Genomic DNA, 576,716 nt, shown 5'->3' on the forward strand with positions numbered 1-576,716 from the left:
GAATATCCAGCTGTATTACAGTATATATATTATTGTTATTCTTGGCTTTCTAAGTAAATGAATCTGAATTTGATGCTGAAAGGAAGAGATGTCGCTAGTTGCATGCTGCTCTTATGCCTTGTTTAATTTTGTTCTGTCTTGCAAAAAGATTTACATTTTAATTTGGGTGAACAAAAACACTTTGTTGTGGAAAATATATTTTGGATATATTCCCCCCCCCAATATTTTGCTTTGTGTCCAAGGAGACATGTATAATATATTGCAAGTTTTATTATTATAATTTTGACATTTATTCCAGAAATTGTAGTCGTTATATGAAGAACTATTTCTTGTTGACCTGCATGATCGGTGCAAGCTGCCACGCGCCGGAACTGAACTGAAGATGCTTCTGTTTCAGATTCAGAAAATAGTAGAGAAGTTCTGTTTTCTTTCAATTAGTCCTTTGGCAATGTTTGTGTATTGTGTTTGTTCCTTGTGTCAAAATATCAATGCTTGGCATACTATTTGATACCATCAGTGCGCGAAGTTTGTTTAACGTAAGTAGTAAGTTTTGTATTTAACCGAATTAAAAGTGATGAGACGTGTATTTGAAATGCTACTATAAAGCACCGGTCCTGGAGATAGAATATATTCTTGTTCTTCTAAAAAAATTTTCTATTATTTTTATATTCACTTCGATCTGTTTAGTTTTCAGTTTTTGTATAGAAGGTAATCAAGTTTTTGCAATTTTTAAGATCCGTTAATAAACTATTTTTACTGTTAGGGAGATGCAGTGCATATTAGTCGTTAATGTTAACTTTTTCAGATTCTTTTTATATGATAATGTCTCTGCGTTATATTCATAAAAAATAGTTGCTTGAAAGAATTACTGAAGTTAAATGACAAAATCTATAGCTGGAACTGTCATTTTTCAATTTTGAAATTGATAAGATTTAGTATTTTGACAAATTTCTCTGTAAAGAAATAGCATGTTTCAGAAACAGTGTAGTGCAGTAACTGTATGGCATATAACTTTGAATGTAAAAAAAAAAATTCTTCCTTAAAATGAATCTTTTTGGTAAAATGTTTTTTTTGGGGTGTCCATTTTATTTTATGGTATCAAAAGAAAGAGTGTGTGATGCAAAATCAACAATTACAAAATGTTTGGAAAGGGCTTCCTTACTGATATTTTTTGGAATGGTTTTTTTGGAAGTGTCAAAATCAAAATGGCCAATGTGTGGCATAAAATTATCATAATGTTTGACAACTTCAGACTTAGCTTTAATGCAGAGCCATCATAATGCACGAGCCGGCTGGGCATTTGCCCGGGGACCCCTATGCTAATCCATTTACATTTCTGTGAATAGTTATCGTAAGAGCTCCAGTACACTGGTTTGCCCAGGGGCTCATAATGCTCTTTAGACGGCACTGCTTGAACATGGTTTACATGTGAGCATATTTAATATTTTCTGTGCAAAATTCTGAGCTGATCCTAATAGAAGTTGCTGTTGGTGGGAGCTTTCAGTTGTTTAAGTTAATCTAGAAAACATGGGAATATTCAATACATATTTGTCAATGAAACTGTTAATTTTTTAAATTGTGGCATGACATATTTTTATATAAATATAAGTATTTGACAGTTAGAAATGATTTTGTAATTATTAATATGTAACTTTAAACACTTCTTTCTATTATGGTGACAGAGTTTAGTGTGTGAATGTCCAAAGTTGGCATTTTTTTTTTTTTTTTTTGCTTTGAAATTATTTAATGGCCATACATTTCAATATTATAAAGTTTTGAATTGTAATGTTACAGAAACAGTAAATCAAGTTATAGTGGGAAAAGAGAAATTCTGGTTTGATTAAAAATCTTTTTTTTCTTCTGGAATATCGTAATTAATATATGAAATTTTTACAGGTGCATATCTGTTCGATGAAATATTTGAAGCATTTTAAACTTTCAAAAAATGTTCCTTTAATAATTCTGTAGAATTCATCTTAACATTGCTTCAGATGTCCAAAACTTATTGTGCAGACATAAAAAATTTGTTATTTGGATTATTTCCGGCTTTTCTAGGCCAAATAATGCTTTTATTTAATTTATTTACATGTGTTTTCTTCTTGATATAATAATACCTACTGTATATTTTTTAAAAGCTGATAAATTAATTTATATGAATATGTGTGACATGTGGGTTGGTTTATAATGTTGGGAGAATTTATAGTAAAAAAAAAAAAAAAAAAATATTATCCAAAGGTAAAAAATATGTATAGTTAAAAAAAAAACATTAACCTTACTGTGATGTAGCTGCAATCTGTCTGGCCAATTAAAAATATCTTAGTTAGTTAAAAAAATAATTTTAGTTTTAGTTGAGCAGAAATTGATTATGCATTGTATTTTATACAAATAAAAATAATTTCTTGGCTTAATTCTAGTGTAACAAAAATAAAAACAAGATTGTTCATTAATTTTAGGGTAAATAATAGTTGGAATAAAAATCATTTATGTGTTTAGAAAAATAATGAATAATATGTTGTTTCATTTTTAAAAAAACATTGTCTTTATGAAAATAAAAATATAAACTCTTTTTAACTATACAGGAACAGAATGTATAAATAAAAAAATAAACGTGTCTTCTCTTGTGTTATGATAGTTACATTGGCTTACAGAATAAGGAGAAATTCCAGTTTGTACTTTTTAAAATATCTGAAAGGGCTATTGTCCTAGTTAATGTGGATTTTTGTTATACTACTATGTATAATATTTTATTATGAAATGGGAGCTGCATATCATATTTATGATGTTTAATAAAAGAAATAGATGATTTTTATGGTTTAATCTCTTGTGATATTAGCTGAATGACATATTAATTGAAAATATTAGTTGACTGTCTTTTAGTTAGAAGTATGCGTGTGGGTGTTTAACTAAGAAGAATGAGGGAAAATATTTTGAAAAAAGATATTTCCTTTATACTATTGTTTAGAACAATTTGTAAAAGGGAAGATTAAGGTATAGTCATTTGCCTCATTAATGTTTATCTTATTCAGGTGTTTGCCATAATTGGCTAATCAATTGAGCATTGATAAACATTTTCATGGTACTGTTCTGTTATCAGCACCATATTCAGAAGTGTATGTTTGTATGTGCATATATGTATGTTACACATACAGATACATATGTACGTACATATATACATGTATACATGAACAGATCCATACAGGCATACATGAATTTCTGGACCTTGTCCTGATAACAGAACAATACTGTTTTCATTAACTAATATTTCAAAAAATTCTGTCTCTTTGAAATATGATGTAGTTGATAATTTTGTAGATTTTTTAATTTTTTTATTTTATTACGGTGGGCACGTACCTTTCAGCATTGACCACTCCTAAAGCCAGAAGTGGTGACCATTATATTCTGAAGGCACCTAATATGTGGCCACCGTTACCTCACATGAGGGGACAGACATTCATGCCTTCTCCAGGATTCGAAGCCGGACCCTTTGGTATAGCAGTCGGCTTCCCCTAACTACTATACCGTCTGGGTGGCTTTTATAGAAATTTTGAATAGCTGTAAAATGCCATTTCTAATGAGATTAATATGCAATACACATTCATTGACTGTGTGCCATGCAATAAACACTGCAGTATATACTAGTGCGAAATGTTATCTGAATTAGTAATGATACATTTAAGATTGCTGTTGAAAAATGTAATTGTACATGATTATTTGAGAAAATTATTGCAGAGTTTTTTAACTATTGTTTTATTGTATCTATAATAAGCCATTGAATCAGTTTTGGACCTAGACTTCTTACTTTTTTGGTATCTTTGGAAGCAGTGCCATGGCAGTGCTACTGTTTTGATTCAAAATCATACTTTGTTTTATATCTAATTTATTTCACTTTACAAACACAAACAGATAAATGCAACTATTTGCATGTTTAGTATAATGATCAAAATGACTTGTAGCTTAACTAACGTAACTGCTGGTTGCTTAGAACGGGAATTTCCCGATCATTACTTTCAAAAATAAAACTGGTTGTACAAACTGGTCATACATCAAACAAAATAACAAAACAAAAAAAAAAAAAAAAAAAAAAAAAGTACGAAATAATAAGAAACGAGGAATGCTAAACTTCAGATTGACATAACTTCATGTTATGGTAATCTTATGAAATCTTGGACTGTGAATAATTCCTTTTTTCCTGAAAGAAAAAATGGAAGATCTTTTGTTATTTGGCAGTTGTCAAATCATAAGGGGCTGGAGAAGTGAAGATCTCTTACAAAATTGTATCTGAATTAAGAAATGAGAAGTCGTAATGTTTTCTGTGGTTTGTGGTTTAAGACTATGATGTGCATTTGTGCGCATCTTGGCTGTTGATCCATTGCCGGAAGAGTACTTACTGTACTTACTCCTGTAAAAATGCTGTAATCATAGAAATGTGCTACCTATAACTCATTAATGTTTAAATAGTCAACTGTAAAAATTTGGAACTATGTTACTGAAATTCTTTATAAACATTACTCTTGTTAAGGATTTAAACCAGTTGTTGAATACTGCTGGCCCATGGGCTATATATAATTGACACACTCCTTTTTTTTTGTTAACTCAAGTGTAGATTAACAAAGTTTATTATTATTACCCGCTGACTTTGATATCTCCCTTTTTATTTTGGATTACTCTGGCAGAAATTGTTTTGCACTATGCTGAATGCTGCAATTTTGATAGAAAATCTGTTTAACCAATAGATACAGTATTATCTTGAAATAAATAGTATTTATTTCAGGATACCTTCCTAAATATGCCAGTATCAAAACTATCTTAAAAAGTAATGTTTCACCAAGTAACTAGGCAATGGATTTTGTATTTTCGTGGAACGAACAAAAATCAAACCTAATTATTATCCAAATCAATTTGATCAATATGTTTTTAGGTGTAAATACAAAGTAACCAAAAAAGTTCTTGCCCTTTCTGATATGACATTGGAAGAGTAAACCCCAACATAAAAATAGTCACCAGACCTGGTGATGAAGTGGTTAAGATGGGAGTTCGGGCATTGACCAAGGGTATAAAAGTGCATTGTATCAATACTTCAAACGTAACTGACATAGCGCCTGATTGAAATAGATGCATCAAAGGCACTCACTCAGAGTTTTTTTGCTGTATGATTGCAAAGTGGGCCTGTCAGCAGCAGAATCAAGTCGCCGAATTTGCCAGGCCTTTGGGGAGGATGCCGTTAACTAACAAACCGCTAGGCAATGGTTCCAGAAGTTCAGGTCGGGATATGTCTCTGATGCACCATGCAGTGGTCGACCAGAAGCACTGGTCGATGAGGCTCTGAGAGCAGCAATAGAGAGTGACAGTAGCCAAACATATGGTGAACTTGCTGCACATTTCCAGGTATCTGATGAAACGATCAGACTCCATTTGCACCGCATAGGAAAGGCATACGAGCTGAGTAAGTGGGTACCTCACTCACTGTCCAATGCAAACATGCAACACAGCAAATGCAAACACAGCGTGTCTCTGCCTGTTTATCATTTCAGTACTTATATATTAATGCCACCGCAGTTGCAGATTTAGCGGTTTTTAAGTTCCGCTAATCTACATCTAAAATTTTTGTGACAAATCATAAATTAAAACACTATTTAAAATCAAAACGCTTTCAAAAATCAAAACACTTTATTTAAAATCAAAGTAGTCAATTGTATTTCAGTGGAACATGGGCCGATATAGAGTTTGACATAGATTCAAAACAGTCTCTACCTGTCTATCTTTGACCTGATGCTGTCGCCATATGAACTCTGCTAAATAAGATTCTAAATGATGTCTCACTGTCCCCCTATGTCTCTTGTTCCTCCATTTATTACTGCCTCATATTCTCTCAACTGTTTGTGTATGAACTCCTGTATCAGGATCAATAAAATTGTATTTATGATTAACTTTAGCATGTGGAATCCTTCTTTTTCTATTCTGTTTTTTTGTAACCTTTCCAACTGTCAGAATAAATTGTACTACCATCTGCAATGTTTTCAATAATTTTATTAAGAAGGGTAGAGCCAGTTCTATTAGGAACAGTGACAACAAACGAATCTTTTGTTTCTCTACATATACCACCAAACACCCACTGTTCGGGTAATACTCGACCACAATTATTTTTACGCTTAGTAAACAAACTTTCATCATTTTCCACAATGCAGTCTGGTCCACCTACCTTTTTGTTTGGTTTATTCTCCATATCCAAGACACATAATTCACACATGTTAATGCAATCTATAACAGTTTTATCTGATAAATCAAGTTGCTTTTCACAAAATTTAATCGACATCAACTCCTCGCACCAGAAGTATAAGAATCTCAAAGCTGAACAAAATGGAATTCTGCTTCCTTCAAACCAGTTGTCTTTTCTAAGTCCCACTTGCTGATCACACTGTCTTAAATTACATTTCCAAAAAGTACGTTTACTAAAATAAAGTTTCATATCATGCGAATTGGTACATTTTAATTTTTTTTTTTTTGTAAAATATTTCGCTCCTGAAAAAATAAAATTGCATTTTCATCTGTGTTTGGCAAATCCCAAAGACGCATTTTCGTAGCACTAAAAAATGGCATCAAAAATCAGCAAACAACAAGGCAAAAGATAACTGCAGGCGAACAACAGGATTGCTCTTTATTGGTGCATCAGCACAACTTCTGCTGCAGTGGCATTAATACATAAGTACCGCCTTACCTGGTACCGCAGTACATCCATATTTGATCGAGTACTCACCAGATGAAAAGTGGGTCCAGTATGATACATCCAAGCGTTCAAGACATTGTTGTCACCACGGGACCCTGTGCCTTACACTGTGAGACCCTTCTCTCTACCCTCACAAGATCATGCTTTGTATCTGGTGGACTAGTCGCCAAGTGGTGCACTATGAGCTCCTGCCAGTGAGCCAGACTAACATGGCTGGCCCGTACTTGCAGCAGTTGGAACGTGTGCATCGTTATTTGTTTTATGACCTTTTTTGTTCTGATTGTGAAAAATGGCAAGAACGTTTTTGGTGTCCTTGTAACAACAAAGCTTTAAGCAATGGCAAGCACTTTGTGGAAAGTGCTTTTCTGATTTCTGCAATTAAGGTTGAATTTAAGTTTTTAATGAGTCAGAATAATATTTTAATGGTGATAAAGTGTTATTTGAAAGAATTCTTTAGGTGAAGAGATGTGTGAAATTATATCGAGCAGTTTCAGAAGTGACAAAGTGGTTGAAGTTTTAAGACCGTCTTTGTCTTTTGAAAACAGTTTAAAGACTAAGCATTTAGAAGCAATTTAAGCTGTTCTTAAGAAGCCAGGCAAGGTTATGGAACAAAAACAAGTGCTTCTGAATACTTTTTTCGTTAACTGCTTGTTATGACATAAACTTGGCTACTATAAACCTATATAAGCTATATAAACCTACTTGGAGCTTACAGTCAGAATTTTTGTATCACAAAAATTATATTCAGAAGTTTTACTAAAAAGACTGGTTTTTATTTCATTGACTGCATAATAAAGAATTCAAATTGGACAGAGCTGTTTGAGTGGAGTCAACAATAGTGGGCATGCATTCTCATCAGCAGTGATTTCCGATTCAGATTAGTGTCTGAATCTAAAACGTGTTTACATCTAGAAAGAAACGGGAGCATAAAATATTTTCGCTGTATGACCATTATGATACTGCACATGTAATGGCATGAGGAAGAGCAATGATCAAAAGATATAGTCCTTTGATGAATACATGCCGAGGATCTGCATCTACGAACAGATAAGGACATGAAGTCTTACAGCCTTAAGTAATGCCTTTTAGTGGTACACATGGATCTGATTTTCTTCTAATGCTTGAAAGTGATAATCTACATTGACTAAATGAATGATGTTAATGGAAATTAAATCTGATTGTCTTTAAACTAAAGCCTTTAAGCAAATAAACTGGCTGAACAAATTTTGCGATTTAAATTCTGTGAAAAATTTATGGACAAAACCTTTTAAAAATTATTGAAGAGTGAATTTTTCCTTCTAGAGTTCTCAGTGCCTTGAAGGCCATACTAATAGAAAAGTGGAACTTAACTTTTCTAAAACTGTTAATCATTGTAATGCGATATGAAATTATATTGCATTATGTGTGTGTTAAAGTATGAAATCTGCATTTATTTCTATAGCATTTCCTCACCCCTAAAATTTCATTGTTATATAGTATTTTGCTTTCTTTGTTATATAGTTTTAAGTGCATGCATTCATATTTTGTTGTTCAGCTTGTATTATGTGTTAGGCCGCTATATGTCGTGCCAAATAAATTTATTTTTTCTTATTCTGCAGTTTTTGAAAAATCAGTGTTTTTGTGTGTATGAAATATTTTTGGACTCTAGTACATTTAAAAAATATTTTATGTGGCTTGCGTTGGTTATACATATATTAAATTAACGTTCAGACACACATATGTTGACTATCTCTGGTTAAAATATTATTTTTAGCCTTGAAGCTAGTATGACTTATTAGCTACATACCTAATTTTATTAATTTGTCATGCATAGTTTCTTGGCTTAAGAAATCTTTGATGCAGCCAAATACAATATTTCTTATGAAATATAATATTGCTGATAAAGGATTATTTTTGTGTAAAATTTAATTCTTGTTTCTGATACCATGTTTCTCACCTTTGTTAAAAAACTGAAAGCATGATATCAACTCGTGATTACAAAATACTTAACAAATGGCTTTATAACCATTATTGACATTTTTCAAATCAGTATTAAAATGACCGCCATACATTTTGTCATTTTTGTTAGTAAGTACATATCTTTGCATTAGATAAAGCAATGCTTATGTGCATTAAAAAAATTTCTGAATATTTTTTTAATTAGACACTGGAGTGTAATAATTTGTTTCTTTATTTGAGTATAACAAGAAATTTTGATCTGAAGCAACTGGATGTCTCAAAATATATGTTAGTGTAATGATTTTACGTTAAAAGGAGCATGTCCAGAATAAATCACTCGGGGGAGGGAGGTTTGCTGTCCTTCCCTGTGCTGCGTGACAAGGACAGAAAAATTCGAATTTGGCCAGAGTAATTCTATATATAATTTAGGTATCTGTCATGTGATACAGTATTCCTAATTTATAGATTTGCTTTAAATAGACTGGAAACCCTTAACTGTTTGATTTTTATGATTCAGTTTTGAATATGTATTGAGCAATGGAATATTCAAAATTTCTTCATATTTTTCTTTCTAACTTATATATATGATAGAAATTCATTCAGACTAAACAGAGAGCCATTTTGGATTATGTATTTGCATGTAATTTGTAGAAGTTTACTAAAGGCAGAAATAGATACTTACAATATTATTTTCTTCATCAACAGGCAACTAATTATTTTTTAATCATTTACTTTTTCCTTTCTCATCATGATGTAATTTATCCTATAGGTTTGATTTGGTAGTTAGGATGCAGCAATCTTTAAATAATTTATCATATTTCTGAACAGTTCATACTATTTTTTTAAAATTTATTTTCTTTCTGTTTAAGCGGAAAGAACATATTGGTGTTCGTGTCTGTTTTCAGATGTTACTGCTATAACTCACGCTTATTTTAAAGTTGGCAATTCAATACCTGTACACTGTTTTCTTTCTTCTCTCCCCCTTCCTTTTGTAATTTTGAAAATCTTCAAGAATCTGACTTCAGATTAATTTTTCAATAACTTAAGATTGGGTTATAGATTAGAATGTCTGCAAAATAAAAACATGAAATTCAGAAATGCCGTTAGTTGTTGAAGATGCTATTGTGATTTGTTGCAAAAGAAGTTATGATTGTAGTAGCAAGAGTATTTGAAATTAAAAAAAAAAAAAAATTATGATGTAAAATTTCTGTTAAGATTTTGCCAAAATTTTTGACTCTTCTCCATTATAAGGACAACTCATATCAGACATTTTTTTATAAAAAATATATGAGCCAACATTGTCTTTTGAATACCATTAAATTAAATTCTATCTCTTGTAATGGTTCTTATCTCTTGTTAGTTGCACGGCTAAGTTTGTAAAAGTGGTAAATTGCATGCCTAACAATACATTTGAAAGTGGTAAATTGCACGGCTGTGCAAAAAAAAAATATTTTTATTTCCAAAAATGTAAGTTATTTATATTTGACTGAAATATAACAAAATCAGAGTATAATCATATAGAGATAAATATATAAAAATAAATACAGTCAAAAGTCGTTAATCCGGACTCCTCGGGACTTCGGCGATTCCGGATTATCGATTTTTCCGGATTATAGATCATCAGTTTAAATCTGGTAAGATGGCATGCAGAAATTATAAAATTAAAAATATGAAACCGTAATTTGTGAAATAAAGAATAATTATGATCTAAACGGTATCAAAATTTACAAAAAAAAAAAAAAAAAAAAAAAAAAAAAGCTTAATATTTATATGTTTACTTTATTAAACATTTCTTTCAATGTAAGTTGATTAAGTTGCTTCGTTTTTATGTGATAATACATTCTCTTTAATTCTATAAACAGACATAATTTCTTGTTCAGTTACAAAGTTCCGCTATTCAAGTCCTATAATTGCTGTGTCGAGAATACCGACTAATTTGTCAATCGAAATTTGTTCGTTTTCAATAACCTCTGTCACTTTCTTCGCTATCGGAAGCGAATTATAATGACGAGGAATTTGATTGAAATCATATCAAAGACGGAGTACATCGAGATGAAATACTACATTTAGTAAGGAATTATAAGCCAAATAAAATAAAAACATCTGCCCTGAAGATAAGAATAGTGCTGACAGATCAACTTCCAATTCATTGCGCGCCGCGGCGTTAAAGATAAACAAACGTTAAAGTTTAGATAAACAAAAGATATGCCTTTATCCATTTTTTTGCAGCAATTCCAGTTTTTGTTTAATGGACTTCGAAACATACTTTCGCTTTGTAGATCCTTTACATATTAGTAAATATATATCAGAAATTCTATTTGACATAATCGAAAGTTCAAGCTTACTTTTATAAAATTGCTCTAACAGTCTGCAAAAAATAATAAGCCGAATCCAATTCGAAGATTAAGGAACAACGCAATCTGCAACATTAACTGAATTAGATAATTTTAGCTTAGCTTATACCGTCCGTTATACATTAAACGCGCATTCGTAAACGTATTTTGCGCACGCGCACACGCGTATTCGCAGCCATAAAAGTCTTACGCGCATCGGTCAACGTGACGCATGCGCAGAAAGTTTGTAGCTTTGTGGTCCGGATTATAGATCATTCCGGATTATGGGTGTCCGAATTAACGACTTTTGACTGTATGCATATTTTCATAAACCTATACAATACTTTTAAAAAATGTCTTCCTTTTTAAATTTATTTAAGTTAAACAAAATATTGACAAATAAAAATTTTTAAAAAAATGAAAGAATGCATTACATAATGCGGTATCGTGCATGCAATTTTTTATTTTCGATGAAATCTCAATCTTTTCTTTGCATTGAGGATTACAGTGAAAAATACGAAATACTTTTTAAAAAATATCATCTTGTAATTTCTGATATTTAATGCAGTCAAAAGTCGTTAATCCGGACTCGTCGGGACTTCGGCTATTCCGGATTATCGATTTTTCCGGATTATAGATCATCAGTTTAAGTCTGGTAAGATGGCATGCAGAAATTATGAAATTAAAAATATGAAACTGTAATTTATGAAATAAAGAACAATTATGATCTAAAGGGTATCAAAATTTACAAAAAAAAAAGCTTAATATTTATTTGTTTACTTTATTAAACATTTCTTTCAATGTAAGTTGTTTAAGTTGCTTCGTTTTATGTGATAATACTTTCTCTTGAATTCTATAAACATACATAATTTCTTGTTCAGTTACAAAGTTCTGCTGTTCAAGTAATATAATTGCTGTGTCGAGAATACCGACTAATTTGTCAAACGAAATTTTTTCGTTTTCAATAACCTCTCTGTCACTTTCTTCACTATCGGAAGCGAATTATAATGAGGAGGAATTTGATTTAAATCATATGAAAGACGGAGTACATCGAGATGAAATACTACATTTAGTAAGGAATTATAAGCCAAATAAAATAAAAACATCTGCCCTGAAGATAAGGATAGTGCTGACAGATAAACTTCCAATTCATTGCGCGCCCCGACGTTTCCCCCCCCCCAGAGCAGCGTGAAATTGATAAACAGATTTCGGAATGGTTAGAGAAACAAAGGATATGCCTTTATCCATTTTTTGCAGCAATTCTTTTTTTTTTTTTTTGTTTAATGGACTTCGAAACATACTTTCGCTTTGTACATCCTTTACATATTAGTAAATATATAACGGAAATTCTATTTGACATAATTGAAAGTTCAAGCTTACTTTTATAAAATTGCTCTAACAGTCTGCAAAAAATAATAAGCCGGATTCAATTCGAAGATTAAGGAACAACGCAATCTGCAACATTTACTGAAATAGATAATTAGATAATTTTAGCTTATACCGTCCGTTGTACATTAAACGCGCATGCGTAAACATATTATGCGCGTGCACACACGCATATGCGCAGCCGTAAAGGTGTTACGCGCATGCGTCAACGCAACGCATGCGCAGAAAGGTTGTATCTTTGAGGTCCGGATTATAGATCATTCCGGATTATGGGTGTCCGAATTAACGACTTTTGACTGTATTCTCTTATAAATTTATCTGTATTTTCTACATGCTTTTAGTATTTTTCATTCCCCCCCCTTGGTGTTGTTACCCTGTTTATTATTGCATGTATATCAATCTGAATTCCTTTGATTACTTTTATAAAAGTAAAGATCGTAGGATGGGAAGTTTGTATTAATCCTTGCATGGTAAGATTTGCAGCTGTTTGTTGTGTCAACGATAATGATATGTGAAGACCATATGTATGACAGAAATTTTGCTTCATCTGAAATATAATACTATTTTAGATTATCGTTGTATCTTTCTAAAAATTCATTTTTGGTTTTTGAGACATTAAATCTTCGATGAAAGAGTCTGATATATCATTTCTGGTAAATAGGGTAGTCAAAAACCCATGTACCCATTTATCTATTCAGACTTTGAATCCTTATCATCTTTCATCAAGCTTAATTCTTGTATTTTCCCCCTAATATGCTTGTGTTATTTGAAAATGACATAATTATTGGATTTCGGAAATGCATGTTTTACTGGGTGATCGGAAAAATGCCCACAGGAATAATGCTCACAGGTATAAATGCTCACAGGAAAAAAAAGCCCACACAGAAATATGCTCACACAGGAAAAAGCTCGCGTTAAAAAATGCTCACTTAGAAATATACTCGCACGGAAAAAAGCTCACATAGATATATGCTCACATGGATATAAGCCCACTGATAAATAAAATACGTAGAAATATCCTTACATTAATCAATCAATAATTAATCGATTTGAACATCGTATACCTACTTGAATTTTTCAAAGAAAAATGATTTAAATTACTAAAACATCTATGGTGTACATATGTATCAAAAACTGTATAACTTATGTGTAGATTCAGTTGCTATATAAGTTTAACAAATGGGCTGTTTTGAATTAGGAAAAGGAGAGGAGGAAGGAATTAACATGAAGCAGAATATACAGTGAAAATTATTACAATTTTAAATTGTTAAAAAAATAAAATAATAGTAAATATAAGTTACACATTTTATAATATAAACATTTAGAAGAGATACCTTATTATATATAAATCATAAATATATATTTCAAAGAGTTATAGATACATAAAATTACTAAATATTATTTAATTTTATGGCTACAATTAAATAATGAATTTAGTACCTTATGAAAGCTTTCGTAACGATTTATGGTTTTAGATTTTTTCGGAGGCTGCTTCATGATGATTCCACACTTCGATTGGAAACTGTGGTTTTCTAGAACTTTTTTCGTTTCCAAACTTAAATAACTACATTCAAACATCAATTCCCATAGATACACATCAAAAGTATGCAAAAATAGAGTAAAAACAAAACAAACAAACAAAAAATTAATATTGGCAGTTACAAGAATAAAAATTTCGTACGGGGGCAGTGGTATAAAATATTATAGTACATGCAAAATTTTACTATAGTTTTCATTCTTTTATATACGTAGAACTAACAAACTATTTTTTTTTTCTCCTTTCCAACCTTTTATTATTGTGAATATTACTTGCCACACATGGAAAGGTTGTACAAGAATGTACTGATTTTGGTTACCATTCGTTCATAAAACTGCTTTATCTGTCATCTGCTGATAATAAGGACATTTCAACCTCCCCGTACAACTTTTACCGGTTTTGAAGTAGGTGTGTATTTGAGGGCCGTGCCGTGCAACTTATTCGTGCCCCTTATAATAGTGTTGTTGTAAATAGTGGCAATAATAAGTTGTTAAAATGTGTCATTCTGTCTTTTTTTTTTTTTTCCTTTTATTGATATACTGAACCTAACAGAGTTTATTTCTTATATATGGAACAATTTTACCACAGTTAAAATGAGATAATGATAATGGCAATATGTTTTCTCACTGGAAGTATCAAATTGGCACTCCTCTCTTTTGTGAGAAAATTGTTTTGCATATGCTTTCCTGTAGAGATAAGTTGTCATCTAAACTGTCATAGAGACTATTAATTTTTTTTGGAACAGGAAGCTTGAAAGATCAATGCACCTTTATCAGCATTTGAACCATGGGTCTTCTAGTTACTGGCCGGGCATGTTAACCACTTACGCTACACGAGCATGCACGGGGGAATGAAATAATTCCTTATGGTATAGGAAGTAAGAAGATTGTTGATGATTATAATGTTCATTATTCATAAGGTCTGTTTTCCCTATTTTAGAATATTATAAGGTATTTCTCCTTCATTCTTAGCATGCTTTCGTGTAATGGTCAGCACGCTTGGCGCGCGCGTATTCGAGAGGTCCGGAGTTCGAGTCCCGGTGGGGCGTTGTTTATTTTTCATGACTTCTGCTTTGAAATAACCTAATGTCTCTACAGTGGCGCCTGAACTAAAAAAATAAGGTGGTGGATGATGATTATTCACCACCAGGACTTGGCGATTGGGTCTCCTACTTCCCAATCACCCTTTAAAAGGCAGAGTATATATAATGTATTTCTCCCTCCTTCAAGCATGCCATCGTGTTGTAATGGTCAGCACGCTCGCACGCGTATTCGAGTGGTCCATAGTTTCGATTCCCGGCGGGGGCATTGATCGTTTTTCATTGTAATTAATTCATAATTTCCTTAAAATTACAGTATTAGTAAATCGATACACTACCACATCTACTTTGGTAGTATCTTTAACAAACTTCATGAGGCGTAGGTAGTTTAAATCTCTTATGCAAATCGGTAATCGCGATCACTTTTCCAAGATGACCTTGTCTAAAATGACCAAAATTATTTAAAACCTTGATTGTTCATCTTAGAAAGAGTTCACTATATTTATACTATATTACACTGTATTCCCTCCTCCTAAGGAAAGGAGAAAAATTTCGCGCTTTTTTCGTTTAGTGGTGAATCCAATAGAAAGTTGTTCCAAACAGTTAGCTGTCCCAGTTGGATGGCTTAGTACTTTAGTAGTATCTTTAACAAACTTCTTGAGGCGTAGGTAGTTTAAATCCCTTATGCAAATCGGTAATCGCGATCCAAGTGGTCAACTTTTCCAAGATGACCTTGTCTAAAATGACCAAAATCGTTTAACGCCTTGAGTGTTCATCTTAGAAAGAGTTCACCATATTTATACTATATTACACTGTATTCCCATCCCCTAAGGAAAGGAGAAAAATTTCGCGCTTTTTTCTTTTAGTGGTGAATCCAATAGAAAGTTGTTCCAAACAGTTAGCTGTCCCATTTGGATGGCTGGGTGATAATGCTGCAAGAGAGTACACCCGCAAGGGAATACAGCTGTAATAATGCTATAATTGTCATCAGTAGCCTCCCGTATAGCATTAAGAAAGTTAACGAGAATATGCTTATTTGTTACACCAGGGCCAGAAATACAGCGGAAAGCTGTATCATTTCAATCGTCAAGGAACCAACAGACTGCTATGAGGAATGAACTTTGAAAAAATTAAGAATTTTGAAGAAATATTCATTTAAAAAAACATATGAGGTCTTCTGCAGTATTTAGGGCTTATTCTAAGTTTTAGGAAAGTTGCCTATAAAGGATTTTCAGAGATACGTCTTAAAATAGCATCTTACATTCTATATGTCTTTGTACAAATCACATTTTAGTGCCTTAAAAGCTCGAGAAATGGCTGTCGTGAGTTTCGTGGTATAAGAATTATAAAACGTAACTCGATCATTTTAACTTGCCGTGATATATGCGTACGCAATAATTTCCTGGCGAAATTTCTGTCTAAAACTTCGAAGCAACTGAAAAACCGCTATGTGTTGTTAAGAAACAATTAGAAACAAATTTTATAGCATGGTGCTGAATTAAGCTAAAAGTGTACCCAAAAATTTATGGGGTAGTATTGATGCTGAAGAAATCGGAATCAATTGCTATAGAGCAATGGTTCTCAATCTTTTTTGTTTCATTCAATCCCTTCAGCATTGCTAGATGATCATTACCCCGTGGTGTAGCTAAGGTGGGCAAATTGTCTTCGGGCGCTAAATTCATGCTATTTTAGAATGAAATATTTCCCATTCTTGACACATAGAAGGGGCCATAAAATCTTCAGTTGTCCCCAGAAACTGAAAACCCTAGCTAGCTACGGCTCTGTCATTACCCCCTTCCTTTTCCAAACTCGAAAAATATATAGACATTTATTTAAATTTAGATCATTTTTTTGTTGTGAACACAAGTATTTGTTTGTACTCATACACTAAAACTAACTGGTAAATAAAAGGCTGACCTCATTCCCTCCTGAAACTATGAAATTCCCATGTTGAATGTGAAGGATAGGGTACTTTATGCAGATTTATATCATATTCCTCAAACTATGATGGGACATTCCCACCTTTGCGAACTCACGGTGATCCTGATTATCTTGAAAGTATGCAATTATTCGCAGAAAGAAGTGTCAACGACCATCAAACGGAAGTTGATGTGTTTGACCATCAGTATTCGCATTGGAATTTTTATATAAATATTTTCATGGAAGGGGAGAATAAATGATTTCAGCCTTATCACTGAATTTTCATTTGCAGCATAATTATTTTCTTTTCTTAAAGGATTTGTTTTGAAAATATATGTTATTCTAACTACCTGTCGATCGAAAAGATTGCTAGCGATGCTAAAGCTAATCGTACTGGAAATACTTCAGACTAAGGTTTAGCTCCTTTTTGGTAAGTGTGCTCGAAGCTCTGTCGCGGTTTGGTGATCTTGTAGACTCTGTCTAGGTTAACTTTAAATTGTTAAATTAATATATTTTGTAAAAGAGGCTTTAAGGCTTTTCTACTTTAAAAAAGTAGGCAGAAGAAAGAAATTCAGAAAGAGAAAGTGCGAAAGAAGTGTTTTTGGTAGCTTCGCAAACAACGTCGAAGTGATAAGAAATATGATATTAGCACCTGATAAAAATTGCGGGTCTCATTAGCTAATGGTTGTTTTTTATGGATATTCCCGAAATCTTGGCATCAATAAGGAAGTCATTCGGTAGAATCTCTTTGGTTTCCTAAACAGTGATATCCGAGTTATTTGTCCAAGGACACGAATTAGTCGTAGATCTTATTTTTATTCTAAACTGCCGTAAAAGAAAATGCCAGGAATTAATTTTTAGCTGTTTTGTATGTTCTGAAGCCTTTTCGATATATTCTGGGCCCCGAAAAGCTATTCTTATGCTTGGCTCCCTTTATTCTTATGCTCCCTTTTACATAGTTACGTAGGTAGCTTTCTTTCACATAATTAAGAAATCACTGGCCTAGTGATAATGGGTAGAACAGTAATTTTATACGATGCAAATTTCCGCTGTTATTTTATTGAATTTTAAGACATTTAGAGATTTCTTAAAATTCAGAATTTTTCGAGATATGAAAGGACTTCTAAATCGTGCTGTCTATTCAGAAAGTAAGAAAAATGCGTAAAATAAAAGACTTCATTTTATTTTATTTTCCTCACCGAAATCCGAATTCGCATACCAAAGTGATGTTTAATCTTTTTCTGTATTTAATTTTGCAGGCTAGGAAATCTGTTGTTGGGTGTATGTTAATTGATTAGTTCATTTTAACGCTGATAATGCAATTGCTTTATTTATGCTAAATTTTTTCAATCATCTCTCCTATTCATAGTATTTTTGAGGAAACAAAAGTAAGGTTTCAAGGATTAGATTTATGAAAACACCATGAAACGCATTTCATTTAAAGGGTGATCAGAATCTGTATAAACATCCCTGGTTCCATCTCTGCGTCCAGTACAACAAGATGGATCCTGTACAACACGGTCCTTCAACTATTCGTACTCTAATCCAATCCAGACTCACCTAACATTTGTTTTATTTATGCTAAATTAACTGGAAATCCAGGAGGACAAATGTCAGAAAAGTAATCATTAATAGTTTAATTTGAAATTAATTCTCGTTAATGATATATAGTCTTGAACAATCACACAGAATGGGAAAAGAATCTGAATTTGTCATATATATATATATGTAATAACAAGAACCTTCCTTGAAGAATTATGATTATGTGAACTCTCAAACAAAAAGACTTTTGGACTGAAATGCTGAAAAATTCAATAGAACTCTAAAAATTAAAAATTTATTTTAAAAAAATTGATATTTATAAATTATACTTTACAGGACAAAAATTTTATGATTGATGGTTTTTTTTTTTCTTTTTTTTTTCTCATTTTCATTTGCTAGTGCTTTAACTCTTTCTCTTTAAAAAGGCTTCTCTGTCACTACGCCTCTTTCTTTTTGAAGGGGGAGATATGTAAGATAAATTGTATGAATCAGAATTATAATATAACTATAAACATTAATTCTTCCTCTCTATTCTAAAATCGTAATAACTTCTCTGCATTGCGTCATTCAAATTAATCATGCGATCTTACGTAACCGTTAATACCAGATGCCAATCACCGAATTGCAAACCAAAACTTTTCTCTTCGCGTGCTTCCATCTTTCATAACGACGCACTTCAGCTTTTGCTCTCTTCTGTGCTAAGATGTAATTTCGCTGGCTTGCTTTCTATCCCAACAATATCAAAAATGTAAATCTTCTGTGGAAAGGCACGACTAGAGTGCCAAGTGATTGTGGCCACAAATATCAATTGGAAATAAAAATGGAATTAAAACTGCTTCGACTGCCAAGTTCTTTAGAAATTACCAAGTTAGCATTACTAGCCTACTACGCAATCAAGATCCTCTTCAATATGGGTCTAATCACGCATCTACAGTCTTCTGTCTTTTCCTTGTGCTTTTATTATGACATATATATATATATACACAGACACATTGCTATTGATCAAAATTATAGCTTGCACAATAACTGGTGAAAATTTCTCTTTAGCATAAAATTTATTAATATTATTTTTTCTGTCACAATGAAAAGAATTTCGTTTACTCTTGTAAATGAATGCGTACAGTTGTTTTTTCCCATGATTTGCAATAAAAATTCGAAATTTTCTCTCGAAAAAGAACTTGGAAAAGTATTTCCATAATTTCAATAATTCGTCAAGAATATTATTATGAAATGGTATGTAACAGAAGTCGATATCTACGTATAACATTATGCGTAATAATTCGCCTAATCGAATTTTTATAGGCAGTAGTTTTTGCAACATCTTCCAAATTGCATTTTAAAATGAATTTTAACTGTCCTTGTATGCGTGTAAACAGTTTTATTAATATTTTATATGCATCGAGTCATTTTTTAGAAATCCTTGGTGTTTTTCTGGTACATCGTCACTCATCGTTAAGCAAAACTCCTGGCATTAACCATTATAGAGAGGGGGGGAAGTATCTTAAAACCGAAAGGAACAAGTGATCCTTTACAGTCGGAGCCTCTCGGCCTGACCTACTACCAGCTAGATGGTACTTGTTCCAAAAATGTAGATTACGAAGTACGAAATAACGGAATAAAATGTATCAAAAATATAAAATTGAATACAAATACCGTTCTAAATCCAATCTATACCGCTCTTTAACACGAACTGCACTCCGCTTTGAAGATCTATTTCGTTTAGGCTTTAGTCTTAGACTTGCTTATTTATCTTTTCAAAATGTATGTTTTACATCAGCGTTCTTTATTACTCTCTGCAGAATGGAGTTTAGTCCTGACCTTGAACGAACTTCATACATTCTATTTCTACATAACGCCGGTTTATATTTTTTATATATATCGGTATATAAACCATATTTTTTATGCCATTTCAACAGAAAAATTTAAGGAAGCATGCATTTTTCAAAAAATTATGCTGGCTTAAGTTTATATTTTGTAATCACTAATAAGCTTTCAATGTGTCCTGACAGGAGGTACCCGAATGGTATGCTGGACTTAACGTTTCCCTTCAGAGGGAACATGTCTGAAAGGGTTAAATATGCTAATGGTTTTTTGCAAACATTTGTGTGAGTTTAATATAAACATTAAAGTAATAACATAAGTGCAGTAGTAAAATGGGTAGTCATCTGTCCAGTTATTTACTACTTACTTAACCGGAACGTTATTTACTACTTCCTTAAACGGAAGTTTAGAGAAGCAGCGAAGAAAAATAACATTCTGGATTCTTTGAACCCGAAAAACAATAATTTCCAATATTTAAATACGTATTTCACATTTTAATTCCATAGATAAAAGTAAATATTTTTGAATGAAGCCAAATGTTTTGTATGCCAAAATAATCACTTCTCAAATCTCTATTGGCAGTATGACTTTCATATATGATTGATGCTCATGAGCTTTTGGTCGGGGGAGGGAACCTGAAAGGAACTAATAGTTTTTTTTTTAAAGTTATGAGATGCAATAGAGATAGTTAAGTGTATTATAATATTTAACTATTCAAAATACTTCCTGTAGTTTATTCGATACAGCTTCTACCCCTTGCTTTATCTTATATACAGTACAAAGTCTTTAATCCGGACTCGTCAGGACTTCGGCGATTCCGGATTAGGGGTTTTCCGGATTATAGATCATCAATTTAAATCTGGTAAGATGGCATGCATAAATTATAAAATTAAAAATATGAAACCGTAATTTATGAAATAAAGAGCAATTATAATCTAAAGGGTATTAAAATTTACAAAAAAAAAGCCTAATATTTATTTGTTTACTTTATTAAATATTCCTTTCATCGCGCGCATGCGTAAAGCATACATTACGTATAGTCGAAATTAGAAATTTGCAAACAGAAAACTATTTGATGTGCATTCGTGATATTTATAATGACGAGGAATTTGATTTAAATCATATCAAAGACGGAGTACATCGAGAAGAAATACTACATTTAGTAAGGAATTATAAGCCGAATAAAATAAAAACATCTGCCCTGAAGATGAGGATAGTGCTGACAGATCAACTTTCAATTCATTGCGCGCCGCGACGTTCCCCCCCCCCCGCGCAGAGCAGCGTGAAATTGATAAACAGATTTCGGAATGTTTCGAGAAGCAAAAGATATGCCTTTATCCATTTTTTGTAGCAGTTCTACTTTTTGTTTGATGGACATCGAAACATGCTTTCGCTTCGTAGATCCTTTGGCAGCTCCAGAATCGGAAACTCTTTTTGACATAATCGAAAGTTCAAGCTTACTTTTTATAAAATTGCTCTAACGGTCTGCAAAATATAATAAGCCGGATCCAAATAGAAGATTAAGGAACAACGCAACTTGCAACATTAACTGAATTAGATAATTAGATAATTTTAGCTTAGCTTATACCGTCCCTTATACATTAAACGCGCATGCGCAGAAAGTTCGTAGCTTTGAGGTCCGGATTATAGATCATTCCGGATTATGGACGTCCGGATTAAAGACTTTGTACTGTATAAGTATAAAGCAGATATGAGCCCATTTTCCTCCGAGAAATTCACCACGAAGTCATCATTTCCTGTGAGCAGATAACGTTAGTGTGTTTTATGGCCATTGAATAATAATTTTATAATCTGGTTCTTTCAGTTTGGATAAACAGTTTGCTCTTTATATAAAAACTATACATCACCTAAAGGAATCAGAAAATTTAATTCTGATTTATAATTATAAAAGTTTTACCCCTTTGTTCAGTTCTTGCCAGATGCTTTCTAGCACTCACCGAATCAAGCCGGCGAGTTTTCGTAAACTGAAGTAACCCGAACTTAAAATAAAATCTGTTAACCATGCAGAACTAAATACACTGACGGAAAAAGAAGATCCCAATTCCAAGAAAAAATGAGACTATATAAATTTGGCTAGGTAACATATTTAATTGATTAAATTTTCAATATCATGGGTTAATGCGACGGCGAGAAGAGCCATTTGAAATGTGAAATGCTGGTACATTAACAACCAGAATTTTGAATGCAAACATGCAGACGTGCATACATTGTGTCGTACAGGTGCCGGATGTCAGTTTGTGGAATGGAGTTCCATGCCAGTATCACTTGATCGGTCAATACAGGGACGGTTAATGCTGGTTGTGGATGACACTGGAGTTGTCCCATACGTGCTCGACTGAAGAAAGATCTGATGATCTAGCAGTACAAGGCAACACGTCGACACTCTGTAGAGCATGTTGGGTTACAACAGCGATATGAGGGCGAGCGTTATCCTGTTGGAAAACACCCCCTTGAATGCTGTTCTTGAATGGTAGCCGAACAGATTTAATTACCAGACTGACGCAAAGATTTGTCATCAGGGTGTGTGGTATAACCATGAGGGTGCTTCTACTGTCATACAAAATTGCATACCAGACCATAACTCCTAGTGTATGTCCAGTATGTCTAGGCCGCAGACGGGTTGATTGCAGGCGCTTGCCTGCCTTCTTTCTAACCAACACACAACCATCACTGGAACCAAGGCAGAACCAGAAGACACAACAGAACTCCTTCTTTTTTCGCCAGTACCTTGCCTTGACCACTGCTGCAAACAATCATGTACAGTGGATGCATTCCTGCCAAGTCTTTCTACAATATCGCGGAAAGAAAAATTCACCTTCTCGTAGCCCTGTTACACGATCTCGGTTAAACTCACTGAGCTGTTGATAATGGCTTCTTAAAGTGTTCCTAGACTAACATCAATTCACTACGTCACATCGCAACAATAAATAACACACGAATTTTACACCGCGTATTTAAAGCAAATCTGATTTGCATGTCTATAGTCCACTACTAGCGTCTCACTTAAGTGACTAGCACGAAATTTGAATAGACGTCATCTTTCAAATTGATAAATACGCCCACAAAATTTTGTTTATCTAGCACTATTCCTTCTTGGTGTTGGGATTTTTTTTCCTTCAGTGTATAAAGCTACAATATGAAGGCTGACCTCTATCTAGAATAAACTTAAAAAGTAACTTTCGCATTCTTCTTTTATACTCTTAAACTGTTAGCGAATCAGAAATTGCCTTGCCTATTTGGAATGACTTCAAATGGATCCTTAGTTATAACAGAAGCAAGTATTAGAATTAGCAGTTTTTCGCATTAACATGGGGGTAATCGCAAAAGGCTCACCTGTCGCCAAATTGGTAAAAATGCTAGACATTGGTAATTCAGCCAAGGTTCATATCCCTGTGAACGAGTTAACAGCATGGACATTTTCGTGGATTCTCCATGTGTAATCTGAGTAAGAGACATCCCTCACCTTAGGCAATCCTTTTTACTTTATAGTAATTAAATAATCCATTTTAGTCGTGTAGGTAGCAAATAGATATGCAACCGTAGCTTGGAGAATGATTTTTGAATTATTTAAACTTAACAGTTGATTGGTATAAAGTTTCCTTAAAAAAAAAAAAAAAAAAAAAGATAACAAAATCTGAAATGTTTCAGATTTTAAATTACGTCCAAAGGGGCGTTTTTTAACATTTTGTGTGTTACCTTTCTTTATTAAATATCATGTTCCTCGCACTTAAACCATAAGATCCAGTGCAACAGCAATATCGCAAAATAGTTTTAAAACGAGCATATCTTTAGAATTTTCGATACAGAGACTCACGCGCTGGAGATAAAAATGTTTTTTCTGCACAACGTTGCCATTGCTCACTTTGAAATCCTTGAGTTTGTTAATCAAAAATTCGTCAAAGTTTTAAAAAATAGGAAATCGATCATAAAACAAATTTCAAATTTGGTCTTCCACATGCTCATATTCGTTGGATGATTACGTTATTCAAAATTCGATGACTCTATGTACCGTTGTTTTATCACAATACGAGAAATCTACATACATTTATGCAGATTTTTCATTATTTAATTTCTTCAAATACAATGCAGGACTCTAACATTTTGTGGCAACAGTTTGAAAAGTGAACCGACATTTATGAGTCCGACGCAAAATGCCAAAACGAAACTAATAGTCCTTCGGGATTCAAATCCCTTCGGACTAAAAAAAAAAAAAAAAAACACCATGGAAATGAGAGACGATACGCTATTTAACGCAGGCAATTATTAGGATAAGTAAAATAAGTGTTGCACAGTTGACCACAGAAACATAATTTCCGTCCGAAATATAGAACTGTTGAAACAAGTCGGAGCTTTAAATTTTTTTTTTTTTTTTCAACATGTTTCTCATACATTAAACATCCTTCGATTGCGTATTTGATCGATTACGGCAAAGCACGTAAGGATTGTTTACCTAAGAGAAGAGATGCCATCGCGAAGGTATTACTAAAAGAAAATTGCTTCGGTTATAGTTAGTTTCACTTGGAAAAAACTACGGAAATGCACGTGCAGACAATGCCTGGAAGCCAAGCTTCAAGAAGAAGAAGAAGAAGACAATGCCTTCACGGAGATTCGAACGCAGTCAAGAAATCTTTCGCATACCTTGAGGAATGAATATTCCACCGATTGTATATGCACTGTTAGTTCGTGTTTATATGATACCTCAGTTTATTGGAAGTCACTGTTGTTTTCTTTATTACGAAAGCTTGTTGTAAATAAAAACAACAGCAAAAAAGTATGCTGTTTTTCTTTTGCTTTTAATGTTGTTTTTCCGAATGTTTCTTGTATTTGCTTGAGTTATTCAGAAGGACAAACAAAAACAACATCCAGATAACATAACAGAAATCATTTCATGTTAAAAATATTTTTAATGTTGTTTTTCCGAATGTTTCTTGTATTTGCTTGAGTTATTCAGGAAGACAAACGAAAACAACATTCAGATAATTTAACAGAAATCATTTCATGTTAAAAATATTTCAGAGTGTTTTAGAGTAGAGAGTATCGTTTTTGCTTACAAAAGTATGTGTGTGCTGAGTGACATTTTTCTAAAACTTCTCACAGCTTTGCTAGTAGTCAAAAGTTGTACGTGCGACTTCCAAGATTACCAGATGGCGTTTGGTGGCTAATCGATTTTTCTTCTATTGCAAGAAATACGTTTATCTGCTAAATAAATGTCTTTTGTATCTATATTTTGGTATACTATATTTGTGCATATTAAGCCGCAATTTTCACCCGAAATTGTTATGTGGCTTAAACCTGAGGTAATGAATAAGTTTAAAAGCAGCTCATTATTATTGTTTTGTGACATACCTAAAAACTATAAAAACTGTAATCAGTGTTTTCATGTGAAACTGACTGCTATTTATTGTTTTTGTCCTTCACTTGAAACCTCGCTGGTCACTTTCAGTGTCACTTTAAGCGTAACTTAAATGATGAGAAGTGCACTGTGTCGTCTTCTGATCCGTGCGTTCTTCTTCATGGAACCTCTGGGCTTTGAAGCGCATTATGTGGTAAACATTACTGCAGTGTTTCAAATAAATTCCGATTCATCAAATTTTTGTTTTAAAGCTTCGTTTTCGGCTATTTTTTTTTTTTTTTAATTTTTTATTTTAATGATGTGTTAACTTAAAAGGTTTTTAATGGGATTAAAGAAAGTGATCCAACATCATGCGAATTCCGAAGTGAAGAAATAATTAGTCGCTTGTACTGTTACGTTTTATTGTGTCGGAATGGAATTTTTCTGCTGCACATTATCACCAGCAGCAAACGAAAACGCAGTTTTGTGTAACTGATAGGTCTAAATTATATCATCTTCGGCCGCCCAGATGGTATAATAGCTGGGGGAGAGTACTGCGGTACTGAAGGGCTCGGGTTTGAATCCCAGAGAGGGCATGGATGTTTGTAAATGTATAGTGTCTTTACGGCATGGGGGCACTCTATATATATGGCGAGCCGAAAGTCCTATCGTGTGGTTTGGTGGTATGGGAAAGGGATGGGGGGACCCTCGAACCTCTCCCCGCATTGCCGTCCCTCAAAACTAAAGGTTCTGCGAACCATTCTTCCATAAAGTATATGGACAGGACCACAAAATATCTGCAGCATCTTATTGAGCATATTCGGTGAATCTTTTAAGGTATTATTTCGTGAGCTATTTCCTTCTATAACCGCAGTTGTGTTATTCTGGACGGACAATTTGTGGGTATGTTGCAGTTTTTGGTCTACTGTTTCCCAACCACATTTTGTGGCTTGCATTTTGTGGTTCACGCAAGCATTGTTATGATTTCACAAAAGCTTTGTTTTGAAGCCGCGGATAGCATTCAGCTGTATTATATTTAAGTGTAATTTGATGGAATAGATTGTAGAGCACACGAACGACACGGTAAAACCTGGATAACCGAATTTTCCGCTGTTTTTTTTTACTATTATATTGTGAGTAATGTATCAATTTTTAAATTATAGTTAGGCTGGTGACGTGTGATAAGTATACCTAAGCTAATTATTTCCTTCTATCAAACTAAAATACTAGACAAATTTAGAAGTCTATTTATCTGGGAATAAGCTTCTCATTTATTCAGTGGAAAAGTGCCCACCAGCGGCCGAGTGGTAAAGTCGCTGAACACTGGTAGTTCGGTCCGAGGTTCGAATCCCGCGAACGGGCTGGCTACGTGGGCGTTTTCGTGGTTTTCCCCATGTGTAACGTGTATACGAGCCAGTTTCCCTTAGAAAGTCCTCCACGAAGGCATCCCTCTCCTTAGGCAGATAGCCCTACTGTGCTTTGCCATAGTTAAAAATACAAATACAAAATTATTCAGTGGAAATGAGCAGCAGCTTCCTAGCGAAAACTTTGTAAGAATTTTCCAGCGTTTTATTTTAGATGAATAACAGAGGTATTATCCATGCGACCAACTGTATAACAATAATAAGAGAGTACCACTCTTTGTGTGCGTTATATATATGTTTAATTATTTTGGTAGTAAACACTACAACTTTTTCTGCTTGTTGAACAGAAGCGAGCTGATGCTTCACTAGGACGTAATTCTATGGCTGTTACTTTTGAATTTCCTTTGGTTTTATATTCCACATAATTTGATGTTTTTACCTTTGTATTATTCTTTTTTCCTGCATCATATTTAATGTAACAGCGGAGATTTTTACTAATTATTTTCAGTAATATTAATCAGTTAAATTCTTAGTTTTAAATTTATAGTTTATCTAAATTCTTCCTTAGTACATTTTAGGCTTAGTTACTAAGTAGGTAGAATATGTATTTTTTTCGAAACTTATAACTTAAAATTTTACAGATTTTAAGAAATAACTCCTCTTTTTATTTTATGTTTTTTGGATCAGAATTTTCATTTATTATTTTTCAAATGTTGGATTCCTTCTGTTTTACATGGTTTTTGGAACTCGGTCCGCCCACAATAGAAATTATTATTATTATTAGATTTTCAGGCTTTTTTTGCTTTTTTATGATTTTGATGCTATAAATTTTTTAATGTGTTTAACTCGGCCTGGGGTTTTAAAATTTATATATGGTTTAGTTTTTGCATGTATTGGATTGCTAGTACTTGCAGGTTTTTTTTTTTTTTTTTTTTTTTTTAACTCTGTCTACTCAAAGTAATAATTTTAAGCTTTTCAAAATTTATTTTTGTTTTTGATTCTATAATTTGTAGAGACATTAGGATATTTTTTGGAGGCCGGAGAGATGAAAAATTAACAACGTCTTCGCCGGGAATCGAACCACGGACCTCTGGAATACCGGGCCAGCGTGCAGAACCACTACACCACGAAGGACGCTTGGAAAGCGGGAGAAATACCTTATAAATTTTGCAATTGTTTGCACTGCTTATTTCGGTCTGTAAAGGTTGAACTGATGAAGACATGGAAAACTTTGATTGTTTTTCTGAGAGTATTTTAGGCCTTTAGACAATGCTGCGAAAGATGTAAATTTCTTATTTCATTTTTGGTTTGAGTATATTTTGCCCTTTTTCTTGTAGTTTGACACTGTACTTCTGATATTAGGATTCTGCGTATGTTTATTCTGAATTAAATATGGGATGAATTTTAAACGTATTATATTTTTATTTTTCATTATTGCCACCACTTGTTGCTGCTTTCACCTGCAATTGCATTAGGTTTTGAACAGCTTTGTTACTATGTGTGTATGCGTGAAGAATCTCGGCGTTACGATCCGCGTCAGGATTGTTGTCGGAGAAGATGAGTTTAATGTCCGCTTTGCGACGACAGTAGCTTGATATTTCCTTTATTATCTGCTGCGTTACATCAGGCTGTATAAAAGGTGTTTTTTAGTATTAAAGGTTTTTATCACAATATCCGTATGGAGAGTTTAGCTGTACAGTTGAATTTCCAGACGACCCAGCAATTACGTGAAGATGCAGGTGGGTTGGCAGTTAATGGAGCTTTGCCGGACGATTTACGTGAGCAATTACGTGAAGGTGCAGTTAATGAAGCTTTTCCTGACGAATTTGCCGTATAGCTGTCGGAAGAATTCGTGATAGTTTATTTCGTTAATGCAGTTTTCAGTGCTTAGTCACCATCGTGTGCAACGGCAGCAGATAGCGCATGTAATTCCGTATAATGATTAACCTTAAGTACATGTGTGAGGCTGAGTAATACTTACTGCATTTAAACTCAAAACATATTTATTACAATTGCGAGAAGGTCTTTACAAATATATCTAATTCATGGATAGCATAGAACAGTTATTGAAGTGAATTATAGTCCTCGTGACGTGAGGAACCTGCCAACGAGGGTCCCTCTAGTCGAGAGTTCAAGAGCATTCTAGATCTCTCTAGTCGAGAGTTCAGGAGCATTCTGACATGTTGTTCCGATGGAAAAAATCTTCAGACTCAATTAGCCACGCCTTCTTAATTTTTCAATTGCATTTTATATCCCCTGATTCGTTATATCTGGAACGATATCGAGGAAAAACAAGATCATTGGTTCGTCAGCCCTCCTGAAATTGAGAGGCTTTTACGACAGACGCATTGCAAAATGCTAAAATCTCTTAACACTGGTCTCTTGTACTGTCTAGCGGAACGAATTATTGCGTCTGAAATGTGAGAACCATGTCTTATGACACGTAAAAGCTTGGAAACAGTGATTTGCGGGGACCGCAGACGCAATTTTCTTATCTCTGTGTGGTCCGCCGCACACTTATTTTTTCAAAAATGTAGTAAATAATTCAGTATCTATGCGTCAGTTGTATACAAAACTTAGTTTATGTTCAGTGATTAATAGAGGTGTAAGGAAAAAATATCAAACTAAAGTTCTCTCTCTCTTTTCTTTTATTTAGCAACATATTTAATTGATGATTGAATGTAATAAAAATTATGAATGAAAAATCTTTGTTATTCAGTGCCTATACTTTTGAATATAACGGAACCAATTTTTATTTCTTAGTCTAATACCTAATAAAAGGAGAAGAGCTTGACTAATGGTCTGCTAATTTTAAAACAGTTTCAAGACATGGAAAAAATCATCACCATGCTATTAATTGGTATTTCAGTACATTTTGAATTTAATTGCACTGTGTAAATTTCATGTATTTGTGAATTTAGATCAATTAATTGTTTTAACTTTTTCAAAAGAGGAGTAGCTTTAATTCAGTGGTTCTCAACCTTTTTTGCCCTATGTAGAACTTTCACCATTGCTAGAAGACCATCCCGCCTTTCCAAAACTCCAAAAATACACATATATATTTATTCAGATTATTAACACATTAAAGGCGGGGTATCTTGACGAAAGTATGCTAGGTGACGCGGCGACCGCTTCGCCTCGGTTTCCGTCCTAGAGCGGGCGATATTTTGTGTAATCATAAAAAAATTTAGACTTAAAAAAGTTTATTTAAAAATCTTAAAACTACAAGAAATATTAAAAAAGAACTACACACTAATTACAAAAAATGTTTTAAAGTACATGTTTATGAGAAGAATCTGGTATATTTTATGGGTGTGATAATGTTGATAACACTCACCACGGTGAAGGTGCATTGCAAAACTCGCATTTGAAGCAAGTGAACTTTCTTTTTTTATGTGCCGCACAAACTACGCAGTTTCGTTGGGCATATAGCTTTTTGCCTTTATTTTCTATACGAATTAATTTGTGCTTTTTGATGTCTAGCGAAAGACGTCCAGGCGGATCAATTTTATATCGTGAAGTCCGTGGTGCCGAGTTCGATGTACCAGGTTTTGGCTCTTTAGTGTCCATCAAATCGTCTGCATATATATCTTTATTTTCACGTGAAACCATATTGAAGGATTTCAAAATTTACTGTAAGTAGAATTTGAACAATCGAACAGCTTCAAACCACAAAACATACTAAATACAAATGTAAAGTGGCGCATGAATTGCGTAATCCATGCGATAGCTACAGTCGAGATAAATGCGCAAGCTACGGTCGAGATGCGCAAGCTACAGTCGAGATAATTTCGCAAGCTACAGTCGAGATAAATCGTGTTACTACGACTCCCGTCTTTAAGTTACAGTCGAGATAAATCGTAGTACTACGACTCCCGCCTTTAATGTGTTAATTACATTTACTTAGATTAATTTATTTGATTTTTAACGGTTTCATAAATCAAACAGCAAAAAGTATCGAAATGTTGATAAATACCAAACCTTGAATAAAAGCATATTTTATATTTTCATATAAAAAACTAATTACATAAGCGCTAAATAAAAGGCTAAACTCTAAAATTAATAAACCCACTCCTAAACTAATTAAATTCCCATCCACAAGGGTGAATTCCACCCCCTCCATTATTTTCTAGTGTGAACAAAAATGAAGCAATGTTGATATGCAGAGTTAAGTTGGTCAAAATTGCGAACTGATGAACTGATGATGAGGTTAATGTTTAAATATGAAATGAATAGTTGAAATTCAGAGAACCATTAAATTGACGTAAAATTGCGAAGAGAGGTATTGACTGCTCTGCCAAAATATATTTACTAGAAAATTTTAATGTGATAATAAATGCATCCGAAAACGTGTTTTATGGCATATGAGGGCGGGATACGATTACAGCTACTTATAGCATTAATTACTGTTAATCAATTACAAAACCCATTACAGTTATACAGGGACCGGGCCAAAATGTTGCCAGGTTTGGTGACAAAAAAATTAGTTGCCAAAATCGTCGCTAGCTTGACGATATCTCGCCAATTTAGCGAGATAGCCATTTACTCAATGTTAAATAGGCTTGCCCCTGTATTCTTACTTTTCTGGCAAAGCATCGCTTCTTTAGATTTTCATATTACGCTATTGAATAAATAAAAGGTGAAAATAAAAAATTACAATTTTGCATATAATTTTACGAAAATTATTTACTTAAATACAAAATTCGCAACAATATCTACTGTACGCGCAAGCCGGAGAGTTTCACAATTCGCAACAGTATCTAGTGTACGCGCGAGCCGAAGAGTTTATCATCCGTGACAGGATACTCACCTTTTCGTCTATAGATTCTTGATTAAGATTCTAGATGTCTCTTCATTTTCTTTTTTGATTGCGGTGTCTTCATTGTTTAAAATCATTGTCAAGTTACGACTTAGGCCTGTGTTTGAATTTCTTCTGAGGAAGGCAAGCTCAGTTCACCTCAGACTGGACTTAGTGACCCTTGTGTCATTCCGAACTGGAATATGTTACTTTTCTAAGACTCTGACCAGTTATTCTTTTCATCAGCAATGAAATTAGCTTAAGTTGAACGAAGGATTGGGGTGGTTGATGAAAGTTGGAAATGATGGATTTTTTTTCATTCATTATCTCCTGCGAATTTTACTGTGAAGAAATCTAATTATTAAATATGTCTAAGTTTATAATGATTATAAATATTATTTAAATGTATAATGTCCTTATTGTACACATGAATTGAATTCATTACATTGAATTGTAAAAATAAATTGAAACTTTGTTGCCAAGTATGTTTTTATATTTAAGCAATAGTTGTTCGCATTGGAAAATAATGGAGGGAGTGGAATTCACCCCTGAGGATCGGAATTTAATAGATTAGGGGTGGGTTTAATAATTTTAGGGTTTAGCCTTTTATTTAGCGCTTACGTAATTATGTTTTTTTTTTATATGAAAATATATAAAATGCTTTTATTCAAGTTTTGGTATTTATCAACATTTCGATACTTTTTGCTGTTTGATTTATGAAACACGTTAAAAATCAAATCAATTAATCTAAGTAAATGTAATTAATAATCTGAATAAATATATATGTGTATTTTTGGAGTTTTGGAAAGGCGGGGATGGTCTTCTAGCAGTGGTGAAAGTTGTACATAGGGTAAAAAAGGTTGAGAACCACTGAATTAAAGCGAACCCTCTTTTCTTGTGAAAGTGATGAAACACATACTTTCTGGCGTAAAGGCCGTTTTCATTAAAAATTATGTATACGATTTTCCGTGATACGTGGCAACTGCACGATATGAACTTAACTGCCGAGCGACTTCCTACTGTGAGGGGCAAATTGTTGGTAGATATCTTGAGAAACGGTTGCTGTTCGTTTGCGACCTTTTCCAGGCCTCCTTAACAACAGTTCCAGAGTTCTGAAATTGTTTCCATAATCATTTCCGTCTTGATATTCACACATCCCATTGCTTCTATCTATGATCGACTGCTCTGTTTTTTAACGACCGATGATTCGTCATTTCACTGATTCTTCCAAATGATGCTTCCCAGCTATTAACAAATCGTTTTGAGTGTTTACGTATGAGTTCTTACACATTGAAATCTAAGTGTATTGCAGAAGTTCACTCAGATATTTACTTTGCGCGAAGGGCTTGATTCACTGTCAACATGACGTAGCTCCTTCTGCAGTAACGAGTTACTTGGCTATTTCTTGAAATATTCTTTTTGGGTATGTAAAGATTAATGTGGACATAAATGTAATTTGGTATCATTCTGATGCTGTAAACTGTACATTTTTTAAGTTGGTGGTGGCTTGTGAAATGAAATTCTGTTTAATAAAAAAAGTAGTTAACTTGGGATGGATATTTAGAACATTTTGATACACAAGACCCTTAGATTCGGCTGAAGACATCTAAAGAATATACGAGGATTGTTGATATATATAGGGAAAAGCAAAATCCATATAAAATGTTAAATTGTTCTTCAGTCATTGTTACAAAAACGCTTCTGGAAGAAAGTACAAATAAAGTGAAAGGAAAAGATAAATTAAAGCTCTTGCGATAAAATAACAAGTGACTGGTACGTGTTTCTGAAAACTATAATGAAAATATTCTCGGAAATGTTCCGTAGATTTAAAAAAAAAAAAAAAAAAAAAAAAAAAAAGGAGGAAAGTTTCCACCACCTTAATGCTTAAACCTAAGATTCAAGAAACTATCACTCCCCCCCCCCCAAAAAAAAGAAAGAAAGAAAAAGAAAATTTCGTTACCTTTTTAAAGTATGTTTCGGATTAGCATAAAAAGTTTACCCCTGTTCTCTCCTCGGCAACGACAGAATGACGAGGAAGCCGTAATAGTGTTCCAGCAGTGCCGATGATTCTGATGAGTGTTAAAAGACTGAGCTGTTTGCGGCTCATATATCATATGATTGACATTCTAAACAAAAATTTATGTATAAAATTAATTCATAATTTGCTTAAAAGGAGACAAAAGCATACTTTTATAAAATGTTGAAAACTGTATAACTTACACGTTTTAAAAACTTCATTTTCTTAAAAATATATATTTAAGAATTGCACGCGCATGGTCTTACATGCAAATCTTTGCTGCCATTTTTCTCAAAATATATATTTTAAAATTTGTTTTACATGACTTCTCAGTTAGTATTTCCTAACATGTTTTGGTCAAGCTTTGCTTTTTAAGTGAATTTTTTTTCTTCGATTTTGATCATAGTCAGAAGGAGTCATTCATGGTAGAGGAATTCATGTATTAATCATAATATAGAAGTAAAACAGCGCTTTTAATTTCATTATTGCTCTCTGCTTGTTTTTTTCTTCTATTCATATTTGCTGCGGCAATGAACCGCTGTATGCGTAAGTATGCGCCTCAGTTTATAAGTAGCTGAGCAGTTTGGGCGTATATCATATTTTTTAATACATGAAGGTATTGGTATATGGATTCGTTCGAGCAGCGTGGAAGTCTGGCTACTTAGATTCGCTCAAGTTATTTTAGTGCGCAAACAGTACGATATAAACTGAAAGTTGATATTTTTGTAAGTAACTGGAGCACACCCTTCAGAAATTTCAATTCTAAATGACTGCAGAAATAATTCTAAGGTTTTCCGAAATCTCCTAGTATGTGGATAGCACTGTGACTTAACTCATACATAGCAATTCAAAGTAAGGACAGTTCACAGAGCAGTTTGTGATAGTAGTCATTATCACTGCTCTCACAAATTGGGAATAATACTAGTGAGATATTTCATTTCGGATCTTTTTGATTCTCTCATATAATAGGGAGTTACAATCATAATCCGGTTGCAAAATTTTTTGCAATCATTACAAATACAGACGGATTTCCTGAGAAAGGACTTTGCTGACTTCGTGACCAGTTTCACAATAGCTCATAACGTGGAAAAATCAATTGAATATCGTATACAGCACTAAAGTCGGATCAAACTAAACAAGCTTCATATTACAGCTTTCATTACTGTTCCAATATAATTTTTTTCCGTCGCCGGAAAGCCCAACAGCGATTAATGCCGTTAGGAATTTTAAGTTAGAACGCCTTACGGCCTGCTACGAAGACATTTTATAAAATCAAAACCTTATAATAAAACTGTACGTCTTAAACCCCTTTCAGACTTACCTGTTACCCGTGCCTCCCTGTCCAAAGAGGCGTTTTGTGGAATCTTCACTTTCGGAATATCTGACTGATTGACTTATGCCGAAAACCTACGTGAGATTGAGCCTACAACTGAAATATTTTCCTCAGCCTTGTAAAATGTTCGGCCTATGTACCCGCAACACTTCATCGAGTAAAACTATTTCGGCTAGAAACTTCCTTGTTCAAAATAGTGCTGAGAGAATCGTTTATCGAAAAAGTTTCTTATAATGTAGCTTGTCGCTTGATGTGATAACTCAGTTCTGCACAATACGAATAAATTGCAGTTAAGATACATTACAATCTTACCAGTTAGTGCGGTTTAAATTTAACACGTTGAGCCCTGCGCTGGTCCCTGGGGACCAGTAGTGAACTTTCCATTGTGGCCGACAAGGACCGACACTAGAAGTTTTGTTTGGCCGGCGTCGGTGCCTGGGACCGGCACTGGAATTTTCGTTTGCCTGCCGTCGGTCCGCAGGACCTACAGTATTAACATTCGCTACCACCAGCTTTGTCACGCACAGACAGGGCTTGCAGGGCTTGTATGTCGGTAGCCGACAAAGCTCATCTACAGATAAGCTCTACTCAGTGCATGAAGTCGCGGATCACCCTGCAACATTACACCGCTTGATCGCTTGCGCCGGCTGAATGGAAAGGACAGCAAATTCGGCGCCGGGCTCAACGTGTTAAACAGAAAAACAAATGTTATTAAAAATTAATTAATTCAACAACGAAGTAATATTTCAGTGATCAAAAGAAACTGAAATATAAATAAATAAAAGAAAATCTGAAAGAATTTGGACTTTAACGTAGCACCAGAGGATTTATTAAGGTTTATACTCTCGCTGATCTCGCAATTTACCAACCTGCTGTTGGATTCACTATCGTCAATACAATTTTTCTCTGTTCTTCAACTGTCTTTTTGACTTTATTCTTAAAACCGATTTCTTCGCTCTTACACCACATAAAATTCAACAGTAAAATCACAAAACTTTTAAAAGAAGCATATTTTTAGAATTCTCAATATAATGTTAATTGTTGCTATGCATTTTTCTATTTTTTTTTAAAAATCTTTTCTCAGTTTATAATACCAGCGTTCAGTTTCCTTAACAAGATGGCTTTCACAATTTTTTTTAAAACTTTATTATTAATTATCACTTTCTTTTACTTAACGCCACATAAAATTTACAGCAAAATCACAAAATTTTTTGAAAGCGTATGTTTAGAATTCCCGATGCTGTGAATGTTAAGTGTTGCCATCAATTTTTTTCATTCTTTATCAGATCATATCATTGTTCAATTTGCTTAGTGAGATGACTTACATATTTTTTTATTTTGACATTTTAGCTTTCTTCACACTTACGCACATAAACACCAAAATCACAAAATATTTTAAAACAACACATTTTTAGAATTCCCGATAGAGTGTTAAGTGAAAGTTATTATAATTTACGTTGTGGTGTAGTGTTAATGCTTCAACGGTGTGGTGTTGAACTCCAATGAAAACGATAATGATGGAACACCACATGAAAATTTTATTGAACGCCCAAAAAATGGCTACATACAATCCGCAAGAGAAAAACCTAAATCTTTTTTCTTAAAATCAAATTCTATACATTTTACGTGCGAGAGCAATACGTGGCTCTCGAGCTTGCGTTTTTAACATTGCCAACAATTTAGTTATTTTAATAACAACTATTGAAAACGTATCCGGAAGCTAAATAATAATAATTTTCATCTTATGCTCACGAGACATCCTTTTCCATATTAGCCTTCAGTTTCTTCTTCCTTTATGCGACCTTATCACAACGTATTCCGCTCTAAGGCATTATACGGAAGGGAGGGATTCCTTCATGGAGGACTTCCTAAGGAAAGCTACCCGTATTAACACGTTACACATGGGGAAAACCACGGAAACTCTCATACAGCCAGCCCGTCCGCGAGATTCGAACTCGGACCGAACTATCATTGTTCAGGGACTTTACCGCCCGGGCGCTGGCATATTCACAAAGCCTACAGACCATTTCTTCTACTGTTTGCTCCGATTGGTTAAAACAGGAAACGTAGGGTTACAGAATCTTGTACTTGGCGGCTTTTGATTCATCGCCTATACTATTTGTATATCAGCCTCGTGTACCGAAAATTGTGCGAAAGCCAACGGCGAAACCGCAACTCAACGGTAACGAGATGGAAAAACTTCTTGGACTTCTAGATCGCCGGTTCTATCCCCGCTCGTGAACTTTTACGAACTCTGCCCTGGACGGATTTGTTTTTATCCTCACTTTATTGAATGACTTTGTCATTATTGGTCTTTTTGCCCTTCGGGTGCGGTGTTAAAAATTTAACACCTTCATTTTCTGTATTTTCGTTAATGCTAATTTTTCTTATTTTTATCTACTGGTTTTAACACTTTGTAGTAAGTACCAGTAGCAAGATTATGATCCAAGATTCCGAAAAGCGTTTCGATAGAAACAGCGCATAATGGAATAAATATAATTTTAGTTATACTTACATATAATTTAGGTTAAATGAATAGGTATCCGACGCCCTTAAATGTTTATTGAATTGACTGATTGTATTGATTGTAAATATTGATTGTAAACACTTTTTCTTGCAAAACAAGAAAACTTATTAATAGTATTTGATATCGCACTTTTAACAGTTTGAATTCAAATACTATTAATAAGATCACTATCAATACTATTAATAAGATCACTATCAAATACTATTAATAAGATCAGTAGGTTATTTAAAATATATTCCACACAATTCCCCTTAACTTTTATTCATAAAATAAAAAAATATCAAATGAAATGAAAGCTGTTTCTTCTCGCTGTAGTGAAAGCCTACAAGGTTTGTTTGGCGTTAATTACCACGCCTATAAGGCGATAACCCACCATTCCAAATATGACCGACAAGCAGATGTTTCATCCAATGAGAGCAGACCGTAGAAGAAATGGTCTGTAGGATTTGTGAATATGCCGGCCGCTGGTGGGCCTGAGTGTTAAGTGTTGCCATACTTTTTTCTTAATATTCGCTATGATGTTTCTTTAAAACTAATACATTTGGTGCAACATCCTTTTGATTTGGAAAGTGATAGGGACAAAAAATGAAGATCGAGATTTCTGATACTGAAAACTACCTGAAGTTTGGAAAACAGTTTTCAGCTGCTGTCGAAAGTTCTATATGATGTAACAGCTGAATAGGTTATTTAATTACCCCTGAAGACGTTTTCAGTGTTACATTTCTTACCATTTCATCACGACCTTTATAAAATTTTATTTCCTAGCTACCGCAACTGTCCAGATTTGTCATCACCTGTCAAAACTAAACCATTTCCATTAGAATTGTATCATTAGTTATATTAAGAGGTTTAACACAATTTGCACTTTCTAACTGGAGAAGGTACTCTCTTTCCGTCAACAAAAATCGCTTAAAATTTTTTCACGATGCAGAGACCTACTAATTAAAATTATTTTATTTCATGATGTATGACCAGCCTAGTTAAGTGAGAATGTTATCCATTTTTCCAATTAGAAAATTGGGCAGGGTTGAGAGGGAATGGTTCTGATGGTTCATAATGTACTTAAGTAAATAGTCTAAAGAATAGAATCGATTGTGTTTCCTTCAAAATGGTTTGCAACTGTTTAAAAAAATTTTTTTTTCCCAAAGTACTTTTCTCAGAACAATTTTTGTCAGCATCTTCTTCCATCTTCCAGTATCCACCCTACCAAATTGCTCTTTCGATTACGAAATACCATATTATTCCTTTTAATAGTAAGTTAAACAAAGTGTATTTTTAGGATTTGGGTTTTAGAGATAATTTATGTCAGGGCGAATTCGAGCCCATTCGCTTAGCGACTTTAGAATGTTGAAAGCGGATTTTATTGGCATGCGATCGCTGAGTGAGCTGAGAGACCTGGCCACGAAAACTTGTGTTGCTATTTAATAATATTGGTAAAAATGAGTCATATCAATTATATGTTGCTATTTGTTGCATCAGGTTCTTCTATTTACAATAAAATTAATGTAAAATTCCTTACCTGCTGCATCTTCAGTGTTCTCGACGCCAGGCTTCTAATAATCACGTTTTCAGTAAGAGTTTCTATTACTGCTAACAAGCCATCTTGTCTTTTAATTATTTATTGAAATAAAAAGCTAATATACACTATTTACAAGGTAGGTGATAACTATTTTAAGACAGTACATTTTTAGTTCTGAGTCTTTACGCTCCTCTGAGCGGTTCCAATCTCTACTGCTTCTCGGAACTTAATTACAGCAAAAGTAAAGGAAGAGATGCCCGCCACCTAGTGGCAAGAATGTGACATCCTCCCACCTTTTGATTTTACCTCGATAAGATGGGAAAATCAAAACAAAATTTATCAATAATCAAACAAAAATTCAAGTACAACTTTCACAAATATGAAAAGTAACTAATGCTCTAAAATTAATACTTACAAAGAAGGATTACACATCTAAACATTTTCTGCATTACATTCATACCATATCCAGATAACATGTTCCAATTGACAACTGTTAGGACAATTAAATTTCTAAAATACTGAAAAGAAACAAAAATTAGTATAGCAATTTAAAAATATGTAAGAGGTTTTACAGTTTTACGTCCATATCTAGTTTGATAGTTCATATCACTGTAACACTTATCCGCAGAGTTTTTTATGTTCATGGTGAAGTCACTAAACAAGTTAGGTCTATCAAGTTCGAGAGGATAAATACGTTTCACAGGTCTTAGGAGTTCACCCGTTGCAGTTTTCACTTTGACAACACGTACTTCGTTGTCTTTCCCAGGATATAGTTCTACAACACGACCTATTGGCCAATCTATTCTCTTCTTGTTGTCGCTGCCGACAAACACCAAGTCATTTTTGTTGATAGTCCGAGTAGATCGTTTAGATGGTTTTTGCACTAGGATAGCTAAATATTCATCACGAAATCTTTTGCGGAAATGTTCTCTTAAGTTCTGCAAGAACTTGTATCTTTTTGTCAGATTAATGGTATCCAGGTAGTCTAAGTCAGGCACTCCGACGTCGTGCACATCTTGTAGAAACATTGAAGGAGTTAGTGCCGTAAGATCATTTGGATCTTCTGAAAGGTACGTAAGGGGTCTTGAGTTGATTACTGATTCGATATCACAAAGTATAGTCAACATTTCCTCATAAGAGACACAGGACTTTCCGAGAACATTTCTCAACATCTTCTTCACTGTTTGTACCAACCTCTCCCACCAACCGCCCCACCATGAAGCAGTTGGGGGATTAAACTTCCACTGTATTCTCATACTAGTTGAATTACATTCTATTTCTTTCCAATCTATCGATCTTAAAAGATTTTCAGTTCCAACGAAATTAGTGCCATTGTCGCTGTAAATAATACTTGGACGACCTCTTCTGGCAATAAATCTCCTTAATCCCAAGATGAACGCATTTGTTGATAAACTTTCTATCAGTTCAAGATGTATCGCGCGATAGACCGCGCAAGTAAAGAGCAAGATCCATGCCTTTTTTCCTTTTCGTAAATAAAGAGGACCGGCTACATCGACTCCGGTCACTTCAAACACCAGAGCATCTCGAACTCGATCTTCAGGAAGAGGTGCTGGAACAGTCTCTATATTCTTTGCGCTATATCTTCTACAGCGAACACACTTCATAAGAACTTTACGTACTGTTTTTCTTCCTCTCAGGACCCAGAATTTCTGTCGAATATTGGCTAGTACGAACTGCACACCAGCGTGGGATAGTCGCAAATGGTAATCTAAAATTAACCTATGATTTGAGGGCAATACAATTGGACAGAGAAAATTTTCTTCTTCCTCTCTTCTTCTAGTAATCTTGGTCTTTAACCGAATAAGGCCATCTGAGTCAAAAAAGGTACAAAGGTTGCTAACTTTAAGTTCTTTGCCAAATGCTTCTATTTGTATTATCTTGCATATTCTCTTTTCTACAGTTTCTATTTCAGGGACCGTGAGTTCTTCTGATTGTTTAGAATCTGGTCTTCTGCAGTTGTTGATAAATCTGCATATCCAAGCAGTTATTCTTAACATTTTATGGTAAGATGAATATTTCTCAAAAAAATGTTCTACCCTTTGCGTATTTAGTGCAGAAATGACTGATTTCCATTTTTCTGAATTTACTATTTCCATATCCGGTATTTCCCTTTGTCTAGGCCATTCTTCCTGATTTTTCTTCAGCCAGTCGGGGCCCTCCCACCATCTAACTACTAAAAGTTGTTTAGCGGTGCAACCTCTTGATGGGAGGTCAGCTGGATGTTTTGTTCCAGCAATATGTTTCCACGTTTTTGGATCCGTCAGTTTCCTAATCTCCCTGACTCTGTTTTCCACAAAGACAGCCCAGACAATCTCTTCCCTTTGAATCCATGTCAAAACTGTTGTAGAATCCGTCCAAAAATGCGTTTCCATATTTTGCCATTGCAAACCATTTAAAACAGAAGAGCATAGTCTGGCACCTATCGTGGCTGCTATCAATTCCAGACGAGGGATCGTAATAGATTTTACGGGAGCTACTCTAGACTTCGATGCCAACAGATGAACTTCAACTCCAGAATTCGTCACAGTTCTCAAGAAAACTGCAGCAGCATACGCATTACTACTGGCATCACAGAATGTGTGAATGCTGCAGAACTTCCTATTGTCCTTGCTGGAATGTATCCAACGTAGGAGGGATATTTCTTTTAAGAGAAAAAGGCTTTTATACCAATTCACAAAATTTTGTTTTGTACTCTCGTCAACTTCAGTATCCCAAGAAATTCCTGTTTTCCATAGGTTCTGCAACAATATTTTAGGATACAAGAGAACAGGATTCAGAATACCAATAGGATCAAATATTTTGTGTGTTACAGCGAGAATTGTTCTCTTCGTTATTATACCCATTTCAAAATCTTCTAGCCAATTCAGATTCAAAGTTAAATTATCTTTCTGACAGTTCCATAACAGACCCAATACGGGTGAAATAGTTTCCTGTTTCAGGTTATCTCCGTTATGTAACCAACCTCGAAGATTAAACTTTCCTTCATACATTATTTCTCGAGATTTTTCGATGAACTGGATCATCTCGGATTCTTTGTCAAAACTGGCAACAACGTTATCTACGTAGAAGCTACGCAAGAGTTTAGCTATCATCTCCGTATCATATGAAGAATTTTTCATGTACTTTTGTAGATGGAATTCTATAACAGCTGCCAAAAGGAAAGGACTACTCTTAACCCCAAATACTACCCTAGTATGACAAAATATTTTCGTTTTCCTTTCTTCCACATCATTCCACCAGAAAAACCGAAGCCAGTCTCTATCTTGAGGCCTTACACTGATCTGTAAGAAAGCCTTTTCAATGTCTGCTATAGCAGCAAACTTGCCTTCCCGAAATCTCAACAAAAGAGATGGAATTAGTTCTATCAAATTTGGTCCACACTCCAAACACTGATTTAGAGAAGGAGACGATTGTTTCCTCGCAGACGCATCAAACACCGGTCGAATTGGTGTTGAGCTATTTTCTTTGATCACCGGTCTATGCGGTAAATAATGTCCATAGTCAACCGCAATATTTTCTTTAACTTCTTCGATCACTCCTAAGTTACACCAGTCATTAAAAACTGCATTGTATGAAGAAAATAAATTTTGAGATAAAAGTTTCTGGGTGGTAGATTGTAGACGTTTCAACGCTAAATCCTTGTGGGTGGAGAGTGGTACATGATTCTCCGCCCACGGAAGTGCGACTTCATAACGCCCTTCTTCGTTTAGAGATACAGAATTTTCGAATTGCAATTTTGCTTGCAAATCCCTTTCCTCTCTAGCCTTTTTTGTAACTGGATCTGTTATTCCGATAACATCAAGCCTCCACAGTTCTGACAGCGTGGCATCAGAAATATGTAAAGATAACGAAAGCGTGGAAAAGGAATTTTCTATTTCATAATTGTCAGTGTTCGCTTTCCCCATGACTGTCCACCCAAGTCTTGTACTTACAGCAACTAATCTTCCCCAAGGAAGAACTTCGATTTTACCTGTAAATAAATTTGCAGCAACATCTGCCCCTAACAACAAATGAATCTCTTGGGGGTTCTCCTGGAATAATCTGCAATTTCCATTTTCAAAAACATCACTGACGTAAATTCCTCTTCTTCTAAGTTCCCCAATCCAGTGTATATTTTTGATTTTAGGGACCGAAGAACATATTTTTCTTTCATCCAATACATTGATTTCGCAATTATACCGTTTATCTACGCTACCCAATTTTATTCTATAACGTTTATGTTTTTCCGAAACTTCTATGCCACCGAAAAGTCCGTGGGTTACACTTTGTTCACCTAAGCTTCTTAATTGTAACCTTTCTGCTGCATACCTGCTTATGTATGAGTTTTGACTTCCGGTGTCAATTATCGCTCGAACAAATTGGTTATTCCCTCTTCCATATATGCGAACAATTAAAGTTTGCAAATATACTTCTGAACATCCTGCTTGATTTGAAAGTACTTTATTTTCTATCTGTTCGTCTTTTTTAATTTCCGAAACCTCGACAGAAGGATTTTGTTTATTACACATAATAGTTGCATGTTGTTTTTTACAAATAGAACAAGTTATTTTTGTTCTGCAGTTTTGAGCCAAATGGTGTAATTTTAGGCATTTATAGCAAGCACATTTTCTTTTTAAAATGTCCCTTTTTTCTTGTAATGATAAGCCGGAAACGAAACTACAGTCATGAATCTTGTGGAATTGATTACAGAAGACGCAGTTCATATTTTCCTCTCTGCATTCGGATTTTGTAAACAAATCAGTAGCGGTCGGAATCTTTGGTTTATTATGTCTATTTGAGAAACCATATGCGCTTTTCGTTCCAGGGGGGGAAGAAGACTGTCGCCGATCGGATATTTTTTGCTGTTGCGAAACCGTTGACCTCGTGCGTTCACGGGATGAAAGTTCTGCGTGTAAAAATGACATTAAATCTTTTATGTTATAATCGGTGCCAACATTTTGTGTTCTATGAAATTCAAGCGTTAATTCTGAAGGCAATAACTTCAAAATCATCGGACACAGCAAAGCGCTGTAAGATTCCGATACAACATCTAACGCTTCGAGACATCTAATCTGTGTTTGTACTTTATCATACAAATTACGAAATGTTTTTATGTCATTCGCATTTTTTAATGATTCAATATTCAGCAAATTATTCATGTGCGCATTAATAAGAATGTCTCTCCTTCCAAAACGGTCGTGTAAGATTTGAATTGCTGAATCATAATGTTTCGGCGATAACGGAAGTCCTTGAACGCAACTAGCAGCTGTTCCTCTTAAATATGCTTTCAGGTAATTAAATTTGTCTACTTTGTTCAATGATTCGTTATTATGTATTGAGGACTCAAAACTATTCCAAAAAGTAAGCCATTGACTACTGTTCCCATAAAATACGGGAATCGAAAGTTTTGGTAATTTAACATAAGGTGTATCTTTTATATTTTGCTGTGTGTTCGGTGCATTTAAGTCATGAATAAGTTCCTTAATCCGTTTCTTAAGCCTGAATTTCCATAACGTTATCTTCTCGCGATATTGTTCTGTAATTTCGAATTCATCTACACTCAGAATTGATTCAACTTCCACATCGGCATTAGATAGCGTTTCGGTTTTAGCATTAAGCTGTTCTAACAATTCTTCAAGCTCATTAATACTACATTCAGATTTATTTAATTCACTTTCGATTTTCTTAAATAGTTTTGTAACGGCAGTTCTTAAGATACTTCTTTTCTTTTTTAATTTATCTACTTCAGCCATTATCTTTCTTAGATTCAAACATTTACACAAAAAATATACGTCTCATGAAAAACAAATATTTAACTCTTACTTAGAAAACAAAATTATTCTTTTGCTGAATACTTCAAGAACAAGTATTAAAATCTTCAATTTTAATATTCAGCTTTTGAATTCACTTTATTAGAACTTTTCAAAAAAACCTGGCGTCCCTGTTCGGGCGCCATAAAAAATGTTGCATCAGGTTCTTCTATTTACAATAAAATTAATGTAAAATTCCTTACCTGCTGCATCTTCAGTGTTCTCGACGCCAGGCTTCTAATAATCACGTTTTCAGTAAGAGTTTCTATTACTGCTAACAAGCCATCTTGTCTTTTAATTATTTATTGAAATAAAAAGCTAATATACACTATTTACAAGGTAGGTGATAACTATTTTAAGACAGTACATTTTTAGTTCTGAGTCTTTACGCTCCTCTGAGCGGTTCCAATCTCTACTGCTTCTCGGAACTTAATTACAGCAAAAGTAAAGGAAGAGATGCCCGCCACCTAGTGGCAAGAATGTGACACTATTCATAATAACTGTTGGCCTTTGCTTCACTGTCTGATTATATTATCTGCATTATACTGTATTATCGTCCATATTTTGTAATTATTGTTTTCAATCTTTTTATTTATTAATTTCTTTACACTAATAATATTTTACGGCTCAAGTACTTTTTCATAGATTAATAAAATTTAAAGAACTGAGCGTTTCATAGCCTATGTGTATTTTTCATTACGAAACCTCAGAGAGATTATAAAGTTGGCTGCAGGCCTACCCCTAAGTTTGATCCTAGATATGTACTTCTACTTACCAGGGTTTTTAAAGTAAAGTAGAGAATTTTATGAGAACAATTCCAACATAGTGTAGATGACAGGGCTGTGTAAAAATAAAAACCTTAACTTTTTTGTATGATACGCGTAGAGCACGCTTCACCAGTGGCCGAGTTGTTAAGACCACTTTAGTTGACCTGTGTTCGATCCCAGGCGAAGGTGTTTGCTGTATGGAGGACATCCCTCCATTTAACCTGAAGCATTTATGAGTACTTTTTCGTAAAAATAAAAGTACAAAAATAAAAGAGAAATGCTTTCACATTTCGGATTATTTTTCTTAGTGTGCATAAATATCTACACACAAGGAAGGATTATTTTATCTTTTATGATCACCTTATAAGCGTATAACATCTTTATACGTATGTGCGTGTGTGTGTTTTTGGGTGGCTGCATATGTAAAATATGTATTATGATAACGAGTAAATTTCTTAAATATGCACATTAAGTCTTTTTGTTTCTTAGCCTGATACTGAATTTATCTTTTTTCTTTGTCGGGGAACTATTTCCGTGCATATTTCACGTTTAACAAAAATAAGTTTCACTTTTTCATATGTGCTGGATTCTTTTAAATCTTTTGTTACTGAAGTAGGATCGTAGTTGACAACAGTCTTAGTAAGTCGAAAATGGAACTGAGATATCCTGAAACTTACGATATGTTAAGAGAAAGAATTTTCTCCGAAATTAAGGTAATCTTTTCACCATCGTGATAAAAACGGGAAAATATTGAAACGTATCTTCAGATAATCTTAAATGTTTGAGGACTGGAGAATGGGTGGCTTTTCTGTGAGCGTTTTCTGAGGTTAGTGGCTTTTATTAATATTGCGTATAGGAAGAATATTTTTTGTCTTCCTCAATAGATGTATTTATCTATAATATATATTCATATATATATATAGTATAAATTTTCTTTTTTTTTCTTCTCTATATAAATATTTCAGACTTTTGGAGCAATTAAATGGTAATTCGTAATTATTTTAATAACTTTTAAATTTTATATCTCATAGCTAGTTTCTTCTGATAGATATAATTCAATTTTTTTCGTGTGTAAGAGAAAATTTTTATTATCTATTGTAAATTTCTTGGACTGATAAAATATTAAGTAACATTTTAAAATGGCGTCGACTAGTAGCGTAAATGCTGGTACCGTGGAAACAAAGCATGGAATCTCAGAAGAATGCGGTAATTTAGAACCATTGACGGCTGGATTTAGTATACAATCCCTATCTGATACGCAAACAGAAACTGCCATATGGAACCTAGGTCTTACATCTTTTTTAAATTGTCGTCTAATGCATAACCGCGATGGTTTTTGTTTGCGAGGGAATGAATACCGGCTAGAAGGCATAAGGAGCAAAGACACTTAAAAAATAAACAATTTATAAACCATGTTTTATATTAACATGGTTTTTTTTTTTTTTTTTTTTTTTTTTTTTTTTTTTAAGGATCAACTTGTTTTAAGAATTACTAGCTACCCCACAGCTTACTGTGATTGAATAAAAAGGCATATAAAAACGTATTCTGTATACATGATTTGTACTTATATTAATGATTTATTATTAAAATACCCGGTCTTCACCTTGTTATTTGCTTAGCATGCAGATGAAAAAGACGAAATGTTAACACATTTATGTGGTTCTTATTATAGCGATTTTTCCCCCCTCCGACGAGAACAGTCTTAAAAAAACGCCCGACAGTGCATTTGATGTGATAATTCGCGCTACAGGAAAGGAGATCAACTTTTTTATCTGAAATAGCTGAGTGGCTAAAGTGCTTTTGTGTCATGACAAGCCCTGTGAAGCCTTTTTTGGTGTTTAACTTGTTACTTTCCTTTTTATTTGTTTCTTTTCTTTTTAATATATGTATAAGAAGTGGGCTTAAAGATTTGTGTAGTTACTAACATACTGACTTTCGAAAAGTTTTTCATTTATTTTATTTTATTTATTTATTTTTTGGAAAGCAAAGACGAGATATGCGAATGTGCTTTGGTTTAATATTTAAGTCCAGTGGAGTAACAAAATTCTGTGAACCTTAAACCAATTTTGTATTTAATGGTTTCTCTTAACGTAACAAACTTATGCCATAAAAACAAATTAACTAATTTAATTGACACATGCACCGTGAACAGCATTGAGATTTTCGCGTGCGCTTTATCTTTCGGCGATGAATGTCACAGTATGAATGTATTATAATTGATATAAAATGCAGTTACTTGTAATTTGCTGTATTTTATGTATGTTTAACTGAAGGTTCAAGGTTTAATGGGAAAAATTCCTTGAAAAGCAAATTAATATCGTGATTTATTCAATTTTTTTAAAATAACGCATTGACATTTGGGGATTAATTTTATTTAAAAAAATGAAATCTGTCACTAAAGTGCAATATTCATTACTTCAAGGGTCAAACGTGACGCATTTGATATCAAGCGATGATCGTCGCGTTGTTTTCTTTTCAGACGGTGTTTCCTCTCATACCTGGGTGGCAAATCTATCGCATCGCATTTTGGGCTTAATAACGCATCAGTAATACATTTTAATTTCAATAAACGTTTTAACATGAAGCATTCTAATTTGAATAATTATGAAATCAGTAAAGTATGCATGTTGGTGAATCTGTTAAACGAGTATTACTGAACACATGAGTTACTGAGTATTACACAAACAGTTACACAAACAGTTACTGAGTATATTTCAAGGTATTTAACTTGAATTTAATTAATTAATAGAATTTTAAACATTAAAACTAGTAATTGATAATATAAGCTAAAATTTTATATTGTAATGAATATGTGCCAGATTATATTTTTTCCCATCGTAAAGCTTTCTATGCGATATATTTGGCTTCAAGAAAACTTTCAAGTAATATTTTGAAATTAAAACATTTCTAAGTATTTGTCTTGCCATTATTTTCTTGATCTGAAATACGTAGACTGAATAAAATTACTTTTTTACCGATTAAATGATGCAATTTTCGTAAACTTGTTCATATTTTTTAGATCATCGTCTTTGCGTATTTCTTACCGAATGTGTTTAATCATAGAAAAGAATGTGTAGAATTTAAGGTATAATTTAATACCGAATGTGTAGAATTTATTTTAAAAATATTTGATTAGATTCATTTTCTTTGAGAGGAGGGATGCATATATTTTCGTATATCGCTGTGATTTTACACCTTCGTGTCATTTTCAGAGGCTTCAGACTCATGTACAGTTTTCCATTTTATTTATTCAAAAAGCCTTTATATTCCTTGTTAAAGACAAACACCCTTTTGTTTTTCTGTTGCAATATCTTCAGTAGTTGTAATATGCTAGTTCTCCTATTCCTTGTGGGCGAATTTCTGGCTTACAGCCAGGGTCATCTGATACGTCACATTTTTACTTTGGTATTTAGGCTTTTTAAAATTTGTATTGATAACTTTAAGACCAACCGATAAATTGTGTTAAAATACACGAAGTTTTTTTTTTTTTTTTTTTTTTTTTTTTAAATCTAAAGTGCAAGCATTTTTATTTATTTTTTCCCTTGTCGGTATGAGTGAGCGTTTTGTGTCACAGTTTCCATTTCTGTGCTGTTGAAATACCTAATTTTATGATTTTTATATATAAATTGTGTTGTTTCTAGAAAAACAAGAATCGATAGTTCAACGAATAATGTTATGAGAAGTATTTAAATTAAATTCTTTCACCTTTTTAACTTTCTCTGTACCTCTTTAGGAAATACATTAGGCTTACGATAACCGGGATAATATGGGGGTTAATGACGTGCGCAGTTAATGCAAAATGACGGTTAATCTGAAAGTAGTTAAAAAAAAAAAAAACGGGAAAGAGGAATAACCGACGTTAGAAAAAATATTATTAGACACTTACGTTTATTTTTAAGCAGTTCAGTCTTTGGAATAAGTTCACTTAGTTACGTAAATCAAATTAGTATTTAAAGCAAAAATTCTTTAAATTGGCCGCAGTATAAATAAATCCACGTTAAAACTAAATTGAACGCACTATAAATTAAATCAGCATTAAATCAAAATTTCTTTTAACAGAAAAGGTTATAAATTACTGTGTAGTAAATATCATTAGAAATGAAAAAAAAAAAAAAGTTATGAATGGCATGAAAAAAAAAAAAAAAAAATATTTACAAAACTTAAGAGTACCACTGAGCTCAAAGTCGCATAAAAGATTAAGTTAGAATTTTCTTTTTTAAGATCAGTGTAACTTTTTCATCTTTTCTCAGTAAACGGGCGTAACATTTTTAGAAGTGCCCTGTTAATCGTCCTGGTAACTGTAATCGCATTTCAAAGGTAACTTCTTGAAAAGAGTATGATTATTATTATTATTATTATTATTTTGGCTTCAGCTGCTGTTTTTGAATTGCTTATATAAAAATTCCTGTAACAGTCTTTATTGGGCGAACTTGTATTACTTTTGTATCAGTGGCTAAGTGGTTAAAACTAATACTAAGGCATTCGAATATAATTTGGATGAATGGAATAACTGAAAATATAGAATGAGTACATGCTTCCAAAATATGTCATTTTTTGAAGAAACCCACCTTTTCTGAGTGCATCTTTCCCATCCTTCTGAAAGATGTTTTATATGCTTTTCAGATAAGGTGTTTTGAGGGGGTATGCAATTCTTGATACAATTAGATTGTATCAAGAATTACAGGGGACTATGAGAAATACAGGGGACTGAATCTATAATGGTTATACATCACTCATATGTTTATGGCAATGTTCTCCATGTTGTCCATAAACTGTGGTCAAACTTGAGGATGCTTTCCTCAATAAAAGCTTAACGATAATACTTTGTTCTATAGACTTAGGCCAAATCTGTTTGTCCATCATTCTTAGAGGCACCACATCCAACTGACAAGATCAAGGCCTCTACATTGAATCAGAATATCCACGATCAATTATTGTGTTGCAGAAGATATCATAAAAAAATTTCGGGTTATAATTAAATCTCTTTCTATAATTCTCGAGCAAAAAGTTAACATGACACATGAACAACAATTAACTACACATATATTTTAATGGCTTACAACATGCAGATAAATTTTTTTGCGCTATGCCACTGATGTAAAAAAAAAACAGGATGAGCATGGTCTTCATTGCACTGTGGCTCATTCTTGCTTTCTTTAGTCTTGGAGATGATGGTTTCTCCCATCTTTCATTCATGTTAAATTCACTACTGATATATCTCAGAGATGTATCCATACACCCAAGACTAGTGATAATACTGAACGTGAAGGACGGATTATCCGTAGTTCACTCATGGACATCTTCAATAATGTGTTGTAATGTTCTTTCTGTCCAAGAATCAGCAGTCAAGGGATAAACCTGGCAGAAATTCATTGCATGTTTAGTTACGATGTTAAACTTATCAGCATTGACCTCACCTATGTGACTCACCTGTAATATTGTTGATCTACCTCCTGCACTCTTTTAATAATGTGCATAACTTCCTGAATTTGTTTCGCATTTTTGGGGGTGATGATTGCTGAAGTGCTTTCAAATCTCACATTGTTTCAAGGGATGTTCTTCTGCCTTTGAATTGCATATGGCATTTGAGACATGGCATACAATTTATTGCCTGATCACCATTAACTTGTCAAAGCATGTACAATGTCTTTATGGCCTGTCTTCCCAGCTTAACGCAAAAATTTTACATTGGCTCGTTGTTCAACATCCTGTCCATGATATAATCACATACTAACTCATACACAACACAAAAACATTACTATATCAACTCCTGATATTAACACAGTTTGTCTGTTGGCACACTTTTTTTTTTTTTTACAGGGATTGAAGGTCTCTATAGCTGCAAGTACAGGCCTATGTTGCCATTTATTTGAACACTATTGAGCTAGTTAATATGGAAATTTTTTATACCGCTGTGTACAGCTTGTGTTTGATACCTTAATTTTGAATATCATGATGTAATAATTATATAAGATTGCATAAGTATGTTATAACTTATATTTCTTTTCAAAACCTTATTATATATAATCATGTATTCTAGAGTAGTCCCTCTTTTCCTTCTTTTGAAAGTTTTCCTCTTCAGTAATAAAATATCTTCAACATAAAAAATTCCATATATTTCTTAAACTGAAGTTCGATTAAACTGAGAAGGCTAGTCTTTCATTTTCATTTGAAATCTCTAATACTAAAAAAGTTGGTTTGTTTTAACAAATATTTGTGATCATATTGTTTCTAAGTTGAATGGTAATTCTTGAAACATACATTGAATTAATGGTGAATTCTGTTTGTATATTTAACTTCTATGAATTTTTAGTTTTAGCTCGAATTTTGAATGTCAAAATTTTTATTTATACATTCACAGCTATTTATTCTGCCTGTTTATAATTAATAAGATTTTAATATTGAATATAATTCTTATTTTCAGATCCTTCCTTTGCCAGATGGATGTAGGTTGATCTTCAGCTTTCTTGATGATGAGGCTATGAGAATGTGATAACCTGCTGTATAAAGCAGGATGAGTAAGTAGAAATGTTATCATATAAATTAACAGGTGTTTATTTTATGGGGCATAGTTAAAAGATACTAATGTGGATATTAGTAGAAAATAACTAACAGCTTCATTCACACAGGTAGTTTGCTCATTTGCATGTAAAAGAAATCGGGTTTGACTCTCATATGCATATGTTGATTGTGTAATGTTTTACTTCTAATTTACATAAACAGAATTTGTATGTGTGCAAAATATTAAAAAATTATTTATAGATCTTAAATTTCATTATAAAAAGTATGTTTTCTTTCGTAAGAGAAATTGAAAATGTAATTAAATTGCAAAATTGGTACATTCTGCGTCCTAAAGATTGAACTCCCATTTTTACCATTTTATTAAAAGAAGTGATAAAAGACACTATGAGCTATCTGTGTATGTGTACACAAAGCCGATTACCTTAGGGTAAGTCAGTAACAGTGGTTTCCTGTAACATAAGTTTCAAAACAAAGGGTTTAGTTAACTTTTACAAACTTTACCTCAGACTTGTCATGTCTTACCTTAGTCAAGATCAGAGTCACTATTTCACATAGATATGCTCTAATGCATGCATGAAGATGATATGCCTGGTTTTACATCTAGTACTTTAATTAGATTAGAAAAAATATTAGCTTAGTAGAAAAGCACAAATAACAAGATAAACATCACATGTAAGTCATTCAATACAATTAAAGAAGAATCATAGGTGGAATTCCACAGTGGTAGTAAGTATGCTAATACCACAGTATCACAGGACATGAGCAATGCCCCCTCTAAGCTTCAGTGATTGATGCCATCAAGGGACTGCCATGTTCATTCACAGAGTCACCCCAACCTTATGAATGTGGAAACCTAGTAGTACCACTTTTGGTTTTTTTTCTGCAGTCTAAAAGTTCTCCATAGTATCTCCCCCCCCCAGGTGCCAGAGGTATGAAGAAAGAAGTCAAATATCTGTTGAAGTGGACACATCTTCTCGAGTCAGTGACTACCAGTGGAGCACTGGGAAGAAATGGAAAATTGAGTGAAGTAGGAGGATCTGGAAAAGTAGAAGGATCCAAAGCGGGAGAATAACTGATCACAGGGATCCCACGATTGGAAGCTTCAAAGAATGCAGGTTTGAATTGATTGATTCCTAGGACAATTTTTTTGTCACGCATGAGTACGGTGAAATGTTTGTTGCTACGTTGACTTTAAAGAGACCATCATATGGAGGATTGAGCAGAGGTTTTACTGCGCAGTTACACACAAACACATGATAGCAAGTGATCAGTGTATGAATGAGGTTACTCTGTTGTGCCATGATGTAAGAGTTAATGTTTTCTTCGCTTCTCGGAAAGTCAGGAGAAAGTATGTTATAACTACGGTTCGATTGGAGTCGAGGATGGTTTAAAGAACTCGGATAGTAGTCAAAGCGTGATATCATAAACAAGTTTGGCATACGCACCATGGAGGTTTTGCTTGAAGGAAGAACATAGACTAAGAAATACATGAGGAAATGATGTAATCCAACAAGTGATATTATGACACTTCAGAGCAAAAACAAAATTTTTAATATATAGTACGTTTTAGGTTTTATATACGGATCTGTAATATATTTACTTTGCAGATAACGCTCTTTTCCTTGTTCCATGGAGCACATGTTTTTTTGTATCCTTTCTAGTCATGTTTTGATGAAGCACCACCTAGTACTTTAATTAGGTTAGAAAAATATGTTACCTTAATACATATGCACAAATAAAAAAAGATAAACATCACATGCAAGTCATTCAATGCAATCAAAGAAGAATCATAAGTGAAATTCCACAGTGATAGCAAGTATGCTAGTTTGAAAGTCAGGCAATATAATGGGACATGAGTGGGATCACTTTCATGCTTCAATGATGGCTACAAACGAAGGGCTGGCCTGCCCAGTCACAAATTCATTCATAATGGACGTGAGGGGGAAAGCTTCTAGTGCAATTTTTTGGATATTTTTGCTATCTAAGAGTTCTCCACGGGCTCTTTCTTCAGAGTTTTTAGCTGTGTAAAGTTATTATTCAGTACTGTAGAACTCTAGATGTCTAGATCAACTGGAATGACAGCACATCTGAATAACTGATTAATTTTTTCGTGTAAGTGAAATGCGCATATATTGCAATGCAACTGAGGAATTTTTGCTTTTTCTTTTATCAGATTTTGCTTCAGTTAAGATTAATTTTAAAGCTAAGAAATTAAAGTATTATCTCCATAAAACTATATACAAAACACATTTTACAGACAAAATTACACAATAGAATTTTTATGTATGCAACCCCTAAAACTAAAATGTAGTTTTGTTTATGAGTTGATAAGCTGCAGTTACTATGCTAAAACAAAATTGTTATTCTTTCTTTGCAGAGAGCATGATGCATAAATGTTATATTAAAATACTATTAACATTTTAACACATATTATTAAATTTGTAGCAGAAATGCACAGCATAATAGACCAATTTGTTTCTCATTTGTATTTGTCTAAATGAAGTTAATAATTTTGAAAAAAAGTACGTGCTGTGTTTATTATTTTACATTATTTAAATCCATGAAAAAGGCAAATACATAAAGTAGCAAAAGCTTAATTTTATTTGGTCTAGAAAGAATAATTGATCGGGATAGTAGAGAGTTCTGGACATCTGAACTCCAAATAATTGAAAATCTGCAATTTTTAACTCGTATCTTAACATCTTCAGTTCTTCATTTAATAATTAGTAATTAGTTAAGCTGTTAAAACAAAGTAACAGGAAAATGTAATTAGTAATATATTCTTTTTAAATGATATGTATGTGTCTGGGAATTCAATGAAGTAATCAAATAATAAAACTATTACCATATCTTAATCTTATCTTTTAATGTAAACATAAACAAAAAGTTCATGGAAGCTACACATATATGTAGTAATTGTAATAGTAAAAATCTATCTGCGTAAAAAGTCTCTCTGAACAAAATGCCATCTTTAAATTTTCAAATAAAAGTACAATTTATGAATAAATAAATTATTCAAGTTATATTTTATTTCATGTTCAGTTGCATTAATGGTGGGTGCAGCTGTTATAGTAATAATAAATGCTTCTGTCATTCTTTGATGAAATTTAATTTGTAATTCAGAATGAGCAATATATTTGTTAAAAAGTATATAGTGAAGGGGGAAAATCTTTTATAAATCATATTTTATTGAATTTTCAAGCTTACCATCTGCAAATCATACAAATTCATGTTAATATCAGAAATGTGTGCTGAAGATAATACAGTACAAAGTCTGTAATCTGGACGTCCATTATTCGGAATAATCTATAATCCGGACCTCAAAGCCACAAACTTTTTTTTGTATGCTTTACGCATGCGCGTTTAGCACAAAAAAAGAAGCAACTTAAACAACTTACATTGAAAGAAATGTTTAATAAAGTAAACAAATAAATATTAAGCTTTTTTTTTATTTTGTAAATTTTGATACCCTTTAGATCATAATTGCTTTTTATTTCATAAATTATAGTTTCATATTTTTAATTGTATAATTTCTGTATGCCATCTTACCAGATTTAAATTGATGATCTACAATCCGGAAAAACCCTTAATCCAGAATCGCCGAAGTTCCGACGAGTCCCGATTACGGACTTTGTACTGAACTGTAACAGGAATTTTTAGCTTTACTTATTAAATTTCATAGGGCCCAGCATTAAAGTCGTTGAACACTGGTACCTCGGTCTGGAGTTTGAATTCCAGTGTATTTTGCTAGTTTTAAACTAAAAGTTATCACTTTATCTCAGCAATATTATTAATGGAACTGAAAATATCTAGAGGAAGAGGACAATGATGTTGATGGTTAATAGAGCATGGCATTCATTTGAAATCTGGAGAAAATTCCCAGTCGCATACCGATATTAAAAAACTTGATTCATTTTCTGTTAACATTTGAAAAAACATAAATAATATTTTTTCAGTTATTAGCTAACATTTAACATCATTTCTCTGATAAAATTATTTATTAATGTGTGTCAACTCCTGTATAAGCTGACCAAAAATCTCCGATAGTAGAAAATTAGCTGAAAATTTGTGACTTATACACAGAAATTTACAGTACATAAATTTTTCACTTTGTAATACAAAGAAAAAATCGAAGGGAATTTTTGACATTTTTTTGTGTGTGTGTGTGGGGGGGGGTCGTGTAAAAGAATAAAATCATCTAACATCCAGAAATCTAGCATTTTGAGCAAAAAGGAATATTTGCAAAAATTTCATCTAGTACTGCTGCATTTATCATCAGGTTCTTTATTTCAAATATTTCTTGCTTATATTTTTTCATTATAAAAGAGATATTATATTTTATCATGAAAGGGTATAAAAGTATTGGCTAATAACTCAAAATCTAATATTTTAAGCAAAAAAGAACATTTACAAAAATGTCATCCATAGCTGCTGTATTTATAACTAAGCCCTTTATTTCAAATGCTTCTTACAGTTTCTGTTTTAAATTAAATCGTTTTTCCGGAAAGGGAATGCACTGTCTGCATTTCAATGTCATATGACTATCATGGGGATTTCATAATTCATCACTTGAATCATTTTCAATTAATCCAAGAAAATTCAGCAGCTCAAAAGCCAAAAATAGAGGCCATTTACATTGTAAAACTTTTCATAATCAAAGGGGATTTGATTTCTAGTGTTTCAATTTTTAATTTGTTCTAAAACTATTTATTAATCATAAAAAATGTACGATTTTAAAGTAACTTGGATGACTTTTGAAAAACTTTTAAGTAGTATATTAGTGTTACTTTAATTTTGTAATTCTTCCTCAGAATTTTTATAATATGCATCTTGAAAGATTTTTTTTTTTTTTTTTTTGTATAATTTTGTACACACACTGGCAAATGAATTAGAAACCGAAGATCAATATTTTATTGGACCACATTTTGCACGGATAACTGCTCTGATACATTTGAGCATTGAGCCTACATGCTTCTGAGGTGCATTTACGTCCAGAGAATACCATACATTGGCTATGCATCTTTTTAGATTTTGCAAATTAGATCGAAGAGGAGATTTCTGTCAAATGCGCCTTTCGACCATATCCCACACATTTTCTGTGGGGTTAAGATCCGGGCTATGCAGTGGCCAGGGAAGATGTTGGAAGTCAGACTGATGGTCAACCAATTTTGAACACTTCTGGCATGATATATAGTTGCATTATCATCCATGAAGTATCCACCACCATCAGGATAAAAATGCAACATTGCAGTGTGCTCTTGATCTGACATTATACAGTCAAAATTCGTTAATTCGGACACCCATAATCCGGAATGATCTATAATACGGACCTCAAAGCTAAAAACTTTCTGCGCATGCGCCGCGTTGACAAATGCGCATAGGCGTTTACGCGTGCGCGTAAGACCTTTTACCACTGCGCATATGCGTGTGCGCAAGCGCAGAATACGTTTTCGCGTGCGCGTTTTATGTATAACGGACGGTATAATCTAAAATTATCTAATTATCTATTTCAGTTAATGTTGATGATTGCGTTGTTCCTTAATCTTCGAATTGGATCCGGCTTATTATTTTTTGCAGATTGTAAGCGCAATTTTATAAAAGTAAATTTGAACTTTCGATTATGTCAAATAGAATTTCCGATTCTGGAGCTCCCAAAGGATCGTACAAAACGAAAGTATGTTTCGATGTCCATCAAACAAAAAGTGGAATTGCTGCAAAAAATGGATAAAGACATGACGAATGTACAGAGAGGTTAGTGAAAACGAAAAAATTTCGATTGACAAGTTAGTCGGTATTCTCGGCACAACAATTAACGGGACTTGAACAGCGGAACTTTGTAACTGAACAAGAAATTGTGTCTGTTTATAAAATTAAAGAGAAAGTGTTATCACATAAAACGAAGCAACTTAAAACAACTTACATTGAAAGAAATGTTTAATAAAGTAAACAAATAAATATTAAGCTTTTTTTTTTTTTTTTTTTTTTTTTTTTGTAAATTTTGATACCCTTTAGATTATAATTGTTCTTTATTTCATAAATTAAGGTTTCATATTTTTAATTTTAGAATTTCTGCATGCCATCTTACGAGATTTAAACTGATGATCGATAATCCGGAATCGCCGAAGTCCCGACGAGTCCGGATTAACGACTTTTGACTGTATCTAGGTATCACATGGCTGTTTGTTTGTTTACTTTTGAGGAACACCGGGGTGCAACTTCCACGCCAGCAGAACAGGCCCCCATACCATGATACTCGTACCAGATCCTTGCAGAGTGCAAGTAAGATGGCTTCATGGGGTTCTCGCCAAATTTGATGACTTCCATCAGTGCAAAATAAGGTGTAGCATGATTCATCCTACTGCATTACCCATTTCCAATCCTCAGATGTCCAGTGTCTTCTTTCCCGACACCACTGCAAATGAATTCTTGCATGTTGAGAGAAATGAGGTTCTTTTCTCACAGGCACCCGACTAAGCATTGCTGTGCTCTGCAATTCTCTGTGCATGGTTCGAACTGAAATCTGTTAGAAAGAGCCCTGATTGATGATCTGTTTAGGTTGAAGGACAATAGAGTCCCTGTTCTGCCATACAATTCATTGGAGATGACGCTGATCATTATCTTGGGAAACTGTGCTCGAACCACAGTAACATCTTCAAGAGAAGGACTGTGGGTTCTGATTCCAGCTTTTAAAAACATTTGATATGGCTGCTTTTGAGAATCGAGTGAGATTTGCCGTTTTCGTAATCGAGGCCTCTGCTAAATGGGTGCCAACAATAAGCACTTTTTCTAATGGTGAAAGATCTGTTGTTTTTCCTATTTTACTTCATTCATCATGAAAAGCACTCTTACACCTTTCTTAATACAAGCATTCTAACCATGTATAACCAACATCATTAAAAAAAAAAAAAAAAAATGTATACTTCATCCATAGCACACATTCAAATGAAAATATCAAAGCTTTCTAATTCATAGGTCAGTGTGTGTATTATAAAGATAATCTGTAAAATTTTGTGATATTTTCCTGGATATAAAAGCTTATGTTATTTTAATTAATTTTTTCACCTTTGAAATGTGATCTTATTTTCTTAGGTGATTGTAGGCAACCATATGAAGCACCCGAGGAGGAGAGGGCGGCGATAGTTGCAAAATATGAACTAGGTCGCAATGATAATTTTCATATATATCCTTGGGAAGATCCTGGATTTGAAGTTTATCATGTTACTGACAGATATGGATTTTTGCAGTAAGCAGATGTAAAAACTGTAAAATTTTAATATGAAGCTTATTTTTATTGTAAACTCTAGGATTTTTTAGGATAAGTAGGTATTTAATTCAGGAGTTCCAGTACTTGAGAAAGTAACATTAAATATTAAGTTATTGTTTAATAAATTTGGAGCACCTAAATATATGAATGACTTCTGTGGAGCCATGCTAACATATATTTGACATTTGCCATGAAGCCTTGACCATGAAGGAAGTGGTTGTTTTTGATGAAATTGAATATGTATACCTCATGCACAGATAATAAAATGATTAAAAAATCAAGGTCATAGTACCTGTTCATGGCTCACAATCACACATTGAGTGTTCCAATTAGAAGTTGGTCGAACCGCTCCTGGCGGCAATGCATGCTTGAATTCGTCAAGGCAAGGAGGGGTAGAGGGTCCCTAATGTCATCCTGCAACACATTCTGCCAGGCATTCATCACTTGTTGCTCCAGATCTGCAGTATTTTGTGGCGCCCGAATCTGGCAGCCTATCATGTCCCAGACATGCTTGATTGCTGAAAGGTCTGGTGACCTAGCTGGTCAAGGAAGAGCATCAACCGCACGGAGACGGTCCAGAGATATGTGAGTTTTATGTGGCCTGGCATTGTCTTGTTGGAAAATGGCCCCAGGATGACGTGCTATGAAGGGTAATGCAACCAGCCGCAGGATGATATCAATATATCGTTGAGCTGTTAAAGATGAATGGAGGATGACTAAAGCTGATCTGCTGTTATAAGAAATAGCACCCCACACCATCACACCAGGGTTATTTGGCTGTATGCCTTTGTAAAAGAAAGGCTGTTTGGGACCGCTGGCCGGGCCTCTCCAGACACCAACATGGTGGTGAATCCCGCTTCAAGAGTGAAGCGGGATTCATCGCGGAATACTATATGATGCCAGTCTGGTGGCAGCCATGATGATCAGCTGTGACACCACTCCAAACGACTCTGCCGATGTTGTGGGGTCAAAGGCAAATGTCTTAAAGGTCTCTGTGAGTGTAACCCTGCCTCAGACAAGCTCCGTGAGATGGTGGATGGTACCACAGAAGGTATAGACATAGCTGTAGTGCATTGAATAGTCGACAGTGATACCATTGGGGCTGTTCCTATCTTGCCTCGCATTTGTAATTCTTGGCTTTCCAGAGCCTTCATTTCGTCGGCAATTTCCTTGTAGCAACCATTGCTGCCAACATCTTTGCACAGCAGTGTCTGTATTCTGCAGGCGGTGGCCTATTGCTCGGTATGACCACCCAGTTTCACTCAACCCTACAATGCGACTACATTCAAAGTCATTTAGTTGTCTGTAAGGTCTTCGATATTGTAATGGCATCTGTAGTTACTTCGTTACAGAATTACAATGGCAGGGAAAAAAAAAGATAAATTTTCCGCGTCTGTTACTGGTTTTATACTTTGTGAATTGTGCACTAGAAATGTGCGCTATGATCCCAATTCCAGTTCGTTTGTCTTGAAACTTTGATCATTTTCATGTTCAATCAAGATGTTTTTGCATACCAAATTTCATCACAATCACAAAAGTCCTTCTTTGTGCTTCGATTTTTTTTTTTTTGCAAAAGAGTGTCTTTATTACTTTCATGTGAATATTTAATTTATTATATTTTTGTTAAGCATCCCTTTGAATTTTTTTACCTGAGGTATCTCCCTCCCCTCACTTATCCTTTACAGCATGACTGAATTCTGTTGACTCATTTGGAGTATTTGATTTGCATTATTTTCACGTATCTAGCATTATGTATATAATATCAGACTTAATATTGTTTGTTAAAACTTTTGAGCATTGAAATTGGCTGGGAAATGCATTTATATTTTTGTTCATGTGTATTGGAAATGCAGAATTATTTATTTTCTCAGATGCTTTTTTAGCAAATGTTTATTTTTGCTGGTTAACAATACTGTTTGATGTTTAGTGTAGTGGTCTTACATGGGTTATGTCTGCAGCAGGGGAAACACAAAGTGATACTTGGGCAGTATACCAAAGAAGTAAGCTCATGGATCACTTGCAAGTGCATTATCATGTATATGATATTATAAGTTGTACAACTTATAATTACACTCATGTGCATAATTTAAAAAAAATTGTACATTATGTCAAATTTCTAAAAAAACTAATTTTCAGATTATAATGAAATTTGGTAGGAATATACGTTTATACCAGAGAAAGAGAGATACCATTCAAAAGTTATTTTATGTTGTTATAATTATTTGGATAGGTTATAGTGCAGGGTTGTCCAAAATCCATGCTGTGATATTGAACTGAAAATGAGTCTAATATGGTGTATGGTCCCTTCTCACAGCCAAACAGGTTACTCAGCATGATGGCAAGCTAGACAGGAGGCAGTTGAGGAGTCCCTGTGACGGTTGCTTCCAATCCTGCAGCAAGGCTGTTGTTAACTGTGGGATGGCAAAATGAAATTGCCCCCTTAAGAGCATCCCGAATATGCTGTATAAGATTAAGGTGCTCTAGGGTAAGGGGACAGGTAATTGTCAACGAATTATCCCCTACGTGGGTGAGCGTTGTCATAATCAACAGAAACCCAGGATCAACTGTGCCCTGAAAAGTCGAACATAGGGCTCTAAGATCTCTCTATTTCTAATAGCAGTCAATGAAACCTTTGGGATCAGGTTTCCTTTGGGCCTGAGTAGAATCTGAAGGCACAAAAAGGTTTTCTCTATGGAGTTTGTGAAGTGATTTCAAGTTTGAACCTAAATTTTGAGGTTGAGCATTTCTAATTACCTCATAACCCTACTGGAAAAAAGGGTTTCTCCATCCGCCTTGTACTTGATCAAAAGACCTTGTTCAAAACCGAGACTAATGAAAATGTGCTCAAAAGCTTTGGCATATGAAACTACAAATTTTTACTCCGTGAAAACAGAATGGTTGCAAATGTATACTGATGGTTCTAGCATGGGTGATCTCACTAATGCTGGTGCAGGTGTTTATTGTGAGTTATTATCTTTATATGCATCCATTGACCCATATTCAACTACTCTTGAGGTGAAATTGTGGCCATCCACTGAGCTCTGCTACAACTGTAGACTTGGCTGTGGCATTTTTTAAAGATGGTCCTATTATCAGATTCCAGAGCCACCCTTCAAGCTATTGACTTACAGATTGAGTCTTCTCGTCAATTATCAATTACTGTTTCGATTTGCTTAACTGATTCTCAAGTAATGACAAAGAGGTTGTGCTGCAATGGATTCCTGTCCATTGTGGAATTCACTCATGTAATGAGGTGGCTGATTTCTTGCCTAAAAATGGAGCTTTTGTCCTTCAGACTTAATAGCCTGGGCTCCCCCTACGACTGTATTAAGTCATTTGTTAGGAAAGCCTTTAGAGATTCCTTTATCCAAGAACCCATAGAGAGAAATAGAAATAAATCATGGTTTAGATATTCTTGAAGTACCCAAATAGTTTTGAAAGAAATCTGTTGCATTGTTTTGTCTTATATCTGATCATGACTGCCTTCGAAGCACCTTCAATGCATCAGCGTCACTCCTGACTCTGCCCCTTATGCAGTCTTAAGGATGCTTATGGCAGAAAGATATGGATTTACCTCATCTCTGCAAAAGCCCTGTCCTTCTTCATATTTCGATTTAGGAACACCACTGGGTGCTGAGGAATGTCCTGAGTTTATATGATGTAAATTTTCTTGTCTTTGTTCTGTATTTTATTTGATGTTCAGTTCTCTTGTAATGTGTCATTGGAATTAAAAAGAAGAGAAAAAAATTATACTGGTAGCCAGAATTTAAACTGAGGACTATTTCTACAGAAGCTTTCACAGTTGCATTTCCTTTTAAGATCTTGTAATTATGAGCAGTTTGGGTGAAATGTGTCTCAAGTAGTGGGCCCTTTTTAGACTAATTTAGTTTCTAGAAAAAAGTTTTGTGCAAGACTTCACAGTACATGAATTTTAAGTAAGATAGGGATTTCTTTTGCTTTTTTATAATAAATAAATGAGCTACTGGGATTCTCAAGCAATGCAAGTAAAGGAACAATACACATTTTCTAAGATTATACTGAATGATATTTGTATGTAATAATTATAAACAACATTCAAGAGTGTGTGAAATATTGGCTTTAGAAAAATTTTTTCTTAAGCATACAGAATGTAATAAGTAAATGTACATATATCATATACACTGGTCATCAAAATTAAAGGATAATGACAAATAAAATGTAACTGATATTTAATAAAAATTATTAATAGAAATTTGTACAAAAGCATTTGTTAAGAAAAATTACAATGTTTGGCATTTGATTATTCGCAAAATATTGAAATTAAAACCAAATCTACAGAAATTGAAAAATGATGGAAATATTAAGTCACCTCTTGTGAAAATTATATTCCTTTAATGTGGTGTATGGTCACCTTGGAGAGATATGCTTACATCACATCTTGATTTCATAGGACTTTACTGAACTAGACTTTACTGACTTAGACTTTACTGACTTAGACTTTACTGAATAGACTTTACTGAAGTGTTGTTCATGTCTTGTGAAATTGCATGCCACTCTTCTGAAAGTGAACTTTTCAGCTGCTGGATCATCTGGGGAGGAATTTGGCGTGCTGAAATTCGGTGCTGTAAGGCATCCCACACATGCTTGTCTGCGTTCGAGTTGGGTGAGTAAGGTGACCAGTCCATTCGAGTGAGATTTTCTGCTTGCAAGTACTCTGACGCCACATGCTAGATGAGGCCGAGCATTGTCATCCATTAGCAAAAGCTCGGGGGCCAACAGCATCCCTAAACAGTTTAATCTGGGGTTCCAATACCTCATCTACATATCTCTGAGCGGTTAGAGAACCTCCTTGAAAGGTATGCATATCGGTGCAGCTATTTGTTACGACTCCATCCCAAACCATTAAACCGCTAGCGTGGAAACGGGATATTTCACAGACAAGGGACGACAAGTTGCAAGTTCCTTCCTTTCTCTAGATCAAAGCACATCTAGAATCACTGGTCAGATTATGTTTGGACACATCGGTAAACAATACTCAGGCCTATTAATTTTGGCTGCATTGAACATGACGATGGCACCAGTTCAAATGGATCCCTTTGGAAGCTGAAGTGAGTGGGATGCAAACCATTGATTTTTCTCACTTACAGTCCAACCTCGTTAAGCCTTCATACAGCAGAAAAGCTAATTTGAGTTTTTGTGGTAGTCTGAAGCTCTAAAATTAAGTCTCTTGTAGTTGCTTTGAGGTTTTTTTCGAGTCGACAACAATAGACAGTGTTCTGCTGATGCATGCCCTTGATGAGGCTGTCAACTGATCCATTGCTTAAAAAGTGGCTCTAAACTCTTGATATGACACTTTGAGGGATATACAAATCATAGGCGACATCAATTTGTGTTTGGACTCCTTTGATTCTACCAATCATTTGCCACTTTTGACTTTCACTTAAATAATGCCTTTGAGCCATAACTACTGTATACTGATTACTCTCAGAATCACATTTACTTTAAACAACACTACAGACCAGAATCCCAACATCCATCCATTGTGCACTACATTGTCAATCATTGAATTTGCATATTTCTGCTGCTAACGTATGTGTGGAAGTGCAGTTTTGTGTTCATTGTATTTAATTAACATAATTACAGCATTGGACACTAGTTGCGACATTATCGTAGAGAGCATCTTTTTCTCATTATCCTTTAATTTTGATGACCAGTGTATATAATGTAGCTCAGTGTACTAAGGTTACAAATAAAATGCTAAACATGAATTAAGGCAAAAGGGTTATCTATGAAGAAAATATATCTTCACAAAGTATCTTGTAGTGCAGTCTTGCTTTTATATACATTACTTGAGGAAAAGACCCAAAATATGAAGACCAAAAATTGCATTTATTTGTCTTTTGCACATTTCCGAAACTTGAACTCAGAGTCAGTTTTCAGTTAGGAGCTTCAGATACTCAGCCGTTGATGGGCAGATGAATGGGATAGTTACTTGATTTTGCAAGATTTTCTGTTTCGTTAATTGCTTTAAAATGACTTTTAAAGAAAATAATTTTGCTTGATAAACTGAACAGAATTTATGTTAAGTACACACACTTTTTAGAAGTTTCACCAATGTGGGCAAATTTTGAAATTAAAAAAAAAAAAAGAAAAGAAAAAGAAAAAACACTCAATACTTGTAAAACTTTCTAGATTTTAAAATAAGTATAACATCTGCATGTTCTGGAAATGTTTAGTTGACAAATTATTCCAACATAAGTGTAATTTTTTTTATTCTTGTGTATTCTGTTATATTCAGCACTAAGAAAGCGTTGCAACAAATAATCGGTTTTTTATGTTTAGTTTTTATTTTTGTAACATATATATTTATATTACTTTTTAAGCACAGGATTAAATTGCTGCCATGTCCTAAAACTTGGCCATTCCTGTAAAAAGTTTAATTTTCTGGTTTTTGTGTAATTTATAAATATATGACATGAATATTTTGAGGGCTTTTACTTTGTCTTACTCAACAATATATTGTTAAATTTATACATGTTGTGGGGAAAAGGTCTTGCACATAAACTTTGGCACTGAACTTCACAACTGCATATGTGTTGTGTGCATTGCTGGAACTTCTATGAATGAGGTTTTGGAACCTGTACAGTACTTAGATTAGATTCACTGGTGGCATGGATGCACTGATGATAGTATATGATCATCAGAGGTTCTAGGTGATATGTGAAGATAGTACACAACAAGCACTCCCTGTCTAAAAATAGTTGAATATTTGTCATCTGCCATTACTACTGAGAAATTTTTATTCATTGTCTATATCGCCACTCAAGTATGTGGGGTCCATGCTAAGTTAATGGTTAGCAAGTTATGCACCCTCATTTGAGAGATTTGCAATGAATTTTAGCATCACATCAAACAGTATGGACTGACATATCACTGATCCACTTATAAAATTTTATGCTGTCCATGCTGGGCATATTGCAGCAGTGTTTAATCATTTCTTCCTTTTAAGTTACATCTTTGATAAATTTACATTGCTGCACTTTTAATAGCAAGAGAAACAGTGAAAAGAAAAATTTTATTCTTATAAAGTTCTACAACTGCTTTAATGGTACATTGAAGTTACCAAAATTATTTACGAAGTTTTTATTCTAGAGCTTGTGTGCAATTATATAAAATATTCTCAGAAATTTGTATGCATGTTGCAGTTAAAATTTTAAAGAAATTCGTCTAGAAATACACTGTAATTTAATAAATTTCTTTGTTGAATGCAATTTCAGTAATAGATCTATGGTTACAGAACCCATAAATGTGCTAAGACAAGCTTGTTTGAAAATTTCTTCAACTTCTGAAAGTGGTCCATATGCAAAACAGTTAGTGTTTGTTCTCTTTCATGAATGTATAATGCATGATAAAGAAAAGTATTGATTTGGTGGTCAGTTTAGATATGTTAGTAACATGCTTTTAGAATTCATCTTGGAACATTTCAAATTGTATTTTGCATCAAAAGCTACATTCCAGCAATGCAGCTGCAGTGCTCAGTATCTTACTATGCAGGGTGTTTATAAATGAATGGGGCGATTTTAAAAATTAATACCATATTTGACGGCATATAAAATGCACTGGCATATAAGACGCACCCTTATTTAGAAGGCCACACACATGTAGATGTAGAAAAAGTTATGTGTGTCTAGACCTTTATCCGGGCTAAAAATAGCACTCAGTATTGAAAGTTAACCTGTGTCCTTCACGTATATGATGCAGGTAACTTTTTTGAGACCAAATTTAGGAAAAAAAGTGCGTCTTTGTGCCGTCAAATGCGGTAATAAATCATTTTATTACTTTACCCATGTGAAACCTACATTGTAAGCATTTGCAACTGTTCAAGTTTCTCATGTGTTACCTGCTGTTTGCCTGTTATGCTTACTGCTCAGCTGCAGCATCAATTTCGAAGATAGCACCACAGCAGGAAAAGGCTTTCAGTGTGCTCCATATTGAGGTGTCCAGATATGTGGTTTCAATGCAGCATGACTTTTATGCACATTTTCTGTCTCGCGAGAAAGTGCACCACCCATTTTTCTTTGAAGAAGAAATTATGGTTGGTGATTCATTTTTAGACATGATGGAAACCTGGCTGTTACCCTAGCTGAACACCAATTATGATGATTACATTTTGCAAATGGACTGTGCTCCACCCCATTTTTACAGGAAGGCATGAGAGCTTCTTAATCATGTTCTTTACCAATTGCACATTCTGGATTGAACGTGCTGCAACAGCAGACAAAAACCTTCTTCCCTGGACACTCTGTTCTCAATATTTAACACCATGCAGTTTCTTTCTTTAGGTGTTTTTTAAAGACCCAGTTTATGTATCGCCAATGCCTGTGCCTCTTAAGGTAGTTTGTGATCAAATAAAGCATGCAGTTCAGGCTGTAATGTCCGACATTCTATACTGAGTATGGGAAGAATTTAATTACCATGTACATGTGGGTCATGTGACCAAGAGTGCACACATTGAAGGATTGTGATTAATGCACAAAAAACTTTGACTGTTGTTCCTGCTTATGATATAAGGTTTGCCCATATAAAGTAATAAATCAATTTATTGTTAATTTTTAAAAGCTTGCTGTTGATTTATAAACACCCTGTATTATGCATAGCATTAAACAGATAACATCATAGCGTGAGTGGAATCATTTTTGAATTTGTTGCAGTTACTTTGTGAATTTCTTATAGAAAAGAAAGTTTTATATTATTAAATTTTAATTAAGCATAAATTATTATTATATGAAAGATGAAATTTATTAAAGTTTTGTTATTAAAAGCTTATTAACATTGTATTCTAGAGATTATTGCACTTTGGAAATTTTTAAATTGAATTAATTTGCTATTTTACAGTGATCATCGTCTCCCCGAGAAGCTTACAGCTCATGAAACGAAGGTTTGTTCTGATTATGCTATCTTTAAAATATATATATTAGATTATGTGATCATTTGATTAAATCATGCATTATTAGTAATGAAGCAATATTGTTTATCATTTTACAAGAAAAAAAGATAAGCAAAATATTTTATTTATAATATTGCTTTATGGATTTTCTGCAAACATTGTGAATGTAGTCAACATTAGTAAGAGATTTTCTATTAAGGTACGTGAGCTGGAAAGTGAAAGACTGAACAAGTGGCTTAAAATGTTGAAGAACTGGGACAAATACTGTGGTGGAGAAAAAGTAATTTTTTTCTTTTATAATGTTAAAAATTTTATTATCATTTGCATTTTACTAATTGTATCTTGTGTACGCTTAATACTTCCTAAGATTCTTTGTCTGAACTGTAGTTGCAAATTTTTAAATTATACTGTTGTCTAAATTTTCGTATTTTGTATTGTTTAAATTATGAAGCTTAGTTTTTCATTTAGAATTATGTGATATTGAAATTCTGTTCTGTTGAAAGAAAAGTAAATTTTTTGTCCTTATTTCTTGTATGAAGTATTTTATTTTCTTGAAGTATACTAAAACCCTTAGTTTTATATCATTATGTGAGTAGATTGTAAGAAATATGTGCATATATTATAACACTTTTAGGAAGCTGATATTTTTATAAAGCTACTTAAAGATGCAGAGAAAATAAAAAATTCTGTCCATCCCTAAATAACTGATGAACAGAGTCAGCTACAGCTATGAATGTAATGTATAGGTATTAGTAAAAGAACTGTACCACTCAAAAGGACCAGTTGAATTGCCCCCTTTGGTCAAAATCAGAACTTATCCTGTCATAGAAACCATCAGAGATGCGAAAAAATATCAATTATGAAATTATGAGCATTATTGATTTGATTTGAAAACATATATTATGCTTACAGGTACAATTATAAGTTGCTTGCACAGCCTAAAATGTCCAAAACCAATGCACAACATTTTGCTACATTTGAAGAATAAAGGCATAGGCATGAGTACAAAATGTAACTTAATAGGTAAACAATATGTTATTTCAAGACACCTTAATAACATCATCCAATCAAACAAGACCTATGGATTGCCTCCCATTGCTTACAGTTTAATGTCCATAATGTTCAAAGAAGTTATCATTGGTCACTGAGTGTTCGCATTTACAAAAGTATCTTTTCATGCACCTTTGGTACAGTGGCATAGATCCTGGAGACTAGGAGATGATATCTCATATACTTGATCTTATATATATACAAACAGGAGAAATCCAACAGAATGACGTTTGGTGGTCACAGAGGCCACTGAACAGTGCTATCATAGCTGATGATCTGTTCTTCACCTGTATCTGCTAGAAAGCATTGCACTGGTTTTGTCTTGTATACTGCAGCACTGTAATTTAATCATTATTATAATAGATACTTTATACATGCAGCCACCCAAAAACACACACATGCACATATGTCTAAAGACATTATATACTCATATGACGATTAACCCTTTCGAGCCGGGTAGCAAAAATGCGCGCTTATCGCGGAGGCCGGCAGTGTCTTCCGCGAGCGTCTCTCCAGGGCCGGGAGCTTTTTTGCTACTAAGCCTAAATCTAGGAAATTTCTGAAGTATCAACGCATTGTTTAATAATGCTCTATAGAGTATTTAAACGGCTTATGCTTTATAGATATTTTTATATATATATACTTCAATTACCTTATTTCTTGTTTAAATGCATATTTTACACATTTTATTTTAATTACTCACCACCATTTTATGACTTTTAACATTATACATCTGAAAAACCAAATATATTACTTAAAATTCTCTTTTCGTATGAAAAATTTGAAAACAGGGATCTACACACAGTCCTACGTTACATTCCTTGAACTCGTAATAACTCATTTGCCGTTTTGGAGGATTTTTCCGGGAATGTGAACGAATGAAGCATCATCGTCTCATTTTCTTATCAGTCTCTTCTGAACAAAGTTTTGGAAAATGTCTTTCAGTTAATCTTTCAGAATCAATATCTGAAATATTTTGCATCATTTCTGCTATTTCATGCTCTGTTAAACATTTTCGATGCTTCGACATTGAAACGGTAAAAACAGAAAGATTCACGTCTAACAAGATCTAATTATTTTCTAAAAACTGAACTGTAAACCAAAATACTCAACGCTTTAGCGCATATAAAACTTCTACTTACAATAAACAACTACCACGTGCGAATAAAGTGCGATTTAAAGAGACATCATAAATCACGCCATTCGGAAACATTTAGTTCCTCGTTTGTTTATATAATCAAAAACACCTGTATGAGTCATGCTTCTCTCATTTCTAGTAGAAGGTCTAATGTACATGTATCTGAAACCATATGGACATACAGTGCCATCTTGTGGCAGAAATTATAGTTTGAAAAACGTTCCAGGGTACTGGCACAAATACGTGACAGTCGGTAGTAAACGCAAAAATGCTCTGGCACGCCTGCGTGTCGGCCGGTAGGTAAGTGTGTTCGTTGCTGGCACGTATACATGACAGTCGGCGTGAAGGGGTTAAAAAAGATAAAATAATCCTTCCTAGTATGTAGATATTTATGCACACTAAGAAAAATAATTCAAAATGTGAAAGCATTTCTCTTGTATTTTTACGGAAAAGTACTTACTTATTTAAGTACATTTATTTTTACAGAAAAGTACTTATAAATGCTTCAGCTTAAATGAAGGGATGTCCTCCATACAGCAAACCCGTTCGCCTGGGATCGAACACAGGTCAAACTAAAGTGGTCTTAAACAAGTTGGCCACTGGTGAGGCTTGGTTGTGTTCATAATTATTTAGAGACTAATAGAATTTTCTAGTGATCCTGTGGATTTCAAAATGCTCATCAAGGAAAGGCAATAACAGTTGATACCATAGTGAAAGATAACAACATCTAAATGGGAAAACTTAATATTGTTAGTTTCTAAGTAGTGATTAATAAAGGGCAATAAGTCACACAGTATATAATTTTGAGGATACATAATCTTGATGTAGGTAAACAATTTTTGTTATGTTAAGAATGTTTAATTAAGAGGATTATTATCTCAGTTAAGTTACTGTGTCACAATAAGCACTTAATTATTATCTCACTGGAGTTGCTGTGTCACAAGAAGCAGTTAATTTAATGAGACAAAGTAAAAAGTACTTGGTTTTTTCCAAAACTTACAGAGGCTCTTAAGTTTGCTCATTTGTCATTTCCATCCCTTTTATGTGATTGCTATTCTAATTGTGAATTAATGTTTGAATGATTATAGAATTCAAATCATGTGGCTTTAAACAGAGCCATTGGAAACTGCCATTTTAAACAGTGAGGAACAATCAGCTGAACCAGAATGAAAGTTTTGGTGTTGTACGCCCAGCCTTTCATAACAGATATTATCAACAAGATTTGTGTCTGTCAATGTTGAAAAAATGTTTCTTTGAGATCAGTCTTGATCTTATGGCTGTACTCCAAACTATTCTGGTGAAAACTTGACCTTAAAGGAAGTCAAAGGTCAGACTCTGTGAAGGTTATACTCCCCTTGCACAGTAACTCTTGGTACAGAAAAGTCTTAATGGGTATGGGCGAAAGGTATGAATAGGGCACATGTAAAGGCAGAGGATGTTCTAAAAATGTCTGCCAGTATTAAGATTATTCTAAATCCAGTGGGGAAGGTCAGTGCCCAAGCTTGTGAGATCAGTGTTGCCACATCGTGTGGCAAGATTTTTTAGAATTTGGATAAACACCAGGCAGCAGAATTTACAAGCTTGAAAGATTGCATTGGACAGCAAAAAATCTAGTGATCATGGGGAAATATACTTTTGCATTAAAGCTATGCTATTTGGCTTTTTTTTTGGGGGGGGGTATTTCTTTGATATCAAATGGGGCCTGTTTTGTTTAGTTTCTTTCCCAGTAATAGTGGTCTTTATTAACATCGTTCATGCAATTTTTTTTTATATCTAATCATAGTTTTTTTTAAATGTAGTGGTTTTTTTTTTTTTTTTTTTTTTTTTTGAAAGTTAAGATTTGCCAAGAAGTAAACAAAGCTGGCCTTAGAAAGATTTCTTCACAAAGAAAGACTATATTCAAATAACCACCTCAATTAAAATGTGCCTCCAAGACAAAATGGCTATGTGGCCTTTGTACATACCAGGAAGGAAAAGGTTTCGGAACACAAACACAATTTGCTAGATCATGCATTTCTTTTGTTACTTCTTTTCAGGAAAATGTTTATTAACTACTATTATTTTTCATTTTTGTTTTGTGTTTTTAACTTAGTCTTTTAACTCTCTGAGCGCCATGGCCGGCTTTATCTGGTCATAAGAATTTTTTGTCACTTGGTATATATTAGCTTATAATTTACGATATTTTGCTGTCTTACTTTCTTTAATAATATAAATGTAATTTTATGAAAATAGACCCTAAAGTAAGTAAATATACAAATTTAATTAATAAAGGCTGTTTAAATACAGATGACAGATCCCCAAATCCAAGTTGTTCATGGTGTTAAGCTGTAAAAAATATAGCTATATTTTTTCAAGATTTTATTTTATTTATTTATTTATTTTATTTTATTTTATTTATTTTTTTTGTGTGTGTGTGTGTGTGAGTGTGCGCATGCGCATATGTGTGTGGGGATTTCTAGGATGAAAACAGAAAAAAAAAAAAAAAAAAAAAAAAAAAAAAAAAAAAAAAATGAAAAAAACCCAACTGAGATTTTGTGAAAAGGGAAAAAAGCTTGAAAAATCAAAATAGAAATGTTTTGTTTTAAAAAAAAATCTAGTATAGAGCCAAAGGCATGGAGAAAGAAATTAATTTAAAGTGTGCTAATATGGAGCCGAAAATGCGCAGTGTGATTTTAATAGAAAAGTACCATCTGGGTAAAGCCACATATTTCTGCAGGAGTTAACTGCCCCTGCTCCAGGACCATTACAAATAGTGAGGACCATCTAGAACATTCCCTGGGGAAGGAAGTGACCAGTTAAAAAAAACAATAGGAAGGTCAAAAAATAAAGGGTTGACTTTAGCAACTGGGACACATGACAGGTTCTAGCAAAATTTGTAAGTCCTTTATTAATGCATAATTGCCGGCTTTCATGAATTTTTCATAATTTTTATGTAAATTGCTTAGTTTTAAAATTTTATGTGTGAAAAATTTTGTTTTTTTACACATTTTTCAGTTTATAGCAAAGATGCTAAAAATTATGCTGATTTGGCAATTTATCACCAGATTTGTATGAAGTACGTAGTCTTGGCAGAATTCGTAATTCATTCTGTGTATTGCATCAAAAACAGACCCGTTTCCTTTCTGTAGTATAAATTGTTTTGTTTTGCGTTGTGTAATTTAGAGACTTGCCAGTATTTTGATGATTTTTAAATCAATTTGTATCTACTAAAAGTTTTGTTCTATAATTTGTGCACAGTTTTTTTAACAAGTACAATAATTTTATTGCCATGCCATTAAAATAATGACAGTATATCAAAATTATATAATGGAGAAAAATAGCATTAAAATGAAATATTTCTTCAATATGTCATGGCTTAAAGTGTGTTTGCCTTTCATTTTTTGAGAATATTGATTTTGAAATTTAAGCAATTGAATAAATATAAATAAAGCAGAATTTCTGAATTAATTTCTAGGAAAACAAACAAGCACTCTAATTATGTCAAAATTAATTTTGTATATCTGTTTTTTTTTATCATAGCTGTTTTCTTTCCATCAAATTCTTTCAAAATGTTCAGATATGTGTTAGTTTTCTCTGTAAAATTAATTTTATACTTTTTAAGAAATTTTTTTCCTTCACAAATTTGGTAGGCATTTTATTGGCTAAAAATTCAGAAAAGGCCTGTCTCAAAATGAAAAATGTATTAATGGTAGTAACTCAGAGTAGATGCATTTTCCTGTAAGACAGTGATGTAAGACTGAGACCATCTTATCATATTGTGTGTGGAATTTTCAGAAAAGCAGTGACAATGAAGTTATCTGAATTTGCTGTGATTCTTCTATGTGATTTCCCAATTATTTAAGTGATACCAAGAGCACCCAAGATAATGCACTGTGCCAAACCAGCAACCTTATTCAGAGTTTGTTAAAAATGACTGTGGAGCCATCTATTGCATGCTTAAAAATTGATCTTTCTTATTAATTTATTATAGTTCTGTAGGCTGTTAGTAAGTGATGCACTGTAGTTTGAATTTGATCTGGTTCTGAAAGATTTACTCTTTTAGCTGAGGAGGCGTATATATAAAGGTATTCCCAATGCTATACGTGGTGAGGTGTGGTGTAGAGTATTGGAAGTTACGCAGATTAAACAAGAACAAGAAGGAAAGTACAGGGTAAGAATGTTTCTCACATTTTTATAAAAGTGTTCATAACAATAACGTAACATGATTAAGTAAAAAAACGTATTTTATCTGATGATGTACTTGATTCTATGAAAATACTTTTCAGGAAATGCGGGAAAAAGCAAAATTATTTTCTCCTGATATTAGGCAGATAGATTTAGATGTAAACCGTACATATCGGAATCATATAATGTTCCGAGAAAGATACAGTGTTAAGTAAGTAAATAGATTGATAAGATTTTTCGATATTATTTAGTATTTTTGATGTAATATTTTAATACCTAATTTAACATTTTTTTTTATAGGCAGCAAGCCCTTTTCAATGTGCTAGCAGCATATTCAGTTTATAATATGGTAAATACTTTTTTTAATCATGACTGTGATGCATAGTGAAAAATGCAAGTATGAAATCAAAACTTTTTCAAAAGGCAACCCTTAGGGGCTTGATAAAAGTGACCCTATGAGCTAAATAACCTGTGGTGTATTGATAACCTAATCGTAATTGAACTATTAAAGCTGGCACAGCACCAAGCGCACAAAGCTATTGCAAACCAGGCCCAAGACGGAGCATGCCAGCAGTAAGAGTTGTACATATGTATATGAATGATGATGTGTTTTGTATATAGTAAAGTGTCTTGTAATTAAATACAGTATATTGTGTAATAATTACGCGCTAAAGGCACAGAAAATCTGGTGATGAGGATAGGATTCAAATGCATGCATGCAGATTTTCTGTCTTTAGTAGGTAATTATTACACAAAACATTTTATTATATACAAAGCATATCATTCGCATACACACGTACAACACTTACTGCAAGCATTCTGGTTTCCAATAGTTTCACACGCTTGGCACTGCGCCAGCTTCAAGTTCGATTGCGATTAAGTTCTTGGTACACCACATAACCAAATATGCAGCAAATATTTTAAAGCAAAATAATAATAATCAAGTTATTCAATATGATGAGAAGAAAAGCAAATATTTTAAAACAAGTTCTGCCATTCAATTTAAAATTTTAAACATTCAACATGTAATTTAGTTTGTGCAATTGAAATGTGAATAAATAGTGACATTTTATTTAAAAATTATTTACATATTTATTTATATAACTTGGGATAGAAGTGTAAATGAAATCAAAATAGATTTTGGAAAATCGTAATACCCGATTTCTTTTCTTTTGAGGTCGAAGGTAACCGTTTAAATTGTTAACAGATTTGAAATTTTACATGCAAGAAAAGCTATCAAAATTCAAGAGAACAATTGTCCTGAAACTTTCAGCTATGATCAAGTGTGTTGTCAAAACAACTGCAGACTGTGGCATATCACAATTGCCTTCCACTGTAAAACAGGATGTGCACACGGAAATTTTACAGTAATGTATTGGCAAACATTATTTATCTGTGAAGTTTGAGGCATTCTGTCAAATAATGAGATCATAGTCCCATCAAAATGTTGCACAACTCATGCATGCAATCTATTGCATGGTATTGTGATGGAAGAAGGCAAGGGTTATAATCAAAGTTGATATGTGCATCACCAAGTATGAAATTACATTACAAGCATTACATGTGTTGCAAGCGGTAAAACATTTCACCAGAATAGTAGAGGCATTTGAGATAGTAAAGAAAGTATGTGCTGCATTTAAAATTGGGATTTTTGATTCTTTCTTTCACTTCTTTAAATGCTAGAAGCAAGTTGTATGTTATACGCCTTCTGTAATTTGGTGTACATATGCTGCTGAATTTGTGATACTTTGTGTTCCATTGTACCTTCTGTCTTGAGCCATGACAATATGCACACTGTGTTTAATATTGTATTTTCAGGCAGTTGCAGCTAAGGATTGTTATTTCAAGAAGATACATGACTCTTTTGCAATGTGCTTGTAGATGTATATTGAAACCATCTTGTCTGTTGGTTACTTTTATATCACCTCTGTCACTAATATTTGAACAACAACATAATGATTACCCATTTGGGCAACTGTACAATATATTTATTACTTGACAGCAGTAATTGTTAGCAGTTATATGCCAATATTCTGTTTCACTAGTCAAGCAATTATTATTGTGTGAGCCCTCATACTACCTTCCAGGAAATGTACCTTATCATATGACTTGGTAACTCACAATATGTTTTCTTGAACAGAGTTTAATGAAAGAGTAAAACTTCAGAATCTGCATCTTCAGAGAGCATTATATCGTAGTTATTGTAGAATTCACATTTAAACAAGGAAGAGAAGAATGTTGCAGAATGTGTCATTCAAAAGTTTCAAAATGTTTTCTTTCGCTTTCCTTCTGCTGTGGGTCAAGCCAGTTTGATACAGCAGAGTTGACTCAGGAGAATTCCTGGAAAGTACTGGCTAGGATCTGTACTTAGGCAGTCTCAACCACAAGGGTATATAATCACTCCTCACAGGACTAGAACCCGAGTTTATTCTCAGGATGGTTCAGGCTTGGCAGGTATCATACTGGTACTGTCATGTCTGCACCTTGGCTGTGGCATTGTTACATTGTAGTTCGTTACTGGCGGGATGGTACTTAATTCCATTTGGCAATAGCCTTAGGTTGGAAGTTGTCCTGTTAGAAGTGTTGCCCATGGATGCAAATAATATGGATGCACTCAGGACTTTTTGTACCTTATTCTGGAGGTCTACTTTGGTTTATTTGATTATGACAAAGCATATGATCAATCTGTCTAAGGAGAGGAATGGCTTCATGAAGGGCAAGAGAAATTGGCTTGTATCCACATTCCACATGAGGAAAAACCATTAAATCTCCATGAAAAGAGCCTATCTGCTAGAACTGGAATGCGGATTAAATCTTGATCTTCCCTGAAAATTTCATGGTTATTGTAACTGGAAAGTCTGATAGCTTCATGTCAGTAGAGTTAGAAATTTTCATGAAAAGATTTCAGACAGCATTCTAACGCATGTAATGAGTCAGCTTTAGATACCATTACTTTTTTTGTCTTCATTCTCAGTGTGGGAAACTATTTGCGTTCATTGTATAAGAAACTGTATCCAAAGTGTCGCCATTGGAATTACGTAATTGGTTATAAGCACATTATAGGACAAAGCTGAATTATGTATGCATCATTCATTGTTTGTAAGATCCTGTTTTGTTTACTTTTATAATACAGTACACTCTCGATTATCCGCGCAATTGGGTGGCGCGGTCGCCGTGAATAACAAAAATTGCGGATAATCCGAAAAAAACTAAAAACGGGTATAGCAAAAGAGAAAACAGTCATTCCAACTTTGCAAAATCGTTTTATGTACAATAAAACGTAAAATAAACAGCAGGAAATGTTTAACTAATGCTTAATATTGTAGTATATCAATCAAAACTAACCTAAAATGCATTTTGTTAATGAAAACAGAAAAGTGCTTTGTACTTACGAGGGGCGTCAAGGATACACAGAAAAATTAATACATATGTACTGTTTTAATGTTGTAATGTATTATGTAATTACAATAGCATAACTGTAAAACTACACGTTTTTGAAGAAATCAGTCATTTGTGTTTGCTTCTTGCTTTGGAAGCATTTTCTCTTGATCCGAGATTGCATTTTTTGTAGCATAAGTTTCACGGCCAACTCCGTGTCATCTTGTTCTTCCAAATAGCTCAGCAGTCCGTCGACTTGTTGCAAAGCCGCTTCGTGAGTCTTCCGCATCTGCGCAGTGGGCTCTTCTTTGCCTTCACTTCGCTGTCCTTTATTCTCGGTCTCTCCCCTTGCTTGCTTCACAATTTCGTCCTCTGTCAAACGTTCGAAGCCAGGTTCGTTGATGTCCCACTCCAACCACTCGTTAATGTTTTCAGCATCGACGTTCTCACCACCCGGAACAGTTTTCACCATATCGGCAAGAGTTGCCAGGGGCGTGTCTACATCTTCATTCTCTTCTTCACAACTCAAAGGGGTTAGGTTGTTGTTGGCTTCAACATTAGGCATGAGTTTTCTACATGATTTTATGAGGGTTGACGGTTTCACTGAGTCCCATGCAGATGCAATATCGTAGATGCTGTCCAAGATTGTGTAGTGTTTCCAAAACTCTTTCAGATGATAACCTTCTTCAATTTTGGTCATTAGCAGCTTGGTTCGGTATGTTTTCTTCATTGTTGCAATGACTGCTTGGTCCATGGGTTGGATTAGCGCAGTAACGTTTTGGGGGAGAAACTTTGCAAAAATTTGTCCTTCAGAAGAAGACTTTAGCAAGCTTGTTGCTGGATGAGAAGGTGCGTTGTCAATCAATAGCACAGCTTCTTTAGGCAGGTTTTTTTTATTTAAGATGTTTACGCGCTTGAAGAACAAAGATTTTTTCGAACCATTCTTGAAAAATGTTTCGGTTCATCCATCCTTTTTTTGGTTAAAGTACTATCTGTGCTTTTGAAAGATCTAGGTTTTTTTTTACTTTACAATGACAACAAGTGTAAGTTTATGTCCTCCGATAGCGTTACTGCAAGACATGGTAGTGATCCTTTCCTTGCTGCTTCTATGACCCACCGCTTTACTTTCACTTTCAAATGCTAAAGTGCAAGTAGGAAGACATTTCCACAAAAGTCCCGATTTGTTGGCATTGTAAATTTGTTCAAAAGATAGCTCTTCTTTTAAAACAAATTCTTCAAATTCATGGTGGAAATCGTCGTCTGCTTGTTGGTCACCACTAAGTTTCTCCCCATGAAGTCCAATTTCTCGAATTCCATGTCGCTGCTTAAAACGAGTCAACCAGCCAGAAGATGCATCAAAATTTCCTTTCAGGCCTAACAACTCAAAAAAGGTTTTTGCTTTCGCCGCAATGATAGGACCATTTACAGGAGTACCTTCTTTTTGAACTTGAGCTAACCACTCTGTCAATGCCGTGTCTAGCTCATCAAAGGTAGAACCCTTCATAGTTTTTCGCGTTTTCATTGCGGAAGCACTTAAGAGGAGAGCGGGCACTGCAAGGGTGAGTAAGAAATCACTTACTCATCAGAGGGGAAGGTTCCGAGAAGGCCTGGGATATTTTTGCCATAAATAAGCACGATGTTAGCAAATTTAACGTTTCACTCAGTTTTGTGAACATTTTTAATTTCTTTGCTTTATGCTTGTTTTTTTTTAAAAAAAAAAAAAAAAAACCTTTGTGCGGCAGGCGCGGATAATCGGGAGTCTACTGTATAGTTTTAACCTCAAATCTTGACTAAACAGTTCTGCTGCATCTACAGAACTTCGAAATATTGCACATGTTATTTCTATTAAGTGAAATATGTTATATTGCAGGAAATTGGATATTGTCAGGGGATGAGTCAAATTGCTGCACTTTTGTTAATGTATATGAATGAAGAGGTAACTAATTTAATTTGCTTTGTTTATAAACTCTTTCTATATTATGATGATTTCTGAAACAATGATCTGTACTGTTGCTTTGTGTATTTCATGTTACATGTGAAAAACATCTTCATCTTGTTTTAAATAATTTATGTTTGAAGCTATCAACAGTATGTCTGAATGTTCTTTAATCCAAATCAATTAATCCTCATAAGCTAATTTAGTAAACTCACCTCGCTAGTTGTCTAAGAGATATGTAGCTACTCATTCAAGTTAGGCATACATCTCTTGTGCCATTATTTCTAGGATCTCAAGTGTGACCAAACCATATACTTATGAGAGGAACTCAAGTCTTCATCTAGGATTATGTCAAAAATCAAGTGTAAAGAACTAGATTATATGCCATGTTGTGCACTTTAAAAAAATTATTTTAGAACATTTCTCTCTAAAACACCATTTGTGACAATAGTGTAGGGATATGTTGCATTCTTTTAAGTGATAGATTTCTTTGAAAATTAAAGGTAATAGAATCTATTAGATAGCTCTTTTCACTCCTATTTTATCAGTTGGTCATTATTTTATTCTTTAAGATATGAAATAAAATAACTGTGTGCAAAATCAAGTATTCATTTTCAAATTTATACCCTTTTAAAGCTGTTTTAGAATGACTTAAAATTTAGGCTCTTTTCAAGTTACTTCAAGCTTACATGCTGAAAAAAAATCTTATATATACATATACACTGAGGAACCAAAACATTATGACCACCTACTAAATAATACATTGTGCGACCTTTGGCCTGAAAAACGGCTGCAACTTGCCTTGGTATGGATACCACAAGTTCTTGGTACATGACTGGAAACAAGTTGTATCAAATATCTAAGCCACGTCAGATATTCTGACGTGGTATTTGAGCTCTGAGCTGTCACTCCATGACATCCCAAATGGGCCCTATTCAGTTTAGATCCTACGAGTTAGGTGGCCAGGACAGTACATCCTTATGCTCTTCGAACCACACCAACCCATTTCGAGCCTTGTGATACTTGGAATTCATCATTATGCTCTTTGAACCACGCCAACCCAGTTCGAGTCTTGTGACATAGGGCAGCCTTGTGATACTTGGCATTCATCATTATGCTCTTTGAACCACGCCAACCCAGTTCGAGCCTTGTGACATAGGGCATTGTCCTGCTAGAAGATTCCATCTCCAATTGGGAAAACAGATGCCATGTAAGGGTACAATTGATCTGCAGTTATATTCAGATAGTCCAGAGCTTTCATTCTCTGTTTTACCACAACTAAGGGTACCAGAGATGCCCATGAGAACGTCTCTGGTTTTCGTCTTAGAGCGAAATATTCTGAAATGGCACCCAAAGTGTAATACTGCCACTACTAACCTGTGTATGTCCTGCTGTACGGGGGGAGGGGAGCAACTGTTCACCTGGGAGATGGCATATACTGACATGTCCATCTATGTGATGAATGAGAAAATGTGATTCATCTGCCCAAGCAACTGTCTTCTGCTTATCCATGGTCCAGTCTTGATGTTCCCGAGTCCGTTGTAGGTGCAGTTGACAATAATGCTTGGTCAACTGCACAGTCCAACAGTGTCTGCTGAACTGTGTGTTCTGAAACATTTCCACTTGGATCTGCATTATATTAGGCTGTAAGCTGAGCCACTCTCTGGCAACGATTTTGCTGTACCAAGTGGGACAATCTCAAACATACTTTATCTTTGATGATGCATGGACGTCCAACACCTTGATATCTATTGCTGGTTTCACCATCATTTATCCACTTTTCCAAAAATACTAACAATGGTGAATTGTGAACAACCTACCAGTCGTGCAGTTGCGAAGATACTCGTTCCAAGTCTTTGAGCCATTACAGTCTGCCCTCTATGAAATTTGCTTAGATCAGCAGCCTTTCCCATGATTCACAAAAGTTAGTTCTAGAATGATTCCTTACCTTCTCCAGCAGCAGTTAAATACCATTCCCACTTAATCATGTGCTGTCCACATCATCGAGATAAGTTCATTGAAAAATGTATAGATGGTCATAATGTTTTGGCTTGTCAGTCTATATATAATATTGAGTTCAAACATGTCTGTGGAGTTGCATGCATTTAAATCCGATAAAAAATTGTTCTTAATACTGATTAGAAACTGATACATGCAAGGGGGGGGAATTTCAATCTGAAAATTTAAAATTCATCTTAATACCTTGAATATATTGCTATTTAAGTTTCATAAATGAATAAATAAAACACAGAAAATCTTGAAATTAAAAAGAAATTGCCATCTGTTCTTCATTTCATTGTAATGTTTGAAAATTTAAGAATAAGTCCTCTAGAAATTAAAGATATAGAACATAAAATCTTATTTTTGAAATGGCAAAACAAAACAGAACAGAATTACTGAGATATTATTCATTTCAAATTAATGCTACATCTAGATTTATGTGCTTTATTTATTAAATACAGAAAAGATTTATTTATTCAAGATGCAGCTTTGTATTTATTTCAGTGGATTTTTGGCCTTGCAATAAATATTTCCCTGAAATAGTAGTCCTTTTTATGTTTTAGATGAATTCACTTGATGAAAATAATAAACACCATTTTGAACTCTTTTTTTAAAAAACTTGAGACTTCATAAAATTTGAATCAAAGTTACAAAGAAAGGAAATCAGAATTTTTTTTTTTTTTTTTTTTTTTTTTTTTAAATACAGAGATCTGTGTATATCTACTTGTTCTTACTAAGAGTATTTTGATTATGCAAATAAGCCTCATTAAGAGAATTTACAAATGGTTGTCAGTACAGGAGCTTAAAATTACAATGTGACATTTTTTAAAATAAATTTCCAAGCACTTCTGATAAAAGTCACTAGTCACAAGCAATGTAAGTATATGCATTTCATCCTTTTTTGCTATAGGTTGAAGTTTTGATCTTTATACTGCTTCTTTCCTTACCCCTGATTGTTATTTTTTCCATGCATATTCTGCAAACACTTTCTCCTTAACTCTATATGAACATAATTTCTTGTTTAAAGTTCCATTGTTCAAGTCCTGTAATTTCTGTGTTGAGAATTTTCACTAAACTTATCGTTGAAAATCTTTTAGTTCTTAACAACCTACTTTCTTGACTATCAGTAGTTATATTTTCTGATTTTGCCGTTCGTTAGTTGATTGATGATTGGGGTATTGTCATTGCAGTGGAAAATTTCTTCCATGTCATCCTCATTTATTGCTTTTCCATTGTTTTTAGAAATTTTATTAATTAAAAAATTTTGCCTTTACTTTCATATTTTCAGCCATCATCATCGTAATTACCAGCATGAATATGATAGCTGGCTATAAATATATTATATATAATATATGATAGCTGGCTATAATTATCCCAATTAATTTTTAAAATATTTACAAACTCCGCCTCCCATGACCTTGAAGTGTGCTCCATAGCAGATTTTAGGTTAAAATATTTCAAAAATTCTTCAGTTGTCTTGCTGCTGGTCAAAAAATTTAGCATAGATTTTTAGAAAAGTTAATTCTTAGCTGCATTTCAGCTCAGGCAGCACTGTGATATCTATCGTCTGAATGATAGATGTGCAATTTGAAGAGAAAAAAAGAATAAGATGGAGATTTTGCCTTTTACTGTAACTTTTAAGCAAAGTAGTAGCCAAATAGTTGTCTGAAATCAGGATGACTTTTCCATTACCCACTGATATAAAGTGTTGATGATTTTCAGACCAATTATTTATTAATGTTTGTGTCATCTATGCTCTTTTATTTGAATCATAAATAATGGGGAAAATCTTTACTCATAAAATCCCCTAGGTCATGACTTTTTCTGATTGTAAAAAGCTTATATTTTTGCATTTCTTCAGCATTAACTCATGCTAAAATCTTTATCACTTTCAAATCTTAAATATCAGGTATGAACTCTTCTGCAGGTGTTGCCAAGGTATTTCAAGGCACATTTAACAGGAAAGACCAGCTTCTTCAGCATTATAAATTTGTTCTGGAGATTACTTTTCACTGTTAATGTATTCAATGAATTCATCTGCAAATTGTTCAGGTGTTTCAGCATCTTCTTAAATTGCACTACAGCCTATCACAGTCCAAGATCTTCTCAATATAAGCTTGTCCAACAGATCCAGTTAGTCGCTACGATCCTCCAATAATAAATTTTTAATGTCTTGAAATTTGTCTCTAAACAGTCTATCCATCTTGTGCAAGGTCTTCCTCTTTTCCTGGTACCCTCTACAGTTACAAAGGTCCCATTTTAATAGGGTTCAAATTGTCACATCTAAAAATATGTCCAAACCACCTAATACAATAGGATTTGATGACTCAGACAATATTAGGTTGTTTGTATCTTCTATATATTTCATGGTTAAACAGAATTCTCCATCTATTATTTTCTCTAAATGGGCATATATTTTTCACAGTATTTTTCTTTTAAAGGTTAGAAGTTTTTCTTCTGTTTTTATCAATGCATTTACTACCATACAATATGATAAGTCTTATAAGAGTTCTATAAAGATTTATTTTTGTTTGATCTGATTTTTGTTTTGATCCCTCAATTTTCTTAATATCCATTTTTGTTAGCCTTGTACATCTTAACTCTGATATATTTAATGCAAAGCAATCTCTGAAATTCTTTAACAAATTAACTAGATTTTTGTTGTTGTTGTTTTGTTAAATTTAATTAAATTTAATTTGTTCTAAAGTTATAGGTTTTCATTTTACATTTGTAGCATTAACATTTAAAATTTTTAATGAATGATTATCATCAAGTGAATTAACATCACTCAAATTTCATTCTGAATTTACTTCATCTATTATCTCCACTTTTGTGGAGATTTTCCTTAAATGTTATTTCTTTATTTCCAGTAATTGGTATAATAGTTTTCCTTTCCAATAAGTAATTAAAATTTCCATCATTTCCCTGAATCATAACTAATCCATTACTTATTTGTTCAGTTTTTAATTTTACAAAATTTACGCTATTATTTATTATTTTCATTGTTTCATGTGATTTAAATTTAACATATGAATTTTCTTCAATGCGATCTAAATCAGTAAATGGATAGCTTTTGCATAGCTGATATGCAAGGTATCACCGACTCTAGCATATGCAGTATGTGGTAAATCTTAAGAATGTTCGTCCAACCAATAATTCAACTGGCTGAGCTGAAACTGTCACAATTGATACTGGAATATCTTTTGCCATTATGTCATCAATTTTTCAGACAGTTTTGATTTCGGAAGCCAAATGGCTCCTTTTTGCAAGATGAAGTAATTATTCCAGGCCTTTTGCAGTTGATTCTTTAAGTATACATGACAACGCTCCCATGTCGACCAATGAAGACTTAATATGAGAATTGTTAATTAAAGCATTCCTCAAATGTATATCAGCTGCAGAAGAATCATCAAGGTTGTGCACGTTTATGACAACGCTCCCATGTCGACCAATGAAGACTTAATATGAGAATTGTTAATTAAAGCATTCCTCAAATATATATCAGCTTCTGCGGAAGAATCATCAAGGTTGTGCACGTTTAATGTTTATTCTTAGCACAGTATTTCTTTGTATGGCCTTTCAATCCACATATTTTGCAGGGGTACAGAAAATCTTTTTAAATATGTCCAAAGAGATTACATGAAAAACATTTTGGATCACCCTGTCATTACAAATAAAATTAAATAGTTTTGTTTTTCAGTATATTTATGTGCAGGTGAACGGTTTTATTCATAATATTCATGGCTTCTCGTCATGTCTATGTTTTCGAATCTGTTAGGGTTACTAGAATTCATTTCTCTCAGAGTCTTTTTAGAATCACCCCATGGCCATAACTTAGAACTGCTGTTACTTTCTTTGTTTATCTTAACTCTGAAATGTGGTGCCTCTAGTTCTGATCGAATATTTTTGCATTCATCTAATTTTCCAGCTAATTCATTCGTGTTTACATATTTAGGCCATGAATCAATAAAATGTTCCCTCATAGAATTTGGAACCAGTATTTTCACTTTATCTGTAATAATTCTTTTAAAGAATCGAAATCATTTATTTTTAATCCTGCTAACCATTTGTTAAAATAGTTATGAATTTAAAAAATGAAATCTGTCCGTGTATTTTTTGAATCCCTAATATGATTAACAAAGTTCTTGTGAAATTTTCTGGGCATAACTTAAAACGCTTTATTAAACTCATAACAAATATGTACTTATTAGCTTGTTCTTCAGATACAGTGGTGATCAGTTGTGTGATCCCGAGAGTTAAAAGTACTAATAAATGAAAAACATAATTTTCTTCATTTAACCCCACTTGTTTGCTGGATGTTCAAATATTATTAAGAATGAAGATATGGTTCCATCATTTAAATCAAATTTTTGCATATGACTTTTCATGTCAATACATTTCTTGTTTTTTGGTATGGTTATATTACGTCCCTTTTGACACATGCAACATTAATTTATTTTCGTTTAAAAGTTTTAGTTGTAATTCAAAATTCCCTCCCCCCCCCCGATTTTCATCTTCCAACTATATTTGGTTTTCACGTTCTTGAAACTTACGTCTTTGTTTTTCCCATGCTTCAATTTCGAATTGTGTTTGTTTTTCTATTTTTTAATCTTGTTTATTAAGTCTTTCCTCGATAATCCTTTCAAAAACTTGTTTTACAAATAGTTTGTCATAATTTTTACTATTAGTGATGATGTTTCTAATCACAATCACAATATGTCATCTGATGGGACCATTTCCCCAATTCCTGTTGCAAGTTCAATTAGATTACTTTTGTGTTACTTACCAAGAAAAGACTTTCAGATACTTTAAAACATTAACTGCCAAATTTTTATTTCATTAATTTTTATTTTATTTCTGTTAGTTTGCATCTAAATAATAAGAAAAACGTGTTTTTCTCATAAATGCATCAATTTTTTTTCAGAAATTTTCGATATAAATCCGATGATACTATCTACTTTTAATGCCAGCGTTCAAAGCAGTCTACGTGTAATCCAACATTACATTTTCCACATTGTTTTCTTGCATTTGTTTTGCACACTGCACATTTTCTTTGTTTACCATTTTTGGTCCGTTCAGTATAATGATTACCAGATGTTCTGATAACAGTAGGAACACGATTAATTGGTGCTTTAGTGAAAGAATTCCTTCCACCCTTTTTTGCATCTGAGAGTTCTGAAGATAAAGCAAGATATCCTCTAGCAACCATCCTCCTAAAATCTAGCAATGGAATTTTATTTAATTTATTATAACACTGGTTAACGCCCACTACAGTGCATGGGCGTTAACCAGTGTTACGTCGATGGCATTAGTAAGCAAAGGAAAAAACCATTTCCCCCCCCCTTATTCTGATTCTGTATTTTTGAACATTCCAATCCATCTTGTCTACTCCACCCGTGTATTTGCTATATTCTGATATCAGTTTGGGTTGTGGTACTTGAATATCTTTCTTCTGTGTTCTACTCCATCGCTTCACCTCTGATATTGGTTCGATAGTTTCATGATTAGATAGAAGCCTTACACAACTGCAGTCATTCCACGTGACAGCTAAAATTTCATTAATGGAATCAAATCTGTAGTCATATGCCCCATGTTCTTTTTTCTTTATCTCTTTGCTGTTGCAATAGGGCATTTGTTCATTCTGTTGAAATGAACAGTTCATGTTGCTGTAACGTCAATGTCCTGCAAATGTTTCATCAGAGAAAATCCTGTAAAAAAGTTGTCAAAGTAAACTTTACGAGCATTTGGTGTCTGAAGAATAGATACCATCTGAAGGACAACAGATGTCCCAAGTCCACTGATGCTTTCATCATCTCCTAATTTCTTTGATTTGCCTTCATACACTGTAGTCTGATAACAATATCCAGTCTGTGAACAACAGATAGCCCATTGTTTGAACCCAAAGCACACTGGCTTACTACATATAAATTGTTTGAAGTAGTGATGTCCATAGTAATGAACCATTTGTTCTTCAATGCTCAAACTTTCAGAAAACACCCCAAATTGTTGAAATTTGTCATTAAATCAAAGGGCGAATCTTGAAGAGGTTATCACGTTCACCTAGTGGAATCCTTTGTAAATCGGAGTCGTCACTGATATGTAGGTACCGTTTAATTTCCAGATACCTATTCCAACTTATGCATGCTCTAACACACAGAATGTTTATGTCTTCATCTTCACACCAATATAATTGTTCTTGCGGAAGTGAATGATAACCAGTGAAAAGAAGTATTCCAATAAATATTTTTAGGCAGTTATTAGAAAGCTGAAATTGATGATTGTTTTTCTGTCTGGCATATATTACAGACTGCTGGACAATAAAGGTGACAGTTTCATTATCAAAACGTATTTTAAAACACTCTACCGGGGATTTTCCCCTGAGTTTTCTAATGGCATCATTTCGCCTTGTCTCTATAACGTCAGAATTTTCATATAGTTTCGAGTACTTAGGTTGCTTCTTTTTCCAATTTGAAGTCAATACTTCTTTTCTCTTTTTAGCAGGTGGTAAGCCGGTACCTTTTGTTACTTCATTTGCTGAAGATTCAATTGCATTCACTAAAACATTTTCCTCAAATCCTGCCACACGGTGAATTTCAACACACCCGGGAACATCAAGTGGTTCTTCATCATCAATTACGTTGTCATCCATGTCCTCATTATCTGAAATCTCATCAACCCGCTGTGGTGGAATTTCAACAATATCTATGGGGCTATTATCGTCGTCATCGTCAGATGCAAAAAAATCATCAGAATTTACAATTTCTTCTATTTCTTTTAAAGAAGGATATCTTTTACGCGACCTTTCCTGGAAAAAAAAGAAAAAGTTTTTTTTTACAATTTTAGTCGATATCAGCCATGATCCCCAAATGGGGATCGATATATCTAGGTTCATTGTACCCATCCAAATTACAGTATGAGGATAAATAATATATAAATACATCAATTACTTACCAATGATCAAGGAAAATTCAGTACAACAAAAATAATTGTTCCTAAGTAACTTTTTTATGCTTTGAAAATAAACGCATTATTTTTCTCGTGAAAAGTAATGAGAGAGCAAGAAAAATAAACTCATGAGCTCAACTAACTGAGTCCACGTGTTTGTTTAAGATTTATACCTTTAGTTGCAATCTTCAGGAAAGCATGACCACCCGTAAGGGACCACCCAGGTGCAGCATGACGTCACAATGTATACAAATGTAGCTGATCCCCATATGGGGATCATGACAGGGAATGGGTTAAGTTACCTTTTTATATAGGTTTAATCATTTAATATTTATTATTGATATATATAATAGTTTTCAAAGATATGTTTAAAAGCTTTCATACATATGTTTTGTGGTTTCATTGATATGTTTAATAACTTCAGAATGGAGTAAAAAATGACACTTACCTTTTTCATTTTTGTATCAGACCCTCAATGGAGTTCATTTACGGAAGACTGTTATCGACATCCTATTTCTGAATCTGTTGGCCATAGAACTTTTCTCCTACATCTATATCCATTATGTGTATCGTTTTTGAGTTATTTTTCAGGTCAAAAATTCACAGCCAACACCATCAAAATACTTTATATTATTCTATTTTTTAAAAATGAATGAGTATTTAATGTCATCTCTTGCTATGGTTACATTCTGTCTCTCTTTTACATTATTACAATTGCTTTTGAATGGTTATGACGTCATCTGGCATTAAACTGTGGAAATTGCTAACTCTAGTAACTGTATATGTACTCTGTAACTCTGTACTCTAGTAACTCTGAAATATGGTACCTCTAGTTATAATTCTGGCATCTCTAATAGCCTTTTCAAGAGCAATGTTAAAAAACATGTATGCAAGGATATAACTTGTCTCAAAACCCTATCAATGTAGAATGCCTCTGGTATATCAGACATGATTTTAACTCAATTTACTCTCTTTAAAATCATTCTAGATAGATCAATCAATTTTCTAAGAAATCCAAATTAAAGCATAGCTTCAAACAGCTTTTCACAGCATATTATCATAAGCAGCTTTAAAATCTACAAAAAGATGAAAGGTATCAGTATTATGTTCGGTTATTTTTTCCACAATTAGTCTAACAGAATGAATTTCATAAACAGTTGATTTTCCAACTTTAAACCCACATTGGTAGCTACCAATAACTGCAGAGGCACATTTTAATAATGTATTATATCAAATATGAGAGAAGATTTTAAATGCCAGAAAGAAGAGGGTGATATCTCCATAGTTGTTACATTCCAGTCTGTCTCATTTTTAAAAAAATGGGACATATGAAGCCCTCTTCTCATTCAGTGGGCATTTGCTCCATAGTCCAGACATTACGTCTTACAGTCTTCCTTCTGTAAGCAGATTTTATTAATCAATATATTGAGGTAAACTCTGAGTGCTTTGTTTGTTCGTTGAAGAAAAATGATCCTAAAACCTTTTTATGCAGCATCCTGCACCAAACATTCAGTTTTATGCCATCCCGCTTCAGCGTCCTTATGAGATGATGATTTTGGATCCGTGAATCCTCATATTATGTATATATTAAATCAGAACAAATTGCTGGGAAAAAACTTTGATATATGTGTAATAACATCACAATAACTTACAGAACTACTTCATACAGAGTGTTCACAATAATAGGCTGAATTTAGTCAGGGACAAACTGAACAACTTTAGCCTATTATTGTGAGTTAAGTGAGCCAAGGTTGCCATGCTACCTGAAAAACCAGAAAAAGTCAGGGAATTTGAAAATTGACCAAAAAATGCCAGGGAAAAGTCAGGCAATTTAAATATTTTAGTCAAAATCTTGAAACGTCAGGGAATTAGCAAGTTTTGCACCAACATTCAATTTTGTATCACGTTAGTGTGATTTGAGCAGCTGGCGCAGAACCAATTTTTGCAGCTCCAATCAAATTGTCTTTTAGAAGGCAAAGCAAGTTTCCAGCAACTTTGGTTTCCAGTAACCTCAAGAATTGAGAGACTCGCATACGCATGTGCAGTGCATGTTGAACTAAAGGAAATACTTTCCCATTCTTGTATAAAACCAAGAACGGTAATGTAAAGAAGGAAAGGTTCCATAGATGTAATGTCATTCACTTTGCTATTATGCTGCTAGAAAGCGGAGGGAAAAATTCTCCAAGAAATTTGCCAACGGAACCTGGCAGCAAGAATTTCCCCCTCCACAACATGTACTGGAAATTGGGGAACGCATTAAGAAGAAACGTTCTTTGACAAAACGTTTTCTTCTTTGACTTTTCGCGATAATTTAAACTCAGAGTTTCGTACTTTTTTGCTCAAAATAACTAATCTGTTAATTTATTTACTTACGCGGAAAAAAAATTTTTTCCCTTGAACGTTTAAAGAAATTTAAAACGATATTCGTATTATGAATTCTTCATAAACGTGACCTTCAAACTTCAACGCCGGCTTTGAACTTTGGCAACAGATATTTCAAGCATGTGCAGCTGTTTCCCTCTACGTTGAGACAGAGACACTCCTGTTGTGGAGAAGTTTTCCTTCATAATAATACATATTTTTGTATAAAACAAAGTTGGTTTAATGCTAGTATACAATACAGACAGGATTTGGTGCCATTGCGATAAGCAGTAAACGGGTCATTTTGGAGTTGGCGACAATTTTCAAAATCGTGCCAAGGCCATAGCGTATACTAGGATTTTAGCACAAGATCTTTTAAGCTTTTTTTTTTCCTTTTTAATAAATGCCTTATTTGCCATTTTGAAGTAAAATTTTAAAAAATAGTAATCAGTCATCTAGGCTAACCAATTTAACTATATTCGCCAAAATATCGTTGATTATTGTAATTCAATTTTTAAGTAAATAACTTTATTTTAATGTTATTCATACCATTTAATGTGGTTTCTTTCCTCCAAATTTATTTATTATAAGTAAATAATACTTCCAAATCTCAGGCAATTTTCTGTGGCATAATCCTGAAACTAATTTTAGCAATATGTTGACATACTATCATGAAATTTGATGCACATAATTTTTGCTTATGCATGCTGCTAAATAAATATAAAATACCTGAATTTATTTTAAAATATCATTAAATGTACTTCTATCTTTCGTTTAGCTGCAAAATGTCTGCAAAAAAGACATTTTTTAACCCAGATTGGGCACATTCTAATTTTAGTCTTCAGTGGAGAAAACAACAACCCTTATAGCTATAAAAGTAATGCTTTGGGGTTTATATATATATATATTGCATAGTTGGCAAATTTTTGTGTTTTCAAGTGGTACCATGATTAATTTACTTCTCTGCAGAGCCAGTGTGCATTATGCGATTAGACTGGAATTTTCTTAAAACACACATGGAAAAGTCAGGGAATTTCATTCTCCTGTTTGAGTTGCAAACCTAGTGAGTTAAAGTTGTTCCATCATATTTGTCCACGAGTTCTTGCTGCTATGGCAAGTCAGAAGTAAATTCTTGGCTCCTTTCAAATAGGTTTCTGCTTTTGTAAGTAACCAGTGTTATCTTCTTGATTCTTGGGTCCATATAACACATTGATAGCACAATAATTTATTCCTTCAGTTTCTTAAACAAACAGCTGTTTCACTTTGAAATATTAATGTGTGTTCTAGTAATGTTCTGTAACCTAGTACAGAGTCAGCTGTATTAGCAATTTCGTGTGGCTTATATTCATTTAGCAGCTCAAGTAAAATGTGTTCTATCCATTTATCAGCTACATGATGATCTGCTTACTTTTATCATCATGCAATTTCTGATAAGAACATGTTTGATTTCTCTCCATTTTGTGAGCCATATGCTGTTTGATATGAAGTTCTTTTCTGTTTAGCGAATTAGTGAAAAAAGCTCTAGAAATAAAAATATAGCTTGAAACTATTATAGAAAAAGCAATTTCAATGCCTGTCAGCTTTCTTTCTTCAAGGAAGGGCTAAAGCCTCAAGGAACCTATCAAAGGCATTTGCATTTTTATTAGTTCTTCAACAGTTATACTTCTTCTCTAAAGTAAATTGAACTGTGTTGATTGAGAAATTCTTAGTTTAAATGCAGTTGTTTGGGGCCTCACCAAGAACATTGAGGCCTTAGGTTTATTCTTTTCTTCCAAGTTTAAATCTAACCCTTAATCATTTTTGATACATTATAAATTAAGCACTCAACAAAATAAAACAAGGCTTCTTCCTGTATTTTATGTAATTTCAAAACACAAGTGCTTTCCTTGATTTTTCTTCAGTATACAGGTACCACTCGAAGAGTCATTCAAAGAGTCTTAATGTATAATAATTCTTAGAAGCATTTCATGAATTTTATATAATTGTTTGGGGACGATTTTGAATGTGGAAACATTAAATATGGGGTATGAGAGTTGGACTTCCATCTCATATCAGCTGGTATTTGATAAGGAACCCTCACTCATTAACAGTGCTTATACTCTATAAAATTGCTTTTGTTAACCTTAAGGAAATTCTACTACTATAAAATCCAGTGCAGATAAAAAATGCCCGCTGCCCACTATACGTTAAACGGATGAGCTATGAAAAGTTTATAGGTACCTATCAGTATATTTTTGTATATATCAAATAGGATATTCTGGCACTGAAGAAACAGTCTTTTGTCAATGAGTTTAATAAGTGGTTGAGATGAGTCTAAGAAATGGCAGTTTTTCTACTGACATTTGTACATTTGGTTTGGTTACTGGAAGTTTGAACTTAAACACATTTTTGACAAGCAATTTTACTCATAATGTGGGCAATATAAATAAATTTTATTTAATATTTCTTTCTGGTATGATAAATGAGTTAGTTGTGAAAGGAATTAATTTGTGACCAGTCAAATTTAATAATTTGTGACCAGTGATAATAAGCAGCTGAGTGTATTAACCAGTGAGTTTAATAAGTTGCAGATGCTATATTGTTATTGATCATGGTGCAGTTTCAAAAAATCACATTTACAGTATACCTCTTTTTTACTTTGAGTATTATATTCTCATTTAAAGACTTAATTATAAGGGGAAAAAACTCCCCCCCCCTTTTTTTTTCTGGGTAGTCTGTGCTGGTCTGGATATTAGATCATTCCAGATTTCAGGCTTTGTACTTTGAAATTTGATATTAAATGGTATTAAAAAAGTGTATCATTCAAATATAATAGTTAGAGCGTGGTCTCATTTTATTCTTTTAAGAATTTCCTCCTTTTTTCTAATTGAAGCATAAATAAAAATTAATTATTTTCTGTTAGCTAAATGATAGTGAGAAATATAATCTTCAACAAAAGAGGGGGGAAGTAGAAATAGGAATTACTTTTAGTATAGTTTTGTATGTGCCATTCATTTTACTGTTTTTTTTTTTAATGAACAATTTATACTTTGTGGAAAAAAGGTGCTCTAAAAATTGCATTTTCTTTTTAAATGCAACAGAAAATATATTTCAGCAGCTTAACTTCCATAAATTAATGTATATATTAAATAAATATTAGTAAATATATTAAATAAAAACATAACCTGTAATTTTTATACATTATTAATTCTAATGTAATGTTTTTGAGGATCTGTAGTGTGTAATTTTTTAGTAATTTATTTTCTCCTCATTTAGGAATCCTTTTGGGCATTATCTCGTCTAATGAGTGATGAGAAACATGCTATGCATGGTAAGTTATTTCTTTATAACTGAATCTTGCTATTATGCAAGTTAAAATTTAGTAGCATTTTATAACTGTAGTTAATAATGTTTTATATTATCATTGTAATTTCAGTTATATTTTAAAAAGATTTCTATGTTCATTTTCATCAATTTCTCTTTAATTGTTTTTGTTATGTTATGCTGAATTTGAATGTGTTTGGCATTCAATTTTCTTAAAGTTAACGTTTTTACATTTGGGGGAAAAGAAAAAAAAAGTGGGAGGGGAGAGGTGGAGATCAAACTTTTTGATGGCTACATTGCTTAAACACAAGTAATTAATCCTGTTTTAACTTATCATGTGTCCATTTCTTCTTAGGGACTGATAAACCTTGCTGCATGACGCTTTTGCTGTTTTCCTTGTGTGTGAATATGGATGTCAGATAATTTCACTTATGTAGATTCAGCACAATGATATTTTTCCTAAGGCTAACCACCCTTGAATGTTTTCTCTGCTATACTTAAAATGATTGAAGGTACATTTGCTTAAGTGTTAGTTCATCAATGCAGCATTATTTGAAAAACTCTGATTTAGCAGATAAAAGTAAATAAGTATTCCATGAGATCTAATCAGAATAAACCTGTGATGACCAATTCAAATTGTTAGAGGTTACCATTCTTATGAGTTATAAATTGAATACCAGATTTAAAAATTGTTCCATAATTGTTTTTGAATTTGTATTAAAAATACGGAGCATTGGCTTCAGTGATTCAACCTTTGTTACAATTTGTTGTAATACAATTGACTTTTTTGAAGCGGTTTGCTGTGTCATTTAATGCGTGCATTAAAGTTTGTCAAAATTTATTGTTAACAAATGGAGGTCTATTGTCATATCTTGTAATCTTGATTAGATTATTAGGTTCTATTAGGAATTTTCCTCAGTTAGTTCATTTCTGGATTTTGATTCAAAACTGTCCGTAGTAGGAAAAGTTGTATCATATATGTAACAAGTACGTATGAATACAGACAGTAAAAATAATAATAATAATAATAATAATAATAATAATAATAAAAAACTATAACTGATGGTGACATAGCTTTAAGCGAGAGTAGCAGATTTAACTGATTCCAAAGAAAGCTGAATGATTTAGATTGACTCCACGCCTTTGAAAATTATTAATACATTGAAATGTAGATACTTTCTCCAAGCTCATTCTAATAAAAACTGTAAACGGGGTCTCTTTTATAGACATGTTGAGTTTCACTGGATTTCAGTCGATTGCAAATTTTCCTATAGTTCTGTATTGGAAAACTGAAGATGTATGAAATTTTGCAAAATATAATAGATATTTTATTCAAATGTATGAAATATGGGTGATTTTTTGTTGTAATTTCTTGTTAAATGTCGTGCTGGTATTAATTTTGCATCAGAGTATAATAATCTGTTTCCTTACAAGTAGCTATGCAACATTTCAGTTGCATTTTTATCGACATGCAGTTGTTTTTTAAGAAATACAGTACAAAGTCCGTAATCCTGACGTCCATTATCGAGAATAATCTATAATCCGGACCTCAAAGCCACAAACTTTTTTTGTATGCTGTATGCGTTTGCGTAATGCATTTATGCATGCGCGTTTAATGTGTAACGAACGGTATAAGCTAGGCTAAAATTATCTTTACTGATTCTAAGGTGTTTCAGTTAATGTTGATAAGATTAATAATGTTAATAAGATCTGTTTCTTAATCTTCTAATTGAATCCGGCTTATGTATAACGGACGGTATAAGCTAGATTTAAATTATCTTTACTGATTCTTAGGCATTTCAGTTAATGTTGCAGAATTCACTGTTCCTTAATTTTCTAATTGAATCCGGCTTATTATTTTTTGCAGACTGTTAGAGCAATTTTATAAAAATTAAGCTTGAACTTTCGATTATGTCAAAAAGAGTTTCCAATTCTGGAGCTGCTAAAGGATCTACAAAGCGAAAGCATGTCCATCAAACAAAAGGTGGAATTGCTGCAAAAAATGGATAAAGGCATATCTGTCTCAAAATTGTAACTGAACAAGAAATTATGTCTGTTTATAGAATTAAAGAGAAAGTATTAGCACAAAAAACAAAGCAACTTAAACAACTTACCTTAAAAGAAATGTTTATAAATAAATATTAAGCTTTGTTTTGTAAATTTTGATACCCTTTAGATCATAATTGCTCTTTATTTTATAAATTACTTAATTTTTAATATTTTATTTCATATTTTTAATTGTATATTTTTTGCATGCCATCTTACCAGATTTAAATTGATAATCTATAATCCGGAAAAATCCCTAATCCAGAATCGCCGAAGTCCTGACGAGTTCAGATTACAGACTTTGTACTGTAGTTAATATGGATTGCACTGTTTAGCAACTGCCAAGTGACAGAGAGTCACATTGTCTTGAAAGATTAAATTCTCTTGAGGAAGACTTATCAGTAATACTGAAAAACTTTGTTCAGAGAACTATACAATGAAACTGCATAATATTACTACTGGAGCTAAGAAATGGTGCTGCAATAAAATATCATGTCACAAAAAGAAAGATTTACTGAGTGGATGCTGGTTCGAATGTTCATGCATGCCTTTTCTGATAGCTACTCAGTTTATTTACTTATAGTGTCAAGCTCTCACATTTGTAAAATTCTGTTGACTGCAATTAGAAATAAATTACTGTACAAGTGTTGATAGAAATAATTGCATGCATTCTTTTTCGGAAATTTCTGTATTTGTCATTTTTATTTATAAACTTTGGATTCTAAAAAATAACTATTCTTCCATGAAACTGTATACATCATTAAATTTTCTATTACTGTAGCAAGTAAGATTTTTCACCAACATTTATATTTGATACCAAGTGATGCCCTGTTAGCTGAAAAATACATCTTTTTTTTATACCTCTGCAATTCAAACAGCAGCATTTATTGAAAATAATAAGGCAATTGAGCTTCAGAGTTGATAACTCTCCCGATTTTCAACAGTGCTCCCACCAACCCGATTTTCAACATATTTCTCCCGACTAGATTCTTAATCTTAAAATTTCTCACGATTTTTATGTAGCTTCACTTAATACTTCTTTATTTACACCCCAAAAAAGTAATTTTTGGCTTCTGAAAGCACTTGTTTTTCTCTAGATGCATATAAAAAAAAGGGAAGTCGTTTCATCACTGAGATGGCATGTTTCTGTTTTGTGTATGAGAGTCCGAAACATGTGTGTGAAAATGTCATGTTCCAATTCTTCAGTGAGAATTAAGTGCTGCTGCTCCTTATCTGGCATATATTAGCCAATGAGCACAAAGCAAGATTGAAGTTGTTTTTCATTCGTGTTCCCAGTAAACATTTAAGTTTCACATGCTTTGCAGAAACTGTGATCTTTAATCTTAGTTATGTCTGCAAAAAATGTGAAATACTGATGTACTTTTCAAAATTCATACACAGATGACTGACTTTCTATTATTTCCTAAAGGAAATGTAATATTGCAGTGTATATTGTTTGTTATTGAAATTTTTTGATTTCGCATGGTGGAACAACTGATGTGCGTACACAAGGGTAACGTGATCTGTATTAAAAAAAAATTAAATTTTTGTTTTGAAACAAAGGACCAAAGATTTATTAATGCAGAATGCCTTTTCTCTGTCTTTTTACTGATGCACAACCTGCCACTGAATGCAGCAGATCATGCTGCAGCATTTTTAGAAAAATGTTTCCATGCAGTAAAATTGCTAAGAAATACTGAAGAGTGAGGACAAAAACTGCTGCAATTGTAGAAGAAATGGGTTCAAGAAATTAGTATGAAAATGAAATCTTCAGTTACTGATTACATTAAAAAACAGTACCATTCTGCTTGTATGGATAGAAGCAATAATACTGATGCAAAACTGTATTCAAAGGTTCTTTTTTATCCAGAGTCTTCAGAAATTGAATGTAGTTTACTTTCTGTCCCACCACCTTAGAAGAAGATTCGACAGGCTTTAATACATAGCACAGCTGATTATTAAAACTTTAAAAACAATGTGCAGTCTTCAGGGTAATTGCTTAGCACTTACCGTATTTGACGGCATATAAGATGCACTTTTTTTCCTAAATTTGGTCTCAAAAAAGTTACCTGCATCTTATACGTGAAGGTAATTGCATTCATTAATTGTTTGTTTGGCTTTTACGAAATGTGAGAACTAAAAGAAACCATGCTATTGAAACTTTTTTCCCTTGTGTGTGGCCGTCTAAATGAGGGTGCGTCTTATATGCCATCAAATACGGTAATGCCAACAATGCATCAGGAATTTTAGGCTTGTCAACTGATGTTGCAGGCATCTTAAAAAAAAAAATCATGTTACCAGATTCTGAAATGCACCTGTCACCTCTTAAATTTAGGAGTGAAAAAGGGTTAGCTTCTTTGTCAGTAAGTGTGATGAGCACATCATTGATATTTATTATCTTGGAAAGATTGTGAAAAGGAAGGAAAAATTGAAACAGTTCCAACAGCTGCATAATACTGAAACAAGAAAAAAGTATGTAATTGCTGGTTATCTTTTGAGAAATGTTTATCTAGAATCTTCGACCCGTGGAACCTACCTCTTATATTTTTACAGGAAGAAGAAGTAAATGCTTCTAGAAATAAGATAAAAAGCCCTGTTCAAAGTTATAAAATACGTCAAGTAAATGGTTATTATTTCCTCTGTTAAAGATAATGGTGAGAAAAATTAATTAATTTCTAAAGATTGAAATGAAGAACGACCTTTTTTTTTTTTTTTTTTTTTTTTTTGTCTTTGGACTTCAGCAAAGCTTTTTGCTTTTTTGTACACCATTTTGCCATCATTTAGTGTTCTACAGTGCAGAATTACATTAATTCATGTTTTGCAATCAATGATTAGTGATCTGGTTAAGATATTATTTGATGATTAGGGGAACCAATTAGTGTATTTTCCTGTTATGAGAAGGTACAAGTTATAAAACTTTTTTTCATGTAAGTATTTTTGCATTTAAGAAATGATAAATGTACTTTTAGATATTAATTAGTTACTATTTAAAGTTATTTCTTTGTGAAAAAATATATTTTCTTTCTACATATTTCCGTTACTTAAAAATCTTTTTGTCATTGAGAAAATTCTCCCGATTTCTTAAAAAAGTCTTCCGATTTTTGAGTGTCATAGATTGGCAAGTATGGGGATGAACTAAACAGATAGGCAAGCTGTTTAGTGCTGGTGAGCTGACATTTGGGAATTATTACTTTACACATCAATTGCTTTATTGGCATTTTTTTATATATTTTTAGTGCGGTGGGATTTTTGTATATATGTTACATTTCGCTGAGATATTTTGAAAACATTTCAGATGATTCGTTTTTTTACTTTTTTTTTTTTTTTTTTCATTTATTAAGTTTTGCATTGAACAGTGTTAGATAATTTTTCACAAAATTAAAATAATTTATTGTTTTATAATAATAATGCATACATCTTGGGTTTTATACATCAGTGTTGTTCTTGATATTAAAATATTTGCACATTTTCTGTGAATACTTGAAGATTCATATGCAGATATATGTTTTTTAATATTTCTTATGAAGTTAACAAAAGAACAGTAAACAAGTTCTATAATCTGAACTTCTTTTAATCATGGGCCTAATCCAAAACACAGTTTCAGCTCATATGTTGTGAAAGTGGGATGGTGACATAAAGGTGCCACACCGTTGTGGAAGTCGGCTGATGTTTGAAAAGATGGAAATTCTTCACAATAATGCTGTGGCATAAGGGAGCATGCATAGTTTGAAAGATCACTTTCTTACCTGAAATTGATCATCCTCACCTTATGATAATTCAACATTATGGAAGTTTGATTTTCATTTCAATTACAGATTAATTCATTGAAAAGGAAATGAAATAAAGCTTTGGCACCCTTTTGAAAAACACTGACTTGTTATAAAGTGTCCTGCACCTTTATGAATAATGTTGGATTGGCGTAATGGTGTTGAAAGTTTTTGTCAGTCTTGATAATTTTCAGGTTATACTTCTCAGAAGAAGACTGTGGTATTTAGTAAATTTTAGTTTTGACCAAAATGACAAATTGCTATGAAATGATATATATAGTCTCTTTCAAATGTACAGTTTTTCAGATATTGTAGCTAATAGTTAAAATATTGTATCTAAATTTCATTTGGCTATCAATGTAAATGTCAATTTTAAATCTAACTAAAGCATTTTTACTGTTAGTAATGGAATATCGAATCCTCCCGATTTAATATTTCCATTTTTCTGGCATTTCGCAAAATTCTTAGCATAGGGACTTACAAGCTCAATAGAGGAAAAAAGTTTTTTTTCTAGAAATTCTTTAGGGAAAGTTGCTCTGTGTGAAAGAGAAAGCAGGAATCCAGAAGGAAGTAGTGTTATAACAGATTCATAGTAAATAAATATGACTAACTCTCACCAGTCAATTATATCAATTAGTAATTATAAATTAACTCAAAATTTATCTGTAAAACAATACACACACACACACACACATATATATCAGAAATATAAGTTATCAGGAATATAAGTAGACAATAAGCATGTAATGTTTGGAATCTAAGATTAGGGTTGGTTAGTTTATGTGCCAGAACACACCAGGGCTGTCTGATTAGTTTTATTGAATTCGTGAATTCCATCTTAACATCCATCCCTTTTTCAAGATTCAAAGCCTGCCTCTATGGTGTGTGATTTGAGTTTATACAAACCAGCATATTGTGATATATATATGCCTTTGAAATATAACAGGAATGGGTTTCTTATAATGAGTTTGTTAATAAGTTATGGCAAAACAATGCAAGGGCTATCTAGATGAATGGAAAAGTATATACTAAATAATGCTCATTGATTTATCAGATAATAGGATGGTTAAAAAGGTCCTACAAAAGTGACTAATTTATTTAACAATTATTTTTTCTGCACAAGAGGGCTTTTTTTTAATTACATTTATATAATAATATAAATATAGGCCAGTTTCTTCAATTCTTTCATTAAAGGAACTTGTCTTCAAACTGAAATCTTCTACATGATTTGCTGTAATATTTTTTAAATACTGCACAATTTGCTTAAAGATTCTTTTTTCCTCTCTTTTCAGGCTTCTTCATACCTGGTTTTCCAAAACTTCAGCGGTTTCAAGAACATCATGACAAAATCCTCACCCGTTTATTGCCCAAGTTAAAAAAGCATTTAGATAAGTATGAAATACACACTAGCCTTTACACTCTGAAATGGTTTTTCCAGTGCTTTTTAGACAGGGTAAGAAAGTGGTTTTATAACTTAAAAATTATTTTCTTGTTTTAGAACCTCAACAGTTTTGTCTTTTTTAGACATCCGATGATTTTTAGAGTAATTTATAAATAATTCTTCATACCTAAGCATGTATTAACATAACTTTGCATTGTATTTTTTTTTACTGTTTATGATTTAGCTGAAAGGAAAAATGACTGTTAAAACATAAAGGAAAATAAGCAAAATATTTTACGAAGTGAAGTAACAAATTTCGAATGGAAAGTTATCTTTTTATTGACTGTAAACAGCCATGTTAGGTGGAAAGAAGATGGATTTTAACAAAAATCGCAGATACTTTATTATCCTATGTATAAGAGGGGGGAAAAGAAAGCAATTTGCCTTTATAGAAAACTGTGTGTGTGGTTTTTTACTCCTCTTACTTAGTTTCTTGAATAAAATTTTTTCTGGAGTAATTTACGTTTGATAAGAAGATTACATTTATTTTCTAATTTTAGCATGACAACCTTCCAATCCTAAGTAGAATTTATCACTAAATTATAGGCTCTGTTTGATCATACATTTGGAAGCCATCATTTATTTTTGAAGTGCTATATGCTCATAAATTTGTCACCAGAAGAAGGGAAAAAATGCAAGTAAAATATAGCATTGTATCATTTAATTGTTCAAGAGAAGAAGATTAATTTACAGTTATTTCATTTAAAAAGAATATAAAAACTATTTTTATGTCAAATGGAAGAACAAAATGCCAGTATAAAATTTTAAATTAGGTACAGTACAATAGTAGTACTGTAATCCGGGCGCCTATTATCCAAAATGATCTATAATCCGGACCTCAAATCCACAAACTGTTTTTTTTGTATGCTTTACGCATGTGCGTTTAATGCTACGCATGCTCGTTTAATGTTTACGCATGCACGCTTAGTACAAAAAACGAAGCAACTTAAACAACTTACATTGAAAGAAATGTTTAATAATCTAAACAAATAAATATTAAGCTTTTTTTCCATAAATTTTGATACCCCTTAGATCATAATTTCTATTTATTTCATAAATTACGATTTCACATTTTTAATTGTATAATTTCTGCATGCCATCTTACCAGATTTAAATTGATGATCTATAATCCGGAAAAACCCTTAATCCAGAATCGCTGAAGTCCCGACGAATCCGGATTATGGACTTTGTACTGTATAAAAACAGCTTTAGTTTGGCATAAATTTTGAATAAAATAGTACTAATAGTACTTCCAGTTTCAAGGGTAATCAGAAACAAGCCTCTTCTTCTGTAGATCAAAAAATTATTTGCTAGTACTTTGTTTTATATCGCTATAGAAGACTGATTTCCATCTTTGTCATCTCACTTTCTATAACTTAAGATAGGAAAATTATCAGTGCTGCATACTAAGCCCCGTTCACAAGAGCAGATTCAACCGGTAGCTAAAACCGGTTCTTCCAACTTGTCCCGTTCACATGGGACAAGCAGTAATTGCCTCACCGAAGTGGAGGTAGAACTTGGTTGAATGTTCCTTACCTCTCGAGAGCAGGGAAAACGGGGAGATTTTCCGTACTATGCTGCGCAGTTCACTTAATTTTAGTTACTGCTCCTGGACTGTCAGCGAAACAATTGCACTTATTAAGGCCGCTGATAGATGTCTGGGGATGTGATAGCATGCCCCCCAAAATTAGATAGAACTGTACAAGATACGAAACTTATAGACAAATACAGACAAGGTTATCTGATGCTAGGTATTCCAGAAATATCGTTCAAATTAAAACTAAAGTTAAGACAAGTGCATATCGGCTTCAACGCAACAAGGGACTCGGTACCTTTTGAATGATTTTTTTTTTAAATTTAAGCATTTTCATCTACTTTTTATGAATATTATTAAATGGTTTTGTAAGACAAAATAATTTAAGCTGAAAAAACGTTTTTGCTAATATTTTTTTAATTTAAATTTTTGAACAAAAATATTACAATTAAAATGTCTTTCTTCTCCTACAATTTTCAATGTCTCCCCCCAGTTTTTTATTGTATTTATTAGAGTGTTCTTAATAACTTCAGGGAATGATTTTGCAATTAATGAATTAGTTTCTGAGGGGAAAAAATACACTTTTATCTAAAATCTTTAAAACAAATATGATCTCAGTCACATTTTCGTTTCAAATAATTTTTCCTTTCAGTATTTTGCAAAACCCATCCTTGTTTCTATAAAGTATATAATTTTAAGTAAGCAGTAAAAATAATAGAAAATTTAGTCCATACCTGTATATGTTTTAGGACCTTAAGTAAAAGGATTTATTGAAGAAAATGCAAAAGGTTTCTCAGTTTGCATTTGCAGTTTAAAGAATACAAACTGTCTAAATAGACATTTAATCATTTCAAATCTTTAAAATTTTATTACTAAATTTCAATGCACACATATGTATATAAATCAAACCTAGTGCTATGTATTCAATTGATAAATATAATCATAAATTACAAACCATTTTTTAAAACCTTATGTGGCCAGAAAAATTGCAAAAACTCATAAAACGCAAGCAGAATTTTTTCTTAACCTGTTTTTGTTTTTTAAAACAAAAAATTTTAATACATTAATTAATTATAATATTGTTGCTTGCATACGGGTTTGTAATAGATTGATAATAATTCGTAAATGATTGTCATTGCACTCAAATCCATTGATAGCTTGATTAAATTTATTTTATCAACATAAACACTTCAAAGTTCTGGAATTTTCCACAGAAATACTCATACAAGTGTTTAGAATATCACTAAGTATAATCAGTAGTTATGCTTCAATCTAATAAGAATGTTAAACACAACGGAATACAAAACACATCTTAAGAGAAAAGTTAACTCAGAAATATCTCAAATTTTGCGCTGAACTAACAACTGGCAACAATAGCAACTTATATAGCATAAATAATGTCATAAAAATAGTGTGGTATAATGAGATTATTACTTTGAAACTGATGTTTTGAATTGATGCCCAAGAAGAACCAATATTTCCCATTCTGCTTCATTGCATATCTTTCAAAAAAGTAAAAAAAATCATCCAATTAATTTCCTTTATCAATTTTTTTTAAATGCAAAAAGGTTGTTTTATAAGCTGTGAAAATGTCAGAAGTTTGTAACCAATATAATTTTAGATATGAAATTTTAAAATTAATGGGCGTCAAAAAGTCTAAAAATAAGAATGATTTTCAAAAATTCTCCCAAAACATTTTAAAAAAAATATGCTGAAAATTTCATTTAATTTTTTTTTCCTCCACAGTGTGTTATGGTGCAAACTATAATATTCTGAGATTCTCAGTTTATTTGTTAATATTTGCAGAAAATCGTTTCAACTTTAAATTTGAAAAAAATCTAATCCTCTAAAAATCAAAAGCGTGACACCACATCCACAAGCAGTGTATGTACAAAGTTTGAGTTCTATATCTTATCGGGAAGCAGTTTAAAAATCCATGACCATCTGTTAACCATAGCGACAAGCACCAAGAGTGAACTAAATAACAGCTTATAAAATAATAATAATAATAATTAAAAAGCATTTATTTTTCAGGAACCATTACGAAAATTTAGGTACCAGTTGCAAAAGTAGATTACAAAATTAACAACAGTAAACAGCGTTAAAAATGTGTAAACAGTATTAGAAATCTGCCAATTCGGAGACGTGATTGTTCACAGAGGCTTAGGTGTGAAGGAGAAGGAAGACGGTGGTCTTCTGAACGTGTTCTAAAGACGAAACTCTTTCATGTCTCCTTTTTCTCCCCTTGCTAACGGCAGCTGTGCAAAGGAGTGTTGCATGTGAATGGGGCTCTAGTGATTCTGATATAAATATCTAATGTTGACGGATATTACAAATCGAGTAGTTAATCGCTGCAGTTATTGAATTTAGTTATGATGTATTATTCTGTTTGGAATATGAGAGAAGGACTCCACCCTAACATTGATTCTCATTCAAACTATTTTTGCTTGTTTATTAATTTAAGACTATAAAAAAGTAAAAGAAATGGAGAGGGATTAATCCCTCTTCATCAGAAACAAAGAAATCAGCCAAAACTAATTGGCTGACACAAGGTTGGGCATGGAAAACACAAGGTTGTTGCTTTGCCTAATTTTATGTTATGTCTCTTATTTAAATTCTTCCACATATCTTGCATAATGTGGTAAACATATAGTGTTGCTATCACGAAGATCTTCAGTTTCAATCTAACTACCAATCATGTTTTTATATCAATATTGTTAATTTTGTTAAAGTTATTTTATTTGGAAAGAAAATTCATCAATGAAAATATATTTTAAGCGTCATTTTTACAGATTTTTAAGTAACGAAAATGCAGCAAAATTCAACAATTTTCCTAGTGTACTTATTTCTACCTAGCATCTGCAGCTCACAAGATAGTACACGGGTTGGGCAGAGTCTAGCAGTCCGGAACTGAGGGTGTAGGCTCAGCTGCAAGGCCTTGATGTATAAATATTGTCTTTCTCCTCACTTAATGGGTGTGACCCACATGTATTCATTTTTATCATATGGATATTATTTTCAAAATCAATGTAAATTTATATTTGGGAATTAAAAAGTTCCAATATTGGCTGTTTCCAAAAGTGTTGCATGTGGAATCTGTTTTCTACATTTGTGAAATATATTTATGATATAAAAATTTCATATGTGTAGTAAAACAAAAAGAAATTTGTATTGCTAGAAGTTTTGCTCATATTTTATATAAAATGCTAAAATATTTCATAGTGTTTTTTTTTAATGCTAGGTACCATTTACGTTGACTCTACGTCTTTGGGATATATACATGTATGAAGGAGAAGTTGTACTGACTGCAATGTCATATACTCTTTTAAAACTTCATCGAAGTAAGTTCTTATGACAAATTTCCTAATACTAGTTTTCATAGTATTGCATAAATGCATTTTGTAGGTTTAGCAGAAAAATTGTTTTACAAAATAAGTTTTTCTGTGTAGGTAATCCACTCTAATTTTAAAAACTTTGCTAGTTTAGTTCATAGAGCTTATTTGAGTGTCAGATAAATTTTGAAAAGCAATGAAAGAGATCCTAGAATTCTCTAGGTTTTTCATTTAGATTAATTGACTAATAGTCAATTTATTCATTTATTTGATTGCTGGGATATCTGCATTGCTATGTAAGTGAATATTGATAACTAAAGTGAATGAATATTATGCTACTCTGAATAACCAAATCTTCTGTGAAATCGGAGATTATAGTGTAACTTGCAACCCACCAATGGGTGAGTGTTTAAGACCACTGTATACAGGAAGTTTGACCTGGGTTTGATCACAGGTAAATGAGCTGCTTGCATGGTTCTTTTCATGGTTTTTCCCATGTATGTGGAGAATACAAGTCAGTTTTTCTGAGAAAAATATTCACAAAAACATCCTTTCCCTGAGGCAGATGGCCCTCATGTTCTTAGGCATATTCAAATAACCTTATCTAACTTGATTCAAAGATTTAAAAAAAAAAAAAAAAAAAAAAAAATAGGTATGCAAGATAAAAATTGGGTTATCTGAATTAGCAGAATTTTTTTCTTAAACTGTAGAATCTGGTAAGATATATCATTACATGTAATGTCAGTCAATCATGCTTAACTATAATAGTATATATGAGTAGTTGGCAACCTTTACTGGAGTTAAGAGCCATTTTTTCCCATATGTGGGAAATTATTTACTTTTAAAAAGCAAGATATAAGTGCAAACATTGGTAATATTAGAAAAAAAAATAATGTAACAGTTATCTTCTAGCCAAAACACTTTATTAATTTAGAAGTCAAACAACAAAATTCAGAAAATTTTGAGCTCAGAAGTTTTTAACTTTCATGCATATTTCGAGGCTTTCGTCATTAAGCATACTTAATTTGTTTTTAATAATGGTCATATCTGAAAGTAATTGTTTGCAGTAAGACGTAGATTCGAACATTTTTAAAATGCCACATGCATATGTTTTCACTTGATCATAAAAATCAGAAAGGCAGTTCTTTATTTCAAATATAATTTCTTCCTCTGTCCTACATTTTGAGAGATCCTTTCATTGGTGTCTGGCAGCCGATTTCGCTTTCTCTCTAGCTACATTTTCAAGTTTCTGTTGCAAATTTACAAACTTTTCTGTCTATAAATTCTTCCCTTCCCCCCAAATCTAACAACTGTAACTCAAATTGAGATCATTGTTTGGGAATGGTATAAAATTCAACTTGCACACTTTTGCCACTAGTGGCTCTTTTAAAAGTGATAGAGTAGGCTTTTCAGATCTAAAATCTTTAAAACAAGTTTTAAAAGACTTACATTTTTACAACAGCTGCGACAAATAATGCACTTTTAATAATACAAAAAATGCACTTTTAATAATACAACTGAATTGTTTCTGTGATCTCCATATCTTGAACAAATAATATTAATTGTTGTTTAAGCAAAAGTATCACTTCTAATACCGTGTGTGCAATATTACCTCTCTCTTGTAGATTTTTATTCAAGTTTAAATGTGATATCATATCAACAGAAAAATAAAAATTTTGCAACACTCATCAATACTTGACTCAGGGTATTCTGTTCCTTTTTGAATAAGGAATGTCTTGGTATGGTCAAGTCACAAAGTGAAAGGTTTCAGTACTGAGTCTCTAGACAGCCAACACACTTTCTTATGCAGAAGATGATCAGAATATTGGCTATTTTCTTCCTCGAATAATCCAGAAAACTGTCTGAGAAAAAGTCCTTTTGTTATTATTTGGTTTAATATCTTAATGACTAAATCCATCCCACATGCAATCTCTTTTGGAAGTGTAAGTGTGCAGAGTGCCTCCGTACCAGTCACACAGTGAAAAGAAACTTTCCCTGAGGAAAAAAGCATATCACGATCCACCTTTTCTTTGAAGAGTAAAACAAAACCTTTGATTTTACCCATTATACTTGGTGCTTCATCTATAGCAATAGAAACAAATTTATTTAGGTCGATTTCATTTGTAGTCAAGTATTCCAAAATAGCAGTACAAAAACTTTCACCATGAGTGTGACCTGTAAGAGGCAATAGTGCTAATAATTCATCACGAAGACCTGTTTCGGATACATGTTGTGTTACTAGTGTAACTAGTGCTACATCTTATGTGTTACATCACATTACTATTGCGCGTGACCTATCACACACAATAGAAAATGAAGTCATCATTTTTAAGTCTTTCAGGTTGTGGATTTGTTACACTGAAAAACTCATGTTCAAGGAAAGATATTTGATGCAATTTTTAAGCTCATGTAACACATTTTAAGACCACATAAAAGTAAGTTTCCCCACTACAATCCTTCCTTGTAACTGACAGCATAGCATATTGATAGTTTCTACCAGAAATTAAAAAGTGTATTGGAAATGCCTATTTTAGATTCAGTAAGCCTACTGTGCATAATGAAACATTGAGTGAAATGAAATTGATCTTTTGAAATAATCACATTTTCAAAGATAAGCATGTTACAGTACAAACTTGAGATCTAAAATCACGATTATAGATTTCGTAAATTTCCGGATTTTATATCATTTTAAATCTAGTGGGATGACTTTTAAAATTAAAAATATGAAATATTTGTTTATGAAATTGAAAGATGTATATCTTAAGGGAACTAAAGTTTACCAAAAAAAGCTCAATATTTGTGTGTTTTATTAAATGTTTTTTTTTCAGTGTAAATTATTTAAACTGTTTCATTTTTTTGTGTCGATACTTCCCATTTAATTTTATAGATAGGCAGTTTCTTGTTCAGTTTTATAATTCCCATGTTGAAATTTCCCAATAAGATGTCAGTCGAAATCTTTTAAAACTCAGCAATTGATCTGTCACTTTCATCGCTATTGGTAGCGATAATTTTTGTATTTGAAACCATACTACAGATTTCACTGTTCCTTAGTTGATTGATTAGGACATTCTTATTGTAATAAAACTTATGCTATTTCATCTTCATTTGTTATCACTTCTATGTATATTTTTTTCACAAATTTCATTAATTGAGAAATTTTCCCTTTTGTTTGTGACATTTGTGGCTGTCATCATCATGAAATTATAACAAACATTTAAAAAAAATATCTGCAAAAATGACCTGCTATGATCTTGCAGTGGTATACAAATCAGATTTTATGTTAAAATATTTCAAAATTCTTGAATGGCCCTGTTACTGTTCAGAAAATTTAACATAAATTTAAAAAAAGGCTACTTAATATCTGTTTTTCAGCACATCCATGCCTCCAATATCCATTGGCTGAAAGATGGCTGTACAATTTGCAAGAAAAAATAAGACTGAGATGTTATCTTTTACTAAAACCGTAAATGAAGTATGAGCTGAACAGTTGTCTAAATTGGGACAATTTTTGCATCACTTGATAAACTGATTTCGAATGCCATCGAGCCACAGATATGAAACATTTTCAAACCAATCATTCACTAAAGTTTGTGTCATTCATTCTCTTTTATTTGAAAAATAGATAATGGGAAAATCTCTGTTCTTCTAAATGCCTAAGGTCATATATTTTTTTTAGTTATGAAAAATTTATATTTGTGCATTTCTGTAGCATTTGCACATGGCAAAATTGTTAGTCTCACTTTGGAGTTTTCAATACCAGTTGGGACATTTTCTGCAAATGTTACCAAAGTATTTCATTTGTGAAAAAAACCAGTTTCATCTGCATTATAAGTTTGTTCCAGAGATAGCGCTTCATTGTGCCATTGTCTGTAACCTTTTTTTCGGTCCCTGTGTTTTATATGCTCATAAACTCTGAATAAATTGTCGATCCATCTTGTACATATGGTGAATAATTGATGGCTTATCACAAGTTGAATTTTCTACAAAACAATCTTTTTTTAAAAAAAATTTCAAGGAAAGAGCATATTTTATTAGCATTCATAAAATTCTTTTCAATATGTCATCCATAGCCCTGGGCCCTATTTTCTTTCATACAGAGTGTAGGACAAATTGATTAATCCATGTTCATGTGCCCTTTTTGTGAAAAATTTTTCTTTACTAATAATAAAATAAAAAAATGAAAAGCTTAGCTTTCTAAAATCTAGTGCACTGTATTACTTTTTATGTTATTATCATTACAATATTTAATATTAATGATATTGTTTGCATATTAGAAAAACAAAGTAACAAGATTTATTTCACTCTTCTCAAAAGGCAAGCACTCATATTTTTTTGTCTATCTCACTATGAACTGAAATATTATCATTGAACCTATCAATAGCACACCCTTGCTGCAGTGCTGTTTCGTCCATTTAATCATTACTAGTCATGGTTGTCACTTTTAGCATAACAAATGATTTTTCTGTTATTCATTGCAAGTGAAGGTGTAGGAATCCACAAAAAAAAATTTTCTTATTTTTTATGTCATATATTGTTGACTTCCACTGCCACGCTCCTCGCATAATTTTCAGACAGCTATGTCTTTATCCATTTTTTTTATAGAAATTTCACTTTTTGGTTGATTGACATTGAAACATGCTTTCAGTTTGCTTATCCAAATTTAGAAACTGTTTTCAACATAATTGGAAATTAAAACTTTAATTTTGATAAGATCGCTGTAATAATTCTAGCCTGCAAAAAATAATAAGGTGGATCAAATTAAAAAGTTATGGGAAAGGGCAATTTGCTATGTTAACTGAACTATTAAGTTGATCAGAATTTTTCTCCCTTCCTACCTGCTAAGCCAGCATAAGAAAAGCAAATATGTCTTGGAGCTTAATTTATTGTTTTGGTCAGTCAGAAAAATGCTAACCACAACCACTCAAGAGCAAAAAATTCTGTTTGTAGTCAATGTCAGTCAGTGTATTTTAATGGGCCATGCTGCAATTCCCTAGCCACCAGGCAAGGTCCGTACAGTGAAAAGGTTCGCGCATAAGGGGAAAAACGCGTTGAATGGTCAACCACATCGTGACGTCACAGGGAGACCTCTGTTGCTTTCTCTCATAGTACGAGGGTAGAAACTACGGTAGGCGCTTGAAACGAATTTGCGCTTATTTTACTGTTCTTATTTGCTAGGTGTTTGCATTAAAATGTTAAAGAAGGATATTAACTAAATCATAATTTAACATGTATAAATATCTAATAAACATTTTTATCGACATACATACGACTTTTGAAATATATATTTAAAACTAAAGGTATTGAATAAATACACAAATCAATGAATGAACATAATGCAAGAAACTTTTTAACGATGTGCTAGAAATTATAACACCTTTTTGAAATACCTGCAATGACTTTTTTCCAGTGCACCTCATGTTTTTCACAGTTTTGCAAAAATTATCTATTGCTGCATCCTGAGTTGTTATATACTTCCCGTAAGCACTTTTACACGGAAATCCAAAAATTTCCGGAATATAACTATTGAAAATATGAAACCAGTTATTTACTTCTTTGATAAAATGTGCTAAATCACAACATAATTTAGGATCCGACCCAGGCTTGTATCTCTCTAACGCAGCTGCAGTTGATTCTGAAAACAACTGATGCTAGACGTACATTTTGTCGCTGAGATTTTTCACATAATATGTGAGTTTTTGTCAGTTTACAGCAAACTTTATATTCACCAGCATTAATTTTAAGTAATTCCAAAAGTGGAATTTTACTTATAATTGAGTTATCGCTTAAGACAAAACCAATATCTAAAAGCCAATTGCGAATAAGCTTCAGAAGATGCGGCGCATCTGCAAAAAAATAAAATATTTTCTTTTGTAATCGGATGCATACACCATGATTTATTTTCGTTTATTTGCAATGTTTTCCACAGTGCGTGGTTAGATCCACTCATATCACTCACTACAGCCACAACTTTATATCCAATTTGATGTAATTTTGAAATCACGTCAAAAAGAATGGCATCTGTCATCCTTCTATCGAAGTCTACGAAGAGTGGTTGCTTTCAGTTATCAAAAAGCCCTCGTGCTAATATCATTTGCATTTTGAATACGGGCCAATAATTTGGTCGTGTTTTGTATCATATTCATATGTAGTTTTAATTTTCATTTCATCAAACGATAAAACTACAAGACATTGAAAATCTTCCTTACCTTCTCTAACTATTTTCATCATTTTTAAAGCATCGTCTAAAATACCTTGCCGCAGTTGAAATAATGATGCCCAACGTCTAAGAGTAGCTAAATGTGGAAGAGGATAATTTAGATGTTTCTTAAGATAAAGATATGCCTTTCTACTTAAATAGCGTAATGTGAAAGCAATTGACAATGTTTCGTCATCCCATCTCACTTTCTTTTTCTGATGAGTTAGTAACTTTTCCTGTGATTTAGTAAAAGTTCTTTTTACAGCACTGGAAAGTTTTTTATATTTAATGTCATTTTTAAATTTCTCTCTTCTCAACTGTGACACTTCCTTTTTCAAACGCACTAATTGTTTCCTCAGGAAGCAAATTGTATCATTGGCGGATTTTAACATTTTCTGTAAATTGTTAATTTCATTTTCTCGCTCTATGTTTTCTTTCTGTACATCCAGGTAGGAAACGTTTTCTAAAACCGTCTGTTCCAGAGCTTCACCGCTGTCATTTTGTACGAATGTTCCAACGTCATTTCGAGAGGGAGCTTTTTCTAGCAAATCAAGGGCAAGATGGTGACTTAAACGGCGTCTGTGTCGTGAATCACGTTCTTGGTTAAGAGGATCTTTTGACCATATAAATACCGACGGAACAGCTGTTTTCTCCAGTATCTGAAATCAAAATAAAATAGCTATTAGTGCATTTGTGACATAAATTAAGAATTAATTAATAAATAGATTCAGCTCCTTATTTTAACCTTTATTATATTTCAGGAAATTATATCTATTTATTTCAGTTAAAATACAGCTCAGGATTCTTAAACCGTACAGCTCTCTAAGAGGAAAAATTTATTAAAATATGGGCTTCAGTTATGTTATAAAAAATAACCTCTACAATTCACTTCTTTATTGGCTAAATAATTTTCAGTTATTTTAGTATTTTAAATTACAACTTCTGAGTGCATCTTTAAAAACAATAATTGAAAATTATTTTTGATTCAAATGAAATTAAAAATTTGAAAGAACGAAATTTTGGTCTCTAACCAAATAATAAAGATAAAAGCTGAATCTAAATTAATGCATAAATAAATACATTTCCATATGCAATTTACAGAAGAATAACGAAGTTATGCGTGAAAGGACTAAACAAAAACACAAATTAATTACCTTTTTATGTGGCAAGCCCAGTAACTCTGCTTGTAAATCTCTCTTATAGGAGTCTGCAGTAAAATGGGCAGAACATATCCTAGAAGAGTTTGCATTCCATTTATCTTCTCGACGGCAAAGATTTATCCACTTCCTTCTTAATGTAGGATCACTTGGAAATTTGTGATAAACTATGCGCTCAGATAAATTTTTAGTTTTTTCTAAACTGTTGTTGCAAAGAGCAACAGCACATCGCATTCCAGGCATCTAGTAAAATTGAACAAAAGAAAGAATTTCAGAATCGTTTTTCTGCACTGTAAGCATTCCATAATGTAATATAAAAATATTCAGTAAATATTTTAACCTTTTGATATAGAAAACTATGTTACATTACATTAATATGTATATATGTAACTTTTTAAACATTTTTTAAAAACATTTTTTAAATACTTTTTATAAACTTTTTAAAATTCTTTTTTGCATTTAAAGAATTATTTGAAATTTATTAATTACGAATTTCACCTTTTGGTCTTTGTGAAAAGTAAATTTCTTACTTTATGTCTCTACTGATAATTTTTTAACAGCTTAATGCGCGGAAATACTAGACATGTTTATATTTTTTTTTTTTTTTTTTTTTTTTTTTTTTTAATTTTGTAATTTCATATATATACACATTTTTGTAATCTTTATTCTGTAATTTAAGCTGTTTTGGCACAAATAGATATACAAAATTCGTCTATAAACAAGCTCTGAACTTAAGCTTGTTATTTTACAATCAGTACTGAAGATAAAATATTTGATAGTATAAAACAGAAGTGAATATTACATAACATTAAAATAAAACAAAAGTACTGAAATTTTACTAACCTTGAAGAAAATATTCTCACTGACAGGAAACAGAGGACTTCACAGGAGTTCAGCATTCGAAAGCAATGACTTGGCGTTTCCCTTGGACTCTTATATCACGTAGGCCTTGTCTGGTCGCCCTGTGACATCATACGTTGAGACTTGACGCATGCGCTCTATGCCTCAGTTTCCGAATGCGCGAACCTTTTCACTGTACGGACCTTGGCCACCAGGATTTTGAAAGTGGCATGCAGGAATCTGTTAGTTGGGAGAGAAATTATTTTTATGGCATACCTTCTTTTTGTTAAGCATTATATTCTCTATTTTTAGATTTTTAAGGAAGGGGGGGAGTTTAAAAAAGGAAAAGAAAATAAAGATTGCTGGTAGTTTGGAGATTAGATCATTTTACATATTAGATGTCTGGATTTCAGACTTTGTACTGAGTAACCTTGATAAGTGAAAGTGAACAAACATTCTGAAGACATCTAGTTACCTTTAAATGTCAATATTCCAATAAAATGATGATTTTGCAGTACTTAAATTTTAGTCTCATTTGTTGAATGCGGATTAAATTTTATATTGTGAATTGTATGTAGTTTGATGTTTTGAATAGAAGCTGAAATATATTTTGCACAATTTATATTATATACTATTATTGTGTATATGTGTTTGAATATATTCAAAAGTTTTATATTTTTTTAATAAAAGAGGATTTTTATTAGAACTTTTGCAGTATATTTTTATTTATGCTTAAATTTAGTGTGTATTGTTTTGCTGCTTGATATTAGTTCTGTAAGATATCACTTGAAAATCATTTAATCTGAATGATATTTTGCTCTTTTGATGGAAATACAGTTTTTCTATTTTTGCATGAAACTCAGTTTAAACTACAGTCTCCTCGTTATTTTACAGTGAAAACTCGAAATTTTGGCCATTTTACATTTAATCAGTATTTTCTCTTTCTTTTTACTAAAAATAAATTGTCAAAATTTTTTCTTTATGTATTTTATATAATAAACTTTGTTTCATAGCTCTAACTATAGAGCATTGCAGAAATATACATGTTCTGCTAATAGTATCAACTAGAGCCTTTTCTTTCTCAGGCTACCACATCTAACTTATTTAGCAGATAGGTATCTTGGGTTATATTTCATATTTAGCTTTCTTCAAACAGTAGTAGCTAACCAAAATGATATGAAACATGCTGGGTATGGTGTAATTATTTGCAATAAGTTTCAGTAGAGATAAACATTAAAAAAGAATAATGCTGATTTGTGTACTGAGTAATGTAGGTTTTAATAACATAAATACTTACCAGGTGTATGTTTAATAGCTGTAGTAAGTATTATTAGCAACAGCAGATTTGAATATATATTTGCATTAGTCTATGACAACAGTAGTGTAATATGCCGGTTTACATTTAAAAACCTTTTAATATTGCAGTTTTAAGGTTTGTATGTGTGTAATAAAATATAAATTTCATATTGATTATCTCGAAGATGTGTTAGTTCTGTTTATTGATTATCTCGAAGATGTGTTTTCAGTTATATTCTTTGTGTCAGCCTTACTGTATGCCATCTGTCCAAAATATTTTAAGACTGAATTAATGAAAACTTAGAGAAACCTTGAAAGAAAGGTTTTACTGCCTCAGGTGTTCTACAGTCTTCCTTCACTTGAGTATAGTGTACAGGATGTTGTTTATACAGTCATATGAAATTATCAGAAAAGTCCTTGTTTGGAATGTTATTTAAAATGCATTGTAAGCAGCCATGTGAGTATATCGAGCATCAGATAGTTGTTATGTATGAAAATAAGATTTCAGATTCATGCCATGTGATATTTGGTTGATTTGAAACATCTTCATATTCAAGCCTACAGCTGTTAGGACATAACATTCATGTAGTTTTCTACCAATGTAGGGAGTGGATGCAGATAAGTGTGAGATCTAATTGCATCATCTGTGATGCTTTTAATCAGAACTGAGATCGAATTTAGGCAAATAGTCAAGGTTTTGCCATAATTGTGTCATCAGATCCAATCATGAAGAAGTGTAAAAGATATCATGGTGGGTTTTGCTAGTTTTTAAAGGATAAGCTAGAATGCCATAGGATGAGATATTTCTATTGCAAATGCATAAATGTTATGCATTTTATGTCTCTGTTAAACTTATCTTCTGTTTGGGAAATTAAATCATTTATTCTCTTGGCAAATTATTTTTATAACAAAACCCCTTATTTCAAAATGAGCATCTTAGCTTGTATTTCATATCTCAGTTATACTCTTTGCGTCAGCCTTACTGTATGCCATCTGTCCAAAATATTTTAAGACTGAATTAATGAAAACTTAGAGAAACCTTGAAAGAAAGGTTTTAATGCCTCAGGTGTTCTACAGTCTTCCTTCACTTGAGTATAGTGTACAGGATGTTGTTTATACAGTCACATGAAATTATCAGAAAAGTCCTTGTTTGGAATGTTATTCAACTTGTGTGTCACTGTGGCTTGAATGTCTGTACATCATGATTACATTGACCATTCATATGAAGTTTGATTTCTGGGAATTAAAAAAAGTCGCTTGGTGCCAAATTGGGGGAATATGGAAAGTGGTTGAGAATTGTCTTAGGTTTCTTCACTAGAAACTGTACCACAACTTCAGCTGTGTGAGCAGGTACATTGTGCAGCAAGAAGGCATCTCTCTTCTTCTATCATTCTGAATTAACCTTCTGAATCCTTTTGCATAACCGATTCATGACACCCAAATAAAACTGGGAATTTGCAATACTGCTGGTGGGAACAAATTCCATGTGGATAATGTCATGTCAAAAAAGATAATGAAAATTGTCTTTTCTTTCAATTTTTTCATTCACGTCTTCTTCAGGTTTGGCAAACCATCACCAAACCATTCTGCATTTTGTCACCAAATCTCGTCACCAATGATGAGTTTTCCCAGAGCAGAATTGTCTGCCTTTTTAATTTCAATCAAGTTGTGGCAGGCTTTCACATTGTCTATTTTGTGGGGTGAGGGGGGGTAATCAAGGAGTGCAGGATGAAATCTGCACAAATTTTTTTTTCGTCAAAACATCACACAGAATGTAGTGAATGCATGATTTAGAGAAGTTTAGTTTTGCATGAGGGATGATGGTTAGGTTTCAGATCATGAATTTTCTCATGCTTCTATTGGATGAACTAGTGTTGAGACAGCTTGCTCTTCCTTCATCCTCTAGCAACACCTACCCTTCTCTAAAACATTTAAACTGCTCAAGCATTAACACACAGAAAATTATCAGCAAAGGTCTTTTTGTAGACTTAAATTCCTCCGTAGCTGTTTTACGGACTAAAACATGAAATTGAAGTACTGCTTATTGCCCTGTTTGCACAATGGTCTGACTACATGTGACTGCTGTTATTTACAGTTGTTAGTTCAAGCTGCCACTGTAGTTTCAGTTCTCACATTGCTTACATGTCGGGAAGAAAATTTGTCTCAGAACTTTTTGGACAGACGGTTGTGTATGATTTTCTTATAAAAAAATGCTCTCATATAAAAATGATGTATTTCATTTTTATACTGGACTGCAGGGCACCTCATGCTTGAAAGAGCTATAGGTGGATGTAATGTACATACATATATATATATAAGATTATAAACTTTACAAAATTTCCAATTTTAATTTGCATTAGTCTAAACCTTTAATATTTCCCTTTAAATCCTTTACATAACCTGGTAGTGCAGCTGATTCAGAACTGAAAGTCAAAACTGCAAGCTAAAATCTTTTTCAATTAAACTTCCATTTGAAATACATCGCATCTGCTTTTTGTTTCTCAGTTTACTTAGACTGCTGCTCCTCTTACTGCAACAATATAAAAAATTTTAAAAGTTCTAGGACAGGGCTCCTTTTTCCTACCAGTTTGTTTTCTTTGTTTGTAAAAATGTGCAGCAACCACAAATAAAAAGGAATATTACTATTCTGGCTATGTCTGCAAGATTCTTATTGCATCTATGTTACTTCAGTCTGATTCTAATTCATTACGCATCTAATATTTTCTGCATCAACCTATCCTAACTATGGCAGCTATTAAATAAAAACCCCATAAAATTATCTTTGGCTGTGACAGAAATTAATTATTCATATTAATATAAAATAAAAATGAACAGAATAATGCATGCAAAAAATATAAATGGGTAATTTTTTACATTAAATAAAAATCCCATAAAAAATTACCACTAACAAATTGATTATTAATATGTAATAAAAATGAATACATGCAAAGAATATATATGGGTAATTTTTATAGAATTTTTATTTAATGGTATATGTATGCTTATTCACATTATTCCCTTTGGATGCATATGAAAATTATGATTGTTGTAATTTTATCTCCACTTTTTTGATTATCCTTGGGAGTAATGAAGATAATATATAAATTTTAGAGCCGCTAATAGTTATGTATGGAAATATTTTATTTTTATACACATGCAGTACATTAATTCATACATCATTTGCAAGATGGACCACAGTTATCTATTTGTGTACATGTATGTAAGATGTATTTATATCTGCCTTATGCAAATGGAGTACAGATTGCATTTCCTATTTTCAAAATACTGAATATGTAGCATGTTGAGGGTTTTTGTTATGTCTCAAAATTCCAACATCGTTTAAATACAATTTATTTTTACTTTGCAAACACACAGATATTAAAACAGCTATTTTCATGTGTGGGTTAACATGATGATCAAATGATCCATTCATCTTAATGAAGAATAACATTCAACGTGTCTGTAGCTTAAATTAAATGCTGTATAGCTCAGAAACGTAATTTCCTGATCACAGCATCCCAAACAAAAATGGGTTGCTAGATTCATAGACAAAACAAATTGCAAAATAAATGATCAAATAATATCAAACAGGAAATGCTAAACTTAATGGGAGTGGCAACATCCTTCTACCTTTCATATTGCTGGCAAATTTGCCTTAAAGCAAAACAAAATGAAACGAGGAAAAAACATGCCTATATAATAGGCATAAATTGTAACACATAAAATGAAATTGAACTAAGAACTATAAATATGTGAATATAACATTAAAGAACAATAAACACACAAAATGACGTTACAATTATCAATTACGAGGAGAAAGTCAATAGCAGTTCTTAAGTTCATATGCTTCACATGCACTACTCGGCGACGACTTTGAGTTACCTGTACATCTTCTGGAACCTCGTTATCACCAGTGTCTGTTTCTGTAATAGCCTCAGTTTTCTGAGGTACTTCAGTGAAGTTGTTGGCAGAAGTAAGTTCCAAAAGATAAATTTGCTGAAGGGCTCGCAGTTAGCTACTCTTCGTTTTGCTACATATTCAATATTGTCTGTGCCAGGAAACAGTTCAGTTACCTATGCTAAAGGCCAATCTATCCTGTTTGGATTCTTTGACTCAGCTGGAACAATTCAGGATTCTTTGACTCAGCTGGAACAATTCCTCTTGGAAAAATCACCTTGATCCATGAGAATGGCTTCGGAGTTCTTACCAGTTCTCCAAGCTATTCTTTGTAAAATAAATTAACTCCTCATCAATGGTTGCTGTTTGCCTGAATCTTGAGTAAAATACGCAGACGTAAGAGTTTTCAATTTGTTAGGGTTGCCAGATAAATATGTCAGTGTTTGTCCATTTATAGTGGTCTCATGATGAGCGAGCAAAGTCACTGTAACACTGTAACAGTTAATTCTGATGGCACTGTAACACTAACTTCTGAGCAAAGTCACTGTAACACTGTAACAGCCACAGAAACAGACACTGTAACAGCTAATTCTGATATTAGCCAAGATTCTTCCCTCACCTTACGAGGTTCAAACCTCCCACCATTGAGTTTTACTACTGGACCTCTGACATCCAAGAATTCCCACCATTGACTGTTGTGTTTGAACTTGTGACTGGACATCCAACTAGTCGCAAGTTCGAGTAGGCAAGTTTGCTGGGTTGATGTTCCCTGGAACATGTCTGCAGTCATCCTAGTTCCCTGATTTCTTTCATTCAAATTCCAGTGAAGGTGTTCTATGTTCGTAATCCATGCCAAAACTATCATAGAGTACATCAAAAAGTATGTTTTCAAAGGTTATCAGGAGCTATTCTAACCTTTGCAAAAATCATTGAGACTTTCACTTCTCTCCTTTCTTCACAGCATAAAAAAGCACAGTAAGCATAGACTTGAGATGAAGCATCAGTAAATATGTGTAAGTTGGTCGTTTTGAGAATTCCATGCAGCATCCTTTGAGGAATTCTGTATTTCTCAACAAGATCTAAATGTTTAGTGCATCTTTGATAATGTAATTGCAATTGGTGGATGGGAGCTGTTCATCCTAGTCCAACTTATTGCACCGGGCTTCTTGGAATAGTAACTTTGGCTATAGTATCACAGGTGACATGAAGCATATGGAATCATATATTTTTTATATCATATATATCATTTCTATGCTGTCAACAATAGAAAGTAATATTCTCTTCATAACAACTTCACTAAATTCTATGTCAGCTTGAGGATCAATTCAATAAAGTTTAAGACCAAGTATGGTTTGATTTTCCTGATACTGAAGTTCAGTATCAGCCCAACATCTCAATTCAAATGATGTTTCATTCATTATTCGTATAGCTTGAGATTTCAATTCTTCCAGTTCTTTTACATCATTAACACTTGTGACTAAGTAGTCACCATAAAACTCTTCTTTCAATTTATTAATTGTATTTTGAAGATTTTTTGTCTGGAATTCTGGCAATTCTAAATGGTATTTTATTATGGCACTTGGAAGAAAATGACTGGAATAGATGCCAGAATTACCCGGCAGTGTCTTTAAATCTTAAATTTGGTGCATTCAGCATCTTTTCACCACAAGAACCTTAGTACATCTGTGTCTTTGGTCCTTAAACCTATTTTCAGAAAACATTGTTTATGTCATCAGCTACTCCCAAGATACTTTGATGGAATCTCAGAAGTAGTGGCAGTGTCTGATGTATCAGACTGGGTCCAACACTCGCTCATTTTAGGATGCATATCCAGGTCACTTGAAAGAACATTAGGCGACCCTTTGTAGTACTGCTGATGGGCTTGGTAACAGGCCTGTGAGGGAGATAGTGACTAAGCTTTGAAAGCTGCTCCATTGCAACAGTTTCTATAATACTTTGTAATTCCCACTGTTGGAATACAATAGCACAAGCTTCAAAGTTGTTTTTGTTTAACAAACGTTTTGTTACCATGCGAAGTTGCATTTCTGCTATGTTGTACTTATCATAAAAAGCAGGATGTCCAGCTAGTCACAGCAAAGGTACTTTATAATGCTGAATTTCATGTACCCATAATGTTTTCCTGCATTGGGTCAAAGTTTCTTCTTCATGAAAGATCTTATTTTTTTCTACAGGATTTGGAATGTCTAAAACTTCTAAATCCCATATCTTTGGCAACTCAGTGTTTAGGAGGTTTAATGTGATCATACTGACCACTTGCTTTTCCTTGCCTAGTTCTAAAATTGTCAATATTAGTAGTCTTTATGGCTGAAACTCCAGATGTAAGTACCTTCATTCTTCCAGTTAAAATGCTTCGAAGTATGTCAACTTCTAAAACTGTTTAGGTGGCATATCTCTTCCAACATCTGCATAGACTCCAACTACTACGGATTCTCCGTAGTTTCTACGGAAATTCATGAAAAACTACGAGCTACGAAAAGTATGGAAAAAACTACGGATTTTACAGAAACAAGAGCAGGAGAACCAGTACGCAAAACGGAACCAACTAATTCATCCGATGATTGGCTGAATACTTGTGTTTATCATATATCACGTGTTGAGTGCGTTCCTAGTTTTGAAGAATTAGCCAATCGTAGATCAGTAACTCCAACCGTTAACGACTTATCAATAGTTCCACCCAATTGTCTGTCTCCCAGGTTTCTCGCTGATGCGTGTTTAGGCTGCATTCGGCTGCATTGTGTAGTTTACGGCGAGAGCTTAGCGTGTGTCTTGTGAACTGTGAATCAGGTGAAAGATTTTTAATCATAATGCTGCCTCGAACGAAGAAGCCAAAATTATCAAAGCAGAAGTTTAAAGATTCATATTCTTCAGAATTTCCATGCATTAAAGCGTCCAAAATTTCTGTGAATCACGCACACTGCAGTGTATGCAACAAAGACTTCTCAGTTGCTCATGGCGGAAAAGATGACTGTAAATGGCATGTGTTTTCTCAAAAGCATATAGAACTTGGCACCGTAAAATCTAAAGAAATAACAAATTTCTTAATAAAAGATGATGAAACAGATTCTATAAAAGCCGAATGCTATTTTGTTCGTTTTTTAATTGAACATAATCTACCGCTTTCTGTTTCGGATCATTCCAAAGAGCTTTTCAAAGCAATGTTTCCGGATTCTGCCATAGCAAAAAAATTTAGCTGCGGTCATACCAAAACTGCTGCTATTGTGAAAACGCTTGCAGAAAATACTGTTGCTGATATTATAAAATCAGTGTGCAGTACATCATTTTCTCTAAGTACTGATGGAAGTAATGATAACGATAACAAACTGTACCCATTGGTTATAACATACTAAAGAAAAGGGAGTGATAATTACTTCATTGATTTCTATTTTAGAATGCACGAATAATACAGGAGAAGGTATTTTTAATTGTATAAATGAAAACTTTAAAAACAAAGGTTTAGAATGGAAAAATTGCTTATCATTTTCTTCAGATAATGCTAGTAATATGATTGGAAAGTTTAAAGGTGTAGCATCATTTATCAAAATGCGTCAACCAAGTATAATCACCCGAGGTTGTCCGTGCCACCTCTTGCATATAGCTGCAAAAAAAGCTACTGAAAAATTAATTGGCTCAGAAATTGAAATGTTGATAATAGATATATATTTTTACTTGGAGAAAAGTTCGAAACGGAAGCATAGCTTCAAAGTTGCTCAACAAATTTTGGGACAGAATGCAAAATCTCATAAAATTTTGAAATATTGCAGTACGAGATGGTTGTCTCTTTTAGAATCTATAACAAGGATTTTGGAACAGTGGGATGCTGTGATAAATTTTTTTGGAGATAAACCAGATAACAGTGAGAATGAAGGAAAGAGATTGCAAAACATTAAAAAAATTTTACAGTCACCGACCACCAAATTGTACTTGTTATTTTTGAAAAATACTTTGTTTATAACAGTAAATATTAATTTGCAACAACAAGCTCCTTATATACATAAATTGAGAAGAGAACATTTGAACTTTTAATGAATTTATTTGTTAGATTCGTAAAACCATCAGTAATTTCTAAAGAAAATGAAGATGTTACTCTAACGTCTATTCCATTTCAGAAGTATAGTAAACAAAAAGAAAATGAAAATTTAGTGATTGGTGCGGAAACAAGACTATATTTAAAAAATGCCAAGTTGAATGAAAGTGAAGTGAAATCATTTTTCAATTCTGTGCGAGCTTTTTTTGTAACTGCATGTTCATATATAATTGATAAATTTCCACTGAGTGATCCATTTCTAAAACATGCTGAAGTTGCTGACATCAACTTGAGAACTGAAGTCTCATTTTCATCTGTTCTTTACTTGATGAATACTTTTCCATCCATTATTGATGAAAAATGTCTTAATCAAGTAGAAATTGAATTTTCCATGTATCAAGTAGATGATTTGAAAAAAATTGTAGATTTGCGTATTGATATAGCATGGGGAGAAATTGCCAAATTAAAAAATATGAATGGGTGTATTAAATACAAAGTATTGCCTTCTGTAATGCTTGCTGTCTTAATAATACCTCATTCAAATGCAGCTTGCGAAAGAATTTTTTCTATTGTTAAAAAAAATCAGACAGAATTTCGACCAAATTTAGGTCTTAAAACTCTTGAAGTAGTTTTGATTGAAAAAATAAATATGCAGGCAAATGAAGAACTGTGTTATAAAAAAACATTCTCAAAATCAGAACTTAAGCTTGCTAAGCATGCTACATATAAATCTTTGCATTCATAAATTATGCGTATTTTGTTTAATACATATATGTATCATTCTTGGTTATTTAAATTTTATTTCCCTGTAGAAATCATATCCAGAATAAAGATATGATTTATAGCTTCTGATTTTTTCTATGATTAGTAGTGATTTGAAGTACTTTTTATTAGTGAATGCTTGAGGAGTTAAAAGAAAATTTCTAATTAAATGTGCATATAATTTACAAGGTATATTTTTAATTATTCAGTTTTATATGTATATGGATTTTAAATGTAATAAAATTGATTACAATTAATTATTAATTTAAAATTAATTAATGGTTAATTACAACATACGCTACGCGCACATTTTCAAAGTTGTAAAAATGTCGTTCGCGTTGACTACTGACAAGGTTTGCTGAAGGTTGGAGTCTATGCATCTGTCAAATTTATGCCTCAAGAAGCAAGCTGAGCAAGTAATATTCCATAACATATTCTGGGTAGTGTTGAGCAAATCTTTGATTGATCAGGCAGAGATATTGAAATACAGTACCTTCGATCAAAACTTTGAGTAGTTATTGCCTATCTACTGTGCTTAGCAGCTGCAGAAATAGCTCCGATGAACAGTCCTTGAGACAACACTTCCTTTCCGGAAGGAGAAAGATTTAACTCAGCAGCTAAGATCTTCTCAATCTAAGAATGATATGATCCATTAATATTCGCTCACACATTTCCTTGCCCCTGTGCTGTAGTCTGATCATGATTGTTTTCAGATACATTTTACAGTCTGAGAGAAGATTTGTCAACAGAGTCGCTGTAGATTTTTGCTCTTTATTTGCCTCTTTGTTTTTGATAAGGAATCAGTATCTTTGCATAACATATAATGCTTCTGTATGCAAATATTTTCCACTAATCTGACTTTTTTGGGGGGGCCCATATGACCAGGCTTAAGGGAAACAAGGCAGCATTTTTGTCATCGTAACTCATTGTTGATATTTTTTTAGAATCCTGACTTGGATTAGGACAGTCACAGAATATACGGCTTATTTTTCTTGCACATGTATTTGAAATTACAGTAGCAATAGTAGATTTATCTTGCTGAACTGATTTATGGAATTCTTTTCATTTCGTACCACTTCCCAATGTATTTTACTGCTAAAACACAATGCTCTTCACTATCTGCTTTACAACATAGGAAAGACATCAAGTTTTCCTAAACCTTTTCCTTTGCAAGGACTGATTCTTCTTCTTTTGACTTGTCTGTTTAGTTTACACCTGTCCCAAGCATTTACGATTTCTGCTGGAAGACATGGATACAGCATTGCTGCATAATTTGATGCTGTGACACCCTATATCTCTAAGGCCTGTAGATATTAATTAAGCTTATTATATAAATCAGTTAACTTGAGGATACATTTTTTATTTACTAATGCCAAAAGATCTCGAATGTGAACTTAAATCAGTAAGCCCTTTCTGCCAAATCATCGGGCCTTTTAAGTGGTCAATAACGTTCAGGTAGTTATCCTTAGAAGGTGGATAACTTTGAGCTCTTTAGTTTTTGGTTTTAAAAATAAAGCAAATATTCAGATTTTTTCCCCCGTCTTAAATTTTCATCTGTATGAACTCAACAAAACTGATTTCAAAATGCAACCTGTGGCTTGGGCATAAGATCATACTCTTTAAGACGTAATTTGGAAAGTTTGAAATTATCAAATGTAAGCTTACTAAAAATTAGTGATTATGTTGCTTATAATTTTTCTCATGTGTAACTCATATTTCAGTAAATGTGTCTTCTGTAAGATTCCATTGCATCATACTCTTCATCCATAAAACAAATTAATTCATTAATTTCTTCATCTACTTTAAATAAATGTTCTGCTTTCTGGACAAGTTTGAAAAATTGAGCATGAATGTTCCTTTCCACATTAATCTTAGATGAATATCACCAATTTGCCACCAAAATAAAAAGATGGTGTATATTCGTTATTTCAGCTCGTAATTTAATTTCAAGTTTTGCTTGATAAGCCTTTACTGTAGCCTCAGCCTCTGTTCTGAATATAGAATCATTGTAATTTTCATAAATACATATCATATTGAACATAAACATTCTATATGAAACATAACTTTTGTATAAAATAACTCAGAAGCAGTAGAAAATTAAATAAATTCATAAATTATATACTTACACCCAGTAAAGTAATACTCAATGCGTAAATTTGATGACTTCTGGTTCACTACTTAATACAAAGTACAATGTCATCACAGACACCAGTTTTTTTTTTTACTCGAAATTTCAGCATAATTTAAGTATGATTTATTTTCACTTGACAAATATACAGAGATAAATGAAAATATTTACATGTATGAGTTAATACAATGATCCAGACATCTTAATGTGATAAATAACATTCAATATTTCTGTAGCATAAATTAAATGCTGCATAGCTTAGAATGATAGCTTCCTCATCACAACATTCCAAACAAAACTTGGTTGCTAGATTCATAGATCAAACAAATTGCAAAATAAAAGATTAAATAATATGAAGCAGGAAATGCTAAACCGTATAGCAGTGGGAACAATATGTAAGTTTTCAAAATTTTTAAAATTGGGTATGATGTGCAATTCAATTTTCAGCCACCTGCCTATTTTATGACAGAACTGAAACCTTTTACTTATTATTGCACATGATGTATAAAAATAGCATTTTTTGAAGGCTTAGAATACACACTGGTTATCATTAATTAAGGAAAAATGATAACTACTCATTAAGTTATGTGTAGAATTTTATGAAACTGACCCACAGTACACAACACATTACAAAGAATAAAATAACATAAAAAGAAATTAGCAAACTATTATGGTGGTCTAGAAATTAGCATACGTATGAAAAGAACAAATCGGATGTATCAGTTTGGTGTAGGAAAATTGCTTTCAATATGGAATATGATCTCTTCTATAAGCAATACAGCACATACAGCAATGTGTGATGTCAATTATGTGGTCTGTGAGTTCCGTAGGAAGTGAGAGCTATTGCTCTTGCAAAGCAGTTACAAACGTGGAAAGGGTCTGAAGAGGAGGCTTGAGAGCCCCTATATGTCTTCCTGAAGCATACCAAACATAGTTCCACTTGGAAAGACATGGAGGTCTTCCCATCCACCCAAAAAAGACACACCCCAAACACAGACACTGCATGCATCTCTTTCGCAGATATTTAATGGATGATAGTGGGTTGCAGGTTCTCTCCAAATCAAATAACATCTACTTATCATAAACCTGGGTTCATCCGTAATGAGAACAGCCCTACATTGATCTGCATTACAGTGAGCATGTTGATGTGCTCACCTCAAGCATTGTGACATGGGCAGCACGCAAATGTCCGATCACCTTGCTTAAAGATGTCTAGGCATGGTTGACGTTTACACCAAACTTTCAGTAGATGCAGCAAGGAAGGATCTGAGTTGAGTCGGAGCTGTGGTTCTATTCCATCATCCGCATAACAACAAATATCAGTCATCGGCACTTGTAGCAGTTAGCTGTCCTTGTCTGAACCTCCTGGATGCCTAATCTATGGTTACAAATTGTTGCCAAAGTCTATGAACCACAGGAGTCGCATTTAGCCATCTGGCCTTTTCTGTCTTACTTTATCCTGCCTCTAAGTCTCCCAATAGCAAATAATGCCTGGAGGTCATTTTTACGAACTAGGTAACCCAGATTTCTTATCTCAGTATAACAGCAAAATTTGCAGGTTTGCTCTCAAACGTGCAAATTTATGCTCCTCGCCGATGATGTATTCCGGTTGCAGCACCACTAATTTGTATACTGAAGTTTTTTCAGCAACTCTTAATTGAAAATGTATTCAAATTTTATATGGATATGTTTATTTTTGAATGAGATTATCACTATTTTTGTGATTTTCCTTAATTTTTGGAAACCAGTGTAGAAATATTTTTATCATAATCTTTTAAATTCAGTGTAGTCTTAAAATCATAATCCTTTTAAAATAGGAATTGTTTAAAAGTAGTCATTTTATTTGTATTTCTTTTCACTCTTTGTGCTGAGCACATTGTTGATCTTATATTGCATATTATTCATTGCATTAAAAATATATTTTTATACATTGTATTTCTTTTTTGGATAGAAACACTGTTAAAAATGAACATGGAAGAATTAGTTGAATTTCTTCAGGTGAAGCTTGAACAAGATTTTGGGTATCATGATGATGCAGCTGTTGATGCCTTGCAGGCCTCTATGGAGGAATTACATAAACATAAACTAGATCATCCTGGCAGAGCACCCGCTCATGAACTTCCTCAGAAGCCATTTGGTTTAATTGAATCTTTCATGCTTAAAGAAGATAAGGTTGACATAGAAACCAAATGTCAGCCAATGGAGACAAAACAAAATGGAATCAACAACCATATTCTTCCGAAGCAAGATATTCCTGTATATGAAATAAACGACTCGGTTTGTTATTTTATTGATTTTATGGAGCTGAGTTTTTATCTATGTGTGTTTTTAACTAAATATTATATACAATACAAAGTCCATAATCCAGACCCGTCGGGACTTCGGCGATTTCGGATTAGAGGTTTTTCCAGATTATAGATCATCAATTTAAGTCTGGTAAGATTGCATGTAGGAATTATACAATTAAAAATATGAAACCGTAACTTATGACATAAAGAGCAATTATGATCTAAAGGGTATCAAAATTTACAAAAAAAAAAAAAAAAAAAAAAAAAAAAAAGCTTAACATTTATTTGTTTATTTTATTAAACATTTCTTTCAATCTAAGTTGTTTCGTTTTTTTTGTGCTAATACTTTCTCTTTAATTCTATAAACAGACATAATTTCTTGTTCAGTTACAAAGTTCCACTGTTCATGTCCTGTAATTGCTGTGTCTAGAATACCGACTAATTTGTCAATCAAAAGTTTTTCGTTTTCGGTCTCTTTCTTCCCTATCAGAAGCGGTATTTTCTGGATCTAGAACCATACTACAGATTTTGCCATCCGTTAATTAATTGATAATATGAGCATTGTTGTCACAATGAGAAACTTCTGTTATATCATCTTCATTTATTACCACTTCTCCATATTTCTTTACAAAATCCTGTAGCTGGAAAATTTCACCTTTAGTTTGCGATGTCCGAAAACCTTCAAATTCGCGGCTATCATCTTCATCGTCCTCACCATGAAATATGGTAGCTGGCCATAAATTATGCAAAGCATTTTTTAACATTGTAAGGATTATGTTGATTTTATTAACAGTTAAATTTTAAGTTAAAGTTCCTTTCCTGTCAAATTCTTAACTTCAACTTACTACTTCCAGCCAGAGCGTAGTTTTGGAATCATTCTGAATACTTAATGAGGAGGAGCAGTAGTTAAACCGTTAAGTCTACTTGCAGAGTTAGAGAGAATCAGAGTTTCTGATTTGCATGCATCTGCCTTTTGGCTACTCTTTCTCTCAAAGCTGTTATTACACTCGGCCGTACTCAAACCCTTGATAAGCTTCGTAGTCAAATAGAGTTAAGGGGCCAACTCATTTAGAATCTTGATAGCTTCGCCTATATTCCTTTAGTTAATTTTAGTTTATTTCTTAGTCTCTTAAGTTCAAGCCCAAGGGTCGGCTTTTATTGTACACTCCAAGACGGAGTTTTTGTTAAATCTTATTGGAATAATAAAGGGTTAGTTACCCTTCCTTCTTGTTTCTTGTTACACGAACTTAAGAACGTAAGATTCTCATGATGTATTTAAGATGTATCTGGAGACACATCATCCTAATTCACATGTGCATGCGTAAAGCATACAAAAAAAAGTTTGTGGCTCTGAGGTCCGGATTATGGACTTTGTATTGTATTTACTATTTTTTTTTTTTTTTTTTTTTTCAGTTGTTATTTCTTTGAATATGGAATTATTTTTACTTGCAGCTTTTTGAAGTTGTAAGGTCTTGCAAATTTGAAAAATGAGCTTGATTCAGTATTCTGTAATTTTCTTCTCCTTTTATTAAGTAAAATCATAATTTTAATATTTACTACTAAAACATTAAAGTTTTACATTCTCAGAGAAAGTAAAATATCAAAGTGTTTTTCTTTTGATCATGAGTTTTATTGTGGAGATTCAGGGATTGTGCGTTTGCTGGTTTTCCAACATATTCATATTTTTCTCAATAATAAAACAATACAGTTAAAAGTCATTAATTCGGACACCCATAATCCAGTATGATCTATAATCCAGACCTCAAGGCTACAAACTTTCTGCGCATGTGTTGCATTAACGCATGCGCGTAAGACCTTTACGGCTGCGAATATGCGTGTGCGCATGAGCAAAATACGTTTACGAATGCGCATTTAATGTATAACGGACGGTATAAGCTAAGCTAAAATTATCTAATTCAGTTAATGTTGCAGATTGCGTTGTTCCTTAATCTTCGAATTGGATCCAGCGTATTATTTTTTGCAGACGGTTAGAGCAATTTTATAAAAGTAAGCTTGAACTTTCGATTATGTCAAATAGAATTTCTGATATATATTTACTAATATGTAAGGGATTTACAAAGCGAAAGTATATTTCAAAGTCCATTAAACAAAAAGTGGAATTGCTGCAAAAAATGGATAAAGGCATATCCTTTGTTTATCTAACCATTCCAAAATCTATTTATCAATTTAACGCTGCTCTGCGTGTGTGGGGGGGGGGGGCGTCGCGGCGCGCAATTAACTGGAAGTTAATCTGTCAGCACTATCCTTATCTTCAGGGCAGATGTTTTTATTTTATTTGGCTTATAATTCCTTACTAAGTGTAGTATTTCATCTCGATGTACTCCATCTTTGATATGATTTAAATCAAATTGCTCGTCATTATAATTCACTTCTGATAGCGAAGAAAGTGACAATTAGTCGGTATTCTCGACACAGCAATTATAGGACTTGAACAGCGGAACTTTGTAACTGAACAAGAAATTATGTATGTTTATAGAATTAAAGAGAAAGTATTATCACATAAAAAATGAAGCAACTTAAACAACTTACATTGAAAGAAATGTTTAATAAAGTAAACAAATAAATATTAAGCTTTTTTTTTTTTTTTTTTTTTTTTTTTTTGTTAATTTTGATACCGTTTAGCTCATAATTGTTCTTTATTTCATAAATTTCGGTTTCATATTTTTAATTTTATAATTTCTGCATGCCATTGTACCAGATTTAAACTGATGATCAGATTTAAACCGTATTTAAACTGTATTCATAGTCCTTAGCTGATGATAATAATTTAAGTAAACATTGATCATATATGTTTGAATCTCCACAAAATGGATTAGCTAATTATTTTTTTAGGAAAAATATTTTTAATAATGTCAATCTTAATACATTGCTTTTCAAAGATGAAGCATAAGTGAAATTTCCAGTGAAATTGTATTTACTGCTTTTTCACATTCAACATTAAATGTATCATATTGATCAGTGTTATTCACCTTGATGCTATTTGTTATAAAGATAATTAAACTGTTTTCAATATAGCTTCCAGTTCAGGTCTTGTATTCTTATCACAGTTTCAAATCAGATTTTGTGATTTCAAAATAGTTTCATATGTTAATATGTATTTCCTTTTGTGTGCATGTATTCCAATATGATGAAATGTGGGTAAAGAAGCTTTGCATTTCATATCTGTGTCATTTATTTATCGTGAGCATTTGCAAAGTACTTCTGGTAAATATATATCATTAAAAATATTAAAAATATATTGAACGTACTGGTTTGCTATGGCATGATTATTGATGTTTTTCTGATTTACAAACATATAGAGTTTTCTTCCATTGTATCTTTCACTAGTGTTAGCACTCTAACACAAAATGCTTTGCATTACTCTGATAAAAACTGTGTAAGGTTGAAAATATTCTGCAGGAGATATGTGATGGGTTTACCTACAAATATGTGTACATAGTAGAATATGACATGCATTATGCATTTTTTAATTCTTTAAAATATGCATTTTTTTTATATATATAGTAATGCTGGCGATGTTTGATGGAACATACAGACACTATTAAAAAAGTGTTGCATCAATTTAAAAATTACTAAAATCAGAACACTGACAAAGAATTTAGTTTGATCAATTGCTTTAAAGTTCAGGTTCTGACAAGTTATGCTATAGCAAAAAATTTTGTTGAAAATTTAACTCAGACATTGATATCAATGCAGTTTTCAACAATTTTCTCACTGGTTTAAGCCCTAATAGTGGTCTATTAAACATTTGCTGGCCCAGCAGTAAAGTCGCTGAACACTGGTAGTTTGGTCCGAGGTTTGAATCCCGTGAACAGGCTGGCTGCATGGTTGTTTTCGTGGTTTTCCCCATGTGTAATGTCTATACGAGCCAGTTCCCTTTGAAAGTCCTCCTCGAAGGCATCCCTCCCCTTAGGCAGATAGCCCTCGAGGCTTTGCCATGATTAAATAACCTAACCTAAACATTTGCTTAATTTGCAAGTTCTTCAGTTGCTCCCTTGATTTCCTTCCTTTACCTCTCTGTGACGTATATCATACTTTTATAGCATGTTCTACTTTGAAGACTAAAACTACAAATTTATGTGTGTATTGCTTCATTTATAAATTGTTAGCTTCCTAATTGTCTTATTTTACTATCCATTACCATAGTTCTCATTAGTACCTCATGCAGAGTAACAATCAAGGATAGTAGAAAGAAATATTTAGTATTAATAAATGAAGGAAAACCTCCATGGAATATTAATAGTGCTTTAACTGTACCATTTTTTGTTAATCAAGTATATATTTACTGCTAATGTCTGTGTGAAGTCAAGTAGTTTGTTAAAGTGAATGAAATCCTAAATGCTTAAGTGCTGAATTGCTTTGATTGTGGAACATTTGGTTAAATGAAATGTGCAAAAAATTATTTGTCAGAATTAACATAAAAAATTCATTAAAATTAACTGATTAATGAGGTGATAATGTTTGATGCTAATGAAATAAGAAATTTTTAACCACCTTGTAATTAATTTATGAAAATGTTTAATTTAAAATATGGCTTTCATTTTTAAAATTTTTGTATGAAGTATTAACCTATTAGTGGTCAAGCAGGTAAGGTTGCTGAATACTAGTAATTTCGGCTGGGTTCAAATCATGGTGAATTGACTGACTGTATGGGGTATTTGTTAATTTCCCATGATTAACATGAAACTGAGCCAATTTCACTGAAAATGTTTTTTATAAAGGCACCTGCTTCTTAGGCAAATAGCCAAGTGTACTTTGCAATAATTAAATTATATGTAATAGTCTTATTTTCCTCCAGTAAGTTTGCATTTAATTTTTTTAGAATTTTTAAATTATGTATTTTTGTATACGTGTTAGTTTTAAGTTATGTAATAAAATTGTATAATGCTACAAATGTAAATTTTTCAGCATTTATTAATAATATTTTTATTTCTCATAGGAGATGACCAATGGGGCACATTCACCAGTTTGGAAGAGAAGAGAGGAAGTTGAGTCAGATGGTTTTGATCAGACAGAAAATATAAATAATTTACGTTTTGGAAAGGGTTCAGATAATACTGAAAATGACAATGAGAGCTCAATTGTTGATCCACTTAGTTCTAGAAATTCTTTAGCTGAGACATCTCAAACTTCTGTTGCAGATTTATCTGCACTTTCTGGATTTTCAAGCCCGAGTACAACATTAACTAGGCACAAAGAATGCCATGATGATAGTATCTCTCCTCAAAGCCCAGCAGCTCGCCCAGCTGAACTGAGACGCACTCTGTCCATGTATGATAATGTTGATTCAAAGATTTCAACAAATGTTGTCACTAGACAATCGCCACCTGCCTCAAGAACACATTCACCTGATGCTGTTAGAGTTTTTGTGCCATATGAATATTCACCTACTTCAAAAGCCCCTTCATCATCTACATTGTTACAAGATCGCTCACCCACTCACTGCCCCTCTATAACTCCACCAAATGATGACATTACTCCTACTAATCAGGATCCTAATAAAATTACTATTCAAGTAAACTTAGATTATAATTCAAAGGGAATGCCAAATGGAAGTGTTGAATATTAAAATTTTGTATAGTAAGTGCGAGAACTAGTTTTTTTACTGTCCAAAAGAGTTTATATAATAAATACCTTCCAACACACATGATAATCGCTTATAGGAAAATTGTGTGCTTTAGTACCTGCTCTTAATGGGAACTTGCAGCCCAAAATATCAAATTTTTAAAATCAGAAATAAAATTTGTAGAAACATTTTCATGGACTCAAACCTGAGGTCGCCTTAACAATTTTAAGACCGTGTAGTTTCTTGTTTAATACTGAGAGATGCCATTTGATAAAAATAAGAGCATATGTATAAATATGTATATTAAGCGATGATAAAATACTTGTCGCACAAGATAATGTTCTTGGTTTATTTATACATATTTTAATTTGTTGGCATTTCTTTTCTGTAATAATTTATATTTTATCATATTTACTCTGTTATTTATATGAGAAAAATCATTTCATTCCATGTAATTTCATTACATAAATTTTTATTAATATTTTTTAATTCAGTACACTGCCACATTTACCAATCCATTTACTTACTGATATGATTATTGATTATGTGTGTGCTGAAAGTTTTTTATAAAAACTTTTGGGCTGCCTGCTGATACACAAGGCAATATATGGGTACTTAAAATGTCTAAATGTTAGAATGCTTAAATATAGAATTATTAAATAACAGATGAGATTGTTATAGTTTATAGTTCTGTTTAGGCATTTTTTTTACAGTAGGAAAGGAAAAATGATGAATTGTCATTTTGGCTCAAGAAATCAAATTTATTCAACCTGTAACTTGTATTATTTTAGTATTTAATATGTAAATACTCTTGGTGTTTTGTATAAAAATGTGTTGTAATTAATTATATAATTATTTTATAAGTGTATATTATTACTTAATGCATTTTGCAATATGATCGTTATGAATCATCAGCTCAGCATAACAGATAATGTTTTCTTGATTTTTAATATTGACATGGCTTTGAATATGCATTGTGTTAAGGACTGAAATTTTTATTATTGCTGAATAAAATCAATCTCGATTGTATTTTAAAGTAATTTAAAGTAAAAAATGTATTTCTTACAAATTGGTCCAAAAAATTAGCCAACTTAATATCTATTAATATCTATTAAATTTTGTTACATGTTTTAAAGAAAATGTAATACTTATCTCTGGCTCTCTCTTCTTTAAAATGTTAAGAATGAATTTGAATGAAGAGTAAAAATTTAAACAATAAACATGAAATTTATGTGAAGAGATGCAAACAAGTTTAATTTAAATTACCAATGAAAAAATTATGAAAATACAAGAATTATTAATCATGGTACTTCAGATTTTTTAAATAATCCCTAATCTTGGTATTTTTGAATTTTAAGCAACATTTATCTGCTTTATATGTATCACTTGTCAATTAAAAAGAATCAGTATTTATTATTTTAAAATTACTGTATGTTCCTCGTACATACCGTACCGTATTACACACACTTTTAATTTAAAAAAAAAAAGATCGAAGTTTCCAGGTGCACATTATATACTGGATTTAAAAGTGATAGATATAAAAAAAAGGAAAAGATGAGTGCTCAAAAGTTAGATTTCTGCATTAACGCAAATTCTCTTCATGTAAAAAAAAAATGACATACCATATAAATTTTAAAATTTTCATTATCAGGTAATGCTTGTCATATTAGTTTTCTGCTAAATCCTCAGGCGCATTGTTGAATTCTGTTTCATCTTCATCATTGCTGCTACTCTGATCCACCTTCCATTCCATCTCGCTTGTTAGATACACATTTTTTGTCTTTTGAATTATGCCAGGTTTGATTTCATTCCAAGCTTTTTTTATTCACTCGCACACTATTTCTAGACTGGCATGACACATTTGGCCTTTTTTTATTAGTGTTTCTTTTTTCACCTTCTAACAATTCACTATTATTTTAAATTTTCTTTGAATGGTTTACTGATACATGCATCTAAAGGCAAGACCAATGATATTAATTGCCCTGGAATAACTGCCATGTCTGTACTACATTCGTTCAGCAATTTCCTCATATGATTCATAGATGGGATCTGAACATGTCTCAAACTAAAAGATTTTCCGAGTTCTTTAAAGCAACAGGACGTTTCAGCGAAACATTCCGTATCTTTAATTTCATGCCATTTTCATTCACCCCTCCTTTTCCATAAACATGATTGAAAACTCAGTTTAGAAAATTACATTTCAGCATCATCTTTAAAAATAATAAAAATTAAAAATAATAATGATAAAAATAATAATTTTTAAAAATAACCATAAGGTTTAATTTTGTTCCACCTGGCTAAGCAGGAAAGCACCTATGATAAGGTGAGATTTTTCTTGCTTCCTCATCCATTGCTTTATTTCCTGTCATATCAAACATTGCTTGAGTTTCATCCATACTTCCAATATATGAGAGTAATTTTTTTTTCCCCTTCATTGTTAAAAACATACTTCTGGAAATTTATCTGTTTGTTGTTCAAATTTTTAAGAAGCCTTTGCAAAACTTTTGTTTTTTCTCATAGAACTAAATTATTCCGTGCCATAAATAGATTAACTCAAAATGTTAGTTTTAAGTTCTGTAATAAAATTGTACAATGTAACAAATCTAAATTTGAGCAGAAAAGATGAAATGTCATTTTCTGTAAACCAGATGTATTTACGTTAAAATAACATGTCAAATTATAATTATTGGAGAATTCAAACAACACGTTATATTTCTAAATTTTGCTTCGATTGTTTTGTAGTTAAACCATCAAAACTAGTTATGCAAAATTTACAAATACCATGCTGATTCTTGTTCGTCTTTTCCAATAATAACATGTATTTTAATCATATTTTAAATTACAGATGTCTTGCTGCATGGGTCATTGATAGGCATTCAGTTACTTTTGAGAAGAATTAATTGTTAGAGACTAACATTTCTCAAAATTTTATGTTTGTTTTCCTATTTGTCATGCTAAGAGGTGTGAAAAAGAATTTAGTAGAAAAATTGGATGTATTAAAGCAATAAATTTATTGTAGTGTGTTATTTATTAACATAAAACTGAAAACTATATTTCCAACTTGTATGGTGGTATTTATGGAACCATTACAATAACGGTAAGATACCTTTAGTTATCCTTGTAAAATAGTTTTTCTTAAGTATATAAAGTAATCTTTATGAAGTGATGTTTAGTGAATCAATATATTGATTATTTTGAAAGGTTTTTAAAGTTAAAAATATTGAATTTGGTGGCGTTAATATAATATAGGGTTTTAAATTGTTTTTATTTGCTAATAACCCCGAAAATGATATTAATTTATTTTTCTTCCCCCCCCCTTCTCTCTCTCTTTTTAAAACAAAGAAGAAAAGTAGTAGTACTGTTTACTAATAATCCAAACTGCCACAGGAACTTAAATAATGTGTAAGCCTAAAATTTATTCAGTAACTGTTAGATTAATTATTGTATTCAAATAAATAACTTACACACATCTGCCTCCTGTAATAAATTTAGAAAAGTTTTAAAGAAATCTCAGTTACTAATGTCACTGATAGTTCATTAAACTGAGCTTGTATAATTAATTATATGAATATAAATCCATAGAAGTTAATACTAAATTTGATGGAAAATTGTAGTTAAGAAACAAGTTTGTTCAGTCTGTGATATTTAGATAAAGTGTAATTTTTGAAATAAAAGAAGATAGATATATAGTTGCATGTTCTTGTTATACAAGTTATGAATGAAAATATCCTAACCTTTGTTATTGGTCGTGTAAGATTAACTTGTGTATTTATTAGTTATTATAATGGAATACAAATGCATGATTTCTGCATAGCTAACATGTGAGGCTAACAGATGTAAGAAATATAAATCTGCGAAGGATAACCTTTTAAATAGGATGAGTATGTGTAATGGTTTAGGGCTGTCAGGCTTACATTTGATTACTGCACATATTGCAGAAACTGATATTTAACAGATCATTATGGGCTTGTGGCTATGAATAAAATCCTTTCCATAAAGCTGAATAAATTTGTATGCATTTTAATATTTTTAATTTTCTGCATCTGGCTTAGACTCTTAACTTCCTATGTGTGAAATTTACTGAAACCTAGGCTATTTTCAAATTAATTTTTCTATATTATTGTATATTTTTATTTAAATTGTATTACTCTTTTATGTTATACTATATAAATTGATGTCTAACTTAATTTCCATGTAGTTACAGTCTAAATAAAACTTCATGTGTTTGCAATGTATTATGACAAAATGCATAGTCTGTAGAGTTCTGTGCTTAACCCCTTGATATACAAATAAAATATGTATCCAAAGAATACCAGTTAATTTGGACACTCACGTGCAAACTTAGAATCAGAAAGTTTTATTTTCAAATTTACGTTGCTATATAACAATAATAATATACTGTGTGGCATTCACCAAAGACAGTTCTTGATGTCTAGACCTCAAGTCTACTGTGGCACATGAAATCAATGACATCTCCCGAATGTCATTGTATGTCAAGGGGTTAAAGAGTATTAAAGAATCCTATGTTTTTGTTAGTCTGGTGCACACTAAATTTGCAATTCAAGGACCACATTAAAGCATCTAAAATTATTATGATAATAATTCATATTAGCAATTTGCATTCTGTATTGATAGTTCATGTATGATTTTGATCAGCCCTGTGGAACAAGCCGAAAAATCTTACATATATCTGTATGTGCAATTGTGAGTGTGTGTATGTACATACCTATATGTGTGAGTGTGCTATTATTTTTATAAACTAATTCTCCATAAATTTAAGTATATGATGTATATGATGTAAATTTTGTGTTATTTAATATTACTAATGTTCCATTCTTTATGTTATTTAATGTAAAAGTATGTTAAGGAGTGCATACATTTTTTGACCAATTGTAGTTAGACACATGAATCAGCTCTGCCTTTTATGTGATGCTTACAGTTTGTATTATAAATCAAAGTAGATTGGAAACATTTTCAATTTCATTTTATGATCTAGTTTCTGTCTTCTGTTGTAAAACAGTTTCTTCAAATATTAATCAGTATTTTGACAATGATGTTATAACTTAAGACTTTGCTGCAATGCTTCCTTTTATGCAGCAAAGAAAAGTAGACAAAATGGGAGAAATGTCACCTTTACTTGTAAAATTTATTTTGAATGCCATGTTTAATTCATAATTATAGACATAAATAACTCAATAGTGTAACTTAAGAAATCTTGCTTTATGTTTCAGTGATAATTTCAGCCATGTTATGCATTTATTATAATGATTGGGTGGATTTATTATAATAAAGTGGGTTTATTATAATGATATATATGATTTATGACTATGCTGATCATTGTAATTTTTTTAAGCAAAGAGCTTAGGTACTGCTAGCCAAAATGCTAAATTTCATTAATTTTTTTTCAAAAGTTATTTATGTAATATTTATTATATGTGTGAGGAATGCTTCAAAAATTTAGCTTCTTGTGAAGTTTGATTAGCCAGAGGTTAGGGCACATTTTTTGAGGGGGGAGGGCATTAATTTATATTTCAACTAGACCGTTTTTTTAATCCAAACCAGTATTGAAAATGGGCTATCAAATTTGGCAAATTTGAAAATGAGTTATTGAACTTAATAGCCATGAAGACAATTTTTCCAGTGTTAATATGCAACACTTTATCTTGATGTTCTGCTTTTTATGCAGTGCATATTTTTCTTTAACATACAAAACTTTTTCATGATCAAATAAAAATTATGATTGTTTTGTAATTTTCATGCTATGTTAGGGCAACTGAGAATTCTTCCCACCCTCTCTATTATAATTCACAGATCTAATTATCCAGCACTTTGTTTCTCAAACTTTTTAATCTTATAATCCACATGCATAAAATTGTAATTTATTGTGACCCACATGCATATAGTTGTGATTTATTGGGATTCCTAACATAAAGTTGCCCTGAGAAAGAAGATTCCTTGGAGGGGGAAAAAAAAATAACAGTGAAGTAATAATGAATAAACATATAATTATTAATACTTAATTGGTACTTATGGATGTTCCTAATTACAATTAAATTTGTGGAAATAATTATCGAATGAGCAAAATGTTTGCAATCCACCAAAAATTGTCTCCTGACCCACAATTTTGAGAATTGATTTTTAAGGCATTTTATGGCATTTATTGTGTGACTAGAATTCCGTGACCGTACATGTCTTATGAAATAAGTCTGTCCTCCAGGCCACATCCAAATTATTACATTAATAAATGTAGATTATATATGTGTTTACATATGTGCATGTGTATGCATGTGCACACAAACATTCACAGGGTGTTTGAAAAATTTCATAGTTATATTAACAGTCATATTAAGGCCCATGATTTGTCTAAAAAATTGATCCAAATAATCTATGTTAAAACTATGACAAATTTGGTTGTGGGACACATTTTAGCAAAAATATGTAAAATAAGTCTTTAAGAAAACATTTAGATGTAATATTTAAAATTGGCTTTGGGAAAATAATTAAACAATTATATGGTTTAAAGAAAAACTCCCAAAATAAAACATCAGTTTATAGAAGTTGTATAAAAATTTTAATTTCAATAGTTAAAAAATTTTGAGAGTATATCTACAAATGGGATACTTTAAAGTACTGAAGCCAGTACTTATCAATTTAATTAATAAAAAAATTTTAAAGTACTGAAGCCAGTACTTTAAAATTTTTTTAATGTAAAAGAACTTTTAAAAATCTGCATCATATAACTTTAGCATGTATAAATATCTGTTATTAAAAAAAATTTTTTTTTTGCTTCCCAAGGTTTTGTTTAATGAAATATGGGTAATTTTGATTTTTTTGACTAATCTTGTAATGGGAAACACCCTTTTTCACTGACCTTTTCTTTTTGTGTATGTGTATTGTGTAATAGGCCTGTATAAGAAATGCCATTTTCAAGTGTTTCTACTAAAAGGTGTCTTGATCAAAATCATCAGTGTAAAAGTCTGCCTTACTTGATTCATTTGTTAAAATGGGACCAAGGGTTTCCATCCAGTGGTTCAAGAGACACAGTAAAATGTCTCATGACACTGTGACTACCTTTTAAAAAAGCTTGCTCATTAAAGTGACTAGTATTTCTGTGAATGTAATTAAAATATAGTATTAAAAGATCAATAAGGGTTTTATTCACTAAGGCAATTATTTCCATTTTCCACATGTGAAAATGTATTTTTAGTTCTCAACATAATATTTATAATTATCTATGCACATGTTCCATCATATTGTCAGTGCTCCAATATCCAGGTGTATAAATTTCTTTGGATTGCTATGTCAGTTACATCTTGAACATTGTTATAATCTAAAAAGCATTTGCCTTCAAGATGTTTTCTAGTGCACGAAACAGGTACTACTACTGTTATTGTTATAGTGTATATAATACATTTCCCGAATGAGTTTCTCCACCTTCTGCACTGTTGCCTCTGTCTCAATGTAAACAGGATGCTTACTCTGTTTTTCATTGCAAACTTTAGATCAGCATTGAGAAAATTTCTCAGCTTACTTGTGCATGGTTTTATGCAACATACATTTCTTGCCAGCAACAGGAAACAATGTCATTTATATGAAGGGCATTTATATGAAGTCCTTGCCTCTGCCCCCAAAAAGGATAACATCATACTGTTCCTGTGTTTTACAATTATTGAGTTCTATTGGTATTTTCAATCTGAACTATGTATGTGTATCTGGTACCTAGTTGTTAATGAAATGAATATTATGAACCAAGCTAGTTCTGCCATACATGTATACACTAACATACATATAAAGCACTCATTGCTATTTTCAAATGTATCATGGCAGTTTGCGACTTATTTAATGGCTTTCGCTCATAAAAAAATGCCTCAAGTGTTTAATATAATAAAATTAAAAGGAAATGTGATCAATTTATTGTTAAGCTTATTAAAAAAATTAGTAAGTAATGAGTTCTAAGTTTAAAAGAATCCTTGTTGGATTCTAAACTATGTAATTATGCTCTAATGAAGGGTTGAAAAGTTAAGAAGGATAAGAATTCTTAGTTTGATCCTTGGTCAAAACTGTGTTGTTTAACTTCACAAAATATGGAATTTCTGTCATTTTTAAGTCTTTAAATAATGTGTAAAATAGACAATCTTTAGATAAAATGACAGTAATGTATATTTTCAAATAAAATTCCAAAACAGTTTTAATATCAGAAAACTGCTTCCAATTCTAGAAAATTACTATTTTTTATAACTCTGAATATCTTTTTTTAAATATTTCTGTGTTTAGGGAGCTTACGAAATGCTGCAATTTTTAAGAAGACTAATCAGGGAATTCTATCACAAAAAGGAATCTCTGGAAATCATAGTAGAAAAACTAAAAGTGAAAATTTGCAAATTGTGAGGAGGAGGTAGAATAAAACCTCGAATTTCATACTTTTCCAGAAATTGTATCTTCCAATTATAGCAATAGTCAAGAAACATGATGGCATTCAACTCTTATTAATGATAAATGTGTGTGTATATATATATATAATGTGTGGTTACATGATTGTATTTTTGAAGATTTTTATTACTTTCAGTTGAATGGTTCATCATAAAAACTAGTTCCTAGAATAATTATTTCTGTGTTAAAAACAAAGTTAATCATGAACCATATTATAGACTATCATTACACCAGCAAAATGCTATTCCTTTCTCTTCCCTCTAACTGTGATTTGAATTTATTTCTTTCATTATCACCTGTATTACTGAAAATGCAATAGTTGTGTCCTTTTCTGGAAATAATTTTTTTTTGGGGGGGGGACCAAAATGATGCCATTCAAATTACTAGTTGTTAAACTTATATGATTTGCACCAGTTTTTTCTTTTACAATGTAAGGGTATCAGAGGGAGTGGTATTCTTCTTTGGAGCTTTCACATAAAATGTGAACTGTAACTTGCATTTTGGATACTTTGAAGTGCTGTATTTTTCATTTTGCTTCTCTGGTGCATGTTATTTTCACTCCAAAAATTTTAAGGACTTTAGAACTTTAAACAGCATTCACACTTGATACTCAATGATTCTAGCAGAGCTAACCAGTGCATGGAACATGGATCTATCTAACCTTGGTCATTCACACTTACTGGAAACGTCTGCTAGCAACAGCCAATAAGCGAGCAGGAAAGCACATGCGCTTTCATTTATTTACATTTAGTAGCTGATGATGTTTCACCATGGGAAGCAGCATGCTACTGCTGCTGATTTCAAATATTCTCTTTCGTGTTTGGTCGGTTCCATGTGCCGACTTGCTCCGTTTTGCATTAAATTCAGGTGTTTCAATTGAGTCTGTTGTGACAAAAAACTTTTTTTTTTTTCTAGCTCATCGGCTGTGTCGGTTGCGTCAGATGTGTCCCTTAGCTCTGATACGTCTCAGTGTGAACGTCTTTTCAGAGTTGATAACGTTGATTCCGTTGATTTAATTTTCAGAGTAATACTAAATGAATTTCTTCAACAAAAGTTCATTTTGATGATGTTAAATTCATAAAAGTATACTTCTAAATATATGTTTGGTGTATTAATATTTAAACATAATTTGACTGTTTTCATCTTCAAAGTGCTTTTCTGCTGCCCTTCATAGAGAATTGCAAAATCAATTCAACTATAGTATGCATCTTAATCTATGACGAATACAGGTGTATTTTAAGCACATATAACAAAATGTTGATACAGTGTGTTGACAGCCATTTGTATTTGTAAAAAATTAATTTCTTTAAAGGATTATGCATCTTGTTGGTGAGTTGGGGCTGCCTAAATTTTTACATTTTATGTTTACTTTTATATAAATGCTATATAAACTTGTAAACTGTATAGACATTTTAATGCTAATACTTTGTGTGTTTCCAAGGATTCTGTCTTCCTTGTAGCGTTATTTGGAGCAAGAGAAGTTTAGGTAGTATTTCATATAAGAATTGTTAATTTGCTGTACTTTCATGTAAAAATAGCAGTTTATAATGTTAAAATATTTTATTATTTCAAAGTACGTGATAGGAGTTGAGAATTTAAATTTTACTTATATTTATTACAGATTTAAAGAGATTAAAAAATAGTGATTAGTCAAAAATAGTCTCGTATCATAAGGTATTCCATAAAGTTATGATACGAAACAAGTTCTTGGGGAGGGGGGAACTAACTTTTTTTGTAGAATCAGGTTGATATGGATCTGTGTGTCTGGTATACTTAAATGGGTATATTTTACTCTTCATTGTTTTAAATTTGAATGAGACTTATGGGTATATGAATTGATTTTTATTTGACAGCACTAATCATTTCTGACCATGGTTACATCTCATATTCAAATTTGTGTTCATTATGATAAACCCTTACATGTTTAGAGAATGTTTTTATATGTTCATTAATTCTTTCTTCATACATATTCCAGAATTTCATATAAGAAATACTAGTGCCCTACCTTAAGGATATTTTAATATTTTTAATAATACGTTAAAATTTTATATATTTTTTCATGTTAAAGAAGAAAATATTGTCATTTATTATAACATCATGTTGTTGGTATTCCTTTGAATTTTATGAAAGTAAAAATAACACATAACTAAACAGTTCAGATAGCTGAATAATTAATATCACATAATTAAGCAACTGTTTTAAACACTTATTTTTTATTATTGTATTTTAAAGCAGTCTTCGTTATTATTGTTGACTGTATTATTGATTTATAGTTTATTTCCAAACTCTAGTTTTTCTTTAAAATTTAATTCTAAATAGGTTTGTTTATATTAATGAATTTCATGTATTATGTGCATTTTATATTTAGTATTAATTATAATCATGTTTCTTATATATTTTATTATTAATTGCTGATATCTGTCATGTTACTTAAAGAAATTTTCTTCAGAAATTTAGAATTATTTGTTATGAGTTTATGCCTTGGAAATATTCCTGCGAAACATGCTAAATTTTGCTGTGTAGTTTTCGTAAGAGTTTCATTTTAGTATTTTAATGGTAATTTATATAAAAAAAAATTGAATTGTATGTTTGGACTTGGAGTGAAATGAGGAAGTCTCTTCCGTAACTTATTACATGTTTGCAAATTTGGTATTTTATTCCATAAAATAACAAACATTGTTTAAAAGCTTAAGAATCTTTTTCATAAGCTGTAGATTTAAAAATAAATAGTTAAGCAAGGTATAATGTAATAAATGCTATTGTAAAATGAGACTTACCCAGAATGTTAAGAATAGGATTTATCTCTTTTTAAATGTAGTACTAAATTTGTTCATGAAATGCTTTTTAAAAAAGTTGCATTAAGAATATCATATTCATCATATTTTCCCTTCATATTTTCTCCAAAGTGTGTTGTCGCAGATGCGCCCAAATTTTTGCGAAGAAGTTTGCTCTCGCCGATGTGGAAGCTTATCCCTTGGACTTCCGTTCTACTGATTATGACCCAAGAGCACTCGATGCTGCAAACTTTGTTTGCAGTGAATGTGTCGATGACATAATGTTGCGCTTCCATCGTTCTATACCAAGTGCCGAGTTGCTGTTCGACAACCTGATGAAATTTAAATAGCCAACACATTATTAAGCAATATGATTAGAATTTAATTTAATCAATTGATTTAAAAATATCATTACATATGTATATAAATTTTACATATATATGTAATTTCTAATGGTAGATATCATAAAACTAACAATGTAAGTAAAATGGGATGCTTAACTTCAAAAACACAGAAATTGGGAAGTTTGATTCGATTGACAAAAAATAGAAAAACGAACAGCAGTCATTTTTATCTCTTAGCACTTACAGATTATTGATATTTTTCAAAAATAAATCACAAAATTAAAATAAAATCTTTGCAAAATACAGATATGAGATTTGAAAATGTAAATCTGCATTCAAAATGATGCAGTTTTTGACACTTATTTTGTACTCATAGTGATACTTAAGAGTGTTAGTGGAGAATGACATAAAATAATATCTAATTTTTTTAAATGTTTTTTACTTATCTATTAAAAGAGCTAATGAATATAATCATACTTTTATATCTTAATTTTTAAGAGCGCATGAGAAATGGATGGTAATCATTTTCTCTTTAAAATTCGTAAAATGTTTTCTAAATGATAAAAGCCAATTTGAATCAAATTAGAAGTTTGTTTGTATTATAAATGTGTAGTTTCCATGGACAGAATAATTGACTGCAGATCTGACTTGTGATTAATTGAATAATATGCATTTACATCATTTTGACAGATTTAAGAGTCTATGTTTCATTGAAAGCAGTTCTATGTATTTTATTACTAGGTAACATTGTGTTGGAAATTAATGTTAAAACTGAATTCATGATCTCACTGTGTTTTATGATTTTGTTCAAGTTTCTTAATTTTCCTAAGTAGCTGTATAGTTGTAGTGCAACAGACTTTGTATATTACATCCATAAAAGCTACTTTTTATTTTTTAATCATATTTTTATTATACATCAGTTTATTTCTGTATATTTTATCTAAAAAGAATATTAAATTCTTCACTGTTAATTTAATTTTTTTTACCAGTACAATAAATTGAATCAATATTTATAAGAATATTTTTTACTTTTATTGATTTTTATATTTTTTATACAGTTTTATATTTTTAAGTAAGCAGTGTTTACTTTTGAACAATTTTGTATAATCAGTTTCTTATAATTTATTGCAATTTTCTGAATTCCATTTTTATACTATTTTATTTGTAGCGTTTTACATTTTATGAGCAGGTTTAGTTTGAAGTTATATTTCATATATTAGCTTTCAAGTTTAGAAATTAATGTCTGTTCTTTGTTCACAGCTTAAATTTTAAATTTATGGATCAGTTGTTGTTAGTATGTTGAAATGTAATTGAGATCTTAAGTATGTGCTTCTTTTTTTCAAAACATTGATGTTAATACTGATTTAAACGGGGGCATTTTCCATCTAGTAATGAAGTAAGGGCATGTTAATTTTAATATAGCATGTTAAATTTTATATGGAGATAAAAAGTATGTAAAAATAGATGGGATTTTCAAAATGTTCATATTGCAAAGCAAGCATTTAAGCATAAAGTGTAGGGTGTTTTGTTTTCCTAATGTGTGAAGCATATATTTCAGAATGTGTTTGTATTTTATTTGAATTTAGGATCACGCTGTTCCCCCCCTGTGTATCTGTATCTGTATGTGTGTGTGTGTGATATCCACCCACACATACAGATTTATATATATATATATATATAAGGTTTATTAATGTGGTTTAGCATACATGTATTTTGAATTATGTATGAGTGAAGAGAAAGTGTATGGATATTGTATACATATGAATTTTATAGAGCATAAAAAATTCTTTTATCATACTACTGGAGCTGCTGACCACTTCTTATTTAATCAAAAACTTTCCTTTAATACACACATTGTTGATTTGCTTGTTTACTATCATCCTGCAACTGGCAGTCTGGATTCTTTTTAATATTTACTTGCAGCACCATATCCAGTGCATTTTTTAATATAGTAAAATATCAGAAATTCATGTATTAAATTATTATTAATTGTCTAATATGTGTTATGTTTCTTTATTTTAATCCAGAAGCTATGGAAAGAATATCACTCACACAAATCTACTTTGCTAATAAAGTAATTAACCTGCAACACATGTATTAATGTATATGAACTTTAATTAATTCAACTTATTGCATTCTTAAATGTGTGCAATATATTGGGAACTTTGTGTCAAATCTATGTAGTAAAGGCGTTATGCAATCTACTTAAATCAAAATAGTTCCATGTTTTTTAGTTGGTAAAATTGTTATTGTTATAAACTATGAAAGATGTGGGGTACTTTTATTTTTACATTTATAGTATGCTCTTCCATCTGATAAAGTATCTCATTTAATTCTCATTAAATGTTGTATATACTATCTCAAACTTTAGACAAGCAAGTTTTGGGCTTTGCCGAGATAAATGTTCTTCATATGGAAGAAATGCTTTTCAATGACATTAGTTTTGTGCATGATAAAATATGTACAAAGCTCATGTAAAATTGAATAAACTTTTTCAGAATAAATTTGTCACATACTGTTTTTATTTGAATATTTGCTTTTATCCACATATGGAAGCAATTTTTAGTTTACATGGTATTGCATGTTAGGTCAAAAGTAAATTTACTTATTAGAGGTAATACTTCATTATTAACAGTTTATTCTTTTTCTGTAATTCTATGTTTGTTCTTCCTGTTGTACTTATAAAAAACTGAGAACAGCATGTTATATTTAGTCTTATTGTTGGGTAGATTTTCCCTTGATTTTGAAGGAGCTTGTGAGTGGCTGAGGGGTAAAGGATAAAGAACAGGGGCAGTTGCCTTCATTTCATTCAGGCTGATTGCATGGATATTTTCTTAGATGTGAAAACTGCACAACAAACCAATTTATCATGAAAAGTCTGTATAAAATCATCTCTTTCCTTTGGAAGTACGCTGGTTTGTGCTTTCCTATGATTAATTAATCAGACAGACCTTGGTAAAATAATGAAGTATCCTTGACCCTAAAATTAATTTCAAAATTCTGGGTAGCTGAAATTTTAGTGTATGTTCATCTGCTTACATGTGTGTAAAAGAATCGTAATCCCCAATAATTTTAGAGTTTAATAACAATTTCAAAACAAGTAATAAGTTATTTCTTTTATTATTCAAGCAATAGGTTTATTTCTGTTTAGAACATTAATGGCAAGAGCACTTTACTAATCAGTTTTCTGAAGATGATTTACAAAAAAAAAAATAATTTGGGGATTTTTCTTTCATATGTTGGGCTAACGGGAAAATATTTCATCCAACTGAATCGTCTAATGAATTCCATGCCGTATGGCAAATCGTAGGATTTGCCACAAAATTCAGTTCCTATTGACTCGGACATTGTCTGTCTTCTCCACGTAAGTATCCCTCTGTCTTCCAAAGATGCTGAAAGGAATATAGCCATAAAAGATGTTAAGTTCATAAATGAAATATTTTATGTAGTGGGATTAAAACATTTTCTAAAATTTAACAAAAATTATTATTGGCAAGAGAATATTTATTACTTAAGAGTAAAACTTAGATTAAAATACGAATATACGATGGATAATTTCTAAAGTTTAATCCACGTGTATAATTTTACCAATTATGAGCAGTGGCATAAATAGGTGTATGCAGGCGATGCAGCTGCATACGGGCCCTTAGATGTTCTGCTGAACTAGATTTACATGTTTAAATTTTAAATTTAGAAGGGAAATAGACTGGGATTTTTACTTCCATAATAAAATAAACATAATGTTTTTGTAGAAACCAAAGCAGAGTTTTATGTAATTCCTGTTGGGAGGGCCCCTTAAATTTCGCTCCAGCTTTGTTTTTGTGTAGTTCCACATTGACTGCATCAAGAACTGCACAAAAACGAAGTTGAAAGAAATTCAAATACGAAACAAAATAAGCCGTGTACTGTTATTCTAATTCTCCGCAACACGAGCGCTTTCAGTTTGTTAATGATGAAATCTTTAGTGATTCTGCTGTAGGGAAAATATGACAATCAGGCTAATTGTCTGAATTTCTGGAGGCAAGCCTGTGACGAGGGCTGCAAAAACGAAGAGACGGAGGATAACCTTCTGCAATTCTTCAGATCTCCCGGAGGAGGGGAGTGTCTAGAAAATGTTTTCGCATTATTGCCTGATGTCAAATGTTTTCCATACCTGGGAAGGAGTTACTTAAGGGTAAAGATTAACAATGCTCCTGTACTCGTTGACTGTATATATCCATTACAGCTTCGGTTAGATATTTAAATTATTTACGTAGTTTCTATGTAGTGTAATACTGAATAAAATTATAAAATACATAAATGAAACATTTTGAAGCCCTTTTCTTTTTGTTCAAAATTTTAACTTCTCCTTTTGATAGTTTTGCATAAATATTATACTATGCTATTCTCTATTACTTATTTAATCACTACTATTGTATACTTAATACCCGTAGTTGCCAAAATAGCTGATTATTGAAATTTTGTTCATATTAATTTCAATACTTATTTTTAAATATTAAATGCTAAGCTTAAATGAAAATTCAGTGTTTTTAAATTGGTGATAGATCATAATGACAAATGCTCTTAAGAGCTGAATATAAATAAGCAAAATGTAACCTTTTTCATTTCATTTCTATAAATTATGGTCATGAAACTTTTCTAAAATATTGAAGTGTTTCTTCTGTTTTTTTCTTGAGTAAAATTCAGTCTCTAGTCAGAGATTTTTACACAAGTTTAAATTAAAAGCATTTCGAAACAGTCAAATAACTTCCCTGTTCTAAATACGCACGAGAACTTCTATGTTAAATCAAAATCAGGTAGCTTAAATATTTTCAAAGGTTAACTATTTCAATTTATTTGCTTAAGCAATTTTTAACTAATATTATGCATAAGAAAATCCAAATCCTTAGGTACATGCATTTTTTACGCCATTGGCTTTTAATTCCTAAACGGTGAATAGCATAAAATAAATTTTATGCTTTTTTTTAATAAATAGCATAAAATAAGTTTTATACTTTTTTTTTAGAAAAAAGGAACTGCAAGATTCAGAAAATAGGAACTGTGTAATTTACTGCAAAACATGAGCTAAAGGATTTGGGGCGTCATGAATGTATGCGGTTGATTACCACGAAACGAGCTGCTTAACGGATAAACCGATAGACTTTCAGCTTTTATGCTGATTAGGTGCAAACTACATTTATTTAAAAATTCATTGTGTTTTACAAATTTTGCAGAAGTTATGATATCAATGACTTAATATAACTATACACTAAACTACCGCGCTGAAATAATTTAAATATACAATTTCTGTGTTAAAAGATATAATTTCTGCGTTATAATTTTATCTGAGAGGAGATTACACTGATTTGAAAAAGTTACAGTTTAATATAAGATAGTCAATGAGAGTTTGTAGCTTCCATCAGAGTATTTTACTCTTCAATAACTGCTGAAACCATATTCGGGCATTTTCTGTTGTGAATGATCGCTGGCAATGCAAGTCTTATGTTATACCGCATTCAAACAAGTAATAATCCAAAGTGCCTATTAAATCAAATGGAGGTATATGTGTGATGTAGGCCGAAACGGAAAAGATAGGGTACCAAATGAGCCATTGAGCTGTAAGGAAGTGATAGCGCGATTAGCGGAAATTAAAGTTCTTTAGGGTAAAGACAGAAATGTAAACAAACGTGCGTCTTCCTGCATCTTTCTATGACCAGTGATATTTCCATAATGGCATGAGTTCTTGCTCTGAATGTGATTTGAGATGTAAAAATGTAGACTAGTGAGTTGATGAACCATTGTCTGAGAGATATGAAGTTGTTAACTTTTTGAGCTTGATAATAGTTGCTTTAATTTTTTACGTTTGGCAGTCTCTATCGTTGATACGATGTGCAGTATCAAAGCCTGTGCCTTGTTTTTGATTGTGGCTTTTGCAATTAATGCAGGTCCTTGTAGTGCTCTTGCAGTCCTCGTGAGAGTAGTCCCCAGCGCAAATTCAGCGGCAAGTTTGAGTTTTGACAAGTTTTGCCTTGATGTCCAAGACCTTGACACTTATAGCAGCGAGTACTTAGGTAAGGTTTAAGATAACAAGGATTAAAACCTATACAGATTTTTCCGGAATTTGTTGGCAGCTGTTGAGGAGGGGAAATGTCCACTATCCAGTTGTTGGTTGTATTTTTTTGCTTTTGAGAGGTTCTTGGATTGATGTCCAAGGAAAAAAGACTGAAATGAGGTGGAATCCTGAAGTCTACTGTGTCAGTTATTGTAGGGTTGTTTTCTATGGTAGTCTTTAACTGAAGTAAATTATTCCCATTCTCACAGCAGATTAAAAATTGTTTGGAACGTGTAAATCTAATATGCTTTATGGTAAAGCCTGGGTTTGCTGAGTGTCAGAACATAAATACTAGAATAATAAAGAAAACCATGTTCATATATTTTTTCTCAGGGCACAAGGCCCAGTCTTTTTTTTAACTGCTTCTATAGGTTTTCTTTCTTTTTTGTCCTTTTTTTTTTTTTTTTTTTTGTCAGCAGTAGATAAAAAGTGAAAGGGGTCTGTCTCTTCACTCTGTGTATTGTCTGAGTCAGTACCATAATCTACTAAGTCGTAAAGAGATATTCTAATTTTGCAGGAAAAGTGTGGAACTATTTATTTAATTAATTAAAGTGTATTTAGTATTTTTCTTGATGCTGTAAAATGTTGCGTTTTGCTGTTTATTTAGTCCTGTCAATCACTGTGCAGAAACGGTTGTCGAAACATTTTCTTCGTGTTTTTACAAACTCTATAACAAAATGTATGCGGCTAGATTTAATATTTTGAGGAAATAACTCTGGGAACCTTTTCTGAGCACTCTTTGTTATACCGTAAACAAATAAAAACATTTTTCGTCTTTCCATAGCTTGCTACAAAACTCAAGAATTGATATTCAGTTTGCTTTCAAGATCTTAACATGCACAAGAGAAAAACCTGGAAACGTTTTTTTTTTTTTTTTTATGAAAAACCAATTCATGCCAGAAAAAACAATCCATGCATTCAATTTTTTTATTTAAATTACTATTTTATTTCTATTTTCTATTTTTATTAAAATTTTTTAATTACTCCAAACTGCCTTGAGGAATATGAGTTGTTCCATGCAACTGAAAAAAAAGTCAAACACATCAATTTATGTCTGGCATGATTTAAAGACCAAATTTCTGTTTAGATAGTTTTGTGTACATTTTATACTAAACTAAGGGGGAAAACTTCCTTTTTTTTTTTTTTTTTTTTTTTTTTAAACTTTCGCCAAACTTTATGCCTGAATGAGGATTAAAAACCAAACATGTTCAAAATGTTAAATGGGCAAATAATACTGCTACAGTATCGACAAAATACCAAACAGTAATTGATCAGCTGTAGTAAAACACGCGAGGGTTATTTACATAAAGAAAGAAGGTTTTCGCAGAGCGCTATTTACTGGTTCGTGTTTACGTTACACATGAGGAAAAACACGAAAACTCTTGTTCTGCCATCCCCGTTTGCTTGGCAGCTTATTGGCACCATTTGCAAGTATTTAGAAATATGAAATGAAGAAAATTTAAGTTTAGAGGAGCAAACCCTAGTTTTTATTTCAAATAATTAATATGTTGTTTTCTCTCTTTTTTTTTTTTTTTTTTTTTTTGTTTGTTTGTTTCCCTTTTGCGTGTGTGTTATGTGTGTATTCTTCTTCTTCCTCTTTTCCCTTTTTTTTAAGGTGATATTCTAAATTTCCTGCGTACGTTGAAAAAGAAGTTTCGCAAATTCTAAGTTCATATTCTGCAGTTTGGTGTTAAAACTTTGGTAACTTCTTTAGGATAATCTTTCAAGATGCAAAGTTCACAAATTCAGGTAATCAGCATTTATGTTTCTGAGTAAATGTATCAAATATGTTTAAACTGTTTGGACATTTATTTCATGCTGTTCGGAACTACTCGAAATTACTAAGATTTTGAAATGAAATAAATTGGCACGTTTTCGCTAAGAGCGCCCATTTTTGAATAAATTTCATGTTTTTGAAGGCTTTGCGTTGAGAAAAGCAGCGACAGCAATCTAGTTGGCAGGCAAGCGAATGCGATGTATTCAAGATATAACCCGAATCAGAGTGATTTGGTTTTGATTCACATTTGCTCCCTATTGGCTAATATTAAGTTTCGGTTCCGAAATTGAAATGATTATTGTCTAGAAACCTTTTAAGTAAGTGCCTATGTCATTAGAGCTTTGCAAAAATCATATGATATGATTTAATTTTGAAATGATGCAGTTTAGAGAGATTTATTGTAACAGTTTCTATTTTTAATACAGAAAGGAGAAATAGTGAATTAAAATGGAGAGTTAAAGGACTATTCAAATTAAATTAGAAAGAATATTTATTTACATATTTTTTATCTTACGTATCTATAATAAAATACGCTGCTGTCGTAAAAGATCCGAAATCTATTGCAGTCATATCATTACGTAATAAAGAATACGCAGGAATAGAAATATCTGTATACATTAGGATTATATGTATATGCAAGGAGGTTAGAATAGAAGGAGGGAAGGTTCAACTCAAACGGTGAAGCTTGGCGGCCATCTTCCTGTTATCACCGTGACTTGTGCAAGGAAGTCTGTCTTTGCAACATTTTTTTTCTTTTCTTTTTGAAGCATGTCAGCTTGTATTGCATATGGATGCACAAATAGATTCTCGAAAAAAATTCCGGGCATTATTTTTCACACGTAAGTATTAATTTTCTTTTTTTATGTAATATGACAACTATGTCAAAAATGTCATGTGGTTTTCTTTCCAGATGTGAAAAAAAAGGACTTAAAATATGTTATTTAATATAACTATAATCAAAATATATTAAATACATTTTAATGTTTCTGTTTATAGCTGGTATCTTTGTTCCTTAAGATACAATGCTATATGGTAGGATTTAAATTGTATAATTTGAACGTTTTAGTTAATTCGTTTTATAACTTTCATGAAAAGTAAGAAATCAATTGTTACTATTTTTATTAATTGTAAAGGTGTTAAGTAAAGCAATGCTTTTCTTTATATATTAATTATTATTCATTTTTTTAAGTTAAAATAAACTGTTCTGTTGTTAAAAATTTTTTGCATAAACTTACAAATTTCTGGGCAGTATAGTGATAAAATTAAGTAAAATATTTACACAACTGAACATGTGGAAAGATGTATCCAAAAACTTATATAGGTGTATTTCTGTAATTCAACTTAATTAAAGGCAGTTTCTTTGAGATTAATAAATATGAAATGCGCATAAACTGAAATCAATGAATTCACATAAATCTGTTTTATTTTATTAAGATTTATTTTCTAACCTAAGCAAATCCGTGAAATATGCAGAAACATCATTTTTTAAAGGCTTTAATGTTATGCGCATGCATTTAGATTTCGAACTATTTCTTAATAATTTGCTGTACATAGTAAATTATGGATATCATCTTTATTACTTTAAAACAAAAATTCAACAATAGCGAGGGATTTCATTATAAATTTAACATATTTTTACTGGAAAATAAATGCACGGAACAGCTTAGAAACACGTACATATCACTGCCGTAATGCAATGTTTTGAAGTCACAAACATGGACGCCGCTTGTTCGGCGGAGTTTCATTCCCCGATAGTGGAGGAAACTGCGAACCCTCCCTCCTTCTATTCTAACCTCCTTGTGTATATGTGTGTGGAACAGTATTGTGGTTAATGAAGGCTATTTGGCAGCACGAAACTGAGGAGCAGGCTGCGTGTAAAGCTTGCTTATTTTTTGCCTTTCACTTCTTTGTGGATATAATATCGGTCATCTAGTAATATATCTTGGAGAATACTTTCAGTGATGAAACTATTAAACAGCTAATGAGTTCAGCTGCAATTCCCGCCGTATGTAAAACTAGCCAGGCCGTTAAAAATGGATTTCAGGATGATTTATCCGCAGTATCAAAAATGGTACAGGAAAAGCTGATTCAGGTAATATGTCTGAAACATGGTCAAATTGAATGATTCTTTGATTATTCTGTTTTATTTTAAAAGGATGCACATCCACCCTCCGAATATCTTGTTGTCAATAATCAAAGATTCTGGCTTATCGAACTGTTTTAATTTTGAAAAAGATGTTTCCAGCTACCATATTCAGCTCATCTTTTAGTATTATGTGCTTCATATGCAGAAAAATCTAGTGTGCTCTAATTTATTAAAGCTGAGCGAACGTTTTACTAATTGTAAATTTTACTCTAACGGAAGCACGCAAAAGCTTGCAGAAATTTAACATCCACAGAGTTAAAATTGCTTTCATAAAGTTTTTAACCCACATTTCTTTCTTATTTTATCTTTTATATGCAAGGAAAATGCTTATTTGTATTTGCTTAATAAACACATATGCATTTTGAATATTACGTGCTGTGCTTTCTTCTGATTCATATTTAGTGACATATCAGTGTCTCCTGGTCAACTATATATTTCTTAGTGTTTGTTTAATATAATAATAAGTACTTCGGGCAATAATATGAATGAATGCAACACTATGAATGGAAAGGTACTACCAACCTGGTATTGTATTGTCTAACAAACAACCTAGGAAACCTCCAACGAACATGCTTGTTTTTAATAAAATGTCAATTATTTGGTCAACGAGAACATTTCCTGAAAGAAAGTGAAAATCCTATTTAGAATTTGTTTCAAATGAACAGATAATATATAATACAAAAATTAGTTTTTTTCATGAGTTTAAACTAATTAATAAATAGTTTCATTAATTTGCTTATTAATTCAGTTACTAATAAAAAGAAAGTATTTACATTCATAAACTACTACGCTTGCGATTAAAAAAAGATTACATAACATCTGGAATAAGAGTTTACTCTTAAAAAGTTTTAAATCTTTAAAAACATATATTAAAAAACCCATAAAAATATTTCGCTTCTCTTTTTAAATACTCAAAATTACAGTCAACATTTGCTACTATCAACATAAATCAATATTTACTGCTGCCGACTCATGAAATTTATTCTTTACTACTGAATTCAACTCAAAATTTATTTCAGTTTTAAAAGCTCCATTTGTTAACGCATTTCTTTTTAAACGTAAAATGGTATAAACAGCAAAATATCAGCCTCTAAGTTTAAGAAACATATTATTTAATTATGTTTAAGAAGCATATTTTGATAAAATTAAAAACAAAAATATATAGAGTTTTGCAATCTGTATGTTCCTACAAAATTAAAAACTTTATTTTGGATGCAGATAATAATATACCCAAGAGTTACAGTAAGAATTGTGCAGCCCACCAGTTATAGGATGTAACATACCTACTTCATAGTATGAAATAGCACTTGCTGTAAACTATAGTCAAGGATTCCTGGTAAAAGAAAAGGAAAGGGTTATCTTCATGCAAGGACTTTTATGAAGTTTAATTTGGATATATCGGATTGTGAGTAAGCACGCAGTGTAGCTGTTTGCTGAGGGAAAAGATCTCTTCATGGAGAACTTTAAGAAACATGGCTTGTAATCATGTTATACACGGAGAAAACCACGAATATATCCATGCAGCCTATACTTTGGCCAGAATTTGAACCAGGGTCGATAGCAGTACTCAGTAGACCGACATCACGTCTGGAAAAAGCCACAAAAACACCCACACAGAGAATCCGTACACCGGGGGATTAGAATTTGTAAACTACTGCAGATTTGACACTGGGGCACAAATGCACAAGATGATTAGTGCACTTGGTGATGCACTTGCACTGGCACACAACATAATTTTTTTAAGCGATTGATGCTGTAGTGAACAACGCACATATATGATATTGAAGATAATTGAAGTAGCTTATGCATCGTTTGGCAACAGCTTCAAATTATTGAGGTGTGTCTTATTGCAAATTGAAAACAATAAACGCTTTGAAGAAGTTTCCTCGAGGAGTAAAAGAATTTTGCTGGGGCGAAGGAATAGTAAATGCATCGTACTAGAATCAATTATTTAACATGTTGAGTTTTTTTTTAATCATTAGCATTGAGTATGAAAAGTATGAATGGAGACTTCGATAGACTCTTGCGAAAAATGTCTGCTTTTGCATGATGGGGGAGCATACAAAGAGCATGATCATTTAGGTATGCTTTTGGGAAGTATTAGAAAGGAGGCAAGTTATGTTTCCTTTAGGAATCGGATAACACTGGGAAAAAATTGTATTTCAGCGTTGCCAACCGGAATAAATATTTTTGCCTCCTGTTTGCATAAAACTGAGTTTTACGAAAAAGTATGTGGAGACCCTACATAAAAGAAATATTCTAATTATCTCTGCGAGAAATTTTCTAATCGGTCTAATACAATACTGAAAATGTATTTTTAAGTAGGCCTAGGCACATGAAGATCGGTGTCTTTGGTGATTAAAGGAATAAAAAGGTCTAGAGTTCCTTCAAAAAGGTGGTTAGTTATTCCCTTCAGATTAATAATGACCCTGAATATGTACTCATTGATGAAAAAGTACTAGAAAGATTCAAAAGTTTAAGAAGATCAGCGTGTATTGAAATTCATATCTTGAAGTTAAATTGGACATACATACATTTTGTTTTCTAGAAAATTTGTAAGTTTGCAATACTATTTCAAGAAAAAAAGTTCTTTACTGAATTTCTGTTAAGGGGCGAAAATATGTTTTATAATGAAGAAAAATTACAATGGCGATTATCCACATTTGTTTATTGAAATAAAAAAAAAAAGCTTTCTTTTTAACATAGATATTTGTTCTCGCATTCAGCAAAAGTTACTTTTGTTTACTATGAGAATCTCGTATCTTTAAAACAGTCGTATTAATAATGCAATTTAAGTTTAATAAATAAATAAATATTTCGTAATACCTGTTTGTAAAGCATTTGGTTGATCGTGAAGGTAGGCTGGAATACATAACCCCATAAACACTGAAAATCCTATAATGAAGAGATTTCTTGAAGAATTCAAGTTAATGTACTGTAGACTAGACAAGCCTACTCCCGTTATGATGGAGAACATGACGCAAAGAATGCCACCCATGATAGTAGTAGGCATAGCGACTAACAGCATTCCAAATTTGCCCACCATTCCAATTGCAATTACCATCACACCAGCTAGCAGAATAACCCTGCGACTGCCGACCTATAATAATAATTTTTTTTATACCTGAAATGTTTTACTATACTATTTTTAGAAATATTTATTATTATATATTAACTGAGGTAATTAATACACAAATATACTCTGTAAAATATAATTTGTTCTCATATTATTTTAATTCATGAAATACCGTAGAAAATTCTAATTTCAGGAAATACAAATAAAAATAAATTGTACAATCATCAGCCAAAAAAACTAAAATTTTCTTCCCGTAAACGGAAGTAACGCGTTAAGATTTTGTGGAACGTTACATGAAAAATAGAAATGAGCTCGAGATGTGAAACTGTGTATAAAAGCAATTTTTTAACATAAAAATTATTTGCGTAGTTACTTTGGTAATAGGTTGATGCCTATTTGATAGTTACATTGAAGAATGTACATTAGTTAATAACATAAGTACACACTTTAGTGGCAGTTAACAAAAGCATGAGAAGAAAGTGATTGTAACACACGGTAGCATATTCCGAAAGTTTCAAAACTCCGCCTCTAATGGTGGATTAATTCAAAAGGCAGAAAAGGAAATTTTTGCGGTTGGCGAGCGGAAATACATTCTAATAACTAAAGTTACGGAATTTTTCCATCTTTTTTCACGTTTACATCTTTTTTCACACTTCTTTTGATGTACTAGCTATTTATACCCGAGTTTGGAAACTCTTGAAAAAATTATAAACTTTGAACTAAGACTTTGAAAGAAGGGGATAGATGCCAAAAAAATATATGTATAAAGTGATAGAAATTTTGAAACATTCCATAAATTCGATAGGTAAGTTTAAAGATAGTAAGAATTATTTTAGAAGCCTATTCTCACATTATCAGAAAATACTCAAGAACTGAAATAACACGGGGGCTCCCAAGGAAACCCAATAATCTCAAAGTTTCCTAGTCATTTATGGGTACATCCGCGAAAGTCTTTAACAGTGCGTTTGATAACTTAACGACGCTGCAGACGATATTAAGTCCATTTCTGTCATAGTGTTATTTTTTGGAACGAAGAGCAGTATTCGACGTTCAGCTGTCAACAAGAAAGTTTGAAATTTTCTGTTCCATTTTGTTACAGTAGTGCTCATTTTGAAATCATGTATCTGACAAACGAAGAAACGGAAAGAACTTCCATCCAGCCTTGAGATTTAAAAATTACATAAACTTTCAAAAGATTATAGACCATGAAAATCTTCGAAAACTCAAAGCAACTGACTGTTGTCAGGATATGAAAAAAAAAAAGGTTTTACTCGCAAATCTGAATTAAAAGCCTTTTTCAAGAATGTGACTATGACACTAGCATACATGTAGCAAGCATTGTGTCATCCAGGGAAGTATCTGGTTGTAACGAAAGTTTTCCGGCAAAAAACGTTCTTAATAAAGTTAAAAAAAAACTTGAAAAGCAGTACCTTTAGTGAGAGTAGTAATCACCACCCATATCTATGTTTTATTTTGCCAATGTTTTGGTAGTTTTCCAAAGCTTTCGGCCCAGAAACTTAGTGGCCACGATTCCAAAAACAGATCAACCTCATTTCTTAAGTCCTGTGCAGAATGGAAGGTAGCACCATCAAGGTGTAGCTGCAGGTGTCAAAAAAAGGTGGAAGTCCCAAGGAGTGATGTTGAGCTATATGGTGGGTGTGACAAAAGATCCCATTCGAGTCTGTACAGAGTGCAGCCGGTGAATGCAGACACACGCGATATTGTGTGATCTTGATGGAACATTACCTTTTGCGCTTGAACTCAGTTCGACGTTTTTCCTTGATAGCAGCGTCAAGCATCTCGCTGTATACTTTACTGTGGAAGGTTTTATCTTTTTTCAGATACTCTTTGTGGCAATCCCAGATTCAAAGCATGATCTTTTTGTTAGTCAAATTGTGCTTTGCGGTACTGCCGATGAGTTCACCGAGTGCAAACCAACCACCTTTTCAGTCTGTATTGTTGAAGTAAATCCACTTTTTATCGCAAGTGACGATCCGGTCCTGAATTTTGCCCTTGCATTAATATTCGAGCAGATTAGTGCTGTCCCGAACACGTCTGTCCTTATCTGCTTGAGTCAGCTCATGCGGCACCCAGCGATTGAACTTGCACGTCAAGTTTATGCAATGCATAGTGCAATTAATGTACGTGGTACTAACGTCTAACTCCTTAGCAAGCTTTTGAGTGGTTGTACACGGATCTTCCTCCTCAAGTTTTCGGGTCTCATCAACATCAGTGGACCACTACAACGCTCTGCTTCTTGAATGTCATAGTCCTTGTTTTGGAATTTCCATCACCAAACCTTCAGAGTGTCATATGATACAACATTAGTACCTAAATCTATACACATGATTTGGTGACATTCTGTAGCAGATATTTTGTAACAGAACTGTAATTTTGTAAATGATGGTTCTAAACTGGTATCGTGATAGTTCAATTTCAGACACCTTGTACTTAATGGATAACGATTTTGTTTAACAAATTTCACAATCTCGTTTCTAAAGCAAGTAGCTTTCTATCAAATGTCAAAATTCGTTTGACAAAATATGATTAAACAACGCCAATGCGAACTGTTTGAGCAAACGATATTTGCGGTGTCGGGAAACTTTCGTTACAACCTCATACTTTTAAACTCGCACTATTTTATTAAGCATTTTAATACTTTAAGTGTGAAGTATCCATTACAACGAATTTTTAACACTTTTGAATTTTCTTTTGAGGTTTTTGATTTCCAAGAACCCCATGTGATCGTGCCTACAATGCCGAAGTTTTATTACGTTTGCAAGAATTCGCCATCCGCTGGTGTCAATGCATGGAAATGTTGATATGTGCGGTGCTACAGGTTAATACCGAGAAGAAAATGAGTGCAGTCACATTCCATTTTTGGCACTTAAGGAGGCAGATTGCATACTTACGCTTTGTTCGTTTAGTGGAATAAAGCAAACCACGCGAGGGCTATTTGCCTAAGAGGAAGGATGGCTTCAAGGAGTATTTATAATGAGAAGCACATTTTCAAGTATTAAGAATTTTCGTTTCGCGCCTTAAATGTGTCCTCCAAAGCTAATACAAATTCCCATAATAATGCATCGAAGAAGTGGGAATTAGAAAAAAAAAAGTTGTGAGTTAACTTTTATATTTCAGTCTGAGAATTATAGCACTAAGCTGTTAAAAGTGAAAATGATTCTTAAAAGCATGTAACTGGCAGGAAAGTGAAAAGTAATAAATACGAAAAAGCTAAGCTCATCTGTTCACACATTTAATAAACTATGTTGAATTAACCTGATGATCATTCAGAGAGAGTAAAATCACGAGGAATATACTATTAATTAGCTATGTTAACTAAGAGTCCGGCTGAAAGATGAATCAAATATCTAAGATAATTTCATGTTTATTAGTATACAATTAGTGCCAATGCAAAATATTTGGTAGGATTAGGTGTAACATCAGTTAAAGGTTTGTGAAACACAATTTAATTGAGATGAACTACGACAGAGAAAGAGAAACCTTTGTAATTGCAATCGCACCAATGTTTTGACTGAATGAAGTAAGTCCACTTCCAGTGCCCAAAATTCCAGCAACAACACAACCTACTCCTTCCATCATAATACCTCTGTTTATAGCGTGCATCGGGGGAGGTGGAGCTCCAGACAGTTTTGCACAGGCGTAGTAATCTCCCACAGACTCAACAACAGAAGCCACAACCCCAGCTATGATTCCTAGAGCCGGTCCTATATTGAAAGTAGGCACTCCAAATTTTCCTAAAAATTAAACATTTCCTAGAAGAATAATCTGTGATTTTTAACAAATTAATTTCTAGAATTTCTAAACTCAAAATATTTCAAAAAATGAAGTTTTTGATCATCCTTGCCAGAACAGGGTTTTTAGTAGATATATAGTCGTTAAAGTGCATAAAAAATAATATTATAAATAACAAAAAGAAAATGCGAACTCAAGATTGGAAATTATAATTTCCAATCTTGAGTTATGAACTATAGTTCATAACTCAAGTTATAGAGCTTAAAATTATGAACTATAGTTCATAATTTTAAGCTCTATAACAGAAGAATCCGAAACTTCTTCACTGAACTTGTCTCACAGTACCCCGCATATCGAATTGAATATAAGGTAATAGAACTGTTGTTCTAAATAATAATTTATTTAATAAATAATAATTTATTTATAACACCAGATTTATATTTTTTTGAATTTTTCATTTGTAGTTCATGTATGTAATATTACGAGCTAACAATTATATAAAATAGTAAGCAGATGATAAGATAAAAGTATTAAAACAAGTTAACGAAAACTTTATAAACTTTACTGAAAAAATATAAACCAGTATATATTATAAAAATAAAAAAAAAGCGAAAACAATGAAGTACTCATAACATTTCACTGAATATACATTCACAAACGATTTCCACTTTTACTTAGATCTTATTACATTAATTGCTTACAAAGAATGTGGTTTACATGTTGAGGCGGTGAACTTGCTTCTATGTTCCTAAACCAGACGCCCATATGGTACAGTGGTTAGGGAAGCCGATTGCTATACCGTTGGGCCCGGGTTCGAATCTCGGAAAAGGTATGGTTGTAACTGTCCTTCCCCTTCATAGAAGGTAACGGTGGCCGCATATTAGGTGCCTCCACAATAAAATGGCTACCACTTCCGGCCTTAGGAGTGGCCAATGCCGGAAAAAAAGGCAAAAAATTGCTCGCCGTTCGGAAGAAAAAAAAAAATTCGTAGACCAAGGCAGCAAGCCTGAAAAATGTTATGAAGACAGAGAATAAGATCTGATATTAATGGATGTAAGTCATTCTTTCTATACTATGTTAAAAATGAAACGCTCTTCAGCTTTGATGTCGACTGAAAAGCTCAATGCATCTTAATCGAGAATCAATGTGTCATCAGAACTTTTTTTTGCTGATTTTTGGAATTGCTTTTTAATTAAGTTCTAAGAAGCTGACAAAAGTTACATTTGAACAGGGGCGTAGCTAGAGTTTCTATCGCCTGGGGACAACTGAAGAATTTGCGCCCCTTTCTGTGTGCTAAGAATGGAAAACATTTCATTAAAAAATTTCGTAGCATCAGTTTCGCTCCCCTTGGATGCTGCGCCCGGGTACAGATGTCCCTCCTTGCCCCACCCTAGCTACGCCACTGCATGTGAAGGAAGCTATAAAACATTAAGCATAGTTTAAAAGAAAGATAACTATACTTGCAATTAGTTGGATGACAGAAAGAATACATACGATTAAAAAAAAAGAAAAGAGAAGGAGACAGCGTTTATTTTGCTTCAGAGTTACTCTTTGCGCTTTAATGTTTCTAAGAGGAAGTGAACCAGTAATTCAGATATAGTAGTACTTTTAGTATAAGGTATGCAAAGTTTGAAATATGACCATTCTGTTTAAATAATACTCTTAAAATAAGTTTAAAAAATTTATTCATATGAATTTTCATTAATACAGTTTTAATTAATTTCTTTAAGGGTAATATTTTTAAATATTACTCGGCTGCAGTTTGATTGATATTTGTCATAATAAAAACTTATTCATTTCGTTTTTGTTTGCATTCCCTTATAGCATTTTGAACAAAGAAGGAATAATCTTTATTTTTTACCTTTGTCAGCAAATAACTTATCGTAAAAAGTTTACATGTCATTAAATCTTTGACGAGTTAAAATAAACGCTTCAATTATTTATCTGCACTAACTATTATATTTTTTGAATGGTACCCAATAAATTAGCCTATAATGCTAACAAATCAATAGAATTGAATGCTTGAAAAAAGAAGCATATCTAGAGGAAAACTCTGGAAGTTCCAGTGTCTGACAGGCGAACTTAGAATACTTGGAATACTTGACAGAATCAGCGTCTGACACATAGTCTTAAAGCTTAGAGATTTTATGAGATGTGTGCAAGTAATATTACGTTATTAAAGATTAATAACGGGCGTGAATGCGAGTAATGCAAAAAGGATTAATTTTTGTTTCAGACATACAATACGTTAAAACGATTTTCATAGAGTTATTAATCTCAAGCAATACCTTAATTAAATTTTATTTTTGCCTGAAATTTGAACTCTGAGAATTTAGTTTAATCTGCAGCGAAACTTCATTATAAAATTCAGCAGAAATGAAATCAGAGATCTTGAGTTAGAGAAAAATACCATAACATTTTAAAGTCTACTAAAACTAATACATCTATAAAGATATACATGTTCATCTTCTTTCTTCATTTATAACAGTATAACTATATATATATATAAGTCATCAAAAATACAGTTCTGTATAACTTACCGGGATATGGCACAAGAAACCAAGGCGACTTTCTAAGACCTGATAACATTTTATCGGTCCGAGCATCATTATTAATGGGAAGAACGTCTGCGGCTGTTAATATTGCACACAAGCCCCAAGTCATAATGACCGTCAGCACTATCTAAAATAGTTCACTTTAGACATGAAAAGCTTGTTAAAAATTAGAATAAAATAAAAACCATTTTGTGGTAAAACATGATTTTGCATACATGACATTCAAATATGATCCTAAGTGTTGGATTTTCCCCGCAGTGCTTCGTACTGTACAATAAGTGATATTCTAATTTTTATATACTATCTGCAGTGTAGTGGGAGTTCGATCTTGTTAATTACGTATGGCTCCTCAGTATACCGATAAGTATATAGAAAATTACCTAATCCCATATTATAAATGTCATGCTTCAATCGTTCAAACAGTTTTGTTACACCAGGAAGATTTACACAATTTAAAATTTTAGATCATGACAAATGTTACTTTCCATATTGTCTACGAAAGCCAGGTCAAAGTTTATGAGGCTGAGATCCCTTCCCTCCTCCTAAACATTTATCGGTAATGTTTTGCTTTAAGTCCTAGCCAGAGGCGTATCGTGGGGAAAGGGACTTCGAAGCCATATCCATGAAAGTACATATAACTTGAGTTTTAAAATTTATATACTTAGTAAATGTACTTATATGTAGTAATACAGAAAAGAACGAAGTTAAAATAGGTTTGCATTGAAAATGTTAAAGTTTATTGTGCAATGAATTTCCAGGAATCAGTCCCTAATTTTTATCTGGCATTAAAGACTTTTTTGACAGGGTGAGTTTCAGTTGCTTCTTGCGAGAGAAACTTTTCAAGGTTGAAGTTGATTAAAAGCTATGTTCCACCAATGATGAGCCAAATAAGACTTAACGATTTGGCAGTCATTTCCATTGAATATGCGGTAACTAAAAACATTAATTTTGATGAAGTTATGAAGAAATTTTCAGAAGCGTGCAAAACGTTTCAATTTTTTTATTCACGAAAAAGTTAAAAACAGTTTTTTAAACCATTAAAAACGGCATATTAATAAACCTTTTTAACTATATCTTTCTTTACTAGATGTAAAAGCTTTGTTTTCCAAATAATTTTAACAATTTAATTTTAATTAAATAAATGTAAATTATATGTTTGTGTGGTCTCGATAGCTGTACGTCTGCTCTTGGTCGTAGGGTTCTCTACCTACACACTAATCGCTCTCATAGGAGCGATGAGTCAGAATATTTAAGGTCCCTTACTATATCACGTGAAACATCGCGCAAACATCTAACAGCTCGGGATGCCCTAAAACAGTGATGGAAAAAAATATCATCACCAAGAAAGAGTTGTGCTAGATAAACGAAGTTTGTTAGGTGTGTTTATACATCTGAAAGATGATGTCTATTAAAATTTCGCGCTAGGCGCAGAAGTGTAGCACTAGTAGCGCCACTATGAACATGCAGATCAGGTCTGCTTTAAATACGCGCTGTAAAGCTTGTGAACGTTATTTGTTGAGATTTAACATAGTGAGTTGTTATTAAAAAATGCCGTTAAGAAGATGAAGAAGCCATTATCAACAGTTCGGTGAGTTTGAACGAGGTAGTGTAGTAGTGCTACGAAGGTGTATTTTCTTGCCTCGATATTGCAGAAAGACTTTGCAGGAATGCATCCACTGTGCATGATTGCTGGCGGTAGTAGTCAAGGAAAGGTACTGGCTCAAGAAGATTGGATTCCGAGTGGCCACGTGGCACTACTGAAAGGGAAGACTATCGTGTTCGGCGTATTGCTGTGGCGTATCGTACTGTGTCTGCGGCAGAAATTGGAGCTGCAGTTGGCACCACAGTGACACATTGAATTGTTACAAATCGGTTACTTGAAGGACAGCTCCGAGCCAGATGCCCTGTAGCATCTGGCCCAAGATTATATATTGAGATGCATTCCACTGACTCCAAACCACTGCCGTTTGCTACGTCAGTGGTGTCAAACTAGAGATCATTGGGGGACAGAGTGGAGATCTGTTGTATTTTCTGATGAAAGCCAGTTCTGCCAAGGTACCTGTGATGGTGGTGCATTGGTTAGAAGGAGGCCAGATGAACACCGACAACCAACCTGTCTGCGGCCTAGTTACAGTGGACCTACACCTGGAATTGGAGTTATGGTCTAGGTAGAAATTTCCTATGACAGCAGGAACACTCTCGTGGTTACTCCAAGCACCCTGATATATAACATCAGTTTTCATCTAATCAGATTTTATTTATCAAAGATCTGTAATCCTTCTGACTCTGTAACGAGAAACGGCCAGTTACAATGAATAAAATGTATTTTATCAGCACAGCGAATGATTTTCTTTTTTTCCTCGGAATACCAAATATTAAATTTTGCCAAGGTTTCCTTCTTTTGATACATTAAAGAATAATTACAAAAATTAACCTTGGTTTAAAAATTAGGTAAAACTTTAATGATGTGAGAATTATGATGTGATTTCTACATTTATTTAATCCAGCAGTTTCACAGAACAAAAAAGTATGATTTGATTTGAATCACAAATTCATTAAACAAGTGCTTATATAAATTCTGAGAAAAAAATTAACTAATTCTTCTTTAACATTTCATCAGCTTCTTTACTTTTTCTTTGTTACAGTAATCATATTATGCAAAATCAAACAAATATTGCATTTCAAATTAAAAAATACAATTCGTCTGAGTCCGAGAAACTTACATAAGCTGTATGCTTTTTATTAAACTTTTTATGACAGAATAAAGTAAACTCTTGACAGTAAAATTGGTAATATATAGAAAAAGCAAACGTTTAGAGGTATTTTGAGTAAAACAAATCTGTAAATTAAAAATTTATAAACTTACTGGAAATAATTTGAAGAACGGAAACCAGCTCACATGGCAGCTGTTATTCTTTGAATAGGAACATTTCGGCATCTTTATTTCAGCCATATATTGAGAGATTATGATCAGAAGGATAATTGTGCTAACATAAACGTTATATATTATTTGGGTGAAAAATGTGAATGCTGTTTATAAAACTTATAGGATATTTGACAGGAAAAGAAAATGACTTTTAAAATAATATCAAGCGTTACAAGGATAAGGCATTCATGAAACACCACTTAAGCTCTACAAGTTAGTATTTTCTCAAACAAAGAATATTCCATTTATAAAGTGAATGTCTAAAATTAAATGTAACAGCGAAAGCCTTAAATGAATTTTATCGAATCAGTTTTAGAAAATCCATTTTGTTTGCTAACTTAAGCGGAAAGATTACCAAATTTTGATTGCTCTTCGTTACTAGAAGTAAGTTTTAACCGCACGAAAAGTAACGAAACAATTTTTCGAGCAATTTTATAAAAATATATGTTCTTTTGGCTTAAAATTATTGTGAAATAGCTTAGGAACCGCCTCTGTTGTGTTATATAACACCTTGAGCCCCACTATACAAAAAAAGTTGTTTTTCATTGAAAACATTTTTGATTAATATATCATAAATTTTTCCTAATGCCATGTATTATATTTGTAAAACATAATATTATATTTACATCTGTTTTTAGACTATAATTCGTTGGCATTCATTATTTATACATAATGTCCATGTTGACTAAATAAATGTTGTGTGCATTTGGATAGCACTGAATGCGATAAAATTCAATCTTACTTTTGCTAAATACAGCCAAAAAGGGAAAAAAGGATAAAATTAGTCGGATTAGCATAAAAATTATTTTTATTTCCCGAAGGCTAGAGTATCTGACAACACAGGGTTTTGGATGAGCATCAAAAAGCGAAATACAAAATATTTTATAAAACTGCGGCAAAATCTTTTACTTTTCTCCAGTCCTGTGCTATTACATGCCTTTAAATGTTTCCTCCAATAATGAGAAACAATCAAAATCTGGTAACTTTATATATTAAACCATCAGAAAAAGAAGCTTCAACATTTCTTTCGATGAATCTGAATCGTCAAATTTTAACTTCGGCTCTCTTTATAAATGTCAGTGTTCGATTTTCATTTCATGTATAAAATAATATTCATTTAAACAAGCAATTCATAATATAGAGGGGAGGCGGTATTTCCATGAACACTCTTTATACATTATACTTGGATTTATAAGTTAAAATTCAACCTTCAAAATTGCTCAACATTGATTTTCTATGAAATTATATTGATACAAACAACTTATATAATTTATAAAGTAATAGCCTATCATTTCTTTAATATTTTGTTTTGACAAAGGCTTTAGTGCTTAGTACGATTTATCGATTTTATGAATAGTTTGTATTCATTGCCTATTTTCCTAAATTGTGTCCCTTAATTTGATTTATTGATGTGTGATTAATCTTATTTTTTGATGATTATAACGGATTTGAGTCAGTATGTTTCCAGTCCCTTCATTTTTTTTTCAAAAGCTCTTTTATTGCATATAAATTTACAAATCCGAGTTCACTATGACACACGATGTATTTGAAAAAAATCCTGCTCTAAAATCAATAGAAATTAATCGCACAAATGCAATTTAGTAAAAGTCAAAAATCAAACTTTCAGGCATTGTAAAAGTTGAGACAGAAAATCGCATGAAAATAAATTTCTCTTTCAAAGGAAAATCAACTTTATAACTGATAAAAAAGCCACTAACCGGAATATTTGAAGAATTACCAATAACAGAATTCATGTCATTTTAATCAAAAAAGGCGTAAAATACCGGCACTAATTGCCAAGGTTGCTAGTTTACAAAGACAGCAATTTTGTGCTTTCTACTTTAATATACTTGTTAATATTTTAAATCATAATTATTTATTATCCGTGCTTCTTCAAATTTTTTGATTAACATTCCAAAATGAAAAGTGTTAATGTGCATAATTAGCTAAAAAAATCACTTTCACTTACAGAGCTGAAATACCCCAGTTTCCAGAAGCTTGTTTTGCAGATTCTTTGAATAGTGACAATCCAATCAAAGTAATTGTTGGAACTATAGCTAAGGGAGTTATCCACTTCATTAGCAAACCAATCAAACCAGTTAATCCTACCAGGACTTCAACGTAAGATCCAGCAATAATTGCTCCTTGAATCTGTAAAATATATATTTATTCAAGATTTACTTAAACGTATAAAATAGTCAAAATTTCTTACTATATTTAAGTGGTTACAAAATTCGTTTTGAGTTACTAAATATCATTGCAAACTGTATTGTTACTTAATGATTTCACACATAATTTTCCTAGGAAACGTGACTATAGAATTATAGATTAATTTTAAGCTGCCAGAGTTAATTGCTACCTTAGGGTTTATATTGTGCAATATCTGCTCTTAGCCAGCAGCACTCAAAGCTATACAAACTCTCTGTTTCTGTGATATTTTACTTCAATATTGACTTAAAGTCCGTATTCTTTATGAATTTAAATTTAATTCCATAATGACCGAAATGTAAAGTTTAAAAAACGTGCGAGGCTCTTTTAAGTTTGTTCTTCTAAAAAGCAGGGAACTAAAACTTTGCTTGTTAATATTTTCATCTGAAATGTAGTTTTAGTTATTTCTGTTTTTCGGAAAGTCTTTGTGGTTTCGTTTGCAATGCAATTAAAGTTCTATAAACAATTTGAAACTTGTTTTGTGAAATTTAAGTTGGGATGCTGCTGTTTAATTGGAAGGGAAACTCACTGCTTGACCTGAGAAAATATAAGTTTAGTTTAAGTTAAACCAAAAGAGAGAGTAATACTTTAAGAATTAATAAATTTAAGCAACTAATTTTTATTTTGCGAAAATCTTCTCTATCCTAGCATTTTAATTTAGCTTATGCATACTGAACGCTCCAATAAATTTTTTAAGCAGCGTTTTTTTTTTCCCTCTGAGTCGTGAAAGAGAAGGAACTGATGTTTTACGACCTGATTCTCAAATCACAATACCAATTATTTAACAAAGAAAAAAGTTCGCAATTAATTATTGATTAAACTTTCGCTTTAGAAAAATAAAAATAATTCAAACTTTTTTTGTATTCGTTAGAAAAGTAATAAAAAAAACTGTTTTTTCATTACGTAAGTATGCACCTTGAATTTTGTGCGTTTATAAACATTTGAAAATAAAAAGTTTCACTTTCTTTCTGATAAACGTTTTCCACAATCTAGATAATTCAAATTTACTTCTCGCATTCTAGACATCCAGACTTCGTCTTTTTCACTGTCCGTCATATTTAGGTATGTTTCTCTGCTCGGACATTTCCATTTTGGAAGAGCAAGAATCGTAAGCACTGGAATCAAGAAAGACAAAGATGGCCCTTGAATTATGGGCAACCTAAAAAAAAAGGCAAAGTAGCGCTGAAGAATATATGCAATCCAATTTAATCAGGATTGTTTGGAAAGTATTTATTAAGTTAAAAATATATTAAATTATTTATAAAAGATTCGAATTTCTTGCTATTCGCTATTTTAGATGGAAGTCAAGCCTACGAATGGGAAAAATTGGCGTTAATATATATATATATATATATATATAACCCTGTTTTATTACCCTTGTAATTTGTTATCGTATAAAAAAAACTTTGAACCGCTTTTCATGATACAAACAACTTATATAATTTATAAAGTAATAGCCTATCATTTCTTTAATATTTTGTTTTGACAAAGGCTTTAGTGCTTAGTACGATTTATCGATTTTATGAATAGTTTGTATTCATTGCCTATTTTCCTAAATTGTGTCCCTTAATTTGATTTATTGATGTGTGATTAATCTTATTTTTTGATGATTATAACGGATTTGAGTCAGTATGTTTCCAGTCCCTTCATTTTTTTTTCAAAAGCTCTTTTATTGCATATAAATTTACAAATCCGAGTTCACTATGACACAATGCTTAAAATTATGCTTAAAATTAATCTATAATCTATATTCTTTTTTATGCGAAACCTGACTCCGTCATAAGAAAATATAGTAAATTCGAGTTAGATAAAAGGAAGTAAGCTGAGCCAAGTTTCATGCGAAATTTCTCGCGTTATTTGAAAACTACACTGGCGTTCAAGATAAAGGCAGTCTACATATTTTTGAACATTTTCTTGAAAAATACTGAACTAAAAAGTAGAAATTATGCTACCAAACAAAGCAAGTCTTTAGCGTCGAATACGCAAGCTTACGCGTGTGGGGTTGGGAGTATTTAAGGGAAAGACCATTAAAAGCGCTCGTGAGCATTTTCTAAGCTTTTTTTCGCTCACACTGCTCAGTGAATTTCATAGTCAAAAGCAACCGCTTAAAATATGTAACTACCAATGTTTGGATCAGTCTTTGTAACTGCTACAAGGTGTGCATGTGAGATCTTAGACACCTATGTTTGCCTTTTCAGGCGTAGAGTTGACCTTAAGTTCATTTATATGGGTGAAAATATATGTGAATATATATATGGATATATATATATAGGAAAATTTATATAGATTGGCAAGCCAGATCTTCAGATCTATACCCATAGAAAATATCTGATATGCTCTTGGAAAAGCGGTTCAAAGTTTCCTTTTCCCTCTCAGGACCTGATAACAGCGTTTCTGCAGGAGTGCTACCGATTAGCAAAGGGACTCAGAAACTGCTTCGTTTTTAAATAGGCATTTTTTTTTTTTTTTTTTTTTTTTTTTTTTTTTTTTTTTTTTTTGCTCGATCTTGCAAGCAATGTTTTAGACCATCCTGTGCCAATGAGCTTAAAGCACGATCATGCTTGTGTGTCATGACCTGTTGTAAGATATGTGTTTTTGTATAATACAAGCCTATAACCATATGAAGTTTCAATAAAATGTATCCATCATCTCCGAAGATAATCGATCAAATTTGAAAACTCACTTAATTTTGAACACCAGTGTATCTAAGATATCAGAAAACAGTTAGTGAAAAGGAAAATATTCTACAATGGTTTAACTGTTTCACACGAATTAAAAATTTGAGCTTACAGAAAAGAATACAAAATTTAAAGAAAATAACATATTTGAGATTTCTCCTATAATTAGTACGACCTACAATACGTATCTTTTAAAAATAATTAGCTTTGGAAAATTTTTTTTAATCGGAATTCAGTCCTAGCTTTACTCACCCTCAGTTACAAACACTAATCATTTGATGATAGTAGAATCATAATTTCATTTAAATTGTACGAATTAGCAACGAGATGAATACTTCTTACAAAATGTGAAAAAGAAAAAAATTAATTCTAGTTTACAAGAATTCTGGTAATTAGTTATTGATAAAATATTCAGGTTTAAATCATTTTTAAAGGAAATGCTTCTTAAATTCATTCTTCTATTGAGGCTTTACTTTGCATATGTATTCAGAAATAACAAATGCTTTTGTCCTCCCCATTTTTAAGCCTTTTATAATTTTTTCAAAGTGCAATTATGTATACATAGGAACATTTAAGTAAACCTTTATTTCATTTTTGAATTTGCAACTTTTCTTTACAGTTCTGAAGTCGGTATCGATTTTCTTTCTACACTTTAAAATCAGCCCGATTACATTTTCCACAGAAGTAACTGATTTACAATCTTCAAAAGTTCTTCTTTACATATTTTCCTTTTCAATGAATTAAAGTTTACATAAACTAGGTTTTGTAATAATTCACGGTTTATACATAGACACCTTACAAATATTTTTTGACAATCGCATCTGGTACCTTAAAATCAAGAATTAAACTCACAAATTCATCTTTGTGTATCAACTTCGATTTCGTTTGCATTGATTGACAAACAATCCGTCCAGTTAAGAAGGAAGTTAAAATCAGTTTTTTAGTTCAAAATTTCTTTGCTGCTCTACACTAGCTAGTGATTACATTCGAATTCAAGATATTTTATGTTAAATAAAGAAATTTTTGTTAGCGAAATTTGATCAGTATGAAACATTTTATACACGTCTGCAACTTCGCCATGTAAAACAGTTTTAAAACTTCTGACTTAGAACTAAATATTAAATTAAAACTTTATTCGAAGTCTTCTTGAATTCAAGTTACTATTTTTAATCATATGAAATATCAAAAAAACTGTTTTGGGTAACTCAATTTTTGAATTTACCGTGTTTAGCGACTGACCGTCTTTTTTGCGGTACTTAAATACATTATTTCTTATATTATGTTTGTAGAACTGAAAATATAAAGAAAATATTACCTTGTTTAATTGACCATTTCTTATTACAAGAAATATTTTATGCATCATATTTGTTTTTGGGAACACATATTCAGAATCTCCGCACTTTTTTACATTGTTTTACGGATGATAACATTTTAAGACAAATCCTGACAATTTAATTTTGCAAAATTAATTAGAATTATTCCTCAGATAGCATATTAAATCTTACCTTGACTGAGGAAGCTTGCGTTCTAGCTAATTTATCTACCTTTAAGTTCACTGATCAATATGAACTTTTTTTAATTCCCGAACTTCTATTTTAAGCTTAATTTTTTATAATTTAAACTATGATTTTCTATGATGTTGTTGTAATTTTTACGTTATAAGAGAGAAGAAAGCAGCTCAGTCATTTTCGTTTATATGGATAAAATATTTTGTAATTATTATTGTGAAAGGCTTCAGCATATGTGTAAAGAATTATTGCTTTTCTTTATTTTTAAAACACAGCACTTCAAAACACAAAAATTCGTGCATACCTGCAACCAAAACTTGCCTGCATAATTGTTGCTATTCCTGACGCGAATAATGTTGCAGAAATGATTTCCCCTCTATGTGGATTATCATTTTCCATGCACAGTTCTGATGATATTAAGAAAGGCACAGCAATGGCTCCACAAAACATCGTCAAGTAGTGCTAAAATAAAAATATCTTTAGCGGTCAAAATTAAATATGTTAAGATGGAATAGCTTCATTTGAAATACAAATTTCATAACGCTATGTATAAGGTTGTTCGAGGACAGTTGTTATAAATTTTATTTCCTCAAATATTGATCCTATACATGTAGCTTCAGCTGTAAAATTTCTTAAAATATAGTAAAACATTTTATGAAAACAATTTCAACCCTACTGACGGGAGAATGAAATTTTTTATACAACCTTCCAAAGTAAAATTACAGTAAAAATATTCATTATATTTTATTTAAAACAAAAATTTCATGTCTTTGTGAACAAGATTCTTGGAGCTATTTGAAAATTAATTTACTGACTTTTATCACTTTTCAGCGCCTGCTGTTGAACAAATTTTAAACATTTTAGCCTCATTTCGGGAGAAAGTGGAAAGCAAAAGTTACTAGTTCCGTATGAAGCAAAACAGCATTATTCATTAATTTTCTAGCTGGTCCTGTGAAAATACTATTAACTCTGAATCTGTCTGGGAATTTTGCTCGCTAAAGACTACCTAATTAAAGCATAATAAGTATTTTACCCACTGGAATTTTTTCTCTACGAGAAACTTATGAAAGGTTAGATTTATGCTTAGAGAACTCTCTACACTACTAAAACCGTTTGCATAAAATACTCTATCTTATAACAAAGTATTTTATTGCTAGGAGTACAAATTTAGGATCAATATCTAAGCAAGAGGTTTATGGCTTCCTTTTTAGAACTAACTGTATAAAGTGTTTACAAAAGTTTTTCTGGAATGCGAGGCACTTAACTATTTACAGAAAAACCTTGCAAAAAATGTCAATAATTAGAAATTTAATAGAAATGGAAGTATTTACTAAAGAAAAATACAATTTCACGATATATTTTTAAAATAATTATCCATCCCGTATGGTGCGGTAATTAGAGCAGGCTGATTATCAATCCGAAATCTGGGACGTGGATTCATTTCCAATGTAAGGCTTGCTTGTTAGGCACTTTGCACATCTAGAAGTTATCCTAAATTAACCAAGAGTTAAATTATTTTATGACTTCTGATGTCTAAATTAATCATACATGACTGCCTGTGTTGCAAAGTGAAGAGAATTGAGGCTGGGGTAGAATGATGTCAGTTTCTAGAATGTATGAGAATCATAGTTTGTCTTTAGTTTGAAACGTGAAACAACGTTTTTATTTTTGATGTTCGTCCGTATTGATTTGATGTGTTTCATGTGCTTCAATAAATTGTTTCATGTTTTCGGAATGACACTTGTCTTTCTGTATTTTCAAAGCACCCTGCATAGATTAGATTCTAACCCGTGGATGAAATTACAGCTTTTCGTTTTCAACAGCCTGAATCCATGCTTTTCATAGTATATAAGTCTCTAGTATCATAAAAGAATTTTGTGAACGAGTAAAATCAGGGCATTTGCATATCATATGTCCAAGCTGTATCATCTGCAAGCATAACGTTTTTTGGTGTGAGTATAGATTATGTATACACATACCTGAAAAGCAAGTATGATAGCAAGATACATGGGAGGAGTGTCTTCCAGTTTGTATAAAACATCAGGTTCTGTCTCTCGTGATAAATCTGGACTGGCTTGAAGACTCATCTAAATGAACACCATACATAAGATTAATTTTTTATTTACTGTATCTAGCAGTTCATTGGTAATTGATAGTGGAATTAGATTTTAATTACTCACTGTAAGTTAATTTTATTTTTGAACATTAATATTAATTCATAATTGATTTTTGCCATCCAATAATTATGAATACAAAAAGTATTCCAAAACAGTATTTTAGTATTTGTAATTTAAGTCTTTTAAAATCAAAGGGAACCAACACGCTTATTTCAAAGAAATTCTTCCAGGTTTATAAAGATTAGAATTCTGTAAATTTATGTGCCAGATATGTGGGTTTCTGGCTGAATTTCCAATTTTAACTCATTTATTTTCTCGCTTATAAAATGAGAAACCATTTGCAAATACACATACGTACATGTAAAAATTACATAAAAGTTGGAGTAATTTGCTGCACTAAAAAAAAGTAAAAGGTAAAAGTTTCTCAAAATAAGGTAAAAAATTTTATTCAAATGCAGTAAAACCTCTGCTTAAGGACACCTCTCAGAAAAGGACAGTCATTATTAAGATCATGCTGGTCTCTTCAAAACTTAATAATTTTACATAGCAAAGTCAACTTTCATTTAAGGACATTCACAAGTAAGAACAAGAGCAACAAAAATTTACATTCCAGAAATTGTTACTCTTTGTTGAGAACGCTTATCAAATTATTGAATATACTCTAGCCTTGTTCACTTAAACTTGTCATATTTTCTCAGTTAAACCCACTCAGCCTAATTTTTATGCTGTTGAGCTGGGATATTATTCTCAAATAAAAGAGCTCAGTCTTTCTTCTCTCTTAAATTCTGTCAGTAGGAAATTAAATGGGTGAAACTTAAATTTAAGACTTCACTTCTTTAAACAGGTCTATTCATTCACTGTTCACAAAACAAATAATGTTTATACAGTTAAAAGTGTGGGATGTTTTCTTCCTAGTCCAGCTTACATTTTTTTTAAATCTTAATTTAATTAAAAATTTTAGAATTGTTTCCATAAAGAGTAAATATGAAATTAAAGAGAAAGATCATTATCTATCAGAAAAATATAAATGTATTTAATATGGCTAAATAAAGTACATAATAGAATAAGGACACTTGTAATAAAATTTTCTGTTAGCAAAATTCAGATTAAAATATTTCACTGAAAAAAAAAATTGAAAGAATAGTGTGAAAATGGGAATAAAAGAAAATTTTGCAGACAAAAAATGTAGCTGTTGAACAAGTAGTATGTGAATGGTTTTCTAGTTAACGAAATATTCCTATTTCTGGAAGCATAATTTAGGAAAAATCTCGTGGAGCTGCTTTAGAATTTTGGATACTGGAATATTAAAGCATCTAATGTATAGATAAGTTAAATAGCAAACATCAGTGTAATGTTTATAAATTTTGCAGGAGTAATTTCGATGGTTTAAATATAGAACCATCTTTTTCAGCAGCCTAAGTGCAAATGAACCCTGAAAATGAGCCCTCGAAACTCGTCTTGCAAAATCTGCAAACATTACGCTCATTGGTTGTGCCCAGTCATATGGGCACAACCAATGAGCAGCCGAAAGACCAAGCTACTGACCACAATTCAACGGCCGTTTGCATTAAACATCTGCGGAGGTTATCGCACAACAGCGTCCAGCGCCGCCACGATACTTGCAGGCCTGCTGCCATTACACATAAAGGCAGAGGCAGAGGCAGAGGCTACCTATGTACGAATCACCCATCACAGACAAGAAGCCAAATATGCAGGAATTACGTTCAGAACAACAGACTATGAACTCCCTGGCAGTGTGCAACACATCCACCCTGCCATCAAAGGTAGAGGGATCCATGTCAAAATCCAACATCAGCAATCGCACTCCAGACAACACACTTCCTCTGCGATTACACAACTGTTCACTGATGGATCAAAACATGATCAGGGAGTGGGCTGCGCGTTTGCTCACTACGAACATGGCACACTAGTAAAGGAATGGAAAGGACATCTCACTAACAGCAATAGTATCTTCCAAGCAGAGGCACTAGCAATATTGAATGCGCTACGACATGCCCTCAACCTTTCCCTTACCAATGCGACTTTTTACACGGGCAGAATGTCAGTGCTACACGCACTCAGGGATCATCACCACACTTCACCCATCATCATAGATATACAGCAACTTTTACGCAATAATCATCAAGCCCGCTTTAACATGGTATGGGTGAAAGGACACTCCGACAACGAAGGGAATGACGTCGCAGACCGACTGGCTAATGAGGCTGCCAACAACATCCACGCTCAAACTATAAGAGCCCCTACCCCCGTCTCACACCTCAAGAAAACTCTGCGTAATATCTGTAAAGAAAAGTGGCAAGAAGAATGGAATAGTTGCGACACAGGGAGAAGGACGTATAACTTCCTACCAAAGGTAGACACGGAACGTCTTATAACAATAGCCCCACTGACACAGTACATAACGGGTCATGGCCCATTTCCATCTTATTTTATGCGTCATGGCATTTCAGCATCTGACAATTGTGTCTGTGGCATGCTAGGTTCTCCCGAGCACTACCTATTTGACTGCGGTCTAACAACAAACCACCACTTACCACATCCAACGAATGATAAAACACTTTACTATCGTTTCATAATCAAACACCCGCCAGCTATAAGGAGCATCTGCGCAGTTGTACAGCAAATCAACGCCCTAGGGCAAGACAATTGCGAGCCACAGTAGCATGGTACTGCAGACAATGTACTCAACGATTAGATATTCGCAGTATGTACACATTCTGTAATACACATTCCACATTCAATTTCGAGCCTCGTGTTAACATCTGCTTTCAATAGCCACCAACTTGCAGAAATAATGTTACTGACATGTTTATCAGTGCAAAGCACTGGGCACCCAATGGAATGATGTGTTATCGTAAATCGAAATATATAATATCCGTACAATGCACGAATGTAGTGTATGCAACGAAATATGTAATTCATGCAACAGAAGCTCCTAATGAAAGTATGTACATTATGTATTATGTGAACCGAGCATATTTCCGCACAGCGCTACTGCTTTACGCACACCTTACTATGTCTCATATGTTTCTTCTGTGTGTAATATTTGCATTTATGTGCTCTACGTGTTTCCATATGTATTCTATGTGTCATGATATGTATTCTAGTGTGTGTTTTTATGTCTTTATGTTACGTAATTACGAGTGTGTTTTTATGCTTTTACGTTTAATTTTGTATATCTATGTGTTTCAGCTTATATTGAGTGTTCTAGTGTTTTAATGCTATCCTTTATATTCTTTTTAAGTTACTTTGTGTTATTAACAACGTCCTATGTAAAAACTACCCGACATCTAGCACCTGTATGGCCATGTAAACTCCCGGTGCAGCCTCACGGGGCTCCAGCGAGTTGCTTCTTCGAGATAGTGGAGGACGTGGGACATATGCCTGTTTACCTATGTTATACGCCAGGCGTCCCCGTCCTCCGTCACCTGTCACCACCTGTATGACATAACATAAATTTTAAAGTGCTTTCCGATGAATTTGAAGATGCTAGTGTTGAAGTATGTGAAGACAAAGGATTAGTTTATTGATAGAATATTCTGAAAAAAAATTATTCATAATCCTGATGAAAGTTTTATTCTTTCGATCACTCCCAGAAAAACCACTTTATAAGAAGGAAAATCTAAAGGAGAAGAATTTTCTAAAAAACGATTAATTGTGCTACATTGTGTTAAAAGAGTTGACGAGAATAGGAAAGTACTTATTAATCGCAAAGCATCTCGACTCTGCTGTTAATTTAAAAATTCATATTTATCAAATTACCAGTTTATTATAGATTTAATTGCATATTACAATGCTTAAACAGATTATGTTTGATCGGTTAATTCAATTTAAAAAAAGGAATATTATGTTATGTACTCAGAATGTAATATCGCCTCCCTATTTGCAACCAGAAAATATGATTATCTTTTCACTATCCATCACTATATCAGCAATACAGATTTTATACGAAGCAACCCTTTATTCGTTTAGAGCAGTGTTTCTTAACCTGTTTTTCATGGACCCCCAAGGTGGTCATTGGGTCATATTTTGAGGGTCCGCCGACTGCTCCTAATTTTTTAAATGTTTGCATCAATATTTAAAAAAAAAAACTTTTTTTTGTCACGGGCAACCTCTGTAAGCCGTCTGTCTGCCATTTCTCAATAATAGAGACCTCCACAATACGAGGAAAAGAACATTCGCAAACCATATAAAATTTGAAATTTGTAGAAACGCAAAGTAGCCTTTGAATTTTACTTCACTTGGAAATAAAGTGACGTTAAAATTAGTTCCGCAAAGTTCTTGCAAATTTTTAAAACAAAATATTTGTTTTACTTTTTTCATAAGTTGTAATTAAAGTTTTTTTTTTCAAGTTTTTTTTTTTTTTGTGTGTGTGTGTGTCTTAATGTTTGTTCTTAATGTTTCATTTGATTGTTTGATTTTTTTTTGTAGCCCAAAATGTTCAAAAAAAGGAAGTATGATGAAAATTATGTAAAATATGGCTTCTGCTGCATGAAGGAATCGGACGGTGTTGAAAAGCCACAATGCTTTCTGTGTGGAAAAGTTTTGGCAAATGCCAGTATGAAACCGGCAAAATTGATAGAGCATCTCAAATATCTTCATCCTAAAAATGCCTCTAAAGATCTAGAATTTTTTACAAAGAAGAAAGTCCAGTTTTCGAAATCTGGAACATTAACCAAACTTGGATTTGGTATTTCACAAAAACCTTTGGTTGAGACATCTTTCAGAGTTGCATATCGTATTGCCAAAAGTAGGAAACAGCATACTATTGGAGAGACATTAATTAAGCCATGTACGCTGGAAATGGTTGAATTAGTTTGTGGACTGGAACAGAGAAAAAAACTTGAGGCTATTCCATTGTCCAAGGATGTGATACATTCAAGAATAGTTAAAATTTCTTGCAATATCTTGAAACAGATCATCGATGAATTGAAAGCATCGCCATTTCCCTTTAGTATGCAACTGGATGAAACTACAGACATCTCGAATTGTAGTCAACTTCTTGTTTTTGTTCTTTACGTTTCTGCTGATACTATCAAAGAAGAATTCTTATTTTGTCAGCCTCTTTTGCAAACTACAAAGGCAGTTGATGTTTTAACGATTTTAAATGTTTCCTTTTCCAAACGCGACTTCAACTGGAAACAAAAACTTCATTCACTTTGTACGGATGGAGCACCTGCGATGCTTGGCAATAAATCTGGTTTTGCCCATTTGGTAAAAAAAAGAGGCTCCTAATGTTATTGTTACACATTGTTTTTTACATAGACATGCACTGGCTACAAAAACTCTTCCAACCAGCTTAAAAGAAATATTGTCAATAGCTATTAAAACAGTGAATTTTATTAGATGTAGAGCTCTTAATCATCGTCTTTTTAAAACACTGTGTCAAGAAATGAATGCAGAACATGAGGTACTTCTGTACCACACGGAAGTACGCTGGCTGTCACGAGGGCATAGTTTGAAACGAATTTTCATGTTGAAGACAGAAGTATCACTTTTTTTTAGAAGAAAACGATAACTCTCTCTTCGAATATTTCAAGAAAAAAGATTTTATATGTAAATTGGCTTACTTGGCACACATGTTTAACCACATGAGCGATATATGTCTTTCAATTCAAGGGCCTGATACAACAATTATGGATGCCACTGAGAAACTACAAGCATTTTTATTGAAAATATCCCTTTGGAAAATTAGAATTCAAAATGGGATATATGCAAACTTTCAAATATTGGACGAAGTCCTTTTTGAAAATGGATCTCGGAAAGATAGTTTGTTATTGAATAACTTGAAAAATGAAATCTGTGAACACCTGGAAGTACTTCAAGTTTCATTTGAAAAATATTTCAATTCGGATGGAATAAATATAAAAGATGAGTTGTGGATTCGTAATCCTTTTCTTTGTGATATTGACTGTATCGATGACATGAACCTTGCCAAAGATGAGCTAATTGATTTGAAAACAAAGTCCTTGTTAAAAATGGATTTTGATTCAAAAACTCTTGGAGAGTTTTGGTGTTCTTTAAGAGAAGCCTACCCATTGCTTGTAAAACGAGCTATGGCAGCCATTATTCCGTTTGCTACAGTATATCTTTGCGAAGCAGGATTTTCCACACTTGTCACAATAAAAACAAAACATCAAAATAGACTGAATGTCGAACATGATATGCGCGTTGCTTTGTCGAAAAACATCCCTCAATTCAATCTGTTAATCAAGGAAAAGCAGCAACAGCCTTCACATTAAAAATTTTAATTTCTTCAAATTTTTTATACTATTGAAATAAAAATATTAAAATAATTAAATAATGAAACAGAATATATTTTGTAATAAATGACGTTTAAGCAATTTTTTTTTCACAGAGGGGACCGTGACATATTTAAAATTTTTAAAGTGGTTCATTGTGCCAAAAATGTTAAGAAACACTGGTTTAGAGCATCTTTTAACATCTTTAATTGTCAAATCAATAATTTCAAATATAGAACATTTGACATCTGCAACAGATTTAGCAAATGATATTAATATTTATTTCATAGGAAGAACTTAAGGGAAACAAGTACTATAAGTTATTTTACAAAAGCTGGTTTTTGTAAAAGATCTGTAGGATTTTAGCGTTGAAATTAATTTACTTTAATGCACATTTTACATTAATAAATGTGTTTTATCCAAATGTTATACAAGAATCGATAATGAATACATTTTAATTGATGAAATGGCAGCAGCAGAATGGGATGAATCAAACAAAATAGAAAAAAAAAATATTGACACCGAAAAAGAATTAAAAGATTAAGAAATTTAAAAGTTCTTTCGTTACTGAATTTTAGTGATGCATGAAGTATGTTAAAAACTCCAAAAGCAATTTTTACTCATTATAATGACAGTAAAAATTTCAAATTCATTTCTGTGTTTTATGTTCGCTTTGAAAATCACATTGTAAATACAGAATGCCTCCTCCCCCCAAAAAATCACTGATTACCTTAAACAAAATAAAATGTAGCATGTGCATTAATTTACATTTTATTAGTCATTATGAATTTAGTGTGTTAAATAAATTTTAAAACTGATAACACATTTAATATTAAGAAAAATTTGAATTCTATACTCCGGAGGTAAATTATAAGTTTTTTTGCTAACTTCTTATTTAAACACATCTGTTAATTAAAAGCACACTTATAAGACTCAAAAGTTGCTTTAAATGAAAGGTTTTACTAGCTTCAACTCTGAGGTAAAATGGTTTTGTAAATATAAAATTTAACTTTTTATATGATCTTCGAAGAGAAACAAAAGCATCAGCATAAGGAACATATTATATAAACGTGTTCATTATATAGTGAATGTATAACTAAATTATACAATGAATATTTCACTAACTGGATTACAAAACCTTCCTGTCCCCTACATTGAAACTCAAATCACAAAAGTTTCTACTTTACTTCGAGAAGTTTCATAAATGAAAATACATATCTGAGGCCAATATTTAAGCAAATAGATTCGTAGACACTTTCTTCGAACACCCTGTATACAGGTGAATATGTATCGAAATCATTAAACTGCTGGGAAAATTTAAAAAAAGAGAGGAATGGACGACCGTTTAAGCTGGAGCCAAAATGCTAATTAATATTTTTTCCAACCAGGACTTCATGAGCATCAGAGTACATTAAATTACTCATTTTTAAGAGTTACAGAAAGCAATATTTAATGATATACAGGGAAGTGGGGAGCTTTCATTTTACGTAAACGTAAGCAATTAAATTACATCTCTTAATGAAATGGATACATGTTTAGAAGCAAACACATAACAAATAACAAACTATTGCAGAGCAAAGAAATAACAATTGCAAAACAAACAAATTTGAATTATTTTTGTATATACTGTACTAATAATGGTTTGCATTTTATTACTGTTAGTGTGCTAATAAAACCAATTGGGAAATTATCTTATTAATGTTATTCTAGATCTGCTGACCGATGCGGTTATAAGCGCAGCACATCAGTAAATGGAAATATTCACAGCAAGAATTACAGCTTCCGTTAAGGGATTTTATTAAATTTGCCGAATATTATTTCTGCGTAAAAATGAGATAAATTGCACTTACAGAAATGCCCTCCTCAAGCCTTTTCGCCATTTTTGAAACGGTTTCTAATCGTAGCTGCTAGCAGTAGACCCGATATTGAGATTTATTAATCACCACGAGTGCTCTTTGAAATTTCACGCTTTATCATGTTTATTCTTACAGATGAAGAAGGAAGATAATATTGAATGCTGTAGCTCTAAATACATGTTACATCAAAAGTTCTCGGGGTGTTCAACTTAAGAAAAGAAAATTTGCCCTGAAAATAGTAAAATTCTAATTTATCTGATATATTTTCTGCCAAAGGAAAAAATAATAGTTTAAAGCAATTATCGTGTCTTTTCAAAATAATGTACCTATTTAAAAAGTCGTCCCAAAAATGCTTAAAATATTGCGATTAAATTTTCGACATTTTTTTCTGATAAAAATAAAAAAAGCCATTAGTTAAGCTTAAAAAAAGCTTTCTGTGATATATCTGGTGCAATTCCTACCATAATAATAATAATAATAATTTAGCGCAATTAGCCCATTATTTTTAAAATAATAGGTTTATCCGAAAAACCGTACCAAAAATGCTTAAAATATTCTCTAATTAAAATTTCTGAGGTAGTTTTTCTGATAAGAATAAAAGCAGCAAAAGGATGACGAAAACTCTCTCCTGTATAGCTTCAGAATCTATTTAAAACATCAAAGAAATTTTCCTAAAATATAATCTCTTTCTAACATTTTCATATTTAAGTTTTACTTTAAATTACTTTCGTATTAATACGAAAGTAATTTAACGAATAGCAAAGAAATTCAATCTAAATCTCAAGAATATTCTCCTTAGAATACTGTTTTCCAAACAAACGAAGTGTGGCTCTCATAAAAATTCAGCTTTATAAGTAAATAAAAAATGCTTCATTACCTTTTCCAAATGTCAGCAAATCCTTACATCTTCCCGCATATTACCTTGCTATAAATTTGTTAGATTTTTTATGGATTATTTTGGTCTACAGCATGCGTTCCGCTCAAGAGTATGCTAAATTTTGTCATATATATTTTCATTAATCACTAAGTTTATATTCTTTGAAAACGTTTTCTATAATCTTGACTATAATGAATTTTTTCCACATTAATAACAACTCTTTTTCAAAATCTGAATATAGATTGTATTAAAATTGATATCAATGTGCTTTTATTAGCAAAAAATATTGCGGGGTTTATGATACAGTTGGTGAATTGATTACTGCAAGGCAAATGCTGTCTGCATAAGTGCGACGGATGTTTTCGCGGAAAATTTTGGAAGATGAATTTATCTTGTACTCGCATTATACATGCGGAAAATTACAGAACATTGCTTCAGCCAGTTCAACCAGTCACTTGCGTGTAGAACTTTTGACAAATTATTAATATACTCCACTCGACCATTCATGGTCAGAGCTTAAACAAACGTACGTATTTAAAAAACCAATTCAGATTATAAAATGGAAACTTTTAAATTTTACTTAAAAACACGAAATGAAGTGGAAGATATTACATCATCAAATAAAATATATGGGTTCATTTACACAAAACTTTTAGGAGAATTACCAAGCATGTAGCTATCAAATTACTTTTGTTATTATTTGTACTTAAATTCTTTTTCGAGTAGTTCAAAATTCTGAGTTTATTCCTGGAGCATTTGTAGTTCACGTGCAGACATAAACACACATACACACTCGCATGCGTACACATATTAAAAAATGAAGGGGAATATTGAATTCGTATAATACCTTCGTCCAACATGTCAACTGGCCATTTGACTTAACTCGGCTACATTAATGTGCGTGTTTATGCTAAAAACCACTGCGAACAGATGGCACTCATAGCTGTAATCCAAATGCAAAACGCCTTGCAAGGAAAAAAAACGAAAGCTAAAGAATAAAGGCACTGGTATTAAAGTTTGGTTTGCTCAATAAATGCTATCGATTACTTTGGCTTGCTCAATAAAAAGGTATTAAAGGTTTGCTTAATAAATATTATTGATTACTTTGGCTTGCTCAATAAAAACGCAATAAAGGTTTGCTCAATAAATGTTCCGCATCTTAATGATATAATATAAGGTAGAATAACTGGACTGTTTGAAGTAAATTCTTGCCAATCGCAAGTAATTAAAAGCTTCAATGTGGCACAAAACATTGTCTCAAGAATGTGGAAAAGGTTTTTGAAGGAAGGACAGTTTACCAAACTCTACAGCGTATAGCATTCATATACCATGTATATAAATAAAGACTGCGGTAAACCTAGCAGTAACCTATTTCATCAAATTGAAAACAAAAGGCTCAACTTTTTATAAAAAATTAAAATCTTCATTTTCTTCACGCTCCAGAAATTGGCGTACTAAATTTCTGACTCACCTGTAGTGCATCTACTTAACGTGAGACATTTAAATATCGAATATATAAATAGATAAGTTACATCATGCTACATGTCTTGCATTAATATGACGTTATATGTTATTTAATTCTTAGCTTTATGTTTTCGAATTCTCTCATACTAATATATTTTCTTTTTAAATTGAAGTATCAAGTTCTGGCTGTTCCAAAAAGATCATAAAAAGTTTTCTTCATTGTATTATACAAATATAAATAGGTGTTTTTTAAATAAGTTTCTTCAAACTTATCAGTATAGCATTCTACGTCGTTGTGTACAGTAAAAAACATTTCATCGTTTAAAGTCAATAAATATTTAACCTCCTGTTATTACAAATGCTAGAATTTGCATTAGAGTAATAAGTAACTTCACATCAGAATTACGTTTTCATACGTATTTCCGTTTGATTATGAGATAAACGAATATAAAATTTGAACGATTTACAACAGTTTGGAACAGAATTTATTTTGCTTACGTTTCGCAAATAAGGAAAAGAGCAATTTATCTATCAGACATAGGCAATATTAGAAAAAGGCGAGTTGCTTCCTTGGAAAATTATTTATGCAAAATTGCAAAATATAGAATGTACTAAAAATTACGTCAAGTACTTTCACTTTCTAAGATCGAAAATATTTTGTATTCAAAATATATTACAAAATTATTTGCAAAATTTGTCGTTTTAGAAAACTGTAAAATATTTGCGCACTATTAAAACTAGCATGTTGGAAAACTGAGACACTAATTTACTACTTTTTTAGGCTTATAGTTTCACTTGTGAGCTGAGTAGAATTGAGGGAGAAATAACAACAGCTATCAGGTTCAGTGTTCCTCCTTACTTGCTTGGGGAACATTCAATGACCTGACTCGGAACAGGGAGCTTACTAAAGCTATGTTCAATAAATGTGGGAAGTAGACAAGATACACAGGAAGGGTATACGAAACCCTTTATTTTTCTCTCTTTACAATGATTTCCGGACTTCGGAATACAGAGACCAACCACTTGTGGTCTGAACGTAAGAATATAAAAATATTAACTAAATTCTAACTAAACTAACTTTGGATTAATAAACAAGGGTCTACGTGAAGATTGGCCGTATATTAACAGAAAGGCCGTATGTAGTACAGAGAACTGTTAACGCTACGATACGTTTAAAATTATCAAGAGGATTAAACCTCTGGCCTGGAAGGCAACCAGCAACCGAGTAAAACTGCTAAGGCAAGCGGTCTGCTTCTACTAACTCCTTCTTCTTCTCTCTTGCTTGGCAAAAAGCCACAACTTAAGTACTTGGCGTTCGCAAGACAAATTTGCATAAATAAGTTAAAGCTTTTAATTCAGGCCGGAAGTAGAAAATAAGAAGTGATAGTAAAGATTTAAAATAAAATAAACGTTAGTAAAACTTAAGATCCTTCACAGCAACAGAAAAGAATATAATAATGATTTTTTTTTAGGTTTACCTACATAATCTTAGTCTCACATACATTACATTTCTTGATTCAAAACTGCTACATACTTGATTCACATACTTTATTCAATTTTAAAGGAATTTGAATCGCATTTTTCAGCCCTTACAATATACATATGCTTCAACTTAAAATTTTATTTACAGTATACATACTTTCTCTAGTACTGATTTCATACTGCTTCTTTATAGTGAATTTAGACGTATTTTACAATCTTGATGATAAAATTACATAATCTTTCGAAAGATAATTAGTTAGATTGGGTTAAACCGCTGCATAATTGTTTCTCTTTGCTTGATTCTTTTTCTGGCCCACCAGCGGCCTAGCGGTAAAGTCGCTGAACACCGGTAGTTCGGTCCGAGGTTCGAATCCCGCGAACGGGCTGGCTGCATGGGTGTTTTCGTGGTTTTCCCCATGTGTGACGTGTATAAGAGCCAGTTTCCCTTAGAAAGTCCTCCACAAAAGGCATCCCTCCTCTTAGGCAGATAGCCCTAGTGTGCTTTGCCATAATTAAATACACCACAAATGATTCTTTTTCTTACAATTATTTTATAATGATCAAAGCTGACCTTTCCAGGCTCATCTGGAATTTGTTCTTCTGTAGAAGATTCTGCTGTATACTTGTTTTTATTTAACTACACCTAGACCTCGATGAATATTCTTTCATCTTTTCATCGCTTGGTGTTAAAATCGTATAGTTAAAGAACACCCGTCTCAAATTAAGAGAATTTTTACATTATGTCTAATTTCTGAAAAACTAAGGGACATATTTTATTAAAATTTGGAATGAATTTACATTTATAACAGAAAAATGTAAATGCATACCAAATTTTATGTCATTTTATGTACGCATGTTAATTAGTAAAGCTGATAGTTGTGGGATGTCCAAAATCCAAATTGCAATATCGAACTCAAAATGAGCCTAATATGGGCTACGGTTCCCTCTCACAGACCGACAGGTCGCTCAGCATAACGGCATACTGGACAGGAGGGAGCTGAGGAGTTTCTGTGGCATTCGATCTCACTTCTGCAGCAACGCAGCTTGCAACTGCGGGATTGTTCTCGGAGGGGAATGAGTGGAGATGAAATTGCTTTCTCAAGAGCGTCCCAGACATGCTGTATAGGGTTGAAGTCAAGAGTTCTGGCTGGCCAATACGTGCAGCAAATATCCTCACATTCTAGATAATCGTCGTCAAGCCGAGCCCTATTGAGGACAAGCGTTGTCATCCATTAAGAAACTGTGCCTCTAAAAAGTCTAACATAGGGCGTTAAGATCTTCTCTATACTTCATAGCAACCAGAAAGCCTTTGTCAAACACATGCAAGGGTGTGCGGAAGTCCAACATAATAACTGCCCAAACCATTACATCTTCATCACCGATTCTTTTCCCTGATGGAGCGAAGAATACGGATCCTTTTCGCTGATGAGCGAAGAATACGGATCCTTTTCCCTGATGAAGGAGGTATGGTATCGTGTTCCAAACTCTCTCTAAATACAGGTACGGCGAGAATCGGTGTCCAGGCTGAATTTCGACTCATCTTTAAAAAGCCCGGTGCTCCAATAATGTCTGGTCCAAGGGGCACGTTGTCTGCACCATGTTAAACACGATCTCTTGGGTGTTGCAGTGAGCGGGGCGCAGACAGCTGGTGTTCTGGCATACACCTATCCTCATGAAGCCTTCGGGTAACTATAGACTGTGAAACGCAGGCTCCAGTGCTAGTACACAGCTCATCTGAGAGCTGTGAAGCTGCAGGAATCCTTCACGAGCTGACAGTGCCAAATAACGATACACTGAGCTCTGTAGCCCCTTGCGTTTGTGATTGGTCTGCCTCCAGTCTAACGACAATTCTCCATATCATTCCGTCATCCATACGTTCGTGGCTACTCATTTTACCTAATACCTTACATAATTTACGAGAAATACAGCGAATGACGCAGAGGAGTATGAGTGTACAGATCGCTGAAAACCCTCGTGCGCTTAGATCCTCTCCACAATCACAGCTCAGCAGACACGCACGTATACGCTTATGTATTCGATTCTGAATATTTGCAAAATTTTTCGGTGGTATAATTAGTGCCCTAGGTTCAATACGTTTAGTAAAAATAGGCGTAATATGCAAATTCTCTTAATTTTGCACGCGAGAGTATTTAATGACTTTTTTGAAAGCTCAGGAAAAATGAGTGCAATTAGGAAGAACAAATAATTTTATCTGGTTTAATATAACCGGATACATTCTGGAAGTGTATTTCCAAATCCAAACATGTGTGAATATTTCATATTTGATTAATAGACGTAAAAAAATAATAACAGCGGTTTCACTGTTTTCAATGGAAATGAAAAGTTATAATTGAAATGAAACGTACTAAAGTAATACTCTGTACTCAATAATTTAGACTTTAAGAATAAAGGTTCAACAATATGCGGAATCAGAAAATGAATTTTAAAGAATGTAAAAATATATAATCAATTACTCTGATTTCTTAATATGCGTAATATTAAATGCGTCACGACGATATTTTAGCAACAGTTGCTGATTGTATATTTTAAGTGATACAAATAAATGAGAGTCTTTTTCTATAAACAGGTTTGTGGGTGAAAGTGTGCAGTCAATACTGTGTAGTGCAATAGCTTTGGCTTTAGAATAAATATAATAAGATGAAACAGCATTATTTTTTCATAAACATAAGCGTTTCGTTTGCTATTTTCGTTTCGACACGTGATCCTGATTCATGATATTTGGTAACTGAAAGGTCAGTGCCAGACTTTCAGATATGTGCATTTCACAATGGATACTGGAGTTATGTAGAAGCAAGTTGTATTTCGAGCTTATCTCTATAGACGGATTTGTTTTTAGAAAAGTTCTATTTTAATTTTACATTATATAAATTTTATGAACAATGAAGAAATTTTTAAGATGCTTCTGATTTTATTCCTGAAAATGTGGAAATAAAAATTATTCAAGAAATCTTCTACACACAGCGAACTCGAATGCATGTTTTGTTAATATGCCTATGTAAGATAAAACTGTAAATTAATAACTCACTCCTTTTTAATTTAGTTCTTTCTTTTGTCCTGAAAAGATTTGTAAGATTTTTATGTTAATTAACCCAATTACCTCATTATTTCAGTTTTACTTTCACTTCTGATTTAGTCAGCTCTGACCATAAAGCAAAATTAGTTAAGGTTTAAATAAGCTCAAAGTTATGTTTTTAGGAAGCGCTTGCAACTTAGGTTGATGTTACTTTACTTTGAACTTTTCTGATGACCCATTTAATTTATCAGCTTAAGCTTCTGATAGCCGCTGTTGCATCTTGAATATTTAGGGGCGAGCCTAAGTTCAGAAGCGAGAGTCTGTTTTGCATTTTACATATAATTTAATACCAGTATGAGTTATGATTACGCGCAGGTTAGCGAAATTCTGTTTTTAATTTTAATATTTTACTTTGAGTTGTTGTTCCAGTTAAAAAGCAGACGGGACGACAGTCTCTATGGTTACTTTGAGTGTCTGGTAATTTAAAGTATTAGAATAATCGCAAACAGTTATGTGCTTATAATAAATCTATCTGAAGTTGTGTCATTTCAAAATTAATTTTTGTCATATTGTTGCGAAATGCCCAATTGCGGTGAGATAGCTTCCCTGCAAAGTGCGATTAGGGTTGCAAGAAAGTGGCAGGAAAAGGCAGAGTTGCCAGATTTGGCGCGAAATCGCCCATTTGGCGACAAAATAGGCGATATGACACAGACGGAGCGAGATCATTCTAGATCATATTCTTAGCGCTTTTTCCGAGAATATTATCGGAGGTAGGTAAAGCTATATATACTCTGCCTGTACGGAGAGAGTAGTGGTATCGTGAGTTCAGAGATTAGCTTGAGAACGATCGACCGAGTTGAGAGCTGTACTTTAGTGCTTTACTGTGAGGCTGTTTTCACCGTTATACCCCAAAGGCTGTGTTGCTGATTGTTTCAGCGTGTTTATCGCAGTTTTTCGACTACTGTAAATGTGTCTAAAACTAACCTTGTAATACTGGCTAACAAAATGTGTTTTGATTCTTCATCAACAGGTAATTAATAACAATCAACCAAACAGTTTGAGTTAAATAAAACATTGTTTGCGTTTTCAAGAGTTGGTTTACGGTTAATGAACGTATAGACTTAATGGCTTGATTAAATGCATTTTACCTGATTTTGAAGATGCTGAAATTGCTGTAACTATAATTGTATTAAAACACAGATTAAGAATTAAGCAAAATATAGAGAATGCATTTATTGATAAGACTGAGTGGCAATGGCATATATGTAGCACATTTTTAAATAAATGATATATTTACAGTGATGTCAAAAACACATATATAATAAAATATTTAAGCTGTGCATGATGCCACAGCTAAGTTATAACATGGTGGCAAACTTTTTCATGATGCAATTAAAAATTTAATTTTTATATTGAATTAAATAGTTTGCATCATTAAAAGGTTACACAGCTGATGAACTAATAATTTTTATAAATATCGGTAAAAAATCCATCTTGGTCATTCTGTCATAATACCTACTGATATAACCAGATATCAGGATTACAAGCTGAATAGCTTTAGCTATCACATTATATGCGAGAGGATGCAGCATCCGAGTTCCGTTGTGACTTCATACATTTTCTGAGGTAAGAAATCCTGCTTTGAACACTTTCCTCATCATATGTAGGACTAATGGGTAAATAACTGAATAAAGGCACTTTTCGAAGCATTGGTGTTATAAATGGAATATCGTAAGATGTAGATGCTTTGGACACTGTGAGATCTGCATTGCCGTGCTCGTGTTTCTTCCATTTTAATACACCTCTTTCTTCATCTGTTCCTATAAATAAATAAAAAATACGTTTTGTTAGGAAATTTATTTATAGACACATTTTTTTTTTTTGTTTGTTTTTTTGTTTAATGAAATATTCTGATTGACATTATTTTAAGTTTTTGAAATTCACATTAATGGGATGATTTCTACATAGTATATGAGCAATGATTATTAAGAGGCAAATTGCAAAATGCTTCTAAATTTAATAAACTTTATTGCAGGCAAAAGGTTTACAAACTAGTGTAACAATATATTTAAAATACTTCTCAAGATCTCATTCTGCACTTACGCATTGCGTCAAATTATTTGGCTGAGAACTAGAAACGAATAACGGGTTCTTCTAGACAATGAGTTTCAATCACCTAAAGTCCTTGAAATCAAATATCATTAGCTGTATTAGTATAACGTATTCAGATATTTCCGCTGATATTAAATTTTCAGATTTCTTTTAAAAGAGGAGAATAACTCGTTTGGGGGTTAAAAGCCCCACAGGAATTAAAGGCAATAAACAGTGTGTTTTTCGTGCCAAAGATGTACTGGTTTCAAATGAAGTTTTTCAAGATATTAAAGTATCTAAAAAGCAAAAGTTCCTTTAAAAAATATGTTAATATGACGGCTGGACCGTTGATTGCAAACTGACAAAGGGCACTTCTCAGAAGTTTTCCAAAGGTAAAATAAAAAGATTGTAAAGTGATTATGCGTTGAACCAAGTGTTTATAGATTATGGAATATCCCTTGGTTATTTTAATCGTTGCAAGGTTAAAAGAATTAATTGCATGTAAATGTGACCATTTTTTGTGCATAACCTAGCAGTAGCTTTATAAATAATCAGACAGAATTCTACCAGTCTACCAATCTTTTTACCGTGAAACATTGCAGCTTTACAAAGGAAATCAAGGGATCACTTCTAAGAATACGAAAATAATTTTAAATAATATCTACAGTTCGGCATAATTTCTCTAAAAATTATGTTCGTAACAGCTAATCGTTTAATAATATTTTCAAATTATAGTCAGGAGATTTTACGATCGCTCAATATTAACTTCATAGACCAAGAATTCTCGACTGGAGGGGGGATTTCATAGTTTTAGGAGGGGAATGCGGTGAGTCTTTCACTTAGTTTCAGATTATCAATATAAAAAATTACTTTTATTCAAATTTTGGTATTTACAAACATTTTCTTTACTTTTTATTGTTTAATTTGTAAAATAAATTAGAAAATAATCTAATTCTAAATAAATGTATATATGCTTTTTTAAAGTTTTGGAAAAGAAGGGGGAATGGTCTTCTAGCAATGGTGAAAGGAGTAAATGATCCAAAATTTTATAAGAACCACTGCTATAGACTCTTACGAAATTTTTTGCGATCACTTTGTACTTTCAGTCTTGTATTCTTTGCTTTCAAAGGAAAACATTAAGTTACGTGAAGTGATATGATGATTTTTAATCCAACTGTATAATACAAAAACAGAAACTTACCAGGAATAGTGTTATCCAACACGAAGCCTATAAATCCGCCAACAAGCATGTTTGTGCTCATGAGAACTGTTGCAATTTGGTCGAAGATGGAGCTACCTAATTTGCCCCCCAAAAGGAAGATATTAGTTCTCATTATTTATTCCAAATTTTAAAAAAATATATATTGAAAAATAAATGGAAATTTTAGTTAAAAATTCAAGGGAAAAAAAACTCTTCAGGGTGTTATTGTTTCCAGTTTACATAAAATCATATTCGTGATAAATATATATGATTGTTAATCGACGATAGATAACTGTGTATTCCTCATTACAGCATAAGCTAATCAACTAAAAATCACCTTATCAGGGCATTTTAACAAGATTTTTTAGTGTTATTTTATATCACGAGAGTCATAAATATGGTTTTAAACAAGAATAAGAGGTCGATTGTAAAATTTCTAACTTTTTTTTTCCGGATGAAACTTCATAGTAACACGTAGACTGAAAGCCTCTTTATATATTTAATTTTTCCCCCGTTTTTAACATTTTCACGTACTTCTGGTTATATGCATTTATTTTCAAAAAAGAAATGCGGATATAAACGCTAGCGTTTTTTTTAATTGAAACTTTTCTTGAGTTGAGATATATAGTTTTATTCAACTGTAAAGATTTATTTTTATGAGTTAGCAACAGTATATATTATTTATGAGTTAGCAACAGTATAGCAACAGTATATATTTAAGAAAAACAAAGAAATATTTATATGATTTTTGACATTTTAAAAACCTTTCATATTTTAAATTAAAAAAAACATTTAATGGTAAACTCTTCTTCAGACCGCAACCTAAAGTCTTGAAATTTCAAGTTTTTTAAGTGATGTTTTGTAAATGATGTTTGTTCAAGTTTTTTAAGTAATTACTGTAAAACTACGATCTGAGCTACGTAACTGGTCTAATTTGACTAAAACTACGATTTGGGCTACGTAAATGTAACACAATGTGGGTTTTAAAAATATATATTCCAAAGGGCAATTTGGATGTATCCCAACATACTTAATCATCATGTATCATTCTTTTTGCTTTACTTTAAACGGTGTTTTCGCAGGGATTACGAGTAAACTATTCCTTTTATTTGTTGTACTTTCATATATAAATTTGACTCATCAAGTTTAGTTAGAAAAATTAGTTATCTCCTTCACAATATTCAAGTTTCTCTTTTATGATATTTATTCAGAGAGAGACATTAATATATAATGAGCCCCTGATACGATGCTGAAAGTCATTACCTTACTTTATGAACTAACTTCACAATTCATCGTATTATATTGGATATCGTATAGGGCAGATGGCTAAATATACAATTCATATTCTTGATCGTGTTTAATGAGGAAAAAAGGCTTGCATTTAAGATGCTCTCCCATAAATGAACTTAGACACATTGAAGGTTTTCAATAAGAAGGATAACTAAGGGTTATTAATAAAACTAAATATATTTTTATGTGTTACGCATAAAAGGAACATGGTTTTCATAAGAAAATTTCTTAGAGAAAAATCATTATATACTAAGGTTACTATTATATTTTTAAATTTTATTGTTATGATGACAGAATAAGAAATATGAAATGAGAGACAAAAAAAACCTATTACCAGTATTAATAACACCAGGATGAGCTTGTAACCATTTAGGAATGCATAAGCCCATAAAAATAGAGAATCCGAGAACAAAAAGGTTCCTAGATGAATTTAAATCTACGAAGTGTAAAGTGGATAAACCAACAGCAGTGATCATCGAGAACATGATGCAGAATACGCCTCCAATGATAGGTTCTGGAATAGTTATAAACAGTGCTCCAAATTTTCCTAGCAGACCAAATACTATCATAAGAACCGACCCGTACTGAATCACCCTGCGGCTTGCAACCTAGAAAAGGAAACCGTTTAGAGTAAAATATTTTAAGATAAAAGAAGCTTCAGTATTGAAAAAGAAAGATTATTATTTGTTTATATATGTAGCTATATGTTCGGACGTGTTAGGAAATCCAGCAAAAATGCTTATGAAATTATGCATATTTTAAATTAAATTATTTGGCTATTCTAAAATGTAACTTATGACATAATAGCCGATTTTGAAAACTTTTACTTTATTTCATTATGAACATATTTTAAAAACAATAATCATCACTATAAGTTTTTCGCAATTAAATATATGTAGCTATATGTTCGGAAGTCACTTAAATACGAAGCTTCCATGCGGTGTTGAGGCTGCTTGGATATACCGTAAATAAATGTTCAGAGCTGTGATTTTTTTATGTCTTACTTTAATGATTATATCTAGTAATGCTGCCTTATTAGCTTTACTTTGCTATCATTGAATTGTTTGTAATTTCGAAATTAAGATATTTGCTTGGAAATACTGGCTTAGATAGTTTAAGTTGTGCTTTGAAAGGGTATAGCCGGCATATATACTTTCCGCCTGAGATCCTGCTATTTAGTACAGGAAATTTAAGTTAAACAATAGATTTCAATTTAATAAATCCTGGTGGGTGAAAAGAATTAAATAGAATGAAAAACATTCCTGGAATTTTTCGGGTCTCGTAAGAGCTATTAATTAATCTCTGCTTAACACAATATTTCTTTATTACTGATGGCATTTCCAAATCAGAAACAGAATTTGCAGCTGTTCCTCCTAACTTTTTACAGCTAACTTTACATAACTGGAAGTCATAGTTTAAAATAAATTCGCATGTGATGAGCAAATTATGGATTCAAATGAAATTGAAGGTTTTGAAATTTCGTGTAACTCCGTTCAAACTCCATATTTTGTGTTCGGCAACGAAGAGATTCTGTAATGTCTATGTGATAAAAAGTGTTCCAAATATGGATTGTTCAAATATTGATATTGACATTTCAAATATTGACATTTTTTATGGCCAAGAGCAGTTAAGTGACCCATTAATCTTAAATCTTATAAGAATTGCAACCACTAAACACTGTCTTATTCTTACACAATACTTTCCCAACACACATCCACAGGCTAATCAATAATGCACAGATCGATGTAATTAGACAACTTCAAGTTACCTTACGATTCCAAAGTAATAAATGTATAACAAATTAAAGTTACCTTAGTGATACCGATAGCCCCAATGTTTTCACTGTAAGATGTAACACCACCTCCTGTTCCAAATAAACCTGACACTATGCAGCCAATTCCTTCCATAAAAATGCCTCTGTTGATAGCGTGCTTCGGTGGAGGAGGTGCTTCTGCCAGTCGAGCACAAGCATAATAGTCTCCAACGGATTCTATGGCTGATGCTAATGAGCCAGCAAGAATACCAAAGATTGCTCCAGTACTAAATGTAGGAAGACCCCATTGACCTTTAAAAGGCAAAGGAATAAATTTCTAAGCATAAAAAAAATCTTTAAGCGAATATTATGAACACAAAATAGATTATATTTTTTTATCAAATTAAGGTAAATTAAATGGCGTTCTAATATGTATACGATACCTAGCAGGAACAAACAAAACATAAAGCTCCCTGCATTGAATGACATTCTTGAAATGCTGAGATGGATCTTGAAAGACATCTTTATATCAAAAAATATCTTTTATTGCGAAACAGTAGATATTAATTACCCTTTGATTATTGATTAAGGGAAAAAGATTTTTTCTTTTGTTACGCATTTAATTGCATTTGGTAATGAAAAGCTCCAGTTTAATATGTAATTTTGATTGTTCATTTTGTTTTCTATATCGTATTTGGTAATAAGACATAAAAATTAAATGCCACACTAATTATTTAATACAATCAAAAAAAAATTAATCAGATATTTTGAAGAAGGGCACTGAAGAAAGACACCTGAGGCAGTAACTTTGTGTAACTTACCAGCAAATAAATGAAAATCGTAAAACGTAAAACAGATAAGCAAGAAATTATCGCTGACTGCAGTTTCGTTGGGCTCAATCCAACTTTAACAAACGGTATAGGGAACAAAGTAGAAGTTGTAGTGCTTCGCGAAGAAATTAGAGTGCTTGGTCGAAAAAAAGAGAGGTGGATTTCTGAACAGGTTGAGGAAGGGTTAGTTAAAGAGGCTGAACTAAATCAAAAATACTTAACCCATACATAGACATTTTGAAAACTACGTTACCTATATTTTTAAATACAGACCTGGATACGGCGGTTTAAACCACGGGCTTTCCCTCAAAACGGTTAAACGAATATCAGTCCTAGCAGGATTATCAGCTGGTAAAACATTCGTGCACGTCAGAATAGCACATAAGAACCATGCCAATAAAATGCTCAAAATGACCTATAAGAAAGGGAAATTAATTCTGGCGGAAACCATATATTATTTGATATTTATTTTGAATTTCTTTTTGTTCAAATATTGACAACAAAGAAAATCATTTAAAAGTAGAAAAAAAGGAGTTCACTTAAAGGAGGATAATTCTGAAACTTCAGAAACTATCATTTTGCATTGGATCTAAAGACGCGTAACAGTGGGAACCTACTTAGAAAAGTAAAGTAATGTTATTTAACATTACTACTTAGAAAGTAAAGTAATGTTATTTAACAGTCCAATCTTCAACCTATTTTATATATTGAAATTCTCTGCTCTGTTTCTCACTTTTTGTGGTGCTATCACCTACTTTATAAAATACTGTTAATTCCATAATCATTTAGTTTGTTTTTCTCTAATATTTTATTCTACTACAGTCTTAATCAGTCTCTAAGACAAACAATAGTAAATCGCATTGTTAGATGTTTTAGGATAATAGCAAATTTCAGAAAAAATAAGAAATGTGTGTAACATGATTCTCAGCAAGTGTTTACTGTATAGTGCGTTTATTAGCATTCCAAAATTCATAAGAACCTGCTGTTTTTGTGGTACGTTTTATAGGGTATTCAAAGCATGATGTAAAGTAAAGGAACGATGTTATTTCAAGGCAACTTAATAATAATAATAAATATCTGAAAGGCTTCAGATTTTAAACTACGTCCAAAGGGGCGTTATTTTAACGTTTTGTGTATTACCTTTATTTATTAAATATCATGCTCCTCGCACTTAAACCATAAAATTCAGTTCAACAGCAATGCCGCAAAATAATTTTAAAATGAGCATATCTTTAGAATTTCCGACACACTGTTCCGTGCGCTGGAGATAAAAAGATTCCCCTCCCCGTAGAGTGTTGCCATTGCTCGCTTTTAAATCGTTGAGTTTGTTAATCAAAAATTCGTTAAAGTTCTACAAAATATGAAATCGATAATAAAATAAATTCCCAATTTCAAATTTGGGCTTTCAGATGCCCATTTTGGACATCCCTGCACTATGAGCTTTACTGCTAATTATGTATACATAAAATGACTTTTGATTAATACATCTCTTTCTGTATTTTAAATGCATATTCATTCCAAGTTTAATTTAAATCTGTCCAGTAGACTTTCAGAAATTCGATATAATGGGCAAATTTTCTTAATTTTGCACATGAGTGTATATTAGGTAAGCTTATTAACTCTATTTTATGCATTAAAAAGCTAATAATTTATTAAGAAAAAGGAGGGAATTTCTTCTGTCTTTCTTTTGAATTTAAATTTCTTTTTTTTTTTTTTTTTTTTTTTCTTGGCCAAAGTTGGTTAACGTCTTATATAATTCCTTTTGTATATATATTATTATATAGTTTAAATGTAATGCAATGTTGGTCCATTAAAAAAAAAAGATCTGTCACGTAAATATAAGAACACATAATTTAAACTAAATCAAAAGTAAATGGTATAAAATAAATTTTAAAATATACCGGAAACAATTTGAATAGGGGGAACTGAGTGGTTTTCCATCCTGTTTTTGATATGTACTTGGGGTAAGGAACACCTATGTCCCTCAGACACTGAGAGAAAATCACCAAAAGCACGATAGTACTGAAAAATAAAAGAGAAATTTCAAATTAATAACAACTCTTTTAAAAGAAAAAGAAGCAGTTAAGCTCATAATGTTTTTTATTATTATTAGCTACTGATAAGCATATAACCTTCCTATGATTATCATCTAATGATTAAAAAGTTTCATAGTTTTTGTTATTATCAGTGTTTATATTGAATCGTTGGTAAATAATACGTAATTGTTAGTAACAGAAAAAGAAAAATCATTTCAATTGCATAGCTACCTTATTGGCTATAAAATTATTAAGTCCATTAGTGACAATTTACGAAACAGCATTTCTCAGGGCATTTACTTTATTCCTGGAACTGAGTTACTAATTAGAACTATAACAGTACAGTAATTTCTGCAATACTCTAACAGTATGATAGTGTATCTTATTCCCATACGTCAACAAAGAATTTACCTGTTTTATGTCTTATTACATTCTCTCCTCTCCTATTTTCTAATGCGAATTCTTAACTCTAAACGGGTTATGCATGCATAATATATAAATCACTAGAACTGTGATATACTCTGTGGTCCATGAATAAGCCCAAAATCAAGGTAATAATGAAAGCAGTGAACATATTAAACTAAACAATTTTAGTAGAGACTGAATGAAGGTCCATATCCCCTGAAAAGCGTCCAACCTAATCCTCATGAGAAACATTCATACTTTACTTCCGCTAAAAGAAGAATGATTAATTTTAGATATATACGGAAAATTGGGGGAAAATGTCTTTTTTTCCCTTTTATCTTCTAATATCTTAACATAAGAAAGTTTATAAATAACAGAAATTAAAATATATCTTATAATTCCTTGTTAGAGTTCTCTCAATGACTTCAGCTTCTGATTAGAGATGAATTTTCTTTTAACAGGTTATTTTCCCATTTTCTTACAAATAGTAATTCCTAGAAAAGATGGAATTTTTCGCAAAAAATCTGAATCTGAAGTTTAAATTGGGCTAAAACTTTTCCAACCATCTGCCAAATAAATGTGATTTATAATACATCATTTGATCATCCTCATCGTCTAAATCAGGAATAATATTTGGGCATTTTCATAATCTTTATGAAACTTTACAATAATTAATTTATTAATATTATAGTTTTTAGAAAGTATGTATTTGCAGAAATTGAATTGTACAACATATATCCAATAATTTCCATTTGATATGTTACTTAATCGTTTATTAGCATTTCCACAATTACTTTTTTAATAATGTGTTTAGATCTTTTCCAGTCCATTAGTATAAATTCATTTTTTTCTCTTCATTCTTTTTAAATTTTTTTTATAATTTTTGTCCTCTAATTTTTATTATATAATTTGTCCTCATCATTTTTTTAAATCATCGTGTCTTTAAAAAAAATCCATTTTATTCGTGTCCTGATATTTAAAACTTTTATTTTGAAAATTTGAATCTCCCTAGCTTAATTACTAATGTTTTTTTAATACAGAATTTGTTCTCATTATTCTTATTAGAAAAACTTTTCCTCTCCAGTTTGGAAGTTTGAGGCTATAAATAAATGTTGGGAAATTTGCATTCCCCTTTGCGTCTGCGAGTGAAGTACGCAATTCCGCAGTAGAAGCCAGGAAAAATGTGAAAACTTCTCTCCCTCGATGTGTCTAACTGGAGTGTGTGTTGTTCTGGTCGTCGAAGGGGCCAGTAGTTGTGATTCTCTCCAGTGTGATACAGCAATATGGTACAAGGAGTCCTGACGTGGAATATAACTGTCGAAGACTGGAATGAGAGAAGAAATTTAGCAGAGTATCCCAGGCAGCATTTACCACGAAGCCAAGTACCTGTCGACGTAAATGAACTGCCAAAATAGAGTCCCCTGACATAACGCAGTAATTTACAACGGTCAAATGAATCATCTGTTATTCATCAGATGTTTTTTCCTCACATGTCACAGGTTGACATGTCCTGTTCATATATTTTGTTAAACTCAACACCCATTAAAATTTATGTTTCACTTGCATCAAGTATGCTGTTTTGATAGTTTACCATGTTTTATACTACGCATTGCTCTAAGCATCACTAAAAACCAAGCAACAGGAAAATGATTTAAATTGTTAATTTAAATATTTCTTTTAATATTTCTAATTCATAGATTAAGGGGTTTTTTTCTATAGAATTTATATTTTTTAAGGAAATTACATGCAAAAAATAAATCGCGATTTGCCCAGATCTTCAAAGGGCAGTCACTATTTGATAATAAGTAATTTTTTGCACAGATTTGAAAGAAAGGCTTAAATTGCCGTAGAATGTTTTGTACATGCCTCCCCCCAAAAAAAAAAGAAGGGAGTGAAGGAAACATCAAATACAGTTTGATACTTACAACCCAGCTATTCCCCAGTGTCCAGAGGCTGAATTTGCAGCTTCAGCAAATAAGGATATCCCAACGAGAGAAATAGTCGGAACAATAGCCAGAGGAGTTATCCAGCTGAGCAGAAAGCCAATAATGCCTGTGAATCCAATAATTGTTTCAAATATGGACGCTCCTATTATAGCACCTTGAACCTTAAAAAAAGAAGGCCAAGTATTAATTAGTTGACAAAACATAAATACGCATTAGGCATTTTCTTAGCTGCCATGTGAAGCACGCACTCCGTCAAGTTCAATTAAATTCGTTACGATCAATTCAGTTTCAGAGAAAATTCGTTGTCTTCAGGTAGCGCAGCGTTAGCAACAGTTATCAACAGGAAAATTACAAAGGTTTTAAAAGTAGAATAGCAGCATATATTTAGAAGTCCCGATGCAGTGTTAAATGTTGTAATAAAATTTTCTATTTTTTTCTGTCTTTTCTCAGTTCATCATAACAACGTTCAGTTTTCTCAGGCTTGCATACTTGCAAAATTTTTTTGTCTTTTTATTATCAGTGATTTGTGTGTTAAATTTATTAATTAAATATTCTTCGCATTTACGCCACAAAAAATTCAATTCAACAGCAAAATCACAAAATATTCAAGAACAGCATATCTTCAGAATTTCCGGTATACAGTCTTGGAAGCTGGATATAAAAATATTTTATTCCGTGCAGTGTATCCACTGCTCGTTTTCAAATCGTTGAGTTCATTAATGAAAAATTCATTAAAGTTTTACAAAATATGAAATATAAATAGTTCAAAATTAAGTCTTCCAGGTACACATATTCGGGTGGAGGACTGCGTGATTCAAAATTTGATAGCTCTAGGTACCTTCGTTTTTACAAAATGCGAGGAACATACATATACACATGCAGATTTCTTCAAAAATACTACTAGGCAATAAAACTCGGTGGCAAGAATTTGGAAAGTGATTCAGCTGTTTATAGTGGACGACGTAAAATTCCGTTTCGAGACTAAAGCGCCGTTCACACATAATACTCAACGACTCTAGAGGAGCTAACCGGTGTATGGAAAACGGATCTATCTAACCTAGCTCGTTCACACTTACTGAAAGCGTCCACTAGCGGCAGCCAATAAGCGAGCGGAAAATCGGCGAGGCTTTCATTTGTTTACATTTGGTAGCTGCCGATATTTCGCCTTGGAAAGCAGCGTGCCACTGCTGCTGCTGATGATTTCAAATATTCTCTTTCGTGATTGGTCTGTTCCATGTGCCGACTAGCTCCGTTTCGCGCGAAGTTCAGATTTTTCAACTGTGTCCGTTGTGACAAAAAACTTTTTTTTTTTCCCCTAACTCATCCGCTGTGTCGGTTACGTCGGATGTGTCCGTTAGCTCCGATACGTCTTGGTATGAATGGTCCTTTAATAGTTCATTCAGGCTAACGCCCTTTCGGGATAAAACATTATCAAATGAAAGTTACGGTTACGGAACGCGAATTGTTACGGTTCTGGTAAAAAAAAAAGAACATATATTGAGCTAATGTGATATGAAATATTACGCTCTTTATCAAACAAGGTCTGGTCTTACTTCTTACACTAAAGACATCTTAGATTGGATTACTTTTTTATATAAATACTATTACTATTGCTTTGTGATTAATCTATAGCTGTTGATGAAATTCTTGTCGTTAACGGCGTAATTTCTGTTAGCAAAACGAAAACAAGTAAAAATGAGTTTTAGCACTTTTAAACATATGTTAAGCATTGGAAAACTTCTTTCGATTACCTCTCTCATTCTTGACATCCACACGTAATCCCATTCTTTGTTAGTCAAGATAGTTGTCTGATTTCCAACATCTGGACATTGCCATTCAGGTAGGTGTAATATTGCTAGAATGGGAACTAGGAAAGCCATGGAACTTCCTTGAACAATTGGCAATCTGAAAAATCATAGGCAAAGCATTAACTTTATGCTTATATAGATATATAGGAATTTCACGCGGAAAGCTGTTATTCATTCTTCCTTAATTTGATTCTGGATAATTAGGTTAGGTGTTTACTAAAGGTGATAAAATGTTTTGTTTACTTAAATTATGTTTTTTATAAAGTTTCTGAAACACTGTGAATAGGAAGATTCTGTAAATTCAAGTTCTAATATTTTACACAATAATACTTTACAATACTTTACAAAATATGAAATAGATAATAAAACAAATTCTAAATTTGGGCTTCTAGATGCCCATACTCGGTGGAGACGTACGTTATTCAAAATTGGATGGCTCTAGGTACCGTTGTTTTATCGCAGTGCGAGAAACATACCTACATTTATGCAGATTCTTCTATTATTTAATTTCTTAAAGGTTATAATATTTGGGGACAATAATTTAAAAAGTGATTCGCCGTTCAATTAACGGAATCAATAGTGAATCAACGGAAAATGCCAAAACGAAATTAATAGCCCTTCTGGGCAAAATGCCCCTTTGGGTTAAAAATACAGTTTATTTTGACGTGGAGTTTTCACTAATTCTATTATCAGGTTCTGTGTTCCTCCTTACTTGCTTAGGGAACATTTAACTGTACTGACTCGGAACAGGGAGCTTACTAAAACTATGTTCAATAAATTTGGGAAGTAGACAATACACACAGGAAGGGTATACGAAACCCTTTATTTTTCTCTCTTTACAATGATTTCCGGACTTCGGAATACAGAGACCAACCACTTGTGGTCTGAACGTAAGAATATAAAAATATTAACTAAACTCTAACTAAACTTAACTTTGGATTAATCAAACAAGTGCCTACTCCAAGATTGGCCGTATATTAGCAAAAAGCCGTATGTAGTACAGAGAACTGCTAACACTACGATACGTTTAAAATTATCAAGAGGATTAAACCTCTGGCCTTGAAGGCAACCAGCAACCGAGTAAAACTACTATGGCAAGCGGCCTGCTTCTAATAGCTCCTTCCTCTCTCTTGCTTGGCAAAAAGCCACAACTTAAGTACTTGGCGTTCGCAAGACATATTTGCATAAATAAGTTAAAGCTTTTAATTCTGGCCGGAAGTAGAAAATAAGAAGTGATAGTAAAGATTTAAAATAAAATAAACGTTAGTAAAACTTAAGATCCTTACACTATCTATTTTAAGAACGACCAGTAGATTGGGTCACTTTTACAACAAAAATTCCTTCCTGAGAAAAGCATTCTCTGAAAAGATCTGCGTCAAACTAAGGTTGTTTCTTTGGCCTAATTTTAAATTTTAAATTTTACATTCGTAGGTTCTCTTCCAATATGGAATACACTCCGTATTTTAAGATTAGGGATATCGGCAAAATAATTTCCAGAAACGGTGTTAGTAGTTCATAAATAAATTTTGCATGCAAGACATTTTGAACTGTTCATAAACAAACTTTTCCAAATTAAAATGCTCTCAAAGTACCTATTCACATGCTTCTAGTTATATTTAAAGCAAATTAGTTAAATTCCACTGCCGTTTATCAAAATAGCTGTGAACAAATGTGATCATATTACGCGGCGCCTGCTGTAAATATTTATGCGTATGAATCTCCTTGGGTTCCTCTGTTCTGTTGCTATTCTAAGTTTTCAATTTTGATCTCTTTAAATCTGTGACACTATTTCTTGGAATCTGTATATTAAATTTGATGACAGGTCTTGTTCGTTTCATTGAAAATTCCAATCTACCCCTTTCTTCAATAACAGAATGGAAGACGAAAGTGAGGTAACCCTGTCAATTACCATTCATATACGCTTTCTGTTGCTAGCTGTTAGCAAGATTGTGGCTAAACTGTCATTTCATTCTTGATACAGTTACCCTCGAAACCTTCCCCTCCTCCCCCGGGGTGCTGTCCATCAAAATTGGGAGCGGAACTGAGCAATGTCGTACTGTCCCTTGTATGGTGCCAACGACAGGGGCAATCTTGCCCTCCTTGCCACGATGAATTTCGTGGACTTGTTCTGATGTTACTGTCAGACAAGTGAGATAAGTCACAATAACACATACAGGCTTACAAGTGTTGCGTTATGCTGCGCATGCAATTGAAACTGTCGAACAAGAAGAAAGGAAAAAAAATAACATTAGAAAAATCTGAAAGGTTTTAGATAATATTTTATTATTATCCTCAAACGGGCTCTTTTTTTTTCTTTTTTTTTTCATTTAGAGATACATACACGTTTCGAGAGCATTTGGGCTAAAGCCATATTTAAAAACAGCATATCTTAGAATTTCCAATAGGCAATCTCGCGCTCTGGGGGTAGAGATGTTTTATTCCCTCCAGTGTCGCCACGTTTTCACAATGCGAGAAACATACATAAGTTCATGCAGATTCTTTATTATTTAATTTCTGTAAATATAACGGAGGGCGATAATATTTGGAGGCAATAATTTGAAAAGTGATTCAGACTTTTATAGTGATTCAACACAAAATCCCGTTTTGAGACTAATAGCCCTTCTTGGCTAACGTCATTTAGGCTAACAATGGAAGCGAAATTGGATGCCTTAAGAAACTGGAGAAGAAGAAAAGTGCTAAAACTGGCATGGATTTACATGTTGGACGAAATACTGAATTATGAATAACTGACTTCTTCTTCGGCAAAACTCAGCATTTTCGGTAACTAGACACCCTCTCAGTCTATATTAGGTCAATTTGTGACACTCTACTGTATATGGCTCAGTATTTTTAAATTTTCACTCTCAAGTCAGTACATGTTGACCTGTTTCGAAGCATTTATTCCCAACCTGGAAGAAAGGCAAATATTGTATTTTGTGACATTCATACAAGATGGAATATCATCCCATTGTCATCGTTTCTCAAATGAATGGAGTATTAAGCCCGCCGATTTAGTATGGGCTCCAGATCTACAATCCTATGAATTTTTATTATGGGCTGTAAAAAGAATCCTGGCTGTAAAAAGATCATCTTATGTCACTGCCAGTGTGAAAAGAGGTTATGCGATTGGCATATATCAATGATTTCTACAAAAATGCTGTTCCTGCTGTCCACAGAGCCGGCGCTAAAACAGATGCAATGACATCGAACGACAGAAGTTAGGGGAGACAAGATTTTTAGAATTTAGGGAAGCACCGTAAGGCGGATCTTAGGAACTGCAGAGTTGGCGGCAAAATCCCTAGCGCTGGCCCTGGCATTTTAGCTCATCTTCAGGAAGTGGTCAATGATGGTAGCCATATTTAGTTTCACTACAAGGTAGTCAAAAAGTCCCTTTACACGTGCAATTATGCAATTGTAACTTTAATAACACAGTTATTTGTCCAAAAGATCCATACATGCACCACCATTATCCCTGCACAGTTGATATGCCGGAATGTCCTCCTACTCATTCGCTTTAAAGGCTGCGGTGTCACATACTCGAAGGCTTCAAGTGCTCTTAACCGCAGAGCATCATTGTCCACGTACTACTTCTTCCTGACGTATGATTCTATGATTTCGCAAAGGACATTGTCTAGTGTCGTAAGGTCCGGACTTCGAGGCGGCTAAGGATAAGAGTATGGTGAATGCAAAATATTTCCCAGTTGAAAAAGTTTCTTCTTCCACGTGATCAAAGTCTGATGATTTGGTGGCTCCTTACTAAGCCGTTCTCGAAACCTATCCATCAATCAATGTCATATTTTTCTTGTTGTACTTCCGTTCATGAACCTAAATACTTGTCACTAAGTTCTCCTCTACAGTGAAGTCGATAGTAGCTGGCATTATTCTTCACCAAGCACAGAAAGGCGAGACAATGAACTGGTAAATGCAGACTATGCATTTACCAGTCTGCTTCCCGGGCAATCATGTGGCAGTTACGCGGCAATTAAGTTGAAATTCAAGTGAGGAGCACTGTTGCCATATCAGTGATCAAGATGAGACGTTCAAATCTTAAGTATCTTACAATCTTACGCTGTCACATGCATTTAGTTCAGGTGTAAAGGGATTTTCTGGCCCTTTTTTTTTTTTTTTTTTTTTGTTCTTTTATCGATGAAGCATCATTAGATGAAGGTGACTGCAAGTAAAAATTTTGCATAATAAATTTTCTTAAAAAATACTTCCTTTCATATTATGGGATTCTTTGTTAATAGCTTACTATACATTGAAAACGCACTGAAATGTAAATGCTTTAAAAGTTAAGTGACTTTTCGATCATCCTTTAGGTTACCAACGCTAATTCTTTATTTCCCAAGCCCTCGAGAAGCTTTTTACTGTGTGTAAATTCTGTAAACATAGAGGTAAAAATGAAAACTTCTATTATTTAACAGGTCTTGTATAACTTCTGAACCGTATAGGAAGAGAAGATCGAACTATGTTACCCAATTATATCAAATCACTGAAAAGCTATCTATCGGTCTAAATTTACACACCAGTTTCATTCAAGAGCTCCTTAGGGATTATCCTTTTATTTTGATCTTTTACCCTTTTAAGCAGCCTTTACTCATCGTCAGACTGATAAAGGCAGCAAAAGCGATTGGAGAAAAATATGCATAAATACGTTATAGCATTCTCGGATATCTTCAGTGTTTCTCCAAACTTATATGCTTATCCTATATCCAGATAAGATTCATCAAACAATCACTGAATATATAAATACGTTTAGAGATTTACTGCTACTTTTAAATCACAAGCTTAATTTGTGTCCATTAAATATTCCTTAAGTAGTGTGTTAAAATATCCGAAAAGTTTAGAAACTCACCTAGCCCCAAATGTTGTTTGCAAGAACGTGCAAATACCAGATACGAAAAATGTGGTTGAAACTAGGTATCCTCTAGCAGGGGAATTTTCCGGAATGCACATGTGAGGTGCTAATATGTAAGGATAAGCTACAGTGCCACCAAGCATTGTTAAATAATGCTGAAATTAGACAAGAATACACTTAAATAAAAACCATTATTATTTTGATTGATTGAATCATTTATCTTTGAACACAGTAAGATAGGAAACCCATATAATTATTATAATTTAATTTCGTATTATAAATCTTACCTGTAAACCTAAGATAAAGCACAAATACCATGGAGGTACGTCATCTAATGTGTATGCTATCCCGTTTTCTTTCTTTTCTGGTTCATTGTTTTCAATATTCACTTCTGCGAGTGTATTTACAGAAAACTGGGGGGAAAAAAACCGCATTTAAAAAATTTCTTTTTTAACTCATATTAAAACTTGTAATTAACTTTTAATTTAACTTTCAATATCAACAACAACTATTTAATTAGCTGTACGAAATTAGCGTGTTAATGGTGTACTTAGAAGTCAAACTGCTAACATTGATTATGCATTTCATTCATTATGTCTAGTTTTTATTAAGTATCTGACTGGTGTATAATCTACATGTCAAAGCAAATTACAGGCAGAAGTATGCAACAAAACTCCAGTTGTAGGGACATTTGATTTATATTCAAAGCAGGAAGAACCAAAATGTAGCTATGCCCAACCCGGAATTCGAACCATGGATTTTCCAAATCCTAACTGGATGTACTACAACTTACACCCCGAGATCGTGCATGGTGTATGCAATAATTTATTATATATTTATCTAAATTTCTTGTTATTTTTAACCAAATAAAACTCTTCTTTTTATTAATTGTTAATAATAATATTTATAAATAGTACTCTTTTCATTAATTAAGTGAGGGATTTTATTAATTTATTAAAATTAAATGCGATAGTTATTATTTTACAAAACGATAGTTATTATTTTACATGAGTTTGCAATTTATTTTATGTCGACAGTGAAATAATGCCTTAACTTAGATGAATAAAGAGACGTTAAGCATTTCATTTTGCTCAATTCAAAATAATTTATTTTCAGCTCAGTACAGAAAAAATTAAGACAAAAGAATGTATCTAGTTTTAGAGCCTGCTAAATTAAAAATTAATTTTATCATTTTATTTTAGTTGAAATAGTGGGTTGAGTGTTTAGATAAGTAAAAAATAATTTTTTGCTTTCTTTTTTTACATAAAAGAACGTGTTTTATATTTTGTTTTAAGGAAATCAAAGAATTTTTAATTACATCATTCTTGTCGAAATAAATTAAGATAAACGAAAAAATAAAATTCGATAACTTGTAAATACGTATTTTTTTAAAGCTGATTTATCGAGAACTTTCAGTAGTATTAACGGCAGGTTAGTTAAATTTATTGGACCAATATTGTACAAGCATTCTTTTATTTAATCCAAAAGTTTATCACTAAGACACTGCAATGAATGCGTTTTATTACTGAAATGAACGTTTATTGCATCAGAACGTTTATTTATTTAATAACATGTACGCAACCACTACTTTAGTGAAACAAATAAACAATCTCTGCAATCAAATAAGCACTGGATTTTCAAAAATCGCTCTGTTGTGAAGAATTTCATTGCATATCTTCAAATGTTCAAAAACAGAACTTTTGCGCAGTTCGAAGTCAATTTCTTTTTATAGTATATCGCGATAGATTGTAGAGACATTAGGCATCTTTTTGGAAGCAGGAGTCGTGAAAAATCGACCGGGAATCAAACCACGGATCTCTGGAATACGCGCCCAGCGTGCTAACCACTACATTACGAAATCATGCTAAGAAGGTGAAAGAAATACCTCATAAGGTAAATACAATTATGCTCAAAATTAAGAGAATTTTCACATTTTGACGATTCCTTCAAAACTGATGCATAGATTACGCGGGATCATGCGTAAGGCTAATAAGCGTAAGAAAATCTCAAACAGAGTTTGCAAGATTGAATAGAAATGAGGCTAGCAGAGGATATGATTCCCCCTAACAGCCATACAGCGGTCATAACATGATATCCTACTAGAAATGAGGTCGTTTATGAGTTACTGCGGCAGTTGGTCCGCTCCTGCTGCAACGCTGCTTTCAGGTCTTTGAGTGTTCTGAGAAAGGGAATTGCAATTGCCGTTCTAAGACCATCCTAGACATGTTCTATATGACTTAAATCTTGATATTTGGCAAACCATTCACTTTCGGGTAAATCATGCATCACATTAGTCCTAAGCTGACGAGCGTTGTTTTCTATAAAAATGAACTGAGGGTCAACTGTACCCCTAAAAATATGAACATAGGATTCTACGATCTCTTGGCCATACTTCCCAGGAGTCACAAAGCTTCTGTCAAAAATATGCGCTTACCCAACATGATGTCCACTCAGACTATCAAATCCCCGCTGCCATATTGGCCTCTTTCTCGAATGTTAGAGGACAGTTAGCGGATCTCTGGATTGCTCCAGATTAAGGTATGTCAAGAATCAGTAGTTAAGTCGAATCAGGACCCATCTGTGAAGAGAATGATTCCTCACTTCTTGCTTGGTCCGATGTTTTCTGAACCATGCCAAGTCGATGTATTCTGTACCATGCTGAACGGGCTGTCCTGGGATCAGAAGTGAGCGGGACAAAATGCCTCTTTTCAAAAATGCCTTGCAAAGAGAAAAGATCTTAGAATCTAATTGTTTGCCTTTTAAGGGACGCATTTGACCATCGGTTCGTTTTCGTGATCGACAGTGCTCATCCATATAAGCCTCATCTGGTGGATGTTGTTCTTGAAAGTGAGGGTATGAACTGGATGGATTGGCCAGCGAGATCTTCAAGTCTAAACATTATAAAATATTTTTGGGACTATCTTAAGACAGCAACTTCAATTCACTACACCAAACAGCGCTGGTGAAGAATGGGGCTGACTGTCACCACGACTCATAAACTACCTCATTTTAAGCATGAAGCAATTATGAAGTACGTGACAGCTGTAAAATTGTTAGAGGGAATCATACCCCGCCATTAGTCTGGTTTTTAATCGATCTTGCAACTTCTGCTTTAGACCTTCCTATTCAGATTAAGGCTATGCACGATCATGTTTGCGTACTTTAATTGTTGTATGATACATTTTTTGTGTTAGAACCAAACTAGGATATTGCATTAAAATAGGGCCGTCGTTTCTGAAGATAATCAACCAAATATGAATATTCTCTTAAATTTTAACACCAGTGTGTCCAACTAAAAACATTTATAATTTTTTGTTTGTTTACAAAATGCTAATAAATACTGTTTGACGTATATGGTACGTAATAAGATTTGTTGGCACCACTTTAAAAAAATTATAATAATTTTATTTCAATATTATTTGTTTAATTATAATTTTTATAATTATTACTTTTTCTTAAAAGAAAAGAGAGCATTTGCTTCATCTTTAGACTCCAATTAGAAGGGGAAACGTAAGTGACGTACACGGTGAACATTAGCCTCCAAAATTATCTTTACACACATAAAAGTAACGATATTTTGGGAAGTAACCAATCAAATTATTTATTTGTTCTTGGAATGAGAAAAATACAAACTTAACAATCTCTCTAAAATCTAATTTAATCAGGTTATAAGGTATTTTCTCCCTCCTTCCCGCATGCCTTCGTGATATAATTGGAAGCATACTCGACGCATATTCAAGAGGTCCATAGCTCAAGTATCGGTGAGGGCACTGCACATTTTTCACGTCTCCAGCATCAAATTATTGGGTATTACTGAAATGTAAATAATAGCATGATGTCAGCCGAAGGCGAGGTAAGCACTTTGCCTAAAGCACGTTTTCTCGCAAATTTCAGGAACTGACTTGAATGGTTATCGAGTACTTTTATGGCCCTGAAATGTCATTTAAAACAACTTCTAAAGCAGAAAGTGACCGGCCTTTCAGAAGCAAGGCAGATAATCACGGAAATGACAAGAGGAGACCAAGATTTCAATACAGATAATCTCTGTTATCTGGAAACAAATTAAGATCCACAGCTGTCCGTTACCAACTGTTGCAACAAGAACTTGGCTGCTAAGCAGCTAAGTGTATAGCTTGAAGTCTCAACTGGAACATTTTATGTGACGGTCATTGCATACAGAGCACTTAATTCCCGAGACCTCATGTAAGAAAACTAACTGGTATAGCATGGCTTTTATAACTGAAGAAATCCTCCCTTCAATTGGTTCGGAGAACATCAGAGCTCGAATCTATTACAATTTTACACTTTGCATATGTTTCTTTCAATGGCAATCGATGTTCAGCATCTTATTATAAATGTGTTTATACCTGGAGGTGTTCGAAAACACGAAAAATAACGCGAAGTATTAAGAAATATAATTAATTCTAGGTGATACAAATAAGAATGTATAGAGAGGAATAAGGTTCAGCGGATGTAATCCTCCTGCATGTGCTATACAGAAGATCTGTTTGGCTAGAGATATCACAGATCGCACGAATGTCATTTTAGAGACATGTGTGGACTGATTGTTTTTAAGGATGAATTCCAAATCTAGAAAAACCAGGTTGAAACGTTTTTGAAGATATCAATGGAAAACCAAAATTCCATAGAGAAGTTAAGCGACATCTTTGAAAGAGCGTTTGCATCTTGAAATCTCCTCCTAGATATCTCAGAGATCTCTAATGAACCATCTAACTGAGAGTATGAAATCGCGTTGTAACATGTGATAAAACATATACCCTGCTAACGTCAAAAGAGTGTCTAATATATATATATATATATTTTTTTGTTTTGTTTTGTTTTGTTAATTTTTAGATCATATTTCAATTTTATTTGCTTTCTGACCTAGCTTTTTAACACATGCATTCACATAACGATTTCTCACTTTCTATTTTAGGCCCACCAGCAGCCGAGCGGTAAAGTCGCTGAACACTGGTAGTTCAGTCTGAAGTTCGAATTCTGTGAACGGGCTGGCTGCATGGGTGTTTTCGTGGTTTTCCCCATGTGTAATGTGTCTACGAGCCAGTTTCCTTTAGAAAGTCCTCCGCAAAAGCATCCCTCCCCTTATGCAGATAGCCCTAGTGTGCCTTGCCATAATTAAATACACCACCACACCACACCACTTTCTATTTGAGCGTTATGACGCCATCTATCCTCCTGAATCAAGTTCTTTTTATTCTTAAAATTTTCGGAACATCAGTATATTTTGGAAAATTCGGAAGAAAAAACAAATTCAGGGTCATAAATGTTTTAATTTTAATGAAGACATATCTTGCACTGACTAAAGTTTTTTCGGTACACTCCTTTAAAAATATAAAAGTATTTACAGTGTTAAGTATAACGCACTATCTTGCGTATATAAATAATTTAACTGAATTTCATTCACGGTAGAGGTTTAAATGTTACTGATAATTTTTCACTCTGAGGTTATCTTATAAGGTATTTCTCCCGCCTTCTTAGCATGTCTTCGTGGTGCAATGGCCGGCACACTCGGAGTGTATTCGAGAGGTCCGAGGTTCGAGTACCGGCGAGTGGATTGCTCATTTTTCATGTCTACTGTTTCGAAATAACCTAATGTCTCTATAGTGATGCCCAAACAAAAAAAGTTGGTGGATGATGATTCTCCAAAGCCCCAGTCGCCCTTTAAAATGTTGAGTATATAAGGTATTTCTCCCGCCTTCTTAGCATGCCTTTGTGGTGTAATGCACGCTCGGCGCGTATTCGAGAGGTCCGAGGTTCGAGTTCCGGCGAGGGCATTGCTCATTTTATATGACTCCTGCTTCAAAAAATCCTAATGACTAACCAATCTTACACATTGTGGGAAAAGTCAACATGGGAGCTCTTTTATCAGCAGCATTGTAAATATTACTCATAAGCTTAATGAAAACTGAGCGTACCATACATAAATAGTTTTTCATTTATTTACTCTTTAAATTTAAAAATATATGTATGCAGTAGATTTATTCATGATAGCAGTTCCTCCGTCTATCGTCATTAAGCAGGTAGTTCAAAGCGTGAATCACCTAATTTGCTCACATTATTAATATATTTATATGTCAGTAATAATTTAAGCAAGTAAGCGAATGTTTACATTCCAACCACCTTAACTGAATGGATAAGATCGCTAAACACTAGTTATTCTTCTCGCACTAAACAGGTTTTCGCACTGTGTAACCTCAATAGGTATCAGTATTCATTAGAAAAAGGGATCCTTCCTAAAGCAGATAATTCTTGCATGTTTTCCCACAACTAGTTTACAAATCAGCCAACTGCACATGCACATGTTTTGCATTGTACTTTTTATAATGCGTATAAGTTCCATAATTTATTGCATATTATTTATGTTAAAAAATAATAAATCTAATTCATTTTAATATACTTAATATTTACATATATTCATATAAAATAACATGTAATAATAAGTTATATGCATGTTCATTTAATGAGCAAAGCATTTCTTCGAATTTTTAATGATTTGTAATGCACATTACTGATAATTTTATGCATTTTATTATTATGCTAAACGTATGCTGCTCATATTTATACTCAGAAGTAAATACATAAGCATTATATCAAAAAACATTAGTTACATTAATTCTTTAATGTATTATGAGGAAGAAACTTCTGACTTACATCAAGCATCTTTAGAGTGAATATTTCTGGTTTCTGAACCAAATCAGTTTTATGCTGCAAATGAATACAGCAACTAACATAGAGACCTCTTTTGCTTTTTCCAAATTTACTCTGACAGCTGAACAATGTTTTTAAAATACCAACAAGGACGTACACGGAAAACAAATAAATGAAGAAACGGTTTCAAACAAAAATTCATCAGATTAAAAAGAAGAGAATAGTGAATAATTTCCGAAGAGGAAATCATCTCAACATAAATTCGCATAAAAATAAATACAAATTTCAGTTCACATTCAGAGAAAAAATTAATTGAGATTTTAAATGATTTACAAGTAAATAAATAAATAAATAATTCAGAAAAAACAACTTACAAGTATTAAAGCACTGACCTCTCAGATATTAATTGGGTTTAAATTTTGTATTAAAAAGTGTAGAAGCTGTACCAGAACCTATATAAATAACATAAAATACACTCTTTTACAAAAAAATCGAAGCCTCACGAAGGAAGTGGTTGTTTTTGATGAAAGTCAATATGTGTATAGCTCATACACAGATAATAAAATTATTAAGAAATCAAGGTCATAGTACCTCTTCACAGCTCACAATCACACACTGAGTGTTCAAATGAGTATTTGGTCGAACCTTCCCTGGCGGCAATGCATGCTTCAATTCGTCGAGGCAAGGAGTGGTTAGAGGTTCCTAATGTCATCCTGAGACACATTCTGCCAAGCATTCATCAGTTGTCGCTCCGATTCTGCGATATTTTGTGATGCCCGAATCTGGCGGCCTATCATATCACAGACATGCTCGATTGCTGAAAGGTATAGTGACCTTGCTGGCTAAGGAAGAGTGTCGACCGGACGGAGACAGTCCAGAGATATGCGAGCGGTATTGGGCCTGGCATTATCTTGTTGTAAAATGGGCCCAGGATGACGTGCCATGAAGGTGACGTGCCATGACGTGCCATGAAGGCTATGGGAAGCAGGATGTTACCAATATATCGTTGAGCTGTTAAAGATGTACGGAGGATGACAAAAGATGACCTGCGGTCATAAAAAATAGCGCCCCACACCATCACACCAGGGGTTATGGTTGTATGCCTTTGTAAAACAAAAGCTGATTGGGACCACTGGCCCCGTCCTCTCCAGACACGAACACGGTGGTCATCTGCTTCAAGAAGGAAGCGGGATTTATCGCTGAACACTATACGATGTCAGTCTGACGGCAGCCATGATGATCGGCTGCGACACCACTCCAGACGACTCCGCCGATGTTGTGGGGTCAAAGGCAAACGTCTTAAAGACCTCTGTGAGCATAACCCTGCCTCAGACAAGCTCCGTGAGATGGTGGACGGTACCACGGGAGGTATAGAACGTGGGTGTAGTGCATTGAATAGTCGACAATGATACCGTCGGGGCGGTGCGGGCCTGGCGAACAATCATCCTATCTTGCCTCGCATTTGTGCTCCTTGGCCTTCCAGAGTCTTCATTTCGTCGGCAATTTCCTTGTAGCAACCATTGCTGCCAACATCTTTGTACAGCAGTGTCTGTACGCTGCAGGTGACGGCCTATTGCTCGGTATGCTACAATGCGACCACGTTCGAAGTCGTTTAGTTGTCTGTAAGGTCTTCGATATCGTCGTAATGGCATCTTTAGTTGCTTCTTTACGGAATTGCCATGGCAGCAACAACAACAACAACAAAAAAAAAAAAAAAAAAAAAAAAAAAAAAAAAAAAAAAAAGATACATTTTTCACCTCTGTTACTAATTTTACACTTTACGAATTGTGCACTAGAAATGAGCGCTATGATCTCAATTCCTGTTCATTTGCCTTGAAACTTTGATCATTTGCATACCAAATTTCGCCACGATCGCAAAAGTCCTTCTTAGTGCTTCCAGTTTTTTGCAAAAGAATGTACATTTCCCTAGAAACATTAAGCACAAAATTCAAATTCTCAAATAATGAATTAATCTATAGATTTTATTCTACGAAGCTCATAATTATCTTCAAATAGAATATACAAATACCGGATTTTATGATGATTGGCTCCCTGCCAATTATACAAAAAATATTTTATAAAAACAAAACTTTTGCAGTTCATAGAATGGAAAACAACAACCTTCTGATTGATATAGATCTTAATCAAGACTTTATCGATTTCTAGGGCGAACAGGTATAGGCCCCTCTTCATCAGAAGCAAAGAAATCTGCCAAGCTTTTGAATTTATAAGTTATAATATTGCGAAAGGTTTATCACTCTTGAAATTCAGACTGGATTAAATACAACTGATTCTGTACATTAAAAAAATGATATCGGTTAAAATGAGCTACTCAGTCCATAAAAATTAATAAAAATTATAAAAGATTTTAATTGTCAAAGGGGAATTTCATGCCAAAATTGGGCAGCATTTTGAAATTTTGGAAAGTCACACAGTGCGTTGCTAAAGGTAAATTATCTATATTAAAAGTATGTATTAAAAATGATTTGACATAAGAAATGGACTTTAGTAAAAATTTTTACCAAAGATTTGAAGCATTTTGACATTCTAATGCTGAGAACATTTGACAATGTCGCTTAAGTAACTCTGCATCTCGACTTTAACTTGGTAATTTTCATGGTGGAAACGAAATTTCTTTATTGTGTTTGAAGTATGGTAGCATGTAGTGCTTAAATACAGGCATTTGGTGGGTACATTACAGCATGCGAGCAAGACTTTGCTACTCCAGCCGTTCAAAGGATAAAATTGGTTGAAATAAATGAGACTAATACGCTGGCCGTAATAAGTAAACTGATAGGTCGAATTTAGCAGACGGGATACCATCTGGCCATTAGTTATTTAAAGTTATTTAAAAGATATGCATTTCCCTTTGCTGCATTTCAATATATTGGCACTTTATCAATTTAGCTGCTAATACTTAAACTTTACCAACTCAGCTGCTGTTAGTTTCAGTAGCAGGTGAAAAGGTCTAGAAAGAATTGATGACTCAGATTATTACATTGCTTGCTTCTCGTTTAAATTTTCCTCGCGAACAGATAAGCTTATTTCCTACTACATTTCTCAAAATGTCTACACCTAAAATTATTCTGTTATATGACTTGCGAAACTCAAAAACCTTACATGCAAAAATACTGGTATTATTCACATTCGAACTTATGGGCATAATTTTTTAAACCCAGAACACTTCCGCGGAACGTATTTAAATCATTTATTCCTAATGTACTGTTTGCAGAGACCAAATCTTGCCTACTGACTTGAGTTTGAGCATCGTATGACCAATTCATAAAATAGGAAACTTACTGAACTCTTCAGATTACCATATAATTATGTAATAGATTATCTAAGCATGATAATTCTACGAATGATATGAAAATATAAAAGTTTTATTAATTAAATGTTAGTATTACGCTTCTCCACTTGCCATTATCTGCTAACAAAATGTTCTTTTGTATAAATTCTGGATGTTGTAGTCTCCTTTCGTATAAAATGTTCTTTGTTCATTCAATAAGTTTATTAAAAGCCATTTCGCAAAGAATATAAATTTTAAAAACAACGAAATTTTAGTTTTTTCTTAATATTTATTTCTTTATTTTAACAGCAACAATGAAAGTTTTTGAAAGATTAGAATAAAGTCTATTGTTAAAGCGGAATGGATTTAATTTTAAAACTGTACTGAAAGAAATATGTGCATATCAGTCTTAAACTGAAATACTAAGGTTCTCTGAAATGGATCACTACTATCAATCATCCTGCAGCTTGCATTAAATCCAGTATTTGCTAGGTAAGAACTTCAAAATGGGAGTAATCATATCTAATCTATGCATTTATAAACAATTACAGGTGTAATGTTCGATAACGTAGAAATCGAGTTTTTCACTCATGATTTCATTCACTCTCAAACAATGTGTCATGACACTAAGCAGCTAGTTTCCCGAAATTTCGAAATCGACTTCTTAATAATAGCTCTTTTCCCTTCCTCCTGACATATTTTCTTTTAACCGCAATGCATATTCGAAGTCGACTTCCGCAGAAAAATATCTATAAGGAGCTTTTTATCTTTTCTCTGAATTTTTTATTACAATGATTCCTTGAAATGATGCTTAGTTTTATTAATATGCCATTAGATTAGAAAAATAACTAAATTTCTCTTCATGGTGCAACAGGTTTTTTTAAAAACCATTTTGAATCCTGCCATTGATACAGTTACAACTTTTTTTTTTCTTTCATTAGTTATAATCGATGTTTAGGCAACATCATTTGACAGAAGCTATTTAAGGCGGCTTTGAAAAATATAATGTTTGGTATAAAATCAAATAATAAAAACCTAACTTGAGACTAGTAAAAATTCTGTATTTTAAAATAGAGTTACACGTCAGTGTTAGTGTCGATGGATCCAAGGTCTCCTTTGATATATTCTTTTCTTGGATAGACTACGACATGCAATGGATTCTTGTTTTCTCTGAAATAAGACGTAGCGAGTTACGTAGATTCGTTTGTTAATCCTCCTTTTATTCAGACATTAGTCTGGGAACTGTCCATATCTAAACTTTTAGATAAATCTTTCAGTATTTTATTAAAAATAACGTACTATCAGCTGAAAAGTGTAATTATTTGCAATGATTTCTTCCGAAATTCATTACTCAGATCTCCAAGACAATTCCATCTCTCCTCTGTTTTATTTTCAAATTGTCAACGCTCGCTTTTCAAACTGCACGTTACATGAGATTATTGGCTCTTTAGTTGTTAGATTTTCCAGATTTTATTTCATATCTATACGGTAAAGAAAATTTGAACCCCAAATAACCAGAAATATAAAAATTCGTATTATTGCACAAATTTTAAACTTCTGAAAAGGCATCTGTTTAGATGAAGAGTAAAAGAATGTTTAAATGTATCCAATAAACAGTATGTATTTAAACCTACCGATCTAAATGTTTAGCAGTTCTTTTACGCTATAATGAAGTGTAAAAGTTTCATGGCTCTTGCTCACGACAGGCGCAATCTTGCACTCCTTACCATGATGAATTTCTTGATGATGTTACCTTGCCTGATGTTACTGTCAGACAAATGAGATACGTCACAGCAACAAAAGTTTCATACTACAACCAATGAATCTAATAGTTTAGGTAATTTCTTCCTAACCTTCTTTTTTGCAGACTGTTTTGCTTCTAGCTACGTGATCTTTAATTTTTCCCGAGATCAGAAAGTACCGAGCTTGAATGACGCATTTCATAGGCAGTACCCAAACAAGTGAAAAGAACAGATTTCGGTTTCAAAGGAAACATATTTCAGAGTATTTGTATTTTGCGTTTCTTTCTAAAACAGCTCTGATGACGGAAGATCTCGCAGGCTACGATTAACAACTCGTTGAAACACCTGACAATAGGAAGTGGAACTGACTATTAATATTTGAAACCATGTACCCTTCCGTCTTACTTTTTAGTAGTTTGAATAAACCCAAAACACCTGACAATAGGAAGTGGAACTGACTATTAATATTTGAAACCATGTACCCTTCCGTCTTACTTTTTAGTAGTTTGAATAAACCCAAAACTAAGATTTAATTCTGTTTATAGCTGTAGCATTATTTTTCATAAGCAGGCAAGATGAAAAATGAGCAAACGCCTTCGAAGGGAATCGAACCAAGGACCTCTGGATATCGGCCAAGCGTGCAAACCACTACACCACGAAGGCACTCTAGGAAAGCGGAAGAAATACTTTATATACTCCCCTTTCTAAAGGGCGACTAGGGTTTTTAGGGGACCCATTCGTCAAATCCTGGGTGTAGAGAATCCTCATCCAACACCCTTTTAGTTTTGGCGCTACTGTAGAGACATTAGGTACTTTTTTGGGGGGAGAAGCAGGCGTAATGAAAAATATGCAACGCCTTCGCCGAGAATCGAACCGCGCACCTCTGGATACGCGACCAGCGTGCAGACCACCACACCACGAAGGCTCGCTAAGAAGGCGGGAGAAATACCTTATATAGTTAAGATCTGTAAATAAATTAGAAAAACAAAATTGCAGATGGTTACAAAATTAAAAACATTAAATTAAGAGATTTTATAAAATAAACTACGTGACTATTAGTTTCAGTAAAGATTATTGCGAAGAGTATTAACGCTCGGTTAAGAAAAATTGTTGCTCATGCTATACTTTCAGTAGCTTTACACTTCTTAAACTAATGTGGAAGGCATTACCACGTTTAGCAGATAAATCCTGTATTCCACACATCATTTAAAATGTTTTAATGAGCATTTCTAAATGAAGCTTAGCAATCAGATGTTTGATGTGCAGAAAAATTAAACATCTGATTTCTTGTAGCAATCATCATATTATTTCAATCTATCATCTGAAAACTTAGCAATCAAGATGTTTCTACCTGACATATATTCCCTTCATTATGTGTAAAAATAATTGTCTACGTGTAGTTTAATTTTATTAGTCCAAACTTTTCTACTTGTCACAAGTGAGATTGGAGGGTTTTCATTAACTAAGGAAGAGACATAATTAACCATCAATTTCGTCGTACTTTCATTAGGATTTGAATCTGAACCATACAACACGCATTACGATCATTCTTCTTTTTCAGAAAGTAATCTGACTGTAAGATCTACTCTTTAGAGTATTCCAGGGCGCTCAAAAGAAATGGCTGCAATCTTATTTCGTTTAATATTAAACATAGGCATGTATTTCCAATTACAATGTTTCGCAAAACTAGGCAAAGAACTTCATGAATGAATGCTGTTATGGTACTGGTAACTGGAATTTAATATTTCATATAATCTTTGTAGAATAAAAAGTTCAATTAATAAAAATCATGATGGAAATAGTAGAAATTTGGAAATAATGAAGATAAATGAAATACTGGAAGCTTTAAGATACATGAGGATACTCGGATTTTTTTACTCGGATCACATTCAGTCCTAATTTACTAAGCTATTCTAATAAGATGTTCATAATCAGATTTAGCAAGAAACTAAACGCTCGCTTACAAAAACAAAAGACGCTAACAAAAGACGCTCGCTTATGGCGCTTATGGTTAACCAGAACCATGGTTGACCGCTTATATTGACCAGAACAGTATTTATTATTAACATTGGTTTTATAATGGGCAGAAAATCATTTATTATTAATATTGTATCTGACCTCATGAATTCATGAATTATTAATAATTCAGCCAATATTACTCAGTCAATATTAGATGAGACTTTTCAATTTTACTCAAGAAAGCTTAATGGATATTACTAACTGGACGATAGTCTGTTCGATGTGAAATATGTTTATAGTTAAATTTTGCGCTTACAGAAACTTTCTACCTATAGTGTTAAAATATTTTCATTAATTTTTCTCTTAGTAAACTTTGTAATTAGAAGTCCATATCTAAGATCATAAATAAGGAAAAAAAAAAGGCATGCAAATACGCTATCAAATTTAAAGCACCAACTCACCCAATTAACCGCAGAAGAACTGTGGACGAATTTTCATCCAGTCAGAATTCATAGCCAGAAGCATCCGAATTAAAATAATATACGAATAAAAGTATTTATTAACATGCCGACCTTATGACTACACAAACTGGAATCAGCAGAAAAAAAAAACCGTTTTCAGCGCAAATTCAGAATTAATTGAAGGTAATTAACAATATTCCTCAAAATGAGCAACTTAATGTAACCCTTGGGTCCCTCTGACTAATCACTCAAACAGTCACAGCAAGCAAATCTTTGTCGACAAGCTAATGCGAACAGCAGTCAGCCTAAGCTTCCAAACGCCCTTTAATATACTTTTAAACTAACTCATATTTATTCTTTAAACTAATTTGCATTCTGATGAAAGTTGGTTTACGCAGAAGTATGGAGCATATAAAATAACAACTCACTATTTAAAATACAGCATTAACAAAACCTTATAGTCGTCTTTTTCGAATAAATATAATTTTAATAATTTATAAATAATAATAATTTATAAATGTGCGGATGTGGGTGCTCGCGAGCAGACAAAAGAAACAGAAATTGTGAGTGTCGTTTCAGCCGTGGCAATAGTTTAAATCAAAACAAGCCAGAATATAATTGTATAGTATCTGTAACACTAAGAAAATTCGGGCAGATTTATTAGTGTTAAGTTACAACTCGAAGAAGAAATTATACGTCCCTTGAGCGAAGTACTAGTAGAATAAGATGGATTTTCTCTTCCTTATATATATAATTATACGATCTTACTTCTTTTGACTTAAACCTTGCTATGACAGTGCTATGAAGTCTACTTATATCTGTATGTCCGTACAAAAGCGTTTATCAACAACATGTCAGGCAAGTGTAAGCTAGCCATAGCTTTTTCTAGAAATATATTTTTGTAGAAAAATTCGAAGAATTGATGGCTGCGGAACATTTTTGCCCGAACACCTAAAATATTGTTTCTAGCGCCATTATGCTCAGGATCACAGAAGCCATCTTTCCTCAGTGAGAGTAGTAATGATTAGTTTAGGTTAGGTTATTCGAATATAGCAAAGCACGCACGGGCTCTCTAAGGGGAGAAATACTTCCGTGGAGAACTTTGTTGGTAGAACTTAAGCAATAACGGATTCCTTGGCATTCTAGTCAAACTAACATATTTACATTATAAATGCTGAGGAAGATACTTCTAGTTAATTCTCAGAAAAGTGTTTAGTGTTGCCCATATTCGCCGCTGAGTCTGATAAGCTAGTGTGAAGGAGCATCAAGACACTTCGAATAATCATGACTTCAACTGCCAATTCGGGGGTTAAACTGCTCTATAGTATACACTTTTAGTGGATTCGCAAAGAAAACTGGTTACCCTTTCCTTAACTCTTGGAGTCTTTTAAAATGCACAGCATATGATTCAATGCCTTGCAAACGATTTTTAACTTTAATTCCATTATTTCTAGTTAGTATTTAACTTAATGTAGCTTTTCCTCGTTGCAGAGAATTTTGGAAGGAATTAATCGTCAGATGATATTTCAGCTTGTTCTGTTACAAGTTCTGTCATTATTTTGTATTAATACTTCTGAAAGTTCCAACCAGTACCGGGCGCATTTTAGAGCTTAATATATGTAGATCAGCTGTAATGGTGGAGATAAACATTAAAGTGAGCTAAGGCAAAATAAATTAAACTAGGAGCATTTGGATTGCTAAAAATGTGTTTTCAACTGCTAATTAGTTAGACAAAATAAGCTTCCAAAGTTCTGACAGCCAATGAACTTTGAGAATTCAAAGGGAATGATTAACAGATTTTACTCATACTTTTGTAAAATAAAAGTTTTATCAATTTAATATAAATAACTGAAGACTAAATATTTATTTCTGTGACTAAATATTGTAAAAAGTGTGGGTCGTTCATTCTTATGTTCAATCAGTAAAGAGGAATCATTAAGAGATTCGATTTAAGTTATAGGTGTTATGAAAAATTGCCGGAAGTTCTTATGAATTTAGTTAAAGAAATTACATGAAAGCGTACCAACATCAGCTTGACGATATTTTTGCTTCAATTCAATTTCATTTAAAAAAACTTTTAGATTATGATTCATACTAGAATCTAGAGACACAAAAAATATTAACAGTATTTCCGTAATTATTTCCTATAAAGTGCTGTCTCGGGGTCAAACAAATTATACATCATGTGTTGAGAAAGAGCAGAAAATTTCATATTTTACCTTTTCAAAAACTGTTGGAACTGAATGTCCGTTGTTTTTTTCATTTGTTTCACCCTGTTAAAGAGATAATAAAAATGAGCTAGGTGTGCTAAACACATTTATAAACTCAATACATTTATGAATTAATTAAATATACTTGTTTAAGAAATGCAATAGAACTCCAAACATCCAAATCAAATGATACCATAGCCTATCCTGACAGTCGAAATACGAGAATAATTGGGTTTCTTTTTCCTGTTAGCCAGATACATATGTATTGTAATATAAGTCAAAGAATTCTTTTTTCGCATACCATACTTTATTTCAATAACTATTAAACAATTATAAATAATTCTCAACAACAAATATAGAAAACACCTTTTTCAGAAAAATTAAATAAGGGGATTGTTTTTTTTTTGTATACTCTGACCAAAACTCTGTTATAAAATAACTGGCCTGCCGTTAGCGTTGCATATCGTGAAGCAAAAATTCTTTGCATAGTGACAGAATTAAAAGAACATCATCTTAGATATTTAGATTATTTCTAGAAAAGAAACAGTTCTTATGACCTAGAGATAATCTACGGTGTGAATAAAATTATAATAGTCAATATACAGAAGTAATGAATTTTTCGTTAGTGTATATCAACTGCAAAGTTCTCAAAAACTGTAAGCCAATTTGAAAATTGTACACATTTATTTAAATAAAATTAAAATCTTATTATATCGTTTGCTCACTACTATACTATCTTTTGATATTAAGCTAATGAACGAAAAAAGTTAAAATGAGTAAATAAATTACCAATAATTTCATTTTGATAACAGGAGGAAAAAAAGCGATCGTAAAATTAGAGTTTCGAAGGTCTCAAGTCCGGATAGCTGGAGTTTCAATGTATATTATTAATACAGTTATATTCTGATTAATAATTTTAATAGTATAGTAACAGAAGAAGGCAGCTGAAGAATATCGATTGCAAAACATGGCATACATTTCATATGAAACAGTAAAAGAAATCCGCATTTAGAATTTTAAAAAAATTGGTTTACATAATGAATATGACAAAGCATTTCTCTCTTAAATTAATAATTTGGGGGGGGATCGTGTGTACTTGAGGTTTTATTGAAAAATTTTGCCGTTAAGTTCTTTTAATTAATTGAGTTATTCCATACATAATTCTATACTTATTTATTAGACATCATGCAATAATTTGTAACTTTATACGGTATTTTCTCCCTCCTTCCAGCATGCCTTCGTGGTGTAATGGTAGCACACTCGGTGCGTATTCGAAAGGTCCAGGTTCGAGTCCCGGCGAGGACATTGCGCATTTTTTCACGTCTTATGCTTCAAAATAACCTAGTGACTCTACAACTTAAATTCATGCTTTTGATGATTTATCTTTTCAAATATTCAGCCTCTTGTTATTTATAATAACCACATCTTTTAGTGAATGTGATAAATAATGCACAATAATAACATTTACCTCTAAATACTAGTAATTATCAATGAAATTTGGTCAATGTGATCAGTTAAGCATAAAAGATTGAAACTCAAAACTCTAACACAATTTTAATGGCAGAAGTGCATGAAATTACATTCATTCAAAGCTTTAATAGCAATAAAATTTGGTCAATGTTAAAGAAAAAAGAAAGAAAAGCAAGGCAAAAAGAGGGGAAAAAAGGAAAGTTTTTATAATAATGATAATTGTAACATACTGCATTTTTTATTATATCAAACAAATTACATTATCCACAAAAACGTTTAGGGGACAAAATATTTAATAAAATTACATTACAAATGCAATATTATCGCATTTTTATCGAATTATTTATTTTGGCAGAAAAAGCTTCTGTGGCATTTGGACATACAAAGGGTGTTTGACATTTTCTTGTAAGAACATTCTCTTAAACTTATTTCAATAACTAAGACTTTTTACTTCTTGCTTATTTAGTGACTTATTAGCACAGCGTCAGCTTTTTTAATATTTTCTGAGACTTCGTCGAGGGTAAAAGAATAGTCTTACTTGCTTTCTTGATTGGACATGCAATAGTTATTATCTTCAAGTTTTCACTCGAATCGCCAAGTTCCGTTTCCGTACTGCCATTATTCACAGAACCTATACTCTCATCCTCGGTTGAGATTCCTATCTGTAGTTGGACATCATTACTAGACTGATTTCTTTATACAGCAAGATATTTAGTTGTAATTCCTGACAAAGCATCAGCGGTCAATTAGGTTCTTAAACTTATTTTATCTTTACAGTCAAATATATAGCTTCATATGAACTGTGATCTATTTCAGAGCGATGTGCTCTATTTTTCATAAGTTTAATAAACGTTAATCCTTCTCACCACGTCTTTGTATAGTTTCTTCCAAGCCAAATGGATAACGTTTACTCTTTTAACTGAACCTTTCCTATGGAATCTGAACTAATTCCTGGCTTTCCATGGACAATTTTGAGTTTATTCCACGAACTTCTTCAATAATTTTAGCAAATTCCTCGCCACTGCTACCTACAAGATGCACGGTGTTCCAAATATTTTGAACATGTCCAGTAGATAATAAGCAACTTCCTGGGCTCGTTTTGTTTAAACGCTCGTAATTGAATAAATTAGTTAAATAGTCTTGCAACCTGTTAGAAACGTCTTTGTCGACTTGTGATTACATATCAATGAGATCAACTTGTCACCTCGAATTTAATTCACTGCTTCTAATTAGCTTAACAACAAGACCTTTTCTTGGGAAGCTTTGTTTCTTTTGACAAGGTTCACAAAGATTTAAATATATTACAACGATTTCGATTGTTATGTGCTTATGTTTAATCGCTGATAATCTTCTGTCAGAAGTCTTCTCTTTGCTTTATTTAACTTTTGCGAAAGAAGAATTATACCTTTCTCTTGTAAATACTGGTAATTTTTCCTTTTTCAGATTTAAGACTGTCCAAATGATCGTCAAAACGGGACTTAATGGCTTCTAAATCATCATCCATTGTGCATATTAACACAGCACAATTTATGAAAATGTCAAAAATAATTATGCTCATGCTAGCAGTTGAACGAAAGTAAGATTGAATTGACAATATACAGCAAGTATAATAATAGCACGTACAACAAATAAAACTGTCGAACGCGAAATATTTGTGAGCGTCCTTAAAAATGAAGACGCCTAAATCTAAAATAAGCAAAGTGATTTTTTCTAGCTGTTGCCAACACACAAAAACAAACCCGTACGCTTCCTACTGTTATCATACTTTTGCATACTAGTGAGGCCCTGATGAGTGATGTAAAATATACGCATGCGTAATGGCAAATCTGAAACTAAACGCATCAAAAATTATTACACTTACCATTCATTGCTGGGAATTATTAATAACAACTGGCTCATATGATAAATTCTCATAAATTATTCACTTTAACCAGTTTATTTGGTTATTATTAATAATAACCAATTAATCGCATTGACTATACCCAAATCGCGTATCTATACACAAAAATAAATTTACAAATGTACAATCATTAATACGATATATCTCTCTACACATATATCGTATAAATGATTATGCATTTATTATAAAATCATTATATATATAAAATCATTAATACGTTCGTGCTAAATTTTTCAGAAAAGGATAAACAGAATTTTTTAATTTTTTTCATTTGAATGGTAAAGGACATACAAAATTGAGTCGTATATGTAATATCCTGCACTTCTGCATATCACGTAAAACAATCATCTGGAAAACAACTTTGCGTGTAACAAAAAAATTTGTATTCCTGATAATAATTCTGAAACTCTTTTGTATCCATTTAAATAGGCATTATTCAATTCTCTCCAATAAATTTTCAAAAATAAATTGACTGCAGTTGAAAATTCTAATGACTGCAATCATTTGACGGTCAATTTGTCCTATTTTTATCTATTGTTTCTCAGATTTTTAAAGAAGCATGCGTGCATTTGTACTATTAGAACGTTTTCTTTCAATGCACCCATTGCAATATTACTGAACTTTCTCAAGACCGCCTTAGGTATTTTGAAACTGTTTTGTGAAGGAAATGATAAACTGTCGCATGAGTAATTTGTATATGAGTGATCAGTTAAGTTCATCATACTTTTATTTTCCATATATAGCTTATATTTACTGAATAAACACATATTTTATATAACTATTTTGTACCTCTGTCTCTCTCTTGTTGAAAATAAATCATGATCTATTTAAACGATTTATTTGATTAAAATGTAAAGTAACTAGTCCTGCTTAAATTCTGTCACTTCAGTACTTTTCTATACTTCTTTAGAATCACATTATTTCTCCAGTTTATGCAGTAAATCGAGAAACTGCAAGCAAGAAAAATTTTTAAGGATAATTCTTTTTTTAAGTTTATTTATATAGTATTGGTAGTAATCTTTGATATTTAAAACAAACTTGAGTGATAAGCTGCAAATGGAAGTGAAAGGAGAATATTTTCGAAGTTTTTGGTAATCCTTTAATATAATGTAAAAAATAAAGGTTTCCTTTGAACGCATAAATCTTTAAGTAATTTCAACCAAATTTCATTCTTTTTGAGATTGCAGCGAGCATTTGAGGCAAATGTTTTTCTAATGTCTTGCTCCTTCGTTATTTATAATACACGTAAAATATAATCGGCTGTATAAATATGTAAGATAAAAAAGGCGAAAGCAAACTACTAACTTTAATTTTGCAAGCGTCCCTTTAATCTTCGTTTTAATTTGAGTACTTCCCTTCTGTCCTAAAAATAGTGACTATTTATAAGATATCAATCTGAACTGTGCCATTTAAAAATTAATGTAACAGTGCAATGCACTATCTTATGCAACACTGCAGTGCAGATACCGTTTAACCAATCAGTTTAAAGATTTCAGTTAAGATCTGAAACATTTCGATTCAATCTCTCATGCTTCTTCTGAATGCGTATGTATTCATTTCCCCCCTTGTTTGACTCTTGCTAACACACACGCGAGCCGCTTCTGCGTATCGTCCATTGTCAGTAGACGCGTTAAGCTAAGCTATCAAAAGTGTGGAGTACATATTGCACCATAATGATGTGAATCAGATTAGTCATAAGAATTAGCTTTATCCAATAATAAAATTAGTTGAGTTGATTACTATGTCTATTTACAAGTGTCATCCTTCTATTTATGTTGTAAAGACTCTCCAAAGTATAAAACGCAATAAACCTTTCAAGCCATTCCCTCCCCCCCCCCAAAAAAAATGTTTAAAATCTTATATTTTGCATAAATCTGCTGCGATTAAGAATATTTTGATGCCAGAGATAATAAATACCAGTTGGGTAAAGTTGCGCAAACCGTACTGCCGCCTAAGTCGTATCTTTTAAATGTTAGTAATATCGAGCCATCTGCGTTTAGTCCTCTAGTCGAGTTACCTCTAGTCAACCATACTGTTTCACATCGTGTTATCTCTTTACAATGTTTGGGAAGAAGACCGAGAAGGTAATATGATTCAGTGCCTAAAATGCAAAGGATGGGTACACGACATATGTGCTGAAGTTGACCAGAAAATGAGAAAATATCTTTATGATGATTGTTGTAGTTAATCCTATAAATAAATTACTTGAGAAAAGGAAAGTTTTATTACAATTCATTGATTAATTAGTTCAGAATTATAACTATCTGTTGCACTTCTCCTGACTTTAATCCCCGATGAGATATTAACAAGAAATATAACACTTCGTTTTGTTTTCATTTTACTCTGTTTTACTTTTATTTTTATTCTCCAGTGCTAATTTTAATTTTTGATTCTTACTCAGCATTATTAATTTATTGCTGCTGTGGAAAAAATGTGAATTTATTCACTGAATTTTCACGAAGTTTATTTTATTATTGCTACTAAATTTTCTGCAGACTTTAGCACGTTAATTTTGCAAGTTCTATATGAATTTATTACTTTTTCAGTCATTTGTTTATTATGCATACATATATACATATACATATATATATATGTATAATAAACATATATATGTATTATATATAGAAAGAGACAGATAGATGATTAGATATATAGATAGTTAGAAAGATAGATATATATAGTTACGGATGTATATACATACACAAATACTTCAATTTTGAGAGTTTTGCATTGCTGTAAACATACATATTGAGGTCGACAGTAAAATACCTACCTGAATAGGAAGGAAATGAAGAAATTTGGCGAACTGAAGAAATGAAATAGGGGAAAAGGAATAAGCAATAGGTGCAAAAAATTCTTAATAATAGAAATTGTCTATCATGTGTATATATGATGGTTGTAACTCATAACATAATGCATTCAAACATTGCAAGTAACATTTCTGAGTTTACAGCATGAACATTACACAGTTTTAAAGGCTATGAGCTATGCACCCTTCTTCTACGTGCCTTTTCAAAATAAAGAAAAATGAAGCAAGATGAACAAATGTAGATGAAAAATTATAGATCAAAATATATCTATGAGTACTAGAAAAATAACCTGTTCTCGTAAACAGTTATTAATTTACATGACTGCAAGAAAAATCGCATTTTCACTTTTTTATTAAGTAGCTTTATTTAACCTTTTAACTGTCATGCCCGAACAGCACTGGTGTTCGAAAATGTCACGCCCGAGTATTTCTCGGGGTAATTTTTTTTTTTTTTTTGAGTGCATCGTATTGTCATACCCGAATATATATCGGGAGATGTTTATTTCGGCTACATTTGGTTTTTCCAACAAAAAAAATTGACAATTTGTGTACCCAAATCATCAAAATAACTTGACAGTTAAAGGGTTAAAAACGTTTTGTACAAGAATACGCAAAAAAAAAGGGGGGGATTAATTTCATAAAATTAATTCACATATCTAAAGCGTTTCTTATTACTTAAATTTTTCCTTCCTTTTATTGTCACTTTTTATCTTTTTTTATTATAAAATCATTTAGAAAGTTTTAAGTGCTTCCAATCAAACATTCTTCGGAATAATTTGTTTTTCATGAGCGTACAATATGTAATCACGTGTCTAAATTTTTAATTTTTGAATGAATTTCGTTTTACTTTTCTTTGTATATACTTTTTGTAAACGTGGGTATTTACAAAGATCTTTTAATTAAAATTAATTGTTACATTATCAAATAAAAATCAAATTTATCAAACTAATTTTAAGATTTTATTCCGCAAAAAACAACATTAAAATGGGTTCTCATCAACTTACGTCCCAGCAGATATGGAAAAATTTCAAATCCTACTCTTAATTCTTTTTTGAACAATACTTTTACATAGATAAAACATTCATTCTAAAATAGTATTGTTGTGCCCAGTGTCTATTAGTGAATCATTAAGAGGAACAGTCTCTCTTGAACCTTGTAAAAATTTGTTTCGACGTGGAACCTAATTCAGGATGCCGATATCAACACACTAGTATTTTAGTGCTAAGTAATTACAACTTAAAATTTAATGCTAAGAATTTATTTCTAGCTAAACCACAGATTAAACTTAATTAGGCGCACTTTTCTGAAGCTAAGCAATTTAACAAAGTCCTCCTGTAGATTCTTAACATAATGATTTTCTTAAGTGTACAGAAAAGCATGTACAAACCCCTTTCAGGTGACAACAAAATTCTAAAGCTAATTTCTCAAAATCTAGAGTACTAAATATAAGCGTAATTATTAATAAGTACAATACAATAGGAAAATATTCACCACGAAGAGAACAGATAGGAAATAATTACTGCACAGCGAATGGTCCACAAGATTTATCTGCTCTTGTATATACGTTTTTGCGAAGCAACTATTCAAGGACTAGAATGCTTTCTGAGAAAATTGTTTTGTAATTCCATGCTAAGAAAATCACAAACTCTCTTTAGCCAGTACAACGTTAGGAAACAAAAGCAAGACAAATTCTAGCATTTACAGCCTTATAACCCGTGCCTAAGTAAAATGATGTACATAAAATCTACATAATGTCACTTTATTATTCTCAACAGTCTTGAAACTCCCTACTTTACAGGCTATAAGAAGGCTAGGTTTCAGTCTACCTTCATACTCCTGTCTCTATTCCTCATCAATCACCTCTATCAAGCAAATTTTCATCACCACCGAGCTAAAATCTCAAGCTGATAGAATAAATAACGAGAGAAGTAAAAAATAACTAGAGTAGTGTAAATTATCTAAAGCATTTACTCGTAAGCAGTAACTCACACAATTAAATGTCTTTTGCAAGTGGTAATTTGGCAAGCCTGCTTACAAATCTAATAGTTACTGGTTTCTACGTACAAATTTAACAAATTTGGATTTTCCCTTTCTGAAGGAATAAAATCCGATTTTAGAACCTCTCACAGAAAACGAACTGCATTTACTCACTCTCTTACCTCAAAAATGCACTTAAGTTCATTTCTAACAGCCAGCTACTTTTAAGACTATCAGCAATTTTCTAATGAAGTTTGATGCAAGTTACAAACTCAGAATACTCCAACTATAACCATGAACCTAACCACTCTGTAAATGCTAGTAAATTAACTTCTATATTTTTGAAGAGAGTGAATCCGGGAAAATGTGAACAAAAGAGACTCAATAAAAGAAACTCTAAGCTATTATTTTAATTTTATGAATACAAACATAATTTTTTTTCTTAATATTTGGTTACAAATGTAGATTTTTTGGAAGGAAGAATGATGTAGCGGTTTTGAGACATAATTTTGAGATTATTTGATAGAGTTAAATATTAAAACTCTATAAATTGAGTTAATTTCTTAAACACTATAAAATATATCACATAAAATCGTACAAATTCTATCGTACACACTCGGGTAATTCACACCGTAATATATTTGACTCGCCTTCAGTATTTATAGTGAAACTAAAATATGTATATCTTGAAGAACTTTAAGCATTATTTAGTACTTTGTAACATTTTAATTGAATCAATAAATACCGTTACTTGGAAGCCGTTACCGAAGCCTAGCAAGACAATTTGCCATTTTTAACTGAGAACTTCGAAATTTTCTCAGATCTAATTAACAGTCGTACTAATTAAGCATCTATAAAAAAAGCTGATACTCTCTTTAGAAGTATCAGCAATTTTTAATAAAATTTTAATGAGGATTTAGATTATCAGCGCTGCTATGTACTAGAATTGTCTATTGTCACTTAACTATTACTGAGTTGCAATGACTATAGACATACTGTATGAGAATGTGTTTAAATTGACTTCATTCGACAACATTCAGACTTAAAGATTTAAATTGTACTTCTAGTTTAAAATAAAGGTGATATATATTTCGTAAAACATGGCAAGTTTTTGAATGCAGCATTCACTGTTGAAGGATGTACACAGTTGCGTATGCTGAAAACTTTATAAAATGCATTATATTCTTCCCCTTGATTAAATCATGCACCATGTTTTTAATTAAAAAATTATGGTAAAAAAAGACTTGAAATACCTAAGTAAATAAAATGAATAACCAAGCTATTAATTTATATCAGTTAGAAATGCAGCAAAAATTAAATTTCATATTTAATATTTTAGCAATGCACGTGAAATCGCTTTCACCTCAAAAGAACATTTGTCCAAGAAATTATTTCCATAAAAATTTTAAAAAGTTGATATCAATAGTTTTTAATTAAGAATAAATTTTCAAACGTAGATGAACATTTTACACATTGTTCTGCAATTTTTAACGATATTTCTTTGAGTTATAGGAAAGACATTATTTAGTTTTAAATATTAAAAATACAATTAATGCACTTCCACCTGAAATTTTAATATATTCCATAAATTTAAACATACTTCTTGTTAGAATTTTAAATACAGAGCATGAGATTTCATTGTATATACGTTATTTATTGATTTAAAGTAAAAATTTTAGAAGAAACTTTCAGTTAAAGATACGTCTTAAAGAAAATAGTTAGAAACTACACATGAAATAAAAGATTTTAACTCAAAACTTCTTACTTGCATGCACTCAGAGCGGTCATCCATGATGACAGCACAGATGAATACAGGCGTACTATTACTTAAATGTGATCATACTCCGCCTCATGGTTTCGTAACACTTTCCGTGTCATGATTGTTCGTTCTTTCCAGGAACAAGTAGTAACATAACCAGCTGTTTTTTACTTTTTTATTTTTTTTTTATTCCTCAGCACATGTACGTAAACAAATCACTGATTTTCTAATCAGATATTAGTGGATAAGGCAATGTCCACGTCTTTTTTATCGGATACTGAAGTGAGTTGGAGAAGTATGCAGGGATATCCCAAGATGCGCAGACAAGTAATACAGTGCTAATCAAAGAGATCCTGGTCACATTGGAAATTACGTCTATTGCTACAGGATTAGCTGTTAATCTTTTGTTTAACCTGCAGTTGCAATTAAATTTCATGATTAAGTATTATGAAATTAATATTTCATATTAATATCTAATATTTGTTTCAGAAACTTGTCTTCCTTTTTCCCTATAGGTTCTGCGGAAAGAGACACCGTTCATTGAAATAATGTTCATAATCATTAATTTCAAACAAGCCTGATCAGAATACATGAACTTAAAACTTATTTAGTGGAATCACGAATTTTCAAAACTTATGAGTGACTTTAAAAGAAATTATTTTTTTATTTATCTGGAGGATATAAATGTAATGAAAGGTATAAAACTTTACAGGATAACTTTTTTTAATAATTTGATATAACTTAATTTAGATAGCAAAAATGGATTTGTTTAAACAGATCAGTACCAGATTCCAAACGAGTTTTCTTGTAAATCTGTTTTTATGCAACAAAAAACAATGAGTGAAAGAAATTCAGGAATATTTTCCTTCTGGATTTCTCCTTAAGTTCTAAAAATTATTTAGACAAAAACCTGGAAAATAAACTGTGTAAGTTATAGCTGCCTTTTATAGCACTGAATGCTAAGCTACGGCTCTTTTTGCAAACACTTTTATGCTTTCAGTACAGTTGCACGAAATGCCATGAAAAAAAAAAAAAAAAAAAAAAAAAAAAAAAAAAGAGCAGTCGTAAAACATCATAGAGGTATGCATTTTACATGCCCATAGAGTTAGAGAATGTCTAAAATTACGCCTTCCTGGATTTTGAGGTCTTGTTTAAAAAAAGGCTTCTTTATCACGATGTTTTAAACCACCAAATTAAGTTCGCAGTATTAGATGAATTTCTTCTGTGTGTGGTATCTTGGCTCAGGATTGGTTTGGATTGTTTTTTATTACGGAAAAGCACACTAGGACTGTCTGCTTGGAGAAAGAGATACCTTCGTGGAAACCTCTTAAAGAGTTGCCACTTTATACATGGAGAAGACCACGACAGTACCCATGCATTCAGCGATTGATGATCAAGATGATTTGAAACCCAGGTCAGACCAGTGGCGTAGCGAGCGAAACTGGCGCCCGGGCAAGATACCTTTTTGGCACACACACCCCCAAAAAAAACAATTACGGTAATATAATGTATAGAATATATTCGTAATAAGAAAATAATACAATTAAGGTCGTTCAGTCACACGCTCGACAGTCGTGACTCGACTGTCGAAATCTCCCCGTAACCTACTGTCGAAATCTCCCCGAGTTACACATTTCTATGAAAGATGGCAGCACCCCCTTCTGACTGGCTATGAAAACTTTTTGCGTAGACATCCATGTTCCTGAATGCCTGATCTCACTAGCCAGTCATTTGTAAATCGCCAAAAATCGAAGCCATCGTCCACATTTATGATCGTTATCAAAGCCAATCTTATACTTTATGCATTGCAAACTATGAAGAACTTACCTGACAGATTATTAATATTTATTTTCTTTATCAATCTCTGACTTTACCACACTTTCGATTCACAATGACGCACTACTCTCTTAGGTTATTCCATTAGGGGATATTGTGAGTTCGGTATGAAATAACCATATAATCGACAACCTTTTTTAACAAAAGGAAATAGAAGAGATTATAAAGGAAAATTATAACGTTTAACAAGTTAGGAATATGTAAATTTAGTCTGTGACGTAGAAAACTATACGTTTTAGATAAGGAGCGACCTGCAGCATTCCTTTTGTAGTAGGAGATTAAAAACAACTGACACGCGTTGAAAGCTTTGAAGCAGTGAATATACGATGTCTCAGCCTGATGACTTAGTTGAATCGCTAGCCAAGAAGGCCATCAGGCGTTTACAGGAGAGTCAAACGCAATCCATTATAGTGAAAGCGTTAGGAGTTCCCAAAATGTCATTTCCAGACTATGGAATCGGTTTTGGGAAACTGGATATGTTTGAAAAATTCGGGACAAGGTCATGTTATAGTTTTAAAATAAAAAGCAGGATCTATATGTGCATTTCGTATTAAAAAAATAAAAAAATATCTCTATTTCTAGAGAAATAAAGTGGTCAGAAAGAACGTTTTGTATGCGGAGATATTTGGTTGATGTACTGCAAACATTTTATTACACACTTTATCAGACAAATCAAGAAAATAAGTAATTAATTATATTACAATAATTATTAATGTTAAATATATTTTCCTGAAGTCGATCAAAATAAAAACTGAAATTTTCCGGAAAATCTTGTTTCGAGACCATTTGGTCCCCCTCTGCGAGCGGCGCCCGGGGCATCATACACCCCCTTCCCCCCCCCTCGCTACGCTACTGGATCAGACTACAGTATTCAAAGATCTTATTCTACTTTGTAACTAGTAAGTAGTTTTTAGGCGCAAGAAGAATAAATTTAACATAAAATTTTTTTTTAAAAAACCAGCAGGGCATGAGTAAGGCTGTTAATGCTGGTAACTTGGATTAAGGCTTGCATGGGCGTTTTTATAGTTTTTCTCATGTCTAACATAAATACTAGGCAGTGTCTCTTGGAAGTTCTGCATGAAAGCATTCCTCTCTTTAGGCAGATAGCCTTAAGACCCTGCCGACCAACCAGGATAGTGGTTAGTGACTCTGACTGTCGTACCGAAGGGCCCGAGTTCGAATACCGGAAAAGGTATGGATGTTTGTAAATGTATAGTATCTGTGCTTCATAGGGCACTCTAAATATGCAGCGGGCCATAAGTCCTGTCGAGAGTTTGGTTGTAGGGAAAGAAGGATGGGAGAACTTCGGACCCGTTCCCGCCCGGGGTGCTCCTTCCCACAAAAATTGGGGAGGAACTGAGCTAAAGTCGGGCTGTCCCCCTATATGGTGCTCAAGGCTCTTGCCAGCAACAATCGTAATTGGTTCCTTGCCACGATGAATGTCGTGGGCTTGTTCCGACCACTGTCAGGCAAATGAGACTTGTAACAACAACAACAGCAATTCTAATCTTTTGGCCACTGAGGCCGCTCACTTTGAAGCTGAGAGCTCCTAACTGTGCCAGCTGTTCATTCTTTTCAATTCTGATTATGTAAATTTTAAAACAAGTTGGTCTAAGATGCGGTTCGTCATAAGTTTTAATACAGTCCGCTTTCTACTATTTAAAATTTTAAAAATCTTGTAGTTTAAAAAAATAAAATTTCTAGACTAATTAAGTTCTTAAAAATTATTAATACCAATGGAATTCAAAATATCTAATTTTAGAGTCTTTTTCTAACGCTTTTGATTTTAGTAATTTTATTACTGAAAATAAGGCTTAACTTAGTGGTTTCACTGTGGAAGATACTTAGACAATGAAACATGAGGGGGAGGGCTAAATCTTCATATAATTTCAGGTTTAATTATGTTTCTAAAGAATGTCATGTCAGAAGCACAATAATTAAGCATTGTATGCAAGTTTAAAAAAATAGCCAAATTTCTTAAAATTCTAGTCACCCAGTTCAAGAACGCGAACAGTAAAACTGCATTTTTTATGAAATTTCTCAAATGAAAAATAAAATTATCTTGAAATCATATTAGCACATTATTTTCTTAAAATTAGTAAATATGTGAATTAGTAACCTATGTGAATATGTTAACTTTTCTATCATGCGTAACTATATATTTGTATAAAATAGTTTATAAAATCATTATATATAATGTCAAGGGAATTAAATGGAAGGTGTTCAAAATTTTCATCTCGTGTCAAAAATTTCAAGTTCTGTGGCAGCTGCTCATGTTCTAAAGAAAAGAGCAAGAATAAATGTAAAGAAGAAATAGATATTAATAAATTGCTGTCTTCTTCTCTGATCAGAAATAAAATTAAAAATATTGTGGCACAATGCTTACTTTCTAGAGCAGAAAGCAGAAATAAAACCTTCAAGCTGTCATCCTTCGCTAAAATGCAGATGTAAACAAACTATCTGGCGCTTTAAATGACAAAAGCTTGAAATTATTTTTACCGTAACTTTGGCTCTAGAACGAATTTTGACATGAGATTTGTTTCTAAATACTTATAAAAATTCCATTTTAACATTAAAGCATGAAATAATTTTCGATATTTTTGGAAGGAGGTCTTTTAAAGGTATCTGCCCCCTTAAATAAAACTTCAAGACATTTCTTTCTATGAAAGCTCAAATATTCATTAGCCTAAATTGCAAAATTTCAAGCTATTCTATTCCATACACCCACGATAAAATTTTTGGAAGTATAATTTTAAATATTTTGTCAAACTTAAACATATTTACATTGTTATGTTTTGATAACATCTTAAACACATTAGTCATGCTACAGATGGGCAATAGTCCATATCTGATTGTATACATGGAACAAAACAATTAAAAAATTTCAGTCCCATTCATTACATGCTATGAAATACTATTCCTAAAATTTTCAAGTCCCAAAGAAAACATGTAATGCATGATAAAACATACAAGTAGACTTGTTCTTTAGGAACAGAGGAATAAAAATAGATTTTAAAAGAATAAACTTTCGAATCACAAGAAAGTTTTTATATCTAATCATAGTTTAAATTTTCATTTTATTATTTGTATTGGAAATGTGATGTTTTTATAATTGTGAATTTTATGAAGAGCATTTTTAAGTCATGAAGAGGAAATCTACTTACCTGCATGCTTTGGAGTAGAACTGGTACAGGCATTGTGTTTCAGGTAGAGCGAAGGAAAACAATGGGCCCTGTTATTCCACTGATGAATGTTTCAAACGAGAACGTTTCGAAAGTATTTCGCTTTATATCACGTACGAATATTGACAGAATGAATATAGACTGTAAACAATTTAACAACAATAGTGAAGAAAAATAATAAGTAATGAACTAATTTTCAAATCTCCTCAATTTAACTCTCAGTTTCGACTAATAATTTATCGTATGCTTACAGAATATATATAATTTGGCAGATTCCGGATAAATTTGCTTCTGTCTCCCCCGCATTCAGTTATATCCTGTTCCTCTGTCTTTTGGAATCCATGAGGCAGGCTTTCTAAGAATTATAATTAAGTTCCGTAAGGTCTCTGATAATCGTAACGATTCCGTAACGTCTGTCCGCCTTATCTCCACCGACACAAGAAGAATTAATATTCGTTTAAAAAAATAAAGAAAAGAGATAAGAAATTTGTGGTATTTTCAGACAGGTATTATTGAGGCCGATGAGTTTATTTACTTGCTCTACAAAGTTAGCTGCATCCGGTGAACTATTTTTTAATTTATAATACCTGAAAAAAGCACATGTGTGTTTTTCTATCTATGTATATAAACCCCATGCACATAACAGAAGGATAATTTACAGGACCTTACCTGTCTCTTTGCGCTAATTTTGGCAAACAATGAGCTGGATTTAAGGATATTCCTTACTCCAATAAAATCTCTCTCATTCTATACCATGTAGAAGCGGAACATGTTCAGAAGCATATTAGAGTGGCGACGTAATATATCACATAATAAAATAATATTTTCTAGGAAAACTGGGAATAAAAATAACTCGCAGAAATAGTTACTATTTTCTATTTTAATAACTCGGCGTTCTATAGCTTGTAAAATTTTCTTCACTGAACTCTATGACTACAAAATTTGATTCAGCTTTACTTATTTGCAAATATTATGAATGTATAATTTTTAGCTTTATGACTATTTAAAAGAACCTTCTTATCAGATTATAAGATAATGTTTCATTTGGTTTAATTATTTGAATATGACAAAGAACACAAAGATTATCTGCTTAAGAGGAGAGATGTCTTCATGGAAAAAATAAAAGTGAAGACGGCTTGCATTCAAGTTACAAATTGAAAATACCATGAAAACCATACAGCCAGCTCTTTGGCTGTGTTTGGACCTGGATCGAACTACCAATATTCCACCGATCTGAACTATTCCGCCTCTAGAGCGGTGTCAGATGGTGTCGATGACGTTATGTATGCATATATGTATTATATAAATGCATGCATAATATATATAATCAAGAGATAATAATTAAATCAAAATTATATCAGGAAACGTGGGCAACCTTCTAACAGGAGGTAACATAAACATAAGTATTTCGAAATTGAAACAAATAAATCAAATTAATAAAACTGTTACAAGTATTCAAAAACAAATGTTAAAAATTCCTTGGTCTTTTTCAAGGAGTAGCCGAAGAATTTTTAACAGAGGCACGTTTCTGAATTATACCTAGATAATTGTGACGACTCAAAATATTTTTAAAAAATTTTAAAAAGATAATTTAATTAAAATAATTAAAATGCCTTGAAAGTTCAAGAAGTAATTTTTTTTTAATTTTCAGCTTAATTAATCATCAAGATATAACCTGCTCCGAAATATACCCCAAAATAAAATTTATAAGCATTTTAAATAGGATAATAAAAAGGATTCTCGGATAACAAACAAGAACGATAAATAATTTATTATCTCTAAACAATTTATCATTTTCTATGTATATAATTTTTATTTTCTCTCTCAAAATTGGATTGAAAGCTTAACGGTTAGCAAGGCCCAGAGTACTAGATTATCTGCCGATTACAAAATGTTAGGCAGGCGAAGTGGAATTATATAAAATCTACTGTCTCTGGTCAAGAATTCAGTATTAAAGTATTTCAGGTTATATATTTGAAAAATAATGTCTTTAACTGAGTAGTATTATTTTGGATTGCGTCAAAAGTAAGTCGCGAGGTATGTTTGTGAAAGGGAAAGAACGCCTTCACGGAGATGTGGAAAAGAAGAAAAAATACTGCCTCGTATTTACATTACACGTGGATAATACCACGAAATCTGCCATACAGTTGTAAGTTATTTTCTTCCTCTTTACCGTATTTCTTCGTGCTGCAACTGGAGAGCACATCCGGCTAGCATTTGGGAGATCCGGATTTCGTATTCGGGCAAGAGCTATTGTTGATTTCTCTTAATTTCTTGGCTTCAGAAAAACCAAACTGACTTCTACAGTGACGCTCGAACGACAATTCGTCACCATCAGGGTTTGGCGATTGGGTCACGCGCATATCGGCTTCAACGCGAGAGGGGACTCGTTACCTTTTGAATGATTTATTTTTTTTATTTAAGAACTTTCATCTACTTTTTATGAATATTATTAAATGATTTCGTAAGACAAAACGATTTTAAGCTGAAAAAAAGTTTTACCAGTGATATTTTTTTTTTCATTTAAATTTTATGAAGACAAATTTAACAATTAAAATGTCTTTCTTCTCCTACAATTTTCAATGTCCCCCCCAAACTGTTTTATTGAATTTATTATAGTGTTTTTAATAACTTAAACAATCGATTTTGCAATTAATGAATTAGTTTCTGAGAAAAAAAATAAAAACACGTTTTTATGTAAAAATTTTGAAACAATTATGATTACAATCACATTTTCACTTCAAATAATTTTTCTTTTCAGTGTTTTGCCAACCCCATCCTTGTTTCTATAAAGAATATAGTTTTAAAATAAGCAGTAAAAATATTAAATAATTTAGTCCATATCTATATAAGTTTTAAGACTCTAAGGAAAAGGACTTATCGAAAAAAATGCAAACTCAGAAAACGCAGTTTAAAGAATGTAAACTGTCTAAATGGTCATTAAATCATTTCAAATTCCATAAAAATTTCATTACTGAATTTCAGTACATATATGCTAACAAAAAAGGAACTTTAGATTATACTTTAAATTAGCTCTTAATTCCCTTAATTCCTCTTTTCAATTTGAAAACGCGTCATATTTCGAAATTAATTCTGCAACCTCTGTATTGCACATAATTCCTTGGCCAATCAGATTAAAGCAAAACGTCTAATATAAAACAGCAATTAACTGCGTGCCTGCCTGCTGACAAAGTGTCGCTTAGCCTGTTAGCTATTCTCCATTATCTGAGATGTAATGGCATGTCTAAACTTAATGGGCGCCAGTGGCTGATAGAGCCGAGGAGCGATTTCGGAGCCGATCAAGAAACTCGAAAGATGGAATCGACACAGATGACTCGGCGAGACAGCCCTACGCGTGAGGCAGACATGGATGCCCGGACCGCATTCTGTCACACTCAAACTCTCATGAGATACGGTAGCTGTAAGCTGTAGGGTAGGGTAGAGCAGAGCAGAGCCTACAGTCGAAAGTGGTCGACAGCCGAGAGGTAGATTTATGAAAATACAGTACAGTCACACGCATATATATCTATATCTAATTATATAAAATCTACTGTCTCTGGTCAAGAATTCAGTATTAAAGTATTTCAGGTTATATATTTGAAAAATAATGTCTTTAACTGAGTAGTATTATTTTGGATTGCGTCAAAAGTAAGTCGCGAGGTATGTTTGTGAAAGGGAAAGAACGCCTTCACGGAGATGTGGAAAAGAAGAAAAAATACTGCCTCGTATTTACATTACACGTGGATAATACCACGAAATCTGCCATACAGTTGTAAGTTATTTTCTTCCTCTTTACCGTATTTCTTCGTGCTGCAACTGGAGAGCACATCCGGCTAGCATTTGGGAGATCCGGATTTCGTATTCGGGCAAGAGCTATTGTTGATTTCTCTTAATTTCTTGGCTTCAGAAAAACCAAACTGACTTCTACAGTGACGCTCGAACGACAATTCGTCACCATCAGGGTTTGGCGATTGGGTCACGCGCATATCGGCTTCAACGCGAGAGGGGACTCGTTACCTTTTGAATGATTTATTTTTTTTATTTAAGAACTTTCATCTACTTTTTATGAATATTATTAAATGATTTCGTAAGACAAAACGATTTTAAGCTGAAAAAAAGTTTTACCAGTGATATTTTTTTTTTTTCATTTAATTTTTGATTTGACGGCATATAAGACGCACTGGCATATAAAACGCACCCTTATTTAGAAAGCCACACACAAGGAAAAAAAGTTTCAATAGTCCAATAACTTAAAATGTGGTTTCTTTTAGTTCTCACGTTTCGTATAAACCAAATAAACAATCATTGAATGCAATTACCAAACATATTTTTATTAAGGAAAATTAACAAACGGCAAGCTATTTTGAACATGATATTTAAATTTCAATAATGAATAAATGAACGAACGGCAAGCAATCAAACATAATACAAAATAAAGCAGAAACAACAAAAAACACAGATTCAAGGAAAACGTTGCCTATCATGAAATTAATCAAAACCATAAAAATCCTTTTTACTATCATCATCATCGAAAACGAGAATATCGTCATCACTACTGTTTCCGCCATCACCTTAGTAGTATCACCTTCTTCGAATAATGCATCGTCTTCTGTTCCGTCAAGAGCATTACTGATTCCGCACTTCTTAAAGGACTTAACAATTACTTCAGCCTTTACGTTCTCCCAAGATCTTTTTACCCACTCGCACACCTGTGAAATAGAGGGCCGCTTCATTCTACCTGAGAGTGTGAGGGCGTGATGTGGCTCTCCTATCCACTTGTTCCATTGTTCTCGCACTTTTTCCTTTAATGGCTCATTCATGGCATTATGGCAGATGTAGAAAAAGTTATGTGTGTCTAGACCTTTATTCGAGCTAAAAATAGCACACCGTATTGAAAGTTAATCTGTGTCCTTCACGTATAATACGCAGGTAACTTTTTTGAGACCAAATTTAGGAAAAAAAATGCGTCTTATATGCCGTCAAATACGGTATATAAACCTTAAGTATCTAAAGTTAAACTGGAGTCAAAGCAAGGCAATTACTCAGTAATATTAATAATTGCTACCGTGTATAAGAGGTTTAACACAAATCTAAACAAATCGAAATTTAAATAAGAATTCATAGTAGTACAAACTCGAATATACTTTAACTCCAACTTACCTTTAACTTTAGATGCTTTAAATTAATTTTACTTCAATCCTGCAGCTATAGTGCAGGACGGATATAAAATTTTTGTTTTTAATTTTTAGCCTCTTATTGGGTTTCTTTCTGTATATATATATAAAATATAACCTAGTGCTATTCAGTTGGTTAATATAAACATGAATTACAAGCTTTTATTTAAAATCTTTGTAAAAACGCTTCAAAACAATTTTAATACATGAATTAACTATAATATAGTTTCTAAAATATTTATAATCAGCATTAAAACGTTTATAATTAATATTAATAATATTAGTTTATCGTTTTATTCCTTTTTTCAAAAAGCAAAGTTGGAATTTTTAACAGACATAAAACATTTTATTTAAAACCGTTCAGCAGCATATGTGATTTCTTGCCTTCTTTTAACAATTTGGTCTCTTATATAAATTGCATTTTAATTAAAATCCGATAGCGTTCTATAGCAATAATAAACAAATCAAAAATAATGTAAACAAACATCAGGAATCCGCCAGTCAGATTCACCATTGCTCGCAGTGACTTATGGGTTAAGAGATGGAAGACGCTGTGCATCTTAATCGGTCCTGATGCTTCATATCTCTGCTTTTCTGCCTAATACAAACAGTGGCTGTGTGAAAGTGCGTTGCATGCGAACCGGGCTTAAGAAATAGAGGATGTAAGGTATTTGATCCCCCTTCACGACATGCCTTCGTAGTATAATTGGAAAGCCCATCCGGCTAACAATCGGAAGGTTCGGAGTTTGATGTAATCGGACGGTCATAGGATATTTACCTAATGACTCTCTACAGTTAGTCCATTCACTGGGAGCTGAATTTGAATCAAATTCGAGTTTTTTTACCTACACTGCCGAACGAGAAATATTTATCTAAAATTACCGTTTGGCCACTGTGGGCATGTTTTAGTTGAACCTCTAATGGCAGTTATTGTTAAATTAGAAGTTCTATATTTTATAACCCTCCAAGCTGTGTTAAGAGCTAAAATTTCTGTGTCTAACTACATGCAGCTCGTCGATAAGGCGTTCTGAGATTTAAAAAAACTGTAAATGCTATCAGCCTTTATAAAAAATTGTAAATGCCGATGATTATGTAGCTTCGAAAGGCGAGCATTCACGGTTCCCAAAGTTTTTTATTCGAGTCAACAGATAGATCTGCATGGGGAAAGACTTTCTGAAAATGATATGTCAGTTCTAGTTTTCTATTTGAAATCGCACAAGAAATAAAATAGTTCGTAATGTAAAAACCAAGATATGGAATGCAAATGTACGCAGCTTATAACCATAAAATGAAATATTTCTCTACACGAAAATGATTTCTAGGATTCCTGGCATTCAGAGGCGTAATTTCTATCATTTCTGTTTAACATCTCATTTTAAGTTACTGTAAAAAAGGAAGTGGGAGAAATCTGTTGAATTAGAAGTTTATCTTGTCCACTTTTTAATTTAACACCCACTTCAGGTAGCTTAAATTTTTGCGTAGTTATTTTTTAATCCACTCAGTTTTTAAGTTTTTAAAGAATTAATGCTTCTCTTTGTATGGGCTGTTATGTTGTCAGCACATCCAGCTGACAACTAGACGATATGCGTTCACTTCCAGTTTCCAGTCAAGAACACAGTCGATATTTTTCAAGATTTCTTGTTTCAAAACCCCTAATGACACTACAAGCTCGCTATAACTATGAACATTTCCTCTTCTTAAAATTCGTATTTTTGTTCACTATTCGCTCCTTCTGTATGTTGTATCATTTCATTTCATATCAGAAAGCGTTAGAGAAATATTTTTCACGGATTCTAGAAGAGATTTTATAGCTTCTTTCCTTCTTTTTTTTTTTTTTTTTTTTTAATCTTCAGACGTTTCTTCATCTCGCATTTTTACCGAATTTTTTGAAGTATAGCATATTAGTAAAGCAAGGGCAGTACGGGAAATGTGAATGATAAAAACCATTCTATATAAATGCATTAGCTCAAAATTAAAATCCTGTACATGCAAAGTCAAGACTTATTTATCTTCCAAAAAGTGTTTAACTATAGTTTTACACATCAGTTAAGGGTAAGTATAGGAATAAGTCTTCGTGACTAATGCGAATTAAAGCATTTACATATTGGGGAAATTTTAGATTTAAGAAATTGTAGAATAACCGTCTGCAATAAAACAAATGAACTGAAGATCATTGGATTAGGTTGCTAAAGTTATCGCTGTGAAAAACTGACGATCATACGTATCGTAAACAAATGTGAACCACGGATATACCCAAAGCTAGGCAAACAATGTATGTATTTATTAAATTATGTAAAATCATAGACAAATGTTTTGATTTATATGTGGAAACTGTTTTAACTGCAAAACAGTTTCCCGCAAGGTGGATGCTGGAAGTAGATACGGGTACGGTGAATGGTAAAAATACACCAGCAAACAAAAAGTAAAATAGTGATTGTAAATATGATGCCTGCGAAGTAAGTTAGATAAATTTGCATACAAAAAATACTTGGAGGTTGAGTTAAATTAATGTAAGGTAGAGAAATTAAAATGTAAATATATAGAGCTCTCAGCTAGAACCATGAAATATTGTGTGCAAACGTTTTGTTACAGTTTCTAGTATTGTGCAAAATGTAACAGTTTCTAACAAATATTCGTGGCCGCAGAACCTACTTTCTGATAAGCACATTGTACTATATTGATTGTTATTTTGTAGTATTCGCCATTTTATTTCAGTGTATGTACAGTATTCCATTAAGTATCTTGTATAATTTATTTTCTATTAATGTGGAGTATAATAGTTTAGGATTGTATAATGATAAGTAAGTGTGATGTATAATAGTAGTATTGAACCAGACTTTCTTAGTTGGTGTAAAAGTAAAAAAAATGTTCTTTTGGCGTCTAATTTCCAAACTTTTTTTCCTTCTAGGAATGAATGGGCAAGTTTTCGTTTACTTTACGTTCCATCCCAGTTACATCTGAAAACTTTACACTGCCCTCTATCTTCTGATTTTGTGGGCACGAGCGTTCACTCCTGGAGAAAATGTTAATTAATTACCGAAAAAGTAAGGTTTATTAGCTGCTGCTAATAAGCATGTGATTTAGCTGGTATTGAAATGAATTATTGCGATGACTGTTTTCTGCTGCGCTCTCGCTGACGAGTCTTTGAATAGTAAATAATATTTCTGAGCTTATATCTGTCATTTAATAATCAAGTGTGTAATAGTTCTTGGTATGCATATCCAAATTAAGTTGAGTTGTTATATTGGAAATTCGTTTAGCTTGCACACCCTGAAAAAAAGGGGGGCAGTTCTATTTATATCTCCCGTTCTACTTAACCGATTCATATCTCGAAAGCGCGATTTGGGATATGTATTAAATTAGCATTGTTTTAATATAGGTATTTTTACACAAAATCGGACTTTTTCTGAAATAACATACAACTCAAATTACGCCAAACTACCAAGTTTTGTAAAAATCGCACGAGTAGGTTTTAAAAACTTAGCTTTCAAAATTTTAGCTCTGAGGAGTTAATTGAGTTTGGTATATATTTATTAATCTGTCTTTTTTTATTGAACTTATTTGATTCTTCCTTTCACATTTCGAATTTTAGGTTCATTCCAAATAAAATTCCCCCATATTTTATGATTTATTTTTAAAATTTGTATTTTTAAATAATTTTTGTAAATTTTTCGTAAAAGCTTTTGAATTATAATATATCAAATTTTTACCATCAGCCTAAAGTAGACGTTTTTCTAAGCATACCTGCAAAAAATTACAGTTTTTTATTCAAAATTTTCGAAGATATACGTTAAGTTAATCGGCGCGTTTTGAAATTTGGCATATTTGTTGAAAGCGACAAGACATCAAATGTTTTTAGACACTTTACTAAAATTATTTGAAAGTAGGAACGAAGTGACTTTTTTTCCGCTCATATACAATGTAAAAAAGTAGGAACGAGGTGTCTTTTTTGCCGCTCCGGCATAATGGAACGGAACGTAAAATTGGTTGCCATATACGAGGTTCGATATTAAGAAGCTCGTATTAAGAAGTTCGCCAAGTGAATTATTCTTGACGCAAACTAAAAAAATTGCGCCTAGATAAATTTTTGAATTTCTCCGTAAATTTCGCACCAAATTATACAAAATTTAATATCTAGGCATAATTTGAGTCGTAGAATCGAAATATGGAAAAAAATTCGTATGTTATTTCAGAAAAAGTCCGATTTTATGTCAAAATCCCTACGCTAAAAACGCTATATATAAATCCAATATATATCCTAAGTCGCGCTTTCGATGCATAAAAAACGTAATTTGAATTTTGTCAATCGGCCAAGTAGAACGGGAGATATAGAACTGAAGGTTTTTTTGTTTCCCCCCCCCGCAGTGTACATCTGATTAGAAAGTGGTAGTACCTGTTAAGTTATTATAAAGTTCTGTTCAGTTCTGCCACATGTCGTGGAAATAAAGTTTTAATTGGTTGTTAATTAAGTTTTTCTCTACTTAGTAATTTAACGATAACTTTGAATTCCAGACATTTAGCCTTAGAGTTAAAGTAACTAAAGCCTTATATGACAGGCAGCTAGGTAAAGTGTTAAGAGATAAAAAAAAAAAAAAAAACTAGTGGTGTTCATTATTTATATACTACATAAAGAAAAGATTCAAAAATAAGAAACTAGATAACATCAAAGATTAGGCACAATAAAATGTAGCCAACAGCAGTTACTGCTACTAAGATAATTACTAAGATCATCTGCCAGTTTAAACCAGATTAACTGTGTTTATATATATGTGGAGTTCAACGAAACCATTAGTCACAGTCTCGGTAAAGTTTGCAGATTTAGATGTGAGCTACACATGTTTTATATTTTAGTTGAACAGCTTAAATTAGTTGAAGTTAGAAGATTGTATGTGTATTATTTAATAAACAATCATTAAAATGTGTTTGTAATTTTTTTCGCATCTTTAATCTCCAAACAATATTGTAAATACTGACCGTAAACACACAGGACTTAAAAGAGATCTATTTATCCCTGGTAAACACAGCATTTAAAAACAGTTGCAATTTACATTAGATCTCATGAAGAAAGAAGTATTTGTTACAAGAATATGGATTTTTTTAACTATGCTCTTAAAATGCGTACCATATTAAAATTAAGTTATGTCCATTCAACAACAGGCTGTTAGTTCCTCGCTCATTTATTACTGAGAGGCACATTAAAAACCAAAGTCACGCTTCCATGAAAGGAATTAAGAAGCAGGAGAAAGAATGGCCAGGAAGTTAAGAATAATAAAATGAAACATTATAGCACTGATTATTGAACCCTTCACCAATTAAAAGCTTTCTTTGAGCCACACAAAATTTTATCTAAGAAATGTTGCACTATATTGTACACTGCACTTTGCTAACAGTTTAGTCCTTTTTTACCCCAAAATATATTTATGTACTAAATTTAATTAAAAAATTGCATGCATGCAGTTCTGTAAATAAAAATTGATTTTAATATCCACCCAAATTTTTCACTTTACATTACAAAGGCGTTTCTAGTTTTAGTGGCACAGTTCTACATTGTTGCGAAAAATACCAGTTTGTGGTGCGTGTACCGCTAGTTCCTTTCATGCCACATAGCCCAAGGAACAATTTATGCATAGTTTGGTATAGCATAAAAGAGAGATATCTAGTAAAAGAATTCAATCAGTTAAATGTACAACTAATGAAACCGAAAAACTTCAGAGCTGTTTTAAATAATGCATATTTTGTCGCGAGTTAAAAGCAATATTAATGGAAATTTCAAGTTTTTCAAGGTACCTCTGTAGAGTCATTAGGATTTTTTTAGAGGCCAGCAAGATGAAAAATTAGCAAACGCCTTCACCGGGAATCGAACCACGGACCTCTGAATACCGGCTCAGTGTGCAGAACCACTACACCACGAAGGACGCTAGAAAAGTGGGAGAAATACCTTATATACTCCCCTTTATAAAGGGCGACTAGGGTTTTAGGGGATCTAGTTGCCAAATCCTGGGTGCGGAGAATCATCATCCACAACCCTTTTAGTTCGAGCGCCACTTGTAGAGTCATTTGAATTTTTTAAGAGGCCAGTAAGATAAAAAATTAGCAAACGCCTTCGCTGGGAATCGAACCCCGGACCTCTGAATACCGGCTCAGTGTGCAGAACCACTACACCACGAAGGACGCTAGAAAAGTGGGAGAAATACCTTATACCTCTTCTGAGAAGAATTTGATAAATATTTGCTGTGGAAGAAAATTCATATATGATGCTCGAGATTTGTAAAAATGAAACTAATATATGAAATATAATTAGTTTGTTTTGACTTGTCTGATGGTTTTCTTTTTCAATTAGTTTAGATTTTTAAATACTTATAATATTAAAAATAAGCATAAATAAAATAAATCAAGCACTTTAAATTTAGGGTCTTTAACCTGTTTTTATTTTCGGAGCTATGAACATTTAATTTTCTATTCATTTACAGAAAATTATAAATTGAAGTTTTAAACTGAATTGAAATTAATATTTCAGGTCACACAAAATGTCTCATTATTGAAAAGAAACCTTTTTTAGTGATTAATCAACTATTGCAAAGCTCGCGAGTGTCAACTGCCTGAGGGAAATTATGCCTAAGAGAAGAGAACATTTTAACATATTGACTGCCACGCGAGCTTGTAAGAATATCTCCTTTTGGGCCACGAGTACTGCTATGCCATGCGTCAAATGTTTCCGTTTGTTTTGTTTTTGGTTTGGTGATTATGGCAAAACATCGAGAAATATCTGCCTAAGGGGAGGGTGTTTTCGTGGAGGACTTTCTAATGGAAACTGGCTCGTATACACGTTACACAAAGGGAGAGCGATGAAAGCATCTATGCAGCCAGCCCATTCGCAGGAATCGAACCTCGGACTGAAACACTTGTGTTCAGCGACCCACCGCTCGGCCGCTAGTGGGCCAGTTATTTCCGATCGAAGGAGTTTAGAACGAAACGTTTTGGGACATATATTCAGTTTAAAATCTTTCTTCAAGAACGAAGTATCTAGGAAAGGGTGCGAGATTAGGAAATTTTTTTCTTCTTTTCCAAATATTTTTTCTGTAGTGAAAAATCGTTGAAATTTTTTTGTGTGTTAATATTGTTGCCCCAGCTTTTTGCAGTATTTAAAAGAAAACTAAAAGAGTAATTTTGAAGTGTATCATCATTTTGAAGTGAAGAAGAAACCTGTCACGAGGCTTACAAAAATTCGACGCCGCAGTCAAGAAAATTAGCTCATATTTACTTTGTGTGGTAAAAGCTATGAAAAAATACCGCTTTAGCCAGCATAATCCACGAATGAACAATCATATTTTGTTGTCTAAGTTTTAGCGAGTTTTGCCCTCATATACATGCGCATACACAATAAGTAATAAATTATGTAGGCTACTGACATTAAACAGTGAAATTCAGTCATAATTTCCTCGTCGTCTCCTAATTACCTTGTGCTGTATAATTATATTAACAATGTTCTTCCCTTCGCATAATTATCATACCTTACATAATGTATTAAAAAATAAAGAAAAGAAAATATTTGCTTTCCTGCCATTCTATTACATACTTAATAAGTTTTTCACCAGCCTAACACGGATAAATGATCTTTATAGATTACTAGGCTTTGCAAGAAACATAAAATTCTTTGTCCAAAGTGTACGAAGAATGACGCATAAGTTTCTGGAACATGTAAGATAACGCACTACCTTATGATCGTCATAAGGAGTCATTGTGTCAAGTGCGCTTCTGTGTTCTCCGGAGAAAACGAGGACAGTAGTGTTTTATTAATGCAAGAAATCATTTCTAAGAAATGACGAGTAACACGCAAACTTTATGTGAAAGATTATTGTGCTATATAACGAAAAATGATTTAAAGGAATATTAAAAATAAGTAGAACAGTCAAGCTAAAATGGTATCATTAACTCACTGCTAATTGTTTAAAAAACATTAAAGCTGCAATGTGATGTGCAAATGCGGTGCGGTAAAACTGGGAAGCAGAATCTCCGAATGTCGTTAGTACCGAAGAGCTAATTTATTATTTATTCCTGTGAATTCAAATATGAAATGCATAGTTAGAAGCAGTTAATCAGACAGCATTACAGGAATTCCAAAATTATCCTAAGAATCAATACTGATATGGAAACACAGACGTCACGTGAAAACATCTTCTGATCTGTAGGCTAGTTAGTTATGTATGCAAAACAATTTTTCAGGCATAAGCTTTAATTTTTTCTTTCACTTTTGCAAGAACTTAAGACCAAAAGAAATGCACATATGAGTTGATAAAAATAAGATAAGTAAGTAAGTAGTGATAGATGCAGATGATTCTCGAGAGTTGCTAAATCTTTGCATAATTAATATACACCTTGTCCCCAAAAGCCCTTACTCGGCCTTTAGTTTCACAGCCATTGGTCGTAAACATGTATTTCCAATTACAAAAATGTTTTAAATGACGAAAATATTCACGTTTTGGCACTTTTAAATTTTAAAACAATCAATTTTGTAAAATTTGAGAAATCTAACTTCTTATACGTTTTTCTCCAGTTCCTATACTTTTGAACATTTTATACTCTTTATAAAAATAAAAAAACAATACGACAAAAATTGACCGAGACAAAAGCACATAAGAGCATTGTTTCTAGAAGCATCAGGTATCTTAAAAATTCTTTTTCTTTTACTGACCTTCTCTTTTCCCTAAACAATTATATACTACATTCAGTCCTTAAATGCTTCTTTAATTTCATATTTATTATTAACTCTATTGAGTGAAACGTCGAGGGTCTTAAGGGTTTATATATATCAGAAGTTACATTTCTTGACCAAAAATGTCTGCATTCTTGTTACAAGATATACTATAATATAGAGCAAGGGTTTTCAACCGGTGGTACGCAAGAGAAAAACTGGTGGTACGCAAAGATGCAAAGTAGTTTAACTCTTAAATTCAAAAATTAAAACCCCAACACCCTGATTGAGTTTTTTTTCTCTAACACTCGTAAATTTAAGCGATCTGAGCTTTGTTCAAGAGTGGTTGGTAATAGTAGTACTTTGTAGTGGTTTTACTAAAGATTTTCAATTTTTGTTCAGATGGTACGCGTTAGTCAAAAGGTTGAGAACCGCTGATATAGAGGAACTCATTGGAAAGATATCTTACATAAAATGTATTTAGTAGAAATCTGCAATCCATTGCACAAGCTTCGCAAAACAGTAATTTAGAGAAAGTACCTATAACGCTGGTTTTGGAATCAGCCAAAAAACAGACCTATTAAAGGAATCTTGTCTAACAGAAAGTTGTTGATTAACTATAAATATATTTTCCATCTCATCGGTAAATGCAACTAGAAAGGCCAGTCAGTCTAAAAATGTTCACAGGAGACACTAGTACTATTGCCATAACTTCTTCTACCAAAGTTGCAACCAACATTTGCTACGATAGTGAGAAATTGGCTGAATGGAAATGGACCTGTCACAAATTGAGATCGCTGATCGGTTAAATGCCAGTCGAAGTGTTGCTCACAGACACCACGACTCATTAGCTTCTCTATGAACTCAAAGAATAGAGATAACTAGTTTCAGGCCGTCCGCTATTGACAATTCTTTTCAGAGAATGGCTTCCTAGTTGTTTCAACTATAAGACTGTAAGGATCCTAAGTTTTACTAACGTTTATTTTATTTTAAATCTTTACTATCACTTCTTATTTTCTACTTCCGGCCAGAATTAAAAGCTTTAACTTATTTATGCAAATTTGTCTTGCTAACGCCAAGTACTTAAGTTGTGGCTTTTTGCCAAGCAAGAGAGAGGAAGGAGTCATTGGAAGCAAGCCGCTTGCCATAGTAGTTTTACTCGGTTGCTGGTTGCCTTCAAGGCCAGAGGTTTAGTCCTTTTGATAATTTAAACGTATCGTAGTTTTAGCAGCTCTCTGTACTACATACGGACTTTTGTTAAATAACGGCCAATCTTAAAGCTAGGCACTTGTATATTAATTCAAAGTTAGTTTTAGTTAGAGTTTTAGTTAGTAGTTTTATATTCTTACGTTCAGACCACAAGTGGTTGGTCTCTGCATTGCGAAAGTTCCGGAAATCTCTGTAAAGATAGAAAAATAAAGGGTTTCGTATACTCTTCCTGTGTGTATTGTCTACTTCACAATTTATTGAACATAGCTTGAGTAAGCTCCCTGTTCCGAGTCAGGACAGTTCATGTTTCCAAAGCAAGTCAAGAGGAACAGAAGTCCTGATAAGACGACAAACCATGGTGTACTTCAGCTTGTTTCAGAACATTTTTTAGCCAAAAGAAAAATATCTCTTTCTAGTGTGACCAGAAAATTGCAGGTGTATGGACTCGCTGTTTGTGTTATACTCACTCCCACAAGCCACAGCAACTTAAATGGCCAAGATGACACTCATCATGTAGAGCACAGACTAATGGCGTTTAGTACTTTTCCAGATGAGCCCAGGCAATCATTATAGTATGATTTAAGTTGAATTGCGATTTGCAGAGAGCGAGAAATACCATACAAACAACCGAAAATTATTGAACGGGACATTTGTCGAGGCAACAGTATCTTCGTTTGGGCAGGAATCAGTTTAGACAGTTACAGTGGCCTCCACATATTTCTTGTACGATTTTCCGCAACCCAGATTTACAGGAAAAATCTCGATCTATATAAGAAACTTAATTCTGCCGCAATTGGCCGTTTCTTTGTTTAATGGGCAAAAGGCCTGCCCCCTTAGGGTAACTACAATCCGCCAAGTGGTTATCAAATCTCATTCCGATCAGGCATGTAATGTAATATACGAGTGCGCTGCAACCATCCTGGCCGATAATAATCGGCCATGGTTTTAAAGGAACACACACAACACAGATTAAACAAAAATACAGTTAAAAACATCAAACCAAAATTCCCAATATTGTTCTATTGTCATTTATGAAGTTCATTAAATCCTTTGAAAAATCTAAACTATTTCCTGCCGCAATAAAATTCCTTTATGTTATCATGTTTTTCTCTAGCACGTCGCAATAATACGCAGTCTTCGACGAAATGTCGTGCGTTGCCTTCAGCACTACAAAAATTACAAAGACTACTATTTTGCAAATTAATTAGGTTCAGGTACGGCGGGAAGCTCTCGTGTCCAGTAATAATTTGATTATAATCTAAATCACATATCCTTCTCATAGTTTTAAGTGATTTTAAAGTTCTACAAATAATCTTTCCTTTCTCCCGAAATATTCCATTTCTCTTTCCAGCAACCATAATAGAAATCCTTGATTTTACCATTAATAATTCTTTTTGATGCCTGAATATCGAACACTATTGGCTTTCACCCAGTTAATTTTCACTTCATGTATTTTCTAAACAAAGAGATATTTTATATATGAGACCTTCAAAATATGAGTGTTATCAGCATTTACTAGTGCTTCCAAATCAGACAATGAAACTATATATTAGTATATATTTCTACAGTCAGGTTTTCCTCAATTACATCATCATTACAGTGAGGTTTTCCTCAAACCGAATTTCAAGGTTCAAGTCTAATTTTCCAATAGTCTATTTCTGTACCAATAAAGTAAACCAAATATGTTCCGCCAATTCCATTGCCATAACCCCATAAACCGTCAGTAAATATATCCAATTCTCCTAGGCAAACATTTGGTGTCTGATATTCACTGATTTTCTTAATGCAAAATGTATACTGTTAACATTAAAGACAGAAAAACATGCATTATATGCAGTAAAAGATCCTAAATAACAAAATCAACATTTTGTGAACAGCATAATCTATCAAGCATGTATGAGATCGATCAAGCATGTAATGCAATGTAATGTACGAGTGTGCTGCAACCCTCCTGGTTGATAATAATCTGCCTCATGGTTAATGCAGCACACCCAACACTCGCTCAATGAGACAACATCAGAAAATAATACATTGTTGCGTTTTCTTCATATCCAAATTCCATAAATGTTTTCAAAATGTGTGGTCTGCATCGGACTGAAGCATCTATAGGCGTCCGTCCGCAAACGGGGATTAATAGGATTCTTGCCATACTGGAAACGAGAAAAAAAAATTTTTTTTAATAATTATGTATGCGTAATATAGTGCATGTGTTTTTGTATTGACGCCGTACTATAATATATAATTCTTGAATTCTAAAAATTAATTATGGAAAATTTTATTCATATAATTATTTATCTCCAGACTTTGCCGATCCAATGGAAAATTCTCCTTTATTTGCGCAAAAAAGCCTTTGCTCTTAACAATGATGTTTTCTCATAATCACATTTTATACCTTCTACCAGACTGCAAGATTTGCATCTTTCTAGCATACAATGAAACAATGCATGGTCGATATTTTTGCCCGCGTTATACTTCTGTCTTGTTTGCTTTCAAATTTTGCCCTGGAAAACTGTTTGTTTCTTAACTCCGAAAGAAAGAAAACAGCAGTTTTTCTTTTCCCAGGCAATAAGAAAGCAAATTCAAATCTAATTACGCCCAGTCACTTTGAAACCTTGAAACATACTTTATTTATTATAACTCTTTGAATTGAAATTTTGCAACGTATCGGCGGCGACCGTGCATTGTTTCATCTCTAACGTGGATAATCTGAGAGTCGTCAATGCATAGATTTGTTATAGCTCGTACCTGTTTATCCCTCTTAAGAAATTTATCGTCAGTTTTAGAAGGTGCTAGAGAAGAAAGAAGATCATCCAACCCATCATACATTAAAAGCATTTGAACCTTGAATTTTCAAAATTCAATTTCATTATTTGCATTGAATCTTTAAGACCTGACTGCGCCATTATTAATTCCTGTTTAACAGCTTCAGAAAGTTTCTATTTTATATGCACAGTTTTTGATTTTAGTTCCTGGATATAAGGAGTTGACTCATTAGCCTTATAATCCATAAATATAAAAATAGCAAACTTTGTTTTGACCCATCAGACTTGTGATCAATGAATTTAAAGACATCAAACTTTGCTTAACTTTTGTCCCTGGGTCCAGCAGCGCAGGTTTAATCTCCGAAGTAAAATCTTATAGTGAGAGATGTTTCATCATGTAATCCATTAATAATAGAAATGCGTATTTATACGCAAATCACATTTATTCAGTTTTGACTAAAATAATAAGGATTGACGGATACATTAAAGGTCGACGGATACAAGCACACAAGTGAGAGTATTAATAATCAAGAATAGAAAAGAAGGATTGTAGGATATCGCTTTTTGGCTGTAGTCGGCGCGTGCCTTGATATTGCTAGGGTTACTAGAAGAATTGAATTACAAAAGATAATTTTCAAAAATGCTTAATTAATTTACAATAAGTACTTTTACATATGCAGATTCTGAAACAAGCATTCCCACAAAGCAGGAGCAAAATTAATGAAACTCTTTGAGAGGGTCGTGACGAGGGTGGCACTTGCCTCAGGGGAATTGCTAGAAAGAGCGCAAAAGTAGCTACAAAAATTTAGAATTTAATTAAAATATTCAGCTTTGAAATACATTACCAAGCCCTGTTTTAAAATATCGTATTTCAAGCCAGAAAACTTTATTAACACTATTTACGATAGTTGAAAAGTATTACATTCTTGATACGACATTCATTGTCGGTACTATTCAACCGAATGTTTATTTCCTGTACTCATTTTTCGCAGTCATTTTCCTTATCAGGACAACACCTCTCATTTTATTTGACACTGAATATTGTCAACGTAATAAGCAACAAATTCTGTAAACATGAAATAATTTGTTTACTTTGTAAGATTCCTGTCTTTTAATTTACTGCTAAAGTTGAGGAACCTTAGGAATATGTAAGCGAATAATCGCTTTAGTTCAGTAGACAGAGAACATAACTCGAGAAGGGTTAAATACTCTTTATTATTCCAAATAAAGTTCACAGACGACTCCTTCTTGCAGTTTTACAAAAAAGCCTCCAATCGGGCTTTCAGGAAACTAAGAAATAAAACTTAACTAATCTTAACTAAAAAGATATAGCCGAAACCATCAAGATTTTAACAGAGTTGACCCTTTAACACTAACTAACGGTGAAGCTATCAAGGGCTTAAAGTGCGTAATAATAGCTTGTGAGAGAGTATCGCCAAAAGGCTGACGCGCGCTGATCAGAATCTCTGGCTCTCTAACGAAGTCAGTAGAACTTCACAGTTAAATATTTCTTCTCCTCATTTGCATTCAACCGCGATTCTGAAAATACGTTCTGGCCGGAAGTTGTAAGCTGAAATTTAAGTAAAGACAGGTAAATAACTTTAACTCAAAATTAATTGTTAGATAAATTAAGATAAACCTTACAACCTTTTTAGCTTCACATAAGCTGATTTCTAGAACACGTATTTTTTTGTGAAGTTTCCATATTCAGGACAAGAGGTGAAGAAAATTCTGTACTATAAATATCTCTGTAGAAGTTTCAGAGAAGAATTAATGAATTTTATTTATTCTCAACAGTTCTGGGGTTTTATAAAACTATATACATCATCTTCTAATATTAAAATTTATTTATAGATCTAACGTATTGACACTGATTTAAGTTTAAAGAAATGAACAGTCTTAATTGCCTTAAAAACCTAAACAGAAGCTTCAAAAATGCCGCCCATATCGGTGTCTCTCTTTACTTCTAGCTTTTACTGTAGTTTTCAGTATAAGATATCGCATTAAGCTGAAACTAGGACTATAATACCCTAACATGTTTTCTGAATCCCATGAACTGAGAATGGTATGATACTTACTTAGAATTCATTTCAGCAAGATCTAATACATTAAAACATATTATAACTGCATCAGGAGATTAAATAAGGTTTTCTGAATAAGGTTTGGTTGATTTTTATCTATTTTTAAAGTCCACCGCCCCCTTAAGCCAAGCGTATTCTTCGAGTTTTCAATTTCTTTTTCCATATTCATTTTGTCTCAGAGCTGCACAGTTGACTTCATTTACGGTTATTCGCGAAATAGCTGCAGTTATTGCAAGCTGGGTTAAGTGAATCGGCACCTCATTTTTATTTTCTGTGATGATTGGAGAGTAAAGATATCAGGACTACTATTTCTTCTTATCTGTTTAGCAAACATGTAGGTGTCCTGAGTAGAACAGTGAGTTTACTTGAAACTATGTCCTAAGCTACTGTAGAAGATGTGACAAAGATAAGAAGGGTTTAATTACCCTTTATTCTCCACAATTTACAGGTGCTCCACTTCGGGATACAAAGACCATCACTTGTCGTCTGAACGTAAGAAAATAAGAGCTAAATTTAAGTAAGAGCTAAACTCAAATATTTTGCACAAACTACTAAAATTAAGATTGGCCTTTTAGATTTTTAAGTATGTAGTACGCAGAATGCGGAAAACTACAATACGTCTTCAATGAAAAGAAGACTAAATTTCTGGCCATAAAGCCGGACAACCACTGACTGAAAGCGCGCGTGAAGTAAGGTGGCGAAAAGTCTCTCTCTCTCTCGCTCTAACTGTTCTTGGCTAAAAACCACAACTTAAGAGTTTGCAAGCACAATTTGCATAATAAAACTAACGCGTTTATTCTCGCCGGAAGTGGAAAATAAGAGAGGACAGAAAAGTTTTAAAATAAAATAAACGTTAGAAAACTTAAAATCCTTATAAAGAGAGCAAGTAAGCCGTGATTCATCTTTTGTTGCATTGTTATGAACATCTAGCTAACTAACTACAGGTATCTTTACAAACTAGCGCTTAGTTCCTAAAAGACTGGTTTTTTAATGTCATTATTACTATTCACAAATTTCTTATATAACGAACAGCGTTTTCGATATATAAAATCCGCAAGCTGAGAACTTCTGAACAAACATTTATTTTTATGCGAGTATACTTTCAAGTACTGTGTAATAAAGACATCATGAATAAGTTTCTTTTTCCTAATAATAGTAATGCATAAATGTTAATAATTTACATTAGGCTGATCTGTATATGTAAAGTTGGTTTTTAATAATTTTCTGTCTGTCTTAGCTTTATTCATTTTCGAAGAGTGACTGAAAAAGAAATTAAGAACTTCATGCAAAAGTCACGTCATTTGTTATCTAAAACCACAGTAGTGTAGCAATCGGTCTCTTCTCATGCACAGAGTTACTTTAAGGAAGAAAACTAACGTGTCAAAAAGCCTGTAAAATCAGTCTCAATATCGCAGTCAGTCTCTTCAGATTTACTTTTAGGACGGAAACTAGCATATCTGAGAAAGTCTGTTTTTGGATTTGCTTTAATGGTAGCACGTGAAAAATGACTAACACCAATCTTCACCAAAAAAACTTGAGGAAACGTAAAAATAAGGGACACTTATGGTAGCATAGAACACAAAGCACACACTCAAGTGTATTAAATCATCGCAATAAAATTCCACAACATCTGCTTCAACAATGAAATAATTCCAAAGAATTGAAACGCTAATCAAAGAAAATATAAGGAACTGATGGACTCGGCTTATGTAACAATAGACTCGTTAGAAAAGGGTCATGAGTAGCCGAGTAGAAAGGCAAATATAAAAGGACTGTCCCTTTTTTTAATTGAGGATAGATTTCATCCAATACTACATTATATACATCTTGGCATATTCATACAGCGAGCGTCCGGATGTTTTTACAAAAGTCAGCTTTTGTAATGCACTTTAATGCCCGCATTACTATTTTCTGAATACCTGAAATACCTTGTAAATTATTCTTTTCAAAACGAAACTTCACGTAAGAAACAGAAAATTATAGTCAACAATGTCAAATGTGACAAATTAAATATGTGGCTAAGAAACGTTACAAGTGTTTACAACAGATTCCTTGATGAGAGTTGCTCTGAGCTCTGTTCATTCTTCGAATTCGTAACAGTAGATGTAGGTTGTGTAAAATCAAATAGATGATAACCTTAGGTAAAAAATTTTATTCAAAATTCTTTATCTAAGATAAGAGATTTTATCGAATGTTACTTTAAATCATTCTTTATGATGTTATGAGATGATATTTTAAAGGAAGTAAATTAAAATTCCCAACATTTGTCATTTTAAGCTTCGCTAGGACTGCATGGAAAACGTTTAGCTCAGAAATTTGGTAGATGCAAGTGCTGAAAATGAAGTCTAAACGCTAGCGCATGATGATGCTGTGCATCAGTCGTGTATTAAACATTGAATGAAAATGGGGAAGTAAAACTAATAAACTGGCTTAACAACCGAAAACTATACTTCAAGAATAAAAGTAACTAAGATCAGATAAAATAAAAGCCAGGAAACGAACCCTGACGAAATGTACAAGTGTAAAAAATATGACCATAAAATTTAAATATGAAAAGTTTGCAAAAAGTATAAAAAATTTCAGAATATCCACATATTTACTTGATAATATAGGAAAACTAGAAAGAAACTATTCGTTGCACAGAAACAACGATTAATTTTATACAAGCTCTGCTAACATCTGAAAAGCATTTTGAGGAGAGAAAATTAAACATTAAGCTTTTCTTTATTCCTAAGTTCCTGATATTATAATTCATAGAATCCATAAACGTCAAACATGTGTTTTCAAACTTAGAGAGAATATATTTTCAATATGAAGCCCTTTCTACAAATATTTGTACAAAAATACTCTTTATCTCTTTCCTGAATCATTTTAACAAATTGTTTTCTGAAAGATGTAAATTGCAAGAACAGTTCAAAATACAGTAAATAACTTTCTTAATCTATTAAATCATTTTTATATACTGTTTCATTCTTTTTAAACTTTATGTGATAAAATTTCTGTTTTCTATTAAACTTTTGAAATTATTTTTGAGTTTATATTTCTGCTGATGTATGAACCTATAGTCCTCCAAACCGATTTGCAGAGCTGTTGTTTTGCATTGTTATATTAGTATATTTTCGGATATTTGTACTTTTAATCTGATGATATATGCTTAGTACCTATGAAGTACGAAACGATATTTTCTGCGGTATACTTCAAGGCCATTTTTCCTTCCAAACCATGGCTCATAACCATGGCTAAGACTTCTGAGGAAAAAAAGTCGAATCCTCTAATGTATAAAAATCCTTTAATTCTTTCTGTGCGGGGACGACACACTTTACGATTGGATATGAAGGGAGGGTCGCTAAGAACTTGTAATACCTATGTTAAAGTAACAGGCTATAGTAACAGTAATACTCTAATATTACCATAATTATGTTACTGAGAACAATTTTGAGAAAAAGGTTGTAATTAATACTGGTATTGACAGAAATCTATTAGAACGCATGCGTCTGTAAATTCTAAACTGTCTTCTCTTAATAAGTTTATGATATTGAAGGATATATGCCGTATGTAATCATAATTATTTTACAATGTTGTCATTTGTAAGTATGCTTGTGTATTATTTTAAAAACGTAAGTTTAAAAAATACCTCAGAGCTTAAAAGTGAAAATTTATTTGCAACAAACAAAAGAAAAGCAGCTTTCCAGCATCTGCTGTTGATCCCTGTATTAAGCATTTGAGAAGGTGCTCAGCAATCTATTTCATGCCAATCAACATGACGAAACAGAACTTTTTTATGATCACTTCCAGGAAGGATGCAATGAATGCGATACACATCGGTGATGTTAGCGCTCTTCTGCAGCCATTTGATGGAACAGTCACAGCGAAGTGGATTACCTATAATTGGAATGAAATTTTAATTGAACCATAAATAGATTACCTATGAATGGAATGACATTTAATGAAACATGGAATGAAATTTTAATAACTTACAAGGTGTATGCATTCAACACTGCTTCACTATTTTGATCAAAACTAATATGGTAATCGATCTGATTATCATTGCTTTACATTTAACGATTTTAATCATGTATCCCACATGGACTTCTAAAATTTAGCTCAGCTACAAGCAAACGTTTTACAAGCTGGTGTAGCAATAATACGGTTCGAGAATTTATCAGTCACTTTAGCCAGGGCAGGTTTATCAGTTAAAAGACTCCCCAAACTTTAGAGCCCCTCACATAAGTTTTCACACTTTTTAATTTTTTCTGCATTTACCACAAATCTGAATAGTATACTCATAGATCAACTTGTTAAGTAGGACTTAGTAAAAGGTGAATAACTTCGGTAGACTACTCCTATATATAAAGCATAAGTAAATATTGATAAAAATATGTTGAAATTCCCACCGAAACATTATTTTTTCAACTTTAAATTTTTTAATAAAAACTTAATAAAAAAATTAAGAAAACCACAAGTCGCTAAAACTTTAGAATCTACTAAATACATGCGTCTTAAGATAAGAAGCCTCGAAAATTCCATTTAGGTGGGACCCTTCTTCATAAATCCGCTGTCTTCTTTTATAACTTCAATGAGAGTTGATTTCTTCTTTCTTCAGAATACTCTTTTCATTATAAGATAAAGAAAATCAATAATCTTAATCACAACCGTTACTTAAAAAGGTGGGTAAAATGTTATTAATATAAGACTTCCAAATACACCTAAAAACACACTAGTCAAGTCTACCGTTTGATTAAATATACCATCTGCATCTTCGAATAAACATATCCTCAACTTTCTATAGCTTTATCAGTATACAATTCCGATTTAAGTCGAAGAACACTTGATGACTGTGTTTTCAGGTTATTTTTTATAAGAGTATGTAAAATAACCTAAGCTTTAAGAATTTACAGAGCTTAATAGAACAATGGAATATATAGAAAACATGTGGAATAAACAGAGGGATGTTAATGAATACGTGAATCAAATGAAATTTACTAAAACAATAATAAAAAGAAAAAATATAAATTAGTAAAGCAAAAAGTCAATGTTAACACGTGAAATAAAGATAGCTTAGAAGTCATGTGAAATGAATCAAGTGGATACATGTGGAATGAACGAAGAATGAAACTTAAGCAAAACAAATCCTTTTTGCCTAATTTTATGTGTGTGTGTGTGATTATAGCAAAGCCTCGAGGGCTATCTGCCTAAAGGGAGGGATGCCTTCGTCGAGGACTTTCTAAGGGAAACTGGCTCGTATACACGTTACACATGGGAAAAACCACGAAAACGCTCATGCAGCCAGCCCGTTCGCGGGATTCGAACCTCGGACCGAACTACCAGTGTTTAGCGACTTTACCACGCGGCCGCTGGTGGGCGCCTAATTTTATGAGAAATGAATTTCTAAGAAACTTTTTCCTGCTTCGGAAGGAGGAGAATTTGATGATAAAATCGTGTTTCTAAAACTAAGATCCAGAAGAAAATTCTGCTTTTCCAAGAAAGAAAAAAGGATTTTCATCAGCAATTACAAATTTATTAGCACTGTAATTGTGATTTGTTTTGTGATGCTTAATTTGGTGATCATAATAAGTTACAAGAAAAACGTTACTGAAGATTTTGTATAATATAACAAGATACTAAAATATTACCTGAAATGTCGATAAAAAATGAGTTTTCTTTAAATTCTGATAAAGTGGCAAAATTATTTTTCTGTAAATTCACGTAAGTTAATTCGGGCATATTTTCAAAGAAATCTTCTTCTATATGATCCAGAGCATTATTTCTGCAACAGAAATATTATAAATCAATAAAGTAAGAGTAATTAAATAAATTTTAAGATATCACTTACTCAATATTACTTATTACATCACTGCATTAACTATTGTAATAGTTATATAGTAGTCTGTACAATGTCACTGACAATCCAATATCTTTCTATTGCACAACTACACCCAATGTGTGATAAAATTTAATGCCTGGTTTTTGTTAGTAAAGAAGAACTGCAACGAAGGTAGATGACAAATACGTGTTTTGATGAAACAGCACAGATTAATACACTGCTGGCCACCGTAAATGCAACACTCTGAGGGAAGCATGCAGATAACATGAAATTTACAACATGCATTAGCGGAGGTGAGATATGCAAATGATTAGAATTTCAGCGCAGACGCACATCACGCGCGCCTGCGACGCCACTTCAAAGCGCTATTTAAGGCTTGGAGTTTTCGACGATTTCAAGTTCGGAAATTGTGTTTTTCTTGTGTTTTTTTTAAAAAAAGCTATCAATTATGCCTCATAGTAAACAGCGATCATCGTTTGATGAAGTATCTGAGTTCGACAGAGGAAGGATAGTGGCCTACCGAGAATGTGGATTATCTTTCAAGGAAATCGGTAGTCGTGTTGGACGAAACCAAACAACTGTAATGCGGATATGTGACCGTTGGATGCAGGAGGGTACGACGGACCGACCACTTCGCATCCACCTCAGTGCACCACTTCCCGCGATGATAGGAACATTGTGCGCATGGCAGTGACAGATCGCTCAGTCACATCACGAACCATAGCACAGCACATTCAGTCTGTAACGCATCATCCAGTGTCTGCGCGTACCATTCGATGCCGTTTACAGAGTGGTCTGCCCGCAAGACGTCCATTGCTTCGTCTGCCCTTGACGCAGAATCATTGATGTCTCCGCTGCCAATGGTGCGATGAAAGAAGGATGTGGACGATAGAATGGAATGAAATTGTCTTTACTGACGAGTCACGCTTCTGTCTGCAATACCAGATAGTCGGATTCGAGTCTAGAGACACCGTGGAGAGAGGATGCTGAACAGCTGCGTTATGCACCGCCACACTGGTCCTGCACCGGGTATTATGGTATGGGGCGGTATTGGATATCACTCTCGCACTCCTCTAGTACGCATTGCCGGTACTTTAAACAGTCAGCGCTACATCTCCGAGGTGTTGGAGCCAGTTGTCCTTCCTTACCCTCATATTTCAACAGGATAACGCTCGACCACACGTGACACGCATTGTCCAAGGGTTCTTTGTCAATCGCCAGATTGAATTGCTTCTCTGGCCGGCTCGCTCTCCGGATCTTTCGGCGATAGAAAACATGTGGTCCATGGTTGCTGAACAATTGACCCAGATTACATCCCAAGCTGCCACACCAGATCAACATTGGCAACGTGTGGAAGCTGCTTGGTCTGCTGTACCCCAAGAACACACCCAAAGTCTCTTAGATTCAATGCCGAGGCGTGTGGCATCGGTGATCTCCAACAATGGCTGCTACTCTGGCTACTGATTTTAGAAGGAACCACACTTCACAGAAGTCTATAAATTTAATCGTTTGATACTTGGTCAACATATTATCTACTAAATATATTTTGTTGTGATATCTCTTGTCTTTCTTGGTGTTGCAATTTGGGTGGCCAGCAGTGTATAATAACATTACATAGAGTTAATATATTACTTCAGGTTAATGACATTTAAATTTTCTGCTGGATTTGGCAAAAAACTTCTTTTAAATGTCTGTATATGATTGTCAATCAGATGAAAGTATGAAAGTTTTTTAAAAGAAGAAAATGCTTTATCGTGGATCCATTTCACTCGAGAGTTTTCAATTACTAGAACCCGTAAAGATGCAATGTTCATCATTTGAAATGTGGGTCCAATATACAGCATGTTGCTTTTAAGGATACGTAACACTTTCAGCCTCTGACAAATATTCATAACACTCCAGTCCCAGTTATATGGATACTGAACCTGAAATGGAAAAAGTGTTTGCAAGATATTTACAAAAATTGACAAAATGAATATTCACATGACAGAATACAATAAAAAATATCTATCAAAAAACCATACTAAATGAAAATGACTTCGAAAGCAGAGAAAGTATAAACTGTTATATAAATTTCAATCTTTGACTTATTTGCTATATAGCATTTTTATGCTTCGCATCACCACTTTACCTGAACAATAAAATATCTTGAAATGTAAATATTTTAAAACGTGGCACAAGTGAGAGAGAATAATTCCTATTGATTAATAATGAGTTCGAATATTGAGGATTAAAGAATGATTTACATGGTTAAAGAAGGCGCAACAGAAAGATAGGGAATATGCTTTCTATTCTTGCTTTCAATGATCACGCGGTAGCTTGAAAGCTGAAAATGAACTTTAGCTGCGCCGAAGAATTGCATTATTCAAAAAGTTTAAATGTGAAACAATAAATGTGAAACAATAAATGTGAAAAAACGTGAAATTTTTGTCCCGTGCTCAAAGAAATTATCTCTATGATTTTACATACGAAAGGATTACAGGAAAGTTCGAGTCTTACAATCGCCACTGTTGTAAAGCAATATGAAATTGCGCAAAACTTTGTTTCCAGATTCTGAACAGAGTTTCAAATGCCTGGAAAGTGTTTCAGGCGCACTGCAGTATGTGCACAAGAAAAGCCTCGTTATGATAGTAATAAAGCGATGGTGTAAGACGGCATCAGGATTGATGGATGTATTGAACTACAGTTGCTAAAGAAGAGCTACATGTCACTTGTTCCACAATAATATTGGTAAAACATGCTTTTTATAAATGATAATACCACACCTCTTCAAACCAGAGCAGTGGAAGCAGAACTAATCTCTTGGCAAAGGATGATATCCGTCGAATCGTACGGTCTGCATGTTTTGTAAACTTCAAACGATTGATCATGCATGTGATATTATGAGGTAACGACTTGAATTTCTTTGTCCTTTGCCAGAAAACTATCAAAGCTTAATCCATGCTATAAACAAGGAACAGGACAGGCCCAAGAATCTCCTAAATCACATATTAAAAAGCGCTAGTTGCTGCATCACAGTTCGAAGTAGACATTGGACATTGACAAATCCTTTTCATCCATTCTTCGTCTTTGCCCAATTCCTGTAGGTAAATTTTCGTTTCTTTATTTGTAATTTCCAACAAGTTATAATCTTTCGTTTAGGGAAATAAATAACTTGCTGTATTTGTCTCTTGTCTCCGTTTTCTCCATGCAATCAAAAATATCGCTCATGAATTAATTTTTTGGGGGGGAGGTCCTTCAAATATCCCTCATTTGAACTAAGTTTTTGAAATGTAAAATAGACTCAGGGTTTCAGATTTTAACATTATGGGACTTATAATGCGTCTTTGGATGTAAAGACAAAAAAAAAAAAAAAAAAAAAAAAAATTTTGATTTATACTTCCGATAACTATGCACTTCTTTAAAAGTAACGGCAAATGAACAAACAGAAAATAAAAAGTTAGCTATAATAGCTAGTTATAATTTAAAAAGAAAATGTTGATGCCGAATCTCAAGTATCAAATCCGAATATCTATCACCAGAAAGTGGATTTCATTTCGTATATAATGAAGTGGAGCTAGACTTGTTCTGTATAAACTGTTACCGCCTAGTCAGTAGTCCATTACTATGGTTGCTTGTTGTGCTCAGTTTCAACGAATTGAAGAGTCATTTCTGAAAAAGTAACCATTTTCAATAAACCTCGTAAGTAATCTTTTCTTATGCGATATTAAAAGGCACTTGTGACTGTAGATACTAAAAATGGAAATTAAGACCTTTAAATAAGAACTTCGACCATCTTATTCTGTTGACACTATTCCTTCTTTTTAACATTTATTTTCAATCCTAGACAACTACATAGGTAAACGGTACTTCAGAAATTAAAACGGTTTGATATCATGACTTTTATAAAACTGGTATTTATAAACTTGTTTTTTTCCATTGATAAAAATATTTTCCTTTAAAAAGTAAGTGTTTCAATGAAAAAATTGGTTTTGTCTATATCCATCTTCATGCATGTGCTTTGTGACAAAAGGGAGTTAGTATTTAATAATTATACATACTGTACAACAAGCTGTATGTCTTGTATATATAGCAAGCTATATTGTAAGAATGTTGTTTTTTGCTATAAGCGCAAAGAAAATTATCTTCTTCAGCCTAAAATAGTTTTGATGTTACTATGTTTTCTTCAGTAGTTTCAGACGCTGTACGCAAGAATATTTGCCCAAATAATGTGCTGTTTAAGAGTTGACCATTCAGAAACTTTAACTAGCCAATGTTCATTTGAACAACAAAATTTTTTTAAATAAGTAGTTTCGTTAATAGGATTTTCGTTACATGATCAAAGCTTGGTTCTGCCGGAACTACAATAAAATTTAAATGTTTGTAAACTTGCACATTTTGTTGCCCAGCAACAAAACTAAAGCTATCCTGTATAAAACTTTTTGTACTTTTGCAATGCAACACAGCGAAACATTTTGTACATTTCATCATCGTGTGAAAGAAAGTCTGGACATTTTTCTCTTACATAGTATTTCGGAACGGAAGTAACTTGCCAAAATTGGTATGTTTTTTTTATTATTTTATACAGCAATTACTCATTTTAGAGGTGCATGTCATAAATGAGCATGAATGAGAATCTTTCTGTAACTAATTCATTACCTCTTTTAAAGTAATTTCTGTGACATCCTTTCCTCCCAGAAATGGCTTTTCTTCAAGCGGTGGTGTTAAGAAAGGTAGGAAAGTATTGACCAATTTCATTTCCAAGAAGTTTGTTCCATCAAAGGCTTCATTTGGTAAAGCGAAAAGGCGGCTATTCACCAACTGGAATTTTGATACATCGCAATTTTCCTTAGCCGACAATATCTGTACTTTTGCTGCATCGAAATCTATCAGATTTCTGCAATATATTTCTTTCTTCTGGCAGTTGCAGAAGGGAATTTGTTTCCCTGTAAAACAAGTAAATGAATAAAAAAAGTAATAAGAGTAATTAATCATGTAGAGCTTAGCTATAAGTTTAAAGTGTAGACATTGATTCTGAAGCAAAGTAATATACGTATTTGAAAGTATGTACTCCAATGGAGTAATGTAACTACAATGAACAATGTTAAAACTTTGTTCTTCGGAAAGAGGAACAACATGAGTCATTTGTAGGAATATTCAAGCAATAATATTGCTCTTTTCTTCTCATAACAGAAAATAAGAATCATGAAAAGCATTGGGATTTTCATGAAAGCAATACAACCCAGTTAAATGTTGCTTCATGTAAAAGTAAAACATTGTAATAAATAAAAATAGATTTGCTAGGAAAAACTTAAAGAACTTTCAAATGGATAACTCGAATTCTACTGCAGAATTTCTATCGCCTTCCCCAAAGAAGCATTTTAAGTACTGAATTGTTTGAAACGGTCTTTGAAAAATCTAGTCACATTTTAATATGCTTTCTGCACAGGAAAAAGTGAGAAGGATGTATCTAATGTGAGCTAGTAATCGTAACAGGCACTGAATACCGAATAATACTTTTAACACGAGGAATAGCCTCCAGAAATATTAGGTTATTTTGAGGCCGGAGAGATGAAAAATTAGCAACGCCTTCGCCGGGAATCAAACCACGGACCTCTGGAATACCGGCCCAGCGTGCAGAACCACTACACCACGAAGACATGCTAGGAAAGCGGGCGAAATACCTTATAAGCCTTTTAATGTACGATATAAGATTTTAATACTATTGCATATTTTTCACAAAATTAAATGTGTAGGATGAGTATATTTTATGCAGAATAAAATTCGTAAAAAAAAAAAAAGCTTTTTAAATTACGCGGTTTTGGTTAAATGTATTAAAAAACACATTTTTAGCTATTAATATTCTTTGCCATATGCAAATAAAAATAAAATCATGGGTTATCTAACAATTGGAGATTCTAAAGTAAAATTTCAAGTGAATTTTATGTCATTTTTCTTTTGTACGTCATTTTTATGCTATCTCTTCTATTATTCCTTGAAATATCCTAACACTATTCTTATATGAGCGCCTCCCCCCTCCAATATTATCTTTCATCGTATGAATTTTGGAAAAAAATGAAATATTATGAAAGCTAAGTTTATTTAACATTTTTATGCATTTAAACTAAAACCTTGTAATTTATAAAGCTTTGTATATATTTTGTTTATACATTTTAATACATTTAATCAAGGAAAAGTAATGAACAAGGAAAATCACACTCTTCTGGATGTAGAAAAATTATTCTATCTTATCATCGTAGCAATGAAGTACGCATGACTTCATTCTCCCCCCCCCCAAGGTCTTCCGATCTTTCCGATGAAAAAAGATTAATTTCATTCATCTAAGTTTCCATTTGGTTTAGAAAACTGATCGCATAAATAACTGATGAAATATTAGATCTTTTTAGTATAATTCATCTCTGTTATCAACTGGACGATATTCGAAAAAAATCTACTAATTATTGAAAGGCCGACAGAATTCGATGAATTACTTTAGAAATTTCAAAAAGCTTACTCTTAAAAGATTATTTTTTTTATGTAATCGACAGTTTAAAGGTCAAAATTCTGCTATAATTAATTTGACCGTTAAACAAGGATATGTGGAAAACATTCAACGCTAAATAAACATCTATATTCACTAAAAAAAACGTCCTATATAATAGTATATTGTCATCGCAAATATATACATGTTAAAAAGTAAAAAAAAAAAAAAAAAAAAAAAAAAAGTCGATAGATGGGGTTCAGATATTAATTTCGGTTTTGATCCAAATAAAGTAATGAAGAAACCAACTTAAGCAAAACCGTGTGAAGACAATTCTTTCGACATTTTATCAGCATGTGAAAAAAGCCTGTTAATTTTTTGTTTTTAATAACTCGAGAAGATGATTTCATGATGAAGATGACATTAAAATTTTTATTTAGAATTTGTTGTCTTTTATTATTCCATTGTCATAAATAAAATAACTCTTGTGATCTTTACACCCTCTTTTAGTCTTAACAGCAAAATTTTATCTAAATTTATTAACATTACAAAGACAATCAAAGCTTGGAATAATTTTTAAGAGAATTTAAAATGTTTTTATTAAAGAATTAGTGCGGTCAGTTGAATTCCTATTTGCTCTGAAATGAAATGACAAATTCCTTTTCAGCTATCTTTAAAATTTATTATTGAACGTATAAACCTTTCAAGTATAAGAATTAATGTTTGTATTAAAATAATATAAACTTCAGATCTCAAGATTCTAATTGCTTATTAATGAGACTCTAAAACGGGTATAATGTAATCATATGGTGTTTATATTGCTATTTGTTTTCTTTGAGGAAGGGAATGAGATTAAATATCTTTGTCAGCATGTCGTTTTAAAGATATGCTTGGTTTTTCATGTTCATTTATTTTCTCTAAAAAAATACATTGTCTTTTATAGAAGGATATTATATAGAAATTTTAAGGACAGTTATTCTAAAATTACCTAATAGGGCGTTTTATATGTATTTTTATATTGCTTATTTAAAGCACACGCTTCTAATTTTTACAAGCATTATTTAGTCTGGATAACATTTATTACAACTTTCTAAATTCTCCTATCTACTCATAAATTAATTTTTACTTTAAAGAACATTCCTCCGTCTTTACATTAGAAAAAGAATATTGGATATTGGTTTCAAAATGAGTTTTGAAAGTAAAGCAGCATAATACTGATTGCTGGATTTTATTGAGAATTGTTTTCTGTCCTGAAAAAATACCTGGAATGAGTGAAACCACAGCCCATCCGGATCTATGAAAAACCCAGATAATTTGGTTTCTTTTCCTTGTAAGCCAAATATATACTTATTGCATTGTGAATTAAGGATTTTTTTAATCCTTTTGTGGTGTTTTAATAAAGACTACACAGTTAAGAGAAAATGTAAAACACTTTTATTTCGTAAACTTTTTCAACAAAATTAAGTAATGAAATTAATTTGTTTTAGACCAATGACACTAATTTATATTTACGCAAGCCTAAAATAAACAAAGAACAATAAGATTATAAGCAGTGTGCAACTGCTTTTCCACTAATATTGACAGACTATACTTTACCGAGTATTGTAGGCCAGTCTGCATGTCGCGCGTATTCACCTAACTTAGCTTAATATATTCTTATAAAATATTTCTGAGCTATGTTATATTTTTATTAAGAAGGAAATTCTAAAGCATGTAAACAAACTGACATTCAGGCTTCGTTTTTAAAACTAAATAAGCCTAATAAAAATTTTAATAGAAGATGAATAAAAGTTACGAATAATTGGAATTCTGTTATTTTGTAAGGATTTTAAGTTTTACTAACATTTATTTTATTTTAAAACTTTACTGTCCTATCTTATTTTCCACTTCCGGCCAGAATAAACGCGGTTATTTGGTTATGCAAATTAAGCTTGCAAACTGTTAAGTATTTAAGTTGTGGCTTTTAGCCAAGAGTGAGAAAGAGACTTCTCGCTACTTTACCTTGTAAGGATCTTAAGTTTTACTAACGTTTATTTTATTTTAAATCTTTACTATCACTTCTTATTTTCTACTTCCGGCCAGAATTATAAGCGTTAAGGTTTTTATGCAAAGTTTGTCTGGCGAACGCCAAGTATTTAAGTTGTGGCTTTTTGCCAAGCGAGAGAGAGGAAGCAGTTGAGTCAAAGCAGGCCGCTTACCTTAGAAGTTACGCAGTTGCTGTTTGCCTTCCAGGCCAGAGGTTTTAATCCTCTTGATAAATTTAAACGTATTGTAGTGTTCACAGTTCTCTGTACTACATACGCTTCCTATTATTATAAGGCCAATCTTCCACGTTTATTATTCTAAAGTTAAATTAGAGTTTAATTTTATTTTTATACTTTTACGTTAGACCCCAAGTAGCGGGTCAGTGTATTCCGAAGTACGGAAGTTATTGTATATAGAGAAAAATAAAGGGTTTTGTATACCCTTCATCTGTATCCTGTCTACTTACCACAATTAGTGAACATAGCTTTAGTAAGCTCTCTGTTCCGAGTCAGGTCCTTGTATGTTCCCGAAGAAGGTAAGAAGGAACATAATAACCTTGATAACCTCGCGCGCGCTTTTCAATCAGTTCTTGCCTTCCTTTGAGGCCAGAACTTAGTTCTCTTTGATACATGCAGACGTGTTGTAGTTTTCCGTGTTCTGATTACTACATACATAAAGTTTAAAACGCCAATCTTCGCGTTACTAATCTTTGTAAAGTATCTGAATTTAGTTCTTATTTAATTTAGTTAGTTTGTAGTTATTATATTTTATGTTTTCAGACCTTAAGTACTGGTCTTTGTATCCCGAAGTGCGGGAACAGCTGTAAACTGTGAAGAGTAAAAGGGTAATTAAACCCTTCCCATTTGTGTCGTATCTTCTACACAAACTCCCTGTTCTTACTCAGGAGTCCTGGTTGTTTGCAAAAGCAATTAGAAGAAATGGTAGTCCTGGATAAGTGCAGTTCTGCTATATTTGATACCTTTTTTTTTTTTATGGCGATGTTATGGTACCATTACTTGTTCTTTTCCTGTCCTGTTTTTGATATTTTACAGGCAGGTGATTATACAACTGAAAAATGTAAATGCAAACATATTTCACATAAATTAAAATTTTATATCATGGACTCAACAAATCTTAATTGTGGACTCTCATAAATTCGAGCTCCCCGAATATCACAAATTCTAACTGCCGAAAAAATTATGGAAAAACAGGTTTAAAGGGGATTTGCTAAAAATAAGAAATAAAATATACGCTTTGCCTTACTTGTAAATATCTGCATAAATAGTATATGCATCAGTGAAAAGAACTGTTCTCTTAGCTGATTGTTTAACCAATTATATTTAGTCATTTTGGTCAATTATTCTGATTTGTAACAGATATATTAATGAGAGTTCATTGTACAAGGTGTAGTACAGATTTCCAGGTAGGCAGACTTCGTTGCGAGGCTGATCTCACATCAGCCTCATAAGGAAGTAGAAATTTTAATTGATTTTACTTTTGTTTCAAATATATATGTGTATTTCCATTCTGAAAGCTTTGCAAAGTGAATCAAATTTTACAAAGTTAAGAAATCATATAACTTTAAGTAAATATATAATGATAAAAATATATAATTTGGAAAAAATAACTACTCAAAAAGGACTGGGAATATTTGTTCTCTTTTCATGTTTAAAAATTTTTCACTGTTGTCAAATTCCTGTTTTTAACAAAGGTGTATGTCTTCTTCACAGAATCAAAAGTAAGCAAATATATATTTCAATAAACAAAAATTTTCACTCATTTAAGTATATGCCTCTGTGTCAAAGAATACTCGATCATTTCATTACGGATGCTTCTTCCTTGTCAAAAGTTTTAAAATTTAAATTATAATACCTATGTCAATTTATATGTATTATAATTTGATAAATAACATCTAAAATAAACAATGGTCGCTGTAACTTTTGTTTCTTAATTATGGCTAAAAGATAGACTTGTTACAGTCTACTTTGCTTATAACTTAAAAAATGCTATCAGAATAAACAAGTAAAAACACAACTTCAAAATCTTCAGAACATCCATTTCTTTATTTTCTTTTATTTTCAAGAAAAACCATGGTAACACAAATAGTCTCATAGAGCGTGCTAGCGCGCATTGCAGCGCAAATACAAAAATTTTAAACAATAACTTAACCTTGCAAATCTGCAAAAAAATATGAAACACAGCTTTATCATAAAATTTAAAGTATTGAAAAATACAAATTTTATTTTTTTTAAATAGAGAAATCGGAAGAATAAAATAGCTCTAATAAAATAATGAATGAAAATTTTAAAAAAATAATGATAATAGCAATTAGCAGAATATTCATTATCTTATTTGTTTGATTTCTCATCGTATTCATTGTCTCACTTAATATGTCAACATTTGTATCGTTTCTAATATAATTTCATTGATATATAAAAAAATTCAGTCTTCTGCTTTATTTGACTCACATAATAAACGGCTTTCTTTTCCATAGGGAATTTGTCATTAAAATCATTCAGATTCAAACATTCCATTAAAAGGCATCAGTTATAATCTTTCACATTAAAAGTCCATCATTATGTCTTATATCCATTATATGGATTAACCATTATGGAATTGAAGTCTGTATTATTATGCAAGTTTCAGTTCACGTAAAATGTGCTACAGCGTGTAATAAAACCAAAGTATTATGTCTTTAAAGCATGAAACTTGTTCATGGAAGATATTTGATCAGTAAGATCAGTTTTCCTAGAAGAGTGGAATCAAATACACCCTATTGAGACTTAAATCCATTTTGGATGATAAATAAACACAGCTAATTTACTATATAAATTACATTAGTAGAATGAAATTTATAGTTTAAAATAATATGCAATTAAATTTCTTAAGTCCAAAATGATACCAAGCTATGCCATTAATGTACACTCATGTCCATAAATTAAGGATAATTCGGAGTCACGCGGAAATCGAACTCTAAAATAAGTACATTACCTGTAAAATCATTACACACATCTTCAAGAATCATATGCAAATTTCAGGAAGTAACCAGATGACACCGATGGTACGTCACAATGACGAGAGTGTAAGAGAGTGATATAGAAGGAATACAGGCAAAGAAGTAAAATTGTTCGCAGGCGCTTTATAAGCCTTTCAGTGCAATAACCGAATAGTTATGACACAAAGGACGCATTTGGATGATTTTTTACGTGGTAGAATTATCGGCCGTCTGGAATGTGGCCGTACCCAACTGGAAGTATCAGACGAACTTGGAATTGCCCAGAGTGTCATCTCCAGGCTTTGGCAACAATTTCAAGAGGATGGTAATGTGAGTAGACGTTACAGCACAGGTCGCCCCAGAGTTACAACGCCGAATGAGGACCGGTATTTGGCAGTTACTGCCAAAAGAAACAGGCGGAGCACAGCCTCAGATCTGCCTCGTCAGCTCTCTTCAACCACTGGTACGGCAATTTCAAGGCAGACCGTGTACAGACGCTTAGGGCAGATTGGTCTATATGCTCGTAGACCTGTCAGATGCGTTCCACTTACTACAACTCACTGTCGCTTGCGGTTAGCCTGGAGTACAGAGCATGCATTGTGGACATCGCAACAGTGGGCTTGTGTGATGTTTTCCGACGAGTCCAGGTTTAGCTTGAACTTTGATTCTCACCGGACTTTCATATAGAGAGCTCCAGGCACCCGTTACCACCAAGAAAACATCATTGAACGACACCGTTATGGTGGTGCAGGAGTGCTCGTTTGGGGTGGAATTATTCTGGGTTCCAGAACTGACCTGCATGTTCGAATTGGAACCATGACAAGCCAAATCTAACGGGACGTCATTCTGTAACAACATGTACGTTTGTTTCGGGGCGCCATGGGCGCGCAATTTGTATTTATGGATGACAACGCCCGTCTTCACCGTGCAAACATCGTAAGCGAATGCCTTCAATCGGAGGATATCACCCGTATGGACCGTATGTTTAATGAGAAGAATGAGCAGAAAATCATGTTTTATGCAGTTTTTTAAAAAACAAGAAAGGGGGAAACGATTATCTTCTCTCTCTCTTGAATATCCGAAGTCAAATGAAAATCAATTGGAATTAGCGAAATTTGTTGATAATTCTTTTTAACTTTTGTTCTTCTTAACTAAGGAAACAGGCTTGGCTTTACATTAGTTATGGAGAAAACGGCTAAAATGTTTTCTTCATCCAAAAACTAAAGCTGGAAAGAACTGCTAGCGTTTCACAGCTTTTATCCAATCTGACACTGGTGGATTTCTCTTTTTAAGAAAACAATTGTCTCGTTTTGATTTTTAATAGCGCTACAGTAATGAGAGTTACATGTTTGCACTTTAAGCATAGTGTATTTAAAAATCGGAAACTTATAAAATCTGCTGTATATCTTTAAAATTCTATTATAATTAGGATTTGGCTGAACAAAGTTATCCCATTAATTCTATTTAACGTGTCATATATTTGAATGTAGCTTTCTATAACTTTTAAATTTTAAATCTGTACTTATTTTTCAATTTAGAAAGAATCCTATTTTTGGTTTTAGAGACCAACAAAAACAGTATCAAAATAAAATAACGTTGGCTGAAAAACTGTAAAATTTCCATTCTAAAATGATTTATAATCAAACTAAGAAATATCCATGTTTTCAAATCCACAAATTATAGCAATAAATCTAAAGCCTTACTGACAAATATATTTGCAAAGCAATACGGTAATACAACCTGATAAATCTACTAAAAAGTGCAAATTCTGTTTAATTATACAGCTTTCAGAGTTTAAAGTTTAAAAAATAAGATTTCCTGACCTTTTCACAAACTGGGCAAAAGACATTTTTAATTATTAATGTATAGAAGTTACATTTACCTGTGCAAAGAGTAATGTGCAGCAGTATAACACTGAATAAAAACATAATTTTGTACAGGAAGAGCAAATCATCGTAGAAATGTTTACAGTTTCCTAAGAAATTGCATCGTATTTTAGCAGAAAATAAGAGTTCAACACGGTCAATGCATCTAAATTCTCATATCAGTTGTTACCTTAGTAACTGCCGGAATTTTGGAAAATATCACCTGTTAATTTATCTCTATCTCCAGTCATAAATTCTTACAATATCCGTATTATCTAGTATTCTTACTGCAAAAAAATATTTAAAAAATACGTCACTTTATTTCATGGATTTTTATATAAAAAAAAAAAAAAATAAGCTGATCTTAACAGTAACGACTTGGAGAAAATTCCATCGGACTAAAAATGTTGGAAGTAACGAAAGCATCAATGCTAACCTTAAATTTTATTTCTTGTGATATATCAACAACCGTTCTAAAACTCTCTTATAATTTGGTTTGCTATGCATTAATTTCTGATGAATCCCGAAACATTAGAGATCGAAAATTCTTAACTACAGATTTACAAACTAAAATTTATCTGATACATATTCAAATTTATCCAATGTGTAAATGGTAATAGCTTTTGTTAATATGACTAATTTAAATACTGCGTTTTTTTTTTTTAATGTGAATATCAGCCAAGTTCTTGTCACGGTGGCATTCATAAGCAAAAAATTCTTCGTTAAGAAAGAAATATATCAGAGTTCAATTTCTGTTACTTACTGCTAGAAAAACGAAACAGAGATGTGGAAGGAATGTCCTTTTGAACTTTGAAAGTTTATTTTAAAATACAATCTCCAGAACAAAGTTCCAAATATTGTAATACTACCGCAAACTTTTTCACAACTGTAATAAGTTCACAGCTGGTATTTAGCAGCAAATTTTATAACTCTTTTAGGCAACGATCCGGCTCTTAAAAATTTTGAATCCCCCCCTTGGGGGGATAAAAAATTTTTAGCCACTGATCTATATAATGTTTCAAAATTATAATCACTGGAGGAAAAATGCTATAATGTAATCATTATTTATCTTGATTCTCTACCCAGCTGTAGTCATTTGCAATCAAATAAGTGTAAAACTACGCTTAACAGTACTATAGGTGGTTACAAATTTAGGAGCAGATTTAATTTAAAAAAAAAAAAGAAAGAAAAACTGTTGCAGTAATTCAGGATTTCCTAAAATCACTCATTACATCGAAAATGCTGATCATTTTGAGTTAATTTTTTTTTTCCCAATAAAATTTTATTTTACATAAAATAAATTTAGTGCAATTAGCAACAATATGGAGAAACGTTGCTCTCTTAAACAGATATTATATTACTGATATTGAAAAATTCTTTGCCTAAGTTGCTTATTTAACAGCATTTCGACTGCTTTTAAAAGCTCAAGATTTTGACAACCAAAACCACAAAATCTAACAATCGATAGAATCCGTTTTTGTTGAATTTTGAACGCTTTTAAGACGTTTTGTTGATGCTGCCATCTGATGGTGACTTTGTGAAACAAATTTTAAATGGTGATGAAAATCAATTAGTAATTTAAATCCTTCTGAATCATAATTTAAATCTTCATGAAACTATAGTAAGTTGAAGAAATTTAAAGTTAAGGGTAAAAATTAATCTGCATACTTATTAGTTATGAAATCCGTAGATAATTTGCACAATCTGATTTTTAATAATCAAGAACTCTGGTTTTAGAAAATATAGTGAATGAAGGAGGTTAAAATTACTGAGCCCTTAAGTAAAAGCAGTAACCTCTACTCAAAGTTAGATTTTTATTGAATAAGAAGCGATTATTTTCTCATTTTAAATAATTAAATGCCACTGTTAAACATCAAATTCTTCATTAGCTCTAAGAATAGTAATTGAATGTTTTTTTTTTTTTTTTTTTTTTTTTTTGTTGTTGTTTTTTGTTTTTTGTACATTTAAGTTAATAAATCGTGTGGAAGATGGAATGCTATGTTATGCCAAAGAAAGAAAGCTGTTTCATAAAAATTTCCAAAATAATAATAATAATAATAATTTGGCATTTCATTAATTTTGAAAGCGTCTGTTAGTGTACCTGTTCCATGCTTTCATTAACATTTATTTTTTAATTCATGCTTAACTGTGGAATGATACAAATTTACACTGTATCCCTAATATCCCTAGGAATGATACAAATTTATAGTGACTCAAAATTTTTCACTAGCTGTCATCATTAGCTTAAGAACAAAAGCAGAGAGAGAAACAGAAACAAGTAATTAGAAAATTCGACTCAACAGAAGCTGTCTAGGAATTATTATCGAGCTTATAATAAGTTAGTCAGAGCTCTTATAATGAGAGTAATAATGGAACCATAAACTCCATTATTACTTTGACTAAAGTTATAGTAAAGGCTACTATTAAGATTACTCATTTAATACTTTTCTTCCACCATTCTTTGAAAAGGTAGATGATAAAAGGATATTATTCTCTTAAATATCGAGGAATAAGGAAGACAGTATATATATATCATGTTTACATGTACGCATATTGTACATATAATATATATATGTACAATATTATATGTACAGCCTCGTATATATATATATATATATATATAAACTAATAATTCATAATAATTTATAATAAGAAAACTTTCCATATACCATCTCCAAGGAACACAAATTCAATTTAAAACCAAGAATGGAAAAGAAAATTTAGTCAGAATTTAAATTAGAATTTAAAATAGCAATTTCAACTTCTTGTTTAATAATCTGCACAGAAAAATCTTAAATCGCAAAAATACCAAAACCAAAAGTAAATTCTAAATATTGAGTTGTCATTATAGTCATTGTCATTGATCGCAGATTAATCGACTTATGAAGAGGATAAACCAATCTACCATCAATTAACAACAACTAAATTAAGAGAGTGTTTCATCTTACTTCCACGTAAGCATCAAATTATTTGCTAGATTCGGCTACAAGAGATAAATCCACATTTGCGTTGCTGGAACTGCTTCAGGGTTCACCAAAAATGTCTTCAAGTCAAGGCTTACGTGAGAGTGATGTAAGTGCTAGTAGTGTGTTACGTGTTCTGAAGAAAGGCAAATTGCATGTATACGTTCCAAGGCTGGTGCAACAACTAAGTGACAACTACTCAGATCACAAGAGGCAATTTTGTGAATGTGTTCAGGAGATGGTTAGACATGAACCAGAATTTATGAGTAGCGTCGTAAGTTCGAATGAAGCACAATTTAAGCTTAAGGGAACTGTTAACAGGCATAACTGTGTGTATTGGGTTGAAGATAATATTCGCATTACTGCTGAAAAGGCTGTGAATTTTCCGGTGTAAATATTTGGTGTGGTTTGTCTCCTACGGATCCCACTGGGTCTTTTCGTTTCGTAGGTATTGCAACTGGAAGAAAAGCGCCTAATAATGCTTCCTGATTCTATTTTCCTTGCGATTCGTGCAATACACGGTAATTTAAGTTTTATTACAAGAAAGATGGCGCCCTTCCTCACTATCATAGGGATGCGTCAACAAATTTCGATCATCACCGCTCGTCATAGTGGTTGGAAATCCTTGGCTGAACTTCCTGGATGCCGAATCTGTGGTTAGAAATTGTTACTAAAGTTTACGAAGTCTCTGAGTGCACAACACTTATTGAGCTTCCTTACTTTTCTCATTATTGGCAAGTGCTGTGAAAGTATACGTATACTCTGGACGATGTCTTGTACAGTTTGTCATGGATCTCATTTGATTAAATCTTTTGATTCATTCGAATCAATGAAAGAAGGACGGTAGTAAAGCTGTTTCTTTTGTAGCCTTAAATTTCCTGAATGATACTTTGCAAACTAAAGGTGAGAAGGTCTGTCAGTAGTTGTTTCTTTGCTGAGTATACCATTGATGCTTTCTACGGCAGCCGCTGCAAAATTCCCAATAATTTGTCTTATTAATGTCATAATATATTACATAGGGTGTTCAGTTTAAATGTAAGACCGCATATTTAAGGATATTTAATTCTATAAATATTTTATTGCCAGTGTTTCTCTGATTTATGTATTGTTTTATTAAATGTAGGAGCCACTTTAGTGGATACGTAGGAGCCACTTTAGTGATAAACCAACTTTAGTGGAAATTTCTTAAAAAGATAAAGGGGTTAACGGAATCTTTTCAGTGGAACAGGTGTTGAACATTGCGGTATTATGTGATGCGCTTCTTACAGTTATTATATAAGAACTTCTCTCGAATCCATTTCCTGTCAGAAATTTTATGCAAATGAGGCATAGTGTGTTCAAGGTATATTTGTGACTAAAATTAATGAATATGGAGCCTGAAAATACGTATGTCTTTATCAAGTATTCTTTGCATTTCTCGAGAATTGTTGTCTTGTGTGCCATGTTAAGTCGGCAAATTGTTAGGCTCCGGTACTTGGATGCCACCATGGGCTCTGAGATTCAATTACTGCAGGAGAATGAACATCTCTGGAGAGAGCAAGATGGTGCATTCGCAGTTTCCACCGTGAAGATGCTGGAGGAATTCTCTGACAATAGAATTATATTCAAAGTTTGTGACGACTGAAATCTTTAGATCTCACCAGTCTCGATTAAAACAAACTCATTAGCAATACACATACGTTGAGAAAGTTTAAACGAGCGTCACTGCTGCCATCTATAGTATAAATAAGAAAAACTTCTTAAAACCGTTAGCAATATGGTGATACAAAAAGAAAAATGCTCCAGTTTTAAACTGAATACCCTGTACTTGTAACTACCAGAATTTATCAATAAAATGAAGTAGAAAGCTTTTATTGTTTGTCAAAATCACATCACTCAAGCACGCTAATGTTTTAAAAGAAATATTTGCTGTTGTGATTTGCTAAAACGGCAATTTTCTTATCTCATACCATATACTGAGAACAGTTTAAATAATTTAAATTATAAAAACTAAAATTTTGCTGTTTCACAATAGCAAATATTTTGTTTGAAAATTCAGATTGCTGGTTCAAATACCTCGTATTCTAATAAAGTTAATAAGCTCTTTCATTTTGCATAAGAAATTACGGCATTTGTCTCTATCAGAAAGACTGGGTAATTTAATTACCTTTGATAGCTGGAACTTTGTTTTGTGTTCTTTTTAGAAAATTAAAAAGAAACTCGTGGCTTATTAGTTATATTTTGCTTTAGAATATAATACCGACATCATTTTGCATACGTTTATGAATATTTATTCTATTAAATTTAAAGGCTTAAGGCTGTTATATGAAATAGCTAGCTCACCACAATAAATTTTCAGCTGTAGATTAACAGCACTACATGTCTGTAGAATGTGTCAGAAAATGAGATACGAAAATACCCACACATGAAGAATTCCATGGCCAATACTAATAACAAATTTTGTTAAGTTTTCATAGGTTTCAATAGGTAACCCTGACATAAGTCACCTAGAGCATTCCAATTCAAACTGTTTATTTTTGTGGGGAAAAAAAAAAGAGGTGGGTCACATAAAGATCCTTTTAATGCCAAAAGTAATAACATTTCTTCAAAAATAATCACTCGGAGTTACTACCATTGATAATTCTGCAACTTATGTTTGAATGAATAAAATTAAGTTGATTTAGTCCATCAGTAGGAGATACTAGAATCGAAAGTGCAACAGTTACTTTCCGTATTCCTTCATTCTGGAATGACTTTCTTTCTTTCCGACCAGTGGCCGAGTAGTAGAGTCGTTGAATATAACTAGTTTAACATGGGTTAGAATCTAGAAGAACGGGCTCGCTGCACTGCCATTTTCATGGTTAATCCATTGTAACGTGGATACGAGCTAGTTTCCCTTAAAAAAGGGTCCTCCACGTAGGCATCCCTCAAAAAGCCTTTACGTGCTTTGCTAAAATCAAATAAACTAAACCTTTCCTCCATAACTTTCAAATTTAAAGAATTAGCTGGCAAGTTTTCTAGTGAGTAAAGCTTTAACAATATGTATTTAGAATTGCTAAAAGAAAAGTAGCCTTGCAAAACAAGTTATTAGAGGCACATTATGTTTTGCCATATGCACAATCTTCTTAAATTACTTTCAGTAGAATCTTATCATAACTACAGTACTAATGCACTGGTCTTCCAAAACAGCGTTTCCGAATCACTGTGTGGCGGCACACTGGTGCGCTAAGAAGTGCCCACAACTGTAGCGAAATTTTAGAATGTGAGCGAATTTTAAGCAATCCAGGTTAACTTCACACCAAAACTTGTTGTATAATTGCCATGAAGCATGAACGAATTGCCGTGAAGCATGAACGAATTGCCATAAAGCATTCTGTAATGCAAGGACGAAGAAGTCGAAAGTCTAACTTCTGGGAACTCTTAATCCGTCCTTAGTTCGGTCTCTAGTGATTGGGGGCAGTGAATAAATGATGTTTTATAGTTTTTTCGACAATGAGAAATTGAACCATTAAAACTTATTAAGTAATTGTCCATGAAAACAAGGTTTCTAGATAATTCAGTAGCTGCCTTTGGGATTTTTGCATGTTATTACCATGCATGGGTCCCAAACAGGGCAATAAAATTTCATCTTCCGTTTTCGACTTCCTACTTGTACGAATCAGTTTTTGTGCCGTGACAGTAATGAAATCTAAGCAAAGAAGACAGACAAGTACATCTTGAAGAGGATTTGCGCATTTGGTCTGTCAACCATAAGAACACACCTAGATAAACTGTGTGGAATATACCGAATGTCAGTATTACATACAAATTACTCTGCTTTTAAGAATAATAATAGCAATAATTTAAAATTACTTTGCCGCAAGATCTACATATAGATTACTCTTCTGTTATTAATAATAGTAATAACAATAAATTAAAATTACTCTGTCGCAAGATCATTAAACGTAAGTTAAATGCAACAGCAACCGAAAAAATTGTGAATCACCTGTAGCACCTGTATGGAGCTTAATGTGACTCAAGTAGCTCCATGTACAAATAACTCAAGTAACTCATGTACAAATTACTTAGGTGTTACCGCAATATCTTGGAGAGTTTTCACATTTAACTTAAATAAGATTTTCAAACAAACGGACATTAAATTTACTCTACCTCATCATTTGTAAGGAATAACTTAAAATATTACAACAAAAAATTACCAGTCCCCCGGGCTTGGCTGTAAACACGGAGTTCTCCTTTAAGCTGCTTGAAATTACAATATTTAATTACTTCTTTATAGAGGCTACTAGTTTCATTCATGACTGTTAACGGCAACTTGTTAGGCCACGTAGTACTTACTTAAACAAGTAGAAGACTATCTGAGAGAGAAATATATCATAGCATTAAAGATTGAAAATATAGGCTATGTATGGAAAGCCTGTGATCATGTAAGACCATTATTATGGTCTTTTAAATTTATCCAAATTTTTCAGAAACGTGATTTTCAGCCTAAAGGGCGTTGGCATTTTGCGTTGATTCGCTATAAAAAGCGAATCACTTTTTAAATTGTTGCCACCAAATATTAGAGCCCTGCATTATATTTAAAGAAATTAAATAATGAAGAATCTGCATAAATGTATGTATGTTTCTCGCATTGTGATAAAACAACGGTACCTAGAGCCATCAAATTTTAATAACGTACCTCTCCAACCGAATATGGGCATCTGGAAGCCCAAATTTGGAATTTAGAATTTGTTTTTATTATCTATTTTATATTTTGTAAAGCATTTATGAATTTTTGATTAAGAAATTCAACGATTTCAAAGCGAGCAATGGCACCACTGTAAGAAAAAAAAAAAAAAATCATTTTTATCTCCACCGCGCGATACTGTGTATCGGAAATAAGTGCATCTGGAAGCCCAAATTTGGAATTTAGAATTAGTTTTATTACCTATTTCATAAAATTTTTATTGATATCCTTTTTCATATTTTCATTTTTATTTTAAAATGGACAAAAGAGTTTATTCGTTTAAGATTATGCTGTATGAGTCATGGGATATTTTTTATTTATTGACGTGAAAAATGAGTAGTACCCTCGACGAGATTCGAATCTAGAGGCTCTCGAATAGTCCTCGAGTATGCTTCCAATTACACCACGAGGTCATGCGGAAAGAAGGGAGAAAATGCTTCATAATTTTACATTAGGGCAAGAGGCGATAAAATTAGTTTATTCATTTATTTGCTCTGACTACGATTATATCGCGCATAAAATTTTTCTCTTTTTTGTAATTACTGCACAGTAATTATATTTTTTACTACATTAATATACATTTGAATGGCATCTAATCAATTTCTTGAAGGTGACCTTGTTAGACTACACTTAGTAATGTATCTTAACAAGATTGGATGTTAATGCATTTCGCGGTCCGGAAATGAGAATATTCCAATTCCATGAAGTAAGCTGTGGATATTTTAACATCGAAAAAAAAAAAAAAAAGAAATTTAAAAAAGCCATTAGGCAATTCCAAAATTAATCCTTTTAGAAAAATAAACAGCTCGAATTTTAAGAAGCGGGAATAGGCTATCTCTATGTAACACCGAAAAAAAAAATGAAACTAAAAGCACTAAACAATCACGTAGTATTGTGTTTGTAAAGCGGAAAACATACTCAAAGAAATGTTATGTTTTCAGAGCACTGACTCTGGCTTCTTTGTCATGTGGTTGTAAAATCATAGACAGAGTTAGTTGTAAATGAGATGGAGAAATATTTTTAGCTCGAGTTCAGCTGGGAATAAAACTGACTGAGTTTTCCGTTTAAGGTCAGACGGGAATAAAACTATTAAGACTTTAAAATTATCAGACTTTATCAAGTGTAGTACTTGTAAATAAGTTGGTGCAGCGGAAAACAATGTACATGCTTCTCGATACTTTTTATCTTTATTTTTAACAATGTACCTACTTGATATAATATACTTGATATCTTTTATAAACATGTATAACATCAATCAGTCTAATTAATAAACGACGTTTCTAATGCCAATTTAAGTATTCAGCTAAAGAATCATCTCCCTAGTAGTAATAAAACTGTTACTTTTTAAGAAGCTTAGAGGTCAATTTTATTTATTAGTCATTTTTGAACTTTCTTACTTTAGTGGTGGATTTATATCCATGTCCTTTTCTAATACCCAAACTTTGTTATTATTTTATTTTCCTCAGCAAAAAAAATCCTGCTTTTCCCTTCCCTTTTTACTGCAGTAAGTGAGAGAACGATTTTGGAGAATTTTGAAACATTTCAAATTCAGTATCAAACATCGAAACAGCATGACTCATTATAAGTAAATGGTAATTCTCCAAGGAATTAGGAAATACAGCGATGAGACAAAATATGGAAACACCTTGTCAAAGAAGGATTTCCTTTACCAGCAGTGACTTTTTTTTTTTTTTTTTTTTTTTTTTTTAACCTGCATAAATTCATATGGTAATGAACAGTACAAACCTTGGGTGGTGTATAAAAGGATGTTATTGCGTTTTTTAAGGCTAAACTTGTTCGGGCTTTTGTAGAGATATGTTAAGAGCATCATAAGCTCGATGGCAGTTTCTGAAGTAACTTGGGTAAGCGTTTATTTACAGTTAGCCATTGTAAAAAAAAGTACTTTCCTTCTGTTATTTAACACTGAAAGTGGTCATTCAAGAACAGCCTTTAAAGGTTAGTTCTTAAAGCAAATTCTTCATTCTTTGCTACTCTATGAAAAAAAAAAAAAAAAATCCTGAGCTGAAACATAATTAAAATAAGTTTTGATTATCAGCCGTGCTTTCAATATATCTAACTAAACATGGTTTCTTCCATTATCTCATCGCACAGAAAATGCATTTTTCTGAATTATTTATTCCTGATAGAATTGTGCAAAAAATTTATAATTATATTAAAAATGATGCGTCTTTACAAAATAGGTAAATTTTCATCTACTAAATGACTAATTAAAAGAGAGTGTTGCTATAGCATCACTAACTAATATTATCAAAAGAATTGTTCACATGAGGTAATTTTCTCAAAGCTATGGAATTTGTTTCCTCTTCACTAGTGGGTCTGAAATGAGGATATTTTCCAATCAAAAAAGAAGGAAACTGCAAAATATGTTTTTAAAAATGTACAAAAATCAATCATCACTTCCTATTACTGCTGATTTCTAACACTTAAAACTGTTAGGACTGTAAGAAGGTAATCTGAAATCTTATAATATTGCGTAAAGATGGAGACTTAAGGCGCTTCATTCTGAGCCATTGTCAAGACACGAAGTACCTCTGTTAGCTCTGTGACCTACAGAAAAATGCACACTTCGAATAACGACAACGCCATTTCGCTATGTGCTCTCTCTTGCCAGATGACTATTATATTATCCTATTATATTATGCCAGATGACTATTATATTATTCCTGTTATATTATAAACAGAAATATAGTTTATATACCGCTGAAATATGCAATTTAAAAAAATTCACTCTGTCAGTATTAACGTTTGGAAAATGGTGGATGTGAATAAACGAAAAATGTGGCAAAAAATCAAGAATCGAATAAGGCTATTCAAAGGCAAGTAGCATTTATCTTTTAAAAACTGTTAACTCTTTCACTCAACATTCTGCCTCTAACGAACATAAAGAGTTAGTTGAATATTAAATGTAACCGTGCAGATGGTTAGCGACTGAGACTTCAAGTGATCTTCAAGTGAGGAACGAATGGCAGAGTAAAATTAATTATGGATATGTAATCGGTAAGAAAAAGATCCTTTAGCGGGCGTAATTTTGAGATTCGTTTGAGAGTTAAAATCTACTAAATGCATCCCCGTTAACAGTTATAAAATTTATGTTGCTAGTAGTACCAAACAAGACACCACCGTTACAGAAATTCAGCGACCCTTACAATAACTAAGTAGAAAATGAGACTAAGTAGGAAAGGCCCGTTTCCTACTGCGAATTGACTTTGCGGGACGATAAAAAAAAAATGAAGACTGAGGAAATACTTTTGCAGCACAGGCATCTCCAAAAGTTCTGTCTATAATGGAACTTCCCAGTTCAAATCCCAGTGACAAAACTAAATGCAGTTTTGTAGGGAAATTAAGAAGAGAATTCCTTGGAGTATTATCAGAGTCGGCACGAGGCATTTTCCAGGCCGATGCAAAATCTGCTGGCTGTCCAAGTGCCTTTTTAAATTCTAAATATTTTGCCGCCCTTAAATTTTGTTGTTCAGTGCCGTGCCTCCCCTAAAATCTAAAAATTTGGGGCATCCCTAAATTTTGTTGCTCGGTGTTCTCTAAATTCTAAAACTTTGCATCACGCCTAAATTCTGCCACCCGGTGCAGTCGCACAGGTTGCACACCAGTTGTGGTGACGACCTTGAGTATTATCCATAACTAATGATCATTGACTTATTCTTGTCTGTGCACTGTATCATGTGCAACATAAACCTTAAACTCGTTTAAAATCATAATCAAAGATTTGTCAGTAAATACTGAGATAAAGGTTATTAAATCAGAATGAACTAATGAACATTTAGGGATGTACAAAACTGAGATTAAAATTGCTTTCCGTTTTCCATTTTCTATCCCGTGCCACCATAGCTCAGTGGTTAGAGCACTGGTCTTGTAAACCAGGGGTCGTGAGTTCAAGTCTCACTGGTGGCTGCTGATGAGGTTGCTCGATAACATTAAGCAATCGTTTTTGGTGGCTCCTGAGAAGGTCGCTAGTTAATACCAAGGTACTCTTTTTAATCTCACATTTCAGCAGTAAACAATAAATTTCAGGAAGCTGTTTTGTCTTGCTTACTATGTAAATAAAATCTTTGAAGTCTTCAAGTTTTGCATTGACTGCTAACACTCAACTTCCTGTCGTTCAACTTTCAATTTTTCATTATTATGTTGTCAAGGTTCGAAAAAAGTATACGTGCTATTAGGGTAGGGAAGAGAAACACCAGCCCCCAGGGGCCTTTCGAGCCAAACGTATTCGTTCAAGGAGGTCATTTATTCTAAATGACGAATTTTGTCAATAGAATGATTTGTCGTTTTAAGTAAATTCTTTCGTAAGCTAGTCTTATTTAAGTCATATTAATAGTAATCTGTACATAAAATTTCAAAGTGACATAACTGATCTATCAATTCGAAAAACAAATTCAAAACACAAAGTACGCTCGTTTTTCCACCTTACTTCCAGTAAAACGTGATACTGCCAGTGCTGCCATCTGTAGACAAGACAGCAATTTATATGTTATCATGAAAAATAAATTTATTTCTTTATTTCTTTGGCTCAGGAATTTCAATTCTAAAGGTAGAGGCCCTACAGCACAGACAGATGCCATGCCAGGAATCATTCAACAATTAATTACAATCATAAAGCTGTATTGATACTGATATGTTTATAAATAGATAATCCAGATAGAAAATAAAACGAGAAAAAAATGTACTTATCAAAGCACATTTAAATATAAGTCTCAAATGTAAGTCATTAAATCTAACCTTACAGCTTATGTTTTCAGGAGAAGTGAGGAATTCAAATTTGAAAAATAAAATTTAAACAAATATATTTCATATTTTCATATAGCTTCATATAGTTTTAATATTTTACATTACGCCCAAAGGCGCGGTTTTTTAACCTTTTGTTTATAAAATATTTATTAAATATAAAACCTTTATTTATAAAATATCATGTTCTTCTCAATTAAACCATAAAATTCAATTCAACAGCAATATCGCAAAATAATTTTAAAATGAGCGTATCTTTAAAATTTCCGATACACAGTCTCGCGCGCTGGAGATAAAAAAAGTGTAATATTTTCGTACAGTATTGTCATTGCTCGCTTTGAAATCGTTGACTTTTTAATCAAAAATTTGTTAAAGTTTTACGAAATCGATAATAAAACAAATTTCAAATTCTAAATTCGGGCTTCCAGATGCCCATATTCGGGTGGGGACGTACGTTATTCAAAATTTGAACGCTCTAGGTACCGTTGTTTTATCACAATGAGAGAAACATAGATACATTTATGCAGATTCTTCATTATTTAATTTCTTGAAATATAACACAGGGCTCTAATATTTGGTGGCAGCAATTTGAAAACTGAACCGACATTTATAGCGAGCCAACGCAAAATGTCAAAACGAAATTAATAGCCCTTCTGGGAAAAATCCTAGACGTTATGTTCGAAAACGTAGTGTGTGTGTGCTGTCTGTTTCGTTTTCCATTGATGGCATTAGATTATTTTATTTTCGGATGTCACGGCACACAGTTTCAAACTGTGTTACAATTAGTACATTATTTTACATTTCATATGAAATATACAGTGGATGGACAAAAATATGGAAACACCTTGTGAAATGCATGTTTGAAAAGAAAGATTGATTTTAATGAAATATGTAGGTGGCGCTGGCGTTTTTGACTACTGACGCCACCTATACAACTTCGTAAATGTGCTAAACAGTTCAGTTGTTGTCGGAGTACTGTTATGTGAGGTTGTCATTGCATTATGTCAGAGTTAACAGACTTCGAACGTGGGCAAATTGCTGGAGCATGTATGTTAGGTGCTTCCGTAAGCAAGGTAGCCGAGGTGTTTAGTGTTTCAAGAGGTACTGTATCGAAGATTTATTCCGCATATTTGAAAAGCGGAAAAACATCATCTGCTAAATCACAGCGCGGACGAAAGTGTGTCCTGAGTGATCGGGACAGACGATCATTAAGGGCAATTGTGACGAAAAATAAGAAGACCACAGCTGAAAAAGTTACTGCTGAAATGAATGTGTTACCGAACCCTGTGAGTACCAAAACAATTAGAAGGGAGCTTCATAAACAGGGAATTGCTGGCCGTGCTGCAATTGAGAAGCCACTCATCAGTGATGCTAATGTCCGTAACAGGAAAAGGTGGTGTTTAAGTCATAAAGCCTGGACTATAGAACAGTGGAAGCGAATAATATGGTCTGACGAGTCTTCTTTCACATTGTTTCCCACTTCTGGCCGAGTTTATGTCTGGAGAACGCCATCTCAAGCCTATAATACAGACTGCTTGTTGCCAAGAGTGAAACATGGCGGGGGTTCTGTTATGGTTTGGGCAGCCATATTGTGGTTCTCTGCTAGCCCCATGATAACTGTGTCAGGGCACATGACTGCCAAGACTTATGTGAACATTTTGGCCGATCAAGTTCATCCCATGGTACAAACTTTGTTCCCCGATGGTGATGGTGTCTTCCAAGACGACAAAGCCCCTGTTCACACAGCTCACATTGTCCAGGACTGGTTTTCTGAGCACAAGGATGAGTTGTCAGATCTCCCCTGGCCACCACAGTCACCAGACCTGAATATTATCGAACCTTTGTGGTCTACATTGGAACGGAAAGTGCGTTCTCGTTATCCACCGCCAACATCATTATCTGAACTTGCCACCGTTTTGCAGGAAGAATGGTATAATATTCCCTTGGCAAACATGCAGGAACTGTATTTATCCATTCCGAGAAGACTGCAAGCTGTTTTGGATGCCAACGGGTTTCCTACACCATATTAAGCAAAGAAACATGTTTTTTTAAAGGTGTTTCCATATTTTTGTCCAATCCCTGTAAATAGCAAATGTGTTTCAAATTTTACCAAACTCCGAGTCAAATTTTAAAGATATACCTTTATACACAAGTATATCCTTAAGTTCTAAGCTGCAAATATGAAAATCTACAGTTATTGAGCACTTTTAAATATAATTTTTTTCATGTGCTCACAATATATGCATTTCTATAGAACGCTGATTGTTCGAAACGTCTAATTTTTTTAATGCAGTCTTTCGAAGAAAATCTTAAAGCACGTTTTAACTAATTAACATTTGCTAAATAGTCCTTTTCTGAAAGATTTGCGAAATAATATAAACATCCATAATTTCCTAATTACAGTATTGCTGTTTACAAATATTTTATCGTAAATAAATTGTATTCTGTCACCTTTCTTACTTAAAATTTCAGGGACGTACCAGTCCGACGCTTCCAGTTTACATAAACAAACAGCGTGAAAATATCTTAAATCATAATTAAGACACAATAACACGCCGAATAAATTCGGGCTTTAATTATTTAAATAAAAATTGAAAGTGTGATCTTCGAACCAACAATGTTGGGCAACAGAAGACTTCTGTGTTTCCTTTTTTCTAACATATGCCTCATGTTCCTTAACGCGAAATTTTAAGACTTTCTTAATTTGGCCAATGTAAATTAAACCACACTGGCAAGGAATCCTGTAAATACCCCAGGAATTCATATCCGAAATGGGATCCTCGAGTATGGAACTTGGAATTTTATTGATGGGAGAATAAACACACTTTCAATTTTTCTGCTGCCAAAATTATTCAAAAAACATCTTCCATTGGTGAACTTTATTTTCTAGAGGCATTTCACATTCAAAAAAATCTTTCTGTTCTAGTTTACGACCCTAATTCCAATCCATCTTTGCCTTCAGCCTTTAAAGAAATTATATTTTAGTTCTGGTTTCATCAACAGATGGCGCCAGTAGCTTATCTCCTGTCCAGGCTTTCTTATCATATCATTATATCTTACTTCGTTCATTTGCGCTTTTGCAGCTGAGGATGATGGTTCGGTAAAACCATCGAAACTAGTCCTGTGAAAATTTGAAAATATAACGCGGTTTTTTGTTGTTTGACTTCTAAATTAATTCAAAGGTCATTAAAAATTTTAAAAAAGGGGGAGGGTACATTTTGGAATTTAGGATAAAATGAAGTACCAAATATGGAAGGAAATGGGCTTCAGCGTTTGCTCATTAATACAAGTCCTCGAATCTTTCTATTCAGCGTTTGTTGCCCTTGTACTAAATTTAACAAGAAATAATGCATCGAAATCAGTACAGATACTACCACTCAGCTTCTCCAACTATATAAGAGATATATAAACCCCATCTTCGTCTGAAGTGTTTGGCACGAGGTTCTTTTGAAAAATACATTTAGTTTAACATTGCAATAAATATCACATCTCGAAACAGTTATCCTTCTTTTACATCAACTAGGACAAATTAATAACACCCTCTAACCCATAAAGTCCAGTAATGTAAATAAAATTAGTATAATATGAAGAACAAACTTTATGTAATCAAAGTGGAAGTTTAGATTTTTTTTTTAAACTTGGCTCCAGGATAAAACGTGCTTAAGGTCAAGATAAAACTTGTTTAAGTTGTTTTAGAATCCACCGAAAGGTTAAAAAAGTTTCAAAACAGATCTAAATTACGACAGCATACTTGGAACTGTAAGAAATTAAAGTGAAATTATACACTTCAAATCAAAATTTATTTTGGAGTTTGAATTTCGACGAAGAAAAAATGTTCAAAATCCTAAATTCTTTAACAATTTGTCTTTTTCTAATGTATCGACTGTGTTAGAAATGGTTCTGATTTTACCAGTTGGTATCACACGTGAGGCACAAACATTTCTGAAGTTAAAATTACGAACTATTAATGACTCGCTAAGAAAAGCAAGAAATGCTTATAAATCTTGTTTCGTAGTAAAAGAAAATCATGTAAAATGAAAGTCTTCCTACTTAGTTTATAAGGTATTGCTCCCGCTTTCTTTGCATTCCTTCGCGGTGTGGTGGTCTGCGCGCTGGGCGCGTATTCCAGAGGTCCGCGGTTCGATTCCCGGCGAAGGCGTTGCATATTTTTCATCTCTCCTGCTTCCGAAATAAACCTAATGCATCTACAAGCTGATCTGAATGATAGAAAAGTAAAAATGCAAATGACATACATATATTTGAAATAAACCTTTGTTGTTTAATTTTCGTTTCTAAAAGCTCTTGTAGCGGACAAAATAAGTGAAAGTAAAAACGTTCCTAATAAAAGGTATTTTACCCCTTCTTCTAAACCAGCGATTCTCAACCGGTGGTACGCAAGAAAAAAGTAGGTAGTATACAAAGAGGCAAAGCGTTTTTAACTATTAAATTGAAGAATCTCGTGAAAATAAAAGAACAATCGATAGAAATTTTCTGTGATCGAAATCTAACTGAAGATTTCAAAAATGACATATTGGCTGAAATGAAAAAAAGAATTTAAAGGAGTTTCAAATAAAGCTATTAAATTTTTATTGCCTTTTTGCACAACCTATTTGTGTGAACAAGGATTTTCTTCCGTGTTTTATTTGAAAAATAAATACAGAATGAAATTAAACGTGGATTCTAATTTAAGGTTAAAGCTAAGTGAAATAAAACTAGACATAAAAAAAAATCGTCTGTCTTAAATAGGCCCAAATTTCACATTAAATTTCAGAATTAAAGCATTATAACTTAAATTTTGATAATTAAAATGGTAACCAAATTTTAATCTAATATTTTTTATGTGTGCATATTTAATATAAATAGCGAATAGGTTGTGCAAATGGCAAAATATATATGTTCTTTTTAATATTTGAGAAATTGAAAAATAATCATTGTAAAATGTAGTGGTGGTACTTAAGTTTTTCAATTTTTGTTTAGATGGTACGTTTTAGTCAAAAGGTTGAAAACCGCTGTTCTAAACTATTTTCCCGCCGCTATGTTTCCGATTATTATATTTATGAAATCATGCAATAAAAAGTTGATTTTTTTACTGTATCATTATAAAAAATAAATCTTCTATTGTTATTACAATCAATTATGTCCTGTTATTCAAATCAATTGGTCATGTTATTCAAATATCAGGCTTTATGGGGATAAACAATTTTTCCTTTTTCTTAATCTTTGATAAGGAAAAGTAGATTCTAAATACGTTTTAAATTACTTCGGATCTTGAACATTAATATCAGAAAAATACTTATTGCTTTTCTCAAAAGTCGCCTCACCTCGTTATACGTCATTAACCCGTTCCAGTTCCAGCTCCTGATGAACTTTTCCAATTAGAAATAAAGGGAAAATAATTAATTCTGTCTTACAGAAAACTTCTGTTCTTATTATTATAATGACACTGTTTAATACTAAAATGCAGTCGTTTAAATATACACTGTACTTAAATGAAGCGCTGCACATGATACTGTAGATAATTGTTTTTCTGCTATCCACATCAAAAGCAATTTTTCAACATAATCTAACGTCTCTGATCTTTGTTTGGTAATCGATTTCACCCCCTTTTGCAACGTTAGCCGATTAAATAACGTCTTTTTGTTTCACAGTCGCAAACAGCATTGTATTCGGCACACGTATGCAGTAGCCAAGTGCCATCTTGATACTTTTCTAGAGTCTGTTTTTCGCCTATAAGGTGATCCTCAAAGCCTTCTTCGTTGCTTGATTCTTCTGAGAAACGTTCTTAAAACTCATTGTTAATAAATTTACAAAAAATTTCAGTGAAGCAACGAAAGAATCACTCAAAAATTCAGACTTACGGTAAGAGGTAAGCAACTATAGTACGTACAGTGGTGACTCATAGAACTCCAGTCATATTCCAGAGTAATATACCAAACAAAAATTTTCGCATACAAACAAGATGTGTATTAATTTGGGACGTATTTCAAAGTGCTCATATACCCAGTTACCTCGTGTTATTACAACTTGCGCATTACGTCTGGAAAAGGTCAATGATCGACAAAATTAGTAACACCAATGTTTTTTTTAACTCTTCAGCGCAGGAAAGAGTAGATTGAAAGAAAACATATTTATTTAATTTTACCTCAAAGTATACTTAATTAGACCATTTAAACACTTTCATATATAATCCATACACTATCAATGGGTCATAAGTGTCCCAGCAAGCATTTAAAAAATTCTAACGGAACAACTTTAATTTATATCTACATAATTATTTACCTTTTTTTTTCCTTTTTTTTTTTTTTTTCCTTTTTTTTTAAAGTCTAAAAGGAGCCATTAGTCTGGAAATGAAATTTTGCGTCCGTTCACTATAAACGGCATATCCCTTTTCAAATTGTTGCTACCAAATATGTATGCGTTATACATGACTGTCAATGGGTCATAAGTGTCCCAGCAAGCATTTAAAATATTCTAACGGGATAACTTAGTATATCTACGTAACTTACATCTACGATTTCTGTCCACCCCTCCCCTCTTTTTTTTTTTTTTTTTTTTTTTTTTAGTCTCGAAATAAAATTTTGCATCGGTTCAGTATACACGGCGTATCACTTTCCAAATTGTTGACACCAAATATTATCTCTCTATATAATTTTAAAGAAACTTAAATAATGGAGAATTTGCATGTGTGTATGTTTGTTCCTCGTATTCTAAAAAAACGTCAGTACCTACAGCCATCAAATTTTGAATAACGTAGTCCTCCATCAGAGCATGTGCTGAATTTTGGAATAAACAAAGGTACTTACAGCCATCAAATTTTGAATAACGTAGTCCTCCACCCGAGCATGTGTACCTGAAGCCTGAATTTGTTTTATTATTTAATTCATATTTTGTAAAACTTTAATGAGCTTTAGATTAACAAACTCAACGATGTAAAAGCGAACAGTGCCAACGCTTCACAGGATAAAACATTTGTATCTCCAGCGCGCGAGTTTGTCTATCGGAAATTCTAAAAGTATGGCTTTTTAAAATATTTTGGGATTTTTGCTGTTGAATTGAATCTTATGCGGCGAAAGTGAGAAGAACGGAATATTTAATAAATAAAGTTAACACATTAAAGGTTGGTAAAAAAAAAAAAAAAAAAAAAAAGTCTGTTAGCCATCTTACAAAGAAAACTGAATACTGATATGATGAACTGAGATAAGACTAAAAAAATAGGTAAACCTATAGCAACACTAAGAATGCATCAGGGATTCTAAACAGCTACTACGCAACTGCTCAGCTACTACTACGTAGTTAGTAGCTGAGCAGTTGCGTAGTAGCTAGTAGCTGCGCAGCGCAGCTACTACGACTACGCAGCTTTTAAAACTTTTGTGAATTTTTTTTTGAGCTGTATGTGGCGTAAGTGCGAAGAAAACTATGCTTAATAATAAAGCAAAAAAGACAAAAAAAAAAAAAAAAAAAATTATCAAGAGTGAGTGTAAGAGCAGGCTGGTAGATTGCGAGCTCAGCGAAAGCGTAAAGAACTTTTAACAAACACTTTTGGGCGATCATTTAAAATCTGAAACCTTTCAGTTTTTGAATTTTAATTTTAATTAATTAATTTATTTATTTAAGTTCCGAAAGCTTATTTCAAATTGCTGACATAAAACCTCGCATTCGCATGCTTTTAAACTAAAAAATTACTTTCACCCCGAAGCGATTAACTCGACTGTTGAATATCTGGCAATATCTGAGAAAACTGGTCTCAACTGAAGTCAGAATATGTCCAGGTACGTGCTCTGATTCATAATTTTTATTGCTAATGCGTCATTAGTAGTAGATTCACTTATAACTTATTTTTAATTTCCACATGTCTCATGTTGCCGAACATGTCCCGATTGTATATTGTACTGGGTGATGTTTTCTGAGTGTTAACTATAGTGTTTCATTTTTTGTATTCTAACAAACTGATATATACTAAACTGGAAGAATTGGAAATAATTTATCATCAGACAGTGGAAAAGTCATTCAGCCATTTTAGTCACAAGTAAAAAATGAATCGGTAGTGCAAGGAATAGCGCATTTAGTACATCAAGTCCATAACTGTATATATATATATATGAGTCTGTCTTATATGCAAATTATTTTTTCTATTTTCCTTATAGAACGCCTTCAAAGATGCAGAGTCGTATCACAGGTAAGCCGTCTTGTAAGCAGATGGGCTTACGTCTTGTAAGCAGACATTTACTCAAAATCTGCGTCAGACTATGTTGTTTTTTTATCTGAGTTTATAAGTTATATCAGGGTGTTTCTTTTTCATTTTATTTCACTTGAAAGAAGCGTTAGTAAGGCAAGAACAGTAAAAGAGTATGGAGGGAAAATGTAAATAGAGATTTTAAAATATTAAACAGAATTTCTTTTAAAGAGTGTCTGTTTGTGACGTATTTGCTTATTTTGTTATTAACTGTAATACTGTACTTCGGTGAATGCGTGCGTTTGAAGATTAAATTTGAGAGTCTGCAAGAAATAGGAAACCACAGGAAAAAATTTTGAATGTCACCCTGACCCACAATATAAAGCAATTTCTAAAAGAAGCCGGCACTGCAGTAACCTCAAACAAATTGGGGCAACAAAAGAGGTTTCGGATTTCTTAGGGGAAGCTAGGTGCCCTTTGTAAACATTAGCTACCTTATGCCCCATTGCATTGCATTTTATAAAAAACTAAATGAAGAATAGTAGCTGCAACAAGTAAAATGCTGCTCACTAAACGCTATGTTTTGCATTAGAAATACATTATGATATTTCCTTCCTGAATAATTACTAAATCTTGTTTTACGATAATTACTTTGGTAGAGAAATTAGATATATGGATAAAATCCGCATGTGGTTTTATTCATACATCGATAATTAGCGACAGTTAAGGTTTTTAAAATTTATGTTATGGAATGGGTTAAACCAGAGTTTCTTAAATTTTATTCACTAGGGAATCTTCTGATGGTATGCATAAAAATTTTCTCGAAAACTTCATTCCGTTTCCTCGACCATATTTACTTGAAAGAAACATAATTTATTAAAAAATTATATTATTAATTATTAAAAAATAAAAAAACATAATTTAATTTTTATTATATTAAATATTTGTAAAATTTAATCTGCAATTTTACTTTTGTTATATTAAGTACCTACTTATAACTCTGAATTATATGTAGCATATGAATGCAAGTTGTCTTTGTTTTTGAAATACTGCTACTGTATGTACTGTCCGATTTTGTTAAAAAATATGTAAAGCCATACCCTGGTAGTGGCGACTGCTAGATTGATCTTGATCTCCTGCTGAGCAGGCACTATTCTGTTTGGTATACACCTTAGGTCAAAAGCCTGCTCAGTAGTGATAAATAAATAAATAAAATTGAAAATTACTAGGCATTTGTGTTAAGAGTTATGATGTTTATTGAAAAATTAAAATGGGCTTTCAAAGTAATTACTTAACATGACTTTTTTTACATTTTAAAAATTGTTAAACTTTGCGATATTTTACAAATACATAAGCAACAAAAAAGTTGCATCATATTAATTAAAATTATTTGTGTGTCTAATAATTAAACTAATTAAATGAACAAAAAGGGGCAACTGCTGTGCGACAGACGAAACTGTGCGACTTGAGGGTATTTAAATTAACATAATAGAAAGTCAAACTTGCGATCGAGAGTAATTTTTACGCTTCGCCGAAATAGGTTGCGACCTCTAGTCTCAGAATTTCTTGCCTAAACGAAATATTTTTAAATGTTTTTCTGTTTTGATGTTAGAAACGCCATTATGGAATACTTTCCAAAATCTTTGACTGCTACGTTACATTATATCATTGTGTATTATCATCTGCGCGGCATGGCAGATACTGTTATTGAGAGAAACCTAAAAATTTTACTTTATCTTCCACCCGGTCCCAGAAAAAGCCAGGTTTTAGTGTTCTTACGATGTTCTTATTTATCTTAAAATGTTCGGAACATTGTAAGATCTATAATGTATCTCCCAAATATAATCTCTGTAACTTCTTATCAAAGTAAGAAATCTATTAAAATTCTATAAAATCTATAAAAATGTATTATAAATCATTTAAAATTTCTTTTTAATGAAAGATTTAACTGATATAGTTTCAAGTACATTTAATTTGTAAAGTATGTAAATGATACTAATAAGCATTTTATGTATGACCGAAATAAAAAAAAATGTTTTTCTTGTCATTCAATAGGTTACCTTGACATAAAAGCTTTTTTTTTTGGAGGGGGGGGGGCAGAGGCTATTCTAATAAACTAAGCCTCTATTATATATATATACATATTGAAACTATTTTTACTGCAATAATACAGCGAGAGATCAAATGCTTCATCTTATATTCTTTTCTGTTAATGACGAAAATTTCAACACATAATATTTGTTTTGCATAATTGTAATGTGAGTCGCCTCTCCAGCATAAGACCTTCCTTGTAGATCAGGTACAGAGAAAAATTTTAATTTTAAACTATCAGATAAATACCTTTTTCTTTTCAAGTTACAATTCTGTAAATGAATTTTAAATGCTCCGCTGTTTAAATTCAAGGTTCCTGTCGTTTACTGGTAATAGGAAGAAAAGCATTTTACAGAACGGAAACACTGTCATTTGTCAAGCTTTCTCATAATTGTGAGACACTGAAAGAGGGGGGAAAGGGGGGAGTGAAAAGAAAGCAATAAAAGTATTACACATTTTTTTCCCTCTTTCTTTCGCTGTGAAAAATAAATTTGTTACTCACGTTCTATTTTGCTTCATTGAACATTTTCACATTGCATTTCAGTCTGTAGATAGTGCTTTACTAACAACGCAGGATAGGCGGATACCAATCCAACCAAACCGGTGGAACTGCTCAGAACCAGAATAAAAAAAATCGACCCTGCCATTTTCGAATTTCATTAAAATCTTGTATTGCATGTAACAATCCATAAATACTGAATGATTGTTGTGTATGTACTTTATATTTTCATTACGTAGTACTGGGTATTGTAATACTCTGGCACATTTTATAAGCTGTAAGTAGGAATTATACTCATAGTAAGAAGGTATTCATAGTACTCATAGTAAGTAAGAATTATACTCATCGATAGTACTCATAATGCTCCAAAGTATTCGGGACTAGGCTACAGGAAATGCAAATGTCAGTCTTTCTTGCTCATTGGTTTCCCTCCAACAAATCCCAAATAATCACCCATTGCTTGATACAGATTTCTTTCTTGATACAAAAACTCGTATTTAACGAAACGCTGAGAACCAGCCGTAAAATTCGTTAAGAGGTGACTATCTGTTAAATTGAAATAGCAATTACGTAATGAAACACAAAATTGGTGTTTATTATGTGCTCAAAGTGAAACACAAATGCTTTAAAATTACATGCTGTATACAGAAACATAAAATTATATGCAGCTTAAAAATTACAATAAACTGAATAACTGAAAGACGCAAATATGCAAAAGACAACGACCGAAATAATTAAATTTAATATAGTAATTAAATGAAACATGCAAAATATAAGGACAAAAATTAAAAAAACTGTTTTACGCAATAATTTTTCCCGAAAAATGTACGATGTAAAAGCCTGATTTTTTTTCAAATATTTCACTCTATAATTTAACAGTTCTTTAAAAGCGTTAAATAATTTCCATCTTTTATCTCATGCTTCACTAGGAATTTTTTTTAAACCTTATAAGCCAAAATGAGCATCTGTGATTGTGATTTGTTGTCTTCCTTTTTCACTGAAAACATAAGATATCCTGCTTTCTTCATTGTTATCATACTGTACATCGAATATCGATAAATCTACATATGTAGATATACAATGCAAACATTGTATCTGCAAGAAATTTCATTCGATTCATCGAAAGTATGTTTTTCATATGTTTTTGCGATGACAACTTAGATATAATCTGTATATCAATTAGATTTAAACCAATAGTATGAATCTCACCGAAACCCTCGTCGCATTTACTTTAAATGTTATAGTTTGCGAATTCATTTAAACATCGTTCAGCAAGCAAATATTACTTTTTTCAGTTCTTCATTTTAAATGAGAGGACTATTTTAATATCCAAAGACTAGTTTACATGTAGAACCTGATTATCGTCTAAGACCATCAGATAGCCAGTTTTTAAAGGACAACTTAGTCACCTGTAACTCCTCATAATACTGATTATCTCTAATGAAAACAAGGAAAGTGTGCTTTGGGTCTCCAGGAGAAATGGTATGCCTAGTGCTTTGTAATTTGCTAATTAGATCTTATACACATAAACAGTTTGATCTAAAAATAGCAATATTATTTCCCCCTTTGTTTGAAGCAAGAACATTTCTTACTCATACGTAACTGAGGTTTATAGCTAGAGTTTAAAAATGACAACTTGTAGAGCCATTAGGTATTTTTGATACTCGAGACAGGAAAAATGTGCAATGCCCTCGACGGGACTCGAACCATCCACCTCTCGAATACGCGCCGAGCGTGCTGACCATTACACCACGAAGGCATGCTAAGAAAGTAAGTGGAATAAACTGGTTTGGCTGAAAAAAAGTATGTCGAAAATTTAAAACTGAAAAAATTTGAAACTTCCTGGTAATGCGTGAAAGCGAAATGAAGAGTCGTTACATCGAAATTCTTTGTTTTAATTTCGTTCAGAATGTGAAAAAAAATTTGTTAAATTGTTAACTGCAGATTCGACTGTAGCTTATCCTATCTTCGGACAGGCTGTATCTGTAGTTGCGTATGGCATGCATAAATGTAGTATATTGCAGCTGCATACGCTTATTTTGCGAGCCAAATTTTGCCTGGATCTAAAGCAGCTCTCTGTTCCAACGCTGGACATAAGATGATCTTTGAGAAAAGGTTTGGTCTTTGAGAAAAGTCATATTTGTGGCGCTAGTAACAGTTGACTGCGATGTTGGAAACTTGTTGGAAAGGTTTGTCATTTTTTATGCTAGGCTTTGAGACAGTAACAAACTCAGTGCCTCCTTAATTATATTTGCAGTCGAATCCTATTGTATTTTCGAATGTCCTGGGAACATCTTTAATTCAAAACAATTATCTTTAACCCGTATTTGCATTTTCTGTTAAAATGTCTGTGGTTATATTCTGTAATTTAAGGCATCATCTAATAACTTTCTTCGAAGTCTTTGTTTCAATAAATTTAATTTCGTGATTTGATGTTGCATATTTTGCAGTGGCTGACATCCAAGACTTTGGCTGCACCATTGCTACCCCTTGCTTTTCATATTTCTCTGCATATAAGTAAATTTCTTTAACTTGCCCTTCAGTGCAATATGAAATAAATTATATTTTATCGTTGGTTTCTTTTGGGAAAATCTTTATTGCATGCAATAGCTGAAATAAAATATCTTCCAAACATGTATACCTTTCTCTAGTTATTGAATTTAAAGGCACATTTAGTATATGCCAAAGGCGTGATGACCTTGAATTATTTTTCTACATTTAATTCCTATTGCAAAACGCTGTTTTTGTAGCTATTTTTATTGAATATCAGATGGAAATGAAAAATATACATGAATTGAACATAAATTAGGAGCATTCTTTACAGATTTTTTTTTTTAACTGGCATATATTTTATTGCTTTTAAACAAACTAAAATGATTGCTAGGCGTATTTGAGGTTGCATAAACCTTGCTATACTACGGGAATTCTTTGTAATCATTGTTATACCATAAAAAGACAAAACAATGGCTATTTTTAACATTTTGGGGGAAAGTGAAACACTAATTCCTCGAGCGTGACATTCGATATATCAAACAGATTGTTTCGTTAAAATGAGAGAAAAGAGATAACCATTTTTTATGAATTTATTGAACGGACGTTTACCTAGTGCTAGAAAGTTAACTATACATTTTCTGCGCAGTTTGTTTTCTTGTATTTTGTCTGCCATTTTCATCTCTAACAAGATTTTAAAATTCCTTTTAGCTATACTTATATACAGCACATCGTTGAAGTGACGCACAATTTGAGATCCTCTTAAATAAGCTCTGGCTTATATATCATTTTCGAGCTTGTTAATATTTTAGCATTCGTCATTTTAAAATAGCATAATGATTGTCTAAAAATGTAAAATATGTTTTCTTTTTATGGAAATCAGAGCAAAAATTTTTATGTATAAGGCAGTTCAATGTAATTTAATCAAAAAATTTTAATTTTTTGCCTATTTACCGTCTTTTATTGTTATTATTATTAAAGCAAGTTATATGCAATCATGATCAAAATATAGCGAAAGGAATAGATGAATTCAGAAATGCTTTTCACTCTGGTTAAATAAATTGCTTGTTTTTTCCGACGTTTTTAAGTAGAATTTTTATGTACTATTTCGAATACTTAAGTTAAGCTATTTCGAACTTGTCAGTGTCAAGAGAAGTCGCTTAAATAGATTAGTGCTAATTAACTAACGATGCAAGAACAGAAAACTATTTTCTAAATTTGCAAAAACAGGAAATTTTTCGTTGTAAATTCTTCATCCCATTTGTAACTTTCAATTTATAGGTAAATTATACTTAAACATTTAGTTTTTATAGAATTTACTTTTTTTCCAGATGTGTAATTTTTAAACTTTCGGAGGTAGATGTTTCTTTAAAGGATATTTAAAGAAACATCTGATTCGAAAATAGAAACTGAAACGGCGGCTGTTTCTTTTATTGTATTCAGATAATTAGCAGAAACGTTGAGAAAATGGTAACGCAATAGGAATATACATTAAACATTTTTTTCGCTTAATAAACATATATGTCAAACAGTTTGTTGGGATATTTTCTCACAAATATAAAAAATATATATTAATTAGGCAAATATATGTTAAATATAACATTCTAGTAAAATTATATTTTGACGCATATTCAAATGGTGTCCGCCGATAACATCGCGGCAAAAACATCGCGGACGAAAACATCGCGGAGAAAACAACGCAAGACGAAAACGTCGTGCTACAAAACATCGTGGGAGAAAACATCGCGGTCCTAAAACATCGTGGTAAAAAACATCGTCGTCTAAAATAAAGCGGTTCAAAAACTTCGCAGTTTAAAACATCGTCGTCGAAAATATTGTGGTAAAAAATAAAGTATCTACAAATCATCGCATGACGATAACATCGCAGACATGCTTTTTCAAAACATGCTTTAATAACTGTAAATGAATATTCCCATAATGATTTGTGAGCGCAAAATGTAAAGAAGGATAATTTTTACTTTCACATTTTTTATTAACTAATAAATTTTTGCTGAAAAAGTAAAGAGGAAACTTAAGCATAGAAAATTAAATGCAAATTATAGCTTATACGTTTCATGAAAAATTACCAGTAAAATCTTTGGGCCATGAAAAATTACCAGTAAAATCTTTGGGCCATGAAAAATTACCAGTAAAAAAAATTATTTATTAATGGCCTTTGTTAGTTAACTATGTCGGTTTAAAATTCTTTTAATTGCTATAAGTTGCATTAATTTGCTATGTTTAAGTTTCCTTCTTACTTTTTCAGAAAAATTTATTAGTTAATAAAAAAATGTGAAAACAAAAATTATCCTTCTTTATATCTTGCACTCACAAATCATTATGGGGATATCCATTTACAGTTATTAACGCATGTTTGCGAAAAGGATGTATGAAAAAAGCATGTCTGCGATGTTATCGTCATGCGATGATTTGCAGATACTTTATTTTTTACCACGATATTTTCGACGACGACGTTTTTAAATTGCGAAGTTTTTGAACCGCTTTATTTTCGACGACGATGTTTTGTACCACGATGTTTTAGGACTGCGATGTTTTCTCTTTGCGATGTTTTCTCCCACGATGTTTTGTAGCACGACGTTTTCGCCTTGCGTTGTTTTCTCCGCGACGTTTTCGTCCACGATGTTTTTGCCGCGATGTTTTCGGCTGTAACCATTCAAATTTGTCGCCTCATTAAGCTTGGTGTCCGGAAAGGCCGTGCACATAACTGCCTCTTAATCCGCGTCTGTAAGTACTGTCCTTGAAATTTTCTGAACATATAAGCATTAACTAAAGCACATTTTTGCATGAAAATCTCTGCTTTTTGCAGTTATGTTACATGTGAACGAAGAAACTTTATGCTTATAAACTTGCATGAAAGGACCCTTTGGTTTTGTTCTGAGCAAAGGAAGGTTTAAATGTCGTTATTATTTGTTTATAAAGCATTTTCTTAAAATATGTTATGTAATACAATAAATTCTATCGTTTTTGTAAAAGAACAAACATATCATCTCTGCATTACACAAATTAAAAAAATTATTTCTCCGCGTAACATTACTTTTGATTAATTTGGATTTAACTCGTTTCAGAATTAGAACAATAACCAAAATAAGCAATCCATTGAACGTAAAAGCTTCTCTTAATTGGTTCTGGGAGGTCTCAGTGAATGTCGAGAGATATGCTAGCGGTTCCTCTCAAAATAAACAAATAAATAAAAATAACAAAAAGAACAAAAAGTTAATTTTGCCAATTACTGAAGTCTAGAAAGGATTTTATCACGTAGTGCCCCGAGGCAATTCAGTTTCAGACTATCAGCCCATCTTTTCAAAACAAATGTATACGTATGGTAAATGTCGAGTATCTAAGTAAGCCGGGTATCAAGAGGAAAAATAAAGCGTAGTAATATATATCAAATACTATTTCTTCAGTAATTAAGATGCCTTTCCGTTTTCAATGAAGACTATTAATTCAAAAGCAGTACTATGTAAATGGTGAAGAATTTGGTAATGAAAATACGTAAATACGTGCAAATAGTACATAAATGAAGAACAGATTTAAAATATGTTTGCAAATTCAACATCCGTTAACATAAGTGAAATCGCGTAAGAAGTAGGTGACAAATTTTTCTGATGAAAATTGGAAAGTAAATTTTTTAATTAATCATACCCAATATACAATAAAATAAACCTGAGATAATAAATGGTATAGTAAAGAATGTTCTGCTATTGCATGCTTACAGTATGTATATACTAGAATTAAAGTTATTCCATTAAGTTCAGATGGAAAATCTAAATATTCAAACGACAGCGAATAATTTGCTTTTTCCTTCTTCAAAATCATAATTTGTACCTGATAATATGTATTTTCATAGCTTTATATGGGTTTTATCTAAATTCCATCTATATATCCAGACATAAAAAAATTACATCAGTGTATGTTAAGAGTTATTTTTAGAACATTTCGTGAAATGGAAATATGAACGATAACTCTATAACCATAAGCCACTAAACAAATGTAATCAACTAATCTCAAACTGCAGTTTGCAATACAGTAAATTTTCTTTAGCAGGATAGGAAATAATTCCTTGAAAGATTAAACAACATCAATTTATTCCTTATATGTACGTAATTTCACTTAAAATTTGAGTGATATCTTTGGCTCCGAGAAGAACGAATGAAAATGCTTCAACGTTTTTGCAAGTGACGGTTGAGGGCCATCCTTTGGGGACGGAAATTCATCTGTGGCAGCTTGGTATTGTTTTCGTCTAAAGCAAAGCTCGTATTTATTCTTTAAGAGTCATAATTTTGTTTATTTTATCAAATTGAATTATTATGAAAGTTTTGACATTTATTTACACATGGGTAAAACCACGAAAATGCCCATGCAGCTATCCTGTTCGCCTGGAATCGAACGCAGGTCGGAAGTACCAGTGTTCTACGACTTTATCTCTCGACCGTTAGGTTATTTAATTACGGTAAAGAACTCGAGGGCTATCTGCCTAAGGGGAAGGATTTCTTCGTGGAAGGACTTTCTAAGAAAACTGGTTTGTATTCACGTTACACATGGGGAAAACCACGAAAACGCCCATACAGAACTGACTGAACTACCAGTGTTCAGTGACTTTACCGCTCGGCCGCTGTTGAACCATAAAGCGGAAGGAAATCTCATTTTAAGTACGTTTGTGATCTATCAAATGTATTTAAGAAAGTTTTGTGACATTTTAATATTTAATAAAACGAGGGTATGGACGGGTTCTGGGAGATTACTGAAAGCTAGTTTTCCGTCGAAGACGGATGAACGAATTTCAACTGCATTAAAAGTAAGGCATCATAAATCAGTTTTCCAACATATTATGGAAGCAATTTGTGAGAGCGATATTTAAAACACAACGATGTTTTTGTAATGTACGATATGTAGCATTTTGTAATATAAAAACCACTGAAAATTAAAATATCAAACTAATGTAAAAATAATTTCATTTATTCATTCGCTCTTCACCGGTTACATATAGTGAAATCGGTTTTCATAAATTTAATTCGCTCTGAAAATATTTCTTTGCATGAAATATTCCTAAACCGAAACAATTCCCTCATAGGATTTACTGTTAACATTGCAAATTATTGCTTAGAAAACAGTACTTTGTATAAATTCGTAATGCAGAACTGATGTAATTCATTAAATCTAGCTGCATACACAATATTAAAATATACACAATAATTAACACTGTACTAAACATATAAAAAATAAGAAACTTGAATTAAATTTTATCATTTCTCTGCGAAGGAAAGTTGACTGCGAAGTACAAGTAGAAAATGGTGAAGAAGCCAGAAGTGCAAAATACTCTTTGAAAGGGAAAAATCCTTAAAATACGTGATAGCTATACACTTTCTGGTTTATTTTTTATTTTCTTTTTTTTTTTCACTCTCTCTCTCTCTTTGAACGCTGGTAACCTCTACTTCAGAATCACTGTGCCTTTTCCCACTGAAAATTTGTTCAATACGATTTATTTCTGCTTGCGTTTCAAAACGTTCCTTAACAAGACATTGCATTTTTAATGCAAATATTATGCTATTGCTATATCAAGGTGTTCTATAAACCTTTGCACTTTATCTCATCTTCACAAAATTCCTGGATCAAATAACATCCCCCTTTCCGTCTTCTTCTGAAGACGTTTCCCCCACTGCATTGACTGCATCTTGCAGTATTATTTGTTGCTGGCTTACTTGTTCTTATCTCAAGGCAATGTTCGTCATCCAAGACATTTTCCGTTTGCTCATGATCGCTCATGATCTTCAAATTAAAATGTGTTCAAAATGTTTTCGTTATCATCTGTACAGTTCAAGCGGCTTGGGCGCAAGAAGCATTCGTAATAGTGACGGGGAATAAGGAAATTAAAGAAATTAAGAGTACGGAGTTTAAAGATGGGGAGAGGAGAGTAGAAAGAGAACTAAGCCTGTATTCATTCTCGTTCCCAGCACTTTAAATCCAGTTTCTTTTTCTGTCAGATACGTATCTGGCTTCTAACGGCTTGTAATAAATAAAAGATAATGGACTAATGTTACTGCAGGAAGTTAATTATTTGCTTTAGAAACAACAGATATAAACAGTAAGCCGCTGTATACCGCTTTACTATGTACATCTGTATCTGTTCATGAGTTTATACCATGCGACAATATTCTCAAGTTACATTGTAACTAATACAAACACTTAGAAAGGATGTTCAGGAGTTGAAATGTTTATTCGATTATAAATAATAAGTTTACTACTTTTCTCTGCATAAGAATATAAAATTATAAGGTATTTCTTGGCATGCCTTCGTGGTGTGGTGGTCTGTACGCTGGGTGCGTATTCCAGAGGTCCGTGGTTCGATTCCCGGCGAAGGCGTTGCATATTTTTCATCTTTCTTGCTTCCAAAATACCTAATGCCTCTACAGTGGCGTCCGAACTAAAAAGGGTTGTGGATGATGATTCTCCTCACCCAGGATTTGGCGACTGGGTCCCCTAAAAACCCCAGTCGTTCTTTAAAAAGGGGGTATATAAGATATTTCTCCCGCCTTATTGGCATGCCTTCGTGGTGTGGTGGTCTGCACGTTGGGCGCGTATTCCAAAGGTCCGTGGTTCGATTCCCGGCGAAGGCGTTGCATATTTTTCATCGTCTCTACAAAGTCTTAGAAATTTATGGCACATTTTCCTTTAGCAGAGTTTAAGGCTTCAGTTAAGGTTAATATCATGTCATCTTTTAGCAACGTAGCTAAGTTTATACATTTTATGATAATTAAGCCATGTTATAAATGTACGGCAATAGTGTTTATGTTAATGTGAACATTACTTACAGAACAAAATTTTGGGGAATTAAAGCTTGAACTTTAAACATTCACTGAAAACTAAGCTCGCAAATACTTGATTTCCATGTGAATTTCCTATGCAACTTCCGAATAAGTTTCTCATTTTTTCCATGGTATCTCGGAAGGCTGTTAGCAGTTGCTTAAGAAGTATTTTTTCTGATAAAAATGTAGAGTCATTAGGTTATTTTGATACCAGAAGCGTGAAAACTGAGCGATGCCCTCGCCGGGACTCGAACCTAGACCTCTCCAATACACGCCGAATGTGCTGGCCATTACACCACGAATGCATGCTAAGAAGGCGGGAGAAATAACTTAAGACTGTATATAAAATATCAATGTTTTTTAAGTATTTTCCACAAAAAGCAATAAAAACAATTTTCGAAGTATCTCTTAAAAGCGGTTAAAATACTACTAAGGCTAACGTGGACACTACCAGTCTAACAATATGTGATATTTCTTACATTTCTTAGGAAATGTCTGATTCTTTTCGTTTATGCTTGATCACGGTGCAAATTTTAATATATGAGTACCTTTTATATAGCAGACATCATAGTTTGATGATACAAAAACTGTGCTATATAGCATTACCAGGAGTACGGTATAGTAATTATAAAAACGGGATGGAGAAGAGGCTTTGGTATGCAAAGACGCGGCTTTGAAAGACCGAGGAATATTCCCTCTAAGCTGTGAGCAGCCGCGCATTGATTTTTGCAAAGCTAAATAAGTATTTTTTTTTTTTTTTTTTTTTTTTTTTTTTTTTTTTTTCAGTTTCGAATCCTGCTGTGTGGACTAGCTGCATGAAGGTTTCACAGTTTTTCCCTTGTGTAAAGCAAATAAGAGCAGTTTTCAGTATAAAAAAATTCGCAAAAAGTTTATTATGCTGATAACAATTCTTTAATACATAAAGATTTCTATCTAGAAATAGAATTATCTTGATATCAATTGGTCCGTTTATCCGAGGAGGATCTAGGAGTTTACGAATAGCCTCAAATGGACAACTAGTAGTTATGAAAATGCGCAATAAAATTAATTTCTGTTTATTGTATTTCTGATGAAAAAGACAGTTTGAAGTTGAAACAGACTTAGAGTGATACTCTTTTAGTTGATTTTAACGTAAACAAATAAAGGTTGTTCCCGACTTGAATGCAGATATCGATTCGTGGTTTGTATAAAGCATAAAGCACACTCAATGTCTGTATCTGTACATGTGATTAACATTAAATCGGGAAGGTGGTGTAGCAATTAGAATTTCAAGATAAATCTCTTCATACCTCATTACAAACGACAATAGAAGAAGTATGGGCTTGTTTCAACGTCTGTCGTTCTATGCAAATATAGATATAGCTTTATATGGATATAGCATGTGTAATGAGTATCATATTTTACTCTTATTTAAATCTGAACGTAGTTGACGCACTCACAAATAGTAATAATAGTAATAATACTCTCTTCTTTTTCTACTGTTCTTTCTCTCAGTTTCTGAGAAATTGAATATGATCGAATTCTACACAAATCTGTTCATAAATACTTTATATATTGTGATGCTGTCTTCAACAAGCAGAAAGTCAGGTAGCTGAAAAAATATTTAAATTTGTGATACTAACATAGTTGGCCAACATGTCTTTAAAAGGTGGGCTGATTCTTCACTGAAAAATGTCATCGGAAAATTTCGTTAGAAGCATTGGCATGAATTAATTATGGAAATCTCGCAGAAGTAATTGGTCTAAGTTCAAATAGGTCTCCTTGGAGTATTTCCTAAGATAAACTGGCTCATATATACACTACACGTGACAAAAATTACGAAAACCCCATACAGTCAGGGAAAAATGTTTTCTGAATAATTAATCTGAATGTACTGTGAGTATTCATCAAGAAATATATATTCATTGAAATGTAATATAACCTGAATTTTCTTTCCTTATTCATTAATCTACCTACTTATAAAAATTGCACTGAGGCTAATAACGACAGCATATGAACAAATATCATTAAGCTCATTAACAATTACATCATTACGAAATGTCGTCCCGAACAAAAATCTTTTGATCGATAACACAGTCTTTTGACCCTCGAATAGTTTAATTTCATTAATTTGACATTTTTATAGAATCATTTTATGAACTATTGAAGCACAAGTATATGAGAGACATAAATGACACAGATTTCAGATAGATCATATGGAATCCATCTTTCAAATACAGCAGAAATCTGAAAAAAAGTTTCATTTCTGGAAGTTGGTATGTAATTTCGGAAACTCCTCCTTTTTTTTTTTTTTTTTTTATAGATTCTCTTAAACTACGATTCTCAAATGTGTGGTATTTCCTCCTCTTATCCTCCATCTCAAGATTAGTAAAGGCTTCGATTTATAATTACCAGACACAACACAAACAGTAATCAGCCTATAATTACTAAAGGTATTCAAGCATTCTGCATTTAACCATGGTGTAAAGACGTATATAAACGATAGCTGAAGTTAGGCTACCGTTTATATATGCCGTTACAGCATATACGTCTTCACAATGTCCTTTTGCAGCTTGATTTGCAGGAAATGTTGGGCTCATCGTAAATTCTATTTTGAACGGGCTGTTTGGCTTACCAGCGGCCGAGCGATAAAGCCGCTGAATGCTAGTAATTCGACCCGGGCTTGATTTCAGACGAAGGCGCTGGCTGCATAGGCGCCTTCGTGGTTTTCCTCATAGGTAACGTAGATATGAGTCAGCTTTCCTTAGAACGTTCTCCACGAGGACCATCTCTCCCCTCAGGCAGATAGCCTTAACATGTTTTAATATAATCAAATGAAAGGCCTATTAGTACTTTACTGCTATTAACTGTCCTTGTTGTCATTTTAGAAAGTTTTAGTTTTAGAAAGTCTAAGTTTTATCCTGTTTACCAAATTTGTTTTAAAGTATTATACTCAAATTTTGGTCAATCATTAACATTAAAATGTCTTTTTGTCAATTCTACCAATTATTCCTGTAAAAACGCGCTAATCAACATCGATAATAACGGTGGAAAATATGCTAAGTATACTTGCACTTCTTAGACCTTCTAACAGTCTTCAAAAGATTTTAATACTCTAATATTTTTCTAATATTCTTCTAATATTCTTCTTCAGCCCCACGAATGGTTGAATGGGTAGAATACTAAACGCAGGTAGTTCTACCCAAATTAAAATTCCAGTGAAAGGACTAGCAACAGTGAATAACATCAATATGACCCAATTTTACTTCAACAAACTTCTTCGAAAGCATTCCTGTCCTTAAGAAGATATACGTAATGCACCTTTTTATAATTCAGTCCAAAGGATACGAATAACAAGTCTATTTTGTACAAAGTATCCAAAATTTATTGATAGGATAAAATATGTTATAAATAACACAGAATAAGAGACAGAAAAAAAAAAAAAAAAAAAAAAGACTGACTGAATTTTATTTAATACTTCAAGGAATTTTATATTAATACACCTCAACACAAGCACTATTAGTTGCTCGGGGAATATAAAGTCTGTTCTCTCCAGAGCTTATTAAGCATTTTGTGGACTCATAGTAGCTGTTCCTGTATTGATTCGATTTTTTAAATCTTCGATATTTGTTTCTGGGAATTTTCAGGTATTCCCAGAAAAAGAATTCGAGTGTGACGTCTGGAGAACGTGGTGGCCGTGAAATTGGTTCATTTCTACCAATCCATCGATCTGGGAATGTTTGATCAAAAAAGACGTACACGTACAGACAAATGACAGGGGACTCCATCCTATTAGGAAGGAAACTTTTGGCTACAATTTTTTAATTGCGATATCGAAAATAATTTCAGCATATCTAAGCAATCATTCGAATTAATTGATGATTCCGAGTAAAATAATCGCTTTGCTATGAGTTAGTGCACATCAAACGTTATATTTAAAGGCTACCTCATTCAATTTCCCTTACAAAATGCGGGTTTTCTGACACCCAAATCCTGCACTTACGTCAATTAGCCTCTCCTCGAACATGAAATGCTGCTTCTTCACTGAATACGATTTTTCTGAAGAAGCTGATCATCTCAGTGGCGTAGCTAGGTGGGGCAAGGGGGGACATCTGTCCCCGGGCGCAGCATCCAGGCGGCGCCAAATTGATGCTACAAAATGTTTTAATGAAATGTTTTCCATTCTTGGCACACAGAAAGGGGCGCAAATTCTTCTGTTGTCCCCGGGCGCTAGAATCCTAGCTACGCCACTGTCAAGAATGCCTGTTGAAAATTTCTTACAAACGACTTGATCATTCATTAGGTTTGATTTGTTAAAAAATCTGCAATTTTTACGCGGTGAGTTTCAACCGTTCATGAACAACTTCATTAGCAGTCGACCTGGGAATTCCTGCTTCCAGCCTGGCACGGCGAATGGATTTACTGGGAGTGCAACGCAAACACTTCTCGAATGGATAAAAATTCTCATTATTGACACTTGGTTTACCTGCATTTCATTTAAGCAAAATGTGTTCGGTCTCTCGAAATTGTTTTGACCATCTTTTAATTGATGGTGTCCGTTGGTAGAGGTTTACTAAATTCATGCCGGAATCTACACTAAACTGTTTTCAAAGATTTCGTTTTCCATAACCAGAGAACGCACATTGCTTTTGCAATGCATGATGCCATTTTGTTTGTAAACAAACAAGTTCCCTGTTGCCGTTCTCCAAAATCAAAACAAACGAAATTTCTTGAACTAAAAATTATTTCCTATTGCTTCATAAAATTACGCTTCAATTTAATTTTGTTATCCAGTGATTAAATTCTGGACACCCTGTATTATGCGCTTGTTGGTTTCAGCATACGCAAGCCATAAACTTTTTACCTTTTCACTCTACATTTTTTTTCGTTTTGAAGGTACAAATTACAAATGCCTGAGTAGCGAATGAGTACATTCAACGGTGATCTTCGAAGAGAATTCATATTCATAAAATTTAATAAATTATGTACTAATAAAGCAAAAATGGCATGTCATTTATAATAATGTCCATTTTCCCCGTTGCTCACAAAAAAAATGAAAGTTTAAAAAAGTTTATTTATAGTTTATTTATTTTTTAAAAGTTAAATATACACACCGTATTCTACTAAAGATGTGCAGTTCTCTTTCTTCATGAATCATATAAATATTTTGAGTGATTTTCTGAAAAGAATTGGTTTGATTTCAGCATTTTTATGCACTAAAACGGTTTCTTTAGAATGTTACACTCTTTACGAAATCTCTCTTTCTCCGTTCAGTTATTGAACGATAAAATTGCGGTCAGAATAAAATGCCATGCTCAGCAAAAGCCATGCAAACCGGATTGTGAAAGAATCTCTTAGACGAGGAAAGTTAACATTAAAACAAATTTTGTATGAAGCAATATTTTTACAGCGAATGTTTATATAGCTTCGAATGAGTTTCGACACATCTGAAAGAATGAATAAGACAGAAATCAAAGCATTCTTTTATTCGATGTAATGTGATTTGCTAGTAAACATAAATGTAAGGCAAAGAAATAATGTTTTACGTACGAAAAATGGCTTTAATGCTTCACAAAGAAAATTCTAAATATTCATGAAGGAATAAATGAGAAGTAATTAGAAACATGGAATATTACACAAAATTCCGTTCCAGTATATTTTTTGTTATGAATGGTTGTATGCTGTAATTGAAGGAAGTCAAGGGATTAATAATCTAAATTTTATCTTCATACAATTGAAAAATAATCATTCTACAAGCTATATATTCTTATTAATTAAAAGGCTACTACCACCAGTCGCTTGTCTCATAACAGTAATCTCTGTTTCGCTTCTTTCGTTATATAAAGAAGGTACTGGAGGCAACCTAGACAATCTTTTTTACTGTTGGACACAGTTCTAGAATACTAACGCAGTAGAAAAGGGTGTAAATGCAATTCTGCTAGAACAGCTTAAAAATATCGTAGAAGGGAAAATGCAGAACTCATCTGGGCTCCGTTGCCAAATTTGTCTCCTCAGTTTCCGTATTATTTTAGGGTTCATATTTCCAAACTATTCGTAACTGGTATGAGCTGTTCTGCTTAAAAAGTTAATTTAGTTGTCTTTTCAGTCTGTGTTGCAGCTGATCGGAACTTCTGCTGGCCGGTTTTTCTGCTTGTCTTGAAGCTATCGCTTGTATCAGAGATTTTGACACTTGAGGTAACGGACAGTTCTGCACCCGAAATTACTTTTTTTCTTTCATAGTAAATTTAATTTATTATACTTTGGTTTTGCAATTTCCCTCATTTTTGTTTTACCTGATACAAGTGCTTCGTTTCCCTTACCTTTTGTAGAGCTTTGTTCATTTATTTCGAATACGGAGACATTTGTTTCATAGTTATCTCAGATGCGTATAAATACTAGCTATTTATCTCATAATTCTGCTAATATTTATATTTTAGATAAATACTTTTAAAATGTTTACAAAAATCAGATATTTCCCTCAACATCATAATTTAATGGACATCGTCATCGGAAAGAATGTAATCAATGAACCGAAAATTAGGCACTAAATTATAAATTAAAAGGCAGATTATGATTCAGTATATTATGGTTCAATGGGCCTGGTTGTGGAATAATGTCATTCGCGAAATAAGGCATACAATTTTGCTGTAAAAATACGCTAGATTTACGTATTGTGATGCAACAATATCACATAAAACAGTGTGATCTCCGAAAAGCAATAAGGAAACATCTCAATAATACTGGTATTTTTGTTAACATTTATTGCTAATCATAAAATTATACTAAGAGTAGTCCGCACGAGTTGTCAGACCAAAAAGTAGCAAATGGTAAGACTTTGGGTGACTGAATACCTTTTTAAGTTTACAGCACTCTTTGTTAGCCATTAGACTATAAATCCACCGTATTAAAATTTGGTTACTAATTATGACGACTACCCTTTATTAGACATTAGACTATGTTAGATAATTGATGCACATAGCCCATATTAATTCCCATCATTGATAGTAATTTATTATAAATTTCTTTCTTAAAGTATTATGCATAATATAAAAAATGTTTAGGTGGAAGGGGGAAAAAATACTACATACTTCAGCTACAAAATGAAATTTATGTTGAATGTTTTAGTATTTGAATGATGTGTTGCTGGCGTACGGGTTCGTAATAAATTGAATGCACAAGTCCGATGAAAAGTGAATAAAATTTATTCTTATCACTACAAATAAAACAAAATGCTGAAATTTCCTTAGAGATATTCGTACAGTATCGCAATATCTCACAGTAGTTATGTTTTAAACTACTAAAATATAAATAGAACGCAAATTCAAAAACACAGAGAAAGCTACCTCGAATTCGCTACAATCTTACCGCGATCTTACCGCGAATTCGCTACAATCAATAACAGCAATAAGTAAACAACTGAATTGAGATGTTTTACTCCCGCTTTTATAAGTTTTTTAATCAACACGAGAACATTCTGGTATTTTTTCGATTTTTCTGGGTAGCAAAAGAGTACAGTTACGAGATATCTTATTTATTAAAGTGTTGAATGCGCGTGCTCCTGTATTTTAATTTTTCCGGCGTAGCTTTCTCTTCAAATAAGTCTCGTGCTGCATTGCACGGGAATGTAAAACAATTTTAATTACAAATTCTACTACAAATAGCTAAATAAATACAAAATCCGTAACAGATGCTTACTCCTATGACTTTTGTTAAACTACATTAAAGTTATTGAATTTTCAATTATAAATAGATTTGTAATTTGTAACGTTATACTCATTCATTTTATAATAAAATAAGAGTAAAGAATAGTACTATCATTTTTTCTTAGAGACGAAAAAGGACCAGCACGGGAAGCTAAAATATTTGAGGAATTTCTGCTCTTTTCAAGGCAGGTATAAATAGCCTTCATAATGGCTGGTGAGTCAGCAGCTCTTTGGAGTACCTTGATAGCTAATGTGAAAGTTAAGTGACCTTGCTTCTCTTTTTAAGATTTTGTGAGCAAAATCTATTTGGCGTAAAACAGAAGTGAACAGAACAGTTTATTTGGCTTAAAACAGAAGAGAAACGAACAGTTTATTTGGCTTAAAACAGAAGGGCAAAACCTGTTTCATACCTTATGAACAGGACAAATTCATGTGCATTCATTTTGTGATGAATCCCCCTGTTTATTTACTGTTAATTTTTCAGGTAATGATAAAGAATATAATACTTCCTTAAGATTTCATTTTTCGGGGTATTATTAAGCAATCTGATTTCGCTTTGCGTGTAGTTGTATAAATGAGCACACAAATATGATTTTTCAGATAAGCAAAGTAATTATACTTCAATGGCAGGGTAGTAAATTCCATTCATTGTTTCGGCATCAGTAAACACGGGATTCCATTTAGTGGAGACGCATTTGTTAAATAAAGCCTATCTAAGGTAAAAATACGAGCAATAAAAGTTTTCTGCTTTATTAATTTCTCATATTACCAGCTAAACTAGTGACCTAAAGTTAGTCATTTTATATTTGAACACTCACTTAACATTCTCTTAAGGCAAAAGTTTCGCAGCTTGAGTTTGGTTTATGTTAGTGTCACAAATATTAATTTGTGTAACAACATGAACCAAACTTTATCTATCAATGTATGTGTAGCGAAATATTAAACAATGATAATGTTTTTCGACTATTGCAGTGTTTAATCTACAAGTCTTAAGGAGAAAGTAATGACATAAAGTTAACAAAACATGATAGAAAGTATTTCAAAACCAATGGAAAGCATTGATTTATAAAGTAGCATGTATACTGATGATTAGTCAATGGTATTACAACAGAAATATTTTAAAAAATAATTATAACCCTGCGATGTAATATTTTTAAATTCAAGTTAATTCATATGAATTGCAGCCAATTGGTTTGCTTTTCATAAAATATGAAACATCTATACGAATTGTCCTCGCTGGAATCGACTCATTCGAAATACTATTCATGTGTTCTAAGCTGTAAAGATGTTGATGTTTTAGACGAGCATTCAAATTCTGGACTTGACACTGTTTTAAAAATGTGATTATTGTGTTACTTTATATGCCAAAAATTTTTATGGGGATTTCTTAAATAAAGCAATTTCAACACTGATCTCCAAGCCCTGGCAAATCTAGAAGATTTTGAAAAGGCAGTGAAGTATACCCAACCATAAACACTGAAAAAAGAGGGAAAAAAATGAAGGCTTTATCGAAGGAACTCGCGGTCATTTCGAATATTTATTGCAGCAGTGTTCATTGAAAATTCCATTCATGTACAGTTTTTATGGTTGAGCTTCAAAATATGTAATTTTACAGATGTCCAGGCAATGAACTAGTATGAGACAACCTGGATTTCAGTGCTTCTTAATATATTTATTCTTTGCTGTGGTTTATGGATGAAATTCTGAAGTTTTAACTACCTGGTAAGTTGCCACAAACAAGAATTACAAGTTCTAGGAACATAGGTTAAAAGGATGTAAACTTAAGTGTTGATACATATGATTTCTGTTACTGTACTTTCAACAATATTATTTTAAACGCCCTAAGTGAAAAAAATACTCTTCTCATATTGTTATTAAATTGGCACAGATCATACAAAAAGATTTATTCATTGATGACAAAAAATTATTACAAAAAATCAGCTTAAGAAAAAAGGTTTATTACAACAACTGATTTGAAATCTAAAAAATACCTCTTTTAAGTGAAGAATTTTTAACACCTAGCCAATATAGCTTACTTTCACAACGTGTAGTTTATAATCAGCTTGTATCCATCTGAGAATAGACTGTAAATACTTTTTTCAGAAATTATTTGAAATTAATTTCAAGCTTCACGTACTAATTTGCGATGTATTCGATTCCAGGCGAAAGGGCTTGGCTGCATAATTAGTTAGTTATCATGGTTTTCTCTTGTGTAATGCGAATACAAGCCAGTTTTCCTTAAAAGTCCTTCCCGAAGGCTTCCCTTTCCTCTGGCCGATTTAAAAAAAAAAAAAAAAAAAAAGAAGAAGAAGAAGCCCAGTGTGCTTTGCTATATTCCAGCAAACTAATATAACTGATGTTAAGGCAGATTGCCAGCGATATATTAACCAATTCCTGAAGCTCAGTAAACATTTCATTACTTAAAGTAGCTATTTTTTAAACTAAAAGTAGAAATACAATCAGTTATTGTTCTAGCAGATAATCTACATTTCTTATTATTGACGAAAGAATTTGTTTAATAATTTCGTAGATGATGATTTAAAATTCTAAAATGTTCAAGTCTGAAATTTTTACAGAGCATGTTATTCAAAATTTTTCTGTTGTGAAATATGACGTCAAGATAATCTGAAATAGTTAAATGCTTATGGAGATATTTTGTTAAGGAATAAGTTATATGATTGCATTCTTTCAGTTAAGGATGGCAACTTTTTCTCAGAACTGGTAATTCTTATCAGTGTCTGTAGCAAGTTATCGCCTCAGACAGTAAACCAAAGTCTAAATAAATACTCATTATCTAAAATAAATAACTGAAAATAAATTTAATACCACAACTTAGGATTTAAAAAACTGAAAGCAAAAAATAAAATACTTGGACTTACAAATCAGGCAAAGTAATGTACTGCTTTCAATATGCAGATTGATTTTAATAATCAGGCTCCTAGAACTAAACACCTAGAAGAATGTGACTACATGGCTCTTCCACTACCTAAATTTTTGCCCAAAAAGGTTTAACTAGATCTATGATCAAGCGAGCAAAATTTTTTGGCGATTATTAATCTCGCTCAGCAGATAAATAATTCAATGATTCGTTAGTCAACGACATAGAGTACACTTCTTTTTCCCAAAATTGCAAATGCCTAACGAATCAGCCACATTCGCGTTGCGCATCTTAACTCGTTTTTATTTCGTCCTTCATTTTCCTGCTCAGGGGTCGAGCAGATTACGGGAAAAAAAAAAAAAAAAGGCTTATTAAATAAACAAATCGGAAGGTTTACAGATTAGTCAGAAAATTAGAAGTACTTCATAAGGTAATGCAGTGTCCCACCTCCATTCCTCATTAGTATAGTGGTTAATGCTTCTGGTTGTTATACCGCTTAGCTACGGTTCGAATCCAGAAGATATAGATCCTTATAAGTGCATAATGTCTGTTCGGTACGGGGTCACTGAAAATACACGGCGAGCAGAAAAGTCTGCCGAGTAATTTGTGTGCATGGAGGTAGGAAGTCCTTTCTTACCTCCATGTTTGTGTGGTAGGAGAAGGGGGGTGGTAGACCCTCGGATAGTCACCCAGGTGCTCTTCAGCAAGACTGGAGCGGGGCTAGAGGAGCGGGATTACACTTGTACGACTAATGATGAAATTTTGGTGTCACGTGCCACATAATATCTCATTTGTTCAATTAACAATTAATGCGGAGTTTTCAAATCGTTACGTGTTATACATTTTGACACACAAAACGCAACTTCATTTGAAAGCGCGCCTATAACCACGATTTCATCAGGTCGATATGTTTTTCCACTGGTATCAAACAGAATGTGCGTAATGATTCAAGGAATATGAATGAGTATTCGTTAAGCAGCAGCACAGTAAAGGTGCAATATAATTTAAATAATGCTCTTTAGTCATGTTATAAGGTATTTCTCTCGCCTTCTTAGCATGCCTTCGTAGTATAGCGGTCAGCACACTCGAAGCGTATTCGAGAGGTCCGTGGTTCGAGTCCCGGCGAGGGCATTTTTTCATCTCTCCTGCTTCCAAAAAAATCCTAATATCCCTACAAAATAGTTTAATTCATAAAATTTAACTTTTAATTTTCTAGCTATGCTTTGATTACGTTTAATTGAAGAGCCTAATTAAAGCTGACAAGAGCAAATTCATCGAATCTGTGGATGAAAGTGGTCCGAAATCAATCAGAATTTAAGCTTGCTGAGTCTTTGTTAAATACTACAAGTAATAAATTTTGAGAAATAATAGTCAAGACGTACTTTCAAAACTTCTTTCATTCTCATTTTAATTACAAAATAGATGTTATTTTCTGAAGCTATAAAATTATTTCTGATCTGCATTAAGGTTGATACAAATATAAATATTAACGCAGATCAAAACGGCGTAAAAGAATGTAAATGATAAAGCCCAAACTCCAAAAAATTCTTGTCTCGGTAGAAGCGTACATATGTATATTTACAGTAAAACAATCATCAGAATATGATGAAATCTAATGAATCGGAAAATGCAAAATGGTATGAGAAAGCAATAAAAAATAGATGAAAAAAATCCGATGAAATTGCTTAACATACCCTGTCAGTACCTCAGGTAAATCGGTCATTATCAGTTACGTTTCTGAGTGTGCATCTTAAATCTTATTTAATTTAGGAGAAACGAAATAATGTCAGAAAAAACTAAATTGTGTTCCCTTCTCTATATAACTTTCTAAAATAGTGAAATAGTTTATGTTTTAGCCTGCTTCGTTCAGAAGCGAAAATAGTTCGTGCGAAACCCTAATATGTTCGTCTATAGTCTCGCTCGTTACAATTATACCATCTAGATAAATAAAAGAACTCTTTCAGGGGTCGACTCTTAATATTATGTTTATGACCCTCTGAAACGTGGGAGCCAAACGGCGTTCTCAAAAAGATATAAGCCCCTGATTTTATAATAAATGTTGTTTTTGACATAACCTCTGGTTTCATATATGTTTGAAAGTATCCCGAAGTAAGATCTAGCGTTGTCATGTATTTCGTTGATATAATTTTCCTAATTAATTCATCGATTATAGGCAGTAGAGAAACAGGATATTTAGTTATTCTATTTAATTTTCAATAATCCACTGCAAAATGCCACACCCTTATGATCAGTTGGTAGGAGATTATTTTTTTACCGTATAAGGGCTACTTATAGGAATTATTACCTGATTCTTTAACATTTCTTTTATATGCCTCTTAATGATTTTCTCTTTGACTCTGTCATAGCGGTGGCGCTTTGCTCCGCTGGGGGGGGGGAGGCATTTCCTGTGTCTATGCCGTTAATTTGAGAGAGACCTGGATTATCATCAAATAATTTAGAAAAACTACTTACCAAATGTTCCAGCTTGAGTTCCTCTTCAATCGGCAGATAATCCATCTCAATGACCGGATAGTGTGTTTCTTTCTCCTCAACTGCAGTCATGACAAGCTTCATGAAAACTGCAGTTGAAACATGACAACTGCAGTTCATGACAACTGCAGTCATGACAAGCAGTCATAACGTGGCTTCCTGAAAATTAATTTTAGGCCCTGCCGCCTTTAAAAAAGTCAGTCCCCAAATAACTGAAGCTTGTAGATTTTTCACAATGAAAAATACTACTTTCTGCTGCTAATTTCGTATTTGAACGTGTAATGTGACTTTTCCTGCACACGTACATTGTTTGCCTTAGGATGGCAATAACCTTCAGCCCCAAGCATTCTAGACCATCTAAAGTGTTTTCGAAAAAACATTCTTCACCCAAAAGCTGTTTTGACCCCCTGTGTCCAATAGTGTATCCGTTGACACATTATTTAAAAATATTTGTAATACAGGCACAACCAAATTTTTTATAACTAGCGTATTCAATTGAATTGTAGATGGATTATCTAGCCTCCGGGGTAACTTTATCCTCTTACTTTCAGTGCCCCTTAATAGTTTAAATTTTTATTACTTACCTTCTCCCGTTTTTCTCTTTTGCGATATTTCTTGGCGATCTCCACTTGCGATAAAAAAATTATTTCTACTTTCAAAACGTTTATTACTGCCAAAGCGGTGCCTTCTTTCTATTGTAAGCCTATAAAACTGTCACTTTACCAGAAGCTCAAACTCTTAAGCGCGCTCGGGTTTTCTAAGTTGAAGAAATTTTGAATCCGTGGTAGCAGCCTAAGCAAAATAATTTGAATCGCCTCAGCTTCAGGCCTTTTCCTATGCAACAAATTAAAAATTTGAATTTTTCTTGATATAAACTCAGCCAGTTCTTTGGACTTCATCTGATATTTGCTAAAATGTTCCGCATGCAAATTTGGACCTATCTTTTACTACGGAGAATACTTTTACGAGGGCATTTTTAAACTTCGAACTTATAAGTCTCATTTTCTGGTTTACCCAACAAAAATTTTCCAATGTACTTGTATCAGCTCTGTGTCTGTTCCCGTATCCAGTACCGGATAAAGCAAAAAATGTGAACCTAAATGTTCAAGAGTTTACGTTTAATTTTTAACCAATTATTTTATGTTAAACTACTTTCCTTTCCTCCTCATTTCCATTTTTCTGCCAGAATGTAAATTTCTAGCTAGTGGGATATTCAAATGAGGTAGAAAGAGAGTATTTAAAGGAAGGTAGAATCAGAACTTGTTCTGCCTGCTGAAGGCCACGTTGCTAATTTGATTCTCTTGCTAGTATTCAGCTGTCGGCAATTGTAATGCAAGGCCGAAGACAAGAACTCTTTTCTAAGACAGCAACCTAGTAACGTGCCCAGGAGAGGCAGAACATGTTCTGTCTTACAATCTCAAAACTCTAACCTTAAATATTCTCAAACTAAATTTGCATTCTGGAGGGAAACTGAAAAGAGATACGTGACAGTACAGATCCAAAACATAAAATAACTGGTTAATTAACATAAAGGAACACCACAATACTAACATATTTCTGATGATTCCTGGCAAGCTTTCCGTAGCATAATTCCTTCAAAATGTTTGATATTAAAAATAAAAAAATAAATATTATTGATCAGAACTTCTTTGTGAATGCATGACGTTTCCTTCCATTTCTTTTATTTGTACATGCTGATGGACAGAAAATAATAAATACTTTGTATTAATATGATTAAACGTGCAATTTGATCAATTTATTGAACGTTTTCACAATTCTTTTGTCTTTTCCTAAATTCTAAGCTCTAGGCATATTAATGTTATCCACATATCCATGTAATTCCCATATTAATGCTTTTAGAGTTCATTAGCTATAACAGAAGAATTTTTAAAAAGAGGCCATAAAGTGGAATAAAATATACGGAAGTACAATATTATAAAACACATTTCTAATATTTCAAAGATGCAGAACTGGGTAGTAATCCAGATTTTGAACTCAGGTTTCGTATGAGGATTAGAACAGGTAAAAAGGTGAAAACAATGAGTAGAATTTATGAACTGTTCGTATGTTCTTACTGATCGTAATTTCAACTGTCTTTTTTAAGGTTTTTAAATCAGCCACATTATAAGGTATTTCTCCCGCCTTCTTAGCGAGCCTTCGTGGTGTAGTGGTCTGCACGCTCAGCGCGTAATTGAGAGGTCCGCGGTTCGATTCCCGGCAAAGGCGTTGCTAATTTTTCACTTCTCCTGCTTCTCAAAATATCCTAATGTCTCTGCAAGTGGCGCCCGAACTGAAAGGGAGTTTGGATGATGATTCTCCTCGCCCAGGATTTGGCGATTGGGTCGTCTAAAAAACCTCAGTCGCCCTTTAAAAGCGGGAATATATAAGACATTTCTCTCGCCTTCTTAGCCAGCCTTCGTGGTGAAGTGGTCTGCACGTTCAGCGCGTAATTGAGAGGTCCGCGGTTCGATTCCCGGCGAAGGCATTGCTGAGTTTTTACTTCTTCTGCTTCTCAAAAAATACTAATGTCTCTACAACATATGTTCAGTGTTTTAACTTTTACTTTCAATACGCAAACAAAAAGGAAAGACATAACATTAAATTTGGGGATACGCCACTCCTCTTTTTCAAAGCTGAATGTTTGTCCTCTTTAACGTTGGGACAATTAATGCTTACATCTTGCAATTTGACTGAACAGGAATTAAAATATTTCACAATATTTAAATGTGTTTAAAAGTACCTAGAACATTTCTTCATAGAAATCTAATCACTGTATCTATTGAATCGTAGGTCACTAGCATTCGAGTTGTTAAAGCTTCAGATAATAAATAATTAAATAAAATATTAAAATTAAATGCAAGGGAAGAAAACTAATACGAGGGTACGTACGTAGCATGCAACAATTTCTGATGGATTTGTCTAAGCATTTTGTTGTGAGAAAGCGACTGGCATCCTTTACGTAGCTTCATTCAACCTAATGATCCCACTTGTAAGAAATTGCATGACTGGAACTGCATTAATAAAAGGCCTGTAACAATAACGACCAGACTTTGAGGGAAAAGCAGTTCTAAGAAAAGCGGCTCCCCAATCACGCAAGATTTACCGGCTCTTGATATGGATTTAGCCTTAGCGTGACTGCAAGTTAAAGAGTTACAAATTTAGCTAAAACGTATTACCTCTCGAGAGCGTATTATCGAACGCTAGCTTCTCAAAATTGCTTCTCGCCCCAAATACTTCCCATTTGACGTAAGTGAAAGCAGCATTTTTAGTTTAATTGCTCTGTCATTAGACCACTCGCTTTATTCTTTGGGTGTGAAGTTTTCCATTTCCTGATAAGTAGAGTTCTAAAAGACGAAATGAAAGCTTGACTGCATTATGTTGCTTACAGAAGCTGTTCTCGCTACTCAGCTCAGACCGAACAGCAGAACACACGTAGGTGTGAAATTCTAATTCCAGATCTTTTGAGGATACGTAATTACTTTTATTGATCTTCTTGCGAGGTCATGAGTAATGGAAGATGTGTGAGGTAACCTCCCTCTACTGTGATATTTATATAATTTGAGGTAATGCCACAATAAGTCTTTTATGTCATCACAAATAAGACCCTGGGAATAAAAAAAAAATAAATAAATAAAAGAGAGATGTGTTATTGTAGTTTGTTGTTGAGTTGAACCAGATAATACTAGCTAGGAAGTCTAAAGATGTATCGATTTTCCGAGCATCTTAAAAAAAAAAGAAGAAGAATTCGGTCTAATCGTTAATTCCGTGTAATTGTGACTACCAATTCTTTTACTGAAAGAATTCTTGATACAAAAGAATGGCTTAGCTCGTATGCTGGATGATAAAAAACTCGGTTACTTTATGAGTACGGAACTGTTTTTGGACATCATAAATTCTACGATTTTATACGCGTTAATGACGTCGAGAAGGATCTATGCATTTGATTACCGTATAACCTAAGGTTCTATGTGGATGTACGACGTTTAACCTAAGGTTCACACATATAAGAATAATAAATGTATGAGAAATTTGGACCGCTGTCGCAGCTGATGGTGCACATTGTGCCACTATAAGATTTAGAAGTATAACCTAAGGTGCACACATTGAAGAACTACAATAAATGTATGTGAAATTTGGACCGCTGCCGCAGCTGATGGTGCACATTGTGCCGCTATAACATTTAGAATAATTTTTTAATACCTTTTGAAACTGTAACCTTCTTATGAGTATACTGTGCATGCAGCAACGAAAAATTCCTTTTACAGTCCTTTTTCACAGTTCGATATACCCAGTGGCGTAGCGAGCATAACTAGCGCCCGGGGCAAAATACCTTTTTGGCGTTCCCCTCTCCCGAAAAAAACTTGTTTGGAGACCATTTGGCGCCCCTCTGCGAGCGGCGCCCGGAGCATCATACACCCCCTTGCCCCCCCCCTCGCTACGCCACTGGATATACCTCAATACAGGTATTGAAAACTCCTCTTAGGTGGCTTCCTCATAGTTCAGTTTTTTACCCGGTTCCTCGAAAGGCTTGTTATATACCAGAGTATTTTTGTATTTTGGTTGAATCTATAGTTAGTGAATTGGTGCAATCCTATGCGGAATCACGTATTAAAAAAAAGCATAACACAAAAACTTAATTTCATTTACGGATATTCAATACTATAAACCGCACTTAAAAAATAAAAATATATTAACATGTAACTACAAAGAAAATGAATATTTTCCGTTAATTATGAAAGATATGTTTAACCGCTTTGTGATCGAGCAGTCAGAATATCTGATTCCAAGCTCAGTTTATTCAGTTACATTGTTTCAAGGCATTTCCTGCTCGAAAAACTACACCAAGCAAATACCTAAATCTTAAGAAAAATATCCTCTTGTTATACTAATACTCTTCTAGTAATACTTTTGATACAAATCCCTCAATCTTACTCACCAGTAGTCAAAATTTTTTTGTTCAGATTTTTCTCTCGGTATCTTAACATCTCTGATGGCAATAAATAATACTTGAGCTAAAAAGTAAAAGGTATTGTTGGAAGGAGGCCAATCTTTTTGCGATGTTACAAGTAAACTGAATTTTTTTATTCAAATAACAACAAAGACTTGTTTTAAAATTTATTTATATTTTATACAGCTTGCTTCGGTTTCATATACATTCCGTTTACAGTAAATGAGTTAGTAGTTACCTGTTTGTACCAGATGGACTGTGAGAGAAAACGAAAGAAGCTGGCGTGTATCTGAGCTGAAAAATGCTGGCGTATTGCGATAGCCAGAACATTTTTGCAATTACTCTTGAAGTTGTGATACGCGTAAAATGAGAGTTTAGCAGTGTTTTACATTAATAGGAATAATAAATTTTAACATTTCTTTTGACATATCTATCAAAATTTGGGAATTTGGTATCACTTTCTGTTGCTGAATTCAAATAAATAATCGAAAATATTCCAGCCCGCCAGAATGCTTTGTAACGAGCATTTAAAATTTATATGAGTAATTTATGTATTAATAGCCCAGCAGATGTCAAGAAAACAAAGCGGGGCTCCAAAGCGTTTCAATATCAGACCTAATCTAATGACAACTCTATAGTTGTTGTGACTTCTCGAACTTGTCTGACACTAACGTCAGAACAAGCTCCGGAATTTTATCGTGGCTAGGAAGAAAGAATTGCGTTTATCGTAGGCATGCGCTTTGAGCACCTTATAAAGAGTTCACACTAGGGCTCTCCGGTCACAAGTGACCAACTTATTATATTCAGCTTTATGCCAAGAACGAATCAATCACAGCGAAGGAAACGCAAAACGAGATTCGATCGACGATTTCGGTGAGTAAAATTCACATTCACGTATACGCTTCTTCATATCCCTGACTGGGTACGGCTTAAATCCTGTTCCGTTGGTGTGAATAGAGTTAACAATTTTTACGCCTTAGAAGTATGACGATAGATAATAACGACTAAACATCATATGAATGCTTCCTTACAGATGATAGCATGACTTTTTCATCTCAATTTTGATGGACCCTGGATACCGCTTCCTCCACCATGAAAATTCCTGAGAAAACCTTTGGTTCCCCGTGTATTTTAAGTGCCTCAGTGCAGCAGAGACACTATACGAACATCCAAGCGTTTTTCGGGATTCGAACCCAGGCCCAACGACACAGCAGCCAGCAACGCTAACCACTATATCTGTCAGGGCAGCAAATGAAAACTCTTCCATGCTTATGGTACCCTTATCTGGGAGTGCAATAAAAGAAATCTGCCTGGAAGTGAAAAATATCTGCGTAGGTATGATGTTTTAAAGATATGTTGCATGTCAGACTTTTGTATGCTATGAATAAATACATGTTACATCTCAGAGCTTCGTATGATTTGAAAGGATCATCCATTCTTTTTTGGTTGGTCCCCACCGTATGGTTTCCCGGGAAATATTTGAATACGTTTTTGATAGATTGCCCTGTAGCTTTTTCAGTTGGATTGAACTGTTGATTAGTTTTTCGATCGAAAAATAATTTTCTACAAAAAGTCTTCTTTGAATGTATCATCTTTTATATTAAAAATAGTTTCTCGAGTATACAATTCGAGTATGTGAACGAGTATGTGAACCTAGCGCATTTGTATCCACTGCTTTCATGAAGTGCGTAGCAGAAGGTACCTGTTTTACAGAATTATAATATTTTTCGCTGATAACATTAAAAGAGAACAGAGCTCAGAAGAGTTTCTAGTGTCTGAGGGTGAAGAAAGCTTTTTAACTCTCAGATATACTAGAAAGAATTAATAGCAACTATTACACTTTTAGACAAAAGACCTTCTTTTTAAAAGAAATAGCAATACTTCTAAACACAAAGATAAGTTGATTTCAAAAGCGGAAGACGAGAGATAGGCGTGTTGACAACAATGAAAACTACAACTTTTTTTTTTTTTTTTTTTTTTGTGTGTGTGTGTGTGTGTTTTGCTTTTACACTTTCTCTTATCTCGCAAATCCCAGCTGTGATTATTCTTAACTGAAAACCGGAAGCTGAATACATAAAACAGAATTAAAGTACTTAAAGCTTTAACATCTTAAAGTATCAGAACATATTTTACGATTAAATATCAGTACTTTTACACATTTAGTAATACTCACACATACTTAGGAAATATTTATACATTATCAGGTGCCATGACCAAGTCATGTGACGCAAAATCTGAGCATAATAGCAAAATATCTGAACTCAACAATCAAAAGTACGTACCAAGCAAGCGTTACTTTTTCTGCAAGTTACTCTGAAAAAATTACGTATGTCTACAGATATCTGCAAATTAAAATTTACACTAATCTGTTGACCAGTATAAGTTTTAATAATCAAGGTAACAATACATTTCGTTTTATTAATATTATTATTATTAGTCCAAAGGGACTTTGTCCCTGAAGGACTATTCTTTTCGTTTTGCGATTTTGCGTTGAATCACTATAAATGCCCGTTTCGCTTTTCAAGCTGTTGCCATCAAATGTTAGAGCACTGCATTATATTTGAAGAAATTAAATAATGAAAAATCTGCATAAATGTATATATATTTCTCGCATTGTCATAAAACAACGGTACACAGAGCCATCGAACTTTGAATGACGTAATCCTCCTACGAATATGGGCATTCGAAAGCCCAAATTTGGAATTTGTTTTATTATCGATTTCATATTTTGTAAACCTTTAACGAATTTTTAATTATCAAACTCAAGGATTTCAAAACGAGCAATGGCAATGTTCTACAGAAAAGAAACATTTTTATCTCCAGCGCGCGAGACTGTGTATCTGGAATTTTAAAGATATGCTCAATTTAAAACTATTTTGCGATATTGCTTTTAAACCGGAAAAATTTTAAATAGTAAAATTTAAAGTACTGAATGAGAAAGATAATTAGTTTGCTTGAGCCAAAATACTTGCCATAAACAAAACCGAAAATGAGTAAGATTTTCTTTTTAATTTAAGGTACTTGTTAAGAACTGAATTAAACGAGATCCTCTCTTTAGGAAAAAATTCCCCGATACTCTCACAGTATTGTAAAAACAATGGAAATCTATTGAGATCTGTGCAATTTAATATAAAATAATTGAACTATGTGCAAAAGAAGATATCTGAAAACAATAAAAATATATACAAACATTCTTTTAGATTTAAACGTAAATTAAAAGGTTGGCATAACAAATACATTCTTTTAAATCTAAACACAAAATCAAAAGTTAGACTCTTGAATAGAAATTTATACATTCTTTTAAATTTATACGCAAAATCAAAGGTAGGTATTTAAATAAAAATTTAGGTAGATATTAGTATCACAAATTTTTATTTTAAAACAAACTATCCCAATACCATTCCCACGCAAATGCTGATGAAAATTAATCAATTTTAGAAGAAAGAAATTTAGAACCACATTCACAAAGATATGAAAGAAATTGAAAACCATTAAGTCTAAAATTCCCCTGTAGGAACTCTGAAACATAGAAACGTAGCAATGTTGTTGACGTAGAATGTAGATCCGTACTGAAGACGAATTGGCAGTCGAGGCGGTTTCAGTTCCATTTTTATTTAAATTCACATTTGTGGCTACAGTTACTTGGCATTCTAATCGTACCTATTTCCAGAACATTTACATTTTTGAATACTTCTGCGATATGAAGAGAGCACTGCAAAATAGCATTCAAGCAGAAAAGAAGTTCAAGCTAAAAGTACGCAGTTATCCACCATGGAAGCTAACCAAGAGAAATGGTTTGGTTTAGGTTAGAAAAGTTCTAGTTCTCAGAGTTCAGGTTCTGAAACATCTACGTCATCAGATTTATGTAAGCTTTGTAGCTTAGATTAATCTAGAAATGGCCCAGTCCAGAAATATTATTATTTTTAGAATAGAGAAACGAAATACCCAAATTAAAAATGAGGAATTAAGAGACTATCATTAAATTAAATTATATTAATTAATTATAAAGCTGATACACACGCACACATACACACATATGTATATATATACGAGAGAGGATTGGATTGGATTATTCAATTATGGCAAAGCGCACGAGGGCTATCTGCCTAAAGGGAGGGATGCCTTCGTGGAGGACTTTCTAAGGGAAACTGGCTCGTATATACGTTACACATGGGGAAAACCACGAAAACGCCCATGCAGCCAGCCCGTTCGCGGGATTCGAACCTCGGACCGAACTACCAGTGTTTAGCGTCTTTACCGCTCGGCCGCTGGTGGGCATAGAGAGAGAGAGAGAGAGAGAGAGAGAGAGGTAGAGAGAGAGAGAGGTAATCAAATAGTGTAGATGTTAACAGTTAAATACATACCGTACTGACTCGCATATTTCTCTCCCCTCGACTAATTCACCTCCCAATGTTTTCAGCATATGATTTAGAAACTTCTGATTTAGAATAACATTGAAAAATGTATGCACAAATAGAAAAATATCTCGTTTAAGTAAAAAGAATAGTGTATTAATTCAAACATCCTTTAAAATGCAAAATATAGTAGCATTAGTGTGCCTTTAAAAGGGCTTTTTAATGTGCCATGTTTATCATTTAAGCTATATCTTCATAAGTAGTATATATATTACGTATTTTCCTCCTCCCGATTTTCAAGCGGCAAAATTAGCCGAGAAAAGGGGGGATACGCTAGTAAATATATATAGATAAATATGTGTAAATCTACAATTCAAAGGAAAATTCGTGTTTTTTTCTCCCATATACTCTAGCTGCACAAAATCTGAAGTCGAAGAATAGTAGTAGATCGTCCTGGGCTGCGTTTATGACGATTGAATAGCATGCAGTCTTCATGGGCAAGTGTTACTATCTCATGCATAATAAAAATGCATGTCATCGCTTTTAAAAAATTCTCCTTGAAGAAATATGTTCCATTAGGCATTTAATTAACTTAACCTGTTTTCCAGAGCGAGAAAAAAAACCACGCGTTTAACCTATTCTTCCTATTATGCAATTCAGATGAAGAGTATAACATGCATACTATATGCTCTGCTTTTATTTATAAACATTTTCTGTTGCATTAAAACTCAAGAGACATTCCTTTCGAAAACAGAGACAGCAGAAATGAAACTCGCTTTCTACCTCTCTAATTTCAGTAGTGACATTCGACGTAAGAATTACTCCACTTTTCCCCTTCGCAGTTCTAAGCCAAACTCTAATTCAAATCCAAACATCATTCATGAGCAATTAAAAAGCAATTACCTCATATTACACTCCACTAATGGTGGAGTGAAGAATATTCTTTTGTTCGAGGTTCCAACAACTTTCCCTTTTGTTTCGTGGAGCTGCCTCGACCTATTATTGTTCAAACACTGAAGCCAACCTACAAAATTTTACACAAAAAAGGCCAGATGAAGAATTCGCTCTTGTTCACTGAGGACTTGGTTATCATAAAATTAATTTATTTCTCTTTCAGATAATTTTTCTTTGTGAGTTTTAAGGTTTGGACAAAACATGTTGTCATGGAGTACGGAATATAGTTATCATTCACTGGCTCTCTATTACGAATGAAGAATAAAAGCAGTGTTTTTTCAGAGCTTAATGCATATTTGTTGACAAAAATACTAGATAAGTATTCAAAAATTATCTTCAGTTTAGTCCCTTTAGGAATTTTAGCTCTTTTTTTTCTCTCTCCTCATTCAACACTCCAGAAGGGTCAAGAATTTGCCTTTGCATAGAGTTTTAAAATCATCCTAGTATCTAATTACACTTAGGTTCATTCATTCTTTTACTCGTTCGAAAAAATTAGAGTAAGAGGAGTAGTTAAAGTAATTACTGCTTTCTATAAATGAAGCTTTAACAATAAAAAGTTCCTTCAAGCCAGTAAATATTGTCAAGAGGATTTAAAAAGCGGAAAACACGAAAAAAATTTAAACGAACACAAAATGTACATTCAGCGTTTAAAAACAGTTAAAGGCTTTATTAAAAATTATTTAAATTATCTATTCTATGTAATGCTATATTATGGTTAATTTCTTGAGACTGTTTATGTCTTTCGGAGCAACAAATGTGAAACATCAACTGCGCCTTCTCCAGGATTCTAACCACGGATCTTCCAATACTAGCCGGATGTCCTAACCATTTACATCATGTTAACCCGCTCGAGGGAGCCTAGAACTATATAACTTTTCCTTTTGTATCAAAAGCTGAAGCCGACTTACAAAATTTTATACAAGAAAGACCAGACGAGGAATTTGCTTTTGCTCAGTGAGGACTTGATTTTAATAAAATTAGTTTACCTGCCCTTAAGATAATTTTGCTTTGAATACTCTGAGGTCTAGGTAAATACAAAGTATCAAATATAATTTTAATTCACTCACTATCACTTACAAATAAAGAATACATATCTGCATTTATTGACAAACCTATTAAAAGAGTATGCAAAAATTATCCTCAGTCTCTGGGATTCTCGCTTCTTTTCTTCAAAACCATTTAACACAAATTTTCCAGCTTTCTAATTTTTCTCCAATTCTTTTAGTCTTTCAATCATTCATAAAATGATGGAATGATGGTAGAAGGAAAGAGAGCAGTTAGCGCAATCAGTTACTTTTTATGGATGAGATGCTAAAAATTAAAGGCTGCTACAGTTTTAAATTCATAAATGAAAATTTAAAAGACAAATATATCAATTGTAAAAGTAATTTACAATTGATATATTTGTCTTTTAAATCTAGACTAGTCGGGCCAGAAAAACTTTCACAAATGGTCGTATGGATAATGTCACGAAGGAAATGTTTATTGTTTGCAACAATAAATTAATAGCTATTTTAAAAAATGAATAAATGACAAATCTACTGATAATTATACATAGTTATAATGTTATAATACCAAATTAAAATAAAACGAATTATGATAGTAAATGAAATTTCTTTTAAACAGTTATAGGTAATAAACAAATGCAGTAAGTACTGCTTAATCTCAAGTTCATTTATGAACTGCTCATAACGTTTCTGAAAGTTATTTGATCGATGATGATTTCTCTAATCGTAATGCTTGGGGACCACCTCTCATTGAACAAGAATATGCCAATATAAAACTAAATATTAAACCAAAAAAGAAATAAAAGTGCCTAATATCACAAAGATGTTTTCGAATTTTTTCTCTCCAGGAGTAAGAAGGAAAAAAATTGCATAAATTTGTTTTGCTTTCCAGGAAGTGTGCCTGATTGCCCTCAAAATCGATAGAAACACCACAATCGAGGGATACCATAATGAGTTATTAAGAGTGTCATGTTGTGTCTTTGTTTTAGTCTTAGCTTCAGTATTGTTAGGTTCAACCTATGTTTTAATATAGTCTCTTTCTCAATCTCTTTAGTTTCAGTCTAATTGTAATTATGTTACAATATTAGCTGGTATTGTCATTCCTTGTCTTAAAGAATATAGATATTTTAGACATTATTGGAATTAAATCGAAAATTTACATTAGTCTTTTACAAAAGTTATCAATATCGAATTCATCATGCAAATACTGGTTTTCTGGTTTGGTTTATTTAATTACTGCAAAGCACACTAGGGCTATCTGCCTAAGGGGAGGGATGCCTTCGTGGAGGACTTTCTAATGGGAACTGGCTCGTATACACGTTACACATGGGAAAAACCACGAAAATGCCCATGCAGCCAGCCCGTTCGTGGGATTCGAAACTCAGACCGAACTACCAGTGTTCAGCGACTTTACCGCTCGGCCGCTTGTGGGCCTCATGCAAATAATGAAAATATAGTTTATTGGATTTGCATAAAAGATAAAAAATATAAAAAAGTGCAAGGACGCAGTTAAGATTAAAAGTGAAGTCGTTTTATAACAAAAATTACATCCGTGTTCATCGGACGCATCATAACTTTTTAGTCGAAAAATATATGTTTGCAGCAAAAGTCAGATCAAAAGAAGAAAACTCTGGTGTCTAAAATTTACACTGAAGAAGCAACAGAATCATTAGATTTGTCGAAACAGGAAACGCCCTCTGCAGTATTCAAACTCGGATTGCTAACTAGACGTGCTTGCAATTACACCACGAAGGCATGAGGTAAGGAGGAAGAAAATATCTTACATTCTTCCTCACTTAAAAAGGACTAGGGGGAGGACGACCCAATCGTCATATCTGCCACCAATTCTGCCTTTTCAATTCGGGAATCACTATAGAATCGTTAGGTTTATTTTGAAGCAAGAGTTACGAAAAATGTAGAATGCCATCGCCGAAATTCAAACTCTGGGGACCTTGCGATTGGTAGCCGTGTGTGGTTTTAACCCTGCTACCGAGGATGCTTTTCTCGGTAAAGAAAGAGGAAGTACCTTATAAACTTCAGAAGTCTTTGACATATTAACTAATATTCCATAGTTTTTCAAGCCTTAAAAATTACTGTATACAGTTCCAAGAAAAATACCGACAGATATTTTTGGGAAGCTATTTGTATGAAAACTTGTCCGATTCTAAATGAGTTATTAGAAATGTATAATAATAATAACTTCTTTCTATTTGATGGGTAAAAAGATAACGGAATTTTTATTTTTTGAGAATTTTGAGAAGGGAAGCGGGAAAAGCAACTAAACTTTCTCTATAGACTGAACTTTTAAAAGATATTAAAAAATTGTTTCTCGAATTTATACTATCCATGCTTATTGGTTCACCTCCAATGAGATAAATGTTGTTCTTGTGCTGTTTAATTTACTCCCTAGTGAACGAAAGCAAATTTACAGAAGATTGTTTTGTTTGACTAAAAATTATTACCGGGATCCTAAGAAAATTATAATAGATTTTGAAGTTGCACTCATAGATAAAAAGAAATTAAAGGTTCCGTTGAAATAAAGGTTTGCAATTTCCACTTAAAATCAGCGTTTCTGGAGAAAGATGCAAAACCAGGGACTTCTTAAAGAATATAGACCCAAAGAAAAAAATTAGAACTCACCTCAGAATGTAAGTGTCCGTTTCATGCATATCCAGAGAATATATCGATGTTGGTTGGCTTGCTGTACAAGAAAATTCGCCATTTGATGTTATAAGGTATTTCTACCGCCTTCTTGGCGTGTCTTCATGGCGTAGCTGTCTGCACTCTGGGCGCATATTCCAGAGGTCCGCGGTTCGATTCCCGGCGAAGTCGTTATTAATTTTTCATCTTGCCTGCTTTCAAAAAATACCTAATGTCTCTACTGTGGCACCCGAACTAAAAAGGGTGTTGGATGATGATTCTCCACACCCAGGATTTGGCTATTGGGTCCCCTAAAAACCTCAGTCGCCCTTTAAAAGGGGGAGTATATAAGATATTTCTCCCGCCTGCTTGGCGTGTCTTCGTGGCGTAGTGGTCTGCACGCTAGGCGCGTATTCCAGAGGTCCGCGGTTCGATTCCCGGCAAAGGCGTTGTTAATTTTTCATCTTGCCTGCTTCCAAAAAATACCTAATGTCTCCACAATGTAATAAAATAATTTGTATGATTACTTTGTTCATCATTGGCCTTCAGAATGATGGTGTAGCGATACAGATATGAAATTGCAAGGGAAAATTACATAGGACAAATAATATTAAAGAAGGAGGGCATCATAGATTTAATCAAAAAATTATATTCTAAAACTCTAGAATTCATCAAAGTTTTGAAAAACGAAGCGGCGTAGAGCAATTTTTTGCTGATCGTTACTATTTAAATTGAAAAGAAAAGAAGAGGAAAATCTAAAAAAGATCAAAGAATCCATCTTACAATGCAGGAGTTATTCCCATCATAAAATGTAAGAAAATGCTTATTATTTCGTCCTTATTTATAAAAATTCAACTGAAAGATGTAAAAAAAAATATTTCTCAAATAACTAAAATATTGACGTAAGTGATCAGTTTCACATAGCTTTCAAATACGCTAGTACTTTTTCCTTGAAAAGCATGAAGGAAAGTTGGAATACTTTCTTTACATTAGGATAGCAATTTTAGCGCAGCGCAAATTTTAAGAGAATTTGATAGATTTAGAGAATTTCAAAATTTTCGCCAATGTCTAATAAGTAAGGGAATTTCAGTTTTTTTCTATTATTTTTTAAATTCTTCTACAATAACCCGATAATTGTTTTATCAAAGAAATCGTATTGTGTGCTAGAAAAAAGCGGAAAAGAATATATTAGACAGTGCAGTATTTTTTCTCTTGACTTGCATTCTATTTTGACGCATAAGTCACGAGAAAGCCAAACGTGATAGGTATCGAATGGCAGGGCATAAAGAACGGGCATGAAAACCAATTCATAGATTTCTTATGAAGACCCAAATATAAATTTAAATCACCTCGCAGGTCAAGTGGCTGCCTCTTTCAGCAAGAATAAAATCAGTCTATATTGGGATCTTTCCCCCATTAGTTAGATTTACCTACGAAGCTCCAAAAATGTTCCGTTTTGACTCAAATTACAATTTCCTGATAGGAGCTTCAGTTTCACTAGCTTTCAGGATCTTTCGCAACACAAAGTTTTTGATTTCTGTCTGGCTTTATCTAATGCCAGAATAAATCCCAGACGAATTTATGATGTTGTAGAAAGAGAGTTTAATGGATTCCCTGTGCCTGTCATGGAGTTTTGTAGCAAAAGATATTGCAGTTTTCTTATATACTATAAAAATATACATATTCATTCTCTAGAAGCAAATTCTAGATTGGTTTAGTCTCAGTTAGATGAATGAAAGAGTTTGGAGACTATCAAAAACTGTAATATTAGAATATTACATTTTAAAAATACGGATATTTGAAGGGCCATTTTAATGAGACAAATTAGTTCAGATAATTTTGGTTTGAATATATTTTCCACTTCATGTTTCACAAATATATAATTCTTTTTTAACTGGAGCCAATCATATCATCATTTAATTGCCTGAAGTTTCGTATCGAACTATAGTTGTTATATAGTATAGAACTATAGTTGGGGAAGGGGGGGAGGAGAGAAGGAGAAACCATGGTGACGGAACGGAATCATTGACCGGTAATCACGAAAAAAACTACCAGTCTCGTCTGTAGTTTTAGATCCAGAAATGAGAGGTAGTTGGAAAATGTAACTCGAATATGAAACAAACCAAGACATTTTCATTTGAACACCAAAGCCATTAAGCTATATTCTTCTAATATTTTCATAAACTTAGTGGACTCGTTGCTCCTTCATTTAGTGCAGATTCCCAACCATTTTCTTGCATCTACTCCTTTGAGAAGAACGGCTTTCTTCATCGACCCTTTACACTTTCTTTTATAATATGCAGTATGCAATGTAATCATAATACAAATAATTACGTATAAATAAGTTAACGATAACAATTAGACTGAGAATATGGATCAAAGTTTTGAAAAGATAGTTTATTAGATTTATGTTTCATTATTTTTTTATTATCATTTTTTAAGTTTACAAATATAAACAAGTTTTCAGAAAACAAAATAACACATTATAATGACACATAAGTTCGATTATAATTAATGTAGTGGTCGCGCTTATCGTGTTGATGCAATTTTTTCAACATATGGTATAAAATTACTTAACTTAAATCTTAAATTACCTAGTTAAAAAGTATTCAGCCTGCTTTCTGTTTCCTGTAGTAAATTATTTATTCGATTAAAGCTTACTTCTGCTAAGTAAGAAAAGGTAGAAGTCAATAATGTTGATTCGGTACCAAGTTTTATTTTAAGATAATTTCTCTCGGATGTCTTTTAAATTCTAAATCTTAGCGTACCTATGTATTTTGAATGAGATTTGCGCTTGAATATCCATCTTCAGTGCAATCATAGTAGTATTTTGAATAATAATATAAAAATCATATATATCTCAGTTCAACGGTCTATGTGCCTTGCTGATACATTAAATTTTCAGTGTGTTGGAAGCGTAAAATAAAATAGTCTTTTAAATTTTGTAAATGGCTTGTATGTAACAATATACTTTGTGGGGAAATACAATTCCTTCCAATAACAAATAGTCGCATTAAGTTATCAAAATAATAGAATTTTTTTCGATTCAAAGTCTATATAACCAAGTCAATTTTAGAACGAAAGCTGAAAGATAATCGTTTTAGCTTTAATGGGATTGATATCTCTTCCTTTGCAATTTGTTTTGTGTGGTGTCGAACAATGAATATATATATATATATATATATATCAGTAAGTAGAATATAGTATGTTTTGTTTTTAATTTTATTAATTTTTCTGCAATAGTGTTGTTAACTTTCAAGGAAAATTTTACCACAGTACTAAAAAAGTCGATAAAACCTTGCAAAAAGTTAACTTGCGTTTTATTTTTTGTATTGCACTTACTGCATAAGGAGTTTGTATATTTTAAAAAAAACTATTGATTTTTAAAGTATATTAAGTAATGTTTGTGTATTTTTTCCTGTTATTTTTTTATATAATTTCTTCCTAACTACATGCTGTAAGGATCTTAAGTTTTACTAATGTTTATTTTATTTTAAATCATTACTATCATTTCTTATTTTCTACTTCCGGCCAGAATTATAAGCGTTAACGTATTTATGCAAAGTTTGTCTGGCGAACGCCAAGTATTTAAGTTGTGGCTTTTTGCCAAGCGAGAGAGAGGAAGCAGTTAGTCGAAGCAGGCCGCTTACCTTAGAAGTTTTACTCAGTTGCTGGTTGCCTTCCAGGCCAGAGGTTTAATCCTCTTGATAACTTTAAACGTATTGTAGTGTTCACAGTTCTCTGTACTACATACGGCTTCCTGTTAATATAAGGCCAATCTTCCACGTTTATTATTTTAAAGTTAAATTAGAGTTTAGTTTTATTTTTATATTTTTACTTTTAGACCACAAGTAGTGGGTCTTTGTATTCCGAAGTACGGAAGTTATTGTAAATAGAGAAAAATAAAGGGTTTTGTATACCCTTCTTGTGTATCCTGTCTACTTCCTACAGTTATTGAACATAGCTTTAGTAAGCTCTCTGTTCCGAGTCAGGTCCTTGCATGTTCCCGAAGAAAGTAAGACGGAACATTGAACCTGATAATGCTACAGCAATTAATTTATTAATAAATACGTTTGGAATCAATGGGATCTTGATTATGCCGAGGCATGCTCAGATATTGGTCTCCAGTCGAGCCCTATATAATCAATCACCTCCTTTAGAATTTCATTGACCCTCAGAAGGTCAATACTGACCAGTTGGGAATCCTTGACTTGGAGAGAAACAATGATCCTCGTACCCTTTATTCCTTCGTTATACCTAATGCAATCCATTTCGTTTCTATGTTTTCATACTTTATCGTCCCTGGTACTTAGTACAATCCAACTAACCCCATCTTCTTTTCTCACTTGCTGCACACATTCTGGGTCATATAATTTTTGGCAGTCTTTGTTCTCTCACAAATGTGCTTGTTATTGTCACTTACACATACTGACTTAAAAGGTCAGTGGTCTCAAACTGGTGGCCAGCAAATTTCAATATTTAGTTATATGAAGTCCGAATTTATATTATTTTCATTTCCATTAAAAACGGATATGAATGAAACACTAGAAAATCTCTAAATGCAGCTAATTAATTTAGAATTGAATATAGATTTTATTCAAAGATTTGAAGATATAGATTTTATAAAATTTTATGTGTAGTTGTCAAAAATAAATAAACTTAGTTACAAATTTTTGCGCTAAGAATAATCGCTTTCTTTGGAAGCACATTTACATATTAACAGCAATTTCTCACAGCTGAAAATTAATAAGAAAAAAATTTACAATTCATGATGAAGATAATTTCTAGTAATTTTTCTCCAATGCTGCAAACTTTGTCAGAATCGAGATAACGTCAAGCTATAGCAAGAAATAAAGAACTTTATAATTATTTACATACAAACATGTATATTTTTATTTATGCATCGAAGAAAAAATTAATAAATAAGAGGAAAGTCTAAAATCTTATTATTTATTCCCACTTAATAAAGTGTCTTTGAAAGCTTAGAAAGTTTTCATAATTGTTTATTGTTGGTTTAAATTAAATCAAGTTACTTAATGATTAATAAAACATCTTAGAATTACTTGAAAGAAATGTTAATCTAAGAATTTAATATTTAGCTGTCAATACATTTGAATTACAAGTATAACCAGTAAAAATATCTTGCTCCAAACATTAATAAATAAAATTGCATCGAGAAAATAAGTATACATTTGACCTTTGCCCCTTGGGGATGTTATTGCTTTTGTTTACGTAAGTTCCGATAAATATTTAGTAAGCGCATAACCTTCCGCTTTCTTAGCATGCCTCCGTGGTGTAATGGTCAGCACGCTCGGCGCGTATTTGAGAGGTCCGTGGTTCGAGTCCTGGCGAGGGCATTGCTCAATTTTCATCTCTCCTGCTTTTATAAAAAAAATACCTAATGTCTCTACAAGCGAAATTCAAAAAATTATTTAAAATATTTTTTATTTTGTTAATAAAATTTTTCATTTTGTTTAAAAAAATTTAGCCCATCAACTATTTTCAGATTGTACATTTGGCCCGCATGTTATTTGAGTATGAGAGCACTGCTTTAGGTAATGCGTTTTCCGCAATTCTTAAGTGATTTAAAATTCATAACCATCCTTATAATCCTTATATTAATCCCAATATATATTAATCTTTATAACTATCCTTATAATTAGTAATATATTTTATTTCATGTGTCTTTTAATGCTTTACGTAATTTTTCATTTGTGATGAACAGCGGCCAAAATACCTTTAATCTTTAAAAGGAGTTTGCTTTAAAATGTAGTATTTCTAGTTAGCTCATTTTGTTTCAGTTTTATAATTTTCCAATTTAGTTTATTCAAACTGCTAACATAAAAACTTTGAAACTCAGTAGTGGCTGCAATAATATCAGACGACTACCGTAAAAACCCTTCTGTATTTAATATCTTCAGGATAGAATTTGAAACTTCAGATCGTCAATATGAGTGACGATCAAGTTTTCAACTAGATGGAAAGGAATGGAGGTCTTGATGCACAGTTTTTTTCTTTTTTGAATCCCACGCTTATGACACCGAGAAGTATCGATTTCCGAAGAAAACAGCGTCTGAAAACAGCGTGACCTCTGAAAATCTTATATTTACCAATATAAAACTGCGGATAGTTTTGTGTAAACTACAGGCAAATAGGGTAATAAATTAGAATTACCTCCCATATAATGTCATCAAAACATACATAAATTAATCAATACAGTCATTCCTGTAACTTTATTTATATAATTCTTAGAAATCAGTTACTTTCCCAAACGTGGGACAAATTCCGGTTTTTCTAGGTGATAAAAAGATTCTATAATTGAATAGTTTGAGTAATAAGTTTGAAATAATATTTTAAACGTAGTTTTGTTACAAGAATATTTTTCTGTATACAAAATCAATTTAAGATACTCTGCTTAGACTTAACAGGAAAGAGTGAATTTTAAATAAAAACTTGTTGGGGAAAAAGAGTAAAAATATTTGACGAGTTCCTTCAAAAATACTGCTAGTAATAAAGTAATAGAATTAATCTTCGATTATGAATGCTATATTTAATTTTCCTATAACACTCCTTTGAGCAATTTTTTAAGGTACACAGACTGTCTTCGAATAGTCACGTAGATATAAGGAAAGATTAATCAAAGGCATACTTAGAGAAATGACTTTGTTCAGAAACAGAGAGATCCTAGATCCAATTAACAGTTGAAACACGCATCTTTACAATCGGTCTTTAAGCTAACAGCTAATCTATAAAGTGCCTTTTAGTTACTTCTCCTAAACCCAGCTTTTGTGTCTGACTAACAATTAATGTAGTCGTTACAGGGAATCGAAACATGACTTCCACTATGTAGTGGAATTAGCTTTGTTTTTCCTACGTCTTCTTTCTTATGAAGTGTATCAGCAAAACCTTACTCGAAGACAGTTATACGACAGTTATTTTTCCTCTTCAAGTTTTTAATTTTTCCTTAAAATATTTTATGCTTTTATTTTCATTAGCAATCTAGAACTCATTCTCATGATCTGAATGTTACGAGTTTGATTAAGTCAATAAGTTTTATATAAATGATGCACTTTAGAATTTTATCTCGTAGGTTCTTACGCCAAGTAGCTTAATGTAACCCACAGAAATGCAATTTTAAAAACCACTATTCTCCCGTTTCTAAGAAATAAAACATAATGTTAAAAAAAGAAAATGTGTTTTTACAAACTATTGTAATCGGTGAATTACGTGATACTGATCTTGAAAACGTCAGAACTGATTTCATAACTTATGGAACCTATGGCCTTAATATGAATAACTTCATAACTTATAAATAATAGTTAGATCTTTCCGTTTCAGTCCGGCCCATTTCGAGTCAGTTCCTGTCTTAGAGATTCTCCAGGGAAATGTTTCTTGAGACATCATTTATAGTATATAAAAGAAGGGATAATTTATAAAACTGCAAGATCGGGGGAAAATCTCTAGTGCAGCAACTGCCCTCAATTTCTTTTTTCAACGTATTAGCTGTTATGATGTGAATTATATAAAGAAGTTCGTAAAATAACATTATAAGAATTATATTAGTTTTATTAACAATTAAATTTTGAGTTTAACTTCCTTTCCTATCGATTCTTACTTCAACTTACCACTTCCGGCCAGAACATAGTTTTAGAAGTACGTCTGAATGCTAATGAGAAAAAGCGGTATATAACCACGAAGTTCTACAGTCTTAGTGAGAGAGATACCAGATATTCTGGCTGCACGGACTCGCCTTTTTTAGGCTACTTTCTCGTAAGCTATTATTACGCTCGGCCGTACTTTAGGCCCTTGATAGCTTCGCAGTCAATTAGCGTTAAGAGGCCAATTCTGTTAGACTTCTGATAGCTTCGGCTATGTCTCTTTAGTTAAGATTAGTTTAGTTTAATTCTTAGTCTCTTAAGTTCAAGCCCAAGTGTCGTGTCGGCTATTATTGTACAACTCCAAGACGGAGTTTTGTTAAACTTTAATTGGAATAATAAAGGGTTATTTTACCCTTCTATCTTGTTGTTTCCTGCCACACGAACTCAAACGATTATTCGCTTATCAGTTCTTAAGATTCTTCACTTCCAACAGTAAGTTAGAATTACACAGTAGGGAATCCGTCATAATGGTTCAATATTTTTTAATTTAAAATTATTTAAACAAAAAATATATTTCATCTTTTGTACGGTGTTGGTTTTCGTTTAGTATGCCCTGCATAAAATACAAACGTAAACATTTTTAACCAGGATCTGGTTTTACTGGAAGAAAGTTAATAGAAAGAGAAGAAGTTAAAGAATTGTTAATTGAAAATAAACCTAAATTAACTAAATAATAAAAGTAAGGATAAATTAATGCAATTAAATTTATCAATTTAATAACCAAATATAAGAATAAAGGATGTAGAAAAATTGAGTTTCTCTTTATTAAGAAAGGAATTATTTCTTCTGTAGGTGTTTGCATCACAGAAGTGAAACCTGCAGTCCCAGCTTTAAAAACTGTAAAAATACACAGTAACTTGAGGATATCGCTTACCAACAAGTGTGAGAAAATAGCCTAGAGTCTGATTTCTGAAGGTAAAATACAAATTTTAATATTTTGTTTTGTTTCCACTTTTATATTTTTAAGACTTAGACTGAAAACAAAAACTCTATAAACTTGTTTCTTACACATTTTAAACATTAAATAAGGATTTGGAGGTTCTCTTGAAAATGAAGGCACAGGGCACATATCCCATTTCCGATTTATAAATCAGACTGTCTGTGATATATAAAGTCTGAACATCTGCTAAGGCTCTTCAGAGATCAGTGAGTTTATGCAATTGCAGGAAATCAACTTTAACACACACACTAGAAGAAATTGCGCCAAGGAGGATTTGTCCTAATGAAACGAAATTCAGTAGGTGTGATGTACATGTATTGAAAAAGAATCTGCTGCAATTTGGGAGGAAATGAATTTTTTTTTCCGGAAGCTGTAGCTGCATTTAATGGATAAATCAATAAGATGCCGACCCACCTCTGGCTCTTATGCAATCTGTTATCCGACTTGGCATTGACTCGTAGAGTTGGCGTATGACCTCCTACAGGATTTCTTGCCAAATTTTCTCCAGTTGTCGGGTGAGATCGGTGACATTTTGGAACGATCAGAGACGTCTTCTCCTCAGACCCTAAATGTGCAAATATCTGGCATCTAATTGGCCAAAGAATTATTTGGCAAGCTTAAAGACAAACCTTCTTTTCAACCATTATTTCCTAGTAATTTGTCACAATCTTATTCAGTTGCCTTCTCGACCTTTGGTATTTGGAGTATGTATGCAGTCGGCAAAGATCCTGTTTCAGACATATGCGTCATAAACATAGTATTTAATGCCCAATTCGAGACGGAAGTAGAAATTATTGCCGTATGCTACCGGGTTATCCTTTGAAATGCAGGAGGAACAATACAAAAGAGAGTAGAACATAGTCAACGTACCACCGTGCTGTAAAGGTGTCACAGATAACAAACAAGAAGGGTTCGATTATCAAATGATATTTCATTTACCATAGATCATAACTCCCTATTTTCGTAACTGTGTGACTGGCTACAGTCAGGTCCCACAGTTCGACAATTACCATTGCCCTGGACGTCTGCAGACGTGTCTTAGATGGTCATCAAAGTAAGAGTCGCTGCTCAAGACAGTTCTCCTCCATTCAGTGAGGTTTCAAGCCGAACGAATCCGGCATTACTGCAAATGCTGTTGTTGGTTTACACACGGAAAGGAAAGTCGGCGCAATGGGCGGCGTGAACACGGATTTCGTTCTCTGAGTTACTTACGAAAGGCCTTTGAGGTCACTGGTGTCCCGATTATGCATCAGACCGCTGATAATGACGATTCAGGTGCTATGACAGCAGCTTTGACAATCGCTCTGTCCTTACGTTTTGTTGTCACTTTCATCGATTGTTCATGTCTTAACGTTGTGCTTTGCCATAGTTCAAATCGAATGGCCGTATCACTGCGACCAAAATGTTGACTAATCCTTTTATTTGACTACCTTGCTTCTTTTAGGTCGATTGCACGTATTCTCTCAGTTGGTGATATATGCTGACATTGTGCTACATTGGTTTATAAACAAGTCTCAGTGTGAAAAAAATGCATTGAAATTCGATGGAATTCACATGCTTTAGCTTTTCTAGCTCAGGTTAACTTTGTCCCTATTACAGGCACAGTATTCCTTCGAGGGTCCTAAGGATTACCTGAGGATTATGACAGGGTAAAAAATATGCTTCCCCATATTTATATGCGTATACATTACCCAATTTTTGGGCCCATTTTAAATCTTCAGCTTAGACCTTGTTTTGTAGGCCCAGACAGTAATCAGTGCCTAAACCTGGCACCGTCTTTTAGTTATATACGAATTTAAGTAAAATATAAAGATTCAAAACATCGACAGAATTTGTTTAACTTCTGAACTGGCAGCTAAAATAGGTTCACGACAACTTGCAGAATAGCAGGAACTTTTAGATCTGAAGTACGAAAACTTCGTCCTAGCTTAGAAGGACAGTGCTTGGTAGCTTGCTCTTTCACATATAAAACTCCTAAGAGCTGAAACCAAAGTAGTGAAATCTGTTCTATAGGAGATGAACACTGTGCCTCCAGTATGCTACTTAAATTAGTAAGAAAAGCAGTGCTTTTTGCATTCTTTAGACAATAAAATATCGTTAAGCAAGAGTCTGAGCAAATCACGCTGAAGAGATATTCTGAGCTGCTTTTAATATCTTATTTATTCGCATAAATTTGTTTTATGGATGAAAGCATGTACTGAACTGAGAAATGTAGAATAATTAATATCGAATGATTAGCAGTATAAATTAACACTGCAAACTTAGCTGTGATTAAATGATTCTAAATTTGCTGATTTAACTAACTTGAGCCTTCATTAACGAATAGGTAACATGTTAAGTTTTGAAGGCAATAATTTTGAAGACGAAATCGTAAGAAATTAAGTTTTAGTTTGTTGCATCTATTTTAAAATTTGATTTTAAATTACAAAAGTTATTCCATATCAACACAACAGTGAGGCTGAATATTTTGCGTTAAACTATTTAGCAAAGTATTTTTTTTTTTTTTTGTTTGTTTGTTTAAATTATTGTCAACAAGCAACCATTTTCAAAGGTTCGCATGTTAATATAATAATTGTGAGGCCTTGCAATTATCTTTACTCATTCAAGTACGTATTCTGAAAAATTAAAGTTTATAGAACTTGAAGTAAAATATATCAGAAACTGAAATACAAGGAAATCGATTACTTATTTTCATGCAAGTCTTAAAAGTTCAAAATCCATGGCTTACTTTTCGAACTTTCTGAAAGTATATTTTTAGTTCTATATGTCATGATAATTTCCCAAGAATTTCATTCTTTGAATAAGAAGAATCAAGTTATATTTCTAAGCTCTAAGATGAATGTTGTCTAAAGCTGAAAAACCCTTTCCCATGAAAAGTACGGAAGTCTGATACGTAATTGCTAATAATACAAGCCAGAAATTACATTAGTAACTGGCAGAAATAAATTTACTCGAAACTGGGTAAGTAAACGATAAAAATTTCATCAGTAAACAGTTGAAATGTCGTTAACAAATAGCGGAAATTTCATTAATTTTAAATAATATATGCATTCAGAAGCTTTTATTCATAAGTACTTGAAAATCATTTTATGCTGTATTTCGCTAAGAAGTGGAGAAACTCTATTTCGTTTATTAACCACAAACATTTAGTTTTTCGGCTTCAAAATTTTGGCCTAATTCCTTTTTCAGAAAGCGCAGTAATGAGTGTATATTTTATAGCAACAATTAAACGCTGCTTTCTCTCATTACAAATTCACGAACACTTTGTCCAGCACTAACCATGACCAGAAAAATGGATCCATCCTAGCCAAAAGAGTTCTAATAACGATAAAAACTAATTGAACGAAATAGCACGATTTCTCGTAACTGGATCCCTTTTGTGATCCCTGCCGAGGTAAGGAGGGTAGGAAAGCCTATTATTTTTAGATAGTTGGGGAGGGACGTGGACTTCTTTCCCCTTTTTCCTATCTGTCTTTTTCCCCCTCGCAAACTCGTTGGGCTTAATTAAATTCCTGACTGTTTTTAAACCTCTTCATTTGCTGCCGAGTGAAGCATTCCGAACAAACTTTCCGACGATAATATATACTGCGCACAGTTTACTCAGAAACTAAGAGCTTCTTTGTGGGGCTATTCACAAATTCTGCAGAACAGAAAACGCGTTCGTCTGAGAAAAGTTGCCTTCAATATGACAAGCAAGAGCATCCTGCTCGCTGAAGATATATTACAGGACTACAATTAATTTATTTTCTGATTCTACAGATAATTAAAATTTGCGGCTTTTGAGAAATATATTGATTCTTAGCGTGATAAGATGATAAATAGAAAGTAAAGAATTCTTAAGCGTTTCTCAGAATGCGCAGCTAATTGGAGTAATTAAAAGAAAGTATTACGATTGGAAATATAGCATCTTAAGCACGAAAGAACTCTGAAAAAAAAAAGTGTGGTAGTCTAAGCAAAATGGCATAAAATGGATAGAAATTTATTCTGTGATATATAAAATATACATTTTGCAAATAAGTGAAATCAAACTTACACCAGCAATGGGTGCCAGCTAAATGCCATAATTTCTTCATAACCATTGCCCACTACATCAAATGATGAGTTAAATCCAAGTCGTTTTATTCTTCTCCCCTGTTCTCCTTAAATCCTCGGAGACCTAAATTTAAATAACAATAGAAATATTAAAGAGTGGAAAAAATTTATACATGCGAGAAAGTATCTTTTTATTTAAAATAAATGTAAATATAAAATATAAATATGCTTGTAATAAATAACATTATACTGGAAGGTGAAAAAACGTTTCTCTTGTTTTAAAGGCGTATCCTGAAAATTAAGCCAATTTAATATTTCTCCATAACTAAAAACAATGCAAATTACTAATACTTGCTATTTCAAATAGATTTTATGAATCCCAAAATTGTTGTTTATTTTAAAAATTCCGGCTAACCAAGTTTATGCATTTTTGCATAGTTATAGGGATATCAGCTTAGCGCACTAACTATAAAAATAAGAAAGTGTGTGGAAATTACGCGTGAATTAAAATATCATAGTTTTCCTCTCGATGATCCGCTTTTTAAAATTAAAGAAGTTTTTTATTTGCAAAAATATTTTTTACGTTCTTAAAATGATGGCAAACAAATCCGAGAATAAAACGTGTGAAAGTCGGATTTGAAAGCCATAAACTTGGTTTGTAACTATTTGGATTCTTAGTTTCAACATTCAGGAGAGCTATCGTGTTTTTGATGTATTTTCAAGCATGCACACAAAACAACCAACCCAAGCATTGCGCGTACAAATATACACACCTGAGTACTTGTGGATTGACGCTCTTTGTATTTAACCGTCGATTCGCTGATTAATATTTTGTAAGATGTAAATGTAAGCCATACAGATTTTTGTTTCTTCGCATAAAATTTCTTGTTTCAAATGAAAAGCTTCCTTTTATAAATATTTATGAACAAAATAGTATTTATGAGCAGTAAAGACAGCCAAACAAATTTTTTTCGCCAGTTCACAAAATCGTCAATGAGTTGGGGATTTTTTCTAGGGTTGCGGATAATTAGAAAGTACCATAAAAATGTTTAACAAATTTGAAAAAAAAAAAAAAAATTCAGAAAACTGCCCACAGTTTGTCCTTAAACGTTTGAGGGTACGTGGCTAAATTAAACTGAAAAGCTAAAGTAGCAAGGAAACTATTTGCCTTCAAGTGCAGAACTTTCACATTGTTAGCAGAATTTACATCACAGAGGCCATATGACAAATTATGGTAATTAAATGTTCTTTGGATTATATCAAAGACAGTTTTTTTAAATCGACGACTTTTATAGATAAAATTTATAGCTTAAGCTAATTAGTTATTTTATTGTCTATGTCATGAAATCTGTCTCACCTTAGCAGGAAAGTGTTCGGGAAGGATTACCTAAAGGAAGCTGGCTCATACTGAAGTCACACATAGGAAGAGTCACGGAAATAACATTGGAGATACCCTGTTTAATTGGGAACTGAATCTAGACGATACTATAAATTTCCTTCAAATCAACTCCTTAGTGGACCATCTGAAGATTGTAAAACATAGTTTTACTTTTCAAGACACAGGAAGAAAAGATAAATTCAAGACAAGTAACTCAGAAACTCGAAAACGCCAGAAATATATATACGTAATAATTATAAAAAATTTCGCTAGAAAATTTGCAAGAATGTTTTGAAAAGAAAAAAAATGTCAAGTGATATATTAAAGTGATAAGCATAAATTCAAGTGTGTCAAGTGATAAGCTAATTCCAAGACAAGTTGAAAACAACTATATACTTAGCCCCCCCCCGAGAAAGTAATGTAAATTATGTCGAACATAGTGCAAACATTTACTGACATTGAGGGGAAAAGCATTATAAGTCTAATTTTTATAAAATAATAAATAATTAACTTGCATAAACATTTTATAAAAGACTGCAAATTAAAAATCTGTGTCTTAATAATACCTAAATGCTGGGAAAAAAAGAATGTTTTGAAAAGATAAACGGAAACCTCAAATGATATTCTATTCTGGGAGGAAAGATGGATATTTTTCGTAAACTAAGTAAGTAGGAATGAAACTAGCTTATGAGAAATCTTGGAATTCAAATATATTTTTGACAAACTGAAAGTAAACTAAGAAATTCACAGATTTATGAAATGTTCAGAACATTTTAAAAGACTAAAGAAAATGAAGAAACAACGAGAATTTTTGATAAATAACAGCTTGTTATTTTTTCCTCCGTAAAATAAGGAAGATTGTGTCACCGATCTATAAGGAAAGAGGGAAGAAATAGGAAGAAAAGAGACCTAAAGGAGAAAATCGATAAAGATATTGGAATATATTTTATAAAACTTCGGCATTTTAGGAATTAAAATGAAAAATTTATTCCTTTCTTGCGTAACAAAATATAACCTACGATGAGTGGATATTTTGTAGCATTAGATAATCTAGAATTTACTGCAGTAGCAATAAGCAGAAATTCAAAAATTACCTGAAATACACCAATTTAAATTTATTAAATTATGAGGTATGGTAACTAAAATATTTTTTTAGTAAAAAGTCGAGGTCTGTGAGTGACAAAATGGAATTTTTAATGTCTAATGCAAATGGAAAGAAAACAGTTTCAGCCCCCCTCTCTTTTTTAATGAAGCATATCAATTTCTATAATCGACAACGTTTTCCTAAGCCACAGTTATCTGCATAAAAACAGCAGCTTTCTTTAGATAATACACAATCTTTCTTTGACCCATGTAGAATCTTCTGAGCTTTGTGAGTAAAGAACATATACATCAATACTCTCAAGCAAAGTGGCTGTATGTATATTGATGACGCCTCTATTTATTTTCGAGTCTGTGGACCTCTAATTAAAATTTCGGGTCAAAGAACATGAGGCATATGTTAGAAAAAAGGAAACACAGAAGTCTTCTGTTGCTCAACATTGTTGGTCCGAAAATCACACTTTCAATTTTTCTGCTGCCAAAATTATTCAAAAAACATCTTCCATTGGAGAACTGGATTTTCTAGAGGCATTTCACATTCATAAAAATCTTTCTGTTCTAGTTAACGATCCTAATTCCAATCCAAATTTGCCTTCGGCTTTTAGAGAAATTATGTTTTAGTTCTGGTTTCGCCAACAGATGGCGCCACTTGCTTATTCTTGTCCAGGCTTTCTTATCTTATCTAAACATTATTTCCTATCTTGTTCATTTGCGGTTTTGCAGCTGAAGATGATGGTTCGGTAAAACCATCGAAACTAGTCCTGTGAAAATTTTGTGAATTAACGCTGATTTTTGTTGTTTGACTTCTGAATCAGTACTCTAATTAGGATTTTCCCATAGATCCTGGTTTTCCTCATTTTCATACATTTCCTGCGTTCTGAAATCTATTCTGAGCTCTGTTCTTGAATAACTGTCATATGAGTTGTGTTTAGCCTTAAATAATTTTCTCTACTAAAATTTTAATGATAATTCGTGAACTTATGCTTTCGGCCTTTAACATTGGGTAACATCAAGAGTTAAGCTTCATCAAATCTAGTTCGATGGTATAAGTTTAAACTTGTTCTGAATTAGTTTATTATTATTATTGAAAAAAATCTCTGTGCTTTGCGTGTTCTTTAATTTTCACTTTCTACGGTTCTTTTTGCTTTTCCCATTCATCTTAGTGATATATTTATCCTTTACTTAATGGTTTTATATTTGTCGGTGAAAGAAGAAGGAGAAAAGAAAACATAAATGACTCTTTTAAAAACAATACACAGCTTTTCCGCATTTTAGCTAGTTAAAGCTAACATTTTGAGTGTATGTTAAATGCATTATCCCACTTCATTCTTTGCAACTCATTTCAACCTCCAGTTCGTCTGTAAAATGCTTTGCTGTAATGGGTTGCAGAATGAAAACTAAATGTGGAACATGCGTTCCAAACTGCGGATTTCCACATTTCATTCCTCTTACGGCATATAAACTTTACGCTTTGTTAAGCTATGTATTTACAGATTGCTGGCCTTTTAGTAGGTTAGAGAAATAATATCCACTTTTTTAATGAGATTTCATCGACTATCTTCTATACTTTTCTTCTACGACTTTCTTTCCTTTCTTCTAGCTCGATTTTTTGGGTGAATTAATTTATTTCTACAGAAAAAAACAGACTATTTTATGTAGCCTAAACACTCCTTTAATAATTCATCATGGAATATCACTTAGATTAGGATGGAATAGATGGGATTTCCAGCTCGGAAAGTCTTAATATAGAATCACCTTTGTTTCACATACATAGCTGTTTAGAATCACATTTGTCATTCGAATACAACAAGTGAAAGCAAAAAATGTCCAGTATATTAACTGTCACGGGAAATACACCCGGCATGGTATAGAAATTACCTCAATTACCCGAAAAAATCTGTTGAAATAAAATAAAAAATCAGTAAATAGTTGATAGCTGTAGGAAAGGGTGCAGTCATTTACTGTGCAAGCAACGGGTATTGCCCTCCGACTGCAATTTTTTGAGAGCATAATACTTTCTAAGGATGCAATACTTTTACATATTTGTGTGTTTTTGAGGTGCACGTTAGTGCATTTATGAAGAAAACACAAGAACCTCCGCAGTTCTCTCAAAAGTTGACTCCAAGAACTTTACACCGTTTTCTTTCAGTGATATCACTACAAGTTTTAAGTTAAAAAATGTCAGACTTATCAGAATTTAAATGTATGATTAGTTATTTAAATTCAGATAGTACTGGAAAAATATTGCAAAAAAGGATAAAGTTCAGAACGTAACTTAAAATCGCTAAGACTGGAAGCTAGATATTATTATTTATAGGTAATGAGATCTCATTCTTTGGAGTTTAGAATGAATAAAGCATTGACCTCTTCCTTTCATTTAATATTGATTAAGAAGCTATTAATATTCACATATTTATATTAATTACATTACATCAGAAAGGAAGCTGTAAGCAAGCAAATCGGGAGAAGAAATAAAAGTGAAACATAAGTTTATTTTAACACCGAACGTAAGCAAAATTTAGGAAAGTTAAATAACTCATTTTAAACTTCTAATACGGAACTTATTCTAAAGCCAGAAGTTCTAATAAGTTCTTGAGATCAGGTTATGAACTAACTACGACAAAGAAATTAAGAGGTATCTACCATTGCTTTAGCCGTTCGGCTGGCTATTTTATAGGCATTTTTTGCTTCCTAAAGTAATCGGGGAAGAGTGAAGATTTTCTTACGATAATGAAAAGCTTTCAGCCAGTTTCAAAGACGAGAATACTAATGCTCTAAAATTCACAGTTAATTGATATTAAAAACACTTTTTTGATATAACTTTAAATTCTTTATGCATAAATATAAGAAGTAAAAATTGATAAATACCTTGTCTCATTAATTTTCTAACCCTTTTGTTTTTTAATCAATCTATTATCACAAGTTTGTCTTGACTCTATAGTAACTGTTCACTGTTCATCATATGTGCAACATTTTAGAAGAAAAAGAGCTTAATGATACATTCAACTAATCAAAATACTAGAAGAATACTGTTTTTCTTACCCTTCCCTTCTAAAATGTAACGATGTAAAGTATTCATTAAATTATTGCTAAATTAAGAGCATTTGAAAATCAGAAACCAATACCATTTTTAAAATTGATTTCTGAAGTAGATCTAATTTTCATTGGTAAGTAGTTAAGCACAAGATTTGCAATTATGTTTATTATTCATTATTAAAGTTACCGATTTTGGAGTTGGTTTTAAGAACGTAAAAAAAAAGAGCATTGATGTTGCATTTACATTTCCGTTGTGGCCTAAATATATTATTTCAAAATGAGAGCTTCAGATTTAAGGCATTCTTTCCTCTATAGGCTATCAGTTTCTCACGATAAACTTCATATATTTTTTAAATGCTTTTACTTTTAATCTTAATGCCGGATAGTTGTGTGCTATAGGGATACCTATATATCAATCTGAATACCTATATCAATCTGATACTATATATCACCGAATGGTACAGTGGATGTGATTATATAGCTCTGGTCTTACAATACAGTACATTGCTCATACAGAATAAAATACATTAATCATATGAAACAATACATTACCAAAACACTGGCCATGCAATACAGTGCATGAAAAATACTTTGCACGATATTAACTTTAGAACACAATACATTAACTTTGCAATACACTAAATTAGCTTTACAACACAATACATTAATCTTGATATAATGCACTCGATGTGAGACTTGTAAGTGTTATGTTGTCAATGTTTTGACAACGTTCTTAGTCTGGGATATGAGTGCTTCGCACTGGCTTAGCTATAGCTGCATATTGCGATATTATTGAAGTAAATCTTTGCCTTGACACTTGTGTTTCTGACAGCATTGTTGGACTATTAAAATATTAAACAATTATAAAATCCGTTACCTTGCCATCAATTAATATAGGAATATCGTCTTTATAACTAGACCTTGACTATTGCCTTGTTCGGCAAGACTGAAAATAGGGCCCTTAAAATAAGCTCATTAATGTGTTCCAAAATACTTTTAAAAATTAAAACTTCCATTATAAAAAGTGTAAGGTCGCTTTTTTTTATTTATTTTACTTATTTTTTCCCTCTTCCATCCATGCACAAATCGAATACTTTAAGATCCAATCTTTTAAAAATACAGGAAAAGGAAGGCTTACCTTAACATTAAAAAAAAATGTTCTGACAAATTGCGTTATAAACACATTGTAATAGGATTATAAGTATACAAATAATAAATTAAAAGATAGTTTTAATGACGGTAGGGAGAAATTTAGCGTACGCTATGGAACAATATTTTTCTCTCAAGGTTTGAAAAGTTAGAAATTATATTTCTGTCTATTGTATGAGGCACATCTTTAGAGGCACATTGATAAAGAAAACAAAATTTTTCGGTGACTCAAGCATTGTTTAGCATACATTGTTCTTTCATATGATTCATTAATTAAACTGAGAATTGAGAAATAATTTTAATATTTATCAGTATGATGCCTGAATGATGAAATAATGAAATTATAAACAGGCTAGGTTAAATTATAACTTCCAAAATCAGAATGAAAACGCAAAATGTAGAAGTCGTCATCGACATGCGTCATTATGTGCTATGTGACACAGAGGAGCTGTTCCGGATAAATAAAAGAAAAGAAGTTAATGTTATCTAAAAGTTAGGTTTCCTTTATCAGGAATGTATTGAAATTTCTAAAGATAACGTTTACAACGCAGCCAAAGAATTACAAAAGAATATTTCGAAAATCTTGATAAAGATTCCTGGATCAAATTTTAAGTTCTAAAATATTCTTCTAGAAAAATGTACTAACTTTAAACTTTAGTACTCAATAACTAAAGTTTAAATATTTTATGATAACCTGCTTTCCAAAAATTAAATGTGCTACAGTAAATTCAACCTAAAAGGAAAAGTTATGGCAAAAGTTTGATTGACTCAAAATTATCCATGAAGCTGGGCAATTTGGTTACATGTTCATGACTGAAAGATTTGTAAATATTTTTAACCATTTATGTATGCCCATTACGTTTTGTGAATTGAAAAAATTCAGCTGTGCAAACAAATACAGCTGACTTTAAAAAGCTGTGTGACAACCTATGACTTTTATTCAGCTGTGCAGCAACATTCAATATCTTCATGTAAATGATCAAGTCCACAAAGGACAATAACTGTCTTTTCGCTAACAGAGCAGTTTCCAGTTCTTTGAAAACGATGGCGGGGATACACGAGCAAAGAAATACATCTAACGGCATCTCAATGGCTTAGATCGGATGAATATATTAACCATTTCATGACAGCAATGGCTTCATTCTCAAGACACTCGTCCCCCAAACTCTCTCTATACTGATGTGCATTAAAAAATTTTCCCCAAAATAATTCCCTTAAATGAATGCAGACTTACTGCTACAATCTAAGATTGGGATCGAGATTTCATTTTTGAACTATCTCAGCACTCCTATGTAAACATAAAAGTCAGTGTGATAGCTTAAAGATAATTCAGCTTGCACCTTACGCTGCCAGCGCTGAAGGTATGGTGGTCAATTATGTCATTGGCCTTGTTCCCTATTCCTTCTTCTTTCTTCGCTTTCACTCTCTTATTATCGGTTTCTAGCTAAAATCTTGATTCTTGGAATGTTGTTGCAGAGCTGTGTAAAAGCCATAGGTTGTTACATCTTTTTAAAGAAAGCTTTGCTTTTTGGACACTGAATTTTTTTTCAATGCCCTAAACGTGATATACATGCATAAATGTTTAAAAATGTACCTAAATATATAGCGTTTACCAATCGTTTAGTCATGAACATGTAATCGAATTGCTCAGCTTCATGGGAAATTTTGCCTCAATCTAGACCTTTTCCAGTCTCACTTTTCCAGTTACGTAAGCACAATGTTAAACCGTCGGTCTCAAACTGAAACTGCGTGTGGGCCTAATGCGCGATATCAAACAAGCTGACCAATTCACTTTTTTAATGAAATTAAATTTTTGTATTAACAAAAGAAAAAAATATTTTGAACATATTTTAAATTTCGCTCACTAAATGCTTATAAAAACACACATAAACAACAATAATAATATCGCAGAGGAAAAATAATGTAATTTACATTTGTCTATCAGAAATCTAAATTTTGGTACTTGCAAGGCATTTTTGTTAGTTACTTTTTGTAATTCAAATATACTAACAGCTAAATATTTTATTTTCAGACTGTCATTTCTTTAAAATTATTCTAACATGTTTAATTAATCATTAAATAATTTAAGTTTAATTTAAACTAAAAAATAAGAAAATTATGAAAGCTTTCAATCAAATTATGAAAGCTTTTTCTTCAAAATTATAAAGCTTTCAAAGGTTTGAAAGCTTTATAATTTGTTTCAAAGTGAAACGCACGTGTTCATGAAAGTTTCAAGTCATCATGAAAGTTTTCGAAGGAAATTTTCTATGTGAGACAAAACTTGTAAATGGATAATGACCATCTAGTCTATTTGTCTGATGTATCAAATTTTTCTTCAACGCATAAATAAAAGTTCATTAATATATGTAAATAATTATCAACTTCTTAATTTCATGTGTAAATAAAAGATATTTTATATGTAAATAATCATAAACTGCCTTATTTCTTCCTATAGATTGACTTTAGATAGCTTTTCGATTCTGATAAAAGTTACCAAGCTTCGAGAGAAATTATCATCGTCATGGACTGCAGATGCTCATCGGTCGATCAGATTTTTCTCTTATTAGTTTTCAAATGTGAGAAAAAGCTTTTGGCATTTCAATGTATTCTTAAACAAAGCAATTATTCTTACTGCAAAAATTCGCAACTGAGCTTACGTACTTAGTGACAAGTACGAATTAAAGTTAATCACATTTGCACTTTAAAATCTTTAAATATGATTTTTATCACAATATAAACTAATTAACTTTATTTGCATATTTTTCTGGTGCAATATTCAAGTTTGTTTTTCATGGTAATGGACATAATATAAATTCGGGCTTCAAATAACTAAAATCTTGAAATTTTTCCAATACAGCATTTTCAAAATAAATACATAAAGCCGACATTCTATTTCAGCCACATCATATTGATGCAGCCTGATTTCTCAGTTCGATTAATTGAATTGACCGTATGCGATCGCTGGCCGCCAGTTTGAGATCACTGTATTACTGGCATGCCGGCGACTTCACTTCAAATGTATTTCTCTGCTGTGATGTTCAAAAGAGCACAAACACTTGGCACCCAAGCATATAGTCCTTTCATATATTTTCTACCCGATGTCGTGATCTTCAGTTGTTGCAGTAACCATTGCTGTTCACGCGGTCCCTCTTCGAGTGCGCTTAGCTTATGAAGACATTTATCTTCAAAGGATGCGGTGAACCTTGGACAATAAGGGAAAAAAAATGCTGTCCAAACGGTATAGTGGTTAGGGAAGCCTGGCTGCGATGCCAAAGGGCATGGGTTCGAACCCGAAGAAGGCATGGATGTAAAATTTTCTGTGTCTTGATAGGAGGTAACGGTGGTCGCCTATTAGGTGCCTTCACAATAAAATGGACCTTCTGGCCTTAGTAGTGGCCAATGTCGTCATAGGCAAGTGCTTGCTATTGGGAAAAAAGAAAAGAAACAGAGAGAAAAAAAATTTCCGTACAACTGACCCTTTCACTTGAAACTGATTTCAAACATGAAAAATTAAAAAATGGCTAACATGAAAGAAAATACGGACGTCTTTAATAATTTGCCCGTGCTTCAATAAGGCCAGCTGAATTCTCGTTTACGTTTACTTTATTTTTAAAGCAATACCCATTTATACAGTACTCTTTACACATCGAATGCTATGCTTTCGTATGCTTAATTGTATTTAAATTTTTCCAAACTTAATATTTTTCTCGTAACATATTATTATTATAAATGTTTACGTTACGTTGTTGTGTGGAAGATGTAGCGGCCAATATGGAATGAAAGGAAAATAACCCGAAAAATGTTTTCAAGAAATATGTTAATTATAACAGTATAAGAAGGTATACAACTAAATTTAATTTTCTTTTGAAAAATTGTCAGTTAAATTCTATACAATTTATCTTTGACATGTAGTATAAAACTCGAATAATTGGTAAACTTTGAATTATACTTTTCATCTTCGTTAGATTTTATTAAATGAACAGCTCATTAGCCCATGCGTTGTTCAGAGAAAAAAGTATGTATTTCTTGTATTTTATTGTATAAAATTTTATTATAGAGAGTTGTATTTTAATGTAGATTTTTTGTAGAGAAAGAGAATATGTATTTGTTGTATTTTATTAAATGAACTCGCAAAATAGCACATTAGCTTATGCGTTTTTCAACTCTACTGTTATTTGCAGAGAAAGAGAGCATTAAAACATTTTATAGAAGGAGAATGGCACTATATTCAGACATGATTTTCATGAACTGGCAATTAAACCTACAAAGTAAAATAAAATAGTAAAACGTGAAAATAATTACTGTATTATGTCAAGTGATCTACAGAAATCTTTTTTTATATAAGTTATGATTTATACTGTGCGAACTTTTCTGTGACTTTTTCCCATTCCTCTTATAAGGAACATTTTAGAAGGGCACTTCATTCTAAAATACCATCCAATTACTTTGTGGATCTACATCTTTTCAATAATTTGTTGTAATTTGTATGAGAAATTGTAAGACATTCAAAAATATTTAAAACTTTAGATCAGACTAAGGTATTTAATACCCAGATCTTGATAACACACGTTATAGATGAAGAAACTGTATTTATAAAAAGTATGTTTTGTGAATGTCACCGTACCTTTTTAATCTTCTTCTAATCGTCTGTATTTTATTATTTATTTCAGTTTTTCTACAGAACTTTGAAGACATTTCTGAGAAAAGTATTTCATCTTGTTTCATGGAATCACAAATTTTTAAAAACTCCTTTTCAAATGCACGCATAATATAACGTTTTGGATAGAATTTTAAAGTTCTACTAAAGAGTTGCAATGTGTTGATTCGTACAAGAGTTAGGAGTAAAATTAGGCAATTGACACTGGTTTCTATTCAAAAATTAATTTATTAAATTAATTAAAAAAATAATTTCGCCTTGAATTGACACTGGTTTCTATTCAAAAACTCTACAAGCCAAATGAATCTAAAGGTGATATTTCCCTAGTTTAATATTTGAGAGCATCTCTTCCGTATAAGTAAATGAAGCTGAATCCACACTGGCGCGTTTGCGCGAAAAGCGGAAATACCTAAAAAGACGCTTTCTCACAAATGTCGATTCATACTGGAATAGAACATTTTACTTTAAAAATTGTCATCTGCACAACTAGATGGAGCTTCGTGTCGGAAATCTGAGGAAATCGCACTTCCTATTCCTCGTTCTCGCCTTAATTTTCCCGCGTCATGTCTTTATATCGTATTTTCGCTTCCTAAGCTTTTATTTTTTGGTCAAAAAGGAATAAGTGTAATATTTTAATACTACATTAATACTTAACAGAACTCGAAAAAAGTTTATGATATTTTAAGCATTTCAAAATTATTTAAATAAGGTACAGGGTAAGGATCGGGGCTCGATTTACAAAACTGGAGGCCCGGGCTAAAGCCTGTTATGAAAGCCCCCCCACACACACTTCTAATTCTTTGAATACAGCTATCACTGACACAAATTATATTGCAACACCTGCTGTGGGTACAAGCAACTTAGCTAGCTCAAATGTCAATAGAAATAAGGTACTACCTACTCCAAACTCTCATGCACATATTCGTAATTTTTCATCTCCTTGTAGTAAAACTGCTTTCCACTCAAATCTACATAAATTCTGGAATGAACGAACTCCTTGGAGAAAACAGGCAGAAAGAAAGGAGTAAATTAAATAATATTTCAGTAGTAAAACTTAAATGTAACACCATTAAAGTGCATTTCAAGTAAAACATTTTGTGAAATAACTTATATTTCGAGAGATTTCATTTCGATTATTTAAACAAAAAAAATATGTTTTACCTTCTTCTATACCTTGTTTTCATGATTTCAGTTTTCACGATTGCATAAAATGTAAATTTATATATTTAACTAGAATATTATTTTATTCTCCTTTTTGGGAGAACTGCAAAAAAAAAAAAAAAAAAGGGGGGGGGAGGGCAGAGAGTAACGAATTTTCATTAATTAAATTGTTTATGAATTCGGTAATCAAGTATGTATATGAATTACAAATTTAAGTTTCTTTCAAACGTGAAAGAAATTATTTCTTCTGATGGATCATTCACAGTATTTCCATGATATTCCAAGGCATTTCCTGAATTTTTTAAAAATATTATAAAAGTTAATATCATCAAAGCGAGGATGCAGGAAGTCAATTTTACAGAAAATCTTGGTAACCTTCTTCTTACTGTTTATAAGTTTAAATTTAATAAAATCCAAAATAAGGTCTTTAATAATCGAAATACCTAAATAAGTATTCTTGTAGCGATTCTGACAAAACAACAATTGATTGTTGGTAAAAGTATGCAACTGTTTAAGTAGACGTTTAGTTAAATTTGTTGAATTAAGCAAAACATGGAACCGAAGCTGCATCTTATTTGCATTAATGGCAGATTTTTGGTCTTATTTCCTCCTCTAGTGCTTCTAATGGTTTTAGTGCTAAAAATACTAAATTGCTCATAAACAGTAGAACTAAAAAATGAATTGGAAGTATTAGGGCCTTATGAGTAGAGAGTCCTTTTACTCAAAATGTGACGAGATTCTCTGAAAATCTATTATTACATTAATTATTTATATGCCTTCTTGCACTTTTAAACCAGAATTAGAATACTGAAAATATTTTTCATTACATTTTCTTATATCTTTTATCTACACTGAGTATTTTCTTCCTTTAAGGAAACTAATTGCTTGTTAAAGAAAATATCTATTTTTGTGTATCTTAGGTTTCACTACCTGAAATTTCTTCTCCTTAGCTTTAAACAGAAGAAGAGATCAATTGCTCTGATTATATAGCATATGAAATTAATTCAGTCTTTTATCTTTCACCTATGCATACCATAAGATAATCTTTTTTTAATATATTATTATTTTCGCTTTTTTTCCTCTACAAACATTTTTTTTTACGTCGAACATATTTTCTGTTCAGATAAAAATATGTGAATTAAACCTGCGATTCTCTGGCAAATTTTTTAATAGTGATTTATTAATAAGAAAAGTGTATCAAATTAAAAGCTTAAATTAAATATCAGAAAGTATAAAGAATCTCTTACACAGAACGTAAAAACTTACTGAGACGTAAGGGCAAATAACATAGGTTCGTTAAATAAAAATCATTGAACCATGATTAGCTTAGCTTATGCGTTAAAAATGTAGTTTTTATTAAAAATTTTTATAATTAAATTTTTTCTGACTGGAAGACAGCGCAGTTTCTGTAAAGTAAAAAATCGATTAAAATTATCTCGTAAAATGAAAACGGGGTCTTAGTAAGAAAAATGTTAATTTCATAACTAAAAACAAGATGTAGCATTGTTAAAGATACCGAATGCAGTAGGTTAAAATTTGGAAAAGGTCATACAATATAGGCTTTACTTAACTACAATAGTTTAAGTAATGTAACGGTAATTACTAAACAACATTACATTACTTAAACTATTGCTGTATTAAAACAAAAAATGCATAATATTATGGTACAAAATTTTAAATGAATTACGAAATTATCAATTCGTATTACAAACAAGTAAAACTAAAAATTTCTCACGTAAAAAATTTTCTAAAGCTTTTTCTAAACTTTTTTACTTCTGATATATAACGGAATTAGGTTTTTCGTAAAATGTGCATATAAATTATTATTTTTATAACTATACAAAATATAAATAATTACTATTATGTCTTCGGAAAAGTTACCAATTACCGATGCGTCAATAAATATATATATATATATATACATATATATATATATATATATATATAAATATTCTTCACTAGAAGAAACGTAAGTGATATCTGAGTTAAATAGAAATAAATTTTAGATACTCATCTCCACATTTGATAAGTCCTCATGCCATGTGAAAAATTCGAATTGTTGCTTAATTCAAATATTAAGATATGGCTATTTCGGGGAATTTCCTCCTTGCGTAGTAACCTTAAGTATGCACAATATTGTTATTGCAGCTGGAAAGGGCTTCTATCTTTAATTCAAGATTACCTAATTTTTTGCCTATACTGAATGGTCGAAAAGGATAGGTTACAGGCTTTATTTCCTTGAATACGCATCCTATATATGCACTCCAAATTACAAGGTTTCTCAAAATATAATATAGAATTTTATGCAGAAAGTTTCAATACTCAGAAGGCTTCTATAAAAGCAAAATTTAACTTTCCATAACATCTTCGTTGAACACCAAATCCAGTTACAAAAATATATGCACACAACTTTAATAAATTAAATACAAAAAGTTCCATACATTTATATGCAAAACTTGAGGAAATATTAGCAGCTAATAATTCCATGGGGCAAACTAAAAGGTTAGAAACAAGTCTGTCTCACCCAGTATAGAACCATTACTCGCCAGAACAAGCAACTTTTGTTTTGCAGCTCTACTATCTAAATCTGGATAAAATCTTATCGAAGTCGTTTACTAACAGTAAGACTTACCGATTAAATCCGGGCTATCTTCGGTAGCCCGGAAGATAATCCCACTAAAATCGCGACGTTTAAAAAAAAACCTAAACGATCCCGAGTTATAGAACGACCACCAACTAGATGGTTAGACGACACTGAAAAAGACTTCAAAACTTTGAAAATTAAAAATTGGAGAGGAGTCGCTGCAGACAGAAGATGCTGGAAGAACCGCGTGATTGAGGCAGGCAAAACCTAGATAAGGGACTGTTGTGCTTGTGAAGACGAATAAGAAAACACAAAGTATAATTTAACTTATTAAAGAACGTGATTTGACATTTTTGAGCAATTGAGGCATATTAAAGCTTATGTTCTGTAACCTCCTACCTGTAATGTTAAAACCGTTTTCATGAAATTCTTTAACTTTAGAAAATCCCTAAGTACTTATCAAGAATGATTATTTAAGGAATTAAAGAGTGTAGCCACTTTTTTCGAATACCCTAGACAAGAGAACTTCACGGGTTGTTCGAAAAAGGTGGCTACAGTTCTTATTGGAGGGACACGTAGTTAATAAAAATTGAAAGAGAAAATCTATAGCTTTAGATGATCCAAATAAAACGTCCATCATCACAAAGAAGAGAAAATATGACGTAGAAGAAACACAGTCCTTGATTGCACGGCTTAGTTGTCGGGTTTGAGTAGTCGGCTATACGACGATACTGGATCCCTTGTTGAAGTCTTTAGACTTTCATGCACAGACTTTTGTTTGGAAAGAAATCGTGATTTTTCGGCAGTCTTAACCACTTCGGTATGGAAACTCCCTGCATACCTCGGGAACCACAGAATACAGTAACACAATATTATCAGAAAAACACCGTGGCTAACATCGAAGGTTATCGACAGCGAGGAGATAGGTCAACTGAGTGCTCACTCGTAGAACGTATATCAGCACTGTGGAGGATACGTTCAAGGTATACTACAAACTTTATTCTTCCATGACTACATCACTAACTCATAGTCTGCTCAAAAGCAAGTATTCGCTACTTCATTTTTGTCCTCATTTTCTATATACGATTATGTTGCACATCAAGTGACATTACTGAACTCGAGCATTGGAAAAAAACCTAACTTTATTTGTCTGCTGACCTTGGATACATTACCTACGTTATTCGGGCTTATATGAGATCTCAATGAAGTAATTTTAGGGTTTCGCGACAAATATGATTGAATGCATAAGGTGGTTTCCTAAGAAGCGGGGAATTTTCCTGTTTGGAGCGATGGGCATGTTGGCTTGCTAAGAACGATCATTCCTCGTGTATAAATGCGTTAGAGCATTTTTTCTGTAAAAAAATTCTGAAATTACGGGTCTAAATATATGCAAGTCCCATACTGTCAAGACATGCAACTGTTAAGGTTTTCATCTTATTAAAATTCATGTTATTGTTAAAACTTGAGTTAGAAGTTCATTTCAACCCTGTGTCACAACCCAGGGTTTGCGTAGCGGTTTCGTCCACTACACCACACCCCTTTTTTGATTAATCAAAACATCTTGCATTTTGCTTACTAGCATGCTGTTTCACAATTAAAGTAATAATTCAAGCATTGCATTAAAAAGGTATTATATCCCCCCTTCTTTTGACAAAAGTGAAAACTGTATTTTGGACATTCTTTCATTCATCAAAAATTGCTTTTCATCCAACAAAAACATACTAGTGCAGGCGCTTGTAAAAGTGAATTTGCGTAAAGTGACTTTCGTAAAGCGAGAGATGATGTTTATGAATTTATACACTTGCCCATTTATTCTATTACCAGTTAATAATCAGTGCTGAATTTTGATTGATCCTTAGATGCATTATGATGGTAATGCCTTTAATTTACAAAGCGTCTGAAGTTGCACCAGTGTGAAATTAACATATGCCCATCTATTAGAAACAATTATAGACCTTGATTTTACCAAACAATGCCCTGAAATTCACATTAGGAACAACTGCATTTCGATAGTAGTGAGTTTAGTAATTAAAATTGACGAAAAACAGAAAAATTTCGCTGTTTTTCAAAACTTTGAATAAGATGTGCGAACGGAAGATACATTTTCATATGAAAACTTTTTTTTTTTTTTTTTAAATTTTCCGTAAGTAGGCGACAGGCAAATTTTCCGGGTTATAGCGAAAGAAAATTTTTTAAAAAAGACTGTCTTTGTATTCTGCTAGACTGAAACCGAGCTCTCAAGAGGGTCAAGTAGAGTAACATGTATTTATTTGGATTCGTTATTTCTGTCACAATTTTTTTGACATTATCAGATGGTGGGCCCTCATTTGCATTAAAAAGTTCAAATAGAAAGAATTTTCGAATGGATGTCCAAAGGACGTTTAAACACCTCATTAAAACCGTGAGAAGATAACACCAGACTGCTCAAAAATTCTTATGAGATACATATTATATGATCAAACAACTGTGTTAAAATCGCCAACCATTCGGAATTAAATGCAAATTTAAAAACAAAACTTCCTGTTTGGGATTTTAATACATGCTTACTTAGCGAAAGAACTTAGGACTGCCAATTCATCAAAAATTCTAGCAGAATGAATAACGTAAAACGTACACAGATATTTGACGCGTCCTTCATCGGCAACACAAATCGAAAGTTAGACGCAACATCAGTTTTATCTACTTCTAATTCTAATTTCATGATTTAAAAACTTATAATTCCTTTCAACTACTGTCTTTTCATCCAGTAATACGAATGGCTGATTTCGCTCCTCTTTCTGAGTATAATCTGAAGATAAGGGAATAAGAAAGAACTATATTTTTAGTAACTGCACTTAGCTACGCAATGCTTTTCTATCATGATGAATTTTACAACAATAAAACAACATAAGACAACAGAATTCTTTTTTGCATTAATAATTCAGTCATTGTATTATTAAAATACTTTATGTAAACTTTATTTAAACAATATTGATTTTTGCTTTAATGGCAGAGCGATCCAAAAGAAATTCATATCAAACTTTCGAATACTATGGAGATTCCGAAATAGGTATTAATGTCAAATTGTTTCAATGAATGATACCTTAGTATCACAGACTAACATCAAATCTATGATTTTGAAGTTCAATGCAGGAAAACATTTATTTCTAGGGTAATATACATACGAAAAACTGTTTGCAATATACCATTAAAAATATCATTATCACACTATTTGCATCTGGTTTTCACTCGCAAATCCTAGGAATAAGTTTTCACGAGAAAGAGCAAGCAGTTGCCTCAAGAAGCGGAATATTTCTACTATTCGGTGTTCTCGTCTTACTTATAGTCGCAGAACAATGGGATGCGCACACGCTGAGCTTATGACATTACACTAGAAGCGTTGGTTTATCTCTGAGTTCCTAGGGAAGCCGGCTGGGCTATGGGAACATTCCTGAACGTCCGACAAATGGTCTTGCCGGAACCACGTCTAAGCCAAACTGTTCACTTGGGAAGTGTAGAAAACATTAAAATTCGCTGTCTTTACAACAGCCCTATATTCTCATAAGTAATTATTTTTTGAAATTTCATTTGTGGTTTTTGCTGTTAACTTAAAAACCGTTTCTTTAGTGTTTCAAAGTGGAGATGAATTATTTCCAAGCAGAACGAGTTTTTATGAATGAGAATAATTAGCAATGCATTCTCATGGAAAAATCGTTGAATGATTTTAAGAGACCTTCTCAAATGTTCCTGAACTTAACAAGACAATGATGTTCCGCTTGGAAAGCTGATTTCAAGAAAAAGCATTGAAAGCATTCTCCGTAAGAAACGAAGAGGCCGTCTCTTCCCAGTTCGAATTAAATGGCAGCAGTCAGGAATAAAAGTGTGCAATCACCAATAAAAGCGTGCGAGAAAGATCGCATCGCGATCTAATTTGTGCGTTTCGAAGGAATGCTCAATTAATAAATTTCGTTCTGCTGAGGAAAAACTCATCTCCATATTGCACCGAACAAATATTTTTTAAGCTAATAGCATAACCTGCAATTCAAACTTAAAGTAATATATTAGTTGTACTTGTATACCCTATGCTTGCCGTCAATACACATTTTGGAATTTCCACAAATTTTGGAAATTTTCATATGCGCCACTTTTAGATCAGTCGGTAGAACTTTCAGAGCCATTGGAAATGAATTAGGATTGATGATAAACACGAGTAAAATGCTTTCTTCTTAGAATAACGTGGAAAAAAATTCATCTTTTAAGTAAAATCAAAAACTTGCGTTTGCATCAGCAAATTAAATGTCGAGAAAATGTTAGACAGAAAATAATAATTTTTGCACGTCTTTTGGCATTACTTGAAGAATTGAGTTATAAAAAAATCTTCAGTTTTATAACTATCTTCCTGGCCGAGCAGACGGTATAGTGGTTAGGGAAGCCAACTGCGATATCAAAGGAGGGCCGGGTTCGAATCCCGGAGAAGGCATGGATGTAAATTGTCTGTCCTTTCCTAGGTGGTAACGATGGCCGCCTCTTAGGCGTCTCCATAGTAAAATGACTGCCACTTCTTCTGGCCTTAGTCGTGGCGAAAGCCTCAGAATGACTAGTGCCCGCCATTAAAAAAAAGCTACCATTCTAAGGATTTACATATACGGTATCAGTCAGACAATTCCAGTTTCCGACTACGGCTCCGGCCAAGAACCTTGCCTATTTTATTAGAGTGTCTAGCTTTTAAATCCACAAACAGGAGATAATTGGTTCCCAGATTTAGAATGGTCGAGAAGGAGAAGTTCGAATTCCGCTTATCGATTTTTGGGTTATAAAGCATTTTCTCCTTCGCTGCGTTTTCTCGTACTGTAACTGGTAACAGGTCTAGCTGGCAATAGGAAGATTCGGAGTTGTGCTGTAACACGGGTGAGCACACTTACCTGGTTACTTGAAGACACTACTTTTAAACCTCGAAGAGACGAATGTTTTGTTCTTAAATGAATTTCTAAACAGTTATAGGTGCATATTAAAATCAAGTGCGTTTTCATTCCATACGTTATTTATAAATGCTAAACTTATAAGGTATTTCTCCCACCTTCTTAGCATGCCTTCGTAGTGTAGTGGTCAGCACGGTGGGCGCGTATTCCAGAGGTCCGTGGTTCGATTCCTGGCGAAGGCTTTGCTCATTTTTTGCTTTCAAAAAATACCCAATGTCTCTACAGTGAAGTCCTAACTAAAAGGGAGGTAGACGATGTTTCTCCACCCCCAAGGATTTGGCGATTGGGTTGCCTAAAACACCAGTCGCCCTTTGAAAGAGGGAGTATATAAGGTATTTCTCCCGCCTTCTTAGCTTGCCTTCGTAGTGTAGTGGCAACAAGCTGGGCGCGTATTATAGAGGTCCGTGGTTTGATTCCTGACGAAGGCGTTGCTCATTTTTCATGACTCCTGCTTCCAAAAATATCCTAATGTCTCTACAAAGTACATCATGAAAAAAAGTTATTATATTATAAATATTTGTCAATTTGCTGCAAATATTGTTCAACAAATTAGTCAGATCGTGCTGTGTATCATATTCATATCAGAAAAATTTATTTTCAAGTAGGCTTTAGGTCATTAATCTCAAACTAAACAGCATGCGAGCAGAATTGCACAATCCCAAAACAGCTCACAAGACAATAAATAAATAGAAAAATTCAAATTTATGTTTATTTCCTATCAGAAATCTAAAATTTCGTACTTGCAAGACGTTTCTGTTGATTATACTTTGTAATTCAAACATATTGAAAACTAAATATTAATATTTCAGACTGACATTCATTTGAAATAATTCTAATATGTTTATTAATCGTTAAGTAACTTACTTTAAATTAAACTAAAAATAAACAAACTATGAAAACTTTCTCAGAGAAAACGTTTTCAAGTAGAACGAAACTTGAAAATAAATGATGACAACCTACTTTCTTTCTTTTATTTATTAATTTTTTCTTCGACAAATAAATTAAAATACATATGTTTGGCATGTAAAGAACTATAAAGTTCTTTATTTCTTATTACTGTTCGACAGTTGATGGCGTCTCGATTCTGATAAAGTCTGTTGCCTGGGAGCAAAACAACTTGAAATTACCTTCAGCACGGACTATAGATGTTCATCAGTCAGTCGGGTTCTTGTTTTATTAACTTGTCTTGTTTTATTAACTGCGACAAGAAACTGCTCGCATATAAGTGTATTTTCACTTAAAGTGATTTATCAATTTATAGATTTCTTAGAGCATTATTCTCGTTGATTTTCAATTATAATTAAAATAATGTAAACTCGGACTTCAAATAATTAAACTTTTTGCAACAAATACGTAATTGAAATGTATTTACGGGCTGCATAAAATTGTTTCGGACACCGCATGCGGTCCTGGTTTGAGACCACTATTCTGCGTGACAGCTGATATTTAGACTATCAAGTGCACTCTTTGCAGTCTGGAGATGTGAATTACCGTTCATAAACATGGTATTATTCACAGATTAATCCCTGAAAATATTTCACACCGATTTTTAGGATTTGGTTCCTGCATCTATAAACAAGTAAACCTGCTCTATAAAAAGTATGGATCAACAATACTACCTAATGAATAAATCATCAGCTTTCTAATTTGTATTTTACTTGATGTTTTTGGTGAAAAAGCGTACTCGTGATTTCCTCTGGTTGTTACTCTACAAGGTATTTCTCCCGCCTTCTTGTATTCCTTCGTGGTGTAGTGGTCAGGTGACAGGTGACAGGTGACGGAGGACGGGGACGCCTGGTGTTTAACGGAGGTAAACAGGCATATGTCCCACGCCCTCCCCTATATAGATACAGGAACTCCCTGGGGTCCCACAAGGGCGCACCGGGAGTTACTGAGCCTTCATGAAAAAGTTTACATGGCCATACAGGGGCTATTCCAGTTTGACATTGGTTCTGTACAGAGTCTTATGTTAATGGTTGACCTGGGTGTTCATAGGCCATAATGCACACATGAAACATAACATTACATACATGATATATGACATGACATTAAACTTATACATAATACTTGCATGAATTAGTACATACATACTTTACACTTCACATGACATTAGACTACACATACATAATGCATGACATTAATCTACACTTATTAGAGTTATAACCTGACTATATACTACGTTAAGCTAATTGTATTGCGAACTTGCTAAGTTACTTTATAACTGGTGCTGGATGCATATTTAATATTTGCATTTCTTTTTTTTCTTTATATTTTATTTCCTCACTGCTTAATTTTATGTTATGATTTTTGCAATAATCTTGTTACTGGCAACGTGCTTTATTTACTATTAAGTTTGTGTGAGTGGCAACAGCTGTTCATGTTTATGTTTCAGTAGAATAGCGTTCTTAGCCGCACTGCGCTGCAGGCAATTTTTCTCTTAAATATTTCATCTTTTAGAATAGCAATAAAGTTATTATACAAAGCTGATGCTTTTTAGTTCAAGGCAACTATTTGGTTCCCCAGGTGAGGCATTTAATGCTATTTAATGTGTTATTATTATATGCTTTAGAACTGTGTTTAACGAACTTTTAAGTACTGGTACTGCGAATCGTCTGCGTGACGTCAGAAAGATAAGCGGAAATATTTTTTTCTGCTTAAGTATCTTGTTGAAGTTATTTGTGCTTATTAATCATTATTCATGGTAATAATGACAGAATTAAGTGAATCTGATCTTAAAAGATTAAGAGGACGAACGAAATCTACCCTAACGCGGCTTCACAATAGTTTCAGTAATCAGTTAAGTTTAACGGAATTAAAAGCACGATTAGAAAGAATTGAACAAATATTTAAAGAATTTGATCAATATGATGCTGCTTTACCCGAAGAAGCTTCTGAAATTGCTGAATTCGAAGCTAAATATTTTGAAACGAAAGTAATGTATCAATCCGCCATTGAATCCGTAACGGCCAGAAATGTTTTGATTTCAAATCCCACTGCAGTTGAGGCTAGCTTTAAACTTCCGCGTTTAAACATTCCGAGTTTCAATGGTAAATATACTGATTGGCTTAATTTTAAAGATCTGTACATGGCGACAGTTCATACCAATCAGTCATTAGCAAAAATTCAGAAATTCCAATATTTGATAGGACTTTTAAAAGACGAACCAGCTGCTATTATTAAGCACATTCCGATTTCCGAAACTACATACGATGAGGCTTGGGACAAATTGATGAATCGTTATGATAGAAAAAATCAAATTGTAATGTCGCTTGTCAGAACATTTCTTGAGCAACCCAAAATTACTAGCGCTGATTCTGTTAATCTAAGAAAACTATCTGATACATCTGATGAAGTTATTCGTGGATTAAAATCTCTTGGCGAAAAGGCTTCGTCTAGAGATGTTTGGCTAATTTATTTTTTGTTAGAAAAGTCGATCCGGAAACCCGCCATTTATGGTCACAAAAAAATGGTGAAGAAGAATTTCCTACCTTAGAATGTTTTTTGGAATTCTTAAACTCAAGGTGTGTTTCACTTGAAATGTTAAACACTCATAATAATGAAAAGCGAGTATCGCATAAAAATCAGTGCTCTGTTTCGAAGAATGTTTCACATAATAATAAAAATTCTGTTCTAAAATGTCAGCATTGCAATGGTTGTCATTTTTTATCAAAGTGTTATAAATTTAAAGGTGCAGATATTACGACTAGGAAAAATATCATTCGCAAGAATTTATTATGCTTCAATTGTTTCGGAAATCATCAATTAAAATTTTGTTCATCGCAGAATGTGTGTTCTATTTGCAAAGCAAAACACCATACTTTACTGCATGAAGATATTAAAAGTAATAACGTAGTTGTGTCAAATTCATCTCCATCTGACGAACAAATTTCTAATTCAGACGAACAAAATAATATTTCGACTTTTTCTATTCAGGGTCAGAGTACTTCATTTTTACCAACGGCGGCAGTAATAATTTACGATTCTGCTGGTCAAGGTCACGAACGTATCATTCTTTTTGACAGTGGAAGTGAAGCTTCTTTCATCAGTGAATCATTTATTCGACAATTAAATATACGCAGACAAAATGCCCGTATTTGCGTAAAGGGACTTGGTGATTCTGAAGCAGCTTTGACTCGTGGTTATGTAAATGTAAAATTGTTTCCGAAATCTGAGTTGAAAAAAAATGGTGTTTTAATACAAGCATATATTCTTAAATAATTAACTTCGCATTTGCCTTCAGTAAAGATTGATAGCAAGGACCTTGATTATTTGAATTCAATTAATCTTGCAGATCCGAATTTCAGTACGCCCAAACAAATAGACATGATAATTGGAGCTGACTATTTCTTTTCTCTGCTTCAGCCAGGGCAGATTGTTGGCTATAAAAATGTAATTGCGCAAAATACTATTTTTGGTTGGGTTGTATCAGGCAGAATTAAAACAGAAGGCAATACTCCGCATCCCATTAGTGTTAATCGCATTAGTTTACATATTGAGGATAACGTCGATGCAACACTTAAGCGTTTTTGGGAGTTGGAAGAATTAACGTTCCAAAATCAGAAATCAACGATTGAAGAAGAGTTTTGTGAGAAGCATTTTAAAGAAAATTATCGAGTAAACGGAAATGGCAGATTTGTTGTCCGACTGCCCATTTTCAGTAATGCTGAAGAGTTAGGCGACTCCAAACCTTTGGCTATTTCTCGTCTTCTATCCATGGAAAGAAAATTTGATTTAGATATAGAACTTGGTAGGCAATACAAGGAGTTCATGCAAGAATACGAAACTTTAAATCATATGGTTCCAGTTGTTGAGAATGAAGAAAATAAGCAAGTATATTATCTACCGCATCATGCTGTTGTTAAACCAAGTAGCTCTACCACTAAACTTCGTGTAGTATTTGACGGTTCATGTAAACCTAAAAATTCAGTTTCTTTGAACTCTGTTTTAGGGGTAGGTGCAACACTACAACGAGATATATTTTCAATATTGCTCAACTTTTGTATACATAAAATAGCTTTTTCTGCTGACATAGAAAAAATGTACCGCCAGATTTTAGTAGATAATGAGGATCAACATTTACAAAGAATTGTTTGGAGAGAATCTGTTAATTCAAAAATGCAGACATATAAATTATGTACAGTTACATATGGCACTGCATCTGCACCATTTTTAGCAACACGCTGTTTGTGGCAAATTGCTTTGGATGCAGAACAGGATCATCCTCATGTATCTTCCGTTCTTAAAAATGATTTCTATGTAGATGATTGTTTATCTGGAGCAAACAGTTTAGAGGAAGCAGTTGACCTATGTTCTAAGCTTTCACAGCTATTACAGAAACGTGGATTTAATTTAAGGAAATGGAGATCAAACTGCTCAAAGCTTCTCGAAAATTTATCCATTGATAATCATGAAGAAGGTGACCTGGAAGTTCACTCAGATGAATGTGCCAAGACTTTAGGGCTGTTTTGGAACTCTACAGAAGACGTATTTTTATTTAACATTTCTATGGATTTGGGGACTGAAATTACTAAAAGAAGGTTCATTTCTCAATCTTCTAAAATCTTTGATCCTCTTGGCTTGCTATCACCATGTACAGTCAAGTTGAAAATGTTTTATCAGCAATTGTGGTTTTTAAAACTTGACTGGGATGCCCCACTGCCTAAAGAATGGGAAGAGAAGTTGCAGCGACTTCAAGAAGATCTTAAGGCTCTCAAAAATGTTAAAATTTCGAGGTGGCTTCAAACTACGTCTAACCACATCTATCTGCATGGTTTTTGTGACGCGTCAGAATCTGCTTACGCTGCTGTTATCTACTGTGTTCAACCAACATCTCACGACAGAAATGAAGTCAATTTGGTGGTTGCTAAAACCAAAGTTGCTCCCATTAAACAAGTGTCCATACCTAGAGTGGAACTCCTAGGTGCATTGCTCCTTGCCAGATTAATCAAAGCTGTCCGTAAAGCCTTCTCCAGTACTGAAATTTCCTTTCACGCTTGGACTGACTCCAAGGTTGTTCTCTGTTGGTTAGCAGCTCATCCTCGAAAATGGAAGCCTTTTGTGGCAAACAGGACTTCAGAAATATTAGATGCTATTCCCTATCAACAGTGGAGCTATATTTCGTCGAAACAGAATCCTGTCGATCTTCCTTCTAGAGGAATCGATCCTAAAGTTCTACCGAACATATCCCTATGGTGGCATGGGCCATCATTCTTAGCGTTCGACAGTTCAAAGTGGCCTCTACAATGTTCTGTCAGTAATGAGACTAACAGTGATGCAACTGTCTTAACTGAACAAAGGACAAAATCAATTTTTTGTACAACAGCTTATTTGACTAATGACACTCTGGACAATTTATTTCAGAACTGTTCTTCTTTATCTAAAATAGTTAATGTAATTTCTTTTTGTTTAAGATTTATTTCTAGGTGCAAAGAACGGGTCTTTGGTTCGGAAGATAATAGGTTAAAAAGTCTTGCAGTAGTACCTTCATCTAATGAAAGGCAAGCAGCTATGAAGTTGATCATTAAATGGATCCAGTTTGTGCACTTCCATAAAGATATAAAGGATCTCAAAAATAATTCATCTTTAAGTCCTAAAAGTGTTTTAAGCTCACTTTTTCCTTTTCTAGATGATGATGGTGTTTTACGGGTGGGAGGTAGGCTGCAAAATTCTGACTTGTCATTCAATGCTAAGCATCCCATAATTATACCAGGTCAACACAGGATTGCTTTGTTGCTTGTTAAACAATATCATGTAACTTATATGCATGCAGGGCCCAGTTTACTAGCTAACATTTTAAAGCAAAGCTATTGGATTGTAAATGGTAAGAAACTTATTCAGTCTTTTATCCATAAATGTATTGTTTGTCACAGATATAAATTGTCATCTAATAATCAGTTAATGGGAAACTTTCCAAAACAAAGAGTAACACTTGAGAGACCATTTTTAAGCACAGGTATTGATTATGCCGGTCCTGTAATTTTGAAGTGTTACAAAGGTCGTTGCTTTAAGACCACTAAAGGTTATATAGCTTTGTTTGTATGTCTAGCTACCAAAGCTTACCATATTGAGGTAGTTAGCGACTTAACTGCAGATTCTTTCATTGCTGCTCTTAGGCGATTTGTATCGAGGCGTGGTACACCTCGATACTTATTTTCGGATAATGGTACGAACTTTGTTGGCGCAAAAAGAAAATTGTCCGAATTGCAAACTCTGCTACTTTCACTTAACAGCAATGAATTGATTTTAAATTATTTGGCTGAAAATACTATGGAATGGAAAATGATTCCACCTGCTTCTCCCCACTTTGGTGGTTTGTGGGAATCAGGGATCAAGTCCATAAAATTTCATTTGAAAAGAATGATAGGAGAGACAAAGTTAACATTTGAAGAATTAACTACTTTACTAACTCAAATTGAAGCTGTGTTAAATTCACACCCCTTATCTAAAACTAATCACAATGATGTAGGTAATTTAGATTCTTTGACTCCATCACATTTTTTAACTGGGGATGTTCTTACTAGCATCCCAGAACAGGATTTTTCTAATATTCCCAAACCCACTTTATTAAAACCATGGGAATTATTACAGCAAATGAAACAAGGCTTTTGGAAGAGATTTTATAAGGAGTATTTAAATTCCTTACAACAAAGATACAAATGGAAGCAACAACTTCCAAATTTGTCTGTAGGTGATATTGTATTAATTAAGGAGGACAACATGCCTCCTGGTGTTTGGCCTTTAGGTCGCATTGCTGAAATCCATCCAGGAAAGGATGGCAATGTTAGAGTTGTTACAGTAAAAACTGTTCATGGTTATTTTAAAAGACCTATAGTAAAACTTTTACCATTGCCATTGCATCGGGAATGATCTATTGTTAATGCAATGGCAAGGGTGGGAGTTAATGTTGGATGCATATTTAATATTTGCATTTCTTTTTTTTCTTTATATTTTATTTCCTCACTGCTTAATTTTATGTTATGATTTTTGCAATAATCTTGTTACTGGCAACGTGCTTTATTTACTATTAAGTTTGTGTGAGTGGCAACAGTTGTTCATGTTTATGTTTCAGTAGAATAGCGTTCTTAGCCGCACTGCGCTGCAGGCAATTTTTCTCTTAAATATTTCATCTTTTAGAATAGCAATAAAGTTATTATACAAAGCTGATGCTTTTTAGTTCAAGGCAACTAACTGGATTACTTATAGTTTACATTATTGCTATTACTTCTTAAATGACATTATGCTATATAACAAGATAGGCACACATACTTTGCCTTATAATCATATATGCGTTACTTAAAATAATACACATGGGGCACGCGTTACACGCGCTAATGACTACATTACCGATTACGTTATGTTAAAAGTACACATAGTACGACGTATTACACTCATTGATTAAATTACTTACATTACACTATTACTTACATTACTTACATTACACAGTTACTTATATACTTACATATTTACAATTTTAGACATAACACCTGCTAAGTTACAATAGAGACATAGAATTATTGCGTGTGTATGCTATTATTCCTATGTTGGTTGGCAGACATCCTGCCCTAGGGCGCTCAGCTGCTGTATAATTTTACATATATTTCTTATCGCAGGTGCGTGTTTGATGATGAACCTCTTGTAAGGTACTATATCCGTAGTGGGATATGGTAGGTGATGGCTCGTCGTGAGGCTACAGTTGAACACGTAGTGGTCGGGAGAACCAATTTCTCCACACACACACGCTTCTGTCATGGAGAAGCACGCTTATAAAAGAAGGTGGGAAAAGGGCCATGCCCCGTGATATAGTTTACTAAAGGGGGTATGGCCTGTAAGCGTTCTTTATCTAGGTGGTAAAGAACGCTTACAGGCCATACCCCCTTTAGTAAACTATTGGTGTAGTGGTCAGAACGTTCGACGCGTATTCGAGAGGTCCGTGGTTCAAGTTCCAGTGAGGGCACTGCTCATTTTTCATCACTCCTGCTTCAAAATAAGCTAATGTCTCTACAACTGTTCGAAGCCTATCTTTATCTGCTGGTGGTATGAATGTTTTCGCACGGGCCCGTCCCACTGTGAAAGACTGTATGATTTTTCTGCAAAATGTATGGCTCTTGCTCATGAAATTCTGTGCATATTGTTAAATCTTTAAACTCATTCTACAGCTTTGAAGTATTTTATAATTTATGGTACCTTTCTCATACACTTATAAAATCAGTTTCTCATTACTTGTTTCTGGAATGATATTTTAAGGAACATACATCATTAATATGGAATATTAAAAATTTCATTAACATATGCATTTTTTAAAAAAAAAAGCAGCATGTATTACGCAACAGCATAAATTCAAGGACTGTGTGTGCACAAAATTTTAGTAAGTATTGCTATTATTATTAATTATTAATTAAATGACGACAAGACTATCCTTGAAGTGGGAATAAAAAATACCTTTAGAATAGCCTTTCATACTGGTACATTCCATAGCATAAGTATTGTTGTTAGTTTTTTATGCTTTAACTTTTCCTGAGCCATTTCATTTTAGGAATTCTATCATTTTAAAATTCATTTTTGAGTTTCACAAGTTACCGTAATTTGTGAAACATATTTAAAACCTCAATCTATGATATTTCTGAGATCATTAGCTAGGACTATAAAACTGAAATATTCAAATGATGTGAAGGGTGTCTTAAAATTTTCTTAAAAAAATATTCCCTTTCAAAAAGCACAAGTGCTTTTTTCTTCTACATAGCACATTAAGAGAGTTACAGTAAGTTATAGTTAAAAATAGTTACAATAATTTATGTCTATAAAATAACAAATAAAAATATAATACGACTACAAAATCAAACGAAAACATAAAATTTAAAATAATGAAAAACATTAATAACAATTTTTCTGAAATATTTAAAAAAGGTATCTTAAATTCTTAAACTCAGAATACAGGTTCACGAAAATTTAGATAGGTGTGTAAAGTGGCGAATATGTGACTATATTTTTCATCTTAATTTTTGTCCTTTCTTTCTCTGCATGTATGTACATATTGCTCTTTGTTTTTGATAAATAATATATTGTAATAAATATTTCAATGTTTATGTCTCTAGTGAAATATGAAAAACATTTTCTTTAATTTATTAAACATTAAACTTGCACTGAACCATAAACAACATACCGAATTATTCATTAACAGTAAAATAAAAATTTCTTCTTCCTTTACTTTTTTCCCTTTACACTCTTTTTCTTCCTTTTCTTCTTCACCTATTCTGTAGCCATATAGCGATGTAACTAATCATAAGGTAAATCAAAGAATATGGAAGTCCTCTGGTGAAAAGTCCTCTGGTGTTGGCGGAAGTTAATTATTGATATTATGTATGGACTTAGCGTTATGATAATTTTTTCAGTCGGATGTAATAAAAAATTCTAACAAAAACTGAATGCAATTGATGTAAAAAGGAAGAATCCAAGGGACAAAATTAACGGACAAGACCATGATATCTGCATTGCTACCCTGTAATATAATTCTTCATCGTCACATATATCAATCACCCTTTACTTTTACTTTTTTTTATCAACGTTTAGTGCTTTTTTTGGAACCAACTAAAGAATATCCGATATCAGCTTTCATTTCAACGTATCGCTGTCATAGTCTATCAACGTCCTAAACTTTAAAGATGATGATTTTTCGTCCTGTTTTGCTGAAATATGATATTTGCTATTCCAGGATAATTATCTTTTTGTTCGCGCTAAATTTTGCATGAAAGTGATGTGGCAATTTCGAAAACTTTGAACTTCGGAATCACTTCGTTATAAATTCACTTCATTATAAATAAAAAGTTTTCTTCTTCTCTAAATTCAGTTTTTCTAGTTGTGTTTGCATAATGATTTTTTAAACATTTTTATGACTATCACTGCGTTCTCTATTGATTGTATCAGTTGTTTCCTTTTGCTTTTCTTAATATCGGAAAAGTTAGGCCTGGTTTTCATAACTCTAATCTTTAAAAATGAAGCCTTACTCAAAATAAAGTACTTAAATTCAACTTTCAACTCTCAGTGTTACTTTAAACTATCTGTAGCTTAAACTATCTGAGGAAACACAAATAAACAAGCAAATTTAACCATATTCTACTTCACCATTTGGAGTGTTTAAATAAAATATTGCAAAGCAAAAGTAAGTCTGCTTGACTTTTGCAGCTATTGGCTGGACGTAAAATTCAGCTGGATACAATACAAATATTTCTAATCAAAGCCCACAACACAAGTCGGACAATCTAAATCAAATTAACTTGCCAACTGAGACTAACGCTCAGCAACTATCTCAAGCGGAGGTAACTATTGTGGATACCAGGCAATCGCGGCAGTCATTCATACAAACAAATATATATCTATTAAACATCGTATGATAGTTTTCCTCAATTTATACTATGCCAATTTATACTAATCTGCATGAATCGCTGAACTAAATGAGTATGAGACGGAACGAGACATAAAGGAAATATATAAATTTAAGTTTTAACAGTTAAACTCTACACGTCGCAACGTGTTTCATAAAATAATTTTCTTCAAATGCAAAATTTATTGAGTAGAATTTCAATTATTTGTAGAGCTTTCTAATTTCTTAAATATCATTAAATGTTGTGAAGTAGTCAGTTGACTCATATGTTACCAACTGGAGAAATATATGCTTTGATAAATTTATGCTCAAAAGTGGTGTAACAAAGAATCAGCATTAATATTTTCTGGAAACTAAGTTGTCAATAATGAAAAGTTAACTTTTCATGTAAGCTAGGTAAAAATTGGTAGAATTCCCAGCATGCTCTAACAATCTTGAGTTTTACAGCTATTTTCAAAACGCATTGTCACCTATATAGTGCTCAAGGCACCTATATGGTGAACGTACTGTTAATCTTATAGGTGTGAAACGCTTATCTGCACGGTAACGGTACCAGGTGACAGTACGTTGGCTGAACGTACTGTTACCTATACGGTGCTCAAGGCTTTTGCCAAGAACAGGCACAATCTTGCACTCCTCGCCACGGTGAATTTTGTGAGCTTGTTCTGACGTTACTGTCAAACAAATGAGATAAGTTAACAAAAACAAAAACACATGTGTTGGCATTGGCATAATGATCTCGTTATTTTTTATTACTTTGCACAATCTTGACTGGCGCAGGCCCGCCAGCGGTCGTACGGTAAAATCGCTGAACACTGGTAGTTTGGTTCGAGGTTCGAATCCCGGCGAACGGGCTGTTTGCCTGCACAATTTTGTGTTTTTTCCCAAGTGTAACCTGCATACAAGCCAGTTTTCCTTAGAAAGCCTTCCACGAAAACATCCCTTCTCTTAGACAGATAGCCCTCGTGTGCTTTGCCGTAATCAGATAAACCAAACTTTGACTGACGCAGCTATTCACATATTGGTTTAGAAGTAACTGTTTGTGTTCGACTCTGAATGTTGCATTTGAGAATAATTTTTGGAATTGGGTCGATTAAATGCATTATAACAGGAAACTTAGCTTCTATTAATAATTAATTAGATTTTGCCAGTTATGCATCGCTTATTCTTTGCGCTAAACATATGTAATAAAAGAATTCATTTAATTTATTCTAATTTAATGTACTTTCACATAAATTTGCGTACAGTTGATTGATTACATTAAAATGTTCGGTTATTGAAATATTCTAATTAAATTCCTTCCAGTTATAAATGATCGGAAGATAAACTATGGGAATCGAGCACATTGAAGCAATAATGGCTTATTGTAAATGAAATTTTATTGTAAAAAAAAAAACTTTCCTTTAAAGTTATTTAAATATTGAAACAAATAACAAAAGAAACAGGTAAAATAGATTACTTTCGTTAAGTAGATAAATGGTGAAAAATCCAAAGAAATTTTTAAGGAATGCATTTACATATTAGCAAAGAAACGAAATATTTTTGTAAATTGAGAGAGCCTTGATATCAACTGCGAGCCGGAAGCAAATATTATATGAATTTGAAAAAAGTAGAAATTCTCCCCCCCCCCTCCCAAAGCAAGTTGATAAAAGTTTTTTTATCCTTCTGTCTTCTGTTTCTTTTCTCCTTCATTTGACCTTTTTTTCCCCTTTTTCGTCTTCTTTCTCTTTTTCCCGTCTCTGTTGAGAATCTTACATTTGTTAGCTGGATATGTTAACGATTACATGCAAGAAGAATACCCTTAATGCTTTATAATCTTTCAAAACATAAAGTCTAGGTGAAACACGGTAAAGGTTTGTTGGAATAAGGGAAACAAATGGACGTTGGGTGTCAAGTTTTGCTCAATAAGTGATTAAAATCGTCGAAAGCTGCTGTAAACGTGGTTTTGAATCTCAGATGGATCTGTAAGCGATTTCATGCTTTTTGTAAATTAAATAAAAGTAGTTTATCTTAAAATGTACTCTACGATGGCATCCTGTACCCTTAGGCGAATAACCCACGTATATTCTTTGTCATAACTAATTAAAAAACAAGCAATATATTGTTGGGCAAATAAACAAAATGTTATTGCTAACAAACAAATAAAATATTGCCGTAGTAGTTGATAGTTGGAACGCGTATACTAGATAAAGCTACCTTGTAGAGTTTTACATTAATTTTCTAATAGTTATTTTTATTTTGGAACAAGCCTTTCCTATACATTCTAATTTCATACCTACGTTTTCCTACCAGTATGGGTTTTCAGAATTACGATTTAAAAAAGGGTCTGGTTATTTCAATAGGAGAGCATGTTATGCCTTTCGGCCACTTTGTTGCTATTAGTCTAAGCTTGCTGTTCTACGGCTGTACTCTATATACGTACTTCGTACTTATACGCCGGTGATCTTTAAATAAGGGCCAACTCCGCGAGTGGATTCTGTGCAACTTCGGATGATTAATCTTATTTAGTATTAGATTAGTTTATATTTCTTATTCTGAGTTAAAGCTTTTTGTACTTTTTGTAAAGTAAAGGCTTTTTGTACGCCCGAGAGGGGCAATCTGGTAATTCATTTTTAGTTGGAATTAAAGGGTAATTTAACCCTTCTCCCGAGGTGTTATTTACCCTACAAGAACTCAGCGAATAGTCGCTACATAGTTCTTTAATATTCTGGTTTCCAAGAAATTCAGTTTTAGCTAGGATATTATAACCTAAATATCGAATTTGAAATATTTTCAGTGATTTACATTACCTTCAAAACTATGTTATAAGGTATTTCTCCCGCCTTCCTAGCGTGCCTTCGTAGTGTAGTGGTTCTGCACGCTGGGCCAGTATTCCAGAGGTCCGTGGTTCGATTCCCGGAGAAGGCGTTGTTAATTTTTCCATCTTTCCTGCTTCCTAAATACCTAATGTCTCTACAATGTCATTGAATAATACTGACAAAAAGGTTAAGTCTCCTTTCTCCTGTTTCTTCCTTAAAAGCATTTTTAATTAATGAACTTTCTTTTAAACTAAAATAGAGTTCAAAAATTAATTAGTACAATAACAACACAAAGATCCAAGAGGAAGGCTTTTCGGTTGCAGAGTGGTGTTATCAACTTCGCTGTCAGGGACTCTACTAAACCGAGGAAGTTTTGTTATATAAATATTACATATACACTGCAGGACAATTGTTAAGGACGTATCTCAAATTGCAATCTAGCATGACATTAAGCGGGGGAGTGGAGGCTAAGCAGGTTAAAATATTAATTCAAAAGTCAAACAACAAAAATCAGCGTTATATTTACAAAATTTTCACAGGACTAGTTTCGATGGTTTTACCGAACCACCATCTTCAGCTGCAAAACCGCAAATGAACAAGATAGGAAATAATGATTAGATAAGATAAGGAAGCCTGGACAAGAATAAGCAAGTGGCGCAATCTGTTGGCGACACCAGAACTAAAACATAATTTCTCTAAAAGCCGAAGGCAAATTTGGATTGGAATTAGGATCGTTAACTAGAACAGAAAGATTTTTATGAATGTGAAATGCCTCTAGAAAATCCAGTTCTCCAATGGAAGATGTTTTTTGAATAATTTTAGCAGCAGAAAAATTGAAAGTGTGATTTTCGGACCAACAATGTTGAGCAACAGAAGACTTCTGTGTTTCCTTTTTTCTAACATATGCCTCATGTTCTTTGACGCGAAATTTCAAAGCTCTCTTAGTTTGGCCAATGTAAATTAAACCACACTGGCAAGGAATCCTATAAATACCCCAGGAATTCATATCCGGAATGGGGTCCTTGAGTATAGAAGTCCGAATTTTATTGATGGGAGAATAAACAACCCGAAAGTTAAATTTCTGCAAAATATGTGCAACTTTATAGCTAATTGATGGAAAGAAGGGAATGACAACAGAATTTTTATAATCTCCTAAAATAAGAGTGTGGCTTTTAGTGTGTTGAGATGAGAAATTTTTAACTGCTTGATTAATAATGTTGGGTGAAAAGCCCCTGTCAATAGCTATTGCTTTTAAATAATTTAGTTCTTCATCAAGGGCTAATTTGGAGGAGCAAACTTGAAGAGGACGGAAAACATAGGAATAAAATGAAGCTAACTTTTGTTTAGTCGGATCACATGATTTAAAGTGTGGTGGAAGGCAAACCGATGAAGGTTTACTTGTAAACTGTAGTACTGAAGTTGGATGTGTTACGTGTGACCAGAATGTCGAGAAACGGAAGAGAATTGCAAGTCTCAAGTTCAAAAGTGAACTGAATAGCAGGATCAATAGAATTCATTGTTGAAAGAACTTTACTTAAATCATCTTTATTACCTTCAAACAGGGTAAAAGTATCGTCTACGTAGCGGAACCATGCCGGGAAGTTTAAAGTTTCAAACAATTTTGATTCATAATAATGCATGTAGATATCAGCCAGGATGGGACTGAGGGGGCTTCCCATGGCTAATCCCTCAGTTTGCTTGTAATATTTATTTTGGAAAACAAAATGTGTTTGCTTCAAACAGAGATGAGTGAGAGAAATTAGCTCATCAATTTCGATGCAAGAGAAATGAAATTCGCGAAGTCTGGTTTCTAGACATCTTAATGCACCCTCCACTGGGACATTGGTGAATAATGATTTTACATCAAAAGAAACCATGAGTAAATTACTAGGAGAAATGTTTTTAACCTTTTTTTTATGAATTTTGGGAAGAGCATATAATCTGGCACAATTCGCAACAGATGGGATAAGCGAATGTTTTAAGTTGCTTGAAATGATTTGCGAAGATTTGATCGCAGTTTTTATTTTCGACAAGTCCGAAGGTGAAGGATCTTTAGGGATCGGATTATATGGTCCTTCGTTTTTAAGAGTTTAGTGACACCATCGATGTAAGTGTTCTTATCCATGACGACTATCTGGCCACCTTTGTCGGCCTTTGAAATGATAATATCCGGGTTAGAATGAATTTCGCGCATTGTAGCTCTTTCTCTCGCAGTTAGATTTGGTTTCAAAGGTTTATTATTGAATTTCACATTATGAGCGATAAGATGCCTAATCATTTCTTTCTGTGAATCTGAAACTTTACTGAACTTGAAAGCTTTTTCGATAGGAGCCAAAATCTTTGGAATCGAGGTTTTACAGGTTTGTGAGAAGTTAAAATTATATTTTAGAATTCTCTCTTGTTCTTCTGAAAGACTAACATTAGAAATATTAACTATTGACTTGATGTTTACAATGGGAAGATTTTTTGAACTACTTGAACTGGAAGACTGTAAAAGAAGTTTTTCGAATTTAACTGCAAGGGTGTTTTTATGACGGTTAACTGTGCTCTTCAAGTTTGCTCCTCCAAATTAGCCCTTGATGAAGAACTAAATTATTTAAAAGCAATAGCTATTGACAGGGGCTTTTCACCCAACATTATTAATCAAGCAGTTAAAAAATTCTCATCTCAACACACTAAAAGCCACACTCTTATTTTAGGAGATTATAAAAATTCTGTTGTCATTCCCTTCTTTCCATCAATTAGCTATAAAGTTGCACATATTTTGCAGAAATTTAACTTTCGGGTTGTTTATTCTCCCATCAATAAAATTCGGACTTCTATACTCAAGGACCCCATTCCGGATATGAATTCCTGGGGTATTTATAGGATTCCTTGCCAGTGTGGTTTAATTTACATTGGCCAAACTAAGAGAGCCTTGAAATTTCGCGTCAAACAACATGAGGCATATGTTAGAAAAAAGGAAACACAGAAGTCTTCTGTTGCTCAACATTGTTGGTCCGAAAATCACACTTTCAATTTTTCTGCTGCTAAAATTATTCAAAAACATCTTCCATTGGAGAACTGGATTTTCTAGAGGCATTTCACATTCATAAAAATCTTTCTGTTCTAGTTAACGATCCTAATTCCAATCCAAATTTGCCTTCGGCTTTTAGAGAAATTATGTTTTAGTTCTGGTGTCGCCAACAGATTGCGCCACTTGCTTATTCTTGTCCAGGCTTCCTTATCTTATCTAATCATTATTTCCTATCTTGTTCATTTGCGGTTTTGCAGCTGAAAATGGTGGTTCGGTAAAACCATCGAAACTAGTCCTGTGAAAATTTTGTAAATATAACGCTGATTTTTGTTGTTTGACTTCTGAATTAGTATTTATTCGACGTGTTATTGTGTCTTAGGTTAAAATATTGTTGACACCCTTCTCGGACATTAGAATAAAGGGCATTTACTGTTAAAGAAAACACAGAAATTTTTGACACACATTACAGTGAAAAAAATTTCTTTTGTTGCAGATAAATGCAGATAAAATACAAATAAATGAAAAAATTTGTATGAATGACATCAGGCACCTGTGGAATGCGATCCAGTTTACACACTTCGTGTCATGTTCTGCGCGAAATTATTCAGAAGTTGTTGGAGGCAAAAAATCCCACTCCTCTGTGAGCTCATGGATGAAGCTTTCTTGTTCGTTGGAGATTATTTGATTATTTTCGACCCACAAGTCGCTTTTCTAGAGCATCCAAAACACTTTTAATGGATTTTAGATTTTTAAAATGTACTGGCCATAAGATGCGTTGAATATTCTCTTTGTCTAGACAATATTGAAAAGCGAGTGTTCAATGACATGGTGCGTTGTCGTCCATGAAAAGAAATGTATCACCTAAAGCAACACGAAAAAATTGAACGTGAGGCAGTAGAGTTACCCCAGATATAAAGGGTGTACGACCATTTATCATGATGCCGACTCATATCATAATACTGCATCTCGGATATCAGTCTCTTTCCTGGGTATTTTCTGGACGATAAGCAGTACCACTTTCAAACCAGATCAATTAGCGTCTACAATCCGACGACAGAATAAACCTACCCTCATCTGAGAATACTGCGCAAGCTCAGTCCTGTTCAGTGCCATTGGATGCTCTCGAAACTATTGCAGATGGGCGGTACGTGCTGTCTGGATAATGTGACACATACAAGATGTTTGCAGGTTTACAGTCCTTCTCCCAAACGTCTGGCTACAGTTTTTCGGGAGATACGTTATTCTGTGGCAGCAAGGAACTTATTCGTCACCTGCTGATCTGTGGTGCGCCAGGTTCTTTTTGCCCCCCCCAACAAGTGAATATACTCATACATCTATAAGGTATTTCTCCCGCCTTTTTAGCGAGCCTTCGTGGTATAGTGGTCTGCACGCTCAGCGCGTAATTGAGAGGTCCGCGGTTCAATTCCCGGCGAAGGCGTTGCTAAATTTTCATCTTACCTGCTTCCAAAAAAAAATACCTAATGTCTCTACACATCTAGCACGGCTTGCCCCGCGACTCTGGCTGTATGTGCCAGTTATTTTAAATGCTTTCCATAACCGTTAAACAACAGTGTGGGTGATGTTGAATTCTCTCGCAGCATCTGTCATTTTTCGCAATTATTTTATCTTTGATATGATATCTAATGATACGGTCACTCGAATAATATCATTAAGTGATGTCGGGAAGACAGACCGAAACTTTCGTTAATCAAATATTTCCTATAAAACTTTCACAATGCCCTCACGCGCCAAGTCTCACGCGCGCGATAAGCGATTTCACGTGATTAAACAAGCGAGGCAATGAGAATATGCATACGCACACCTCTTCTTACTATATCCCTCCCTTATTCTAATTTTCCACATTTTGCTCCCTTTCATTTTGTAATTACTATGAGTGATAATGTTGGCCAAAATTAGCAGCTGTCCAGATATGTAAGCTTAACTTCGATTTCTTGCGTATTTTTAAAGTTATCTGCTAAGCGTCAACACTTTTGTTCACTATAATATTCTTTGTAATATGCAAATTTTGAGAATCCAAAGTCATAACCCCCTTTGTCATTCATAAAAAATATTATTATCACTTTTTCCTCCTTCCTCATTGTTGCAATAGTTTAAACGTTCTTGCTAGTAATCCTCCTATTCTTTCTAAATTCCTTTTGTTCAACAAATAAAGCTGCACTCAGAATGAGGGTTCTTCGCCCACAGGAAACTCAAAGAAACTGCGCGACAGAGATAACCATGCGAAAGAAACCAGTTTTTGACAGAACAGGCACAAGCATGCTTTTTGAAATACTTAGCTCTAAATATAAGCCCTGGTGTCGGTAATGCCGCTATCTTAAAGTAGATCTTAAAGACTCCAAGTTAACACTTACACCGTATGTTGCATTTATCGCGCAAAGTTTCGAGTTTCAAAAAATCGGCAATACCACATTTTTAACTGCTCAAAACTCCATTTCCTTCTGTAAACAATAAGTTGCTCACATTTAGAAGACAATTTTGTTTCTTGCCTTCAGTAATTTTTGTCCATTCAGAGCATATGTAGGTAAATATATACATATATATAATTTAAAGTAGAAAGAACAAACGATAAAAGACCTATGTGGTCAATATATATATATATATATATATATATATATTTAAAAAAAAACTACAAATTTTGGGAATTCTGCTGTCAAATAAATCCTCAGTGACTACAGTTTGTACAAACAATTAAAAAACTATGTATTAAATTTAATTAAAAATTTAGGTAAATCACCTGTTTTGTGAAAATATTATAAATATTCTGAGGGAATATTCTGAATATATATGATGCTCTTTTACTTTCAAAAACCATTTTGCAGTTTCGTGCTAATAAAATTATCTCATTTACCAGATCTTTTTTTATTCGACATATCATGAAAGCTTAAAAGCTATTTTAATAAAATTATTGCTTATTAACATTACTTTACTACTACATCTACTACTACCACTGTTGTTGCTGCTATGCTGCTTGTTTCATTCAAGATATTTTAGTAAGAAGTAAGCAGCAGCCATGGAATAATGATCCTGAATAGCAACATTGAAGTACTATAACCAAGATCGCAAAAGTTGATAGTTTCGGATCGACCTTTCCAGAGTATATATTTTCATTGAATCAGTCAGAGCCGGGACGAGGCTGAACCAAGTATGGCATTTGTCTTAGGTGAATTACTAGAAAAGGTGCCAAATTAGTTACAAAACGTTAGAAGTTCCTTAAAAAATTCAACTTTGAAACACATTAAGAAGCTCCTTTTTTTTTAATATCATAGTTAAAGCAAAAAAACTTTATTGACACTATTTGGGATAATTGAAAAGTATTGCATTTTTTTATTCTGCATTCACTGTCGGTATCGTATAGCTGAATACCTGTTTCCTATACTCATTTTTTGCAGTTATCTTTCTGATTAGGATAGCGCTTCTTATTTTATTTGATACAGCATAATGTTAGCTTAATAATGAACATATTCTTCAAACATGAAGTAACTTGTTTACTACCTTAATGCAAGCTGATTTCTATAACATATATTTTTTATTTGCATGGCTTGTATAAATTCAGGGCAACAGACAAAAAAAAAAAAAAAAAAAAAAAAAAAACTTTATATTAAAAAAAAACTCTGTAAGTTTCAGAGGAACATTAATGAGTTTAATTTACAGTCAAAAGTTCTGAGTCATACAGAACTATATACCAAAATTTCTAATATTAAAATTTATTAATGAACCTAATGTATTGACACTGATTTATGTTTAATGGAATACACAGAATGAATTGTCTTAGAAAACCAGACAAAAGCATCGCAAATGCCTCCGTTTTGGTGAGTCGTTTACTTCTAGCTTTTACTTCAGTTTTCACAGTAAAAAAATCCCATAAGCTTATAAGGTATTCCTCCCGCCTTTCTTAGCATGCCTTCGGGGTTTGGTGGTCTGCACGCTGGGAGTGTATTCCAGATGTTTGTGGTTCGATTCCCGGGATTTTTCATCTTTCCTGCTTCCAAAAAATACCTAATGTCTCTACAGGGCTCCCGAACTAAAAGGGTGGTGGAAGATGATTCGCTACATCCGTAATTTGGCGATAGGCCCCCTTAAACCCCAGTCTCCCTTTAAAAGGGGGAGTACATAAGGTATTTCTCCCGCCTTCTTAGCATGCCTTCGTGGTGTGGTGGTCTGCACGCAGGGCGCGTATTCTAGAGGTCCGTGGTTCTATTCTCGACGAAGGCGTTGCTCATTTTTCATGACTCTTGCTTCCAATTAACCTAATGTCTCTACAGTGGTGCCCGAACTAAAAGGGTGATGGATGATGATTCTCCGCACCCAGGATTTGGCAATTGGGTCCTCTAAAACCCCAGTCGCCATTTAAAAAAGGGTGAGTATAGTGTACTTCTTAGTGACTTCCGCCCTTTAAAAGGGGTAGTATAATGCACAGTGTACTTCTCCCATCTTCTTGGCATACATTCGTGGTGTGATGATCTGCACGTTGGGTGCGTATTCCAGAGGTCCGGGATTCGATTCCCAGTTAGAGCGCTGCTCATTTTTCATCTCTCCTTCTTCGAAATTACCTAATGTCTCTACAAGCTGAAATTAGGACAATTTTGCCTTAACATGTTTTCTAAGGTCCACAAACTGAACTTAGAATGGTGTGACGCTTGCTTAGGGTTCCTTCCAGCAAGATTTAATGTATTAAAACGCATTAGTATTGCATCAGAAGATTAAATAAGGTTCCCTGAAAATGAAATATGTCTCGTTACGTTTCTTGATCCATTCTTCGCTAAGTAGTTTGCTCTTAAGCCATACGTATTCTTCGAGGCTTCATTCTCTTGCATTCCTATTTATTTTTGTTTCATAGCTGCATACTTGACTTCATTTACGGTTATTCCTGGTATAGATACTGTTATTGCTAGATGGGGTAAGCGAATCGGCACCTAATTTGTATTTTCTGTTATGAGTAGAGATTAAAGAGAGAAGGTAAGGCGTGATTCTTCTTTCTGAAATTTTCTGTTGTTTACAGTGCAACAGTAAAATGAACTGCCTACTATCAAAAAAATAAAAAAAAGTTTTAAACTTTTGAATTTTGTCGAGAAAGAATTAAAACAAACCCTTCCTACTAATTATGTGATAACAGATACGAAAGGCTGCAATAACATTAATTTTCGCCTATACCAATAATACCGGAAAAAGTATCCCTAAAAGCGGAGAATATCGCTAATAACTGGAGGTTCAAATAAGCTTTATTTTGAAAGCATTGTTATAATTAAGATAAATGTTTTTCTTAATTAACAACTTTTATTAAAATAAAACTTGAGTTAAAAAAAATGTCGGTCATAATTAAGGTTCTTGGGAAATAAAATTGCAACTTATTGGAAACTTTTTTATTAGCAGATAAATTGCACTTATTTATCTGCCAGCGACAGATTAGATTAGGTCCCTGAATATTAGTAGTTTGACTTGGATTCAGATCTTGCGAGAGAATTGGCTTTATAAGAAGGTTTCGTAATTTTCTTCATGGGCAATAGGAATACGAAACTGTTTCCCTCGGAGATTCCTCCACGAAGGCATCCCTTCTCTCCTGCAGTGTTTTTTGCCATAGTCTTTTTTAATAAATAAAATTAATTCATTGTTAAGGTACGTATCTTAAATATGAATTAATTCCTCTTAGAAAACCTTACACCAAAGCTTTTTCTCTTAGGCAGATTGCGCTTACGTGCTTTGCTTTTAATCAATTAACCAAATCAGATTAAGAATTAATTAGATGAGAAATGAAAATCAGTATCTCATATTTTGTATAATTTTCAATTCATTATTATTGCGGTGCATTTAATAAATATGCTTATATATTAATCAAATTTATGTAGAGTATCAAATGCTAAATCATTTCAATGGAGTGAAAATAATAGCATCCTGAAGTAAATCGGTTTTAAGTTCTTACGTACGTTATCTGCGTGGCATTTAATACCGTAAGAAACGAAAAAGGTAATTAAAGTCTTTTAGTCAAAAATTTTGTACTATTAATAGAGAGATTAACTGTACGATTAATAAAGAGATTAACCTCGATTCGAATCTTGGCGATGTGGTGGTGTATTTAATTATGGCAAAGCACACTAGGGTTATCTGCCTAAGAGAAGGGATGCCTTCGTGGAGGACTTTCTAAGGGAAACTGGCTCGTATACACGTTACACATGGGGAAAACCACGAAAACACCCATGCAGTCAGCCCGTTCGCGGGATTCGAACCTCGGACCGAACTACTAGTGTTCAGCGACTTTACCGCTCGGCCGCTCGAATCTTGGCGAATGGAGTGGCTCAATGGATGTTTTCGTGGTTTTCTTTCTCTGTAGCGCAAACATGAGTTTGTTTCCTTTAGAATTTTCTCTACAAAAGCCACTTTTTCCGTTTAGGTAGATAGCTCTCGTATTCTTTTTTATACTGAATGAAAGAAACATATATACTAAAAAAAGGGCAATAAAATATCGGATTAAGTCAACATTTGGTACCAACTATTTTTACCTTTTTTCACAAAAGGTATTTTTTAACGTTTTTTATTTTAAAAATCATGAATCAGTTTTCTGAATATATAAAGCTGCGAATAAAAATTGTTTTAATAGCGATGATTTAAAATAGTTCTCTTCGTGTAACATGAAATATATTCATATTCTGTGGATCCCCTCTAAGATGATCATTCATGGTTTCAGATGATTGTGGTCATCTGCAGCGGTAGTTCTCTTAGAAAGGTGATACCGATGATTATTTACGTTCCCATATATAGGGTCTCTTTCATAGGTGCTCGTCTGAGGGAGGTGGTCACCACAAAAGTTTCATTGTATGTAATTTGACTGCATATATGGGAGCATTTACCTCCATCACCTCAGGTGTAATTACTTATGCATAACTCTGGCCTCGAAATGTATCGTGATATATTTATTTTCTAATGCAGACTTTTAATGCAATAAATTTTAGATTATAGTAATTCTATCTTTTTTCCGCTCCAATGAAACAGTTTTACGTCTGTAGGAACTAAAAAAGAAATTATACACTGAATTTAACATGCTGTACATATATTATGTCTTTTATTGCACCGAAGGTTGTAATAAAAAGTATGTTTTGTCCAACGTACTGTATTCCTTTTTTTTATGCTCTCAACATTTCAGTTCTACTAAACTGCTATGAGTTATTGCATCCAGGCAGTCACCTTTTTTTTTCTTTTATATATATATCATTTACATCTCTAGAGACTTCTAATTTCGTTAGTCTGCGGGATGAATACAAATGCCTGATAAACTAAGTTATTGTTCAGGCCACTCTTCAATTTCTACATTGATTATCTTAACTCATGTTTTACTACCCGTCAAAATTTTAGAAATAAGTACCTCCACTTTACTACGTTGAAGTTACAAAAACGTCGAAGTTTTTCGTTACGATGCTTCAATGAACATTAACTCCTATCTTAGACAAAATTTGTGATAACCAGGTTTGTTTATGGAAATGTCGTACAAATTTTTTGGAGAAATTTAAAAGAACTCCAGTGAAATTTCAGAGATAGTGAAATGACGTCAGTTGCGTGTTCTCAGTTTGTTACATAAGTCATCATTCACTAGACATGTACGTCCTTGATACCCGCATCCTGCATGTCCGTATATACATCACGGAAAATTTTACTCTACATTCTAATGCAAATATCTCTTGAAATAAGATCCGTATACTGCCCTCATTCTACTCCAAATTTACACCGTGCTGTGCTCACGAAGTACAGATCATTCCGTGAGGTGGGAAACTGTGCAGGCAAGAACATGTTGACACGCTCACAGCACGGCGAAACTAAGGCCAGCGGCCGAATGTTTTGCGAGGTGTAACGTCACTGATTATGTGTTATTACTGCGGAGGTTATAATTTGCCGGTTAGCGACCAGGGTCCACGAATCTACCTGAGCTTCATTTCGGAACAACCTTCGTATTTTTTTAATAATTATAAAAATATGTTAATTTACTTGCTATTATTACGAGGAAAACAGCTTTATGCAATATGAACAGAAAGCAAATGAAGAAATTCAAAGTAAAGGTTAGCACAAATAAGCATAAATTTCAGGTTTACCTGAGCTCATTTTTACGCTGAGTTTTATTTGTTTCCTGCCCATCAGCCGCCGAGCGGTAAAGTCGCTGAACACTGGTAGTTCGGCCCGAGGCTCGAATCCGACGAAAGGGCTGGCTGCGTGGGCGTTTTCGCGTTTTCCCCATGTGTAACCTGTATACGAACCAGTTTCCCTTATAAGGTCCTCCATGAAGGCATCCCTTCCCTTAGGCAGATAGCCCTCGAGATTTTACCGTTAATTAAATAAACTAAACAAACCATTTGTTTCTATTACTTAGTTGCATTTGATTTCCGTTGAATGGTGCCTCGTCTTACTTTTTTTTTCTTTTCGGTTCCGAAATAATATATGAATTTCTTTAATGTTTTTTATCCGTTGTACGTAGCGCCTATGCGTGCATATGTAAAAAATGCTACAAGTATATATAAACTTAAAGCATCTAAAGTTAAAAGTAAATTGGAGTCAAAGCAAGCCTACTTCGATATAATCGCCAACAATTAAGGAAATCTGAATCGTGTTTCGTCTTTGCAGTCCATTTGAGGGAAAATCTGATTTAACACAATCTAAATTAATATTTTTACTCCATTAAGTTTATTCAAGTAAGTATTTTTCCCCAATCAGAAGAGGAAAATATGGTATTTGTACGAGCAAATGATTTTTCAGGTTTCATTTCTAGAACTTATTTATTCATACTTTGTGATACCATCTGTAAACACTGCAGCATGCGAAATCCATCGGTGATATTTTTGCTCTATTGACCACAATTAAATAAATAATATCGAAAAAGCATACGAATAATTTTAAATTAAAACACATAGACATGATTTTTATATTTCAGGAAACGCTATATAAAATATAAAACAACATTTTTAAATTATCATAGTTATTATCATGAAATTTACGAATTTCTTAGTGTGATTGCATACAACTTAAAACGTCTGACTGTTTAAAAAATTATTGCTGTACTTTTAAAACTTCGCTATTTATATAATGAAGCTTAATGACACAATGTCATTGACTTATGAAAGTCTGCCATCCATCTTTGGTTTCCTTCCGCACAACTTTCTTGCTCTGTATGTCATCTTTATCTTCATTTTCCACCTTCTGCTCATCATCTTTCTCCTTCACCAGTACATGACCAATTATTTCGTCGTCATCTTGATGAGCGTGGCGGAAACGGTATTATCTAAGCCCACCCAAACCTGCACCTCCTTTTTACTAATACTTTTAATTTTCTCCGAACACGTATTATGCCAAGATGCCAGCTAACTTAGTTACTCGACTTGTCTTGCAAACGTGATCATAGAGACCAATTCATGCCAATAACGACATAAAATCTTTCCAAGCAAGAGACAAAGTAACTCTGACGTTTTTTTCAATGTGAATTATTTGTAGAAAATATGAACACTACTTTAAAAGTGCATCGACAGATAGAAAGGGATCAGTAGTTCATCTTTATATTCTAGATATTTTCTTGGTCCATTGTTTGGACAGGCTTGTTACACTGTGCGGCAAAAACATAACTAAAATGTTTTCTACAATGAAATTTAGTCCATTATATGTTTTTTTTATCTCATTGGCCTAAATTTCGAATTTAAATTTGAATCGTCAAAAATGCCGTTATTTTGATATTGCTGGCTACGAAAGCTTTTACTGTAGGCAGATTTTACTATATGTGGTTGTAAATATATATGTTATAAGGTATTTCTCAAGCCTTCGTAGTGTAGTGATCTGCACGCTGGGCGCGTATTCCAGAGGTCTGTGGCTCGATTCCCGACGAAGGCGTTGCTCATTTTTCATCATAACCCTAATGTCTCTACAATGTAAGTGCTTGTGCTTTATCATGTATACTTATGCATGCAGGGGTAGTGTAATAGGATGATCAACAACAGACATAAAGGTCAAATTGTAGTAAAAAGTAAAATACTAAGAAATATCCTCTGTTGCAGTATGGTGATTAACGGAAGCTAGGTACCAAGTCGAGATGCTCCAATTTGAATCTAGATAAAGCATGGATAATATTATTAAGACAAAATTCGTGTTTTTGTGAGAGCTGTACTGGTCTACCTCTTGTGATGTATCTTGAGTGTCATTCGCGGTGATAATTGAAACGGCTAGCGAATTCGTCGATATCCTGGCTAATAATTAACAGCTAATGCTCGAGCGTCAGGGGTGAGATAATGATTATTCAAATATTTCTTGAACAAGTGAAATACATTTTCAATGCGTATTTGCTTTTAAAATATGTTTCACGTGATCAAAAAAGTTGTTAGCCGAAGAATTGTTCCATCTACTGCTTATAGTGGCGTTTCATTGACTGTCTTATCTGAAGAAAAGTAATTTCGGAACTTTAATCAAAATTGCTTTCCTCCTGATTCATAACCATAGCCATTTAATGTAAACCAGTCCTTCATTTTGAATCTTCACATTTTAAACTTTCTTCGCTTGTATCAATCAAATGGACCTTGGAACATTACATTATACATGAGAACAGTTTTTAAAATTCTCTTATTGTCATATACTGCAGTTTAAAGCTGGGGTCTTCTTTACTGTTCTACGCATAAATTCTAAAAATATACAGCTTTCACGCATCATGCATAAGAACAAGGAATATATGTCAACGAACCAGTGAATTGTTTGCAAGCAAATAATAACAGAGCAGGAAAAAGTATTTTTCTCACAATTGTTTCCTCGAAAGCATCAATTTCATTTTATTAAATTTGGGCGAATCTGTCAAAATTCAAACAGTTTTCCCATACCAGATAAATTATCAACTGAAAGAAGATGCAACGTGCAAACTATTATCCACTAAGAGAAGTGAAACATTAAAGAAAAAAAAAAATGTGTTGTCTCATTTAAAAAAGAAAACTATGAAGTTGAATGAGAAGCTTCATTAATTACTAAACTCTTTTTAAAACAAAACAGGTGTAGCATTCAAAGAAATGTTTTCAGGAAGCAACTTCTAACACTTCTGGGGGAGGGGGAAATGTACCTTTAAAAAATCTTGCTATACTTTTTCTAAAAGAATGCATTACGGTAGTTTGAAAATTATCTTTAAACAAGAAGACAGCAGTTTAGTTTTTATTTCTATGGAAAGCATACTGCTGTTTTCTTGTTTAGTGGCTGATTTTATTGTGTTTCAGTTGGTTCAGTCAGGAAAGTGAATTTCCTGATTGTGCTTTTCTTCATTATCTAACTGAAACATTCAGTTTACAATTGATTTTAATGTAAACTTAAAATATGATTCTAATTTTTCTGTTATGGGATTACCATAGTTAAGAAACTCCTTCACATGCCTTCAACTGTTAGCCCAGAAGGGCTATTAATTTCATTTTGGCATTTTGCGTCGAAAACTTTAAATGTCGAAACTTTTCAAATTGCTTTCAAATAGTTGTAATTAAAGAAATTAAATAATGAAGGATCTGCATAAATGAATGTATGTTTCTCGCATTGTGATAAAACAACGGTACCTAGAGCTATCATATTTTGAATAACGTAATCTTCCACTGAATATGGACACTGGAAGCCCTAATTTGGAATTTGTTTTATTATCGATTTCATATTTTGTAACGAATTTTTGATTAGCAAACTCAACGATTTCAAAGCGAACAATGGCAACACTCTATGGGGGGAAAAATCATTTTTATCTCCAGCTCGCGAGATCGTGTATCAAAAATTCTAACGATATGCTCATTTTAAAATTATTTTGCAATATTGCTGTTGAATTGAATTTTATGTTTTAAGTGAGAAGAACATGATATTAAATAAATAAAAAAGTTAACACTTAAAACGCTTAAAAAACGCCCCTTTGGGCGTAATGTAAGATCTGAAAGCTTTTTTTTTTTTTTAATTATTATTATTATTTTATTTTATTTCTTTCTTCTTAAAATTTTATACTTTATTTCAGAAATTAATTTTTATTCAAAATAAGTTTGTTCAGCAGTAGCCAAGAGGAGAAAGAAGGACAAATTAATAGTTAATCCAGCATTTACCTTCCGACAGATTAAAAAGTTTGGCTGCATTTTGTTTTTGTGACCTTTTTCGTATGTTAAGTGATTTTTGAAATTTTTTAAGCACAATGAATTGAAAAAATAGAGATATTTCACTAGCAGTTTTTACACAGCCTCTTTAGGAATGTGTATGAGTTTACCTATGAAAGTTTTCTCTTCATTCTCTGTTTTAACGCCAAGCCAGAGTTGTCAATTATGCAGGCATTTAAAATGTTAAGTGATCTTCAGTTTATGTGTTATTCGATTTAACCATCATTTAAGAACTTCGTTCTTGACTGAGATTCATAGGATTCGAAATTACAAGGAGGAAAATAAACGCCAAATATATAACTAATATATTATTATTATTGACTCGTCTACTTGACAGGAAGATATCTGTCTAAATCTATAAAAAGAAAAATTCAAAGGGAAAGTGATCTTAAACGCTTTCCGAAATGTAAATATGTCTAAGTTTTACAGTTTCGGAAAGTGCTATACTTGTAAGAGGCCATATGCAGATACTACACATCACTAAAAAGTGACTGAAAATGCAAACAAATTTACTTACAAACATTATAGGTTAGTAAAATCTCTTCATATTTTTTAAACTATTATCTGCAGAAACTTTCGTAATTTTAAAAAAAAAAAAAAATCTGAAAGGTATTTTCTTCACAAAATGTATATTGCATAAGTTTTTGGAATTTCATTTAACGTTTATTTTCTTCCATTCTCTTCTTTATTTTAACCTGTAAGTACATTTGATCAAAATTCTGAGTACATTAAAGGTGGAGAAACAAGCATGACAGGTTATATATTTAGTTTCGCAATAAAACTTTCATTTCATTAGCATTCGCCAAAAAACTTAATAAAATAACGAAAGTAACAAAATTACTTTCAAATTCATAAATATCAGGAAAATATGCGTATTACGGGAAAATATTGTTTGTGGACCGTTTAAAACTTTTCATGACATTACAAGACATTTTCTCCTTCCTTTCCGCGCTTCGTGTTGTAACTAGGTTTGGTTTTGGTTCGGTTTATTTAATTATGGCAAAGCACACTAGGGCTATCTGCTTAAGGGGGAGGGATGCCTTCGTGGAGGACTTTCTAAGGGAAACTGGCTCGTACACACGTTACACATGGGGAAAACCACGAAAACGCCCATGCAGCCAGCCCGTTCACGGGATTCGAACCTCGGACCGAACTACCAGTGTTCAGCGACTTTACCGCTCGGCCGCTGGTGGGGCGTGTTGTAACTAGGAGCACGCTCGAAGAGTATTCGGGAGGTCCAGATTTCGAAATCTGGCGAGGATTTCTTCACGTTCCTGGCTCTGAAAAAGCATTTTAATGATTCTACAACCTGTTTAATAAGAAACTGTTATTGTATCAATCCAGTAAAAAGCTTGGGTAAGAAATTTTATCTTGAACTACACGTTGTAACACACTGCAAGGTTGCGAAGGGAGAAAATGAGGATATTTGAATAGCCAATAAATTTAATTTGAAACCACAAAATTTAATTTGAAAAGAACATTCAATCTTCATCTCCAGGTTTTTAAATTAGGCTCTAAATTTATCATCGTATTCTGCGAATTAAAATTAATTCTATACACACACATACATATATACATAAAAAAATTACGTTAGGTGTACCTTCCCATAACACTGCCTCACACTACCTTACACTTTTTGTGGTGTTTATAAGAGGAAGAAATGATGATTCCTTTCAAGAATATCCTACTTATGTGATGTTTCTATGTAAAATGTTTTGTATTAGCGATAATTAAAGGTATCAGTACCATACTTTGAAGAGTAAAAATGCTTAAATGCTTTTCTTGTACAGCAAAAGTTAAAAAATACGGTATAATTTAAAAATAAAAGTATCTTATTACATTTTTCTAAATTTAGCCTCTAGATACAACCCTTTGCATTTTGATTCCATTTTCAAACGACAAAAAGAGACTTAGAGCCTTATTATTGAGCTAATATGGTATTATTATTATTATTATGTCGAACATTACTGAGAATTTCCTAAGTGTCATCCATATCATTTCACATGACTCGCTTGAAATTTCGATGGAATTTTAAACCTTACCAATGCAAATTGTCGATTTGTCGATTCGATCATAAAAAAAATTCAAAAATTCATCCAGAATAAAATTATCAGTATTGCTTTTATGTTATTAGTGATGGGGATGACACTTTTTAACTCTGAAGTCTGACGGTCATTTTAAAACAAAGAAACTTAACTGTCTCTTATAAGCAGTTGTATGGTATTTTAATACTCACACCACGTAAATTATTTTCTGTACGATGTTCTTTTTAAACCTTAGTTATTTCTGACAGATATGGTTCATACATCTGTCAGAGTCTCTTTAACAGCCACATGAACCGCAATTAAATTTGGACCTAATTACAGACACTTCCTATTGTTACATCATATTTCGAAATGTTCAAATGTCACTTCTTCAGCTTTGAATGCTATTGTTTAATCCACATGAGACTAATCTTTTAGAAAGAACCACACGAAAACAATTGAATATTTTATAATCAGAAACAGTTGTCAGGAAACATGTCTGTATACCTTAGTTTCCCATTCGTTACTTATTTAGCGTTTCTGAAAGGTAATTTGGGATTTTACTACGTACCTGAAAAAAAGAACCAAACAAATTTTTTGAAGTTAGCTTTATTATACATGTGTAATAATTGAGAACGATGCAGATGGATGTTGAAGCGCCAAAGAATAGAAGCTTGCAGTCATGGTAGATTTTAAATATTCATTTTATTTTAGTTAAACATTTTGCGACCACAAATACTTTGGCACACTAATATCTTGCATGTTCCAGAACGTAACATTTACATTTTGATACTACTGCGGCAGAAAGAAAAAGTGCGGCAGAGTTTTAGCAGCAACAGAAGCAAAGTGCGTAGTTATTCAATATGGAAGTTCAATTTAAGAGAAAAATTTCGGTTGTAGAAATTTTAAGTTCCGAATTGGCTACGTCATCGTCGTTATGTAAAAGCCATATGACATTAATTAATCAAGAAATGACGCAGTTCACAAAAAAATATATTATTATAAGGTATTTCTCCGGCCTTCTTCGCATGCCTTCGTGGTGTGGTGGTCTGCACGCTCAGCGCGTAATTGTTAGGTCCGTAGTTCGATTCCCGGCTAAGGCGTTGCTAATTTTTCATCTTGCCTGCTTCCAAAAAGTACCTAATGTCTCTACATTATAAGCAGCAAGTAATTTTAGAACAGAAAAGTGAAATACCCAAACTAAACTGAGGAATTTAGAGGATATTGCTAATGTAAGCGATAATTCTGATTTACAGGGTTTATATCTTACACACACACATACAATTTATCAAAATATTTTGTTATTATACTCGCATTAATTTCTGTAAAAATAAAATTTAAAAATGAGTGTCAGAAGTCTATCGGAAAAATGTAGCTGTAGAAAGTTGTACTAGTAATTAAAACCTGCAACTATTAAATTATAAAATTTAGTTTTTGATGATGAATTGAAATGAAGCTGGCTTCATCAGGGGGCTTTACGTCATTTTCGTTCCCTCAAACAATAATTAAGGAATTCTAATTAAGCGTGTTTGTTCTTCTAGCCTAAGCGAGAGTAAACTTAACTGCAATCGTTAATTAAGAATTTAAATAAAGAACTATACATTCTCTAAAATAAACTAGAATGACACCCCTACGCTCAGTCAGATTTCAGTTCAGAGTTAAAAAATATTTACCCAAAGTTCTGAAATTAAAATAAGTACATTAAAATCTCTAGAGATAAATCACGTCTTAGACCGAAATAATTACAAATAAAAGCGTAAACACCCCCCAAAAAATGCTTAATTTAACAATGTCTTCGACTTCTAATAATTGTAATTTTAAAATGGAGGCTATAACTGCAATGAATGGTCATTCTTGGTTAGAAACTACTTTCCTAAAAAAAAAAGCGGAGTTAAAAAAAGATAAAAACTTATTCTTGCTCTGCAACAGGTAGTAGCATTTAAAGCTGAGCTGCTATCCATGGCTAAAATTCTCCAATTGAATGCTTACAGTTTCATTTAGGTGTAATTGGTGACCAAATAATTTCTTTACTTTTTCTAAAAGGGATTTCTTGACATTTTAAAACTAAATATCCTTTACCTTTATGGTATTAACGCGTATTTCCAAAAGTCGACAAAAATTTTAAATCTACTGCTTCCTACAAATTTCAGCTTTTTAGTACTAAAACAACTAGAGGTAAAAAATGACGCAGAAACAATTTTAAGTCTCTAGAAATAAACCACGTCTCGTTCAAAAATAATTACAAATAAAACCCTAAAAAACCAAAAAAAATTGCTTACTTTAACAATCTTTTACTTCTAATAATTATTATTTTAAAATGGCGGCTATAACCGCTATGAATATGGCCATTCTTGACTAAAACCTATTTTCCTAAAAGAATGGCGGAGTTAAAATAAGATAAATATGTATTCTTACTCTGCAATATTATAGTTGTATTTAAAGTTTAGCTGCTGTACATGGCTAAATTTCTTCAATTAAATGTCTACAGTTTCATTTAGGTGCAACTGACGACTAAATAATTTCTTTACGTTTTCTAAAATGGATCTCTTTACATTTTAAAACTAAATACCCTTTACCTTGTGAGCTTAACACGTGTCTACAAAAGATTTTAGCTCTATTACTTACAACAAATTTCAGCTTTTTAGTGCTAAAACAACTAAAGGTAAAAAATGAGGCAGAAAAAATTTTTAATATTTTCCAGCAATGGATGTCTTTAAACTACAAGCCAACTTTCACATCTTATTTAATAATGCCACTTTCACAAAAAATATTTTAAAATTATTACACACCTTCAATAACAGTTTCTTTATTACAGCTTCAAAAATTCTTCTTATTTAATTATACAGGATACTTCTTATTAAAAGACCAAGTATTAGAATTTTGTAAAGTTAAAGCTTGTGGAAAAATAGTATCTTACAAAAATAATTGCAAAATTAATCTTCTCCATTGTTTGATAAAATTAACGTGAATAAGGTCTTCCACGAATATTAGCAGTAAAATCTAAGGCACTACTTCGTTTTAAATCCTAAAAGAGCTTAAGCAACTTGCTAACTAGATACTAATGCTATTTTCTATTGCTGTAAACCAGAATTTCTTTCTTATATCGATAAACACCTTAAGCACATAGTCACAGGATATCTGGATATTATGGCAGACCTCCATTTAAGACGCTTTATGAAATTAGGTACCACATTTAGGCCTGTAACCAGTTTCAGCAGGGGGGAAAAAACTTGTTTTCGTATATTTCATTAAAGAATTTCCTATACGTCGGGGAAGAATTCAAAATTTTCGGATGAATTGTTACAATTAAATAATTTTAAAATGGTTCAGCAGCTAATTTTAGATTAACAGAAACGCAGTGGTTTTCCTAGAGAGGGGGCTCAATTGAATCTGATATACCTCCTCTTAATAATGTTGCATCAGATTTTAATTGCATTCCTCATGCATAAATGGTAAAACATTCAACTAGCATTGAAAAGATCTGTGGTTCGAATACCAAGGGGGGAACAACTCAATTTTCGTGTTTCCTGCTCGGGGGAAAAAGACCTAATTTCTTTATAAAATCTTCTTTTCAGTTTTGTTAGTCTCCCTTTCTATCCTAAAAGTCGTAATAAGCCTACAATTAAGCTTTCTGAACTTTGTCATTTCAAAATTAATCCCTCTTATATGAATGTTATGTTACGCTGATGAAAGTACCTGCATAAATTTATAAATTTATGCTTAGTAAAATTTATGCTTTAGTCTTAAAGTCTTTTATCCAATAACAATGGTAATTTTGCCCATTAAAAATTTTAATCAACCAGTAAAAATAAAGCTGAGCCCTAATTTTCTTATTCTTAACCTAGTATCAAACTTCTTCTTAATCTAGTAATAGTCTTGACCACTCTGCTCACCCTTCTGTCTATTATTAATAAACATTTACAGTTTCTCTGTTCACCAATGCTGTCAGTAAGTGAAATCCGTTCTTATATTTACTGCATTTATTCTACGAATGATGCTTAAAATAAAGATATGTTTCAAATGGCTAGTAGATCTCATCTAATTAATAAATGTCTTCAGCATCAGAACGATCAGTATCGCCAGAAACAGATTAAGGCAAACGTACTCGTTGTCAACAATCCAAAATTTTCATTACACATACAGAGACATATATTATCAGGTTCAATGTTCCGTCTTACTTTCTTCGGGAACATGCAAGGACCTGACTCGGAACAGAGAGCTTACTAAAGCTATGTTCAATAACTGTGGGAAGTAGACAGGATACACAAAAAGGGTATACAAAACCCTTTATTTTTCTCTCTTTACAATATTTTCCGTACTTCGGAATACAAAGACCCACTACTTGTGGTCTAAACGTAAAAATATAAAAATAAAACTAAACTCTAATTTAACTTTAAAATAATAAACGTGGAAGATTGGCCTTATATTAACAGGAAGCCGTATGTAGTACAGAGAACTGTTAACACTACAATACGTTTAAAGTTATCAAGAGGATTAAACCTCTGGCCTGGAAGGCAACCAGCAACTGAGTAAAACTTCTAAGGTAAGCGGCCTGCTTCGACTAACTGCTTCCTCTCTCTCGCTTGGCAAAAAGCCACAACTTAAATACTTGGCGTTCGCCAGACAAACTTTGCATAAATATGTTAACGCTTATAATTCTGGCCGGAAGTAGAAAATAAGAAGTGATAGTAAAGATTTAAAATAAAATAAACGTTAGTAAAACTTAAGATCCTTACAATATAACCAATTTTTATTTATAAGGTAAAGCAGTCTAACTTCGTGATATACTTTGTGATACATCATCACAGAGTAAAGCATGTATTGTTTCTGAGTAGCATCGTTTCTCAAGAGATCCCAAGCATATTGCAGTATGATGAAAATAATTTGCAATGATACATGGAATGTAAAGAAAGTGTTCTTATAGAGTCTTTTTACACGTAGCATAGTGCTGACGTCAGTCAGGAAGTTAGTAATACACTAGATCAGCGGTTCTCAACCTTTTGACTAACGACTAATCATCTAAAGAAAAATTGAAAAACTTTATTACCATTATTACATTTTACAATGATTATTTTTCAATTTCTCAAAAGAAATATTTAAAAAAAATTATATTTTGTCATTTGAACAACCTATTGGCTATTTGTATTATATATGTAGACATAAAATAATATTAGATTAAAAAATTGGTTACCATTTTAATTATCGAAATTCAAGTTATAATGTTGGAAACCGCCGTTGATTCCCCTAGCGCGTGCGCATGATAAGCAAGTTCTCTGCTGCGTAATACTTATACTTAGTTAATACGCAGTTAGCTAAAGTCAATGGTGAGTATCGCATGTAAACGAGAAGTGCTGAGTGCTGTGTAATATCATGTTTCTACTGTGCTGTTCAACGACTTCATAGTTTAAATAAATGTTTGTCATGTATATGGAAGTCGTTATTTTATTCTTCATAGGTTATGGGCCCAGATAGCGCTTAACTGTGCAGTCCAACTACCATTATTAAATTCTTTCGGGAAGCCAAGCTGCGTCGACTGAAGTGAAAATGGCGACGACTAATACAGTGTCAATTGAAAAGCTAAACAAGGAGAACTTTGATACGTGGAAGTTGCAAATGGAAGCAATACTGATTAAAAATGATCATTGGGACTATTTAACTGGGAAAATTCCGAAACCAGAACCTGGTGATGAAGAATTTGCTAAATGGAAAACTACTGACCAAAAAGCACGAGCGAATATAATCCTATCTATCTTACCCAGTGAACTTTCACAAGTAAAGAATTGTGTAACATCTCACGAACTGTGGGGTAAATTGCATTCTATTTACGAATCGAAGGGACCAGCTAGAAAGGCTACAATTCTAAAAAAAATTGCTTTTTACAAAAATGAGTGATTTTTAAACAAATGAATGATCATCTAAATGATTTTTTTCATTCTTGTGGACAAATTGAAAGAAATGAAAATAAACATTGCGGGTGATTTGCTTACAATATTGCTTTTATATAGTATACCGGACTCGTATGAAAGCTTTCGAATAGCCATCGAATCTCGTGATGAACTGCCTTCTCCAGAAGTGCTGAAAATTAAACTGTTGGAAGAAGCTGACGCTCGCAAAAATAAAGATTCATCTTTTTCTGAACCACAACATGCGTTCTATTCAAAAGATCGGGAGTATACTCAACGACCGGTTCCTAAACCGAAACCAGATAAGTCTACAAACCGAAGACAGTATCCAGTTAACTACAGATGCAACTTCTGCCATATCTATGGGCATAGAGCATCGGAATGTAGAAAGAAAAGTAAAGAAACTAAAAGCAAACGCCTCAGTGAAACTGCGATGTCTGCAGAAAATCAGAATTCCTTGGAGCAAGAAAAAGCCGTAGCATGCACTAATAGTAATTCTAAAGACATTTTTTGTCTGGATAGTGGTGCAACATCGCGTATGTGTAACAGCAAGGAACTGTTTCAAGAAATTCACGAGGTAGGTGATACTTATGTTAAATTAGCTGCTGATAAAATAGTTAAAGCTATTGGAAAAGGAACTGTGAAATTTAAAGTTCGCATAGGTTCTAAAACTGAAAATATCAAACTAAAAAATGTATTGTGTGTACCTGATTTGAAAAATAATTTAATCTCAGTGTCTAAAGTAACTGAAAATAACCTTTCAGTAATTTTCAAAGAAAAATGTGCACAAATAATTAATTCTAATAACGAAACAGTAATTTTAGCTAAACGCGAAAATGATCTTTATTTTATCATGCCAATATTTGAATCTGTGTCAATTTCTAAAGAAATAGATCAGTGGCATATAAGATTTGGCCATTAAAATGAAAATGACCTTAAAAAACTTCAAATAAATAACATGGTTAGAGGTCTTTCTTTTTCTCAAAATGACTCTCTTTCTACTTGTAAGGTATGCATTCAGAGTAAACAAACCGCAATCCCCGTTCCCAAAGAATCTGAATATAGAAGTACTGAATTGTTGAATCTAATTCATTCTGATTTGTGTGGTGCCATGAGAACCGAATCAATAGGTGGATCCTTTTATTTTGCAACATTTATCGATGATAAATCTCGATATATTCGTGTTTATTTTCTGAAATCTAAGGATGAAGTTAAAGAAGCTTTCAGAAATTTTAAAGCATCTTTTGAAAATAAACTTAACTCTAAAATCAGAATCCTGCGAACCGATAACGAGCTAGAATATTTAGGGAAAGACTTTAATAAATTTCTTAATAATGCGGGAATAAAACACGAAATGAGCACTCCTTACACGTCAGCCCAGAATGGCGTCGCCGAAAGATTAAATCGCACTTTAGTTTCAATGGCGCGATGTTTGTTATTGCAATCCAATCTGCCTCAGAAATTCTGGGCCGAAGCCGTCAATGCGGCTGCTTACATTCGAAATCGCTGCCCAACGCGAGGTTTAAAAAACGAAATAAAAACACCTTACGAAGTGGTGTTTGGCAGAGTACCTGCTGTCTCTCACTTCAGAATCTTTGCCCAAAAAGCATTTTCACTAAATAAAAGGCCAGGAATAGGCAAATTTGATATTCAATCTAAAGAATGTATTTTTATTGGCTATTCTGATGAATCAAAAGCGTATAGACTTTGGGATCCCGAGGCACGTAAAGTGATAATAAGCAGAGACGTAAAATTTATTAAGGAGTTTGAAAACTGCTGTAGTTATGATTCAGAGCAAGAAATAAATCTGCCTTTCGCTCCGGAGGAAAAAATTATAAATAAAACATGTTGTGAAAAATCGTCACCTCTGGTCGGCAGCGAATCGCCACTTGACTCTGAATCTGAAAAGGAAAGCGGAAGTGATTTAGATAACGAATCAATGCTTCCTATCCTGATTAAAAGGGGGCCTGGTCGACCCAAGAAAATAAAAACAGGTTTGCCAGGAAGGCCTAAAAAGGAATATCACTATACAGTTGTAAATAAAAATGAACAAACTCAAAATGTTGTTCAGGAAAGCATTAATCCTACGGTGCAAGAAGCATTAAATGGACCATATGCTGAAAATTGGTATAATGCCATGCTGTTAGAATATCACTCGCTTGTTCAAGAAAAGGCTTGGGAATTAGTAAAAAGACCTGAAAACAAGAAAGTTATAGGTAGTAAATGGGTTCTTAAATTAAAATATAATTACGACGGCTCTATCGAAAAATACAAAGCTAGGCTAGTTGCTAAAGGGTGCGCTCAAATCCCTGGTCTCGATTTCACTGAAAACTTTTCCCCTGTTTGCGAGATTAAGTTCCATAAGAACAGTTTTAGTCTACGCTGTAGAACAGAATCTCAAAGGTTACTAATTAGATTTTGTAATGGCCTATGTAAATGGGAATTTAGTTGAAGAAATCTACATGGAAATTCCCGAAGGTTTTCGCGATGAAACTAATTCAGATAAGGTGTGTCTTTTAAAGAGATCATTATATGGTCTTAAACAGTCAGGACATCAGTGGTACAAAAAGTTGGATGAAAAATTAAAATCTATGAAATTTAAATCTCTTAATTCAGATAATTGCGTTTATATTAAAAAGACGTCTAACAGTGGAACTATTATAATCGTTTATGTAGACGAACTTATCGTTTTCACCGATTCTAAGCAAACGTATGAAACAATTCGCAATAGTTTAGCTTCTGCTTTCAAAATGAAAGACTTGGGGAAGTTACATTATTGCTTAGGAATAGAATTTTACCAAAATGAGAATTCAATTAAAATTTCTCAAAAGAAATACGTTGATGATATTTTAAATCGGTATAATATGCAAAATGCTAAATCCGTGTCTTCACCTATAGATAACAGCAAAAAATTATCAAAAGAGATGAGTCCTAAAAACGAAAACGAAATTGCTGACATGAAAAATGTTCCATTTAGAAATCTGATCAGATCACTAATGTACCTTTCAGTAGCTACTAGGCGAGATATCACATACGCCGTGAATTTCTTAAGTCAATTTAACAACAATCCTGGAAAAGAACATTGGCATGCTGCGAAAAAAATACTTCGATATCTAAAGGGAACACCAGATCAAGGACTAATTTATACGAAAACGGGAAAACCACTCATCGCCTTTGTGGATGCAGATTGGGCGTTAAATGTCAATGATAGGAAATCCTACACCGGTTTTGTATATATATTAAGTAGTTCACCCATAACCTGGGAATCACGAAAACAACGCAGTGTAGCTCTATCTTCAACGGAGGCGGAATATATGGCTTTGTCTGAGGCCGCCAAAGAGAACCGTCTACCTACATCATTTTCTGAAGGAGCTGGGTTACAACATAGAACACCCAACAACAATATACTGCGACAATCAAGGAGCTCAGAAAATTACGAAGAACTCTGTGTTTCACTCCCGTACAAAGCACATAGACATTCGCCATCATTTTGTGCGTGAAGTATATGAACGCGGTGAATTAGATGTGCAGTACATACCTACCAGTGAAATGGGAGCTGATGTGTTAACCAAACCCCTGACTCCTGTTAAACATCAAAACTGTTGTACAATTGTAGGATTGAATACTGTTTAATATGCATTTTGTTTTACTTTTCAGGAATAGTAGAATCGACCTCGAAAGGGGGTATGTTGGCAACCGCCGTTGATTCCTCTAGCGCGTGCGTATGATAAGCAAGTTCTCTGCTGCGTAATACTTATACTTAGTTAATACGCAGTTAGCCAAAGTCAATGGTGAGTATCGCATGTAAGCGAGAAGTGCTAAGTGCTGTGTAATATCATGTTTCTACTCTGCTGTTCAACGACTTCATAGTTTAAATAAATGTTTGTCATGTATATGGAAGTCGTTATTTTATTCTTATGTTATTTAATTCTACAATTTAACGTGGAACTTGGGACTGTCTGAGAGAGATAAATTTGTTTATGTCTTACTTCACTTAATCTGGTCTAATTTCACTTAGTTTTAACCGTAAAATAGGATCCACTTTTAATTTTGTTCTGTTTATTTTTAAAATATAATATAGAAGAAAATCCCTGTTCGCACAAATACGTTGTGCATAAAGACAATACAAATGTAACAGCTTTATTTGATTTTAAATATTTTTTTTCGGTTCATTCAAAAGTTAACAAGTGTGTTACTTTTGAAATTTTCAATTAGTGTTGGATTACAGCAAATTTCCATCAATTGTTCTTTTCCTTCAAGAGATCAAATTTGAGGTACATGTGAGCAAGACGGATTTCTAATCCAATTTTCTTTTTCATAATCCTCGGGACAATACAAGTTGAAATTATTTATCAATGAGAAACAATGTTTTTAATATAGGATACTAATTCTTTTTTTATTTTCACATTATTTTCGGTTAGAAAACTTTCTAAAAGAGGTAAAAAACTTAAAATATTATTATCCAATTCTTTGATAATTTCATAGCTCGAAGGTGTTTTTTTTAACCATTGCATTTATTTTATCTATAATTCTAAACAAATTAACATTTTGTCCTTGTAATACTAAATAATTTAATTTATATAACTTTCCAAAAATATCAGCTAAATATGCCAAACTCGCCAACCACTAAATAAATACTTTTGCAATTCAAATTTTGAATCACAGACGAAAATTTGAATTTCTGATCGAAATTCGAAAAGACGATTTAAATCTTTGCCTCTGGATTAAACCTTACTTCGGAATGTAACAAAAGCGTTTCATGTTCACTGCCTATCCCTAGCAATTATCGTAAATATTCTTGAATTTAAAGTTCAGCATTTAATGAGCTTAATTTTCACAGCTTGATTCAAGACGATTTTCTGATTTTCGAGAATTGTTTCGGCTACTAAATCTTCACAATGAATGGAGCAGTGACAAAATTTAGTTTCAGATGCGACTTTCTTTATTTGAGAAATAAAACCGGAATGTTTTCCTTTTAAAGCTCGAGCTCCGTCACTGCATACGGCAATGCATTTATTCCAAGGAATACCATTCTCAGACATAAAATTTTCCATTACTTTGAAAATTTCATTTGCAGTTGTTCTATCATGAAGAGATAAAATAAATATACTTCGGCAATTCGTTTATCTTCTTCGAAACGTATGTAAACTAATAATTGAACAAAGTTCCTTATATCAGTACTTTCATCCAATTGCAATGCGAAATACTCGCTGTGTTTTATTTTTCGAATAAGTGTCTCTTTTATAGAATTTGCCATTTCATGAATTCGTCGACATACTGTATCATTTGATAACGGAATATTATTAAGTTCATTAGCTGCTTTTTCTTTGAATGATGTTAAAATGTCATCTTTAGTTGCTGGTAATATAAAGTTTTCTCCAATAAGTGTGTGCCTGCCCAGTCTTAACAATTCTTAGACTTCCTAGCAACTAGCTCCCAAAGCTTTTTCACTTGAAGTAACAAAATCGTTCATTACTTGTTTACTATTTTTGAAAGATAATTTTCTCTTAAATTATTCTTCAGATATATCCTTGAAACTGGCATCCTTAGATTGAAGATGTTTTTTTAAGAAACGTTTTTTTACTTTTTGATGTTTGTTTTCATACTTTGATTGGATAATAGTTCACCGCTAAAAACACATTGAGGTTGAGGGTCCATTTCATATCCATTCCAAGTAGAGCCAAATGATAAATAACTTTCATTATATTTTCTGTAAACAATTTTTCTTTTCTTTTCAATATTCTTAGTGCTATAGATTGTCTTGTATCCTTCACCTGTGAATCACCACTTTTCCGCTTAGTTAATTCTAGCCATTTTTTCATTTTGAAAAATCTAGGTTTGTTTGATTATTTTTCACAAATACTTAAATGCACAATACATTACGAGTTCTTCAAAAAACAAACGACGATATTCTCAAGTCGCGTAGAAATGTAGGGAATGCAAAACAAGAAGAAGACAATATACCTGCTGTCAGAGACAGCAAATCGACGTAAATCCTAATTGAAAATGGAGCAATATGAATTCGGAAATGATGGCGTTAATAAAGTGTAGACATGTTAATATCTAGAATCTATCTATTAAGGAAAGTTATCTATCTATTATTAAGGATTATCTATTATTATCCATCTATCTATTAAGGAAAGTTTTCTGCTAAAAAACGTTCTTAACAAAGTTAGAAAAAAAAACTTGAAAGCAGTATCTTTAATACTGGTAGTAATCACCACTCAAATCTATGACTTTCTTCCAAAGCTGTGGTAAGTTTTTCAAAGCCTTCGGCCCGGAAAATTGGTCGCCGCCAGTCCATAAACAGATCAACCTCGTTTCGGACATCCTGTGCAGAATAGAAGATAGCACCAAGAAGATGTAGCTGCACATGTGAAAAAGGTAGAAATCCGAAGGAACGATGTCGGGACTATATGGTAGGCGTAGCAAAAGATCCCATTCGAGTCCCTACAGAGTCCAGCCGGTGAATGCAGGCACATGTGATCTTGCATTTATCTTGATCGAACATTACCTTTTTGCGTCGGAACTCAGTGCGACGTTTTTCCTTGATAGCAGCGTCAACACGTACTAGCATCCCGTTGTACAGATTACTGTCGAGGGTTTTACCTTTTTCCAGATACTCTTTGTGGATAATACCACGGCAATCCCATCAGATACAAACCATGATTTTTTGTTAGTTAAATTGGGCTTTGCGACGCTGCCGACGGGCTCACCGGACGCAGACTAACCTTCTTTTTCGGCCTGTGTTGTTGAAGTAAATCCACATTTTATCGCAAGGGACGATCCAGTCCTGAATTTTGTCCTTGCGTTGATATTCGAGCAGATTAGTGCTGGCCCGAACACATCTGTCCTTGTCTGCTTGAGTCAGCTCATGTAGCACCCAGCGATTGAACTTGTAGTTAATCAAGTTTGTACAATGCATAGTGCTATTAATGGACGCGGTACTGACGTGTAACTCCTTAGCAAGCTATCGAGTCGTTGTTATACCGACCTTCCTCTACAGGTTCTCGCATGCGGTCCTCATCATCATCAGTAGGCCAGCCAGAGCGCTCTGTTTATTGAATGCCACAGTCCTTGTTTTTGGGCTTTTGGTACCAAACCTTCACAGTGTCATATGATACAACAATTAGTACCTAAAGCTGTACACATGATTTGGTGGCATTCTGTAGCAATATTTTGCAGCAGAACTGGATGTAAATGATGGTTCGAATCTGGTAACGTGGTAGTTCCATTTCATACACTTTGTACTTAATGATAATGATTTTGTTATACAAATTTCACAATACAGTTTCTAAAGCAAGTCGCTTTCTTTCAAATGCCAGAAATCTTTTGACAAAATATGATTAAACAACGCCAGGTTTGCGCAAACGATATTTGCGGTGGCAGGAAACTTGTTAAAACCCAATAAATCGATTAACTCTAAAATAATTAATGATATCCTATTACCTTTTCATAGGAACTTATTTTTATTTCGTATTAAATACAGCATCCATTTTTATTACTCCTTTTAAAATCCTCATTTATGACGAATTTTGTAATGTCTATGGCTAAAGGAATATTTGTGAAAATAAAAACGGATTATTTTGCTGAAGTCTACGAGCGGCTATTGATTTCGAAGAAAGCTCAGATCGCACAAATTTAACGAGCGGTAGAAGAAAAATGTAAAACGGTTCTTGGGGTATTTAATTTTTGAGTTTAATAGTTTCAAAATATTTCGTTTGTTTGCTTACCACCAAATTTTCTCTTGCGTATCACCAGTGGTTGAGAATCGCTGCACTAAATAAAAAAGAATTTTTGTAGTCACCGTTTGCTAGTGATTTCATTTTGTGCATATTCTCACAAAATATTATTCTAAAATATTATAGTAGCTATTTTGATTACAAAAGTGAAAAAGTAGTTCAAGCGTAGTGTAATACACCTTTCGTGGTATTTTCAATTTTATATTGGTTGCTCTTTTTTTGCATAGCAGGTTATTTATATAAATGCGTAATAATTTGGAGAATAGTTGATGATAGATGTTGAAAAGTAATAAACGAAGAAACTTGCAGATATGTCCGAATTCAGTATTTCTTTATGTTTATGGCTGACATGCTTTTCATTAAAGCCACATAAAATAAAAATGTGCAGTTAGGATGCATATTTTCAAATATTTGTTTTACATAGGCTTCAAAATTATATTTTACATAAAATTGTAAAATATAATTTTGGAACCATAAGCCAGCAGATTGGCAGGAGCGAAAGCGGAAAGAGAAATGTGTCGTATTCCGAAACGAAGGCTTAAATGCATAAAGATTTGGGTTTTACTTTACAGTTTTGAGTTTACGTTCCGAATTAGCTGCGTCACAAGCGTTGTGTAAAGGATGGAAACGGGAAATAGCCAAATTAAAATAGAAACTTAAAGGACTATTTCAAATTGAAATTACTATTTTGATTTATACACACGCACACACACACATATACACTGTGTACCGTAAATATTGCGACGAACTTCTAGGAGAGATAGAGCACATCGTAAGAATTAAGAATTGCATAGGAACCTATACCCGGAAATGTCAGAGGTAAGTGGTAACAGAGGTAGAAGATGGGAAAAGAAACAAGAGTGATTAATTTGAGACAGTTATTGGACATGAATGCAAATGGTGTAAGACAGCTTGAATGTTACAACAGATGCTTGAATGTTACAACAGATGATATTTGGCGTCTGAAGTTTGCACCATCAGACGCCAAATATGCCTGACACCGACAGACCATTTGAATTCCGCAAATTATGTGATCTTTCTGGAGTAGGTCCTTTACCGAGTTGCTTGACTATGTTCCACCAAATGTGAGGAATTCCAACATGTGATTCCAACATGAAGGGACCCTGCTCATTTTGGACTGGATGTTCGTAGCCATTTGAACAGATCATTCCCGCATCGATGGATTAGGCGTGGTGGACCAGTTCCCTTGCCCCCCACGCTCACCGAATTCATCCAGCCTTGATTTCTTTTTGTGGGAAGCCATCAAAAGTGTCGTGTATCACGATCTTGTTGTGTCTGAAATGGATCTCGTGGCAAGACTCGCTTGCGCAGCTGCTACAATCAAAGAAACTCCCGGTGTGTTTCAACATGTCAGGCAATAAATGGTCCGTAGGTGTCATGCACGTTTGGCGTCTGAAGGTGCAAACTTCGAGCATCTATTGTAACATTCAAGCTGTCGTACACCATCTGTATTCATGTCCAATAAATGTTTCAAACTAATCACTCTTGTTTCGTTTCCGATCTTCTACCTCAGCAACCACTTACCCCTGACATTTCCGGGCATGGGTTCCTATGCAATTCATAATCCTTACGATGTGCCCTACCTCCCCTAAAAGTTTGTCGCAACATTTACGGTACACCCTATATATATATATATATGGTTTCGACGGAAAATGCAAAATTTTACAATTTGGCTGCCAATGAATGAACGGTTATTGCTACAGCACATCTGATCTGCGCAACTGGCAGGATATTTAAGAGGAGAAATTACGATTCCAGGTCATAAATTCTTCATGAATTTCATTCCGTGTACTCTGGTAGACAGTAACTATGCCTCGCATACAGGTGCGCGAACGATATGCAGATGTCAGAATTTGAGAGAGGTCGTATAGTGGGCTCAAAGAAGGAGGTTGGTCTTATCGGCGAATAGCTCGACATTTGAGCAGGAGCGATGCCACTATAGCCCCGTTCACAAGAGCAGATTCGACCGGTAGCGAAACCCGGTTCTTCCAACGTGTCCCATTCACATGGGACAAGCATTAAATGCCTCGCCGAATTAGAGGTAGAACTTGGTTGAATGATCCTTACCTCTCGGGAGCAGGGCAAAATGGGGAGATTTCCCGTAGTATACTGCGCTGTTCACTTAATTTTAGTTACTGCTCGCTGGACTGTCAGCGAAACAATCGCGCTAATAGATGTCTGGGGATGTGATAGCATCCCCCCCCCCAAAATTAGACAGAACTGTACAAGATACGGAAATTATAGACAAATACAGACAAGATTATCTGATGCTAGGTATTCCAGAAATATCGTTCAAATTAAAACTAAAGTTAAGACAAGTGCATATCGACTTCAACGCGACAAGGGACTCGGTACCTTTTGAATGATTTTTTTTTTTTTAAATTTAAGCATTTTCATCTACTTTTTATGAATATTATTAAATGGTTTTGTGAGACAAAATAATTTTTAGCTGAAAAAATGTTTTTGCTAGTAATTTTTTTAATTTAAATTTTTGAAGAAAAATTTTTCAATTAAAATGTCTTTCTTCTACAATTAAAATGTCTTTCTTCTACAATTTTCAATGTCTCCCCCCAGTTTTTTTATTGTATTTATTAGAGTGTTTTTAATAACTTCAAGGAATGATTTTGCAATTAATGAATTAGTTTCTGAGAAAAAAATAAAAATACACTTTTATCTAAAATCTTTAAAACAAATATGATCTCAGTCACATTTTCATTTCAAATAATTTTTCCTTTCAGTATTTTGCAAAACCCATCCTTGTTTCTATAAAGTATATAATTTCAAATAAGCAGTAAAAATAATAAATAATTTAGTCCATACCTGTATATGTTTTAGGACTTTAAGTAAAAGGATTTATCGAAAAAAATGCAAAAGGTTTCTCAGTTTGCATTTGCAGTTTAAATAATACAAACTGTCTAAATAGACATTTAATCATTTAAAATCTTTAAAATGTTATTACTGAATTTCAATACACACACATATATATAAATCAAATTGAGATTCTCAGGTTATTTGTAAATATTTGCAAAAAATCGTTTCAACTTTAAATTTGAAAAAATCTAATTATGTACAAAGTTTGAGTTCTATATCTTATCGGAAAGCAGTTTAAAAATCCATTACCATCTTTTAAGCATAGCAACAAGCACCAAGAGTGAACTAAATAACAGCTTATAAAATAATAATAATAATAATTAAAAAGCATATATTTTTCAGGAACCATTACGAAAGTTCAGGTACCAGTTGCGAAAGTAAAGATTACAAAATTAGCAACAGTAAACAACGTTAAAAATGTGTAAACAGTATTAGAAATCTTCCAATTCGGAGACGTAATTGTTCACAGAAGCTTAGGTGTAAAGGGAAGGAAGACGGTGGTCTTCTGAACGGGTCCTAAAGACGAAACTCTTTCATATCTCCTTTTTCTCCTCTTGCTAACGGCAGCTGTGAGGAGGAGCGTTGAATATGAACGGGGCTTATTAGACGATGTTGGCAGGAATGGGTGAACCATGGCCGCACACAGCGTCAAGAAGGAAGCGGTAGGCCTAGAGAAACGACAGAACGTGAAGACCGAGCAATCGTCAGAGCGGCAAGCACAGCCCCAGATGCATCATTATCATCGATTGTACGTGCAACTAGTGCTTCAGTGACCGCAAGGACCATTCATAGACAGCTCACAGAAAGGGGGCTAAGGCGCAAGGGGCGTCGACTACCATTGACCTCTGTACAACGTCAAGCCCGTTTGCAGTGGTGCCGGGCTCATTCGCACTGGAATGTCATTGACTGGAGTACAATAGTCTTCAGTGATGAGTCCCGCTTTGAACTGAGCCCCGATGACCAGCGAAGGCGAGTCTGGAGACGTCCCGGACAGCGGTATGATATCAACCTGACAGTCTTCCGGCAGACAGGCAGACAACCAGAAGTGATGGGCTGGGGTGCCATTTCATTTCATAGTAGGACCCCTTTGGTTGTCATCCGTCGCAACCTTACAGCACAGCGGTCCGTTGACGAAGTTCTAAGGCCCGTTGTGTTGTCCTTCATGTCACGCCACCCTGGGCTTACCAAGGTTCTTTAATATACTTGGGCTTACATTTCAGCAAGATAATGCCCGCCCCCGCACTGCACATGTTTCTACTGCTTGACGAACATTACCTTGGCGAGCAAGTTCGCCGGATCTCTCTCTCTCCTATTGAGCACGTTTGGAGCGTTATGGGCAGGGCCCTCCAACCAGCTCGGGATGTTGACGATCTAACGCGCCATTTGGACAGAATATGGCACGATATCTCTCAGGATGACATCCGGCAACCTCTATCAATCGATGCCAAGCCGAATAACTGCTTGCATGAGGGCCAGAGGTGGACAAACGCGTTACTGACTTTTTCACTTTGTGAAGCTCTATCATTTCAATAAATCATCTAGTTTTTCTCAAACTGTAGTCATTTGTTTTTCTGTACATGTACATCACTTCTACCGATTTTCGTCCCACTCGGATAACTCCTTCTTGTTTTTTTTTTTTTTTTTGTCTAAGAGTGTATATATACAGTGGATGGACAAAAATATGGAATCACCTTGTGAAATGCATGTTTGAAAAGAAAGATTCATTTTGATGAAATATGTAGGTGGCGCTGGCGTTTTTGACTACTGACGCCACCTATACAACTTCGTAAATGTGCTAAACAGTTCAATTGTTGTCGGAGTACTGTTATGTGAGGTTGTCATTGCATTATGTCAGAGTTAACAGACTTCGAACGTGGGCAAATTGCTGGAGCATGTATGTTAGGTGCTTCCGTAAGCAAGGTAGCCGAGGTGTTTAGTGTTTCAAGAGGTACTGTATCGAAGATTTATTCCGCATATTTGAAAAGCGGAAAAACATCATCTGCTAAATCACAGCACGGACGAAAGTGTGTCCTGAGTGATCGTGACAGACGATCATTAAGGGCAATTGTGACGAAAAATAAGAAGACCACAGCTGCAAAAGTTACTGCTGAAATGAATGAATTACCGAACCCTGTGAGTATCAAAACAATTAGAAGGGAGCTTCATAAACAGGGAATTGCTGGCCGTGCTGCAATTGAGAAGCCACTCATCAGTGATGCTAATGTCCGTAACAGGAAAAGGTGGTGTTTAAGTCATAAAGCCTGGACTATAGAACAGTGGAAGCGAGTAATATGGTCTGACGAGTCTTCTTTCACATTGTTTCCCACTTCTGTCCGAGTTTACGTCTGGAGAACGCCATCTCAAGCCTATAATACAGACTGCTTGTTGCCAAGAGTGAAACATGGCGGGGGTTCTGTTATGGTTTGGGCAGCCATATCGTGGTTCTCTGCTAGCCCCATGATAACTGTGTCAGGGCACATGACTGCCAAGATTTATGTGAACATTTTGGCCGATCAAGTTCATCCCATGGTACAAACTTTGTTCCCCGATGGTGATGGTGTCTTCCAAGACGACAAAGCCCCTGTTCACACAGCTCACATTGTCCAGGACTGGTTTTCTGAGCACAAGGATGAGTTGTCAGATCTCCCCTGGCCACCACAGTCACCAGACCTGAATATTATCGAACCTTTGTGGTCTACATTGGAACGGAAAGTGCGTTCTCGTTATCCACCGCCAACATCATTATCTGAACTTGCCACCGTTTTGCAGGAAGAATGGTATAATATTCCCTTGGCAAACATGCAGGAACTGTATTTATCCATTCCGAGAAGACTGCAAGGTGTTTCGGATGCCAACGGGCTTCCTACGCCATATTAAGCAAAGAAACATGTTTTTTTAAAGGTGTTTCCATATTTCTGTCCAACCCCTGTATCTTGTTAATGCACAGAAAACATCCTTCTTACATGTCTGTAAATGTGTATTTTTTAGTCATAATTCGTTGTATTATGAAGTTAGGTAGGTTAACTCTGTCTGCGTATACATATATATCTGCTCTAAATGACGGAAATAGTCGGGTTTTGGCATTTTCAAGTTTTAAAAAGTATATAAAATTATTAAATTTAATTTTTATACGCTCCTTCTATCCCTCTAATTATATTTAGGAACATTTTACACTAATTTTAAAAGGAAAAACACAGAAGATCTGATTCCTGCACTACAAGAAAGATCGAGATATTTAATTTCTAAATTTGAGATATTTGACGTCATTTCCAACTTGTCTTGAGGGATCAGTTAATAAATAAATTAGAATAACTAGAGTTTGATTTTCCCCCCTCTAAATGTCATTTAATGATATTTTTTTCCTAACATGTAGCAATCTTTAATTTATAATTTTGTTACAAATGGTATACCGAAAGAATTTTCACGCAAGTTTTCTAACGCTAAAAATATCTTATTAATAATCTCTTAAATTTGTGTCACTTTAGAATCATACCCTAACAATCCTACAAATTAACTAACTTAATCGTTTCTTAATCATACAGTCAGCATCATAATCTTCGTTCTTCTCACGCTTGCTACTGGTTTAATATCTTATCATCACCTCACCTTTTCTCTGTTGCCAATAATAATTATGTGAAACGTAACGTGTAATTATGGAACACCGGTGGCTACATTTCCCGCTTGCGTATTACTTTATTATTTTTCATTTAAAAAATTATGCAAAAATTAAAGAAGAAATATATCTATCCACCTTCCTGTTTTTAAAAGAAATATTCATAAAAAGGGCATAAACATTATCATCGCAAATGAAAATTTTATTACACACACATATATATATAAACCGTGTCCACAAAAATCCTAACCCAGCCTTTAGTTTCGCAACCGTTGTTTGTAGGTATGTACTTCCAGTTATAAAAATTTTGGCATTTTTAAATTTAAACAAATCAATTTTCTAGAAATAATGAAACCTAACTTTTTACATGTTCCTCCGGAATCTGTACTTAAGTTCAGGAAAAAAATTGAACTCATTGAAAAAAATAAAGCATAAATTTGCTTCCCGTTCGACCAAAAATGACCGAGATATTTAATTTCAAATTTTGCGCTTTCTGATGCCATTTTCAATTTGTACTGAGAAGTCAGTTAATAAATAAATTCGGGCAATTCGACGGTGATTTCTTTTTCTTAAATTCCATTCAATGGCATTCGTTTGTTATTTACTACGGTCTTTATTTGCAATTTTATTACATCTAGTATGCTGAAAGAAGTTTCGCACAAGTAATTTATAGGCTTTTAAAGTCTCAAATATGAACTGTTACTTTAAAATCATAATGTGGTGATGGTAAAAAATTCAATAAACTAGAAATATTTTAAATTTTTAATTTATGCAACGAATGTTATATATATTGGATATGTGCTAATGCTGAAGTCTTCCAAGTTTTTAGAAAACTATATAAGTTTCTGATCTCTTTTTTTGAAAGAAAATTATGTTTATCAATACTTTTCGCGACAATCTGCATACATACCTCATCCAACACCCTTTTAGTTCGGGTGCCACTGTAGAGACATTATGATTTTTTGGAAGCCAGACAGATGAAAAAATAGCAACCGCCTTCGCGGTGGCAAATTCTCGCCACTAAATTTTTTAATATCAAAATACTTTTCCAGGCCGTTATTTTATTTTAGTTACGTACATTTTGCTTTTCGATTTCTGTATGGGACCTGAAGATATTCTCCAGTTTTAAAATGAAATATCTTAGTCAATTTTCGTCGTCACGCATTTTGTATTTTAATTTTTTTATAATGAGTTAAAATTAGAAGAACTATAATTATAAAGACTATTATATATATTTTAGAAATAATATAAGTATATAGAGACGCATTATATTCCAAAATATAAGCATAGAGACTTGCTATACATACTTCCGAAAGAAATCTGCTATATATAATTCCGAAATATAAGTATAGAGCCCTACTATATTCCGAAATACAAGCATAGAGATCTTCTATGAATGTAAAACAGTTATATTTCCTGATTTTTACAAAATTTAATTTTTAAATTTAAAAATGCGAAAACACGAATATTTGCGTCATTTAAAACATTTTTTGTAATGTGAGCATATGTCAACAACTAACGGTTTCGAAAATAAAGGCCATATAAGGACTTTGGCGGATAATATGGTGCATATCCACACACAGTAATGTCTCTACACTTCGAATCTGTGTTTAGAATTGGATGAGCATTCACGGAATGCACTCATTATATTCCGTTAGTTTTATTGCATGTTTTCAATTAACATACACGTTTCTACCACTTATAGCCAGTACTGGAATGTTGATATTACTAAGTTTTAATTTTAATAACCGGCTAAAATAATGTGAATTTTTTGTCATTTCCATGAACTGCAAATATTTTAGTTAAGTTGATAAAAGGATTTGCGCAAATTTATTACACTTGCACCGGAATATAATTGCAGACATGTGCTTCTTGGAGTAACTGAAAACGTTTACTTATTAGGTTCGTTTTAGTAGTCTATTTTCCCTCCTGAATTCTGTAGAGACATTAGGATTTTTTGGAAGCCAGAGAGATGAATAATTAGCAACCACCTTCGCCGGGAATCGAACCACGGACCTCTAGAATACCGGCCCAGCGTGCAGAACCACTACACCACAAAGGCACGCTAGGAAAGTGGGAGAAATACCTTATATACTCCCCTTTTTAAAGGGCGACTGGGGTTTTCAGGGGGCCCAATCGCCAAATCCTGGGTGTGGAGAAACCTCATCCAACACCCTTTTAGTTCGGGTGCCACTGTAGAGACATTATGATTTTTTGGAAATCAGACAGATGAAAAATTAGCAACCGCCTTCGCCGGGAATCGAACCACAGACCTCTGAAATACCGGCCCAGCGTGCAGAACCACTACACCACGAAGGCACGCTAGGAAAGTGGGAGAAATACCTGATAACTCTCAATTCTCCAAAGCAGCTTATAGAGTCATAAGTCTTTTTTTTTAGCAAGAGAGGGGGAAAATGGGCAATGCCCTCCCCGGACTCGAACCTGGACCTCTCTAATACGCGCCGAGTGTGCTACCGTTATACCACGAAGGCTTGCGGAAAGGAGGGTGAAAATTCCTCATATACTCCCCTTTTAAAGGGCGACAGGGGATGAGGGAATCCAATCGCCAAATCCTGGTGGTGACGAATTATCGTTCACCATCTTTCAGTTCGGCGGAATTCGAACCTTGACCTCTTGAATACGTGCCACGTGGGCTACCGTTACACCACGAAGGTATGAGGAAAGGAGGTTTAGAAAATACCTTGTAAGCTTTGGCGACCCAAACAAGATCATAAATTCCATTTTTAGACGAGGTGGATCGGGTCGTATTTCCCTCATTTGTACCTTATAAGCTTTAAATTCCTTGGTCTAAAATTCATCAAAATCTAACACAGAAATCTTAACTGAAGCTTTAAAATTTGCTCCACACACAAAAAAAAAAAAAAAAAAAAAAAAAAAAAAAAAAAAAAAAAAATCAATAATTTTTGTTCATTTTAGTCAAAATTTCGAATTTTTAATATTTCAGATAAGTAACATATTTTTTTTTTTTTAATTCAGAGGAAACTGTTTTTTAAATATGAAAAGTGTCTTTAATCTGCTCCGATGCTCTCGTTATCTGAATAGTAATTGGCAATAATAACAGAGACTGAGAAATGTTTACCTGGTTTCAAAACCAAACGAATTTATAAAAGTAATATATAAAATAATGAAAATGATTTATGGCATAATTTGGGTATTAGTTTTATCGATCTTTCAGAATACAACGAAAAGTTCAGTCAACTCGAAACCACCTCTTCTATAATTCAAAGTATGTAAGTATTTCGAAGTTAAATACCTGCTAATCAAAATACTAAGATATTCAGCACGGTTGAGAGAAGTGTGTTTACGTTAATTGCTGGAAACAATAAGACGAACTATTCGGAAATGAAAAACTATTTCTCAGAGATATTTAAAAATTGCCTTTCACTTGGAACTAAAAAGAAGAAAAAAAAAATCGAAGGCCAAAGCAAATGATCGATTGTCTTGAACAGTGTACAATCAATATACTATTTTGTTTACAACTTAATTTTGTTTTTCCAAGACTGCTACTTAAATCTACCTAGAAGAAATTTTAGAATACTTCCAAGAAAAAAGTAATTTAACAACGATAACACATTAAAACCCAGTAAAAGAAAGAATGAAATCTTCACAGGAAAATTTTCAGTGGCTATGAATGAAACTGAAAAGTCATTACATTTATTTCGCTTTATTTTTAACGAGAAGCGGCTTCGCTTGGGTAATTCGATTCATTAGTGAATCGTGTCCGCAGCTGTATTGCAAACTGTTTGGCACTCTATCAACAGCAAATGAATAGTAGTTATAAAAGCTTTATGCAAAGTGGTGGAATTCGGCGAAATTTGTACAGATTTCTGGTAACATTTTTGCCATGATTAGCAAATATCAATGTCTCGATTAAAAAAACATTCTCTAAGCTATGATAATATGCGCTCGTACAGGAAGTTTGGGAAAATATATTTATTTTATTAAATCTGTATCTGTATGTAAACAGATGTAAAAGCAGACAGATACATGAAAACTAGTGAAATTGTTTATAAAAAATTATAACAACCAAAAAGCTATAAAAATTCTTGAAGATAAAATATATTTTTAAGGTACTGTAATTACTTGTTGGAAAGATTATGTGAAATAAAGGATTTTGAGAAACTATTGAAAATCCTCAATGCTAGTTAATAAAAAAAAAGTAAGATTTTTTTTTTTCTTTTTTCAGTTAATACAGAATTTTTTAATAAATGTTTGTTGTTGAATTTGAGAATACTGTTTAAAGATGTGAAATATAAAGACTGGTGGAAAAGTCGTGCAACATTTCGGGTAATTTGAAAATCTGAACCTCTTTAAAAAGATTTCAAGGAATTCTACAACGTTATAACAACATGTATTTTCCTCTTGCGTACTGCTGGGTTGTAAATGGTTCATGCTCAGCTACCAATAGGAAGATCCGAAGTTCGAATCCCGGAGAAGGCATAATTGGCTTTCTCATACTTCTTTCTTTGAAAAACCTGATAATCTCTGCAATGGCGCCCGAATTAAAAATGTGGTGCATGATAACTCTTTACATAAAATTGGTCAAATGGGTCTCGTACCTCTCCCTTGTCGTCTTTTAATGAAAAAAAAATGTAAGGAAGTTTCCCATTCGCATGAGGTTGCTTACGTGGTGTAAGTTCTTCGTGCGTCTAGCTAGTAACTGAAAGATCTAGCTAGTAGCTCTCGCCAGTCTGTCTGGTCCAGCTAGTAGCTGGACTAGAATCCGACGAGAGCACAGCTGATTTTTTATGCTCCTTACTGCGAAACACCTGACAGTTCTGTACAACGTATTTCCAGTTCCACATGTAATAAAGGACATATCACTTGGAAAGGCAATTGAAAGGCACTTGGAAAGGCAAAGGAATTGGGAAGTCAAATATTTCACATAATCCTGATATCATGATACTTCTAAATGTTAATGATTAGAAGACGGAAAGAATCTATAAAGCTAACATAAATACTGTTTTTGGTATTTTTCTGGTAACTAAGAACCAGTTGCCAAATGTGATAGCCTGTTTATATCACATCATTAATAGTGCAATATTTAAGTTGCACAATGCGAAAGCAGTTCCCGATGCCGAATTCGTGCAACTCTCTGATGTTTTTAAGCTAAAAAATCGGAGATAGTTATCCCAATACACGCAGTGAAGTGTTGCCGCCATCTAGTTAGATTTATATGACCAAAGTTTGAGCCTTAAAATTTTTTTTTTTAATTCCTTTCAAATTAAAGCAAATTGTTTAAACTCATAAAAAGGCAAGAAATAAATTCACTAAAGTTTTTGCGTATATATATTCAGTGAACATTAAACAGTGTAAAGGCAATCAATACGGGATTCGTAACAGTGATTCTTTCCTGAAATTCCCGTAACAGGTGTAATTGAAATAATACCTCTAAAACTACCAGACGGAATGAAATCATACCATTGATATGGCTAAAGTACTTTCGTAACTGCTGACATTATACGGCTGTAACTGCTGACATTATACCCAAAGCTAGTGAAATTTTCCCTAGCTTTGGGTTTATTCAAGGGGCTTTCGACATCGATGCAGTTGGCTGGGTTGGGCTTTCGACATCAATGCAGAACACTTTAAAACTTGAAAACAATACTCGAAGAGATAAAAATTGTAGCTAGTTTTTTTTTTTTTTTTTTTTCCGGATTTGAGCGTCCATAAGTTAAACGTGCTAGCTAAAAGTTGCAGGACTTGCAAACATTCACAAAGTGAAAGGTAAGTTATAAGGTATTTTTTCCGCCTTCTTAGCGTGCCTTCGCGGTGTAGTGGTCCGCACGATGGGCGCGTATTCCAGAGATCCGTGGTTTGATTCCCGGCGAAGGTGTTGCTCATTTTTCATCACTCCTGCTTTAAAAACAAATTAATGACTCTACAGTGGCGCCCGAACTAAAAGGGTGGTGGATGATGATTCTCCACAACCAGGATTTGGCGACTGGGTCCCCTAATTCCCAGTCGCCCTTTAAAAGGGGGTGTATATAAGGTATTTCTCCCGCCTTCTTAGCGTACCTTCGTGGTGTAGCGGTCAGCACGCTGGGCGTGTACTCCAGAGGTCTGTGGTTCTATTCCCGACGAAGGCGTTGCTGATTTTTCATATTCCTGCTTCAAAAATACTTAATGTCTTTACAAAGTAACTGGATATAAACACGAAAGTCGAAAAGTGGTAAAATTGCTTAACCCTGTTAATTTGACGTGAGTTAAAGTCTGGCGAATAGGTAGGTTGCATTGGAGCTTTCTTAGTTTTTCCATGTGTAACGTGAGTACAAGCCGGTTTTTCCTAGAAAGACCTTCACGAAATTTCCCTTCTCTACACATACAGCCCTCGAGTTCTTTGCTCGAGTAACTTAAGTAATCCAAAGACACAAAAATCGATACTTATGGTTTATGCAGTGACACTTTTCTTGCCTTGTACTTCGGTCCAAGTTTCGAATCCCGCGTACGGGCTGGCTGCATGAGCGTTTTCGTGGTTTTCCCCAGGTGTAACGTGTATATGAGCCAGGTTCCCTTAGTCCTCCGTGAAACGCATTCCTGCCCTTTGGCAGATAGCCCTAGAGTGCTTTTCCATAATCAACTCAACCCATCAACCTTTTCTTGGCAATAATTTGTTTGGCGCCAAGATTTTTTTTTTTCGTTGACACACTTCTTGAGGCGTTTGGTAATCCTTATCTACTACTGCGTCAAATACTGTCCATCAATCCATAAATATTATTGAACTCTCTGACGTGTTGTCTATAATTATCTGCATTAAAGTTTTTCGCAGTTCTGTTTTCAGCTGTTTTTAATAAGTATTGCTTGTTCCGTGACAAATGCCGCTGGTAATAAATTTTTTAAGCACTAACCCCCTCACCAGTAGTCGAGTGGTTAAGAGTCCTGAATACTGGAAGTTTGACCAGTGTTCGAACCTAGGCGAACGGGCTGATTGCATTGTTTTCTCCATGAGTAACGAGAATGCGGTCCAGCTTCACCTTGAAAGTCCTCTTGGAAATCCGGCCTCGCCAATTATCTCGTCTATATTTGTTTAATTTGTTTGCGAAAATAAAAGTTTAATTTTAAATAAATTTATTTAATGTTGATAGAACACATATTGAAGGGCTGAACCTCGGATATAAAGCTATTAAAAATCGTATGAGCGTTTTGGAAATAAATCAGCAAACAAAACAAAAGTCTGGCTATATCATATTAGGCGTATCATAATACAATATATACTTAATATGTGTAAAAGAGTGTTTTAATTCTATTAATACCTTAAAATGAGCTTCGTGAAAGAAATTAATAGGATAAAGAACTTAAAAGCGTGTTAAATAGAAACATTTGACACGCAACTAAGCTGAAGAAATATTGTTGGCTATCTAATCAACTTGCAACCATTTGAGCAAATTATGATGTAATGTATTCAATGAAAATGGAGATATAACGTATTTAACACTGATTCAACGTGATCTATATTTAGAGCACTTGACAACAAAATGTAATTTATCGTCACTAATAAAAACGTGTATCTTGCACGGAAGGACGGCAAACTATAACTGGTCCCTTTCTTGCGAAAGAGAGCGAATACAGTACAACCAGCACTTTCCCCCGAACTATTTTTAAGCAGCCCCCCCCCTTTGACGTACAAAAAGCGAATGACGTGAGAAGTAGTTGGATAGCCCAGCATTCCTTGCGCCGCAAAAAAGAAAAAGAAGATGGTTGCTTCGACTAAAGCAAATGAAACCATTGTTTACTGAAGTTCTATGCTCTTTCAGGCTTTGCTATATAAATCCCTTAATTTGTCGAGCCAAAAATAATCAGCTTACCTCGAAAACATTAATTAATCCTTGGAAGAAAATGGATTTTTAAGCACAGAAATTTATACTCTTTGTCGCTGAAACATCTAACAAGCCAATCTTGTTTCTTGCCGCTTAGGAATAATAATGACTGCATTTTATTTACTTAATTACATGTGTGATACACTTATATAAGTTTAAATGACTTCCAAAAACCTTTTTAACAAACAAAATGCATGAGCTTTTGATACAGCTGCATTTATTAAAATAATTATAGATATAGATAAATATAGATGATTATCCTGCTATTTGATGTGGTTTATTTTTTCTATATAATTATCTGATCCAAGTATCTATAAAGTAACAGTTCTAGTTGACAGAAAATCTGAAGCAAATTCTTAAAGCCCCTGCAGTGACTAACCTATTCAGCCCGCTAAATAATTGAAGTTCGACCCGGATTAGAACTCAATCGAAAGATTTGTCTGCAAGGGTATTTTTCGAGTTTTTCTCCTTGTGTAACGTGAATGCAAGCGGGTTCCGTTCAGAAAATCCTCCACGAAGGTTTTTGGTTTAGTTTATTTGATTACAGCAAAGCACAGGAGATCTATCTACCTAATGGAAGGGATGCCTTCGTGGTGGACTTTTCAAAAAGAAAATCGTATACACGTTACACATGGGGAAAACCACGTAAACGACCACGCAGCCAGCCCATTCGCTGGGATTTCAACCCCCACGTTACACATGGGAAAAACCACGAAAATGACCATGCAGCCAGCCCATTCGCTGGTATTCCAACCGCGGACAGAACTACCAATGCTCAGCGACTTTACCTCTCAGCCGCTGGTGGGGCTGCTCCACAAAGAGTGGTTTGGTTTAGTTTATTTTGTTATGCCAAACCATGCAACAGCTATGTGCCTAAGAATAGGGATGCCTTCGTGGAGGACCTTTCTCTTCAGTGGAACGGTGTTTGCGACACCAGGGTGCCTGGGCCAAGGCCCTACCCCTTGTAGAATGAGTTAGGTAGCTTAGAAAGTATCTGGCTAACTTAATCAAAAAGGATATAAGTCTCAAAAATAATTTCATAATTACTTTTTTTAATAAGTATTAACTTTAAGTAAATTTGAATTATGATAATTAGACTTAGTAGATTAATGATAGTATTTAAATAAATATTAATTCTTTCAGATTAACGAAGCTGGGAAATGAAAGCTGTGGATAATGTGAGGCACAGAAAGCAGTCGAGCTGTGACATTGAAGAAGAAACATAGTAAGTAACAAGTTCAATAATAGTCTGAATGCATAATAATAATGAAAAGTTACGGATACAATATATACAAATAATAAGATAGTGAGACAAGATACACGGTGCAGGATACATGTATACAAAATCAACTACAGGCATGAAGTGTGGGTACATAACAGTGGGAGAAGAGAGGAACAGAGAGGTTACATGATAGTTACATTCAACAGGGACAGTGGTCTGTCCATATTATTTATGTCGTTGTAATCATAGTCACAGATCTTAATCCATGACTTATTGATAAGTTGCTGTCGTGCATGAAATTTAGTAGCAAGTTTGTAATAAAATGATCTTAGTAACTCCATTCCGAGTTCCTCGTGGATTCGGTTGTTTCGAATGTACCATTCAGCGCTGGTGATCTGTCTGAGTACTGTATTCTTGCATGCCTGTAGTTTACTCCTGTTAGTTTTGCGTGTGTGTGCTGAAATGGGACTGGCATAACAAAGTAATGGTCTGAGAATGGACTTGTAAATAAATAGCTTGTTGTCTATAGATAACACACTGTTTCGAGCAATTAAGGGCTTGAGTTGTGCTTTACGAACCCAGAACTTCTGAATAATAGAAGTGATGTGTGAGGACCATGTAAGAGTATTATTGAGGATCACCCCAAGATAAAGGACTTGCTTGGCCCATGGAATACTGGCATTGTAGAGCTGCAGATTGTTTCTGATTTTGGTTTTTCTAGTGAATAAGATAGCTTTGGTCTTGTCCACGTTGACTGAGATTTTCCATTGGGTAAGCCAAATCTCTAGTGTGTGAATGTAGTTTTGTAATCGTTGAAATAACTGGACCAATAAATGCACTTTGTGGCAGGATCGCAGTGTCGTCAGCATACATAGCTAGTCATGTGTGATAGGAATGTCGTTCACGTAGATATTGAAGTATGTAGGTCCAAGCAAGGACTCCTGGGGGACCCCTGCAAGGATAGGGTGCGAAGAGGAGTTTGTGCCATCTACGTGAACGATAAAGTGTCTACCTGTTAGGTAGGAATTAGTAATGTTAATGATGTAGTCTGGGAAACCCAGAACATGTAATTTGTAAATGAGTGCATCCAACCAGACTCTGTCAAAAGCCTTATCAAAAGCTATACCAAAAAATAGTCCACCAGTGATCTTCTTAGTAGCCATTCCCTCTGTGATGGCTTCGAAGACTCTATATAGCTGATTTGTGGTGGATAACTGCCTCCTGAATCGAAATTGGTGAGGTATAATAATATCGTTGACATCTAGATGTGTGTTGATGCGCTTGAGTAGCACAACTTCAAATATCTTGCTGATGGAGAAGAGCAGGCTGATAGATCTGTACGATTCAGGCTTGCTTGCTGACTTGCCATGCTTGAGTATGGGAATGATCTTGGCCGTCTTCCATGACTGAGGGAAATGCTGCCATTCCAGGATGATGTTACATAACTTGGTGAGGATAAAGATAATCTTAACAGGAAACCTATTTATCATGGCATTAGTGATGGAGTCCAAACCAGGGCTTTTCCTGTTTTTAAGTTTCTTGATAATAGCTCGGACTTCTGAAGGTAAGGTTGGAATAATGTTGTCCGTGCGTGGGTTTGTAGGAAAAGTGGGGTGAAACTGTTGAACAGAGTTCTGATTTCTCAATTTCAGTGTAATGGCTCCCTTGAGGCCCTTTAAGAGGCGGAAGACCTTTCTAAGGAAAACTGACTCATATTCATGAAGAAAACCACAAAAACTGCCATGTAGCAAGTCCGTTCACATGAAACCGAACCCAGGTCGAACTACCTCCATTCAGCGACTTTTTACGACCGCACATGAAGCCACCAAGAAGTCTCATTGTTCAACTGCGTAACCTAACATCTTGCAAACGCTTAGGGAAGGGGGGGGGAGAACTGATCAATGAGTGCCGCATGAGCTAAGAATCAAAAAATTCTTTTCTCCTAAACGGGGAAAATTTGAAAAAGCTGTACAAAGGGGATCTTGTATAGTAACCTTAATCGTTCTGCTCAGTAATCGGAAGCAGATCAAATATCAGGGGAGATGACAAAGGCCTACATCGAAAGGGAATGATAGTTACTGCATGGTGGATATCTGAAAGCCAAATTCATCATTCTATCTTCAGGTGCAGTCACACTAAAACAAATAACGATTTTATGAAAACATGGAACAGAAGGCGCACAAAAAATTTCTTCTCTAATTCAATAGATACGATGTCCCCATGAGCATCATCTCAGGGCATGCCTTTAAATTTGAAACTGAGAAAAAAGAAATTATTGTTTTTCAACTCAATAGTACAATCCTTATTAATTACGGGCCCACCAGCGGCCGAGCGGTAAAATCGCTGAACACTGGTAGTTCGGTTCGAAGTTCGAATCCCGCGAACGGGCTGGCTGCATGGGCGTTTTCGTGGTTTTCCCCCATTTGTAACGTGTATACGAGCCAGTTTCCCTTAGAAAGTCCTCCACGAAGACATCCCTCCCCTTAGGCAGATAGCCCTAGTGTGCTTTGCCGTATTCTCAATACACCTTATTAATTACTTTAAGTGTACAGCTTTGCATTAAGTCATCGATTTTATTTAGAATCATGAATTTAAACAAAATGAATTGAGCTCTGTGGTGTTGATTTTTTTTTCGGGATGCTGTCGAATACCAGCATGTTTAACGAAATAAAGCATTTTATACAAAGGAAAGAAATCTTTTCTTTCCTGTCCTTCCGCTACGTGAAAGAGCTGTCTTCTTTTTCTGCATACAGTGCACTTATAGCATTATCTGGAAGTCTTCGTTATTTAGCACTGAATTTGACGTAATATATTATTACGTTTTAAGCATTTATTATTACTCAAAGGCGAGTTTAAAGATCAAAGTTGTTTAATTAAAATTAGCTTATTTTAAAGATATTTATTCTCGTTTCTGGGCTTCTTTCAAAGTTCTGTATGATAATGAAATATCTTTTTTTTTTTTAGAAATATTAAGCATGACTGAAATGAAGGCAGAGGATCTTTTAAAGGGCTCAATTCAGCCGATGTTTAGATTGTGCTCTTAATCTGAAGAATAAAAATCTCTTAAAAAAGGAGGAAAGTTAACAGGCGTGTGTCCTTAAACATATAAAATAAAAACCAGACAGATGCACAAATTGCGTACTGCAAGAGAACTAGCTAATTGATACTTTACGATTCTAAAGAAAGTTTTCTTTTGCTCTGGTTAGCTATAAGTTATGAAGTGAAGAGTTTATTTGTGTTATTAGTATCTGCCAGAGACACGAAACATTTCGCTGTGATCAAGGCTTGAATTCAGTAGATGTCCAGCTTCGATACTTCTGAATTTCCATCTTTAAATAAGAAAGAGTTAGTTGTACAATCGAATTTCAATATTAACAGAAAATATTGATGCCATATTTTGTTTAGCAATTAGTGAAACTGATATTGGTAATCGATACAAAATGAATGAGTCCCTGGAAGAGCAAAATACGTGGGAAAACTTCAACAACTGAGGAAAAAAATCCTCTTTATCAAAATGCGAACCCATCAGGAAGAGGAATTTTTATTGACCATATTCTTTTGGTCAAAATGTCTTTAAGCTGATTAGAAGCCAAAATAAAAAGTCGCTTAGAGCTCTGCGGGGTGAATACAAATAAAAATACTTATTTTTGTTTTATTGTTTTCCTGGACTGTATAGTGGTTAGCGGAGGTTGACTGCTAGTCTGAATTGCAGGGTGACGGTTTGAATTCCGGACAAGGCTTGGTTATTTATGCTCTCTTTCGACTTCTCCGAGCGTAATATCAGACCTCCCTCAGTGGTGTACTCAATGCAACGTTCTCCAGGATGAGACTGCTAAATGACTAATCGATTCGGTTATTCACAATGCGTGAGAAATAGATATTCGGCCATTTGAAAAAAAGAGAGAGAGAAAGAGAGATAACCTAGCTTTTATCCTCTGTACTATGCCTTGTTGTTATAAACTTTAGTTATCTTTCATTTGTTTAATTATTTCACTTAATTATTTGGACTTTATTTTCATTTATTATTAATTTATTCATTTTCATTTTATATTTATGATAGCTTAATTGTTATTAACTTCATTTATTAATATTTTTATCACTTTATATTTTATTTAATTATTCATTATTTATTTCCTAATCTATTGTTTTATTTATTAATTTTTGCTTCTGTTCTTTTAACGGCATTCTGTCTGCATAGTTTCAGCATTTATAACTTTATAAATTAAGCCCTGGCTTAGAACAACTTTAGAGATCTACGCATATGAGCAGAATAAATCTTAGTAGTAAAGAATAAAGCTTAGTAAAATAAGCAAAGGAAAATATATCTGTAATTTTTTATAAAGATGGGATAAAAAAGGCAACTGAATATTAAATCGATTTATGGATTATAACTTCTGTCTTCAGAAGATGGATTATAACTTCTGTCAACAGACTATCACATCGATTTATGGATTGTAACTTCTGTCTAACTGTCTTCATTAAATAAATGCTGTTTTTAGGGGCCTTGCTCAGTCTGCTGATTTCCCAAATAGCTAAAATTACTTAAAATGAATGTATTTAAGTAAGAGTAGAAAAATGTAACCACAATTTTAGCATGGATATTTCTTATTGCTTAGAATGATTTTATAAATTGCAGTTAAAAATCGCTTCAATACCTTATAAAGGAAATAGCCATTTCTCAGTTTATTTCGATCGAAAAACACAGCTACAACTTATAGAAAGCTAATGAACAAGAGAAACAAAAATAAGAGTTCCACCGCCCTCCAAATAAAAAGAAAGAGTCCCACCGCACCTCCCTGTGCACTGAAAAATATGAAATCAATTATCTATATTTTGAGACTGTAATGTGTCCAAGAAGATATACTAAAATCTTTATTTTAATAATTTACGAACTTTCTGAATGCAGGCAAATTCCTATCATCTAATTCCAATTTTCCTGAAATTATTAAATGTATTTAACGCTAATCCTATGAATTATTTGAGTTGAATGCTTTTTGTTTTTAGCTGGAAAGTGAAAAGGAATACTTTCGTAAATTTCTACCATGTATAAATTAGAGCAGTAACATAAAAAATTAAATCTAAAGACCGAGTCTAGTATTTTGCCAATATCAGTATTAATTATACAACTTTTATCTGGAGCTAAGATAAATTGATAATTGATTTATATAATTTAATTCCTGATTATGTTGGAAATATATTATTGTATGATCGGGTAAATTAAGCAAACCTAGATTAGGCCCTTAAATTTGGTGAATATGGGCATTACATTATTTTGCATGTTATACAATATTTAACAGTATATTAATGGGAAAATACTATAACCAACTTTCGAATACAGTAATTCAAACTTCCGCTCATTAATTTATTCATTTAAAAATTTGTCCTTCATTCAGCGAAATGTCCTTCATGAAAATTCAAGATTTTCCCCTGGATGTCCTTATGCTTCAACATAAAATTTAACAGAATATCTTATAACAAACAATATGGAATACAGAATGTGATAAAGCCACATGTTGTGACGACTTAATATTTCTAAACGATCTTGCAATAATTTGTCAAAAGTTTGTTAACACCTTTATAACTAATTGGATTGATCAGGCATATTTCCTCATTTATGTTGCTTACTTTCCGGGTACCAATAAAAGTCATATTTCATCCAGCGTGATTCAAAAGTTTTGGAATAATTTCACTATTTTTAATTTTATTTATTGTTTTTGATGTATTTTCGTATATTTTAGTTACTAAATTCAACAGAATTTTGTATGGTGCACGATGCTTAATTTGTACTAATATAACACAGCTTAAACAAAAGTACTCTCTCGTAATAATTAAACTTGATAAACAAAAATCATCTAAATTTAGAGCTATTTCAAGAACCAACTAAACTGGCTGATATTTCATCAATTATCAGACATCACGTTTCTTGGATTGAAATTTCTTTTATGTGGTTTGTAAGAGATGAACTGCTTTAGTAAATTTACAACAATTCCTTCTCACTTTCAAAACTGTACAAAAATTAATTTTTTTCTCAGTTATTTATAAATGTATTTGTTTTTCCTCCTAAATTCGCTTAACTCTAAAATATCTCAAATATCTCTTCAAATTCTTTTACGACTGTCTTTAGCTTTGTTTATTATTTTAATGCAATCAAGAGAAATTTTTTAAGAAGCGAGAACACTCACACATATCTGCATTCAGAAGACAGTAAGAATATCTTGATTTATGCTAGCAAAGAAAAAGATATGCTCAGAAATTTTTCATGTTTCCTGCTTCGAAAATAACCTAATAACTCTACAAGGAAAACAAAAACAACAATAAAAAAAGGAATACAATACAATTTTTATTTGGCCGACATTGTAGACTATAGTAAAACATGTAAATATTGTAAGCTTCGAAGTATACCAAAAGTATCTTACAGAGCTGCGATTACTGCTGTAGCGAGATCATGATTGATCATTAGTGAAGCAGTGAACAGTGATATTCTGGGAAAAAGGGATGCTCTATCAGGAGGAGGGGATCAATAACGCCACAACAGCCCGGCGCACTCACCTGTTCTTCTGACATAATGCCTCACCCGGCATGGGCCATATTCAGATTATTTTCTTAAAATGAACTTCTCTAATAGCGATAATTGCGCCTGTGGAATCAAAAGAGATGCAGACCATTACCTATTCTTCTGCCCTCTTACAAGTGACCTGAACATCTGGAAAACCACTAACCTAGACCTTAACTTCAAAAGACTTATAATAGCTCAACGCCACCTACATCCAAAAAAATCATGAAAATACATCAAAAGCTCAGAGCTTTAAAATTGAACCTATGCCAAGTTACACCTCAGAACAATAACTAAGCTGTCCGTCAATACTCCGAGCAACATCAACCAATTTCCATAACGTTTCAGGCCCACCAGCGGCCGAGCGGTAAAGTCGGCCGAGCGGTAAAACTGGTAGTTCGGTGCGAGGTTCGAATTCCGCGAATTGGGTGTTTTCGTGGTTTTCCCCATGTGTAACGTGTATACGAGCCAGTTTCCCTTAGAAAGTCCTCCACGAAGGCATCCCTCCCCTTAGGCAGATAGCCCTCGAGGCTTTGCCGTAATTGAATAACCTCAAAAATCCATAAGGTTTCAAAGTACCAAGCGTTCTGAGCTGATCTCGTGAACTTTATTTATGAACTTTGGACTCAAAGATCTGAGCTCAGTACAGTCTTATCTGTAACAAATATCCTTCCATAACAAGACTCAGACATTCCAATATATTAGTAAAATCCAATCCCATATGTTATCTACTTACATAACACTGCAAAAATTCCAGAGCAACGATCTCCAAAATATCATCTCTATTGTATTTATGTAATCCAATATTGTAAAAAGCATACTCAACAGTTTGTTTCGCCTAATTTTATGTTATTATCCTCTTTGCATAAATGTCGTAACTCCGATATTGTGTTCCTTAGGGAGAAAAAGCATACAGTCAATTCCAATTTTTCAAACTCCAACTGGCTAGTGTACTTTTCGATTTTGTAGTGAAGTCTTCTGGTGTTCCATATACTTTTACCTTTTTACCTGCTACGTTTTGGGTCTTATTGATCAGCGTATACGTTGGCCCGAAGCAGTACCTTTCAAATTAATAACAGTTAACGCTGCATGTGATGCTTTACTGCAGATTTTCTCGTGGACAAGAACACCAGATTTTTACCGTTAGTGGCTGTGGATGTAATTTTAAGCCAAATTTTAACTCAAGAATTTGTGACCTCTGCTCCACGATATATAGCAAGTAATGAGTTAGTGGAATGATGTCCTTAAGGATATGCTCCATCGTGTAATAAGGAAAGATTCTTCTAATTATGACTGAAAAATATTATTTTTATTATGGACATAATCGAGAAGTGCTCACTTATGCCACTAGAGATTCCTCTTTCAAGCTTATGTATGGTAAAGAAAGTCAAAGGATAGTTAGCAATATTAAATTCTATATGGGCTGGAGAAATTCATATTCCGTCAAACATTACAGGCTACTTTTAAAATTTAAAGATAACAGTGGAACAAGCTTCATTAACGGCTATAGTAAAACAAAAAGCTTATCAAGATTATTTTGAATCGGCGGTCATCATCTAGAAATTTTAAGGTCGTAGAGCAAGTAATACTAGGAGAACGTGATTCGTCAAATAAATTGTGTGCTAGCTGAACTGGACTGGGAGAAATTATAGAGCAAGTATTACCCCATTCTTACCATGTAAAACTCATTGACAGATGAGTATGATACGTTCACATTAAAAAATAAAATAAAGAAATATTATCTTAGAACACATACAACAAGCATTATTTTAGGTAGATGAAGAGATTTACCAATCCCAGTGTAAGGAAAATGAAACTCTAACCAATATTTGAAGCAGATAAATATTGAACATTTAAATGAGCAAAAACAAAAGGATTTGTTGCAACTGCTAACAGACACTCTGATTGATTTTCAATAAGCTATAAAAGCTATAAAGTGTTTTCGCGAATTCACAAGTAAAATATTTTGGACGTTTGGTTGGACCCAGTAAACACCATCCTGATACGGATAAACTAAAAGCTATTAAGGATTTGAAATTTCCTCAGACCAAAACTCAGCTCAGAAGTCTCTTGGGGTTCATGCAACGACTAGAGAGAAAATATTGATTTTACTGAACTGGCTCATCTGCTTGCAGAATTAACAAAGAAACGAGTGCTAGAGAAGACACTATGATCGATGAAGTTTCTTTCCTGTCAAATTCTTAACTTCAACTTACTACTTCCGGCCAGAACGTAGTTTTGGAATCACCTCTGAATACTTAATGAGGAGGAGCGGTATTTAAACCGCGAAGTCTACTTGCTGAATTAGAGAGAATCAGAGTTTCTGATTTGCGCGCGTCTGCCTTTTGGCTACTCTCTCTCTCTCAAAGCTCTTTTTACGCTTGGCCGTACTCAGGCCCTTGATAAGCTTCGTAATCAAATAGAGTTAAGGGGCCAACTCGATTAGAATCTTGATAGCTTCGGCTATATCTCCTTAGTTAATCTTAGTTTTAGTTTACTTCTTAGTCTCTTAAGTTCAAGACAAAGTGTCGGCTTTTATTGTACACTCCAAGACGGAGTTTTGTTAAATCTTATTGGAATAATAAAGGGTTAGTTACCTTTCTATCTTTTTGTTTCTTGTTACATTAACTTAAGCGATTATTCGCTAACTAGTTTTTAAGATTCGTCACTTTCTACTGTAACTGAGAAGTACACTAGTGAGAATCTTACCAGTCCTCCACGGAGGCGTCTGTAAACAGTGTAGAACAATTCAAATTTGAGGAGTAAAATTAATTAGGCCATAAAATGCCAACTTAAGCAATCTAACAATTAACCTTAGCGTTTAAGTTTAAGAGAAGCACTTAAATTCGTATTTAAGTGTGTTTATGTGACTCCGAGTTTATAAAGGTGACAGTTTGGGGGGAGGGACATTATAAACTCCATTAGGAATTCTTGGCCGCAGGAATAATTGGCCCTAGTCTTGATAAATTTGTGTATCAGATAATCTCAAAGCTTGAGTTCCAATTTTTTAAAGTTTTCAGACATTTTTGTAATTTGTATCTTTATATTGTCTGATTGAATAAAAAGTAATTTCTGATTAAACAGTAAAGAGAGAACTGTTCTTCAAACTTCTCCTGGAATGATTGGCGCAATTTTTCGGAGATCTTTGCCAACTTTCACGGTCCACGGAAAAATACATAAGTGCCAAACAATGCAATTAATACTTACTGTAAGGTTTATTGTGTTATTAAAGTTTACATATAACAATTATTTCACATACAATAATTATTTCAGTTGAATATTAAAATGTATCTATATAATTAAGTTGGTTAGTATAGTGTGTGTGTGTGTGTGATTATGGCAAAGCCTCGAGGGCCATCTGCCTAAAGGGAGGGATGCCTTTCGTGGAGGACTTTCTAAGGGAAACTGGCTCGTATACACGTTACACATGGGGAAAACCACGAAAACGCCCATGCAGCCAGCCCGTTGGTTAGTATAGAGACACGCATTTAGCTTTTTGCCGCATGTGAAACATTACACAGACCAGGGATGGCCAACCTGCGGCGCAGTTATAACAATGGCACCCGGACTTATTGAAAAATTAAGATTTGAAAAATAATAATATCACGTATATCAACGTCATCGATAGATACACACATAAACACATTAGAATAAACACAATTAACTCTTTGAATTTTAGTTTAGGTTTATTTAGCTATAGCGACACTCCGTCAGACTGCTGTTGAAAGTTTGGATTACCATTTGTTTGTGAACAAATGTTTCCTATTAGGAACATAATAAAGTCAAATTATTGTTCAGGATTAACTGATATGCACCTAAAGCACCTAATTCTGTTAGTATCTTCAAGAATTAATCCTGATATAGATGACTTGGTTTAAAAAAATAACTACATATTCAAAAAATTAATTAAGTAGTGACTGTTTAATAGTCATTTAGAATTAAATGCTTCAAATTATTCATTTTTATTTTATACATAACCTAACTGACTGAACCTTTAAAAATTTTTATTAACTATAAAACCCTAATTTATATGTTTGTTTTATTTATTATATTATTTTTTGAACTTCCACTACTCAGACTTGCATAAAAATGTACTATTTGTATCAAAATCCCATAATCAGCCTATAAATATTTTTTCACCATTTTATATTTTTTAATATGTTGGAAAAGTTGGAAATGGAGCACATATTTTTTTTTTTTCAGATAGTGGCACTCTTCGTAAAGAGTTTGGCCACCCCTGTACATAGACGCTGTTTTGCATTCATTAATCAAAAAGAAAATATAATTAAAAGTTATTAGAAAATGTATAAATTCAAAACTATTTAAAGTAAGTATCTGAAATATTAAGTATTACGATATTTGTTTAATTATGTATGTAAAATACAAAAAAATACGATGGCTTTGCTCTACGCGAACAGGCAACCTCTAATTAACTTTCCGCAATTTCAGGATCTTCCGCCTAGACCAGTACTTTCGAGAAAATTCGAGCATATTACGTAACCGCTCCTATAAATGAAGAATTCGCGCCATCTTGCGTCAAAGACTGCTTTATCCTTTATTATAGATCTTTGCTGCCGCTCTTCCCATTTGTCTCCCTTTGTTCGAATAGTATGACGCAGTAAAGTTAATCTTATATAGTAAATCACTATTTAATATGTAATTTTGGAGAACTTAATCTAAAAGAATAATGATTTGCCATTTGAATTGAATAAAGATATGAAGCTATAAATTTAAATCCTTCTGTGTCGTCATTGGACGCCGCCTTACACTCAGCCACAACAATGTCCGGAATTCTGATGTGACCAGATTGCTAAACTTCAGTCATGTGCCCGACTGCCAAAAATATTAGATGTATATACTTAAATTAATCGACATTAAATCTGAACTCATTACACGTAGATCATTATTTTTCTTCAGTGAAAATTAACATAATTTAAGTCGCATAATCTGGGAGGGTTACAGCCGAAAACATCGTGGCAAAAACATCGCAGACGAAAACGTCGCGGAGAAAACAACGCAAGGCGAAAACGTCGTGCTACAAAACATCGTGGGAGAAAACATCGCAAAGAGAAAACATCGCAGTTCTAAAACATCGTGGTACAGAACATCGTCGTCGAAAATAAAGCGGTTCAAAAACATCGCAGTTTAAAAACATCGTCGTCGAAAATATCGTGGTAAAAAATAAAGTATCTACAAATCATCGCATGACGTTAACATCGCAGACATGCTTTTTTCAGGCATGCTTTAATAAGTGTAAATGGATATTCCCATAATGATTTGTGAGCGCGAGATGGAAAGAAGGATAATTTTTACTTTCATATTTTTTATTAATTAATAAATTTTTGCTGAGAAAATAAAAAGGATACATAAGCATAAAAAATTAATGCAACTTATAGCACTTAATAGAATTTTAAACCGACATAGTTAACTAACAAAGGCCATTAATAAATCATTTTTATAAAGTTTTTATTGGTAACATTTCATGAAAAGTATAATCTATAAGTTACATTTAATTTTCTATGCTTAAGTTTCCTTCTTACGTTTTCAGCAAAAATTTATTAGTTAATAAAATATGTGAAAGTAAAATTTATCCTTCTTTACACCTTGCGCTCACAAATCATTATGGGAATATCCATTTACAATTATTAAAACCTGAAAAAAGCATGTCTGCGATGTTATCGTCATGCGATGATTTGTAGATACTTTATTTTTTACCACGATATTTTCGACGACGATGTTTTTAAACTGCGATGTTTTTGAACCGCTTTATTTTCTACGACGATGTTTTGTACCACGATGTTTTAGAACTGCGATGTTTTCTCTTTGCGATGTTTTCTCCCACGATGTTTTGTAGCACGACGTTTTCGCCTTGCGTTGTTTTCTCCGCGACGTTTTCGTCCACGATGTTTTTGCCGCGATGTTATCGGCGGGACACCATCTGGGAGTGTTAAGCTTTAAATTTTTTATCAGCGAATGTTAAAAATAAATCACGGAAGTTGAACGCGCATTTTCGATTGCTGTAAACACTCACAATTATTGAGTTTTGAACCTAAGCCTCATCTTTCTGGAACTTATTACAACATAGGTGATGAGGCAGCGATTTTTTCCCCACTTCTGAACCCTGGATATTAAATTTGTTATGGGAACGTGGATTAGAAAAGATGATTGAAAATAAAATATAGGCATCAATTAGTCGCATTGCTTTGAAGACTCAAACAAATTTATCTTGTTAGACAGAAAAGAACAACTCAGGTTCAAAATTCTGGCACCTTTAATTGTAATTAAAGAAATTTAATCTCGTGACGGATAAAATTCTGAACAAGTAAGATGTATGATGAAGCTTTCATATATCATCATTACTGAGGTATATTCTTTGAATGAAACATATTAAACCAATAAGCGCAGGTACTGGTACACCTGCTGTTCTACAATTGCAACTTTACATCTCATATAATTATATTTGAAGAGAGAAAATCAAAGAACTTTATCCTAAGTGATATCTAGTGAATTCTAAGCAGCTGTGGTATTGCAGGTTGCAGATAAATTTCTCAAAATGAGCCTTAATTGTACACCAACTAAATTCTTTCCATGTGAGAAACTAAAAAATAATCAAGAGTCTAAATTCAAACTACTAAATCATTTACGTCATCAGAATATAGAAGCAGGAAAGTGTTAGTAACTTTATTAAAGATATGCAAAAGATATTATTCCTCCTGATTTCCTAGAAGGTTTAGTGTAGCTTGTTTCTGCTTTCTGATGAGCTATGATTATCTTCAATGAGTAAAACTGCTCTGGCAACTTCCGAGACTTGGTCACGTTGCGAGACTGATTTGCAGAAACATGATCACTTTGCGAGACATGATCACATTCCGAGACATGATCACTTTGCGAGACTGATCACATTGCGAGACGAGGCTACTGCACAATAACTTGCTACGTGTTTTGAATTAATAAACATCAGGAACATATTCTACCAGCAGTTTTATTTATTTATTTATATTGGATGGTAAGACACTGGATGACCGAAAGGGCATAGGTTAAAAAAAAATATATCTCAAAATTAAAGGTTCAAATTTCACTCATAAAGCTTAAAGAAATTATTTAATTTATGGTAATTGGAGGAAAGTTACAGTAAAAGCTTGTAAGGTCACTTTGGAATTCTAAGTTAATGTTGGAAGTGAGGAACCTAAGAACTGATAAGCGAATAATCGCTAGAGTTCGATGACAGGAAACAACAAGAGAATCGAAATAATAAAGGGTAACTAACCCTTTATTATTTCGATAAGATTTAACAAAACTCCGCCTGGGAGTGTACAAGTAAAGCCCGCACTTTGGACTTGAACTTAAAAGACTAAGAATTAAACTAAAACTAAGATTAACTAAATAAGTATAGCCAAAGCTATCAAGGTTCAATTAGAGTTGGCCCCTTAACTTATTTTACTACGAAGCTTAGCAAGGGCCTGAGTACGGCCGAGCGTAAAAACAGCTTTGAGAGGGAGAGCGGCCAAAAAGGCAGACGCGCGTAGTTCAGAAACTCTGATTCTCTCTCTGTCTCAGTAAGTAACTTCGTGGTTTAAATACCGCTCCTTCTCATTAAATATTCAGCAAATTCCAAAACTACGTTCTGGTCGGAAGTAGTAAGTTGAAGTTAAGAATTTGACAGGAAAGGAACTTTAACTTAAAATTTAACTGTTAATAAAATTAACATAATCCTTACATAGCTTCCGACGAGACTTTAAATACTCGAAAAATAAAGTCTCAAAACGACCTTGTTTAAGACTTTGAAGTCTGAAAACTTACTCCAACTACACTCTTCCAACTTTTAAATTAACTAAATGACTTTAAAGTTTCGTTTTTCGGGCCAACTTTACAACAATTCTAAAAGCTAGACTAAAGCTAGGAAAAATAAAATTTACAATGTGTCCTTTCTGGACATTATATCTTGACATACATCTTCTTCCTACATAGACTCTTTATTCTGCTAGACTTATGTCAGGTCTTGATCCTTCCATATCTGGAAAGAAATGTCATTAGTAATGCATTTTACAAAACTTTTCTTTAAAATCCTAACTTTACGCTTTTAATTCATGATTTGGCCCTTATGCACTTTCATTCATACTACAGATTTATTTCACCCATGCTCTCCAGCAAATGTACTGAAATGAACTTAGGGTCTTCTATGTTGTGTTACTGCGAACAAACTACCGCTACACAACACCTAACTTTGTTAAATTTGACACACTAGACCTGCCAAGACTCCCTACACGAAAACTGTTTCCTACTGTAGTAAGCAAAAGCTTATATTTTACTTTTAAACGTGTTAACTGGAGAGCCTAACATTAAACACATATATATAAACATTCCATTCTTCCATAACTCCCATACACAGAAATAAAAATTTATTTTCTATGTCATTTTAATCTTTACGATATTTCAACACAAAGATCAAACATTTCTACATGAACATGAACATTTAAATATTTACACATCACTTTTGAATTCATTTTACATCAACAGTCATAGTTGCTTAATTACACTTTACCAAAATTTACACGAAATCTTAACTTTACGTTAACAGATTTTAGTATTCCAATAGTCTTCCGACTAAACTTATTCACAATTTACTTCTCGTAACTTGCGAGTTCTTAACAAAAAGTATTTAACGCTAGTAGCTTCTCGCCAAATTACTAACATAAAAATCTATGCTTACGAACATTTACAATCAAAATTTCGCTATCTGCGATTTAACTTTTCTAAACATATTTAGCAACTTATAACAAGATGATATAATTTGAACTTCAAAGAAAAATTAGCAAAGAAATTTTCACTTATCTTTTTCTGTATTCCTGCATCCTGTCATTACAGAACTGTTCAAATGTAGAAAACCTGATGACCTCCAATCTTCTTCTCGATGTTTGATGTTCCGTTCCGTTTAGTTCCAGTGCTTTCCTTTTTTTCCCCTTATGTAGGAATCTGGGACACTTGCGGGCAGGTTGTGGATTCTGGAATCCCAATTTCCGTTTTTGCTTCGGTGGTGCTATCCATCCTTCAGGGTCTTTGAATCTTCTCTTGGCCCTTCTAACTTGTTGCTCCGGCATGGTTGTGTCTACTGGTCTTTCTGGCCTTTCGATCTCCACGCTGGTTCTCTTTGGGTCTGCCTTGTAGTTGTTGATGCTGGAAACTCTGCTTTACGTCTAGTTTTAGTTCGTCGTTGAATGTTCTCCTTTTCTGGAACCTTGTCAGCAGGCCTCCCTCTTGTGGTCGATGGTACTTGAGTTTTTGCTGCATCATCGGTTCTGACACGTTGATCTGTCGCTGCTAACTTTCTCCTTTTTTGTGCGCTTGTAGCATTATTAGTATGGGTTTCCCTGGCCGAAGTTTGCTGGCTCTGCTTTCTTTTTTGTGTTGGGGGACTCGAGCTGTACTCCTGAGCTGGCGGGCTTCTCTCCTTACTTCCAGGATCCTGTAATAAATCCTGCAATATTTTAAAGTCAGTGCGGCTGTAATAAGGTTTTAACTGATCGATATTTGCCACCAGTTGTTGGCCATTTTCGGCCTTTAAATAAAACGTGGCTTCTCTTATTCTTTCCACCATGTACGGCCCTTCAAACCTGGGCTCAAAATTCGCAACTCTGTTTTCTGGTGCCGATGTTAACGAATATTTCAACTTAAGAACTTTTTGTCCCACTTTATATTCCAATTCCCTTCTATTTCTATCATAATAAACTTTTTGTTTTTGTCTTGCTATATCAGAGCTTTTAATTGCTTCGTCAATAATTTTTTGAACGTCTTTTAACTTGAATTCTTCTTGTCTTTGTTGTACAAAGAACAGCTTATCCAACGGCGTTGTGATTTTTCTTCCTAAAAATAACTCCGCGGGGGTTTTCTGCGTAGTATCGTGCTTTGCGGTTCTTAAGGCAAAACCTAACTCATTGACACAGCTGTCCCAGCGTTCATGAAAATTTTTCACATATCCCCTGATAATTTTTACAATATTCTTATTTACGCGTTCCGCTATATTCGACTGCGGTCTATATGGTACCATTTTTAGATGGCGTATGCCAAGTCCTGTGCACAAATTTTTAAATATACTACTAACAGACTGTTTTCCGTTATCTGATATTACTTTTAGTGGGGGCCCCGTATTTTAATATATATTTATTTAAGAACGAATCTGCGACTATTTTAGCTGAAGCTCGTTTAAGAGGGACTATTTCTACCCATTTTGAAAAATGGTCAACGATTGTTAAAAGATATGTTTTTATTTATTTTTGTCCTAGGGTAAGGTCCTAGCAAATCTATTCCAACTATTTCGTTTGGAAAAGTGGTCTTTATGTTTTTTTAAATACCCGGCCGGGCTGTAATTAACATCGTTTATTAATTGGCACATGTGACACGACTTAACATACGCCATAACAACTTTCTGTAACTGCGGAAAATAAACCGCTTCGCGTACCCTCTTTAGTGTTTTTCGTATCCCGAAATGTGCGGCAGAAGGTAGATCGTGCAACTCCTCTAAGATACTTAAACGTGGACTCGCTGGGATTATTGGTCGGTATTCCTGATTTTCATTAGTTACCTTTGTGTAAAATAACAATTTGTCGATTATTTCGTAATGCTGTGCCCTATTGAGAATAGCCGTTAAATCTATATGTTCAAATTGTTCAGGGTCTTCCAGGTATGCGTAAATATCTTTAAACTCTGGGTCCTTTTTTAATTCTTCGATTATTGTTTCACGGGACTCAATAACTCTTGTGGTGAGCATGGCACACTTGATTGTGTTTCCCTCTTCATCAATTTTTATTCGCGAAAGGGCATCGGCGACCAAGTTTTCCTTTCCCGGAGTGTGTTTTATAATTAAGTTGAACTCTTGTAATTTTAAAGTCCAACGTATCAAGCGAGGCGAGAAATTTTTTCCTGAATACAAGCGACCCACTGCCGCATGATCTGAGTAGACCGTTATCGGTGAACTTCCGAAGTAGACACGAAACTTCTGAACTGCTAATAACACAGCGAGCGTTTCTCGCTCAGTAGAGGAATAGTTCCTTTGAGTAGCATTCAAGGTTTTCGAAAAGAAAGCCATAGGTTGCCCATTTTGGGAGAACACCGCTCCAACTGCATAATCGGATGCATCCGCTGAAATTTCTAGACCTTGCTCGCCTTCTGGGAATTTAAGGACTGGGGCATTGATTAGGGCATTCTTTAGTTGTTCAAACGCGGTGTTCGCTTCGGCTGTCCAAGAAAATCTACTTTTCTTTCTTTTTAGCACTAGAAGAGGCTCAACTATTTTCGCAAAGTCATTTATGAACATTCTATAATAGGAACATAAACCCAAAAATGAAGACAATTTCTTAGCCGTATTTGGAGGAGGATAACTTTTAATTGACTTAATTTTTGAATCATCAGTCTCTATTCCCTTATTAGAGATTTTGTACCCGAGGTATCGTAATTCCTTCGCCGCGAACTTGCATTTTCTTGCATTTATTTTGAAACCGGCCTCGTTAAGTAAGGCAAAAACTTCTTCCAAATGTTTCAAATGTTCCTCTAATGTTTCGCTGGTAACTATGATATCGTCAAGATAAATAATTGTACTTTTACCTAAAACTGGCTTTAAGACTATGTCCATAGCTTTTTGGAACGTAGCTGGCGCTCCGCTCAAACCAAAGGGCATTCTTAAAAAGGCATAAACGCCTGACTTAGTTATAAACGCGGCCTTCTGGACATCCTCCGGCTTAACGGCGATTTGAAAGTAACCCGAAGTGAGGTCTAGGGTTGTCATGAATTTAGTCGAGCGAATATTTCTAATTATTTCGTCAATTATTGTTAAGGGATATGTGGGATATTTTGTTATACTGTTCAACTTACGATAATCAATTGCAAACCTATACGCGTCCGGGTGTTCAGGCGGTAGTCCGTTCTTTTTTTTACAAAGGACCACCGGACTTGCGTACGAACTCGTGCTAGGCACGATTATTTTGTTTTGTAGCATTTTTTCAATATGCTTCTCTATAATTTTTTCTTTAGTTTTGTCATATCTGTATGGTTTCGACCGGACTGGAGGGGCATTCCCAGTGTTTATGGAATAACTAACTACCTGACAAAACCCAGGTTTGTCGTTAAACAAAGAATTAAATTTCCTTACCAATCCTTCAATCTTCTTTTTCTCTTCCAGGTTCAAATGTTGTAGATTCAATTCCGGCATGGAAACTTCATCTTCTTCTACCGGGTCCATGTGCATCTGAAACGTAGAATTTTGAAAATTAAGATTTGCGCCGGATGCGCGTAAAAAATCGACCGCCAATATCACTGATGTGAGTAAATTATTCACGACTAAAAAATTAATTTTTAGGACCTCGTTTTTAATCTGAACATGCAGTGCGGTTTACCCCAAACATACGCACTGTTTGCCTTGGGCGGCAATTACTTTTTGTCCCGTCGCTTTAAACAGTCTGTAACGACGAAAATGTTTTTTGAAAAACTTTTCCAATAGGAATGAACATTGTGCCCCTGTGTCCAGGAGTGCAGTGGTTGGTACATTATTTACCAAAATCTGTACCTCCGGCATAGCAAGATCTTGTAGTACGACTGTATTTAAACAAATTTCTAAGGGGTCTTCTGTCCCACTCGGTGACCGTTGCCCCTTCTCGATCACCGGTTTGCGTTTAAATTCTGGTTACCTGCCGCCTTTTTTCGCTGATTTTTATATCCACCGCCCTTAGATTTATCTGCGCTCTTGTTATTAAACTTTTCACTTTTTCTCGTCTGCCGATACGCCTTGTACTGAACTTGTGGTTTCTTTTGGGGAGTAAATCTTGAGTACTGGCCAAACGGACTTGCACGCGCTTTCTCTGAGTTTCATCTACTTTGAAATTTCATTGCAAGCTGAAATAGAATTTCCAGCGTTTGCGGATTACGTACTTCGAGAAAATCTTGCGCTGACGGTAGAAGACGTGGCAGAATTATTTCAATAATTTCTTTATCGGGCTTTTTCCCGTATAATAGATTAAAAATATGAATTTTCCTTAAAATGAATTCCGTCAAATCCTCGAAACCGCCTTGGTATTTGCTATATAATTCTGATTCAAGCTTCGCACGATCTTTAACAACAGGGAATGCTTTTATTAATGCCGATTTGAAATTTTCCCAGTTATATGATTCAGATCCTAGGTCCCCCAACAAGAACTTTCCTATACTCCTCTGCCAGCTAAGGGCTTGACCTTTTAAGGCTGTCGTAGCGATGATCACTTTTTGTAGCTGATTCACAGGGTGTAAGGTGAAATGTAGGTCTAGTTGCTCCAAAAATGTCAGGACTGAGCCCTTGCCATCAAAAGTGGCTGTTGGTTTCATGGCTGCATGCAGCGTTTCCACGAGGAATCCAAACCCTTCTACTGGATTCGTGGATGTCGTAGGGACCTGAAAGGTCGGAGGGGGTCAACGTAAACTTCCCGGATTCTATCGACATGGTCCGTTTAGAATTCTTTTCGGGCGCCAATTGTAAGGTACCTTACTTTAGAATTCTAAGTTAATGTTGGAAGTGAGGAACCTAAGAACTGATAAGCGAATAATCGCTAGAGTTCGATGACAGGAAACAACAAGAGAATCGAAATAATAAAGGGTAACTAACCCTTTATTATTTCGATAAGATTTAACAAAACTCCGCCTGGGAGTGTACAAGTAAAGCCCGCACTTTGGACTTGAACTTAAAAGACTAAGAATTAAACTAAAACTAAGATTAACTAAATAAGTATAGCCAAAGCTATCAAGGTTCAATTAGAGTTGGCCCCTTAACTTATTTTACTACGAAGCTTAGCAAGGGCCTGAGTACGGCTGAGCGTAAAAACAGCTTTGAGAGAGAGAGAGCGGCCAAAAAGGCAGACGCGCGTAGTTCAGAAATTCTGATTCTCTCTCTGTCTCAGTAAGTAACTTCGTGGTTTAAATACCGCTCCTTCTCATTAAATATTCAGCAAATTCCAAAACTACGTTCTGGCCGGAAGTAGTAAGTTGAAGTTAAGAATTTGACAGGAAAGGAACTTTAACTTAAAATTTAACTGTTAATAAAATTAACATAATCCTTACTTCTTACAAGCTAATGTGATACCCTTTCCAGGTCTTCTAACTGTTGTTGCTTAATTATAGATGGAGTACTCACATGAGTTAATTTCAGTTTAATTTTGGTTGGTTTAACACATTAAAAAATACTTGCTTTACTTAAATAAATTAACGAATGAAGATAATAAGGAAAGGGTAAAAAATTTAATTCGAATTTAATTCGTTCGAATTTAGTTCCGAGTGATATGGTATTTAATATTCAAACTTGGTTTGATAAAAAAACAAGCCAGAGACTTTACTGTAAACATTTTCTCGTAACCAAACATAATTTATCTCGTGAGAGGAAGTGGATAATAATTACATTTGTAGTTAATTCAGTCAGAATTTCATCCAAGATTAATAAATTTGACTTTGTAAGGATTATGTTAATTTATCTAACAGTTAAATTTTGAGTTCCTTTCCTGTCTTCCTGAATTTCAACTTACAACTTCCGGCCAGAACATATTTTTAGAATCGAGTTTGAATGCAAATGAGGAGAAGTATTCAACTGTGAAGTTCTACTGACTTCGAAAGAGAGAACCAGTGATTCTGACTAGTGCGCGTTCGCCTTCTTAGGCTATTCTCTCTTAAGCTATTATCACGCTCGGCCGTACTTTAGGCCCTTGATATCTTCGCCGTTATTCAACATTAAGTGGCCAGCTCTGTTATAATCTTGATAGCTTCGGCTATATCTTTTTAGTTAAGATTAGTTTAGTTCTTAGTTTCCTAAGTTCAAGCCCGAGTGGCGGCTTTATTGTAAAACTCCAAGACGGAGTTCTGCTAAACTTTGTTGGAATAATAAAGGGTAATTTCACCCTTCTTACGTGTTGTTCTCTATCACACGAACTCAAGCGATTATTCGCTGATCAGTTCGTCAATAAAATTCTTCAACTTCAACTTAAAAGTACACAGTACAGAATCTTACAACTTATTGCTGGTATGCTGTAGTTTAATTTAAACGAGTCTTCCTCTTAGTTTAACGAACTTCTGAGTGATTCTCCTTTAAATCATTCGAGATTAGATCGTAACCTGTGAAAAGTTATATCCGAACTTATATACTGAGTTTAATATGTGTACAGTGGGTTGTATGCCAATTCATAATGGTATAGGATAAAATAGTTCAATGGAGAAAGAGCTACCTTTCCACAAACAGCTTTAAGTTGGTTTCCCGGGGTTTAATTGTGACCTACATCTTCTGTAATAGGCATCAAATAAAATTAAAACTAAATTCTTTTTTTTTTTCTTTCTGTTTTTAAATCACTACTTCGGAGAGAATTTTAGTGAACTGTAGTTTTACATCTGGCTCATTATTACAGTTTTACATGTGGCTCAGTTATACGACACTGTTATTAAATTTATTTGTCATCTTTAATTGACATCCCGAACAGGTTACATTGTGAAGAAGAAAGAGAAGACATTAAATGACATTCAGAAATTTGATTAACCTATTGACACACATAATTTTTGAAAGAAGGCCGATGCATTCAAAATTCCGTCAGTCAACTTAGTGAATGCTGTATGTCAGTTAATGAAAAGGAAACAGTAGTTGAAGCAAGTTGAATTATTGATCTACACTCTTCCCCTTTTCTCGCTTTATTATTCCCTCGGACATGTGCATAAAAATATAGCAATTCTCGTCCTCCCCCTCCCCAGATGATTAGGGATAAAAATATTTTATATTAATTTGTTTTTGGTTTGATAAAGGCCACGAATAATAAATGACGCAGACTGATAGATTTCATTTTATTCCAGTTCATTTATTTCCATACGTTTTTGAAACTGAGCAATAAAGAGCAATTTTGCTTTAACATGCGTTTACTAGTAAATTAAATTTAATGCATGCACTTGGGACGCTGAATTTGCATTTTATTGTTAATTTCTAAAATGCGAGCTACATGTTCAAAACTTCATTTAGCGAAATGGACAAACTTTTCTGAATTTTAACATGGGTGGAGCTCTTTGGGGAACGAGAAATGTGTATAATCATGAATCTATATTTAACTAAGTACATTTGCATAGCAAAACATGTAATTCTACTAGTAAGTTGAGTTGAAGATGTAAATCTTGAACAAAATGGAAATGTTTTTAACAAAGATGTCTTGCTTTCGCTTAATAGGATTTCGTGTTACCTTGCGGTCTCCCTCTGGGACCGCAAGGCAATACACGAAATCCTGTTTCAGACATTCCTTTAATAAATAAATTTCGAGAGTATAAATTGGAAAAGAAAACCATTTGTATATTATTAAATCTCTTTTACATTTGCTGAAAAATATTTCCAACTGGAATAAGCTAACTATTTATTCTTAACGATACTGTTAAGATAACTAAAATTCAGAAAAAGTTTAAAAAAATTATTTTGAAAAACTGTATTTAAACAGAAAAAGAATTTGTTTCAAATTTTGCAAAAATGCATACGGCCCTTAGATTTATTCACAGATGAAAGACATTGTGAAATTTTTCAGTTTTTAAAGCGAATTTCTTTAATATAAAAACTAAAATTTCTATGCAAACACACGCATACGCTTGTAAGCAGAGTTTAAATGGTGCCGGAGTCCACCGGAACCCCACTCCATAATAGTCCGCTTCTTAAATTCTTCTTAGTTTTAGGGATAAATCATAATTTTAGCAGGAGCGCACCAGAGCCCTAAAATAAGAAGGTACCAGCACTTCTTTAATGTTGCTGAACAACAATTTCATCAGAAATCTGATCTCGAAAATTTTATTTTTAATAATAAAATGGTATTAAAAATTGAATCTAATTTCTGAATGCATCCTGCTCTTTCCTTGGGAAATAAATCCTAAGATAAAGGTCGAGACTTTTATGGAAAGAAAAGCCCCCACCCACATGGCAAAGGATATTTCAAAAGTAATTTATGAATTTATGACAGCGAGTAAATTTTCCGTTTTTAGTGTGTTCCCGCCGAAAAGAGCACCAGCAGACTTTTCGAAACAATGTAACCAAAGACGTGGGATGAAAATTGTCACTTGCTACTCTTTTTTTTTTTTTCCGCTAACCCTCGGATTCGATGAAAATTTGTTCTACTGTCATATTCTGCTTGACAGCTAGAATTGTGCTGAGAAGATATCGTGGTCAAAAAATGTTTGACTCTTCTCTTTTCATACCTGCAGGTCATCCGTTAAAATTCTCTCTGCATTCTCTTATTGTTTATAGCATTTTCTGTATTTTCAGTAGTGACACTTTAACCATTTTGTCGTTTTCACTGGTGTGCTAGAAAGAGAATTGTTTTTATTTCTGTCATCCCTTGAAGTAGTACATTATATTCAGAGCTTAACTTAGCTGGACACCTGTTGATCTATTTCTTAATTTTTGTGTGAAATTGTTATTCCAGCCAAAACCTAAATAAGTGTAGGTCCATTACTTTATTTTATTATTTAATTATTTACCATTTATTTAATAACTTATTATATTTTTATTTATTTCCTTACATTTTATTAAAATTTGAATAGTAATTGTTTAACTATAATCATTAATTATTTAATTTTAATTGTTTAATTATTTTACTAGTCATTTTATTTATTTATTTATTTTTGTCCTTTCCTGACAGTTCTTCTATAGGGCTCTGGCACTTCTAATTTTAGAAATTAAGCCCTACTTCTAAGGGATTTTCTCCTTCCATATACCGTATGCCCTCATGTTGTAACTGAAAGAAAGCTCGGATAGTAATCAGGAAGACAGAAGTTAGAATCCCAGAGAGGGAACTGATAACTTTTCTTGTTTCCTCCTCCTAGATATAGTATCTAATGACTCTGCAAATGGGATATGGAGAACGTTAATTCGTCACCACCAAGATTTGGAGTCCGGACCCTTCTAATACCCTTTCGCCTTTCTGTAATGGGGAAGATAAATAATTTTCCTCTGCCTTAATGTGTGTTTTCGTAATTGAAACCGAATTCGGCTCGATCGGGAAGTCCGGAGTTCAAATCCCGTCTAGGAAATTACTAATGTTTTGTTTTACCTGCTCCGAGATAAACGTAGAGACTCTACATTTTATCTACAATCAAATACTAAGTTGAAAATTTAAAAACAGAAAATGCTATGGAGTATCTATGTATTTTAACTGGTTTGCAGCTATTCTTCTGTTCTCAGCATTAAGCTTTCGCAATGGCCAAAGTACATTTTACTGAACAAAATTTTATCAGACGTACCCAGCGATTATGAAAGCGAAAAAGACGAATGAGCAATATAACGACATAACCATCTTTTAAATACGGCTGTTTGCACAGGGTGTTCACGTTGGTTTAAAAAGATTGTTTACTCACGTAAGTAACGTTTAAGTAAGGGTGTTTTTTAGAAGCGGATAGCGATTCTGGGTATGAATCAAAGTCCAATGAAGATATTAAAAGGAAAAGGAAATTCATTCAGTGCAGCGTAAAGACGGGCGAATTTTAATGTGTTCTGCACACATATGAGCAGTTAGGCTTAGATTTTGCATGTGGTTATAACCAGAACATGCAGCAGACCACTTTCAGGAATGTCCTTTTTTACCAAGACTTCTCTTATCAGAATTCAGAAACGAATCAAGTGTGATCGCGCCTATGTAATGTTACAAAGTAATGTGTGCACATTTCATCGTTCTGCGAGCATAAAAGAGGCATTTGCGCCGGAAAATGTGGATCCCTCATTGGACGTTCTTCACTCAGAGGTAAAGTGCCTCACTTTCTTCTCAAACTTCATTTTTTCGCCCTGTCCGAGTGCTACTAATTATTCTTCATGTGAGATACCCGTAGTGGCTGATTTCAAAGTGTTTACAAAGACGAAGTGTATTGACCAGTTAAGGATATTCCTGTGACCATTTGAGAATAGGGATTTTTCTCTTCTTGAAAAAGTGTTCACCTCGTGAAAACAAATTCCTGGGAGCTGAGTGAGACGACCGTGTATTAATAATGTTTCCTTAATCATTTTAATTATGAACAGTTTCGAGTGTATTTTAGTCCAGAAATAAAGGTTTTCATGCCTTTAAGTTCGCATGATTAGGTGCATGTCATTCATTCGTTTGAATTAGGGTCATCAGACGTCCGGATTAGCCTGGACAGTCTGGGATTCTTAATTAATTATAGTCGGTGTTGTATCCGGAATTTTTCAAGGTGATCGATTGTCCCTCTTGTTAATCAATTTCACCACTAAATACATCAGCTCTAGTGGAAAGAATTTTTTCAACTCTTTACACCAATTTCTCTCTAGAAAGACGTCTGTTGGAGACTTTCCCTCTCTCTCTTGGCAAAAAGCCACAACTTAAATACTTGGGCGTTAGCAAGTACAATTTGCATAAAAAAGTTAACGCATTTAATTCTGGCCGGAAAGTGGAAAATAAGCAACCGCCTTCGCCGGGAATCAAACCACGGACCTCTGGAATACCGGTCCAGCGTGCGGAACCACTACACCACGAAGGCACGCTAGGAAGGCGGGAAAAATATCGTATAACCTTAAGTGTAAAAATTCTTATACGTCCCGAGAGTTAAAGTTTTTTCACTTAATCATTAGCACCAGCTTTTATTACTAAAAATGTCTGAGAGAAATATCAAGCAGAAATAACCTATTTATATGCTACGGATATCGTGCATTAGGAGAAAGCAAAAGAAATCGTTTTGAAAGAGCTTCAGCCGACTCCATATTCATGTTTAGAAATCTGTAGGCAAACTGTCAGACAACCGCATTAAACTCATGTACAGTTCGCTTCACGTCTAGTAACTATCTGGGATTATTATTTAAAATTAAGAAATGTAAGCGATTTCGAAGTTCTCAAACAATTGCTAGTTGTATTTAATGTTTCAAACATTTGATAAGGATACAGCTTCTCCCATTTCAGTAGGGCAAATGAGATAAGTGGTTTTCACCAAGTGACTTAGGTAAAGAAATTGGTTTATACTTCACACCATGGGGAAAACTCCTTACTGAGAATTCTCATATTAGACAGAAATGTAATAGCTAAAAAAATATACATAAAGTTTTTGCTGGATGTTATAGCAGTGAACTGTGTTTCATGCCATGGGATGTACAGGCTAGAAAACTATCTTTCTCATTTAAAATTACCTATTCAAGAAACAGCAGAAGTTGTGAAATCTAACAAGTTATAGTTTCACTGTTTACATTTGCACTTGGTGTACAAATTGTCTATGGAAATAGTCCCCCTGTTTTTTTTTTTTTTTTTTGTGTGTGTGTGTGTGTGTGTGTGTGTCAGAAACATCACCACAAGACAATTAATTTTCCAAAGGCAAATATCATAAGACGAAGGAATTTTCATCACCAGAACAAAATAAAAACAAAACAAGTGTATCTGACTGCAAAAACTCCAAGCGAGATGACGAATTGGTCTTGAGCGTTAATTCGAAGGAGTTCGCTCATAAGGCATTAATTAGTAACTACTCGAATAAAAAGAATACAGTTTATAACAATTTATAACCGTCATATGTTTTCTAATAAATAACGAGGGTAACAAGCATAAAGTTAAGTGCTTGATGGACGGCGGAAGCATGTCAAACGTTTTAGCACGTAATTTTACACAGCACTTTCAGTTAAAGAAAAAACAAACATTTTGGTCTCAGGAATAAACGATGTTACCTTGAAAAAAAAGCATAAAATTTATACATCAATAGGCAATAAAGAAGCGAGTTTTGTAAAGCATTTGGATTGTTAGTAATTCCAAGAATACCTGCAGATCTAACACCTGTTACAATTTCACAAAACACGATGCTATTAGAAGCATGAAAAACTATGAACTAATTTATTTTAAAAGAATTCAAGCTACAAAGCAAACATAATTGAAACCCCTAGAATGGTAATAAAACACCATTACCATTACATCTTTAGAATTCTACTATAGTTAACAATTTTGAAAAGACAGTCTTTTATTTTTTATTTTAAAAATGAACAGTTTAACGTTCTCTAACATCCCGCCCGGCGTTGAAATGTCTCAGCCTTTCAAAATAAATATGTAAATAAACGGTTTCTAAACAGTATCACACACATATGCAATAAAATAATTAGAGTTAATAAATAGTTATAATAAACTTAAGATACTCATTGGACAGGCAATAAACAAATTTTTGAAATACATGTTTTAAAGGTACCTTTTGGCGTTCTTACGGTCACCACCCAAGTTTCACTATCAGTACCAGCTATTACTTCTACTCAACAGAAAAGGCCATTTGCAGGAAGATAAATTATCTTCCTTCAACAATGCAAGAGAGCCAGGAGAAACGTTGTCTTTCGAAAATTGCCAAGTTAACCCTTTGTTGCAGGTGGTTAATATAATCGGGGTGCCGTCTTTTCCATACTTGTTGGACAATTTTTGTTTGTTCTTCTCTGCCAACGTGTTAACCTATTATCTTGCCTGTCTAAGAATTCTGATTCCGGAATTTTGTTTTCGTTTCGGGACGTTCTTATGATGATATTCGAAGATATTGTTACGAATTTTGTATTTAGGTAGCTAATGTTAGTAGAATTATAATTAAAATTGTTTTATTTCCTCGTGCAATGCAGCACGAGACATATTTTAAGAGAAAACTACGCTGAAAAAGTAAAAATACAGGAGCACGTGCATTTAACATTTAATAAATAGATATTTCGTAACTTATATTTAATTCGAATAAATGTAATTGACTACTATGTTAGCTGTAAACGTTATTCTACTCTTTTGCTTTCCAGAAATCTCGAGAGGTAAAGAAATTACTAGAACTCTCTCGCGACCGACTGAAAGCTTTTAAACGCCGAAGAGAAACATCTCAGCTCATTTGCTTAGTTACTGCTACTGCGAGTAGTTGTTTAGTTGCTGCTGTTGTTATTATTGATCGGATTAGCTTTCTCTGTGTTTTGCATTCTATTTTTACTTTTTTTAGTAGTTTAAAGTATATGTACTGATTATATTGCGTGATGTTGTGATACTGTAGGAATATCTCTGTGGAAAAATCCAGCGTTCTGTTAATTTTCTTGTTCTGTTAAATTTATAAATTTTATTAACCTTTTATCGGACTTGTACATTCAATCTGTTACGAACCCGTACGCACGCAACAATATGTTTCTTTACTTCGCGGCCAGCTGGCAAAACTATAAGATACTTCTGATTGTAACTGAGATTTGACTGACTCAAACGTCCTCCAACACGGTTGGCACCGTTTATCTCTAAAAAAGGATTAAGATAACTTACTTTTTGAGGGGGGAAAATGTTAAAGGGTCTTATTTAAAGGGAGTTGATTTCCATGGACTAATATCAATTATTTCTGGTATCACCTAAAAGTCTAAATTCCATTTATAATTGCCCATTAAATCTGATAATTCGCCTTTTATTTTGGTTTAATATTTAGAACGGAACCATTAATTCCTCAAACAGGAGCAAAAATCTATTGCTTTTTTTAATTCCAATAAGTTAGTCCATTCGGCACTTATAAAATTACAGTGAGAGGCTGAGTCAGCTATAGCAACCGAAGGATGTTTACATTGAAATAAATCGTAAATAGGAACGATAGCAGTATAACACAAAACTATTTTCTTTTTAAACAGCCGTCATTAACGATTGAGCAGGAGACAATACCTTAGCGTCTGCTGCCCAAGGTAAGAGACAATACCTGCGCTTTTTTAGTTTCCGATTCAGTCAAAGCGGGTGTGGAATCTTCTCATGAAGTAAGACACGATGTCTAGAATGTACCTGTGTAATAAGATACGAAGTTTACAAATTGAACAAGAGATCTTTGATCTACATTCAGATACTTTATGAGATAGGATTATAAGCAATTTAAGCAGAGTACAATGTTTCTTGACGGCATCAAATCTGTCGATATGAATCGTATCCTTAAATGTCGGAGCATTTGTATTCGGAACGCGCTTTTCTGTATACATCACAAGATGGTTTTGAAAAGTTATTTGAACTAACTACAAGATTTTTTGACAGATGAGGTGAATTTGCCGAGGCTGCAAATTTGTTTGCACTTTATTTTTCACATCTGACTTTGGTTTTCAATAAACTGCAAAAATGTATCAAATTTTTTTTAAAGTTATTTAATGTGAAATTCATTTCGAATTGTTTTCTAGACTCTCGATCAAGTTTCTGAATGATAACATTTATTAACAATATATCCGAAAATTTATCTCTATCAAAATCTAATAATTTCAACGACTGTATCTTCTTTTTTTTTACGTGATCTAGCATTTCTCGAAGTTCCTAAACCGATATATGACTAAGTTTGGGATAGTTTATAATGTTTTGAACATGTGTATCTGTAATTATTCTTTTCCTGTCGTAACTGTCTGCTATTGCTTTAATATTAACTCATACATGTCGTCCGAGGTTTTTAACTAACTTTGCTTTGTTTCAGACCACGGTGTCCACCGTGGTCATAACGTGCCCGATAACATCGCGGCAAAAACATCGCGGACGAAAACGTCGCGGAGAAAACAACACAAGACGAAAACGTCGTGCTACAAAACATCGTGGGAGAAAACATCGCAAAGAGAAAACATCACAGTTCTAAAACATCGTGGCACAAAACATCGACTTCGAAAAAGAAGCGGTTCGAAAACTTCGCAGGTTAAAAACATCGTCGTCGAAAATATCGTGGTAAAAAATAAAGTATCTACAAATCATCACATGACGATAACATCGTAGACATGCTTTTTTCAGATTTTAATAGTTCTAAATGGATATTCCCATAATGATTTGTGAGCGCAAGATGTAAAGAAGGATAATTTTTACTTTTACATTTTTTTATTAACTAATAAATTTTTGCTGAAAAAGTAAGAAGGAAACTTAAGCATAGAAAATTAAATGCAACTTATAGATTATACTTTTCATGAAAAATTACCAGTAGAAACTTTATAAAAAATTATTTATTAATGGGATTTGTTAGTTAACTATGTCGGTTTCAAATTCTATTAAGTGCTATAAGTTGCATTAATTTTCTATGCTTAAGTTTCCTTCTTATTTTCTCAGCAAAAATTTATTAGTTAATATAAAATATGAAAGTAAAAATTATCCTTCTTTCTATCTTGCGCTCACAAATCATTATGGGAATATCCATTTACACTTATTAAAGCATGCCTGAAAAAAGCATGTCTGCGATGTTAACGTCATGCGATGATTTGTAGATACTTTATTTTTTACCACGATATTTTCGACGACGATGTTTTTAAACTGCGATGTTTTTGAACCGCTTTATTTTCGACGACGATGTTCTGTACCACGATGTTTTAGAACTGCGATGTTTTCTCTTTGCGATGTTTTCTCCCACGATGTTTTGTAGCACGACGTTTTCGCCTTGCGTTGTTTTCTCCGCGACGTTTTCGTCCGCGATGTTTTTGCCGCGATGTTTTCGGCTGTAACCCTGACCACAGCGTGTAAATAAAAACATTTTTTGAAAATATGTTAAATGATTTTGTAGATTCGATTATTAAATGTGTTTTTAAGTATTAGATTATTAAATATTTAGGTATTAAATTATTAAATGTAGTTTTTAAATTACTCCACTTCTTGTACAAACCAGAGAATTCCGGTAGGGGAATTTGGGGAAGAGGAATATTAGGAGTTCTCAAATTCGCGGCATGCTTTTAGTTAATTTTTTCTGTCAGTTCACTCCATTTTAGAGTCAATGGTCATTTAGACCTTGTCTGACTTCGTCAGAACCCGGAGGAAAAGCAACAACAACAATACAGCTAATCTTGCGTTTAATTGTACTGGAGTTAACCTCTGGCGTTCATGCAATTAAATAAAAAAACCAAATGAAAGGTATATATTAGACGGTTTATGTATGTGTATTCATTTCCGTGTTTACTAAGGCTATTCATTTGAAACTGATAATAGATTTAACGTCTGAAAGCATTAACAGCTACCTTAAAACGTTTCTTTGCCCGAAGAGGTAAATCTTCAAAACTATTTAGTGATAACTCTACTAACTTTGTAGATGTGAATACAGAGTTAAAAAGGTTAAATAAATTAGTAAACGAACAAGACGAGCTGAGGCACCCCCAAGCACCCAGTTTTGGAGGCCTTTGGTATGCTGGAGTCAAGGCCTTTAAGTCGTACTTGAAAAATGTCGTAGGCAAAGTTGACTTTCGAACAAATTTTAACGTTTAATACTCTAATTGAAGGAATTTTAAATTTCCGACCGTTGACATCCTTGTCTTCGGGCATTCATAATTTAGAGGAGTTAATACCAGGGCACTTTTTCGTTGGTAGAGCAATTAACTCAGTCCATGAGCCAAATATCACGTATGTTAACGTTAATAGGTTAAAATTCTGGCAGCAGGTTACAAGGTTTGACAAATTATCTGGAAAAAAAATAGAATTCCAGTTATTTAAATTGTTTACAAAAGCAATCTAATTGGCAAAGGTCTATTAACAATACGAAGGTTAGAGTTAGAGACAGTTTGCCTTGTTGTAACTAGTCAACTGGTAGAATAGTAAAGATAATTTTTGGCAAAGATGGAAAAGATCGTGTTCGTAACTTGTACATTTAAACGACCAGTTACAAAACTGTATATTTTACCATTCGAAAATTAAATATGAAGATTAGTTTAGCAATGAATATGTTCGTAACATTAGCACTATTGTAGTCAAGTATTATATTTTGAATGAGTAATTTTGGACTGTTATGTAATTGAATATTAGCTTGTGTAATAATACTATGTTATTCCTGACTTATATTTTTGTACACAATTCAGATGTTGATTGTAGTAATCATGATTTATGTTAGCTTGTTATATTTATTAATTATAATTATTGCTTGAATGCTACAGCACTGCAAGGCCGGGTGGTATGTTTAAACCCACGCCTCCGCAATGCCCAGGAGCAAACACGTGTTCATAACGACAGAGATGCTCAGTTGACGTATGACAGACATTTGTGAAGAGTCAGACCCCGCACCTGTAATGGTGCGTTTTGAGTTATACCTTAAGAATAAATTAAACTCAAGAATTTTGCTTTTTAATAAATATAGATACAGTTTATTTTGTTTTAGTTGTGTGAACATATAACGTCGATTACAGGTGTCAATAGTAAAGCAGCTTTTAAATTTTAAAGGGATTTCGAATATTTATGTAGTTATTATTAGAAAAGTCAAATAACAAGAATCAGCGCAATATTTGAAAATTTTGCAGGACTAGCTTCGATGGTTTCACTGTAGAACCATCTTCCTCAGCTGCCTAAGTGCAAATGAACGAGGTCAGATATGGTGATAAAATAAGATAAGAATGGCTGGAAAGAAGTTAAGCTATTGTTGCTATTTATTCATGAAACAAGAAAACTAAAGCACAATTTCCGTGAAACAAGAAAACTAAAACATAATTTAATAAAATTAAAACATAATTTCCTTGAAGACTGAAGATAAAGATTGATTGGTATTACGGTCGTTAACAAGAACACAAAGACGTTTTGAACGTGAAGCGCCTCTAGAAAATCTAATTCAACAATGGAAGATGTTTTTTTAAATAATTTTGGCTGCAGAAAAATGGAAGGTATGATTTTTCTGACCAACAGTGCTGGACAAGAGGAGATTTCTGTGTTTCCTCTTTCCTAACATATGCCTCATTTTCTTTAACGCGAAATTTTACAACTCTCTTAGTTTGGCCAATGTAAATTAAACCACATTGGCAAGAAATCCAAGAAGTTATATCTGGAATGTGGTCTTTAAGTATGGAACTGGGAATCTTATTGATAGGAGAAAAAACGACGCTAAAGTTAAATTTCTGTAAAATACGTGCAGTTTTATAGCTAATCAATGGAAAGAAAGGAAAGAGAACTTATAATCTCCTAAAATGAGAGTGGGCCTTTTGATGTGTTGAGATGAGAAGTTTTTAACTGCTTGGTTAATAATGTTGGGTGAAAAGCCCCTGTCAATAGCAACTGCTTTTAAACAATTTAGTTCCTGATCAAGAACCAATTTAGAGAAGCAAACTTGAAGTGCACAGAAAAGAAAGGAATAAAATGAAGGTAACTTCTGTTTAGTTGGATGGCATTATTTGAAATGGAGTGGAAGGCAAACCGATGAAGGTTTACAGTAAACAGTAGTACTGAAGTTGAGTATGTTACCTGTGACCAAAAGGTCGAGGAAGAAAATTGGATGCCTCAAGTTCAAAAATAGCAGGATGAATGGAAATCATTACTGAAAGAAATGCATTCAAATCATCTTCATTATCTTCAAATAGGGTAAAAGTATCGTCTACGTAGCGGAACCCTACCGGGAAGTTTGAAGTTTCAAATAATTTTCATTCATAATAATGCAGGTTAATCAGCAAGGATGGGACTAAGAGGGCTTCCCATGACTAATCCCTCAGTTTGCTTGTCATACTTAGTTTGGAAAACAAAATGTGTTTGTTTCAAACAGAGCTTAGTAAGGGAAATTAGATCATCAATTTCGATGCAAGGGGAAATGAAATTCACAAATTCTGGTTTCTAGACAACTTAATGCACCTTCTAATGGAATATTGGTGAATAATGGTTTTACATCAAAAGAAACCATGAGTAAATTTCTAGGAGAAATGCTTTTAACGTTTTTTATGAGTTATTGTTTTATTGAATTTTATATAATGCAAATGTGGAAACTGAACATCTAGAAACTAAATATTTAGCTACGTGTCCGAGGCAGTGCCTAAATTTGATACAATAGAGTACAGCGAAAGCAATACCACTTTTATGAATTTCGGGAAGAGCATATAAGCTGGTACAGTTCGCAAACGGATGGGATAAGCAATTGTTTTAACCCTCCGAGCGTTACGGGTTTAGCCCTGAAATTCCAAAGTTTCTCTAAATGTCATGAATAAGTGATATTTTCTTGATTTTAATTTAAAAATGACTCTCTCATTTTGTACCTTGATTCCTTTTCTTCCAATATACATCCAAACTGAAGTCATATACTTTAAAATGTATAAGAAATTTTCATGTATAATTTTCCGTATAGAAGGCAACCTTCTATACGGAATTTTCTGGCAGTAAAAGGGTCTGAAGGGTTTGTGAAGATTTGATCGCAGTTTTTATTTTTGAGAGATCCGAAGGTGAAGGTCTTTAGGATCGTATTGCATGGTCCTTCATTTAAGAGTTTAATGACACTGTCGATGTAAGTGTTCTTATCCATGATGACTATCTGGTCACCTATGTCGAGCTTTGAAACGATAATGTCCGGGTTAGAATGAATTTCGTGCATCGTAGCTCTTTCTCTGGACTTTAGATTTGGTTTCAAAGGCTTACAGTTGAATTTCACATTATGAGCGATAAGATGCCTAATCATTTCTTTCTGTGTATCTGAAATTTTATTGAATTTGAAAGCTTTTTCGATAGGAGCCAAAATCTTAGGAATCGAAGGTTTTGAAGTTTGTGAGAGGTTAAAATTGCATCGGGTTTTAACGAAAGTTTCCCACCATCGCACTACGCAAACAGTTCGCGTTGGCGCGTTTAATCATTTTTTGTCAAGCAATTTTGGCATTTGAAAGAAAGAGGCTTGCTTTAGAGCATTGTGTTGCGAAATTTGTAAAATATATCGTTATCATTAAGTACAAGGTGTTTGAAATGGAACTATCACGCTACCAAATTAGAACCGTCATTTACTTCCAATCCTGTTGCAAAAAGTCAACTACAGAATGTCACCAAATTATGTATACAGCTTTAGGTTCTAATGTTGTATCATATGACACTGTGAAGTTTTGGTATCGAAAGTTCAAAAACAAGGACTATGACATTCAAGAAGCAGAGCGCTCTGGCCGGACTGCTCTGCTGATGTTGATGAGGCCCACCTGCGAGAACTTGTGGAAGATGATTTTAGTACGCAACTACTTGAGAGCTTGCTAAGGAGTTAGATGTTAATGCCATGTACATTAGTCGCGTTATGCATTGCCTACGAACGAACTTGACATACAATCGGTGGGTGCCGCATGAGCTAGTCCTGCAAAATTTATAAATATCATGCTGATTCTTGTTGTTTGATTTCTGCAATAATCACTAGTCGGCGTGTTACTTTAACCTAAATTCATGTAGCAATTTTTATAAACACACAAAATTAAAAAAAAAAAAAAAAAAGAGTTTCTATGGAAAATATTTTTCAATAAAAAATATACAAGACTAGAGCAAAAACAAGAATGTCAGCTACTTTGAACATTTTCAGAGCAGGTATGTCACATAAAGCATGCAGCAGTCTGCTTGATAAATCTCGAATATTTTTCCTTGCTGTACGATTTCCTTTTATTTCTTCACACCAACTTTAATCTATAGGCTCGTATAACGTTCATAATGTAATCAAACTAATCACCAAAATAATTTTTTTATAAAATGCCCTGATACAGACACCCCAAAAAATTTCAGAAGGAAGAGAACTGAAGACAATTGATAGCATCAATAAACTTTATTTATATTTTTTAATTTGGGGGGATGGAGTTTACAAGGTATTTTCTCACTGCTTTCAGCGTGTCATCGTGATATAACTGGATAACACGTCCAGCTAGCAGTCAGTAGGTCCGGTGTTCGAATCCCGATGAGGGAATAGCACATTTTCCACATCTCCTGCACCTATTAGCCTAATGATTCTACAAGTGGCGCCCGAACTAACAGGTGGTGGACGATAATTCTTCATCACCAAGATTTGGCAACTGGGTCTCCTCATCCACAATCGCTCTTTAGAAAGACAGTATATAAATTATTTTCTCCCTCCTTTTCGTGTGTCTTCGTGGTGTAACTGGATAATACGTCCTGCTAGCAATAAGCAGGTTCGGTGTTTAAATTCCGGGGAGGGAACTGCACATTTTTCACGTCTCCTATATAGATAAACTTAGCGTGATAGTTCCACAGGTTCAGAGGTAAACTATAGAATACAATATTGCATCAATCAAAAGCATTTGCATAATCGCATATATGCGGTACAGCTGAGTCCTAGTCATCCGACCTAGATCGGCAGTAAAAACCGAAAACTGAAATTTTTGAGCGAACACGAGTAAACACTGTTCTCTAACTGTTAATCTTGATTCTATCAACGGGAGTCACTAAACTGCAATCAGCAGTCTGTACCTGCTCATTTCATCGATCTCAATACCATGTTGTCTATAAGTTAATGTTTTGCTTGTTCTCTCCCCCTGCAACAATGTTCGGTTTACAGTTCAGCATCCTGTTCTGCGGTGCGTTGTATGGCTTCAAAGAGTAGAAACGTGTCTGTTTCTATGGAAGCAAAATTGAAAGCTTTGGAAAGATTTGACAAACGTGAAACATTATTAAAAGTGGCACAAGATCATAATGCAAGCAAAATAACAATAGAAAACTGGAGAAGCAAACGAAAGGAGATGGGAAAATGATGTTCCGTGCAAGTGACAACTAACGCTCTACAACAAAGAAAAACAGTGAAAAATTGTGAGTACGAAAACGTAAGATAGGCTTTATTACCTTTGGTTTACTAAACAAAGATATAAAAGGGGTTCCAATATCTGATCCAATCAAACAGGAAAAAGACTTGAAATTCCGAAAATATTATAATTTAATATATTTAGGTCGTACAGAAATGAATAACACAAACGCTGCCACAGAGCGGAATACAATTTATTAACAAAAAACTGACAACATATGACTTAGAAATAATCTCCGCCAATGTCAATACACTTCTGCTATCTGGTTGGGAGGTCCCAAAGGTCTTTGATAAATCAGTCTGTGGGGGTGTTGGTGCACCACCTATGGACAATTTGGACAGAAGACCTATGGACAGAAGAGTCAACATGTTGGCCCCTGACTGCGTCCTTTATATTGTCAAGCAAGGCTTAGTCCGAGGTCCATCCACTTTGCACACACATTTGTCATCTCCAAATCAGCATGTACAATCGCCTGCAATGCTCCTTGCGCATGCCCTGTCTCTTCCTGCATGTTGTTAAACGTTATGCGCCTATTCGTCATGATCAAATCCGACACACCTGCCGCATTTGCTGCTGTATGGGATGCTGCTGGTCGTCTTGCGCTGACACCTTTGGCTACGGTCTCCACTCCACTGCTGAACTTGACCAAACAACGGGATACGGTACGCCTTGACAGTGCTTTGTTCCCGCATACCGACACCTTGCGACGGTGGATCTCACTCCCCGGTATCCCTTCCTTCCATAGGAACCACGCTGTCCAATGCTGACCATGATAATCACCTTCCATCATTGCTGTCCACGCTCTCAATGATGACGGCGAAAGGGACGGGCGCTGACTTATACCGTTCGCTTGCGGCCAGCTCCATCTATGCATTTTAAGTAGCTCACGCCCCCTTGTGTCTATTTCACTTGTTTTCTCTTCGTATAGTGTAATAGTTTCGTTGTGATACCCATTGTGTCAATCATTTCTGTGCGATCCATATAAGTGTACCTTTATGGCTGGTGGTGGAAGAAAAGGTATAGTACACGGCAGTTATGTGGAGAAAAACGTTCCATAAATAAAGAGTCAGTAGAAGGCTTCAGAGATAAGTTTCATAAGTTGTTGAACAAGGAACGCTTGACTGGTTACCAAATATTTAATTGCAATGAAACGGGGCTAATTACAACATGCTACTTGCTAAAACAGTTGCAGCTAAAACTGAAACTGCACACTAGGCTATAAGGGAATACTGTTTGTGGTAATGCCACAGCAAATCTTAAAATGAGATTTACTATGATAGGAAAATAAAAAAAAAAAAAATTCCAAGAGCTTTCAGGAATGTGTCCAAAAGTATCCTTCCAATTAACTATTTTTAACCAGAAGTGTTTCTTGGATGAGTTCAGATATTTTTAAAGATATTCTGCCACAGACTGATAAGTTTTTGAAAAAGAATACCAATTTGCCAAGAAAAGCACTATTTCTTTTAGTTAATGCTCCTTCTCATCCGAATGAAGAACTTCAAAGAATAAAGGCGACTTTTTACCTCCAGATATCGATTTCATGGCAGTCTTTCAGCCCATGTATCAAGGGGTTTGGAAGGCTTTAAAAAGAAATCATTTCAATAACTTTTGTCAACTTTGATTGGTTCTATTTATTAAGGAATAGCTATGATCGACAGTCTTCGAAGTTGAACTTAAAGGACGTTTCCTAAAGTAACTCAGCTGTGGGAAAGTGTCCGTTCAGCATCAATTTCAAGCTCTTGTAAAACTTCTTTAAGGTGATAGGAAGGAAGAAGAATCTCCTGAAAGTGCTGAACTTGAGCAAGCTAAGGAAAAGGACATGTTTTCTATGCTAAAAATAGTGCTCGTATGTGATGAAGTAACAGTGGAGGACTTGAATGAATGGTTTTGTCAAGATGAGGCATATGAAATGACAGACGAAGAAATTGTTAATATGTTGCTGAACGAGAAAGGTGTGGAAGATAATAAAGATGAAGTAGTTATGGTAGAAAGCGGGGACAGAATTTCTCCCACCGAAAGACACAAAGCCCTGCAGGTAGCGTTGATATACGCGGAGCAACTAGAGGAAGTTTCATCAGCAGAGAGTACTTCTGCAGAGACTGGAAGATCTAGCTGGTCAAAAAGGTGAAACGGCTGGCAAACAAAAGGTATGTCCAACTTTTTTCATCAGATTTGATTTTTCTTCATAATTCTTTGTGGACTGCTCTTTGTTGTGCATAAAGTCGAAGTTTTTTCAAGTTACTAGCATGTAATTTTTGAAGTAATGAATGTATTTTGTCAGTTTTAAATGATATATTTTTTACTGTCGGCGTCATCTGAGCTTCCCAGTCATCCGGCCAGACCACGGCCAGTTTAGGTCGGGTAATCGGCACTCTGCTACATATCCGTCACTGCAAAAATACATTTTTTGCAGCACAACTGCATTTCATTGGTAACATGCGCCCCGTCTTCTTGCGAATACTTATCTATGTTGAATGATCAGTAGAAATAAATTAATTTTTTTCCAAAAGTGACTTGTGGCATCTTGGAGAGCGGAACTGTGTTTGTTTAACATTTCTCAATATATGCATTCTGTGACCTAAAATCTTGTGAATCTTTGCAAATGTTTGCTGTTATGATTAAGCAAATGGCTGCCCTGATCTGTATAATTGTCAGCGCTGCTGATTTGCCTTAGCGTTGGTGCTAGGTTCAAACCCCCGTGAAGGCTTAGATGCTTGTAAGCGTATAATGTTTGTGCGGCATAAGGGCACTAAAATACTGTCGAGACGAAAGTCCTCTGGAGAGGCTTTGTGGTAGGTAGATCCTCGGATCGTTTCCTGGGGTGTTCTAGATCAAAATACTGACGCTTCCTGTACTGCATCTTTGGCAACGTTCACGGTAATGAGACAGCTAAGTAACCGATGGGTTTTGGCCAATCCCGACAAATACACTGAGTTGCAAATGTCCGGCCTTTTGAAACAACGATTAAGAAATAAATTATAAAATAAGTACAGTAATGCATATTCTAAATGTGAATAATGTATTATTTTAAATCTATATAACTCAGATTTGTGACTGAAATTTATAATGTCTAGCAAAAATATAGATTTCCGGTGACTTAAAAAGTTTAGGGAACTGTTTTAAATTTAGTAATTTTCAAACGGTGTGAATGTCCACGTATGTAGAGTATTTCAAATGTCAACGTATGCAGAGTGTTTCAGAAAAATTGTGTAGATTCATTAGGTTTTATCTGTGCAAGAAACGGGGAAAATGTGCAATGCCCTAGCCGGAATTCGAACTCTGGATCTCCTGATTACGGATCGGATGCCAGTTACATTACGAAGGCACGTTAAAAGGAGGAAGAAAATACCTTATAACTGTGCGATTAAATTTTTCTTGCTCGTCGACATATGCTCGTTTAAGAAGTGAATCAAATAATAAGGGCTTTTGAAGTATAAACTTAAATTTGTTATATTAATACCCTAACATATTAATTATACTCTACACCAGCGGTTCTCAACCTTTTGACTAATGCGTACCATCTAAACAAAAATTGAAAACCTTTAGTACCACTACTACAAAGTACTACTACCACCACCACTCTTGAACTCAGATTGCATAAATTTACGACTGTTAGAGAAAAAACTCAGTCAGGATGTTGGAGTTTTAATTTTTGAATATAATAGTTAAAAATACTTTGCAGACCACCTATTTTTCTCTTGCGTACCACCGATTGAGAACCCCTGCTCTACACTATATTAATTATATTATATATATTAATTATGTATATAAACACAATATTAGTCAAAACTATATTAATACCCTGTATAGGTTGATTATGTGCATAGTCGATTCACGTAAAAATGCATTGTTTAAGATTTGTGTTTATCCGCTTAGATTCCATTCACAAAAAACTAATACCTTTCTCATGAACTTAATCTCTTCGTGCCTACCGCGTCCCGTTTCAACTTTTTCAGGAAAAAATTTAACATATTTTTTAAATGTCGCGTGACACGTTTTAGTTCTTACCTCACTTTTATAAAAGCTCACTTAACACGTTTTCCGAATTGACATGTTTTATAAACTATTTCCATAATCTATTTAATACAGGAATCTAATCGCGTTACACGGTCGTTGCCAGATTTGCTTAGTGAAATGATAATTATTATTCAGGCTGTATACCTTGCAGTACTAGTTTCCGTAGTAAAAGGAAGGGTTAGTGTATTTATATGTTTTAAGTGTAATCGCCTATTGTTTCAACAACTACTCGCTCACTATTATGATTTGCACAGTAATTTTGAACAAAGTAAGGAATATAACAAAAATGGTTAAATGGCTTAAAATTTACTTAAACCAGCGAGTGTATCTGATTTTTTTCAGTGAATCAAATTTTTTATGAGTCATAAATTTCATTAACGATATTGGTTCGTATGACAAACGATGACTATATAGTAGTTTCCCAAATTATTAAAAAGAATTTTCGTGAAAATTTCGCTATTTCTTTAGTTCCGTATTTTATTTGTAAACTGACAGAAAGTATTTTAGCCATCTTGTATCAGTCATATAATGTGAGAAGTTTCAAGTCTGATGCAAGGGGTTTTAATGCAAGCAAAATTAAAGATTTCTTTTCAACTCTTCTTTTTCTTTTTTCAACTGTATTTGAATTAGGAAAACTAACGGAACATGCATCTCAAATCTAAAATTCGAACAGCTATATATTCGATAAGCAAGATATCGATGACAAATATAACTTGGGTTAGATGCGGAATAATGCTTGTGAAAAAATTCGTTTTCAGCTAGCAAGCTGCCTTTTGTAAACGAAAGTACAGAAGTATCAAGTATCGAAACGAAATTGCGTAAACGAAAGTATCAAGATCAAGATATCAAGATGTAAACGAAAGTATCAAGATTCTTGTGAAACATTTCTCCCATTAAAACGTATATATATAAACTAAAAATATGTAAACGGAACTTCTAATTTTATTTGGCCATAGCCCCTTTTATACTTCATTTTAATTTGGGTATTTCCCTTCCTGTTCTAAAAATAGTAATTGCATATAACAAAATTTCTACGAACTGCGTCATTCAAATTAATCCGCATTACGCTATATTACATAATTCTGCAATACAAGGTGAGATATTACAAAAGCCAAAGCCTGGTATCCACTACCGCAAAGCAGTGTACTTCGAATCGTTATAGTATTGAAACACAAAATCCCTTTCCAGCCCCTTTTTTAAGCATTTCAATTTGATATTCCTTTTCAATACGTCTATGTATTGAAATTTATCCATTTTTCCATCCATAAATATTAATATACCGACTCCTCCTCAGCAGACTTCCAAACAAGTATACTACCACCACCATATTTTACTGTGGTTCGTATTTTTCTTTTTTTTTTTTTTTTTTTTTTTTTTTTTAAGTGTGTTTTTAGTTTACGCAGTATTGTAAAATTTCCATCAAGTCCAAAAATACTAAATTTAGATTCATCACTGGATATAATTGTATTTCAAAATTCCTGAAGTTGATTTTGGTATTTGTTTTCAAAAGATTGTCTTTTCTTTTCATTGAGAGCAGATACAGATAGAAATTTTGAGCAGATCGCCCTTGAAAATCTTGATGCGCTTCTGATTGAGCTAGAAACTAAAATGAGAGATTCTTGTACTAAATCAGTTCTCAGTTTTGGGCTGAAATATGAGAATTTTGTTTTATTTATTAATTTCCTTTTCCTTTTTCGAAATAAATCTTTTCCATCTCAGCGTTAGTTTTTGAAGACGTCCACTGTGAGGATTATTTGTAAGAGTTCTTTATACTTTATACTTATTTATTTATTTTATATAATACTTTGAATTTCAGCAAAACTCATAACATAGACTTTTTCCAGTTTCATGGTAGCTCCCCCTTCTTTTTTAACCACCAATTTAATAGCTAATTTTCTTTCTACCAATGTTATTTCCATTAGTTTAAACATAAGTGACACAATAAATCAACGTAAAGTGAAAATCACATATAATATTATAAAAATAGTTATATGCAGTAGTAAACCGTTATTCCATCTCGTTACAGTTTCTTTTTATATCACAACAGAAGGCGAATGAATACTTTTGACCCTCGCCAGTACAAATTAATACAAATTAACATAATTTTATGTATTTTGCGCAAACACTAAACTGTGTAGACTTCCATTTTACTTTCTTAAATCTAAACATGTTCATAGTAAATAAAAATAACAATGAAACGCATTTTAGAAGCATTTCTTAAAAAAAAAAAAAAAAAAAAGAAAGAAAAGTTTTTTTTTTTTTTTTTCTTAATTTTTAATTTTTATTGCTATAACATCTTTTGACTCGGACTGCATTTTCACGTCCAAGCCTCTATCATGATGAATGCGTGCTTTGGATGGAGTAAACAGGATGGAAAATAAGTAGTAACTAGAAAGAGTTTAGGCCCGCCCAGACGGTTTAATGGTTAGGGTAGTCCACTGTGTTACCGAACGGCCCAAGTTCGAATCCCAGAGAAGGCATGGGTGTTTGTAAATGTATAGTATTCCTGAAGCATGGGGGCACTGTAATATACGGCACACCGAAAGTTCTCTCGAAAGGTTGGCGGTAGGGGAAGAGGTATGGGACACCCTCAGACCCGTCCCCCGGGGGGGTGCTCTCCATCAAAATTGGGGGCGGGACCTGAGCAAAGTCGTACTGACACCCGTATGGTGCTCAAGGCTCTTGCCGATGACAAGCGCAATCTGCACTCCTTGCCACGATGAATTTCGTGGGATCGTTCTGATGTTATTGTCAGACAGGTGAGATAAGTCGCAACACAAAAGAGTTTAGGCAAATTCTTCGGAAGCAAAAATGTTTTTTTGCAAAGTTAATTTTTGGAAGAATTTTGATACTCTTAGAAATTAAATGTTTAGAAAATTTTAGGTAAGCTATTTTGAATTGGTATTAATTTAAAGTTTAAGGTCCCTGTTACCATTTCGCAAAATTTAATGAAATTATTACTAAGGGTATAAATCATTTATTCTAGCAAGTCGTCAAATAAAGCATGATAAAAAAAAAAAGGCACTAGAGTGGGTTTTTAGCCCAAAGGGGCGTTAGCTCATAAGGGCTATTAGTCTCGATACGACATTTTGCGTCGAATCATTGTAAACGGCTGCATTACTTTTCAAATGGTTGCCACCAAATATTATCGTCCTGTATTATATTTAAAGAAATTAAATAATGAAGAATCTTCATGAATGTATGTATGTTTCTCGCATTGAGAAAAAACGATACCTAGAGCCATCAAATTTTGAATAACGTAGTCCTGCACCAGATTACGGACACACGGAAGACTGAATCTTGAATTTCGAACTTGTTTTATAATTACCTCTTTAGCATTATTATTACAATTAATTTTAACATTGTGTTGCCAGTACTAATAATAATTATCTCATTATGTTTATCTGTTTATTAATTATGTTTATCTCCTATTTTTGTTGCACCAAATAAGATGTTCGATTTATCTTGTGAATCTCAAATTGTATTCCGACTATTTTGTAATGTCCTACATCATTATTTTAATTAAATACTGGATGCAGGGCGTACTGTGGGATTGCACGATGTACCATAATAGGCAAACTCTAGACCTTTTGGAAAGCTTCAGTCTATGTAAATTCCTATAAAACTTGCAATTCCCCCTTTTTTTTAAAGAGTTAGTATGGGAAGGCATTACCAGTTGGCCTATGGTACATCGCTGGAGTCCCCCATACTTTTACCTTTACTTTTACCTATTTCTATTTTCTAAACTTTAGCGAATTTTTGATTAAGAAACTCAAAGATTTCAAAAGCGAGCAGTGGCAACGCACTGTACGGAATAAAATATTTTTATCTCCAGCGCGCGAGACTGTCTATCGGAAATTCTAAAATATAAAATATTTTTACCCCAATGTGGCGTTACACACAAACGTGTATATATGTGTAAATGAAAAAAACGCCCCTTTGGAAGTAATATAAAATCTGAAAGTTTTCAGATTTTTTTTATCATTAGTGTTAAAACTATTGGAGCTTACAGACGTAAATATGAAACATAAAAAAAAATAATAATAATAAACAGTAAAGGAGAATTTGGATAGAATTTTGGAACTATAAATACTTTTTTTTTCGTGTGTGTGACTGTGTGTCAAATAAAGGAATGAAATTTTACATCGGTAGTTTTCTCGGCATTTTAAACTCAGAGGAATTTTGAAAAACAAATCGCCTTTCCATGTAAGGTCATTTGAACCTCAAAATGTTTAACAGTTTTCAAATAACGGTATAATCTTGCTGATCTTCCTGCTTAACAGGCAGAAAATTAAATTCCAGACGAGATACAAAAACATCAACTGTTCCTGGTAGTATGCTATTAGACAAAGCACTGCTCTTCGATGACGTGCCAAAATACGAACGTCATCAAAAAGACCTGTGACACAGCAACTAAAGAGAAAAAAACTGACATTGAACACGACGTTCCCATTTGTTTCAACTGCAATAAAGAGCTAGACTAAACAGCTTCTGTGAATTAACAAGGGATCGTGTTTTAACTCTTTGTCGCGTATTAATGAGATATAATTCGCTCTGTTAATTGTACAGTTATTTGACATAGCGTTTTAGCTGTTTCAAAAATAATTGATGGATAATGACTTAACACTTGTCAAACTTGGCGCCATAAAACTGAACAAATGTTTTCGGTCAGAAAAGCCTTGAAATGGAAAAAGCCACTTAGCGGGTTATATGTGACGTGCAGCTGCGCAAAATGATAGATACGTAGGCAGTCCCTGATTAGAAGAGTGATTTAATTGCAAAATAAAATTTCCTAATCTACGCTGTCACAGAAATATATTATTGCAAAATGTAACAGTGATATTTGGCTCTTTAATTCTTATTGCAGTGCAGATACTTCAGTTTAAAAGCAAAATTTTACAAACGGCTGTCTTTTATCTTCATGAGATCCTAAACAGTCTGCGAAGTCTTAACAGAAAGTATAATTTTCTTGTTTAAAAAATCCTTCGCTTTTCCGGTAGACCGACTGTCCAATGCCACCGCTAGAAAGTTTGACGATTTTCCAATTCATTATTTCATTGCCCTGTTTTGCCAACAACTTAGGTAAGGTTATTTGAATATTGCACAGCACACGAGAACTATCTCGCCTAAGGGACGGGATGCCTCTGTGGAGAACTTTCAAAGGGAAAACGCTCGTATTTACGATACACATGGAAAAAACCACAAAAACCAACCATGGAGTCACTCCTGTTCGCCTTGGGATTGAAGGGTGGAAGTTGACAATATTTCAGTTGACAATATAATATCTCAATATATAGTATCTTTTCGCATATCGTGAATACTTTGTAGTCGCATTTATTATCTTCAAATAGTTCTATCTTTCATCTAATATCTTCAAATATTTATAATTCATTTTCAAACATATTTCTTCATTTTATTATTCTGATTTGTATCCGAATCATCGAACATTAGTGACAAGCTCAGTTTCGCTAACCGTAAGTATACATACGTTTAACACCGATTAAATCCACAATTTTATGAAACAGTTATGATATTTCTTATAAAGTTTAATCGTACTGCGTTTCTATCAGACATTTTAAAATTACCTATCAGACGCAACGCATGCGCTTAAAACACGCCCACCTACATAAATAATTTAACGAAAAAAAACTGAAGAACTTGATTTAAAAAAAACGCTTTTGTTTTCAAAATAAAATTATATTTTTAACTTGATTAATTATCTTACCCTGTAAGTTTAAACATAAGTAAACTACAATAACGCAGACAAGAGTTAAAATTTAACTAAAAGTTTTATTAGTCTTCTCTTTGTATTTACAACATAAAATTATCAGTGCCCTACTTGCGGGGTTCAGTAATCCAAGTATTTAAATCAATAAAACCAAAAAACCAAATCTTCACATAGATATGGGCCCATCAGGCGACCCAGAGATAAAGTCGCTGAACACTGGTAGTTCTGTCCGGGGCTCAAAACCCGGCTAAAGGGCTGGCTGCATGGCTTCGGGTATTTTGGTCGTTTTCCCCATGTGTAACGTGTATATGAGCCAGTTTCCCTAAGAAAGTCCTCCACGAAGACATCCCCCCTTTAAGCAGATAGCTCTCGAGCTCTTTGCCATGATCAAAATAAACCAAACTGCACCTAGATAGCTTACCTCCATCAATGAGTATTATAATCCTTCCCTCTTAATATAAGAGTTAATTTTTTCCCTTCATAGTGGTCTGTTAAATTTCAAAAAATATATTGTATTTTTCCTTTTCTTTAATACTCAGTATTATTAAGTTAATTACCTTATATTTTTCAATGATATAATTTTGCTTTTGTAAGTGTCAGGAGTGCGACAGCGCAACACAACTGACGAGAGAAAGCGAAGCAAGAGAATGATGGGATAGATAAAGAGTGAGCACCTTCGTTAAGAAGACAGATGCCATGAAAAAATGACAATGAGGAAAAGATGTACAACTTCCATTGCTATACTTTATCTGTTAAAACTTCACCTATAAATATCATAAAAATACATCTGTGTACTTCACAAATAGTTCAATTAAGTAATTTAGTAACGTAGATTCTTCTTGTCTATATACAAATCCCCTAGAAACCTAGCTACACTATTACAAGCTAAAAAAAAATGAAATTCCATTCTGATTTCAATATGCAGTAATTTATATCAGTCTTTTATTACGCAATATACATTTGTAATGAAATGTTACTTTTAATTACTGATCTTGTATTTTACCAGGCTATCCGGCATTCCCCATTATTCAGCTGCCATTTACTTCTTTATGTCGCATAACAGGTTCTACTGCATTAATTATTGCTGCAATTAATTCATTATGGCAAAGCATAATAGGGCTATCTGCTTAACGAAAGGGATGCTTTCGTATAGGTCTTTCTAGGTGAAAATGTCTCGTATTTACGTTACACAAGGGAAAACTATACGATAATTACTGCAAAATATTTTTTAAACATTTACTACGATATTCAGACGCCGTGTGAGAAATATGAATGAAATATATGTGCAGAATAAAATCATTCATACCTTTTAAAATAATGTATGAAAATACAATATAATGAAAATCTAGTTTGTAGGAAATGTATTGATAATATTACGTTTAATGGTATAAATCAGCGGTTCTCAATCTTTTGACTAACCCGTACCATCTAAACAAGAATTGAAAACCTTTAGTACCACCACTACAAACTACTACCACCACCACCACTCTTGAACAAAGCTCAGATCGCATAAATTTACGAGTGTTAAAGACGAATTTAATTGTTAAAAATACTTTGTTTCTTTGCGTAACACTTATTTTTCTCTTGCGTACCACCGGTTGAGAACCCCTGGTATATACGTTAATATTACCTGCACATTTGTATGCGCTTTTAATTTCAAATTGCTTCGGTTATGATTTGTGATTATTGTTTCAAGGATTATGGTGTCTACGTTATTTAAAAAAAGTGTATCCTAGGCGATTGCTTTTTAGTCCAAAGGGGCTTTGTCCCCGAGGGAATACTGTTTTCGTTTTGCGATTTTGCGTCGAATCACTTTGAATGTCCGTTTCACTTTTCAAACTGTTGCCACTAAATATTATCGCCCTGTGTTATATTTGAAGAAATTAAATAATGAACAATCTGCATAAATGTATGTTTCTTGCATTGTGATAAAATAACGGTACCTAGAGCCATCCAATTTTGAATGACGTAATCCTACTGCAAATATGGGCATATGGGCCGAATTTGTAATTTGGCCGAATTTGTAATTTGGAATTTGCCTTATTATAGATTTTATATTCTGTAAACCTTTAACGAATTTTTGATTAACAAACTCAAGGATTTCAGAGCGAGCAACGGCAACGTTGTACAGAAAAAATATTTTTATCTCCAGCGCGTAAGACTGTATATCTGAAATTTTAAAGGTACGCTGAATTTAAAATTATTTTGCGATATTACTCTTGAACTGAATTTTATGGTTTAAGTGCAAAGAACATGATATTTAATAAATAAAGGTAACACACAAAATGTTAAAAAAACGCCCCTTTGGACGTAATTTAAAATCTAAAACGTTTCAGATTTTCTTCTTTATTATTTTTTTACCTCACATTCGTCTCGCTAATATTAGAACATCCTTAAAATAAGCTGCTACAATTGCTCTTCACTGCACTTCATTATCATGCTTTAACAAATTAACGAGGAGTTTTCGTCATGCTACTCCAACAAATTAATGCTCATGATGTGTTGCCTGGAAGACTCTTTAATGGCTTTGATAATCTTAATTCAAACCTTCGTATCTCTCTGAAGGCACAACGGAGATTCAAGTTTGCTAGTTAATTATTTACCAGAAATAAACTTTCACAGCTACATCATGGAAGAGTTTTCAACAAGCTTTCCTGTTTTAAAATTAGTATTTTGAAAACTGGTATCTATACCATGCTGAATTTAGGGATAAAAAATACTAATTAAGGTGAATTATTATTATACAAGAATTTGAGTGAAATTCCATAGCCGGTATATGAAATGTATGGAGTTTTAAATGTGTTTTAACAATTAATTTAGTGTAAATACTGACAAAAATCACAGCCTCTAAAAATCGTGATTCAAATGGAGAATGGTCTATTAAAAATCATGTCGTCATCTGCAAGTATTAAAGTCAGAAGAATAATCTTTTTAAATAACTCACATACATCACACAGGTACGCATATCAATGCAATGTACCTTTATTGAACTAAGCATTGTTTAATTTTTCAACTTGAAAGCATAAGTCAGTTTATTTTAATATGGTAAAGCAAACGAGGGCGATTTGTCTAAGGCAGAGTTTCTTAAACTGTGGATAGCGGGACTGGCAGTAGAAGGTCGCCAAAAATTTTAGCAATTTTGTAATTTCTTTAACTTAATATAATAATTTTACAATTACCAATTATTTTTACATAGTACACCTGAAAACAGATAAAGATAAGGCAATACAGACAAAGAAAAAAACGAAAACATTTCGACGCATTATTTTATAATAGAAACGTTAATTTTACTTTAGAAATTAAAGTTAATGACCTAAAACTGCAATAGTATTTTACAGTACAAGTGAAGAAACTGATCACTCACGTGTGTGTAGGATTTGCGCAATGCTTGTAGGGTCCCACAAAATTTTCGGAAATATTATGCGGTCCCCACACCAAAAAGTTTAAGAAACCCTGATCTAAAGAAAAGAATGACTTTTGAAGCGTCGTTTTCACGTAACAGGTGAAAAAAACCTCGAAAACTAATCATACGGCCAGTGCGTTCTCCTTAGTTCGAGCCCAGATCAAACTATCAGTGCTCAGTAGTCTCAGTCACTCAGCCTGTAATTTATTTTAATGTATCAGTGATCAGTAGTCTCAGTCACTTGGCCTTTAATTTATTTATTTACAGGCCTGTAATTTGAGGCCTGTAATTTAGAAGATAGGCAACACTGTGTTAAGGGATCTTCCACTAAATAATGATATATATTTTATGGTATATACTGAAATAATCAGAATTACCTCTTCGATAACGTTTCTGAAACCAAACTGTACAGCTTTTAAAACCGATTTACAAATGAGTAAATATTTAACATTATTTACCTTCTGTGTTTGTTTAAGAATTTCATCGGTTAATCAGATTCTCATCCTTGCTAAGGACAGGTTTATTGACAAATAATACTAATTTAAATTTTAAAAAATATATTGTGCATGGTACCAAAAATGGAGTTCCCCCCCTTCAAGTTACTTTATTCATTACGTACAAATTCGACACGTCTTTTAAGAAAAACTGTGAATACAAGTTGAGAAAGTTATAACTATACTATGCATATAACATCAGTCTTCCGTTATTGTATTTATATCCTAATGCATAGCTGATAGTCTTGAAGCATAAAAAAAATGGGAGATTCTCGCGCGAAATCGCTAGTTTCTGAAAAGTTACTAATTCAAAAGTCAAACAACAAAAATAAGCGTTACATTTTCAAAATTTTCACAGGACTAGTTTCGATGGTTTTACCGAACCACCACCCTCAGCTGCAAAACCGCAAATGAACAAGATAGGAAATAATGATTAGATAAGATAAGAACGTCTGGACAAGAATAAGCAAGTGGCGCCATCTGTTGGTGAAACCAGAACTAAAACATAATTTCTTTAAAGGCCGAAGGCAAATTTGGAGTGGAATTAGGATCGTTAACTAGAACAGAAAGATTTTTATGAATGTGAAATGCCTCTAGAAAATCCAGTTCTCCAATGGAAGATGTTTTTTGAATAATTTTGGTAGCAGAAAAATTGAAAGTGTGATTTTCGGACCAACAATGTTGAGCAACCGAAGACTTCTGTGTGTCCTTTTTTTCTAACTTATGCCTCATGATTGTGCCAAGCAAGAGTGTGCCTTTTAGTGTGTTGAGATGAGAATTTTTTAATTGCTTGATTAATAATGTTGGGTGAAAAGCCCTTGTCAATAACTATTGCTTTTAAATAATTTAGTTCTTCATCAAGGGCTGGTTTGGAGGAGCAAACTTGAAGAGCACGGAAAACATAGGAATAAAATGAAGCTAACTTTTGTTTAGTCGGATGACATGATTTAAAGTGTGGTGGAAGGCAAACCGATGAAGGTTTACGGTAAACCGTAGTACAGAAGTTGGATGTGTTACGTGTGACCAGAATTTCGAGAAACGGAAGAGAATTGCAAGTCTCAAGTTCAAAAGTGAACTGAAGAGCAGGATCAACAGAATTCATTGTCCAGGAATTATTATTGTCCAGGCTTTCTTATCTTATCTAATCATTATTTCCTATCTTGTTCATTTGCAGTTTTGCAGCTGAGGATGGTGGTTTGGTAAAACAATCGAATTAAGTCCTGTGAAAATTTTGAAAATATAACGCTGATTTTTTTTGTTTGACTTCTGAATTAGTATTTATTCGGCGTGTTATTGTGTCTTAATTCTGAGAAGTTTTCGAGCTGGGCGGCCATTTCAAAAGAACTCCAAATTGATTTAATTTCCCTTTGTAATGCATGGTTCAGGATACTGAACTATTTATTTATAATGTGATTCTGATGTAAAATATATTAATAATTAATTATATATTTAAATTTTATGCTCTTTTCCTAATATCCTTTTGCAATTTTCTAACACTTGTATCCTGAGAAGTTTCTGAGGGAAGAAAGATTTTTTGTTGATCAAAAATAATTTAAATACGATGAAAGTAAAATTAGTTAATTTACATATTATGGTGTGGTCAAGTTTAATAGTGTACCATTTAACTGCTGTAAAAAATTAAATAAAAATATTAATTGATGAAACATTGGCTGAATCTTCATAAAATCTTCTACAGATTCAGATTAAATAAAATTATTTTTAAAAATCATTAGGATTGTGAGAGTAGAATCTCCACAAGTTAAATTTCATTAATTCAGTCAATTTTCTTCATTCCTAGGAAACATTTTTCTTAGCAGTAAAAGCTAAAAGTTAAAAAAAAAAACCTGTGGATTCCGCGAGCTACCGGTAAATAGGCAGATGTGATGATAAACTGAGAGTCTCCCGATAAAACCGAGAGTCTCCCGATAATAAAACGGGAAAAACTGGCAGTTATGCATAACTAACTTCAAGACATATCTAATTAAGATGAAATAATTTTAAGCTCTCGGGTAATTAAGACATGAAATCTTTATTTCAAACAATGTTACACTTGTATATACGATGCTTATTTGTTTTCTATGATGCATCGCTGCCCCTGCCAGCAAGTTAGATAGTACAGCCTGATCATCACCCTGCTAGGCTCGGATTCGAATCTAGGCAAAATAAGGTAGCTTATGATTGCAGTGACTTTGAAGAATAGGGGTATTTGAAATCCTTTGTTCTAAAAGTCTTTCTGAAAGGCCGGTGGTAGAAAAAGAGTGACAGATGGCCTTTCATTCTATCCGTTGATCAAGAGTGAAACAGAATTTAGGACAGAAAGCCTTCGTATTGCTTTCTTGTAATAGAGTAATACATTCTACTCTGTTTAAGTATCCATCCAGTTTTTTTCTTATTTATTCACATGCGATCTCTTTTTCCAGGTTTTCAGTTTTATAACTGAAACTTACTTCAATTATAAAATTAAAAAGCATATTAAAAGTAAATTTTAACCTTCATTTTGGGACGCTAAAACATTAACAGTAAAAGAATATTAAATACAGTTACTAAGCATTTAATAATAATAAATCTGCATCTAAGCATCATAACCCTATGTCGAATATTTTTACACATTTGATACATTTAAAAAATTATTAATGTTCTGAGCGTTCGTTTACACAAAATTAAATTCTCAGAGGATATTATACCCATTGCAAGCACAAGAAATTGAAAGAGAAAAAATTACAGTTTTATTCGATCTTATCTGATCTGATCAGTTCGTGGATTATATATTTAGACAACTTACTAGTAGCCGAGAGGTAAAATAATTGCTGAATGTTGGTAGTTCGACTCTCAGACCTCGGAAACGACATGGCTGCATAGAATTCTGTGGTTTTCCTCATGTGTAACATGAATACATGCAGCTTCTCTTATAAAGTCCTCCGCTAAAGCATCTCTTCCCTTAGGCAGTAGCCTTCGTGTGCTTTGCAGTCTTCAAATAACCTAAACTTGTAGAGACATTAGGATATTTTGAAGCAGGAGTCATGAAAAATGCGCAATGCCCTGGTCGGGACTTGAATCACGGACCTCTCGAATATGCGCCGAGTGTGCTGACCATTACACCACGAAGGCATGCTAAGAAGATGGGAGAATACCTTAAATACTCCCCCCCCCTTTTAACGGGAGATTGGAGATTAGGGGACCTAATCTCCAAATCCTGGTGGTGAAGAATCATCATCCAGCACCTTTTTTAGTTCGGGCCTCACTTTAAAGACATTAGGTTATTTCGAAGCAAGAGACATAAAAATGAGCAGTTCCCTCGCCGGCACTCAAACCACGGACCTCTCGAATGCACGCCGAGTGTGCTGGCCATACACCACGAAGGCATACTAAGAAGGCGGGAGAAATACCTTATAAACTAACCTAAATACTTAAACAATCGTTATTTACATCTTTACCGCTTTAAGACGAACTTAAATTTAATTTTCTGAAAATGTTCGCGTTGCTAAGTTCTTTTGAACTTTTTTTATTTAAGACTGAAAAATTATGCCGAATGCGTCCATTGCTTCATTAAATAAGAAATATTTTTTATGATAAATACAGTGTCTCAAAAAAGTGATGGGACACTTGTGCTTTACAAAAGGAAACTGCAATAAAATAAATTTAAAAAACATGTAAAATTTTTTGTGGGTGTGTTTCATACTTAAATTTAGTAACAATTATTACATAACATACATTTTCTCAAAATATTAAAATATTAATTTAATAAAAATACAATTGTTTAGAACGGAGCAGAAAATGGCTCCCTTAAGTGATGGGACACTACGTACTATGCAACAAAAATCGTCTGAAGTAAGCAATAAAAATATCTTTTGGGGTATTTATTTTTACTCAAAAGCAATTGCCAATAATTTATAAAATCGTCTGCAGTATTTCTCTCCAGTTTGTTTTGGAATTTTTGTGTTTTTTAGCTCTGTGCAGCCATGAATGCTAAACGAAAAGAAACTTTGCCTGGAATTCGAAAATTAGTTATTAATTTGCATATTGAACGTGGAAAATCTATTAGAGAAACTACTGAAACAGTTAACTTCAGTCATTCAACAGTTTTCAATATCATTAAACGATATAAAAAGAATCATATGATTCAGGATAAAAGAAGACCTGGCCGACCATCAAAGCTATCCAATGGAATAAAGCGAATTATCGTTCGAAATATTTAAAAAAAATCCAAGAATGAGTGCTCCTAAAGTCGCTGCTGATTTACAAGCATTATATGGAGTAATTGTTAATTCTGAGACTATTAGAAGAGTAATTCGATCTTCTGGATATCACAGTAGAGCAGGCAGGAAAAAATTCTTCGTAAGTGAAAAGAATAGAAAACTCAGACTGGCTTTCGCAAAATCCAACATAAATAAGAATTCTGATTACTGGAATGAAGTTATATTTGCTGATGATAGTAAATTTAATATATTTGGTTCTGACGGTAGAATCTTGGTGTGGAGAAAACCCAGGGAAGAATTTCGCAAACAGAACTTGGTGCCAACAGTAAAACATGGTGGAGGAGGAGTTATGGTATGGGGGTGTATGTCGTCCGCTGGAGTCGGTGATCTTGTTTTTATTGACAGTATAATGGATCAGTACAAGTATATTGACATTTTAAATCAAAATTTGAAATCTTCAGCACGAAAATTGAACCTTCATAACGATTTTAAATTTTACCAGGACAATGACCCCAAGTACAGTGCTTTGAACGTTAGACTCTGGCTGCTGTATAACTGTCCTGAAATAATAAAAACACCCCCACAATCTCCACAATTAAATCCCATAGAGAATATTTGGCAAGAATTGGAATCAAGAATTCGCAAACACACCATTTCTTCAAAACAACTGTTATGTCGTGGAGCAAAAACACTTTTACTTTACACCTGACTGCCACTGGCTCCGACATAGCAATGTGAATACTCTACATCTAAAATTTTAAAACACCATTCCAGAATTTTAGATGTTTATTTAATAGAATTCTATTCATATATTTGCAAGTTATACACTATAAATACAATAAACAAAATTTGAACTTATCTGCACCAGCGTGAATAAGCCTGGCATAATATTCTGAACTCGACGCAACTTTAGCAGGAAAAATACCGCAAATTCAAACACAAGGTTTCATCCTTTCCAACGCAGCTAATTTTCTAAATATATTTTACTAATATTCGCAGCGGGACAGCGGATTCATTTCATTCACCCAAAACTCAAATGTTTTAACGCAATAATATCGCAAAGGAAACATCGACTCAAAATCAAAAAATTAAAATCTGTAGAATATCATCCGCTGTTGCTATTCCAGCACTGCCAAGTTTTTCTTCCTGCAGCTGTTGCCAGACTTATCCTCGCTGTACGATGAGAAGTACAACAACAACAATTAAAATCGGTGCTTCAAGAAGAATGGGGTAAAATCACTCCAGAAATCACAAAAAAATTAGTCGAATCCATCCCAAGAAGATTAAATCATGTTTTAAATGTAAAAGGAAATCCAACAAAATATTAAAACCTTTTAAAAAGTAAAATTTTTGGATAAATATTTGATGGAAAAGTAAGTGTCCCATCATTTAAGTGAGCCATTTTCTGCTCCGTTCTAAACAATTGTATTTTTATTAAATTAATATTTTGAGAAAATGCATGTTATGTAATAATTGTTACTAAATTTAAGTATGAAACACACCCACAAAAAATTTTACATGTTTTTTAAATTTATTTTATTGCAGTTTCCTTTTGTAAAGCACAAGTGTCCCATCACTTTTTTGAGACACTGTAAATAAAATTGTTCATGTTTAGGAAAAAAATGTCAGAGAAGAGAATTTTAAACACATTTTATAGTGTCATTTTAAACACCAACCAGAAGCTGTTCATTTACTTGAAATTTGCATGGAAATATTACTATAACTAATGAATGTTCTTTATATGTGGAAATGTTAAGAAGTAGTTGATACCCTAAAATTCGCAAATGAATACGTTTCCTGAATTTATTAGATTTCTGTAATGAATACCATTTAATTAACAGCAGTTGAAGTTTCCATTGCTACGTCAAATATTAATATGCCACAGCTCCTTTCTGTGATTGCACTTAACAGTGTTTTGAAACTTCATTTACTTTCCGTGCAATAAAAAATACTGTGTTTCGTATTTTTAAGGTGAATTATAAATAAACACATTGACAAAATAAACTGTTATCTTAAACTCTTTCGAGCATAATAGAACCTAAGTTTTGACAAAAGGACAAATGACTTGCTAAATATACACTTTTCATATTGACCAAGCTCATTGTTACGCCGTTTTTCGCTTTGGCACCCTGTCGTGACCGTGGATGTAAGAAGTAACTACTATTTAACTCCATGGATCGTGATAGTTAACTGACAGTTTCATAAAATACTTTGCAAAAGAAATTGGAAAATAACCTTATTTTAGAAAGCTAGGATTTTCTATAGATGATATTCGTGAGATAAATCTTAAATGTTCTTGCTTGCATTTAATGCGTATTTTCTATAAATACAAGTTTTACGTGCATTATGTGATAACAGCCGAAATGACCCTTTCTAGTATTAAAGTAAGAATTACGTCGACTTTTTTGTAGATGCTTGAGGCTTACGTATAACTTCTTTATTTAAAAAATTTTCTCAATAAAGCACCGTTAACACGTTTCTCTCTCAGACATCTTTATCATCTGCATTTTTTGTTCATCAGCAATGGAAAATGTCTGCTTAAAAGTAAGGGGCTTACGTAAAAAGAAATTTACTGTTACGTTGTAAGATTTTAGTTTCACTAAACAGTGCATTGCCCCATTTACTGGCATATTTCCCTCTTTATATATATATATGTCATAATAAAAGCAAAGGAAATGACGGAACACTGTAGATGCGTGATTAGACCCATATTGAAGAAGAATTTTGATTGCGTAGTATTTAAAGAACAGGCAGTCGAGGCAGTTTTAATTCCATTTTTATTTCCAATTGATATTTGTGGCCACAATCACTTGGCACTCTAGTCGTGCCTTTCCACAGAAGATTTACATTTTTGATACTGTTGGGATAGAAAGCAAGCCAGCGAAATTACATTTTAGCACAGCAGAGAGCAAAAGCTGAAGTGCGTAGTTATGAAGGATGGAAGCAAGTGAACAGAAAAGTTTTGGTTTACAATGCGGTGAGTGGTCGTCAAGAGGCATCTGGTATTAACGGTTACGTAAGATCGCATGATTAATTTGAATGACGCAATGCAGATAAGTTATTACGATTTTAGAATAGAGAGGAAGAATTAATGTTTATAGTTATATTATAATTCTGATTCATACATTTTTATCTTACATATTTCCCCCCTTCAAAAAGAAAAAGGCGTAGCGACAGAGAAGCCTTTTTAAAGAGAAAGAGTTAAAGCACTAGCAAATTAAAAAAATATATAAATAAATAATAAAATTTTGATCCTGTAATGATTTATAAATATCAATTTTTTTAAAATAAATTCTTAATTTTTAGAGTCCTATTGAATTTTTCAACATTTCAGTCCAAAAGTCTTTTTGTTTGAGAGTTCACATAATCATAATTCTTCAGGGAAGGTTCTTGTTATCGCAGAATATAACAAAATAAACTTTTACATAATCATTACTTATAATTTAATGTAATGCACATAAATATTTATGATACTTATTTTTATACTGATAAATTATAATTTAACATCACATTTTCAGAATTTATGGTTTCACCGTTATCATCTTTCATTTACAATTCCTTTATTTTACGCCCACCAGCGGCCGAGCGGTAACGTCGCTGAACACTGGTAGTTCGGTCCGAGGTTCGAATCCCGCGAACGGGCTGGCTGCATGGGTGTTTTCGTGGTTTTCCCCATGTGTAACGTGTATACGAGCCAGTTTCCCTTAAAAAGTCCTCCACGAAGGCATCCCTCCCTTAAGGCAGATAGCCCTCGAGTGCTTTGCCGTAATCTAATAAACCAAAACCAAAACCTTTATTTTACCATACTGGAAGGCCTCGCAATACTTCTAAACAAACATATCCATCAATAGGGCTGTCCTCTTGAGCTAACCAGTGTGTTCTATGCACTGGTGCCTAGACAGTTACTTGAAAAGACCTCCGTTCCTTGCATTAAGGTAACTGGCCTTTGAGAACTGCACTAATGCATTCCATAATAAAAAAATATAATAATAATAATAATAATATAAAAAATTTACATGCATTCATAAAATGAGAGCCTCCAACATTATCTTGCATGAAGAGGGTAAAAGGAACAACTGTACAGAGGTAATTACAGGCCTCTGTTGAAGGAACCAGTACACCCTCATCATAGTATACTTAACACACAAAAAGCCATAAATTTTAACATGCATTTACCATAATTTCATATTACTTATCTGTAATAATTTCACTTATTTTTTACACCTACTTCATTTTTAGAATAATTATAAAATTAGTATTCAAAATTCTCAACAAAATTTCAAAAACATAAAAACTTATCTTAATATCCTGCCCTATGAATAATTTAAATAGCTTAAAATTAATTACTTAATTTGCTCACACATAATTATGAAAAAGTAGAAAAATCAATGAACAAGAATTTCAGATTTTCTCAAAACAAATTGCAGAAATTTTAACCAAAGTTGAAATGAAAACTATAGAATCCGCAGATCATTAAATAATTTAGTTCCTGAGCTAGATTCACACGAATGTAATAATTTTTGAGCTGTTGAAAAAGCGGAAGTGCAAATAATTTTCTGTCGCACATACTTGCAAACACTAACTCGGATCGACCTTGAACCCGCTAAACAAATTTGATGATTCACTTCTTTCACGTTATCTTGGATTTATCACAAAACGATGATTTGAAGAGCTGAATTAAATTTTCCATTGAGGTTTCAGGCTGCAGGAAACTATCCTTACCGGCTTAATTGTCATAATAAAAGCAAAGGAAATGACGGAACACTGTAGATGCGTGATTAGACCCATATTGAAGAAGAATTTTGATTGCGTAGTATTTAAAGAACTTGGCAGTCGAGGCAGTTTTAATTCCATTTTTATTTCCAATTGATATTTGTGGCCACAATCACTTGGCACTCTAGTCGTGTCTTTCCACAGAAGATTTACATTTTTGATACTGTTGGGATAGAAAGCAAGCCAGCGAAATTACATTTTAGCACAGCAGAGAGCAAAAGCTGAAGTGCGTAGTTATGAAGGATGGAAGCAAGTGAACAGAAAAGTTTTGGTTTACAATGCGGTGAGTGGTCGTCAAGAGGCATCTGGTATTAACGGTTACATAAGATCGCATGATTAATTTGAATGACGCAATGCAGATAAGTTATTACGATTTTAGAATAGAGAGGAAGAATTAATGTTTATAGTTATATTATAATTCTGATTCATACATTTTTATCTTACATATATATGTAATATTTCCGGGAACATAGAAGAGTAATCAGCTAGCAGTCATCGTGGCTGGGAGTGTAAGGAGGTATTCAATGACGACAAAGAAGAATCCAACCTTTGGCATAAGAGTCTGTGCGTTGTTTGGCGGAGTGGAATATAGCAGAAATTATGACACAGAAGAATTTAAATTTATAGCTCCATACCCTTTATTCAAGGCAAACGGCAGATTATTTTTCTTTTAGATTCTCCAAAATTACATATGCATTAGCAATTTAAACTAAATAGGATTAACTTTAATTTTACTGCGTCATACTATTCAAACAAAGGAAGACAGATGAGAAGAGCAGCAACAAAGGTGTTATAGCAGTAGAAGTAGAAAGCAGTCTGACTAAAAATGGCGCGAATTCTGCATTTATAGTAGCGGTTACATAGCATGTCAGAATGTTCTCGAAAGTACTGGTCTAGGGTGAGATCCTGAAATTGCGGAAAGTTAATTAGAGGTTGCCTGTTCGCTTAGAGCCCGTCGTATTTTTTATATTTTACTGTGTATAATCAATTTCAGAGGCTGAAAATAGGGATGGAAAAATTATGTGGTGTAATCCAAATTTGAAGGAAAGCAAGAAGTTATGGGATTAAAATGAGTTTATAAATGAGATGTGTGATAAGGTCGCATAGAGGTTCTTTGTCTAGGATGAATGATTTAAGTACAATAGTTTTCAGTCCATAGGTGAAATTCTGTTGCAATGGGGTGCCTTTGTTAATGATTCCGGTTACAGCCTCGAAGGTCACTCCAAGGGACAAAGATATAAAAGAAGTCTTTTCATCAGGATCCCTCAGACATGGCATCATTCGACTGCTTGCTCCTGAGCGTGAAGGTGCTCGTCCCCTCGCTCTGCGTTTTCGCTGTTCTGCAGTATTAACCTCTCGTTTTTCTGAGTTTGACTATTGTGACTGAGAAACTGCTGTGCTTTCTCGATTGTGCATTCAGGTCAGCATGCAAACCACTATGTTTAGTATGCTGTAAAACGACCTGCTTTTACCCTGTGCTTTTTAAGCATAGACTTTCTGCATTTCACTACTTCATCAACCGGCATCATGGAACGTTTCCTGGACTTCATTGCAGCTGAGATTACTCAGATGGAACTCCGTCAAGAAGACAAAGGTTTCCTTACCCCTGAAGAAACAAGAGACCTGAATCTGTTCAAAAAATTCCGAGCTCTTGCTGACCAGGAATTTGTGAACTCCAGAACATAGGACGACCGTGCTAAGACCAAAACTGATGACAACCCTGGCTTCCCGCCTCTCCCAAAGATCAACGCTCGACGTGCTGAGAGTCCCTCCAGGTCGGATGAGGACTTTACAAAATACAAGGCTTTAGATGTCAGCTCTGACTCCGATGGAGAACCCAAAGGAGACAGAACCAGACGCACCAGAAAACCTGCGAAAAAAGCTGTTGCACCCCTGGCTGCTGCGACTGCTCCTGAAATTCCAAAGACTCACCCTGTTGCTGATCTCACTCCGCAACAGAATATGGACACAGACCCCGCCCCAATGCAGACACCTCCAACCAATCAGAACGCTCCGATCAACAGTGCGAGAAAAGTGCCGCCGATTATAATCAAAGGCAGCAGATTCACATGGAATGACTTAAAAACGCTGTTTAATAATAAGAATTTTTCTCTGCACGATTTCTATGGAGAAAACATGAAGGACGGAATCAAGATTAAAGTGAAATTGCCCACCATTTATCGGGAAATGGTAAAAGTGTTAGAAGAAGAAGGCATCAGGTATCACTGCTATGCGCTTCCTGAATCTAAACATATAAAAGCCTGTGATACGTAACCTCCCGTCTTACATGGACCCTGAGGAAATTATGATGGATCTGAAAGAACATGGACTCGACGTCGTGCGGGTCAACCAACTCACTATCAGGCGTAACGGAGAAGTTATTAAGCTTCCCCTGTTTCTCGTTACTCTCACCCGCAAGGAGAAAAACAAGGAGATACACCAGTTAAAATTTGTGCTGGGAATGAAGATTAGTGTTGAGAGATACCGTGGCCGTAAGGGACCCTTGCAGTGTTATCGCTGTCAAGGGTTCCATCACGCCCAATCGCACTGCAATCACGAACCACGTTGTGTTCGTTGCGGTGAACCTCATGAATCATTTAACTGTGACAAGGATAAGGCAACTCCGCCTAAATGTGCCAATTGTCATGAGATAGGTCATACAGCTAACTACAGATTATGTGTGCGTTTTCCAAAACCAAAAACCACTCCGGCTGTGAAAACGTTCTCTGATCGGGTAGTGCATAATAAAACTTATGCACAAGCTTTAAACACCGGCCTCGCTTCTGAATTTCTAACTGAAGCAAAACAAGTTGCAGCTGAGCTACGTATGCTTGTCTCTGCTCTAAAAGAAACTGGATTTACTCTGATGGCAAAATCAAACGTATCTCAAGATCATACTCCTGCAGCCCCTGTTAATGGCTAATTACATGAAAAAGTGTACTCCCGTACAAATAATGATATGGAATGCCTGCGGGCTACCCACCAAAATTACTGAACTGCACCATTTCTTAAGTGAGCATGATATTGACATTGCAATCATATCAGAGACTCATGCAAAACCATGCCAACGCCTGATTATTGCAAATTATAATTCATACCGCTGTGATAGACTTTCACACAGAGGTGGTTGTGTGGCAATATATGTGAAACGTAATTATGCATCTTGTCTTATATCTGATTCAAGAAATTTTAATTGTGAGCAAACTACTGTGTGTGTCACTCTTCCTGTGTTTAATAACATCAATTTTTGTGCTGTGTATAACCCTCCAACGAATAGACTATGTGATAATTTTCTAAATAGCATTCTACGGATGACATACCTACCCTTGATGCCGGGGACTTCAATGCTAAGCATATAGACTGGAATTGTCGTCGAACAAACCTAAATGGTAAAATTCTCCATGAATATATTTTACAGCATCCGGTGGCGCTACATGCCCCACCAGAATACACGCGGCTTCATAATAGAATTGAATTTTCTGATATACTAGACATTGCAGTCACTACAACGACTATCCCCGTTGCAATGGAAGTATTTCATGAATTGTCCTCTGACCACTTCCCCGTAATCGCAACATTAGGAGTGACAAAAACTTCTGAGTTCTCTACTAAGCGAATTACGAATTGGAATCTCTTCAGCAATATCATGAAAAATTCACCTCCTCGACTGCAAAATCTCAATACCAAACAAGGCATAAACACCGTAATTAATGCCTTAAGTGAAAGCATTCAAGGTGCAATTAAGGAAGCCAGTACTGAAATTACTAATCGTGATAAGGCTTTCAGACTGTCCCTTAATATACGACAGCTTATGAGAGAGCGAAATAGACTCAGGAAATGTTATCATTTAACGTGGGACCCGGCACTTAAACGTGAAATAAATCGTAAAAATAAGCAAATTCAGAAGGCCATTAAAACCTTCAAAGAAGAACTATGGGATGATAAAATGCTAAATCTGGATTCTAGAGAAGGTACATTCTGCTCTTTAATCAAAAATTTTAAAACTTCCTTCACAAGTAATCGACCCCTCTATGACAGAGGTAATATTGCCATCTCCAATCAGGAAAAGGCAGAAATCTTCGCAGCACACCTCCAAGAACAGTTCTCGCCAAATGATTGGCCAAATGACTCTGATTTCGAATTAAAGACCCTCCTACGAGTGAGGGATTGGCTCAACGCCCCTTCAGTCAGACTTCCAATTAAATATGCCACTCCTACTGAAACGACTAATATTATCAAACACCTGAGACAAAAGAAATCTCCAGGAATTGATGAAATCAGCAATACAGCAATTAAAATTTTGCCGCCTAACATCATCTGCAGCCTGACAAGTATTTTTAATGCTTGTCTTGCTCTTTCTTACTTTCCAACACCTTGGAAAATTGCTAAAATTATTTTACTACCTAAACCGGCTAAAGATCACACCCGACCAGACGGATATCGTCCTATTAGTCTACTGCCGGGCTTAAGCAAAATTTTTGAGAGAATTATCCTGAATAGACTGAAACCATATTTTCAGCATCTTCCGCCGGAACAATTTGGGTTCCGTGCTCACCTCTCAACAACGAAGCAACTTGTCCAAATAACCGAATTCGCTGGTGCAGCTCTGCACTGCAAACTTAATGTTGCTATACTCATGCTAGACGTGGCGAAAGCATTCGACCGCGTCTGGCATGAGGGCTTAATTGCTAAATTAATTGACCTTCAACTGGACAGAGAACTCATTCTGCTAATCCATTCTTTTATCAGGGATCGGACATTCAGAGTCTCGGTAAAAAATGAATTATCCAGCACTAAAATATTGACTAGCGGTGTTCCACAGGGTTCTGTGACTGGCCCTATACTCTATCTATTCTACGTTTCAGACTTTCCGAGATTGCATTTAAATCATAATTCTATGCTAGCCTGTTATGCAGACGACACTGCCCTGGCAGTGAAGTCTGCTAACATCAATCATGCTATTCGGAAACTCCAAGACACTATTCCCTCCATAGAACAATGGTGTGGATATTGGAAGATACGAATTAACGCTCAAAAATCGCAGCTCCTACTCATAAGGAAAAGGAAGAAAAATGTTCCGATCAGGCAAAGTGTTTATCTTTTTAACGAGGCTGTGCCTATCGTGAAACAAGCCAAATATCTGGGCATCACCATCAACGACAAGCTCACATGGCAGCATCACATCCAACAAATCAGGGATAAAGCGATTAAAGTCATGAAATGTTTATATCCTATGATAGGGAAATATTCAAAACTTTCGTTGGACAAGAAACGACTTATTTATCTAGCCACAATCCGACCCATCATGACGTACGCTTCGCCAGCATGGACTACCGCTACGAAGGGTGAAATCCAAAAATTACAAGTTGTGCAAAACCAATTTTTAAGAATTATCACAAATGCACACCCATATGTGAAGAACAAACGTCTCCATGAAGATTTAAAAATGGATACAATAGTGGAATATTTAAGAAGAACTAACACGGCATTTTATGACGCCGCTAAGGAGTGCCAACATATGGACATTTTCAACCTATTTCACTATGAAATTTTACACGAGGACAGGCACCTCCGTCCATATGCCGCTTTTCTACTCAGTGGAAACCAGGATTTTCCAACATAATTTGTATTTTTAAGTATGTAGTACTCTGAAAAACTTATTTGACTTGTAAATAATGATGTTTAGAAATCTTAGCCGGATGATCATGTGACACACACAGCCACGCCCACAAGATATTACTTATATTTTTCCTGTATATACTATTTTACTTTTTGGAATCGTATTTTATTTTCTGCATTTATGACTGCAACACACACCTTTTATGAACTGATTTAGTACTATTTTATGTATAACTATTGTAAAACTTCAGATTTACAGCGCTACGATGCCTGGATACCTCATCGCCAACCAGATGTCTTATCGCTCATCACGTGACATTGGTCACACCCCCTGCATCTGCTATCCTGTCTCCACGAGAACTACGTTCGGCACTTCCTTACCTGCAGCGCTCCTAGAAGCACCAAAGTTCGATAGCCGGAACACAACCTGCGATTTCGCAGGTTAATCGCGGCAAATAAAGCAAGTTGGAGTTGGAGTTGGATCCCTCAGGGAGTTCAGCTCAAGTAAACACAGTGAGCTATAAAAGGTGGTTTCCTGAGAAGAGGGGACAAGAATCGCAACTGTTAATGTTTTTATTTTATTAAAATTATGTTATTGAGTAACTTGAGTTAGAAGTTCATTTCAACCCTGTATTACAACACGGGGTTTGTGTAGCGGTTTCGGCCACTACACCACAGATGCAATAACGCTATTATTAATTACTGCCTTCAATACCATTTTTACATTATTTTTAGTCTACCTTTTATATATGATATTACAGAATTTAGCACTTCACGAAAAATCTCTAGTTACTTTCCGATTTTGGTTCCCCTCAAAGTTCTTCTTTTTGAAAGTAGACCTCTCTTTTAAATTTTCCTATTCCTTCTAACATTTAAAGAGTACTCTTATTACCCATTATTCCAAAAAACTTCAATCTTCATTGACATACTTGAAATGACACTGATGTTTTCACAAAATTTGCCCTAATTGTATAAGTTTAAATCCTTTACTAGTGTATTGTAAGTAAAATGGCCCACCACCCGATTTCTCGGACATGGAATCTGAATTCGATCGGAACAAATTATTATGATGTTAATTATAACAGGACTCGAATAAAAACAGTTCGAAAACACAGATACACAAATACGCAAGGGTAGAAAGGACCACATAAGCATAGGTACCAATACAAAAGATACAACGAAAAATATTTACAAGCATAATGCAGAATTATGGTTCCGATATAAAGAATAAATATATTTACATAACACAATTCATAGATGATTTACTTAGAATGGCTATAGGGCATTTAACATTATAAGAGGGCTTATAATCAAAACTGCATATTGGAGTCTTGCTATTTTCGCTCTCTCTGAGGTTGTTATGAAACTGGTATGCCAGCTTAACGTAACAAGCAAGTAACTGCACAATATTGAATTTCTTTATTCCTTCACTTCAAAATTACGTGAAATCGAGACGAGCAAAGAACATGTATGTGCACGTTCTTTGCTGACTAACTAACGACTAGCAAAGAACGTGCACATACATGATATTTGCTTGTTGTTAGTCAGTATAGTGACTAGTGGCTACAGTTTGACCCCAGGGAGAAAGACAATGAGAGAAGCATTCCTCTCCTACAAAGGTTTTGTCTTTTTGGGTATGCACTGTCAGAGAATACAAAGACCTCTTGTATTTTCGCTTTTACGAATACAATCTACAGATTGAAGATTGAATCTCCAAAAAATGCTGTTTTATCGTCTAGGTCCACTACCTTTTCTGTTGTCATTAAGCAGCTACCCTTTCTGTTACTCAGCAAAATATCTTACTATATTTCGTTCACCATCCAACCCGCCATTTGTGGGACATAAATTCCAAATGACAGCAAAGTATCTTATTTAGTAAAACTCATTAGTGAAGCTGGTAAGTAAGGCTGGTGTCTCTATCCTTCCTGAGAAAAATGTAGTCAAGTAAGGTTGGAACCTTACGACAATGCAATGCGCACATTTACTTTTTAGATAGGCCTTCTTTAGTAAAGGTTTCCTTTTTTTTTTACTATCATTTACTCTCCTGCAGCTGAAAAAGTGAGTTTTTCCTGCTTCAAAAGTGTGGTAGCAAAACAAGAAACGAAAAGAATTCAGAATTTAAAAGAAAAAAAGTTGAATTATACATCTTGTCAGCGCATGATTGTACGTGATCTGCCTTCTTTAGTCTGCGAAAATTTGCGAAGACCTTGATCTGCATTTTTTACAGCAGGGTGTAAAATACCGTTCATGTCGAAATGCAAGAAATAGTAGAACAACATCATACATCAGATCAGTTTTTCTCATTAATAACTTCCAAGGAGTAGAAATAATTTGTTAATAACTGACGAATTAAAAATATTAGTTGAAACAAACTATCTTCAGAGGAAAATCATTATTTCCAAAATAAAATAAACGAAACAAACAGAATTTAAGCTTCATTTTCTCCAACAAAACAGCCTCTTTCCAAAGTTACAATTTAACATTTTACCCGAGAAAATAAATCGATTTATTAAGTCGAAAATAGTTAGTACGTGTAAGTCAATAGACAGATATCGTTTTGCTTTTTTTCCTCCTTTTGTTAACTAATTTTATCGTCCGAAAAATCGAAAGGGAAAAAAAATCCTGAAAAGTAATCATGGATAAACTACTGGTAACTATCACAAAAGTATTTCTTTAAAAGAAACCTACATTCCAATAAGAATACGTAGGATTATTAACTTTGCAATAACTGAGCTAATATCTGACACGACGTGTCCAGCTCAGTTATCTTGTAAAACAGACTGAATCTTGACAGCAGTTCCCAAGAGGGACATCAGATGAACGAAAGAGAAGGGAGTAGAGAACAAAAGACTCGGATTTCGAAAGATCAAACTCATCAGCAATAGAAAAGGGTACAATGAGCTTGAATCTATATAATAGTAATAAGATGAAATCACATGTTTGAGAAATTTCTTAAGTGTGAGAACACCTGTTACGTCCGGATAGCTTAACAAAGAATCTGCACAATGTACGTTTCAAACAATAAATGAAAGGGAAAATAAAAGGGATAAGGCTAATATAAAATAAATGCACTGAATAAAAATAAAAATGATTGGGGGCGTACAATTTATGAATAAACTAGTCCTAAGAGGGAAAAGCTATGAATAATAGAAAAAGGGAGAAATTATGCGAATATTTTAAAAACATGTCAGAACCTAGCGCTAAAAAGCTACGCGAGGAAATACGGTAACTGCAGTCAGTGAGTACTCTGAAATCTATAATGATTGTTTCAGAATAATATAATAGGTCGTTTCGTTTTACATATACGTTTTCAAATAATTTTAGTAAGATTATGAGGTATTTCTCCCACCTTCTTGGCATGCCTTTATGGTGTGGTGGTCTGCACACTGGGCCGGTATTCCAGAGGTCCGCGGTTCGATTCCCGGCGAAGGCTTTGTTAATTTTTTCATCTTTCCTGCTTCCAAAAAATACCTAATATCTCTACAGTGGCGCCCGAACTAAAAGGGTGGTGGATGATGATTTCTACTTGGCGATTGAGTCCCCTAAAAACCTCAGTCGCCCTTTAAAAGGGGAAGTATATAAGGTATATTTCCCACCTTCTTGGTGACCCTTCGCGATGTGCACACTGGACTGGTATTCCAGAGGTCAGTGATTCGAGTCCCGGCGAAAGCTTCGTTAATTTTTCGTCTTTCCTGTTTCCAAAAAGTACCTAATATCTCTACAAGATAATGCATAAGTTTTCAACTATGCTTTCAAATAATACTTGTGTTGTTTGATTCCCCCCCTTTAAATGGCGGGCTCTAGCCATTTATAGGCGTTGGCCTCTACTAAGGCCGGTAGCAGTGGTCTTTGTTATAGAACTGCAAATTCTCTTTAGGCGTTGTTCGAATTTGGATCTACGCAGAAAGAGGCAGATATATAGTTTTTCTATACTTAGGCCGATATTGTGCTACGCATCCCCGATTTGGGCGACAGCTTCCAGCACAGATCTCAGTAAGCTGCAAGTCGCTCAAAACAAGATACTGCGCACTATTACAGGGCCACACTTCTATATAAAGAACCAGTTATTGCATGATGACCTGCAAATTGAATATATCGACAAGTATTTGCACAGACTCAATAGCAGTTTTTTCGACAAAGGTCTAAAATGCACCTCGAGAGACGTCATGGTTGCATTGAACTGCAATTCTAATCTGTATCCCTGAAGACGTCAATATCAGACCATTCAACAACACACAGAATGAAAGATAACAATTTCGTTACTTAGCCCAACACACACTTTATGTTATAAATATCAATATATTTATATGTTTACGCATTTCATTCCTATTGTTTATACGATATATTATTTTATTTTTATTTTGATGTAGTCACATTATTTTATTATTATTATTTCTACGTATAGCATTTATGTGACTGTCACTTCATAGTATAGCTCACATGTCTGGCTCAGGGTGAAGTTATGTGTTCTTCTGCTGATAGGACTGTCCACTATGGCCGACTGGGCCCTTACTCCGATTTTCCTGGTGGGAATTAGCTGAAAGTTTTAATCTGACCGCCTGAGGGATTATATGAGTATAGCTTATCAAAGCCCACTTGGCTGTATAAGCATATGCAATTCGCATTTAAGCATAAGCACCCTGTTATAGAAGCAACTAAAGCTGCGTTCAGACGTGGGCGTAAAGCGCATAGAGGCATAGTCATAAGGGCATAAAATATTTTTTACATAATTTCAGTGTTATTTTCTATTTAACGAAAAGGCGCGTTTTAGTAATTTAGTTCAAAAATTTATAAATTACTACGCGTATTAATTTTCTGAACACGTAAATTTATAATTACAAATCTTATAAGAATTACGGTGTGATTTAGTAAAGTTAATTTTGTTGAATATAAAAGTACAGAGGTGCAGTTAATTTCGTCCTTTGAGCTGAGATTAGCAGCAGTAATAATATTAGTATTAATTGAATTTTGATACATATTCCAATTACTTTGTGTATTAACTGGTGGTAGTCCGTGTTGCAGACCGTATAGAGTGAAGCGAACGAGCAGGTGATCAGATGATAAGTTATTATCTACATAAATATACGACTGTTGAGCCACATTAATATTCGAGGTTTTTTTTTTTTTTTTTTTTTTTTTTTTAATTATTTATTTATTTTTTCATAATTTTCTAGTCATTGAAAGCTGCGTTGAAAATTAAAAATATTTTGAATAGAATTTCCAAATTCAGCTATGATTGAATTAAATTGTATTCCTGTATTTTCTTTAGCTTCCAGAATTATTGAAATAGCGTATTTTTAAAACAGGACATTTTTGTTGGAATAGTTGAATAGTTTATATCGTTTGTATTTAAATGCTAAGTTAGAAGGTGGCTTCTTTTAAGATATCTAAGCATCGCTCCTCCTAGGGAAACAGTCCACGTCTGCTTTCCTAGACTCAACCTAAGCTAATATTTAAAATGCCTAAATCTAATGGCATGAATTTTTTGCTAGTTAGTAGCTAACGTTCAGAAACTATAACTATCTTGCATAATTTATGTCTTCATTTTAGCTGTGAGATTAAAATATATATCATTTGTACTCAGAAAAAAAATTACTAAAAAATTCATTCTTTCGTTAATTGATTTTTGGCGGTCCTGATTTCTTAACCTTTTTGTTAAGGGATTAAAATAATTTTGAAGCCGAAAACCTTGAAGAATGAACGATATCCTCGTCGTGTACCTTCTGATTACTAACCGGATGAATTTTCAATTACACCAGGAATGCATAAATGTGAAGAAAAAAAGCGAATATAAGTGAGGGGAAAAAATCCTTACAAATTCTCATCATGGTCTATTGATATATTCATCTTCAAAGCTGAATTTTCACAGTTCTCAAAAATATTTACTCTCGTTTTTCCTAAAGAAAAGAGAAAATCTTTCTGTAACGGTTGTTCGTTTAACATAGTAATGACAAACGTTCGAAGGATATATGCCTCAGGAGAGAAATGCCTTCGTGAAGGACTTTATAAGGAAAATAAACTTATAGTATTTAGGTTTCACGTGGAGAAAACAGCGAAAATGCCCACGCAACCAAACTATTCGGTTAATCCCTCTAATAAGAGTGCAGTTTTATGCTCATTTACAATGCTTGATTGCAGCTCTTTTTTTTTTTTTTCCTCAGTATTAAATTTCGCGAAGATACATAATTTAATACATTTTTTTTACATATTTGCGTAATGAGGCCATTACAATAATTTATCATTCGATGCTTCGTACAAGTTTGAAATTTCCAAAAATATAAAGTAGTAGCAATGAACTGAAAATTACATAAAATATGTAATAATGATTTTTGTCCCGTTATGAATGTTAAACTATTAATAATTAAGTTTGTAAGATTCTCACTAGTGTATTTCTCAGTTACTGTAGAAAGTGACGAATCTTAAGAACTAGTTAGCGCATAATCGCTTAAGGTCGTGTAACAAGAAACAACAAGATGGAAGGGTAACTAACGCTTTATTATTCCATTAAGATTTAACAAAACTCCGTCTTGGAGTGTACAATAAAAGCCGACACTTAAGATTGAACTTAAGAGACTAAGAAATAAACTAAAACTAAGATTAACTAAAGAAATATAGCCGAAGGCTATCAAGATTCTAATCAAGTTGGCCCCTTAACTCTATTTGACTACGAAGCTTATCAAGGACCTGAGTATGGCCGAGGGTAATAACGGCTTTGAGAGAGAGAGTAGCCAAAAGGCAGACGCGCGCAAATCAGAAACTCTGATTCTCTCTTATTCTGCAAGTAGACTTCGCGGTTTAAATTCTCATTAAGTATTCAGAGTGATTCCAAAACTACGTTCTGGCTGGAAGTAGTAAGTTGAAGTTAATAATTTGAAAGGAAAGGAACTTAAAATTTAACTGTTAATAAAATTAACATAATTCTTACAAGTTTTACATTTGATTAGATTAACCGACTAACGAATGGCAGGCGGGCTGTGTAAGTACCTAAGAATATAGTTCCCATCTTATTAATTTAAATTTATTTTAAAATGGTGCTTCTCGATACATTTTAAAACGGGATGTTAGCTATCATAATTTATTTTTTAAATATGCTGTTAAAATTTCGCAACTAATTTTTCAGCCCCTTTCTAGTCAATCACCCGAGGCAAGTGCCTCATTTGTTTCACCCTTGTTCCGGCTCTGCATACAATGAGCCCTTTCGTGGAGACTTCCTCTGAAAATATTCCTGAAAACTTAAAAGAAACATCGGTAATGAATGTCACATCTCTAAGACGACCATCTCCGCAGAATACTAGAACTATATCTGTAGTTAAAACTATATCTGTAGTTCTTTGTCAGAAAAGTTCCAGGACAAAGTTGAAAAACAATAGAAAATTGGATTTCCCAAATAATGATCCTATCTGCCATCAAAGTAGTCCCCTTGGCTATCTATACACAATTGCCAACTATTCTGAAGGTCTTGGAAGCAAGTAGGGAAATTTTCAACTGCAATGCTTGCAATAGCCCATTGGATGTCTGCAATAATCTTGATGAAGCTTTCCTTTCAGTCACCTTTTCACTCACGGAGACAAAAAAAAAAAAAAAAAAAAAAAAAATCACAATAATTTTTGACACGAATGTGGAATCACGTCTGGCTCTATCCAAAAGTTCAGCAGAAATTTTTCCTCTTTCCTCTTTCTGTTCGTTTGTTAGTGAGTGAGCGACGATTCTTGTACTAAAATTTCTGTTTCCCTAAATCTTCGCGTAAAATCTTATGACACACATCACGATTCAAATTCAGTTTTTCTAATATCATACGCACAGTTACACGACGATCTTCTTGCAATAACTGCCTTACACGTTTGCATCGGTATGTGCTATAGACGGGCGACTAGCTCTGGGATCGTCTTGCACTGAATCTCTGCGTTCACGAAAACTTTTGTGGCTCAGAAATACGACTGCTTGAAAGTGCGTCGCCTGCATATGCTTGCTTAATTATGCTCCAAGATTCACTAGGGGTTTTCCCGAGCTTGACGCAGAACTTAATGTTCACTCACAATCAGCATACATTGTGTCACCTTAACGAATGCGGCAGCAATCCGAACAGTTTGTTGTTAAGCACAGTCAAAGAATATGTATTGTTAAGAAGGAAAGCTTCGCAGAAGCAGAAGTGGCTCCCTTCGAACGAAAAGGGAAACAGCTGCGCATGCGTGAATTATCTGTCGCCAAAAACCAAAGAATCTCTAAGGAGATCTCCTTAGAGATTCTTTGCCAAAAACAGCGCCAAAGTTCGAACAGGTTTGACGGTCACGTTTTTCACGAGTTTAAAGCTGTGTGACACCATTTTTTTCCTCTCCATATTGACGGATCAAATCGGACATCAATAAATCAATCTGCAATATGGATAATGCAAGTTCAACAGCCAGTGAAAGTGAATAGACATTCTTTGGCACAGTCCTGCCCCCTAGTAATTTTTGGCAGAAACATGGCCAAGGTCATGTCAAGTAAGAATACATACCAGGTAACATAAAAACAATAGTTGTTTCCTTTTAGTACTGTAAACTCTGAAATAAAAAAAAATGTGTTGGAACTTTTCTGACAAAGGATGTAATTCCTTTATATATCTACGCGAATCTTCAAATTTTGTTAGTTTTTGTTGAAGATTAAATGGGTTTATGATAATTAAAACATTTTAATAAATTTTAAGTTTACCAACACAGCAGTAGATTTGCGTACTTCTCATTAACACTATTTCTTACAAACCCACAGTTGTAATCGGCTTAAAGCTAAGTTTAGTACTTTAAAAAATATGTGAATGTTTGCTGCTTTGTATTCCTTCTCGTCACGTGTGATGCTCCCAACAAAATTTATGTACAAAACAGCAGTTAAATATCCTTTTTGTTCCTTCAGCTCCCTTCCCCTGTTTTGCACCACTGAAATGCACGATTGTCCCATCAACGATAAAAATAGGTGCCAACCTCAGTTATTTAAGGTAAATTTCTTGCCGCATGTGGCAGAATAGAGACTTTTTGACCCTTGAGAAGGAAATAAAGAGAGTTGCTTTAAGAGCAGGTGCAACGGTTACAAATTTCCGAAATTCTTGTTGCATTTTACTCTCCTCTTCGTTAATTTCTTTTGTGCAGTTGCAAACAGATGTTCTGTATTCCTCTGCAATGCTTAAGAGTAAACACCAAAAAACAGGGCATTTAATTAATTTCCATTGTATTACTTTTCAGCCATGCAGTCGGAAAATTATCGTAATATCGAATATCGGGTATCGGATTTTTAAAAGATGCTTAATTTGTTGCACTGTAATATTAACAAAATAAAAGTTCGCACTATATGAATTTCCTTTATGCTCCAATTAGCTTTCTGCTGCTATTAAAAAAAAACTGTCAAGTTTAAAGCATTTATATCCAGTTAGGTGGAAGGAGTTTATTCGCTACTTATTGCTTTTTAAATAGTATCTATAATTAACTTATACTGTCTGTGCAAAAATAGCATCACTAATCAAGTCGATCGATTAAATGTAACATAACCTTAACGTAGCACTTTTCTTGTTTGAGGTCATTTTCGCGATATCATCATCAATATGAGCCCACCAGCGGCCGAGCGGTAAAATCGCTGAACGCTGGTAGTTCGGTCCGAGGTTCGAATCCCGCGAACGGGCTGGCTGCATGGGCGTTTTCGTGGTTTTCCCCATGTGTAACGTGTATACGAGCCAGTTTCCCTTAGAAAGTCCTCCACGAAAGGCATCCCTCCCCTTAGGCAGATAGCCCTCGTGTGCTTTGCCATAATTAAATACACCACCACCATCATCAATATGTAAATAAATTCTTGATAAAAATTTCATCGGCAATACAAAGCCCACCAACGGTCGAGTGGTCAAAGCCGCCGAACATTGGTAGTTCAGTTCGGGTCCCTGTGAACGGGCTCATTGCAGAGACGTTTTCGTGGATGTAACTTGAATACGAGCCAGTTTCCCTTAGAAAGTCCTCCACGGGGCATCCCTCCCTTTTCGTGTACTGCCTAATAGAGGAGCACGTAATAAAATGAAAATATATATATATAATACAATTAACAGTAACGGACAAATAACGCTACGGCAGGTAACACATAGCTCCTGTCGTTCATTGGCTATATGATATTACAATAATTTTATCGCGGCGAGATTATTTTCGCGAATTTTTCGAGATTTCCAGGGGTTCCACAAACATCAAATTTCAAATTAAATTCTAAAATTTCAGATTTTTTCCTGTTAACTAATTTTAATTACAACTATTGGATTACTTGTCATATTTAAATAATTTTAATGCTTCTGAGAGTCATTTTTTTTAATGTGTTACAGTACAAAAGACATTGCATAAAAGACGAAAATGTATGCGTATGCAGAAAAATCACCAGAGGCGATAACATTTCCCAAATTTGGATGGTTTATAAATGCAAGTGTCACACTGAAAACATAAATAAAATACATATTTTGAGTGTCAAATGGTAGTCAATTATATCACTAATTCGTATTTAGCAGCATTCCCCATATCGTTAGTGTGAATGTTCACCTAACGTGTAAAATCTAATTTAAATCTACTGAATATCGATTTAGTGTTATAAAGACATCAGAAAAAGATTTATTCTGCAAAACAGCATCAATAACTACGAAATATGTAATTAAAAGAATTCAATAATACGGCTTTGGATTGGGAATTCCATATTATGCCGCTTGCGTCTTGTTGCATTAGCTTTAACAGAGTTCTTTTTGTAAAATGAGTTCAAGCAATATCTTAATAGTAGGATTTACAAGAATCAACGGCTTGGCAAGCAACTGTGCACCTGGAGACGGGTGAATTAGGGAATTTCTTTGACGTCTTTCTCTGAGGCTTAACATAGAACATGAATGAATTCTTCGGTTTTAATGTCTTTAACTACTTCAAATTCTTTGGTCTAAATGCAATTTCTGGACTTTGGAACTGATTCCAAACTGCTGGATGTTTTAGTAGGAGGCCATAATCAAATACGCTCATATGAAACTACAAAAGCCGTCCACTGTTTTGTATTAACAGTTCGTGATACAGAAGAATAAATACTACCTACCTGCAGAGGGATATTTCCTGAGCTACCCGCCCCCTTCAAAAAAAGAGCATGTGAACACAAACTGCAGTCAAATTCCACTTTAACGAATTTCAACAGACCTAAAGTTTGGTTCGCTATATCCGATCCGATAAGAAAAATGAATTATCTCAAAAAAAAATCTAAAAAATTGTCTCAAGAATAAGAAATATAAAATTAATTTTTTTTAAAAATTTTAAGCAAAAAAAAAATAAGGAAGGAGAAAACGCTGATAAACATTGTCACATCTATCAAGAGAAGTGAACAATAACCCTAATTCTAAAAAATATTAAGCTTTAATTATAATTATTGTTACATACATTTAGTAAATTCGTTCGTTTTTCTCCAGTTTCACTATGCATTAACGTTTTATACCATAAATTACTTAACCTTTAAGTTATTGTTCCGAACCCTTCCTCGAATGGCACATCTCCCTGTAAAATACGCATTTATAATTATGAATAATTATTTTATCTATTAAAAATGTAACAAAACTAAAAATCAATTGCAAGAAATATTGATGAAATTAACTTTTACTTAATGACTGAGTACAACAATAATCTATTATTTTCTGGTGGTGTGATACAGAGTGTAGGAAAATATTATCCACACGTTTGTCCCCAAAGTAAAATGATTCCATCAAAATCGGTTGCACAGTTTTATTAATGACATGCATCGCAGCAATGGCATCCGCTATGATTTAGGGAGTTCGCTTTCCACGTGGTACATTTCTTTGATATTTTCTTCGCCATCAGAAGAATAATGGACGTCAGCACTTCTCATTTTAATTTACTATCATAAGATCTATATTGAAAACATTGTCGCAGATAACAACATCGTCGTCGCATGTTTTGGAAAGTTTCATATCAAATAAGGAAACCATTAAAAATGCCCTTCTTTTATAAACTCTTAGCGATTGGCAAATCAGTAGTATGCAACGGCGGGTTCAGCAGCAGAAGGGGCAATGATCAGGAGCCCGCAGGCAATGTGCAAGCAAATTCACTGATAAGGGGAGGATCGAGATAAGAGAAACTAGTTGATAAGAAGTTATCTTTTGTATATTTTCCGATGATCATTCCGTTGATTATTGACCTTTGTCAATAAATTTTTAGCCTTTCTAATTTTCTTCATATGCCAACTATTTTACTGCGTATGCAATGGTTAAATCCCGTGTACTCTTAATATCTCTTATGCCCAGATTTAATGATTGATTCGCAAGGCCTTGCTTTTACATGTAAATTTTTAATTTCTACCGTATACTTTAATTTCTTCAATTAACTGTGTACTCCTAATTTAAACGTATTTCTTATATCTTCTGTTCATGATATCTTCTTTAATTTTAATACTTTATGTTACTGATTTTTTTCATACCTTTTTAACCAACACACTCTGAATTTGGATTTATATATTAGGTGGTGTAATTATTAAGATACACGTTTTAATTTATTATATTATTTAAATTTAGATGCAATTTTTAACGTATTTTACATTTTAACCTTTTTAATTTTTATCATACTCTTTAACTAATTTCTAAACATAACTTTTAATTAATTTTAAGCGATATTTTTAACTTTCTGATAGTTGCCTTTTTAGTAATTTCCAACATATTCTTAATTTTAACTTATGTCTTATATTTTCTGACCTTTATATATGATCTTTATTTAATTTTATATTTAATTATTAACATCTTTCCTACATTTCAACGTACTCTTAAGTTTTAACTTATTTCCTTTAATAACTTACTATTTCCTGTTCCTAAATATAACGTTTCAGTTTCTTCAATCTCTATTGATACTTCTGAGGATGCATTCATGCCTAAAAAGGTAAGTTTTACTTTATTTTATGAAATATATCTTTAGCATGTTTAATGCTTATGCTATTAAAGTATCCCTTTCTTAGTGGAAAATAAATTTGTGAGAAATGGTTTAATATGAAAATTTTAGGTTGTTAATGTTTAAGATTTGTGATGAATGCAACGATTACAGCCTAAGATGTGCATACATATTAGCAAAATTCTATGAAATTTCACTTTTAGCGTACATGTTAGATAGGTTTATCAGGTTCAATGTTCCGTCTAACCTTCTTCGGGAACATGCAAGGACCTGACTCGGAACAGAGAGCTTACTAAAGCTATGTTCAAAACTGTGGGAAGTAGACAGGATACACAAGAAGGGTATACAAAACCCTTTATTTTTCTCTATTTACAATAATTTCCGTACTTCGGAATACAATGACCCACCACTTGTGGTCTAAACGTAAGAATATAAAAAAATATAACTAAACACTAACTTAACTTTGAAATAATAACGTGGAAGATTGGCCTTATATTAACAGGAAGCCGTATGTAGTACAGAGAACTGTGAACACTACAATACGTTTACAAATTATCAAGAGGATTAAAACCTCTGGCCTGGAAGGCAACCAGCAACTGAGTAAACTTCTAAGGTAAGCGGCCTGCTTCGACTAACTGCTTCCTCTCTCTCGCTTGGCAAAAAGCCACAACTTAAATACTTGGCGTTCGCCAGACAAACTTTGCATAAATACTTTAACGCTTATAATTCTGGCCGGGAGTAGAAAATAAGAAGTGATAGTAAAGATTTAAAATAAAATAAACGTTAGTAAAACTTAAGATCCTTACAGGTTTATGTATGTATGTGTTGAGTTACTCTAATATTCATGCGTTTTCTTGTGTTTTCTCTTAGGTATATCCGACCTGTGGTAAAATGTTCACTCTGAAAAAGAACTTAACTCGACATCTAAAGATCCTTCCGGAAGAGAAAAACCTTTTAATATGCGGAATGAGAAATATCTTTCGTTTGACAAAGTGATTTGAATAGACGTATGAAAATTCACACTGAGAAACATCTCTCCAATACAGTATGTGTTCCAATCGATTCAATCGCATTGATGATTTAAGGGTTTATGCAGCGATTCATCTTCGAAATTTTACTTGTGCAGTTTACTTTATTTACAAGTTTTCTCAAAAACAGGTGATTTAAACACACATTTAAAATCTAAGGAAAAGAGTTACAGATGTAGTGTACATGCTAAGAAATCTAGTGAATTTGATCATTTGAACGTCATGAAGCGTCTCATCTTAAAAAATTTGCTGAAAATTCGGAAGGTTTTAGAAGTCAGGAGGATTTACGAAGAAATGAAAATTCATAAAGTTACTTCTAAATGTATACCCTGCTCAAAGATATTTGGTGAACTTGATAATTTAAAAGAGCGTCAAACGTCTCATCTTAAAAGTTGCACTGAATGTTCAGAAGTTTTTACAAGTTAAAGGGATTTAAGGAGACTTGTGAAAACTCGTGAAGTTGCTTTTAAATGTAGTAGCTGCTCAAAGAACTTCACTAATGATGATACTTTGAAACATAATAGGAAGCTATTCATGTTGTAAATTGCGCCCAGTGTTCACAAATGTTTAAAAGAAAAATTTATGTTTTACATCATATTAGAGTGGAGCATGGCTAGACTTGGAAAAGCGAAGAAATGATGACTCGGTCGATGAAAGTAAACATACTAAAATCACGAGTCTCAAGGATATAGTCTCGAGTGAATCTATTGTCTCGAATGCAGAGAAGGATCAAGTGTCTTAGATGTACTATTGCGGTTTTGCAGCTGAGGAGGGTGGTTCGGTAAAACCATCGAAACTAGTCCTGTGAAAATTTTGAAAATTAACGCTGATTTTTTGTTGTTTGACTTCTGAATTAGTACTTATTCGGAGTGTTATTGTGTCTTAATGTCTTAGATGTGTTTCTTGAATACATAAAATCGTAATTTGCAGAAAAATTGATTGATTAATATAACTGCGTATCAATGTCTGAAATGGTATGCTGGTGTTTTCGTTAAAATGAGTTGTGAGTGTGAAAATGGAGAAACTGAATACATTTACCCACATTCCGGTGATATCCATAAAGTTCGTTGTATCCAATTTCCCTACCTTTTGAAGTCGTATAAAATAACATTAAATATGTAGAAACTTGAATGGAACTAAAAAGTTCTTTCTTTATATCCAGAGATTCGTTATAATTCCAATTCGCTGCAGTAGGATTCGATTGTAAGTGGAAGGCTTCATCAGGATTTTTTTGCAAGCACGCACATTTGTATTTTTTAATCGTATAACGTATACGTTTTTAATCGTAATCGTATAATCGTATAACGTAATCGTATAACAGCACGCGTAGGAACTGGGAGGCGAATAACTCCATTGGGGGATCTGCTTGCAGCCAGGCGTTCGGATTATCTTCATATGATGAGAACGCAAGTTACGAAATAATTCCAATATTGTGTGCGGATGAACATAATATTGAGGTGGAGAACTGTTGGTTGTGGCAGGAATAGGCACTGGCGAACAAACGGAACTGTGAAACATTCGAAATGGCAGTCCGATTGATTAGAAGGTATAGGGATGAATTCTTTAGACCTTTGCCTTACCTTATGCTGGTGTCATCTGTTATATGCTCCTTTCTTATGAAAATATTCGATGTCACAAAACTATGTTAAAAAACATACTGCTTGGACGGACTGTATATAATTTAAGTACGGATTTGTGGTCATGTTTTAAGAATAATAGAAACGTAGTTTTTTTTTTTTTTTTTTTTTTTTTTTTAAGTTTCGATCCTTAGAATAGAAAAATGAGTGTGCCAAGCAAGAGTGTGCCTTTTAGTGTTTTGTACTTTGAGATGAGAATTTTTTAATTGCTTGATTAATAATGTTGGGTGAAAAGCCCCTGTCAATAGCTATTGCTTTTAAATACTTTAATTCTTCATCAAGGGAATTTGGAGGAGCAAACTTGAAGAGCACGGAAAACATAGGAATAAAATGAAGCTAACTTTTGTTTAGTTGGATGACATGATTTAAAGTGTGGTGGAAGGCAAACCGATGAAGATTTACGGTAAACCGTAGTACTGAAGTTGGATGTGTTACCGTTGTTTGAAACTTTAAACTTCCCGGTATGGTTCCGCTACGTAGACGATACTTTTACCCTGTTTGAAGGTAATAAAGATGATTTAAATAAAGTTCTTTTAACAATGAATTCTACTGATTCTGCTATTCAGTTCACTTTTGAACTTGAGACTTGCAATTCTCTTCCGTTTCTCGACATTCTGGTCACACGTAACATACTCAACTTCAGTACTACTGTTTACTGTAAACATTCATCGGTTTGCCTTCCACTGCATTTCAAATAATGTCATCCAACTAAACAGAAGTTAGCTTCATTTTATTCATTTGTTTTCTGTGCACTTCAAGTTTGCTCCTCCAAATTGGTTCTTGATCAGGAACTAAATTGTTTAAAAGCAATAGCTATTGACAGGGGCTTTTCACCGAACATTATTAATCAAGCAGTTAAAAAATTCTCATCTCAACACAATAAAAGGCACACTCTTGCTTTAGGAGATTATAAAAATTATGTTGTCATTCCCTTCTTTCCATCAATTAGCTATAAAGTTGCACATATTTTGCAGAAATTTAACTTTCGGGTCGTTTATTCTCCCATCAATAAAATTCCTAGTTCCATACTCAAGAACCCCATTCCGGATATGAATTCCTGGGGTACTTACAGGATTCCTTGCCAGTGTGGTTTAATTTACATTGCCAAACTAAGAGAGCCTTAAAATTTCGCGTTAAGGAACATGAGGCATATGTTAGAAAAAAGGATACACAGAAGTCTTCTGTTGCCCAACATTGTTGGTCCGAAAATCACACTTTCAATTTTTCTGCTGCCAAAATTATTCAAGAAACATCTTCCATTGGAGAACTGGATTTTCTAGAGGCATTTCACATTCAAAAAAATCTTTCTGTTCTAGTTAACGATCCTAATTCCAATCCATCTTTGCCTTCGGCCTTTAAAGAAATTATGTTTTAGATCTGGTTTCATCAAGAGATGGCTCCACTAGCTTATTTTCTGTCCAGGCTTTCTTATCTTATCTAATCATTATATCCTATCTCGTTCATTTGTGCTTTTGCAGCTGAGGATAATGGTTCGGTAAAACCATCGAAACTAGTCCTGTGAAAATTTGAAAATATAAACGCTGATTTTTGTTATTTGACTTCTGAATTACTAGGTTACTTGACTAGAAGAGCTTAGTAGAGCGTGTTCTGCCTTCCGGCCACATTGTTGCTAAAAGTCTAATCTTACGACTATCCGGCCGTATTGTTACTTGCCTGCTGTATCCGGCCGTACTGTGTATCCGCCGGTGATCTTAAATAAGGATAAACTTTTTTAGCTAATTCTGTGCAGCATCGGCTGGTTTTATTTTAGTTATCATTAGATGGGTTGTTATTTTCTGTCTTGAATTAAAGCCCAAGTGGAGGCTTATTTCTTATGATTAGATTAGAGCGAGGTTATCATTAGATTAGTTCTTATTTTCTATCTTGAATTAAAGCCCAAGTGGATGCTTATTGTAAGCCCGAGAAGGGAACTCATGCTTTTAATTTTGAGATGGAATAAAGAGTAATTCTTTAGACTTGTTACTTAACAAGAACTCTGTGAGTAGTCGCTACACACTTCTTCAGTATTCTAGCTTACAAGGAGTATCCTATTTAGCGAAATTAAATATTAATTTTTATTTCAATTGGCATTTGTGGCAACAATTCACTTCACACTCTAATCAAACCTCATTCAAAACATTTACATTTTTGATAGCTTTGCGGAAGAAGAGAAGCAGCAAGCAGTAGTCTATCTAGGCCAAGATTCAGAAAGCAAATTGCGTAATTATCTAATATAGCAAATTATACAGAGAAACTCGTTCTCGAAATTTTGAGTTCCGAATGAGCTACGTCATCATCATTATGATGGATTGATCTAGAAATGACGCAGTCCACAAAACATTGTTTCTAGCTTTTGAAGAGAGAGGAGAAATATCCAAATTAAAATTAGGAATTAGGGTGCTATTGCTAATTTAAATTATAATTTTGATTTACATATTTTTTACTTACGCACATATATATATATATATAAGGTAAAATATGTATGTGTATATATGTAAGATAAGAGGCACTTTAAGCAAAACCACAAGCATTTTAGTAGGAAGCGAATTGTACTCACAGATTTTTTTTTTTTTTTTCCCACTAAAGGGCCTTTCAAGTTGGAATTAAAGTAATGAATACGATGTATGCATTCTCAATCGCTAAACAAGTACTATGTGTGTAATAATAAATGTAATCTTTTATGTAATAATAAATGTAATGTATTATGTAAAAATAAATGCAATGTAATACTATGTACGTAATACTGCAAGAAAGTTAATCGCGTAGATGTAGAAATATTGCATCTCCTAGATGTTGATCCGTAATGAAGAGCAAACTTGCCAGCCGAGACAGATTAAAATATTCATCTTTATTGAAAGTATCAAAACTTATTTTAATTTAGGTAAATTATTTAGTCAAAACTTATTTTAATTTAGGTAAATGATTTAATCAGAGCTTATTTTAATTTAGGTAAATCGTGCCGATAGTGTTTATAGGAAGATTATTTATTTTATAAACATTTATACTGTTAATAAAATTAATAAAATGCTATCAACAATGTTCAGTTTATACAAAAATCAGGACTTTTTTTAGTAAATTACTGTGATTTCCTTGTAGAAACATTAGGTATTTTTTGGAAGCAGGCAAGATGAAAAATAGGCAACGCCTTCGCCGGGAATCGAACCACGGACCTCTCAATCACGCGCTGAGCGTGCAGACCACTACACCACGAAGGCTCGCTAAGAAGGCGGGAGAAATACTTTATATCCTTATTTATTTAAATCTAATTTTTAAAATCATATAAGTAATTATTTTGTATTCTAAAGAGTACACTTTTATTTTTTAAATGATTTTTCATATTTTTTTTAAAAAATCATATCTATTGTTTGGGTAAAATGTATCCTTATAAACAATACTTTTATTTGCTGGTATCAAAATACGTTCTAAATACCAATTTTTTTTTAATGCAAAGCTGCATTTATTATGAAAACAGTACTTTATTGAAAACTTCTTCAAAACAAATTACATAAGTTATAAAGTAACTTTAAAAAGTTATAAAACCCTCAAAAGATACTTTTTCGTTAATATCAAACGAAACCTTTGCCATATGTTATTGAAACAAATAATAAAAATAGGGGGGAAAAACGCTTTTTTTTTTTCTTATTAAATTATTAAAAGCCTAGCAGACTGGTTCAATTATGAAGTGCATGAAAGAAAGCTCCACAATGGTCTGTTTCTCAGCGCTAAATCACTCTTATCCCAAAACACACATAAAAAATTCAAGATTGAAAAAGTTTTGCTATTATTTCAAAGCCTTTGCTAAATATATTCGTAGGCTTAATTGTCAAAGTTTTATTTGAATAATCCCTCGATTTAAAACAATGTTCTAAATCACGGATAGCTTACTTATCGATTTCGATTCATTATTGTGATTCAGTAAGCCATCTGAATTATTAAACAATTTGTCAATATGTCCTTCTGGCCATTGCCATGATTCTCCTCACTTTCCTGATTCAATTAATTACGCCAAATATAGTCTAGTTTTATTACTTTCCCATCAATTAGCTTCCTTTTTCTGAGAAGAAACTGGATATTCTTCTTCCTGCTTTCTTTTTTGTAACTAATAATGACCTTTTATAGAGCTAATTTCATTCTCAGAATATATTTTCTTGATTGGCTTGATATTTAAGTCAGCTGAAAGTTTCTCCTGCGTAACTTATACAGAATCTTTGCGAGAAATACTTTTTTCCATACCTTTTTTTATCTAACTAGGAGCAACTCTTCTTTTTCTTAGCTTTTTACTTACTTGTTGACATTTTTTTGTAATTCCTGAGATTTTACCTTGAAGATGATTATTTAAATGGGTCTTTCGTCTTCAGTCTTTAGCTGAGATACTTTATTCAAGATTGTGAAACATCTCCCTGCTTTATTTAAAATTGGCTTTGCATTATTACGTATTATAATCGCAAAATAACGTGACACCTAATTTTCGTTTTATTTGTTTTTCTAAATTCTTATAAAATAATAAATATGTGACAGTTTTAGCATACTGTTCTATCTAAATTTCGCGATTTTTATCTTTTTTTTTACGGTAGAGTTCGCAGATTTTAAATTCTCGAATTTCAGTGACTGTGCAAAACAAAGCAAAAGGAAGGGGAAATTAAAATATACATGACTAATAGTCCCAAGTTTATGTTTCGTCTTGTCGCTTGGCTACTTGTATAATTAGTTGTTGTCAGAATTAGGAAGGCTTATAGACAGTAGTACTCATTAGATTAAAAGCCATGCAAAGTAATCCTATCCCCTTATAGTGAAAGATAATACAGGCAAAGGGTACCCTTTTTTAAGTATCAAACATTATATTTTTCTTTCTTCTTATCGCTTATCTTATTTTTCTTTTTTTTTAAATCCAGATTGAGCAAAATATTTATCTGCATTGTTTCTCCAACGGATCTCTTATTTGCTGGAAAGTCTTACGTTCCCAGCATAGCATAAAATTCAAGCGCGTCTTAAAAACCGGTTAGTAACCCAGCCATAAAATATTCAACGAACTTTCTTGTGAACAGGTACCTGTAAGTGAGGAAAGTGCAAACTTCCTTTTCAGTTCCTGACATAAAAGTTATTAATTAATAGAAACCGGAAGGCGGCTACTAGACGGCATGAGATGTTAATGATCAGATAAGACCCTCAACGTACTAAAAATAATGCGGTTTTGGTCCTGTCGCAAATTTTATTAAGTCTCACATGCCATTTCTTTGTATTCTTCCTTCGTTGCTCAACAATTTATCGTAATTAACATCATTATTATTTCGAGTGGTACGACACTTCAGTTTTTTTTAACGGCGCAGGAAATCAGCCGCAAGACGGTGCTGTTAATAAAGGAAAATGCAACAGACGCAATCTTCACTAGCATGAACCGCATAACTAAAACAACTCATGCAATCTGTCGATTACAATATCTGTCAACGCTTGAAACCTTTTATTTATCTTCTGCTCATTTTCTTCCTTTCTATTGTTCTATAAAACACTTTTTATTGAAGAGGTTATGTCATGAAATAAAGCAAAAAATATCAGAATGTTCATATTGGACAAACTTGCTTTAATTGTTTCTTTGAAAAAAAACATAGCATGATTTGTATTTTATTCAGTTTTTTAATTATTGTTTTGCAGCAGTAGTCATTGTCAGATGTCATTTGAATATTCAAATAGATTTTTTAATACTTTTTCTTTTTTAAACTCCGTAAAATTTCTTGGAGAAAATTATTACTTAAATACCATAATAGGAGGCAAGTTAGTTAAAGACCTTGTTTTCAGTTACCTTTAATCAGCCACTTTATTTTATCAGGAAAGTTTTTACGTTGCAAGAAGAGCTTAAATTAACAGCTGTTTAAAATAACCCTTTATTGTGCAAACTAACCCAAGTTGTAAATAAGTTTCTGATGTCATATCTTAAATACTATTTTGGCTTCCGAATAATTCTGGCTGAATGAACATATGCACGTCACCTAACAACGTATTTTTATGTATAATCTCTACCAGTAATAATTTTTGTGTGCGATTTTATCTACAGTAGTCTGAAACAACTCAGGCAGTCTCTCGCTTACAATATATGAGGTAATTCAAAATGCATGTAGCGATTACAAACTATTATAACTGTTTAACCGAATAGAATTTATCAATAAAAATTACACAGAATGTAAAGGAAGTTCAAAATTTTGTTTACATACTTTACAAACGATCTGTGGGACTCCGCTTGGTAGCACAGGCAACACCTAAGCGTTAGTTGATTTCACGCCATACATTCTGAAGCATGTCTGGTGCCACCAATGAAAGCACACTAGAGATTATTTTCAGCAAAGGAGGCGCAAATAGAAAATCTTTCACATAACCCCATAGGAAGAAAACGCAGGGTGTATGTGCTTCCTTTGCCGAAAACAGTTCCAGAACTCAATATGTCCATTTCTAATGCTCTTGCGTTGGTGACTCCAGATATGCTTCAAAATGTTATGGAGGGAAATAGACTACCACTTACATGTTGTCTGTGTTACCATGGGGAGTTACATAGAACATTTTTAAAGTACGTAACACAATTTTAAAATAATATTACTGAAGAAGTTTTCTTTTGAAGTAAAACAATGAATACCAGTAAGTTATTATTGAATAAACTTGTTCCAAATTGTTTTAAAGTTCCCATGAAGATGATTCTGCGCACATGAAAGGAGGAGATGCTTTACGTAAGTAAGGATATGACACCTTAATTTTAGATACTTTAGATCAGTGTTTCCCAATCTTTCTGACTAGCGGATCCTTTTTCAGGAATACTTTCTATGGTGAAGCTCCTTAAACCTGATCTGTGGCTTACACGTGTCCATACTTTTTCGCTTAGATGACGTTTCGCTCAAGAAGGTCCTTCCTTCATCAGAGGATAACAATTCGACCTCCCTCTGGAAGATCTCTCTCCACCTCCGTTACCTTTCTCTTCTCAAATTACTTCTAACTCCTCCTTTCCTGAACGACTTCCAATCCATCTTCTTTATCATTCTGAAGACTGCTCTGCGTTTTTCTGCGGATTAAATTGCTTTATGTTTTTGTCTTACAAATTCTTTGTATAAAATATTCTATATAACAATACAGCATGTATTTTATATCGTATTGTGATGTATTTATATGATTATTGCTACACTCAACATGTGCAATATTCTAAAATTTTAAGTTATTCGATAATTACCTACCTATTTAAAATATTTTTACGGCTTTTTGAAATTAATTAGGATTATAAGATGCTTATTTAACTCATTTATTATTAGTTTACGCATTATATTATAATGATGAATATTGAAAATATCGAAAACTTAAGCAAACTTATCTATAGAAGCAAAAATTCAAACAGTTTCTGCAGTTTAAGCGGTATTCTTAGAGATAAGGCACTTTGAACTGCTATTTCTGGTGAATTTTCCATGATACAGTTGAAGAGTATTCCATTCCAGTGAATTTCTCATAATACAGTTTCGTTCTAGATAATTTCCAATGCAACTGAATAATTTCAGTTTTAATGCAATATAGACTACTCGACGCTGGAAATGCAACACCAAGAAGGAATGGCGGCCCGAAAACTATGCAAATTTCAGGGTTAGACGCACGTTACCGAGTTATGCGAATGATGCGAAATGCACAGCTGTGAAGCGTTGAAGAAGATATAAGGAAAGGAATTTGCAGAACGTTTAATTTTCGTGCCGTTATTTCTGCTAGGGAAATCATTGTAGAAAATTTGTTCTTCTCTCAGAGGATGCAAGTAACAGCAGAAAATGCCAGGCCATCGTCCACGGAGGCAGTTCCAGCAGACAGACGATTTTAAGAGGGGCATGGTGATCGAACTGAGAAGAGGAGGTCGGTCCATACGGCAAATCTCGGCTTACACACACCTGAACACATTCATAGTGCACCGACTGTGGCAACGATGGTTGGAACAAGGAAATATGGCAAGTTCGAAAGGTGCTGGTACAGCCAGAGTGACATCAGCACGCGTGTTAAGATGCAACCGCCCACAAGCGGTGGCGCACCCACAAGCCACTTCTACTTCCATTCTGCAGCATGTTCAAGACACTGTGAATGTCCCCATATAGACCAGAACTATTTGCCGTTGATGGGTGGCTAGTGGCCCGCACTCGTCCGCGCGGCAACGCGGCATCATGGTTTAGAGCGAAATTGCGTACACCAGGTCACCTCTAGTTCGTAATCAGGGCAATATGACGGCCCAACGATACGTGGATGATGTTCTTCAGACACTCTCCTATCTCCAGTAAGTGCCCAATGCCCTTTACAAGCAGGATAACGCCCGATGACACACTGCTCCCATCAACCAACATACTCTGCAAGGTGTACAAATGCTTCTCTGGCCACCGTTCTCTCTTGATGTCTCACCAATCGAACACATTTGGAATGTGACTGGACGCCATTTGCAGACCCTGCCATTGCCGCGTTCAGAAGATGAACAGTGGCAAATGGTTGACAGGTAATGGAGATCCATTCCTCAGGACACCATTCGTAGTCTCATTGCCTCTGTACTTAGACGTGTTGCTTCATGTATCGCCGTTCAAGTTGGTCGTACAATCTACTGAGCCGACGCTTGTTCTCGTTCTGTATTGTGCGTATCATTTCGAAATAATGAATACTTGTTGTTTGTTGCTGTTTCTCTCCGTCTGCCGTGTTTCATCACTTTCTGGCCACTTCTTCTTGGTGTTCCATTTTCACTGTTGGGTAGTGTATTACCCAACAGTGAAAATGATTTGACTTTATTATATAACTATGTAGTTATTATAGTATTAGTTTTCAATTCAACGAACTTAACATTAGTTGAGTTTTTTTATGATCTTTTTTCTAATTATATGATAACAATTTGTAAACAGTAATGAATAATCAGAGTATAGCATCCGACGTACTCTCACGGATTACTGCAACGTTGCTGCGACATGAAGAAACGTATTTTATTTCCTTTCTTAGAAAGCATTACCTTTCTATCATTTTCCCGCCGTTAAAGAATAAACTAGAGAAGATATTTTTTATTATTTTTAGCAACACAATTTCAGTTCATTTAATATATGTTGTAAATTAGTTCATTTAACTTAACAAGTTGTTTTTAATTTGCATCTTACGTAGTATTCACAGCTCGTTCCTTCCAGGAAATTGCGTAGATTTTTATGTAGTAAGCTTACGTGTATAAAAATTTAATCAGAAGCTTAGAAGTGGGTCTTACACGTCATCGTCTAGGTGTACCCGAGCGAGAACGTTGAAGCTGCAAGGAATTAGCTGTTAAAGAATGTTGATAGTTAACTTGGCTGACGTAGAAGAATCCACCGAAGTACTTGTCCAGGTAATAAGCTGCAGTTGAAAGGTTCTCGTTAATATTTGCTATAGGTTTGAGGTTCCTTCTAATTTAAATTTTGTGAGTTCGTCGAGATTTAAATTTTATCCTGCAGCTAATGCCCAATCAAGTAGACTGTTATCTGTAACATAATTTTATGTTAAACTTCAAGCAGACATTTACTAAACCTAACTTGAATTTTTTCAGCGTTCTTGTTTGCATGAACTTTAACACTTCTCTCCCTCCACGAAACCTGTGGACGGGATTGATTGGCACCGAATAGATTAGAATATTAGGTTTGATTCGTGTGAGACTGATTGGCACCTAATAGAATAATTGGCACCTAATAGCTGTAATTTTACAACCAAGTACTTTCAATCTAACACGTATAGGTGTCACATATATTTTTTGAAGAATTTTGCGATCAAAATACCACACTGGTATTTCATTCCACAAATCGAAGGTTCTAGATTTTCTAGTTATTGCTAGAATTTTTAAGATTCGGTTATGTTAGTCCGCATAAAGTTTTTATTTAAATATGTAAGGAATTATAGCATCTCCCTGTGGGTGCTTTTGTGGTGCAAGTGGTTAGCACCACAAGATAGCAGCTGGAAAATTAAAGCCCTACAGGGTATAGTGAATTTCTCACGGTTCCAATTCCGAAAAATCTAGTAGTACTCTTTACAGTGGAGATCAAATTAAAATGTGGATGATTATTTGTCACCACTTACATTTGATCAACATTTGGCCCTTCTTAAGTCACTGTTTATATGGTGAAGAAAATGAAATTTTTCTCATTCCTCTGTGCATCTTCTCGTGGTGTAAGTGATTAGGTCGTTCGGATGACGACTTAAAGATTCATAGTTCGAGTTCCGGTAAGGGCACAGTTAATTTTACATATTTTCTAGTCTGAAATATCTGACGATCTCTATAACCAAATTTTAGTGGTATAATTTTGTATCGAAAAAAATTCCAAAAAATGTGAATGCCATGAAAATAAAAATTAATGTCTTTGGAATTTTACGTTATTGATCTTTTAAGCTACAATGTTAAATAATGAACATATTCATTTTCTATTATAATTGACAATTTTTTTTTTTTGCAAAGTAGCTGCTGTTCATAAATTTGATTGTAATTTGCGATTCGAGAATTACGGTTTGAATTTATTATATAACCATGTATTTGTTAGGTTGGGTTTTAATATTAGCTGAAAAGAAAAATATCTTTACGTGAGCTTTCAAAAACTTTGAGGTAGTCTGCTGCAGATCATGATCGTAGTTTTGACGCCTCTTGTTCTAGATATTATTTAACATAGCCTAAACAGACAAGTTTTTCACCCTGCATATTTTGGAGGTAAAGAAATAATAGAATAATGATTGAGAAAACGAATGCAGATGTGATTCTATCTTTAATTTAAAACTGAATTTTAATTAAAGTATAATATTTTTCAACGGGTTTTCTGCGTTTGAGAAAGACTTGATTTTGAATATTGCATGGGCACAACTATCAACCTAGAAGAAGGGTTGAGTCCATGGAATGCTTTTTTACCGGAAATTGATTTGACCTCGCATTATATGTATGGAAAATCCTGAGCCGCCAGTCTTTTCATAAAAAATAAGCTACTTTATATGAAAATATGGAAATTTTTTCAAAGTAAGGATTTTTAAAGATAGTATTGCTTTAAATTCAGGCAGATGAAAACTTTTTAGCGTCCTAATTCATTGTTAAGAGTTTTAAACAAAACTGTAGAATATTCATCTAATAAAAAGACTTTTTTCAATGAGTAATTAAATTACAATATAGATATGTACAAAAAGAAAGTGTTGTATATTGCTAATTAAGTGGTTCATTTTTCCATGATATACTTTTAATGAGTATCTTAATGGGTATCTTAGTAAGTATACATATCCATCATATACTCTTAATAAGTATCTAAAATACCCATTCCCGATATGTCATCCTGAGCTAATCTCGTTTGATAATAATGTCTTATTGTGGCATAAAAACAAGCATTATTTTACCCATATGAAAGTTCACTTTATGACGCTAATGATGCTATTACACTTATTAGCTATTATAAGGAGTTAACCGGCTTTTTTTATTGTTGCTTATCATTTAAAATTGTACATAATATAACTAAATAAACAATTAAATTTAGATTAAAAGTTTAAAATAGGTGTGCTAAAAAGCATTTTTTAGCTCTATTACGTTACACAAAATTAAATAAAGTTTCAAAAATGCATATGCAAAGATATGAAGTGAAACTAAAATAATGAGTTGCTGCTGAAAGTTTAATATAATAATCTCTAGAGGTTTGTGGTTCTTCCTAATTTAAATTGCATTGTGAATTCCTTGAGATTCAAATTTCATCCTGTAGCTAATGTCCGATCAAGTAGACTATTATCTGTAACAGAATTTTATGATAAATCTCAAGTATAGAATTACTAAATCTAATCTGAATTTTTAAATTTATAAAATTCTAAATTTATAAAAATAAACTGAATTTTTTAAAATAAATAATTAATTTTATTTGCATATATTATCAATGTTATATTTCAAAACCTATATTTCTAAATGAATCTGATAGCTAACAACATTTATATAACTTTCTAAAAAAATATTTTCTCTGCTTAACAGTTTTTCTTTAAACGTCATTTGGTCGAAGAGACTACGTAGCCGTCTTACAAATTAAAGGTGTTTAGGAGTAATAGTATGGGGGTAGAAAGAGGGAAAAGACAGTATATAATTATCTAAACATTTGGCTCAATGTCCATCCAATGAAATTATATATATATATATATATTTTAAATTTACCATAATATCTCAATTCATTTTCAAATACCACCAATACACATGACATGGTCAAATTTGGTCATGCGCAAAATTTCATTCAAAGCTCAATAAATCAAGCCGTTATTGGTTAAGTACAACAATAAAAAGGTCCATAGAATAAACCCATTTTCTCCAATTTCATTATTTATTATTCAAAACTTTTATTATTCATTACAGAAGACAATTTTCTGTTTGATTTTGCTACGTATAGCACAGATAGAACGAACTATAGTGTAGTAGTAGGCCTAAATTAACACTTAAATTAAAATAATGTATACAGTATACACATTTTGATGAGACATCTACGAGTGCATTTTTTTTACAGTTTTCTTATATTCTGTTGTTGATCATAGCTGATGGATTTCTGGTTCTGTGTTTAAGCAGCTTGTGTATTTTTTTTTACCCTGTATACGCGGAGAATTCCACTTCATAGAGATATATAGTTGAGAAAGCAACAATATTAATTTTGTTTTATCAGACAAGATTTTTAATTCATCTTACAAATGCAATAAAATTTCCAGTTAGAATTTGGGGCCCACTAGCGATCTATCGGTAAAATCGCTTAACACTGGTAGTTCGACCTGGATTCGTTTGCAGGCGAACGGGCTGGTGGTTATAAGGTTATAAGGTATTTCTCCCGCCTTCTTAGCATGCCTTCGTTGTGTGGTGGTCTGGACGCTGGGCGCGTATTCCAGAGGTCCATGGTTCCATTCCCGGGAAAGGCGTTGCGAATTTTTTCTCACTCCTGCTTCCAGAATACCTAATTTCTCTACAGTGGCGCCCGAACTAAAAGGATGATGGATGATGACTCTCCACACCCAGGATTTGGAGACTATTTCCCTTAAAACCCAAGTCGCTCTTTAAAAGAGGGAGTATATAAGGTATTTTTCCCGCCTTCTTAGCGTGCCTTCGTGGTGTTGTGGTCTACATGCTGGGCGCGTATTAAAGAGGTCCGTGGTTCGATTCCCGGCGAAGGTGTTGCTCATTTTTCAATCTCTCTTGCTTCTAATTAACCTAATGTCTCTACATTGGCGCACGAACTAAAAGGGTGGTGGATGGTAATTCTCCATACCGATTTGGCGATTGAGTCCCCTAGAAACCCCAGTCGCCCTTTAAAAGGGGGAGTATATAAGGTTTTCCTCCCGTCTTACTAGCATGCCTTCGTGGTGTGGTGGTCTGCACGTTGGGCGCGTATTCCAGAGGTCCGTGGTTCGATTCCCGGCGAAGGCCTTGCTCATTTTTCATTTGCTCCTCTTTCCTGATTCCAAAAATCCTAATGTCTCTACAAGGTTTTAAACAGGCATTTATCTCCAAAATCTATAAATAAATGTTACAAGCGGATTTTTTTTTTTTGGGGGGGGCAAAATGCTACATTTCTGCAGAAATTTCACCGCGGCTCCTCCATTTCAGGCAAATCTCAAAAGTGTATATTTTACAGTTGAGTTTAGGACAAAAATATACCACGATTTGTCTCTAAAACCTATTCGTAACTTGAATAGTGAAAAAAGAATGCGTATGAAAATGGCGAAGTTTCTTGCTAAAAATTGAAGAACTGCTATGCACACATTTGCCAGAGTTTAACTAACACATTCTTAGAAATATGACGACTTCGACTAAGGCGACTGCGCTAACACTAAGTACCTAATAATGTAACAAACTGCATCGCACATTCCATTGTACGAGTAGTTGACATATCGATACATTGTTAATTCAAATTTACTAATTACTCAACTAAATCTATAAAAGAGGGCAAATGCTCAAAAATACAGCTAAAAATCACAGTGTATTTTCACTTAAATTCCTTACGGAATGATTCTAAATGAACTAGTTAAATATTAATATGGAGCTAAATTTGGCAAAAATTTGAATACAGTCCGAAAATACGCAAAGGTTTGAGAACGACTGAGGCATTTCTCGAATGCGAATTTCCAAAAATTTACTCTACCATTCAATTCCAGGAAGTCAGCATTAAAAAACACGGCACGTGACAAATCGATGTCTCGGTCAGTCAGTTTACGTTGCTCAATCCGTTAACGAACTTTCCTGCTTCCTCCACATACGTGAGTAACTAAGCCGTGATCCACTCCTTACAAATATTCCTCGATTAATATTTAGTTAAGGAATCATAGATATTCCTCTTACAATGGGCCTGCTATACCATCATTCTCAACAGCTGTTTTTGAGTTAATTGTTGTTCTTCCTATAATAAAACAAATAACTTAGGGCATGAAAATAGTAATTTTTGACGCTGATAATTATGAAGGCACTGGCGACGGATGTACCTAATGACAGGGAATCCTCGTGGAGAAATTTTTTAAAAGATACTGGATAAAAATTTTTAAAAGATACCCCTATTTATGTTACATTTTGGAAAGACATATATTTCTCTAACCCATTCTAGATAGTTTTAACATCTCGGAACGAAACAAACTTCCAAGAAATCGGTAAAAAAAAGAAAGGAAATGGCACATAAACTGAAGAAAACTGACTTATGTGTGATATATGACACGTTCTCGCTGTCACTGATTTTTTAATTGGAGTTTCGATTGCCCACGGTCAAACAAAACTGAAATAAATTCAGAAATTAACTGAAAACTGAAATAAATTCACCATTAAAGCCTTACCCATTTTTTTCCAAATACTATAGTTTTTCGTCGTTTATTGTAACTCGTGGATTTTTTTTCTTAATTTTTGCATGCTTATTGCTCGCACGAGTGCATGTTTACTGTTCGACTTCGGCCTTCTCTAGTTACAAGATCGTGAGAGAACTCTCGGGAATTTCTGGATATGGGTGAAGATAGGCGTCTGAAGTTCGCTTCATTGCACGGATTCTATAATAAATAAGGGAACTTCGCGCAATAAATCCTTGTTAGTGCATATTATGGCCATAAATTGTAACTGACGGCAGAATACTGGAAATGAACGCCAGGATAATTCGCAAAACCGTGTCTACATATTTTTTCACCTGAGGCAAACAGGCAAATGCACGCACCCTGTATATTTTGTAGTCAAATTAACTATATCTGCACTTTTTCATATTGTACAAGTCTTCGCACAAATTGTAGATGCTTTCAAATTCATCCAAGGTATTTATTTTAAATCACAAAACTCTTTCAATATTTTTAATCGCAGTTTCATATATTCACAAAAATCATGCAAGCATTATTTTATAATTTTCAAATTTAAGTACATTTTATCAAAAGCAAAAAAGCAAATTATGTAAATGCTAATATAATTAATGTTAAAATTATTGCACTAATTTTCAAAGTTATTTTAATAATTTAATTTGTCTTCCCTTTAAAGTGGGAAATTCTTAATATTACCTCTACCAAAATCTATTTGACAACTTAGTTAAAAGAGAATAGCTATGTTTGAACATTATTCCTCGCCAAGTAAAGATGCTATATAAATTTTCTTACCACTAACATTAATATTAACTAACAACATTAAAATATTCTTAATTCAGTTTCCTAATTCCAATATGAACTCAAATTGTATTTATAAATTACCTGATGAAGATTTGAAGTTATAGTATCCAGAAATAACGAGGTTTTTAAACTTTAATATTTCTGAGGAAATTTTTATAGAATTATAGCATTTGGATATTTAAGCGATAAAGTATGAACTGCTTCTTTAAAATTATCTGAATTTATTCACATTATTCTTCACTATTCATAAAATGGAAGATATTTCGTTTACTACTTCGAACCTCCATTTTGTTTGATTTAAACATTCGATTAAAACATCTAACACTTCTTTCATTTCCTCTATCAAAAAGTACTTTTCTGAAAATTAGTTCTTTTATCATCTAATTTTTGAAATCTGGATGGCGCCCTAAGGTATGTGAGAGCTGTTTGCCTGAGAAACGGAATGCCTTCATGGAGAACTTTTTAAGAGAAACAAGTTTCGTTAAACGTGAGAAAAATCACGAAAACATATATATGCAGCCAGCTCTTTCACCAGGATTCGAATCTAAACTAACTATTCTATTAAGAGTGCAGCTTTATCTACAGTTATAGTTTTAGATTGTGAACATTTGATTACTTTTTCTGTTTCTTGCAACATTAACTTCAGTGCGAAAAGCATGCATAAAGATTTTTAATTGTTTTGTTTCAAGATGCTCTTATCTTGTGCCTTTCTTTAGTTGTTTAATAATTTTAAATCGTTAATATTTCAATAAGTTTTCGATTTGATTTTGTTATCTTGGTAAAGCAGGCGTGGGCCATTTCCCCGAGACGAGGACTTTCGTGGAGCTCTTTCTAACAGATATTTATTTACTCATGTAAGCCTACGTGTTTTGGGGTATTTGATCGCGGTCGAACTATTGGTGATTAAAGAGCTTTAGTTATTATCAAGTATCATCGACTTTTGTTGAGGGGTGTTAAGAAAGGGGGTTTTTGTATAAAGAAAAAATTGTATTTCTTAATTAGTTTATGATATAAAGCTATGTTTAGTTATTATTGTTATAACTAGTATATAAATAAGTTTTTCTGTACTACTGATGTTGACGGTTTTGCAATTCTGATGCCAATTACCTTAAAATTAGTTGGATAATTCTGCAACAAAACTTAAAATTTTAGACTTGCTTTTTTATTTCTTTGATGTTAAATAATTCATTTTATCGTTTCATTATAAACAGTAGAATAACTCAGAAAAGGAGAAGTCTTTTCTTACCTTATCTCTTTATATTCCAGTCTTAACAGAAAAAGAACCTAAGGTAGAGATTCTGTTAATGCATCTAGCAAAAATTATAGCCATTTTAGGAAATATCGCGAACGAAATGTATTGCGCAGTTCTTAAAGAAATTAAATGTAAGTGCAACAAAATTTATACCGTTGCGTTCTAAGGGTTCGTGGATTGGGAGTGATTAACGACAACACTTGATGAAGAATGAAACTACAATTTATTAACCAGTATTATTCAGGACAGCTCCAAAAACACGTTTACACTCGTCGAAAAACTACGACAAACACGCTGAAACAAACAGCAACATGGAATTCAGGCTATCGGCTATAACGGTGAAGACAGCTTCATGGCAAAGCACTAGAGTACAGCTCCCGACTCGGTTCGGTCGTACTCGGAATTCAACGTACTCTCGAGGTTCTCCACACTACAACTCGCGATACTTTACGCTGTACTCTATAGCCTCAACGATGCACACTCTCGATGCACCAACTCGCGATACACTCGAAACTAGACTGCTACTTCGCGTACAGGCGGGGTTTATATAGCTTTTGGACTGCCTTCGAGAACTTTCTGAGCCAAACCTGTAAGAATTCGTTCTAGAACGTTCTCCATCCGTCTATGGCATGTCGCCAAATGGGCGATTTCGTACCAAACAGGGCAACCCTGCCCTCCCTTGTCATTTTCTGGCAACCATAAAACCGATTTGCTAGGAAGCAATCTTACCGTAGCTGGGCATTTCGTAACAATACTATACATTCGTCGAACGGCGATGTTTGTAACGAAAAAGGTACTAAGCCAAACTTTACATGAAAAATGGAGCAAGAAACGCATAATAAGCTATTGCGTAATTTTTAAACGTCATTGTTCTATCTCCTGATACCATTTCACGGGATTTTAGTGCAGTAAGTACGCTTTAACAAACGTTAGTCCATCATCGTGTCTTCCGTATTTAAGTAGAAGAACCTGAAAACGTGCTATGGCAAAGACAGTGCAGTAACAGCTACAGTTCAGATTATTGGGAGATGAAAGAGATTGGCTGATATCAGCAGCAGGGCGTTTTCTGGGCAAATTTAATCTATAAAGCTCATTATTATAAACACATAACAACTTTAATCTGTTTTAAGAAATTTTAATGCTAGAATATATTGTGTTAACTTCTGTGAAATGCGATACTTTTGAGAACAAACTAATGTCATTAATGCTTTTCTTAATTCAGATGATTTGTTCTTAACACAAAATTATTTTTAATATCTTTCTAGGAATTAATAGAAACCATGCGCTAAGAATATGTGTTAAACATTAATATAATAATGAAATAAATTAGTTAGTTCATATTTACATTTTTTTTTCTTTTTATATTGACATTGTGTTAAGTCAAACGTAAACTGAAAAATGCTGTTCTCTTCTAAAAATTACTACGAAATATGATTAATGGAAATTAAACTATAATTATAATAATACATATTTTTAATGCAAAGAACACATTTTTTAGCAATACATTAAGAAAGAATAAATAAAATTCTACGATTTGCTCTCGTTTTGAAAATAAGAACCTTATCAAAATTCAGTTTGAGACATTAAGTCGAGTAACTGGGGAATTAATTTAAATGAAAGATGATTATGAGAATTTTAAGTTTAAACAAATGGAAAATGACAGAGTGATTTGAAAATTGATACAGTGTAAGAAAAATTAATGTCCGTGACATTTTTTTTTGCTGAAAAGACAGTGAAATACCGATAATCTATTTTTTCTCCCGAAAATATTCATTTAAATGAATAGTTCGCTTCAAATTAGCTCCCCCATCTTAAGCAATGAAGCAAAGAATGGAAAAAAATCCTCTTTTGAGGAATCTTGAAAAAGAAAATGACGAAGTAATAAGCTGATATTGAACGTTTAATAAAGTTGGGACGAAAATATTTGACTGCGGACGGATCTGAAATCTTGCGTTTAATTGAATTAAAGAGATGGGAAGATTGTGGGTTGAAAATTATTTCTTTGCGAACGAATCGAAAATATTGCTTTCATCTGAATTAAAGAGCATCTAGAGTAATGAATTTTTGTGGGGAAAAGTGTGCCTTTTGCGGTCAACTTAAATAAGTATAATTGTATTAAGAAACAAGAAAACTTATAATCGATCGTAAAGAAGTATTTATTCGAACTGTTGACGTTTACTCTTATATTTTGGTTTGGCTTTTCTTCAAGAATATTCATTACTTTCAGGTAGCTGTAGAAATCTTTGAAAGATATTTGAACCACTATAAATGTTTGCATTTGCTCTGGGATCCGAACACAAGTCTTTGTTGATCCACCGACAAGTACTTTGACTACCTGAATTATCCAGAGCTAGTTAACAGTTTTTAATAATTATGTGCATCTCCAAATCAGATGATGGTGGTTCAGTGGGTTTACTAATTTTAACACTTTTTCATTTTTGACAATATTTTAATTACTATATACAGAGCGTATTCTTAGGCCGCCGCCTTCAACATGAACAAACTTTATTCTCTCCAACTAAGCGAGCAACAGCGCCCTCTAGCCTTTTTCTTCAAATTACACAACACTCCCCACCTGAACTCGGTGAAGAGTTCATCTTTCAATAATATATTCTAGAATATTCAATTAATATTTCGACAATAAATCCTGGAGAAATGGTTAAATATAACACATGCATACATAATTATAAGCACATAAAATTTTACAAAACATTAAATGATACCTATCAGCAAGGTAAGGAGAATCAAACCTAAAAATACAAAATACAAACATTAGTTAAGTTCCATATTATATAACAATTGTATAGGCCTTTTTAAGGTACCAGTAGGTGTTTTAATTATGCAAGATCTTATTTTACCATCTCTGCCTGGCATTAATTCCAAAATTTTACCTATTGTCCAAAGATTTCTGGGATGTTTGTCGTCATGAATCAAGACAATATCGTTGATTTTAAACTGAGATGCGTTAGAGTGTGGAGGACAAATATTGGCAGATCTCAGATTAAAAAGATACTCTGATCTCCAACGCTTCCAAAAATGATTTAAAATATCTTGATGGTATTTATATCGTTTAATAATTGAATTTCTTGACCCAGTCAAATTATTTGATGTTATTTTATTAGCAGGCAGAGATAGCAATCGTCTACCAACCAGAAAATGAGAGGGTGTTAGTGGAGAAGGTTCATTGGGATCGGTAAACACGTAGGTAATTGGTCTACAATTAATCATTGCCTCGATTTCAAGCTCTTTCACAGTAAGGGATGCTCGACCAATAATTTTGCATAAGCTGGATTTTATGGTTCGTACCATACGCTCCCAAAACCCTCCCCACCATGGACCCCTCTCAGTAATAAATTTCCAATTTATGCCTGTAGCAGAAAATAATTCTTTCACAGATGAGTCACTCAAAGTTTTAAAAATATGTTTTAGTTCTTTATCAGCTCTTTTAAAAGTCTTGGCATTATCGGAGTACACGGTGGTACACAGTCCTCGGCGAGCTAAAAATCTTCGGAAAGCTAGCAAAAAACTTTCAGTGCTGAGATCAGTTACTATCTATATGTAAGGCACGAGTGACCGCACACGTTAACAACAGCATGTAAACTTTACCTTGCCTGTCTTTCGTAAAAAATGGACCGGCGAAGTCCAACCCGGTCACAGCAAATGGAGGCGACTCTTGAATTCTGTCTGGAGGAAGTGAAGCGATATCCTGTACCCCAGGACGAGCACTATATCGTTTGCATATCACACATTTTCTGATGATAGTCTTAACACGCTGTCTTCCCTTAATGATCCAATATTTGTCTCTGATCTGAGTTAGTGTCGAATTAACTCCAGCATGGAATACCCTTTCATGCGAGTCCATGATGATCAACTCGGTAAACTTGCATTTTGAGGGTAATAGAATAGGATGTTTTAAATTCTCGTGATAGTCTGAAAATTGAATGCGACCTTTCAACCGAAGAATTCCCTCCTCATCAAGCCTTGGATTAAGGGAGTTGATGGAAGAATCGAGAATTGATTTTTTATTTGATAACTTAATTATTTCCGCTTGATACGATTCTCGTTGCGTAATTTTTACCCAATAATGTTCAGCTGCTTTAATCTCAAAAGCATTCAAAGGTCCATTCCCTGTAGACCTTTTCCGAAGCCTCCCAATAAATCTAAATACATAGGCAGTAATTCGAAGTAATTTTCCTAAAGAACTGAATTTTTCTATATGCAAAATTGGGGATTCATTGTTAATTACAGGTGCAGTCAAAATAATACTTTTTCTTAACTCCAACGATTCTGAATTTGGTTTTAATTTCTTTTGTTTTGGAAAGTTTTCAATAGGAAAACGTAACCAGTGTGGCCCATGCCACCACAAATCATTCTTAATTAGTGACCGAGCACTAATTCCTCGAGTTAGTAAATCGGAAGGATTTTGTTTCCCTTCGCAATCGTTCCACAATTTTTTGTTGCATATACTCTGTATTTCTGTAACACGATTGGCGATAAATGGTTTCCAATTATTTGGCGAACCTTTAATCCAAGTAATGGCGATTTCGGAATCACTCCAAAAATAAACATCCTCAATTAAATCACCAAACAATTTTTTCAAATATTTATACATTCGAGCAGCCATGAGTGCTCCCATTAACTCTAAACGAGGAAGCGTGATTGCTCTTAAAGGTGCAACTCTGCATTTCGACATGATAAAGGAAGTTTTAATTTTAGAATCACTCGTACAATATCTGAAATATGAGATGGCCCCATATGCTTTAGGACTAGCGTCCGAAAATAGGTGAAGGCTTATATTCATTGGATCGTCATCAAAGAAATTTCTCTGTATCGATATTTCAGTTAAATCATTAAGTTCCTCCCGCCAAATGTTGAATTTGTCCTTAATCTCTGCAGGAAGGACCTCATCCCAGTCAGAACCGGAACACCAGATTTCTTGCATAATAATTTTTGCCCGAATAACAAAGGGTGCAATAAATCCAAATGGATCGTATATTTGGGCGATGCTTTGAAAAAGTTTCCTTTTTGTAGCAAAATCGTTTCCAGTAGAAAAGTCAATTAAATTTTTTAAATTTAACTTTATATCGTCTTCAATGGAATTCCAAATCATGCCTAAGAAATTCGATTCACTAGTTAATTTGTTGTCTGATTCCTTAATCCCATCTGAGACCCATAAATCGTTTAATGCTTTAGAATTAGTTCTTAATTTTCTGAAATTCATCCCAGCATCCTTAAATATATTAACCGCATCTACAGATAACCGATATGCATCTTCAACCGTTCCTGCTCCAAAATATAGGTCATCGACATAGACAGAAGAATTTAACATTTGGAAACTGTCCGGCATTTTATCTTTATATTTTCGAATGTGATATTTTATAGTGGCGGCCAAAATGAAAGGAGATATAGTCAAACCGAAAGCTACGCGACACATTTGCATAATCTTAAAGAAGTCATTATTTTCATTAAACCAAAGAAATTTTAGAAATTTTCTATCACCTTCAGCAATTCCTATCATCAAAAAGGCTTTTTCAACGTCTCCACAAAACGCTATCTTAAACTTACGAAAATTTAACATAATGTCTAGTATATTTGGATTTAAATTAGGTCCCGATTCAAGGCAGTCATTTAACGAATTCGTGTCCTCTGTCCTTGAGCTAGCATCGTACACAATTCTTACCTTAGTAGTTTTACTAGGTCGTATCACTGCTCGGTGCGGCATAAAATATCCCAAATTTGTATCATTATTTGGACATTCCTCCACAATTCCTTTTAATATCTGGTTCTCAATTATATTTTTATATTCCCGAAAAATCTCCGGAGTTTTACTTAGTTTATTGTGAAGGTTTGCGAATCGTTTCTTAGCTACCTCAAAATTATTTCCTAAATTATTCGGACTGTATTTCCAGATTAAATTTGCCTCATATCTTCCGTTTTTAAACTGCAAATTTCTTTCAAACTGGTCTACTATTTCGCAGTCAATATCGGAATAGTCATCAGAATCATTAATTCCCATATGTTTGTTCTAACTCCCAAAAACCTCTTAAATCTTTCAACACAACAGTGTTTGTCATTACCGCTAAATTTTCAGAACAATTTTTGTTTGTTTTATTTTTCTCGATTCCTGCGGCAACCCAACCAAAGACAGAACTGACTGCGTACAACCCTTCAGATATTTTAATTCTTTCAGAATAAACTACATTCCAGAATTCATCCCCTCCAATTAATATCTCAACATCTATGTTATTTTTTCTTGCGCAATCGGCGATCTGCAACCCCATATGCTCCATGAAGTCTGCAATTTGTTTACTAGGCACACTGATGGACGCCGAGGAAATAACATCCGAGATCAAACATTCAATTTTTATTTTATTATTTTGTTTCCAATTCTGAATTTCGATTTCAACGACCGGATAGGAATGATTCATTGCCTTCGTCGCACCAAATGAATAAACAGAGTCTTTCATAACGGATTGGAGTAAGTTTTAAATGGTCGGCCAATTTTTTCGTTATAAAGGATCTGTGACTGCCTTGATCAAGAATTAATCTAGTTAATTTTGATTTATACTTAGAACAAGCATAAACTGTACAAGTTTGTAATAATATTTCCCTGGCATTACAGTCATTATTATTATCACCTTGAGGAACAGAAGCAATCAATTTTAAGTTTTGAACTTTATTTCTTTCCTCAGAAGTCAGAGATTCAGTTTCGTTTTTGGAATAACCTTGTTCCAACTTTTTGTTTACAAGGGATTTATTAGTACAAATCGATTCATTGTGATACATACCGCCACATTTATTACATTTAGTTTTATTTCTGCACCTTTCTGATGTAAGGAATTTTTTAAAACAAGAAAAGCAGCGGTTTTCGGATCTTAGTTTCTTTAATTTATCAGAAACATTCACTTCGCATTTAAATGACTCGTGCAAATTATCACAAAAGATGCATTTTCGGTTAACTGCAGTATGAAATGCAGCCGTGGGTGTATTTTTTACATATTTTCTAGTTTCATATTTTGATTGATCGACTCGCGGAGGCACAGGATTTTTCCTTTCGCTTAATACTAGATTTGAAACTTCCCTGCATTCTATTTCCGTTTTAATAAATTGTGTTTATTCCGAAACTTCAACTTTATCTTTCGATCCTCTTTGCCGATTAAATTCCAAAACTAAATCGTCCGGAATTAATTTTAATAATATTGGAATTAATAAATGTCCATATGAGCCAGAAGTTACTTCTAAAGTTTCCAAATTACGAATCGAAACTTCTAATTCGTCATATAATTTACGTAAAGCCTTTACGTTAGCAGAATTTTTAACAGCTTCTAAATTGAGAATTTTATTCATGAATGAATTAATGATCAGGTCTTTTCGACCATATCTGTCCTTTAGTAATGCTACACATCTATCATAATTACTTTCTGTTAACTCAAAGCCTGACACAACATTCGCAGCTTGTCCCGTTAAGAGTGTTTTTATGTATACAAATTTTTGTATTTTTGAAAGCGTTTCGTTTTTATGTATCGAATTTTCGAAACTATTCCAAAATTCATTCCATTGTTTGGGGTCTCCCCAAAATTTATCAATCATTAATTTTGGTAATTTCAGCGTACTACTCCCACTAGAACTGGAACTTACATGCAAAATTCCATTACCACTAGACTGGTTTAAATCAGAACTTTGGGGATTCCTCGCTGGCGGTACTGCGGTAACCGTACCTAGAAACTGCTTAATTTGACTACAAGCAATTATACATTTGTCATTGTATTCTTCGCTTATACTACAATCTTCTTCAATTAAGTTAACATCAATTAACTCTTGTATTTCATCATCAAGCGTTCTTAAATTATTTTTCTTTTCGGTTAATAATTCAAACAATTCTCGTAATTCTTTAATCGAATTTTCCTCCCCTTCAATTTTTAATTTATCTTCAATCACTTTAATTAACCTAGTAACAGACAATCTCAATGTGGAACGTTTACGTTTCAATCTATCTAACTTCTCTTCCATTTTATTTAATTTAAATACACCCACGACAGCAATAATAAATACTTACTAATGTACTACAAATAATCACTAAATAATTAATTTAAGATTTCCCTACCTTTATTTGGAATTCCATTGTCATTTGAATATGAAATATCCATTGAAATCGAAACACTTGGATCGAACACCTAAAATCTTCACAAAGCCTTAATTCCTTACGCCGATGCACCATCTAATAATTATGTGCATCTCCAAATCAGATGATGGTGGTTCAGTGGGTTTACTAATTTTAACACTTTTTCATTTTTGACAATATTTTAATTACTATATACAGAGCGTATTCTTAGGCCGCCGCCTTCAACATGAACAAACTTTATTCTCTCCAACTAAGCGAGCAACAGCGCCCTCTAGCCTTTTTCTTCAAATTACACAACACAGTTCAAGATAACTTCTGTTAACAATGAGATGAAGTGATTTGATTTTAAATGATTGATTTGAATAGGTACGCCGTAAGAACTGGCGATAAAGCGTTAAGGCAGAGCTCAAACAAGACACTTAGATTCTAGAGATACGCATTTATACATACAAACAAATAGATGCTTAGATATAACAGACAGGCAGACATATACATAGACATGATTGGAAAATGTGTAAATAGTAATAACAATACCATTTCTTTCTTGCAACTGTTGCGATTTTGAGAATGAAACCAATATCATGAAATATTACTCAAATATATGATATGTAAATATGCAGTATGCAGTATGCAATGCCATGTAAGACAAAAATGCCATTTCTCTCTTCAGGCTCTTGTGTTTTGAACAGCACATTTTTAAGATGTTTCTGGCCATTTCGGCTACCTTTCTGCAATATATGACGCAGATTTGCATCAGCATTTGGGTCATTTTGAGTGATATGCTTGCAGTACTCTCCTATAATGTGACCCTGAGTTCGTCCACATTCCTCGGTAATTGATGTACACCTGAGCAGGGCTTAATTTCTAAAAGTAGAAGTGCCAGAGCCCTATAAAAGACCATCACGAATGAGGAACAAGAGTAAACAAATAACTTTTCTATTATGAAAAAAACCGTAACATAAAGTATTGCTACAGTAGTTTTATGAAACTTTCCACAACTATTCTATACAATATTATGATTGTGAATCAAATGAACTAAAAGTTAAGGTTTATGCACACACTTCAAATTTTTGTAGACAATTTTGTAAATGAAAAGATAAAAATGTCTCGAGAAAGAGCTAATGCATGTACTTAATTTATAAGTGCATTTAATAAACATAATTTTAAGTGAATGTTATCACTTAGATTTTAGTCCGTTTAATTCTTTATACTTTAATAAATGTAAGTGGCAAAAATAAAAGTAAAATATTGATAAATATTTTTATGGGAACATATCTAGTAGTCCTCTAGTGTAACACATTTTTAACCCGAAATGTAACGAAAAAAACCAGAAATTTTACTTTGATAACATGTTTATCTCTTATTTCTATCATTTTAAGAAGTATTCTGCTAAATAATGCCAACGATTAATTTATTTGTACCATTTTTTCAAAATTTGGGTGTGTAACGTAGTGGGAGACCTTAATTATAAACAAAAATAAGAGGGCAGGAAACATATTCTATGATGCTTATTGGTAATTCAAGAGGCTATACCATATTTTTCACAAGAAAATTCTCCTGAGACTTAAACAGCCTCAGCGAATGAATATGAAGAGTGTGCCTGCCATGAAATGTATTCTTTGGGAATTAAACAACGGAGCAACATTTCCTTTGAGTATAGTCATCGATTGCTTGGCAGTATGGTTGCCCCATTCTTGCTGGAGTTTTATTCTCACTAAAATGGCAGTATAGCCAATCTATACGACTAAAAATTCTTCAAATTCCGGGAGAACATGTTATAAATATGATTAAAAGCATAAGAGACTAACTAGCACTGTTACAAAAAAGGACGCTGCATATAATATTTTTTCGCAAAAATAAATAAATATTTGAGTTGTATGACATGACGTTGGTTTTAATTACAAAACTGTAAGATACCTATTAGCTCATCATGTACATGTTATAGATACAGGATTTTATAAATGTGTACATTCTGTACTTATTTATATGTAAGATAAAAAAATATATAAATCAAAATTCTAACCTTAGTTTGCAATAGTTCCTTAACTGTCTATTTTAATTTGGTTATTTCTTCTTTCCATCGTAAAAATATAAAGTGCTTATAATAAACTACTCTAAACTGAGTCATTTCAAAATTAACCGCTGTCATATGATTCTCACATAATGCTAATGACTTAGATGCATACAAAAAGCTTCAGCCGATAATGATTTCAAATTCCGAAACCAAAATTTTAAATTAGCCGGTGGGAACAAATCTGAACTGCGAACTAAATCACTCTGAATAAGGATCTCATTTGCTTTTTGCTTTTCTGTTAGCAAGGTTCCTGTCGCTGCTTTTCTTACTGCAACGTCTTAAAAATGTTAAAATTCATTCAAGAACGGGCACGCTTAGCACCGTTTATTAGTGATGCATTAAAAGTATTTTTCAACGAAAATAAAGAAATATTAGGTAGACCATGCCTACAACTACTTTACGCATCTGCATGTCTTCATCATCTAAATTATAAATTATTTCGTGTATTTTACAGTACCACAATTTCATTTCTTTCATGTCTTTTTGTTCTATAATTGATTATTTCATGTACATAAATATATAAATAAAAATTGAGAAAATTATATAAATAGGACATACGAAACAATATTCTAATCAATTATTTCTAAAATTACATGACATATTTCTTTACTATTTTAACTCTAAGCAAAACAGTTAAGTATGATAGAAAGTTGAAAAATTCAAATTTAAAAGTTAGTAGTATCTGTTTTATTAACTTGGAGTTAGATGGTAAAGTAATTTAGAAAAAACAAAATAAATAAATGAATGCAATAAGGAAAAGGTATTATTATCAATGTCAGACTCAAAACTCTTTCAAGAGGAGGAAGCGTCCATCAACGATATAATCTTTTTCTGGCAAAGTTAGTTATGTTTTTGTCCGTTTCAAATTAGCTGAGGCAGTGAAATTAATTATTTTAAATTATTTATACCTATGAAAGTTGCAACAATCATTTTGCACTGAGGGGTAAAATTTAGATAATTTACAATTTTTTAAAAATGTATTGTAATTATTTTTAAAAAGATAAATTCGTTTTTATTGTGCCTTTGTTAATCAAAGTCGTATTTGTCTAAATGGTCATTTAGAGTCAGAGTATTAATTTAAAACGCTTTATTATATGTAAATGTGATTTTGTGCACGACAAAAGTTTTAAAATGTTAATAAATATTTTGAAGTTTATGTGTACATAAAGTTATAATTTTATTATATTGTACTGAATACTTTAGCAAATAGAAAAATAATTTTGACTTCAGATTCATGTTTTCGGACTGTAGCATTTTGGTTTTGAAGTTTGTAGTATTACAGCATCTGCCGCTTAAACATTTTACCGCGAAAATAATTTAGTGGCATCAGTTTCCACTGTGTCTGTTTCTGAAGGCTTTCAGAATTTACATTTCGCCCAAAGGGGCATTTTTTTAACGTCTTGTGTATTACTTTTATTTATTAAATATCATGTTCTTCGCACCTAAACCATAAAATTCAGTTCAACAGCAATATCGCAAACTAATTTTAAAATGAGCATAGCTTTAGAAATTCCGATACACAGTGTCGCGCGCTGAAGATGATTTCTTTTTTCCCGTACAGTGTTGCCATTGCTCGCTTTTGAAATCGTTGAGTTTGTTAACCAAAAATTCGTTTTACAAAATCTGAAATAGATAATAAAACAAATTCCAAATTTGAGCTTCCACATGCACATATTTGGGCGGAAACGTACGCTATTCTAAATTTGATGGCTCTAGGTACCGTTGTTTTATCACAATGAGGGAAACATACTGTTACGAAATGTACAAACGCGGTGGGATAAAAACGTTTTCCCGCAAAGCAGCTTTAGGGTTGCAATAAAATAGCAAGGGAATGCAGGGTTACCACATTTGGCGAGAAATCGCCCATTTGGCGACAATATTGGCGATATGCCCTGGACGGATGGAGAACCTTCTGGAACGAATTCTTACGGTTTAGCCCAGAATGTTCTCGAACACAAGCCGAAAGCTATATAAAACCTGCTGGTCCGCAGTCAGTTAGTGTACCTCGTCGAGAGGGCGAGACAGTGTGCCTCGTCTAGAGTGAGCTGATGGTCAGTCATTGAGAGTGTGTCTCGTCTAGCGAGCTGATAGTTAGTATCGAGTTGACAGCCGGGCAGCGAGTGCCGAGTGGGTCGTCGAGTGCATCGAAGAGTCTCTTAGCGTATCGCGATTAGTGCATCGTCGAGAGTGTTAAGCTCCGGGAACGACTGAACCGAAGAATCGGGAGCTGTGCTCTGTGTGTCGTCGAGTGCATCACGAGTTATAGCGTGGAGAGTCTCGAGAGTAGGTGGAATTTCGAGAACGACCAAACATAGTCAAAAGCTGTACTCTGGTGCTTTGCAGTGAAGCTGTTTCCACCGTTATTGCCTGACAGTGTGAAGGCTGTGTCGCTGATTGTTCCAGCGTATTTATAGTAGATCTTCGACGACTTTAAATACTGACTTTGGAGCTGTCCTGATTAATATTGGCTAAATAAAGAGTGTTTCGATACTTCATTCAAGTGTCGTCGTTATTCACTCCAAATCCACACAAACCCCGTACGAACGTGAAGGAAGAAAAATAACGTACCAACTGATGTCAGAAGAATAAAAAAAAACGCAACAATACATACATTTATGCAGATTCTTCATGGTTTAATTTCTTTAAATATAATACAGTTCTCTAATATTTGGTAGCAAGAATTTGAAAAGTGAATCAACATTTATAGTTAATAAACGCAAAATGCCACATCGAAATTAATAGTTCTTCCGGGCAAATTGCCGCTTTGGACTAAAAAAGGTCTTCGACTTAAAGTAATCGAAATCAATAAAACAATACCCCCAAATAACGTTTAAATGTTTTTAATAATATATTTCTACTTATTAACAGTAACAGTATTCCTTTTTAATTCGGCAATTAGGAAACATTTACTGTTTTAGAATAATTAGCATTTGGAGAAATCTGCAAATTTAAGATGTCGAAGATCGGGTCTAGGAAGTATTCTGTTTTTAGCGGAATGAAAAAAAAAAATATGTTTTTGATTTGGAGAAATACGTTATTTGCATTTGCTGAATACAAAGAGTAACAGTTTGCTGAGAAAAGGAGCTCCCAGACGTTTCTGAAGCTACAAGAACGAAATCCTCGCTTTTAAATCGATTGCTTTTAAAACGTATTTCGGTGCACATATACACTAGGAGATAGTAATATTTTTTTTTTTTTTTTTTTTTTTTTTTTAGTCTCTTAATCGAATTTCAGAAAATATAAAAGTAAATAATTAAATAAGACCTTGCTCTGAAGAGTTCGGTTTATTTAGAATGCTAATATGTTTCTGATTGTTCAAACACAAAGCAGCTGGTCCATAGCAGACGATAATGTAGCATCTGCAGCTGAAGTGGGCTAAAAATCAGTTTCGTGACAAAATTTTGCTTGTTTGTAGTTCATTATTCTTAATCATTCTCCTTCTACCCCCTAGCAAGTATTATACATATATGCAGAAGGTTTCATGGAAACGATGTACTTCAAAACTAAATTCTGGCTCCGATTAGACAGTCAGGCGATTTATCGCCCCGTCTTTACACATTATAACAGCAGGCAACTACGAGCTCAGAAGAAGGTTAAAAACAAACATTTTGTTAGAAATTTAACTAAATAAGCAACGCAACCCGCGCATTATAAAATAAGGCATCGCTGCTTGCGGGACTTAAGCTAACATAAAATTAGGTAATTCAAAGTAGGCAATTCACATGTCAAAGTCCTAGTGTAAGCTTTACCTCAGTCATCTAGTCACGCGAGCAAACATGTCTAGAGAAACCCCAAAGCCGATTCAGGTAATCTAAGAGGTGGGGGTAAACAGTACGGGGAAAGTTCAGCTGTCGTTGCTGAGAGCTCTTTCATAACTTCAAGGACTCTTGTTCAAGTTCTTGTATACGTTAAAACTAATTTGTATCTTGGTGGAAGCCGACGAAAGTAGAAATGATTATTAATATAATTTATAATAATTTTAAAATCAAAAAGCCCTATAAAGTGATAAAAGCATCAAGCATTTTGATGCTCGAACTGAAATTTTTAGTGCAAAGGGGCTTTGTCCCTGAAGGACTATTGTTTTCGTTGGTTCACTATAAATGTCCGTTTCACTTTTCAAACTGTTGCCACCAAATGTTACAGTGCTGCATTATATTTGAAGAAATTAAATAATGAAAAATCTGCATAAATGTATGTATATTTCTCGCATTGTGATAAAACAACGGTACATAGAGCCATCGAATTTTGAATGACGTAATCCTACTGCGAATATGGGCATGTGAAAGCCCAAGTTTGAAATTTGGAATTTGTTTTATTATCGATTTCATATTTTGAAAAACTTTAAAGAATTTTTGATTAACAAACTCAAGGATTTCAAAGCGAGCAATGGCAACGTTGTACAGAGAAAATATTTTTATCTCCAGCGCGGGAAAAACTGTATCGGAAATTTTAAAGATATGCTAAATTTAAAATCTTTTGCGATATTGCTCTTGAACTGAATTTTATGGTTTAAGAGCGAATAACGTGATATTTAATAAATAAAGTTAACAGACAAATTATTAAAAAAACACCCCTTTGGACGCAATTTAAAACCTGAAACTTTTCAGATTTGAAAAAAAAATTTTTTTTCCCCTGGAATATTATTTCTGCATTTTAGATTTAAATTGAATTTATACAAAAAAGCTAACTTCTTTTAAAACTAGCGTTTTTCTCTGATCTGCGCTTTATATTTATCGATAAATACATGAATTCACTGCTAGAAAAATTGCTTGCAATATGGTTACTTTGCTATTGTACTAATATTGCCGAAACAGATAAGGTAATTAAGTTTTTCTCCATACTACTCCTTAAGGATGCCTTTTAATGAATACTATAATTCTTTTGAGGATAGCAATCTAAGTGTCCTGTCTTAAATTTACTTTTAGTATAGCAACCAATTAATACTGCGTATTTTATCATTATCTGGGAATTTTCCAAATCTCTAATCCAGTTGGTTTCCAAAATGTGGGTTGAGATACAATTTTTTTTTTTTTTTGTGGGTCGCGAAAAGACTTGAGGCTTTTATTTTGTAATATAAATATGAATATTCGCATAATTGTTAACTAATTGTTAATAATTATACATATTTAATTATTGTTATTTCTTTTTCTCTTGCTTCTTTTCCCACAGCAACTATATGTAAGTGGGTAAAAACAATCTGCAGCTGTATGCAACGTGGTCGGGAGGTTATAAAATTTGTGAAGTATTGCTCTTATCTATGCAACTGCATAAACTAGACACGGATCTACTGGTATTTTAACTGTTACATTGCATCATTTTCTCAATCAGGAGACAAAAAGAGCACTTTTGAATATACTTCAATAAATTTCCATACAAACCCATGGATTTCCCTATTTTCTTATTTCAATAAAGGACGCTCTATGAAAAAGCTAAAATCTCTGCCAAGATCTTGAAAACGAGATACATTTAAAGTGGAATTTCTGAGAAATTTTGCGAGACATTTATGAAAAACTGTTTCAAATAGCCTGCGACTTCGACATAGTTACAAACGGAGAAAAGAAAAAAAAATCCAGGCTAATTCATAACTTTCTTGGCAAAATTCCGATACCATGGGATGGAAAAGGGGAGAAAGACATGTTTTCCGTAACCTCAAAACGCAGGTGAAAGCAACAATTTTTCATTTTTTAAGAAGTAGCAAAGATAAATATTTTCATGGCAATTTGCCACTTGCCACTCGTTAAATTCGAGCCTCGCTTCTCCGCTCTCCTTTAAACCAGACGTTTTCACTTTTTTTCTCTTTTTTCCCGAAGAGCTCTCATATATATTTACCAGCACACACTTTTTTTTTTCACTACTAAGGGATAGAATCGCGACCTCCGTGTAAAAAAAGAAAAAAAGTGAAAATAAAACAGATTCGAAGGAAAGCTTCTTTGTTTGCCTCTCCAGCGAGAAATTGATGTGGCATGTTTGTTACAGATTTATCCATACTCCTCTTCACCTCGGCTGTTGCACTGCTTAACCTTCCAAGAAAGCATCTTCTTACTCCTTTCCGCAAGACCTAACAAAGCTGATAAATGACCGAAAAACTAAATAAATAAGTATTTAAGACCATAAAGACACAGAAAGAATATCGAATATATAATTTGAGATAAACAACCGTATAACTTAGAAATCATATATGAGAGATAACTATTCTAAAGTAGATGAAGTCTGACTCTTAACTCAGACTTCAAATAAATAAAATAAAATAATAGGAAAGGAAATGAAAGTAAAGAAAATTTTTAAATAAAAAGGTAATTAATTAAATAAATGGCTGACATATGTCATGAAATCTGCAATTTACGATAGACAAGAACATTTCTTCAATAAATTCAGGATGATTTGTTTGTCAAAGATGGTTCATCTTCTACATCTTTATGGCCACAAATGCTTATTTATTTAGATTTAGTTTTTTTTTTTTTTTTTTGTTTTGTTTTGTTTTGTTAGGTCTTGCGAAAGGGAAGCGGTCAAGATAACTCTTTCTCGGAAACGTTAAGGAGTGCAAAAGACGAGACTGAATCTTTTATAATAACATATTTTTTCCTTCTGTTGCTGCAATATTATTAAGCATGATGTTAAATTTTGGTTATTAAGGTCAAATGTTATTGAGCTGTGTTTTGAGTTTTCGAGAAGCAAGAAGTGTGAAGCTTTAACTAGACGTTATCTCAAAATAAATTAAAACTTTTCTTGCATTAAACTTTTACATTTAGTCTTAAATTTATATATAGTTTATGCAGAAGTAGTTTCTACTCATTTTGCTCAGAAGCAAACTTCTTTCAACGGAAATCACATGTAAAGTAGGTTATCTTCAACGCTTCAATGCATACTTATGCCAAAAACTGCAGTGCTGTGAAATCTGTTAAATATACCAAAACCAAATTTAAGAAATATATATTTGTTTAAAAAAGCGTTTTTAAATTCCCATTAAAGCGATTAATTCTGTGTGGAGGTTCCTCATAGTAAAATATACTCCTGAGCATAGTTTCTTGGAATTTTTTCGTCAGTAAATTACTTCGACTTCTTTATATTTATTTTCAAAAATTTCCTTGTGATATTTTTGTCCGATAGATTAAAAATGTATGGAATCAATTAATTTTCTTAAATTTTATTTTTTTAATTAATTTTAAGCTGTACACATATAAATACTAGCCTCTTAAATAAAGTTTTTTTATTTTTATGTCATTTTTAGTGGAAACTCAGGTAAAAAAAATTAGGCTTGATGTTATTTTCACTGATAAAGGATATTATTTGATTACTATTTAATGTTTTCTGATTTAAATATCATTATGTATGAATAAACTCCTTAGACATGTTACTCTTACATTTTTAAACGATTGAAATCTATTGACTTTAAAAAAAATAAAAGTTATTAATTTTAAATTCAGTATTGTTAAATAGACACTAAGAAAATAATTAGTTTAACAGATCTGACAATTTTATTCCGAAGATGATCTCACTATTCTTCGAATAACACAGAGCTTATTTCAATCGCTCACGAAATTTAAATATGTAAAAACTCTTTTTTTTTTTTTTTTTTTTTTTTTTTTTAAATTTGCAATCATTTGGTAAATTACGAGTTAATACAGACTGGTAAGCAATTTAGTTTTAAATTTCCTTCGCAATTAGTTTAAATTTACTTGCAGTTTTTAATAATACAGGATGACTGGGGTGCCGTGATGTAAATTTAAAGCTCTGAAAGTCTGGACAACTCTGATCTTCGAGCCAGAATCAGGAATACCTTTGCTAGTGAATTCTTACCATCAAGTTAAAACAACTGAATAAGGTTGTAGAATTTAAAGGAATAATATTTTATGTTGAACTGTGAGTGGAAAGGCATCTCTTTAAATATTATTTAGAAAATAAATATTTTATGTTTTGTTGCTTTTACCGGACTTTAACGAAATCTTTAGAATATATATAAGCGAAAGGAAATCGGGGTTTTCGTACGGCGATATATCATCACTCATTTTTGCAGTTGGTTTACAGATTTCTTACCGTTTTTGAAAATGTTAGTTGCTAAAGGAAAAAAGAGTTGAGGTCACATTTCCTTGAAACTTTCGGGCAGAATACAAGCTACTTTCAATTTCCGCGTCAGATTATATATATTCTTGATAATTAGTGGGAGAATCAAACGCATCATTTTTAATGAAACTTTAAAGCACATTTTATTTATTTATTTATTTATTGTGTGTTTGTATATGCGCGGGCTCATGCGTTTGTATATGCATACATATTATTTTTGTGATTTCGGATAATCATTTCCTTTAAGTGAGTATCAAGAAGTTTTTTTAAAGTAATAATTTTGTATATTTTATCCTCATGTTGATTTATTAAATTAAGGTCTTATTAAAATCTAGTAATCAAAAAGGAAATATAACTGAAAACAAATGCGAAAACAACTTTTGACGAAAAACTGAAATTAACTTAATCATGAAAGACGTTGTATGGTATTATTATTGTATACTAGTTAACGAAATGACTAAAATGGAGTTTTTAAAAGAAATTAAGCCAAAAGGTTTTTTCCTAAAAACTGTTTATTTTAGCCTATCAAACCATCAATTTTATTTATCAAGCATGTTCTGCACAGTGAGCGTTCGTCACAAGTATAGAGCCCACCAGCGGCCGAACGGTAAAGTCGCTGAACACTGGTAGTTCGGTCCGAGGTTCGAATCCCGCGTGTTAAGTGTGACATTTACAGGTGCGGTAAAAATGCCTTCAAAATTACAAGGATAGCTTACGTGTGAAGCCATCTTATAATCGAGTTATTGCAATAGGTCGCCGCCCACCAGCGGCCGAGCGGTAAAGTCACTGAACACTGGTAGCTCGGTCCGAAATTCGAATCTCGTGAAAGGGCTGGCTGCATGGGCGTTTTTGTGGTTTTCCCCATGTGTAACGTGTATACGAGCCAGTTTTCCTTAGAAAGTCCTCCACGAAGGCATCCTTCCCCTTAGGCAGATAGCCCTCGAAGCTTTGCCATAATCACACACGCACGTCACAAGTATAGAATGTTTTATTTTCTACTTTCAGGTCAGCGATAATCTGCAATGCCTATAAAATGCAATACAGTACTTTAAGAGCTAAGAATTGTGAGAACACTACTTTTAAGTAAATAATTTTTTCACTCATTCCAAAGAACTGGAACCGAAATTCTACAATTTCTTTTTTTCTGGGAAAGAATGAAAAGCTTCCGACTTGAAAAATGGACTATTCTGTTGCAGATATAATGGTCTAAATCAGCGGTTTTCAACCTTTTGACTAACGCGTACCATCTAAACAAATATTGAAAGGCTTTTGTACCACCACTACAAAGTACTATTACCACCACCACTCTTGCATAAAGCTCAGATCGCATAAATTTACGAGTATCAGAGAAAAAACTCAATCAGGATGTTGGGGTTTTTAATTTTTGAATTTAATAGTTAAAAATACTTTGCTTCTTTGAGTACCACCTATTTTTCTCTTGCGTACCACCGGTTGAGACCCCTGCTCTAAATAATTCAAAGTAAACCTTAAAGGTGTGCTGTACTGCAGGATTGAGGAAAGTAAGTTTAGGGAAAAATTGCCAGTAAATGTTAATGGAATTAAATGTGATTCATAATGGTTAGCTACAAGACATACATAAATGCATTTTACAACGCTCTTATTTATGCCGATAAATTGCAGTTGAAACAAAATGACCTGTTCGAATTCATAAACGAAGGTAAATAACAGCAACAGACTGCCTTGTTTCTTCAGGGTCTAATGAAATACTGCCCTGGAGTCTAAAGAGGAGTCATAATGCTTGTTACTGTCAAAATATGATCAATTCCAAGATCTGTAGGGCACTGAAATCAAAATACAGAGGAATTTTCAAATACATTATTCTTCTCTATTTGGGCTAGACATTAGGTTTATTTCGGAGCAGGGAGCATGAAAAATCAACGATGGACCTTCCAACGAAGGCCCTCGCCGGACCTTCAGATTGCTGGCCAAATGTGCTTCCAATTACACCACGAAAGAGCACGGTAAGGAAGGATTCCAATAATGACTTTTATCATTTTACTCCCCCCCCCCGCTTTTCCCACAAGCTTGTAATATTTTAAGAAATTACTCAGTGTTCAACCACTAAACCAACTTAAGAAACTATCTAAAACCGCTTTATAGGTTTGAGTAAGCTTAGCTTTCTATATTAAAGTACTTGATTTTTTTTTTTATAAATGAACTGCTGAGTTTACAGGAACTATAGGTACTAGCAATAATAATTACTTTTTTCTCTATTTAATGAAAGATTAATGTACACTGAGTTCATCGAATCAAACTTTTAAGGCACTTATGATAGTGTGTATTAATTTTGGTATTATTATTTTATGTTAATTGTAACATGTATACGATATTATTATTATTAATTATGTATAGGTTTATATTATGATATTATTATAATTGATTACGTATAACTTGAAACATTATTGGCCTGCATTCGAAAAATCTTCACATTTCCGATGTAAGTCTCTGACAAAATGGCTTTCTGCTCCCGTTTGTCAACTAATTCCTTCCGGTCAAAATACAGAAGTTATTAAAATTACCCTACAATTTTTTTCTTAATCATTCAGAATACTTTGTACATTTAATACTATTTCGGGACATAAATTTATTTAAAGAAGAAACTAACCAACTGCATACGTACATCATGTAGAGAAATGATCTGATCTTCCCCCTCCTCCAAGCAATAAATCACCGAGGCCAGAGACCCTTTGTGTTAATCGATCTGAATTTGGTATAAACACGTCCACATCTGTATTTACTCCGATGGATCCTGTTTTTTGCTTGAGTGCAGTTAAATTGGCTACGCATGAAGTTTACAGCGTCGGGAAAAACACCGGCAGCGTGACTTTCAATCAGATCCACCAAGCGCAGGCCATTGCCTATTACGTAACTGCGGTTATCCGGTATTATACATTTTCTAGAGCCACCAAGATAGAGACAAACATTGAGATGCCTGTTCGCTCTGGTGTCATTACTCAATGTTTGCTGATGCTCCAGTGAATGGTGCAGTTGATGCTTCAGTGAAACTTCAAAACTATAGCTACTGCGCTTCATAATAAGAAAGCAAATCTGTATAATATTATTTTGCTTATAGTAATAGTAAACTTTGTATAATACCCTCTGTGCTGCAACCATATTGAATAATTCAAACTATGAAGTGTTAATATTATTTCCAGGACGAAAGCTATTCTAATATTCCAAAACAAGGGAAAAGATTAATTAATAATAAGTTAACAATGTGCTTTAATTAAATGTTTCTTGTCTTTTTGGCTTTAACTGAATTAATGACGACCTCTCATTATATCGGCCTTCGATAGACAAGTTTCACAAATTAGTCTTTTTCTTTTTTTTTTTTTTTTAAGCCCAAAGGGGCAATTTGCCCAGAAGGGCTATTAATTTCGTTTTGGCATTTAGCGTCGTCCACTATAAAACGGCGTTTCATTTTTCAGAATGTTGCCAATAAATATTAGAGCCCTACATTATATTAAAAAAAATTAAATTATGAAGAATCTGCATGAATGTATGTGTTTCTGGCATTGTGAAAAAACAACGGCAGCTAGAGACATCAAATTTTGAATAATGTAGTCCTCCACTCGAATATGGGCATCTGAAAGCCCAAATTTGGAATTTGTGTCATTAACTATTTCGTAAAACTTTAACCAATTTTTGATTAACAAACTCAACAATTTCAAAACGATTAATGGCAACAATGTACGAAAAGATAAAAAACCTTTTTACCTCCAGCGCGCGAGACTGAGCATCGGAAATTCTAAAGCTATGCTCTTTTTAAATATTTTGTGAAATTGCTGTTGAATTGAATTTTCTGGTTTAAGTGCGAAGAACGTGATATTTAATAAATAAAGGTAACACACAAAACGCTAAAAAAAACGCTCCTTTGGGGGCAATATAAAATCTGAAAGCTTTCATATTTTTTATTTATTTATTTATTTTAAGACGTCAGTTGTTCAGACAAGAAGGGAATTGTCTGTGGTCTAATATGGGGAGTTGAATGTATGGGATAACTGTGTTCATCGAACACTTCTAAAGAGAATTGGCTTATATTCATAAATTTATTCATACAGCTTGTAGGGGTTTTCTCGTCAATTGACTCTAAAGAGCTGGTAGCTAGTTATTTAGAATGATGACTTGTATGAAATGAATTCAGATTTTGCATTTAATTAGAGGTAATTAGAACCAGGACCGAAATGGGATGGGGCAACTTGCTTCAGTCAGAGCAGCAAATTAGCTATGAAAATTAGCAATTCATTTTATATATAAATAAAATAACAACTATATTAAAATTCATTTTAATATAGTTGTTCACTGTCAGCTTTGAAGCACGTCCAGGAATACAGTTTTAAAACATCATGTTTAAAGTTTATCTCAATTTCATTAATTATATTTACAGTAATTTAAAAGAGGCACATTCTTGACACTGAAATTCATTCTTGGTACCATACGGCCGACCGCATAATTTCTATTAATCATCCTTCCCAGCTGTCTACTCGGCCAGCTGGTAGCTTTTAGGTTACTTTTTAATCCGAGTAGTGTTGACATAATAACCAATAAAATTATTTAAGGTCAATTAAATTATTTATGTAATTATAAGTGTAAATATTTTATACAGCTGCCATCTGATTTCTTTAACTATTCTATGGCATTTTTTTTTCATTAATTTCAAAAAAGACGTTAAAAGAAACTTTGTGTTACAGTCAAAACTCAGTTGAATTTAGAACAGCCAAATTAATGAAATCAATTCATTCTCAGATGTGCTGCGCTTTATTTTCAAAACATTGTGTACATTCTTTCTAACATGCAAATATTTAGATTGTTTTCTGCTTATGGCAATTAACTTGCCTAGGGCAGTGTCTCAAACTGGCGGCTAAAGGCCGCATGCGGCCCACGAAGCAATTTTATGCGACCCGCGAAGACATTTCAATAATACATTTATTCCAACTACGTTGTTGCGATGATATCAAGATTTTAATTATTTCTAGTCTAAGTTTATACTATTTTCATTTCCATTAAAAACGAACATGAATAATTCACTAGAAAATCTATTCATGCAATTACAGTGGGATATAAATCCGATTTGAAAATGTGAAGACACAGATTTTATTAACTGAAGAACATAATTTCTAGAAATTTATCTACAAAATTTTTAATAAATAAGAGAAATATATAGAATCAGTTGTAATTAAAGTTTTATCACACTTCGAAAATTTTCTCTGAAGCTTTAGAAAGTTTTTATAGTTTTTTTTTTATTTTTAGCTTATGTTAAAGTGGGTTATTCAATGATTAACTCAATATGTTAGAATTATCTGAACTAAATATCAGTCTAAGTGTTTAGCTGTCAATATATTTGGATAACAAAGTGTAACCAAAAAAAGTCTTATATGTACCAAACTTAGATTTCAAATAAAAAATAAATATAAATTTGATGCTTTTTACCCCATTTGCGATATTTTTGTTTATGTATGTTTTGATAAGTATTTAGCAAGCAAAATTTAAAATTCATTTAAAATATTTTTAAATTTTTGTCAATAAAATTTTTCTTTTTGCTTACAAACAAATTTTTGTCATATCATGAATTGTTTTTAGATCATACATTCGACTCTCACGCAATCTGAGTTTGAGATTACAGGCTTAGGGAATGCTATACCATATCAACAATTTTCGTTGTTTTCACTGGAAGAAAACATTTTAAATCTTAGATTGTTTCAATTTATATCATTCATCTAAAAGAGTTTGAAAAGATTTTGAATGTGGGTGATTCGATGGTCTTTTTGGATTTCATGTCAAGATATCTAAAACACGAGATTTAATTGCAGCAGCATCAAAAAGTTGAATGGGACCGTCCGAAAGCGAAGTGTACCTTATTTGCTTGTGTTACGTTCGACTAAAGTTTTGTTCTAGAACGAAATGCATGCTTTGAACCATTGGCCTATTGTTTTTATATTAAATTTCCCTCGAGAACTGTTTAGCTGATTGCATTTACGTTTATTGCTGATTCCGTTATTTGGATTATAGCAAAGCACACACAGGCTACCTGTTAAGGGGAAGCATGCCTTCGTGAAGAATTTTCTAGCTTATTATTAGAATACAGCGTTACATGATATCAAGCAAATACAAACCCTCATTTTATTTAATTTCAAAACTAGAATGCCACAGACTTCTTCTCTTATGAGTTATTCTATTGTTTATATGAAATAATTAAATAAATATATGTTAAATAAAAAATATGTAACTCTGAATCATACCTTAAATTAGCAATAGCCCCTTAATTCCTTCGTTTGGGATGGGCCCTTTCCCCTCTCTAATGTAAAAGTGGTAGTAACCTATTCGAAACTGCGCCATAGCTGAAAACTAAATTCCGCATTATGCCATCTTAACCTTCTGCATTGAGTAAAGTTCTTAGCCAATCAGATTAACAAAAATCCTTACTGTAAATACCGGGGCAATCCATCTACGCATTCCCCTTTTTATCCGGCTGTTCTTCCTGGCCGCTCTTTGGTTCGCCGCTTTGCTTTGTCTTACTGCTAACTATGTTGTTATTTAGAATCCGATGTGCTATATAAAACTGCAGGGTGTATATTGCGCCTATGATAATGTGTGAAGAAGAATATGCTTCGATAATTACTTTGTTGTCCAGTAATAAAAATTATGTTCAATTCGGCCACGTCTGTCTACAAGTCTGTCCTCATTATGCATCACCTACGCAGCGAAACAACTGCTCAAATCTGTTCTATCACCACGTCATCAAAATAATTACAGCTGTTATTATTACATAAAAGATTAAAAATTTTTTAGTGGTAGAATTAACTTTCAAATTCTAAAACAAATGATATTAAAAAAAAATTAAAAAAAAACTTGTTTAAATATTTTTACTTTAACAAAGGCTTAAAGTGCCATGCAAAAGGTATATTTTTAAATTTAGAGCTTAACAAATGAATGTAATAAAGCTCTTCTTTTACATAAAACCTGAAATTAGAACATCAAAAATCAATTAGAATAGGAGAGGGTAATTTGTTTGTTGTTGGAATCGACTCTTTGAATAAAAATTAGTTATGCATTGTTTATGAGTTATGCAAAATTTAATAAAATTAAGCCACCTCGGATTAATGATGACGGAAGATAGAAAGGAAGTTTTAAACATTGAATCATTTTAATTGTGCTTTAAAAGTATTATCTGATAACCTCAATGGACCAAAAACTGCTTCGAGATCGACCTGTTCATCGTATCCGAAGTAAAGTGTAAATCCAAGAGCGTGCAAAATTGAATAAATGTTTCTGATTTTTGACATAATTCCGCAAAAAATCAACTGGGAGACATGAAATTCACACTACAGAGGCACAATGTAGTACTAGTTAAATGATGAGGCAAGTACAGTAGTAAAAATAGAAATGAACAGGACGCATATAGTAAGGAACGAATAGAAAAAGGCTTTATTGACTGAATGGAATTGGTACAAAAGATTGTCTGTGCAAGAGGGAGAGTAACAAACCAAAGAGCTTTAAATAGGGGATATGATCTCGTCTAACTGAAATGGTTACGTTTCACCGTCTTTCGAAACTCAACAATAGAGATAGATAGGGTTATAGCTGCCATTTCTTTAAGGAGTGTCTGTTTCAGTTGTCTGGTGTTCTCAGTAGGATAAGGTCGCGCCGCCAGACGTCTCTCTAGAGGACCGTTCCCACTGGGATTTATCTGATTTAACGGAGTCAGTTCCATGTGTCGACTAGCTCTGATGTGCCTGCAGCTCAGATTTTTCAACTTGCTGCCCTATTGGAAATAAAAAACTGGTTTTGGAGATGGGTCGGCTACATCAGTTGTGTTTGTTAGCTCATATGGACCTTAGTGGGAACGGCCCTTTAGGCATTTCAAACATGTTCAATTTAAATCAGAGGAGCACGATGGCCAGTTCATTTTGTGAACATATTCACTTTGCAGTTTCTCCTCAACAGCATGAGTCCTGTGTGAACTTGCATTTTAATCCATAAAAACAAAGTGGGATCAGTGGCACACCATAAAAGACATATGTGCTGGAGGATAACATCATCAAAGTAACAGTCTCCGGTAAGTGGACCTTTGTCGGAAATATGAAACACCATATATCCGTTCATCACAATTGCTTCCTCATACAAGCATCTCAGGACAAGCCCTACGGTCTCTGTCCCTGATGTTAGTGGGATGAAAGCGTGTCCTTACCTCTGTCCGTATCATCTGGGGACTAGAATCGTTCATCAGACTGAAACGACTCTCATCGATAAAGAGGTTGTGACTCCACTGAAGAGGTGTCCAATCTTTTTATTCTCTACACCACTGTAAACGGTGCCTCCGATGGGTTGTTGTCAATGGTATGCAATGTTCAGAACGGCGAGCGAAGAGGCCACCTTAATAAAGGCCCCAGTAAACTGGATCACTTGCCATCCGGTTGTCGTGTGCGACTGCTCAACAATGTTACTAGCTGTCTGTCTTCGATCTCTTTTCGCGTGCAGGGTGATATATCGGTCATCAGTCGCCGTTGTTTCCCTTTGCTGACTAGCACCAACCTTTCTTACAGCTGTACCTGTCATCTGGAAGGTTTTCCAAGCTGAAACAACACTTTTATCAGTTTCAAACTCTTGAGCAACAGAAGTCAAACCTCGCCTCTCTTAAAGCTTGCCATTCGTTCTACCAGTTGTGAAGACATCGTAAATATTTTGTAGCCATACTGCATGTACAAGTTCACTTTCACTTTTAAAAGAATTATCACATTATTCAAATTATTTTAATGCTACTTATTACTTTGAATGAATTTAATTAAAAGAATTTAATTTAGAAAAATTTTTTTAACGTTTCTTATTTCAAGCTTTAAACCTGCATATGTGTTATTTTCTACTTAAAAAAAAAAAAAAAAAAAAAAAAAAAAAAAAAAACTGTAAGAGTAATAGTGCTATGTTCCAGAGTAGTTCCTTTTGTCGGATATAAAAGCGTTCAGATATGGTTAATTTTCGTTGAAAATACAGGCGCGCATTTAAGTTTTTATTTCAGGTAAAGAACTATCTGTTACTTTAAAATAGGCTCTTCAAGGTCATTCTTTGCCTTCTAGCTTGCCTCATAACCATGGTAATAACTGCTTCGGAGGACAGTCAATGCCTTAATTCCCTGTATTTTGTGGTAAAGACACACGCTACGATCGTAAAAGAGAGGAAAGTTCCTACGACCTTGAATTGCCTACTTTTAAAGTAGCAGCCTACCGTTAGGCACGTCTGTTCTTAGAAGCATTTACAGGTATATTATTATTCAGTCAATAAAGAATAGAATAATATTGTTAAGTGGTAACATTTTTTTTTTTTTTTTTTTTTTTTTTTTACAATTAAATGTGTGCACTGGAGTTCACTTTAGTGCTTAAATCTTATTTTTTTACTCGAAGTTTTCTCGCTTAATTGGAAGTAACATACAAACTCGTCTAAAAAAATAATGGCAGTAATTCCGCCGATCAAAGACAAATGTGCCTGCAGCTGTTAATTGCGTCAGCCATCGGCAGTTAGATGAAAATAGTTAGTTAACGTTCCTACGCGCAGAATTCAAATACAAAATAAAAGCAGTCGTATTAGATTCGCCCAGCCTTAGGTCGGATGTCATCTCGACAGCGAAAAGTCTTATCAATTCCGAAACAGTTATTAACTTCAAGACAATTGTATAGCAGTCATAACTCCATTCGCATAACCGTGTGATTCAAATCATTGTCTTGCTAGAACACGAAGTCGTCATTTAATCTTAATTTATCCGCACCATTTTTCAAATTTCTTATTAAAGTCTCTCTATATAAATATTATATCACTATACATACTATGTATAATATACCAAGTATATGTACTATATATAAATATTGACACATGATGCTCTCTCAACGGCCTAGCGGTAAAGTCGTTGAATACTGGTAGTTTTTTCTGCACGGGTGTTTTCCTGGTTTTCCCTATATGCAACATGGATTACGAGCCAGTTTCTCTTCGTTCTCCTCGGAACATCCCTTATTTTCTGCGTAGTGCCTAATACACGCAATGAAATAAAAAAAAAACCTAACCACTGACATGATTCACCAAACTTTTACCTACCTTTGTATCTGACAATATTACAAAGATTGCACTGATAAATCTATGATCTGGGCTTTGTATCTGACAATATTACAGAGACTGCACTGATTAATCTATGATCCGGGCTCTGTATCTGACAATCTTACCAAAATTGCACTGATTAATCTATTACTGGGCTTTTCATCAAACCCTTTTTTCCCTCCCGTGTGTCAAGTAATTCGAATTTTGATTCGTCAATGAAAATAGCAATATTCCAGAAATTCGTGTTTTTATTAACAAATGGTTTTTTTTTTTTTTTTTTTCCTTCCCAAAATCCAATTTCTCTTTTTTTTTTTTTTTTTTTTTTGATTTTTCCCACTAATCTCTCTCTTTTTTTTTTTTTTTTTTTTTCCCAATCCACTTTCTATATTCATTATTTCGCTCGTTTTTATTGTATTGTATCTATCTTCATTATTTCATTCGTTTATTCGTAATTATTGTTTGTTCTACGCACTGTTTCAATAATTAAATTCTTTCTTACCAGGAAATGCAGCAGTTTTCGAAAGAATTTCTTAAGCTAGGTTAGCAGGATTTATTTTGGGATATTTAACAACTCACCTTTCTCTTCGCGATGAATCATAATTTCGGTCTCTAATTCTAAGTTTCCTCGCTGAATTTGGAAATTTATTATTTAGATTAGTTACTTTTTTTTCATATTGATGATAATTTTCTTTTACATAATCTATGTTTTCTCATTTTCACCATTTCAAAACTCAAAAGAGCCAGTTTTTCAAATAGAAATTTGAAATTTAAACAATTACGAAACTTGGAGTTTGCGTATTCACGATAGAATGCAATTATAAAATCCAAAAACTTGCATTTATACTGTGGCCGAATACTTTTGTATGGCTGGTTAATTTTTTTAATACTTGAACAGCATATTATTTTCTTGAATTTTTAATTAATTAATTTCTATTTTTCTAGATAACGTTAAAATATAAATAGAGAAATTTAGGTAACAAATTTTAACCACGTATAGAGTTATAAATTGTTTAAATTCTCGAGTCTTGTAAGGTGGCGGAATAATTTTCAAATTCACCTCATATATTTACTTATAGATGGCGACAGATGAATAAAGATATAAAATTTGTGTTTATCCGATTTAGATAATCTCTACTTTTAAGAAGAATTGTAAACTTTACTGTAAAGAGCAGGAAAATATTTTTTATAAAAATTTAAATGTTAAGGCAAAGCTGAGCTACAGTTCTTTGAATTAGTTTGCTCTGTACTTTAGCCGATAGATTGTCAAAGCTTCTGTCTTCCCAGATTAGTAATTTACACAGAAGTGCTCTAAGGCTATGTGTAAATGTATCAAAATCTTACTGTTACATAAGGTAGTCTGTTACATAAGGTATACACATTAGATATTATAATTCTTACAAAATTCACAGAACGGAAAAACGCCTAAATTTATTAAAATATGGCGTAAATAGTTTTGTCCGTTAGCTCTAAATTTTATTTGTTTAGTCATCGATTTGTTTTTAAAATTTATACTGCCTAATTTTCAAGATATTTAGTTTCCCTTTCTTGAAATCAGTGTTCAATTTAATTCATTGAATCGACTATTACAGATTAATTTATTTATATTAATTTCAGCGGTTGGAAATGGGTATGTTTCATTACGAATAGCCTATTTTTGTTAAAATATAATAAGAACAAGTAACGTAATCACAGTTCTTGTGCCAAACTTCAATTACAAAATCGGAAATCACATAATCACATAACAAATTTGCATCTTTCCTTACTTTTTGCAACATACCTGTGGACAATCGGTAGGCAAAAAAACAATAACTTGGTGCCCTTCTTGAACGTCTATAATTCTATCTTTCAAGATAGGTATATTAGGTGGATAAAAAGTTGTTAAGAATTTTCTAATTTTTTTCCCCCGTTTCAGTGGAATTTTCAGTATTTTCAGTATGAAATACCTAAAGCATGTGGCTAGAGCTCAGTTTAATGAGTGTCAGAATGTTAAAACTAGCTTGAAAATATAACCTTTCTAGCGCTGGAATGAAAAACACTTTGTTATATTTCAAATAAAAATGTTTAATGCAAATGGATTTACAACACGAAAATAAAAAAAAAATTAAATAAAATAAAAAAAAAAAAAAAAAAAAAAAGAGTCAAACGTGCAAGACAAATAAAAGAAGAACTGAACAGGTACGAAAACATGAAAAGTAATTCGCTTAAAGTTGAAATTACTTGGTTATTTTGCACTTCACTTATTATTTTTTAGTATACTTTTGTAGATTCCTTGCTTAGTCCCCCTAGCCTTATCAGTATTTATTTTTTATAGCTTTATTTGTTTTTAACGTTTTATTGAGACTTTGCGAGCTATAATTTAATCCTTATTTGCTAATTTTTGAGAGGACGTTATTATAAAATCTCGAGAGTAACAATTATAACTTTGCAATTACTTTTGTACTTGTTAATAAAAATATAAATCATATAATAATAATGCCCCTTGTAATCCTTCTCGGCTGAGTTTTTCCATATTTTTTTAACTCATGCCATTTTTAATATTTTAAAGTTTGAAATTTTTACGTATGGGAACAAACAATTTATGTACATACAACATATAGCTGTACTGTGTACATAATCTGTAATAATAAATAATAAAACGATAGTATTTTGTACTAAACCTGGTATCAAATTTTTAGTTTTTCATGAATTCTAAGATAATGAACATGCATTTTTTTAGGCATTGAGAGAAAGATGCTTCGAAATTATATCGTTACATTTTCAATTAATTCTTCTTCTGTTTCCTATTAAAGGTGCTTCACGTAATGTCTAAACCTTATTGCAGCTTTAAAAATTAAAAGGGTTTAAAATAACATAATTAATGTAATAAATTGCAGTTTATTCTAATTTGGTTAAAAGATTAAACTGAACGAATAAATGTTAACATTTTCCGAACAAAAGATATAAATTATTCTGTTCGTAACCAGTAGTTAGAAAACATAAATTTATATTCTAACGAAGCATCATGTTGTGAAATTGTAAAGCTTTTCTAATTCTTTTATATAGAAATTAAAATCACACTGTATGTGTCTGATAATACTGACAGATAATCATAATGGCGGTAGAAGGAACTACTTTTATGATTGTTAAAAAGATATAAGACAGTTTTTGGTGTGAAATACCAAACATTCATAAAGAAGGGGTAAGACTACTCGGCATAAAAACGAATCTTATACGGACAAGTTATTTAAATCTTTAAAAGGCCCTGTTACTCAGAATATCTCGCTTGGTATAGGGTAAGGTAAAATGAACTATCGGATTCTATAAATATTTCTCTGATGAGAAAATTATAAAATTAGTTTCTTGTACACATGCAAGGAAAAAAAAAAAAAAAAAGATGAATTTGAAATATCACATATTGTTCCTTGAAGTGTTATTATTGTAACAAAACTGATTTGCATCAAAAAGTAATCATCAAATGTCTTGTTCTGATAAATCGCTGAATAATATTCTATTAAATATTTCAGCTTCATATGAAATCACGTTTCCATTACATCTTATCTATACCAGCGGTCGTCAACCCTTAGAACTTCACGGACCACTACATATATGATTTTATATTTGGCGGACCACTAATATGAATTATTATTAAAAAAAAACCTTAAATCAGACCTTAAAAACAATATTCAATTTTCCAATACACGTAATTCTAATTTTCATTTGTTAATATAATTTTCGAAATATTTGGTGTTCAGCAGCATGCCTTTATGGAAATTCAGGCTACGTCCCTGATTAGGCGTAACAATTTAAACACTGTTAACATCTCACTGATACACATATTTCGTTCACATTGAAAAATTATATGAAAAGTACAAAAATCTTACATTCTTGTACAGAAAACTTCACATTCCCATATCACTGAAATGAAACTTTGATGTCCATTGCTCTTTGATGTCCATTGGAATTGCACGCATTAAGACTTCAGAGATTCCTTTGTTTTCATCTTTTTTTTTTTATTAAAGCCACGTGATAACAAAATGTAATTTGCAGTTGTCAAGAATCTTTGCCTCTTTATTAATAACCTGTTTTTGAATATATTATTATTATATGACCGAACATCTTTCGAAGAACATACCCATTTTAAAAACATTTACAATCATTAAAAATTAGTCTAACCTATTTCATTTTCCTATTTTAAGAAAGCCAAATATCGATTAGAACATTCTGGTTAACTTATTTTATTGAATTTAATACCACAACCTCACAAGGACGAACTGCAGCGTAAATCGAACTTTTAAAATTCGTTTTCTTAGGGATGCGAATCAGCGAATAAAATCACAAAACTACTAATACCTTAGAAATAGCCAAGGTAGAATAGCTATAGCTACACTTAAGTGTTCAGTATTTTATATTTTGAACTTTTTTAATCTCTTCTTCAATTTTGTAAATTTCTTAATCAAGCTTGACCCATATGTATTAATCAGATTAGCCTATTCTAATTCAAGAAGGAAATAGCAGTACGAATAGCGAAGTTTGTAAAACATTTATTCATAGAAAAAGAAAATATATGATCAAAGAATAGATGAAAGTGATTGATTGCAGAATAAAATTCGTATAATTGTAGTAACAAGCAATTTCTATACATTTGTATGCTCAAAAAGAGTTTTTCTTCTTTAATTATTCTATTAAGCAAAGATTTTCCTTAAAACTACCATTGATTAGAGATTAGTCATCCTACTTCTAGCCATTTTTTTTCTTTATTTGCGAAAGTCCTTTTTATTTAATTAGATCACGACAAAGTAGATTCCTCAAATATATTCGGTATCCATTGAAAAGCTAAAGAATTTTTGCCTTTGCATTTTAAAAATTATTCCTATTATAATAGTGGAAGATGCTAAATAAAATCAAAATGACTTGATTTAAAAATATCACAGCAGAAAATAAGGTAGTTACAAATAAAAAACAAATTACAAAGAATAGTGAAATTATTTAAAAACGCCGGTGTCTTTCCACTGTTGCGTATTATAACACATTTTGTATGAACCTTGATGCATGAAATAAGGTATTTGAATAAGAAAATAATTTCATAAATCTATAAGGTATTTTCTCCTTTTTTTCTACATGCCTTGGGGATGTAATTGGAAACATACTCGAGAATATACATTCGAAAAAATAATTCATATATGCATTCGAGAGGTCCAGGGTTCGAGTCCCGGCAAGGGCATTGCACATTTTTCATTTCTCCTGTTTGAAAATAACCTAAAGACTCTACAAATCGAATTGCGCTTTGATTATTGAATCAAACTAGTTGATGTCTATCGCTAGTTTATGCGAGATTGCACTAAATCGTTCCTTAACTCCAGAACCATAAGAAGAAGCAACAAAATCTGTGTTATCAAATATATGAAAAGAATGAAATGTTCTATAAAAAGAAGCAACAAATATCTGCACAGTGGAAATTCTATTAGAACATTTTTAACTTATTCCGAAAATTTTGTGTGTGAGTGTATCGAACTTCATGTTCTGGGAACATCATGTCGAACTTCATGTTCTATGTGAGTACCTAGAACTTCATGTTCTTCATAAGTTATTGATCCACGGAAAATTAACTTTTTGAACAGTTTTTGTATTTACAACAGCTCTCAAATGTTTTTTTATAATATATTTTTTTTTTGGCTGCACCTGAAGTTACTTTAAACATTACGAAATATAGCATGCTTAAAGTAATAATCCAGTTTTTGTGTGAACTATTGAAAGTGAGAGTATTTAGCGAGTAAATTATAATTATTTGTCAATTGTCATACAAAAATAATACGATGTAAACTGTATAAACTCATTTTAAGTGTTTGTTCTTTAATATCAGATTTTATTTAGAATTAAAAATTAAGATTTTCGATACGTTGGAATATAATCAGAATCGTAGTAAAGAAGCATGACACTTTTAGCAGAACATTACAACGACACCTTACAGTGAAAATTAAATAGTATATTAAACTATACTTTCACTTATTTTGAATGTTTACATATTTTAGATATACATATATTCATTTTAAACATTTAAGGTATTTTAAATGTTTTATTCCAACGTGGGAGCATTATAAACACAAAGAACAAAGTTTTAGGCAAAATTATAAAATGTTGAAATTCTGGAAATCATATAATAACATATATATTTTGAGGGATTTAAAATAAAACGTTACGTTATTTACATTTAAATAATTCGTAAGAATAAATATAGATATCTAAAACACTACTCATATTTAAAAAATTGTATGTTACGCATGTACGAGTAGCATCAATTTGGCATACGTAAACAATTTTTCTAGCCTTTTTTCGGGCATTAATGCTCCCAAATGTAAATTTTGAGCAATATCATTTTCACTCCAAAGTACTGATATTTCACTCCTTCAATTTTTTAAATCATTTTTAATTAAATTACATTTCGAGAGTTTTTCTTCCTCTAACATGGTTTACATCATTGATAAAGTCCTTTAAAATATTTTGCTTAGCGATGCAAAATTTTACTTAGTCGTGTTAGATATTGTAATGTAAAAATTTAAAATTTCGCTTTTTTATTCTTCCTATTTACGTGCAAGTCTTTAAAATGAGATTTACAAAAAAGTTAAATTATTCTCTTTCAAACTTATTTTTAGATAAACTAAGGATTCATCTGGATTCTCGTATTGCTTTCTTCTATAGATTTCTTACAGTTTCAAAACGTGAAAATGTTTCAGGATTTTCCGAAAGATTTTTTTTTTAACTACTTCTTTTCTGTTATCTAAAATCCTTATTTTTCTAGGTTTTTATAATTTTTTATTGTATTTTTATGATAGTTTAGGTAAAGTTTATGTTAGCATTAGTATTCTGTAACTGTTTATGTATGTGATTAATGATACATAGCGTGTGTGTGTGTGTGTGTGTGTGTGTGATTATGGCAAAGCCTCGAGGGCTATCTGCCTAAGGAGAGGGATGCCTTCGTGGAGGACTTTCTAAGGGAACTGGCTCGTATACACGTTACACATGGGGAAAACCACGAAAACGCCCATGCAGCCAGCCCGTTCGCGGGATTCGAACCTCGGACCGAACTACCAGTGTTCAGCGACTTTACCGCTCGGCCGCTGGTGGGCTAATGATACATAGCAAACAGTACCAAATAGCAATGCAATGAAGAAAATTTGTAATTATAAATGTGTTTAGATAATAAATCAACGGCTCTTCTCTGACAGCAATGGATTTCATTTAAATTGTTGTTATTTTCATTGTTAGAGAAATAAAGCCGCACGTAGCTTCATGAACTGATGTTTAATTGGTCTTAATATTTCCGTGCGATTCCTGAAATATGCAATTTTTTTTTATTTATAAAGTCTCTAAAGCAATTTCAAAATATTTCAAGGAATAGTCTAATCGGGATTCGGAATTATAAAAATGGTATACGTAAAAAAAAGATAAATTTTGATTCAGCTTTGCATTCAGGTGCATAATTTAAAGCAAAACGATAAATCTGTGACGAAATTGAGACATAAATCTCTTGACTTCTTATGACCTTCACTGACTTTTTAACATTATTTAAAATTTCCTTTTTAATTGTTTTCCGGCATTTACTACCTCATTGTGAACTTTGCATTCAAAAGCAAAGAAATTTTCCTTTTTCCTTTTTTAGATTATACCATATTTTACTGAAGTGTCTTTTTTAATAAACGGCATCAAAGAAAATAAAAATTCAACAGTTTTTACAGAAATACCGCTCTTTTAGAGTAGAGTTTAAAAGATGCATCCTAATTATGATACACAACAGCACGAAAACAGAAGAGAAAGAAATGCAAACATTAATGTAAACAAATACATATTTATTTCTTATTTAATGTTTGAGAAATGTAATGTTTCTATTACACTGGACTTAGAATAAGATTATGTACAGTACATAATTTAATTTTCGATTCTTTTCCGCTATCTTGAAACCTGCCAGTCCTAGGCAATGCCTGAATTGCCTACTGTAATACGGCTTTCTTATGTATGAGGCTGTGAAAAACATCTACAAAAAGTGAGTACATAGATGATGCTTCGAATTGGACGGCAAGAACAATCAAAACGAAACTGACTCTGAGCACAATAAAGCAAATTGCTGCTAAAATTCTTTAAAAAATAAATAAATAAATAAATAAAAATAAAAAAAAAAAAAGGTCAAGTGTTTCACTTTCGAAATCCTTTTGTGTGTAGAAAGAAAGATTTGATAGAGCCTTCTTCAGCTGCAAGAATGAAAATGATGATAAAGAAGCTTGTGCTCACGCGTTCCCCTTCTTCTACTCCTGTTGTTGTAGTTGTTTTTGCTGTTCTTGTGACTTATCTCACTTGTCTGACAGTAACGTCAGAACAAGCCCACGAAATTAATCATGGCAAGGAGTGCTAGACTAGTGTATTCAACATTTGTTTTTTTGTTATGTTATTTTAGCTAATATACAGAGATAGTTTTCAAGAGGGGGAAGTGACCAGCATTTTACGAAGCCAGTGCAGAATATTACAATTCCGGTGACATTTTTAGTCCAAAGGGGCTTTGTCTCTGAAGGACTATTGTTTTTGTTCTGCGATTTGGAGTCGGAACCCTATAAATGGCGTATCACTTTTCAAATCATTGCCACCAAATACTCTCGCCCTGTATTATATTTGAAGAAATTAAATAATGAAGAATCTGCATAAATGTATGTATGTTGCTCACATTGTGATAAAACAACGGTACCGAGAGCTATCCAATTTTGAATGACGTAATCCTACTGCGAATATGGGCATCTGAAAGCCCAAATTTGAAATTTGGTATTTGTTTTATTATCGATTTCATAATTTGTAAAAAAAAATTTTGATTAACAAACTCAACGATTTAAAAGCGAGCAATGGCAACAGGAAAAAAAAACCTTTTTATCTCCAGCGCGCGGAACTGTGTATCAGAAATTCGAAAGATATGCTCGTTTTAAAATTATTTTGCGACATTGCTGTTGAACTGAATTTTATGGTTTAAGTGCAAAGAACATGATATTTAGTAATTAGAGGTAACACACAAGACGTTAAAAAAAAAGCCCCTTTGGACGCAATTTAAAATCTGAAACCTTTCAGAAAAAAAAAAGAAAAAAAATTAATCATAATCTTGTTATTAACCAATAATACACTCGTAATCCTTTGTAATAATCTCTTAATCTGCTTTTTGAGACTATGAGAACATAACTATCGGTGGTGTTCAATGCCAGTTATTATTTATGTTCTCAGAAATACTGTATACTTTTATGGGTGATCATCATGTGAATTTCTAGCGTATTTATTATCACAATGCACACTGCGCTGCTGCAACTGTTTCCAGCAAACGAATTTTGTCACTAATGTTACAAATTTGAAAAGAAACATGTTTTGTGGGAAGAACCTCAATCCATTTCGCTTAGTTTCAATTTTACTCGAATACTTGGTTGATTTTACGGGTATTTCATGTCTTTCTAAATATAATAGTGCATTTAATAATTTGGTAACAGATAATTATTTTTCGTCGAAGCATTTTCTTTCGGAATCTTTTTCTCTGTGTTTACATTCTGCACTTTTTTGAAAAAGCAAACCGTTTAAATTCCTTCAGATGAGTTCATTTAGCAGCCTATTTTCTTAGTAAGGAACTTTGATTGAAAAGAAATTCAAAAAACTACATCAAACCAGTCTTTTTGCAGACCTAGCGAGTTCCTTAAAACAATATAGCTAGTAAACACGATTATTGAACATAATTTTTGATCACACAAACAATCTTCATAACAGTATGGTGTGGTACTAATAAAATTCACGTAAATTATATTAACAAAATCCAGGAATATTGACAAAATGGCAGATATTTTTCCGGGATATCTCTCGAAGCTGAGCATTCCATTATAATGCAGGACGTCCGGTAACTTAAGTCAAGGGTATCGGACCTCTATTTAATAGAGATATGTGTACGGACTCGTACTGTAAAATCAAATGATATTTTATGCAGAGATAAATAAGTCGAAAATGTTTTTCTCGACGAGATAAAAACCAAATTATAGCTCAAAGCTAGTTAAAGAGCTTTTATCCGCGTGGAAAAACAACAATTTTGCAATGGCAGATTCCAAATACTCACTTAAATCTCATAGAGACGTAACAGGGACGTAAATTAGAACTGAAAATTAATGTGACTTAAAAATTAGAAGTATATTCAAATCTCGATATCTTTTGGGATTTTGAAGAGAGAGTGGTAATCAGTTTCTTTAAACAAAATTATTCAGATAATTAGTTACATTAGGATAGGTTGTTTGATATATTAAAGGACATGTGGACTATCTCCCTAAGTGGAGGCAGAACTTCGTATAGAACTTTCCAAGGAAAACTGGCTTGTATTTTGCTTTTCTACTATCAGAGAAAAGGCTGCATTTTCGCATTTTCCCACATTTGCCATATTTTGTTTTTCAGTGTGCAAAATTATACTAAATGCAAGGGCTCTTTCAATGACTGCGCTTGCTTTTATCAGAACACTTTTGGTTGCTTTTGTGAATGTGATGACTTTTGGGATTTTCAATGTATAAATCATTTAGACGAAAGTGGCATACGAAACTCTTTGGATAATCAATATAATTTCTTCTCTTTACTCATCTTTGATTAGAAAGAAGTGTTTTACTTGAAATATGCTTCATATGGTAAAGGTATGCTTGAAAAACATTAGTCTTACGTTTATTATTAATAGACCAGAAAAAGTCATTGAATAGGTTATGAATCAGATCGTAATGCAATGATAATTTCAGTGAAGTAGAACACTTTAGAATTTGCAAATGTTACTTCAAAGCTGAAGTAATATTTTGTATCCATTTCTGTGTTTTATTTATTATTTCTTTCTCCACTTTTCTCTATTTCATACTACGCTCATTATTTAAGAATGAAAGAACAGATTTATTACAAATTCATATTGCTGTAAATGATTTGTCCTCCTCCTCTCACATTGTCTTAAAGCTGTGCAAAGCTAGGTTTTCGTGTTTTTATTAAAAGTCGCAGAATTTCAACATACTGTTACAAATTTTGTATTTAGATAGGTAATTTTAGTAGAATTATAATCAAAACTGTTGTATTTTTCTGTGTAATGTACCGCGAGACAAATTGAGAGAAAGCTGTGCAGGAAAAGTATAAATATAGGGGCACGTTCATTGAACATTGAGTCATCTCGGTAATTTTTATTGAAATAGAATAAACGTAATTGATCACTATGTTAACTATAAACTGTAATTTCACCCTTGTATTGCTTTCCAGTAATTTCAAAAAGCATAAAGTACTAAAAATATCTCGCGCGCCCGGTTGGAAACTATTTAAGGGCGAAGAAAGTGCATCTCCTCTCAGTTGCTTAGTTACTGTTGTTGCGAGTTGTTTAGTTCTGCGTGAACTGAGATTTCTGAGTTAGCTTTCTCTTCAGATGCGCTTTGTATTGCGTTGTGATTAACCTTTTTAGTATTTTGTACTGTAACTACTGATTATACTGTGTGATACTGTGAACATTTGTACGAACATTTCTGCGGAAAATTCCTGTTCTGAAATATTTCTTTTGATAAAAGTAACTTTTTATTAATCTATTATTGGACAGTCTATTACGATCCCGTACGCAAGCAACAATACGGTCAGAAAGGAATATTATTTTCCCATGTGCAATATAAAAATATGTGTACTAAGTTAGTAGTTTATCCTTCAGTACTTGTTTAGAATAAGTATTCTAAACCACACACCAAAGTACTATGTAGGAGATCAACGTGTACACTACAATTATTTCCATTGATTAACGTCCTTAATACAAAAGTTTGGTTTTTAGGTCAACTGCGCAATTAAGAAACTTACTTGGGAGAAAGTATTTTTGACTTCTCAAATTAGTGTTGCATCAGTGAGAAGATTTACCGAGATCAGTATGATAAGCAAAAGACATAAACGGAGAGAAACTATCAGTCTTCCCTCCTCCCTATAATTCTATGGTCAAAGGGATTTCAAGAGAACTAAAACACTTGTTTTCATTTAAAATTATTATTTAAGAATCTTTAATTAGAAATATAAGATGCATTACTGAATTATTTATTTGAATTTTAATTCAGTGCTACTGATGACGCTTACATAGATTTGAAGAAAACATTTGTTAAATACTAATTTTACGGTAGTTTCATTAACTAGGAAAATGAAAAAAAAGTAACTAAGAACTACTTATAAAACATTATATAAGCAGCATTATAATAGAGTTTCTGCTTCATAAAACCAGTTTTAATTTCAGTTCATTTTCATTTCAAGAAGTTTATAAGGTATTTCTCTCGCCTTCTTAGCATGCTTTCGTGGTGCAATGGTCAGCACACTCACCATGGTCAGCACACTCACCGCGCATTCGAGAGGTCCGAGGTTCGAGTCCCGGCGAGGGCATTGCTCATTTTTTATGTCTCCTGCTTCGAAATAACCTAATGTCTTTACAAATTTAATTAACAATAAAAGGAAGCAGAATTGATAGCTCTTATAACTTTGATAACAATGCAGTAGCAAAGGAGACGAAACTGCTGTTCTTGGGGAGGGAGAAGGAGAAGATTTAATCGAAACTGTTTAATTTTATCGTATTATGATTTAATCGTAACTGTAATAAGAGCTTGAAAGCATATTTGCATATCGCTATTGTAGTGTATCAAGTTATGACTGCATTGTCGCTTTTTCAACAAAGAAAAAACGTCGAGTGTGTAAACAAATTACACTCCGCATGATTGGATCCCGTAACATCTCTGCAAATGAGACCCATCTTCAAAAAGGAGTCGTAAATTTCAAAACTTGGCACGTAGAGAAGAGTTGGCTAGTTTTTCACAGGCTTTGGAAACAAAGCAATATTGATATCACAGAAACACTGAAGAGTGTTATTTTTATGATACATTTATGACTGCCGTATTTGTACGCAAGAGTCAAAAACAGTTACCTGCGATTTTTCGCTTATAACTAGAATATCTTATTTGATTTCTAATTTATATAACCGAAACATCTGGCTGTAGAGTTTATTAGGCTTGGAGTAGGGAACGGGAGAAAATAAGGTATTCCCTCTTCGGAATTCACTCCAGATCTTCCGACTGGTATCCAGACGGGCTATCAGTTACACCACGAAGGTACGCAGGAAGGAAGACGAAAATTCCATATAAAGCAATTCCAAGAACTCAAGTAAAGAATATAGCTTTTGCAGCATTTGTGGAAGTATAAAATGTACAGTGATTATTCTAAATATTATGTCAACATTTTCAAGCTTTTTTCCATTTAATTTCGAAATAATTTTCATTAATTTATAGTTTTTTTTTTTTTTTTTTTTTTTTTTTTTAGTTAGAAAAAGTTTTCCCTTGATTTCTCTCTCGCAATTGCAGTTTTGGGGATAGGACACCTTTTTTTTTTTTTTTTTTTTTTTTTTTTTAACATTTAGGGGGAAGGAAAAATCACTCAAAAGTTTTATTTTCTCAATAGTTATATTTTTTATTATAAAAATGATTTCTTTTGATGAATGAGAACGATTCTAAGATTAATTACTTATACTAATAATTTTGTTTTTAAATTATTTATCTTTTAACAATAATTAGCAAATATTTTTGTGTAAAAATTTTAACAAAAATGCTACTTTGGGATTTAATTGAAGACAGTTAAAAAAATGCACAAACTTCTATTATATTTTAGTTCTTTTAGTCAGTTATTCTACAGTAAATAAGAAATTACTTTTTACTCGCAGCTCCTTCACAGATTAAGTTCAACTAACAGTTACAAAGCAATGATGAACGATCCTAATACTTTCCTTTCTCTTTGATTAACTTATTTTTCCTCTGGATATGTTATATGGCATCTCTTTCATTTCAAAGTCCAAGAGCTGTACGCAATCTTGAAGAATTCAGTCTGATAGAATCAGAAGGCTAGGTCAGCAGCGCCCTCCGAAAGTGCGACTATTACTCGAATAAACACGGTAATTATTACAGTAAACACCGGTTACCCCGATTGATTTAGGTCTGTTTCCGCGATTCCTATTTGCGCGTTTTTAAAAAAGCTTCCTGTTTGCGCGAAATCGGGGAGTACAGTCCCCCTCCCAAAGTTCCTCAGGAGATGTCAGGATGAGTTATTAAGAAGAGCTGGGCAGTTCTTTTGTGAATAAGTTAGTCATCTTCTTGACATTGTTAGACGGAAGACGTGTCTTAGTTTAGGCTCCTCTCGAAATCTTTAGTTTCATTCCACTTTAAAATCTTTAGTATTAGCTGTTATTTTTCGTATCTAAATCAGTATGGATGTTTTAGAGATTACTGAAACTAAAAGGAAAAAGCTTTTAGCCCTTTACAAAGGTTATCAATATCGAATTCGGAATAGAAATAAGGAAAATGTAGTTTATTGGATTTGCATAAATGAAAAAACTAAAAGCTGCAAAGGCTCAATTAAGACCAAGGAAGAAGTTGTTTTAGAAGAAAAAATTCATTTATGTCAACCTGATACAGCATATTCTTTAGTAAAAAAACAAATATTTGTAGCAAAAATGAGAGCGAAAGAAGAAAATGTTCCACTTTCTCAAATTTACAATGAAGAAGTTGGAAAACTATAAAATTAGGGCTTTGACATATTAACTAATATTCCGCAGTTTTCAAGTGTTAAAACAGCTCTATACAAATCTAGGCAAAGTGCCGAAGGATACGATCGAGAGCTACATATATGGAAGATTTAGAAATTCCTAATGAATTATTAGCAATGCATGATAACTTTAGTTTCTTGTTGTTCGATGATTTAAAAGATAGCCGAATTTTGGTATTTTCAAGTAAGAAGGGAAGGGAAGCAATGAAAAGCGGCAAAACATTCTTTATAGATGGAACTTCTAAAGATTGCTCGGCCCACCAGCGGCTGAGCGGTAAAGTCGCTGAACACTGGTAGTTCGGTCCGAGGTTCGAATCCCGCGAACGGGCTGGCTGCATGGGTGTTTTCGTGGTTTTCCCCATGTGTAACGTGTATACGAGCCAGTTCCCTTAGAAAGTCCTCCACGAAGGCATCCCTCCCCTTAGGCAGATAGCCCTAGTGTGCTTTGCCATAATTAAATGCACCATCTAAAAATTGCTCAAAGCTTTTCTCTCAAATTTATACTATCCATGTTGATATTGGAAGTACATCTAACGAGATTAATGTTGTTCCTGTGTTGTTTTGCTTACTTCCCGATTAGCGAAAGCAGACTTATGAGAGATTATTTCGTTTAATTAAAAATCATACTTCTGATTGTGATCCTAAAGAAATTGTGATGGATTTTGAAATTGCAGTTATAATTTCGCTGAAAAATATTTTTCCTTCTTTAAATATAAGAGGTTGCAATTTCCACTTAAATCAGTGTCTGTGGAGAAAGATTCAAGATTTGGGACTTGTTAACGAATATAGGCATAATGAAGAAATTAGATCCCCTCTCAGAATGTGCACGTCCCTTGCATACATACCCGCGGAATGTGTCGATGATGGTTGGCTGTGCATACAAAAAAGTTCACCTCGTAATGCAAGATTAGAGGCATTTTATGATTACTTTGTTGAGCAGTGGCTTGAAAATGACGTCGTAAGCATACAGATGTGGAACTGCAATGAAAAATTGCACAGGACAAATAATATTTTGAAGGATGGCATCATAAATTAAATTCTGTTATTAGGAAAAATCCATCCTAAAACTCTAGAACTGATAAAATTTTTGAAAAACGGAGCTAAAGAAAGTGATTATTTTATAGATCGTCGTTATGTAAATTTAGAAGAGAAAAGAAGGAAAACAAGTGTGGTCAAAAAAGAGGAAAGAATCCAACGTATTATGCAAGAATTTTACTCATCACAACATATAAGAAAGTGATTATTATCTCTTTCTTATCTATAAAAATTCGATTAAAACATATGAAAATTTTCTCTAAAAATAACTTAATAATATTTTTTTTTTTTTTTTTTTAAAGGAAAGTGACTAACATCACACAACTTTTAAACACGCCAGTATTTTTACTGCCAGTCCTAAGCCTGGAAAAGTGTGAAGGAAAGTTGAATTTTCTCTCTTATTAAATTGATAATTTTAGTTATAAGGTACTATTTTCTGCCTCCTTTCCGCATGCCTTCGTGATTAGTTGGAAGCATACTCGGGCGTGTATTCGAGAGGTCCAGGGTTCGAGACTCGGGGAGGGCACTGCATATTTTTCACGTTTGCTGCATTGATTAAACCTAATAACGTCACATTGTAATCAAATTTATTAAATTTTCTAATCGTAGCATGCATTTTAAGGGATTATCAGAGATTTCGAAAGCACGAATTTTAAGGGATTATCAGAATATCGCAATATTCGACGAATACTGAATTCTCCACTTTTTAAATATCCATCGTCAGAGTAAACTAAAGTCGTTTGATATTTGCCTTAAAGAAGCTGATTGTACTTACTCTTCAGTTACAACTGTTGAACCAGTGTTTCCGAAGTTTTTAATATTGCCACCATACGAATAAATTAAATTGTGAATCGCATTTACAGTTGGAATTGAAAGTGACTCACAAAGTACAGTTTCTCTTAAAAAAGAAGCTAGAGGAATAGGAGATTTAGAAAAAGAGCATTTTAAAATGAAATAATATCAAATAAGTTGATAATAATTAAGAATTTCATTATATACAAATACAGATGTGTATATAAAAATAAATGATTTAAAATATACTCTTTAACTGTTCATATTTACTGTCAATAATTACTAACAAGTATATACACATAATTAATTATTTTAAATTAGTATGATAAATATATACAATCACTGCTGAATCGTGCGCTATGCTTCTGGAATTTCTGAATTAAATCTTTGAAACTAACAAATTTACCTTTGACAATTAATAGATTTATCAATGGTAATGTATTTGGATATTCAGTATTGGTATTTGGATGTAATTAATGTATTTGGATATTCCGATGAATGCAAGTAAACAAGTCCATTCAATCGAGATTCAGATGCTATATTTCTGAATTAGGACTTTGACAATTTACAGCTTGGAAAAAAAACTTCTTTTGGCTAGGACAAGCTTTCTCAGAAGCTGCCTTGATATTCGAGGTATATTTTCTTATTCTGAGATTTTATTATAATTCACCT

At 33.2% G+C, this 576,716-nt stretch overlaps 4 protein-coding genes, 1 long non-coding RNA gene and 1 other non-coding gene across 13 annotated transcripts; 2 read left to right on the plus strand and 4 right to left on the minus strand.

The window, feature by feature from the left end:
- The first annotated feature begins 382 nt into the window (after positions 1 to 382).
- LOC118193404 (USP6 N-terminal-like protein) lies at positions 383 to 148,577 on the plus strand. Its single transcript, XM_035364485.2, has 14 exons — positions 383 to 536; positions 52,153 to 52,246; positions 59,340 to 59,493; positions 68,389 to 68,431; positions 68,640 to 68,720; positions 74,671 to 74,778; positions 74,894 to 75,003; positions 75,093 to 75,141; positions 80,041 to 80,106; positions 94,669 to 94,723; positions 101,822 to 101,982; positions 106,746 to 106,845; positions 129,109 to 129,434; positions 134,406 to 148,577. The coding sequence occupies exons 2-14, from the start codon at positions 52,243 to 52,245 to the stop codon at positions 135,033 to 135,035; spliced, it is 1,887 nt and encodes a 628-aa protein (XP_035220376.1). The 5' UTR covers positions 383 to 536; positions 52,153 to 52,242; the 3' UTR covers positions 135,036 to 148,577.
- Positions 148,578 to 149,681: 1,104 nt separating this feature from the next.
- Positions 149,682 to 185,655, minus strand: LOC146992982 (solute carrier family 23 member 2-like). 4 transcript variants are annotated; one of them, XM_085809216.1, is made up of 11 exons: positions 185,529 to 185,655; positions 177,278 to 177,385; positions 175,603 to 175,760; positions 172,121 to 172,271; positions 170,874 to 171,055; positions 168,845 to 168,965; positions 165,964 to 166,105; positions 163,172 to 163,425; positions 159,421 to 159,694; positions 157,117 to 157,212; positions 149,682 to 149,972 (listed from the first exon to the last, which is right to left on the minus strand). In XM_085809216.1, exons 1-11 carry the CDS (start codon positions 185,556 to 185,558, stop codon positions 149,779 to 149,781), a joined length of 1,710 nt encoding a protein of 569 aa, XP_085665342.1. In that variant the 5' UTR covers positions 185,559 to 185,655; the 3' UTR covers positions 149,682 to 149,778. The 4 variants fall into 4 exon arrangements, 3 of the variants coding, with proteins under 3 accessions (XP_085665342.1, XP_085665343.1, XP_085665344.1); XM_085809217.1 differs by lacking the exon at positions 177,278 to 177,385 and having other exon boundaries at positions 185,529 to 185,634; XR_015038969.1 differs by lacking the exon at positions 149,682 to 149,972 and having other exon boundaries at positions 163,192 to 163,425.
- A 7,954-nt stretch (positions 185,656 to 193,609) lies between these two features.
- LOC118193401 (solute carrier family 23 member 2-like) lies at positions 193,610 to 242,244 on the minus strand. 5 transcript variants are annotated; one of them, XM_035364481.2, is made up of 12 exons: positions 241,855 to 242,244; positions 226,949 to 227,002; positions 210,897 to 211,022; positions 210,607 to 210,764; positions 205,695 to 205,848; positions 203,923 to 204,104; positions 201,458 to 201,578; positions 199,830 to 199,971; positions 198,785 to 199,038; positions 197,308 to 197,581; positions 195,684 to 195,779; positions 193,610 to 194,211 (listed from the first exon to the last, which is right to left on the minus strand). In XM_035364481.2, exons 1-12 carry the CDS (start codon positions 241,885 to 241,887, stop codon positions 193,961 to 193,963), a joined length of 1,845 nt encoding a protein of 614 aa, XP_035220372.2. In that variant the 5' UTR covers positions 241,888 to 242,244; the 3' UTR covers positions 193,610 to 193,960. The 5 variants fall into 5 exon arrangements, with proteins under 5 accessions (XP_035220372.2, XP_085665029.1, XP_085665030.1 ...); XM_085808903.1 differs by lacking the exon at positions 241,855 to 242,244 and adding an exon at positions 236,861 to 236,971; XM_085808904.1 differs by lacking the exons at positions 226,949 to 227,002; positions 241,855 to 242,244 and adding an exon at positions 217,282 to 217,341.
- Positions 242,245 to 265,427: 23,183 nt separating this feature from the next.
- Positions 265,428 to 281,130, minus strand: LOC118193405 (uncharacterized). The gene is made up of 5 exons (XM_035364486.2): positions 280,977 to 281,130; positions 272,253 to 272,539; positions 269,247 to 269,539; positions 267,424 to 267,557; positions 265,428 to 265,672 (listed from the first exon to the last, which is right to left on the minus strand). Exons 1-5 carry the CDS (start codon positions 281,020 to 281,022, stop codon positions 265,524 to 265,526), a joined length of 909 nt encoding a protein of 302 aa, XP_035220377.1. The 5' UTR covers positions 281,023 to 281,130; the 3' UTR covers positions 265,428 to 265,523.
- An 11,351-nt stretch (positions 281,131 to 292,481) lies between these two features.
- On the plus strand, positions 292,482 to 292,554 carry TRNAT-UGU (transfer RNA threonine (anticodon UGU)). Its single transcript has one exon. It is a non-coding gene; the product is annotated as a tRNA-Thr (tRNA).
- Positions 292,555 to 353,046: 60,492 nt separating this feature from the next.
- On the minus strand, positions 353,047 to 539,560 carry LOC146992983 (uncharacterized). The gene is made up of 3 exons (XR_015039037.1): positions 539,366 to 539,560; positions 452,325 to 452,420; positions 353,047 to 353,173 (listed from the first exon to the last, which is right to left on the minus strand). It is a non-coding gene; the product is annotated as an uncharacterized LOC146992983 (long non-coding RNA).
- Positions 539,561 to 576,716: the final 37,156 nt, after the last annotated feature.

This window comes from Stegodyphus dumicola, chromosome X2, assembly GCF_044657685.1.
Source record: "Stegodyphus dumicola isolate Sdum_Otavi_A_Nest chromosome X2, ASM4465768v1".
Classification (NCBI taxonomy): domain Eukaryota; kingdom Metazoa; phylum Arthropoda; class Arachnida; order Araneae; family Eresidae; genus Stegodyphus; species Stegodyphus dumicola.

What these genes read in the sequence shown, in the direction of transcription:
- LOC118193401 (XM_035364481.2), bottom strand. Translation starts at nt 241,887, where the DNA reads ATGCCTGTACCAGTTCTACTCCAAAGCATGCAG. An exon ending in TTCTACTCCAAAGCATGCAG is followed by an intron (nt 227,003 to 241,854) that starts GTAAGTAGATTT and finishes TCTCTTTAACAG; the next exon opens with GGTGAAACAAATGAAAAAAA. An exon ending in GGGCTATCGGTATCACTAAG is followed by an intron (nt 197,582 to 198,784) that starts GTAACTTTAATT and finishes TTCCTTTTCTAG; the next exon opens with GTTGCAAGCCGCAGGGTGAT.
- LOC118193405 (XM_035364486.2), bottom strand. Translation starts at nt 281,022, where the DNA reads ATGTTTTTATTCAGTGTTATACTGCTGCACATTACTCTTTGCACAG. An exon ending in GCACATTACTCTTTGCACAG is followed by an intron (nt 272,540 to 280,976) that starts GTAAATGTAACT and finishes CTTGTTTTACAG; the next exon opens with GGAAACAAATTCCCTTCTGC. An exon ending in TTAAATGTCATTAACCTGAA is followed by an intron (nt 267,558 to 269,246) that starts GTAATATATTAA and finishes TTTCTGTTGCAG; the next exon opens with AAATAATGCTCTGGATCATA.
- LOC118193404 (XM_035364485.2), top strand. An exon ending in GACAGATATGGATTTTTGCA is followed by an intron (nt 59,494 to 68,388) that starts GTAAGCAGATGT and finishes GCTATTTTACAG; the next exon opens with TGATCATCGTCTCCCCGAGA. An exon ending in AACAAGAAGGAAAGTACAGG is followed by an intron (nt 74,779 to 74,893) that starts GTAAGAATGTTT and finishes AATACTTTTCAG; the next exon opens with GAAATGCGGGAAAAAGCAAA.
- LOC146992982 (XM_085809216.1), bottom strand. Translation starts at nt 185,558, where the DNA reads ATGGCGAAAAGGCTTGAGGAGGGCATTTCT. An exon ending in GGATGTCTAGAATGCGAGAA is followed by an intron (nt 171,056 to 172,120) that starts GTAAATTTGAAT and finishes TATATTTTACAG; the next exon opens with ATTCAAGGAGCAATTATTGC. An exon ending in GTGCGATTGCAATTACAAAG is followed by an intron (nt 159,695 to 163,171) that starts GTTTCTCTTTCT and finishes TTATTATTATAG; the next exon opens with GTCGGCAGTCGCAGGGTTAT.